At 46.8% G+C, this 576,716-nt stretch overlaps 2 protein-coding genes and 3 long non-coding RNA genes across 12 annotated transcripts; 3 read left to right on the forward strand and 2 right to left on the reverse strand.

Annotated features, from left to right (window-relative positions):
* The first annotated feature begins 45,607 nt into the window (after positions 1–45,607).
* PGPEP1L (pyroglutamyl-peptidase I like) lies at positions 45,608–124,813 on the forward strand. 5 transcript variants are annotated; one of them, XM_055417722.2, is made up of 7 exons: positions 45,609–46,054; positions 48,645–48,744; positions 53,884–54,119; positions 60,107–60,159; positions 112,470–112,592; positions 113,619–113,845; positions 124,326–124,813. In XM_055417722.2, the coding sequence occupies exons 3-7, from the start codon at positions 54,086–54,088 to the stop codon at positions 124,564–124,566; spliced, it is 678 nt and encodes a 225-aa protein (XP_055273697.1). In that variant the 5' UTR covers positions 45,609–46,054; positions 48,645–48,744; positions 53,884–54,085; the 3' UTR covers positions 124,567–124,813. The 5 variants fall into 5 exon arrangements, with proteins under 5 accessions (XP_055273700.1, XP_055273697.1, XP_055273698.1 ...); XM_055417725.2 differs by lacking the exon at positions 60,107–60,159 and having other exon boundaries at positions 45,608–46,054; XM_055417723.2 differs by lacking the exon at positions 48,645–48,744.
* A 3,310-nt stretch (positions 124,814–128,123) lies between these two features.
* Positions 128,124–439,742, reverse strand: IGF1R (insulin like growth factor 1 receptor). 2 transcript variants are annotated; one of them, XM_055417719.2, is made up of 21 exons: positions 438,792–439,742; positions 384,224–384,769; positions 193,630–193,942; positions 189,597–189,745; positions 186,567–186,711; positions 178,295–178,509; positions 176,288–176,414; positions 174,554–174,792; positions 170,730–170,897; positions 170,427–170,631; positions 166,603–166,886; positions 165,223–165,359; positions 164,580–164,739; positions 160,614–160,716; positions 160,049–160,119; positions 155,616–155,845; positions 155,266–155,376; positions 151,314–151,473; positions 148,224–148,353; positions 142,741–142,875; positions 128,124–135,306 (listed from the first exon to the last, which is right to left on the reverse strand). In XM_055417719.2, exons 1-21 carry the CDS (start codon positions 438,883–438,885, stop codon positions 134,925–134,927), a joined length of 4,104 nt encoding a protein of 1,367 aa, XP_055273694.1. In that variant the 5' UTR covers positions 438,886–439,742; the 3' UTR covers positions 128,124–134,924. The 2 variants fall into 2 exon arrangements, with proteins under 2 accessions (XP_055273694.1, XP_055273695.1); XM_055417720.2 differs by lacking the exons at positions 384,224–384,769; positions 438,792–439,742 and adding an exon at positions 307,928–313,821.
* Positions 230,601–235,909, forward strand: LOC129550231 (uncharacterized). Of its 3 annotated transcripts, none has more exons than XR_016035671.1 (4): positions 230,601–230,727; positions 231,203–231,426; positions 231,845–231,963; positions 235,772–235,909. It is a non-coding gene; the product is annotated as an uncharacterized LOC129550231 (long non-coding RNA). The 3 variants fall into 3 exon arrangements; XR_008684794.2 differs by lacking the exon at positions 235,772–235,909 and adding an exon at positions 233,257–233,483; XR_008684793.2 differs by lacking the exon at positions 235,772–235,909 and adding an exon at positions 232,277–232,540.
* Positions 269,266–273,800, forward strand: LOC148774581 (uncharacterized). Its single transcript, XR_016035670.1, has 3 exons — positions 269,266–269,392; positions 269,599–269,780; positions 273,664–273,800. It is a non-coding gene; the product is annotated as an uncharacterized LOC148774581 (long non-coding RNA).
* A 76,901-nt stretch (positions 439,743–516,643) lies between the features above and the next one.
* On the reverse strand, positions 516,644–532,343 carry LOC129550229 (uncharacterized). The gene is made up of 3 exons (XR_008684792.2): positions 531,992–532,343; positions 519,519–519,658; positions 516,644–516,953 (listed from the first exon to the last, which is right to left on the reverse strand). It is a non-coding gene; the product is annotated as an uncharacterized LOC129550229 (long non-coding RNA).
* Positions 532,344–576,716: the final 44,373 nt, after the last annotated feature.

Consider the following 576,716-nt stretch of genomic DNA (forward strand, 5'->3'; position numbering starts at 1 on the left):
ATGTCAATTGCATGCGTGTGTGCTAAGTCATTCAGTCATGTCTGATTCTTTGTGACCCTGTGGACCGTAGCCCGTCAGCCTCCTCTGTCCATGGGATTCTCCAGGCAAGAATACTGGAGTGAGTTGCCATGCCCATCTCCAGGGGATCTTCCCAGCCCAGGGACTGAACCCATGTCTCTTATGTCTCCTGTATTGGCAGGCAGTTTCTTTACCACTTGTGCCACCTTATACCTCAACAAAGCTGGTGGAAGTGATAACCTTGAAACATACTTGAAAAAGATAACCCATAGAAAGGGGAGAAATATTTTCTAATAATATATTTAAAAAGAGCTTGCATCTATAATATGGAAAAACATACAACTCAACAGTAAAAAGTCAATCCAATTAAAAAGTGGGCCAAGGATTTTAATAGCTACTTTCCCCAAAATGGACAAAAAGTACATGAAAAGATGTTGAACATCCTTAGCCACAGGGAACCTTTACCCTCGCCATCCTCGGTCTCTATAAAGCCACAGCACCTCAAAGCCCACCAGGCCTGCCATCAGAGAGGCTAGAGTTTGTGTCCAGTTAGATCACTTACTAGCTATGTGGCTCAGCTTCAATTTTTTTGTCTACAAAACAAATACGTCAAAGATTCTGAAGTCAGATAATCCCTGTCAAAAGTCTAGGTAATACATAGGCTAGCATCTAGCACAATGTCTAACTCATAGTAAGTACCAATAAATCTACTGGAATGTAATAAAACTTCCCTACACACTAGAGAGATGATGTGGATTAATGTTTCAGAATTAAGACAGGAGAGGCCACTCAGGAAGGCAAGAGAGACTTACCAATAGCCAGATATCTGTTGCATATAGCCATTAACACTATTTTTATTGAAGGTGGGGTGTTATAGATGGAACGGTGCCCACCAAAAAGATATTAAAGTCCTAACTCCCAGGGCTGTGAATGTGATTTATTTGGAAAGAGGGTCTTGACCACATCAAGATGAGGTCATTAGGGTGGGCCCTAATCCAACGTGACAGGTGTCCATATAGAAAAGGGGAATTTAGACAGAGCCAGACAGGGACAGAGGGATGAGGATGGGAATATACAGGGAGAGCACCACTAATAAGCCAAGAAAAGATGAAGTTAGGAGACAGGCCTGGAACAGATTCTCCCTCACCAGCCTTGGAAGAAACCGACCCTGCCAAAAACTTGCTTTTGGACTTCCAGCCTCTGGGACTGGGAAATAACACATTTCTGTTGTTTAAACCACCCAGTCTGCAGGCACTTTGTTAGAGCAGTCCTATAAAATGAATCCACAGGGGGAGACTAACTTATTAACATGATAATAAGTACACTGACCTTTACGACCCATTTCGCAATATCCATTTAAATTTGCAGTGCCTCACCTTCATCAGACCTTCTCTTGAGGGATCAGAGGTTCTGAGTACATCTTCAGTGGTCCACCAGGACTGCTGCACATACACAGCCACAACTGAAGGAGAAAGCCAAGAGAAAACGATGAGGCGCACGTGGCCATCAAAGGGGCAGCTTTATCAGCTTGCAGTCACTGTCAAGATGCAAAGGAAAGTTTATGTGTGAGGAAAGAGATGCTGTTTCTAGGATGAGTTGTCTGAGACCAACTCACCAGGACAGAGCGACCACTCTCACCTGAAAGGACTTCACAGGTGTCTGCAGAGATGGCCTGTTAACGACTCCAACACAGGATGTACCCCAGTGCTGTTGGGTGCATGAGGCTACACAGTAGCACTGACAAATTCAATGGGTGAGAATCACATTTTCTTTTTAAAGTCCAACTACATGACCCAACTTGGAACTCCACAAATTTAGGCAAACCCAACAAAATCACTGCGGATGCTGATTGCAGCCATGAAATTAAAAGACGCTTACTCTTTGGAAGGAAAGTTATGACCAACCTAGATAGAATATTAAAAAGCAGAGACATTACTTTGCCAACCAAGGTCCGTCTAGTCAAGGCTATCATTTTTCCAGTGGTCATGTATGGATGTGAGAGTCGGACTATGAAGAAAGCTGATCGCCAAAAAAATTGATGCTTTTGAGCTGTTGGACTGCAAGGAGATCCAACCAGTCCATTCTCAAGGAGATCAGTCCTGGGTGTTCACTGGAAGGACTGATGCTAAAGCTGAAACTCCAATACTTTGGCCACCTCATGCGACGAGTTGACTCACTGGAAAAGACTCTGATGCTGGGAGGGATTGGGGGGCGGGAGAAGGGGACAACAGAGAATGAGATGGCTGGATGGCATCACCGACTCACTGGACAGGAGTTTGAGTGAACTCCGGGAGTTGGTGATAAACAGGGAAGCCTGGCGTCCTGTGATTCATGGGGTCACAGAGAGTCAGACATGACTGAGTGACTGAACTGAACTGAACATTATCTAAGGGCATGGAATGACCCCTCATTATCCTGGGTGCGGGGTTTGGCACTGGCTTCTTTTACATGCTTTTCTTTCATTCTCACGATGAAATTGACATCTGCATTCTCTGAGGACACTTACATTCTGAGCAGGAAAGGCAACCAGAAAGGAGGGCTGAGGTCAGGCCCAGCCCTCAGACCCGGGACTCCAAGCTTAATGCTCCTTTCAAGAGGCTGGAGATGGGTCACTTGTATATGGGGCAAATTGTGCACAGATGGTGGGGGTTTTGGGTAAGAGAACTCTGGGGTTAGGACCTACAGGGGACGGAGGGTGGAGACATCTCTCCCACCCCACTCCTGCCCCCACGCTCTGAGACAGCCACTGAGACCTGTTGATTCCGCCCACTCTGAGTTTAGACATGGGGGCTTCCCTGGTGGAGCAGACAATAAAGAATCCACCTGCAAGGCAGGAGACCCAAGTTTGATCCCTGGGTCAGGAAGATCCCCTGGAGAAATGAATGGCTACCCACTCCAGTATTCTTGCCTGGAGAATACCATTGACAGAGAAGCGTGGCAGGCTACAGTCCGTGGGTTTGTAAAGAGTCAGACATGACTGAGCGACTAACACCTGCTGCTTAGTAGAGGTGATCCTGGAACACCCTCAATCTCCCCAGGCCCCAGCTTTCTCATCAGAACTACCCAGGCTGATGAGCCAAGGTGGCTGACAAGTTCGGATGGAGATCAGATGTGAAACACCCAGCACAGGGCTAGGCAGGTAGGAGCACTCAGCATCTGCTAATTAACACGCCAGTTTCTCCCTGCTCCTGCTGCAGCCGCTGGGTCCCATCATTCTACCAGCTGCCTCCCGACAGGATCCACTCCCTCCAGAGCCCTGCATGCCTGCTGATCTGTCCCCATCCGTCCCCTGTCCCAGTCTCCCCTGCCAATCTTTCCATCCTGAGGGGCTGCTCCAAAGGCAAATCCAGTCATGGCCTCCGCCTCTTATCTCCCAAAAGGGCAGCTTTCCTTTCCTGGCTTAAAAATCACATTTTAAAACACTAAAGTCATTTTGGTTGCTTTCTGGCATTTTTTTTAAAGATTGTTCTTAAGAGACGTTTTAGGGCTTCCCTGGTGGCTCAGTGGTGAAGTCTGCCCGCCAATGCAGGAGACATTGGGTTTGCTCCCTGATCCAGGAAGACCCCAAATGCTGCGGAGCAACTAAGCCCCTGAACCATAGCTATTGAGCCTGTGCTCTGGAGCCCAGGAGACACAACCACTGAGCCCACGTGCAGAAGCTACTGAAGCCTGCGTGCCCGGGAGCCCGTGCTCTGCAACAGAAGCCACCGCAATGAGATGCCTGCACACGACAACGAGAGTAGCCCCCGCTCTCCACAACTAGAGAAAAGCCCGAGCAGTAACAAAAACCCAGCACAGCCAGAAATAAATAGACAAAATCACTTTAAAAAGAAAGTTAAGTGCTTTTAAAAGAGAAGTTTTAGGTTCATGGCAAAATTGAGAGGAGCGAACAGAGTTCCCATATCCCCTCCCCCGACACACAGCCCCCACTGTCATCATCTCCCACCAGCGTGGGCCATTTGTTACAACCGATGGACCGCAACTGACGCCTCATGATCACCTGACGTTTCCATCAGGGTTCGCTCTTGTACATTCTATGGGTTTGGACAAATGCATCATCACGTGTACCACGATATCACACGGAATATTCTTGTTGCCCTGAAAGCTCTCTGTGCTCTGCCTACCCATCCCTTCTTACTGCCTCCTGCCCCTGGCAACCACTGATCTTCCTCCTGTCTCCATAGTTTTGCCTTTTCCAGAAGGTCATATAGTTGGAGTCATACAGTATGTAGCGTTTTCAGATTAGTTTCTTTCTGATGCAAAGAACTGACTCATTGGAAAAGACCCTGATGCTTGGAAAGATTGAAGGTGGGTGGAGAAGGGGGCGACAGAGGATGAGACGGTTGGATGGCATCACTGACTCAATGGACATGCATTTGAGTAAGCTCCGGGAGTTGGTGATGGACAGGGAAACGTGGCGTGCCGCAGTCCACGGGGTTGCAAAGAGCCAGACACAACTGATCGACTGAACTAACAATGAAATGCTTTTAAGGTTGCTCTATATCTGTTCATGGGGCTTCCCTCATAGCTCAGTTGGTAAAGAATCAACCTACAATGCAGGAGACCCCGGTTCAATTCCTGGGTGGGAAGATCCCCTGGAGAAGGAATAGGCTACCCACTCCAGTATTCTGGCCTGGAGAATTCCATGGACTGTATAGTCCATGGGGTTGCAAAGAGTCGGACACGACTGAGCGACTTTCACACGTCTGTTCATGGGGCTTCCCAGGTGGCGCTAGTGGTCAAGAATCTGCCTGCCAATGCGGGAGACACAAGACACGCATGTTCCATCTCTGGGTCAGGAAGATCCCCTGGAGGAGGGCACAGCAACACACTCCAGTATTCTCACCTGAAAAATTCCATGGACAAGAGCAGCCTGGGGGGCTACAGTCCAAGGGGTCACAAAGAGACACGACTGAGCACACATCTCTTTTCATAAAGACATAGATATTTCATAGCTCAAAATTATTTTCAGCACTGATTTCAGTGCTAAAATATTCCATTGTCTGAATGTACCATAGTTTAGTCCTCCTCTACTATCTTTTTATACTACTTTTATTGCCATTTTTATACCTGCTTCTCAACACAGATATCTGAGCCTCCAGGAGTCCAGGAGCCACAACGTGAAAAAAAAATACATCTTCCCACTCAAATCTTTTTAGCTGGAGAATTGAAGGAAAACAACCCAGAGTAGAAAACAAAAGTCCCTTGAACATTTAATGTCAGGCGCAAGACTTTAAAACAAATTTTGTGAGACAATCAAGTTAAGCTGCCACCACCTTCCTCCCTATTCCTCTCTGCTCTTGGAGGAACTTAAGACCAAGTGATGACATTAGCTATTATTGAGCACTAACTCTGCACAGCCAGTTCCTTCTTTCCAAAACCCAATAGCATCTAATTCACTGTCAGTTTCATACCAGTGGTGAATTTTGTCTTCTCCAACAATAGTTCCAAAATTGATAGAGCCGACTGAGAGAGAGAGAAGAGCCAATTAAATGCTTGACATCTGCCTTCATTTATTCAACTAAATTCATGCTCCAAATGGCACCTACTAGAACTTGCAGGAGGCTTATAAAACCATAAGGATTATCTTCCTGCTTAACAAGGTGAATCAATAAAAGATGTTCCATTTACTAATATGGTGTATTACTTGTAATACAGATGTTCAATTTACTGAGACAGTTTCAAACAGGAAATGTGTTATGACTTGGTGTTTGTGTGGTGCCTTGCAAAGTTTCACAGTGCACTGCAGAGCATTAATTAGGCACACAAGTTGTCACAGAATAGATTGAATTTTTTTTTCAAAACTAATCTTAAGCTGTTAAGTATACATAACAATGAAGGTGAAGTCTGATCAAATTAAATAGGCTTAAAATGAATTGTCTCAAAAACGACTCTTGAAAAAGAGAATCAGCCTTCCAAAGAACAGCAACTTTTGACCAGAAAAGCCTGTGACCTAGTCGAGAGGTGACAGGCAGGAGGGACAGAGCAGAGCCCTTGGAGAGAGGCTGTTTCCAGCTCAGCAAGGACAAAAGGTGGACCCTCAGGGCACTGGCAGCCCCTGCAGAGCGGCCTCAGGGCATCACTCCCGAGACATTGGGGCCAGCAGTTTCCAAGAGTCACCAAGTAGAAATCGCACATCTGTAGTTTTAAAAGACAAATAGAATCCTGATCACTACCGTCTGGCTCTCCACCACATAGGACCTGGGAGATGGGACACCTGCAAAAGACTGAACCATGGTGACAGCAGTCGACAGAGCACTGTGGGTGACAGGCCAGCCTCACTGCTCTGATTTAATCCCCGTCTCCCCCTGAGTGACAGGTGACCACAAAGAAGATGCCAGTAATGGATTTTATTCTGTGACACCCCAAGGTTTCCCAAACAAGTTAACACAGTGAGACTAACTCCCAGTGGCCTGGCTTCATCAAGGCTCAGCAGGATGAACTGAATTGAACCAGCTGGGGCTGAGTTCCCAGACACACAAATGGCCCAGATCCCCAGAGGCCGCTGAGTAAGTCTGCATCCTTGCCCCTGGGAGTCGGTAGCCTGCAGAGAAGAGAGGTCTAAACAAGCTGCTGCAATATGGGCAGGACATGATAGATGCTGGAATCAAGCTGGGAGCCAGAGTCCAGAGGACCTAGGGGAGGGGTCAGTTCTGCTAAGGGGCTGGGAAATGAGAAGACGCTTGCTCCTTGGAAGGAAAGCTATGATCAACCTAGATAGCATATTAAAAAGCAGAGACATTACTTTGCCAACAAAGGTCCAACTAGTCAAAGCTATGGTTTTTCCAGTAGGCATGTATGGATGTGAGAGTTGGACTATAAAGAAAGTTGAGCACTGAAAAATTAATGCTTTTGAACTGCAGTGTTGGAGAAGACTCTTGAGAGTCCCTTGGACAGCAAGGAGATCCAACCAGTCCATCCTAAAGGAAATCAGTCCTGGATATTCATTGGAAGGACTGATGCTGAAGCTGAAGCGCCAATACTTTGGCTACCTGATGCGAAGAACTGACTCATTGGAAAAGACCCTGATGCTGGGAAAGATTGAAGGTGGGAGGAGAAGGGGACGACAGAGGATGAGATGGTTGGATGGCATCACTGACTCGATGGACATGAGTTTGAGTAAACTCTGAGAGTTGGTGATGGACAGGGAAGCCTGGCATGCTACGGTCCATGGGATTGCAAAGAGTCGGACACAACTGAGCGGCTGAACTGAACTGAACTGGGAAAGCATCCACAGGAAGTTGGCCAGATCAGTTTCTAGATCGCCGGGAAAGGCATCAGAACAGGCAGAGACAACAGGCAAGGGCAGGGTAACCTTTGAGCAGAGGCACAGAGCCATGCAAATCCAAGGCAACACTCAGGACACCTCAAGCAGTGTGCTGGGCAAGGTTTAAACATGGGAGAGGCAGAGGGGCAAACACCGATTATAGCAGAGTTGCAGCAAACACGGCTAACGTGTAGAAGCCCACCACTTCCCTACATGCCAGCAATGGACAAGTGGAATTTGAAATTACAAACAATACCATTTACATTCAGTTCAGTCAGTTCAGTTCAGTCGCTCAGTCATGTCCGACTCTTTGTGACCCCATGGATCACAGCACGCCAGGCCTCCCTGTCCATCACCAACTCCCGGAGTTCACTCAATCTCATGTCCATCGAGTCGGTGATGCCATCCAGCCATCTCATTCTCCGTTGTCCCCTTCTCCTCCCGCCCCCAACCTTTCCCAGCATCAGAGTCTTTTCCAGTGAGTCAACTCTTTGCATGAGGTGGCCAAAGTATTGGAGTTTCAGCTTCAGCATCAGTCCTTCCAATGAACACCCAGGACTGATCTCCTTGAGAATGGACTGGTTGGATCTCCTTGCAGTCCAAGGGACTTCCAAGAGTCTTCTCCAACACCACAGCTCAAAAGAATCAATTCTTCGGCGATCAGCTTTCTTCACAGTCCAATTCTCACATCCATACATGACCACTGGAAAAACCATAGCCTTGACTAGACAGACCTTGGTTGGCAAAGTAATGTCTCTGTTTTTTAATATGCTATCTAGGTTGGTCATAACTTTCCTTAGCACCCCCCAAAAATGAGATACTTAGGCTTATACAAAATGAAATACTTATATTTATATAAACTAAGAAAATATGTATAAAAGCTATACAAGGAAAATTATTTACAAAACTCTGATGAACAAAATCAAAGAAAAACTAAATATTGTGTGTTCTTGAATAGGAAGCTTCAATAGTATCAAAATGCCAGTTCTTCCCAACCTGACCTATAGATGCAATACAATCCAAATGAAAATTCCAAGAAGTTATTTAGTGGATTTCCCTGAAATGATTCTGAGTTTACAAAGAGAGGCAAAAAAAAATTCTGGAAGAGAACAGACTTGGAGAATGGACACTACCCAACTTCAAGATTGCAGTAACGAGACAGTACGGTATCAGGTGAACAGACAGATCAATGGAACAGAATGTAGAGTCCAGAAACAGACCTACATGAATGTAGTCAACTTCTATTTAGTCAACTTTGACAGAGGAGCTGGAGAAGGAACTGGCAACCCACTCCAGTATTCTTGCGTGCAGAATCCCATGGACAGAGGAGCCTGGAGGGCTGCAGTCCATGGGGTCGCAAAGAGTTGGACACGACTGAGTACACACGCATGACGGAAGGGCACATCCAACACAGGAGAACACAGATAGTCTTTCTAACAAATGATGCTGGAACAAATGGACATCCACATGCCGAGAAATAAATCTCAACACATAACTTGCACTCTTCACAGACGCCACCTCTCAAACATAAGCCAGTGCCAACAGAGAGAGGAAACAGGAAGCACTTTGGACACGGCCCCATGGACCTGGTGTAGGGAGAAGACAGAGTTCAGGGCCAGGCGGGGCTCAGAGTCCAGCTTCTTCAATTACTAGCTGCATGACCTTCAACCCCTGCCCCACCTTGGGCCCCCCACCTATCGTATTGAGCCCTCAACATCCTCTTAACCTAGGCTTTACACAGTTTTGCTGAAAGAGCTCACTTCACTCAACTGCTTTACCCAAAGTGTCTGAAGATTTTCAGTCATTTCCAAAGACTTCCTCCACCTGCTTCAAGTGTTGCCCTGGGATTCCAAAGAAGTATGAAAAGCCCTTGTTATTTGCTGGCTTTTGTCAGGGACACAATGGAAGCTCTTGCTAACACCCTGTTTCTTCCTGGGAGCTCCTTTGCCAAACTTCCTGCTCCGGTTTGCATGGGAAATGTCTGCCTTTCTTCCCCACCTTGACCACTGCCATCCTGTCCACCACCTCCCAGTGTGAGTGGGGACACGTTCCTTCCCACCGCGCTTGGTCCTTTTCCATCGGGGAGCACTAGCCGACCGTCATGTTCCTTGCTTCCTCTTCCCAGGCTTGTGAGGACAACTATACCTAATCAAGGCACACACTTTCACCTGCCCAGAAGCTCCCAAGATTTTTAAACCTTTCACCTTGCCTAAGATTTCTTAATGGAACTAAATCCTTTTTTTATTTAAATATATTTAAATAAAACAATCACCTTTTAAAAGTTGGGTGAGGGAGAGCTTGTTGCCACCCATCACCTTGCACCGGTGGGCTGTGGCAGTAGGGCGCTCTCCTGAGAAGGACTTGGAGGGGTAAGGGGAAGCACTGCAAGGATCAGTGAGCTCAGCGGGGGGACGGTGGTCCGTGTGCCCTGCTTGCTGGGCCCCCTCATCTGCCAGCACCGAGGATGGGGAGCAACAGGGTGGTTCAGGGCCCTCCAGAGGCTGCAATGCTGAAGCACATGGTGCTCATCCACCCCACATGCTGAGTAGCTGTTGTGAACAGAGCAGATAATAAAGCCACTGAAGGAATGAATGCAAGTTAGACTCTGGCCTAAGACACCTACAACCCGGAGGAGGAGACAGCACCTGGGACGTGAAGCACCTCCAGCCATGGAGGCCTCTGGGGCCACACCCTACAGATCATCAGCGGCCACCATGCTTCAGAGGAGAGGAACATGATACTGTTACTGTTTTAAAGTAATAATATTCTCCAGAACCACATGTCCAAGCACCTACCAAGCACCTGGCTTTTTTTTTTTTTTTTTTTCAGGTGAGGCTTGGAGGGGTTAGGAAACTCAAAGTCAAGTGCCTGCAAACAGCAGTGTTGGGACTAGACGTGAACTGGGCCTCACGGGTTTTAGAGTGCCTGCTCTAACCACTCTACTCCAGGTGCAGAATGGACAGAGAGATGGATGACAGAGCCAGGACCAGCCCCGAGAAGGCTGGCAGAGTAGAGAAGACAGAGATGAGAGGGGACGTGAGGAGGTGGCAAGGCAAGACACTGATGAGCACGGAGAGGCCGACAGGGAAGATCTTAACAGAGTGAACCTCGTCCAGAACTTTGAGATGGGAAGGAGGTAGTCATTTATTCAGCAGACACTTGACACCAGGGACCCAGGATAAAAGACACTGCTCAGCAGGAGCAAGACAGGCCACCAGGCCAGGACCAAACACGCCAGGACCAGCACCCCAAATGTGAGCAGCATCAGGCAACCACTTAAGGGCTGTGTCTTCATCCATTCATGCAGCGGTGACAGAACACCATGTATGACGATAAAATTTACTTCTCACGCTTGTGGAGGCTGGAAGCCTAAGATCGTGGTCAGGTTCTGATGAGAGCCTTCTGGGTCACAGACAGCCAACTTCTCACTGTGTCCTTCTGTGGCAGAAGGGGAAAGGGAGGCCTCTGGGGTCTCTTTGATAAGGGCGCTAATCCCATTTGAAAGAGCCCCACCCTTAAGACCTAAGCACATTCCAAATGCCCACATCCCAACCCTATCACCTGGTTTAGTATTTCAGCATATACATTTGGTGGGTGACACAGACATTCACACTATAGCAAGCTGTCTGGAAGGGCTGGGGCAGAGTTCCAAGAACAGGCATGAGCCAGACTAGGTTCCGACGCTGGGGTTCCTGGGGACCTGGCTGAGGTACTAGCTTTGTAATAAGTCTCTGGAGGAGTCCAATCAATGAGAGACATGATCAGAGTGGTGGTTTACTAAGAGAACATGTAGGTTGGGCCCAGGTGGGAAGAATTAGCCCTTTTGAGATTAAGAAGAACAAAAACATCGCTTGAGAAGATCACACTGGATTCGGGGGCGGGTCAAGGCCGGAGCCAGGGAGGACAATGGAGGTATGAAGATCCAGCTGAGAAGTGAGGAAAGTTGAGCTGAGGGCAGGGGGAGTCCTGGGGGCAGGGAAGACCACCTGTGAGCCAAACCGGCCCTAAGGCAGAAGAGACAGGGGAGGCGGGGCTTGAGCAGAAGGCAGTGGCTGCTGTACCAGGAGGCAGTGAGGATGTGGGAGAGGTGTGAGACAGCAAGGTCAGCGTGGCCAGCGGGACACATAGCCCGAGCTGAGCAGAGTCAGAGAAGGTCCATGCCCCACGCCATCACAGGAGCCCAGGAGGGAGGAGTTTTTACATGTGTGCATATGCAAGCTCACAAACACATACACCCCCAGCACACGTGCCATGTCCCTTCTTTGCGACCCCATGGATTGTAGCCTGCCAGGCTCCTCTGTCCAAGGGATTCTCCAGGCAAGAACACTGGAGTGAGCTGCTGTGCCGTCCTCCAGGGGGTCTTTCCCACCCAGGGATCAAAGCCTCGCCTCTTATGTCTCCTGCATTGGCGGGTGGGTTTTTACCACTAGTGCCACCTGAGGAGCCCACACACCCCTTACCTCCCCATGGTAACTGCCAGTTGTTCACGGACTGGCCCCTGGCTCCCACTTCTTCGATCACAGCTGAAGGAGCTTCAGGCGGGTCTGCCTACTGCCCCCCACCCTCCTCCTTCAGTTGCTTCTCCGGAGTCTAAGCCACCACGGCCCTGTTACAAATCTAAGAAATATGTAGTTCCCCCCAAATAGAGCACAGTTAAACCAAAGTGACAGGCTATCTTCCCGAAAGCAAAATACATGTAGGAAAAAAATGCTGAAAAGTCCTGGCAGAGGACAGCACATAAACACATTCCAAGGCATTGCATGACTTTTATGCAACATTGACAGGGCCGGTCAATAAATTGAGGGGAAGGGAAAAATACACGAGTTGACATGGCAACTGTCACATCGCATTACTCGGGCTACCATTTCCATACAGATGTCTTCCTTAAAGGAAAACACTTCCCCACACGCCCTGTGAACTTGGGTGCCTCTCTGCCAGAGAGAAGGGAACATCTGGTTTGCCTTGTATCCGCATCAGCCTCCCTGTGGGTCTCAGGCCCTTCTTGCCTTCAGCAACTTGGTTTCTATGAGTGGAGATTTTAACTCAAGGAAGATGGAGTGAGATGGGGGTGCCTGGATGCTGAGGCCCAGCTGGACTGCAGGGTGTTGGAGGCAGAAAGAAACCCACTCTGGAGCTAGTCTATCTAGGAAAAGCATCTTTAAAATCACAGGCTGCACCCAGGCCAGCACAGCACATTTCTCAGGCCTGGGGAATCAGAGAGAAGTGCAGACAGCCCAAGTTGTAGTGGTAAAACCCTCGGATGACTCAAAGAAGCACCTCCCAGCCCAGACAATGGCTCCATCCTTGACATTCAGAATATTTTCCTTGGAGCTTCCCTGTTTTCCAAATACCATCAGTCCCTTGGTAAGAATGACATGTCTCTGTTTGTGGGATGCTGTTTTCCCCTACACTGGCATCCAGCTCACAGTAAGTGCCATAAATTAACAGGGAATAAAGAAGGAAATCCCAAACAATAGCCAACATGTGTTCCCAAAACCCAGTGCTGTCACTGCAAATAGCTCTTCAATCTGCACCCGTCACGGCCTAAGGAAAACAGAACTCCTGCGATTTCCATCACGGAGCTCTCTTAGCTTCTGTGAAGTCAGGTCCTGCTCAACCTGGGGGCTGCCTGGTGCCCCCCACGCTTGCCCAACCACATGGGCACCTTAGCCACCAGGCGTAGCAGGTACTTAAATTGAGGCTGAATTTCTGAGGCTCTTTTACCCCAAACTCTCAAACCCATGTAAGTGGGATGTCCCTTTGTAGAAAGTGGGAGAATGGGACCCATTTTAGGTTGATTCCTACCTCCACATTATCCAAAATGCAAGCATAAAGGCATAAAAATTCATCATCCATGGAATCATAGGAAGCTGTACCAAGGAGGCTGCTCACCAGGTGGTCCCTGGACCCTTGAGTTTGCGGGGATCATCACATTTCAAAGCCAGGAAAGCTGTGATTACTTCTCCACATACCAAGTCAGTAAGCCTCTCTTCCACTCCCACCATATTAGCCTGCTTTTTGCCAGAGACAAAAATCACTTCACCAACTCAGGTCCGTAGACTCACTCTGCAAACAGAGCTGGGTTTGGCCCCATCCCTCTCACCCGCCGGAAGGCCTGATGTCTCCCTCAAGGCACCCAGGGAACCGGGAGCTCCTTTGGCCAGGTCCCCTCTCCCTAAAGTTCAGAGATTCACAGTTCCTCCCCCACTCCCACTTCCCTGGTGACACAGATAATAAAGAATCTGCCTTCAACGCGGAAGACCTGGGTTCGATCCCTGGGTCAGGAAGATCCCCTGGAGAAAGGCATGGCAACCCACTCCAGTATCCTTGCCTGGGAAATCCCATGGACAGAGGAGCTTGGTGGGCTACAGTCAATGGGGTCCCAGAGAGTCGGAGATGACCTTCACTTTTTTATCCCCCCTCCCATGTTATGGCCTTGCCCCCAACTCCTGCTCACAATCTGTGCGGCCTGCTCAGGGGTGAGGAACATCCCAGAAAGACCCTCCCATTCCTATAGAAGTTCCCTGGGCCTCTCAGGGAACACCTCACTTCCCCCCCGCCCACCCTTGGTAACCCACCACCCACCTGCCCCAAACGCAGCCCAGACAAGTCCTGGCCCTGGGCCCACCATGTCGCAATCCCCGCCCAGCCCAGGACAGCCACCGGGAAGGCGGCTCCTCAGCGGTTCTGGTTTCAACTGAATGTTTGCCTTGGCTCTTGCTGTCACTGCAGGCCTAGAATGGGCATGCTTTTCCAGGAAAAAATCATCATTTTTTGATTCCCTGCTTGTTTTTCTCAGGGTGCACATGACATGCAATCACCAAAAACCGTAAATAAATTAGCAGCAATTTGAAGGATGAGTGTTATGCTTGGTCACAGAATGTCCTGGAGGCGAGCTAGGGGGGAGCGATGTTCCAATCAGGGAAGCCAGCATGTGACAGCAAACACAAACTTTCTCCCCACACCCGCCCGCCCGACCTGCTCCCCTCCTCCTCAAGGACCCTGCTTTCCATTTCTCAGCCGTGCTGCCTCCCCTGCAATTCACCCCGCTCCCTCCAGGAAGAAAGAGCCAGGAAAGGCTGCAGAGCGGTGTGCAGCTGGGACCCGGTCCACGCCCAGACCCCGCCTCCAATTTGAAGCCCCTAGACCCTGCGGATGAGCTCAGGTTGCCCTCAACCCAAGCTTTTCCTTCCAGATCACCCAGCACTGTGGGCACTATCACTGATTCAGGCCGGAGCCCAAGTGTCTCCTGGATTCCCCTCCTGCTGCTCCGTCCATCCCAAATCCTGTTTCCACTGGGTGAGCCCCCAGCCCCCTCCTCTGGGCATCCCCAGACTCCTGGACTCCCAACACTTGTCCTCCCTTCTCTCCACCCTCTCTTCTGATCATGACAAAGGCATTCCGCGAAGGGCTGAGATCCAAAGGCAGGACGCTTCCTCCCGCCCCAGTCCCTACCCAGCCTCCATAACATCACCGGAATTCTTGCCTACTCCCCCAGCACGGCCTCCCCACCACTCAGGGGCCACAAGCGTAGAGAAGGCTTTAAGAAAAGTGAAAAAAAGTGAAACTGTTAGTCGCACAGTCATGTCCAACTCTTCGTGACCCCATGAACTGTAGGCTGCCAGGCTCCCCTGTCCATGGAATTCTCCAGGCAAGAACACTGGAGTGGGCAGCCATTCCTTTCTCCAGGTGATTTTTCCTGACCCAGGGTGCGAACCCAGGTCTCCTGCATTGCAGGCAGATTCTTTACTGTCTGAGCCACCAGGATCTCCCAGGCTTTATGAATGTAAACTTCAAAACATTCAGAGAAGGGGGTCAGCGAGACTCAGGGCCAGAGTCGCAAGGTCGGGCACTGCCTGGGATGAGGGGATCCTCTCTCCTGGGTCCCCAGTGCATCCATGGGTGCTGCTTCAGGCCCAGAGTGCCCAGACCTGCAGGGCAGAGGAGCAGCTGTGTGCCCACTGCATGCCCACCAGCCAGCCGGATGCTGGGAGAGAAGAGAGTCCTAGGGAGCAGGCAATGGAGAACTTCTCAGGCCTCCTACCTTTTACGTTGGCCAGAAGGGCACTTCCCTGACAAGGACTCCATGCTCCTCCTACACCTCGCAATACTCAAGAGTCCCCTTGTTGTGGAAACTTCTGTAGCATTGTGGCATTGCATGTCTTACATGTGACTCAATTATAAACTGCCGTTTTTAATCAGCCTCTGGACATTCGTTGTCCTGCCTTCTAATCATCAACTACTAGGTTTTATACAGGAGGAAAAAAAGACAACAAACAAACAGATACTGTCAGGAGAGCTGGAAAAAAAATCTGACAAGGAAAACAGGAAGAGATCGTCTAGGAAAAGTATCCATGTGGCCTAGGAACCCGCAGAGAGCTTCCATCAGAAAGAGAAAACACTAAAAGGACACACGTTGAGGGTGGAAGAGACCCCCACGGCCAAGGTCCCCAGGCCCAGCACAGTCCTGTAAGATCAAAGTATGAAAAGGCAGGCAGGGAGGAAGTTCAGGCAGGCCAGGAAGACATTCAAGAAAACAGGAGAGCTCCCTGGGGTGGCTGGCCAGACAGTGGAGAGAGCCTGGGGCAGAAACACACCTTAGCCAGAGGCGCTAAAGGCCACAGGGAAGCCTCTTCACTGGAAAGGTGACAACGGTGGTTTAGTCGCCAAGGCGTGTCCAACTCGTGTGATCCCACGGACTGTAGCCCACCAGGCTCCTCTGTGGCCTTCCAGGCTCCTCTGTCCATGGAATTCTCCAGGCAAGAACAGTGGAGTGGGTTGTTATTTCCTTCTCCAGGAGATCTTCCAAACCCAGAGATCAAACCCAGGTCTCCTGCATTGCAGGCACATTCTTTACCAGCTGAGCCACAAGGGAAGCCCCAAAACACTGGAGTGGGTAGCCTATCCCTTCTCCAGCGAATCTTCCTGACCCAGGAATCGAACCGGGGTCTCCTGCATTACAGGAGGATTTTTTTACCAACTGAGCTATCAGGGAAGCCCCAAGAGCAGGGAAGGTGTCACTTATTATATCAATGAGGTGATTTTTGGACCCACCTGAGGATGGGACCTGGGCTTTGCTACTAGCTCAGATGGTAAACAACCTACCTGCAATGCAGGAGACCCGGGCTCGATCCCTGGGTGGGGATGATCCCCTGGGGAAGGAACTGGCTACCTACTTCAGCATTCTTGCCTGGAGAATTCCATGGACAGAGGAGCCTGGCAGGCTACACTCCATGGGGTCACAAAGAGTCAGACACAGCTGAGCAACTAATACACACACAAGGATCACAAGGATGGGATCTGGTTGCCAGGAGAACCAACCATGTGATTAGAGAGCTTGACTTTTTGGTCCCATCCCCCAACATCCAGGGGAGAGTTTAGAGGTTTAATCAATTGCCAATTGTTGGTGATTTAATCAATCGTGACTATGTAATGAAGCTCCTATAAAAATCCAAAAGGACTGGGTTCAGAGAGATTCTGGGCTGGTGAACACGTGGAGGCATAGAATCATGAGAACCTCTGGCTTATAACCAGTCAGTCAGAGGAACTGCAAGGGCTTGAGACTGGCACCTAAGGTGGGGAACAGGGGGGTTTGGCAGGACCGAAACCTTAACCTGTAGACTTTGGTGGTCTCTCCAGGTAGCATCCAAATTGAGTTGAGCAGAAGAACATCCAGCTGGGGTCTGGAGACCTACTTGATGCTGTGGGAAACCACCCACTTCCACACCCTGGGAACTGGATCTCAAAACACATTTCATCTGAACAGACATTTTCCGAAGACATACAGATGGCCAACAGGTATACGAAAAAGTACTCAACATCACTAATAATCAGGGAAATACAAACCAGAACCATAATGAAATATCACCTCCCATCTGTTAGAATGGTCATTATCCAAAAGTCAGAAGATCATGAGTGTTGGTGAGGATGTGCAGAAAAGGGAAACTATGCACTGTTGGTGGAGATGTAAATTGGTGCAGTCGTGATGAAAAACAGTATGGGGGGGTCCCTTAAATTTTTTTCAAACAGAACTACCCCATGACTCAGCAATCCCAATTCTGGGTAAAAAAAAAAAAAACTTGAAAAGATATATGCACATACATCTACACAAAAGTGTGTATAAGAATTTTCACAGCAGCATTACTCATAATAGTCAAAAGGTCGAAACAACCCAAATGTCATCAGTCGGTAAACAGATAAACAAAAGGTGGCAAATCCATACAGTGAAATAATATTCAGCCATAAAAATTAAATGCAGTACTAAAACATGCTAAAACACGGATGATCCCTGAAGGCATTATGAATGAAGAAAGTCAGATACACAAGTCTACACACTGCATGAGTCCATTTAAGGGAAATGTCCAAAATAGGCAGATCTGTAGAAACAGAAGAGATCGCCTAAGGCTGAGGCGGGTAGGGAAGTGGGGTCGGTTTCTTTTAAGGGTAATGAAAATTAAGTGTGGTGAGAGATGCACAAATCTGTGAATACACTAAAAGCCACTGAACTGTATGCTATAACTGGGTAATTGTATGATACATGAACTATAGCTCCAAAAATCTCTGTGTGTGTATACATACATATATATAGGAGTAAAAATGGTCCTTCCTGTGGATTCAAAACAACTACACAAACATTGGAGGACAAACATCTTGACAACAAGTTTGCATTAAATTCCCAGGGGCTGGTTTTGCCCGACAATGAGCTGTCAGCTGGAGGTGTCAGCTTTGGGCTGGTTCTGCTGAAATGCCGAGGTAAACGGAGGCTAATTTCGTGGAAACAGAATGCCAAGGAACATGAGGAACGGTCTCACCAGCCACCCCTCTCCTCCCAGTTCTCTGGCGCCCGTTTCCCAGCTGGCTCCTGGGAACCTTGATACAGGACAGATGCTGACTCAGCAGGGCTGGGCGGGGGTACAAGCTCCTGCGTTTCTAACAAGTTCCCTGGTGGACACCTGGCTGCTGGGCCACGGGCCAACCCCCTGAGCAGGAAGACGGGAACCCGAAGCCCAGAGGTGCTAAATAGCTTAATCCAGGCCACCCACTCATAAAGGGCAGAAGATCAGAACTCAGGTCTCAGTTCAGTTCAGTTCAGTTCAGTCGCTCAGTCATGTCCGACTCTCTGCGACCCCATGAATCACAGCACGCCAGGCCTCCCTGTCCATCACCAACTCCCGGAGTTCACTCAAACTCATGTCCACAGAGTCGGTGATGCCATCCAGCCATCTCATTTTCTGTCGTCCCCTTCTCCTCGTGCCCCCAACCTTTCCCCCCATCAGAGTCTTTTCCAGTGAGTCTACTCGTCGTATGAGGTGGCCAAAGTATTGCAGTTTCAGCTTTAGCATCAGTCCTTCCAATGAACACCCAGGACTGATCTCCTTTAGAATGGACTGGTTGGATCTCCTTGCAGTCCAAGGGACTCTCAAGAGTCTTCTCCAGCACCACAGTTCAAAAGCATCAATTCTTCGGCGATCAGCTTTCTTCACAGTCCAACTCTCACATCCATACATGACCACAGGAAAAACCATAGCCTTGACTAGACAGACCTTGGTTGGCAAAGTAATGTCTCTGCTTTTTAATATACTATCAGGTCTACTTGACTCTAAAACCCAGCTTCTTTCCACCAGACCATCCCTGACTCAGTGGGTCTGGTCACCATGCCCCCACCGAAGCCAGATCTGAGAGAAGGGTTGGGAAGTGGTAGGCTCTGGAGCCCACATCAAAGGGGAAGCAGCTGGAGCATGAGCGTGGCCATCTTAAAGGAAGACGCAAAACACACGGCAGCTGACCGCAAGCCTGGGAAGACCTGCCGTGTGGGATGGCCGTGCCCACCTGCCCGGACGGCCCCTCTGGGGGCGGTAGGCCCATGAGGAGACATCAAGGTTGCGAAGAGTCGGACACAACTGAGCGACTGGGCACACAGAAGACGGACCAGAGACAGGCCAGAAGCACGACGGTGTGGTCCGGGGCTCTGGCTTCTCGTCTGGGGCTCTGTGTCCTGGGAGAGCCTGCTCTGCTCTGGGGACAGCTCCATCAGGATGCTCTCCTTAAGGAGCCCACACCGATGTGTCCTCGTGGGCCTACCGCCCCCATCAGTCCTTCCAATGAACAGCCAGGACTGATCTCCTTTAGGATGGACTGGTTGGATCTCCTTGCAGTCCAAGGGACTCTCAAGAGTCTTCTCCAGCACCACAGTTCAAAAGCATCAATTCTTCGGCGATCAGCTTTCTTCACAGTCCATCGTCTTAGCCCTACCATAAAAGAGGCATCATGTGCTTTGATGATAAAAATAAATCTTACAATGACAAATCTTTAAATTCTAGCTAAGGATACTCTGCTGGGACACCTATTTTCCTTCTTTTTTTTTAAAGGAGATTAACAAGTGTTCTGAGTGTTACAGCCGTGTTGATAAGAAACAGAAATTCTTTCCTTGTTATGTTTAAGATGGAAACAGAATTCAAAAGATCATCCTTTTTCTCCTTCTGAAATTCAGCAGTACCACTTCAATCATCTTGGAAAGCACTGGGCCTAACGATCTAAACACCCTTTCGACCGTGAGCTTCTGGACCCTTGCCTCCCTTCTCTAAAGATGAACAGCCCTAGTTTCTTCGAGCCTTGTTCAAATGATTTCAAGCCCTCTCATCCCCCTGTTGCTCTCCACAGATAAGCACTAGTTTGTTTCAGCCGCTGCTTGAGTAGCACCAAAGAGAATGGGCTGTAATTGAGCAGGAACATTGTCCTTCCCGCTCCTGGTCCCATCTACTTCCCAGCAGCCCCCACTGTGGCGCCCGGGCCCCCTGCGCGCCCAAGGATGTGAACCGCTACCTGTTCCCTCTCCTCCGCGCGGTGTAGAGCTGCAGCCTCCCTGGCCCGTCCTTGATCGCCGGCTGCTTTGGGACAGACTGCATGATACTCATCCAATGAGGCAGTTTGGAATTAGCAAAAAGAACAACGGTCTTACCGTTAAGAGTGGTTCCAAAACAAACTAGATGGCCTTAGCACGGGGTCGCCTTCCCCTCCAGAAGGTTTGCAAGCAGAATCTGCCAAGGAGGTAATTCAGCTGCCAAAGTCTGGCCGGCAATTGACGGGAAGGCCTCCCATTCTACAACCCTGTGCCTCTACAGCGCAATACTCAAAGACAGAGAAGAACATGCAACGATGCTCCATGATGGAAGAATCTTTCTAATCTCACGCCTGCTCTCTGCCCTGGATAGTCCAAAGCTTCAGATTTTCTGCCACAGATCATTTCATCCTCACAACTACTCTGTAAAGTAGCTAAGGTGTCCCCATTTTGCAAATGACCGAACTGAGGCTCAGAAAGACCAAACCATTTATCTGGGTCACCCAGTCAGTTGGCAAAGCCAGGACGCCAAGTCTGTTGAGTCTGAGACCAAAGTCCACGTTCATCTCATTCTCTGCAGGTCCCAGGAAGAAATGAGCAAAAGGCCATCAGCCGAGGGAAGCCGGAATGCTAGGATGAGCAATTTTGATTCAACATGAGAGGTAAGAAAAGACAATTTTGTGACGGGAGGAGTTGTTTTTTTAATCTTTGTAAACACTTGAGATCAGTTAATACTTTAAAAATAAGAGTAGTGAAACAAGGGGAAATAAATGAAAGCCAGGGCCCTGGGGGAGGTGCAGAAGCAGCTCAGGAAGGGAGGCTGTGCCCCTCAGGGACGACCATTTCTCAGATTAGAGAAATGGTCGTGCATGAGCGTGGCAGGGAGCAGCCGGACAGACGGGGTGAGAGCAGGCACCTCTCAGACCCCAGCTTCTTCCAGGAGGAAGCTGGAAGGCTGCGCAACAGGCAGACCTCATTCCACTGCACTGTGCTGTACCGTGCTTCACTTTTGCATTTTTTTTTACAACAAATGAAAGATTTCTGACAACCTTCGGCCACTGTCATTTTCCCAACAGTAATTGCTCACTTGATGTCTTTATGTCACATTTTGGTCATTCTCACAATATTTTAAATTCTTTCATTATCGTTACATTGTTATGATGATCTGTGATCAGTGATTTTTGATATTATTACAAAAAGATTACTATGACTTGCTGAAGGCTCAGATGATAGTTTTTTTTAGCAATAAAGTATTTTTAATTAAGATGTGTACATTTTTTTAGACATAATGCTACTGCACACTTAATAGACAATAGTGTAAACATAATGTTTCTATGCACTGGGAAACCACAGAATCTGTGGGACTCGTTTTATTGCATTGTTCATTTTACTGCAGTGGTCTGGAACCTCCATAAGGTCTCCAAGGCCTGCTTATACTCACATCTTCAGATTCTGCCATGAACATGAAGTGCTTGCCACCAGGGAATTCACAACTCCAGGATGTCTTTCATTTGCTCACAGGGTTATCAGAAGTTACTGTGATAATTAACGCATACACCGTCTCATCAAACAGATCTGATCCCTTTAGCATTCATCTAACCACACAGACAGGCTTCCCAGGTGGTGCTAGTGGTAACGAACCCACCCGCCAATGCAGGAGACAAAAGAGACTCCCAACCCTGGGTTGGGAAGATTCCCTGGAGGAGGGAACAGCAACCCACTCCAGCATTCTTGCTTGGAGAATCCCATGGACAGAGGAACCTCGTGGGCTACAGTCCAAAGGGTCACAAAAAGTCAGACACGACTGAAGCAACTTAGCATACACTCAGGCAACCACCCCCCCAACACACAAACACACAGATCTTCATGAATGTCACTGGAAAATTACAAAGGAACTAAAGGCAGCCTTCTCGAAAGTCACAGCTAAGCACATGGCTGAAGCAGCACGTGTGTCAAGTGGCAAGAGGCTCTGTGGCGCCACTGGCTGCTTGGGAGTCCACGTCTCAAGCCACAGAGGGGCATTTACGTATGATGCCCGCTTCTAAATACCAGAGTAAAGGGTACAAGGTGTGGATAACACCTGAGCGCTTTTTGGAAACCATGCAAAACTTCAGCAACCATCGCAGAGCCCAGCAGCAGGAAAACATTTGGAAAATTTATTTAAAGCTCTATGAAACATAAAGAAAGGTCCAGAGTGAGATTTCTTGGAGCTTATGAATATTTATTATAATACATTCTTGAAAACAACTGAAAAATTAAGTACAATGGAAATAGGAAACAGATTTATGAGTCAGTCATATGTTTTTACATCATGCAAATGCAGTTAAAGACCTTTAACCAGAATATTGTTAAATGCCAGAGAAAGGCAGAGGAGAGGGCTGCTGATATTTGGACATCCTCTTAAAATTGGCAAATGATATTTTCAGAATGTTTTGGCAATCTGTGGGTGCCTCCTGTTACTTTTACTAACCTGGTGCATTCAAGGCAAAGTCAGAGTCCTGGGGTTATCCCAGCCCCCTTGTTCAACAAGGACTTGGCCAAACAGGAATAGGAAGTGTCCTAAACCTTGACCAGAACACAGTTCAGCCAACCCTAGCCCCGAAGCAAGGAGGAGGCTTCACCAACACGCCCAAAACTCCAAGACAGCTAACTAAGCACACTCGTGTCTCAGGATTAGTAATGAGAAAAGCGGTCACGATAGATATGTGCTAAATAACATTCTCTGGTCAAGGATGTCACTTTGGGCTTTATGACACCTGTGGAACAGGGCATCCTCTGACTACAGGACTTAGATGGACACACAGGGTGAAAGGCAAAAGTTCATCCCCAGGGGAGCTGGAGAGTTGAAGGAGGCCCCTTAGAAAAGTGTAATTGAAGATCCCTAACCCCAAACTTTCAGCAGACACCACATCCTAGAAGGAGGGGTAACTCACTAAGGGTTGGTTTGGTTTTTTAAATTTCTTATTAGGAAAGCAATATATGGTCACTGTGGGAAATCTGTAAAAACACATTAAAGTATAATAAAGGAGTAAATTTCTAAATAGGATTGACCTTATATTGGGCTCCCCTGAGGTCAGAGATGAGGAGCTTTGCTTCCAGCTTGCTGGTGGCCTGGGCTCCAGGCAGACTGATGGGCTGGAGCCCTCTCCAACCTCACACTGCTCAACGCCAGCAGCCTGAGACACCGCCCCTCTACCACGTAGCCGAGAACAGCCATCCACGCGAGCTCAGAGCACTCACCCGAGAAGCTGAAATCGGTCACAAACAGGTGCTTCATGATGCAGAGGAAGAATAAATGTGCTACTGATTACATAAATTTCACCACCAGAAACAAAACCCCACCAGATCATCACCTTGCAAAAATCCCCTACCCTGCCCCAGTTTTCCTCATCCAGTCTGGCAGGGATAAGAATGGTCCCTGGGCTTCCCTGGTGGTTAAGTGATAAAGAATCCACCTGCCAATGCAGGAGATGCGGGTTCAATCCCTGGTCCGGCAAGATCCCACATGCTGTGAAGCAACTAAGCCTGTGCTCCACAACTATTGTGAGCCTCCTCTAGAGCCCGGAAGTCACAGCTACAGAAGTCTGCACACCCCAGAATCCATGCTCAGCCACAAGAGAAGCCACCACCACAAGACAGTAGCCCCTGCTCGCTGCAACTAGAGAAAAGCCCACAAAGACCTAGCAACAAAGACCCAGCACAGTCAAAAATAAGAAGAAAGAAAAAAAAAAAAAAGAACAATCCCTGCACTTCACAGGGCTGCGGTGACACTCCAGGCTGTGCAATGCTGTTATTAATAATAAGAACAGCAAGTGTGACACTCAGAAGCAGCTCTGAATACCGTCACTCTGGGCCAGAAGGTGTCTGGTGTCTTTAATACAAAAATCAATATGTGTTTCAATAAACAGAAACCCATAACACCCTCATTGATCTGTAAAAGTCGAAAATAAATCACTTCCTCCTTGATGTTCTAAGTCCAGCCAAAGAGCAGAACCATCACTTCTGAGGTATTTGATTCCATTCATTATAAACAAATCAGAATTCTCGTGTACTAAATTCATTAATAACTACCAACCTGCCTTTGTGTCCTGGGGATTAACCAAGACCAAGATTTTGTGTTGAGGTTCATCACGGTGCATGGTGCAAAAGCACACAGACGAAGCTTCAAGTTTAACCTGAAAAAAATAACAGAATCACCATTTGGTTCTGTCATCACAGTAAGGGCACAAGAAACTGCTGAACAGTTAAGCTAGCACACTGCTCGTTCAAAGAACACTGTGGCACAGAGGGTCCTCTGACAGGACGGAGGCAGCACGAACATGGAACCTCAGGCACTCGGAGCTAAATGCAAGCGCAGCCTGACAAGGGCCCTTCCTCGTCTCTCCCAGCAGACCCACTCATCCCCTCCCTCACCTGGCTACCCAATAACAGCTGGCTGTCTCCTCGGTCCTCGCGCCCTCTCCTTCCATCCCCTTCTGGCCCCAGCAGCCTTCCCACCCAAATCCCCCCTGGGGCTCCACCTGCAAAAGCCGGAGGCCATGTAAGCCCCACCTGCCAGGCTGACCTCAAGGATCCTCCTATGGCCACTATGTGCAAACAGCCTGGACAAGCCTGTGAAGTGATGCAAAAGTCACTCAGTCGTATCCAACTCTTTGTAAGCCCATGGAATTCTCCAGGCCAGAATACTGGAATGGGTAGCCTTTCCCTCCTCCAGGGGATCTTTCCAACCCAGGGATCAAACCCATGTCTCCCACATTGCAGGCGGATTCTTTACCAGCTGAGCCACAAGGGAAGCCCAAGAATACTGGAGTGGGTTGCCATGACCTCCTCTGGGGGATCTTCCCAACCCAGGGACTGAACCCTGGTCTCCCGCATTGCAGGCAGATTCTTTACCAGCTGAGCCACCAGGGAAGACAAGCCTGTGCCCACCCGCAGTGCCGGGCTGCCTGCTGCCCTGGCTCAGGCCCCTGCAAGCAGCCTCGAGAAGCCCACACCCTCTCTCGGAACCCAGCCTCTCCTCTAGCTCTGAGGCGCCCTGGGGCTGAAGATCCTCAGCACCCAGCGCGCGTTTGCTCATGACCCGGAGGGACTCCAAGCAGGGTCTCTGACACTGGGCTGCCTTCTCTCAAGTACCCACGTGCCAAGTCCTGTCCCGGCCATCAAGCCCACAGGCCTCAGCTCCCTAAGCAAAAGGACAACGCGTTCCACGGCAAAGTCTGTTTTGAAAACCGAGGAGAGTGGAAGAGAATGAGAAAAGGGTGTGTGGGCTGAGGGAGGCAGGCAGGCTACCTGTAAAAGTTTACAGCAGACCTCCACGGTTTCAGAGGACTGCTTCTTAAATCCTGAGACCCGTCATTCACTTTGGCGCCTGCTAGTGATCAAGTCACCTGAACAAAGAGTCCCTGAGCTGGCCCCTTGAGGTAGCCACGTGAGGCCCTCAGACTCACCCAGCGGACAGCCGATATAAGGCCATTAGAAACAATATGTACAAAGCATCATATTGACATGGAAAGATGCTTATTATAGACAATATTGTATTCCCAGTGTGATCTGCATGTTAAAAAGGCATGCCCAGAAATAAAATCCAACAGAAACACTCCAAAGTGTCCACAGCAGTTAACATGGGTGATTTTATTTTCTTTGTTCTTGACTGTGGTTCCCGAATGGTATACACCGAGCATACACTGTTCTATAACCAGGAGAAATCAATAAGTATTATTGTATTTTAAATATGATAAGACAATTTCAAGACTGAAACAGAGTTAATTATGAAAAGAAAATGTTCTGGGCAGGACCAGTGTGATGCAGTATGGTACATCCTTATCTTGTCTTTTCTTGTTTTGCTTGAAAAAATTTCTCTGGGATCAAAAATAAAAGTTAAATTTGCTAAAAGCAGTGAGGAGATCCATAATCATCACAAATCAGACTATTTCAAAACCTGCTAAAGTGGTAGGAAATAGCTACCCTTTCTTAATTAATTCCTAAAATGGTGGGAAACCAAATGATTATTTTCAGGACTCTTTTTTTTTTTTTCTTAGAAGGAGGGGAAGCAAATTGCTGGAAAGACATTTCAGCACTTCTATCACATTAAAACAACTTAATTCTAGTAACGATCTTATTTTATTATGATTTTTGCTAATAATAACTAAAATTATTCCCTTTGTGAGCATACTACATATTAGAGGTTGTTTTGTTGTGTAAGTAATGTGACGCATAAATAAGCATGAAATAAAAGCAGATGAGTGAAAGTGCATCCTAAAGTACTTCAGGGCTAACTCCTGCATTTCACCACACTGCTCAGATTACCCAGCATGCCCCAAACTCTGTCCAGCAGCCGTCAGCCCACCAGCCCCCACTCCCCAAGAGTAAGCCCCCCAAGAGTAAGCCCCGAGCCTTGAATGAGCCTACTCGCCTTCCGGCACAGCTGTCACTAGGCGGCGCTGAAAGCGTCTGCGTACAGCCACCTCCCTCTGCAGATCCAGAGCAAGGAATCACCCTTGGGAGCCGGATTCTTCCAGGAGTTGATTACAAACAAGCATCTCCGAAATCTCAAGGAAGCCACACTATATAAACTGTACAAGCCATTGTTTTAATTAACTCTCGAACAACTTCAGTATAGCAAAATAAAACCCTGTCCTCCTCAACTAACTTTGCCTGCCAGACAGCAACAACTCCTGGTATGAGTGAACTTTTATTTGTATAAAACAAGAAAATCTTGCCTCTTTCAACAAACCAGCCTCAAATCTGAAAAGCAGGTAACCAATTTAGGTACAGTCCAAGATTCACATATTCTTCTTTACTTACTTAGGGTGAGAAAGATCTTAAAAATAGCACAATTATTAAATTTCACCCACAATCCCACCATCCTAAGTGTTCATTTCTAATTTCTTCCACTCCGTATTCAAAGCATAATTTTATCAGTGCTAAAAATCATAATCTGTACAACTTCATTCCAAATCACAAACTTTTAGGACTTAATCAAACTTTAGAGACTAGAGGTCAGTCAATCCCCTCATTCACAAATGGGCAAACTGAGGGCAGCCAGATAATACATACAGCATCTCATTTAATCCTCAGAACAATAGTATGAGGTAAGCACTGTTACTGTCCCAAATTCTGAGATGAGAACAGCAAGACCAGAGAGGTAAAGACACTTGCTCAAAGTCACACAGCTCTTAAGTGATAGACACGGGATTCATAGCAGATTGCGTGCTGACTGCCTTGGACTTAACCTCATGACTCTAAAATCTCGATCCAGGATTCCTTTTGCTTCTCAGAGTGGAATCATTCTAGTATTCACTCCAGAAGGATTTTTTTTTAATCTGCACTACTCTTTCACTAACATTCTCCTTTCTAATAAGTTCGATTATACAGAACTCTCCACCAATGAGAAGATCACACATACCTGCTCCCCAGTGGGAAGAGAGAAAACCTCTGGTGAGGGCCCCGCTCCTTCCCCAAGCATGGCATAGTAAGCCAGAGTCGCTTCCTGATGCCCAGCAGGGTCGTCTTCCAAAATATCCACGGGGTAAATGCCCGCTGGGGGATAAAGAAGGCAAACAAAATGACATGAGCTTCACTCTTTCATTGAGATAAAGGTCACTTACTTCTTGAATATGAAAAAGAAAAAAAGCACCAATTGAAACTTTCTCTAAAAATTACATTCATCTATTTTTTTAAGTGTAAAAGAAAAAAGCCGTATAGCAGCAAGAATCAACAGAAAATAGAAGATAGCCCTGATGCTGGGGTTGGCACTCACCCCCAGAAGACATGAGGTTCCATGTGAACCCTCTTGAACCACTGCAGAAACTTTCTTTATATCCTCAAATTATAAAAATGTTTTCCCAAGTATTTTCCAGTAGGGTCAGCCACCGTGGCCACATGTACAAACAGGTACCCTGAGAGTGGACCCCAGAGGGTGAGAACCTTGATAACCTGGACAAAATCCAGCCTGAGTAATTATTTTGCTAGCTTACATTTGCTTTGAAGTTGGTTTGTCAGTTATCCTTAAACTGAGCTGCTCAGTTGTAAGAGTTTAAATGCACTGCTGCTGCTGCTAAGTCACTTCAGTCGTGTCCGACTCTGTGTGACCCCATAGACAGAAGCCCTGGGATTCTCCAGGCAAGAACACTGGAGTGGGTTGCCATTTCCTTCTCCAATGTGTGAAAGTGCAAAGTGAAAGTGAAGTCGCTCAGTCATGTCCGACCCTTAGCGACCCCACGGACTGCAGCCCACCAGGCTCCTCCATCCATGGGATTTTCCAGGCAAGAGTACTGGAGTGGCTTGCCATTGCCTAGTTAATATGAACTAGGAAGCTACGTGTGCACACCTATATGGCCGTACAAAGACTACTGCAGATTAGTTTGTAAGTTATCTCCTGTCTCTACTCAGCATCTCTTCCTTATCACCGCACTTTTACAGGAAAACTATACCCTTGAATAATCAAACACACTGAGTGCATGCAGTTCAGCCCAGAACCAGCAGCTGGTTGTCCCCTGAGATGCTAGCTCACCTCCGGCTGGCACATCCCTGGGCGGGGGCGAGGCCCTGTAGCCCTGCCCTCCTGCGGTCCCCTCCTCTGCCACCTCTGGGCCTCCCGTTGTGGGAAGGGCGTCAGGGTAGCTGTCTTCTCCTCCTCCATCTCCTTCCCCCTCCCCCTCCTCTGCCTCCTCAAGAGAGATAAGCCTGCACACAAACACCCACTGAAATACCAACTTCCTACTCTCTCTCAGAATCTTCACTCCTTCTGCCAGCCACTTTTCAGGGAATAGAGACTGCTCTCAGCAGCAAAAAGTTTCATGTCTCCAATTCACCAAGTTTGCCTCTGATGACTTATACTGCCATCGATAGGGGGAAATGCCCGTAGAAAACAGAGGCTGTCAAGAGCAGGGCTGGACCAGGCCTCAGGCCTGCCCCTGACTCTTGGTGAAGACGTCACCGGCACGCGCAGAGTGGTGAAAAGATAAGGAAAAACACTCTCCCGCTATCAATTTTAAGTATTTGAGCGTGAAACACAGACCAAAAGAATTACAACTATAAATACACTGATGCAAATGTTTCAAATAAAGAGGTGAAGAATTAACGGTCCATTCAGTGGTGATGAACAAGGCAGTGATGAAGCTGGGGGTCTCTTTCCAAACAAGGCTGTGCCTCTAGGCAGCGGAGATATCCTTCTACGGAAGGCACACACCGGGGTGTGTGTGTGCGTTTGTGTGTGTGTGTGCATGTTTTCTCTCTACACACACACACACACACACACACATTCACGGAGGCCCAGGTTCCTTCTCACTACGGTGGGCCAGGAAGCCCTTAGCAACTGATCAGACATGGTGGCCAGGCAGAACCAATACACACCCCCACTCCCACTCCTCACTGGGCACTCTGGACATTTCAGCTCAAAGCTCACGCATCCAAGCCACGTTGGATGGCTCCTTACAGGACCCCTTCAAACCTGTCACCAAAGCCTCAGCCTGCAGAGCCTCTCTGCAATTGTCCTGATGCCGTCAGCTCAAGGTGTCAGCATCTCGTAACGATAACCTCTGGCCTCACCTCTTCCCCTCCGTCCATCCTTCCTCCATCTGCCCCCAATAAAAACACTGTAGCCAGTCCCTGGCGCCAGGTGACAGCAGGCTGCTGAGTCCTCCCTGCCTCTGATTTCACTGAATCCAGCCTAACTCCCATTTATGGCTGAGAAAACTGAGGCCCGAAGAGGTGACCAGCTGGCTAGTCAGTGGCAACACCAGCGCAGGAAGGCCTGTCTGATCTCAGAGTGTGTAAAACACTCCGATGACTTGGTGACATCCGGACAGCCTCCTGTGCCAGCCTCACAGGGTTTTACAGGCCCACGTCCCCTCCTTGACAGGCCCACTCCCCGCCTTGCCATCTGCAAGCCCCATCTCAAGTTCCAGCACTCCTGGGGCGCTCCTGGAGCCCCGGAAGCAAGGGCTCTGAGAGTCCCTGAGTCTGTGTGTGAGTCCAGCTGGGCCTAGGGCGGGACCTGAGACACCCGGGCCGCCCCGCCCCGCCCTGCAGGGCCGTGCACACCCGAACTTTCACAGCAGTCAATAGGGGACCTGAAGACCCCTGCAGACCCTTGGAGCGCTGGTTCTCTCTTCTCCCTGCCCTGCCTAACCCCCAATACGGGCCTCTCCCTACTGACACCTTTTTCATCCCACACACTTCAGAAACGTGGGTGGCTGTTCAGCTGAGCTCTCTGTTCAGACTGCTGTTCATCCAGTTGATCCCATGGCTTCCCACAGGTACAAAAAACGATTCCACGCACGTCCCAGTAAATTAAGCAAAACGCACAGGCAAGTGGGCTGCTTCAGCCCCGGGCACCCAACTCAGGCCGTGTGGTTCTCCCAGGAGCATGATTTCAATCCACTGCCTTTCTCCAGACATGCCCAGGAACGCCGATTGAAGGAGCAAGTGGAAATCCCACCTGGCCTGTCCTCTCTGGGGTCGGCCCGCGTCTCAGGAGAGGTGTGTGTCTGACGGGCCTTCGGTCCACTCCAGTGAGGTTGAGGGCCGCGGAAGAGACTTACAGATGCCCCCTGACCCCACCTGTCCACACACACACACACACACACACACACACATAGGCACACGCGCGCACACACACACACACACACACGCACACAAGCTGAGACCCCTGGCGACAGGGGACCGGGAGCACAGTGTAATCGCCCAGCTTTTCCGGAGAGGCTCAGGAAGGGGTACCTCACCCGAGACCAGCAGGCCCAGAGGCTCTGCCGGGCTGCCCCCAAGGCTGTCACAGCTTGGCCGGCATTGGCTCTGGCCGCATGTGGTCAGGAGAAATGCAGTGAACATCTTTTGCTCCTTGAGCAGCATGAAATCATCCCCCGGCCAGGTGTGCTGCTGCAGTTGGGAGAGCCCCTCAAAGAACCCGGTGGGCACCCTGGTCCTTCAGGTTGCTACTGCTTTGCAGCCCAGGGCCAGGCCCCTGGGGGGTCTTCTCCACAGAAACCCAGCAAAGTCAATCAGCCAGATGGTGTGAGCACGGAGCTGCATGGGGCCTGCCTCTAGGGAACCACTAACCCTCCGAAAAAGGAATATCTACAGCAACGTGGCCCCCACGCTAGGTTCCCCTTTCAGACCTCTAAGCTGGGCCAGACCCCTGCACCTCGAGAAGGAAGAAGCACCCTGCACCAGCCAAGGACAGCAGGGAGCTGTGATCCTCCAGCCCTAGGGGCTTTAATTCCTTCTCTTCTCTCTGGGGAGACTGCCCCATCCGAAAAGTTCGGGCAGATTTCCTCTTATGTGGAAAATGCTTGGGTGCTTTCTGGAAAAATGAGTGGGAGCAAAAACGGGAGCTGCTTAAGGCAGGAGACGGGAGGGGGCCTCCAATGCCAGCTGGGGAGGGAGACCCCGCCCCAACCCAGGAGCTCCACACACACAAGCACACACAAGCACACAAAGGCACACACACAAACACCCAGGCACACACAAGCACTCACACAGGCACACACACAGGGACACACACAGGCACACACACACTCACAGGCTCACACAGGCACACACACACAGACACTCACAGGCACACACACACAAACACATAGGCACGCACAAACATACACACAGGCACACGCAAACACGGGCTAGTGACCCCCTCACATGGGGAGGAAGGAAGCCCCCCGTGCAGCCTCCCCCGCAGAGCACTCCCGGCGGGCAGGACAGGGGGCCGCGGGGAGTAAACAAGTCTGGGCTCTTTCCACACACGCTCAGGCAGCCCGGCCGCCCAGCTGCTGAGGGAAGGCAGACCCAGGCAGGGGCTTCCAGATGCGAAAGGCTAAGAGGCTTTAATGGTTTGAACCCAACAGGAAATATTTTTCCAAAGCCAAAAGAATGTAATCTTTTCAGTGCGATGTAAAACGCTTTCATGAAAAAAGGCACACAGTTGAAATGATAATTCAGTGCAGACCGTAAAGAAACAAATCCCCAAACCAACCCCGCATGTAAGAATTCACTCTAAGCACATGTTGGCTCTGGTCACCCAAAAAACAAAAGCAGAGATCTGTCTTAAAGCATTCTTCCAGGGAAAATGCCGGAGTCATTTAGGATCTTCATACCAAAGCTTGAGCTTCCAGGGCTCGTAAGGGGCCTGCCACACTCTTCCAAGCCACTGCCCGTCACCCACTGCTAAGCCGTCAGCCACCAGTCCTAGCAGTTCAGAACTTTTCTAGCATTTTTGGTCCTCTCATTGTAAACACCAACGCCAACTAATGAAGACTTTGAAAAGGATCAACGCTCTGCACCTATCGATTCAGAATACTTGCAGAGTATTCTCTCCAGACACCACCTCATGCCAAAGATTAGGAAAATTCTTCCATTGTAGGAAAGTGCAATTTTTCTCATATGGGTCTACAATTAAGAGAAACATTAATAAGGAGATTCTAAATTCTGCTAACCCCACTCTTGAAGAATTCTGACTTTACTGAGAGCCCCCGTCAGTAACCGCATGGCGTATGTCACTGGATAAAACTGGCTGGGAGTTGTCATTCTTGAACTACAGAAAGAACAATTCTTGCTCATGATTATATGTGAAAACAATTTTAAGGATGCAAAATTACAGTCTGCTACTTTTGTTTTTAACAATTGGCTAAGAGTAGATATCACTTGCACAGAATTTCTTTTTTTCTTTCCTTTTCCACATAAGCAGGCTGGTTGTTTTCCTCCAAAGTAGTTTGCTTCTAAAAGGAAATTATTAGAAGAAGGAAACCTTATTATAGGAGAAATCTGCTGAGGGGCAGTAAGTGCCTTCCTCTGGGCTGGGCAGAGAGTTCAGCTCCTCCATGCCAACCAGAAAGAGGGCATCTGACAAGAAGTGTCTGCACCCAGGTGTTCAGCAGGGTAGTGCCTAAAGGAGAAACTTTCCAAATGCCACCTGCCTGACTCAGAATTCAGTAGGGTCCCTGATTCCCAGTGAAGCATGCACCTCAAAAATGTACTTCCAAGCTGTCTGCTTTAAGAAAGTTCGCTATTCACAAACGCAAACTTCATCCTGACCCTCCACAGCATGCCTCAAAACTGAGAACTAACTTGAAGTATGATTACATACTTTTAATTTGAAGTATGATTACATTTAATTTTTAAAGAGGGCCATTGCGCACAGCGAGAAATACCCACAGTTATGTGAGGCAGTGTCTGGGTTTATTTAATGTCAAAGAATCCAAGGTTCCTGATTTCCCTTGTATCCTGCCAGCATTTTCACACATATATTCTCTGGAACACTAGCTTCACAAGATATGCTGTGGAAGGAGGTTTCTGAGACCAGCAAGTTGGGAAAAGGGGACCTGCTGTGATGCTCGGAGCTCACTACTGGGGGTTCTATGCACCCATCAGCAATCAGGATGTTTATAAACCTTGCAGCAATGGGATTTTCTTAATCCAGTGTTTATCTCCCCAACTTACTTAACTAGGGACCCCCGCTTCAGAACACTGACTAACAGATGACAAATGACACCTTAGAGAAGAGTGAGGTGACATGATGTCAGGGCCAGACAGCCCATCACTCTTAGAGAGCAAACTTGCCAATGTCTACAGCCCAAGGACCACAGGCAAGGGGAGCTTGGTGTCAGCAGAGCAATCCTCCACTTGGAGGAGGAGAGAACAGAAGGTGAAGCAAATACACACTTGGATATTTTTGTTGGGTTTTGAAGAGCAGCTGATTGCCAGAATATTCTTAGCAAAGAATTGAAAAAAAAAAAGTTGGAAGACAGAATGTAGAATATGTTAGAATTTCTGAGCAGATGAGCAAAGTTGTCAGGGAACAGAGGCAGCGCTGAGAAAGGTCTGCAGGTGGTAGGTAGCAGGGTAGGTTTCATCGCCGGGAATTGACAGGGAGCCTGTTGCTCTGTTATCACAGATTTAGTATTGGCCAACTTGCAACTTGTCACTGCCTTGGCTGAGAATAAATCACTTGTTCCACCCAAATCTAAGATGGTAAAATATGCAGATGACTTTGTGTGCCACCCACACAAAGATTTATGTAATCCTAATTGCTTTTAATATGAAGGTCTCATAATCTGAGCATTGGTGCATCTTATTCTTAGGCGAATGATACAAAGATGAAACTATTTTTCCCTCTGAATCATTCAAAAGGTGGGTCTGAAACAGACTGTTCCCTTTGCATTCAAAGAGGTGTCACTTTGGGGGACAAATGTGGAGCCCTACGGGGGCAGACAGGAGGAAATAGCATCTCAAATGTCTCACACATGGTAACAGAAGAGGGGCCTCACCTGGTACAGCTGCAGGAAGCTCAGGCCCGCCTTGCCCCTGAACTTGAGCCCTTCCACCCCACGTGGTCAGCATTACGGTGCCCTATTTGTCTAACCTTTACCAGGAAGGAAGAGGGAAAACATGGAAAGCCTGATTCTTTGTATCCTGAATTTAATTGACCAGGAACTTGTAAAAATACCAAACTCCAGCGTCAGTAACACCACCACAACATGTGGCAGTCCTGAGCTGGTGGGGAAATGCTGTGGGGGAGGGGACAGCTGTCCAGCATGGAAGCAGAGCCCTAAGCCACACAGCACACGAGAGGAAAAAAGTAGCTCATCACCAGCAGGCTTTTACCCAGTAGTCACAGAATAACATTTCTCAGAACCCACTGAAAAACTGTGACTGTCAGAGGACTTTATAAACTTTCATCCAGAAAGGACGCATCCCTGTATGTCCATCTGTTACACTGCTAACAACAATATTTCTAAAGAAGATAGAAACTGGGCCTCTATCCGTCATGCTCAGCCCCGGGCAAAGCAGCAAGGAGAACTGAAGCTAGAAGAATCCTCAGTCTCCATGACTCAGTTCTGGATTAAGCTGAGCCTCTTCTTTTAAATACTCAGCCTTATCACCCAGACTACTACACATGGAGAATGAATGCCGAAGAGTGGGATGACCTCAAACCTGGACGGTGTGCCACTTGGTGAAGGCGCAGTTACGTCCCAATATTTGGGAAACTGTTGAGAAAGCTACATTTTTTTATTGGAGTGTAATTGCTTTACAATGTTGTGTTAGTTTCTGCTGCTCAGCTATATGTATCCCCTCTCTTTTGGATTTCCTTGCCATTTACGTCACTACAGAGTATTGAGTGGAGTTCCCTGCACTATACAGTCAGTTCTCATCAGTTATCTATTTTATACATGGTAGTATAGACATGTCAATCCCAACATATCCATATGTTTGTTCTCTGCATCTGTCTCTATTTCTGGAGAAAGCTACATTTTTATAAAGCATTGGTCTTTGCTGTGCAAAACTGAAAAGTAGATGAAGAGGTACCTGCTGAACAGAAATATCTGCATCCAGGTGAGTACCAGCTCAATTTTAAACAGAAGAGTGTAAAAGAAAGCTAACATTCTACCTTCTGTGGATAAACAACTTTCTCAAGTACTGGTTGGGAAAGAAAGCATTAAAAAAAAGTGGTGTGTCCTTACACTAAAATGTACACTTTTATACCTTATACTCGAACAGTATTTTCCAGTTAACAAAAGGGCTATAGCACTTCCTCATTTGTTTGAAATTTACATCAGCTCCTTGAAGTTAAGAAAGAACAAAAAATGAAACCCATTTTTCAGATATGGAGACACACTCAGAAATGGAAAGTTAGTAATTGGAGCTGAGACGCAAACCCAGATCTTGAGATTTCCAGCAGGGCCTTTTCCAGTTTGCGTACTTACTAATTTATATCATGTCGAGGACCACACATTGTGTACCAGTGCAAATGGCAGCAAGTGCTCGGTATAGCACTGTTTAAAATATCTGCCTTTTAAAGGCTGAATAACATTCTGCTTTACACACACACACCGTTTTGCCTGTCCATTCATTTGTTGATGTTCACTTGGGTTGCTTCCACCTTTTGGCTGTTGTGAATAATGCTGCCATGAATACGGATCTAGAAATATCTCTTCCAGTCAGTCCCTGCTTTCACGTCTTTTGGGTATACACTCAGAAGTGGAATTGTTGGATCACATGCTGGTTCTATGTTTAATCTTTTGAAGAACTGCCACACTCCACAGTGGCTGGACCATTTTACATTCCCACTAGCAATGCACAAGGGTTCCAATTTCTCCACATTCTCACCCAACATTTGTTATTTTCTGCTTTTTCTGATAACAGCCATCCAAATGGGTGTGAAGTGGTATCTCACTGTGGTTTTCATTTGTATTAGTCATGAGGAGCATCTTTTCATGTGCTAACTGGCCGTTTGTTGTTGCTGTTGTTTTAAATATTTCTTTCTCTCTTCGGCTGTGTTGAACTTAGTTGTGGCATGCAGGATCTTTCCTTGCAGTGCACAGACTCTGAAGTGCACAGACTCAGCAGCTGCAGCGCATGGGCTTTGTTTCCCTGTGGCATGTGGGATCTTGGTTCCCTGACCAGGGATCGAATCAATGTCCCCTGCATTGCTAAGTGGATTCTTAACCACTGGACCACCAGAGAAGTCCCTTACCAGCCATTTCTATGTCTTTGGAGAAATGTCTATTCAACTCTTTGGTCCATATATTAATAATTTTAACAACTATTTTAAAAGCTTGTAAGAATTAGAAAGAGTGACATGAATTCACAAAGAGGTAAGTGGCATGGCTGATGTGGTCCTAACGGGCTAACCTACACAGGATTCCTCCAGCACCTTCATTACAGGGCAATGATGACACCTTTGCCCACTGTCCAGCCAAGCCACACCCCCAAAAAAGGTGGCAGAAACCAGGAGCTGGCTTCAGTGAAAAGATGACAGACTGAGTGTTTGTCATGTATACTTTAAAGCTTGGAGGGAAAAAAAACCACTACCCATTTAAAAAAATACCATAATAGTAACAGTAACTGCATTAGTGGTAGCTGGAGAATAGCAGTGGTGCCCAGAGGCCTCCGTGGCATCTGCTCCCAGAGTCCCTGCCCAGGGTGACCTCAGCTTAGACCAGGGTCTTCCTGATACCCATGGTCCTAGGAAGAGGTCTAATCAGACCCAAATCACATTCATTACCAACCCTACAGCAAAGATTTGAAAAACCTTTCTGCTGTAAAGCTACTTTATAAATGTATAATATAAAACTGGGCCATCACTTGGGAAATTTCATATTGCCAGACACCACTTTAAGTGCTAGTCAACACAACGGTGAAAAATCAGAAGTGGTCTCTGCTCTTATAGAACTTACAGCCTTGTCAGGAAACATGACAACAGTTAAACACCCCCATGGCATGGAGGGAGGCGAGTGACAAGCGAGGTGGAAGACAGGACAGAACGACCAGGGATGGTCTCTCTAAGGTAACCATTAAGCAGAAGGATGGAAGAACAAAACACTGGCCTTGTGCTGAGCAAGACCAAGGGCCACCCAGACCAAAGGAGCAGCCCGTGCAGAAGGAAGACAGGAGCAGAGGGCAGGTGCTCAAGGGCAGCCAGTGTGCCTGCAGCGTGCCTGGTCAAGGGAAGAAGGGTAAGGTCATGGGAAGCAGGCAGGCAGAGGCCAGGGTAACAGGACTCTGGCCAAGTTCCAGACTTCAGGTTTCAAGAAAAATGCAGTAGGAGGCTGCTGAAGGGTCCCCGATGCGGCATAACTGGAGTGTGTGTTTACTGCCTCCACCAGGTCATACTGCAGCAGGAAACCAAATCGGAGGCAGTGCAAGCTGAGACAAATGATGACAATGGCTAGTAGCTTTCATATTGTGAAACATTTATAAACTAACATTGGAAACAGTGTAATTGCTGTTAAGATCCTAGCTCTTTCCAAAGTGGGAAATTGATGAACCTGCCAACAGAAGAACAAGCTGTACATTATTCTAAAATACTAAATATTTTCCTTGAGATATTACAAACTGAACTGGATTTAAAACACTGATGAACCACCCACAGTAAGGTTTGGGCATGAGGGCAAGAGCTTTCATCACCGACTCTGTGGACGTGAGTTTGAGTGTACTCCGGGAGTTGGTGATGGACAGGGAGGCCTGGCGTGCTGTGATTCATGGGGTCGTGGAGAATCGGACACGACTGAGCGACTGAACTGAACTGAACTGAACTGAGACCTGATTCCAAAAATCACTAATGTATGATAAAATAAACTGCCACAAAAGAGTCAGCACAAACTATAGGTTCAGACTCACAAAGACTGCAAATATTGAAATTATCTGATACGGAAGGTAGAGATGTGAAATACCTTTTTAAAAGTTTAAATATGGAATGTAAAGGGCCAAGATTTGTTAATTGCCCAATAAGAGTCAAGAGGGAAAGAAAACAGAGCTTCTAGAAATGTATGTCTGAAATAGCCAATGAACTGAAAACATATATCTGAAGAAATTAAGCAGAATGCAGCACAGAAAGACAGAACAAATGGAAAATATGAAAGGCAGGTTAAGGGAGATGGAGAGTAGAAGGATGAGGTCCATCCAGCAACAACGTAACTGAAGTTTCAGAAGGAGAAAAAATAATAAGGAAAAATCAAGATTTGATGAAATTTGATTGAAATTTCTCCAGAATTAATGAAAGACACCAATCCTCTGACTCTGGAATCCCAACCAACCCTAAAGCAGGGAAAATAAAAAAAAACTCCCCTCCTAAACTTACTGTAGTCAAGTTGAAAAACAACAACACAAAAAGATGAAAGTAGCCAGAAGGGAAAGACAGATCCTCCCAAGAAAAAGCCAACTCCATTGACAGCGGTCTTCTCGGTGGCAACTATGAAAGCCAGGAGACAATGGAAGAACATTTTTAAAGTGAGAGAGCAAATAACTTTCATCCTACAACCAGCAGAAGTAACTTTCAACAATGTGGGTGAAATAAAAAACATTTAGAAAAATAAAATCTGAGTTTACTACCAGCATATCTTTCCTAAAGTTATTTCTAAAAAGGTGCTTATCAAGGGAAAGGAACTGACCTCAAGAGGAAATTAGTCAAGAAGGAACGGGAGCAAAGAAAATGAGGAACATGTGGATAAAACCCAAGGCAATGCTGATCATACAAAACAAAAACATCTAATTTAAGGAGATTAAAAAAAATCATAATAGAACTAAGGTGCGACACAAAAAGAGAAAAGAAATTGGAAAGGAAGTAATTGGAGTGAAGTTATTCAAAGGCCCTTATATGATTTCAGAGAAAGTTTAAAACTGATTAACTTCAGGATTAGTTAGAAATAACATGCATATTAAAATGTCTAAGTTAGCTCCTAAAAGAACAGAAATATATATATTAAATTTCAAAATAGGAGAGAGGGAAAAAAATGGAATTAGGGCCAGGGTAGGGGAAATCTCAATTTCAAAAAAGGAAAGAAATGAAAACAAGATGATCTGTCAATATTCACATTTAACTCTTATGATCAAAAACATATTCATCAAAAAGTAACCAGACTATGCTTTTGCACAAGGACAGATTTTTATTAATGCTTTTAGCAAGCATTTTTTATATTTTTACTCAGTTAACATGTATTCTGGAAAAACACAGGACAATTATTTTCCTTCTGCAGAGCTTACAATAATGATTTTCTAAGACATTCTAATAGCCCAAATATGGGCTACATGCACTACAGAAAGCACTTGCTAGAAAACATAAAGGTAAAAATGAATGAACATGTGTAATTCCCTGTTTGGGCCTATAAGCCACTACCCACATACAACACTTGGCAAAACTGATCCACTAAGCAGCATCCCACAGAGCACAGTGGACGGGGAGACAGCACGGTGAGCAGAAGTCACTGCAAGGCTAGCATCATCACAGCTTCGACTTCTCAAGCACTTACACTGAAATACTCAGGGACTCTCATTAGGGGTTATTTCAGCACAGTGCAATGGACAAATGAATACAGCTTTCTCTCTCTCCCTGTGGAATTTGCGAGTAGTGGTTAGAGACTCGGTTTCCAAGAAAAACACATTTGTCTTAATTTCTGCAAGACAAGGAAACCAAGCAACCTAGGAGGGTTTGGGCCTTGAGAGCCCCCAACACACACATGGACAGGAGCTCCCCCTCTGCCCTCCCTGGGAGCCCCCAGCCCTCAGCCTCAAGTCATTCCCAGTGGCCCCTTCGCTGCCCAGCTTCAGAGGAGAAAAGAAACATCAGAATAATTCTAGGCCTTGACAGACAATAGGTGTTAGTTTAAGCAGAAAACAAAGCTACTGTGTGGGCACAAGGAATGCATATGGTCTGCTGGGACAGCAGTCCCAGTGACTCAGAGAAGCGGGGAGAAAGACAAGCCTGGATTTCCACAGAACAGTGGCCTTTGGATACACACTCTGTGTGTCCCACCCCCACGGAAGTTTGCTGATCGCTGGCCTTGAAAAGAAAGCAGATGATGGGTGCACTATAAGGCATGGGATTTGTAAACCACAGCTGTCAAAGCCAAACAAGCATTATTAAAAGGCCCTAGACCTTCAGTTGCTACTGACAGTCACTGAAACCCCCAACAATAACCCTGACTTTAAAAGTCACACGACACCAGGAGCATCTGACCAACAAGTGTGCTTGAATTTTGCCCTAAAATTGTGTTCTGTGCCACACAACACAGCAGAAAGCACAGCCATTTGTTATAATCCTCTGTTTGAAATTTCCCAGGGCTGAGCTACAAATAAGAATGTCATCAGAGGAGGTAGGAGCCAGCTGCTGGCAGGGACCCTACTGAGGCTAGTCAGGCAGTCACAAGATTAGGGTTTCAAAGGTCAGAACGACAACACCTCAGCACCCGCCCCCTTCCCACCTCCCAACCCCAGGCCTGGCTGCCCGGTCATTCCCTCTATTCTGCCAGACCACGGCAGGAGCCGGAGGTTAGGACACCATCCATCTCTGGCCTGGCCTCCATAGCAGAGATCCCCATTTAATACATGTAAAATACCCCTTGATGTCTGGAGATGGAGGTGAACAAGGGCCATCTATAGCATGGACACCGTTACATGGCAAAGAGTCACAACCAACAGACAGGGACATACGAAACATCCAGGCATTAGGATGACTCACTGAGAGACAGGCCTTCCCAGCGAGAGTGAGACCCCTAGAAAGACATCCCAGGGGGCTGACCAGTGGCGCTCAACCCCAGGGGTGGCAGGGCAGCACGCACCATCAGACATCCTAATACACAAATCTGCAAAATCACCCTGGCAACCCTGCCAGGGAACCAGCAAAGGCCTTCACCAGCATCTGAAAGGAGATGATTCCTCCATCTGAGGCTCGTGGTGGGGCTCCAACCGTATGCCAGCAGCCAGCAGGGCAGGAGGACAGAAAAATCAGTAAGGTCCTACCCTCCGCTGAATGATAGCCTGGTTACAGGGATGGGAGGTGGGTGACACACTTCATGGCAGAGCGGACTTTTAGAGACCATCTCATCCTCTCCCTTCCCTCTCAATGAAGCAGTGGAGACCTGCCCCGGGGCATAAAAGCAGTGACACTGACAGGATTCCCAGGGCCCAGTCCAGCCCTCTGCCACAACCCCCAGCGAAGACTTGTCCCTGGGAACTGAGACCCCCCAAATCTGCCAGATCCCTCTTCCTCTGAGAGGACACCTCTACACTTCTACGTTTTGGGTCTGATGAATATTTGACCAAAGTATTCATCAAAATGGCTGATGAATATTTAAAATTATTTTGAAGTGTTTTGTTAACATGAGTTCATCTCCGAGTAACTGGCTCATGAAATATCACTTTCCCGAGCCTCCTTTCTCTGGGAGTCAGAGCACCACCAATTTAAACCCCGACACTGCCATTTACTAGCCAGGTGACTAGGCAAATGACTTCTCTCTGTGCCTTGCTTCCTCACCAGTAAAATGGGATAAAATTAGTATCTACCTTTACTATTTACTATAAGGATCAATTGGGCTTCCCTGGTAGCTCAATTGGTAAAAATCTGCCTGCAATGCAGGAGACCCTGGTTCGATTCCTGGCTCAGGAAGTTCCCCTGGAGAAGGGATAGGCTACCCACTCCAGTATTCTTGGGCTTCCCTAGAGACACAGACAGTAAAGAATCCACTTGCAATGTGAGAGACCTGGTTTCGATGCCTGGATTGGGAAGATCTCCTGGAGAAGGGCATGGCAACCCACTCCAGTATTCTTGCCTGGAGAATCCCATGGACAAAGGAGCCTGACGGACTACAGTCTACAAGGTCACAAAAAGTTGGACACGACTAAGCCTAGCACAGCACATGAGAATCAATTAAGGTAACACTTGGAAAGGGCTTACAGCAATACTTGGCAGGCAGAAAAGTGCTTCTAAGGCTTAGTTTACCAAAAATGCCTTCAGGTCTCCTCCACCAAAAATGCGAGGGAACAGTCACCTTCCTGCACTCATAACCACCTCCTCAGCCTGCTCTCTCTTATTTTCCTGAAAATGTTTCCCTGACCTCTGGCCCCCTTCCCTGTGGCCTCCCCTCCCCAGCCCCTCTTCTGAGCCCTGCAGTCAGCCCCTGCCCGCCTACCAGCCGTCTGGAAGCTCAGGTTTCCAGAGCTTCTTCTCCCTCCCTGAGCCTAACCCTCCCCCGGGAGACACCCTCCACAGACCTCCGTCTGCTCTGCTCCCTCCTCAGCAACAGTAGTCCCCGACAGAGCGTACAGCACCGGCCTTTCTCGATTCCTTGCCTGCTCCAGAGTCAGTGTCTGACTAACTCTTCCGTGTCTCCAACTGGAAGACACTGAACCACTCTGAAGTCGCGTGTTTGGACTGACCCTCCCAGAGTCAGTCCCTTTAGCGGTATCACCATGGCCCCTGTTCCCCCCAACGCAAGCTTCCCCCTTGCTTGCTGGCTTTCCTGTCTGCAAAGCTCTGCTTTTATCACCATGGCAAACTGTCCAGCACCTAACTTTTCTAAACTGGAACTCGAAACTGACTTCCTAAATGGAGATCATACAACAGATAATTCTCACAAACACTTCAATTATTTGTGTAAACTTAGACGTGTTAAGTAGTTTCAGTCATGTCTGACCCTTCATGATCAACCCTATGGACTGTAGCCCGCCAGGCTCCTCTGCCTATGGGATTCTGCAATCAAGAATACTGGAGTGGGTTGCCTTTCCCTTCTCCAAGACATCTTCCCAACCCAGGGATCAAACCTGAGTCTCCTGGGTCTCCTGCATTGGCAAGCACGTTCTTTACCACTAGCACCACCTGGGAAGCCCCGTAAATGGGGGGTGGGGGGGGGCAAAAACAAAGCACCTTGTCTGAGTCTATGGAAACTTTCCCCAGGGACCCAGCAGTCCACTCTAATGAATGCAAGGTCTCATCTAATCCTCCTGAGGCGGCTGAAGATCTTGTTTTGCAGATGAGGGAAGTTCAAGGTAAAAGACGAGAGGAGTAACAGAACTGGGTTGTGTCTGACTGTCTCCTTTCTTATACTCCAAGCTAAAATGACAGCAACAGATGGTCTGTTGGAACCCAAGAAGGCCTTCAGTATCAGGGAAATTAAAAACACATACAAACTTTCAGAGAGAGAGAGAGACTGCATGTGTGGTCCTGGGATATGTCTTGAATTATTGAGGGTAACCCCCACCCCAGACACACCTTTACTGAGGAGCCTCATCTAGATACAGAGCCAACTCTCATGGGAACGTCACATGCCCTTTCCCAAGCTTTTCATGCTAGAACTAGCTGGGGGCCGGCACACAGCCTTATCTGAAAGCAACAATTCTCAGTCGCACGCCTCCTTGCTAAAAGAAAAAGGATTCATTCCCACGTAGGCATGGTTGGCTGAAGCCCTTTTTGGAAATGGGCTATCAGAGCTTGGGCATGGATTCAGCTATGTAGAACTCCCATCCATTAGAATCTAGCACATGTGGGAATGAAACATGTGCAACTGCTGTGTGTCATCTGGGCCATCAGCAACCATGAAAGCCACAGCAAACGCTGACATAAATACAGGAAAATCCCGAAGCCGTTTAGGTCAACTGCACTTTTCCAGAAGATGAAATGACCATTACTTTTCCATTAAAATGGAGTAAAGTTGGGTAGAATAAGCAGGTCTAAGGCACTAGCTGGGAGGAACTCTCTGACTCATGGCACCACTCTGAGAGGGAGGGGAGGGGAGAAAGTCAAACTGAGCTTTGTGTGCAGACCTGCTAAGCGTTTAAAATACATGAGGTATTTCTGTACAGTAAGTCCCCAACTGGGCAAAGGCTCCTCCATTTTGCAGGTGAGAAAGGTGATATCAAAGGAACAAGACATGTTCTCTTCTTGCCCCAGTTCTCAAATAGACAGGCAACAGTACTCACTATCAACCAACCTTCCAGAAAGCCCTACAGAAAAAAATCACTTCTCCTTCTAAACCTAGAGACAAAACCCTTCTCAATCTCTAGACCAAGACACACCTTTCACGGGGAATGTCACTGATTCATACAAGTAGCGGCGGCCACCGTCCGTCCTTAATTCCCTCACTTGAAATGGGGGAAAAACAACTCAGTCACAGCTTTGGAATGCAAGTTATAAAACAAGTAATTCACCGCCGCTGGCTTCGAATAAAAGGCAAGGAGCCTCTATAAGACTGAGTTTTCTCTTACAGAGAGGTGTGGTGGGAGAAAGTGACCAGTCTGCGTTCTGACTGCACGTGGACGCAGGGCTGGTTGGAGGGCGGGACTGGACGCGAGGGGCCTTGAGCACTGGCCACAGGGCCCTTCCTGCCGCGGGTCCCCAAGGGGACGGGGAAAAGTTGCAAAAGAGCATCCTACGCCCCGTCTATGCCTGCGCCCATCCACACTCTCCTTTCTTTGCAGGGCCGCAGGAAACGCTTTCGGATATTTGTCTTTGGTGCTTTCAAATTTAGAAGTCACACGGTTTCGCCGGGTTCTCCGGAACTGAGTCCCCGAGCGGGGGCCGCAGGGGCGCCGGCCACCACCCTAGCCGCTTTATGGAGCGCCCCACCGTGAGCTTCCTAGGCCGCCGAGGTTAAGGGAAGGCAGAGAGCTCGTCAGACCCGCGGGTCCCCGGCGGCCGGGGGTCCCAGGAACGGTCGGGAGGACGGTGACCGAGACCCCTTGGGGGTGCGCCTCCGGGCGGCGGGCGCTGGAGCCCCGCGCGCCGCGCCCCGGGCCTGCCGGACCGCCCGCCGTCTCGCTCCGCGGCGGCCAGAGGTGCGCGGCTCGCGGCGGCCAGAGGTGCCCGGCTCGCGTCCGACTCCGGGGAAAGTTTCCCGGGCCGCGAGCGGCGCGCCGTGTACGCTCTCGCTCTGCCGCGCGGGGACCCGCAGCGCTCGGACCAGCCCAGCCATTGAAACCCGATACGCGGGGTGGGGCCCACGCAGAGGCCGGCGAGGGAGGCGGGCGCGCCGGCGGCCGGGCTGCCCCGCGCCCCTTACCTGCGGCTCCGCGGGCGGCCTCCGCGTCCATGCTCCCGCGCGCGCCCCGCGCCCCGCCCCGGCTCGGTGCCCAGGGGTGCCCCGCACCGCCCCGCCCGCGCCCTGAATTGCTCGGGTCCCCACGGCCCCCGCCCCCCGCCCCGGCGCTATCGACCTGCAGCCTGTCGCTAGGGACGCCGGCTCCCTACACAGTTTGCCCAGCGAGTTTGCACCACTCATCACCACCTCCGAGGAGTGGCGAGTAGGTAGTATCCCTCTGGGGCTTCCCTGGTGGCTCAGATGGTAAAGAATCCGCATGCATTCCGGGAGACCTGAGTTCGATCCCTCCGTTGGGAAGATCCCCTGGAGAAGGGAAAGACTACCCACTCCAGTGTCCTTATCTGGAGAATTCCAAGGACAGAGGAGCCTGGCTGGCCCCAGTCCACGGGGTCGCAGAGAGCGGGACAGGATTGAGCGACTTTCCCTGCCACACATTGACTGTTCCTGTTGGAAGAGAACTGTTGGCAGCCTCACGTCCTCACCAGGATCCCACTCTCCGGGCCCCTTCCCACTTTCTTCTACTATTTCTATTTCTGTGGACAAGAATCCCTGGTTTTATGCCTTTTTGAAAATGTATACAGTTGAAAGGACGCTCAAAGACAACGAATGACACTCAAAGCAGGGCATCAGGTAATTTTTTCTGCCCATTTTTATGTTTCTTTCCTAACAACTGTAAAGTGCTTTTTCTGATAACTAATACTTTTATTTATTAAATATTCAAGTTTGTACTCACTTAAGAGAGCAAAATTCAATGAGAAGCAATTGCTCCTCTACTATTTCTTCTTGGCCTGTTTCAGGGTGTTTTTTGTCAGGGTGGTTTTAAAACACCAATGGCCTTGGAATCCTGTGCCAGTCAGCTGGCACCTCCCCTCTTTGGCTGGCAGCTCTGGAGTTTGCCCTTGGCCTGGCTCCCTCCAGCTCCATCCTCAGCCTTTCTGGCCCTCTGCCCCCAGGATGGGTCGAGAGTTCATTTCCCTGCTTTCTCCCTGCACCCCAGCAAACACTGGCTCAGGGGAGCCTCTTAGCTACTCCCCACGGGGCAACCCTACCTTTGGAACAACCCACCTGAGGAAGACCAGGGGATCCCCAAGCAGAAGATGAAAAATGGCCCCAGTTTCACTTCCGTTGCATATCACTGCAGTATCTGATGTGTCCAGAGCTGGAGGCTCCCCTTAGAGCCACCCTGACTCGTTTCTTGCAACTGTGAGATTTCATTTTCTACAATGATGAAAACACAGAGCTTCTTGAGTGATAGCATTTCAGACACTTAACCTCCTCCAAACACCTCCTTGTTTTCATTCAATGCACATTTGTTAGGTTCCTACTATGGGACTTATGAGGCTTCCCAGGTGGCACTAGTGATAAAGAACCCACCTGCCATCACGGGAGATGACATGTAAGAGACACTGGCCTGATCCCTGGATTGGGAAGATCCCCTGGAGAAGGGATAGGTACCCACTTCAGTATTCTTGGGCTTCCCTGGTGGCTCAGATGGTAAAGAATTTGCCTGCAATGTGGGAGACCTGGGTTTGATCTCTGGGTTGGGAAGATCCCTTGGTAGAGGGCATGGCAACCCACTCCAGTCTTCTTGCCTGGAGAATCCCCACGGACAGAGGAGTCTGGCGGCTACAGTCCACAGGGTCACAAAGAGTCGGACAACTGAAGCAACTTAGGGCCTACACTGTTCTAGGTTATAGGGATTCAGCCATGAACAAAATGGACAAAACCTTGCCCTCACGGAGGCTAGTTTCTGGGCAAGAGTGGGCAGGAGATAAAGAGAACAGAATAGTATGTTAAATAAGAGCTAAGGGGAAAAAAATAGAGAAAGGGGATGGGAGGAGGGAAAAACCATGAAGAAAATGAGCCATATGGGAATGGAAAATGGCCAAGGCTACAGCAAGTACAAAGTCCCTGAGGTGGGAAGAAATCTCTTTTTCAGCCCCTGTGCCTGTGTGGAGCCCCTGATAAATCAAGGATTCTACTTAAGCTGTTGGCACATAGAGGTGAGGATTTATTAATCCCTGCTGCAAAACATACAGTGTTTGTTTGAACAAAACATGTTCAAAGGCCTTGATACCTTTTTTTAAGTTTTTGTGTTGTTTTTTTAAATTACTTACATGGTTACTTACTGAATTCCTGTTACTTTTTTAAAAAGAAAGAGCTGTAAACTGAAAAGTTCCCTGCTTCACAGCTGCTTATTCAACTCCTGTCCCAAAGTTAGAGCTTTAGTCAAATATAGTTTCTGCGTGTTCTGTCTTGCTTGGGTAGGCTGAGACCACCCCCAAATTAGAAATAAACCGTTCTACATTTGCTTTCAGTGTTTGTACTATTTGGGGTCTTTAGATTTGAATTTTAAATCCAACTAGAATTTATTTATGTATGTAGAATAAGGAATACATCTCACTAAAGCCAATTGTTCCTACACCATCAAATGGTTCATTCTTTCCTCCACTAATTTTAATTACTTCCTTAACCATTTATTAAATCCCTGTATACATTATGACTCTTGCTTTATTACCCTTTTTACTATTTCTACAATAGCACACAGTTTGAATTACCACAGCTTTATCATATATTTAAATATGTGAGAGGACAAACATTCCCTCATCAAATATTAGAACCAACTAAGTAAGGAGATTGAGGTTTGATGGAGGTTGTGCCTAGTTTTGAACACTGACTTGCAGATTATTAACGGCTTCAAAGTTTTGAGTCCTTTCATCAAAGAACATAGCACACCTTGGCTTGGTCAGGTCTTTTACTTTACTCTTCCTTTTTTTTTTTTGGTGCCAAAGTTCTACAGTTCTTATAAATAGATCTCATATATTTCTTGATAGGTTTATTCCTGTACATTTCTGATATTTGTTGGCTATTTTTAATGGCTCTCTCTTTTCTTCAGTTAAATTTACTAACCAGTATTGCTCGTATATAAGAAAATTGTTAGCTTGGGTAAATGCCAGTCTCATATCCAGCCAGTTTTATGAGATCCAGTAGTTTTTAAAATCATTTATCACAGAATTCCTAGGTAGACAATCAGATAGTCTGTAAATAAGTGGTTGATTTTAAACCATCCTCAAACCTACTTAGTCACATGGCACTCACTTTTGACACCAAAATTGCCCTTAACTCTAACAAAGAAAAATGAAAAATAGTGTTATATATATGTAAACTGGAAAATAGGGGCCTGGCACATGCCTTCAGTACGGTCTTCCCTTCATTCCAGGAGGTTGGTAAACGCGCTGCTTCGTCCTTCAAATGGCCTCAGTCATCTACACAGGAATTTCCTCGGTGTTAAGAACACAACTGTTCCAGCCATTCCCAAGGTATTTGTGAAATCTGAAAGAAAAATCCAGTGTTTAAACAATAGGGCTAGAGAGGTATTGGATTTAATAAGAAACCAATTGCTGTAGCCGCAGTTGTTACTTTTCAGTCAAGAGAATGTAGTCCTTAAAAAAAAAAGGGAAAAAAATCAAGACTTAGCAAAAATCAAAGGAAAAATACAAGACCAAGGAAAAATATCCACAGACCTTTCTTCTATAAAATATACGAAAACTGTTTGAGGATGGTTTAGAAATCAACAACTTATTTACAGACTATCTGATTGTCTACCTAGGAATTCTGTGATAATTGATTTTAGAAACTACTGGATCTCATAAAACTGGCTGGATATGAGACTGGCATTTACCCAAGCTAACAATTTTCTTATATACAAGCAATAACCGATTAGTAAATGTAATTGAAAAAAGAAAGAGATTTACAGTAAAATAGATTTACAATCTATCACAGCAGACTGTCAGAAATTTTAAAGCACTAGTTTTTAAGCTATTAATTCAAATTTCATAGGTGAAGTTACAAAACCTATTATCTTTCAAACCAGTTTCCCATGGAAGGCTAAGATAATCCCAGCACTGTTATATGGTCTCTAACATACCAGTTTCCTAATTGTTTCAGAGCAGTTTTAAATGGTTGTTTCAGAATGTTATAAAAGTCTCAAATTTTTTATATTTAAATAACTAAATGTCATAAGCATTTGAGAGTGAGGCTTTAGTAGGAAGGTTGAAAACAAATACATGACATCTGAACTCTCCCCCAAAATGAAGCACAGCTTCAGGATTCCTTCTTACCTGGGTGGTGGAGCCAAATCTTGCCCGGCACAACCAGCAGTTACATACAGATAAGTGAGAAAAAATATCAGTTGATAACTGCTTCAGAGAGCTAATTCCAAAACAGTTAAAAATCACACGTGGTATCATTTTTGAGAACAAAACTGTCTACCATATTCATTCAGAATGCTCCTCTAATGTAACACCCAGTGAACCTAACAAAAAAAGAGAAAGCAACGGGCTTTTGATGGAACATTCTGAATTACTTAATCCCTGTTTTGATTTTAATTAAAACCTGCTCACTTAACTGAAAATCTGTTCATGTGTACCACGAGGTCACTTCACCACCAGCTGTGTCATGTTCTGTATAGGAGAAAAATTGTATTCTAGGGCAGCGCTTGGCAAACTACAACATACAGCCCCTACCCAGCCCACTGCCTATTTTTGTGCAGCTTGTGGGCTAGAATAATTTTTACATCTGTAAATAGTTGAAAAAAGAAAAAGGAGAATAACAGTTTGTGACACATGGACATTAAAATTTCAGCGTCCATAGATAATTATTGGTACACTGCCACACCCACCACTTGCATATTATCTGTGGCTGCTGGAAATACCATGTGGTCCACAAGCTTAAAATATTTACCATCTAGTTCTGCAGAAACTGTGTGTCCACCCCTGCTGGATGATTAAGATGAAAAAGCAAAGTAATAGGGGAGGTTGAGTCACAAAGGCTACCTTAAAAGAGTGACATTTTTCAAACTGCTTTGACAGGAGGCAGTTTGGCTATCAGTTCTATGTCTTATGGTAGAGTAAGTAGCTGATTTGGAAGCAGTGATGTTTGACAGAGGAGAGTTATTATTATTTATGATTAAATTATCATCATTATTATTATCTTAACCACAAGTGCTTCTCGCTGATGTATTTTCTCCACCTCCTCAGAGGAATTTGACCAGTTTGATTACATCTCATTTATGTCAAGTGTACAAAATGTGTTGCAAGAGTTGTCTGTGTTAGAGACAATAAACAAACCTTTTAAATCCTTCTTGCTTAAGCAGGAAGTCACAACTTGCCAATAAGAAAATTAAAACAAACCTCACAGCGCTGTGTGTTTGGTTCAAAATGAGAAATATTTTAGGTCTTGGGATAGAGTCATCTTGGCAGACCGTGTGTCCTCCCTGGTGAGAACACCTGCATATTGCTGCTTGCTTTCCTGTTCACTGAGAGAGGGTCACACCTTGTCCTCTTAATCCCAGAGTCAAATATGATTACAGGGATTTTCCTCTTGGGAATCTAACTTGTAAGGAAGATCACTGTGCTTTTTGTTAAACAAGTCAGCTCTCTTTAGTTGCCTTATTCATTCTCAGGCTTACTATATTTCATCGGTCTAAGGATTGTGTTTGACACTGGTGACTGTTGGGGACCATTTGTTTTACAGTGAAAAAAGTGCAGATGTCAGACCTTAAATCCATACTTCTCTGAATTGTCTTATTTTTGAGAGTGAGAATGTGTGTGGGTTTTTCTCCCAAAGGGGGATGAATACAATCAGACATGTCACTGTGGCTAAGTCAAAATGTATGTCTCTCATTTTCTTGTTTATTGATTATAAAATTAGAGAAAATTTTAGGATATAAGGAAATAAGTGACAATTCCAGGACACATTTCAGTTGCAGTTAAAATAGGAATCAGTTCAGTTCAGTCGCTCAGTCGTGTCCGACTCTTTGCGACCCCATGAATCACAGCACGCCAGGCCTCCCTGTCCATCACCAACTCCCGGAGTTCACTCAAACTCATGTCCATCGATTCGGTGATGCCATCCAGCCATCTCATTCTCTGTCGTCCCCGTCTCCTCCCACCCCCAATCCTTCCTAGCATCAGACTCTTTTCCAGTGAGTCAACTCAACGCATGAGGTGGCCAAAGTATTGGAGTTTAAGTTTCAATATCAGTCCTTCCAATGAACACCCAGGATTGATCTCCTTTAGAATGGACTGGTTGGATCTCCTTGCAGTCTAAGGGACTCTCAAGAGTCTTCTCCAGCACCACAGTTCAAAAGCATCAGTCAAATCCTAGAAAATCAAAATTACAGCCTCATTATCAGAAAAGTAGAGAAAAGTAGCATTGTTAAAAATGGGCAGTCTTAACAGCTGAGGAGTCTATTTTGAGGCATGATAAGTTGACATTAGTAAACACAAGTTAAATACCCAGACCTCGTTCAGTTCAGTTCAGTTCAGTTCAGTCGCTCAGTCGTGTCCGACTCTCCGCGACCCCATGAATCACAGCACGCCAGGCCTCCCTGTCCATCACCAACTCCCGGAGTACACTCAAACCCATGTCCACAGAGTCGGTGATGCCATCCAGCCATCTCATTCTCCGTCGTCCCCTTCTCCTCCCGCCCCCAACCTTTCCCAGCATCAGAGTCTTTTCCAGTGAGTCAACTCGTCGCATGAGGTGGCCAAAGTATTGCAGTTTCAGCTTTAGCATCAGTCCCTCCAATGAACATCCAGGATTGATCTCCTTTAGAATGGACTGGTTGGATCTCCTTGCAGTATAAGGGACTCTCAAGAGTCTTCTCCAACACCACAGTTCAAAAGCATCGATTCTTCGGCGATCAGCCTTCTTCACAGTCCAACTCTCACATCCATACATGACCACGGGAAAAACCATTGCCTTGACTAGACGGACCTCGTTAGTTGTGTTGATATCAGAGTTTGACCTTAGCAGTAATGAACTTTACAAATGTGGGCATTTCCAGTGATTTAATCTCTTCATTTGTAAGTGATGGACAAACCCTTTTGATAGAAGGACTAGCTGAGTGACATGAACCAGGGGATCCGTTTATCAGAGATGGGGGTGGGAGGCGGGGAGGAAGAGAAAACATCAACAGTGACAATATGAGAAATTGGTTATTACTTTGAACTTAGATTTTTGTATTGTCTGTGTTAATCTCAGAATAAGATGACATGCAAAGCCTTCTGTATTTCCTGCAAAACAAGGTCGCCCCAGCTTCCCAGAGCAGGCAGGGAAAGAAAGGCCACTGGGGGCAAATGCCACTTCGCACCTGTTGTCTGCTGTAAGTAAGCCTGCAGCCCACACCAGGGGCCAATTAAAAGGAATGTCCCATCGGTTCAGTGACCCAGGAAGGCATCAGATGGAGTCTAGTTTGTTGGAGTGATTCCAATTAAGTAGGGGAGGTGTACTTTTTTTTAATCAGGGGGCCAATTAAGACGAAACCTCAAAGTCACACCCTCTATTAGGGAGTATTCTGAACTTGGGGAAGCAGTGTGATGCTGGGGGACATGGTGTTTTACTGGCTTCCCCTGGATGGAGCCTATGATGGCCTCACTCAGATGTGGAAAAAGAATTACGGTTTGTTTGTTCTTTTTTTTTTGGCTGTACTACACGGCATGTAAAATCTTATTCCCCAACCAGGATTGAACCTGTGCCTGCTACTTTGGAAGGGCAGAGTCTTAACTACTGGGCCTCCAGGGAAGTCCTAGAATTATGGGTTTTGTACCTCTTGTTAGAAAGGGTTTGTTTAAAAAATTAAAATTAAGTATTTTTAATTTTTAAAAAGTTCTTTTTTGTTTTTTAAGTAGTTTATTCTGAAAGGTCAAGAAGTTTCATGTTTCATGACATGGCTTCTTCAATAGAGGAACTAGCCCCAGGTATTAGCTCTTTTGGTTACTCGGAACCAATTAAGGAGGAGAGGGGAATGTCCCTGGAGCCAGGAGGCAAGCCCACGCATTTGGCTGGGCATGTAGCTAGTCCGGTGCCCTATTGGGCGCTGATCGCAGTCAGAATGGGGGTGGTGAGACCCCAGCCAGGGAAGCCCGCGCAGACTTTCCGGCTATGTGAGCCTCTGCCCCCAGGGCTGCGGGAGGACTGGCTACAGTGCCCGGCGCTCTCTACCCAGGAAACGGTGCTGTGACCGTCCCCTCTTCACAGAAAGGAGAAAAGGGTGGGGAGAGATTAACTGGCCTGAAGACCCACAGTTCATAGACGGCTGGTACTTTCAACCATCGCTTTTAACCATAAGCTTCATCTGTGGTTTTGGCTTGTTTCTTTTTCCTTTTTTTTTTTTTTTCCCCTCACATATTCTGCAGAATCAGTTTCAAGAGTTACCACATTTTTATCAAGCCAGGGTCTAAACAAACACCTTGTAAGTGTCCCTGCCATCATGACTTGCTGGGGCTAACGGGTGGCAGCAGCTTTTAGCTCCCGCCCAATCCCAGTCCCAGGCAAACTGGGACAGCTGGGCGCCAGACTCACGTCTGAACACAGCAACCAACAAAGTGACCCAGAACCAGGTGGCCGGAAAGACCGTGGTGCTGCTCTGACCCTCTGCTTTTCTGTTGCTGCAGGCCCTGTGCCCAGAGCCGGCTATGTCTGCTTTCAAGGGGCATTGTTTACACCCTCCTCCCAACCCAGTTTTCAGCCTCTCAGAGCTCCCCAAATGCTGCGGGGTGCTCGGTCCCCATCCATCCCAGCCAGAGGCAACACCAGCCAGCGGGGCCCGGCCTCTGACCCGCGCAGGCGCACAAGCGCGCTCCCCACTCCGGTTCCATGGATTCCCAGTCCGGCTGCGTGGTGGTGACCGGTAAGGCGACTTTTCTGCTTTCCACTTGCTGCTGCCTTTAGCCTGACCGTGGAATGCGCACTTGCCTGATTCTGGTCATAAATAGTTTCCTCGTGGGGCGGGGGAAGAGTGGCAACTGGTGGTGCCAATAATTGCGGATGGAGCTAACTTTCTGCTATGCCCGTTAAAAACAAGCAGGGGCCGAGAGGCGTTTCTGCTTTGTCGTGTCATTGACTTCAAATAACCCTGGAGTGGCATACACAGTGGTGCCCACATGTGGCTTAGACCTTTGTCCTTCAGCCCACGGGGGTGGGGAAGCGGAGGCTGGGGCCCCTGTGGCATCCACTAGGGTGCAGCTATTAATAGGCAGCAAGGAAGGGGAGCAGGGAACGCAGAAAGAAGGGGGCATGACCACCCCGAAAGGGGCACAGAGCTCCCCCCGCAAACTGAGGCTTTCCAGCCGCTCAGGGAACTCGCAGCACCCTCTGAGAGCCACCAGTTAGAGTTTGAACCCCAGAAGGAGTGGTAGCCGCCCACTCCTACCTTTTACCAGTGCATTCAAAATCAACCCCAGACACCCCCAGTCATTGTTACAGCTGGTCCCTGGAGGGCTTGATTTCTTCACACAGCTCTTTATTTTTAGTCAGTCACATTTGGCATATTGGAAGTTTTCTGAATTGTGTGGATGAAGGAAACAAGACAAGGGTTCCTGTGGGGGGCGGAAATTGAACGTTACCTATCTTAATATTTTCAGACTATAATCAAACTCCTGTTAACCTTCTGAGAAAAAGAAAGTTCTTTCGAAAACCCTTTATCTCCCTTGTTCTCATTTGTGTTATTTTGGGTATTAGAGATTGGTTCAAATTACCCTTGAATTCCTAAGGACATTATAACGTGATAAATGTGATACTTGTCACAAGTGAAATCTGAATGCTGAAGCCCCAGGGCAGGTCTTAGACTCACATCAACGACCCCTGCCTCTGTCCTGGCAGCCTGAGATTTGCTGGCAAGCTCTAGATTGTTTGATGGTACCTGATAATCAGCGGTGATTTGGGAATGCCCACTGGCTTCCAGATCATGGCCTTCTTTTATTAAAAATGCTCTGAGCTGCCAGGGGCGGTCTTTTCATTTAATTGGATTTGCTTCACATGTAAATCTCGCCAAGACATTGGCACGTAGACAGATGGTGAGGGAACAGGAGTTCTGACAAACTGCCTCAAGACCAAGGCCTTCGGACTGGCAGCACGCAGTGACAATGGGAGACAGAAAGCCTGCCTCCCTCCACAGGGCCTCTCGTGATTCCAGAAGATTTCTCCAGCCACTTTTCACAAGTTCCACCCAAGGACTTGCCAAGTGTAAAGTGTAAGGTTTGATCGTGCAAAACAAAAGCTTCAGACCTTCATTTGCTGAGTTGTTTTGCCTAATTGAAAACAGAGAAGAGATGATCTGAATACACTGATCTGAATATGATTCTAAAGCAGCATGTGATTTGGCGGGGACTAAAAATGTCACTGCATTTTTAGTATTCCTACAGTCATCCCAGAACGTACTTAGTTTCCCAGTTGTTTTTTCTTAATCTCTTTATTTTCCTTTCTTTTTTTGCTTGGCAATTTCAGTCTTATTTATTCTATAGGATTCAGTCAAAGTCAGAAAACACCACTAGAATTCCTGGGACATCCTGTCCCAAACTTTTCTCTTCCCTGAGAAAGCTTTACCCTTTGTGAGTAAAGTTGTGAGTGCTCTATACCCAGAGGTTCCCTAACTTCAGAGCACAGTCTTCTCCAAAACTGGCTTCTGCTCTAAAGGTTGGAGGTCCAGGGGTAGGGATAGGGGCAGGGTTCCAGAGGTTGGTAGTTAATCACTGCTCCTCCCCATATCGGAATCATGATTTGAGAAATGCATCCCAGGAATCAGATTGCTAGAACTCAAAGCCTCACCTGGTAAAGCTGAGCTAGAGAATGCTACTTCCACCTGCAGCCCACCGCCCCCCACCCTGCAGTGAGTCCGTCCCCAGTCATAGACCCGTCTGCCAGCCGCTGACCTTCCCTACAGGGCCAGGCAGGAACCACTGAGCTCTGAACACAGGCCGCACTGCAGGAGAGATGAAGGGAGAGGCCCTGGAGGAGGCCTGGCCCCTCCTCCTGGCACACCATCCTAGGGGGCGTGTGATGGTTAATTTCGTGTGTCAACCTGACTGGGCCACGGAGTGCCCAGACCCCTGGTTAAACATTCTGTCTGGATGTGTCTATGAGGGTATTTCTGGAGGAGCTTAGCATTGAAATCAGTGGGCTCAGGAAAGCAGTGCCTTCCCCAGTGTGGGTGTATGTCATCTAACCCATTAAGGGCCTGAATAGAATAAAAAGCCCAGGAAGGCTGAATCCCTCCGTCTGAAGGCATGGACTGATACATCAGTCTTCTCCTGCCCTCAAACGGATGCTCCCAGGTCTCGGGCCTCCAGCATCGGACTGAAATTTGCTCCACTGGCTTTCCTGGGTCTGCAGCTTGCAGATGGCAGACAGATCTGGGGAATTCTCAGTCTCCATAATCAAGTGAGCCAATACCTTATAATAAATTCCCCCATACATACATATATATATATATACACACACACACACATACATACATACCTGTACATGCCTCTCAGTTTCTGGAGAGAGAAATAGGGTCTGAAGTACAGGTGAAATCTCAGCATGGAAAAGAAAGGGCAGGAGCCCTAACCGGTAGGCACAGTGCCCAAGTGGGGGTTAGGGCTGAGAAATGGTGGCATTCAATGATCAGAGAGAATAGGGCAGACCAGGGATCTGGTTGCAGCCCATCCCATGCTACTCGGAGAGACGGTGAAAACGGATCTAGCATTTGCTGAGCACCCACTGGATTCTGGAACTAATACCAGCCGTACTCAACATTGCTTAATCTGCCCCCAGGAGGTCCGTACCTGAACCACCATGAAGGTGAACAGGAAGCTTGGCCCTGCTTCCTGTACTCCGGGCAGTATTGCAGATGCTCCACTTTATTGATTTATTCAATCTGCAAACAATTCTGTTAGATTAGTGTGATTAGTGCCCATTTTACAGATGAGAAAGCCAAGGCACTGAAGCTGAGGAACTTGCTTGAGATCACCGCACTGCTAAGTGGTGGGGCTGAGATGAGATGCCACAGCAGAAGCCTGAACCCAAACACTGAGGTCTCTGACAACTCCTGGCTGTCGTTGGGCCGTGGCCTGAGCTTTGATGGGGCTACTGGATGGTGCAGATGCCATTAAAAGGATCAGCAATCATAGTGAGAAGGTGTGGGAGTCTCTCTCCCCAGTCCAGCAGAAAACCTTTCCTAAGCTAGTCCCAGAGGGGGCTTGCTGTCCTCCCCAAAGCAAAATTCTACTTAATTTCCTTTTATTAGAGAGCGTCATTGCAGTTAAATTACATAATCATACACACAAGCCCTTCTGTCCACAAGCCTCATCCGGCTCTCGCTCTTCCCCCATGTAAAGGCCTCCCCTGCCTCTTCCGTGGGGCTGTCCTCGCCCAGGCTCACTCCCTGCAACTCCTCTTCCTCTCCCCCGGTAAAGTCCTGGCTCACCCCCACTTCCTCCTGGAGACTTCCCCAGTCATCTCTACTCCAGCTGCTCTCTCCCCCTCTGAAGTTTGCTGATCCTAGTTGTTCAAAGCCTTGCTAGTCCAAATGTGGCAAGGACCAGTAGCCTTAGTACCACTGGGGAGCTTGTTAGGAACTCAGAATCTCCAGCATCACCCCAGACCTGCCCAATCAGATTCTATATTTAAATGAGATATACGTGCACATTAGCATTTGAGAAACTCTGGACTAAATCATACTTCTTTTTAGGTTTTGAAATAATTATAGATTCACAAGAATTTGCAAAGAAATGTATAGAATGGTCCCCTAGAGCCAGACCCCCAATGTTAGCATCTTCAGTGTCAAAGCTAAGATACTGACCTTGGTGTGACTCTGTCTGCGTGTGTGTGCACAGCTCTACGCACTTTTATCTCATGCTTAGCTTCGTGTAACCACCAACATCAAGAAAAAGAACAGAACCAAAATCACAGGGTTTCCTCGAATTATACCTTTAGAACCACACTCACCCTTTCCCCGGTCTCTAACTCCTGGTAACCACTATTCTGCTCTTCATCTCTCTGATTAACTTTTTAGATGTAAATTATAGTTTACAAACATTATATAGGGAGAATCATACAATGTGTATCATTTTGAGATTGGCTTTTTTTTTCATTCAGCATAATTCCCTTGAGGTTCATCCAAGTTGTGTATACCAATAATTCCTTCATTTTTAAAGCAGTTTTAGCATCTTTATTGAGATGTAATTCACATGCATACAATTTACTCATTTAAAGCATATAGTTCAATGGCTTTTAGTGTAGTCACAGTTATGCACTTATCACCACAATCAATTTTAGAACATTTTCATTACCCTGAAAAGAAACTCGAACCCCTGATTCTCATCCCTACTCCCCCACTCCACACACACACACACACTCCAGCTCAGTCTTTACAGGCGGCTGATGCGGACGTCTCACGTAAATAGAATGATACACTTTTGTAACTGGCCTCGCTCACTGAGCCTAATGTTTTCAAGGCTCATCCATGCTGTCGTGTGGCCATAGCACTTCATTTATTTTTATTGACAGATAATGTGCCATTGTATGGCTAATGCCAGTTTTGTTTATTCATCATCAGCCGGTGGACACCTGGGTTGCTTCCACTTTTGTGTTTTCATTGCTCAGCAGTATTCTATGATCTGGATGAACCAGTTTATTTAACCATTCACTCATTGAAAGACATTGAGGTGATTTCTAGCTATGGGCTATTACAAATAAAGCTGCAGTGAACATCTGTATACAAGTTTCTGTGTAAAAGTAAGTTTTTATTTCTCTGGGGTAAATATGGAGCAGAGAAAGTCCTTGGAAGTCCACTTTCAGTTTTAAAAGGACCTGTCAAACTATTTCCCAGTGGCCATACGATTTGACCTTTCCACCAACCATGTCTGTGTGACCCAGTTCCTGTTCATCCTCGTCAGCTTTTAGTATTACCAGTATTTATGTCTTAGCCTCTCTGACAGAAATGTAGGGACACCTCATTGTGACTTTAATTTGCATTTCTCTGATGGCTGATGACGTTGAACAGTTTTTCATGTGCTTATTTGCCACCTATATATCCTCTTCAGGGAGACGTTTCTTCATATCTTTCCCCCTTTTTTAATGGACTGTCTTTGAAAGTTGAGTTTTGAGAGTTCTTTATACATTCTGCATACAATGCCTTTGTCAGATGCCTGATTCGCAGCTGTCTGCAGCATGTCTTTTCATCCTCTCAGCAGGATTTTTTGCAGAGCAAAAGATTTTCATTTGGATGAGGTCCACTTTCTCATTTTTTACTTTTGTGGATCATGCACTTGGTATCAAGTCTAAGAACTCTTCGCCTAACATTCTGTCCCAAGATTTTCACCACTAAGCCCCCAAAAGTTTTATTATTTTGCTTATTACATTTGGGTCCATGATCCATGTGGAATTAATTTTTGTATACAGTGCAGGCTGAGGGATCCATTTTTTTTTTTTGATGGGTGTCCGATTTTTCCAGCCCTGTCTGTTGAAAGGCTATTCCATCTCCACTGAGTTGCTATTGCACCTTTGGTCACAAACAACTGGGCATACTCACAGGGGTGTGTTTCTGGGCTCTCCACGCAGCATGCATTTTAACTGGAGATACATGCACACACCTCTGGAGCCCTCCTCCTTAGTGGTGGATCAGCCCCACATTCCTTTTGGGCTCCCCCACAACATCTCACATAAGAGGACTTGGCAAATGCTCCCAGATTGGTAAGATTGCAAGCTTCCACAGGAAAAGGGGTGCGTGGAGCCCCCACTGGTCCTTGATGGCCCCAGGAGCCACAAGAGGTCCCCAAGGAGATGGGGGGGAGCAACGCAGAAGCAGACACCTCGGCCCAAGCCTGGCCTGAGCAAACCACCTGTCCTTGGTTTCAGGTTTCGGGCCCTTCCGGCAGCACTTGGTGAATTCCAGCTGGGAAGCGGTAAAGGTAAAATCCCTACAAGCCCAGACCCAGGAACTCAGGGCCCAGCTGGTTCCTTCTGTGATTCTGAGAAAACCCAGCTTATAGTCCCCTTGGTGACCAGATCTACATGAGAGGGGAGAGCCCTGGGATGCGGGCTAGGCTTTGGTCCTTGGGCTGTGACTCACCTGCACCCAGGGGGCCCATCGAGCTCAGCAGTAAGAAAACAGGCTAAAAGGATGCCCTGCGAGGGCTGGGGAGTGGCCCAGGCAGACTCTGCTGCCCTGAGAACTGAAGATGCCTTCTGCCTGCGGGGTCTCAGGAAAGTCACAGCCCCCAGCCTCAGCGTCCTCACTCATGAAAATGGGGGAATACTAGTGCTGACCTCCAGGGTGGTTCTCAGGAATAAAAGAGGGAAGTGTGCGAAGCAAAGAAGCATGTAAGTCTGTAAAGGTAACTTTATAAAGCATAGCACTTGGCGCATGGTAAGAGCTTAATACATGGTTATTATTATAAACAACATGGCTTAATTTTTAAGAAAATAATCAGAAGAAAGTGCATCCTAGGACAGGACATGAAGGGCGGTCTCGTCTGTAGAGCAGACCTCTCCTCCCTGAACCAATTGCTTCACTTGTACCCGTCCCCACACGATGTCACTTAGAGGCTCAGAGCCGGCTATTTATTCACACTTGACCATCAATTTCATGCCTCTGTTGGATCAAGCCAAAGGTGGAGTCTTGAGTCTATTCTCAGAGTTTCCCAGTCAGGCTGAAAATGTAGCAAAACCACTTGAATCGCGCATTGTCAGCCACTGTAGCATTGATTTTCTAGCCTGTCTGCACAGATGCAGTCAAGGAAACTCTCCACTCTTGAGTTAGAACTTGGGCTTTTTTCAACCAGCAAAAAAACTCAGAGAACCCCAGGCTCACTGCCAAGCCTCACTGCGGCACATAACATGCCAGAAAGGCTAGGTCAGGGCTTTATGAGTTTCCGGGTGTTTGCAGCCAGTTCCTCGAAAAACAAGACTTTTTCTGGTAAATCCCAAATGGGTCCTGAGCCCTTCTTTTTTCAGTCATGAGAATGGAAAAGAGCCAAACTGCCAGGGTTCACCTCCCTGTGCCAACATTTGCAAGGCAAGTCACTCAACTTTTCTGTGCCTCAGTTTTCTTATCTGTAAAGTGGGAAGGTTGTAATGACTGTAGGAATTAATACATGTAAAGCCCTCAGAGCATGACAGAGAACTGCTAATGCTCACAAATATCATTATTACTAAGAAGCTACTCTACAAGTCAGTTTTCTCAGTTGTGGGCTAATGGAATCTGACTTTGGAGATCCACACAGGAAATGGAATGAGGGTAGAGAATTTTTGGTACATTTGCTGCTGCTGCTGCTGCTGCTGCTAAGTCGCTTCAGTCGTGTCCGACTCTATGCGACCCCATAGACGGCAGCCCACCAGGCTCCGCCGTCCCTGGGATTCTCCAGGCAAGAACACTAGAGTGGGTTGCCATTTCCTTCTCCAGTGTGTGAAAGTGAAAAGTGAAAGTGAAGTCGCTCAGTCGTGTCTGACCCTTAGCGACCCCATGGACTGCAGCCCACCAGGCTCCTCCATCCATGGGATTTTCCAGGCAAGAGTACTGGAGTGGGGTGCCATTGCCTATTCCGTGGTACATTTAAGATTCACCAATAAAGCCGGAGAAGCGGGGCAGGAGGGCAGAAATAGAAGCAGGCTAGGGGTTTCCAGGAAGGGGAAGCAGAATGGCAAACTGTGTGTTCTGAAGGGCCCTTCACTTGCAGAGGAACTAGGTAAGACAGAACTTCTGTGCACTGCTGGGCACACAGTAGTGAAAGAAAGCTCTTGTACAGTGTACCACCACAGAGATGCATCACACATACCCAGGGCTGCAGCCTGTAGGAGCGGGTGGTCAGCACCCACAACATAAAAAAGGCAGGAAGGGCATATGCCGTCATCAATATTATCATTAGCAAAGGGGTTAGAACAAAACCACAACTCTTTCTGTGAGCTGGACCCTTGAAGGGGCATCCTGTGGTCTCTAGCACCCAGACTCCCAACAAAGTATATGCAGTTTCTCTTGATTTTTTAAAACCTCATATTTTCTACAAACAAGTAAGTTAGGGGCTTCCCTAGAGGCTCAGTCGATAAAGAATCTTCCCTCAGTGAAGGAGACTCGGGTTTGATCCCTGGGTGAGGAAGATCCCCTGGAGAAGGAAATGGCAACCCACTCCAGTATTCTTGCCTGGAGAATCACATGGACAGAGGAGCCTGGCGGGCTGCAGTCCACAGTCCATGGGGTCGCAAGAGTCAGACAGAACTTAGCAACTAAACCACCACCATCGCCGCCACCCAAAATAAGCTCAGCATTTATTTCCCATCAAAGATCACCAAATATGCAAAGAAACAAACTACCCTGAGTAAGAATGAGCAAAAGCAGATTTCGAACCTGAAGAATCAGATTCTAGATCATTCTTCTAGATATTATCAGAAAATAGCATAAATGTATATGGAATGTTTGAAACAATAATGATAGAATCACAAAAAGCTAGCAAAAAGACTATCAAAAGATTAGGCAAATTGAAAAAGGGAGTAATAGAGCTTATGAACATTTAAAATACAACTGTTGAAGTGAAGAGTTTAACAGATGACTTAAAAGACAGTTTTGAATTATGCTAAGTAAAAGATGTCATTCACAAAAAATATATAATATTTGTGAAATTATTATACTGAAAAAAATAATAAATGGCTGATTGTGGGCTTCCCTGGTGGCTCAGATGTGAAAGAGTCTACCTGTAGTGCAGGAGACCTGGGTTCCACCCCTGGGTCGGGAAGATCCCCTGAAGAAGGTAATGGCTACCTACTCCAGTATTCTTACCTGAAAAATCCCACGGACAGACAAATCTGGTGGGCCATGGGGTCGCAAAGAGTTGGACATGACTGAGTGACTAACACTGCTACTTTTACTTTTTCAAGCTTAACAATAAAGGACTGAACTAAAATATAGGACAATGAAAGCATAGAAGTCAAGAGGAGTGACTGAGTCTTCTCAGGCCCTTGCCTCGACAGGCATCCTGATGTCAAATCAAATTCAGACTTTGTTAAGTTTTATAAATCTATATATGACCAGTTGACTTACAATGTTGTCTTAGTTTCAGGTATTCAGCAATATGTTCAGTTATACATATATGTGTGTGTGTGTGTGTATATATATATATACTCTTTTTCAGATTCTTTTCTAAGACTGGATATAGTTTCCTGTGCTGTATAGTAGGCTCTTGTTTATCTATTTTATATATAGCAGTGTGTATCTGTTAATCCCAAACTCCTAGTTTATCCTTCCTCCTTTCCCCTTTAGTAACTCTAAATTTTTTTTCTGTGTCTGTGAATTTTTTCTCCTTTATAAATGAGTTCATTTGTATCATTTTTTAGATTCCACATGTAAGCGATAGCATATGATATTTGTCTTTCTCTGTCTGACTTCACATAGTATGATTATCTCTAGTTCCATCCATGTTGCTGCATATCAGTTCAGTTCAGTCACTCAGTCGTGTCTGACTCTTTGTGATCCCATGACTGCAGCACGCCAGGCTTCCCTGTCCATCACCAACTCCTGGAGCTTGCTCAAACTCATGTCCATCAAGTCGGTGATGCCTTCCAACCATCTCATCCTCTGTCATCCCCTTCTCCTCCTGCCTTTAATCTTTCCCAGCACGAGGGTCTTTTCCAATGAGTCAGTTCTTCGCATCAGGTGGCCAAAGTATTGGAGTTTTAACTTTAGCATCAGTCCTTCCAGTGAACACCCAGGACTGATCTCCTTTAGGATGGATTGGTTGGATCTCCTTGCAGTCTAAGGGACTCTCAAGAGTCTTCTCCAACACCACAGTTCAAAAGCATCAATTCTTCGGCGCTCAGCTTTCTTTATAGTCCAACTCTCACATCCATACATGACCACTGGAAAAACCATAGCTTTGACTAGATGGACCTTTGTTGGCAAAGTGCTGTCTCTGCAAATGGCATTATTTACTTCTCTTTTATGGCTGAGTAATAGTCCATCGTGTATGTTTATCACATCTTCTTACTATTCATCTGTTGATGGACACTTAGGTTGTTTCCATATCTTGGTTATTATAAATAGTCCTGATATGAATGTTGGAGTACATGTATTTTTTTGAATTAAAGTTTCTCTCCCTTCCAGATATAAGCCCAGTAGTGGGGTTGCTGGATCATGTGTTAACTCTATTTTTAGTTTTTAAAGGAACCTCCATATTGTTCTCCATAGTGGCTGTACCAGTTGACATTCCCACTGATAGTGAAAGAGGCTTTCCATTTCTTCATACCCTCTCTCAGTTCAGTTCAGTTCAGTCCCATACCCTCTCTAGCATTTATTACTTGTAGACTTTTTTTATGATGAGCATTCTGACTGGTGTGAGGTGGTACCTCATTGTAGTTTTGACTTGCATTTCTCTAATAATTAACAATGTGGAGCATCTGTTTATATACCTATTGGCCCCATCTGTGTGTCTTCTTTGGAGAAATGTCTATTTAGGTCTTCTGCCCACTTCTTGATTGGATTGTTTTTTCTTTTATATTGAGCTGTTTGCATAATTTGAAAATTAATCCCTATTGGTTGCATCATTTACAAATATTTTCTCCCATTCTGTAAGCTGTCTTTTCATTTTGTTTATGATTTCCTTTGCTGTGCCAAAGCTTTTAAGTTTAGTTAGTCATTTGTTTATTTTATTAACATTATGAGATGAATTCAAAAAGAAAATTGGTGCAATTTATGTCAAAGTTTTGTGCTTATGTTTTCCTCTAGGAGTCTCATAGTATCTGATCTTACGTTTAGGTCTTTAATCCATTTTCATTTTATTTTTGTATATGGTATTATAGACTGTTCTAATTTCCCTGCTTCATGTGTAACTGTCATATCTTCCCAGTATCACTTATTGAAGAGATTGTCTTTTCTCCATTGTATATTCTTGACTCCTTTGTCATGGATCGATTGACCACAAGTGCAGAGATTATTTCTGGGATTTCTATCTTGTTCCCTTGATCACTGTGTCTGATTTTGTGCCAGTACCATACTGTTTTGATTACTGTAGCTTTATAGTGTAGTCTGAAGTCATAATGTGTGATTACTCCAGCTCCATTCTTCTTTCTCAAGATTGTTTTGACTATTAAGGGTCTTTTGTGTTTTCATACAAATTAAAAAAAAAATTATTTTGTTCTGGTTTGGTGAAAAATGCCCTTGGTAATTTGATAGGGATTGCATTGAATCTAGATTGCTTTGGGCAGAATGGTCATTAACAATGTTGTTTCTTCCAACTCAAGAACGTGGTATATTTTTCCATCTGGTTGGGTCATCTTCAGTTTCTTTAATCACCATCTTACAGTTTTCTGATTATAGGTCTTTTGCTGCCTTAGGTAATTTTATTCCTAGGCATTTTATTTTTTGATGTGGTGGTAGATGGAATTGTTTTTAGCTTTTCACCATTGAGTATGATGTTAGCTGTGGGTTTGTCATACGTGACCTTTATTATGTTGAGGTATGCGCCCTCTCTGCCCATGCTCTGGAGACTTTTTATCATAATGGATGTTGAATTTTATCAAAAGTATATTCTGCATCTACTGAGATGATCATATGGTTTTTATTCTTCAATTTGTTAATGTGGAATGTCACACTGATTGATTTGCAGAAATTGAAAAATCCTACCATATTTGGAATAAATTCATATATATATTTATAATTTGATAGGGATTGCATTGCATTGCATTGTGTGTATATATATATATATATGTATATATATATGGCAAAATTTCAAGAATAACTATGAAGAGTAGAAAAAATTTGTGACTTTCAAGAGAACACAGAAACAAAACAGAATATGAAAAACAAATGAATACAACTTTAATCAAAGGGGCCAAAAATCACCCATAGGAAATCTGCTGAACTAATTATTATAGCTCATCCAATGACACTGGCTGTTGCATACTCCCACTGGCATTACTGTTGCCCTGGGAGGCTGGAAGTTTCTTCTGTCAGAGAGAGTTGCTGATTTGAAGTCAAAGATGAGTGCATCTGACTGGGTGATCGTGCTCTGGCCTCACTGAGATTGATCTTTCCAGCATTTATGAGGGGAGCTGGGCCCTGTCTTCCACCAAGACCCTAATTTTATGGGACACCCCAATCAGAGGAAGGCCAAAGAAATAATAATGTTGATATATACATAAAATATTATGTCAGCTCTTCTCAGTTCATCCTATAGATATAGATATATGCAGTTCCTGACTTGGAAGACAGTTGCACTCATCTCATATGCTACCAAAATAATGCTCAAAATTCTCCAAGCCAAGCTTCAACAGTACATGAACCGTGTCCTTCCATATGTTCAAGCTGGATTTAGAAAAGGCAGAGGAACCTTAGATCAAATTGCCAACATCCACTGGATCATAGTAAAAGCAAGAGAGTTCCAGAAAAACATCTACTTCTGCTTTATTGATGCCAAAGCCTTTGACTGTGGAAAATTCTTAAAGAGATTGGAATACCAAACCTCCTTACCTGCATCCTGAGAAATCTGTATGCAGGTCAAGAAGCAACAGCTAGAACCAGACGTGGAACAATAAACTTGTTCCAAATTGGGAAAAGAGTATGTCAAGGCTGTATATTATCACCCTACTTATTTAACTTATATGCAAAATATATCATGAGAAATGCCAGGCTGGATGAAGCACAAGCTGGAATCAAGATGATTGCCAGGAAAAATATCCAATAACTTCAGATACACAGATGACACCATCCTTATGGCAGAAAGCAAAGAAGAACTTAAAGAGCCTCTTGATGAAAGTGAAAGAGGAGAGTGAAAAAGTTGCCTTAAAACTCAGCTTTCAGAAAACTAAGATCATGGCATCTTGTCCCATCACTTCATGGGAAATAGATGGAGAAACAATGGAAACAGTGACAGACTTTATTTTTTTGGGCTCTAGAATCACTGCAGATGGTGACTGCAGCCATGAAATTAAAAGACATTTGCTACCTGGAAGAAAAGCTATGACCAACCTAGACAGCATATTAAAAAGCAGACAACAAATGTCTGTCTAGTCAAAGTTATGGTTTTTCCAGTAGTCATATATGGTTGTGAGAGATGGACCATAAAGAAAGCTAAGCACTGAAGAACTGACACTTTTGAACTGTGGTTTTGGAGAAGACTCTTGAGAGTCCGTTGGACTGCAAGGAGATCCAACCAGTCCATCCTAAAGGAGATCAGTCCTGAATATTCATTGGAAGGACTGATGTTGAAGCTGAAACTCCAATACTTTGGCCACCTGATGTGAAGAACTGACTCATTGGAAAAGACCCTGATGCTGGGAAAAATTGAAGGCAGGAGAAGGGGATGACAGAGAATGAGATGGTTGTATGGTATCACCGACTCAACGGACATGAGTTTGAATAAACTCTGGGAGTTGGTGATGGACAGAAAAGTCTGGCGTGCTGCAGTTCATGGGGTCACAGAGTTGGATATAACTTAGCGACTGAACTGACTGACTGACGACTAATACATGAGTCTCTTCCTGTTCCTATTCCACCCCAGCTAGGTGTGTGCGCGTGCTTGCTAAGTCGCTTCAGTCATATCCAACTCTGCACGACACTGTGGACTGTAACCCACCAGGCTCCTCTGACCATGGGATTCTCCAGGCAAGAATACTGGAGTGGGTTGCCCTGCCCTCCTCCAGGGGATCTTACTGACACACATGGGGTCCAACCCACGTCTCTTATGTCTCCTGCATTGGCAGTTGGGTTCTTTACCACTAGCTCCACCTGGGAAACTCCAGGCAGGTGTACTGTAATACATTTCTGACACTAACCCCCTGGAGTACACACAGACTTCCACAGATTAAGGGCAAAGTCCTCCGCAAGACTACCTTCCCTTCAGATACCAGCTGCATTTCAAGGGTCCCCAAATCATCTGTTCTTCTGACTATAAGTTTGGGAATTCTCATGACCTCTACAGTTTTATAATTTGCTAGAATAACGCAGACAACTCAGGAAAGCACTAGACTTACATTTTTTAAAATAAAGGATACATATAGGGTGAGGTCTGGGTGGCTCCCAAATGCAGAAGTTTCTTGCCCTCTTACTATGGAGTCAGGGCGAGCCCCCTTCTGGCACATCAATACATTTATCAACCAGGAAACTCCACTGAACTTCTGTATGCAGAGTCTTCATTGGAGTTTCATTGTGTAGGCAAGGTTGATTAAATCACTCGCCATGTGATTAAACTACGTCTCCCCTCCCTGAAGGTCAGGCAACTAGAAGTCCCCACCAACTAATCAAGTGGTTGGTTTTTCTGGTGACCAGATTCCATCCTGCAGCCATCAAAAGGCTACCATGAGTCACCGTATCAGCATAACAAAGACACTCCTTATGCTCTGGAAATTATGAGTTTTGATGCTGTATGCCTGGAACTGGGGACAAAGATCAGATATACTTTTTTTCTATGTCACAGCTCCCTAGAGGGGTTCCTATGTAAGGAGAGGAGGTGGCTCATGAATAAGATAATTATAACTCAAAGCAGATTCTGGAAGTGCGCTTGGCGGCCCCATGGATCTGTCTCTTGCTTCAACAGTGCTTGGACAGAACAGACCCAGGGACGCCCCTTGCTCCAACCTCCTACCAACCTCCAACCTTTTTTCCAGTCGCAACCTCCGGAGTCAGCCACTCAACTGTCTGCGATCACCGGGACCAGCCACCATTTTTTAACTCCTTATTACCGACCAATCATGAGCTCCCAGATTCATCAGAATTATTCTACCGAGGTGGAGGCCGCCGTCAACCGCCTGGTTAACATGCAGGTGTGGGCCTCCTACACCTACCTCTCTCTGGGCTTCTATTTCGACCGCGACGATGTGGCCCTGGAGGGTGTGGGTCACTTTTTTCGTGAATTGACCAAGGAGAAGCGCGAGGGCGCAGAGCGTCTCTTGAAATTGCAAAACCAGCGTGGCGGCCACACCCTCTTCCTGGACGTGCAGAAGCCATCTCAAGATGAGTGGGGTAAAACCTGGGACACTATGGAAGCTGCCCTTCTCGTAGAGAAGAACCTGAATCAAGCCCTGTTGGATCTGCATGGCCTGGCTTCTGCCCGCAGAGACCCCCACATCTGTGACTTCCTGGAGAACCACTTCCTAGATGAGGAAGTGAAACTCATCAAGAAGATGGGTGACCACCTGACCACCCTCCGCAGGCTGGCTGGTCCCCAGGCTGGGTTGGGCGAGGATCTCTTCGAAAGGCTCACTCTCAAGCACAACTAGGAGCTTCTGGAGACCAGTGGCCTTTGAAGAACCCACCTAATATCAGGGCTGCCTGAAGCCCCTCTCTGCAGCCACTTGGCAGCTTTTTAACACCCTGGAGCCCTCTCTCAAGCCTTGGACCAAATGGAAACAATAAAGCTTTTTGCAGCATAAAAAAAAAAAAAAAAGCAGATTCTGAGAAGGGCTCCACTATGAGACTCTGAAGAGGAAAAGATTAATTTCATTCCGGAGAACATACAAAAGAAAGGAATCTAAAGCAAAGGGAGAAAAAGCTGCACCCCTGGGGAGGGGGTCACTGCGAAGGCCATCTGGTGGAAGCAGCAGTGAAAGACAGGGTAACTTCTGACAAAAGGGAGTAAATTTTCCAATCCTTCATGCACTGGGTGCTCCAAGACACTTCATGCAGAGCGGCTTGCTGAATTCTTTCTGCAGTCTAAAGAAGTTGATACTGTTATTTCCTTTTGCAGGTGAGGAAATGGGTGCTCAGAGAGGTTGACGATCAAACCTACATGCCATGAAGTGGCCAAGCCTAGAATCCAATCTCGGGTGGTTCTGCTAAGGAAAGTCCAGGTTCACGCGACTTGCCTCACTCTTCACCTGGGGGAAAACAACACTCAGTTCAGAAGAAGACCTCTTCTAGCCCAGGAAAGACTTTTAGGAAATTCCCTGGCAATCCAGTGATTAGGACTTGGTACTTTCACTGCCTGGGCCCAGGTTCAATCCCTGGTCGGGAAACTAAGATCCCACAAGCCATGGGTTCGTTTTTTTGGCATGGCAAAAAAAAAAAAAATGCAGCATGGCTTTTAAACTTTCCAGAACTCAAGAAATCAAGACCCACTACCCAGTGAGCCAGGGGTGAGCAGAGTGAGGCTCACCGAAATGCCTCAGCCCGATGTCCACGTCATCATGGCTGACTCTCTGCTGTGAATTCATCTCAGCCGTCTCTGAAGCTCTCCCATCAGTGCCTGAGACACAGACAGATGATGAGCTGCTTGATCTTCTTGCTCACAGTGAGACCACAGGCAAACCCAGGCCCAGCTTTGGGGCCATCTGCCACCCATTTGCCTTCTCCACTGGTCCCTGCTATCCACCTATGGTTTCTGCTTTCCCTTTCTTTCTGGTGTTTTTCTCCAGGGCAGAGGTACTTGCAGTCTCTTTAAGGGCTACTTCACCCTCGGTTCTTGGACCACTGTTTCTTCCTGCACCATCTAGGGTTATTCAATGTCCTCCACTATTGCGTGTGTGTCGACTCCTCTCAGTATTAAACCCTCTGGATCTGGCTTGAGATCTCCCTGGGAGTATCCACTGAAAGTGCCAGCCTGTGGCCAACAGAGCAGCCATCGTAGGGGTAATCCTCTAAGTGGGGTGTTAAGACAAAGGTCTAAGCTAGTTCAGGTATAAACGCTGGACCCATTATACAGGTGCAGAACATGCTTTGATGGGCTAAGTGATGCACAGGGGGACACACAGCTCCCTGAGTCAGTGTAAGCAGCACACTGTCTGCGGGGGCTGCGGCCCCTTGTCCCCACAAAGGGCCTGGCCTGGAGCGAGCTCTCCAGTTGCTCTGGGTTGACTGGATACATGAACGGCCGTCAGTTGTTTCTGTCCGCCTGCGTTCTCCCACAAAAACCTTGTCGGTACTGTGGCTCTGTCTCAAGAGTCCTCTCTCGATGCCCGGCACCGTCAGTGCGGGGATATGGAACGACAGAGAGAGGAAAAGGGTGCCGTCCTCCACTCATGTCGTTTCATCTCCAAGACAGGTAAGCTACTAAATAATAACTTGAGTGAATTTTTGTTCACTTAAATGGGAGATTGTTTCTAAAAAGAAGGAAAATACAGAAAAAATAATATAAATGCTGAAAGTTCCTGACGAACAAAGACATCTGTTATAAACTCCCAGAAAGGTGACTTAATGCTACTTCCCAACAGCATGTACCAAAGACTTTAACATTAGACTGGCCTGTACAGGGCACCCTGCCCTTCCCAGTGGTAAATCTCATCTACTGACTTATGTGATGGCTGTGCCTTATCTCTGGTTTTCTGGACACTCTCATTTTGGAACCAGTACCACCTCATATACTTTCAGAAGAAATTATGTCCTGAACTCTTTTAGGGGTGCCTGAGCCTGGAAAGGCAGCAAATAAAATAAGGCTTTTATAAAACATTCCCTGGGTCAGTTGGGCTAGGATGTTATATAACTGCACTTAAAATAAACCCAGCCTGGGGGGCCAAGAGGTCAGAGCTCTTGCCACATTTGATCAACGTGATATGCAGAATAATTTCTTTACACTCCAAAGATGAAGTGGTTTTGTGCCTTTATTACATGTTGCTATAAAAAGCATAATAATAACAAATGGCAATGAATCAGAAGAGAAAAAAGAAGGACCAAGCTGAAGAACACCTTAGAATGAAGGGTGAGTTGTTCAGACCACACTCAGAGACAGGCAGGAAAGTGCTTACCTTTCCAAGTAGCAGTAATTCTTTTGATTCAGCTTTATTTTCTTTCCTAAGAGTGTCTCCATTCTTCCTGCCAAATCCCATGACAAAACATTTTCCAACCTATGGGAAACAGACCATATATATCACAGACATTTTTCCAGTCTGGCCCACAGTGAGCTTTGTTCTGTTTTCTTGGTTAATACGGGAAGGCCGGGGATGAAAGTCACCAGCATGAGGATTCAGGGAGATCCCAACATCTCCCTGTCACGTCCAGGGACCTCATCTATGACAGAAACCAGCTCAGTGCCAGTCACTTCTGGAGCAACCACTTGGTTGGGTTGTATGGACTTTGACCTTGAAGGCTGGGTAGCCCCAACTCACTTGAACCCCTTTCCATGACTTCATAATCTGGTGACTAGGTAGTGTGAACCCATCTTATGGGTGGGAAGAGAAGTAGCCATACTACTGTCCCTAGTTCATGCTGGCCCCAGGACAGCCTGAAGTAGGACTGTCCTTGCATCCTCATTTGGAAATGGCACGAGGATATGAGGAACGTGAGAGCCCACGATGAAGATTCTGGGCCCTGGGCAGAAGGCTTGCTTCCATAGCAGTGGCAGCCCACCCAAGCAGCCTGACTGCAGGGTCCCCCAAGGATGAAGAGAAAGCATACACCTTGGTAGAGGAAGCACCTCATTCCATGCTCATGAGTGTCCACTGTAACTTTCAAAAACCTTGCTTTTATTAAACATTCAGGGAAATGCATTTAGTCTGCTTATCTGGGGGAAAATCTGCCATTAGAGACAAGTGAGTCAAATGTTTACTTTTCAGGTTCAGTTCAGTTCAGTCACACAGTTGTGTCTGCCTCTTTGCAACCCCATGGACTGCAACACGCCAGGCTTCCTTGTCCATCACCAACTCCCGGAGTTTACTCAAACTCATGCCCATTGAATCAGTGATGCCTTCCAACCATCTCATCCTCGGTCGTCCCCTTCTCTTCCTGCCTTCAATCTCTCCCAGCATCAGGGTCTTTTTCAATGAGTCAGTTCTTCGCATCAGGTGGCCAAAGTATTGGAGTTTCAGCTTCAGAATCAGTCCTTCCAATGAATATTCAGGACTGATATACTTTAGGATGGACTGGTTGGATCTCCTTGCAATCCAAGGGACTCTCAAGAATCTTCTCCAAAACCACAGTTCAAAAGCAACAATTCTTCAGCGCTCAGCTTTCTTTATGGTCCAACTCTCACATCCATACATGACTACTGGAAAAACAATAGTTTTGACTAGATGGACCTTTGTTGGCAAAGTAATGTCTCTGCTTTTTAATATGCTGTCTAGGTTTGTCATAACTTTTCTTCTAAGGAGCACGCATCTTTTAGTTTCATGGCTACACTCACCATCTGCAGTAATTTTGGAGCCCAAAAATATAAACTCTGTCACTGTTTCCATTGTTTCCCAATCTATTTGCCATGAAGTAATGGGACCAGATGCCATGCTCTTAGTTTTCTAAATGTTGAGTTTTAAGCCAACTTTTTCATTCTCCTCTTTCACTTTCATCAACTTTAGTTCTTCTTCACTTTCTACCATAAGGGTGGTGTCATCTGCATATCTGAGATTATTGATATTTCTCCCAGCAATCTTGATTCCAGCTTGTGCTTCTTCTAACCCAGCGTTCCTCATGATGTACTCTGCATATAAGTTAAATAGGGTGACAATAAACAACCTTGACACACTCCTTTCCCGATTTGGAACCAGCCCGTTGTTCCATGTCCAGTTCTAACTGTTGCTTCCTGACCTGCATATATGTTTCTCAAGAAAGGTCAGGTGGTCTGGTGTTCCCATCTCTTTCAGAATTTTTCACAGTTTATTGTGATCCACACAGTCAAAGAATTTGGCATAGTCAATAAAGCAGAAACAGATGTTTTTCTGGAACTCTCTTGCTTTTTCAGTGATACAATGGATGTTGGCAATTTGATCTCTGGTTCCTCTGCCTTTTCTAAACCCATCTTGAACATCTGGAAGTTCATGGTTCATATACTGTTGGAAGTCTGGCTTGGAGAATTTTGAGCATGACTTTACTAGCGTGTGAGATGAGTGCAATCGTGCGGTAGTTTGAGAATTCTTTGGCATTGCTTTCTTTGGGATTGGAATGAAAACTGACTTTTTAAGTCTTGTGGCCACTGCTGAGTTTTCCAAATTTGCTGGCATATTGAGTGCAGCACTTTCACAGCATCATCTTTCGGGATTTGAAATAACTCGACTGGAATTCCATCACCTCCACTAGCTTTGTTCACAGTGATGCTTCCTGAGGCCCACTTGACTTCACATTTCAAAATGTCTGGCCCTAGGTGAGTGATCACACCATCGTGATTATCTGGGCCATGAAGATCTTTTTTGTATAGTTCTGTGTATTCTTGCCACCTCTTCTTAATATTTTCTGCTTCTGTTAGGTCCATACCATTTCTGTCCTTTATTGTGCCCATCTTTGCATGAAATGTTCCCTTCATATCTCTGATTTTCTTGAAGAGCTCTCTAGTCTTTCCTATACTGTTGTTTTCCTCTATTTCTTTGCATTGATCACTGAGGAAGGCTTTCTTATCTCTCCTTGCTATCCTTTGGGACTCTGCATTCAAATGGGTATAGCTTTCCTTTTCTACTTTGCCTTTTGCTTCTCTTCTTTTCAGAGCTATTTGTAAGCCCTCCTCAGACAACTGTTTTGCCTTTTTGCATTTCTTTTTCTTGGGGATGGTCTTGATCCCTGCCTCCTGTACAATGTCACGAACCTCTGTCCATAATTCTTCAGGTGCTCCATCAGATCTAATCCTTTGAATCTATTTGTGACTTCCACTGTATAATCATAAGGGATTTGATTTAGGTCATACCTGAATGGTCTAGTGGTTTTCTCTACTTTCTTCAATTTAAGTCTGAATTTGACAATAGGGAGTTCATGGTCTGAGCCACAGTCTGCTCCCAGTCTTGTTTTTGCTAACTGTATAGAGCTTCTCCATCTTTGGCTACAAAGAATATAATCAATCTGATTTCAGTATTGACCATCTGGTGATGTCCATGTGTAGCGTCTTCTCTTGTGTTGTTGGAAGAGGGTGTTTGCTATGACCAGTGCGTTCTCTTGGCAAAACTCTATTAGCCTTTGCCCTGCTTCATTCTGTGCTCCAAGGCCAAATTTGCCTGTTACTCCAGGTATTTCTTGAATTCCTACTTTTACATTCCAGTCCCATATAACAAAAAGGACATCTTCTTTGAGTGTTAGTTCTAGAAGGTCTTATAGATCTTCATAGAACCGATCAACTTCAGCTTCTTCAGCATTGCTGGTCGGGGCATAGTCTTGGGTTACTTTAATATTGAATAGTTTGCCTTGGAAACAAACAGAGATCATTCTGTCATTTTTGAGATTGCATCAAAGTACTGTAGTTCGGACTCTCTTGTTGACTATGATGGCTACTCCATTTCTTCTAAGGAATTCCTGCCCACAGTAGTAGATATAATGGTCATCTGAGTTAAATTCACCCATTCCAGTCCAGTTTAGTTTGCTGATTCCTAAAATGTCAATGTTCACTCTTGCCATCTCCTGCTTGACCACTTCCTATTTGCCTTGATTCATGGACCTAACATTTCTTGTTCCTATGCAATATTGCTCTTTACAGCATCAGACTTTACTTCCATCACCAGTCACCTTCACAACTGGCCATTGTTTTTGCTTTGGCTCCATCTCTTCATTCTTTCTGGAGTTATTTCTCCACTGATCTCCAGTAGTATATTGGGCACCTACCGACCTGGGGAATTCCTCTTTCAGTGTCCTGTCTTTTTGCCTTTTCATACTGTTCATGGGGTTCTCAAGGCAAGAATACGGAAGTGGTTTGCCATTCCCTTCTCCAGTGGACCACATTCTGTCAGAACTCTCCACCATGACCCATTTGTCTTGGCTCATAGTTTCATTGAGTTAGACAAGGCTGTGATACATGTGATCAGATTGGTTAGTTTTGTTTGAATGTGGTTTTTCTTTTCCCTGCCCTCTGATTATGAAAGCTTATGAAAGCTTCATGATGGGAGAGGCTGACTGAGGGGGAAACTGGACCTTGTTCTGATGGACGGGGCCATGCTTTTACAGTATTACACCTTAAATCCATCCCCACATTGATAGGATGACAAATCAGAAAAAGAAGAGTAATGTCTTTTAAAATAACACCAGCACCTTTCTAAGGTCTTACTGGGGGTCCCTCTACCCCCACCACTGCCCCATAGCAAATGCAGAGTCCTCAACTCCTTCCTAGTGCCGAAGTAGAGCAGACTGACTCATTTTCCACTTGTTTGATCAGTCATTGCTGTGGCTTCTCGTCACGAAACACAGGCTCGAGGCGCATGGGCTTCAGGAGTTGCTGCTTTGAGGTTCTAGAGTGCAGACTAGGTGTTTGGTACAGAGGCTTAGTTGCTACGCAACATGTGGAATCTTACCAGACCAGGGATCCTGTCCCTGGCATTGGCAGGTGGATTCTTATCATTGGGCCACCAGGGAGCCACTTCCTTTTTTTAAATAACATTTTGGCATTCTGAAATCAGAATCTTCCATCCTAGGTTGTGTTACAGTTGAGCAGAGTGTTTCCTAATTGGTGGTTCATACAATAATGCTTTGCCTTCAGTCTCTGGGCTCAGGTTTGATGAACTACATCATGTCCTTTCTGGATTACATCTTCTTATCAGTATAGGAAACACTCCAGTCTGTTTTTCTTGCTTTGTGGAAGCCAAACTAGACTGTTGAGGGCATTAGGGTTGTATTTGTGTTGCCATAAATATGATGAAAATATATCCTGCAACACACACAGTCTGACACCAGAGGAAAGAACACAAACAAGTGTGACCCTGGAGTTCAAGCAGCAGAATGTCAGCTTGAACCAGGATTCAAAGGCAACCCTTAGTTCCTGGGGGGAGGAACAGAGCTTTTAAACAAACAAAAGGCTATTAGGAATGGTTTTTCTCATTTCAGTCCTCACATCCACATTGAAAACACATTTCACATGTTTAAAAAACTTCAACATTGCATTAAGGATGCTACACCTGGGATTCTAAAAGCTGTGGAGGCCCTTGTGGATCTGAACCAGGCCCCAAGCCACACTGACACACTGACAGGTCCCAGGCCTCTGCACTGACATCTAATCACAGGTAACTAAGCGGCACCCCCGACCAGCCTTGATTTGGTTACATTTCCCTGGGCTGTTCCTGACTGTCCCAGCTTTGGGTCCCACCCCCGCTCACATGCTACACCTTCTCTCTGGGCAGGAAAGTGTCCTGATACAGGGTTTCCTCTCTTGCAGGCATTTGCAGAAATATCTAGACAGGAACTGTTGAACCCAAAGGTCTATGGAGGTGAGATTCCAGGCCCTGGGTTCCCCAGAGATGGGGATATGGTTGGAGAGCCCTAGGAGGCATTTGGGGTAGTGCTCCTGAGGCAGCATCCTACTGGGATCCTCCTCTCTTGCCCATTGTAAGATTATTTCTGTCCTTTACCTGTCTTGGTAACTAGGTTCTAAGAACTCACAATTTGTAGACAATTATATATTAATAACCTGGCCTTCCAAGTGGCGCTAGTGGGAAAGAACCCTCCTGCCTCTGCAGGAGACAGAAGAGACGGTGGTTGGATTCCGGTTTGGGAGATCCCTTGGAGAAAGAAATGACAACCCACTCCAGTATTCTTGCCCGGGAAATCCTCATGGACTGAGGAGCCTGGTGGGCTGCAGTCCATGAGGTCACAAAGAGTCGGACACGACTGAAGCGACTAAGCACGCACAGCATGCACACACAGTGAGAGCCAGTTAATCAGGACAGCATGGCTCTGAACATTTGTGCCACTGATAGCAGTGCCTCCAAAATGCCCAAAGCAAAAGCTAACGGAACTGAACACCCCCCTTTCAATAATGGATAGAAATACGTAGACAGAAAATAACAAAGATACAGAAAACCTGAGCAAACTATCCATCAGCTTGACCTAACTGACATCATAGAACTCTCCACCCCAAGCACAATACAACTCTTTTCAGTACATGTAGGACATTTACCAAGATAGACCATATGCTGGGTCATAAGACAAGTGTGAATAAATAAAAAAGAATTCAAGGCATACAAAGTAGTCCTCTGGCTGCACCGGATTTAAATTTGAAACCAGCTCTAGAAACATATCTGAAAAATCTGTACATATTTGCACATATTTAGAAACTAAATAATACCCTTCTAAGTAAACCATGGATCAAAGAAGGAATAAGAAGCGCTATTATAGCCTTTTGAAATAAATGAAAATAAAACCACAACATAGTAAAATTTGTGGCATGTTGCTAATGCAGAACTTGGGACATTCATAGCACTGAATGACGATATTAGAAAAGAAGAAGGGGTCTCAAGTCAGTGTCTTCAGCGTCTACCTTAAGAAACTAGAAAAAGAGCAAATTAAGCCCACCCTGAGGAGAAAAAGACTCTGATGCTGGGAGGGATTGGGGGCAGGAGGAGAAGAAGACAACAGAGAATGAGATGGCTGGATGGCATCACCGACTCGATGGACGTGAGTTTGAGTGAACTCCGGGAGTTGGTGATGGACAGGGAGGCCTGGCGTGCTGTGATTCATGGGGTCGCAAAGAGTCGGACACGACTGAGCGACTGAACTGAACTGAACTGAAGGAGAAAAGAGAAAATAATAAAGATCAAAACAGAAATCAATGAACTAGATAGCAGAAACATAATAATGAGAATCAAAGAAACCAAGAGTTGGTTCTTTGAGAAAATCAATAAAATTGATAAATGTCTAACCAGCGGGATCAAGAAAAGAGAGAGAATAGTTCCTGTTAATTTTTAAATTCACTTACAACGCTCTGGCTTCCAGCCCTGGTTCCATACTCAAGCTGCTCCCATCAGAGTCACTGACCTCATTTTACTTGACCTCCCTGGGGTCCTAATAGTCTTTATGGTAGATACAGTATTGTTATTGTTCCCATGATAGAGGTGAAGAGACTGAGGCCCAAGTTGACCAGTTCCTTCTTCCTTCTCCCTTTTTTGGCTTGAGAGGTTGCTGTTAGGATTCAATCAGATGAAATAATAAATAACCTGTAAGGTCTTAGCTCATCTTGTATCTTCACTAGTGCCTCAAAGAGAACACCATTTAATCACAAGCTTCCTTTTCCAAAACCATACCTGCTTCCAATAAGCTCATGTCCTCAAACTCTGGCCACCAGAAAAGTCTGGACTCTCCACTGTCCCTGCCTCTTCCCTGGTTCTTGGGAAAATAACCATAATTAGATTGTTCTGGGTTTGCAGTGCAGAATTTGGGGGGGAATAATTGCCATCCAAAATGTCTTGGTCCATACACAGGGTTGGAAGAGAATGTCCAGACACAAAATATCTCAGAAGAGAGTGAGTTTATTGAGAATAAAGAGCAGAGCTAGAGAGGGGCACTGCAAACACAGCGGTCTGACTTCCTGACTGTCGAGAGAGCCAACCCCTTTCATGGTCTAGTGGCCAGCTTTTATAGCCTCGGGACAAAGGAAATTTCTGCTGGAAGGGTGGTGTTAGGTGACTGATCAGGAAGCAATATGGTAACTATTTTACCTAATATGCAGTTGGGCTGCTGGCTGGTTTAGGTCAGGGGGGCTCATGGCAACAGTTGCTATGGGGCTTGGACAGTTTTGGAGATCTGGTCCTGCAACCTCAGTATGGGACTGTACCTTACCCCCATCTTTTTATTCATGGGCCAAATCTTTTGCCCCTTACCCCGCTGGCTATCTGTTTGTCTCAGGCCATCAGGACCCAGGTCATTGAGAGAAAGGGTGATAATGACTGCTCTGACTTCTTCAAGCTGAACACAGGTGTTGTAGGGCCCTGGGTTCCCTTTGCCTGCTCTATGTCAGGGTGTACTTAGGGAAGAAAGTGGGGGTCCACAGAATGGTACGGTGGCTTGTTCCCGTGTTGTCCAGGAGTTGACCAGCTGATATTCTTGCCATGCTGCCATTTGTAAATTTGTTGTATTCTAGAAGAAATGAACTTAACAAGGTTAAGATACATGGCCCGAAGATTAGTAGAAGTAGAAGAGCTATCAAGAGGCCCAGAAGAGGGATTAACTAGGAGAACCAGGATCGGATATTGGTCTCAGAATTCCACAGGGCAAGTTCCCCAGAGGCTCCCTTCTCTGCTTGCTCTGTCAGTAGCACCTCAGAGGTTAGCCTGGACCAGGCCTGAGTGGTGGACCAGGAAGCGGCACTCTTCCTCCAGCGCTGCACACATCCCAGCTTGGTTAGCTGTTAGTAAATCTAAAGCCCTTCTGTTCTGTAAGACTACTTCTGCTAATGAATTTGTTTATTCCTGTAAAGTGTTAATTTGGGCTGTTAGGTTGACAACTGGTTGGGTAAGTTCGAGGGAAAGCTGTCGAGCAGTGAAAACTGAATTTAGAAGTCCTGCTGGAAAAAAAAATCTACAAACGATAAATGCTGGAGAGGGTGTGCAGAAACGGGAACCCGCTTGCACTGTCGGTGGGAATGCAAATTGACAAAGCCACTATGGAGAATGGTGTGAAGACTTCTTTAAAGCTAGGAATAAAACTACCTTTCGGTTCAGTTCAGTCGCTCAGTCGTGTCCAACTCTTTGCGACCCCATGACTCACAGCACGCCAGGCCTCCCTGTCCATCACCAACTCCCGCAGTTCACTTAAACTCATGTCCATTGAGTCGGTGATGCCATCCAGCCATCTCATTCTCTGTCGTCCCCGTCTCCTCCCGCCCCCAATCCCTCCCAGCATCAGACTCTTTTCCAGTGAGTCAACTCATCGCATGTGGTGGCCAGGGTATTGGAGTTTCAGCTTTAGCATATGACCCAACAATCCCACTGCTGGACATATACCCTAAGGAAACCATAATGAAAAAAGATACATGTACCCCAATGTTCATTGCAACACTATTTACAATAGCTAGGATGGGAAGCAACCTATATGTCTATCAACAGATGAATGGATAAAGAAAGTGTGGTATATATTCACCGTGAAATTTTACTCAGCCATAAAAAGGAGTGTATTTGAATCAGTTCTAATGAGGAGGATGAACCAAGAGCCTATTAAACAGAGTAAATAAGTCAGAGAAAGACAGATATCGTATATTAATGCGTATGTATGGAATCTGGAAAGAGGGTGCTGATGAACCTACTTGCAAGGCAGCAGTGGAGACGCAGACATAGAGAATGGACTTGTGGACACAGTGGGGGAGACAGGGTGGGAAGAATTGAGAGAGCACACTGAAACATATGCATCACCATGTGTAAAATTATTAGGTTGGTGCAAAAGTAATTTTGATTTTGCATTTTTGAACTTTGCTGTTTGATATTGGAATACATTCTTAAGTAAATGTGGTTATATTATTTTTTTAAGTGCCTGCTGAACCCATGTTACCCTAATGAGTAACCCCAGAACTGAAATTATGGCAGGTGCTGCCCTCTTCAACCGATGTGATCAAGAGTACAGGGGAAGTGGGATACTGCCATTTATAAGAGTAAGGTTAGAAATTACATATACCAGGGTGCAGGGGCCTGTCCAGTTGGCTGGGAGATACAAGTAGGCATTGAAGCACAGAGGGAACAGGTACAATTCCTGGGGTCTAGGCTGATGTCTAAAGTGATGTTGAACTAGAACTTCCCTAAATGGGTATAGAAATGCTCCATGCCTTCATAACTGGTAGCTAAAGTCATCCCAGATAGAGGGGAAGACTTGTGATCTGTGAGGGGAGGGAACTGTAGACCTTAGCCCAATTAAATGAAGGGATAGTAGGGTCCAATCCAATGTCATAGTTCTCAGGGGTCTTGAGTTTCTTGCAGTCTTCTTGTTTAACATTGAAAGGCTGGAACTAGACAGTATGTTTTGATATAGGCAGCTGGTGGGAGGGGTGGGACAAAGGGATACCGCCAAATAGCTAACTTGTGTCCAGTTGGAGGTCACACAGGGAGTTCGGGGAAGTAAATGTTGAAAGGGGGAGTCAGAGTAATAGATAAGGGGTGATGTGTTCTGTCATTGGTTATAAGGGGCCTCACGTCCAGGTAGGGGAAAGGGTGAAAGTATGATCACAGGCCTGGGAAATATTAAGGGATTTATGCATGGGGGAGGAGCCTCGTAGGGAGGAAAAAGATACACAAGGAAGGACTGGCTTTATAAGGGGGACTGAAGAGAATATGGGCCCTGGATGGTCGTAACATGACTTCTGGTGTAGGTGGTTCAGACGTGTATGAGCCACTGTCAGTCCTACTCTAGGATTACTGGACCCTCTTGGTCTATCAAAGTAAGAGGGGACTGGAAAGATTCAAGTTGGTTCCATTTAGCAGGTGGTATAGGAAGTGCTGGGTTTCCCTGGGGGCTCACTGGTAAAGACTGTACCCGCCAAGGCAGGTTCAATCCCTGGGTCAGGAAGATCCCTTTGGAGAAGGCAGTGGCAACCCACTCCAGTGTTCTTGCCAAGAAATCCCATGGACAGAGGAGCCTAGCGGACTATAGTCCACGGGGTCACAAAGTCAGACACAACTTAGTGACTAAACAATAACAACAATGGGAAGTACCACTTGGCCGTGTTGGGGCAAACAGTGGTGCATATCTAGCAGTTTTTGTATGATCCTGGGGCATGTTGGTGGAGGAGTTCAAGGGCTTCCTGAACTATTGGTCAATACTGATGACGATTGTGCACATCTGCAAGGATAGAAAAAGAGAGGAAGGTTATGATTACAGCTTTAGGAGACTAGATTCAGTTAGCGATAGAGTTCTTATGGGGAAGAATCTTGTAAGTCTCCTTGGAGGGTTTTGTTCCCTGCTGGTACACACACACACACACACACACACACACACACAGTCGTTGTTGAGATGGGATTAGGACAGGTAGGTAGGGGTCTGAAGATTTATATCCTGCAATAAGGAGTAGTAAAAGCAGAGTGCTGAGATTGAAATCTGAGGCCAGTTCAAGGGAGGCGACAGAAAAAGAGGAGTTGCTGGAAGGGGCAGGTGTTTAGGTTAGGAGTTGGGGTTAGGCCGCCTTTGTGATGCTTGAGGACAGGAATGCCACGGGGTGGTCCCACAAGCGTGGGACAAAATAACCCATGGGAGGGAAAGAGCCCAGGGAATGAAAAGGAGGATAACAAGATGAAAATCAGGTTGGCGAGGCTTTATGTTCAGCACAGACCTGATGGTTTTTTAAAGAGGAAGCAGAGGTCGTCCCAGAGCTCGCAGTCATAAGAGGCGTCTCGTGAGTCTGGGGTTGGTTGGAGATCTTCTTCTTCTGGAGAGAGACCTGTCTTCAGTTGTGGCACATGGATCCAGGAGGTAAAGCCTTGGATTTTGGCAGCTGTGAGAGGATCAGCAAGACTTGGGTTGGTCCTGTCCACACTGCTTTGAGTGGATTTCCATCCTGTGTTGGAGTGTTAGCATATATCCAGTCACTGGGGTTTAGGCAAGGCGGACTCTGAAAAATTAGGATCTGCCTTGGGGCTGCCGTGGTCCTGGTATTCCCAGATACTTTTAAGAGTTAAAGCTAAAATTGTAAGATAGTCAGTAATGGGCCTCAGGATCAACGAAGAGGTCTGTGCTTGAGAGTGACCTCCCCATGAGTGATTTCACAAGGGCTTGGGTGAGTCCTCGATTTGGGGAAAGCGATGGAAAGAAGGGTGACCCAGGTTGCCAGTTTCTATCGCTCGGTACTTTTTGAGCCCCTGATTGGCTCTTTCTACCTTTCCAGACCTTTCAGGGTGTCAAGCTAAGTGAAGTTCGTGATTCATTTATAGGACTTTGTTGACACCTTGGCTCAGACCGGAAATAAACACAGGGCCATTATCTGATTGTAAAGAGCTTGGAAGTCCAAACCTAGGTATAACGTGTTCCAAGAGGGCAGTGGTGGCCTCAGTGCCCTCAGTCTTAGTTGGGTAGGCTTCCATTCATCTATAAAGGCATCTACCATCACACGGAGGTACTTATAGCCTTTGCAAAGTAGCATGTAAATCAGATCTATTCACCCATAGATCTGGTTTCCTCGCCTCTGGTTCAGACAGAGCAGTGGGACGGTGGGGGGCAGGTTATAGCCCGCTCTGGGTTGGCTGGAGACAAGCAGGACAGGCTTGGTATATCAATTGAAGGGTTGAGAGGATTCCTTTTCTGGTAAATATTGTCCCCATTAATTTAAAGAGCAATTCAGCCCCTAAATGGGTGGCCTGATAGGGTGGATTAGTGTCTTCCATTGGGAAGCTTCTGGTAAGCGGAGTTTATCATTTGGGCTCTGTAGCCATCCTTCAGGGATTAAAATGAACCCACAGTTCTGCCCTTCTTTGGGTTCAGAGGGTGAGTACTGAGGTGGTAAGAAGTCTAGACATGGGATCAGGGGAGCCTATAGGATGCTTCAGTCAGTCAGTTCAGTCACTCAGTCGTGTCTGACAATTTGCAACCCCATGAATCGCAGCACGCCAGGCCTCCCTGTCCATCACCAACTCCTGGAGTTTACCCAAACTCATGTCCATCGAGTCAGTGATGCCATCCAACCATCTCATCCTCTGTCGTCCCCTTCTCCTCCTGCCCCCAATCCCTCCCAGCATCAGAGTCTTTTCCAATTAGTTAACTCTTCCCATGAGGTGGCCACATGGGAAGTATTGGAGTTTCAGGTTCAACATCAGTCCTTCCAATGAACACCCAGGACTGATCTTTAGGATGGACTGGTTGGATCTCCTTGCAGTCCAAGGGACTCTCAAGAGTCTTCTCCAACACCACAGCTCAAAAGCATCAATTCTTCAGTGCTCAGCTTTCTTCACAGTCCAACTCTCACATCCATACATGACCACTGGAAAAACCATAGCCTTGACGAGACGGACCTTTGTTGGCAAAGTAATGTCTCTGCTTTTTAATATGATATCTAGGTTGGTCATAACTTTCCTTCCAAGGAGTAAGCGTCTTTCAATTTCATGGCTGCAATCACCATCTGCAGTGATTTTGGAGCCCAAAAAAATAAAGTCTGACACTGTTTCCCCATCTATTTGCCATGAAGTGATGGGACCAGATGCCATGATCTTAGTTTTCTGAATGTTGAGCTTCAAGCTAACTTTTTCATTCTCCTCTTTCACTTTCATCAAGAGGCTTTTGAGTTCCTATTCACTGGTGTCATCTGCATATCTGAGGTTATTGATATTTCTCCCAGCAATCTTGATTCCAGCTTGTGCTTCTTCCAGCCCAGCGTTTCTCATGATGTACTCTGCGTATAAGTTAAATAAGCAGGGTGACAATATACAGCCTTGACGTACTCCTTTTCCTATTTGGAACCAGTCTGTTGTTCCATGTACAGTTCTGACTGTTGCTTCCTGACCAGGTTTCTCAAGAGGCAGGTCAGGTGGTCTGGTATTCCCATCTCTTTCAGAATTTTCCACAGTTTCTTGTGATCCACACAGTCAAAGGCTTTGGCATAGTCAATAAAGCAGAAATAGATGTTTTTCTGGAACTCTCTTGCTTTTTTGATGATCCAGTGTATGCTGGCAATTTGATCTCTGGTGCCTCTGCCTTTTCTAAAACCTGCTTGAATATCTGGAAGTTCACGATTCACATATTGCTGAAGCCTGGCTTGGAGAATTTTGAGCATTGCTTTAGGGTGGCCTTTTTGACTTGTTTAGCTGCTTTATCATTTTCTTTACTTATATCTGATGAATCCTTTTGGTTTGCCCTAAAGTGCATGGTGTTCTGCAGTGGGGATTTTATAGCTTCTAGTAAGCCCAAAATCTCTGGCCCAATGCTTAACTGGAGTATGACGTGTAGTTAATAGGCCCCTTTCCTTCCAAATGGACACATGGGCCTGGACTACATGGAAGGTGTATGCTGAGTCTGTAAATATTGACTCATAGTCCCTCTCCTACTTTGAGGGCTCTAGTTAGAATGATGAGTTCTGCTTTTTGGGTGGAAGTATTTGCCCTGTGCAGTGGTCCTGACTCTTACTTCTGTAGAGTTGACTATGGTTTACACCAAGACCCCTCAGCATTCCTGAGTGGAACTGCTGCCGTCTATAAACCATTCTGCATCTTGGGTAAAGGCGTGTTTCTGGCCTAGCACTATATTGTTGTTGTTCAGTTGCTCAGTCATGTCCGACTCTGTGACCCCACGGACTGCAGCACGCCAGACCTCCCTGTCCATCACCAACTCTCAGAGCTTGCTCAAACTCACATCCATCAAGTTGGTGATGCCATCTAACCATCTCATCCTATGTCGTCCCCTTCTCCTTCTGCCCTCAATCTTTCCCAGCATCAGGGACTTTTCCAACAAGTCAGCTCCTTGCATCAGGTGGCCAAAGTATTGGAGCTTCAGCTTCAGCATCAGTCCTTCCAATGAATATTCAGAATTAATTTCTTTTAGGATGGACTGGTTGGATCTCCTTGCAGTCCAAGAGACTCTCAAGAATCTTCTCCAACACCACAGTTCAAAAGCATCAATTCTTCAACTCTCAGCTTTCTTTATGGTCCAACTCTCACATCCATACAAGACTACTGGAAAAAACATAGCTTTGACTAGATGGATCTTTGTTGGCAAAGTAATGTCTCTGCTTTTTAATACGCTGTCTGGGTTGGTCATAGCTTTTCTTTCAAGGAGCAAGAGTCTTTTAATTTTGTGGCTATAGTCACCATTTGCAGTGATTTTGGAGCCCAAGAAAATAAAGTCTGTCACTGTTTCCATTATTTCCCTATCTATTTGGCATGAAGTGATGGGACTGGATGCTGTGATCTTCATTTTTTGAATGTTGAGCTTTAAGCCAGCTTTTTCACTCTCCTCTTTCATCTTCATCACGAGGCTCTTTAGTTCCTCTTCGCTTTCTGCCATAAGGGTGGTGTCATCTGTGTATCTGAGATTATTCATATTTCTCCTGACAATCTTGCTTCCAGTTTGTGCTTCATCCAGTCCAGTATTTTGCATGCTGTATTCTGTATTTAAGTTAAATAAGCAGGATGACAATATACAGCCTTGATGTACTCCTTTCCCAATTTGGAATCAGTCTGTTGTTCCATGTCCAGTCCTAACTATTTCTTCTTGATCTGCATACAGATTTCTCAGGAGACAGGTAAGATGGTCTGGCATTTCCATCTCTTTAAGAATTTCCCACAGTTTGTTGTGATCCACACGGTCAAAGGCTTTAGCATAATCAATGAAGCAGAAGTAGATGTTTTTCTGAATTTTCTTGCTTTCTCTGTGATTCTATGGGTGTTGGCAATTTGATCTCTGGTTCCTCTGCCCTTTCTAAATCCAGCTTGAATATCTGGAAGTTCTCAGTTCAGAACTTCCTCACAGCAGAAGATATTAAGAAGAGGTGGCAAGAATACACAGAACTATACAAAAAGATCTTAATGACCCAGATAACCACAATGGTGTGATGTCTCACTTAGAGCCAGACATCTTGTAGTGTGAAGTGGGCCTTAGGAAGCATCACTACAAACAAAGCTGGTGGAGGTGACAGAATCCCAGCTGAGCTATTTCAAATCCTAAAAGATGATGTTGTTAAAGTGCTGCACTCAGTATGCCAGCAAATATGGAAAACTCAGCAGTGGCCACAGGACTGGAAAAGGTCAGTTTTTATTCCAGTCCAAAAGAAGGACAATGCCAAATAACGTTCAAACTACCACACAGTTGCACTCATCTCACATGCTAGCAAAGTAACACTCAAAATTATCCAGGCCTAGCACTATGACTAACCTTGGTCAATCACTTTAAACAGAAATGTAGAAGGAAGATGTTAGGATCTGGGTTGGGCAGAAGAGTGGCAGAATCTAGGGAGTTCAAAGCTCGATTGACATCTCTGACCCCTCTGAGAATAAAGCTTGATACTTCTGAATTCTGCTCTCTGAAATCCAATGGAATGCCTTGGAGTTGCGGACCTCTAAGACCTGGTGAGGAGTGTAAACTATTGTGAGTTTGTAAGTGGTTCCCTATTGTGAGTTTGTAAGTGGTTCCCTATTGTGAGTTTGGAAGCTTCCTCGGTGAGAACTGCAGTGACAGCTAATGCTCTTAGACAGGGAGGCCATCCCTGAGATGTTATGTCCAGTGTTTTCAATAGACATGCTACTGGGCGCTGAGGTGGTCCCAGGGATTTGGTTAGTACCCCCCAGAACCACCCCATTTCTTCATGAACAAAGGGAGAGAGGGCTTTGTTAGATCTGGTAGGACTAAGGCTGGCCTTGTTTATTTGTGTAAAAGCTGCCTCTGTTTCAGGGCTCCATTCCAGGGGTGTTCTGGTCATTTAAGGGCATCATAAAGAGGCTTGGCCAATAGGCCATAGGTGGAAATCCAAATTTGGCTGAACCCTGTCATTCCTAAAAAGTTCCTAAACTGTCGTTTGGTAGCTCACATGGACATGTCTAAGATTAACTTCCTTCTGTCAGGGGCAATACTTCTTTTTCCAGGGGTTAATATTAGCCGCAGGAAAGTGACTTGGGAAGTAATTTGTGCCTTGGCAGGGAATACCCAGTACCCTCATGCTGCTAAGAACTAGAATAGCATTATTGTCTGAGCTTTGTTGTTGTGTTGTGTTGTTAGTTGCTAAGTGATGTCTGACTCTGTGCAACCCCATGGACTTGCAGCCCACCAGGCTCCTCTGTCATGGGATTCTCCAAGTAAGAATACAGGAGTGGGTTGCCATTTCCTTCTCCAGCAGATCTTCACAACCCAGGGATCAAACCTGCATCTCTTGCTTTGCAGACGGATTCTTTACCACTGAGAAACCAGGGAAGATAATTTATCTGGACTATAAATTAAGAGATCTCTACCATATTGGAGTAGGCAGCTTTCGCCCTCCAGCATTAACACTGAAAGGGCCTTTGCTAACCCTTGACTGAACAAATGAAGACTGTCTCAAAACCCCTGAAGCAGGACTGTCCAGGTGAGTTGTTGGGTATATTTGGTATTTGGGGCTTTCCATTTAAAGACAAATAAGAATTTGGTGGTAGAATGGAGTGAAATGCAAAAGTAGGCATCCTTCAGGTCTAGGAGTACCATTGGGTTTGTGAACGGATTTGCCCTCAAAGGTTATGTGGGTTAGTTACTGTAGGTCTCGGACTAAATGGTAGGAGCTGTCAGACTTCTTTACGCTGGAATTGGGGTATTGCAGGGAGAATTACATAGGATTAGAAGCCTAGTTTGGAGGAACTCGGAGATTAGAAGCTTCAATCCTATTAAGCCTTCCTCCCTAAGAGGATCTTGTTATACTGTAGAGAAAGAGTTCGGATCCTTTAAACGGATAACACTACTGGGGTGGCTGTTGCAGACCTGCTGGAAGTAGAAGTATCCCATTCTTTTGGAGGAACTTGCCTCAGGATCTGGGGCAGGACTTTAGCTAGAACTGGTTTCATAGTTGTTGTTAAAGCCATATTTACTGATATAAATGATAAAGTAGCTTTCAGTCAGTTCAGTTCAGTTCAGTCGTTCAGTCCTTTGCGACTCTTTGCGACTCTTTGCGACCCCATGAATCACAGCACGCCAGGCCTCCCTGTCCATCACCAACTCCTGGAGTTCACTCAAACTCATGTCCATCGAGTCGGTGATGCCATCCAGCCACCTCATTCTCTGTGGTCCCCTTCTCCTCCCTCCCCCAATCCCTCCCAGCATCAGAGTCTTTTCCAGTGAGTCAACTCGTCGCATGAGGTGGCCAAAGTATTGCAGTTTCAGCTTTAGCATCAGTCCTTCCAATGAACACCCAGGACTGATCTCCTTTAGAATGGACTGGCTGGATCTCCTTGCAGTCCAAGGGACTCTCAAGAGTCTTCTCCAGCACCACAGTTCAAAAGCATCAATTCTTCGGCGATCAACTTTCTTCACAGTTCAACTCTCACATCCATACCTGACCACAGGAAAAACCATAGCCTTGACTAGACGGATCTTGGTTGGCAAAGTAATGTGTCTGCTTTTTAATATGCTATCTAGGTTGGTCATAACTTTCCTTCCAAGGAGTAAGCGTCTTTTAATTTCCTGGCTGCAATCAGCATCTGCAGTGATTTTGGAGCCCAAAAAAATAAAGTCTGACACTGCTTCCACTGTTTCCCCATCTATTTCCCATGAAGTGATGGGACCAGATGCCATGATCTTTGTTTTCTGAATGTTGAGCTTCAAGCCAACCTTTTCACTCTCCTCTTTCACTTTCATCAAGAGGCTTCTTAGTTCCTCTTCACTTTCTGCCATAAGGGTAGTGTCATCTGCATATCTGAGGTTATTGATATTTCTCCCAGCAATCTTGATTCCAGCTTGCGCTTCTTCCAGCCCAGAGTTCCTCATGATGTACTCTGCATATAAGTTAAATAAGCACGGTGACAGTATACAGCCTTGACGTACTCCTTTTCCTATTTGGAACCAGTCTGTTGTTCCATGTCCAGTTCTAACTGTTGCTTCCTGACCTGCATATAGGTTTCTCAAGAGGCAGGTCAGGTGGTCTGGTATTCCCATCTCTTTCAGAATGTTCCACAGTTTATTGTGATCCACACAGTCAAAGGCTTTGGCATAGTCAATGAAGCAGAAATAGATGTTTTTCTGGAACTCTCTTGCTTTCTCCATGATCCAGCGGATGTTGGCAATTTGATCTCTGGTGCTAGGACCAGGCAAATGTCCCAACAGTTCCCTCCAACTGTGAGAGATGATCCCTGAGTCTGAGACAAAAGCACGAACTGTGTGACTAAGGGGCCATGCAACTCGAGCAGAGAAAGAAAGAAACGAGAGATTCCCGGGAGCAACTGGGTGACGCCTCATTTAACGATTCCTTGAAACATGGGATGGCACTTCTGAGATGGCTCAGAGGCAGCACTTAGGTTCCTGTAAGTCAAAAAGTGAAAGTAGCAGGGAAGACAGGCTGAGGAACCCACCTCATAATCCTGCTGGGAGGGCAGTGGCCAAAGGAGGGCACGGGCTCAGTGTTTTGTTTGAAACAATATGCGCCTCGTGGTTCATGGAAATTGTCTTACTGGGGATGGACACTCTGATAGCTTGGTCTGTTCTGAGACTCCCCTCTCCTTTTACAGGAGGTTTCAAGTGGCAGGCCCACTAGTGGCTTGGAAGTGCCTGACCCATGCCTGCATGCTGTTGGTCTGGTTCTCAGCCTAAGGGAGAAAGAGGAGAGCAGAGCCTTCAGCTGCTTGGCTGGCAGCGACTGGGGCACCGTGGGTTGTGTGACCTTGGGAACGTGCCAGACAGTAGCCTTGGCCAGAATTCCTTAGTTGCTTCCACAGCCACTTGCCTGTTTGTAGCGGGTTCAGGAAAAGGAAATAAAAGATTGGGGGGGAACCCCACGAATCCCCATACAGGCCACCAAAATTTTGTGGTCCATGTGTGGGTTGAAAACGAGTTTCCAGACACACAATATCTCAGAAGAGAGTGACTTTATTGAGAGCAACGAGCAGAGATAGGGAAAGGCGCTGCAAACACAGTGGGTGGACTTCCCGACAGACCAGAGTGACCCCTTTTGTGGCCCAGTGGCCAGTGTTTATAGGCTCAAGATGAAGAAAATTCCTGCTGGAAGGGTGGTGTCTCTTTAGAAGAAAAGAACTCCACAAATCCTGGGACTCCTTAGCAAACCTGACACTTCAGCTCAGACACTGTTCAGATGCCCTTGCTATCATCTGAGAAGACAATTTCTAGATCTTGATGCCATAGAATTCCAGAAGGCTTTCAGCCATGGAAAATGGGAGACTTTGTTAAAATCCTCTGCTGATTATCAGCCCTGTCTGAAATATGGAGACACCAGCCTTACCTAAGTGACTTACGTTGAATTTAGTCTTTCTTCAGACTGTACATTTTAATCAGGTTAAAAAATATTGATGCTAAAGAGTGATGAGGAATCTGTAAATCTTTTAACACTGTGGTAAAATATACATAACATAAAACTGACAATTTTAAGCATACATTTCAGCGACATTGAGTACATTCACACTGTTGTACAGCCATCACCAGCATTCATCTCCAGAACTTTCCACCATCCCGAACAGAAATTCTGTACCTAAATTCTAACTACCCTTTTCCTGTCCCTGGCAATCACCATTACACTCTCTTTCTCCATGATTTGACTATTCTAGCAGCCTCATGTCAGCGGAGTCATTTCACATCTGCCCTTCGTGTCTGGCTTATTTCTCTATCAGTCTTTCTCTGTGCCCACACTTACCCCTGAACCTGGCCACCTTCGCTCTCCCATCACATTCTTCTCTGGGTCTGTTGCTTCTCTTCTGTCCTGGTCTCCAGTTTGTCTCCAGCATCCAGCACAGGCCTCGAAACATGGCAGAGGCAAAATTAATATTTATGAAGAAATACTGTTGTTATTAATAATGAAGCTACATTCCCAAGGAAGCAAAAAAAAAAAATCTTTTAATGATGTGCTTTGGTCTGTTTTCCAATTACAAAGGAGAAATTACATAAGACCTCCAAAAATCACAGAGAAACAGGAAAATAGATCGTAATTCCCCCTCTAAAACAAACCCCAAGTGTAGTGTGTGTCCTCCCGGTTTTACTCTACGTTCTGCATTGGGTATCTACTGCTGCAGCCGCCCCAGAACATAATGGTGTCAGACAGCCACCATTGTATTATCCTTCTTGGCTGTATGGGTCAGCTAGGCTGAGCGTCACGGTTCTGCTGGTCTCACCTGGACCTCTCTTGTGGTTGTAGTAGGGAGGAGACGGAGGCAGGATCACAGACTCTGGCTGGGGTGCTGGGACAGCAGACCTTGCACAGGAGGTCGCCCCATGGGAGAGCTTAGGTTAGAGACTGCCAAGCCCTCTTATGGCCTTGGCCCTGAACTGGCTGAATCATGGTGGCAAATGAGTTCAGGCCCACTCAGGTTCAGCGTGGGAGGAGATGACACCAGGAGATGACTGCTAGAAGGCATGCTGCACTGGAGGCTTTCTTAGCTCTGCTGCTGTAACAGAATGCCGTAGACTGGTGGCCTGAACAATAAACATCTGTTTGTCATGGTTCTGGAGGCTGAGGTCTGTGATCAGGGTGCCAGCACCATTAGGCTCTTGATGAGGGCCCACTTCTTGGCTGTGACCTCAAAGTCGTTCCGTGGTGTACGCATGCTTCATGCAGACAGAATTCTGATCTCATCATGCCCTTATAAAGATGCTAATACAGTTGTGGCAGCCAGCCCCACTTTCATGACTTCATCTAATTGTCTGCCAAAGGCCCTATCTCCAAATACTATCACACATGGAGTAAGGGCTTCAACCTATGAATTTGGGGGAGGACACCAACATTCTGACCAACATTCATTCCATAACTGGAGCTATTGAAACTGAGTAGGACCATGCTGGCCCTCTGTGTCCCATATTTCTTTTTTGTAGAAAAAGGCTTTCATCTCCTAGGCCTCCCCAGAGTTCCAAAGAATAGATTCAAGCAGTTACTAATTAGGGACGTGAGGTAATGCAGAAACAAAGGAAAAGCAGCCAAGAAAAAAACCAAGGATGGCTTAAACAATAGGTCAGGGATAACAGAGTTCTAGTTCCTCCTCAAGGGGTATACAGAACACTATGATGCAAATCTTTGCATTTTCTGCAGAAACTAAGATACCGTACCCCAACCCAGGTGAGGGGTGGTGGCTGTACAGTGACTGCAAGTGTGTAGATCCCAGGCTGATTGGAACCAGAAAGTTAATCATTAAGATTCCTGAAACACCACCCTGTCACCTCACCACCAACCAATCGGAAGAAATTCATGTCCCCGCACCCCTTACCCGCAGTGTTGCCTTCCTTCCCTGAAAGCCATCAGGGAGTCTGGATCTTACGAGCGTGAGCTGCCCATTCTCCTCTCCTGGCTCTGTAGTAACTGCTGTACCTTTCTTCATTACAACCTGGTGTCAGTAGCTTAGCCAGGTTTGGTAACACCATCTTGGACATGTTACCACATGAGCTAATGTTACCCTTCTGAAAGGTTATACCAATTCCCTTTGCAGATGCTTCGCTACATACTCCAACACTAGGGAGTTATGGTTTCTAAAACCCTTGCCAGTCTGATTAGCAGCACAGTGTTAATATAAATTCTATTAAATAGTACCCTTAAATCAAGACAGAGGTCACTGAAAGGAGTGGAGAGGTATCATTAACTCAGTCCCTTTGGATTTCCTGACTGGCCACTTTAGGAACAGAAAATAACTTTTAAAATAATATATTGTATCTGTGTGTTAGAACATTTCTTTCCAAGATTTTTTACTGATGTGAATCAGGTGGTCTGGCTTGACTAGAATCATGACCAATATAACACACAGGCAAAATTATCTCCCACATTCGATTTTGAAAAATAAACTGAAATAAAACCCCAGAGACTCCTGGTTCCTTATCCAGCATGTGCCCCATGAAACACATGTTGGTTTTTTTTTTCTTTTGGTCAGTCAAATATTCAGATCTAGGTGATTGGGAAAATTGCTTGATAAAATTGCAGAGGTCTACGTAGGCATTTATCATTGTAGTTTGTTTGGAATCTCGCTGGAATCCCAGTGAAGAATGCAATCATTCAGGATCAGTGGGGCAGAGTTCAAAGACAGGCTGGTCAGGGCCCGACCCATCCAACAGCATCTCAAGCGCCCGCTCTGGTTCTGCTGGTCCTCTGCAGCGGCAAAAGACACAGAAATAAAAAGAAACAAGAAAGAAAAACAAGAAACAAAAAGCTGAGCAAGAACTGTCTGTGAGTCCTACGGGCCATGAAGATCACAGGCCATGGTGGCACAGTGGACAGTGATCCGGGCGCTCCTCTAGCAGTAGTGGGCCAGGAAGGCCTCTCTGAGGACGTGGCATCTCGATTGAGTGGCCAGGGGCAGCTGCCCTTTGGGAAGGGGTCCACGAGGAGGGAGTTGCTGCTGTAAAGCCTTGGGCATCATCGCAGGACCATGGGTATCAGAGTTGGAAGAGGCAGAGAGGAGGGCAAAGGCAACAGACTTGTGCCCCGACTTTCCAGACCCACATTCCTTTGACTGCGTGCCTCCAGGTGATGAGAAACCAGACCTGCAGCAGGAATGTTCTTCTGGGCTGAGATAATTTGGGGTTGATTGTTCCATCTGTAGTTCAGTGGGAGAAAGTCAGATGTGCTGAGTGGATGAGGGTGCATTTCCACCCAGTTGCAGAAACAGGGTAAGCTGAGCAGACCTGAGGTTGAAGACCTCTGTGGTTAGAAAGTCTAGGGGGACTGACACCCAGAGAACACTTGATTCTGTAAAACGTCTCCCTTGCCAGAAGGACCGTGTGACTAATGACTCTACTTCCCGCAACTGCTCAGCCCCTGTCAAGAGCATGAACTGCTGCTCTTGTAGCCTAAACAGCACCTCCCAGCTGCCAACAGCCTTGATTTTGCTTGTTATGTATCAAGTAGCTGTTCTGGTTAAGCCTCTGCTCCTGGCTGCATAGAAGACCAGGGGCCTGCATAGGTCTGGGAGCCACACGCAGAAACCTGAGTCTCCCCAGGCTCCCAGATGGGGACTCACTGGGGCTGAGGGTACCGTTGACAGACCATGAAGGTGTAGTTTTATTCTTGGGACAAAAACCACTGGAGGTGTATTCAGAGATTAATAACATCCAACCATGTCCCTCTACAAAGCAAATTCCAGTGGGAGTCTCTACCAAGCTTCCTTTCTAGCCAGGTCTCTGCACGTGGCAGACTTCATATTGCTATTCCATATTCCTTCCCATCCTTTCTCTTCCCCACTCAGTCCTGTCCAGTCATCTTAAGCCAGATGCAGCTGATAAACATAAGTGGAAAGGAAATATTGCTGATATGCAAAGAGCTTCTATAAATAGGGGAAGATGGCGAATGACCCGATAGAAAAGTAGGCCTAAGATATGGAGAGTCACTTTACAGAGAAAGGAATGCAAATAACTCTTGCTGCTGCTAAGTCACTTCAGTCGTGTCCGACCCTTAGCGACCCCACGGACTGCAGCCTACCAGTCTCCTCCATCCATGGGATTTTCTAGGCAAGAGTACTGGAGTGGCTTGCCATTGCCTTCTCCGGCAAATAACTCTTACCCATGTGAAAATATGTTCAAACTTGGTCATAATAGAAAAGCAAATTAAAGCCATGCTAAGATCAGTTCCCTTGTACTGCAAGGAGATCCAACCAGTCTATTCTAAAGGAGATCAATCCTGGGTGTTCATTGGAAGGACTGATGCTAAAGCTGAAACTGCAATACTTTGGCCACCTCATGTGATGAGTTGACTCACTGGAAAAGACTCTGATGCTAGGAAAGGTTGGGGGCGGGAGGAGAAGGGGACGACAGAGAATGAGATGGCTGGATGGCATCACCGACTCTGTGGACATGAGTTTGAGTGAACTCCGGGAGTTGGTGATGGACAGGGAGGCCTGGCGTGCTGTGATTCATGGGGTCGCGGAGAGTCGGACACGACTGAGCGACTGAACTGAACTGAACTGAACTGAAGATCAGTTTGGCAAAAATCCAGAAGTTTGACAACTAGTGTGCAAGGCTGTAAGGCTGTCGGGCACTGTCATACTTTGCTGGAGGGAACGCAATGTGGTGCAACCCCAGTGGAGAGGAGTTTGGCAGTCCCAGCAAGATGATGTACGTGTTGCTTCCGCAATCCGCAAAATTTCTGGAAGCTCTCCCAAAGATACGCTGGCAAAATAAGAAAAGGTAGCTTCACAAGGATGGGGAAAGTGTATCTAAGAAGCAGGGAGACGCCTTAATATATTGTCACATATTTGTTTATGAAAATTGAAAGTGAAGGATAAATCATAAAACTAGAAAAATGGTTTCTTATGGAGGGGAGGGGGAAAGCAGAGAAACTAGACTTCTTTTAATAAAGCTGTTCTGTGGATTTAACTATGGAGCCATGTAACATATTTTTCATACTAGTAAAACAACACTAAATATTTTTTAAAAGGTATCCATAGAAATTAGGAGTAAAGTTGAGTTAATGAGCCTAACGGTGTGTCCGGTTGGTGACAGAGAGGAACTGTGATGAGTAGTTTTGAAACACAGCAAATTGCTTTAAGGACAAAAAGCAAAAGCAAAACAAAAATTAATATCTTAAACTTTTCAGTCATCATGTTGTTTAAGGTGGAGTTAGTATTATTCTTCTGAGACTTGTGGTGTGCAGAGAGTGGGATAAAGTGAAAGGTGCACTGAAGGATGTTACAGCAGCTCAACCTCGAGGCATCGTTAGCAGTTCCCCCCAGAACACTAAGAGCACTCTACACATGTTCACACACGTCTACGGGGACAGGATCCCCGTGCGAGCCACCGCACGGGCAGCAGTAATAGCTCAGTTTTATAGATGAGACTGTTCATGGAGTTCTCAAGGCAGGAATACTGAAGTGCCTTGCCACTCCCTTCTCCAGTGGACCACGTTCTGTCAGAACTCTCCACCATGACCCATCCGCCTTGGGTGGCCCTACACTGCATGGCTCATAGTCTCACTGAGTTAGACAAGGCTGTGATCCATGTCATCAGATTGGTTAGTGTTCTGTGATTGTGGTTTTCAGTCTGTCTGCTCTCTGATGGGTATGGATAAGAGGCTTATGGGAGAGGTTCCCGATGGGAGAGGTTGACTGAGGGGGAAACTGGATCTTGTTCTGATGGGCGGGGCCAGACTCAGTAAATCTTTAATCCAATTTTCTGTTGGTGGGTGGGGCTGTGTTCCCTCCCTGTTGTACCTGAGACCAAAGTATGGTGGAGGTAATGAAGATAATGGTGACCTCCTTCAGAAGGTCCCATGCAGGCACTGCCCCAGTCAGTGGCTCCATCCCTGCAGCAGGCCACTGCTGACCCACGCCTCTGCCGGAGACTCCTGGACACTCACGGGCAAGTCTGGGTCAGTCTCTTGTGGGGTCACTGCCCCTTTCTCCTGGGTCCTGGTGTGCACAAGGTTTTGTTTGTGCCCTCCAAGAGTCTGTTTCTCCAGTCCTATGTAAGTTCTCACAGCTCTTTGGAGGGGTTAATGGCGACCTCCTCCAAGAAGGCTTATGCCACACCCAGGTCTGCTGCACCAGAGCCCCTGCCATTGAGGCAGGCCCCTGCTGACCTGTACCTCCCCAGGAGACACTCAAACACTCAAAGGCACGTCTGGTTCAGTCTCTGTGGGGTCCCGGTGTGCACAAGATTTTGTTTGAGCCCTCCAAGCATCTCTGTTAGGTGATGGGGTTTGATTCTAAATGCAATTTCACCCTTCCTACTGTCTTTCTGGGGCTTCTCCTTTGCCCTTGGATGTGGGGTCTCTATTTTTGGTGAGATTCAACATTCTCCTATCGATGGTTGTTCAGCAGCGAGTTGCAATTTTGGAGTTCTCGCAGGAGAAGATGAGCACATGTCCTTCTACTCCACCATCTTGTAGTAGTTTCACAGGGGCTTGAGCATAAACCTGAAGCCAGTCAGGAATTTCTGCAGTATGATAAGGATTTGCAAGTACCAGAAAGTACCAGATCATGAACTCCTTATTGCAAAATTCAGACTTAAACTGAACAAAGTAGGGAAAACCACTAGACCATTCAAATGGTCTAAATCAAATCCCTTACAATTATACAGTGGAAGTGACAGATTCAAGGGATTAGATCTGATAGACAGAGTGCCTGAAGACTATGGACACAGGTTCATGACATTCTACAGGAGGCAGTGATCAAGAGCATCCCCAAGAAAAAAGACATGCAGAAAGGCAAAATGGTTGTCTGAGGAGGCCTTAAAAATAGCTGTGAAAAGAAGAGAAGCTAAAGGCAAAGGAGAAAAGGAAAGATATACCCATTTGAATGCAGAGTTCTAGGAGAGATAAGAAAGCTTTCCTCAGTGATTAATGCAATAAGGAATTAATGAAATAGAGGGAAACAATAGAATGGGAAAAACTAGAGATCTCTTCAAGAAAATTAGAAATACCAAAGGAATATTTCATGCTAAGATGGGTGCAATAAAGGACAGAAATGGTATGGACCCAACAGAAGCAGAAGATACTAAGAAGAGGTGGCAAGAATACACAGAACTGTACAAAAAAGATCTTCATGACCCAGATAACCATGATGGTGTGATCACCAGCCTAGAGCCAGACATCCTGGAATGCAGAGTCAAGTGGGCATTAGGAAGCATTACTATGAACGAAGATAGTGGAGGTGATGGAATTCCAGTTGAGCTATTTCAGATCCTAAAAGATGATGCTGTGAAAGTGCTGCAGTCAATATGCCAGCAAATTTGGCAAACTCAGCAGTGGCCACAAGAATGGAAAAGGCCAGTTTTCATTCCAATCCCAAAGAAAGGCAATGCCAAATGTTCAAACTTCCACACAATTACATTCTTCTCACACACTAGCAAAGTAATGCTCAAAAATTTTCCAAGTCAGGCTTCAACAGTATGTGAATGGTGAACTTCTAGATGTTCAAGCTGGATTTAGAAAAGGCAGAGGAACCAGAGATCAAATTCCCATATCTGTTGGATCATAGAAAAAGCAAGAGAGTTCCAGAGAAACGTCTACTTTATTGACTATGCCAAAGCCTTTGGCTGTGTGTATCACAAGCAGCTGTGGAAAATTCTTAAAGAGATGGGAATACCAGACGACCTGACCTGTATCCTGAGATATCTGTAATCAGGTCAAGAAGCAACAGTTAGAACTGGACATGAAACAACAGACTGGTTCCAAATCAGGAAAGAAGTACATCAAGGCTGTATGTCACCCTGCTTATTTAATGTCGATGTAGAATACATCATGCACAATACCAGACTGGATGAAGCACAGGCTGGAATCAAGATTGCAGGGAGAAATATCAATAACTTCAGATATGCAGATGACACCACCCTTATGGCAGAAAGCAAAGAACTAAAGAGCCTCTTGATGAAAAGTTGGCTTAAAAAAAAAGTAAGCATCCATGTCCAGTTCTAACTGTTGCTTCTTGACCTGATTATAGATATCTCAGGATACAGGTCAGGTGGTCTGGTATTCCAATCTCTTTAAGAACTAAGATCATGGCCTCCGGTCCCATCACTTCATGGCAAATAGATGGGAAAACAATGGAAACAGTGACAGACATTATTGGGGGGGTGGTCTCCAGAATCACTGCAGATGGTGACTGCAGCCACGAAATTAATAGATGCTTGCTCCTTGGAAGAAAAGCTATGACCAACCCAGACAGCATATTAAAAAACGGAGAGATTATTCTGCCAACAAAAGTCTGTCTAGTCAAAGCTATGGCTTTTCCAGTAGTCATGTATGGATGTGAGAGTTGGACTATAAAGAAAGCTGAGCACCAAAGAATTGATGCTTTTGAACTGTGGTATTGGAGAAGACTCTTGAAAGTCCCTTGGCCTGCAAGGAGATGCAACCAGTCCATTCTAAACGAAACCAGTCCTGAATATTCATTGGATGGACTGATGCTGAAGCTGAAACTCCAGTACTTTGGCCACCTGATGAGAAGAACTGACCCATTGGAAAAGACTCTGGTGCAGGAGAAGAAGGGGGTGACAAAGAATGAGATAGTTGGATGGCATCACCTGCCTGTGTGTCAGGGGGTCTCCAAGACCACCCTCAAGCTGTTATGCTCACAGATGCAGTTTTGGTGTACTACAGAAAAAGGATCCCAGTTGAAATCAAAGGGAAAGGTGCATGGAGCAAAGACCAGGGGAGACCAGGTATAAGCTCCTAAGTGGTGTCTCCCAGTGGAGCTGCATGGAGCCATGGAACTCTCCCAGCAATGCCATGTGACAATGGGTATGAAGTGTTGTCAACCTGGGAAGCTCATCGGAGTTTTGGTGTCCAGGATTCTTACTGGGGTCAATCACATAGGTATGCGGTGCCTGCATGCCTGACCTAAGCTACTCAGACTTAGTCTGAGTCCAGAGCAAAAACAGGCGTCCGCCATAAATCACAGTGTTGGCATAAACTCTAATCAAACTAGCATGATGTGACCGAAGGCCACAGGCATATACAACTGCTCTAATCAGGCAGAACACCCCGAGGGCTCAGAGCTCTTTCTCCCAGGAGCCAGCCAAGGGACAGTCCTGAAGACAGGTGTCTGTTGGCAATGTGCAGAGTTTGAGCAGCCCCTGCCTGCTGGGTTAACTCTTTCCTGCCCAACCTCCTAAGCAGAGATGAGAGGTGTGCAGGCCCATCCAATATTCCACCAATATTCCCTAATCAGCACTTTATTGAGGACACAAAATCTATGTTTAAAAAAAAAATTACCATTTAAAATTTACCATTTCAATCATTTTTAAGTGTACATTTCAGTAATGTTAAGTATATTCACATTGTTGTGCAACAGATATCCAGAACTTTTCATCTTGCAAAACTAAAACTCTGTTGAACAACTCCCCATTTTCCTTCCCCCAAATCCCTGATTACTATTATTCTACTTTCTGTCTCTATGAATTTGACCACTTTAGCTCCCTCATGGGCTTCCCTGATAGTTCAGTTGGTAAAGAATCTGACTGCAATGCAGGAGACGCCAATTTGATTCCTGGGTTGGGAAGATCTACTGGAGAAGGGATGGGCTACCCACTCCAGTATTCTGGCCGGGAGAATTCTATGGACTGTATAGCCCATGGGGTCACAGAGAGTCAGACACGGCTGAACGGCTTTGACTCTCACTTTGGGTCCCTTGGTTGGGTGGAGTCAGACAGTGTGTCCTTTGGGACTGGCTTGTTACACTCAGCATAGATCATCCTCTAGACTCATCTGTGTTGTAGCATGTGCCAGAATTTTCTTCTGTTTTAAGGCTGATTAATATTCCATTGTTGGCATAGATCACATTTTGTTTATCTTTTCCTCCATCAGTGGACATTTGGGTTACTTCCATCTCTTGACTATTGTGAATAATGTTGCATTGAATATGAATATGCAAAGAGCCCTTTGAGCTCTTGCTTTTTAGTTCTTTTTGATGAGTCCCGGACTTAGGCTTGCTGGATCATGTGCTAATTCTATGTTTATTATTTTGAGGACTGTCCATACTGTTTTCCACAGCAGCTGCACCATTTTACATTTCCACCAACTGTGCCCAAAGACTGCAATTTCTGCCTGTCTTTGTCAACAGTTGTTATTTTCCTATATTGGCCACCTAATGGGTGTGAATTTCTATTAGTCTATAAAAATCAAATTATCCTTGAACAATATTTCATAGCTGTACCAAAACTAGCTTGGCTTTATACATCTGCAGGTCCCTGAACAGGTCCTTGCTTGATTTCCTGAAGGAAAAGGGTATTTGTCACTCTTGGAGCAAGAGACACCATTTTTTGAATCATTTATAATTTATTATAAAGTATTTCAGTCTGAATTTGGCAATGAGGAGTTCATGATCTGAGCCACAGTCAGCTCCCGGTCTTGTTTTTGCTGACTGTATAAAGCTTCTCCATCTTTGGCTGCAAAGAATATAATCAGTCTGATTTCAGTGTTGACCATCTGGTGATGTCCATGTGTAGCGTCTTCTCTTGTGTTGTTGGAAGAGGGTGTTTGCTATGACCAGTGCGTTCTCTTGGCAAAACTCTATTAGCCTTTGCCCTGCTTCATTCTGTACTCCGAGGCCAAACTTTCCTGTTACTCCAGGTATTTCTTGACTTTTTTTGCATTCCAGTCCCCTATAATGACAAGGACATCTTTTTTGGGTGTTTGTTCTAGAACATTTTGTAGGTCTTAATTCAGACTTAAATTGAAGAAAGTAGGGAAAACCACTAGACCATTCAGGTATGACCTAAATCAAATACCTTAAGATTATACAGTGGAAGTCACAAATAGATTCAAGGGCTTAGATCTGATAGACAGAGCTCCTGAAGAACTACAGACAGAGGTTTGTGGCATTGTACAGGAGGCAGTGATCAAGACTATCCCCAAGAAAAAGAAATGCAAAAAGGCAAAATGGTTGTCTGAGGAGGCCTTACAAATAGGTATGAAAAGAAGAAAAGGAGAAAAGGAAAGATATACCCATTTGAATGCAGAGTTCCAAAGAATAGCAAGGAGAGATAAGAAAGCCTTCCTCAGTGATCAGTGCAAAGAAATAGAGGAAAAATAATAGAATGGGGGAAGACTAGAGATCTCTTCAAGAAAATTAGAGATACCAAGGGGACATTTCATGCAAAGATGGGCTCGATAAAGGACAGAAATGGTATGGACCTAACAGAAGCAGAAGATATTAGAAGGGGTGACAAGAATACAGAGAAGAACTATATAGAAAAGTTCTTTATGATCCAGATAACCATGATGGTGTGATCACTCATCTAGAACCAGACATCCTGGAATGTGAAGTCAAGTGGGCCCTAGGAAGCATCACTATGAGCAAAGCTAATGGAGGTGATGGAATTCCAGTTGAGCTATTTCAAATCCTAAAGAATGATGCTGTGAAAGTGCTGCACTCAATATACCAGCAAATTTGGAAAACTGAGCAATGGCCACAGAACTGGAAAAGGCCAGTTTTCATTCCAGTCCCAAAAAAAGGCAATGCCAAAGAATGTTCAAACTACCGCACAATTGCACTCATTTCACACACTAGCAAAGTAATGCTCAACTTCTCCTAGCCAGACTTTAACAGTATGTGAACTGTGAACTTGCAGATGTTCAAACTGGATTTAGAAAGGCAGAGGAACCAGAGATCAAATTGCCAGCATTCACTGGATCATTGAAAAAGCAAGAGAGTTCCAGAAAAACATCTACTTCTCTTTATTGACTATGCCAAAGCCTTTGACTGTGTGGATCACAACAAACTGTGGAAAATTCTTAAAGAGATGAGAATACCAGACCACCTGACCTGCCTCCTGAGAAATCTGTATGCAGGTCAAGAAGCAACAGTTAGAACCGGTTCCAAATCGGGAAAGGAGTACATCAAAGCTGTATATTGTCAACCTGCTTATTTAACTTGTATGCAGAGTACATCATGAGAAATGCTGGACAAGCTAGCGTCAAGATTGCCGGGAGAAATATCAATAACCTCAGATATGCAGATGACACCACCCTTATGGCAGAAAGTGAAGAGGAACTAAAAAGCCTCTTGATGAAAGTGAAAGAGGAGAGTGAAAAAGTTGGCTTAAAACTCAACATTCAGAAAACTAAGATCATGGCATATGGTCCCATCACTTCATGGCAAATAGATGGGGCAACAATGGAAACAGTTACAGACTTTATTTTGGGGGGCTCCAGAATCACCATAGGTGTTGATTGCAGCCATGAAATTAAAAGATGCTTGCTTCTTGGAAGAAAAGTTATGACTAACCTAGACAGCATGTTAAAAAGTAGAGACATTACTTTGTCAACAAAGGTCTATGTAGTCAAAGCTATGGTTTTTCTGGTAGTCATGTATGGATGTGAGATTTGGACTATAAAGAAATCTGAGTACCAAAGAATTGATGCTTTTGAACTGTGGTGTTGGGGAAGACTCTTGAGAGTCCCTTGGACTGCAAGGAGATCCAGCCAGTCAACCCTAAAGGAAATCAGTTCTGAATATTCATTGGAAAGACTGATGCCGAAGCTGAAACTCCAATACTTTGGCCGCCTGATGCGAAGAACTGACTTATTGGAAAAGACTCTGATGCTGGGAAGAAAGAGAAGGAGATGACCAAGGATGAGATGGTTGGATGGCATCACCAACTCAAGGAAATGAGTTTGAGCAAGTTCCAGGAGTCAGTGATGGACTGGGTAGCCTGGCATGTTGCAGTCCATGGGGTTGCAAATAGTCAGACACAGCTGAGCAACTGAACTGAGCTCCTTGGAAGAAAAGCTATGATGAACCTAGACAGCATATTAAAAAGTAGAGACATCACTTTGCCGACAAAGGTCCGTATAGTCAAAGCTGTGGCTTTTCCAGTAGTCATGTATGGATGTGAGAGTTGGACCGTAAAGAACACTGAGTGCCAAAGAATTGATGCTTTCAAACTATAGTGCTGGAGAAGACTCTTGCGAGTCCCTTGGACTGCAAGGAGACCCAACCAATCAGTCCTAAAGGAAATCAACCCTGAGTATTCATTGGAAGGACTGATGCTGAAGCTGAAGCTCAATACTTTGGCCACATGATGTGAAGAGCTGACTCAGAAGACTCTGACGCTGGGAAAGATGGAGGGCAGGAGGAGAAGGGGATGACAGAGGATGAGATGGCTGGATGGCATCACCAACTCGGTGGACATGAATTTGAGCAAGCTCTGGGAGTTACTGAAGGACAGGGAGGCCTGGCGTGCTGCAGTCCATGGGTTGTAAAGAGTTGGACACGACTGAGCAACTGCTCGACAAACACACAATAGGAAGAGGAAGACATGGGGCCTAAGCTCCTTCCTAACCCCCTAACAATTGAAGGTCCTCAGACTCCCCAGCACATCCCTTGGAACAAGAACCAGAAGTCTCGCGATCACTTCCCATTCCTATACTCCATCTCCTCTGAGAATGTGAACCTCCCAGACGGGCCATGCCCTAGCAGAGGACCACATTGCAAGCACTCGAAAAGTCTGAATGAAAAAATCCTTTCCTGCTTCGTGGTACTAGCCACAGACTCCCATTAGATGAGAGAAGACTCAGATTGTGGAAAAAGAGCAACCATTTTGCAGCACCAGCTGGTGCCACAGCCTTGGTGGATTTGAAAAAAATTCAGAGAGCAACTGAGTTCTCTTTGTTAAACCTCCGTGTGTTCCTGGAGACCAGATTTCAGATGACATGGAAGCAGGAAGAAGTGGGCAGAAGAGGCAGAAGGTGGGGCTCCCTTATTCCCGAGGGCCTTTGTGACTGGTGGGGTTCAGGCTTTTTGAAGGATCGAGGGCCTGGCACAGGCTCTCAGCTCCCCATGGAGTCTGGTGATTCCTCTGGCGATAGCAGTACCCTGAATTCCGCTTTGGTGAGAGTTATACCAGGCTTTGTCCCTGGCCCCTTGAGCACAAAACACTCTGCAATTCTAGCTGAGAAAGTGTGCCAGGCTGGAAGGTACAAACCCCTGACTCTCTCTGCATAGAACTGACGGTCTCTTTGCAGAAAGGGTGGTGGCAGCCAGTGGCCTGCCGTCTGCTTATGCAGAATGTTCTACTCCCTGTTTCTAACAGGCTAACAGTAATCAAGTTCTAATAAATATTACTTTTAATAAATCCCTCTTGCATGACTTTCTCCAATTAATATAAACTAATTATACATATTGGGCCTTCATATAAAGCCCCAATTATGTGACAGATACTGTGCTGGGCACTTTTTGTGAAACATTTAAGATTTGTGAAAGCCCCTCCAACTTTCTTTATGCCCATTTCACAGATGAGAAAACGGAGGTGCACCAAAGCTAAATAACATGCCCACGTTTGCCCAATGAAAGGTGGCAGGACTTCCCTGGTGGCACAGTGGGTAGGAATCCACCTGCCAATGTCCCCTTACATGGGTTCATTCCCCAGTCTGGGAAAATCCCACATGCTGTGGAGCACCTCTGCCTATGCAGCCTAACTACTGAGCTTGCGCTCTGGAGCCCAAGAGCAGCAATTACCAGGCCTGTGTGCTGCAACTACTGAAGCCTCCATGCCTACAGCCTGTGCTCCATGACAAGAGAAGCCCCCAGTCTCTGTAACTGAAGCCGAGCACAGCAACAGAGACCCATTGTAGCCAAAAAAAAAAAAAAAGGATGGAAGAGCCAGGTCTCAAACCTGCATCTTTCTGACTCCAAAGTCCATGCCCCTTGGAGTCTCAATTTGGTGGGGTCTCACTTTGCATGTGCCCCCTTCTGCCCTGTACCCTCCTCATTCCAGGCTTAGGATGGAATGCTATTGTCTGCCATGGGTCTCTGTGTAGATGGCCCAGGGCACCGTGTGTGTGTGTGTGTGTGTGTGTGTGTGTGTGCGCGTGCATTAGAGAGAACACGTGCTTGAGGGAGCAGAGTGTCCACATGAGACAGTGCCTGGAGACTCTTCACATGATTTCAGGTTGGAAAGAGTTCCTCAGATTCCCAAATCAGTTTCTGACTTCAGTCCCAGGTTGGCTGTGTCACTTTCAAGAGTTATAATGAGCTGGATGGATGAACTGGCATGTATCTGAAACTCAACCTGGACTTATCTCGTTACCAGCTGGAAGCTCCCCTGTATTAGTCAGCTTAGGCTGCTATAACAAAATACCGCAAGCTGAGTGGTTTAAACAACATGCATGTATTTCTCACGGAGAAGTAAATGAAGGCTGGGAAGTCTACGATCAAGGTGCCAGCAGATTTGGTTCCTGGTGAGAACTTTCTTTCTGACTTAAAGATGAGTATCTTGTGGCTGTGTCCTGACTCAAATGGCAAAGAAAGAAAGGCTCTGGCCTCTCTTCTTCTTATAAGAGCATTAATCCCATTATGTGGGCTTCCGAGGTGGCTCAGGGGTAAAGAATCCACCTGCCAATGCAGGAGACACAGGAGATGCAGATTTGACCCCTGGGTCAGGAAGATCCTCTGGAGGAGGCTATGGCAACCCACTCCAGTATTCTTGCCTGGAGAATCCCATGGACAGAGGAGCCTGGTGAACTAGAGGCCATTGGGTTGCAAAGAGTCAGACACACCTGACCTCGTATGCATGCATACATGCATGAAATCCCATCATGCATGACCCTACCCTCATGACCTCATCTAAACCTCATCACTTCTCCAAATACCATCACATTGGAGGTTAGGGTTTCAACATATGACTTTGGGTCGGGGACATATTTTTAGTCCACAGCTACCTCTCCCAATACCAGTACAGCTCACCACACATCCCAGTGGTCTCTGGATGACTGCAGACTTCCCAGAGCCATCCAGGCAGCCTGGCCAAGGCCCCAGGAGGCCTGTAGCCTAGGGAGGTGTAGTTACCTTCCTGTCTGCCCTCTGTCCTCAGTGGGGGGTGTCTGTTGGCTCCATCTGTTGCTCCCCTTGCTCAAAGGGCTCCAGGGGAACCAGCAAGCCCCTGGACTTCCAACCCCACAGTATGAGCGACAGTAGTCACCTCTTTCCAGGGGACACTGGCTGCTCCTTATCAGAGTCCCTGGAGCTGGTGTCATGGCAGACCTGCCAAGGTGCCAGCTCCCCATGTTGGGACAACTGGGAGGGAAAGAGGTAGAGGGTGACACCCTAGTTAGGAAGATAAATGTGTCAGGAGGATCCTGGAGAATAATTCCATGGTAATAAGACGGTAGGTATTGCAAGGGGGCATCAGAGGGCAGACACACTGAAATCATAATCACAGGAAACTAGTCGATCTGATCACATGGACCACAGCCAAATGTGGTCCACTGGAGAAGGGAATGGCAAACCACTTCAGTATACTTGCCTTGAGAACCCCATGAACAGTAACAAAGGGCAAAATGATAGGATACTGAATGAGGAATTCCCCAGGTCGGTAGGTGCCCAGTATGCTACTGGAGCTCAGTGGAGAAATAACTCTAGAAGGAATGAAGGGATGGAGCAAAAGCAAAACCAATACCCAATTGTGTATGTGACCGATGATAGAAGCAAGGCCCGGTGCTGTAAAGAGCAATATTGCATAGGAACCTGGAATGTTAGGTCCATGAATCAAGGCAAATTGGAAGTGGTCAAACAGGAGATGGCAAGATGAACATAGACATTCTAGGAATCAGTGAACTAAAATGGACTGGAATGGGTGAATTTAACTCAGATGACCATTATATCTACTACTGTGGGCAGGAATCCCTTAGAAGAAATGGAGTAGCCATCATGGTCAACAAAAGAGTCCGAAATGCAGTACTTGGATGCAATCTTAAAAACGACAGAATGATTTAAAAACGACAGAATGATTTCTGTTCGTTTCCAAGGCAAACCATTCAATATTACAGTAATCCAGGCCTATGCCCCACCAGTAACACTGAAGAAGCTGAAGTTGAACGGTTCTATGAAGACCTACAAGACCTTTTAGAACTAACACCCAAAAAAGATGTCCTTTTCATTATAGGGGACTAGAATGCAAAAGTAGGAAGTCAAGAAACACTTGGAGTAACAGGCAAATTTGGCCTTGGAGCACGGAATGAAGCAGGGCAAAGGCTAATAGAGTTTTGTCAAGAGAACGCACTGGTCATAGCAAATACCCTCTTCCAACAACACAAGAGAAGACTCTACACATGGACATCACCAGATGGTCAACACCAAAATCAGATTGATTATATTCTTTGCAGCCAAAGATGGAGAAGCTGTATACAGTTAGCAAAAACAAGACCAGGAGCTGACTCTGGTTCAGATCACGAACTCCTTATTGCCAAATTCAGACTTAAATTGAAGAAAGTAGGGAAAACCACTAGACCATTCAGATATGACCTAAATTAAATCCCTTATGATTATACAGTGGAAGTGAGAAATAGATTTAAGGGACTAGATCTGATAGATAGAGTGCCTGATGAACTCTGGACAGAGGTTCGTGACATTGTACAGGAGACAGGCACCAAGACCATCCCCATGGAAAAGAAATGGAAAAAAGCAAAATGGCTGTCTGAGGAGGCCTTACAAATAGCTGTGAAAAGAAGAGAAGCGAAAAGCAAAGGAGAAAAGGAAAGAGATAAGCATCTGAATGCAGAGTTCCAAAGAATAGCAAGGACAGATAAGAAAAACTTCCTCAGTGATCAATGCAAAGAAACAGAGGAAAACAACAGAATAGAAAAAACAAGAGATCTCTTCAAGAAAATTAGAGATTCCAAGGGAACGTTTCATGCAAAGATGGGCTCGATAAAGGACAGATGGTATGGACCTAACAGAAGCAGAAGATATTAAGAAGAGGTGGCAAGAATACACAGAAGAACTGTACAAAAAAGATCTTCACGACCAAGATAGTCACGATAACGTGATCACTGACCTAGAGCCAGACATCTTGGAATGTGAAGTCAAGTGGGCCTTAGAAAGCATCACTACGAACAAAGCTAGTGGAGGTGATGGAATTCCAGTTGAGCTATTTCAAATCTTGAAAGATGATGCTGTGAAAGGGCTGCATTCAATATGCCAGCAAATTTGGAAAACTCAGCAGTGGCCACAGGACTGGAAAAGGTCAGTCTTCATTCCAATCCCAAAGAAAGGCAATGTCAAAGAATGCTCAAACTACTGCACAATTGCACTCATCTCACATGCTAGTAAAGTCATGCTCAAAATTCTCCAAGCTAGGCTTCAGCAATATGTGAACCGTGAACTCCCAGATGTTCAAGCAGGTTTTAGAAAAGGCAGAGGCACCAGAGATCAAATTGCCAACATCCGCTGGATCATGGAGAAAGCAAGAGAGTTCCAGAAAAACATCTATTTCTGCTTCATTGACTATGCCAAAGCCTTTGACTGTGTGGATCACAATAAACTGTGGAACATTCTGAAAGAGATGGGAATACCAGACCACCTGACCTGCCTCTTGAGAAACCTGTATGCAGGTCAGGAAGCAACAGTCAGAACTGGACATGGAACAACAGACTGGTTCCAAATAGGAAAAGGAGTACGTCAAGGCTGTATATTGTCACCCTGCTTAACTTCTATGCAGAGTACATCATGAGGAACGCTGGGCTGGAAGAAGCACAAGCTGGAATCAAGATTGCTGGGAGAAATATCAATAACCTCAGATATGCAGATGACATCACCCTTATGGCAGAAAGTGAAGAGGAACTAAGAAGCCTCTTGATGAAAGTGAAAGAAGAGAGTGAAAAGGTTGGCTTGAAGCTCAACATTCAGAAAACAAAGATCATGGCATCTGGTCCCATCACTTCATGGGAAATAGATGGGGAAACAGTGTCAGACTTTATTTTTTTGGGCTCCAAAATCACTGCAGATGCTGATTGCAGCCAGGAAATTAAAAGACGCTTACTCCTTGAAAGGAAAGTTATGACCAACCTAGATAGTAGAGACATTACTTTGCCAACAAAGGCCCATCTAGTCAAGGCCATGGTTTTTCCAGTGGTCATGAATGGATGTGAGAGTTGGACTGTGAAGAAAGCTGATCGCCGAAGAATTGATGCTTCTGAACTGTGGTGTTGGAGAAGACTCTTGAGAGTCCCTTGGACTGCAAGGAGATCCAACCAGTCCATTCTAAAGGAGATCAGTCCTGGGTGTTCATTGGAAGGACTGATGCTAAAGCTGAAACTGCAATACTTTGGCCACCTCATGCGACGAGTTGACTCACTGGAAAAGACTCTGATGCTGGGAAAGGTTGGGGGCGGGAGGAGAAGGGGACGACAGAGAATGAGATGGCGGATGGCATCACCGACTCTGTGGACATGAGTTTGAGTGAACTCCGGGAGTTGGTGATGGACAGGGAGGCCTGGCGTGCTGTGATTCATGGGGTCGCGGAGAGTCAGACACTACTGAGCGACTTAACTGAACAGTTCCTTATCTGCATTTCTGATATCCAGAGATCTCTAAACGTTAGGTGTTTTCATTAATCTAGTTGAGCAAAAGGTGAGCTGAGTTGGAGGGAGGCAAAGTGTGACATCTGTATTTGTCCTACCTAAACTGCGTGTTCCTACTTCCTGCCCTTAAATGTCAAGGTGGCCGGCTGTGGAGTGCAGCCCCAGACTCGGAGTTCCACTGGAATCCAGCAGGGGAGGGATTCTAATGCAGCTTGTAGTCGAGGCTGTTTGAGGACATTGGAAGCTTGAAAAGAAACAGCTGATAAGCAGAAGCAGGACCTTTGGGCATTGTCTTTCAGATAAGTAAAGCACACAGAAATGCCAGGTCCCCGAGAGCTTAGCTGGTAAAGAATCCGCCTGCAATGCAGAAGACTCCGGTTTGATTCCTGGGTCAGAAAGAGCCGCTGGAGAAGGGATAGGCTACCCACTCCACTATTCTTGGGCTTCCTTTGTGGCTCATCCGCCTGCAATATGGGAGACCTGGGTTCGATCCTTGGGTTGAGAAGATCCCCTGGAGAAGGGAAAGGCTGCCCACTCCAGTATTCTGGCCTGAAGAATTTCTTGGACCGTATAGTTCGTGGGGTCACAGAGTCAGACACAACTGAGTGACTAACTTCACTTCACTTCTGTGTCCGTCCCACACATGTAACTATAAAGGCCGCGGAGAAGTACAGTTTGGTCTTCCTGAACCTTCTGCTTTGGCAGTAGTGAAGCCATCAGCCTTCTGGAAAGCACCGCCTTAGAGGGTATCATGGGTGGGGTGTTGTTATAAAGCAGAAAACCTGGACAGAAAGACAGACACTCACAAAGGGGCGATGATGTGAAGACTGCAGCTATGCTGCCACAAGCCAAGGACTACTGGAGGCTGCCAGAAGCTGAAAGAGGCAAGGTAGGCGCCTTCTGCAAGCCTCAGAGGCAGGATCACCCTGCTGACACCTTGGACTTCCATCTGCAAGACTGAGCGGTGATAAATTTCTATTCTCAGCTCCCGGTGCAGCTCCCTCTGCCTCATATACCCTTTTCCAGTTTCTCCATCTGGCTCACCCTCATCTGTCCCCTAGAATACCCTGAATCCCTTCTGTGAACTCCGTCCTGACCTGCAGACTGGGTCAGGCATGGCTTTCGGGTCCATGCACCTTGACAAGAGCCACTATATGGGGCCTTGTGCGGGCAGCAGGAGCTCCAGCTCCCCTGTTGACCCCTCACCTCTGTGGGAGCTCCTTGAGGGCAGGTCCAGGCCCCCAAAGGCCCCAGCGACGAACTGGACGGCCCTGAGCTTGGCTTGTCAGGAGCTCCCGGTGGCCCTCCATCAAGCGAGATGACCCACCTGTTTCTTTCTGCAGGAGCTCTCCAAGCTGGGCCTGGGGAGTGACATGGAGGTTGAGCTGCAGACTCTTCAGCTGCCGGTGGATTACAGGGAAGTGAAGCAGAGGGTTGCCAGAATCTGGGAAGATCTTCAACCACAAGTAATGACAGCAAGGGAGGCCGTGGGGATGGGAGCTGGGGCAGGGCGGCGCTGATTGTGTGAGGAAACCCAGAGCCTGTGAACCCCAGGACCCTGGTTCTAGGGTTGATGGCTCAAGTTTACCCTGCCCCCTGCCCATCAGTAACAGCCCAGACAATTTCAAAAGGGTCTGTTTATAAAAGTTTAAGATGAAATACAGAGTAGAATCTTAGAATAAGACTCTGGAAAGAGAGAAGGAGGAAAACAAAAGGAAGCTTTATGCCCAGCCTGGACTCAGAGGTAGTTCCCACCTAACAGGGAGGCCCTTGGGTTAGTCCTAGCCAGGCCCTTGCAGAGCAGGTGGGTTGTGAGATGGGGTGAGAGGCAAGGACCTCTTGGCCTAGGAGAGCATTTGGAGGGTGGCCCCCACCGGGAGGTGGGAGATGGCTCACCTGGGGAGACCCATTTCATCACTCCCAGAATATCTAATCAGAACAGGGTTACTATGCAGGAAACTGGTACAAACATCCCCCAGATATGAAGACCAGATGATATTAATAAAACAGCCACCACCAGACCTTTAAGATGATACCCCAATGTTTTGATAACATAATGAGCTATTTTTTTCAAAGAGGAAAAATAATCAGCTCAAAAAATTCTAACAGTATTTTATTAGACTGTTACTAACTTCCTTTATTAAAGTTTCATAAAAGAGATGGAAGATTCCAGGGAAAGACTAAGCTTCTCTTGGGATAGTCTTAGATACCAGCTGGGACCCCCCCCTCCCCCCCAGGGAAAAAGGGAATACACTGCCTTATAAGAATATTTTTAAATAGGAAAATATCTAAGTTAAATGTCAGTAGGTGTCTATCCAGTTATTTTTTGTTCCAGCACATTGATCAAGGGGAGCAGGCAGGGGATGGGTGTGATGGTGGCACATTTTGGGGGTTGGAGTGTTTTGCCCCCCAGAGCTCTCCCTCTGAACCGTCTGGAGAGCAGCAGGGACCTCAGTTTCCCTAATCTTCTGCCCCCACGTGTGCTCACACAGTTCGTTGTGCATGTGGGCGTGGACCCTGCCGCCAAGGCCATCTTTCTGGAGCAGTGCAGCAGGAACCGAGGCTACCAGGACACCGACATCCGGGGCTTCCGGCCAGAGTGTGGTGTGTGCCTTACAGATGGCCCAGAAGTGATCGCGTCAGAGGTCAGCATGAAGGCGGTCAGCAGGCGGGCGGCAGTGCAGGGCGTGGAGGTGGCCTATTCCCGAGACGCGGGTAGGTGCGTTCTGATACTTCGCTTGCAGAGGAGAAGGAAGGGCTGAAGTGGCCTCTGACCAAACTTCCTCCCAGGATGCGCCATCCTGTGCCGTTCAGCTGGGTGCTTGGAGCTGCCCAGATTCATCACGCGGACCCACATGCTGCTCACTTCTGCCTAGGACTGATTCTGAGGACCTTCCCACTCACTAGCCTCTGGTGGCAGGCAGAAGAGAAGGAAGGGCTGGGTAGGATATGTTGAGAGCCACTAACGTTTTGTGGATGGCTTTCTTCTTTTTTTTCTTTGCAGTGTTTTATTCTTTTTTTTTAATTGGACGATAATTGCTTTACTATATAGATAGATAGATAGATAGATCTCACCTCCCTCTTGAGCCTCCCTGCACCCCCTCTTCCCTCCTCCCCTCACACCCCTCTAGGTCTCGTGGAGCACCAGGCTGGGCTCCCTGTGCTGTGTAGCAGCTTCCCACTAGCTCTGTTTTGCGTGCATGTCTGTCAATCCTGCTCTCCCAGGTCATCCCACCCTCTCCTTACCCCACTGTGTTCACAAGTCTGTTCTCTACATCTGTATCTCCATTCCTTCCCTGTGAATAGTTTTATCAGCGTGGTTTCTCTAGATTCCTACATATGCTTTAATATAGTATATTTGTTTTTCTCTTTCCCACTTCATTCTGTGTGACAGGCTCTAGGTTCATCCACTTTACTACAACTGACTCAAGTCCATTCCTTTTTATGGCTGAGTAATATTCCATTGTGTGTGTGTACCACAACTTCTTCATCTATTCATCTGTCAGTGGACAGCTAGATTGCTTCCATGTCCTAGCTGTTGTATATAGGCCGCAGTGAGCAACAGGGTTAATGTGTCTTTTTGAATTGTGGTTACTGCGGATGCTGATTGCAGTCATGAAATTAAAAGACGCTTACTCCTTGGAAGGAAAGTTATGACCAACCTAGATAGTATATTAAAAAGCAGAGACATTACTTTGCCAACAAAGGTCCGTCTAGTCAAGGCTATGGTATTTCCCATGGTCATGTATGGATGTGAGAGTTGGACTGTGAAGAAAGCTGAGCACCGAAGAATTGATGCTTTTGAACTGTGGTGCTGGAGAAGACTCTTGAGAGTCCCTTGGACTGCAAGGAGATCCAACCAGCCCATTCTAAAGGAGATCAGTCCTGGGTGTTCATTGGAAGGACTGATGCTAAAGCTGAAAGTCCAATACTTTGGCCACCTCATGCGACGAGTTGACTCACTGGAAAAGAGTCTGATGCTGGGAGGGAGTGGGGGCGGGAAGAGACGGGGACGACAGCGAATGAGATGGCTGGATGGCATCACTGACTCGATGGACATGAGTCTGAGTGAACTCCAGGAGTTGGTGATGGACAGGGAGGCCTGGTGTGCTGTGATTCATGGGGTGGCAAAGAGTCGGACACGACTGAGCAACTGAACTGAACTGAAGGGTATATACCCAGTAATGGGATTGCTGAGTTACTTTTATTTATTGCAGCAAAGTTGTGAATTAACCATTCTAGTTTAGCCTCAGATGAAGATTAATTTTCCTTTGTTTCTCCAGATTCTGACCCCCTAGGAGGTAGTTAATTTTCCTTCAAAAGAATGAATGAAGAAATCGTTACTGAATTAAATCACATGAGCCTTATTCAGGCCCTAGCATAGCCTTGGAGGGTTCTTGCTTTATTCAGTGGCCAACAAATTGAGAAGCAAGAGCTAAGTTCATAGACCAACTTCTTGCCCACCTGATGAAAGGGATTTAATTTTAAAGATAAGACAAAGGGAGGAGGAGTGAGGCTGATGATGGGGAGGCAAATGCATCAGTCTACCTGGGAAGACTTTTTCCGGGGTGTAGGAGGCCACTTGCTTTTATCCTTTTTATGATCCTTAATGGCTGGTCCTGGTCACCAGCAGGTGTGTCATGTTAAGAATATTAGGCTAATTTAGTAAAATTAATGTATAATGAGACTCAGGGTTTGTTGGAGGTCAGGTTCCTGGCCATCTTGGTCCCAACTGGTACCATCTTGTTTGTTTGTAGCTTCCTTTCTTATCCTTGGATCCTTTAACTTAAATATTTATGTTAACTCCTGCTAAAGGTGGGGCCTGGCAGGTTTTGAGCAAAAATCGGGAGCACTTCTGGCAGTAACAGCACCCCCGCCTCTTCCTCGTTTCTGCTTTTCGTTCTTGAGGGCCACCCAAGGGTGAAGGTCTGACTTCTGAAGCTGCTTTCTGCTGAACACGTGTGCCGTTTTCCCCTGGATTAGGGGAGCAGAGCTGTTCCTGACCAGCCTAAATTAAGTCTAATTATCAACAAGCTGCAGTCAGAATTGTTTGTACACTTGTATTAGTATCATCTGAAGCTTGATGACTTCAAAATCATCAAAGTCACGTTTACTAAGGAAGTTGACAAGGCCCAGAGATAAGCAGGAAGATAATGGCAATTAGTAGGGCCCAGAAATGGAAAAAAAGCAAGTTAGCCTGGGAAGACCCTGCTTGACTATGTTCCAGATGGAGCTTGGATCTAGACCTTGTGTGTTCTATCTGTATAACCATTGAGCTTACTCATATCTTTTCAGGTTTATCTCAACCAACTGAGTTATTGACATGTGTATAGCAGGTTTTCTTAGTAACTGTGCAGGCTTCCCCTTGCTCAGCAAGGAGAGAGTCAAGGACTAGTCTGTTGTTCGAGCAACATTTGTTAGAGAGTCCAGAGAAGTATGGAGTTCTTGTAAGGCATACCCTGTGTTTTTAGACAAGTCTTTAAAGGCCTGGGTGAGAGTTTGTAGAGTGATTTCACGCTGTGCAAACCTTCCCCGGGGGCCACTAGTCTGAGAGAAGTCCCTACTGCTGCCAGAATGAGTCCTGCTGCCCTTTTATCTTGGGGCTGGGTGATCTTATGAATGGTTATACCTAGGTTCTAAGAACTTAGCTGCCCTAGCATGCAGTGTCCGCAAGATTGGGCTTATCTAAACAAGGATGGACTAGAGCCCACCCCAGAGAAGGGAAGGAGGAGTTAGAGTTGATGGGGCACTTGGTTTATTCTTAGGCCACAGAGGAATAGGTACCCATAGGGAGCCTATGTTCTGGGGAGTTGAATCACATTTGAAAGTGGCTAGCCCCAGAGGGTGTCCTTGCAGAGTGGGGGTCACTGAGGGATTCTTGACCAGTGGCTTTTCCCCAGGCCTCAGGAGGGCCACATACTAACTGTCAGACAACTGGCATTTTCCATCTGCAGTGAGTACATCTCCCATCTGGTCCGTGTGGGTGTTCATCAGGTCGGTGCAGGGGGCACCGTGGGTGAGATTTCCATAGGAGTCAGTCCAAGGCACTTAAATTGTGGGGTATTGGAAGAAGTCGTGGTCAGAGTCCAGAGTAACCTAGGGTGTTATTGTGAGTCCCTCCTTTTTATCGGGGTAAAGCTGCTTTAGGGATGGGATGTAAACTTCAGGAGGAATAGGTTTTCTATGCTGTCCCTCACTCAGTAGTTTTCAGCTAATCTATAGGTGTCACTTGGAGAGTGGGAGTGACAGATTCAGCACCGGGATAGCTTTTGTCAGCAGGCTATAATTCTCAAGAAATTCACTACTGAATCCCCATTCTTCATGGATGGTTGTAAGAGATAGAGCAGAGAAGATAAGAAGGAATAGACAATAATGGCCACTCGTCCTGCCTCCAGTGTTAATGTTCCCTATATCCAGCATGGACAGAAGAAATGTTTACCGGTAGGAGGAGGTTTGGCAGAACAGTGGAAGCTAAGTAATACAGTAGCAATGACAAGGCCAACTGCTAAGCCTGTCCATCACATTACTTACTTATTAGTAGGGTTAGTCCCTTTGAAGGAGAAGGAAATGGCAACCCACTCCAGTATTCTTGCCTGGAGAATCCCAGGGATGGGGGAGCCTGGTGGGTTGCCATCTATGGGGTCTCACAGAGTCGGACACGACTGAAGTGACTTAGCAGCAGCAGCAGTCCCTTTGAAAAGTGATATAAGATCAGTGACAGGTTCACACAGCTGTAATTGAGCAAGTGGCTCAGTAACTTCCAGAGGCATAGGTGTTGTCTTTAATCTGGTATGGTGGCCCACGGAGTTATGCTCTGCAATTGTCAGGCACTGAATTGGTCAAGATTACAAGATAAAGTCCTGCCCACTTGGGGTCTAACTGGTCTTGTGGATTTCCAGCCTTCCAGGTATTCAAATAAACCCAGTTCCAGGGAACAAAGGATGTAAAACTATGTCAGAAGGGAAAGGCTTGTAAAGCTTTGATTTTTTTTCCCGTCTGTAAGGCATATTTCAGTCATCCATGTCCCTAAGGTTGGCTTTGTAGGCAGGTCCTTCAAGAATGGGCCTCTTGTACCTGATCTCATACAGACTTAACCCGAGCTTTCCTTTAAGGGCTAGTTGCGTTCTGAGAAGTGCTGTGGAGAGAAGAGAAATCCAAGTTTGATAAATCTCTTAACATAGTTTGGCTTAATTTCTTTTGAGAATTTAATTTCTTCTTTTTACTTTTCCTGAGGATTGTGGTCTCGTGCCTGACTCTGGCACCGCATGGATTGTAGCCCTTCAGGCTCCTCTGTCCATGGGATTTTCCAAGCAAGGATACCGAAGTGGGTTGCCATTGCCTTCGGCACGAGATCTTCCCGACCCAGGGGTTGAACCTGCTCCTCTGCTGTCTCCTATACTGGCAGATGGATTCTTCACCACTGGTACCTCCTGGGAAGCCCAAGAGGGGTGCAACTTCCGTTTAATTCCCAGTGCTCTAGAGATTTCCTTAGTAATTCGAGAAACAAAGGCGGGCCCACTGTCATACTGAATGGATTTAGGGAGCCCAAACTGAGGGATTATTTCCTTGAGCAGGGCCTTAAATCTCTGAAGTAGTCTTGGTTTGGAGCAGGAATCTAGCCAAAGGTGTCAGTCAAAACCAGAAAATATCTGAAAATTTCCTTGTGCCCGGGGCATTACTGTAAAATCTGTTTGCCAGCTTTGACCTGGATATGTGCCTCTGTACGAGGGGTGCGGGTCCCTCCCTTGACTTTGGAGAGGTGAGTGTTGAGGTTATTCTGGAGGCAGATAGGGCTCGGTTCAACCTTACCTGTTTGAGGAGACTTCAGAAATTGGGACTAGTGATGGATGTGATAAGCCATTGATACAGGGTCTCCTGCCTGTAATATGGCTTGAAGTGCAGTAGCTTGAAGAGCAGCTGCCCATGATTGTTAACCATCCTTTCCAGGTATTCTGGGCTTTAAAACAGGCCCATCACAAAGCCTTTTCTTTCTTCTGGCAGGTATATGGGAGGTAAGAGTTAGGATCTGGGGGCAGCGATCTGTTCTGTTCAGTTGCTCAGTCGTGTCCAACTCTTTGCGACCCTGTGGACTGTAGCCTACCAGGCTTCTCCATCCATGGGATTCTCCAGGCAAGAATACTGGAGTGGGTTACCATTTCCTTCTCCAGGGGATCTTCCCGACCCAGGGATCGAACCAGGGTCTCCCGCATTGAAGGCAGACGCTTTAACCTCTGAGCCACCAGGGAAGCCCGGGGGGCAGCGATAGCAGTGGCATTTGAAGTCTATCCCCGCCCTCTACAGCTTGTTTAGCTGCCATATATGCTCTGCGATTTCCTCTTGTTATTTCTGCTTCTCCTTTTGATAGCCTCTCCGGTGAATACAGGCTATATACTCTTTGGCAGAAGTATAGCCTCTGGCAGCCTCCTAATCCCCAACCCACCCTCCATGTTTAATCTGTTTATTCCCTGAGATCAGTTTATGTTGTGTCCTCAGGCTATGCCCTTCTTTTAAAGTTTGTGCTCTGCCTCCTTACCTTCTATTTCAGTTTGGCCCAGTTGTTTAGAAAAATAGGCCTCAACCCGAGTCAGAGGTCCAGGTTTTTGTGTAGGCACCCCCAGGGAAGTGTCTCCTCCTTCAGGTACATATGGATGGAAGGAGTGGCTCAGGTTGGGTAAAGCTAACCTGGGGGCTGTCATGAGATGGTTTTTCAGTTCCAGGAATGCTCAATCACAGTCGAGGGTCTTCTCGAAAGAGTCAAGGTCCTTCCCTTTTAATTGTTCATACGAGGGCTTAGCAATTAAGCCAGCACTGGGGATCCACACATGGCAGAGCCAGGCACCCCCAGGAAACCCTGGAGCTGTTCTCTTGTATTAGGGGCGCCATCTGGCAAACCTGTTCTTTCCTGTTCTTAGATAGTGCCCTGTGCCCCTTTCCTGTTATTAAATCCTAAGCATTCTACCCGCTGGAGGGAGATTTGGGCTTTTTCCCTTTGAAACTTTATACCCTCTCTCTGTCAGATGATTTAAGGCAGTAACTTTGTTATGGTCAGAAAGCTCTTTGATGGGGCTGGTGATTAGAATTTCATCTACATATTGAAGGATAGTCCCCTGTTCTAATTCAAAGTCACTGAGATCCTCAGCTAAAACCTTTCTTAAAAGGGTGAGGGAATTTTAAAATCCCTGGGGCAGAACCACCCAGCACAAATGGTGTTTTCTCTTGTTGCTTAGATCCTGCCATTCAAATGTACTGAGGTTACCAGGCTAAGGGCACACAAAGGAAAGTGTCTTAGCTAAGTGCATGGTAAGTTGATTTAGTTGTGTCAGACTCTTGGGGATCCTATGGACTGTAGCCCACCAGGTTCCTCTCTTCAAGGGATTCTCCGGGCAAGAATACTGGAGTGGGTTGCCATGCCCTTCTTCGGGGGATCTTCCTGACCCAGAGATCGAACCCACTTCTCTTAACATCTCCTGCATTGGAGGCAGATTCTTTACCACTGGCACCACCTGGAATACCAGATGCTCTTGGGGTTTAGGGTAGAGAGTACGGTTTGAGGATCTGGCCTCAATGGGTGAATTTCTTTCCCGTGTGCATTTATAGCTTGGAGGTCATGAACCAGCTGTTATCTCTGAGTTTCTACTGGCAGAATAGGACTGTTGCAAGGGCACTGGCAGGGTCTAAAAAGCCTTTGTTTGAATAGACTTTCTATTATAGGCTTAATGCATGCTAGGGCGTCTTTGCTTCATGAGTATTCTTTTTATTTTGTTTTTGTCAAAGCTTGTTGTTGTTCAGTTGCTGAGTCCTGTCTGACTCTTTGCGACCCCATAGACTGCAGCACACCAGGCTTCCCCGTACTTCACTATCTCCCTGAGTTTGCTCAAACTTATGCTTCAGTCATGTCTGACTCTTTGCAACCCCATGGATGTAGCCCACCAGTCTCCTCTGTCCATGGAATGCTCCAGGCAAGAATACTGCAGTGGGTTGCCATTTCCTTCTTTAAGGGATCTGCCCTTGTGGCTCAGACAGTAAAGAATCTGCCTGCAATGCGGGAGACCCAGAGTTGATCCCTGGATCGGGAAGATCCCCTGGAGCAGGGCATGGCTTCCCACTCCAGTATTCTGGCCTGGAGAATTTCATGAACAGAGGAGCCTGGCAGACTGCAGTCCATGGGATTGCAAAGAGTCGGACATGACTGAGCGACTAACACTTTTCACTTTCATGTCCACTGAGTCAGCAATACTGTCTAACCATTTCATCTTCTGCTGCCCTCTTCTCCTCCTGCCCTCAATCTTTCCCAGGAAAGAGAGATTTAAACTGGCCTCACATTTTTGCCACAGTCCCTTTTTTGGCTAAGAGCCATGAAAAATCCAACATAGGGGATCTCATCCCATTTTCTTTTTTAACACTAGCAATAGCGATCCAATTGAAAAATAATTTAGAGAGTTGTTAGTTGGCCAGCTTCTCCATCCACCAGTTTACATTGGAGCTATTCAGTGTTAACAGAGAAAATAAGCTGTCTCCTTGTTCGTGGGTGCTACTCAAAGAGTCGACAGTTACGGAGACTGTACCTGAGCAGTGTTCACTGGGATAGAGGCTGAGTTACCCAGATCGAGGAGTCCTTATTTCTAGTCTCTTTTCAGCTTCTCAGTGGCCTCTTCCTAAGGTTGGTGACCATGCAGATCCCACAGGATAGGCCCACCCCAAGTGGTTTGGGAGCTCTAACTGCAGCCTGAACCAGTCTTTGCAGGGGCTGGAAAGGGAGACACTGTCCAACAGGGTCTTAGAAAGCCCCTCCGCAGTCAGTGACTCAGTGTTGGCAGACCCACTGTGTGCTGCAGGAAACACCTGATGTAGGTGACTGCTTTCAGCAAGCAGTCCCTGGAGACAGGGTGAAGCGGGAGTGGGAAAACGGTTCTCTAAGTTAGCAGTCCCCAACCTTTTTGGCACCAGGGACCAGTTCTGTGAAGGCAATTTTTTCATGGACTGGGGTGGGGGGAGTAGTTGCAGAATGATTCAAGTGCATTACATGTATTGTGTACTTTATATTATTATTGTATCAGCTCCACCTCAGATCTTCAGGCATTAGATCCCAGAGGTTGGGGGCTCTGCTCTAAATCATATAAATTGCTCAGATAAAGATCCTGTCCAGTTTGATCTTCTTGCCAGGATCCAGTCCAACCAGGTAACCAATTGTCTCATCACCCTCTCTCTTTACCAGAGGATTAGCTCAATTTAGACAATCAACTGCCCAGTCCAGTCCTCTAGAAAGAGGTCTGGCTTCAACCAGATGGCTCTACAACCAACCCCGGCTTTATTGGCTGAAGTTGGGTCAGCACCGGGAAGTTGGGTCAGTTGGTCAGTTCAGTCGCTCAGTGGTATCCAAGTCTGCAACCCCATGGACTGCAGCACGCCAGGCTTCCCTGTCCATCACTAACTCCCAGAGCTTGCTCAAACTCATGTCCATTGAGTCGGTGATGCCATCCAACCATCTCATCCTCTGTCATCCCCTTCTCCTCCTGCCTTCAATCTTTTCCAGCATTAGGGTCTTTTCCAGTGAGTCAGTTCTTTGCATCAAGTGGCCAGAGTATTGGAGTTTCAGCTTCAGTATCAGTCCTTCCAATGAATATTCAGGATTAATTTCCTTTAGGATGGACTGGTTGGATCTCCTTGCAGTCCAAGGGACTCTCAAGCGTCTTCTCCAACACCACAGTTCAAAAGCATCAATTCTTGGGCACTCAGCTTTCTTTATAGTCCAGCTCTCACATCCACACATGACTACTGGAAAAGCCGTAGCCTTGACTAAGATGGACCTTTGTTGGCAAAGTAATGTCTCAGCTTTTTAATATGCTATCTAGGTTTGTCGTAACTTTCCTTCCAAGGAGCAAGCAGCTTTTAATTTCATGGCTGCAGTCATCATCTGCAGTGATTTTGGAGCCCCCCAAAATAAAGTCTGTCACTGTTTCCATTGTTTCCCCATCTATTTGCCATGAAGGGATGGGACCGGATGCCATGATCTTCATTTTCTGAATGTTGAGTTTTAAGCCAGCTTTTTCACTCTCCTCTTTCACCTTCATCAAGAGTCTGTTTAGTTCCTCTTTGCTTTCTGCCAGAAGAGTGGTATCATTTGCATATCTGAGGTAGGCCAGGCTTCCCCCAATAGATGCAAGCGTCATTGCTGTAGATATGCTGGTGGTGGGGGATGGGGGGTGCTCCACCTGATCTTTGGCTGCTTTTCCATCTCCAACTTAATTTCTATCTCCAGTATCCCTCACTGGCCCAGAGGTCAAGAATTAGGGCACATGGTTCAGTTACTTAGCTGGCTTCATTGGCCCTGGGTCAGTGAGTAACCCTGAATTAATGGATGGAGTGTACCCCAAGTTGAACTCCAAAATTTGTTACTGAATTAAGTTGTATGGACCTTGCTTGGATCCTCTCTGCCTGGGTTGGAGAGGTTTCTTTTTCCCACTTGGGTTCAAGTTTGTTCAGCAGTAGAAGTATAGAGAAGCCAGAGCTAAATTCACAGACCAACTTATCACCCACCTGGTGAGAGGGATTTAATTTTAAAAATAAAGACAAAGGCAGGAGGAGTGAGGCTCGTGATGGGGAGGCATATGCTTTAGTCTACCTGGGAAGGGTTAGGGTTTTTTTCAGGGAGTGGAGTGCCGCCCCCCTTTTAATCCTTTTTTGTTCCTTAATGTCTGGTCATTTAGCTAAAGTGTCATTTAATATGCTAATTTAGAAAAATCAACGTATAATGAGCCCCAGGGTCTGTTGGTGGTCAAGTTTGCGGCCATCTTGGTCTCAGCTGGTTTGGTGTTTTTTTGTATTTTCCTTGCATATTTCTGGATCTTTTAACATAAGAATTTATGTTAACTCCTGCTAAAGGTGGGGGTTGGAGGGTCGTGAGCAAAGACCTGAAGCAACTCTGACAGTAAAATGAGTCAAGGCAGAGGAGGATGAGGAGGGTTCACAGGCTGGAGAGAGAGCGAATCTGGTGCCTCGCAGGGACTCGAGGCCCGGAGCCAGCCTCGCCATGGCTCTTTCCTAGCAGCAGGTCCTTTCTGAGGCAGAAGAACAAAAGGTGGGTTTCCTGGGGGGCGGGCCCCTCATGCTTCGGAGCTGCGGCCCTGCCGCTTCTGCTTGCGTTTAACTGAGGTTTGAGACTGATCCAAGGAATAACCTGGCATTTTGTGTGCTTGTAGGTATGTCTGCGATTATGCCTACTACCTGTCTTTGCATCATGGAAATGGGTGCGCGGCGCTCATCCACGTCCCTCCATTATCTCCTTGGCTGCCCGCCAGCCTGCTGGGAAAAGCCCTGCAAGTCATCATCCAGGAAATGCTGGAGGAGATTCAGAAAGGCCAGGCTCAAAACCTGGTTCATCGGAAGCTCAGCCTTTGCAGTTCCAGCCAGGGAGAACCAACTGGGGGACTGCTCCTTTAGAGAAAATTAAATGTTTCAATCCTGTGTGTAGAGTTCAACTGTGCTTTGAGAGGCTTTAAAAAAAAAATTGCTTATAAAACAGTTTACACAGAGGAAAAACGCTCTGAATTCGCTCAACGAAATCACAAAGGGTTATTTTATTGTCAGAAGAAAGAGGAACACTCTGAAAGGCAGACATTTCATAGGGGATTAACTAGCTTCAGTTATGGTTTTCCTGACAATAAAATGAAATGCTAGTAATGTCTTTTCTCCCTCTTAAAGTCTATGTGTCGGGTCTCTGTGATTCTGTCCGATTGCTGGGACCTCTGCTTCGTTCCCCAGGGCCCCGTGTGGTGGGATGACCTGTGACTGGCCAACCTGGGGAAACACGGGCACAGCCACCACTGTAGGCGCCCCACGCTGGTCCTCTGAGCCTGTGCAAGCGCCCTCTGAGCCACTGAATCTCTAGTGTTTGGGCTTTTTCTTTTTTAACTTTATAAAAAAATTGTCATAAAATACACATAACATGGAAGTTATCATTGTAACCATTTCTTAGTGCTCAGTAGCAGTATGTACATTGCCTCGGGCAACCCTTGCCACCATCACCATCCCAAACTGAAATTCCACACTCATTGAACATGATCTTCTCCCTTCTCCCTCTGGCCCTTGGCATCCACTAGTGTACCCTCCCTCTCTGAATCTGACTACTCTGGAGACCTTTTGTCCGTTTGTGACTGGTTCATTTCACTTAGCAAAATGTCTTCAAGGTTGATCCATGTGGCATGTGTCAGAATTTCCTTGCTTTAAGGCTGAGTAATACCCCATTGTATATATAGAATACATTTTGTTTATCCATTCATCTTTCGATGGACACTGGGTTGCTTCTACCTTTTGGCTGTTGTGAAAATACTACTGCTATGAACACTGGTGTGCAAATATGTCTTAGAATCCTGGTTTAGGGGTGTGTGTATGTGTGTGTGCATGTGTGACTATACCTAGTGGGATTGTGTGTGTGTGTGTGCATGTGTGACTATACCTAGTGGGATTACTGGATCATACGGTAATCCTGAGTTTCCATTTTTGGAGGTGTTGCTGTACCGCTTTTCACGGTAGCCATGCCATGTCACATCCCCCCATAGTGTCTGGCCCCAAAGCAAAGTTAATAGCTGAGTTTAGCTCTTCCACCATGGACAGTATTTTCCTGCCTTTTAAGAAACAGAACCTCCCCTTTACATCTTTCATTTTGCCTTTATGGTGCTGTGCCAAGCTGCTCACAACAAGGTTTTACTTTCCCAGTGTTTTCTAGGGGCAAATTTCCATTGGAAACCCCTTTGGCCATATTATTTTTTAGAGGAGGAGCTAAGCTCTGGGAAATTTCTTGTTATGTTGGTGTGCTCACACTGTAATTTTCTACTTAATTGCATTTAAAGAAAAATCATTACTTAATGCCCAGATTTATTCAGTTTAAGAAAAAGCAGCTGTACCTTAATAACAAAGGAACTGGGCAAAGGAACGCACTTTACCATTAGCCCTCCAGCACACTCGTGTGTTTGTAATAGATTTTACAGGACCCCTTTGCGAATGGAACTGGCTCACTTGACATAGAACAGATCAAAGTCCGGCTGCAGCAGACCAAAGGCAGCAAGAGGGGCGGGATGGTCTGAACACCAATCACAGGTCCGTTGCATGGCTGTTAATGAGGACAGCCTTCTGCCATTGTAGGCAAACGCCCGCTCCCCAGAGCCCTGGGCCACTCCCCCACCCCGCCTTATTTTAGCTCGGCTCAGGATGGTGGCAAGCAGGCCTCCTCTGCGTCCCAGCTCCAGTGTTACTTCAGATTGTAAAATGCGTGTGGCTCACCGCCAAGCAGACGCTTAGATGTCACCAGTCAGAGGCCCAGAGCTCATCTCCTACCCACTGTGGCCTCCAGGGTTCTTTCGGAAGCAGCCAGAGACCCGTTCACCTTCTGGTCTAAGTGCCTGCTATCCCCCCGGTACACACTGCGGTCTCTTCAGTTACAGCTGAGGTGCGGGCAGTTCTGAGATGGTTTGAAAGCTGACTTTCAGCTTCAAAAGGATCAGCCCCGGTCGGTCATTTAACAGCTGGGGCGTCTTGGACATGTCTGTGTGTTTGCACATCTATAAAACAGAGGAACAGAAATCCTTCCTTTGCAGAGTTACTGTGAAGACCTGGTGAGAGAATGGATGTAAACGTCCCTCAGTGATGAGAGCGCGCTGCATGTGGGCTCTTAGCTGGACCTGGGAGGCTGGATATGGAAGTAGTTCTGCAGGATTGTGGGCTTGAGCGGGGGCGCGGCGGGGAGAGGGTCTCACACGTTTCAGTCCCAGGACCTTCATCCTCAGGAGACCCTGCTGCTCCCCTGGCTGAGGACAGGTGCAGACTGTGCCTCTGCAGCCTGGAGGCACAGCACCGTGGTGGGAATCTGGGCTCCTTCCAGAGCCCACGTTGAGCTCACGTTCCAGACTCACATTGAGCCTGCTGTGGGTCACGGGTCCTCTAGGGAAGGTCTCCTGGGTGCCAGGCTCTCCGTGCCAATGGGAAGCAAAACTCCAGGGCAACACAGAGTTGAGAGTTCCCCGTTTTTTTGTTTTTAGGTCCAAGTCCTTGACACCAGGTCGTAAGCAAGCACAGCCTTTCATTTACTTCTACCGCCTACACCTGGCTAGTTAGCCCCCTTTGTCCAGTAGCCTGATTTTATAACTGATGTATAATGTCCCATGATCAAAGTTTAACAAATGATCAGCTTGTCTTCCTGATGTGTAAGGTTTGACTCTAGAACATGTACAGCTTGTTTCCATAGAACATGTCTTCACGCTTCCTACCATGACATTTTCCTCTGGCAAAGATAATGATCCTCGGATTTGTAAAGTCTCTGGGCCAGGGCTTCCTAGGTGGCGCTAATGGTAAAGAACCCACCTGCCAGTGCTGGAGACGGAAGAGACGTGGGCTCAGTCCTTGGGTTGGGAAGATCCCCTGGAGGTGGGCATAACAACCCACTCCAGGATTCTTGCCTGGGGAATCCCATGGACAGAGGAGCCTGGTGGCTACAGTCCCTAGGGTCGCATAGAGGCGGATGTCCTGAGGCGACTCACACAGCAAGATCGTCAGCTGAAAAGTAACTAACGTGTCTGTGCAGCGCCAGTGAGCCGCGCCCTGTGTGCGTGTGCCAGGCCTTGCCTGTGCCCTCTGAGGAGGTGTGCGGACCGTGAGGGACTAACAGGGACATGAAAGTGTGAAGAAAGCCCTTTGCCCCAGAATCGCCCAGACGAAACCTGCCCTGGCCTGACTTTGGTCTATGGAAAAGCCTACACAGCAATCAAAAATCAAGTACAGATATCTATATCTTATAGAAATTCAAATTTTCTTCTGGCTGATGTAATGCAGAGAATAGTTTTCCTGTTCACCCGCAGTTTGCATGCCGAGAAGATCCAGCTGTCAGAAACGGGGCAAAGCCTTCACGCAGAACACCTCCCAGGGACGTGGGCGAACACACACGGTACCCGTAGCCCAGCCTCCCTGCTCAGAACTGCAGGGAGGGGCAAAATCAGAGACCAAAATGCATACAGAATTCTTTTATTTAACTTAAACCATGTAGTACTTAAACTACTAGAAAAAAGCAGAGTAAGAGAAACTAAAGTTGCCTTAGCTTCAGCCATTCAAAATAGACAGTTTCTTTTTTTTTCGGTAATGTAAAGAATCCAGAGTATATTGCAATAACAGGAATAAATTCTTACAACAGAATATACAAAAAAACATTTTGAAATTTTTTTCATCTACTGATTTTTTCATATAAACAGAGGAATTTTTTAGGAATAATTTATACACAGAAAGTCATTTTATGTAACAAATTGGCCATGTTATTACCTTTTTTTAATTTTTTTACTTTTTTTTTTAAAAACTTTTTTTTTAAACAAGAAAACTCAGAAAATGCATTATTTGCGATGCATCTATTCCATCGTGCCTTCTGGTTTGATTTTTTTTTTTTTTTTGTCCCAGAGGTAGACAAACTCTGGCAAACCCCAACCTCAACCTCACTGGCTTAGAAAGCAGACAGGTGTCTTTGCCAAGCATCCATCACCTGTGGTTGCGTCTGCGCAACACCAAACATCCAAAGGAAAAGTTGCAAACAAAACCCAAATTGTTTCTGGACCTTTCTCTCATGTAGCACAAAACACCCAGGTGTTTTCAGGGATGGGGATTTTGTGGAGCTGTGTTGATATGGCCAATAACCCACTGAGAGCAGGAAGCAATGGAGTCAAACTTAAAAAAGATCTTGAATGTGTGTAGTTTTTATTAAAAAGAGTTTGCTTTCTATTGAAAAACATCTATGTTTGGTGTTCTGCCTCAAATAAAAATAGGGTCTCTTCCTTATCATAGCAAAGCATTAATCATGATATGAGGCATGGAAGCAAATGGCCTGCGTGCGCCAGAATTACCATCTTCCTGTGGCAGTCTGAGTGCTGTGCTCATTGTGAAAACCATGCGTGATGCGATGGAGTCCCTCCATCTCGAGGCACCGCCTAACAGTACAGCTACCAACCAACCCAACCAGATGTGGATGGTGCCACGGCACCGCTGGGCTGCAACACCTCTGCGATTTGCTTGGCCAATGAGGTTCTTTCAGTCTGTTAAAGTAGCTACACTCCAAAGGGAAATGAGCAGTAAAAGATGATCCCCTACCCAACCAGAGGGTTCTGGAAGACCAAGATACTGAAGATACAGAACTACTTCTTAAATCATCATTCCTTTGTTATAAACTAGGGCACAAAGCATGGGGGGAAAGAGGGTGAACCACGGCTTGGGTCAGGGAAAAATTCTTTTTTTGGCATCTTGTAAAGCTAGCTAGTAAACAGGTGTCCTAAAAAAATGGATCACAAATACACATTTGCACACACAGAGAAAAAAAGTGTCTTTAAATTATTCTCAGCAATTATAAACTACAAACATTTTATAAAATTATTCTATGTTCTTACAAAAATGCAATGAAACATTTAATTAGTTCTTGTAAACCAGATCTTCGTCAACTGACTACCCGTAATCTACTGGACTTAAGAGCCCTATTGAAAACGCTAATGAGTGACTAATCACAAGGATGTTTACCAGAAGGATGTGGACACACACAAACGTGGACATACAGATGAGTGATCATTATGTTCTTGCATAAACAAAATAAAACAAAACCCTAAAGTCATGCCCCAGAACTGACAGCTGACGGGTGCGATGCAGTTCGTGTTCTTGAACAATCTGACTGAACTCCACAGTAACAGTTTCCAAAGTAGGATGTCAGGTTTATCTGTTGACACCAAATGCCCATGGATGACTGTTGAGCCTTGATGTGGTCTGATACCTTCAGAAACCATCAAGTTCCAAGCACAGCCCACACTTCTTCCAAGCCCTGTACCTTCTGCTCACGCTTTCCTCTCTCCATGCCATTCACGATCCCTGTTACAATGGTTTCCTGCCACCTCCTCATTCCACCATCAAGAAGTGTTCATCTGCTTTTTCTCTAAATGGCTAACTAGTCATCTAAGCTGGAGGCCAAAAATGAAACCCTCTGGCCTGTCCAAGGTCTGTATCTTCAGCATCTCTGGCAACAGAGGTTCAATCTAAGCAACATCCTCTCTTGACGTTCTCATCTGTACCACCCACTATGTCAGAGTGGAGTTAAGAGTTTGATTTTCATCACTGGTTCTTAAAGAGTGGATCTCTGGGCCATGTCTCCCAATGCTGCTTAGCCCAGGAAATGGAAAGACAGCCAACAAACACAAAAGTAATATTAACAAAAGAACAAACCCCAAACCTTAAATGCATTTCTGGGACTTCTGGAATGGGCCAAGGCATACCATGGAGCTTTACTGTCAACTGGAGGGTGCCTGTGTTCTGGAAAGAGTTGCCTTTGACACTGTCTGGTCGGAGGACCCAACAGTGACAGCTGAGGACCTTGGACCAAGTATCCTAGCCTTCTCATTGCTCTGAGCTACGTGTGACCTTGTCTTAACAGCGGCCTCTATCCCGTACAGCCACCTGCCAGCAGAGATGGGCTGCTGAGAAAGAGGCTTCAGTGGAACAAACTGGCCTAGAGTTTGGCATCATACTTGGCTCTGACATCTGTTACCCAACTGAAAACACACCACTTCATGCCAAGCATTTTCCCATTGAGTAGTTCCACAATAACCTTTTTTTTTTTTCCTATTATTGAAATATTGTTCCAAGTCATAAGAAACTGGCTGGAAGGAAAGGCCAGTGTGGGCCATGAACACGGTCTTCTCTCTTCCAAGGAGGAAGCTCATTCCAACTGTGTCAAATGTCAGGACATCCTCTAAGGGAGTCCTGGGGTGGTCTGGGTCTCACCCAGCTGCAGTTCAACGTCTCCAGCATACACCAGCTCCTGCTGCCTCAGGGAAGGGCTGTGTGTGATCAGGTTTTAATGCTCACATCAATTCAATGATGTGCCTCAGTGGTTCACGTCACGTCAAGCAGTGCGAGCTGCTGTCAGAAGGAGGCTGCGTGGAGAATGCCACAACTCAGCTTAAGTTATTTGGAGCATACAAAGGAAGGAACCAAGAAGAGGCGGGGAAATGAGCGTAAAATCAGGCCAGAACTGTGGACAGATGACGCCTTGGTAGAGTCAAGGTGGGCGGTTTGGTCCAGTAAAAGGACTGCACCATCACACAAGCAAAAAATTCTCTTTTATTTAAGTGTTTCTGAAGCATTTGTTATGATGGGCACTATACTGTTAGTGTTTTCTCTCTACTTAAAGGAAAACCATCTACATAAAACAAAAAGGGACACCAACAACTCGGACAGTTTAAACAAAACCCTTATAACCAGCTGAATGATCTGCAGAAATCCAGTTGTGGAAACCGGTGGGTACGTGCAAAACGGAGGAGAGGCCACTATTCCATGGGGTCACCTACAGTGTGGAAGTGGGAAACCCTGATCAGACACTACTTCTCAATGACCTTAAGATGCCAGGGGACTTGCGGAAGGAGAGGGGTGTTCCAGCAGGAGAGAGGAGCTCCTGAGCACAACTACCGCCCTGGGAGCAGAAAGGAGCCGCCACACTTGGGGAGAGTCCCCCCTCCACTGCATTTCCCAGATGAAACGCCAGTGCCTGTGAGAGCAGCTGCTGGAGGGGGCGCCGTCTGCCCGTGAGCAGCGGCAGCAGGGAGGCACAGCCCCTTCCAGTCCAAAGGTTTGGTACGTCTTTGTTTGCCCCTGGGAAGGAGGTGAGGGCGAGGTGGAAACAGCAGCCTGGCCAGGGAGGCGGGGGCTCTTCTCCGTACACCCTACCTGGGGCTGGCACCACCAGATCGAGAGCCCGCAGTAGGAGGCGCTGGCCCGGCTCTCGGAGCCCACGTGGCCGCAGGGGGTGCTGGGCTGACCCGGCTGAGGGCCCAGCGGCCACCCCGTGGCCACAGGGGTGGTGGGGACCCTGGCTCGGCCTGGTCCCCGGACTGGCAGCCACCGCCCCTCCCCCAGTCTGCACGGAGTAGCTGGTTTCCAAGACAGCCTGCCAGGCCCCTCCCCACCTCTGGGGAAACTGAGTCAGGAGGAGAACAGGAGCGACGCCAAATGAGCCGTCGCAGAGAAAGGCAAGTGGGGAGGTGAGCTCGTGCTGCTGTGACCCCGGGATACAGGCTGGCCTCGTCCTGCGTCACCTGGTGTGTACGGCCTGTGGTGTGCATGAGGTTACCAGTATCAACGGCATATTGTCAGGTGCTGAGAAATGTGAGATGTACTCCTTTTATATATACACATATAAAAAATAAGAGTGAGGTAGATAAATGTTTGGAGAAAAAAACAAAAACCCCTAAACTGTCCTGTCTTACACACACACACGCACACACACACAAACCCTTTTCTCAGTATTTAAATTCATAAGGGGGCTTCTCTACAGTGATTGAAACTGGTATCACAAAATAAATTAAAACTCCTACATATAATACCTTAATTTTTTCTTTTTCTCATTTTTTTAAGGGAAAAACTATGGGACAGAGACTAGAGGAAATCGTGGGACTGAAACTACTGACAAGCAAAAAAGCACTACCAACTTTCTTTTTTTGTGTTTAATCTCCAGTCGCAACTAGCAGTCATCATACGGTATAGCTTTGTTCTTACTCATAATTTAAACATTTCCATCCCAGAAGCAACTCTTGTGCTGTCATCACTCTGGTGAGAAGTGCTAAAAACTAAACAAAAGGAGAACCCGGGCTTCGAGCGCTCGGCTTGCTGGCCGGGGAACGCCTCCCCTGGGCCAGGCCCCCCGGTCCCCCAGGCAGGGTGCACGGTCCTCACCCCGCGCCTGCTGTCCCGACCTGGACCTGGCGAGGGGCTGCTGGCGGCTCCATGAGGACACCGCCCATGCGCCCCACTCCCCAGCGGCGCCGGGGGGGCGGGGGGCCCTGCCCTGGGGCGTCTCGGGTTCTAAAGACAGGTAGGTCCGGTCGCGGGGCGGGGTGGCGGCGGGACGCTGTAGACGAGCCCGCTGGAGCGCGCGCCGCTGCACCCCTGGACTCAGCAGCTGTTTTCCATGGGATGGAAGGATTAAATAGCCATTTAAAAAAAATAGTAATCCAAATGCCTAGTGTCTGCAGTGAAAACTGCTGTTGTACCCAAGAATTAAAAAAATAGATATATGTGTGTCACAACCGAAACCAAGGCAAGGGACAGAGAAGCTGGGCCTGCCACGGGGAGTGCCGACACCGGAGGAGGATGTGCGGCATATTCGACCTTTTCTTCTGACCTGAGTTTGTGTCACGTCTTGCACTGTTAACAGACTCAGACGCTGTGTGAGGGCAGGCTGGGGAGTGAGGCTCCGGGCAGGCACCCGCCTTCCTTCCAGCACCCCTCACCAGCCTCTGCCCACAGAGCCTACGGGTAGAACAGAACTAACGGGGCAGGGGAGCAGGGAGGGCTATGTATTTATAAAAAGGCATCAAACAGTTCATGGCAAATTATGTTATATAAGTATCAATTACTGGGAAGAGAGGAAGAAAGTCACGCACTCTAGTACAAAGCATAAGAAGTTTCTTGGAGTGAGCAGAGAGGGAAGAGGGTAGACCTGAAGGTTTTCATAGATTAAATCCACAAAGATAAAGAACAAAAAAAATAGCAGCTTTTTTTTTTTTTCTGTACAGACGTATAGATGAATATCTGAACCGTAAAAAAGTTATAAAAGTGACATTAAAGACGATGTGTATGCAAATGTTTCATGGTCTAACATAGAACTGTAAGACCCACAAAGAAGTCCTAGTAACAGAGAAAATGTCAACAAAGCTTAGAATGCTTGAATCCATTTACTGCTTTTCTTCGCACTGTTGTGGTGGTGTTGGAATTGTTTTCCTTGCAAACCTGCATGAACAGTTGGGCTGAGTCCCTGGCAACCCCTTCCCATCTGCGTCCTTGGGGGCTGGGTGGGGGCAGGAGACTGGCTCGTAGACGACCTTTACCCAAAGCCTGTCTTCCAGACTCCCGACAGGGCCTGTTTGCCTCCAGAATTCCTGGGGGGCTGGAAGGTGGGGGTGCAGAAAGGGGGCGTGGGGAAGCCAGGCCGGCTTCTCCCATCCTCACTGAGTGCGGGTCTCATTCTGTCCGGTGCCCCCAAATCATAACCACGTCAGAAGCCGTCGGACCTGTGTGAACGCCAGACTCGGAACACCGGGGACGACCGGGCGCAGGGCGGCAGCAGCACGGCCCTTGACGAGGGACTAGCTCTGGGCTCGCCCAGGCCTCCGGAAAGGAGAGAACGGTGTGGGGGTGCTGAGGGGCAAAAGTTGGGGTTTTGGCAGAATTTGGCAGCGTTAACAATGGTCACAACCTTGGGTGAACGATGGCCCTTTGTAAATTTCGTATGTCCCTAAAAATGTTAAAGACACAGTTAAAAAAATCCCGTCTCCATGTGTTTTTTTATAAAGACCTACGGTGACCGGCAGGTGTGTTCAGGGCAACGTGGGGCCACAGACGGGCAGCCCCCGCTTCAATCCGAAGCGGAGGGCGTCCCGCCTGGGCTTGCCGCAAATGTGTTTCCATCAAGAAGCAGAAAGAAAGAGAAAGGTATGAAGAGAGAGCGCGACAGGGAGAGAGCAGACCTGATGCTCAAGTGTCGCTATTAAGTGTTGTCATTAAGGTTCTTAAAGGCCCGTGTCAGTTAAGGGTTTGGGTAGGGAAATAAAAAGCGGCTTGCATATCGAGAAAAGGAATATCCCAAATGTGTTTACTGCAGAGAAGCCGTCTCCTGTGGGCAGCCATGGCAGCTCTGAAGATCCACTGAGGTACAGGAAGCTGTGACTAGATTGTGAACACTCTCCCCACCCCTGCCGGCGCGCGCGCTCCTGTGTGCACGGCCGGGCTCCGGATCAGCAGGTGGAGGACTGCGGCAGCGGCAGGGCGCGCTCGTTCTTGCGGCCCCCGTTCATGTGCGCGTAGGGCTGCCTCTCGTCGAAGCTGGCCCGCAGCACCAGCACGCCTGGGCCCGGGCCGTTCTCGGCCTTGTGTCCTGAGTGTCTGTCGGGCGGCGGCAGGGAGGCCGAGGCGGCCGAGGGGTCCAGCGGCACGCTCTCCATGTTCTCGGGCTCCAGGTCCAGCTCCTCCGGCTCCGGCGGCTTGTTCTCCTCGCTGTAGTAGAAGGAGACCTCCCGGAAGCCTGCCTCCATCTCGTCCTTGACGCTGCTGATGATCTCCAGGAAGGAGGGCCGCATCTTGGGGTTGTACTGCCAGCACATGCGCATCAGCTCAAACCTGCGGGGAGACGGCAGAGGTGGGCCCCGCCGGAGGGCGCGGGCCGCGTGGCCCGGCCACACCGCGCGCAGCGGGCAGGCCGCAGGCAGTGTCAGCCCAGCCTTGTCTCTGACACCAGAGAGTCTCTACCCTGTCTCTATGATACTGGAGAGTATCTACCTTCTCTCTCTATGACACAGGAGAGTATCTACTTTGTAGCTCTATGACACAGGTAGAGTATTTACTTGTATCTGACACAGGTAGCCTTCAGCTTCTCCTGACTTATGTCCACCACTGCAGTCACTTCACCCACAAGCCGGACTCAATCCTAACTCTCGCATCCCGAGAGGGACAAATACAGATCCCACACAGAATCTGTTATTACAAGCCAAAGTGTCAGTCGTGTCCTAGTCTTTGCCACCCTGTGGACTGTAGCCCACCAGGCTCCTCCGTCCATGGGATTCTCCAGGCAAGAACACTGGAGTGGGTTTGCCATTTCTTCCTCTGGGGGATCTTCCCCAGGGATGGAACCCAGGGTCTCCCACATTACAGGCGGATTCTTTGTAGGTGTTTGAGCCACCCACAAAAGCCTCTTATTACACGTATTTACATAAAATGCAAACCAGCCTTCTATCTGAAGCATCTCCTGCAGCCACTGGATAAACACCATTTCTAGAATTAGAACGCTAAGGAGGCTGAGCAGCGATCAGTTTTCCCCACACTGCTCTCTCCTTCAGTTCTACCCACGCTGTTTTCAAGCTTCCTCCTGGGCGCAGGGGCCACTGGCAGAGAACTGAGGACAGGCAGTGCCAGGCAGTGAGGCTGCACAACAGAAGGGGCGCACGGCTCCCTTCCAGTGCCGGGGCTCAGGCTGCACGCAGTGTGCCCCAAGGCGGCAGAGCCAGCCTGGGAGGTGGGCTGCCCTGAACCCAGCGAGAGCGGGGCCTGGAGCCAGATGAAAAAGCCTGGGGCCAGGGTCCCTGCTCAGGCCCAAGGCGGGCAGAGAGGGCACCTGGGAAGCCACGGCGTCACGTGGCTACAGGGACTGGCCCAGCATCGGGGCCGAAGCCCCCAGTACAGGCGGCTGCACAGGGAAAAAGCCAGGAATAGGCTCTGACAACGGTTCAGCACAGCTGCGGGAGGAGGGACACCCCTCATTCTCCCGGCATGCAGAGGGCTCCAGCTACGCAGACTTCCAGGCACACGGGAGGTGGCTGAACAGAGGTCCAGGCTGCCAGGAGCATGGAGGAGGCTTTGAGGAGACGGCAGCCTTTTCTCATGGAGACCAGAGTGCCTTCCCTTCCACTTGTTTTCTCACCAGAAACTGTTTTATGTTTTGTTTCAAAACTTCTGGCTAATGAGATACTTTTCAATAAAAATGGCCAAATGGAACTCCCCACATCTAGGAAGCTCACCGCGCCCCAAACTGGCTTCCAGCCTCAGGCTGACACTTGACAGACCTGAGTCTGGCCTCGGAGAACATTTCAAAAACAGAAAGCCCAAGGGGACAGGAAGGCTCCCAGGTCCACCCGCCAGGCACCTTGAAAGACCTGGGGAGAAGGGTGTCAGGTCAAGTCAGAGAGAAGAGGATGTGACCTTGAGTGAGGGTGGGACCCGGAGAGAGGCCGGCTGCCTGCTTTTGTAAATCAAGTTTTACTGAGATGGAAACACCCGTTTGTTTACATATGGTCTGTGGCTGCTTTCAAACCAGTAGTTGTACGAGCTGAACGAGTAGTTGAAATGGTCTGGCCTGTGAGCTCTACCATGTGGCCCTTGGCAGAAAAAGCTTGCCACCTCTGCTCTAGTGGAGAAAGAGCTAGTCAAAATAGGAAGACTACTTCTTCCCCTCCCAACTAAACCACCTACACGAGGTCAGGACGCTAACCTCACGGTAGTCGACCAATGCTCTCGGGAGTTTTATGGGTGTATACGGCATTACTCTGCATGGGTCTCGGAAGGTGTGTATCATGATAAAGCCCCATTTTATAGATCCACAAATGTGTGAGGGTGGAGCAAGCATGGAAGTCTCACGAATGACCTGCTTGCACTTTGAATGCCACCACCAACCTGAGAATGAGAAACTTGCTCTCAGCCTCAACAAGAGAAACCAGTCCTGCCCCGGCCCCCTCTCCTGGCCGTCCACTGACAGTCACAGGTGTCACGGGGGCTTTGCAGATAAACTGGCGGCTTGTTCTTAGGTCAGATGGCAAATGAGCCCCCTTCCATATCCTCACCTCCATCATTTCCTATGAAAAAGGACTGACACCCCCCATGAAAAAAAAATAAAGAGCTATAAATACATGACATGCCTCTCCATGGCTCAGCTGTGATTTCCTCTCTAGCCAACTGACTTATCCCTGAATAGAAGCGCAGCCAGGGCTAAGGACACAGTGATGGATCCTGGCTCCAGGCCCCTCAGCCTGGGGCTGAGGAGAGCCCCCCGCAGGGGAGGAGGCCTGTGAGTGACATCAGCACCAACAAGCCACATGACAGTGTCCGAACCTCTCCAGAGCCACGGCCGTGCAGTGCTGCCCATGAAAGGCAGTCTTTTTTCATTCAGCGAGATTCAAGACCTTGTTTACGCTATCTCCACAAGAAAACTTTCCAGTAGATTCTAGAAGAATTTATGAGCTGATAAAACTCCTCTTTAAAAAAAGCAGATTTTTTTTTTTTTTTTAACAACTGGTCGGCTCTGGGGAGCAGGAGCCGTCTTGCACTGAATGCCTGCACGGGAGGCGCACGTGTGCGTGGCCGTCACCTGGGCAGGACCAGATGGAGCCGCCACCTTTGGGTGCCTGCGGAGGCCACTCGCTGTCTCCACCCCACCCTCGGCCCGGCCGTGTGTGGGCAGGCTGTGGTCACCCTCCAAAAGCGGCCTCCGCTGTCCCCGTGATGACAGAGACAGCGTTCCAAAGAGGACCTGCGGGGCTCACAGCACCCCTCCTCGCCTCCCTGAACACTCAGGCTCCTGCCCCACTCCTCGGCTGGCAGGGGCAGTCCACATTCCTTTGTCTCAGGGCAGAGATTGAAGGCGGGGCTCATCCCTGGGGAAGCAGCTGCAGGCTCTCTGGGCATGAGTGCCATCCCAGCCTGTCTGCGTCCCACTCAAGCGCTCGGTTCCCACACAACTGGCCTGGGATCTCCAACAGTCAGCAATAGGGAAAAACCGTGCTTGAAAACTGCAAAACAACCAGAGTCTACCGAGTTTGCTTCAGACTCATTCGTGAGCTGAGGACTCTGGATTGAGAAACTCAAACTCCTCTCTGAATGGCACACCCTGAAGGCCTCCCTGGCAGAGGTCCAGCTGTGCGATCTGGGGGGCCGTGGGCAGAGAGCACGCTTGGCGCCTGCCGCTGCTCCGCCCGTGTCCCGGCCTTTCAGTCACGGGGCCGGCTGGGAGTGGGGACCGCTCCCCGCAGCCCCAGCTCCAGGCCAGAGCAGCGAGCACGTGCTCGGAGGGGCTCCGGGACACTGGCGGCTGATGTGGAGGCCTGAGCACGAGACAAGGTCTAGGAACCGCAGGCCAATCGGTCTCCACCCTGTGCTAAGCGATCCACACTGCATCTCAGGGCTGAGCCCCACGGGCCTGGACACACTGCGTCCCTGATGCCGTTCCTCTGAAGCCGGGCGCCCGTTCTCTGGAGGGCATCAGGACTGCTGGCTGCTCAGAACAGCCAGTGACTGCTTGGTGTCGCCGAGTGAAGACGCCGAGCTGAGGTCCCCCAGCAGCCCGTGTACACCTGCCCGGTTACCCTGTGGGTGCCATCCACATCCCCAGAACCACAAAACTGAAGCACACAGCTCTCTCCCATGTGGGGCCCAGCACGGCTTTCAGGCAGCTCCCAAGGGCTCAGTGACTTTCCTCTCCCGTGGGAAAAACAGAGTCATTCTTTCAGTTTTGTAATAAAAGAACCCCATCTCCCAGAACATGTCTTCCTCACCTAAGCACATCAATAAATTCAGAAAGACAACACAGATACTCTCTATGAAACCAACTTGCCTCCTCTCGCTCTTTCTTAGAAGGGAGAAAGTTTGCCAAGGGGGTTCTGACTGGCAGGGCAGAAAGGCCTCCTGAAGTATATATTTAATATCCCAGAGTAACCGCGCCATGTACGTTTCCTTGTCACTCCAGGCTGGGAACAGGAAGTGCGCTGCCTTTCCCAGGGCAGGGGGGCTGCTTCCCAGGCATATTAAATTATAGTAAAGCTCTCATCACCTGGGGGCAGATCAGCTTCAGGCGGCCCACAAGTTTCTCAGAGACAATGACGACTCAAGTCAAAGAAAGAGAAAGCTCAGGAACAGTGTCTCTCCTCCCACCACCCCCAAACCACACAAAGCTCACACCTGCTTTCTTGGACTGCTTCTACGCCTGCTAACACACCACCACTTCTAGTGTTCGGTTCTCTTCTGGCACCGGACACGCTCATGCAAATCCAGTGGGCATCATTCCTCAAAGTCCATTGCTTATGCTTTTGTTCTAAAGGAAGAACACGGGCTTCCGTGTTCTTCTCACGGGCTGCCAACAGTGCTGTGGCTACACTGTTCCAAGTGGAGGGCAGTCACCAGTCGGGCGTGATGCTGGCCTCCGAGACCCTCATGTCCTGGTGGCCACGCCTCAGAGAATCTCCCTCACATCAGACACAGCCCACACCAAGTGCTGGACACCGAAGAGCGGGACTTCCAGGCCATAAGGAACACCGGGCGTGGCTTCTGTTCTGCCATGGGAGCGACTGCCCTCAGGCATGGCAGGCGAGATCCAGGCCCACGGGCCACATCTGGCCTGCTCTCTCATTCTGCAAGGCCTGGGAGCTAAAGATGGTTTTTCTATCTGTATCAATAAATGGTTGGAAAAAAAATAAAAGAAGAACAATATTTTGTGACAAAACAAAAGCCATGTGAAATTCAAATAAAGGATCCAGACAACAAGTTTTCCTGGACCATAATCATGCCTGTCCCTCTGATGTCTCTGACCACTCCTATAAACAGCTGAGGCGAGCAACTGCAGCTGAGATCGCAGGGGCCACAGAGCCGAAAGCATTTCCTACCTGCCACTTACAATATGTCCTCCTGGAGAAAAGGCTTGCTGAGCCCTGCCCTAGGAGAAGCCAGCTGCATCACGTGATGACACTCAAGCAGCATCCCAGAGGAGCTGAGGCCTCACGTGGCACCCAGCGGTGAGTGCTCCACTCTGGATGTGGATCCCAGCCCCAGTCAAGCCTTCAGATGAGCGCAACCCTGGCTGCCAGCCAGACTGTGGCCTCAGGAGACCCCTGGTCAGAGCCAGCCAGCTAAGCTGCTCCTGGCTCCCTGACCTCCAGAAACACTGAGAGATAATAAACGCTTACTGTTGTCTTAAACTGTTAGGTTTCAGATAACGTTATACTGCAACTAAATATAATAATAATAACAGAGCAGAAGAGGGAGAGTTTCCGTGAGGGGCAAAAAAATGCACTGAGTGACTGTTTGAGTCTCTTCCAACTTTGGGTCCCAAAGTCTGAAGATGCTATACTAGGCAGTCTGTTGGTGAGGGATCCGGGATGCCTGGTGCCCCCTGATGCACGGCCGCCTGAGAAGTGGCATTCTCTGGCCTCTTTCTTAACTCCATGGAAGCTGTCCTAGAGACAGAACAGGCTTTGGCTGAGCAAATGCTCAGAGGTAGCAGCTAAGGAGTAGGATGCCCAGCTAATGTTCTCTCAAAGCAGCAGCACAGTCGGAGCCAGGAGAACAGGTCCTACCCCCACACCCCCACACACCCCTACCCCACACACCCCTCCCACGCTCTACCTGGAGCTTAGGGATCCAGTCTTGGAAGCTACACTAAATGTGCTTTAGAGTAAAACCAAAACCTTGATGTATTGCCAGGACAACAGTTTCTGCTTCCCAGGCTGAAGCTGTCAGATTCTAAGATGGTCCCCAAGATCCCTTGCCCCTGCTGCAAACTCCCTGAATGATCCCCTCACCTGCGTGGGAGGGACTTTGTGAACATGATGAGGTCTCACTCCTTCATTTAGGCTTCTAATAACTGACTGTAAGTTAATCAAAAGGGAGATTACCCAGCATGGATGTGACTTAATTAGGTAAAAAAAAAAAAAATGTCAACAGCAGCAGAGGAAGTCCTCTTGCTGGCTGTGAAGAAGAAAGCTGCTTTGCTGTGAGCAGCTCATGGCGGGGAGTGCAGGCAGTGGTGGCAAGGACTGGGAGCTGGGAGCCAGCCAGACCCAGGGACCTCAGTCCTACAGCCACAAGGAGCCGACTCCTGACAACAGCCTGAAGGGGCCTGGGAGAGGGCAGCCCCTGAGCCCCAGATGGTCACAGCTGGGCTGACACCTTGATCTCAACCTGTCACACTGAGCAGAGGACCCAGCATCCCCATTTCCCAATCCATGTAAACCTTGAGAGACCAAGTGAACCGAGCCTTCCCAGCTGTTGGGCTGGTTTCCCTGGTCCCCACTCCGTGCGGCGCCTGACACACATATGCATCACCCGACCACGATGTGGCAATTCCCTGAGCCAGGGCTCACTCGAGGCTGGTGCCGGGGAGGCGGCAGATGTGGATGGGGGCAGGGCAGGGGGGCTTCCACGTGGACAGAGAAACAGCCCAACAATTCCTCTGGGGTCCTTTCCAATGTGAGGCCAAACCTGTCCTGAAAAGCACTTCTGGAAAATTCTTGGATTGGTCTTGAGATATTAGTGGTAGCCTACCTCCCACCTATCGGGATCCAGAAAATCGTGAGCCCTGCCTTAAGATGCATGTTGAAAGCAAGCCCAGTGCTCCTCACCCGTGCCTGTCTGGACCTGACGACCCAACCACAGCACACCTGCGCACCCTCACACCTTCAGCAGCACTGACCGCCATAGGCAGAGGGGCTTGCCCCTAGAACACTGCACAGGGAGACCCATGAGACTGGTGGACTGTTTCCCATTCCTGACAAATCTCAGGACAGAAAGCTGTGGGCCAGGAGGCCCCTGAACTGCCTCCCGGACCGCACGGCCGCTGGAGGAGGTTACCAGGAGCCCACCCCTCACACTTTTTACAACTTTTGCAAACACCTAACAGGGAAGAAACCTGAGGGGGACGCAGGTGGTGGCAGCATCCTGTAGCAGGTCTGTGGTCACCCCCGGAAGCCTGGAGGAGCCCTGCCAATGGCTGGGGAGCAGCCCAGAACTGTGGCTTCAGAGGAATCAGTGTCAGGTTGCTACATTTTTTTTTTTTAAAACAACTCTGCCTGGAGAAGATTGGCAGGGATTGCTTTGGTCAAGTATTTCACAAAGACGTTTGGCCTGAGAAATTGCAATGCAAACTGCATTGCAAAAATCTTTCCAGGATTAAGGAAGATGGGGTGGGATAAAGGCACCAGCCCAAATGCCCAGGTTCTTCTGTTAAGATAAGCCCTCGTCTCAACTGCTCTGGCCAGTCCGGCACTGCCAGGCTGCAGGGACCCGGCACATACGTACAGCATGTCAGGACAGTTGTCCGGCTTGTCCAGAAGGCCACCCTCCATGACGAAGCGAAGGACCTGCTCATTGGACAGGCCCTGGTACGGCTGCTCGGCCAGCGTGGCGATCTCCCAGAGGACGACCCCAAAGGACCTGCCAGGAGAGAAGAAACGTGAGGTGCTTGGAAAGGGAGGATGGGGCCGGGAGCCCTCTCCCTTCTGGCAACTAAGTGCACGGCAGGCATGAGCCAGGTGTGGGCTGAGTGTGGAACAGCTGCCTCGTGTGCGGTAGCCCTGGGGGCACGACTCTGCCAGCTGAGAGGACGGCGTGTTTAGGGCCCACGAGTGCCTGACCTCTGATGGGAGCCCCAGGTGAACGGAGTTCAGGGCCCTTGAATGGCCCACGAGTGCCTGATCTCTGATGGGAGCCCCGGGTGAATGGAGTTCAGGGCCCTGCAGGGCCACGTCTCCCAAATGTGCTTTATCCCACTGATAATCTAATGTTCATCCCCAGGCCTGGCTGGGGATTTAGTGATTTAGTGGCCTCAAATGCCGCCTGGGATGAGCAAGCAGTTCAACAAACTTCCTGTCCTGGAAACTTCTGCCTACGTGGTTCTCAATGCAGGCTGCGAGTCAGGCTCCCATGGTGAGTTCTTAATACATACCAGTGCCCGGGCCCCTGACTGACCTCACTGGTCTGGGCTGGGAGGCTTGGCCTTGGGGTGTTGAAAAGCTCAATGGGGATGTGATAGGTTCAGGGGGGCCTGGGGAAAGGGGAGTTCAGCCTCACAGGTGGGGACAGCAGTGGGCAGAACTGGCTGGGGCAGGGCTCTCATACCAGAAGAATCCTTCAGCCCAGAGTTTAGCCAAGGGGGAAGGGGGTAGTCGAGGAACCAAGTCAGCAAGGGGAGCAGGTTCAGGTGCAATCTGCCTTGAATGTGCCTCTGCCGGTCGATTTAGAAGATCGTACTACTTGGAGAAAGAAATGGCAACCCACTCCAGTATTTTTGCCTGGGAAACCCCATGAACAGAGAAGCCTGGTGAGCTGCAGTCCGTGGGGCCACAAAGAATCGGACGCAACTGAGTGACTGAGCACTGCTGGAAAGCACACTGATGTAGATACACACACGCACAGGAACTTCAGACCGAGGACCCTCAAAAGGGCAGTGCTGTAAACTGCAAAACAGAAGTGCCTCCAGCACACGTCGCCATCTTGCACAAACTCTCCATGGTCTACGTGCCTTTCCCTTCGGGTCATTTCCATAGACTAAAGACGGTCCCTTGGCAGTGAAGAGCAAGCCTGAGCGGCTTCCGACTGGACCTTGACCGGGGTGTGGGCAAAGTCGCACTGAAAACTCGGGGCATCCCTTCCTGCCCAGAGCTCCGGGGACCGGCCGAGCAGAGCTAGGAGGGCCACGGACTTTGCATCAGAATGCTGCACTCGACTCTTCAGCTAATGTCCACAAACAAAGGGGTTTCGTTCAAACTGATGCTGAGAGCAGATGTCAGACATTCAGAATTTTAGTCCTCAGAGGATCCACCCACCCAAAGTCTTTCCGAACCTCAGTGACCAGGAAATAGTCTTGACATTGAATGAGTCATCTAGCAAAGCTGAAGGCCTGAGCATGGTGTTCACAGACCCGGCTGAGGGCAGTGGCTCCCCGTCAGTGTGGGTTGAGGGATCTCACAGACAGAACTGGCCTAGTCACCTAGGTCACTGCCTTGAAGGCCACAGCACCCAACTGACCGCAAGCCTGGACTCAAGAATCACCTGAAGATGAAGCTCCCCCAGGGCCACGTCTCCTCCTGCTCCACACTCGCCTTGGCAGTGCCAGCTCCTGCTGGGTGGCGCCACCCTGAGCCCTCAGTGCCTGCCGCCCCCTCCCAGCTCCGGGTCACTCCGCATTCACTACCTGGACGGGTCTCACCTCAGTCTCGTCACCCTGCTCTTCTCGCCTCGCTGCTGTGGCACTTTCCCATCTGGCAGTACCCTGAGCTCTTCCTTCCTGCACCCGCTCAGAGGACCACCACGGCTTGTCCACGCAGGCTCAGACTTGCCCAAAGCTCTGGTCCCCTGCTTCCAGCCCCCAGCATATCCTCAGTGTAGATGGCTGCTTCACCTGGCCTGCAGGACACCTCCTTCTTGGCACCGACATCATACTTCGTGGAGCTTTACACTCTAGGTATCACTTTAAACATGGCTCTAGGTCCCTCTGCTGCCCAACAACCTTGAAAGTTCTTACAGCGCCTGAAGAACTAGTCCTGAGCCCCTCACACAGCAGCCAGGGCCTCACTCGCTCTCTTTCCAGCTGACTCCCCCGAGGAAGTCCCACCGTCCCCGACACGCACTCAGCGCGTCCCACCACAGTGGCTGCCCCCAGCATCCCCACTGCCAAGAACCCCTTCCTCACTGCTCCACAGGGGACAGTCCATACTGCAGGGTGCCCCACAACTCCAGCTCTTCTGGGAAGGGGGTCCATGATCTCAGCCTGTCAGGGTCACTTCCTGTTCTCCACAAGACTTCGTTCACCAGGGACCAGGACCGTGTCTCTAGCACCCTGTTCTTGCATGCGCTGAGCGCTGTGCCTGGGCCACATCAGGTCACGCCCATGGAGGAACACAGCAGGTGACACAGTCGGCTCTCCCCACAGGCTCTCCCCGGAGCGACTCTGGTTGGATGTCAGTGTCACCTGTCAGTCAGCGCCATGCAGCGCTGGAGTCTCGGTGTCCTGCATAGGACATGACTAGCTGAGTTCAGTCATTTTTCTGTCCCAAGCTACGGAGGCTAACATCACTCTCTCCACCACCAATGTGCCTCTCTGTCATCACTAGCTGTCACAGGGGCCATTTAAAGATCTACTGAGGTTCCTCAGACATCCCCAGATAGACCTTACCTCACAGACCAGCAGCCAAAGTCCACAGATGCGCCATGATTTGACCAAGACCACACAGCCAGAGACACTAAGAAATATGCAATGCCTGCAGGTTTTTAGGAGCAGGTCATTTACAGTGTGACTTGACATCAACGCCTCATATGAAACCAAGCCTTGAACTGTGTGCACTTAATCCTTACACATTAGGCAAATACACTGGTATGAAGGCTTTCCTAATTATGAGCATTGGGGTTTCTTCCCCAAGGAAGGGACAACCTGGTGTGAGTCTCACATCAATTCCAGTGCAGGTTAAGGTCAGCACTCCTCACACCAGGACATGAACTGTCAAGGTCCCACCCACCAGCAAATGGAAACCTACACACACCCTGTGGCTGTGAATTTGCCACTGAAGAACCAATAACTCTAGGAGGGAGCAGAAGACTCTGGATGCTTGTGGCCATTTGGAAAGCTTCTCAGTAAGTCAGGAAATGAAGACTGTTGTAGGGCCATCCGGTTGCTCAGGAAGGAAACACGCCTTCAAGCAGGGGTTCCACCTCCCAAGTCCTGTGCTTGGTTTCCCCCATGCCTAGAAGGCACACCTGTGTCTTCTAACTCAAAGGAACCACTCCTCTGGGACACAGTGCTACAAGGGAGCTACAGGAGGAACAATGCAGCGCCCAAAGGCCTGGGGATAATGTCTCCAAGAATAGCAGGGGAACACAGAGATGTTTCAAGCAGAGAAAAGAGACCACTTCCTTGTAACTCCAAGGCCTGTCTTATCAAAACCAGAGCAGGTTGTGGACTGTTTTGCAGAGAGAAGGGCCAATGGGATACCAACAAGAGGCCAACTGAAGCACAGCATGAGTAAGACCTGCCAACTCAAGGATGTCTTAAGGATCAGGGCAGTCTGTCTTGTGGGAGAGGAATTAGCAGTACCAGGGAAATAAGTGAGCAGAAGCTCAACAACCAGCCATCAAACGACATTGTAGATGGGGCTCGGGGACCAGTCCTGACCTCAGAACACCTTCTTATCCTAAAATTCTGATATATCTCCTTCAAATACATTTCTTTGCATTTCTTTCTAGACTCTAACTATGCAGGGGTGACTGTTCTGTGCCACTGAATACACTCAGAAATTATTTTCATTCCTTCAAGAGGGAGCACTTTAGATTCTGGGCCGCTGAGAAGCCCTCTATATTCTCCATCATCCTGGCCTACCCACCTTACCAGTGTTATCCTCAAGGACTATTAAAAAAAAAAAAAAAAGCTAAAGCACTGCCAAAGCCTGAACAGTGAATGGAATGAAGATGAAATCCCTACTCTTGTTTGTATATATATATTTTTCTTCTTGGTTCATAATGTCAATGTCATCAAATGGGAGAAAAATGGCAATGAACACACTTTGCTGCAGCTTGTCACAATCTCGCTAACCAGAATTTGGTAAACTTAGCCTATGGGATATCAACAACTCTAGTTTTATCTTTCTGCCCTGCCCCTGTTGTCCTTGGCTCCTGTGGTTTTCTATTTTATTTCCCTGTAAGCTGACCTCAAAGTTGTTGGAAGCAGGGATCCCAGAATAAACAGATGCAGCATGGACCCAGGCCTGCCCCTCCTGTCATCTCTGTACCTAAAAATGGCGTTGAGTGCTTTGATTTGACCATGAAGAGAGACGCATCTTGAACAGACTGACTGCAAAACAGATCTCATACTTGAGCTCAAGAAGCAATCACGCTTTGCTGGGTCATATTCAAACGCTATTTTCAATTTGCAGCTGTCTTCAAAACAGGATCCAAGGCCCTTGAACTGTGAATGGTCAAGAGGTTAAAAAAAAAATGACATCTGTCACTGTTTAAATAACTCCTCTGTGTGGTCATTCCGATGGCTGGAGTAAACAACTACCATTTCTGTAGCACATCAGCAACGGGATCTCCAAAGAGGACAGCCAAGAAACTAGCTGACGTTCTTGAAGGCAGACGTGCCAGGGCCTTCACCTGCCAAGAACCTCTGTCATGTTTCAGAACCTGACCACCTCTCCGCACGGCTGCTGAGGAGCTGCCACAAACACTGCGAGGGGGAGCCTTCTGCATCCTCAGCTGACACTCCCTACCCCGAGAGACGACCATGACCAAGGGGGCATTTTGCTTTCCACGCCATCCCTGGGTCAACAATGATGACCCCCTGGAAGACCCACTGGAAGAGGACAGACAGCAGATGGGACCAGGAGGAAAATACATCAAGACTCAAGCTTTGGCTCTAAAATAAGCAATGTTTGCAATCTGAAGGTTTAATTAGGTGAAGCAATCCCCCGCTACCCCCCCACCCCCATGGTATCTATTTATTGTGAAAGAAAACGAGAGAAGGCAAGCAGGGGATGAAGCCGAAAGAGGTGATGTTTTCTGGCTTGTCCCCACATCCCAGCCTCCGGGGTTGTGTCTCTGGGTCTCCTAACGACCTGGTGAGCAGCTCAGCACTGAAAAAGATATTGGTCCTGCAAAGTCTTTAGGTCCCACAAGTACCCACTGACAACAGGCATGTGTCCATGACGAGGTGGTAGCCCGCGTCACACTCAGCCAAAGCCAGACACGAGCAACGGGGAGCAGAAAACGGGAGGTCAGGACAGGACTCGTACCAGACGTCAGAGTGCGTGGTGAAGACTCCGTCCTTGAGGGACTCAGGGGACATCCAGCGGACGGGCAGCAGCCCCTTCCCCCCCTTCCGGTAATAGTCCGTCTCGTAGATGTCTCTCGTCATCCCAAAATCTGTGAGGAGGAGAGAGCCTGAGGTTACCCTGGGCGAGCGCTGCAGGGCAGAGGCGGAGGCGAGGATGACGGCCGGGCCGAGGGGACGCTTGTGTGGGGTCCGGGCTGCCCGCCGATGAGGCGGAAACCGTGAGGCTCAGTGAGGCACATGACAAGCAAACGCCCTGACATCTCTGCCTTTAAATATTTTTATACCGTAGTCCTGTTAAAAAGTTAGCTCCCTCACTGCATTTTAAATGAGAGGCATCTTACAAATGATCAAGACCCATAGTTTATCAGGAAAATACATACTGTGTAGAGCAAAGGTCATTTATCTGCGGTTTAAAAACATGATCAAATAGCCAGGAGCATGTTGACTTTTATTTACTTGGTAGCACTGCCTCATTATCAGAGGAAATGAAAGTAGTTTCACCATCTAATAAGGGGACAATATTGAGAGTACCAATTCACGGTGAAAAGAGTCCACAGCAAGCTGCCTAAGAGATGCTATTTACTAGGCCCTGAAGCTATTACTCGATAATGTTTTTCAACATAATACTCCCACTCATTTTTGAAAATGTCTTCCATTTTCCATGACTCTAGAAGAAGTCACATAATTATATTTGATGGCAGGCTTGCTTTATAATCCTAAATTATTGCTTCTTTGTCAGATTTTGATTTTCCACTCAATCATGTAACCTCTCCTTACAGGGCTTCTTCCATCTCCTTCTCAGGAGAAAGGGCTGCTCTCTTTTTTAAAATGTTCATTTATGTTTCTAACTCTGCCACAAAGAGGTAAGGCTGCAAAGCAAACACAGAGAACAAAGTTCCTTGGACGCTAACCAACATAATTTCCTTGTCCTATGCTAAGGGCCATTGAACTGCCTCTGGTAAAATTGCTTGCTGTATTTGTAATCCATCAGACACTGGGTATTAGAAAAACATTTTCGAAGCCTAGTAAAGAATAAAAATGAAGAGCTGAAGTCTTATCTCCAAATTAATCCACTGACATGCAAATTAGAGGATTTGCTTTTACTTGTACAAAAAGAAAAAAAAAAAAAATCCCAGAAAAAGAGCACAGACTATTTCTTAACTCGAAAAAGTTCGAATTTCAGGAAGAAAAACACAAGTACAAAGAAAATGTCACTATAGATATGCCACCTGGTTAAATAGCAAACTGAGTCCTTGCTGATTTGGGCTCTCAGCGGCAAGTGGCATAAGAACAGCTCTTGGGGGCATTCTCAGTGGCACTGCGGGGCAGGCAGGGCCACGAGGGAGCGGCAGGGAGTTAGGACGTGCCCGTGCCAGGCACTGAGGCGTCCTGGGCCGCCCGCACTGTCCCTCCAGAATCTCACGGCTCTCTTGCAATCATGCCCTCTTCTGAGGTCAAGACACTGAGGCTCACAGAGCTTAGGACACCTGCCTCAAGCCTCGAGGCTGCTGGTGGAAGAATCAGGTTTTAGTTTAGTTAGCGGCTGCCCGGCCCTGCAGCTGGGGAAGGGGAGCTGGTGGGCATCCGTGTGGGGATAGTCTGAGTCACTGCTGAGAAGGGAGGGGGCACACAGAGGAAGCTCCAGCAGTGGCCAGAGTCTTCCCTGGGAGCCCCGGGCAGGACAGCCTCTCAGAGTCTCGGGGGCATCAAAGGGCCAAATCTAGGGACACATGGAGTAACTGATGGCCAAGTATATTTGCTCTGTGATACAGCTCCATCCATCACCTCAAGCTCCTTACAAATGAAAGATAAACATCCTACTTGGGAAACCATTCTAGAGAGGCTTCATCAAAGGGTCAAAATATTCATTCAAAATCACTGTGTAAATAAAAAAACCCATAGCTCTGCTAAAGGAAGGTGAGCACTTCCAGAGCAGACAGTTCATGGGCTAGGCAGAGGCTAATTTTGAACAGTTTTTGAATGTAGGGTCTTCCTGCAGCTTCTCAGAATAAATATTTAGCATTTTTCTGAACCACTGTCATCTCACAGTGGGAAGAGCACGTGGTTCCTGAGCAGCCCTGACGTTACATGTGTGTTGATCAAACAGATTCAAGGACCACAGTTAAAATCAAGCCTAAAGGCTGAAACAAACTCCTAACCAGTGACCAGAAATGTAGCCCACTCCACATTTTTGCTGTTACGGTGGGCAGTGGCAAGGGTTCTAAGGAGCAGGCTGGTTAGATACCAAGTCAGGGTTACGACAAAGGTCCCAGGTGGGGCTGAAGAACCCGCCTGCCAATGCAGGAGACATAAGAGACAACGGTTGGATCCCTTTGTCAGGAAGACCCCCCTGAAGAAGGGCGTGGCAACCCACTCCAGTATTCTTGCCTGGAGAATCCCATCAACAGAGGAGCCTGGAGGGCTGCAGCCCAGAGGGTCACAAAGACTGAAGCAACTCAGCACACACCACAAGGATCAAGAGCTCAGAGGCTGATCAGCTCAAGTGTGAACCCTGGAGAGCAGTGGTCTTCCCTTGCCAAGGGATTACGCCCTCCCTGTCACCACTCCTGCTCTGTGCATGGGATTCACCCAGCGGATCTCACCTCTTAGAAAACTCCATGGAGCCCTGGTTGCTGTGGGGGAGACAACGCTCCTTGTAAGCTGGAAAACTGGAGGACATACTGGTTGTCTGGATGGTGACTTTTAGGTCCAAGTCAAAATCGCCTGAGGACATTTTCTCAACTATTTTTGGAACTGGTGCTTAAAACTGTTCTGCCGAGAAATGCCCCAAATGCCAGGAGAGGCAACTGCAGGGATCACGGCCTCAGCTCGCCCTTGCCCACTGCCTGGACCGCTGCGCCCATGTGCCATCGAGACTAGAGCCAGCCTGGCTGGTTGACTATCAATGGGACACAATCACATGACTCCCAAGAGCAAGCCTCTACAGTCACAGGATGCATAGGAAGACCTCTCCACGGGTAGGCTAATGCCCACGGGGTCCCTAAAACACGTGCAACTTTAGCTCAGATCTGAAAAGCTAAGAACACACCTCCGATTTTGACTGTGAAATCTTCGGCCACCATGCAGTTCCGGGCCGCGAGGTCTCTGTGGACAAACTTATTGGCGTTGAGGTATGCCATGCCATCTGCAATCTCGCCAGCCATCTGGATCATTTTGCTTAGGCTGGGAGGTGCTAGGACTGGATTATTCTGTTTGAGAGTCAAAAAGAAAAAGATACACATGAGAATTTAGGAATTTTTCCCACCCCACACTCTTTCAGGGTTTGTCCATCCTCTTTTGTTCAACCTGAGCACCCCAAGGCATTCTGTAAGGAAACTAGGAGTGGCTCAGAAGGAGGCCGTGGCGCTGCCCTCTGACCCAGCGCAGAGCCGCGGAGAGGGGCACCTATTAGCACAACTCGGACAAGCACCTTTGGTGCCAGGGTGGGACCAACAGCACTGAAAGCGAAGCCAAGGATTTCTGATGTTAAGAGTTCTGGATACTCAAATTACAACTAGCCTAAGTCTTCCTTTTATGTCTACAATTCAAGTCCATACAGGGAAGAGGAGGGAGGGGGCGGTACAAAGCCCGTGTGGAAATAAGCAAATGGGTTTCCTGAATGGACACCGGATACATTATTTCCCACGAAAGCTTTATTATAAATTACTTAATCCTTCTTTTTCCCTTCCACTTTCTCCTAAAGTACAAAGACATCAAGATTAATTTGTTCCCCTTACAGAGTGGCATTCCTTGGATGATAATTTTCTGTGCGTGCTGTGGACAGCAAGCCCTCGACAGTTCATTTAAGTCCAGTGGACACCTACTCTGGAGGGGACCGATGTCCAACAAGTAACATGGATAAACATCTCTTTGCAGAGGAGGGCAACAAACCGACTTCGGCACTGAAAAGAAATACCCCCAAATAATAAGACCACTTAGAAAAACATCAAATAAAATGTGTGGCCAAGTTTCTTTATCCCAAAAGAAGGTTTCTGTGCTGACCACCTCTTGCTTGCGTGAGTTCGACACTCTACCTTGGCTTCCCTGACTACAGAGCACCTCTCGCAACATGTAAAGCCATCCTGCTCTGACAGGCCCCGTGCGTGCCCTCCCCAGCTCAAACCCTGGGCCACGAGAAGAGTGTGCACTGGCTCCTGCCTGGGCTCTTTCACACCCCTGGGGTCAAGGCAGGGTCACTGCTAGGAGGATGACCGGGGACCATGCCTAGGCGTTGCTGGCTTTGCCCACTGAGGGGGCAGTTTCTGCCCCAAAGCTGGTTTCTAGAAGCAGGGTAACAACTTTCCAAGTACTTATGGGTTGGTTCCCTACATTTGAATTCTGAAGCTACTATCAGGAAAGTCTGTGGTTTAAAATCCTCATCACTGAGCTGCCTGGGAAAGTGATGAGATGACCCGAAGGGTAAGCCAGAACACTCCTTTCCTTTAGAAAGGGGTCTTGTGTGGATGAGCCCTGCCAGGGCTTTAGATGTGCCTGGTCTGGTACACTAGAAAACTGCAGGTAAAATGTTAAGTTTACGCTCAAGAAGTTGTGGAGTATTAAGTTAGGTGCTTATCAGAAGTGGCCACTCATGATTAATATGACAAACAGAGAAGGAAATGGCAACCCATTGCAGTACTCTCGCCTGGAAAATCCCATGGACAGAGGAGCCTGGTGGGCTACAGTCCATGGGGCCACAAAGAGTTGGACAGGACTGAACGACTTCACTTTCTTTATTAGAAGTGGGCATTCATGATTAATGTAACAAACAGAAGCAAAGAAAGGAACCTGATTTTAATTACTGAAAGAGAGGGCTGACTTTCTGTCAGTTCACAGTGCTAATACTGCCATGCTTTCAGATGTTTTGGAGAACAGAAATCTTTGATTTGCTTAGAACTGCTTAAGACATGCACACACGAGCACCCACGGTCAGCAAGGGACACACGTGAACCTTCGGTGGGGGGGATGCCGTGCAGAAAAGAACAGAACCACAGGACAAGTACACGCAGCTTTACAGCTGACATGGGCTAGAAAGGACGACTTTAAATCTGACAGATCGAAAAGTGAAGTTCTGATATGAGAAGGACCAACCCTCTCATCCACAGGGAAGGAAACCAAGGCACAGAGCCCAAAGCGGCCGCCTGAGACGCAGACACCTAGTGCAGAGCCAGGCCGAGGGCGACGAGCTTCTCACTCCGTGTCTGAGGCTGGGGACGAAGGAAGCGAGTGCTTCAGGCTCCTCAGAGGGGGCGTCAATGAATCTGATAGGAAACATGCTGCCACGTCTCCAGCCACCAGCTGATGGAGCCTTTGTCCTTTGTGCTGGTCTGGGTATTACAGAGAAGGCTGGGGAAGGGCACTGAGGTCCAGGGGAGCTGGGCGCCCTGCCCGGCAGAACAAAGAGTGGGCGTGTCGTAAACCTCCCTGCTCGGGGCCTGGGTCCACACGGGGCTCCGTGGCCTCGCAGAACCACACCCATCGGCTGTAAGGGAAGCCACGTGTGAACAAGTGCTTGGAACAAAAACTAAGGAACTACTATTTGGGAGATGATTCAGTTGCTGATTCAATGAAGAAAACAAAGGATTAAGTTCAGAGACAGGCTACAGACATTCAAAAAGGGTAAAGAAAGGGCAGGATCCAAGGCTCGTACAGCAGACCCAATGCTTCTTCAGTAGGCAGCAAAGTCAGGATCCGAGTGAGGACCGAGACCCAGCAAGGCAGTCAAGTGGAAGGTAGATGTGGCTAGTATGCCATGCCTTCCAAGTATTTATCTCCCAGAACTACCCTCTTAACAGTCATGCCTCCAAATTATTAAAAGATGGGTTCAAGCTGCCGAAGGAGAGACACCACAGTGATGAACCTGAAGCTTGTAATACAAATTGATATTTTTCCCAAGACTAGGAAGAGATCATGGTTCAGCTGAGGCGATGATCATTCAGAAGCTCAAGCGAGACGCTGACTGAGGATAAAGCCAGAAATGTGGATGCAGGAGGGGAGCCCCATTTTCAGAAACAGGGCTCCCTCTGCTCTACGGCTCAGACTGCCCACGGCAGGGGAGAAGGTGCACGTGGGGTGCGGGCTTCTGAGGGAGTGGGAGTCTGTGCACCAACCTGGGGGAAGGCATCCCTGCAGAAGAGTCAGGTCAGCCTGACACTGAACTCTGACAAGCACGGCCCGAGTAGGCCGCAGGAACGGGTACTCCCAGACAAAGTGGGAGTCAGGAAAGGCTACAGGGAGGCAGCAGGGTAGACGGGTCTGTGGGTGGGAATTGGACAGATGGTGCTGGAGGAGGTGACACGGTGGGTAGAGAGAATGAGGTAGCAGCAAAAGCCCACAGGGGTATGGTTAACAGGGTATCTGCATACTGGCAAGGGCCTCTCACTGAAGATCCAGGTCTCTCTGTAGTCAGGGAACTCCTTCGTATAAAGCAGGAGTCCCCAGCCTCTGGGCCATGGACCAGCACCTCCTGTCAGATCGGCATCGGCATTAGATCAGAAATAAAGTGCACAATAAAAAAATAAAAATAAAGTGCACAATAAGGGCTTCCCTTAAGGGGGCCCAGTGGGTAAGGAATCAGCCTGCAATGCAGGACATGTGGGTTCGATCCTTCAGTTGGGAAGATCCCCTGGAGGAGGAAATGGCAACCCACTCCAGTATTCTTTCCTGGAGAATCTAACAGACAGAGGAGCCTGGCAGGCTACAGTCCATAGGGTTGCAAAGAGTTGGCCACGACTGAAGTGACTTAGCATGCATACGAAGTGCGCAATAAATGTAATGCACTCAAATCATCCCCAAATCATCCCGCAGCTCTGGTCTGTGGAAAAACTGTCTTCCGTGAAAGCGGTCCCTGGGGCCAATATGGTTGCGGACTGTAGCTATAAAGGACCGAGAACGAAGCATGCAACAAGAAAAGTACACGAATTTAAAGACACAGTATCTTCTAGGGAAGGTTCTAAAGGAAAGGGGACAGATGACTTGGGATGTGGATGAAAATCAAAACTTACCTCCATTTCTGGCCTCAGAGACCGGAGATAACTCTTGAGGTCACCCCGGGTCATCAGTTCCATGATGACCAGCGTCGGCTGGCCCTGGGACACCACGCCCAGCAGGCGCACCTGTGAGCAAAGACACAGCGAGAAGGGCTGAGTGGGTGAGGACCCCCCACGACACAGCTCCCCGTCGCCGGGACCGCCAGCTTGGTGCAGAGCCCGGACGACAGGCCGGCCCTGCACCGCAGCTGGAACCTCCATGTGCACGGCGTCTAACGGAGCAGCGGGGTGACGGGGAGCCCCCTGGAAGCCGAGGCGAGACAGCAAACCCCAAGTGTGTGGCCCACACCAGGGCCCCCTCTTACCACGTGGTGACAGTTGAACTCCTTCATCACCGAGGCCTCGTTGAGAAACTCGATCCGCTCGCGCATGCTGGCGGCCTCGTTCACTGTCTTAATGGCCACCCTGGTCTCAGGCTCATCCTTGACCACGCCCTTGGCCACGCCTTCGTAGACCATTCCAAAGGAGCCCTGGCCCAGCTCGCGGCTCATGGTGATCTTCTCCCGGGCCACCTCCCACTCGTCAGGCACGTACACTGAGAAGGAAGAGGCCGGAGCTGAGCCAGCGTGACTGGGGTGGGCAGGACGCATTCCGGGCAAACTCCAGGCCAAGGAGGGCAAGGTGCCACTTCCTGGAGCCCACAGAGGAGAGCACTGGGGGACACGGGTATATGGCTTGTTCTGGAATCTCCCACAGGCTAGGGATTTCAGCAAGACCACTGTACAGTCAAACATTAGAATTTCAAGTCCTCAAGGATTTCCAGATAAAGATACCAACGGCAAGTAAGAACCAGAAAGTCGTCCAACTTCAGATGTTGCTCTAAGTATAAAATCTATCCTGGATTTCAAAAAATAATGTAATACATACTGCTGCTGCTGCTAAGTCACTTCAGTCGTGTCCAACTCTGTGTGATCCCATAGACGGCCTCCTACCAGGCTCCCCCGCCCCTGGGATTCTCCAGGCAAGAACACTGGAATGGGTTGCCATTTCCTTCTCCTGCATAATAAAACTGATAATACTTCGGATATACTGAGTTAAAGAAAACGTTATCAGTATGTATTCTACTAGTTTCTTTTCCCTGTTTTATACGTGGCTACTAGAAACATTTCAGCTTTCTTGTGGGACTGGCATTAACACTTCCATGGGTCGCTCTGCTCTAGAGGCCCTGGCGCACTGTGAGCCGTGGAAGCAAGGAGCTCTGTCTCACTGCTCATTCCTTCTGAGGCCCAGGCAGTGGTGACCAGCATGCAGGAAAGGACAGCTGATGAGCAGAAGGGTCTCCCCAGGACTTAGGCCTGGGCTCTGTGAACTCAGGGACCTCCCACCACTGGGGTGAGGGGCTGGGGGGTGAGGCTTGGCGATGACTAAGCCTGAATATGATTTCCTCTCCAGCCTCTGCTTCTGGTCAGATTCAAGATGGTTTAAGAAAATAAATAAGTAATTCTAGGTAAGAGGAAGGAGAAAGAAAGAGGCAAAGGAAGAAGGGAGGAAAGAAAGAAAACAGAAGAAAATCCATCCGACCACTCTGATGGGTAGGTGAGAACTAAAATAAAATGTACCTGTTCCACAGATCCATAAGAAATTTCAATTATAACCGTATTCTTCTAACGCTGTGTGCTCATGTGCTTGTCTGAAAGGGGAACCCCTGGCCAGCTCCACTGATCGGAAAGAGATGGTCCTGGCTCAGAAATGCAGAAAGACTGGGAACCTGTGTTTGCCTTTGTGCTTTTAGATGTCAACTGTGGGCCTTTGGCTGGATGTAAGAGAAGTGGGTTGACAGCTGTATTCTGACACCCTCATAAAGTAAAGATGTCTATGAATCAGGCCCAGGAGATACCACCAATTTACACCTCTACGGAATTTCCAATATGGACTATGTTAATCAGTACAGAATTTTCTTTCACGTATATTTTTGTATTTCATAGTACGTAGGTTATGTGGTCAGGAATGTCACAAATGGAATTCCACCCTCCATGTGGCTTAGACAGTTTATAGCCTGGAGGAGGAGGCTGATGCTTGCTTAGGACAGTAAGTACGTAAAACACCCCAGTAGCTAAGACTCTTTCTGATACCCCTCAGAAAGTACAAAGAGACAGTCTATATCCATTTATCACTGAAAATCCAGGCTTGCTTTTAATCAGAATTAGCTATGTAGCACACCACAAAACACGGAGTTAAAACCAATCACATTCATCCCTTGGAGGTGGCTGAAGTCAATACTCACAATCCCCTTTCTTAATTCAACCCAACAGCTCTGATGTTACCCAGCAGCCCTAAGCCCTGCCAGGCAGCAGAGGCTTACCCGCACAATGCTATCAGCGTTTCCCTGGAGGGGATTTTCAGTGTGCTTGAAGAATGGTGACATGCAGATCAGCTTTCAGAGAGATAAGTTTTTTAAGCATTTTTGTACTGCGATGTCATTTTGTTGCCCCTTGAGGAAACTAGCTATAAGATGCTTGTCCAAAGGCCAAATAAATTAAGTTCAAACAAGGTGAGAGTATTTCTACCTGTTGGCCTGAGTGACAGTAAGCTTTCTTTGTTTTGTTTTTAAAGAATCAAGATATTATATTATGAAAGCACTCTGGAAAGACACAGAACTTCAATTCAAATCACCATTAGAGTCTGATTTGATTGTGCACTCTCAAACTTCCTAGATACTTCATAGTCAAAGCTGCAAATGCCAATCTTCTATGCTTTATTCTCTACAGCAATCTTACTCCAAACTGATAGAGCAGGGAAGTGGCCTTGCATTTTCCTATATTAATAATAAATTATTAATAAATAACAACATATATATTAATTAGTTGATTAAAAACTGCATTTACATAAACAATGCATAAAAATCTTTTTTGTTTAAAGAAAAAGACCCTCTCCACAAGTAATTACTCTTTTAAGTTTGGCATGTATCCTTCTGGAACGTTCTCTGTGCCTTATATGTACACACACAAACAGATGTACAGGTATGTGTGTACGCATATATGCCTTTTAGTTTTAAAACATTATCCATTTTATTTTTGGCTGTGGTGGGCTTTTGTTGCCTCATGCAGGCTTTCTCCAGTTGTCATGGGCGGGGGCTGCTCTGCTGCAGTGCGCAGGCTTCTCACTGGTGGCTTCTCTTGTGGCAGAGCTCAGGCTCCAGGCGTGTGGGCTTCAGTGCCTGTGGCTCGTGGGCTTGAGACTGTTTGCCCAGCAGCCATGGCTCAAGGGGTGAGCTGCTCCCTGGCAATGTGGGATCTTCCTCCACCAGGGATCAAATCAGCGTCCCTTGCACTGCAAGGCATATTCTTAACCACTGGACCACCAAGGAAGCACATGTATGCCTTTTAAAGATACAACTTCGTGAGACCTTTATAATGTCCTCATGCTACATTTGATTCCCATTCAGAGGACTCTGCTTTTGACTGATTCTACTGTAAAACGTAATTTGAATTAGAAATTATTAGAGAAATCACAGTAATAAAAATCACACACTTATATACAGTGCTTTTAATCATTCCCTCATTTGATGAGGACGAGCAGTTAGAATAATCAGGACTCCTTATTTCATGTTTCCTGCATACACACTTCTACTTCTGAAGCACGAGCAAGGCAAACAATTTTCTGAACACATTAACTTAATTCCACTCTTCATGCATTTGACAGACTGGGTCCGGCTCCTCCCACGGGCCAGTTTGCCTGCAATTCCCCCAGAACCTCACAGTCCTTCCCCACAGCGACTGCATCACACGTTAACACAGTGCCCGGCACTGCTTCACCCTCACTCCTCAACTGCCTAGTTCTGTGACCTGGGCATGTTTCTTCTCTGAGCCTCATCACCCAATGAAGAGACAGAGAAGCATCAGAAAATCCATTCTACAGGGTTTCTTAGTGGCTCAGACAGTGAGGAATCTGCCTGCAATGCAGGAGGCCAGGGCTTGATTCCTGGGTCAGGAAGATCCCCTGGAGAAGGGAATGACTGCCTATTCCAGTGTTCTTGCCTGGAGAATCCCATGGACAGAGGAGCCTGGCAGGCTACAGTCCATGCATGGGTTTGCAAGGAGTCAGACTTGACTAAGTGACTAACACTTTCACCTTCATAAGGACGTAGGGATCAAATGGGTTGGCATTTGTAAATGCCCCTAGCAAAGGGCCAGTTAGTAGCACCCAATGGCAGAGGGCTCACCCCAACTTACTTTGAAAAGTTTGGATTTTGGCAAACTAGGAAGACAAGATAGCAAAACAGGGGGAAAAAAGCACAATCCAGCTTCCAGGTCAGACCGTCTCAGCCGCTTAAAGAAACAGCTCTCACATGGAGACCCCAGTCAGGAGGGAATGAACAGAAAATCTCCAAGATACGAAAAGCTGAGAAGCCGTGGTGATCAAAGACAATTTTAAAGACATGGAACTCAAGGTAAAACTATTCTAAAAGGACTGCTTTGTCAGCTGCAGCATATCTTCAACTAGATGTTGACAATTACACAGCTTTTTTCATTCTAGCATAAAATTTCAGGCAATTAAATAAATGAATTACTATGCTGGACACATTCATCTCTGAAGCCCGTATTCTCTTGGGGCAGCTCAGACAGTCCTAGAATTTTTGACATATGCAGTGAATTGCTCAAAAGTTTGGTTTTTTAAAAAATAAAGTCTTAATGAAGACAGATCTGAGGTCAAAGGTACCTCAAAACAACGCAAACCTCTTCCCCTGAATTACTAACCCTCAAAAGCTCCCTAACTGGGACCTCAGGCAGGCACTTACCATCAGCTGCGCTGAAATACTCCGGGTTCACAGAGGCATACAGCACTCCATTTCCCAGCCTGCTGTTATTTCTGCAAAAATGATGAAATTTAGGTTAGGAAAAAAAAACCCCACACATTTCTGTTTGTACTTTCATCTGTTTTATTTGTTCTGATTCATTAAGGACCCAGAGGAGTGGGGAGGGGAGTGCCATCAGGACAGCTCACCCTAACGCCTCTCTTGGCTTCCTCCTTGGCCTCAAATTAGAAACATTTCTTTCTTTACTTCACTGGAAATTGAAAGCTTATTTTATAAACAGGGTTAAAATACCATGTTTGAAAGAGCTTTGCAGAAGCAGCAGTATCTGTGATGGGTCAACCAGACTCCAAAGAAAAAAAAAAATTTCTGCTGTTGAATCATTAGAAAATAATCTCTGTTTCTGTAAAGAACATTTGACTGGAAAATCAGATTTTCTGATCCATAAGATATTTCCTTAAACTCCTCAAAAAGTTCATCTTAACTCAGGTTCAAATCATCAAACCAGTCCGAAGCAGCAAGGGTCTGAACTTCACATCAAGGCACTCACCTTTTTCTATGGAAGACGTACAGCATTATAACCAACCCTCCCACTATCAACAGAACCGCAATGGGCAGAGCAATAATCAGGTGGATGAAGTTTTCATATGTCGCTGCAGAAACAAGCCAGAAATGAGAGCATGTCAGGAGATGAACATATTTCATATTTAGTTGAAAGTATGAAAAAAAAATCCCTGAGAATTCCTCTATTGCTTATCACGAACTAGGACTTCTAGTTGGCTATAACAAAAAAAAGAGAAAACCAAGTCATTTGCAAAAATATTAAAGAAGTGCAGACTGAGAAATAGAGTCATTTTTATTGTCAATCTAAGTATATTCTGAAATAGTTCAAACAAAGGATTCAAGTAAAATAATCTCTGGTGGTTCAGTGCTAAAGAATCCACCTGCAATGCAGGAGACCTGGGAGACACGGGTTCAATCCCTGGGGTAGGAAATGGCAACCCATTCCAGTATTATCGCCTGGAAAATCCCATGGACAGAGTAGCCTGGTGGGCCACAGCCCACAGGGTTGAAAAGAGTTGGACACAACTGAGTGCACACACACAGACACACACAGTTAGATGACTATTAATGGAGTTGCATACATTTGCTAAAATAAGATGAATAGATTTTTATGTATATAGTGCTCAAGCTCAATCTGTCTTAAGATACTTCCACAGACAACTTAAAAAATCAAGAGTAATTGGACGGCACCCTTTACCAAAGCTGCTCTGAATTCTCCCCCAAACATGAGAGGCCACAAGTACAGTCTGAGACCACAGAGCTCACACCTGCTCATTACCACGCTCAGGTCTTAGATGACAGATGACAGGCTGGACACTGATCCAAACACTTAGAAAATTCAGCCAGACACTGGCAATCAACATGTCCACAGGCAGCAGAACCACCAGACAAGTGGACTACACATACTGCAAGGAGGCAGGGAGGAAACAAGAGTGTGGAGGGAGTCAGGAGAAGCTGGCCAAGCATAGCATGGCTGGAAGTGACACTGTCCAGGCTAAGCAGCGTGAACTGCACGCAGAGCCCTCCAGCCCTGCAGTGAACCTGATGGCACTTGGGTGGGGAGAGCTGGCTGTGTCCGAGGACAGCCTGAGCGGCTGGCAGTGGAGAGGGGACTCTGCCCTCTCTAAGGGAGGGGTCCTCGGCAAGTTCTGCATTGCCCAACTTGGACCTCATGAGGGAATCACTGCCCCTTTTCTACGAATGACCGAGACTCATAGAGATGAACTGTCCCCTGCAAGGTCACACAGGTAGCGGGCTGGCCTTGGCACCTAGGCTTCCTGTACCCCAGCTTGCACTTTTCCCACGAAGTAAGTGCCTTAGAGGCTCTGAGCTGAGGTGGTGGTGGTGGCTACAGAGGCTGGACTCCAGAGAGAATGCAGAGGCAGAAAAGGTGAGAATGAAAAGTAGGTGGCAGGAGAGAAGGAAAGAGGAGCGGTGGCCGGGAGGCTCCTGGCGTGGGTACTGTGCAGGTTACGGGGCCACAGACTGAGCTGAGGAACGGAGGAGGGAGGGGGACTCTGGAGGTGCCAGCTGTGATTCTGGTTTTGTGCACGAAGCATCTCAAGCGCCTGTGGGATATTTGGGAAATGCCTATGTGGAAATGAGGGTGGAACTCACTAGGGACCCATTTACATCTATTAAGTACCCCCATCAATAATTACTTTGCCACTAACTACTACTATTATTATTACTCTGTAAGGACTATTTAACCTATTTTAATTTTTTAATTAAAGTATTTTTATCAAAATGCTCTAGACATGGATGCAGGCTCCTACATTTCCTAGTTCGTGGAAATAGCTGCAAGTTAACAGGGCTTTCGGGAAGCTAGTGAAGGGTTTTCTTTTGCCCCCTGAGGACTATTTATTCTGTTTGTGTCACTTATACTACTGGTCAGGTTGTACTGTGTTCTTTTTGAGTTTCACATTTCAACAGGGACATGGAGAAACTGGAACACATCCAGAGAAGAACAAAATGACTCAATGGCTGGAAAATTGGTTTCTGAGACTGGCTTATGAGAAAGGGCCCCAAACTTGAGATTATTTAGTCTGGAGAATAAAAGCCTGAAGAGTAATTTAATAGTATTCAAGCACATGAAGGGCTCCTAAAAGGAGAGCAGTTGCCAGAAAGCTTCCAAAGCTTCTGTCTCCTCTAAGGATCGAACAGGAGGAGGTTCAATCATAGCAGGATGGAATCTGGTCTGGCACAAGAAGAGCCTCCTGACAGTAAAGCAGGCACTCAGATCCAATTTCCCAGTGGTGTTTGCCAACTCCTGCTGGAAAGGTGCCACCAGAGGGGCTTTGGGTTTCCCACGGGCTCCCAGGACCCACAGGGTTAATGGGGGGTGACAGCAGACAGGACGGTGTCTTCTCATGATAAGCCAAGCTCACTGCGCCTCAGAAGCCCATGCTGCTGTTTCAAAGAACACAGTGCCGCCCGAGTCCTCTAAACCTGGGCTCTGTTCCTGAGGGATGGATGCAGACAGGGGAAGGCGGCAGAGCAGGGCAAGAAGTCACTTCTTTGGGGAGGGCTCTGGGAGTAGGAGAAAGTTCCCTTGCTGGAGGGCATGGTACCTGCCAACTGCAAAGAGCAGGTGAAGCGGGGCACATGGAGAATTCAGACCATTTCAGATGACGGAACGATCTGTCTAAGCATCTGTTTAGCCCTCATACAGTGCCAGGCTCATAAAACCTTGATGCCTCAAGGTCAGCAATTCTATTTCCCCCTTCCTTCTTTTGGTATCTGATTTCTAAATATCATGCGTGTCTTGGACTTTCAGGCACTAACCAGATGGACTGTTGGATCCATTGAATCCTGAGTTTAATAACTCAGACTCCGGACGAGAGCAGCACGGGTGTGGACGCCAGAGGGGACCAGGGCAGTGGGAACTGCCCACTCGACCCAAAGAAGCACTACTCAGCAAGCGGGGGTCGCTTTTTCTCTAGCAAGCAGTCAGGAATAGTATTACGACCAGTCTGATCCCATTATCTGAACATGAAATAATCTTAAAAATCTGGTTTCTACTACATAATAGTACAAACTCAAAATGGAAATAACAAGGAATATTTATGTCACCAACTGAAAATACCGAATTTTCTTGGCCAAGCAAGTACAGTGCCCTTGTGCTCATACATTTTACAAAACTCAGTTTTAAAATCTAAAATTCTCACATAGAACGGCCTTCTAAGAATACTGTCGTGTTGATGGTTTCAGCGTAAACTCAACACACGGCCCAGTCTCTGAGCCAAATGGGGAGTGTGTGTGTGCTAAGTTGCTTCAGCTGTGTCCAAAGCTTTGCAACCCCATAGACTGTAGCCCGCCAGGCTCCTCTGTCCATGGGATTCTCCAGGCAGGAACACTGGGCTGCACTGCTGTGCTTTCCTCCAGGGGACTGTCCTGGCCCAGGGATGGAACCCCAGTCTCTAACATCTTCTGTATTGGCAGGAGGTTCTTCACCACTTGCACTACCTGGGAAGCCCATCACACACAGGGGTACTGTGTACTCTCAATGTGTGCAGCTGCTTTATAAGCGCACCCGCATTTTACCAATGAGCAGTGATAGGGCGCTGCCTCGGCCTGGGATTCTGTCATGGCGACGACTCCTGCCTGAAGCAGGCTGGACGAGAAGGTCCCTGGGTTTGTGTTCCCGCTTAGGATGCTAAGCCCTGAGTCTGAGCCACAACCAGCATCCCTGACGAGGCAGAAGGCAGAATGGTCAATTCAGTACTTTGTAAAATGCTCTGGACGTAAATCAAGCTGAGAGCTAAGGCCCCCTTGCTGACTCCCTCAAAAGAGGGTCTCTGAGGCAGGGGACTCCACGTGTAGCAGCTCCCCGGCTGAGCTCCCAGACGGGGTGCTGGCATTCGTGTGCCCTTTCTCAGTGGTAGGAGACAGGAATCAGAAAATCAGGCTTCCCCGGTCCCAGCCCCATCAGTGACTCCCACCATGGCCTTACTCTTGGCCTGAACATAGAAGAACACGGGATCTGTCCATGACCCATTCCCAGAGAGAGAGGTGGCCTGGATCCGGGCTGTGTAGTTCCCTGGGTTGAGCCGGTTTAGCTTGGCCCCTCCATACTTCCTGTACTCCTGTCTGGACACACATTCCCGCTGATCCTGGAGAAAATAAAACACACGTGTCGATTCCCCCATGCAAGTTGGAAACGGGCGGCTGTGGCTGCCTGGCAGCTCACCTCCTGATGAGCACTGACACCGATTTGCAGGAATAGGGAAAACACCAGCTTTACACGGTGGCCATCCTCCGGTAACTGAAAGCACACCCAAGCGTTAACCAAACCTTATTTCTTTAACCAAAAAGAGTTTCAGAAAGATTAAGTTATTAAGACCAGTCTCTAGGCTGAAAGATCATTTTCTGTAAAGAAACAGCTTCGTGGGGGGTGAGGATAAGCCAGCTTGTTGCACACCGTGAAAATTCCTCAAAGAGCACAGAGCTACCAGAAAGACCTAAATCCTCGCTGACTCACCTCCTTATTCCATTGTTTAGTCTTCAGCTAACCAGGGGGTGCCCTGTGTCTCGGTGTAATATACACCACACCTGTAACGGAAATGCACCCACACGTGCTCGGCGTCCAGACTCACCTCGACTTGGGATCCATATTTTATTTCATACATGAGGATCAATCCATTGGGATTCTCAGGTTCTGGCCATTTTAAAAAGATGGAGTTCTCAGGCCTTGGCTCCCAGGTCACTGGCCCAGGAATGTCATCTGCTCCTTCTGTGCAACAATTGAAACATGTAAGAAAGTTAGATTCAAGCCCCCAGGAGGTACAGAAACCCTGGACTAACTTAAGAATGGCCTCCCCAACTCCTCACACAGGACAGTGGACAGCAGCCACGGTGACTCCTCTTGGCCTGGCCACGTACACACAGCAGGGGTTTTGGAATCGGAACCACCTAATGATTGTTAAGTCTCAAGATGCCACCATACCCTCTCTTCCCACTCCGGTCCCCCAACAGAAAAGCATGTTCTTAAGCACAGGAAGACAATCTTGGCAATTCGAGTCACTCAGGCCTGGTTCTCGGCTTCTATGTGATGCCGTCGATACCAGCAGCATGGAAAAGGCGCGGCGTGAGCAGAAACGGTGGCCTCAGCCTGCAGGCTGGGTCCTGGACCCTGTGCTCTGCATCTGCAACTTCTGGGCAGGTGTGAAGGATGGTCCTCGAGCCTGCCTGGGAGGAAGCCGCCAGGAAGCTGGTGCTGAGCACAAGCTCGCTGGGGTGGAATCAATGATTCCTCCAGCTGCCGGGGGAGGCTGGGGTGCTTGCTCTCTTGCTTTTGTTTCTTAAAGTAGTAAGCCAGGTGGTGAGCAAAGTCACTGCAAGTTCCAGCTGGGAAAGGCTCTGAGAAATCAGCTGGGCTGCATCTCTCCTGGGAGGGTGGGGAGACGAAGGCTGGGTCGGCTGGCAGAGGCTGGAACCGAACCCAGGAGGCCCCATCCCCAGACGCAGACACTCTGTGTTCCTTGCCAGCTCTGCAGGGAAGTGAATGCCACAGTTCGCTCATCCTGAAAGGGGGATGTGTGGCTGTCTGAGCCACAGGCAGCTTCTAACTTACAAGGGGAAGGTGAAGACTAAGCAAGCAGGACCAAAGACTGCATGGGAGCTGACCCTGAGGAGTGATGCTCACTTTGAATTAGGGCTGCACACTGGGGATTCACGGAAACTCAGGGAGGGGCCTGGCAGAAAAGGGCCATGGGACTGCATAATGCAAACCCACGAGAAGAAGGAAGAGTCGATCCTGAATCAAGCTCCCTGCTCTCAAAGTACTTTGCATGGAGAGACTGGGGTGGGAGTGGGGTTGCTATGCATGGATGCCATTCCCTGTTGGGCTTCAAAGTCACCTGCAAACGACCACTGTTCTTTAATCGGCAGGACTGAGACTAAGAGTGTCAGCCTCCGTCTCTTCAAATAAGTCTGCTCCACTAGGCTGGGTGTGCATGAGCTGGATCACACTGTACCTGCAGGCATGGTTCTTGCAAAGACAAAGTTGGAGGCGCTGCAGCCAAGCTTCTCAGCCTCGTGGTTACAGCTGTGGATGTCGATTCGGTACAGAGTAAAAGGCCGGAGGTTGGAGATGACAGTTCTCTCCTTGTTGTCCACTCTGCTCTCGAAGAAAGGGTACTCGGTCTCAAGCTCTTCCGGGTCTGTGATGTTGTAGGTGTCCAGCACCGTGGTGTTCCTGCTCCGGCTGGACATGGTGGTGTTGGCAATCTGCATGACTTCCCTCCGCTTCCGTTCGGGTCTGCAAGGAAGAGAGAAACGTGGCTTGTGAGTGAGGGCTTCTGCCTCTCTTGTCTTTCCTCTGACTCGAGCCAGAGTGAGAGAAGGAAAAGAAAAATCTTCACCTTGGAATAAAAGGTGAACCCCCTTTTATAACAACCAACAAATTATATGGGGATTTCCTTCCTCATCATTTATTTTGCTTTCTCTGCGCTGCAAACCTCAGCCTCACCATGCAAACCACCCTCCTGTTCCCTGAGCGGTTACTCAATAGCTGTTGTTCAGTGGCTCAGTTGTGTCCAGCTCTTTGCAACTCCATGGACTGCAGCACACCAGGCTTCCTCGTCCTTCACTGTCTCCTGGAAATTGCTCAAACTCATGTCAGTTAAGTCAGTGATAGTCATCCAACCATCTCAACCTCTTTTGCCCCCTTTTCCTCCTGCCCTCAATCTTTACCAGTATCAGGACCTTTTCCAATGAGTCGGCTCTTATCATCAGGTGGCCAAACTATCAGAGCTTCAGCTTCAGTATCAGTCCGTCCAGTGAATAATTAGGGTTGATTTCCTTTAGGATTGACTGGTTGGATCTTGCAGTCCAAAGGGACTGTCAAGAGCCTTCTACAGCTTCACAGTTCAAAAGCATCAATTCTTCAGTGCTCAGCTTTCTTTATGGTCCAACTTTCATATTCATACACGTTACTGGAAAAACCATAGCTTTGATTATATGGACCTCTGTTGGCAGAGTGATATCTCTCCTTTTTAATATGCTGTCTAGGTTTGTCATAGCTTTCCTTCCAAGGAACAAGCATCTTTTAATTTCATGGCAGCAGTCACACAGTCCACAGTGATTTTGGAGCCCAAGAAAATAAAGTCAGTCAGCTTCCACTTCTCCCCATCTATATGCCATGAAGTGAAGGGACTGGATGTTACAATCTTAGTTTTTTGAATGTTAAGTTCTTTTTAAAATTATTTACTTATTTATTGGCTGTGCTGGGTCTCTGCTGCTGTGTGGGCTTTTTCTCTCGTGGTGCTCAGGCTTCTCTTGCCGCAAGGCATGGGCTCTAGAGCACAGGTTCAACACCTGTGGAGCATGGACTGAGTTGCTCTGCAGCATGCGGGCTCTTCCAGGATCACGAATTGAACCCACATCTCCTATACCGGCAAGTGGATTCTTTATCACTGAGCCACCAAGGAAGTCCAAATGTTGAGTTTTAAGCCAGATTTTTCACTCTCCTCTTTCACCCTCATCAAGAGGCTCTTTAGTTCCTGTTCACCTTCTGTCATTAGGCTGGTGTTATCTGCATAGCTGAGGTTGTTGATATTTCTCCCAGCAACCTTGATTCCAGCTTGTGATTCATCCAACCTGGCATTTAGCATGATGTACTCTGCATATAAGTTACATAAGCAGGGTGACAATATACGGCCTCATTGTACTCCTCTTCCAATTGTGAACCAGTCCTTTCCTGGTTTGTTGGGAGGAAGGCCCAGGCCCCAGATTCACTGTTAATGAATCCAGGTGGTGGAAAAGCCACTGAACCTGGGTTCTAGTTTGAAAACATCTTTGAGCTCTTTTCTAACCTCCCTCAAGCTTCCTGATTCTTGAAAGCATTAACAACATACAGAACATCTCGTCTAACACATGAGCTGCAGTCCCACCATCCTCTGTGAGCAGAGCATGTCACTGGTGGGGGCAGGGTGGGAGGTGCTATGGTTTCAATGGCATGAAAGGAAGGGAGGGAAAGAAAGCTGTTAAACAACCCAGAGTTTATTCTGGAAAAAAGAAAAAGCTAGTGCCTCCACTTTTAAAAGGTCTTGATTTCCTGTTTTAAAGACTTCTAAAGTAAGATGTCTACCTTTGACTACTATACAAATACCAGGAAGGTCACTTGACAGAAAATAGAAGTCTCTTTGAAAACCCTCCATTGCTACAACCTAAGAGAGCCTTTGAGGGCAAAGTAAATGCAGCATAAACAGAAGCCAAGCGCCACTGGTATCCCTGCAGGTGGGGAGCTGGGAGAAGACAGATGCCCAGGAGAACACGCTGGCAACAGGGACACCACAGGGGTGGGGAAAGGGGCTTTCAGGTAAAACGCTGGCCTGGATCCTGCTCCTCTGCCCAGATTTCAGGCATGAGGTTGTTTCTAAACCCTGTGCTACAATTTTTCAGGAAAAAAAAGGCACTATCAGCCACCACCCCATTTCCATCTCCTTCTAGTCTCCCAGACACTACAAGGCTGCCCTGTTGAATGTCCCTCTGTTTTTGTTTACTATTTTTGTTGTGGTAAAACAAACTTTTAAAATTAAAAAAAAAAAAAGCTCACAAAATTTTGTATTTTTAACCACTTTTAGGAGTAAAATTCAGTGTCATTGATGACATTCATAATGCTGTGTAACCATCACCAAAATCTTTCATCACTCCAAACAGAAGTTCTACACAGAGTAAGGAGTGACTCCCCATTTTCCCTCTCCCAGCACTTGGTAATCTATAATTTAGTTTCTGTTGCCATGAATTTGCCTGTTCTGGATATTTTACACACGTGGAATCATGTAATATCACTCTCTGAATCTGGCTGCTTTCACTCAGCATAGTGTTTTCAAGGCTCAATCGTGTTGTTCAGAATCTCATTCCTTTACATGGTTGAATAATACTCCATCGCAGGGAAAGACAACATTGGCTCATCCCTTCATCTGCTGGTGGACACATGGGTTGTTCCCAGCTCTTGGCAACTTGAATAATTCTGCTCTACACATTTATTTTGCTCCATTTTGTCCCCAATTTGCAGAAGTGGAAGCTGGAGCAACAGAGGAGACAGATGCCCTGGGGTCGAGCTGTTTGTCTTGGAACGGCTGTCTTTGGCATGAGTTCACAAATTTTTCAGGGGACCCTGTGGTGCTCGGTTATGCTTTGAAGCGGAGCCCCTTTCAAAACTGACTCTGAGTCTCTCCTTCTCACTTCACCCCTGCTTGGCCAGGCTGGGAGTCCGACAGGGAGGCACAGGAAGGGCCCAAACCCCAGCTCCTTCACTTGCAGGTGTCTGCTGGTGGCAGGTGTTTGACGCTCCCTGAACCCACAGCGGGCTGGGCGGCTGTCAGCTGTCGCCCGTCACCCTGACGGCCCCCACAGCGCAGGCTGCGAGCTCCTGGCCCATCAGTCAGGGCTGAGCGCCCAGCCGGTCGCCCGCCCTGTGGTCTCTCTGTGCTGGCCCCTGGGGCCTCACTTACGGGCTGTCAACTGGGGTGGGCTGGGGTGGGGGCTGTGGCACCGCGGAGGACACGGGGCCCAGGGGCGAAGATGGCGGTACCCGGGTGCAAAGATGGCGGGGCCCGGGCATGAAGATGGTGGTACCCCTGCGCGAAGATGGCGGCGCCCGGGCGCCAAGATGGCGGGCCGGGCACGAAGATGGTGATACCTGGGCACGAAGATGGCGGTGCGTGGGCGCCATGATGGCGGGCCTGGGCACGAAGATGGCGGGGGCCCAGGCGCCAAGATGGCGGGCCCAGGCGCCAAGATGGCTGTACCTGGGCACGAAGATGGCGGTGCGCGGGCGCCATGATGGCGGTACCTGGGCACGAAGATGGCGTTGTGCAGGAAGTTCTCAAAGACCTTGCGGTACTCAGCCTCCTCCTTCTCCGCCTGCTTCTCGGCTTCGGTTTTGGGGCAAGCGCAGCACGGCCCTTTCTCCCCGCCGCACACCTCGGTCTTGGGGTTCTCCGTCACCTCCTCGACGTCGATGGTGCCGTCGGCGTACTTCCTGATGGGGATTTTGTCTGCTCGGAACAGAGTGGCACGTGAGGGCCGAGTTACACGGGCTGCCCGGGCTCAGGGCCGCTGCCCCCGCACGCGCGCAGGCCCCGGCCTCCCTCACCTTTGGAGCAGTAGTTATGCCGGTACAGGTAGCTGTCCTGGGGCTGGCGCTGCCAGCGCACGATGTAGTAGCTCAGGTTGCCGTTGGGCAGGGACGGCGGGTTCCACTTAACGATCAGCTGAGAGGAGGAGTTTGAGGCCGACAGGACATCCAGGGGGATGGAGGGAACTGGGAGAGGGGCAGAGGACACTTCAGAAAACGCAAGGAAGCCGAGAGCCAGGCTGCCAGACACTCAGCGCAAAGCCGCCAGAGTGTGACCTGGACAGGAAATGGCGGTGGCCGCAGGGACACACGAGGCGACCCTTGGTTCCGAACTGCCTGACTTTCCCTTGAGCATCTGTTCTCAGGGCATCTCCGCGGTGACAAACAGGACTGAGCAGTCGATGGCAAAGGGTGGTGGGGGCGCAGCCAGGGTTGGGATGGACGGCTTAGAACCTACAGTTAATGCAAACGCTGGACTGTCCATGTATCAGCGCTGCCATCCTCCTAGACGTTTGGGCAGTGTCAGCAAATGGTGAGAGCAACCGGTGTGTGTGTGTGTGTGTGTGCGCAAATGGTGAGAGCAACCGGTGTGTGTGTGTGCGCGCAAATGGTGAGAGCAACCGGTGTGTGTGTGTGTGTGTGTGTGCAAATGGTGAGAGCAACCGGTGTGTGTGTGTGTGTGTGTGCAAATGGTGAGAGCAACCGGTGTGTGTGTGTGTGTGTGTGCAAATGGTGAGAGCAACCGGTGTGTGTGTGTGTGTGTCAGCAAATGGTGAGAGCAACCGGTGTGTGTGTGTGTGTGTGTGTGCAAATGGTGAGAGCAACCGGTGTGTGTGTGTGTGTGTGTGCAAATGGTGAGAGCAACCGGTGTGTGTGTGTGTGTGTCAGCAAATGGTGAGAGCAACCGGTGTGTGTGTGTGTGTGTGCGCGCAAATGGTGAGAGCAACCGGTGTGTGTGTGTGTGTGTGTGTGTGCAAATGGTGAGAGCAACCGGGGTGTGTGTGTGTGTCAGCAAATGGTGAGAGCAACCGGTGTGTGTGTGTGTGTGTGTGTATGCGCGCACAAATGGTGAGAGCAACCGGGGTGTGTGTGTGTGTCAGCAGCAAATGGTGAGAGCAACCGGGGTGTGTGTGTGTGTCAGCAAATGGTGAGAGCAACCGGGTGTGTGTGTGTGTGTGCAAATGGTGAGAGCAACCGGTGTGTGTGTGTGTGTGTGTAAATGGTGAGAGCAACCGGTGTGTGTGTGTGCAAATGGTGAGAGCAACCGGTGTGTGTGTGTGTGTAAATGGTGAGAGCAACCGGTGTGTGTGTGTGCAAATGGTGAGAGCAACCGATGTGTGTGTGTGTCAGCAAATGGTGAGAGCAACCGGTGTGTGTGTGTGTGCAAATGGTGAGAGCAACCGATGTGTGTGTGTGTCAGCAAATGGTGAGAGCAACCGGTGTGTGTGTGTGTACAAATGGTGAGAGCAACCGGTGTGTGTGTGTGTGTGTGTCAGCAAATGGTGAGAGCAACCGGTGTGTGTGTGTGTGTGTCTGTGAGAGAGAGAGAGAGAGACAGGGGCGTTCAGGAGGGAGGGGGCATAGGGAGACCGACCGCTGTGTGTGTGTGTGTGAGAGAGAGAGACGGGGGGCGTTCAGAAGGGAGGGGGCATAGGTTTACCTTTGGCAGATTCCTGTGGATATATGGCATAAACCAACACAACATTGTAAACTAATTATCTTTCAATTAAAATAAATTTTTAAAAAAATTAGAAAAAAAACCTGACTGACTTCTATTTTATTTGAGATTTTCAATCTCTGATAAAAAAAGAAAAAAGCCAAAATGAGAGAGGGATGTAAAAAGGGTAATCGAGGGTGTGGGGCAGGGCACAGGGGGTTCTGGAGGAGAAGGCAATGAAAAAGGGTCTGTAAATCTGACAACTGTATAACCATGAATCAGTGGAAGTATGGAGTTAGGACTATGAGAAGTCTAAAAATATCTGGAACACACATAAAGCCCTGATTTCAAGTCATGGACTCTTGTTACCATCAAAAGAATATCGATTTACAGGCAAAGCATAAGAATCTGGTCAAACTGTATTTACTATTGCCCCTAAATCCCAAACCCAGAGCTGAATTGTGTATAAAGGGCAAATGCATCCAGGGACCACTGAAATCTTGTTTTCATTAGGTTCAGGAAAAAAGCATTGATTTTGGTAGGTTTACCAAAGTGCAGAAAACATCTTCACTACGTGCCACTTAGGCAATGTGGTCATGTCAGCTGCTTTTTTTATTTAATTGGAATATAACTGCTTTACAATGTTGTGTTAGTTTCTGCTGTACAACAACGTGAATTAGCTGTTTGTATACATATGTCCGCTCCTTCTTGAGGCTCCCTCATGCATCCCCATCTCTCCCCTAGGTCATCACAGAGCACTGAGCTGAACTTCCTATGCAAGCTGCTTTTCACATTTGAAAGCTTAAGAGACAATATATACATGAGGTTCTGAACACTTGCAGGGAAGGACACGTTAGGAAAAAGTTATGATTAATGCTAACTTTCTCTGGGGAAATGTTTAACTACTAAATGCTAGACCATTTTAGCGCTTCCTAGAGTATTTCAGAAACACACAGCTGACCCCGAGATGTTTCAATAACAGGTGTCACAAAAATACTGAAGCTGAGGACTAAGCCATTCTCTGACTACCACCTGTAAGGATAGGCACGCCAAATGGGGCAAACTGACTCAATTTATGCAGTGCTTTGTTTTCCATCTTTGGGGAAAAGAAACAAGTTTCTTAAGAATTGGTCATAGCAAAGAAAGATTTTTATTTTCCCCAAATTAGTCACAATGAATTACTTCCAAATTTTTAGGCTGAACAACTTGTTCTATTTCCTTGAGCCTCTGCTACATCATCCCAGGCCTAGAATCAGAAGCCTGCATCACATTTATTGATACAAATGCTGTACCATCAATGCCATGATCATAATCACTTAGAAGAGCATCGGGATGGAACAGGGGAGGGGAGGAGGAGGCAAGAGAACATGAGCAAAAGGATTTCCTGACCAATATTTTTTCCTCTCCCTCTTTGCCATTTAAATTCACTTTGTGCTAGCTTATGTGTTGTAACAGCCTACGCATTGTAACAATGGCTATCATCAAAGAATGTTTAAGTGCCTTTTAAAATGATGTGCATTTCCCTACTTCTAACCTGGTATTTATACACTTGGAAAATTGATAGAAACGTTTGCCCTCATTAGTTGCAGATTCTGGAGTTGAGAAATGAGGTAGTTTAGAAAATGGGGATCGGGGGAGAGGGAGGCACATTTTCATCAGCCATCACTGGCAGTGTCTACCGCACGCTTCCTCTCCAGCTTTTCAACTTGCGTTTGTTTTCTTGGAACCCTGGGGGTTACAGGATGAAGGTGAGAAGCCAGTGAGCCCGAGATAAACTGGAACGCCAACCAGCAGGGCTGCAGTTCCCAGAGGCCCAACTATCCAAATAAACAGGAAGGGGAGCCTAGGGGACTGTATCCCGTTGGGGCCTCCCAAAGAAACCAACCCAGCACCCTGGGGAACCTGGGCTCACTGCTCCAGGACAATCAGAAGGATGACAGAAGAGGGTCCCAAGTCCAGAGAAGATGTCCTGGAAGAGGCTGGGGTATTGGGAGTAGGGGGAAAAAATATGATACTGCTAAGGTATTATATCGATATACTGAGAAGGCATACAAATTAAAGACACACTGGCCCAGGACAGGGGAGACAGTGGGCGCAGCTCAGGGACAGCCCTCTGACTGCATCTTGTCGCGAGCCAGGAACGTGAGCTGAGGAGGTGGGGACGGCGAGGGCCATGAGTGGGTACCTGATGCGTTGGTGCGAATGTACAAGATCTCGCTCTTGGCCCCACGGATGTGGTCGTTCTCCACCATGGTGAGGGTCACGGCCTTGACGTAAACAGCGTACTGCGTCCAGGGCTTCAGCCCATGCAGCAAAATGCCGGGCTCCACGTCCTTGTTGGGCGGGAGGTCCACGTCCACCATGTTCCAGCTGTTGGAGCCGCAGGCGTCCTGCCCATCATACTCCGTGACGTTTTTAAAGGGGCTGAAACACAGTCAAGGAAGCTCAGACAGTGCTTTATGGTGCTAACATCGAAGCTCCAAGAAATCTCCCCCGGGTGTCCCCTTTCCATAATGGGGAATTCTAGGTAAAATACATCAGCAATTATATCTTTATAGAATCAAAGTAAGCTACTGGACTCCAGGTTTCACTTGGTTCTCTATATACTATAGAATCAAACCCTCTGCCTCAGAAAGAGTAAGTTCTGTAATTACTGGGATTGGAAACACTGCTCCTGAAGAGTATATACAAATATTCTTTCCCTCTCTTCCCACTGTGGCATTTTTTTTCCACCATGAAGAAAAATCAAGGGCAGTCACTTAATGCAAACATCAGTTATTGATGATAACTTCTGGAGGAAAATGCCTTTGCCACAGAAATACAGCTTCTCAAATACAGCCTCCAGAATCTAATTCGCTCACAAACAATTCTGATTGTTTAAGTATTTTTATCACATTCAAATATTTAGTTTCCAGATTATCTCAGACACTAACGTCAACCCCTTGGTGAAAGTGCCAGCAGACCCTGCCAAAGCCCTGATAGGACTGTCAAAGAGGATGGTGGTTCTGCACAGATGCGGAGCTAGGCAGGGATCCCACGCCCCTCAGATGGAAGGGCTGGACAGCCACTGGTTTCTGAAACCAGCATTCACATACCCCTCCCTATCGTCGTGACAGCGGATGAGTGACTCCCGCGTGCAGGGACACCGAATGCCTGAGAATCCTGCATCTGGACTTTCTCATGGGCATGGCGCTCCCAGGGCCCCAGCTGGGGCAGGGGAAAGGATACCAGATGCTGCCACCCTGGCTCTGGTTCCAGCTCCAGGAAAGCCAGGCACCCGGGAAAGGCATCGAGGCAGGACCTGGTGAAGAGGGTGACTAAGCGGCCCGGGCAACCACCTGGATACAGGAGGTACCGGAAGGAAGGGGCAGACCGAGAAGACATCCCTGCCATCAGGAGAGACGCGCTGGCTGCCCGGGCAGGCGGGTGTCCCCTGAAGGACAAGAAATGCCCCTGGCAGATTCTGGGAGAGATCCTGAAAGGTTCGCGACATGGAGGTCAGTCTCTCTCCATCCTCCATCCCTTGTCTGGAGGGCCACATCTGGGGAGAGGTCACAGAGAGTGACAGGAGTAGACTACGGACTCATCTGAGGGTCGGCTTGACGGGGGCTGAGCACCCCGATTCGGGTGTCCCCGGACTCTGGGTTAGAGGACACCAAGGCTACAGTGATGCTGCATCCACACGCTCCATCCCAGCCTGTGAATGTTTGGACTGACCTAAGTCACAAAGTAAGTTTTTCTCTTTGGACTTGTTAAATTCAAGCACCTCTAAGCACCCACTGAAGAAGGAAAGGCATTGAGAAAACACTTTTTCGTTTACAGCTATCACACTGGTGGTTGAGGCTGTCACCGGACAGCAGGGGTTGGGGGGGAGGATGAAGCCCGCCCACAGAAGGACGTCTGCAGCGCAGACACTCACGCTTCCTTGTAGTAGACGGTGAAGCTGATGAGGTCCCGGTAGTCGGGGGGCCGGTACCGGTGCCAGGTGATGATGATTCGGTTCTTCGACGTGGTGGTAGAGGTGAAGTGCAGGACGTCACTTTCACCTGGGGCAGAGGCACACCCGTGAGGGACAGCGATCTCCACCCTCCTCTCCCACGCGCCCACGGGCCCACCTGCCCGGCGCCACAGCCCTCTCCCCCGAAGCTGGCTGTGCGTGCAAAGCCCCTGTTCGAACGTCTCAGTGACTCTGCTATTTCCACTAAGGACCCAAACACTGTGCTACAGGGCCTGCAAGGAGCTCGGTCCTTTGCTTTCGTTCACGCAGGGCCCTGGACGTGAACCTGTGGGCGATTCTTAATAACCTGGAAGAGGACTGCTGGCTGCAGCAAGGGAGTTTATCTCTGCTCATGCCTGAGATGTGGGCCGCCGAGGGAGCTGGGGACTTGACGCCAGAGTCTTCTTAGACAAGGCGACACCTGTCTCACTGTGGCTCTGCCTGGTCGCGTCAGTAATGGGGCAGGTGTGCCACAGGAGGGGCACTTTTCTTAGCCTGAGCTTGGTACCGACATCTTCCTGCGTGACACCTCCAGGAACTCCCTGGAGGCTCCGGCAGTGCCTACATGTAGCGCGGAAAGGACTGAGCCCTGACAGAGCCCACCTCGCTCGGCACAGCTCCTGTCCTCGTGGGAGGAAGCCTGGGTCAGGGAGCATCACAAGGAGGCTGACCCAAGTCCCCTCATGCTCCCAGGCCAGATTCAAACTGCGGAGAACTCCGGGAGGGCTGCTGAAGCCGCCCGGGCTGAGACCTGAGCTCTCCTATGAACGGGCCTTTCCGCCCCCGGGCCTGTGTTTGCCTGACTCCCTCCCACCACACCCTCGGGAGGTGAAGCAGAGGCCAGCAACAGTTAGAAACCAAGATGTCTGTGGGGCAAAACGTGATGGATTGAGATGGAAAAAATGCTGCAGTTTCCACTAAAATGTTATTTACAGAGGAAACATCATTTTTTTTTTCCCCAAAAGAAAATAAATGGCTACTGTATTCATGATCCGACAGGTCTGACTGGCTGACTCTGAGCAGGAAAACACTTTGAGAGAGCAACGCGACATCCACTCTGCAATGGTCTAAACGAGCGTGGCGAGGGGGGTTTGTGGCGCGCAGGGAGAAGGCCCTCCAGCTCTGCATTGGGTTTTTCTCCTCTAAAATCCCTTCCTCGGCAACTCGAGAGTCTACGGGGTGAATCCAGAGCCCACAAAATGAAATCCAATGCTGACGGTCTCTAAGATTCTCTCCTGCCCGTGTGTGCATCACCCCAGATCACAGGGATTAGTCTATGTTTTTTGCATACTGTCCCTTATCAAAAGCCGATGGTGGAGAGACCATTTACCTTCATAACCTGATCCAGCCACACAGAAGCACACCGTTTTTAAAAGCAGTTTTACACACAAGGTTAGATGAGAAACTCACCGCTCAGAGGCAAAACCTTCAAGCAGAAGTCATATAACCAATATAAGATTATAACTATACTGTTCTAAATTTAAAAAGCAGTTATCAATTCAGGGAGGCAGTCTCTCTCCATTTTTCATGCTGTGGTGGGACCAGGATCCGGGTTGGGGCCCCATGGCCACAGGGGCTGCAGCTGAGCCACCCTGCCCTCAGACCTCCCCTCCACCCGGGAGACTCAGGGCCAGGCTCACTCCCTCCCAGGGGTGGAGAGGACCAGCTCTCCCCTGGAAAACAATCCAACACTGTGCGTGAGCATAAAAGATGCTTAACTCTGTGTATCCTGTAAGCACCTCTTTAAAATCTGAGTGAGCACCCATTTATAAATGTTTATACACAGATAAATGCTACGGAAAATTTACAAATACGAATCTGCCTCACTACTGCCTTTGAAGATGTCCATGTGTTGGTTTAAGAGGCCTGCGTGAAGCGAAGAGGGGCCATGAACAGAAGCCACAGTGCAGTGTGGGAGGGCGCACTCACAGGAGGCTCTCTCCCCGTTGTTCCTGGTGTTTATGTCCCCTTTGCCCTGGCGCCCTTTAGTCCCCGTCACTTCCTCCATGCGGTAAATCTCCGAGACACACAGTTTGGGATTGAACGCAAAGTACATTTTCCCAGCTTTGATGGTCAGGTTGCGGTGGTCCCAGTCCCACAGCTGCTGCAAGTTCTGGTTGTCAAGGACGTAGAAGGAGTAGTTCCTGGAAGCAGAGAGATCAACATCAGACCGTTATCCTTTGCCTCCAGCCACCCTGCTCTGGGACTCTTCGCCATGTGGCTCCAGAAAACACCGCCTCTGCCCATCAGAGATGGAATTATTAACAGTATCTAAGAAGGAAGAGTCCCTGTTAATAATAGCAACAATATGATTCAAGGATAATGTCAAAACAGATAAAACACTAATTTGATGACCCCGATTACGCTTCTCATACTAGAGGCTGCTACTCAAATCATTCTCTAGAAATGCCTCTGGTTATTTCTCTCAAGCAGTGTATGTACAACACACTTGAAATCAGTCCACAGGAGAACAGATATGCTCTGTTGCTCAACCGGAACAGCTTACATATTTGCTGTAGAAAGCCTGCCATTATCCTCAGGGTTAAATCCCATCCCATCCCCTCCGTGCAGCTCAGCGGGTATGAGAGAGAACCGGATGGGGAGATGGGTCAGTTCCTCCTCCAGATGCACCCCACCCTGAAAAGTCTCAGCTTTGGTCACTGGAGAAGGTGGAGGAGAAGAAATGGCCCCTGAGGGGCAACCCCCCAGGCCACCCATGCACGCAACAGCAATTCAGTGTCCAACAAGTTCAGGACGCACAAAGCTGATTTTCAGAGGGCTGGGCCCCACCCTGGAGGTTTCTCCTGAGCAGGTCTGGGGGGTTGAGGATCTGCATTTTTAACCAGTGCTCAGCGGACTCTGATGCTGTACGTGCTGGGACCACACCTGGAGAGGCACTGGTCTAACAGATGCTGAGCACCATGAGGGGCGGGGGTCCAAAGCTGACCAAGCGAGACGTCCACCCTAGTGGGTGGACACAGAAGCAGCAGACACGGCGCCTCTGAAGGCGAGGCAGAGGGGACAGCCAGCATCGGCAGTCGCTAGCCTGGGTCTCCCTAGCACCACCCCCCCGCTCGGGGCAGCAGGAGAGTGGACAGCTCCAGCCCGGGGTCTGTGCGCATCCCTACCCCAGGCGGGCAGGGTCACTGTGCTCCCGGCAGACCTCAGACCCCTCCCCTTCCTGCCCCCGCACCAGCCTGTTTCCTTCGGGGTTCGCTCCAGCGCCCTCTACAAAACTGAGGCTAGGCACTGGTGCCACCCTGTGTGCGGTTTCCAAGACCCACTCAGGGATCCAACATACACACCGCAGAGAAGAAAGGACCCTGGCCCCGTTCCCAGAGCCAGGAAGGACCAGAGGAGAGCCAGGAAGGACCAGAGGGAAGCCCGAAGTGCTCCTATGCCCTGGGGCGGGGTACGCTGGGCTCCTGGTGCCCGGTGAGGCTCAGGCCTCTACCCACCAGTCGGCCCACAGGCTGAGCTAAGCGGAGGCCCAGGTCCAGTCCAAACGTCTCTCCAGGAGTCCTGGGGCATTCCGAGACGGGGGTCCTCAGCTCCTTCTGTGGCTCAGTCCACTCACTCACGGGGCAGCAGGCGGAGGATCGGCATCACCGGAGCGCCCTGCGCGTCTGCAGGGCCCAGGGGGAGCCGCTGCGCCAAGGGGGGACCTGCCCCCGGCCTGAGGCCCAGCCCTCATGAGCCCTGGGCTGCACCCCGCGGGGCCGGGGTGGCGGAGGGGCACAGTGAGTCCGAGAGGCGCTCCTCTCAGACCCTCCTGAGGCCTCACATACATCCAGGGCCACCAAGTCAGGCGGCAGAAATGGGCAGGCGAACAAATCCTTTCCTTTCAGTGCGAGTTTACTCCCCAACATAGGAATCGGCTGGAAAATGAGTGTGAAATATTGTCCAAAGGAACAACAGGCTAGACCCCACAAGGCCACGTGTGCGGGCGGGTGGCGGGACCTGAAAGGCAGGGTCCACCGCGCCCTTCCTCGCTGCGTCTGAGCCCTCCTCGCTGGGCTGCTGGGGCCGCTGCCCAGAGGAGGGGTGTCCGCAGGTGGAGACGGATGCCTGCCGTCACAGGCCATCCCTGCCCTCGGGCTAGTCCCAGCTCTGAAGGACGCTCTGCGCTGTCAACACAAACCCTGTGGATCTGACGGTTCCCAGGTACCCAGGTCGTAACTGCGAGGGACAAAATCTCCTTGTTGGTGCAGAAACCTCTGAGCCGGGAGTGAAGGCCAATTACCCAGGTCAAACTTCTGATTCAACCTAAGATGAGGCTTTTATTTTAGTAAACTAATTTCACTAGCAGGGAACATAACGGTACCTGAAAATACCTTCTGAACAAAACATCTTTTCCCCAGGGGAGGGAGCATGAATTATAAATCAGGAATTTGACAAATGAATGGCAGGCACACTGAAATTCTGTGTATGTGATTAATCACTTTGAAAAGTGAGATTATCTTTTTACAGTAAACATAAACATTTTTTTTTAACAACAGAGAAGGCTGGAGTCAGGATACCAATAACAATAGAACCCGGTTGTATGGAGCTGGAGTAAGCGACAGAAAATAAAAATAAAACCCTCCTCACAATAATAACCAAGCCAGCCATTCAGGAGTTGCCCGTTCAATACTGTTCTTGTTTTCCCAACCCCAGCTGGTGCCCCGCTGCCCTCACATTCCTTCCGAGATCAGGTGAGGATTAAGAGGTAGGAAAAGGCAGAAACTTGTCTGCACATCTTCAACACACACATAAACACACTTAGATTTTACTGTTTCCTAAAGGAACTGGCTGTTTAACTCAATTGTTCTGTAAATGTGATTTCCTAATTGTTTCTAAAATGACTGTCTTTACGTTCAAAATGTATTTTTAAAAACTATCTGGTTATTTTTCTGTCCCTTACGCAGACTCCTTGGTACCTGGATTTTATCTGTGTTAGTGTCCTTTCCCCAGCTCTTAAGGTTGCAAAAATGTTTGTTCCTAAGCTTGGGGTGGGTCCCCCATGGGAGGTTATCTCCTTGAGGACATCTATATATTATCTGCATCAACATTCTAAATGCCCAGCACATATCGTACACCTGTTTTCATTTATGGCTCCAGTCTCAGGGCTGTCTTACCTCTGAGTTGTCAACACCACCACATCCCCGCCTGCTCAGATGAAGGGCAGGAAGGACCGGGAAGCAGAGGAAGGCACAGTGCTGGGGATTCTCCTCATACTTAGAAGGCAACGCCAGGTCCAGGGCGGGAGTGTCATCTCCAGTCTCACTAGGCAGCAACTCTAGACAAAGCATTTCTTCAGCTTCTCCCCAGCTGGGACAGATGGGGCTGGGGGGAGGGCGGGGCAAGAAGGAACACTCTCCCCCTTTCCAAACTTCACTGACAGACTGGAAAAAAGCAATCACCATTTCCTTTATTTCTCAGAGAAAAAAAACCACAGCCTCTTCCCTGCCGTCCCTAGGGGGCATCAGAACCCAGCACATGGGAGCTGTCTCCAGCACTCACAGTGGATGGAGGGCTTGGTCTTTGCACAGAGGCTGCCTCTAATCCGTCTGCAACAGACTGCTTTCGACTAAGTCCAAATCTCCCCCAAAGTACAATATTTACACCAGCCTTGGGGGTTCAGCAAGGGTAGGAATTTATATTCACGTGTCTCTAGAACCAAACAGATACTCTAAAAAAGTTTCCTCTTTGAGTGTTTTAAAAACAGCTTTACTGAGGTATAATTTATCTACCAAAAAAACCCAGTCATTGTAAGCTTTTACAGTCCTGGAGCTCAGTAAACTCACACAGGGGTCCAGCCATCCCCACGAGGCAGGTCGGAGCCTCTCCACCCCTCCGCACTCGCAGCGCTTCCGAAGCTCTTCATTCCCAGTGGTGCTCAGCCTCTGATTCCACCCCCAGCCCTTCACGGCTTTCTGTCTCCACAGTTTTGCCTTTTCCAGAAATCACCCATTAATGGAACTGTACGACGTGGAGTCTCTCATGTCTGGCTTTTTTTCACGTAACCTGATGTTTTTGAGATTCACTCATGTTATGACATTATCGTTGGGCAGGAACCCATTGTGCCACGTTTTATTTATCTGCTCATCTGCTGATGGACATTTGGATTGCTTCCAGTGGGGCTTTTATTTGCTGTGGGGTGGAGGGGGGATGGTATCGTGAATAATACTCCTATGAGCAATCCCATATGAGTCTTGTGGGGGCATGTTTTCGTTTCTCTTGGGCAGATACTGGGGTAAATCCTGGAACTGCTGAGTCACGCGTCTGAGTATACATTTTTTCGAAGTGCCAAAGAAGTGTTAAAGTATAGCCATGTTGCAACCTAATCTTAGAGTTGCAAGAAGACAGAATAAAGCACAAAGTGTTGCAAAGCCAAGTGGTAGAGACAAGTGTAGAGACGCCTGACTGCATCCAAGACTCCGATCCTTATAACCCACCACCTCGTCTAACTCTTATTCTTTTCAGGGCAACTATCCTCGATGGCACCAACAAATCTGAAATTTTAACTCATTTATCTGATGCTATCACAAAACAGGGTTGTTCAAAATCAGGGAATTTTTTCAGACAACAGAAATATCTTCTTTTTCAAGGGCTTACAAATTAGCCATTTCATAGAAATCTTGTACATGTGTGTTCCAAAATCCACTTCCTTCCAAAATAGCAGAACTTTGGTCTTAATGTCTAAGGTTATTACTCCAGAAACACACCACCTTATACAGAGTGATGTCCTCAAGGAAGTGCTGGCCATCTGAATTGTGCTGGCTTAACTTTTGACCGCCATGCTGCCTGGCCCCTTTATCCAGAGACAAACAGCCCAGCCACCTGTTCCCACATGATTTTGCCCTGTGTCCATCACGGTCCTGGACGTCAGATTCTAGAATCAGCTCGCTCTGAGTGAGGACTAAGAGGTCTACTCCAGGTAACGTTCTTGAAATTCATATTCTGGACTTGACTTTGTAGTCTGGGCTACTCAGGAGAGACATTTGGGGGCAGGTCTCAGTTCCAGTTTGGAAAGCAAAGGGTGACACATAAAAAGGATTTATGTTCTACAAATCTGTCTGTCCAGCAGCAAAACAAAAGGCTATAAAACTTTCTTCCCACTGGACCAAGTGGAAGCACTTACTTGGTCATGAGAGGTATAACAAAAATCATACTTTAAGACAACAGTGTGACAAGGAAATATCTAGGCAAAAATCAAAGTTTCGGGGACATGCTTATGAGAAGAATTAAAGGGGTAAAGCAGTGGTTTCCAATTTGGCCACACACTGAAATTACCTGGCAGTCTTTAGAAAAGCACTGATGCTTGAATCCCACCCTTAAACGTTCTGAACTGGGATGGAGTGCAACCTGGGCATCAGGATTCCTTAAAAGCCCCCGGATGACTCTTATGTATAGCAAAGTGTGGGAACCCCTGGGGTAAAAGCCATCTTGGCTTATAAGCCAAGCAAAAGCACATGGAAGTGAAAGGTTCTACTATCACTCTGGTAACGCAAACATCCTGAATAGGTTCCACTGCCTATCCAAATTATAGCCTCCACACCTGGGTGCATAACAGCTTATGTAATCCTAATGCCACCTACCTCTCCAGCATTTTTTGCCAAACAGGCCCCAGGACGCCCCAGCTCGTTGCCTCTGCTGCTGCCGTCCTGTCCTGAAATGCCTTTCTTCACCCTCTGCTCTCTGAGAGTTTCCAGAAACCCCCCAAGGTCCATCTCCAAAGCCACCTCTTCTCAGAAGCCTGTCTGATCTTTCTTAATCAGATATCTGACTCTTTTTCATGCCCATGGCATGTGCCTTTTCTTTCCCTGTGGCACTCTGCAAAGTTCGCTCAGCACTTCTGGCATTTATTTATTTACCATCTTCCTTCCTTTTCTGCTTCCTTTGGACTCTTTCTTTTTTAAGGTTTGAGTAGAAACTTGGCTCTTTTTAAAGTTTATTTTGCATTCTTTATAGTTTTAGGTGTACATATAGTGATGCATAGTTTTTATGGTTCACTTTTTTTTTGGCCATACCACGTGGCTTGTGGGATCTGAATTCCATGACCAGGGATCCCCTGTATTCCTAACCCCTGGACCACCATGGAAGTCCCCACAATTTTTAAAGGTTATATACTCCATTTGTCGTTATTATAAAATGTCAGCTATGCCCCATGTTGTACATTTTACCCCTGCAGCTTATTTTGCAGGTAATAGTTTGTACCTCCTAATCTCCTATCCCTATACTCCCCACCCCTTCCCCTCCCCTGCTGGTAACCACTCGTCTGTTCTCTGCATCTGTGGGACTCTTCTTATAGGGGTGAGGGGAGCAGGTGACGGGGCTGGACCTAACCTCCTTCCTAAGTCTGAGGAGGAGAAATACAGAATTGAGTCGCTACTGGTCATACCTGATCCAAAGCCAGCTGCAGGGGCACTCATCACAAGCAAGGTTGCGGCCCAGACCATTGCAGTCATGGGAGAGGAAGGCAGTCAAAGGAACACAGCTCTCGTGAAAAGAAGTTGGGCTCTCACATGCTCCAGCTAGAGAGACAGCCTCCCAGCAATGGTAGGAAGAAATCCAAGGCTGGAAGCTCAGCCTCCTCAGAGCTACCAGGGCTACTGACGATCAGCAGGCTCACCACTGCCGTCCCTTGACAAATAAAGTACTAAGAGCAGGGAAGGCCTGAAGCTTCGCTGAGCCTGTAAGCGGCCCAAACACCTGAGAGACGACACGCATCTGTAAGAAGACCCCACTGGGGCTCAGGCTTTACACAAGTTTCAGATAATAAGAAATACATCATAAATATTTTTGCAAATAAAAATCACACTTTAATTTTCAGCTATACTTGAGTGCATAGTACTTTTAGTTAACACACAACTGATATGTAATCACATCAGGTAATAATTCCTAATAAAAATTAATTGAGTTCCCTTGCTAGCTCTCCCCCTATCTATATCACTTGCTCAACCTGGGGGAAAAAAGTGTATCCTCAAGGAGAAGGAAAACTTGCAGGTATCAATATGCTAAAGAAAAGATGCTTTCCATCACCAGAGTTTCCAGAAAAACCTACTTGGAGGAAAAGGAAAAACAGTTGTGCTAAAATTCATTTAAAATTTTACTACAACCAACAATAACCATCACCTCAAACTGGCAGAGCCTCGGCTTGCTATGCTGGTGACCTGGGCTGAGCACAGAGGCAGCCTCAGTGGATTCACCAGGAGAAAGATGTTTTTCTAAAGAATCAGGGTTTCCAGCGGGGAGGACAGTGTACTTTTCAGGGATGGAATGAAGTGCTGCCCCCTCTCTTTGACTATATCAGATGATGGAATTTTAAGAATTTAAGACTGACCAAGAGTGGGTCTGAGAAAAGCAGGAAGGCTGTAAGGAAACCCTTATGTGGTAACTTTATCCATCGGGGCACATAAATCAGCAGAGACAACCTTTCTCATGACCTTCCCACCTCCTGCTTTCCTAAATTATTTCCCCAAATTCTCTTTAGACGGAGTTAACTCATTAATGGATGTCTCCTTTTATTTAGAAACATTAGCTTAAAGTCAGGCCAGAATTATATTTAAAGGGGAGCCTGTGAAGAGACGCGCATGTGCAAAGGAACACCCAGTGTGAATTCGGGAGGGAAACTGCCCGTGTGTGCGCAGTGATCGAAGCATCCACCTTCATTCCTCAAGCGGTGAATGGCCTCGAATGAGGCTAAAACCCTTATCGCAAAGCGCATCTCTGCAGAAGGCAAAAGTTCCATCAGTAGCGCAAATCCTCTGAGCTGATCAATAGAAACAATTCTGCGAATCAAGATTCCTTTGTAACAAAATGAACTGTTCATACGCCTCCAAATTTCTGGCGTTCCAACACATCTGAAAAGGTGGAATGGCTTTTATGCAGTGGACCACAGCATCCCGAGGGAGACAAGGGGCCAGGGACGATGGTTTCATGGAGAGGCGAGCCGTTCAGCCCCCTCTCGGTGCTTTTGGTCCCCACTGTGTCCCTGTCTGCTGCTTTGCCGGCCACAGGCAGACAACCGACCCCGGGCGGGTCAGGACCCAGGCGCGAGGACGGAGAATCCTGACTGCAGGAGACACCCTGCGAGGAGGCGGCCCCCACGCAGGGTGCCCCCACCGCGGGCACTGCTGCTTCTTTTTAACGAAAAAACTTTAAAGGCAGCATGCGAGGCGGCGGGACAGCATCAGCTGCTGCAGCATGGAACACTTACCCCTCTAGCTGCTCCTCCCCTAGGATCTGGCGCAGGTTCTTCAGGAAGGACAAGGAGACCAAGGCGTGGGAGTGGCGGATCTTCACGTAGCCCGTCACCACCTCGATGAGCCCCATGAAGTTTTCCAGTTCCGAAGCGATGTTGTCTGTGGTAGGGGGACAGGGTCACTGCACACCTTGTCTCAAGGGGGACACACATGGCTTCTCGCGGGCCCGTGTGGACAGCACTTCAGTGCAGGTCTTGTTTCCCTGGTGCCCCTGAGACAAGAGGCCTCCCAGGATCCCTGCCCTTGGTCAAAAATGCGTTTCCCTAAGCTGGCTTTCAACTCCCAACGCCTGGGATGGGCCCCCGAGTTTCTAGAAGGCTGAGGACTGCAGCTCCCAGGCTGATTAACAGCATGTAAAATCGTAAACACCAGACTGCCAATTAGCTAAGGCGGACACATCCAGGGAACATCTCTAATATGCTCTGTCAACAGCACTGCCTCCACAGTAGAAGGGCATGACTAAACAAACAATGTTTTCTCGGTCTCACTAGGAACTGCTTCTGCTGCATTCTTAGTTCCTAAGATACAGGGATCTATATTTAAAGACTCCATCTTACTAAGACTGCAAGAAAATGCACCAAAATACTCACAATGGCTGCTGGCAGGTAATTTTCAATAATTCACCTCTGCGCTTCCAAATGCTCTATAATGCACATGTGCGATTCTCACAGGTGGAAAAGAGTGGGGAGCACCACTGCTAACACACGCGCAAAAGTGACAAGATGCATGGACACTGGGTTTCCTTTGCTATTACAGCCTTTTTCTCATAGTAAATAAAAAGCATAAACTTCAGTTCAACTTATGCCAAAATTACAAGGCATACTATAATGAACTGGGTGTGGTTCAACCAATGGAATTGTACTGTGTATGACCTGTGAAGGCTTAGTTAATGAAAGGTTCTGTTTTGCTTTCAACTGATAAACATCAAAGAATAAGGGTACGGCCCTATGTTTCTGTACAGTGTGACGGTTTTCCAAGAGAAATGGAGAAATTCGAGTTGTAAAGACTAGCAGTTGCCTACAGTTGATGTTTCAAGGAAAAGATTCTGAATTAAACATTTGGTAGGACACACGCCTTTCAGTCAAGGCTGAGGAGGGGCCTGTCCAATAAGATGTCTAACCAATTGCCTGCAGTGCACATGAAGTGGAAGCCACACTGCGTGATCACACACAAATATGTACCAATTCCTCCTCAAACTATATAGTAAACCATACTTCCTGATTCATGGGTTAAAGTTTTTAAAAAATATTTTGAGGATGCATGTGTGCATGCTCAGTCGTTCAGTCATTTCCAACTTTGCGACTCCATGGACTGTAGCTCACTAGGCTCCTCTGCCCATGGGATTTCCCAGGCAAGAATCTTGGAGTGGGTTATCATTTCCTTCTCCTATTTTGAGGACAGAAATATGAAAATAAAAGAAGGGTTAGGCACTTAAGGCTTTCTTGATGGCTCAGACAGTAAAGAATCTGCCTGCAATGCAGGAGACCTGGGTTCGATCCCTGGATTGGGAAGATCCCCTGAAGAAGGGAATGGCAACCCACTCCAGTATTCTTGCCTGGAGAATTCAACAGACTGAAGAGCTGGTGAGCTACAGTCCATGGGGTCACAAGGAGTTGGACACAACTGAGCGACTAACACTTTTAGGCACTTAAAGGGTACGTTCTAGGAAATGAAGACATCTGCTTGAGAAATTAGGAAATCTAGTAAGAGCAAAAAGAATAAAACTTCAGAATACCGTGAAAGTAATAAAATCCTAGCTGTGTGGAAATAAAGTCATCTCTGTTGTGAAGGGGTGACAAGCTGTTGTGAAAATCAAGGGCTATCCAAAATTCAAAAAAACTAAGCAGAAAGCTTGATGCTGTCATCTCTAAATCCTAAGAATAGCACTCACTCATCGTACAAACAGTATCAATATTAAGGGAAAGTAAATGCACACAATGCTGTGTGCTGTGCTGAGCCGCTCAGTCCTGTCCGACTCTGGGTGACCCCATGGACTGTAGCCCGCCAGGCTCTTCTGTCCGTGGGATTCTCCAGGCCAGAATACTGGAGTGGGTTGCCATGCCCTTCTCCAGGGGATCTTCCCAATCCAGGGATGGAACCCAGGTCTCCCGCAATGCAGGCGGATTCTTTACCATCTGAACCACCAGGGAAGCCCCTCAAACCATATAATTTTTTTTTTTTTAAGAAATTAGAAAAAACGTCCCTTTCAACCTCAACACCTTCTTACTGTATTTCTCCTAGCTTACGAAACTATCAGTGCCTTCATCAAGTGGTTCCAGTGGCAGAGAATTTAAGGCACTATTACTAGAAGCCTTTGTCAATTACAGATCAGAACTGAAAATATCACCAAATACGTCAACCGGAAACGCTTCACACATGCAATTGCCCGGAACACCATCTACTGGAAATAGTGGGGAATCCTACAGAGGGTGGTGAGACTGAAGCTTCAAATGCATGCTGACATACACATACTTGTATCTCTCTTGGTTCTCAGAAATAAATTTGGAGATTGGCCAGTTTGGGACTGAATAAAACTTTAAACTGATATCATTAACCGTTCCCTTGCTCAGTCTCTTCCATATATCCAAGTAACCAAGAACTCTGTGGACTTAAAGCCCTGAGGCCTTGGCTCTGGCTGCAGACTGCTGAGTCACACCTCTGATCCATCCATCTCTCCTGGGGTTTGCATGTGTTGAGACACGAATATCCTGCATAAGATGTTACTTAAGAGAGATGAGGGATGACCCTGTGCAGAAATAAAATGCTGTGCCCATGGCTAAAATGCCGACTGCCTTTCAATCTCTTGCTCTCTCTTTTTTTAATCTCTGAGGGAAGCTCAAAGGAGGGGCGCTGAGCATGTGGCTTACGCACCATGCTGTTCTTCTAGGTCCATAGTTTAGTTGTGAGTCACGAACAAGTGGGAAATGCTCAACAAAAGAAAACCAAGAGGGCTGGTCCTTTCTTCCAGGAAGCGGGGTACTTACTGCCGCGTCGGATGTTGATGAGCAGATTGCCTCTGAAGACGGTGCAGCCTTGGAGCATCTGAGCAGAAGTGACAGAGTCGATGGTCTTCGTCTTCTTCTCTTCCTCACACACTTTGGGACACGGGCCTTCACAAGGGGCGCAGTGCATGCTGTTGGAGATAAAACGTCCCCAACACACTGAGAGCTGCGTCTGTCTTCCTGCGTTACAAAAATTCCTAAAAGATATGCTTTTACTCCAGGTGTCTTTATAGTCCACATTACAGAAAGCAACTGGCAGAAGCATTCGAGTGGTCGTACTGTTTCTCATTCCCAAGCCGACCCAGGGTAAGCCACTCAAATGGCAATCCAAAGGAGAAACTGCCTACAAAGGAAAAGCGTGCCACCTGTTTCCAGACAAAACACATGATAGACCCTTGAGGCATGTGTGTATCGTAGGCTGGGGCTGGTGAGCCAGCTGGTCCCACGTGAGAAACAGCCTTGCAGAAGGGAGACACCAGGGGGTCCCAAGAAGAACAGAGCTGCTCTCTGAGGTTGTGGGCCCTGCTGGCGTACCCCAGAGGAGCCGCTGGGAGAGTGGACGGGGACGCCGAAGGGACAGCAGCATCCCTGCCACTGACCGGAAGCAAACTCCTGCAGCCAGCGGCCCAGTGGGGGATTCCAGAAGGCATGTGCTGTAGCACAGATCCATTATTTTCTTGCTAAAGCACAACTGAAATAATTTCTTGACAGCGTTTGGCAGAAACTTGTAAATTGATCCAAATGTTTTTGCAGCATACACAATAAAAACAGGAACTTCCATTGCTTTGTAATGAGCTCCTATTTCACATGCAATCTTGAACATAACACAAACCCACGAACAGCCAGGGACTAGCGAGCGACCTTGGTACTTTTCCTTATTTAGGGAATAACAGACAAAACACTAATCCAACTCTCTGAACTGCAGGAAGCTGGGTCAATTTCCAAACAAAATAAATGACACAACATTATGGGACGTGTGTGTCATAGGATGGTGAACTGGAGAGCCACTAAATTTACATGATTATTCTTGAATGATCTTTCAAAGTTCATGAAGATAAGTGAGAAACATCCTAGAAAGCAGTATAAGTTAAAGTTCTTAGCATTAAGTACCACCCTCCATCACTGAACTTTACTGCATATCTAAGGCAAAGATGAAGAGCTTTGTTTAGAAGCTTATAGATAAATACAGTTTCTCTACTGTTTTCTTATCTCACATCAGGAGAACAGGAGGAAAGGTTTCCTTCCAGAGGAAAGGGGCTGACCACAGCAATGGAGGCTCCCCTTTCTCTGACATCACAACACTTCCACCTCTAGAGTCTGCAGCAGCTTTTCCTCAGCATTTCTTGTTGGTCTTTTATTGCTTCTAACTTACCTATATACCATATAATGCCCTACCTCCCTTTTTAAAAACTTGGTGTGAAATAATTGCAGACACACAGAAAATTACAAAAGTAGTACAGAGGGGCTCTGTGTACCCTTCACCCAGTTCCCCCCAATGGCTCCGTCCTGAATCCTGACAACGCAACATCAAGCCCAGGAAACACACAGGCACAATACACTCCCACGCCACCTCATCACCGGAGTAATCACTGCAACGAGCCGGCCCTTCCCCACCAACACCTCCTGTGTGCTGCCCGTTTGGTCGTCCTGCCCTCACGCCTCTAATTCGGGGCCGCCACTCACCTGTTCTCCATCTCGGTAATGATATTATTTTCAGAATCTTATATAAACACAATCATCTGGTTGTGACCTTGAGACTGGTTTTGTTTTTATTTCACACAGCATAATGTCCTTGAGATCCCTCCATGTTGTGTGCGTTTGAATAGTTTGTTTCTTTTTATTGCTGCCTGATATTCCACGGTGTGATGGATCATGGTTTGCTTGGTCATTTACCTATTGTGGAGCATCTGTGCCATTTCCAGGCTTTGGTTGTTAAAGCTGCTACCGATGGCTCTGTATGTATTTTTGTGGGAACTTAAGTTTTCATTTCTCTGGAATAAATGTTCAGGAGGGTAACTTCTGGGTTGTAGGTTAAGGTGTGTTTCGTTCCCCTGACATTTTATTCAAATAGCAATTTCTGAACCAAACACCTTTCTTAAAATGTCTAGGAATCAGCCAGTACTTTAAAAAATGTTTTTCTAAGGAAGTGCTCTGACTACATGTTTATAGTTTAAGCTTCCTCAAGTCCATTCTGGTACAGAGATGGTATAAACAGTATTAAAAAATAAATATTTTAAATAAGTGTCAAATAGGCCTTAAAGGCTGAGGCGGGGCGGGGGGGGGGGGGTTATTATTAGCTTTTGATGGTGTTTTATTTTAGTGAAAAAGGTAGATCTGTAGCTTTGAACTGACTGCAAGCACGAGTAGGAAACATAAGAGCTTAATTCTTCAAAGAAGGACTTACTGTGGGAGAAACGGTCACAGCGCACAGCGCCCCCATGTCACCCACGACTCTGGCAGCTGCAAATGACTGGATGCCTCCAGCATCAAAAGAAACACACCGGCAGGGCGAAGAAGTCACGAGCCCCTGGGCCACGCACCAGCTGCCCCATCTCAGCCCCCAGCCCAGGCAGGAACTGTGACGGTGGCAATTTAGTAGCTAAAGTCCGGGACAGTGGCGATTTAGTGGCTAAAGTTGTGTCCGAGTCCTGTGAGTCAGGGCAGGAACTGTGGTGCAGCCTAAACTGGGTTCCAGGCACTGCCCAGGGACTGGAAAAGCCTTTTTAAATTCTAGGGCTGCCAATAAAATGTGAGCAAAATGTGGCAGGCTTGTTTTGGGTGGAATATGTATACTCCACAGTTCACCAGTATCCTTGGCACATTTACCATTTTAAAATATTTAGAGCAATTTTTACTATTATAGTTGTTACAGCAATGATGACAGGCAGCGTGTTCTACATTTAATATTATGAAATAACGTGAGCGTTATCTCTGATTTGAAGTTAAGCCTATGGAAGGAGCAACATCTCCAAATATTACACTGGAAACAGATGCCCCTTTACCAAGACTTGCTTGATGAGGTCTGCAGAAACAGAAGGCAGCAAACAGAAGGGAAATTTCACATTACACTCAAAATGAAGACTTCCTTTTCCAGCGGTATTTTATATTTGTAGAATAGCTTTATTTTTTAAAAACCTGAAATGGAAGGCTCCTCTGGTGTAGTCATGAAGCAGGCAGTTTTAGTCCATTCCATGAGAAGGACTCCTTCAGAGTGCTCTGCTCTGCTCCAGAGGCAGGACCAGCAACCCTAGGTCTCAAGCCTTATCTTGCTGGCAGGGTTATAGTCCTACATTTGTAAGAACGCTGGCATTGCTTTTTCAAAAACTTAAAACCAATAACAGCTTCACAGAAGTCCAGTTGGCACGCACGAGAGGGATGCTGTTTGCTGTCAGGAACTTCTTTGCTTCCACAGCTTAATGTCCAGGAAGGAAAATGAGACACAGAGAAAACAGGGAGGGTGAAGGCTGTGTGTGTAGCAATGGGACGGTGCTAAGAGGTGTCTGTGTGTGTAGCAATGTGATGGTGTGTGTGTGTGCAGGAATGTGATGGGTGCGTGTGTATGTGTGTGTGTGTAGCCAGGGATGGAGCACACTGCTTGCTCAGAGTGGACGACAGAAGCCAATGCTAAGAGCCTATGCCTGCTCACTGCCTCACAGGTGCTGGTGGGGTCACTCCTTCTTCCCTCCCACACTTCCAAAGCCTTCACTGGTCTAGTGCTGAGCAGCCCTGGAGGTGAAAAAACCTCAGTCTATATAGTCTCCCCTACCCACAAGCTTTGGGGGAGCCCCGCATGCGCACAGGGAGTCAGGGACCTCCTGGGACCTGAACCAGCAAATCAGGTACTTCATTCCAACCGTCCAGGCGGGCTGCTTCCAAACCAGAAGACCTCCCCATCGCGCCTGGCGCCATCAGCAGCTGGAGTCACGCCAGCCCTCTGCGGTGCCCCCGACTCCCGCAGCCTCCCGGGGCCGCGCCCGGATGGAGCCAGGCTGCGCCTTCCCGCGCCCACACTGACCTCTGGCTCCCGTTGCGGATGAAGCCCGACGGGCACTCCTGCATGCACTCGCCGTCGTGGATGACGAAGCCCTCAGAGTCGCTGCTCTCGGCACTGGGGATGTTGGCGCAGAAGTCGCGGTCCACGCAGCGCCAGCCCTCGAAGCGGTAGGTGCTGGGCGGGCAGCTGGGCACGCAGACGCCGGCGTAGTAGTAGTGGCGGCAGGCCACGCAGGCCGCGGCGTCGTCGGGCGCGCTGCAGCTGCCCAGGCACTCGGGGTGGCAGCACTCGTGGGCCTCCGTGCACGCCCGCTTCCCGCACGCGCTGGGGCACACTGTGGGGACAGGCAGGGGTGAGGCCGCTGGGTACCGGGGCCCCCACCGGGCACCCCCCAAGCCACCAGCCACCCGCGGAGCCCCAGAGCTGGAATCCCCAGTGTTACAGGTGGAGAATTTCGCTGGGGCAGGGAGCAAGAACTCTGCATTTCGAATCAGGTGAGCAGGGTTTAACATCCAGCCTCTCCTGGTTGACTCTTTGGTCTTGGAGGGGTGCTTAACGATCTCTAACCTTGATCCTCTCTTTTCTCATCTACAAAACGGAGTAGTAGCCCCCATCTTGGAAGGTTACCTGTGGCATGGGTGAAACCCTGGAAGCTCTATGTGGACCATACAGTTTATTGTTACTTTAGAAGGCATTATATGCGCTACTCGATCTGCATTTTGCATGTGTTCCTTACTGAAATATCTTTATTTCTGATATCTGTAAATATCTTTAAATAGTGTTCAGAAATGCTCATTTATTTATTTATTTTTTCTTTTTGGCTGCATCCAGCAGTATGTGGGGACCTTGGTTGCCTGGCCAGGGATTGAACCTGGGCCCTCTGCAGTGGAAACATAGAGGCTTAACCACTGGGCTGTAGGGGAAGTCCCTCATTTATTTTTAAAATGATTAAAACTAGAATGTGCTAAAGATGATACTACTCGGGTTGACAAATTGGCTTTAGAAAGTTTGTGTCTGCTTGTATCATACCAAAGATCTCACCCCAGATAAACAATGATATTAACGTATTCATGTATCACAACCTAATGTATCACAGAGAAGCCCCCATGTTGGATGGGTTTTCTCACATAAGAGTGGATGGGTGGGCAGTGTCTCCAGCCCAGAGGGCCATAAGATATTACAAACCATCTCCCAGGAGCCCGTCTGTGTTAAAGATAAGTGAAAGGAGTATCTGAAAAAGCCAGAGAACCACAATTTTTGTCCCAAATAGATGAGCTGGCATTTATTTCTATAACAATACCATAAGGATCACACTCTAGGGGCCTTAGAGCAGTGTGCCTTAATAGCAAAGGTGCCTTACTAACTCTCCATTAGCCTTCAGATCAGTTCAGTTCAGTCGCTCAGTCGTGTCCGACTCTTTGCAACCCCATGAATCACAGCACTCCAGGCCTCCCTGTCCATCACCAACTCCCAGAGTTCACTCAAACTCATGTCCATCGAGTCGGTGATGCCATCCAGCCATCTCATTCTCTGTCGTCCCCGTCTCCTCCCGCCCCCAATCACTCCCAGCATCAAGAGTCTTTTCCAGTGAGTCCGTTAGCCTTACTAGCAAATAAAGTATAAGTCAACAAAATATGAAATCTGGTTTGCATGATCTGCTTCCTACTTTTTCCATGACTTGGAAAACACAAAATTATTTAAATATGTAGATTATTGACTCTGACATGCATTATTTAATGAAGATTCTATTAGTTTTTCTTTATAATAAAAAAGATGAAAAAAATCAGAGATCAGATTAAAAACTACATTGGACACCTAGTCTGCCTGTCCACAATGGCACTTTATCAGTACCTCCATGAAGACTCCCCCACCAGATCATTTTCTATGCATGTGCATGCACAGACGAACGTAAACATCTATAAAAAAGGATCAAGTCATTCTAAAAGCATTTTTTGGCATAACATACTGTGAATTCGACAATAATTTAACAGCTGCATCACATCCCATAGTATAGTACATCATAAGTTGTAATCAGTTTCCTGCTATTAGACATTTCATTTATTCCCAACATTTTATTAGGACAATGAGCAGTCAATCTTCATGAGAATTCTTCTTTATTTCAATAGAATCAATTTCCAGAGTTAGCCTTGCTGGGTTGAACTGTCCTCTGGGAAGTTGGTACCAATCTACACATCTGGTAGCTACATGCAGGAGTACCTATTTTATTGCCAAAAGGTACATTTAAAAACAACTGTCAGAACTTGGACATTAAAATGAATACTGTCACCTTGGAAGAAACAAATTATCATGATTCTGTCAGGATTAAAAAAATTTTTTGCAGATTTCTCCTCTGATCATCATCTTTTGACTGAAATAAACAGGTATTCATTCGTATCTACTTTGGTAAAAGAACCTTGATTTTTAACTGGGCATTTTGCCACCTAGCTAGCTATTACATCTCCCGGCCGCTCCTGTAGCTAAAAGCAACGTAGGTTCTAGCTAGTGAGTCAACATTTAGTTTACTCCAGCTAGTAGCAAATGTTTGGGGTGGAAGTTCCCAGAAAAGTGCTTCAAACAAAGGTGGTATGCCCATCATCCTTGCTGGCTAGGATACAGGTATAATGCCTGACGCTCAAGCAGCCATACTAGACCAGGAGGTGACCCATTAAGAACAGTGCAGCAAGATCAAAGGAACTTGGTCCTTCACGACTGTGCAGCCAGTAGGCTGACCCCGGACTACTCACCTCTAGACATCTCTACATGAATAAGAAATAAACTTGTGTCGTGTTTAAGTGCCTACTATTTGTTAGACGCAACTGAATGAGAAGGGCCACGTACAAGCAAAGAAGACGACAGTGACTGTTGCTTTGTCACTGGCGTTTACTATAACTGCCTCTCAATGGCTTCTGGCTGCTTCTAAAAGCTAATCTACCCAATCAATTACAAGGAGTAACTATCTCCGTTCCGTTCCGTTCCATTCCGTTCCGTCCCGTTCCATTCCGTTCCGTCGCTCAGTCGTGTCCAACTCTTTGCGACCCCGTGGACTGTAGCCTACCAGGCTTCTCCGTCCATGGGATTCTCCAGGCAAGAATACTGGAGTGGGTTACCGTTTCCTTCTCCAGGGGATCTTCCCGACCCAGGGATCGAACCCGGGTCTCCCGCATTGGAGGCAGACGCTTTAACCTCTGAGCCACCAGGGAAGCCCAACTATCTCTAGTCACATCAAAAAGCATGTTGTTGTAGGAGTTCCTAAAATGCTGTGTCTAAGGAAGGCGTCATTTTGAAGCTGATACCACCAACTTGTATCTGCAGTAAATGCACACACACAGGCCACACGCTTGACTCTCAGATATGACACTTGATCTAGTAATCGCAGATTAAATGACTATTTAAGTTCAAAATATCCATTATAGAGGTAACTTCAAGGCCCAAGATCTAGAAAAAGAGTAACTTTGCATATCCTAAGTTCAAGTTTTTAAACTAAAAACAAGGGAAAATAAGTCTACCTATCCTTCCTTTAATCATCAACCTAGCAACTATTTACTGAGTGTGCACTGACCCTGTTCTTAAGGGGTGGATAATATACCAGGTAAGCACAGGAGTCAAGTGGTGGTACACAGCCTGCCTTGGGCACCTGGGTGCCCAGGAAGGCTTCACATAGGTGTGAAAGGCTGGAGCTGAAAGCTAAAAGCTGAGGAGAACTAAGGATGACACAGATGAAATCGTGTGTAAAAGGACTTCAGTTGCTGCGATGGGAGAAGTGGGTGCTCTTGAAGATGGCAGGGATCCAGTAGCAGGTGATGCTGGGAGACAGGAGGAGGGCAGCTCAGAGAGGCCTCAGGAGCCTGTCCAAGGCATCTTGGCTCAGTGGCGGACAGCGGGCATCACTGAAGGTTTCGGGCAGGAGAACACGACGGTCTGATTTTCATGGTAGAAAGAGGTCGTCTGGCAGCAGCACAGAGGGTATGCTGACCAGAGCGGGCAATGCTAGAAGAAGCGGGATCAAGCCAGAGGAAAAATGTTCTACCATCCCTACAGAGTTCACGTAATACAATAGATCTGTGAGGTTCACAGGGTTAAAAATGAAACTTAACTGTAGAAACCATGCTCATTTGTCGTAGCAAAGACCTGCCATGTTAAGCACACACTCCCCGTTCAGAGCGCTGAAGGCCCCAGGGCTGCTCACTGGCCATCAGCCACCACCAGGCTTGTGTTTGGAGGAAAGAACAGTGGCTAAGAATATTATGCTCATCATCAGAGACTAACTAGGAACAATATGTACTTGTAAAACCCTTTTTTTATTGCTTACAATTTAAATAAAATGTTACATATCAATAAAATGATGAGTAGCAGACATCAGTATCAAATAGGTATTAATGTGGAGCTAAAGACTAAAAGCATTTAAAAGCATATAAAAATGCCCTGTGTACACTTAGACTCAAATGCAAATGTTGGGCATTTCCAGTACGAGAAAGAGAAAAAAAAAACCTGACCAAGTATGTGTGGACAATGTTTTGCACTCTGCTCCCTATTCCACTGGAAATGGCATCTCCAGGCAGTGGTCCACTGCAGCATACACCCCTCCAGGGGCGCACCGCATGGAACCGCACCATTAGTCAATTCCTGCCACAGCAACACACGGGCTAGGGAGGCAGGGTTTCATTTCAGCAATGGGAGCTGCCTCAGAAGGAACTTCGGTAAAGCTTAAATTAGGTAAAATCCTGTTCCTAGACAGAACAATTCCTCTTAAAGGGATCACAAATCGCGACCACAGATCTTTGACGTTACGTGACGCCACTGTGCACAAACACGTTGTCAGATACTTTGAGGGAATAAAAACAGGGTGTGACGGGGAGAGAGAGAGAAAGGGGACCATTTGCTGGAGGACAGACTCAGGGGTGGAAGCCAGAGTTGCCCTGGCTGCAGCACGATCCACCAGGGCTCCGGGAGGCGGGCAGGAGGACCCGCGGAAGTTCAGGATTAGAGAGTCCTGGAGCCAGCCCCAGAAGCCCGCTGTAAATTTTGCCTCATCTCAATGTATATAAATATTATTAGTGTTCAGGACTATTAAGGGATTTCTTGAAAAGCCCCGGGCAGTGTATCTAGCCAGCAGACGGATGGCTGCTCCACAGGAGTGCCAAAACTTAAAATTTAGTACAGTTACCAAATTTCCAATCACAGAGCTACGGGAGAAAGGAAGGAGTGTCTTCCTTGGCATCCGTGAACCAGGAGCACACCTTGCATGATGACAGGCATTTCTGCTTCTAAGAATAACAGGGAAATGGAAGGTGCTGTAAACTAGCAAATACACGGAGGGGGAAGCAAATTGATTTTGCCCGTGAGATCTTTCTAGTCATTGGAATTTTTACAATGACCAACAATAAAAACAAACGCCTATGTAAACTGTTGAGAAAGCTAACAACAGGTCCCACATCTGCACTGAAAGGGTTCGTTCAGGGCCACAATCCCATAAAAATGAGGCACTGCATCTAAAAGCTCATTTTCTTCATTTCGGGGGACAGGAAAAAAGTCACATACATCAAACTTTAACTCTCTCCTTCCCTCCCCAGAGTCCTTGTATTTACTAAATTCTTTCTAGGGATTTTAAAAATGTTTCTTTCTTTTCTTGCCAATAAGCTCTTTAACAATCTTTACTTCAGAGAAACTATTTTTAAAAGCATATTTTGGAAGAGAAGATGGAGAACTCAACCTCTTCACAGAAGGAAAAAATAAGAAAGGGACCACTTAGTCACACGAGTTTAAAAAGCACAAACATTTTATCCCAAATAATTTCAAAAGGACAGAACCAGTTCGTGGACGCCGAAACAAGGTCAAGTTTCTGTATCAAAATCCAGACTAGTGTAGGGTTCTCTTAGGTATTTCTGGGTACCCTAAGGGACATACTGCAGTTACGAATAAAAAGAGGGTACCTTTCCTAAGAGACAAACGTCACTCTGCACTAAGGTGAATGGCTGCTAACTCCAGGAAAGCACACTTCAACTTCCCAAGTACATCCGGGAGACATGTGGTCCGGAGAGAGTTTGTGGTTTTCCTGCCTGGCCAGGAGAGGAGCTGATTCTATCAGACACCATGGGGAGGGGAGGGAAGGGGAACCCCGGCTGCATCCGCTGAACTCACAGCAGTGCCCCATGCAGCACAGTCAGAAGCTCACGCAAGGCCTCTCCTCCAGAGACCTCTGAGCCAGCTCACTGGGAGGGTGGGCACGCCTCCTTTGACCGTTAAAGACATCAGCCAGGCCCCGTCCTGCAGGTTTCGCAGGTAAGAGAGCCCAGCTCCTGAGGACGGCAGTGGGAGCCCGAGAGGGGCAAGCACAGGGCGGTGAGCCCTGGCAGTGGCGCGGGCAAACGGGGCGGCAGCGCAGATGGGGAAATCCTGGGACTGCGTGGATGCCGCGCCCTGGGGCCTGGTCAGCGGATGAACGCAGAGGAGACCGGCATGGATCCACGGGATCCATGGATCCACAGGCCTCCACCACCCACAGGGCCCAGCAATGCCTAGAGTCCCTGCGCCTTTCCGATACCTACGTTCTCTCAAAATAAGCCACTCAAGTGGATTTCCGTAATTTCACCTGTGAATTCTGGGTCCCACGTTTCTAGTCTTCCCTGCTCCACTCCTTGATAGACCTAACACCAAGCTCAGGCTTAAGTATTTACGGGATTCCTCTTCTAAGCCTCACAAACGTGATCCCAAGGACATACAGGTGAGGTTGGGCCTCACTGCTTCCCCTTTGCTCATCAACTCAAGTAGCACGAGGGCAGAAGGAGGCTCGCCCCCACGGCTGTTTTCAAGGCCCACAGGCCCTGCCACCTTTGGAGCTCCATGCTGGCCCTTTCAGCCATGAAGGTGGGTGAGCCACCTTGACGGGATGTCCCAGCTGGACAGAAGGGTGCCCCATCGCCAGGAGCCGCGAGGGACTGCAGAGGGGGTCAGGGAGGGCCCACCTCGGGCTGGGAGCCACGGCCTTTCATCCTGCCAACTGCTCCTCCATCCCTCCTGCCTTGTGACCTCAGGCACACATTCCTCCCCACCTACCACTCCAAGAAGAGAAACCATCAAAGGGGTAGAGAGGAGAGGGGCTGTGAGGCTTCCCGGGCTCAAGATGAAGCCATCTCACCCCAGTGTTTTAGTCCGGAGTTCTCTAAATACGTCAGCTAGCGTGGGAAAGTAGGCTTACATGGAAATGCTAAGACTCATGAAATAAAATGAAAATAAACCTGGCACAACAGTGTGAGCGCCACTCACATGCATATCTGTGCATGTGTATATATATTTATAAGTCATCCGTTCCGTTCCGTCGCTCAGTCGTGTCCGACTCTATGCGACCCCGTGGACTGTAGCCTACCAGGCTTCTCCGTCCATGGGATTCTCCATGCAAGAATACTGGAGTGGGTTACCGTTTCCTTCTCCAGGGGATCTTCCCGACGTACATATGATGAGTAAAGCGCACTTTTCTCAAAAGGAAGATAAGAAGAATCTGTCTGACCGTCTTCAGAAACTGGTACCGGAAACTCTAGAGGACCACTGCCTAGAAACCCCAGGCAGAGTTCATCTCAGCCGGCTTCTCTGCCTGGAAAACTGTAGCCATTAAGAGGAATCGGGTGGTAACCTTGGTGTCTGAAACATTCAGAAAGAAGAGCTTCATCCCCTCTAACCTTTCTCTTCTCAAAGCCAAAAAAACCACCTCCTGTGCAGGAGAAAACATTCGATCCTAGTAGTGGCCAGACTAAGAGACAATGTAATGGTTAGAACCTGAAGATAACTTCAGTTTCTCTGTTGGAAGCATCAAGGCTAGCATGAGCACTGGAGCATGGGGAAGGCACCCAGGGGCACGAAGGAAGAGCCCAGAACAGAGCTCTCGGGAGCCTGCAGAGGCTGGTTAATAAAGGGAGACCTTGGCTCCCGAACCGAGCAACTAGTGAGCCTGCAAGCGCTCGCTGTCTCCCGAGTCCAGACTGCACAGAGGAGTTCCTCCTTGCAGTCTTTCAAGGGGTTTTCAAGACTCAGTTTTGAGTCCTCTTCCTTCCTAAGAGGAAGGGCTGTGGACTAAGGCCCCTTGGGTCAGCAGATGGACATTCTGCAGCACCAAGGCACGCAGAGGGGGCAGGAAGTGATACACCTCCCTCCTCACCCCTGCCTTCCCGTCAACTGTCTTCTCCAGCCTTCTCTCCTTCCGAGGGGCCAGGAGGTGGCTTCAGAACATGCAGGAGCAGAGACCCTCCTGCGGGAAGCTCCCGGAGCCCTTAGCTCTGCCCCAGTTCAAACACACCAGGGCTTCTGCAGCCGCGTTCTGCCTTTCATCAAGCCCTGATCCTCAGAGATGAAACAAAGTTAGAGGTCATCATCCTGTGCGTGTCTGAGGCACTGCTCTTCAGAAACCTAGGCGAGCCTCACAGCAGTGCTGCAGGGAGCTCTTCCCTTAGAGAAAGTGCTACTTGCCTGACTGCACCCCACTTGACGAAGCTCCTCCTCACCTCCACCCAGGATGCGTTTTCCTACAGGGCGCTCTCCCAGGCCTCATTCGGGTGTCTGGAACTCTTAATAGCCCTGGACAATTGCTCCGTCTCAAAATGCCAAGGCTGTGATCCTGGCCTCCTCCCGAAGGCCATAGTCAAGCCACAGTTCATTCAACGTACATGAACATCACTGCTCCTTAACAGCTGTCCACAGCCTACCTAAGGCTGCAGAAGCAGTCCGAACAGCTGGAGCATGAGGGCACGGAGTCCAGTGGAGGTCTTCCCTGGCCGAGGCGGCACGCTCAGGGGCTTTCTGTACGCCCTTCAAGGTGACTCCCACTGTCACACCAGCGAGCTCATTCCGGCCATCTAACCACCTAACGCTCCTGTCCTCCTTTCACAATAGCTGCTGGCGTCTCTCCTACATGAATGCATTCTGAGTCTAAACGCTGGACTCAATCTCATATATATTATTTAACTTAATGTTAACGATCACATGGGGCAATAGCATTATGCTCTTTGGTAGATGCCCACATGGAAGCACAGAGATTTTATAACTTTCCAGGGCTGTTAATCATCCAAGTGAATACCTATCAAGCTGGAAACCTGGGCTTGGAACCCAGATTTATCTGACTGGGTGACAGGCTCTTCCCCTGCTCTGCTCCATGCTGGCATGGAGTTCTCACCAGGCTCTGCTGTCCAAGAGCAAAAGGTTAGGGGGCTCTTCTCACGCCACTTTTCTCTGTAAGCTGGCATCCACCAGGAAAAACTAAATCACCAGTCTCAACATCCTCTTCTTCCCCCTAAGGCAAACCTCTTAGTCTGGAGAAAGGACAAAACACAAAACATGATGCTCTGGAGAAGGGTCAAGCATGCAGGTGATGTTAAGGATGATGTACCCACTAAGTGTTCATTATCTGTTTGGTGTGTGCATTAAGTTGCTTCAGTCGTGTCTGATTCATGACTCCATGGACAGTACCCCACCAGGCTCCTCTGTCCATGGGATTCTCCAGGCAAGAATACTGGAGTGAGTTACCATGCTCTGCTCCAGGGGATCTTCCTGACCCAGGGATTGAACCCACGTCTCTTAAGTTGCCTGCACGGGCAGGCAGGTTCTTTACCAACAGCGCCACCTGGGAAACCCTCTATTTATTCAGTTCAGTTCAGTTGCTCAGTCGTGTCCGATTCTTTGAGACCCTGTGACTGCACCATGCCAGGCCTCCCTGTCCATCACCAACTCCCGGAGTTTACTCAAACTCATGTCCATTGTGTTGGTGATGCCATCCAACCGTCTCATCCTCTGTCGTCCCCTTCTCCTCCCACCTTCAATCTTTCCCAGCATCAGGGTCTTTTCCAATGAGTCGGTTCTTCCCATTAGGTGGCCAAAGTATTGGAGTTTCAGCTTCAGCATCAGTCCTTCCAATGAATATTCAGGACTGATTTCCTTTAGGATGGACTGGTTGGATCTCCTTGCAGTCCAAGGGACTCTCAAGAGTCTTGTCCAACACCACACTTCAAAAGTGTCAATTCTTCGGCGCTCAGCTTTCTTTATAGTCCAACTCTCACATCCATACATGACCACGGGAAAAACCATAGCCTTGACTAGATGGACCTTTGTTGGCAAAGTAATGTCTCTGCTTTTTAATATGCTGTCTAGGTTGGTCATAGCTTTTCTTCCAAGGAGCGAGTGTCTTTTCATTTCATGGCTGCAGTCACCATCTGCAGTGATTCTCTATTAATTGGGTTACAGCAAATAGAACTCTCAAAGACATTCTTCTCTCTCTCAAAGGCTGAGCCCTGATGAGTTTATCAGCAGCCCTCAGTGCTTAATTGCAATAGTGAAGCATCGGCTCCTGTCGTGGAAGGCACTGAGGGCACATTCTGTGGGGCAAAGGCGACCACGTATATAAGTGTCTGTGCTGTCAGGAGCCAGAGCAGCCAGACCCGGGGAGACTCAGTGACCCATAGAACCCTTTTCACCCAAACAAGTCTCACTCATGAGATTAGATAACCAGAGTTCCCTCTCTTCACCAACACCTATGTCTCAGCAAGGCTCCAACCTTGGTCAGGAAAAAGAAAAAACAGGTCTGTGCCTTCCCCTTGGTTGGGCACATAAACATATATAATCTAGGATCACAGAAATAGCCAAGTTTCCAAGTAGACCCCTACTGACTAGTACACAGCGTACACAGGTAAGCTACGGTGTTTGAGGATATGTTTCATACTAGCTACTAAAGGCATCTATGAGGACTTCATTAACGAGCAAAAGAAATGATCGTGCACAGAAAGTAAGACTGGATCCCTGTGGTCGCCAGGATCTAATATGCAGTGCTGGGCGGACTTTTGAGAAAACAGAAGAAAAAGAAAAAAGGCCACCAAGAAACTAGGAGGGAGGTTATTCAGGGCACCATTATTAAACAAAATGTCAAGACCTAATTAGGAAGAGTAAAGAAAGAGCAGCCATCAGTGCAGACACAGTGTAGGACTCCAGTTCACACCAAAAGCTAAGCGAGGAGCAGAAGGCGGGCCAGGAATCTCCCTTAGGCTAAACTGCTGGTTTTGGTTACTGTGGGTGCTGTGATTTTTTTTTTTTTTCTTCCCTCACAATTTTCACAACAGCTTGACTGAAATAGAACTCATACACAATTTCACCCATTTAAAGTGTACAAATTGATGACTTTTACCATATTCACAGAGTTGTACAAACATCACCCCAAAGAGGAAGCTGTCTTACCCCTCCCCTGCCCCCCTGCCCCTCTCAGCCCCAGGCAATCACTGATCAACTTTCTTTCTCTACAGATCTGCCTCTTCTGAACACTTCATACAAACTGAATCATATACTACACCAGGGGTCCCCGGCCTCGGGCTCTAATGCCTGATGATCTGAGGTGGAGCTGCTGTAATGACAGTAGAAGTAAAGGTCACAATAAATGTAATGTGCTTGCACCATCCTGAAACCCACCCCCCTGCCCCCAGCCCAACATCCATGGACAAAGTGTCTGCCCCGAAACTGGTCCCCAGTGCCCACGTGGCTGAGGCTGGCTCCCCATGTGATCCTCTGGGTCTGGCTCTCCCATGTGGGACGACATATTCCAGGTTCGTCTACGCTGTGGTGCATCAGCCCCTCACCCTTGCATTTCCTTTCCTAAGTTTTGACTTTGGTGACCCGCAGGCAACAACGCTGGCCCCACAAGCCCTCCTGCGCAGAGGCAGAAACACAGGCACGGCAGTCAGAAGCTGTTGTTTCCATCAACTATTTGGACTCCAGGATCTATTCATGGCCTGGATCTATTCTAAAGGGAGAAAGACTTGAACCTGTCACACTGACTAAACTCTGTCATCCTCTGGTAGTAGGAAATGAGAGGAAAAGCCACGCAATCTGTGGAGGAAGGGTCCTGAAGTCTGAGACCCTCCTGCTGGCTCTGCCTGATGGAAACGAGGTGTCCTCGTGATCCTCACCCCTGGAGGAGGGCCTGGCAAATGGAGTCGATGCTGCCTCACAGAAAGGCCTCCGGAGAGCGGTGGGAGGGAAAGGGAAAGGAAGAAAGTCAGGTGCTAAGAGGCGAGGGCGGACCTGACTTCCACTGCTTCTGTGTTTATAAAACAGAATATACTCTTCAGAAAATCAAACTATCCTAACGTACTCTAACATCTTCCAAAGATTCCTTCTGCTGAACTCACATTCGAAGCCTGTATAAAAATTCTTAAAAATACGGACAAGTTCTAATAGGAGGAAACACCAGGGAAAGAGACGCGGGAGCACAAACCGGACCCTACTCTGGGGTCTCTGCTGGCTTCTCCACACGGAGCACAGTGTCTCTCACACCCTTCAACCCTCTTCCAGCTCTCCTTGGATCTTTCTCCAAGAAGGAGAAACATCCCCACCTGATGAGGAGTTCTTCTGAGACTCTTCCCCAGTTCTGTGCCCACCAGGCCTGAGCACACGAGGTACCGGCTGTCACAGACGCGTAAATGGACAGGGTGGAAAAAAAAAGTTCTTTTCACACACTTAAAAATTACTCCAAGTTATTTTAAATTTGGAACTGTTTGCATATTCCTTATAAGTTTATAAAACTCACAGTGTCCCCTCATGACTAACTGAACAGGAATCACGAGCGTAGTCTGTATTTATAACTCGTCTGCTCGTGCGTGCTCACAGCCCTATTTCCACTCCCCGTCCCTGTACGCAGAGTTATGTGAGGTATTGTGGGCTCCTAAACTTTGCTGATTTCCAAACAAGGCAGGCCTGTGTCCCGCAGGGACAAATTGGGGGCTGTTTCATCCAAGTGGAGACCAAGCTCGGAGGGAGAGGCCTCCGGCTTTGTGGTTTTGGCTGCATCTCTTAAAACGGGTGTTAGGGTCCATTTCTGGGCAATTACACGCCTTCCTGGTGTTGACCAGTATCATTGCGACTGATACTCTGCCTACCGCACGTGCCCATGAGGCTGCACACTTCCCTCCTGCCTATTTACTTTGGTAGAAACTGCTAGTCCAAAAGGTGTGATGCTTCAACGAGACATGAAAAGGCCCCTTTCCATATGCATAAATATTTATGTCAGCATAATTTAAATGAATCAACTGAAGGCAGCCACTCGCAGGGAAACTACTATTTAGAAACCAGCAATGTTTTGGATACAGTATGCTAGCAACAGAACCGCTCCCCAGGAGACAGTGATAACGGAACGAGGGAGGTCGCCGTGGAGGTAGATTTTTACAGTCTGTGTGGATTGAGACTGGGGCACGCAAACCTGCACACGTAGATGAGCTGCGCTGCAGCCTCTTGACAGGAGTTGAACGAGTCCTTCCAAAGCTGCCTCCCTGGGAGCACACCCACCTGGCCGCGGATCTCACAATTTTGCAAAGCCCCCTTGGAAACCTCTTTTGAAAAAAAAAAAAAACTCTTCTGGGGACCACAGTACCATTCTCTGCTACAGCCTAAAGGTGGGGCACGTCTTCTTAAAAAGAGGGGAGAATGATCGCTAATTACATTCTTTTCCCTTTCTTTCCTGATGTCAGAAGGGGAAAAAGGCATCTCCGTTCAGTTCTCCGGCTGCTAGGAAGGTTGGGTCCCTTGGGTCACCTGGATTCCACCCTCACCTCCATCCCACACCACTGTAGCACCTCTTAAATAAACTTCTCTCAACATCTTTGGTCCATTTTCTTCTTAGGAGTTTAAGTTCTGAGCGCATATTTCAGTTTGTTTAAGCCCTTAAAGTCGTCTATGCTTTTTAGAGACAGCATTATGCTTTGCAAATTTTTTTAGGTGACTAGAGAGAAAAATGCCTGCCCACCCTTCCCCCTTTTCTGTAATTAAATCTACCCAAGGAGCATGAATAGCAACCACTACAGATCACAACCTTCCAGTGATTTATTACCCTACAACCTCTCTGGCCGTTTTTCCTTTGATCTTGTTACTTCCTGGTGGCACACTTTTGAACTTGTAAACATGTATTTCGGAGTATATATTGTGCTAGAACGCCACATTATTCTTTTCCATTATCTAACCTGATTGCTGGCTCCATTTCCTGGAGTTAAATTATTTTTACTACTGTGGAGAAACTTTCAAAGTACAGCAGACCCTGTTATAGGAGAGAAGGAGGAACGGGTGGTCCCAGGTAGTCGTACATTGAATCACCACACGAACTTTAGGAGAATCATTTTTTGGAGAACTGGACACACCGACACTCCCAAATCTGCAGGACTTATATTTATCTATCTCATGATTCCAAAGTGCCTTGAAAAAGCACACAAGTGAATGTTGGCATGCCCTTGCAGAGATTACTATTAAACAAAACTTGCTGCTCTCACAGAATTCTGTTGGCTCATATTTATATTTTGTTTAGTTTTTATTTTTTGTGGGTGGTGGGACAGCACATTTAATAAAAATGTTATGAACCTGGCCAGAATGTATGCAAAGTGCTAAGATTTCATACTGATAATCACTTGTGTTGGAAACTGTCATTTCATCCATTTCAACCTAGAAAAACCTGGATTCAATACTTCAGAAAGGGTGACTGAAGAATTCTTAAGTTTAATAAGACTCCTCCCCATTTTTGAAACCCTAAGAGTTGAGATTTCTGGGTTTTGTTCTCTTTCGTAAATAACAGGTAATACTTAGTTCAACTTAAGTGCCATCACAGGCATCTCCTGCGTACAACGCTAGTTGACAGTGTTCCAGTTGGAAATGCCCAACAGAGATGGGCTCACAGGTGTCTTCTGCCTTTTCCTATTAATTAGTAAGACATCTGAGCGTGAATTTTTATTTGCTCTCTGAGCCATTAACTATCTAGTATCATTTTCCCTTCGTATCATTTCCAATTTTCAGTGTCTGGTTTCCCCCAGAGTGTTATCCAGATTATAAAGTGAATGATTTTGCTGCAGGCCCACCCAAGATCACTTAGGGCTCTAAGAAAGCTGAAATCTGAAGCAAAATACGATAGAGCTTACTGTAAGCTCTGAAATGCTGGGTGGAAATTCCAGGGATTTCCCTTCAGATACTGCCACTCATTCGCCCTGCTATCATGGCAAGCAACCTGACCACCAAGAGAAAATGCACACAGCAAGCCTGGCTTGTGCCGGGAGGTGGGTGGCTCTGTCTCCCCCTCCTGTTTGACTGTTTGAGCAACCTTTCCTGCATCCCACATCTTCATCTTTCAACTGCCTCCTGAACATTATCTGTTGTATCCTACAGTCTGGTTTCCAGGGTTCAGAGGAATCCACTTCTTTGAAAGGTGAAACAACTTAACGCTCAGGCTAACTTTATCTTAAAAAAACACATACACAACAAGCAGGGCAATGCAAAACATAAATGAGGCCCCAAACTTGGAAATCACATCCAAGGATCATTCCTTCATTCTGCCCTTGGCTCAAAGACTAAAGAAATTAGCACAAAAAGTCCATAAACATAAAGGGGTCCAATTGCACTCAGGCTCCAATGAGTGTGCCCATGACGCACGCACTTGGCACATGGTGGGAGTGTGCAAAGCATGACTGCAAAGGAAGGGGTCAGCAGGGAACAACTTTTGGAACACAGGATTCTCCTTCCCCAAGTAAACTTCTCAACTCTTTCCCTAAAACTACAAAACCTCAAACTGACCAAGTCACTTGAAAAAGAAAAAGGTAGACTCCTCATGCATAAATCTTTTCTTCCAAAATCTTATCCAAAATCCTGGACTTGAATAAACTGAAAACAAAGATCTGAAAATATTAAAGAGTCATCTGTTTTTTCCTTCAGAGGATTAAGCTCTGTAGCAACTTCCTCGAGTTTCCTGTGAAAACCACCTGTGTTCCGGGGCATCCTCACCTCTGAGCTGAGAGCTCAGGGAGGTGCGGAAGCAAGCCCGGGCTGCAGACTGGCCCACGAGCACATCCCTCAGGACGCTGGTGTTTTACTCACAGAGAGAACGAGTACTGGCAAGTGACAAAGAGAGAACATGTTCTTCAAACAATCAAAGTGACCTGAAACCCACGGTAAAGACTGAAGTCAGCGTTTGTTCATTGCCTGAGCCAGGCTCTATGCTGTGCTTCTGAAGGGGCAGGCTTGGGGAAAGGCAAAGACCCCTTGGTTTCTGTTCACCCGGGAGGACCCCTCACCTAGGACTCACACCCCACTCCCAGTCTAGGCTGCATGACTTTGCTTTGCTTCCCCACTGAGCTGGGAGCATCTCTGAAAGGAGACGAATGCCCAAAGGAAGGAGTCTTCCTTGTCTACTGGAGCTGAAAGCATCTCTAGAATTCGGAGTTCAGATCAATGTCTGGCTTCACTTGTCTTCAGCCCAGATTGCTGATTCCAGGACCTGGGGCCCAGGGCTCCAGTCACCCTGTGATGTGATGCTCCCACCCCCTAACCCAACACACACACTCCCCAGAAAAGAGAAGGATCCCAAACTTTAAAAGCATAGGACCCCTCGCCATAAGCCATCCACAAATCTGCTTTCTGATACGACCAGAAATTTCAAAATGGCTTTGTTCCCCATTTTCCAACTCTGAAACTGCCTATTCAGGTATTTCCCTCCGAATTGCACACGCCTCCCACTGCACAAATATAGCTCTTCTCCTCTAAGCAAAACCTGTTAAATGTATTTTCGCCATCCCCCACCACCGCCCTGCCCTCTCCCCATCCCCACCTAAATAAAAGCGTCTAACCTGTCCCCTAAATCTACTTTCTCTTGCTCCACAGATGGAAAGACCTTATCTTCCTAAATTCCCATCCCCAGCCCACGCCAGGGCTCTGCAGGAGCACAGAAGATAAGGACTGAACCTGTTGCTTCGACTCTCCTGCCAGCTCAACACCGCATGCTCCTAATTCCTCCCTCCTCAACCCCATCCTTTGAAATGTCTAAACCCCCGGTAGAGGAAGCGCCTCAGGCTCTTAATAAGCTCAGTCATGCTCGAAATATCCGTTTCACCCACGGGGTGCTCTCGACAGCAATTCCAACCAGAGCACACATTCAGGGGAAAGACGATCCTTCCTCAAGATTCAATATTTGGAATTCCTAAAAAGGCCATTCCTATTAATTTTCATTAACATACCTGTGAACCTACAACAGTCCAGAGGTTGAAAGGACACCTTCTGTAATAGCCTGTATCCGCCCACACCATGGTAATGACAGTGGATTGAGCAATCCCCTTCATGTCTCTGTGACCACAGAGGGCACACGTGCAACTCCCCGCCCCTGGAACTTGAAAAACTTAACAGGAAATCCTCTACCACCTACATGGAAAACCCACTGCCAGAAAAATGAAGTATAAACACTTCATATTAAATTAGCCAGGTGTTTTTTAAAAAATAACATTATCCCAATCCAATACTTTCAAATCCTGGCTGGCTTTCAGGTCTCACATATGGGAGCAGAGGAGCAGCGGCCACATGGCTTTGCCCCTTTGTAAGGGGCATGTCTTGCTTTTCTGATTAATACAAACAACCTGCAAATCAGTGTACACCGAAAGCAGCCAATGGTCCTATTTCCTTGATCTGGGGCTTCTTTCCTGTATCTTCACACTGGACAGTGATGGACATCAAGAATATAATCTAAGATAAGTCTCTGGGCTTCCCTGGTGGTTCTTTGGTAAAGAATCCGCCTGCCAATGAAGGAGATGCAGGTTTGATCCCCGGGTTGGGAAGATCCCCTGGAGAAGCAAATGGCAATTCACTCCAGTATCCTTGCCTGGGAAATCCCATGGACAGAGGAGCTTGGCGGGCTACAGTCCACTGGGTTGCAAAGGGTCAGAAACGACTTAGCAACTGAGCAACAACAAAGATAAATCTTTACCTTGGTCTTAAACCTACAGGAGATATTTTGATCCTTGAGAGAAGCATCAGTGAAAATGAGGAAACCAAACAGGAAAGAGTGGGAAACTTCAACATGTCTCAGCTTATATATTAAGCGTCATGACATGTTTGTGAGAGATTATGCAGCAAGCCCAGCAGCCCTGGAACACTGTCACTTACCCCAGTCCCTCCCACTCCGCAATTTCCGGCTCTGGGCACACAGCCCCTGATGTGACCCCAGGATACCCTTGGTTTGCCCTCAGGGTGAAGCAACACAATGGCATGAGGTAGCATTTCTCTCCACATAGCTCGTGTCAAAAATATATTACAACGCAAACAGAACTACCAGCCAAGAAGCTATGCCGGCAAAATTTAAAGCAAAAAGTTAGAAACTGCCTATGCCCAGTTATGCGCCAGGCTGGCCACATTTTTAAGGGCCTAAGTCATGTCTATCTACTTTCTAAGTAAATTGGTTTCAGGGAGAGTCAGTGTTTTGGAGACACAGCAAGCATGAGCAGACAGTGTTCAGATGAGAGAAGAAGACGGGCCCCGGGGTCCCACAGAAGTGCATTTCTATCCCAGCTCTGCCGTGCACGGACTGCGGCGCGACAAAGGCACTCCGTGTCCTCAGCGCGCTGAAGGCAAACAGCACCACCGTGTGCTGCGGGCGCGAGGCTAAGCGAGGTGGAGCCGTGCGACTGCGTGCCACAGGTTCTCTGAAACATCAGCCGCGACAATCTGGTCCCTGGACCGGATTTTAAGGTCCGAGGGCTCTATCCTGTCTCTGCCAACTGTCCACCCACTCAGATTACCAGTGCATGGGGTAAGCGAGATAAGTGGCCTCACACTGTGACCCACGAGTCTCTATCTGATCCCCTGGAGGTGCCTTATGGGCCATGATGCGCTGGGAAGGGCAGAGAGAGAGACAGAGACCTAGTTTCAGACAGTGCGGATCACACAAGATTTTGTTTCAGAGGGAGGGTTAACGTGGTTAAAAAAGAAAAATGAAAGAAAACCAAGAGACAGGATCCTAACATCTTTCAAATTTCATCTCTGCACAAACAAATTAAAATACAAGTTTTGGATTAGCATCCAATTCCATTTTTTTAGTGCTGTTCTGAAATCCATTTGCTCCAAAATAATCTTCATCTAGCACAAGGTAGACAGTGACTTGCCTAAGACGACATCACTTGGGGTCCAACTCAGCTTCAGTTACTAAAGATGCAGATCTTTAAAGATGCAGATCGACGAGGGGTGGGTGCTGTTGAGATTCCCTGATAGCTGAGTTGGTAAAGAATCTGCCTGCAATGCAGGAGACCTCGGTTTAATCCCTGGATTGGGAAGATCCCCTGGAGAAGGGAAAGGCTACCCACTCCAGTAATCTGGCCTGGAGAATTCGTACAGAGTAGGACACAACTGAGTGACTTTCACTTTCACTTTCCTGGACAGATTAATTCACAAGCATGGATGTTAAACTTCAGCTTTTACTAAGCAGTAAGCTTTGAAAGTTTTAGACAAGAAAAAGAAATTTTCTGTTTCAAAAGATTTCGAGTCTTCAAAAAGAGTCACAGACTGCTCCAAAATAACTTAATACAACTTTTTTTTCAGGTTAGAGGAAGACTCTTGAGCAGCAGCAAAGACATACAAGCTCCCTCCTCCATGGGAAGGAAAAACTCCATGTAAGCAATAAAGAAAGATGAGGCAGCATCTACTGTGCTAATTTCTGGGCTAAGGTAGATGAGGGAGAGGAGGAGGGGAACCCTTTGAGACCAGCATCATCAATGCTCAAACAGGCAGTGCTCAATACAACTATTCAAAAGAGCTCTGCAACTAGTTTCTACTGTCCATTTTGAGGTTCCTCAATTTATGGGTTCTGCAAGAACCACTTGGAGGCTTGCTTGAGAGCTGCGTAAAAATATCTGCCGCTGCGGTTTTCCAAGTCAAAGGAATATCTTCCAGGATCTTCAGGCTAGACCTCTGTATTGCAACTGAGAACATGTGCAGGCTGTTTGAAAAAAAAAAAAAAACCAAAACACTGGCTTTGCGCACAGGCAGCCCAGGCTGGCTTGTCTCGTGGAGGTGGGGAGGACGGCCAGCTGGCAAGAGCACCCGTCAGACTGTCCAGTTCTCACGCCACCTGCACCTCCCTATCTAGAACCCACTGCTCCAGCTTCACAGAAACAATCCCGGGCACCAGTGCCGTGGGGATCTTCCTGCATCCTGATCCCCGCCTCCAGGCCACCGTGCTGGGAAGCACAGCCGGGAGTAGGACAGCCGCCTGCTCCTCCCAGAGCTCCCGGCTGCAGGCCTGCAGCAGCGAGGATGAACTCGTTCATCCATGCAGTAAGGATCTCTGTGATTTCCTGGCGCAGGCACTGCCTGGAGTTCTGGGATGCAGCTGGGAGTTTGGGGTCCAGGCTACTGAAAAGCCACACACGGCTCATTTTAATTTAGTGCCAGCTTGGGGGCGACTTTACTGAATTGTGACAGAGAGACACCAAAGCACACAGACACACTGAACTGAAAACTTCCGCCCTCCTGGCCCCTGCTCCACGCACACTGCCTTTTTTTTCCTGTTAGAAAAAGGCAAACCCTTTGGAGCCTCTGGGCCTTCAGACAGGCTGTTCCTTCTAGCGTCTGCTTCTTCCCACCCTCAACCTGCCTCCCCCGCCTGCAGCACTGGGCCTGGCTGTCTTCACACCAAAAAAAGCCCCTCCTGAGTGGGGACCATTCCTGCTGCCCCATCGATTTATGTCACAGCACCCTGCTCACCTCCTGCAAAGCACTGGCCATGTCAACAATCAAAGGCGTTTTTTGGTTAGGGGCTTCCAGGGAAGGGGAATGGGGACTTACTGTTTAATGGGTGTGGAGTCTCAGTTGTGCACGATGAGAAGGGTTCTGCAAACGGGCAGTGGGCACGCGTGCACAACAACGTGCACGGACTCCAGGCCATCAAACGTATACTTCAAACTGGTTTCGGTGGCACAGTTTATCTTATGTGTATTTTACAGCAGTTCAAACACTGGGTTTAATTTTGTGCAATGCCACTGCCTCTTTTTCCACTAGTGTGCATTGCACCAGGGTGGGAATCTTGTTTTTTTAATTTAATTTTTATTTTATACCAGAATATAGCTGAATTTAAATGCTGTGTTGGTTTCAGATGCACATCAAAGTGATTCAGTTTCACATAACATATATCCATTCCTTTCCAGATTCTTTTCTCATACAGTTTCACATAACACTGAATAGTCTCCTCAGCTATACAGTAGGTCTCTACTGATTATCTATTTTATGTACAGTAGTGTGTACACATTAATCCCAAACTCCTAGTTTATCCCCCCAACCCTTCCTTGCCCCCCAGAGTAGGAATTTTACGTTTGTGCATCATTGTGTTTCCAGGGCCATGCCTAGAATCTGGCCCACAGCAGATGCTAAGGGTACACTAGTTCAATGGCTCAGGACATACTCACGTGTTTCCTACTCAACTGTAAGCTCCCTGAGGGCAGGGATAAATTTTTTAATTACATTTGTCTCACAGCTCCTTCCAAAGGGCCTCGTATACAGGTAGAGGTCAGGTGCTAATTTAACCCTGGCCTGTTACTTATGCAAACTTTGCAAAAACAAAACCCTTGGACTTTTTCAAAATAATGTTATTGATTTATTTTTGGCCGTGCTGGGTCTTTGATGCTGCGAGGGCTTCTCTCTAATTGCAGAGAGCAGGGGCTACTCTTCACTGTGGTATGCGGGCCTCTCCTTGCGGTGGCTTCTTGTGTTGGGGAGCACAGCCTCTAGGGCGCTAGTAGTACTGGCACATGGGCTCAGCAGCTGCAGTTTCTAGGCTCTAGAGCTGTGGATTATTGGCTGAGTTGCTCGGCAGCATGGGGGATCTTCCCCGACCAGGGATTGAATCAGTCTCCTGTACCGGCAGGTGGACTTGTTACCACTGAACCACCAGGGGAGCCAAAGCTCTTGAATTGTATATAAAATATGTATATGGGGCAGAGTATATATGTAGATATATACAGATTTTATTGTATTTCCTCTCTTGCTTTGACTGCCAAGAATCTCAGAGGAACTAGATTCCAGGAAGACTCTACTACAGTCCTTCTGGTGTGGTATAGGGTAGCTTGCTGACTTGGTCATTCGGGTCTTCTGTCCCCCAGGTGTTGTTTTTTTTTTTTTCTTTAATTGAAATCAGCCTCAAATTCTAACTCTCTTGGGCATTAGACAAGGTATAAATTGAAAGCAGATAAGTAACAGAAGAGAGTTTCCCACAGGATAAGCACTTTTCTATATTTTGATAGTGAATTGTTATTAAATAAGTAACAGTAATGACAAGAGCAATATGAAAAACGACTCTCTTTGCATCTACCTAAAAAGGAAGAAACATGACAAAAATTAGAGGAGCCTCTTCAGATAATGAGGAATAAAATGAAATACACCCATAGTCCTCTGGTTTATTTCTCAGCTGGTTTTCCCCTAGAATAACCAAAGAAATCATTTGACCCAACACCAAGGTTTTTTAGGCCATACATGCTTCTGGGCAGACTAAAATTTTCTGATGAAAACAATTCTCTCTTTCTCTCAAAAGCTTGATGACAGTAAATGCTGAAGGTACTAGGTGGTGAGGGAAGCCATGCATGTTATCATTACAGCAAGGCACTTGCATTCAGGGGGCGCTCACCACTCCGCGTGCTCAGAGTGTGGCAAACACTGCCTATCTAACCTCCGCAACTTACAGAGGGACAGTCATGCCACTTCCCCATCCTCTGAACCCAAACTGAGGAGCGTAGGGAGCAGCGTGCCTAGGGTCACACAGCGTGAGAGACAAAGAGGCAGAAATTCCAACCCAGGCGATCTACCAGTATCCAGAGTGCACCTTCCACTGGAACGCTCATAGCCCGCTCTGGTGACTCACTGAAAGGAAGCAGCATTACTTCACTGACGAGGCTGTGACTCCACAGGCAGGCAGTGGTGATAAGCAGAAAAGCACTCAGTGCCAGCAGCTCAGCACTAAGGCCACCGGAGGCTCAGTTCTGTGCCTTACAGATTTGTTAGAGCCATTCTGGGCCACCCTAAAGGACCAAAAAGCCATGATTTTGGCTATCTAAAAAAACTGACAAGGTTATTGCTGTGCTTAATCTAAATTTATATTTTTTCTCAGTTATTGCTACTTTTCATGTCACAGTTCACACAAATTGGCAGGGCAAAGAATTAGTACTACCCCAAACACAGTGTTTAGTAACAATGGCTTTTTAAAAAAAGATACACAGGGCATTTCTTCCGTCAGTTCTTATGGATTAAATATTTGTTCATTTAACACCTGGTGGTTGGGATTTCCCTGGTGGAGTGGTTAAGAATCTGCCTGTGATGCAGGAGACACTGGTTCGATCCCCGAGTCAGGAAGACCCCCTGGAGAAGGGAATGGCAACCGACTCCAGTACGCTTGCCTGGAGAATCCCATGGACAGATGAGTCTGGTGGCCAACAGTCCATGGGGTCGCAAAGATTCGGACAAGACTGAGCTAACACTAACACTTTCTAACACCTGATTGCACGTGTCTGGAAGACACACCAGGCACTGTGAGGGCTGACAGAAATGCACAAGGCCTTCTGCAGGCAGGCTCTGAAGATGAGATGTACACACAGATAATAATTTCAAGGCAAACACTCATGTCATAAAAGATACACATCAGAAGGACAAGCATGCTTCCGCTGTGAGGATCATGGCTTGGAAGACAGAAGCAGCTGAGTAGGAACTCTTAAAGCGGGCAAGGGAGCCTTGGGGTTTCAGGGACTGGGGCTGGGGCTGGGGGTGGGGGCGGGGGCAGGGCTTCTCATATATTTCAACAGGAAATTAACAAATTGCCATCTTTATTAACATGTAACTTCATTAAAGTTCTTAAAAACGACTTCAGTGCATTTCTGCCTTTTTCTGCCTTTAAGAAAGATTCTAACTAACAAATCAAATTTGTGTAAAACATCAGAGGATGAGGTCCAGAATGAGGCTTCTGTTGTTGTCTGAAGTTAATGCCTATGGACTATCCACTGCTGAAGTTGTTTAGAATAGACTAATTATTCCTTTTTCTCCTCTCTTCTCTCTCTGTTCAGGCACAAGGAAATTTTAAACCATCCACAATCCCTCCATTAAATTAAAAAATAAACAAACAAACCTCCATTGTGAGAGGCGCCATCCGTGTCTGCCTCCTTGTCCTCTCATCACAAAAGGAGAGGAGGGCTGAAGAACAGGCTCACTGGTCAGTATTTCATGAATTTAAAAAAGTGTAGCAATGCTGCCTGGGCAGACAGAGCAAAACACAAAAACCTCAGTCATTTGTTTAAACAAACTCATGAAAACAAAACCACTTCCGATATATAACCAGTGAATTCTAAAAAGGATCACACATTCAACATGACTTTTAAAACTTTAAATTTCACAAATTAAAAGCCGGATGATGAGGCCAAACCAACGTACATCACCCCTCTCTCCCCTGCTTATCTCTTTCTGGTTTCATTAAGCTGCCAAAACCACTGACAGCACTGCCTCTCATCCCAACAGGAAAATTTCAGGGCTCCTGAAGGTCTGAGTCAGACCTGAAAGCTCATGAATATTCTGATTTTCTGGAACCGATGCACCGAAAGCACGTTAATTGATGACCAGACACACAGTTACCTACCGCATGTCTGATCCCCAGAACTCCTCTGAAATAATTTATCAAAAGTTCGATGTCCATTTTCAAAGTTATTAATAACAAGGGTCTGTTTCCGATTTTTAAGATGAGGTTTAACCTTTCGAATCTTTCCCTCTCTCACCGAATTGTCTCTATACACTGGATCTCCATTAAGAAACTTCCTTGCTTTACTGCATTTTAATGACGAAGAATAGAAAGCAAACCGAAGAAAACCTTAAATTCCCACGTGAAATCGGAAGAAATGAGAGTGCCGGGATTTAAATCAGAATCTGTGTTTACTGGGTGCCGGGAATTAAAGAGTGTGTGTGCGCGCCCGCAGCGGCGCCGGGGGATGGAGGCGCCGGCATCTTCCCCTGGATGGGCCAACTTTCCAGCCGAGGTCGATTGGTATTTGACCTGAGTGCATGAGGAACTGGGCGCAATCGCAGGACCACATGACTTCAGCTCAATGTGAGAAAGAACCCTCTCCGTCCGCATTAATTTTCTCTCTTGCAATCACATTTACACCTCTTATTTTGATTTAGAATCCCGCCCTGAACGACCTCGGCAGGTCATCTACCCTGCGAGGCCCGTCCTGCGGCCAGAGCCGCAGAGCACTCTCCTTACAACTTTAGGGCGGCTAGTTTTCCACCAAAACTCAGTGCTCCTTAAGAACCGGGAGTGTGCAGTGCATTTCTGGTGAACGATTTCTGCGTCCACCAGGAAGCGGATCCCGACACGGGAAGCCCCGGCCACACCCTCCCGGCCACGTCGGCGGGGCGGCGGCGTGGCTCCACACCGTGCCAGCGGCCCCGCGGCTCAGACCACGGTTTCAGGGGCAATCGTCAGCCAGCCGGGGGATCTGAGACACACGGGGACTGCTTTACGGACTTGCACTACTGGGATCGAAAACTCAGGGAGCGGCAGCCCGGGGCGGCCGCGATGCGCGGGGCCGCGATGCGCGGGAGCGCCACGCCACACCCCGGCTCCCCTCTTGGGCCCCTCGCCCGCGGGCCCGCGGCCACGTGACGTGGCGGGGGCGTGGGGCGCGGGGACGTGGCCGGGCCCGCCCTCCGCATCGCGCATGCGCCGGCCCAGCCCCGCCTGCAGCCCGACTCGTCTGAGGCTGGGGCCCCCGCGGCCCGCGCCGTTGCAGAAGTTTACGGCATGCCGTCTGCACGTCCGAGTGCAGCTACTGAAGCTGTTCCATATGCAATAATTCAATCAATTCGGTGGGATTTATTCCAGTGTGGGAACTGGGGGTCTAGAAATAACAAATAAGTGTTAGCTATCTGCTTCTGCTCTGAGGCCAACTTTGAAACATTCACCAAGACACTGCACACAGAAGAATCTTAGTAGAAGGTCTTCTGAATTCTAGGCGGCCACACCTTTAAAAGACACATATATTTAGCATCCAAACTAATTCAGAACCATCAGTGCTGCTGCCAACATTCCTGTTTGGCCCTGAAAATGTGTGTCTGTCCCATTGAGCATCTATGGCTGAGAGTGCCTGAGGTTCTTTTTTATTCTTTTCCTAATATAACGGTTACATTTCAAACTCCTAAAATTTAATTTGTGAGAAGTTACTAATATCAGTGATGCAGAATGAGGGTCACGGGAAGCCCAGTGTACCTAGTATGATCTTGTCTGAGTGTGATAATAAAATTACAAACTGGGGTGGATTGCAGGATATTAAAAAATGCAGTCATTCACAGTTCTTTCAAATAGATGCACGAGCTTTAATAAAATATTATAGTTGAGTACAAATACTTTTTTAATCTTTTAAGGCATAAGAAATACAAAAGCTCATATACATAGTATTAAAATCAAAGAATAAAATAGCCCAATATATTTAAATATATATTGTAATATATATATTTAAATATATTTTTATTCTAAGATTAAAAGTAATTTTAATCTTTCAGTGGTGGAGAATTTAAAATAAAGATTTCCTTTTATGAATATGATGTTGGGTTGCTGAAATTTAATTAAATGGGAGGGGGCTCCTCCAAATTATTCACTGATGCCAGTAATAGTATCTATTCTAAAAGAAGAAAATAGTATCTGGAGCACCTTTTCAATTACAGAAATAAAATTTGATATTATTAATTGAATTTCTTTCGGTGGGTAAGCCTTCCTAACTCATCCAAAACATTCAGGGCCTCTGCTTCAGAGTCAGTCCTGCAATTGTGTTCCATCTCTGAGTCCTCAAGAGCAAGAGGCACTTTCAGCCAGGACCAAAATTAATGGGACGTTTTTGGCAGTTGAGATCTCCTCCCTTCTACTTCACCTCCTCTGAAGGGAAAAATGGCAACGACGTTTCAAATAACATTCATATTTGAGATTACTTAGGCTTCTGCATATTTTTCTGCTTCATGTCATTCATAATTGCCCTCCCAGAAAAAGTGAAGCTGCTACTGCTATTTAAAAAGTTTTATGTCCCTCATTTTAAAAATACATAACGGTCCTCAGAGTAGAATTCCAATTACTAAGTGTAGAAAACAGAAATAGAAAAAAACAAAAATCACCATTTGACAAACACCACAGTAACGGAGGTTAAAATCAGGAGGTGAAATGATGAGGAACAGCATGAGCAGGACAGATGCCTCCTGACTGCGAAGGCAGACAAGGCAATAGCAGAGACCGCCTGGACCAAGCGATCAGAGTGACCATCGGCCACATGAGACACACGGGCGTCGGGCGGCTCCTGATCATGTGTAACCTGAGTTTAATCAGGAGGAGACACACATTCAGACTGAAGAACATTCTACAGAATAACTGCTCCAAGCTCTTCAAAAGCGTGAAGAGAGTATCTAAGGAAGACTGAAGAAAACATCAAGGAAACTGAAGAGATAAGACAAACGTAAGGTGGGAGCTCGCCTAGCTCTGGGGCCAGAAGGACGGCAGTGGAGGACGGGAGAGGCCTGAATCGGGCGCGAGACGTGTGGTGCGGCGCCGATGTCCCTGTCCTGGCCGAGACAATGGACGGTATTTCAGTCACATAAGATGAAGCTGGGTGAAAGGCGTGTGGGAACTCAGTACTTTTTGTAAGTTTTTGCCAGCCTGAAATTATTTTAAATCTAAATGTTACAAAATGATCTTACTAAAAAAATCATAAAGGAAAAGAAAGCAACTTATAACTTTATCATCAACTAAACTGAGGGACTCTTGAGCTGTTGGGGTATATGCCAGTCGATCACTGGTAAACTTCAAAATTTCACTTTGTGTGCTTTCCATTTGAACCAGTTACTACCAATCCCTCCCTCCAAGACAGAGTTTCTTAAGTAAGGTAAACCCCAGTTTGGAGATAAGGCAAATCTCTACTCTTTACAGATGATTACCAGAGAAAGATTGTGTGAAAAGCTGACAGTGGAGCTCCCAGTGGAGAACTGGGCTTGCTTCTTGCAGGCCGCTTCCATCCTGCTGTACTGCAGAACATTTAATTCCTCCAAGAGGGAAGTAAGATGGTTGAGGGATGCAAAGAAAAACAATCAACAGAATGGATGGCAGAAAAGTGCAAGGCTCTCTTGGATCCTTATAACAATTATCTATCTTTTTGTTTTACATGTAGTCAGAACGGCATTTTTCTGATTTGAACATATATTCTGTTCTGTCATCTGCTACAGATAAACAGGCTTCTGCTCTCTTACCGTTATGCAGAAGAGACCAAATTCTTTCAAAAGCAAAAATCTCCACTGCATTAGCAGCAATTTCCTAGCATCCCAAGTCCTATAGTTTCCTGATCTGCCACTATGTGGTAGCGAAGGCAATCAAAACAGTTGGTCAGGGTTGCACTAAAATCTCATTGGAAAAAATTGATCTACTTCTTTTCTCACATATTGGCCTCAAACGAAATGATCCTCATTGGGGAATAATAGAAAACTGAGGCCAGAAACAAATGTGCAAAAGCTATTATTTTTTACTTTGGCAATCCCGGCATTATGAGGCGTGCAGGAGAGGGTGAGGACACTGTTGTCAAGGAATGCATGACCCCTTTACGTACACGAACCACATCTTTTCAGGACTGGGGTGCCCCTGATTCAGCCCCTGCCTGGCCAGAAGCAGTGCTGATTAAATCCATACAAGCTCCTTCCTATGGATAGGAGACTAAGGCTCCAAGACTGGTCTGCCTTGCCAGGGTCATTGTGTGTGCGTGTTTGTGTGGGGGGGTGTGTGTGGTGTGGCTGGGTTCTGCTTGACCTCACTCCAGGATCCAGGCTCTATTGGCCACTTGGCCTCCCAAATCAAGACACAGCTCACTTATAAAGTGGCTTAGAGGTGTCCGGTGGGGCAGAGAAGGGAAGGCTGGTGTCCCCTAGAAGGAGGGACTTTCGGAGGGACCAGTAGCGCTAACTGGCCAACACAGCTATGCTGAGCAGTATGTCTGAGGGTGTGTGACAGAGCTCCCCTGACCAGCAGGGTCCTTGTGGGCCAAGGAGAGAGACCAGCAGGGTGGGAGGACCCACCAAGCTGATTAGGAGCCCCTGTAGGTGTATTTATCTGACAGTGAGGAACAGGATGACCCTTGTAAAACACGGTGTCATTAAACAAGGTATGAGGCTGGTCTAGGATCCAACAGTGGGCACAGCGTGCCTTTCAAAGATGGTTTTTGATCACTACGTTAGCTTTCAACATGGACAAATGTGTCCCATTCACTTTCATTTCTCCAGCCATTCTCATATTGTGAGAGAGAGCGACAGAGATGTAAGGAAGGAGGGAAGTAGAAGAAGAAAATTATCAGATGAAGTGAAGGAAAATCCTGCTTACAGACTAATACCTCACTTTTCCAGAACTCGGCTATCCAGCAAATCCACATTTGCGGGCATATAGCCAAGGACCAGAAAGAAGCTACACTGCACTTATTGCCTATTTACTCTTACACACAATTCTGATGAGCCTGCAAATCTGTGTTTGAAATACCCGCAGCAAAGAGCAAGCAGCCAGTAATCACCTACAGAGGGGCTGAGAGACACAGCTTTCTTGTCTTACTGCAGAGTCTATTAAAACAGAAATGGAGACATAAAAATGATAAAATCAGACCATAAGAACACAACAAGCACGAGAAATCTCCAGTATAGGGCAAACTGCCTCCCACTAGACCTTGAGGCTGTCACCGTATTATGCATAATAGAACAACGTCTGCTCAGTGCTGTCCCCGAGTCGGCCAGAAATGATTAAATCACATTCACGAGTGTAAGAAGCAAAGAAGGCCATACTCTATGTTGGAAAGGTTTTCAGATTGAGAGTATCCAAACACCGTAGTCTCAGCTTTCTTTACTGGATGGATAATTTACGGAACACACTGGATAGACAGCTGTGACAGCAGAATGCCTGCTCACATGGAGTTCATCATCTAGTAAGGATTTGAGATACCCAAGACCCTGACTTCAATCAGGAGAGCTGGCCATCTGCACTTTTGTACTGAGACCGAAAGAAGCTTCGACTTATTTTTGGATATGAGCAACCGAACTTGGTCTAAGACTTTGATCAGACACTTAAGAATCCACGCAGTTAATACTTCAAGGACCAGCAACCATGACCAAGGTCTGCAGCTCTGCCTACACAAAAACCTAACAACGTAAAAGGCCCAGAGAACTATAGTTCCTGAATTTGCCAGCTCTTCTTATTGAGGAAAAGAATCCTAACCCCAATGCATTCTTACATTTCAGCTGCGACACCCCGTAACTGAACCGCCGTGCATGTGATCAATGTATTTAAGAAGAGATATGTGTATTTTAAGTAGTGACAGTTTTTTACAGGAAAAATCCTAGATCTCTTGATACTGTTTGAAAAAGGTCCACAATTATTACCAAAATACAACTTAGTCAAAAACCCAGATACAATCACTTTATCTTCTTACCGCTTTAGAAACCCAAGGGTTTTCTTTCCCCCCTTGAGAGAAAAGATTACAAACTGGAAATTTTCGTTTACTGAGCTCTTGGGGGAAAACACAAAACAGAACTTCTTCTAATGTCTGAGTGCCATGATGGTAGGTGCCGCAGAGCACAGAAAAGCATACACTTAAAAGCTGGGCAGATCTTGGTTCAAATCCTGTTTTGCCCGCCTACTGGATGTGTGAACATGGACAATTTATTTCTTCAAGCCTTCCTTTGCTCATCAGTAAAACAATGTTAGCAGACTCTACTCACAGGCGGTTGCAAACAACTAAATGAAATGAGCCCAATCCCTGTGTTGTAAGCACTCATCTTTATGCAGGCGTGTGCTAAGTTTTTGCACAGACCCCAATATTCACAGGCTTTGCATGGTGGAGCTCAAACTGAATGTGTCTCTATGTTGGCCAAGTCTTTTTCTTTGAGATTTTGTTTCTTCCTTTGAAGAAGAGGCTCACCTTCCCCTGGGGCTGGGCTTCCTAGTAAGGGGAAGTCACTGAGGAATAAAAACCAGACAAAGGGGTAGGAGGGAAAGCCCAAGTCCAGACTCTAGAGGGGCACGCTTGCCTGCCATTCCTTAAGGAAGGGCTGAGCCACTCTGTGGCCTGTTCGAACACCTTCTAGCAAAGCTGATTCCAGATGTCAGATGGGGTTTGGAAACAGGAAGTTTCAACATCAACTGGCCTTGGCAAACACAAGCTGTTCAAAATGAAAATGATGATGATGGTTTAAGATGAAGCGAGATGGCTCTGTGGCATAGCTGAGTGCTGTGCTGTCTGTTCTGCTACTGGGTGGACCACTGGGGGTCTGGGCAGGGGTCTGCCCACGTTCGTTAGCATCCTGAAAGGCAGCCTGTGCCTCTGCACCAGACCATTCTCGGTGCTTTATACCTCCATTAAATGGCTGACATTGTCCTTGTGGACTTGGGTGGATTGATGTTATTTCTAAAGCATGCAGTTCATTTCAAGAGGGGAGAGGGAGGATTAAGTTGGAAATATTTTTCTGTTGAGAAGAAAAATTAAATATAAGTGGAAATGTTTTCATGAAAATTGTTTTTATATGTCAATGTTTCCTGGGAACACGCAGATCTCAATGCATCAGAGGACTGTGCTAGATTAGAAGGAATGAAGACAAAATGAATTTAAATAAAATTGAAACTGACCAGCCAGGCTTTATTCTCACTACCTGATGAAACAACAAAGCAGGGGCGGGGATGGGGGGGAAAGAAATAAAATCAACGCCACTCAAAATTTAACCTTAAATGAGAGCTTCAATTTTGTTTCAAAATTTCTAAAATCCATCTTACTTTCACAGCCACAAAAGCTTTTGAATGTCTGTGAGTCAACAGCCACTTGATAGAACCTTGAAGCCATTCTGAGTCGTCTCTTAACTAAGAAACCCACTGGAATTCATTACAGAAGATGACTTGCCTGTTTTATAGGTCTTAGGTCATTAGGAGTATTTAGCATTTGCTGATAATCAACAATAGCTGCAGAAAATGTGTGCAATTAGACAGCTGGTCTGATTGTGCTGCATTTTAAAAATTTTGCACACCCCCTTTATTAACCTGAAATATGACAGGAAAAGTAAAATACACAGGTTTTAGTTACCCTTGTGAAAATAAACATGTACCTTAAGAGGAAAGTATTTTGTCAGTTAATCTTGTGTCTGGAACCATATGGACTTGTGGCCACAAACCTCAGCAGCATGTGGCTATTTATATTTACATTAATTAAAAATTAAATACAATCTGAAATGCATCTCTCAGTCCCAGGAGCCCCAGTTCAGGTGCTCCACTGTCACACGTGGCTAGCGGCTCCCTTATTGGACAGGGCAGAGGTAGAACTCTGCCATCACCACATGAAAGTTCCAAGGACAACTCTGGTCTAGATCAAAGACCAGAGCTGTGAGCTCTGGGTATGTACATTTATTTTTAAAACTCTGCACAAAATGGTTTACCTGAATTTGGGGGTCACTTAAGGGTAGCTAAGCAACACTCTTCTACTTGCACACAACTGTTTTCCCTAAGCCACATCAGTGCCCAAGCCAAGGAAAATCCAAAACATAGTCTCTCCTCTGCATCATGTCTAGTGTACTTTCTATTGTGAACCCCCCATTCCCTGTCAACAGAACCTCTCACCCAAAACATGAACAAGGATTCCTGTTGCCTGCAGAGAACAGAGGTGTTCACAGGCAAAAGGGTAGACCATTATTTTCAGATGGAAACACCTTCCCAAGATTCATTTCAACATTAAAACACACAGCAGGTGTTACATATTAAAACACATACCAGGCTTCCCCCTATATGGCCCTCATCACACTTATCTTTATTTAATGTCTACATTCCCTGTCCAACTGTCAGCTTGATGTGAGCAGAAAACAAGTGTTCTGTTTGCTATTGTACACCCATTACAAGCACAGTGCCTGGGACAAAACAGATGCTCAGATTTTTGTGGAATGATTGAATGAAACTTAAGAAGAATGGTATTTTGCTGAAGAATAGCAAACATCCTTTTAGAAACTGGATCCAATTCTTTTATATTTGGAGAGCAATCCACCCTTTATTTTCAGATACAAACTGAAAATAGCAGACTGATTCATACAAGTATGCAGGCTACAGTTCAGTATCTTCCATCAATGGCTCCTTCCAAAAAGCACAGCACCAAGTATTTTATACATGCTATCGCCTCTACCACCGCCTCCCCCCTGCCACTCTGATATTTTCTCTGCCAGGAGGAGGGGGAAATCAAGGCTTAGAGAAATTAAGTGACTTACCCAAGGTCACAGAGCTGTAGTCGTATAATTGGAAAAGCTGCCCTGGCAATAATTATGGACCAGGTTCGTCATAATGCCAGGTTACACAATTCCTGCTTGGGTCAGGAAGGCGATGATGGCCCTGGGCACGCTTTCAAAGAAGGAGCTGGGCACAGCTCTGCCTCTTTGTACCCCCAGAGTTTAGCCAAGCACCTGCCTGCAGGCATCCCACAAATGTTTTCGGAACAGAACTCAATAGTCCTAATGGCTCAGGGCTACAGAGCAACAGGGAAGGTGCCTGGGTCTCAGCAGTGGGCAGAGCTCAGCACACTCCACACCTCTCCCACAGTGACAGCCAGCATCACAGTGACCCTCTCCCCTGTCCTCTCTGCAGAGCCTCATACATTGGACACCATGGCCATCCCACATCAGGGGCCCACCTGCTTCTGCAATCTAACCAGCTGCATGGCACTTGGAGGAGCTGTGGTCACCTCAAGCGCAATCATTTTTTTTTCCCATTGTTCAGAACTTCCCATTTATTTTTAACATATACTTGACAATGGTTCAGTAAGGACCCGTTGGGCCCCTGGTGTGTACTGGACCACTCTGTCTTCAAGCAAGGGGCTCAGATTTTCCTGTTTGGCCCAATTCCTTCAGATGAGGGCTTCTAGTCTGACTTATAAGTGATTTCATAAAAATCACTATTGACAAAGCAACAGATTTTAAAATTATACACATGAAGAGCTAACTTTGTTTTGTTTAATAAATATTTATCAAGGGCTGGATAAGTAGAACACAGAAAGGCATAAAAACAGTAACGGGCACCTGTTCTTATGGAGGAAAAGCAGCAACATCAATGGTCCTCCAGGAAGTGACTTGGAACACTTTGCTACTCTCTCAGAGGTCCTTCGCACATCTCCATCTATGGCTGACAAAACCCGCTTACCAGTGCCTATTAGGAGCCATCTTGGTGCCAAGCACAGTTAATCCTCACGGCTCCCCCAAGGGACACGTATTGTCACCTCTCTTTACAGACGAAGGAAGACGGGCTCAGAGGGTCAGTCATGTGGCCACGGTGCCAGTGCGTCTGGCTCCGAAGCCCGGGGTGCCATCGTATGACATTATATGACTAAGGCTGGGGGATGCCGTGAAAGTAAGAGATGCCCCCGAGGCCCTGGAGGACTCAAACCAGGCCAGTGTGGGGGTCCCCCAGGTGCTGAGGAGGAGGCTCGCAGGGGCAGAGGGTGAGGGGCCAGAGCCGCAGGGAGGGGCGGGCTGGAGCTGGCTCTGGAAGCTGAACTGGGTATGCCTGGGGGGCACCCAGAACCGGGGAGGCTGGTCAGGAGTGGCTGTGGGAGCCGCACCCAGCCAGGGGCGCTACGGGGTCTGGAGGCGGGTGTGGGAAGGGCTACAGCCAGATCAGCATGAGCTCCCGGCCCAGTCACGCGGGAAAGCCCCAGGGAACCTGACCCTGGGGTGGGAATTAAAGGTGATTCCAAACCAGTCTCCCTCCACCAAGGTCGGCAGAGCCACCGGGGCTCTCCTGCCCCTCCCACTCTATCTGAACAGGAGACAGCCGCTTGGCTCCCGGACTGCCTGCCCTGGCGTCCTCCGGCAGGGAAACAGGCTTTGGTTATTCAGACGTGACTTACTGGCACAGAGAGGCTGTTGGCGTGGAAAAACTAACAGGCTGACCTGGCCGGGGAAGAGCAGGTGACAGAGAAAGCCAGCAAAAGATGAGCTCAGCGTGCTACCCCGAACCAGGAGGAGGCCTGCGGGAAGGGGCCGCGCGAGAAGGAGGGTTGAGCAGAGGCCAGTCGGGCACCTCCACGGAGCCAGGCACCCTTCCTGGGGAGCTTCCCTAGGCCTCACAAGCCTGCACGGGGCGTCATGCTCTCCATCTCACCCAGGGGGATGCCGAGGCTCACAGAGGTCAAAGGAATGGCCCCCGTGTGCTCAGGAGGGCCAAAGTTGGGGCTCAGAGCGTGACGGCACCCTGCCTGAGACTGCAGTGCCTCTCTGCCTGCCTTCGCCCTGTCTGAAACTTCACACGGTGGGGCAACAATGCCACCCAGAACCTCAGGGCCCCCAAAGCTGGGCGGGACTCTGCCCTGGCCCCTCTCCCAACCCACGGCGCCCTGAGACCCCTCCTCTCAGTAAAATTATCCTAGTTGCAGAGTACAAAGGGACAGCAAGAGCAGGGGGAGAGAGGGAGAGAAATCCAAATCGGATGGGACGGCTAAGTTGAAATGGAACATATTTCCTAGGGCTTAAGTGGCTTGGAAGCTGCTCTTGCAAATCGTGATGACCACCACGTACCACCCCATGTATTTATATCTGCAGTGTATCTTTCCCTCCTTCCATTCCCGGTAAGCACCTCACACGCCCTGCTGCTGACAAAGTGCACAGGCTGCAGGGCCGACAAGGCGCCCCGTACCGCTACAGCTCCGCTGGGTTTCTGCAGTTACTATAAACCAAGAAGCAGACGCCTTCTCTTTTTGTGACTGATTCAGGCACGAAGGAGGCCTAACCTCCACTCAGCAAACCAGAACCTCAAAATCATTTATTTTTTGTTGACGGGGCTTCTCACAAAATATCCCCAAACAAGCTCTTTTTATAGAGAACTCTTCCTTTCTTTTGAAAAGAATCTCTAAACAAGACTGGATGTCATCTGGAACAGCCGCTCCTAAAAAGGAGGCGGGGGGCATTTTTGAACCGAATGCCACATGCTCATGCTGGATTTTGCCATTCTGCCTGCGCTTCCTGCTCGGAGCCTCTGTAGCATAACAGAGAAGCTTCAGACACTGAAGCTGCTCCCAGCCGCGCAAACTCCAGTCCGCATCTTCCAGGCAGCCCTGTCGCAAATAATTCCTGTCCACTACGCCCCTATCACACTGAATACAACCACATTGTGCAGCTGGAAATGGGAAACCTGATTCAGACCACAGAGGAAGGTACAAAAACATTGAGCTCAACACAATGCTGTCTTTCTTGCATGTGCTGCTGGTGATGGTAGAGCAACAGATCTCAAACCTACTAGTCGGTGAGAGATTCAGACGCGTTTTGGAAGGAAACGCAGAATTAAAATAGCATTCCAAGCATCCCAAAACAGTCACAACAACAACAAAAAACCCACCCAGTCCTCCCAGAGCTGCGCCAGTTTCATGTGCAGTGTTCCTAACCAAAATCCATCTAGCCCAAGCACGCAATTTAAAAAGGAAGCACGATCTCCGCAGAAAATGGTGCATGTTGACAAAGCGTGACTTGTCCCACATGGGCAGGAATCAAAGGAAAACCAGCCTGATGGCAACCCAGCCTCCTTCAGTCTGCAAGATTAGCCGGAGGGAAAAGAAAGAGACCGGAATGAGGGCAGGGGGGCACGGGCAATGGAGGACGGGGGCCAGAAGGCCGTCCTGCCCTGAGAGATTCTGGTAAACAGCAGCCTGTAATGGCCACTGCGAGCAGGAAAACAGACATGGAGGGAAACGTGTTTACAACTGCGGCGGTGGGCGGGAGGCCGAGCGGAGGGAGGGAGGGATTCCCCGGCTCTGCGCGCCGCTCGCTCGGCTCCGCTGAGGCCCCAGGGCTGGGTTACGCTTCGGCGCCCGCACCCCCGTTTTATGGGGGGGCGCACATCTTGTTTATGGGGAAGGTTACTCCGCCTCCGCTCTGCCGATCGCGCCCCAACACTCCCGCCGCATCCTTGCGGGATGCGCGCTTGACTGACGGCCGCGCCGGCCAGTCGCCGCCCGGGCCCCTGGCTCGGTGGACGTTCCCAGCGAGCCGATTGGGTGGCGGGGAGGGCGGGCCCTCGTGATTGGCGTGCCACTCGGAGTAGAAAGTAGTAAACAACCTCGGTCCGCCGCGGCGGGGAGGGCGCGGGATGCCCGCTGCCCCGGGTCCTCGCCCCGAGCCGGGCGGCCCCGAGACAAAAGGAACCCACGGCGGGCCGAGGGCCCCCCAGAAAAGCAGACCCGAGTGGGCGCCCTTTAGATCCCCTGGGCGAGAACTGCTGACTTGCAGCTTCCCATCATTTTTGTTCCGTGGAAAACCAAAAAGGTTTTGTTTCTACAATTCTCGCTCTCCTTTTTCTTCCTACAGCTTAAAAACTCCCAAAAGGGAGCGGGAGAGAACCGATTCACTTGACTCTCCCTCTCCCCCCTCCCTCCATAGTGTATACTTTTGTCTCTGCAGAAGTGATTTTAAACCCTGGTACTAAAAATTGTTTGCTTACATAATGTGCCCTTCACAGAGGTGAATTAGACGCCCTGTTAGACCTTTTCATCACAAGTTTTTGGAGCTGTGATCTCACTCAGGGCTGACCGTGTTTGGAAACATACATATAAAAAGAAACTGAGATGATGTTGTATTAACCTCCTTTGAGAAGAAATAAGCAGTTAACTTGCATTTTCCATAGAGGGGGTAGTTCACCCAGGATATTGCACGCATGCCAAGGTAACTCCTCATCTGGTCTGACTTCAATCACAATCCATTCCTCCTGGCCTCACCATTCTCCTTTTTGAACAATCTTCAGCAAGAAAATCGGCTGCTTCCAGCATGGAGGTGCTGCTCCCTGGAGCCCGACAGCTCCTGGGGCTGCTTCCAGGAGGGGTACGATCAACACAGAGCTCTCCAGATACTACCTTCCTGGGAGAGAGTCCACAAAGAGGCCTCCCGGCGCTGATGGAGAAGGGGCTGGGAGCTGGACACAGGAGGGATCTCCAGGACACTTGTTTGCCTGCTGACTACACTCTCATGGTAAGCCATGTTGCCACCCGTGGCCAGACAGTCAGACTGCTGGAGAGCTTTAAAAATAAAGATACAAAGGGCCCCTTGCAGGACGCAACTTTAAGAGTGAACCTGGGGGCCCTCTGTATCACCCCCACCCCCAGGCTCCACAGATTGCCAGCCTCTGTCGTCTGCCTGCTCCAACAGCGCCTCGCCCCCACTGCCTGCGGCGTGGTTAGAACCCTTGTCCCTTCCAGCCTAGACCCAGCCCGCAGGTCTGTAGCCTCCTGCCTTCCCACCAGCCTCCCCTGGGGCGCTCAGTTCTGGTCGCAGGCCCCAGGGCCCGCCGCACACCCGCTTCACGCCCTTCACTCGGGCTGCGCCTTCTGTGCTATCCCCTGCCAGCCCGCGAGAGGCCACTGTTCTCCACCATTTCCCGCCCCTACAGCCCGGCCAATACTGCATGCAGACTCGGATGGCAGCTCTGGCCGCCTCGCTAGACACTGAACTTCCCGAGGGCAAAAGTGGTGTCGGCTTCTGATGTGTCTACGGAGACGCAGGCCTGCGGTAAGCATGCTCTGGACTTGCGCACCTCTGCGCGGGGTCCTCAGCCCCTCCGCGCCCCCAGCTCACTCAGAGTGTGCTCTCCGAGCTGGTTTCTGGCTGACACGTACCCCCAACCCCTGGACCCCCAGGTGGAGGCCCTGGCAGTTCTGTGCCTCTCAGTGGTTCCCCGCACACATGCAGCTGTTTCTGCCGTCTCCTCTGCCACTCAGGCCCTTTTCTGCCCTCCCGAGAAGAGGCAAATTCTTCTTCAGCCTAAAAAATGCTCCCTACCTTGCGCAGACCTTTCACCAACTCGTGCCACCTCTTCCCCCAGAGCATCTCAGGGAGAGAGGCCTCCAGGTACCTGCTTCTCTGTCAGCCTGGCCGGGACACAATGACAGTCCGACAGCTGGCGTGGTGTATGCGAGAACCAAGAACTGAAAGGCAGATCCACAAAGTGCTTTCCTCCCCCACCAGAGGTCCACAGACCGGTCCATTCTGGTCTGCAGACCTGACAGTGCACCCACTTTCAAGCTGGGCTCCACCACAGGATCCCTCCCCAGTGCCTCTCCCTGAAGACCCCTCTTGTCTGACTGTGAGCCGGCTCCTCCTCCCCAGTCAGCTTTCTTGCTCAAATGTCACATCTACCCGCCCCCGCCCCAGGCCACTATTACACAGACCTGTTTCTTTTTCATCATGAGATTCAACTACCATCCTTCCTAGCTGATCACCCACTTGCTGGCTTTGGAGTCTGTCTTCTTTTTCATCTGCTAGATCCACAACCGTATCCCCAGCGTACCTTGATCCAAAGCAACTCTGGGCGCCATAAGGGACTGTATAGGAGGATCCACTCAGCAGCACATTCAGGCAAAGGGAAGATGAGTTTTCTGGGAGGGTTTGCCTCAGAACCCTCAGTCTGACACTCACAGAACCATACAAGGCGGGGACGGGACTAAGCTCTGTGGCCCCACTTGACCCAAAGAGTCCAGTCGTCCTGAGAATCCCAGGTTCTACAGCTGGAACCAGCGGTCCCTCTTTGCTCCCTGTGCAACATGTTACATGCATCATCCATGATACAACTTTCCCAAACAAATACAGATTAATGGTGGGACAGGGTAAATTATTATTGACAAACAGCACTTTCAACAATAAAAAATTTTTTAAAAACTTGGCATAGGTAATAACTTTGTAGCTCAGGAATGAAAAAAATATATACATATTAGTATATCAGATACAACACAGAATCTTCCTTCCCATACTTTGCTTATAGTAGTTGACAAATATGAATGTTTTTATTTTTGCCTTTCACACAAGTAAAAGATTGAGAAAAGGCAGAGGAACCACAGATCAAATTGCAAACATCCACTGGATCATAGAAAAAGCAAAAGAATTCCAGAAAAATATCTACTTCAGCTTCATTGACTACGCTAAAGCTTTTGATTGTGTAGATCACAACAAACGGGAAAATTCTTCAAGAGATGAGAATACCCTTATCTGACTCCTGAGAAACCTGTATGCTGGTCAAGAAGCAACAATTAGAACCAGACATGGAACAACAGACTGGTTCAAAATTGGGAAAGGAGTGCGTCAAGGCTGTATATTGTCACCCTGCTTATTTAACTTATATGTAGAGTACGTCATATGAAATGCTGAGCTGGATGAATCACAAGCTGGAGTCAAGATTGCTGGGAGAAATATCAATAACCTTAGATACGCAGATGACCACCCTTATGGCGGAAAGCGAAAAAGAACTAAAGAGCCTCTTGATGAAAGTGAAAGAGGAGAGTGAAAAAGCTGGCTTAAAACTCAACATTCAGAAAACTAAGATCATGGCATCCAGTCCCATCACTTCGTGACAAATAGATGGGGAAACTGCAATCAGTATGACAGACTTCATTTTCTTGGGTTCCAAAATCACTGCAGATGTTGATTGCAGCCATGAAATTAAAAGATGCTTGCTCCTTAGAAGAAAAGCTATGACAAATTTAGACAGTCTATTAAAAAGCAGAGACATTACTGTGCCGACAAAGTCCATCTAGTCAAAGCTATGGTTTTTCCAGTAGTCATGTATGGATGTGAGTGTTGGACCATAAAGAAGGTTGAGTGCCTCAGAATGGATGACTTTGAGCTGTGGTGTTGGAGAAGACTCTTGAGAGTCCCTTGGACTGCAAGATCAAACAAGTCAATCCTAAAGGAAATCAATCCTGAATATTCAGTTGGAAGGACTGATGCTGAGGCTGAAGCTCCAATACTTTGACCATTTGATGTGAAGAGCTGACTCATTGGAAAAGACCCTGCTGCTGGGAAAGACTGAAGGCAGGAGGAGAAGGGGATGAGAGAGGATGAGATGGTTGGATGGCATCACCGACGTGATGGACATGAGTCTGAGCAAGCTGCAGGAGATTGTGAAGGACAGGGAAGCCTGGCGTGCTGCAGTCCATGGGGTCGTAAAGAGTTGGACAGGACTGAGCAACTGAACAACAACAGCACACTATTCTGCTTATTATTTTCCTCACTTAATATATGTTGAAGATATCTACTTCAACAGCTAAATAACATTCCACTGTATGGATAAACCTTAATTCAATGTTTCTCAAACTCTATACAATGAAATCACTTGAAGGACTTAAACAAACAAACATGAAATATGTGTTCCACCTTCCTGAGATGGATTTAATTGGTCTGGGGTATGACCTGAACTTTGAAATAAAAAAAAAAAAATTCCCTAAGTGATTCTAATAAGCCCACAATTTCGGAAGTCACTGCCCTTTATTGTGTGTTAGTTGCTCAATTGTGTACAACTCTTTGCAACCTCATGGACTGTAGCCTGCCAGGCTCCTCTGTCCATGAAATTCTCCAGGCAAGAATGCTGGAGTGGGTAGCCATTCTCTTCTCCAGGGGATCTTCCCAACCCAGGGATTGAACCCTAGTCTCCTGCATTGCAGGCAGATTCTTTACTGTCTGAGCTACCAGGGAAGACCTTTATTACCTATTACATCATTGATGGGTATTTGAGTTATTTCCCACCTATTGCTATTCCGAACAGTGGCATATTGAATAACCTGGCACAATAGTCACTTTGCATGTGTGCATGTATATATGGGGTAAGTGCCCTTCCCAAAGTTGCTGAGTCAAAGGGTGTATGTATTTGTCATTTAAGAGATATTGCCAAATTCCCCTCCACAGATACAGTACCATTTTGCACTCCTCCCAGCAACTTGGGGCTGTTTTCCTGCAGGTTTGCCAACAATGTGTGTTATCAAACATTCTGAATTTTTTCCAATATAAGAGGTAAAAAAATGTTATCTCTGTGTTGTTTTAATTTCCATTTTTTTAATGAGTGAGATTAAAACATTTTTTTCATTGCTTAATAGTTATGTGTATTTCCTTTTCTATGAATTATCTGTTCAATATTTCACCCCAAATCCTTTGGAATTGTTAGTCTTTTCCTTAACAATTTCCAAGATTTCTGTTTTTTCCTTTTCTTTGTTTTAACCAACACAATTAGCTGTCTATCTCAGACAAGAGTTGCATATATTTTTCCCAGTTTAGCATTAGTCCTTGCTTATGGTTTTTGGCTATGCAGAAGTTTTTTTGTTTTTATTTTTAATAATGTATTCAGTCCTTATGAATGCTTTCTTTTCAGCCTTCTTGTATTTTGTGTTGAAACCAAAAAGGCCTCACCCACTTCAGGGTTGTAAAGGAACTTCCCCCATGTGTTCTTTTAGCACTTTTATAGTTTTGTTGTTTACATTTTTACCTTAGATCCATTTGGAATTCAGTGTAGTACAGGGTATGATGTATGGACACCACTTTACTTCTTTTCCAGATGGTTACCCATGCCCCAGTGCCAGTAAGTGAAGACTCCATCTTTATCCCACTGATCTCAGAGGCAGCCTTTATCAAATGCTAAATTTCCTTATGTACTTGTGTCTATATTTGGGCTGTCTATTCTGTTTTATTGGCCTGTTCATGCACCAGTATTTCACTGTTTTAATTATTCAGACTCTATGGACTATTTTAAAATCTGTTAACACTGGGGTTCCTCACTGCTTTGATACCGTTTTCTTAGCTATCTTGTTTATTTGTTTGTTTCATGATAACTTTAGGATTCATCTACTTGGTCTTTGGATCACATTAAATTTACAAGTTAACTTGAACTGACGTCTTGATAACATTGATTATTCCTGTCTGATAATATGTCTTTCCATTTATTCAAGTTATCTTTGTATTTTTTTAATAAAATTAAGCTTTTGTTAATTCTGAAGTGCTTTTTCTTTTTCTTTTCATTGAAAATGCTCTTTTCTTCTATAATATCTTCTAACAAGTTATTTGCATATTGTAGGATTGAATTAGGATAAATGTGTTTATGCTGTTTCTAGCAGAAGTCATTCTATTCTTTGCCATTAGAAGAATACAGTGGGGTGGAAAAACTCAAAGGCTGAATACTCATTAACAATAGATAAGGGTTAAGATCCTAATCAAGCATCCAAGTTATACATTTTGAGCTGGCATTCATAAAACAAGTAAGTTCAATGGTGAGGGGTATATTGCTGGAGAGGCCAAGGCAGGGTGCTGGCAGAGAGAATATGATATCCTCAAGCTTTAATACACAGGAAAAAAAAGGACTCATTCTAACGATGATGAGCAGCTGACTTCATGCCTTCTTGGGAACTTGAGGATAACAGTACTGTCTTGGTTGTGTTTGTGTGTGTGTGCTCAGTCCCTCAGTCGTGTCTAACTCTTTGCGACACCATGGACTGTAACCCACCAGACTCCTCTGTCCATAGGATTTTCTAGGCAAGAACACTGGAGTAGGTTGCCATTTCTCGAGGGGATCTTCCGAACCCAATGGGTAACTTGGATGCCATTTCCTCCTCGAGGTGGGAACAGAAGGGAATAAAAATCCCCATATAATGCAGGGCCAGACAATTCTGAGACTAGAAGTAGAAAAGCCTCAAATCACATGAATCAAATAAACATATTTCAAAGGTTAGTGTCATCAGATTTCAGACATCCTGCAATGTCCGTGGCTATCAATGAGCATTTACTACATGCTTGGCAGTTACACTGTTTGTCCAGGTAAATTTATCTTCACTTCCATCTTTGGCAGCGCGTCTGATCATTTCCATTTTACAGATAGGGACCACCTGATGTACACAGTGGTGGAGCCCAGATCCAGAGGTAGGCAGGTCTGTCTAGTTCCGAAGACTCTTCTCTCCTGATAGCACACTGTCCACCATTCTTAGTTCATCAGCGCAGAGTCGAAAAGCTAGTGTGGTCTGGGCTGTTGTGGCATCCCTGGGCGCTCCTCTACCTATACTGAGATGTTTCCATGCACAGAATGGTCTGCTGTGTCTGTGTCTTAACAAGCCAACATAATATTTGGTAGCCAAGTAACGTGTTCCCGGGTCAAGGCTGTACTTCATTTACACCAGGCCAAAAACTGAGCATTCACACATTTGCTTGAAGACATCCTGAGAAGATGTTTGTGTATAGTTTCCCTTAGTCATCCTAAGTCACTGACTTGCTAAAATTAACCTTGAGTGGGGGACACAGGGGATTATCCAGCAGCTTTCAAACAGTTCTTTAAGGCAGCACAAGAGCAGCAGCACTGCCCGTGCAAAACTGGGTCATGAGTTCACCGGTACCAGCTCCTTCTCCACTGTGTCTCCCACACAGAGACCTCGGGGAGCCCTGCCCACCCCCAGGACTGGACAGCATCTCGGGGCTCCAAGAACCCTGCAGTCATGCTAGGACACACCAACAGGTCACACCAAAGGCGCCTACCTGCTGGTGGTGCTCCTGCAAAGGCATCTTAACTTCTCCTGTCCTTACATTCTTCCCACTGTAGTTTAAGCTATAGGCACAAAAGGAAAGACTAATTGAATTCAGCTAAATTACCCTTAAATTCTCTCCTCACTCATTTATTATTTCCAAATTTAGTGAGGCCACACTGTTGTGCCTTCACGCCTCCCACAGTACCCTTGATAACTTTATCAGAGCCAGCTACCAGAAGCATGAAGGAGCCAACAGAAAATGTTACAACTGCTGAACAACACACAATGTGAGTGGATCCTTTTACAAACCTGCTTTTTATGCACGGCTTGTGGACTGCGGTAATTTTAAACTTTTATAAGCCATTTGAAAGAACAAATGCTGACAAAGGTCAATGAATGGAGGGCAGAAAAGCATACATAATCAAAATAAAGTTTCTTTCCTTTGGTTAGTATCAAAGAAGCTATGGGAAAATGAGTATATCTTATAGAAGAAAGATTGAATAAAAACAGCCACTGACAGCAGTCATACAGCAGTAAGACAGGCAAGGCAACTGAAGGATGCCGGTAGAAACTGTGAGCCTTCGTCTACCCGACACCTCTAACCTTTTAGTTTGCAAAGCTGCCAACTTAATTTTACAGTAGAAATTTCAGGCAGTTAGGGGACATTTAATATTCACTGTATCTACTATCAAAGAAGAAAATATCTTGGAAGAATTTTTTTAAAACACTACTTTGGAACACTTATGGGCAAACAAGAATTGGAGCACTAATCACTGTAATTTCCCCACCAGGATCACTAGGTGCGGCGTTCAGAAAGCTGACGGAGGCGAGGATGAATCAGCCGCTGCAGCAGCAGGGGAACAGAACCCTGCCAATCAGTTGCAAACAGGGAGCTTCACAGGCTCACCTCAACCGACAGCGAGGGCTGAAAACCAGGGGTTCAGGGTAGGGTGTACATAATGGGGCGTAGGGGTGGGCAGAGGGAAGAGGAGGGAATGTCTGTGAGTGGGAGACAGAAGCAGAGGACCAGCTCAATTCCCATACTGCACACAGGCCAAGCTCCTCTGAGGTCGTCAGGCCAGCTCTGATCCTGAATCAGGGTAAAGGAAAAATAAATTCCAAGGCACAGGTCACAGGAAAAGTCAGAATGCCTACTCTGTTAACAGCACTTGAATCAAGTGTTAGAAGCCTGTTTGTTATTCCTTTCTCTGTTCTCAGAGTCACTGGGTACCTACTGTATATGAAACAGATACAAGGGGAGGTTGCAAAGTTTGAGGACACTTCCCAGATCCTTCCAGGTTTAATCAGGCAAAAGTATCTGAGGGGAATCTCACTTTAAAGTGAGGTGACAGACACTGTCATGAGCCTAACTGTGGGGAGCACTTCACAGTGTACACGCGCGTAAGGACCTCACATTGTACACCTCAGTCATGCTGGTCGATTTTCGCACATCAGGCACAGCTCAGTAAAGCTGGGCAGGGGAGCCCTCACATGAAACCCTTTGGTGGATCAGTGTGTGCTGTGAGGAGAGGGTCTCCAGGGTGCCTGATGAAACCTTCAAGATTTCACTTTTACACTTCTCAGCTAACTCAGAGATCTGGCTGTAGAACTACTAATATTTCAAACAATGCAAATGTAATTATAGTTGAAGCATATTCTCTAACAGAAGGAAGGAAAGATTGGCATTTAGAAGCTTCATTAAACTTTTGGCCTTTTCAAGGCTAAATGAATCTCAGGGAAGAAATAAAAAGTTCTCGTTGATTAATTTAAAAACAGATTTCTTACAATTAACAGATCTACATCTAAGAAAAAGGGAATATTAATAGCAATTTGAACATTCTCTCACTTTCTCTGGCTATTTCAATGAATGTATACCTCTCTACATATAGAATACGGATATGTAATAGTTTAGTCACTCAGTCGTGTCCGACTCTTTGTGATCCCATGAATCACAGCACGCCAGGCCTCGCTGTCCATCACCAACTCCCAGAGCTCATTCAAACTCACGTCCATTGAGTTGGTGATGCCATCCAGCCATCTCATCCTCTGTTGTCCCTGTCTCCTCCTGCCCCCAATCCTTCCCAGCATCAGAGTCTTTTTCGGTGAGTCAGCTCTTCGCATGAGGTGGCCAAAGTATTGGAGTTTCAGCTTTAGCATTAGTCCTTCCAATAGTTACTCAGCAAAATTTAATTGTCTATTTTCTCATATCAGGGAAACATCAGTTATGTTTGCACAAACATGACTAGCTCAAGCAGCTTATTTACAAATGCAGACATGCCTCCCATTTTATACATGGGAAAATGTATAAATACATTTGCTCATATGATACCACCCCAGTCATCAAATGATTTTTTTTTTGTCAGCAGAAGAGTTAAAAAGGAGTTAAAGTTAATGTACTTTAATGGAGTACATTAAAATGTACAGCACTTAGAATATTTCTTTTCTCATGGTTCTAATCCCAACACAGAAATGACTTGTTAAACAGACATAAGTAAACTATCAATTCTCTTCATCTTCCAAATTTATTTAGACTTGCTACCCTGTTTTTCCTCTGGAATTTCCTTTGCTTTTCCTTTTGTCAGTAAGCTAAATTACTTCTCCTCCCACATGCATAGAAGTATTAATTTATAAAACACATGGCCATATGTCATGTCTCACGTAACTCTATTTCACATTTCACCACTCCCCAGACTTATCTAACGTGAACAAATAGATATTATTTACTGGAGTTAGAATGAGAAGTATCTAATGCCACTTACATAGCCATAAATTGATTTTTGATTAATGTTTAAGCAAAAAGCAAACAAGCCCATCTGCTCCAAAAACAAACAAACAAAAGCAGAGCACACGGTTCACGGGAGTCTCTTCAGTGTGTTTCAGCTGCTGGTAAGAATTTGTTTTCTCCACTGCTATTATGAAAATGCACTGCTGACAAGAATATAATTCTGTATCTAGTTTCTCTTCTAGCAACTGTTAATTTGATAGACTGTTGCTTATGGTAAAACAGAAAAACAATCGCACTCTGAAGAAGCCCAGGAGACAGGTGAGCAGCAGTGTCTTCTGGACCACCAAGCCCAGCAAGCGGAAGCTCGTGTGGTCACTGAAGTTCTCTCTGTGGTTGGGTTGGGAATGGAGAGGCAGCACGTGGCTCAGCAGCGTCCCCGGGGCCGAGCAGGGGTCCCCAGGCACGGACCGCAGCCTGCCGGGGCCTAGGCCCTGGCTTTGCCAGGCTGAGCACCCTGGTCAGGGGAGAGGCTGAGAAGGCCAAGGCTCCGCGAGCTTGGGGAGCACAGGGCACCTCTCCTGACGGCCATGCCTGTGGTGAAGGCGCCTGTCCTGAAGAGGGGCCGCGCCATGGGTGGCGGGGATTCTGCTAGGGAACTGAATGCCTGGGAGCTGTCAGAAGGGGTGTCTGGCTGTCCACCCAAGGAACAGGCTGCCGGTCTTCTCAGCGAGGGCTGAGACCCGGGACTGAAGGCAGGCCACGGGAACCCAGAGGATGCTGAAGACATCCGGAGCTGCCTTTCTGCAGGGGTCAGACCTTGGACATGACCTCTGGCCCCAGCTCTGTCTGCCTCCGTATTCCAGGAGGAATGAACGGGGTGAGAGTTCCGAAGGCTGACAGTGCAGCTGGGCCCAGGTCAGGGGGTGTGGGCAGGCTGGGCCCCCTACTCTGAGGAAATGTTCCCCAGTGAGCCTGAGGCGGATACTGAGGCTGGTGCGAAAGAAGGTCCCCAGAGCTATGCTCACTCCTTGGGATGTCTGTGTCGGGAGGAGGAGCTGTGTTCTTCAAAGATAAAGGTAGAGAAAATTTTAAAAAGAAAAAATGAAGAAAAGCTAGGCATCCATCTGCACAGGGAAATGAGTGCTGAAGAGGAGACCAACAATCCTTTAAACCGGCCATCTATTGGGCGCACAGGAATTTCCTTTCAGATGCCACCCAGCGGCGGCAAGACTCTAAGGCAAGGAGAAAGGACCCAAGAAAAGGCTCATCCCGTCTCTTCCTGTCCTCTCCAGGGCCCCCTCAGCGACGGGCACACAGTACATCACAGCCAGGGCAGAGCCGACAGCTCTGACCCACTCCCAGACTAAGAGAGTGAGAGAGCACACAGCCGCAGAGGTGGAGATCTCACTAATACAGATGAGTTGCCAATATTCTAATTTTCAGGGGTGGGGGAAGAAAGATGTGATGAGGAAACAAAGCTCCTGAGCAAACCATTACCAAAACCCACCAGCTGGTTAGTGGAAATGGAGCACATATCAGTCAGTGAACAAAAGACACATCTTCTGTAAGAACAGTAACTTTCTAACTTAGATCCCAGACCTCCTAACAAAGAGAGAACTCAACCCCACCCAGCGAGCTACATGTATGCTGTCATTTGTTAATAAAGACAGAAGAGCGCAACTGAGTTTCTACAGATTTTCTGGAAACATTCACTCCCAGACTAAGAGAGATACTGTCAAAGAGGACAAGTCCTGTTATGACTGCGTTTCTACTTTGCACAAATCCTGTCCCATCTCTGCAAGAATGACTCTGGAACAGCCTTTCGTCCTGAGTTTATTTCAAAATGGTTCTTTCAAACGTTCCATACATACGCACACTGGCCTGGAGAACAAGGACCTTTGTCTTTCTTTGCCAAAAGACAGTGTTTCTCGAGGCCTCTTTTTTGCCTTTGACGGACAGTTCTGATGTTGGCTTCAGAAAAATACGTACATGACCATCCTAAGCCAGAGAGAGAGAAACCTCGGAGATTGTTAACGCATCAGTTACACCAGCCTTTTCTAATCACAGCTCTGCACTTCATTGTTCTTCAGGCAAAATAAGTCCCTTAAGTTTAGAGTGCCAGGTAAACAAAGCCGTGCACTGTCCCTGCTTCAAAAGTTTGTTTTTATAAACATTCCCCCTGTCCCCCAACCCACAAGGCGGCTGCACAACGGCCCCATTGTTGAGCACTGCTTTGACCGCTCCAGGACAATAGATTGTTTTTCTCTTAGCCCCCTCAGAGCAAAATCCGTTTTAATAAGGAAGTCTCTGCCTTTGCAAAGGAAGTAAAGGAGTGAAAACCAAAAAACGAACGTCCAAAGCGTAGATTTCTCAGCTTAAACTTGCAACAGTCGTGGGTACTCAGCTTGCCAGGAAGGCACATCACCCGCTTGTCCAGGGGCAGAGATTGAGGGGTCTGTTCTGGAATTTTCCAAGGAGGCCATTTTAGGTATCATAACAGGGTATTTCTAAGCAGGAAGTTGCTCTCGTCTATGGGAAGAACAAAACCAAAGGAAAACAAAGCACCCAGAAAACTGCTTCTTGAAGGAGTCCTGCTGCTGCTGCGTCACTTCAGTCGTGTCCGACTCTGTGTGACCCCATAGACAGAAGCCCACCAGGGTCCCCCGTCCCTGGGAGTCTCCAGGCAAGAACAGTGGAGTGGGTTGCCATTTCCTTCTCCAATGTGTGAAAGTGAAAAGTGAAAGTGAAGTAGCTCAGTCGTGTCCGACCCTTAGCAACCCCACGGACTGCAGCCTACCAGGCTCCTCCATCCATGGGATTTTCTAGGCAAGAGTACTGGAGTGGCTTGCCATTGCCTTCTCCGTGAAGGAGTCGTAGGAAGGAGTTAATCTAGAACGAAGATGCCAGGGGTCACTCCTTTCCAGGAAGACAAAACAGCTCTGCTCAGGAAGCCAGCAGCGTGGGCGCTGCCATGCTACAGTGCCGGTCCCTTTCCAGGTGGAACTTCTGGTTACATATACAGCACAGCAGCGGTGGGGGGGGGGGGTCCCCAAGGACCACAGAGGAGGCCACCTGGCAGCAGGGCCAGAGCTAGAGGGGAGGAAACAGACACCCCGCAGTCCCCCCGCCCGGGGCCAGGCAGCGCTTCTCAGACACCCCACCCCAAGGCTGCCTGCCACCGTCATCTGGGGCTGTGCTGGGAAGGCCCTGGAGCCACAGAGGGCCAGACACACACCGGGCAGGGTGACCACTCAAGTGACCCAGCAGAGAGAAGGCAAGATGGAGGAAACAGCTCTCCTGGTAGGCTGGAGAATGCACTAGGTACCTTCAGTATGACGGCAGGATGACTGAGTTTCAACACACACACTGAGCGCGCGCGCGCGCACACACACACACACACACTTGCAGAAACACATACACTTTTAAAAACAACTTACTGGTAAAGCCCGCCCTTCAGTACATTTTCTCACTCTACCTTCTCTTTTTCTCTGAAGGCTCCCCCACTAGTTTAGATGATACCAGAAGAAACAGTAGATAATTCCAGAAGAATTACAAATAATTATTTTCTTGAAAATAATTCTTTAAAAATAATACAAAAAGCCTGTTTCACTACCACAGAAAGCAACGTTTTAAGACAGCCAGGTCTGATAACAGTGCACACTGTTTTTGCTATATCTTTCATCAACACTGGCTCTCGCACCACGTGCTTTGGGCACATTGAACGCCCTCCTCTGCTGGAATGCCCCCATTCAGGGGTGAGGGGATCCCTGATGGCCTGCCAGCCCCAACTGTGCTAGCAGTCATGTCCAGGAAGACAGCAAAGAATGGAACGTGCAGTTAAAACTACAAGGCGGAGTGATTTAAGTACAGAGTTAAGCACAAGGGCCATGTTGAAGTTTGGTGGAACAACTAAGCTTTAGGAAGGCAGGTGAAAAGAGTAACTGAAAAACTAATAATATGGTATATGTTACAGATAAAATGACAGTAGGCAAATGATTTTCCTTCTGAAATGAAATGAAGACACAGGGAACCATTTGAGTGGAGACATCCACCCAAGATGGGAGGTCTTGGACCTGCCATTCATGGGGTCAAAGCAGAATCAAGGGGCTGTTGTATCTCCTAGTACCGGCATTTCTACCACCCCAGGGAGTGCTGTTGCCCCCCAGTCTAGGAAGAAGGGGAACACAACTAAAAAAGGCCCTCCTTCCTCCACACAGAGCCACCAGCTTATCTGAAGTCTCAGTGGCATTTGAATTTAACATTTTCATGTCTCACGCATACAGAGTTGAGATACCACTTCCAGCCATCTGAGCATCTGAGCCATCGGGCTAGAGTCAGAGTGTGTCTGGCAGTGGGTGCGGGGGAGGGTGAGTGGGGGCACCTCTCCAAACAGGCAGCCGAGAGTAGGGTCTAAGAGAAAGTGGTCTGGGGCCGGACTGACCGGGCTGAAAGCCCAGGTCTGCCATTCACTAGCTATGCTTCCTTGGTCAAATCATTCACCCTTTCTGTACCTCAGCTTTCTCACCTCTGAAATGGGCAGAGTCATGCTAAGCGAAAACTGATTCAGCCTGTGCAACGTGCTTAGGCGTCATACCCGGCACACAGCAAATGCTGTAATCCAAGCGCAGGCTCACCGGCAGCAGGAACTCGAGTCCTGAACGGCTGACAAGCTGCAGCTTGGCTGGCAGTGCCACTGTGAAACCCCGGGGGCCTCGTCGCCCTCGAGTCCCGGGTCCTCCCGCCTGCCTTCAGTGGCCTTGGCAGGAGTTGGGGGTTGAGTGAGGACTGAGGCAACAGAAACTCCCCCAGCACAGGCAGGAGCCTATCTCTCCAACAGACACTGAACAACAAATTCTTGTATTTTTCCGTGGTCAGGAGGAGGAAGCTGAGGGACAGAGCGTCAGGCGTGACAAAGGGGCCCGAGCAGCTCCCGGGGGGCTGCGGCCAGCTGCCTCTGGCTGGCAGCAGACCTCAGCTGTTCCAAGCCTCCTGCTCAGGGATGCTCTGGGCCCTGGGCCCGACCGATAAAGAGCGATGAGAGAGGCAAGGGTAACACTATGCTCAGACCAGCATGCTGCCCAGCCCTCTGACCCTGGAGTCCTGGAGAGGCCCCTGGGAGAGCGCGCAAGGAAGCCGTGTGCTGCAGAAGTGCGGGCTCCTGGGCCGTTCTGAAGCCTTGCCCGGCCGTGGACGGGCCGCCATCTACCTTCTAAATAAGCAGTCTGGAATTCAGAAAAGCAGGCAGGCACCCCTACCATTTCCATCTCCTAAATACTGTATGCATACTCCAACAAGTCCTAGAATTGCCCGAGTTCCTAACATACCAGACATCAGTTTCAACTGCAAACCCAAGAAGTGAGAGGCAGAGAGTTCTCAGGGTCACATGTTCGTTTCCACCACTTTACAGACGACACACAGAGGATCTTCTCATTTTCTTCTTTCTAAGCGTACTGAGTGTGCACATCATCTCTGCTGAGGACTCTATCTGGATCCCACAATTCAAGCAACTGTACATCAATAATATATCATTATCATCATTTGGTAGAATTTTTGGCAACCTCTCTCTCTTATCTCTGTGCAGGATGGCCAGCTTTTGACACTCTGCGGTAAGCAAGGCCAAAGAGCATGGCTAATTGAAATCTACAGATAATCTCAGAAATCCCTTTTAGCCAATAATGTCAACTTCTTTTTTTCTTCTAACCTAAAGCTTGTACTTCTGATTCAACTCTGAAGAAATATATTTCATTTTATTTGCTGACCTTTCAGTGTTTGGTGAAGATGCTTGGAAGCACTGAGATGGTCAAATGCAGACAGATGATAAAGCAAAGGGCCGGGATGGTATCTTAAAATGCTTGCAGGAAAATGAAAACACTGAAATAGAAAAATCTAAATTCTTTCCAATAAAGGTAAGCACAAAATATGTTCCATAAAATCCTACTAAATAAAGGTTGTTAGTAAAGAAATACTAAAAACAAACAGACAAAAAATAAAAAACAATATCAGAAGGACTCTTAACTGCTTGGAAACTGTTTTTCAAATCTCTAACAAGTTTGGAAATCCAACGGCGCTAAATCAGAATGGTGGTCAAGGCAGTCTGTAGACTCTCAGTGCCTGGTATGGACGACACTGTTGGGATTCAGTGCATTGCCACCCTCTCAACATTCAAGAGGCATCTCCGTTCTCTGTAAATCACTTTCAGCCAGTCAGCAAGCTACCCGGAGAAAAACGTGGTTAAAGAGCACATTCAGGGGTGAAGGAAACAGAAACTCACCATTGGAACATCATAGTAGTAACTGTTGCAGGTAAGCGCCACCAAGGCGTGCCAACATCAGCAAGTGACGAGAAAGAGGATATGGGCACAGCCTCCAAGGATCATCCTTCCACCCCCAAGATGTTAGAGTACAAAGGGGAAACTGCAGCGGAGAAACCGGCCCTCAGTCGCGTGGTCAAAGTTCCATCACCTGCAGTAGACACGCTGAGAGGAAGCTCACGCCTGAGGTCTTCCTCCCCCACATACAGAAACTGAGTCTAATTATGAGAAGACATCAGAGAAGCACAAGTGGAGCAGTATGCTCTAACAGAAACGATCAATAATCTCCCAAAGGATCAGTGTGAAAAGCAAGGAGAGACAGAGGAACTGTCCCAACTGGGGGAGACCACACAGATACAGCACGCAAATTCAATGGAGCTTGGAAAGACGACATCCATGGAGAAACTGATGACATCCAAAGCAAGTCTGCAGTTAATAGTAGTATGCCAATGTTCATTTGTTGGCTTTGGTAATTGGGTTATGGTTATGTAAGATGTTAACATGAGGGATAACTGGGTGACATTTTACGAACTCCCTGTGCATTTTTTCAACTTTCATATAAGTCTAAAATTATTTCAAAATACGAAGTTATTTTAAAAAGAAAGAAAAGAAAGAGACTGTTCGGTTTCGCCCTAGTGAGTGGGGTCATCCTCAGTACAAACGTGCTGGCTTTGATTCCAGCACCCCAGACGTCCCTCCCTTAGTGGATTCTATAATCTTCAACACTGCTGATATTACATACTGAAATTCACACTCAAGAGACTGAAGGAAGAGGCGAGTAAAGAAGCCACCCTGACGCTGAGAAAAAGGGAATGACTGAGAAAGTATAAAACTCTGTATACTTAGCACAATCCTCACAGCTCCTTCACCTCCCACCCCTTCGGTAGGTATAGCTCCCTCAAAAATATGTCAGTAATTGGGCTAAACTCCAGAACACACGCTCTTTATCCAGAACTTGGCTTTGCAGAAAATAAAGTCCTGACAAAGTTTTAGTAAGTCACATGGACCACATGATGCGGCGACTTCCTCATGCAGAAGTCAGAGGCTCTAGGAACCGGCAGTCTTCCCAGACCACGGCTACACGGAGAGCTGTGGGACGACTCTGGCATCCCACCCTCCCCAGTACCCTTCCAGGCTGAGTCAGCTTCACTTGTTTCGAGGACGGATCACTCTACCTTTACCCTCCCCGTTTGACCTGTTGTGCCTAAAATAAGTAAAATTAATTTTAACAGAAGAGGGTCACCGTGTTTGCCCGTGCGAATCTGTGAGGTGAACACAAACACTCTTGAACAACTTTGGGACCCTCTCTCCTACCGAGAGGCGTAATCCTTCCGGGAGGAAATCTCCAGTTTCAAGCCACATGAAAACTGCATCCCTCTCCTGCAACTTTCACTGAAAGGGTAAGATGAGTGCTTCCACTTTGCTGGTCAGAGTTAATGGTAGGCAGGCCTCCCTGTATCCTTTCTGAGCAGTAACTTGCACGAAAGAACAGCAGCTGTGTTAATTGTGTCCTCTCCACAGAGCCCTCAAGTTCTATGTGTTGTGTTTTCTCTTGCCCAGCCACCGAAAAACCCTGAGTTACTTTTGACAAAGATCTCACTGCTCACAATACAGCCTGTGAGGCAGCTCAATACTTTCCCACTTACAAACACAGGCAGGCACTCAGGTGTGTCTGACTGGACTCCCCCCACACCCCCAAACCCCAACTACAACGGCTATAACAGTGGCAGTAGCCTAGGTACAAGCAACAGCATGTGCCTCGCGTGCTGGGTGTGCGTCTGCCAGGCTATGAGGACAGCCTAAGTGCTCACAGTTAACACCCTTCCAGGTCCAAGGGCAAAGGGCCCCCTTGGTCCCCAGTGCCCGAGCCAAGTGAACCACCCAGGACTGCCTGGCCTGGCCCATCGAGCAAGGCTGTCTTTCAGAGCTGTTACAGGGATTTGCAAAGTTAAGAATGCTCAGAGATCCCCACCTAACGGAACCTGCTCTGATTTCCGCTATTTCTGGTAACCTCAGAGCTCAGTGTCTTTTCCAGCTCTCTCTGTGCCAACAGGGCTGGACAGCCTTATCGACCCATGCGACAGTTCCGGTGGCTAAATGGTGAATAAGGCAGAACAAAGCAGAAACAACCACGAAGCCAAGGGTTCTCACCAGAACCTGATCCTTCACTGAAATAATGCATACAATAAAAGCACACAGATTATATTGTTGAAGCTGGATGGTCTTAATGGCCTCCATTTTCTTAAGAGTATTTCCCACTTTGAACAGATGACAACTACCACGGCCAGAGGAAGTGACTCCTCCTGATACTTCTCTCACGAACATTTAGTGTTTTTATCATAAGTGTAAATCCTAAATGTGTGTCAGGTATATGGTGATGCTGGGGGTACAAAGATTAGTCAGAATTAGCTCAAAAGTCTTAAAAACCCTTTAAAAAGCCACAGTTTAGCCAAAGATCAAGCTGTAAACGTATAACAACACAAACTGTTACATGCTATGAAGACAGAATGGATTCATTTCCTGGGGACAGGGGAGACGAGTGGTAGGGGGTTTTAATTAGGAGATGGCATTTAGCAAGCCCCATAAACCCAGCAGAGTAGACATCTGGCCATAATAAAATCAAACCCTGTATTCAGCGTCCATATTATTACTCAACAAGGATAATTCAAGCAATTACTAGAGCTATCATGATCCAACACGTAAGTTCACTTGAGGACCCCAACTATGTAAGCATGAATATTTTTCTGGCTGCCTCGAGCTAGCACGTTTATGAAAAACAGGTTAAGTTACTGGCTCCAAATTACTTTTTAATAAAAAAAGCAAACAAAAAAAGCTTAAGCTTTTAAGATTTCTTTAAAAAAAAAAAAAAACACTGGAAAATAATCTCCCTGTCAAGAGCATGCATGATTAATGATTTGTGTGATATAAGCTTGCATATATGTGTTGCTATAAAATGCTCTTCCTAACAGCGTGAAACTGCCCTAAAGATTCTTGTGGAACTGATACATGCACCACCACGCCTACTCCCACCATATTTTAACAATTCTTTGTGTAATTTCTGGAAAATTTTAGACTTCAACTATCAATGGGCCATTCAATAACAGGAACCACAGTCAAGTTATTCATATGGAATTGTAAAGGTACTAACCATGAAAAATCACTCACTTTCCACAAAACAGCTGATTCAAATACTATACTCCAGTGGCTTAACTGCAACAAATATTAGGAAGTTTTCTACTTGTAAACCCATTCTGAGGTTGATCTAAATCACACTGACCAGGTCAACAGCTAAGACTGAATCAATCAGTCGAGTCAATATAACACTAAAAGCTGTCATTCCTATCACTTTACAGGACTCTTTCCCGGTGCTCAGACAGTAAAGAGAGTCTAGCTGCAATGCAGCAGACCTGGGTCCACATGTTGGGTCAGGAAGATCCCCTGGAGAAGGGAATGGCTGCCCATTCCAATACTCTTGCCCAGAGAATTCCACGGACAGAGGAGCCTAGTGGGCTACAGTCTTTGGGGTCCCAAAGAGTCAGACACTATTGAGCAACAAACATCTTCATTTTCAGAGGACTCTAAGCGATACTACAGGCAAAGGTCTAGAACAGAGAACATGCCACAACTGGTGATTCCATAAATGGTAGCTCTTAAAGTTTCCACATGGGGAGCACTGAGGTTAAAACTGTTCAACTCTTTGTTTGACAGATGAGGAAAGTGATGTTAATGGTGATCAAATGAGTTAATTCAAGAACCTGTTTGTTTGCTTTTCTAGTATGGTCCATCACATATCACTGTACTGAGCTTCAGGAGAAGGTACCAGGGGACACTTCAACCCAAGGTGACTTGTCTTTGACAGTTCTGAATTGGAGGCAGGGTCCATAATGTAGCCCCCAACATCTCCTCCTAGTAATGGCTAGCATCATTCAGCCAATCCAAGCCCACTACACTAAGTGAAATTCAGACCCCAATAAGCAGCCCAATCAAGGCCACTAATGAATACAATCACTATCACAGATACAGTCTGTTTAGGATCTGAAGCAATTAAATTGATAACAGTACTATCTGCAGTAAGAAATTGGTTTTACAAATCTGTGAGGAACGGGGACCCAATGAATGTGCCAGAAATTCTGTAAACCCTGGCTTACATCAATTTTTTTTTTGGTAGACACAGCAAGTAAACAGAATTTAGGAAGCCAATTTACATTTAGCATAAGGTAAGTTACTGTGTCCTAAAAGAGAGAAAAGAAAGCTGCCTAAAGCTTCACAGAGCATCCCACCTAAGTTTGCTTTTCTAGAGAAAACTGAGCACCCACGAAAGGCAATCAAGATTTACATATTTAATTCATATTCACAGAGATGTGTCAACATGTATCTGTAAAAGGATTATCCTTAATCCTTCAGCTGCTTGAGTAGGAATAAAAAGGCTAGATTGTAACTCTAAACATCTAATTTGTGAGGAGGTTAAACATCTCAGTGATAATCTAATAACGTAAAATATAAACTGTTTCCTTCCGGGCCTCTCCCCTTCATTCAGTCATCACCTAAGTATGTAACGAGCTCCTTGGGTCTGTGCCCGGTGCCAGGGACCCATTACGGTATAAGACACACGTGACTCCTCCACCTCTGAGTGCAGCAGGGGCTGTAAGCGTATATTAAAACATTTGTCTGCCCTCCAGGAGTTTGTAAACTTCTTGGGTACACAGATTGTACACTGAGGCCCCTGGTGGCTCAGATGGTAAAGAATCTGCTGCAATGCAGGAGACCTGGGTTTGGTCCCTGGGTGGGGAAGATCCCCTGGAGAAGGGAATGGCAACCCACTCCAGTAGTCCTGCCCAGCAAATCCCACGGACAGACGAGCCTGGAGGGCTACAATCCATGGGACTGCAAAGAGTCGGAGACGGCTGAGCGACTAACACTTTCACTTTCTTGGGTACACAGTAGCTGCACACAGGGATAAAATTAAACAGAAGTAGAGCACCAGAAGGAGAAAAAGGTCTTCACAACCCAGATAACCACAAAGGTGTGACCACTCACCCAGAGCCAGACATTCTGGAATGCGCAGTCAAGTGGGCCTTAGGAAGCAACATGACGAACAAAGCTAGTGGAGGAGATGGAATCCCAGTTGAGCTATTTCAAATCCTGAAAGATGATGCTGTGAAAGTGCTGCACTCAATATGCCAGCATATATGGAAAACTCAGCAGTGGCCACAGGACTGGAAAAGGTCAGTCTTCATCCCAATCCCAAAGAAAGGTAATGCCAAAGAATGCTCAAACTACCGCACAATTGCACTCATCTCACATGCTAGTAAAGTCATGCTCAAAATTCTCCAAGCCAGGCTTCAACAATACATGAACCGTGAACTTCCAGATGTTCAAGCTAGATTCAGGAAAGGCAGAGGAATCAGAGATCAAATTGCCAACAGCCGCTGGATCATCGAAAAAGCAAGAGAGTTCCAGAAAAACATCTACTTCTGCTTTATTGACTGTGCCAAAGCCTTTGAATGTGTGGATCACAATAAACTGTGGAAAATTCTGAAAGAGATGGGAATACCAGACCACCTGACCTGCCTCCTGAGAAATCTGTATGCAGGTCAGGAAGCAACAGTCAGAATTGGACATGGAACAACGGACTTGTTCCAAATAGGAAAAGGAGTACGTCAAGGCTGTATATTGTCACCCTGCTTATTTAACTTATATGCAGAGTGTATATTGTCACCCTGCTTATTTAACTTATATACAGAGTACATCATGAGGATCACTGGGCTGGAAGAAGCACAAGCTGGAATCAAGATTGCCGGGAGAAATATCAATAACCTCAGATATGCAGATGACACCACCCTTATGGCAGAAAGTGAAGAGGAACTAAAAAGCCTCTTGATGAAAGTGAAAGAGGAGAGTGAAAAAGTTGGCTTAAAAGTCAACATTCAGAAAACCAAGATCATGGCATCAGGTCCCATCACTTCATAGCAATTAGATGGGGAAACAGTGGAAACAGTGAGAGACTTTATTTTGGGGGGCTCCAAAATCACTGCATATTAAAAAGCAGAGACATTACTTTGCCAACAAAGGTCCGTCTAGTCAAGGCTATGGCTCTTCCCGTGGTCATGTATGGATGTGAGAGTTGGACTGTGAAGAAAGCTGATCACCGAAGAATTGATGCTTTTGAACTGTGGTGCTGGAAAAGACTCTTGAGAGTCCCTTCAACTGCAAGGAGATCCAACCAGTCCATCCTAAAGGAGATCAATCCTGGGTGTTCATTGGAAGGACTGATGGTGAAGCTGAAACTCCAAAATTTGGCCACCTCATGCGAAGAGTTGACTCACTGGAAAAGACTCTGATGCTAGGAAGGATTGGGGGCGGGAGGAGAAGGGGACAACAGAGAATGAGATGGCTGGATGGCATCACCAACTCTGTGGACATGAGTTTGAGTGAACTCCGGGAGTTGGTGATGGACAGGGAGGCCTGGCGTGCTGTGATTCATGGGGTCACAAAGAGTCGGTCATGACTAAGCGACTGAACTGAACTGAAAATCACGGCAGATGGTGACTGCAGCCATGAAATTAAAAGATGCTTGCTCCTTGGAAGAAAAGCTATGGCAAACCTAGACAGCATATTAAAAAGCAGAGACATTACTTGGCCAACAAAGGTCCTTCCTAGTTTAATGAGGATGACTTGATGGTCTAAAAGCATAAAGAACAAAACTGAATGGCAGTGCATGAGCTTTCCTATGTCTTATTTAGCTTTAGAATTTGAATTTAGCAAAACAAAACTTTTAAAGCCCATCTTCTTCTTTGCGGGCCTCCCAGCAGTACTGACTCGTCTGAGCTCTTCAGGGGCTCATGGGGGTTGTTTCTCATGTCTTGTTTATCCTCACACATGGACTCACTCATTCAATCAACAAACGTTTCTCTGACCCACTGTGTGCCTGGGAGCAGGAGAGATGAGGTGTGGGTTGTCAGTAAATATTTCTTGCTGTTAGTAACCTAAGCTCAACTCAAATTAGCTTCAGCAAAGAAAGAATGTATTGGTTTCTGTAAGTTTCAATGCAAATCAGCTTCAGGCATGGTTGGTTCCAGGGCCACAAGCAATGACATCCATATTTAATCTTCATCTCTCAGCTACGCTTTCTTCTGTGAAGGCTGCACCCACTCAAGCAGCTTCTCCCCGGAGATGGTAACAATGATGGCCTCCAACAACTCCAGAATTACCAGCCTAGCCAACACAAGAGTCTTTTCCCCAAAAACTCCAGTGAAAGTGCTAACTTAGCTCTAACTTGGCCCATTGTGAGTCTTGTGCTTTCATTTGACTGAGAGATGCAACATGCTGATGGGCCAGGGCAGTCACATGGTCAAACCAGGAAAGGAGAGAGCAAGGTTAGTCCAAGTGAATCACAGGGATTAAGATGAGAGGTGGTGTGGGACTTCCCCGGTGGTCTGTCTAGTCAAAGCTATGGTTTTTCCAGTGGTCATGTATGGATGTGAGAGTTGGACTATAAAGAAAACTGAGCGTCAAAAAATTGATGCTTTTGAACTGTGGTGTTGGAGAAGACTCTTGAGAGTCTTCAAGACTCTCAACCAGTCCCTCCTAAAGGAAATCAGCCCTGAATATTCATTGGAAGGACTGATGCTGAAGCTGAAACTCCAAAACTTTGGCCACCTGATGCGAAGAACTGACTCATTGGAAAAGACCCTGATGCTGGGAAAGACTGAAGGCAGGAGGAGAAGGGGACGACAGAGGATGGGATGGTTGACAGCATCACCAACTCAATCGACATGAGCTTGAGTAAGCTCCAGGAGTTGGTGATGGACAGGGAGGCCTGGCGTGCTGCAGTCCGTGGGGTCACAAAGAGTGAGACACGACTGAGCAACTGAACTGAACTGAGACCACCAGAGGGTAAAAGCAATGTGAAGTCTGCAAGCTGAGAGGAAGAGTTTCCTGAAATGTATCTAAAACAAGGACGCAGACACACAGAAAGAGAGTGAACTCTATTTCGGGGAAAACAGAAGAGATGCTGTGAAGATACTGTAGGGGCAGCTCACCCCAGGGAGCAGGCGGAGGAGGTCACTGAGAAAGTGGGGGGTGTAAAAGTGAGCAACCTCCCTGCCTGAGCAGGATCCAGGCAAAGGAGTGTTAAGCTGGCAGGTGGGAATGCACGACGGATCCAGATCTGGAGACAGTGGGTGTAGAAAATCCACTCGGGGTGCTAGAAATCCTGGGGTCAGATGAGGGTGGAACAAATGAAAGGTGAGCTTTTCAGTAGAAAGGAAGTGGCAGGATTTGGTGCCTGATGACAGATTTCAAGACTCTGAGCTGCGGCCAGTTCATCACTGGTACATTCCAGAAGGCATGCTGGCTTTGAAGAAGCAAGGCACATGGTGTTTCACCAGCGGAGCATGAGCTGATGGGAGCCTTTCCCATGTGTGAGTTTGGTGGACACAGGAGCCATGGGGCAAAAAGAAAGAAAAAAAAAACACTCAGGGGAAAGACAGGTCCAGGCAGGACACACCTTGCAGCCATATCAGATAAAGCCACGAAAGTGGCTCCCACTCAGACAGAAAGGTGGAAGACAGGACGACTGCTCCAGAAGCTTGGAGGTGGGGCCAAGAGTCAGGAGTGCAGAAACACTGCACTCCAGAGAGGCTGGACCTCAGCCCAAAGGGTGGGTCAGCTTTGCTAAATGGAGGGGAAAGGGCATTCCAGGCCAGGATACAGTGGGGACAAGCGAACAAACAAGACTTCAGTGACAAGCTACTTGCCCCGTTGTCTCAGTATTGAAAAATCACCTTTAATACGTTTATGATAGACATCTGATTAGTCAATTGGCTACAACTCTATGGAACTGCCCCTGAACTTCAATTATACTGTTTTTCATACTCAGTTATTTTCATAAATAAATAATTTCCCAATAAAATACAAGGTACATGGAGAAAAGCGAGGGTTTCAGATTTCACCAAAACAGTGTGCTCCAAACACAGCAGTGGTCAATTCTGGTCCATCTGAGATGATCTGGTCTTTGGCCCTGGTGCATTAAAATTTTTTTCAATTTGACAAATGCCACTATTAGAGTCACCCATTTTCAAGGTCATAATTGCTGCACATAAAAAGAATCACAGACTGTCCCCAAACAGCAGGAGCCCCCGTGGCCTGCCTCTCCCAGGATCCAAGAGCTACACTGTTCTCCTGCTTCTATTTACAGCATCATGGATGCTAAACAGAAATGTGAAAAATTATTCCACAAAACGAAGCAAAACAGACATCACCCCCCACCCCCCGCCGCCCCAGACCCACACTCCGGAGCGGCTCACCACTCAGTTTTGGCTTGCAAATGCATTCTTCAATGTGGGTTTGTTGTTTGCCATCCATAACCCCCAAACAGCCTAAATACATATTTGTGTAACACCTCGATACAGTGGGGGAAAGAACTCCAGTTATTTTTTAAGGTAACAGCAGCTACCGCGGTGGAAAAGTCATGGAGCCATTCCATCAAATCAGTGCTACAAACGACCACTCAGCATCATGTCATCTTAGGCATGGGTCATGCCACAGGTGCGACGGGAGCTGACCACCAGAACAACAGGGACTCGAGCAAAAATAATCTCCTGTAACTAAACACATCAAAAGTGTTTTTAAAAAAACATCGCTTTGACTTTTTGAAAATGACTGGTTTGAACACAAGTCTGAATTGGAGATTATTTTCAAATTAATGACGTTTTTCAGCTGGTAAGGACTTACAACCAGAAGGACTTCTAATAACAAGGCGCAGTATCCCAAGGAGCCCTTGGGGACTTGTTTCACTGAATAAGAATAATGTGCAATTAAGCCAACAATTGTAACTAAGTGTTTCTGAGGGCTTGAAAGTAGCTGTTCTCTAGTAGTTCAAATATCGTCAAGTTCATCTAAAGGACTGTATGGCATTTAACTGAATTGGTCCATTCAGTCACACACTGTGATGTTAAGGTGAGCAAATGTACTAAATAGCACATAGTAGGCCTTCCCTAGGATTAAAAAAAAAAAAAAAAAGAACAAGCTTCAAAATAGAAAAAAAAATGCTCAGTAAATACAAAAATAAATAATTAGGACAAATATGAATTAGAAAGCTATTCACTTTAGCATTCCTTTGAATAATAGGTCCCACTCATACCTGTAAGTTTCTCTGCAAATCATTAATTACTTGGCAAGGGAGGTTATGCCCAGAGACACCCCGGCCGGCAGGGGCACAGCAGCTGAAGATCAGCCTGCTCCTCCAAAATGGACCAACCACCCTGTTCTCCCCAATGTTTCCAGAGGCCATTCTGTTTCTCTGTTAGAATCCAGAGCTAGAAGCACAAGATATCAGGTTCAGGGGAGTCATTTCATGCCATCCCACCTCCCTGTATAGCCAGGAGCCAGCCCATCCCGTGGCAGGGACCCAACAAGGTGCTGTGTCTTGTATGACTGGGTGAGAGGGCTCTTTTTAGGATCCTGTCCGGAGTCTGACTCCCTGGGACTCAAGGAAAAGCCTCTCCTGAGGATGAAGGAAGAACTGTGAAAAATTTAGACAAAGTATCTACAGCAATGGGAAGAACAAGAGAACTCACTCCTTTGCAAGTCAATAGAGAGGCAAACTGAATAGCCTTGTTCCTGAGAGAGGGACCACTCTAAAGGGCACGCTTGTGCAGCATGGAATGTTCTGGTGAGGTCTCCTGACTACCTTTCTTTCTTAGATCATCCCCCCCGCACACACTCCCACCACCAAATTTTGGAGGCCAGTTAGTAAACTGTTAGTGACTAACAGTCAGTAGTACCAATGTGCTGAGTCACTCCCTTGTGTCCGACTCTTTGCGACCCCATGGACTGTAGCCCCCAGGCTCCTCTGTCCTTGGGGATTCTCCAGGCAAGAATACTGGATTGGGTTGCCTCCACTCCAAGATACCCTACTCCAGGGGCTCTTCCCAACGGGCCAGGGATCGAACCCAGGTCTCCCGCATTGCAGGTAGATTCCTCACGGTCTGAGCCACCAGGGAAGCTCACTAACAGGGAAAACTAGATGTGTGGCTGATGCATCAGTTTTCAGCAGGGGAGATGGGGATGGGAGGAAAATCTCTTTTCAAGTCTCCTCTCCACTGAGGAATACCACAATGAGGACGTCTTTGGCCTTCTGATTGTTGCTAGCAGTTGAAAAAACCACATTTAAACAGCTGGGCAAGAGATGGTTTAAAAGGCCATTTACTCCTTTTGTAAATGGCCTTTAAACCAGTTCAGACCACTTCCAAGGGCCCAGTTCACCAAGTCAGAGGGTTTCTTCAACCCTCCTCATAAGAATTAGAATGACACCTAGGCTAGGCTCTTTGGTTCATTAAGGTTGTTAACATCACTTAAACACAACAAAGTCTGCTTCTGAATGGAATCATGTCCTGAGGCATATATTCAGACCCCCACTGCCATGTATTCCACACAGAATGTATTCCATGTATTCTCTTTCCAAGAGCTATGGGTTCTCAAACTCCTGAACACAGATATGAAAATGCCACATGAGGCTCCACGTCATGTTCATTTGTTATTTCTTTTTTCTTGGGCGGGGGATGGAGGTGCTGGAAGACTGCTGAAAAGCTTCAGCCAATCAGCATCTGTAACAGACAATCGTTTATTTTCGGTACTAAATTCAAATCTTAGTAACACAGCAAGTGCATAGCAAGATGAACTGCCTTCCTGTTCTTCTAAGAAGAGTGTTGAGTATGACATGGCAGTGGCATCGTAGGCAGCTGTCCGGTCAGAACCATTTTAAACCCTGTAGACACCTCGCCGTGAGCGAACTGCTCCGGCGTGGCTGTCCATGTTTCACTGCCTATTCAGGTGCTCCAGCACTTTCAAGACATCCTTGTCCTCGGCGAAATACAGTGCTTCCTTCCGTCTTTATCACACAGGTGACAACTGCTCGGAGCTAGAGTGGGGAAAGTTACAGTAAATACTTCCCCCAAACCAGTTATGTGCGTCATTGATAAGCAACAGAAAGTTTAAAAGAGATACAAACGTACACCTGGAACCTTCAATCTTCCTCCCAGCGAGGCCTAAGAACTTAAGATCTTCATACACCTTGCAGAGAAGGAGGAAAACAAATTTCCCCCACAGTCTGTAGATTTATAGTCTAAATATGTCTTCCTCTAGAACGTTTAACACACTTAAGCTCTAGTCCTCCTGTACACTTTGAAAGTGCTCCTCAACGATACATTACAGCAGCTGCATCTCTCACTGCAGCTCACGTAAATATAATTTTGCTTTCGGGAAACCAATTATAGAAGAGTAAATCATTTTTACATTGCTTTCCAAAAATCTTGAAGTTGCAATATGGACAGTAAGTAGAATCACAAGAAAAACACAGCTTACTTATTCTATCATTTTCCTACATTTAGAAAGTTAAGTCCCTGAAGGAAATGTACAGTTGGGCTAGTTTTAAAAAATACTCAGGTTACTTCAGCAGGTATAGTAGTGTATGCACACATGGATGCAGCCAGTGTTTCTTCAGTGTGCAGGCATCCGGACTTCTGGGGAGGATGGGGTATCTCCGTGTCTCCAGGAGTCCAGCACGGTCCCATGAGCTGGGCTTTATGGGCGCTGAGGATGCACCAGACACTGCCTGGAGCACTCGACACACACAGGCCACACCACGCCATCCCCACAACGTCCCTGAGAGACAGAGACGATCATTCTACCCGAAAGACACAGCAAGTGATGGCAAGGGCCACAGAGGTCACCAGCTCCCCAGGGCACCAGTATGACATGCTCTGGGTTATACTAAGCTTGTGAAGTCAGAGGAAAACCAGCCTGGTACATGAGCAAGTCTTAGGCGAGGGACTGAAAATTACAACTTAGGGAGAAAATAGACCTTAGTTAGGGAGTGATGGTCAAGGAAGGAGCGCAGGAAAGAAGTCCAATCACGGAGGAGAAAGCACGCATGGAGGCTGGAGGGTGGGAGATACTGAAGCAGAAATTTCCAGAAAGCTGCAAAAAATAAACCCAGGCTTGCAGTGGGTTGAGCTTGAGTGTGAGCTTGAGTCTCACAGTTTGGACTTCACATCAGAGACAATAGGGAGCCCATGTGAATTATTTCGAGTGGGCGAATGTCTTAACCAAAGCAAAGCTTCAGCTAAAACCGTCTGGCTACTTTGCAGGGTAGACTGGAAAAGAGGAAAGGCTTGATGGTGAGGAGTCTACTAGGGTGACCCCGAATTAAGGAGATAGGCATGGGGGCTGAGAAAGGGAGGGAAATGCTGGGCATTTGCATAAAAGAAGGAAGGAGGGGGCAGAGAAGAAAAACCTCCAAGTCCTGCTAATCATCAAGAGCTGCTTGATACACAGGAGAGTGGGAAGAGACAGGTGGGGGTGCACACAGGCCTGGCACTTGCTCTCTGCTGGCTGGGGAGTATTCTGGTCATCTGATGTGCAGACGACTCACTGGAAGAGTCCCTGAGGCTGGGGAAGATCAAGGGCAGAAGGAGAAGAGGGCTTCAGAGGACGAGACGGCTGGACGGCATCACCGATGCATTGGACATGAACTTGGGCAAACTCCGGGAGATGGGCAGGGACAGGGAGGCCCGGCGTGCTGCAGTCCACGGGGTCGCAAGGCATCGGGCATGACTGAGCGACCAAACAAGAAGACAACCTGGGGCGTCGGACCCACCGTCCTCCCCTGGGTGAGCTGCAGGCCACCCAGCAGGCCACTCAGGCCGCGACCACGCTCTCCTGTTACCTCCACTCGCCTCTTCCGTCCGGATACAACACACATATCTGAAGTAAGAAAGACTGTTCTCCTTTCAGTTTTGTGTGAACCACGTCATTCACAAATAACTGAGTGATAAAAGATCAGTGCGGTTCCTCCTGCTTGGTTATAAGGAGGTCCGGTCTTTTCTCTCTCTGAGAATATGCCTGAAAGTGGTAGTTTAACCAAGTTGTTTGTTTATTTTTGTCTTTTGTGGTGGTTGTTATGTTTTCTTAAACCAGGGTGGTCCAAGTGAGAAGCATGTCCTGGGAGCGTTTTAACTATTAGGTCACAAACAGAAAACTGTGGAGGCTGTGCAAAACCTCCCCATGGTAATGAAATCAAGACGCTGTTGCTCTAAGCTCTGAAAAAGTAACGTTAGCTTAAAACCCCAGGGGTCTGTCACACCGGAAAGGCGCCACAAGGCTCCCTAGGTCAGCTGGAATCAGGGCTGACCCTTCCCCAGTTTTCCGTATTGGTAGGGCAAAAACAGAAAATAAGCTCTGAATGAGCCCTGATGCTTTGTGAGAATGCATGAGTTAAGTTAAGCTGGTTAAGATGAAGCTCCGTGAACTGCCGGGCCTGGCTCAGTAACTTGCCCTGCCTCTGTTCTCGAAAGATGCGGACCAGAAGGGCAGGAAGGGAGTCTGAAGCCCCCACTCTGGTGTGATGGGCATTTCAAGTCGCTGCCAGGCACATGGTGCCAACTTCTCCAAGTGGCTCCGGTGAAATCACTTTGTATTCAACTTTGTATTTCAGCTTCCCCTTGTCAGGGACTTCAGGACCTCACCAGGCCAAGTCATTTCAAAGAGGAAGAGAGAGGAAGAGGCATGTCCTGTGGAGTCATCAAGGGTCAAACAGTCTTTGCTGAAGTCACCCAGTTTATAACAGAACTGGTGAGATGCAGGTTTCAATCACCACCCCCGGAAAAAGACCTTTCTCCTGGTCTGAGGAGGGGGATGGGAAGAGGAGCAAAAGGTTGCTGCTGAGCCTTAAGTGAGTTAAATTGGACTGACTTAAATAAAAATTCTGACAGTTTGTTTTCAAGCAGGAAAACTGTAAAATGGAAACCACATGCAATCCTGTGCCAGAGCCGCATTTAAATCATTCACACGTCAAAAACTCAGCGAATGTTTCTAATTTAGTCCAACACTACCTCTCTTTCTTCACAATAAGTCATCTTAATTTATTTCACCTAACTCTACTGTTTTTGTGTTAACAATGTGACCACCAGAAGTCTGAACAACTCCTTTCTGATTTGGAAAATAAAGCAGTTTGTTCTGATTTTTTCCACCTTCCATAGAGCCAATGACCACACAAGTCCCAAAACATTCAAGGCTCCCAGTGCAAATTATTAACTTTTCATGTTCAACTCAAAGCAAAATGTTTCCTTTTAGGATAATGTGTTTAAAAAAAAAAAAAAGAGAGACAGAAATTAACAGACTTTACAAACCCAAACCATTGAAGAAGCCCAGTGACTCACCAGCTTCTAATACCCATGATTCAAAATGCATTTTAAATTCTAAGTTAAGCTCAGTCATTCTCACTGGGACCTTGTAAGACAGGAACTCCTATCGCTCTAGAACTGGATCATTGAGTAGTAAATGTAGCCACATTAACTTGCAAACATACAAAGGCCTCAAGGCTAGAACATGCCTGTGACCCCAATCTTGTACTTAACTTGCTCCCTGCAGAAACATCACCAAGAGATGCGTGAACACACGTGGGAACTTCCCCCGGCCTGCAGGCCAGGGGCAGGACCAAGCCCCACACTCCACTGCTGCCCTGGGCACGAGTCTCAGGAAGGCAGGGCCTCGGAAGGGCTGCTGTCTCCCCCGTCTTCACTGAAGAACACTCACTAGAGAACTGTTTGCAGGTGGCTCAACCACTTGAAAACAGTGCCTGCAGAGATGAAGGGAATTTTCCCCTCTTCCAAAGGCTGGGCACCTCTTTCCATGTGATTGTACAGATCTGCTCTGCCCAGACTTGCCTGTCAATTCTTAGTTATCACTTATAGAGTAGTTCATATTTGCAACATACTCTGCAAATGTTTTCAGCACTTTATATCCCTTGTACGCTCACGACTGCCTGTGGAGGAGAAGGAAAGCGAGTTGGCCTGGAGCTGGGGTACAGAAGCCACAATGAATGTAAACGTGTGTGTGTGAGAACACATCTCTCCACGTGCTGGGCCAGTAATTAATTCCCTTCCACCCTGTGATACTTCAAATCTTGGCCTGTTGGCCCAGGCATCCTATTCTTAAAGCTCCTTGAAGATATCAAAAGCAAATTTAGCAGTTTGAGGCTGAGTTCCGCGAATAAACCAGCAGCACTGCTTTCACGAAGGTCACAGAACTACATCTCATTTCTCTGCCTTGGCTTCATCATCTGTGGAAAAGAAGTCATACTAGGAGCCAAAATATTTGAGGCATCTTAGAGTACAATCCACATCTCATACCTCCCTAACCTACAACTCAATTAGCTGGGAAGTCACCTCCCTTACAAACCCAAAATCTAGCAAAGAAGAGGCCATGGTGACTATGTATTCACAATTCTGTTTTACTTATCTGATTTCATGGTTACTGAACATTAGCTTGCATGTACTTTTAGCATGATTAAATATTTAAGTTCCAAGCCCACATTAGATCACAAGCAGCCGATACAAAAAAGCCAACACAAGATCTCAAAACCCTGGCACGCACAGGCCATTCAGCTCAGTGCAGTGTTTCACACATCAAAACTTCTGAAGCACGCTCCTGCGGTCTTGAGAGCTCCCCTTTATAATTTTCACTTTGTTTGTTCCCATTCTGCATGTGATCTACCTTTCTAACTTTGAGTTCATCTACTTTAACCCTCTTAGAGTTCAATGCTGTTATTTTAGCATCCGCATTTACATCCAAAACACACCGGAAGCCAACTGTTATTCCAGCTGTTGCACGCACACCAAGAGGAAGCACAAAGGTGCGTTTAATAAACAAACACAAGTTTATACACCCATCTGAAGACCATATTATGTCACAGTGTTCTGTGTGAACTGAGGCTCTTCCATACCTGGAGACACAGCCAACTGAAATACCAAAGAGAAGCTTCCACAACTCAAAGGCACTCACACCTTTGACGCCAGTTGTTTATTCACGTTTGAAAGCAAGTTCAGTCTTAGCAAAGTATCAGCATGTCACTAAATTGATGTCTGGGTTTGCATTTTAGAGTCTCATCTGCGTTTAATGTGTACATTTAATTTATAGTTATAAAAAAGATCCAGAATCATAAGACATTTATCCCTAATGGTTGTAGTATTTAAGTATCTTTATAGCAGAGTAATGTATAATGACATCGAGGGGCAGTGAATATCTTTTACCTTTAAAGGGGTCTCAACTGCCGCAGATGAAAACAGCTGCTCTGCCCACCTGGGAACATCACTTTATTATCTCATCAGAAAATGAAGCTACTTTCACAGTGATGACCTTGTGTACTGAGAAAAGTAAGATTATGTTTGTTATATTCTCTTCAATGCAAGCAATTGAAAATATTCTTTAGAAATATTTCCTCTAAATATAATTATTTTAATTGTGTTGCTTAAAAAAAATGACTCTTTCACTATCCAAGTAACTCAGTTATCATTTATATAATGAAAACTTTTCTTCATATCCTTGGAATGTGTTCTGCTGTTTAGAATATGAAGCTATTTCTGTGATATGAAGGTACCCACATGTATGTGTCTTTTGATGAGCAAAGAGTAAAGCTACATTTATACATATATGGAAATGGCTTCAGCAAGCCCCTAGGCAGACAGGGCCAGACTGAAATGTCAGCTTGGGGTACAGAACTCACTATCTGTGGAGAGGGAGTGATGAGGAGCCCTGGCCACACGCTAAACAGCATAAAAGTCAGGGCGCTGAATCTCTGGATGGTGGCTCTCAAGGTGTGGTCAGTGGACCCTGGGGGCTCTGCAGCCCTTGTGTCCGGGTTGGGGATGTGGAGGAGCAGGGGCTATGAGATCAACCAGTCTTCAGAATGCCGCAGAGACATCACTCGCCTTTTTCACTCGCACTGTCTCAGGAGTGCATAGCGGACTTCTCCAGCGTGTGATACTGACAGCAGACTGAACGTGGGAACAGATGCTGGGGCCCAGCTGAATTCACTTACGCCACACATCAAAGAGATCTGGAAGCACACTGCCTCCCTACTCACTACACTGATGGAAGGGTTAAGGTTCCCCCACCACAAAAACATGTTTACATGTAATGGGTTTATTATTTTTAGATGATTTAATCTTTTTTTTTTTTTTTTTTACCCATTCAATGCTTCTCTTCATCTCTGTGTGCTGAGCCCCAGACTCCGATATTTGGCTCTCTGTTAGCTCTTCTCCAGGATGTCTAAGAGACATTTCAGACTCTGCAAATCCAAGACAGAGCTGCGGCTCCTTCTGCACGCATCTCAGACCTGCTCCTCCCCACTGCCCATCCAGCTCAGGAACCAACACTTCCATCCCCGTTCTGTCCAAGCCAAGAAGTCTCTCTTGGCTTTAACGCTCCTTCTCCCTCCATTCTTCATATTCTATACATTTGAAAAATCCCCAGATATTCCTAGATCAACCCTCTATCAGACTCGATCACTCTGATCCCAAGGTGATCAGGAGACCATTTTGCCCCAACCAACCTGTTCCCAGCCCATTTGCAAACGCTCATAGGGAGGAGCACTGTATCTAGTAAGCATAGACCAGGGGTGCTGCGGAACCCCCAACAATGCACAGGACCACCCCCCGGGCAAGACTTACCTGAGCCCAGCTGTCACTCATCCCCAGGTTGACAGCCAACTCTGGTCCACGCCCCCGGTCTGTCTCCACTAGGCTCTCCCAGCAGCTTCCTCACCAGTGCCCCTGGTCCCACTCTGACCGCCCTCCCCCTGGCCCTGGCCCCTTCTCCACACACCAGCGAGCACACTGTTATAACACATACATCCGAGCGTGTCTGTTTCCAGCCCATCACTGGCTCCCCGCTGATGTCACGGAAGCTGTCACTCCTGCCACAGCCTACAGGCTCCACCTGCTCTGGTTCAGCCTACCTCAGAACTCAAGAGCTATGGCCTCGCTTACACGTGCGTGTCCCAACACACCCTCCCACCACTAAACCGCTATGGCGATGCCCTAACAGCCCTGTGTGGCTGTACTGGATGGTCGGCCTTTAAGAAGGTAATTAGGGTTGAACGAGATCATCAGGGTGGAGGCCTGATACAAAAGGACTAGCGTCCTCCTGGGAGACAGCTGCTCTCCCCCGCCACGTGCAAACACAGCGGAGGCAGCCATCTACACGCCAGAAGAGATGCCCCCGGACCCCACAGTGCTCTGGCACCCCATCTCAGTCTTCCAGCTTCCCAAGTGTGAACAGCAAATGTCTCTAGGGGAAGCCACCTCGGCTCTGGTGTCCTGGTGTCACAGCCCGAGCTAATTCACACACCATTCCCCGCCTCTGCCAAGGTCCAGCCTGGTCGTCGGTCTGTATCTGCTTCACAGCCTTTTGTTCTTGCTTTGCCCCCTTAATTTCTCGTGGCTGACCCCCGGCAACCCTTCTCAGCGAGGCTTCCCTGACTCCCCAGCCTAACAGCACCACCACCTTCCCAGTCACACACCTACCCGCCCCAGCATGCCTGCCCTTCGAGCACAGCGCCCCACTTCTTACGTTTTTCTTGGGGAGTCATCTCTAGGTTATTATTCTGCTTATCGTCCGTCTCCTCACCCCATCCCAGGAGAAACCTATTCCATCTCCTTCACAGCTACCCAAGGACAGGACACAGCACAGGTGCTAAGTATCATTTTAATGAACACACGGATGAATCCGCCTTTGCAGGTTTCAAACAGAAACAACTGAGCATTTCCAGCCATTTTCTGAGCCCGGCCCACTCCCACCTCCCAAGAAGGTCATCATGTTTGTGCCGATCTCAGGGTCCTCTGGGGGTGGAAGGGGACAGGAGAGAATAATTAACGGCAGTATCTGCAGTGAGTAGCTACCCGTGTCAGTTCACTCTGGGGAACACTGGATCTCAATGTCACGTTGAAGCACAGAGCTGGGGAAAAAAGGCCTCAGGAGGCACAGAGTGAGTCCCCAGTGTCTCCTCTCCACACCCATGGACCGAGGAGGGGTCCATGTGTCACATGAGTAAGGCTCACAGGCAGCTTCCCAAGGACCCAGCCTTCAGCTGCCCCAGAAACCCAAGGCAAGTCGTGGAGGCTGGGCGGCCCGGAGAGACCCGCCGGCTGGGATCGCTGTCCATTCTTTCTACCACACTCTAGACGCCCAGGTGCTTCCAAACTACTGGGTCTTTGAAAAGGGAGTCGGAGGAGCAGTGTCAGTAGCTCAGTCCTGTCTGATGCTCTGTGACCCCACGGGCTGCAGCCCACCAGGCTCCTCTGTCCACAGAATTCTTCAGGCAAGAATACTGGAGAGGGTTGCCATTCCCTCCTCCAGGGGATCTTCCTGACCCAGGGACTGAACCTGGGTCTCCCACATCGCAGCAGATTCTTTACCATCTGAGCCACCAGGGAAGCCCTCGAAAAGGGAGCCTGCACCCACACGCAGAATGAGGGGTGGGGATTCTGTAATGGAAAAAGGACAGTGAGACAGTCACACACAGGCCTGACGACCAGGTGTGGGCAAGGCACTCGTCAGCTTGGGAATTTCAGGGAGAACCCCGAGGAGGGCAAGGCGCTCGCGTCACAGACGGTCAGGGAAAGCGGATGTCAGACCCTGACGAGGGCCACCCGGGAAGCCTCAGGGGGAGACGGGCGTGCTGAGGCAAAGTAGGGAGAGGCGGATGTTTCAGGGGAGATGAAGTGCGCTCAGGCACGAGGGCTGTAACTGTCCGGGCACAAAGTCCGGTCGGAGAGGACTGGGAATGTGGGCGGGGGGCTCACGCGACACCCCCACGCACGGGCAGGAGGGGGGCGGCCGGCTGCAGGATGCACGCCGAGGGCGCGGGGATGCGGCAGACATGTGCTCACTCCCACCAACGCCGAGTGAGGGCCTCAGCCAGGGCGGGCAGTGTGGCCAGCAGCGCAGGAAAGCACGGAAAGGTCAGAGGGACTGGCGGCCCCGGGGACACAGCTGCCTCCCAGCAGCCTCACCTGGGGAAGGCGAAGCCCTCTCTCAACCCTCAGATCAAAGCCAGGGATGCTGTGACCATCACTGCCCCCAAACACACCCCAACACCAGGGCCACCGACCATTCTCTAGACCCACTGAGAGAGCGGGAGTAGATGGCCCAAGAGGTGAGCCTCCCTCCCCCCCACACCCAACCCCTTCCAAAAACATCACATCTTTTCTTCCATAAATAATTGCAATAGGATGCCGTAGCTTTCCCAAAACAAACAATACCCGGATTGTGCACTGTTTGCAGGGGCCCAGCCCAGCGCACACAAAGGCCTGCTTTCATGGGCTGGCCTCTCTCCGCTGCAGAAGGGTGGGTACGATGCCCCTTCCTCATTTATTCAGCAACTCCACCGCAGCGATTCCTTCAGGAAAGGAAGAGGCTGGAAAGGGGGCAGTGCCCATTCAGGACAATGCCCACTGTTCCCAGGCTTTCCTCTGCATCTGACATCGCCGAGGAAGCTCTCCTTTCACCATCTGCTCTAAAATGCCAACTATGCGATTTTATGCAGGGGATTACTTGTAAGCTTTCTATGAAATGTCACCCATGATTTTAAATTGTAATAAGCTGAAAGTTTCAAAATAGTTCTGTTTTTATGTCTCAAAACTTCATACTCCTTCAGAATTAAACAGAATTTCAGTGAGGACCTATATTTTTCTGCTAATTATTAATACTCTTCCTGGTTAGGAAACAGTGAACTAAAGAACCAAACTCATTACTTTATAAATGCTGCTTGACTTGTGTTTAGAAACATAGAGCATTATGATTCCCTTTCAGAATTTAAGTTTGATTTTCCCCACGGGCACAAGGAAGCCCCTCAGCCAGAAGGCCTTATTTACCAGCTGGAGTATGTCCACTGTGGCGGGGGTGGTTCAGTCGCTAAGTTGACTCCTGCAACCCCATGGACTGGAACCCCCCAGGCTCCTCTGTCCACGGGGTTCTCCAGGCAAGAATACTAGAGAGGGTTGCCATTTCCTTCTCCAAAGAAGCTTCCCAACCCAGGGATCAAATCTGGGTTTCCTACAAAGCAGGAGGATTCTTTACTGACTGAGCCACCAGGAAAGTCCTCAGCGTATTTCCACTAAGGAATTTTGAAAATCGTCTTTCTATTACTAGTAATTCAGAATGGCCACTCTTCCAATCTGAGCCAGTGACATTTGACACAAAGATTTCTTCTCCTATTTTAATGGTCTTTCTCCTACTCACCTCTTTCAGTCTCCCAATTTAGATGAAATGGAGTTCCAATTTGCCAACATACTAATAAAGCCTCTGAAAGCCATCTGGAGAGCTTATACATTATTGTTGCTTTTTTTTTTCAAACCATGTAAACAAACCATATAAAGCTACAGCAATCAATGCAGCATCAGGGCAGAAGGGCCTTCAGCTGCACGGTAAAGTGCTCTTCCGAGGGGATTTTATCATTCATGCCAGTAACTTACACTAAAATGTATTTTAAAGTTTAATCTTGGTTTCTCGACAGGACCTAGTGAGGCGAGCAGTCCACAATCATGTGCTTCATTTGTTATGAGGCTCAAGCAGCAGACTCCGATTTATTCAGCATCACGCTGACTTCACTTATCTCACGACTGACAAAACACTGGAGAGACGCCTTCACATTTGCCTGGGCTGCAGCATTTCAAGTACAAAGTCTCAACTACGACGGCAGACCAGAGTCTGTTACGGGCCTTTTCCCACTGGACGGAACTAGGTTTTCAAAACTCATGGTGATTTTCAACACACTGAGTCATAATGATGAAGGTGGGTGGGGTTATCTCCAACCTAATTCAGCAGAGGAGGAAATTCTCAGGACCCAGGCGCCTCCCACCTTCTGTCAAGTCTCAGAGAGCAGACATAAGAAACCGACGGGCCCACTCTGCATCGAGGAAACTGCCCTCGTTTTCTTCTGTTTCCCAGCATAGGGCAATCTCAACGCGTTTCACAGTGGTGTATTTCTTGTTCCTCAGGTATGGTGAGACCAGCCGATCAGGAGACGACTGCCCCTGAAAAGGCAGTCGGTGGCCCCGGTTCTCAAGAGGAGTGTTACATCCTGCGGCTCAGAGCCCCACGGGGAAGTCCCCAGGCGGCAGGCGGGAGCATGACCGCGAGCTTTCATGGTGGCGTCTGCAGGAAGGCGTGGGCGAGGCAGGTAAGCAGGCTGAGGGTCAGCCGGAGCTGAATACTGGAGAGGGCTCTCAGGGCAGGGCTGAGTCTACTTGTCTGGTACAGGGTGAGAACGGGCTGAGTGTGAGAGCCCCAGACAGGAGGTGGAGGCTGAGGCCTGGGCTGCTTAGCTCACGCGTGAAAGGAGTGCTCACCTACTGTGCAAGGTACTGGCTGGTTCTGGGAGGGGCGGTCTCTCCAGGGTCAGCAAGACCTCGATACATTAAAGCAGCAGAACCACAGAGCACAGAAAGGCATGAGTATCACAGAAAGGCGGCGGCGGTGGTTTGGTCGCTAAGTCACGTCCGACTCTTGTGAGTCCATGGACTGCAGCCTGCCGGGTAGCATACGTCAGTTAAGTCAAAACTTCCAAGGCCCCGGGTAGGAACCCTCGTTCAAGTCAAAGAAGATGATGAGGACATCTGAAGAGGAACTCCTAATTCACCAGAACGGCCAGCAAAGTCACTTAAACCACTGCTTTTCAGCTGAAGATTAGAAACAGCATAAAAGAAAGGAAGTGGGTCCATGGACTGACGATAATGGGCTGATGGTCCCTTGCCAACAACAGTACATTTCATGATCCTTGTGAAGGCAGCTTGCCTGGAGTCAAGCCCAAGGGGATGAGCCACTGGTGAGCCCAAGGACAAGGCCTCAGGGAGAGGCCTGGACAACGTGTGTATGAAACTCAAAGATAAAGTTGACAGCAGGGGCAAGTAAGTTAGATAAAACTGGATATAAAAAGGTCACGTTGGAAAGGGGGTCCAAATGTTATACAACAAGGTTTAAAAAGCTTTAAAAAAAATACCATCAATGTGGACCACCACCAAGTATCATCACTGGTGACGCGCTAACAGCCGAAAGGAGCAGAGAGTCCAAGGTGCTTTGCTGACCCATGTCAACGAGCACCAAGAAAGTAACAGACTTCAGCTGCATCCCAGCGGCCACGGCATCCAAACCAAGGCTAGTCAACAGTCTGGGTCTGATTTCTGCTGGCTGTGACCATCAAAGACGTTATTTTAATTCTCAGGGACATGGCTCAGAGGGTTGTTAAACTAGAATTTATCAAAGGGAGACTAAAAACTCTGGAGTAAAGAACAGGTAAAGGAACAAGAAATGTTTAACCTGGAGAAGGAAATATTCAGATGGTACATTATTTTGAAGGGATATTTGACTTATGTTTTATGGCTCATAAGACACAAACAGAACCAATAAAAGGAACCAAGTTATAAGGAAGTAGGGCTTTGTCTGTTTCTAAAAAGGAAGACTCTTCTTGCACTCCTATGTTGTCTGAAAATGAAATAAGTTGCCTCGTTAGATGATGAGGTTCTTGGACACGGAGGTGTTCAGGGAAAGATTAGTTCTTCCTCTACCAAATACACTGATGTTCAGCAAATTTTTTCTGAAAAGAGACTTGAAACCCGTGCTGCTTGTGTGGCAACTACTTGGCAACGGCCATCATAGCAAGAAAGCAGCTGCGGAGGTGAGCAAAGGAGTATGACTGTGGTCCAAGAAAACTTATTTACAAAAACAGGTACAGAGGGCTAGATTTGGCCGCGTGGGTTCTAGTTTGCCAAACCTTGACTCAAAGTTGAGAAAATCATTTGGAATCTTTGGTTTACAAGAGAGTTGCTCACTTATAAATATGCTATAAAGGGGTGGACATACACATACAAAAACACTTGATAAGTATTGCCGTTCTCAACGTTAACTTATTCTAAAAGACTAAAAAAAGACATTTTAACTTTTCACCTTGAAATGGCACAGTGTTACTCCAAGGGTGAGGCAGGGAGTCTCATCTAAAGCATGTCAGTACTAGCTTCCCTATGCAGTAATTTGACAATGGTTAGGCTCTCATGCGGTGGGTTAATATACTGCAGATACTAAGCAAACAACACAGCCGCTGACCACAAGAAAGCAGAGGGCAGGGAGCTGGTCAGGCTACTCTGAGGCGCAAGGGAGAAACCGCCCCTGCCCCCTACACCTTCCACCATAAGGTTTGGTACCCTGGGCCCATCTCCCAAGGCGGGCCTTCACTCAAACCATAAACACGACTTTCGTGATCTCCCCTAACTACTCTTTCCTTAGTTCAACCCAAATCCGCAAAGTGAGGACCTGTGTGGGCCCCCCTCAGAGTGGAGCTCTCTGAAGGAGCTCACACCAAGCTCCGTGTCAGTCCCGGAAGTCCGGGTCCTTCTCCCGCCTAGACCCCACGGTGGGGGAAGACCCCCCCGGCAGGGGAGGTGGGTCCTCACTGCATGAACAAACCCAACACAGGGAACACAATCTCAGCAACCAAGACGGAGGGTGGGAAACCCACTGGAACCACTTCTCTCCAAAGCACTCGTGTCCACTGCAGGCACTCCCCGAGGACTGTGTTGACATGCCTCGCGGTCAGGCCAGGGCCCTTAGTCACTTCTTAACATGGGAAAATGGAACTGACCCACATTTTTTTTTAAGCATTCCTCAAAATGCAACTGAGCCTTCCCTGGGGTTGGATCCAGCAACTCTGCAACTACATGCTCAGGGTTTACAATTGCGTGTCCACGCAGCAGAGTTACAAAACACAGAACAAAGGGAAAATGAAGAAGAAAGAGCCCAAGTTCACCACGGGGGTTCACGTCTCTCGTCTGGCAGGCAGGCAGCGTGCCCGATGCCCTGGGCCTTGGCGCATGCAAGCCTCTGGAGCCAGCAGGACTTGGGAGGCACAGAGCTCACACTGATGGCTGCTCTCTCGGGTCTACCAGAGGATAAGCCAGCCCTTCCAGCTCCTGACCCTGAGCTGGTGGAGTGCAATCTCAGTTGCTCTTGGGAAAGGCTAATCCAAATTTACAACAGGAGGTCTGTAAGCCTCCCAGCACCCTGAAGGGCCAATGGCCAAGGCCTGAATCTCAGTGCTGCCCAAGGCCAACTCCAGCCCAGGGCATGCCTTGGAGAGTCAGCGTCCCGACCTTGTGGAAGGTCAAAGGTCAAACTGAGCCAGAACCCTGGGACTCGTATCCTGCTCCAATTTCCACTATCCACACCACAGCAACCCTACAGCCTCCTCACCTAGCACCTACATGGCCTGGCATGCTCCGGATAGGTGTGCATCTTAAAAGCCCCTGATTTCAGTTGTCTGATAGAAACCTCTCAAGCCCACACCTGCCCGACCCCCGCACAGACTTAAGGTGAAGGTCATGTCAGGGTCACCATCCTGACTCCAGCACCAAACCCTGTGAGGGCCGATCAGCATCCTCAGCGGACGGATCCGCCTTTTAAGTTCCCACGTGTTGCTGGCGACTCCGGTACACACAGTAGTCCCCAGGAGTCTGAACAATCATTCCTAGAGCCACAACTCTTTCCATGCAAAGCTGCTGCACTGGCAGCATTAAAACTCAAAGTAAAACAATTCCTCGTCGTTTATTCCACAGCCGGAAACATTTTTGAGGGAGAGAAACATATTGATGAGGAAAACGGAAATCTTTCAACTTCAGGTTTCAGAGTTAATGAAACGCTATGTTAGTTGTAGTTATCTAATTTGGTGCTAACTGACATCCCAATACCTTACTATTACTTTAAAATTCTTTACAATGTTAAGAGCTCTTACACCAACAAATGCTACTTTCCCTTGGGTTGATCCATGCTCCTCACGGGGATTCCCAGCATCACCCTGCCCCACGCCAGAGTGTCACACGCCTGTCCTGAACAACACATGCTTAGTATCTTTGGGTCACAGCTTCTTTCCCACACAAAAGTGATACCTCAGCCGTCAAAAAGGAATGTTCATTGGAAGTGCTCTTAAGAGCATTTTCCAACTATAAGACAGTATCTACAGGAAAACTTGTGGCTCAGAAATTCTGACTAAATTCACAAATACTATTTTCATACAGCGTGCTGTTGTTTCCTCTGAACGTACACTGCGTGAAACATAGAGACTTTCTTTATATTGACAAAAATCCTACTGCTGAAAGAAAGGAAAAAAAAAAGACCAGGGACAGCGCATGCATTAGCGACCGATGATGCTGACAGAAGTGGCAACAGCTGGCGCTCCCATGGATGGGGCTCCACTGAGGTCCTCACAGGCACTGGCTTCCTTAGCCCTCACAAACCCCCGAGGGGGCACCCCGTCCGTGCCGTCTTACAGGGGGGGAAACAGAGGCACCTGTGCCAGAGCCAGGATGGCCCAAGAGTACACCACATCCGACACCATGCTGGGAATCTAACTCTAACAAGCTCCACACAAAGTGCCTCCGATAGCACCAAGGAATTCATTTCTTGGACAATGCTGCACAAGGAGAGTCTCCAGAAAGCTGCCGAGTGGTACATGGTTCAGGCAGGCAAAGAGAAGGCCCATCTCACAATGTGGTTCCTGTTAAGACACCCACGATGTAGCCTGATTTCAGCACCTTACTTGGGAAAATCTAAGCTTTATGATTAGCATGTTTGCAGCTGTTAAAAATGTGAAACTACCTCTGGCTTATTTGAATCTATAAAATTCCACCGTGCTACAGTGGACACAGCTGTGGAGCAGGGGGACGACCTGAGTGGGCCTGGGCTGAGCGGGGCAGCTCTGACTTCAGGGCCCGCAGACCACACCCCTTCAGATCTTACGGAACTTTCAGCTTGAGTGATACTATCACCTCTGGTTTAGAGTCAGCTGTGCCCTCACACACTCATGTCAATATTGTGCAGAGGCCTGGTAATCGTGAACACACACCCTCGGCTATCTCTTACTAAGACCAGATAATGGGCCTTTCCAGCCACAGGACGGCTCCTGGTTTTCAGCACATGTCCACGAGGAAGACCAGTGCAAGACATATCCTTGGCTTTTCCTCCCTCAAAGCTGAAAAAGCATCATGAAAGAATCCCTATGGTAACACCTACTGGAAGGTGTTAATATTTATTCCTACACACGCCAGTTATAGAGAGAGGTTCCTATTATTCAATCAGAATTTTTTTTTTAAATTTTAGTTTAACTCTTATGAAGAAAAAAAGGAAGGGAAGGGAGGGGCAGAACTTTTAGCTGGGAGACACCAGCAGAGGCACTGCAAGAAGGGTTGGGTCTATGCCGGCCTCACGGCGCCGGCGTGGCACACGGAGCCAGAGAGACACACGGAGTCTGCATGGCACTCAGCACCGGCGTGGCACACGGAGCCAGAGAGACACACAGAATCTGCATGGCACACAGCACCGGCATGGCACACGGAGCCAGAGAGACACACGGAATCTGCATGGCACACAGCACCGCGTGACACACGGAGCCTGCAAGACTCACGGAATCTGTGTGGCACACGGTGCTGGCGCAGCACACGGAGCTGAGCCTCCTCAAGCGGGCTCAGCGGGCAGACAAGGCATTGCAGCTTCCCTCCTCCCGTCTGAGGGACCTGCACACCTCTGACAGGCGTGATTCATGTGCTCCCAGCTCCTCCTCCAGCACCCCCTCCCATTTTCTCGCCAGGGAGCCCCAACTTCCCAAATATGAGAGAAGGACAAGGACAGGGGTCGGGGGAGAGGCTGCGTTTTGTGCCAGGGTGCTCGTGGCCTATCTGAGAGTGACAGCCACAGGGGGGCCTCCTTGGAGTGCCCCCAGAAACTGCAGTGCTCCCTGAACAGCTGGCAGGGAGCCAGGGAGGCGGGGAGTAGGCTGCCAAGCACCGGGCCAACCCTGGGCCTCCGCGCAGTCACTGTGCTGACCCGGCCTCCCTAGTGCTCCTAACGAGCCAACCAAAAGCTCAGGAAAGATTCAGACTCTCACAGAAACTGGAAACAGATAAGGAACCAGAGGCTGGATGCGGACGTGTGTGGGTCCACGCGGACTCCTGCCCCTCACAGACACAAGTCTGAGCCTGCCCCCAGGCCGGGCCCCTAACAAATTCGGTCCAGTATTTACCCTCCAGAAGGGCCACAGGAAACACATGGCCAGTGCTTTCCTAGCTCAAAGGACCAAAGATACGTCTGTCTTCCCTAACAGCGAGCACAACTATTAGAAACAATTTTGGTCGTAAAGCCCACCAGCCAGGAAGACAAGGATAGTTAAGTCCTTTATGTTAGCTAAGAAAAAAATAATTTATGGTCATAACTTAGAGCTACTTTAGGATTTCAGAGGTTCTTTTAAGGGCCATGGTTAAAAGTTTATTTAGTTAAGCAAGCCAAGCAAAAGAAATCCTTCTTCCTGAAGTTATTACAGGTCAGCACTTACAGGGAAACTGAGAGAGACAAGACGGCTGCGCTGCAGGGGTGCTGGAGGTGAGGGTGGCAAAGGCACAGTGCCCTATATCAATCTCTCTCTCTCTCACCCCCACACCCCCCATATACACAGACCGAGACCTTCTGCAGAGGACGAGCATCAAAGCACAGGACAATGCAGCCTGCCTCTGGGAAGTCTGGTCGTGTTGCTCTGCCCAAACACAGGGTCAGAGCGCACACAGGGAAAACAATCCCCAAGGACACTAGGCTCTGTGAAGAAAGAGAAACACTCCACCCGAAGTGAAAGTCGGCCTTTCAAGGGGTTGGGGTACAAGACCTATCCAAATTTCTTTTAATTTTTCACTTGCCTGCCAACTCCGGCAGCAGAAAGTTTAAACAGGTGCATCTCCACATGAAATTTAACCTGCTCCTCTATGAGATTCCCCTGTACCTTAAATACGCCACTAATCCCTCAGGATTTGAAATCACGCATCTAAATGCAAATCTTAACTACAAAACCACCCCAAAAGAAAAATGTCCTTGAACATGGCGATGCTTTCACACTCTGGCGGGTGATTATCCTGGATTTCTTATCCGCAACAATCTCCCGTTTTTGTTTATCCTCTCCAGTTCAGTGTATCTTCTAACAAGCAGATTAGCGAGTGTCTTCTGAGCAGTTCTGAGGCTCTCAGCACTCCCCCTCCCAACTTGAGTCCCGATCACACTCTTGCTATGTGTGCTCAGCCCCCCACCCCACACCCTCTCCTTCAGGGTCCCCCCCACAGCACTTACCCTGCGGGAGCGCTTCCTCCTCCACAGTCTCCAAGCTCAATCAACAAGTCAACTACTACCCTGCTTTTAAGACAAAAAGGCATGTGTTTACTTCTTCCCTTCTGCCCCCTAAATCTTTTGTCTTAGTCCCAAACCGGTCCTTGGAATACTGGCAATACATAGCAACATTCAGAAGAGACCCAGCAAAAATGGCACGATAATACCTCAAAGAGACATTTCACAGCATTCTGGAACTACCGAGGAAGACTTTTTCATTCCTCTAAATAAATAGTAACGTAATAAGTACATAAAACAGGCTACTCATCACCTGTGTTCTTGCCTCCCATCCAGCTATTATACATGAGCACTACTTGGTGAGCCCACAACCATGAACATAAGTGCATTTCTGAGATCTGTACATTTTTAATTACCTCCAAGTTACTGAATCCAGCTTAAGGGGGAAAAAAAGAAGTAGCAACAGTAGGAAACCGCGTTTTCATTGTGTTTCGAGCCAGGTACAATTAAAACATCATTAGTTCAGTGTCAGCCTAAAGTGGAAACAAACAATTACCAATAGAACGTGACACATTACATTTACTTTTCATTTTAAGCAGCACAATTCCTGTCTGAGAAAATGCAAGGAACTATGTGTAACAAAAATTATAAGATAAATGAACCAAAAATTCCTGATTTGCTGAAGACCATGAACACAAGAAAGAAAAAGATAACAGTATAAATAGCAATGACTCAAAATCTAAAATCATTAAAAAGACATCTTTCCCATCTGGAGTTCATGGTCAAGTATGTATTTTATGAGAATGCATTTAACACTCGATGGATCGGATGGACAGAATTCTATTACAGTGTCTCAACCATGAAACACGTGCAACCTGACGCCAACATAAAAGCAATCGCAAAAGTCCTCTGAGCTCATGAAAAATCATTTATAAAAACTCACAGTTATCTACTTTCGCAAGAGATATAGTTAGATATAGTCAGAATTAGCAATCCCAGCATACAGGAGAATGCATCAAAGGCATAAAATAGACACATGTATAGATGTCCAAGACCATTTAAGGAAAAATCAGAGCCCCACAAGCAACAGATTCTGAAGCACCAGGTTTCACAATAGTGCCATGGGTTGCCATAAAAATGATCTGTTTTAAAGAAAGCAAAGTGCTGTCCATCAACAATTAAAACAAAATTGTAAATACTGTGCACTCTGAAAAGTACGGAGAAGGCAATGGCAAGCCACTCCAGTACTCTTGCCTAGAAAATCCCATGGATGGAGGAGCCTGGTAGGCTGCAGTCCGTGGGGTCGCTAAGAGTCGGACACGACTGAGCGACTTCACTTTCACTTTTCATTTTCACACATTGGAGAAGGAAATGGCAACCCACTCCAGTGTTCTTGCCTGGAGAATCCCAGGGACGGGGGAGCCTGGTTGGGCTTCCGTCTGTGGGGTCACACAGAGTCGGACACGACTGAAGTGACTTAGCAGCTGAAAAGTGAGCTTTAATTACTTGGGAAATCAACCCAAGCAAAAAGTTAATGTTTCAATGAGGCCAGACAAACACAGGGCATACAGATGTCTACTCGCATGTGACTGTGGCCACAATGGGACGCATTCTTTCAATGTGAATTTGCGCACACTGTCTTTCAAGGAGCCAAGTTCAAAGCCTTTGCTCCCGAAGATGCTGTTGGGCAAAATATCTCTGAGATACTTCCTGAATTTGATGGTCTTAGCTCTCTTGACCTCACTGGTGAAATCTTCCACCTGTAAGCCAAACAAAACCAAACCCCAAACATTCCTCAGTCCTGCTTTATCTCCCCTCTTCCATCTTCTATTCATCTTTCAGAAAGAAGAGGCTACAGCCCCTGCCTCTGCTGACACTTAACCCCTGGGTCCTCCAGGGAGCACTCCCTCAACTAAAATGGTTTTATCACCAGTGGCACAGTCACCCACTACAATACCTCAATCTCCTAAATAAGGAAGCACCAGCTTTGGAAACACTGTGCTCCCTCTCCTACAGCAGTCCTCTCCTGTTCCTTCTTTTCATTGTTACAGGAGTCCTTCCCCATCCCTTCTCCTTCCTGAAGTCCTCCAAGGCCTAGCCTGTGGGCTTAAGTGACTTCCCACTGTCAGCCGTAACACTCTGAATGTCATCTTAGAACCTGCCAGGCACACCCTGGGTTGGCTCTGACTTTTTTCTAATCAGGAACCCCGCTGAACTTCAAAGCCGAAGCCATCACTGTGCCCAGGGCTGGCTAAGCAGCGGGCCTTTAGTTCAGATCCTCACAACGCGGACAAGGTGACATCATGTTGGCTGCTGGCCAAAAAGAGAGACTGCACAATTAGGACCCAAGACTAGCTATTTCTATCAAGTCCTCAATGCATTCCTGCTCATCCCTTCCTTTGGTATAACTACTGTGAAAGACTTTGCTTTCAGGGTAAAAACCAAACCAAAACAAAAACCCAACCCGTATCACCCATGCCTAAAACAGCCCAGGTGTGGCGTTCAAGGCTGGGGCGGGGCCGTCCCCATGGTGATGGGACACAACATACCCACACAGGAGAGAAATCAGGGCCACCAGAAAGTGTCGTGTGAACTGCAAGCTATGTGACAACGCACTGTCTGCGCTGACCACCCCGCGCACAGAGAGCAAAGCCCAGGCCGACTGGCCCGTCCACACCACCAGCAGAGGGAGAGCAGAAAGGAAGTGAGCTGGCAAATGCAAGGGGACGGGAAGCCTAAACACGGACGCTGGGCAGGGGACTTTAGGGTTACTGCCGATTCCGTTTATACAACATCAAAACACGGAGAGCTAGAGAGAGGCACCCAGAACATCTGCAGAGTTTGTGACTTCAGGTGTCAGGTGTCTTAAAGCATCTGGCTGCCGCTAGTAAAGGGGAGGGCAGGGCCCTATTTAAAAGCTGGGGCCAAAAACCAGCCTCATACCTCTGTTCTCAGCGTCCACACTGGTGGAGGGCATGCTCACCCTCTATGGCAGCATGACTTTACAGCAGTCACTCTCCATATACAGAGCCGTGAAGCCTCAGAGCAATTCTCTTCCCCCAAACAGGCCCAACAGCACCCAGCTGGCACTTCTGATTTGGAAAATCATTTTGAGGGTGGTGTGGATGGCCAGTCAGTCTGGGGTTTGCTCTCTGCACACAGGACGGTCAGGGAGACTAGCCTGATCCAGGCCTAAGGCCCTGTCCGAGGACAGCGGCCCTCTGCCAGGGCCGGGGGGCACTGTAACCCCGCCGCCGGTCTCTGGAGTCGTTTCCGCAGGGAAAATGCCTGCCCTCTGGGCTCCGCTCCCAGTGGGAAGCGGGGGCAGGGAGGGGGGCCTGCATTGTCACAGTATCCAATACACGCCAAACGGTGGCCACAACAATAAGGCTTCAAGGGCCGCAAATAACGAGCTGCCCACTGGGAGCAGCAGAGTGGGCTGGGCCAGGGGGACAGGCAGACCCCAGGCAGCAGGTGCCCAGATCAGCACCCCCTCTCCAGCGGGCGCAGGAACCCTGCCTGCCTCCGTGGGGTGGCTCAGGGACAGAGACGTAACCAAGGCCCCCAGGGGTGACAGAGCCCTCCCTTCCCTTTGCCAATTCACCTCCCTTACCATTGCCTCCAACTAAAGGAGCAGACACTGAAGAGAAAATTTTAAACAATGAATGCACACACCACGCTCAGTGTTCTACTTTATGGACGGTCGCATGCGGTGGGGGGAGAAACACCTGATCTGAATTGACAAAAAAAGAACAATATCCTTTAAAATACAGCCGGGGCTAGATGGCTGGGCATGAATGAAATGCATTACCCAACCGACTGCCGTAACACAAGCCCTCTCCTCCCCCGCCCGGGCCTCATTCATAAAAAGCCGGCTCTGCCTCAGCAGCTGCGGAGCCGGCACTGGGTCTGCGTCTGCATTTTCCAAGACAGAGGGACGACAACTGAGAGAGAGCGAGCGAGCCCCGCGGCCTCCAGCCCCGGGGGCCTGCCCTCTGGGGATCCTGTGCCACTCCTCGCCAGCTCCAGGTCCACTCGGGTCGGCAGAAGGCCTCTGCAGAGCGGCTCGGGGGAGCAGGGCTGAAGCCATGCCCCTCTCCAGGGCATCTTCCCAACCCCAGGAATCAAACCAGCGTCTCCTGCATTGCAGGCGGGTTCTTTACCAGCTTAGCCACCAGGGAAGCCAGATCAGAGGCCCACTTGGTGGTATTAAAGAAATTCCCCGTCTGCTGAGTCACTCACCAACTCTCTCACCTCCCTGCTATTTAAAAAATAATCACAAAAAATCAAAATCAAAGGTTCTTCCTTATTGGCAAAATGGGGGCTGCCAGTTTATCTTAAAGACTGCCAAACTGGGGTGGAGGTGGCAACAAACTTCCAGAAGAGGTGGAGTTTTTAAACTGTCCACTTTTAGCTTGATAGCACCATACTTGAACTTTTCACAGCCAGGGCAGGAATCTCTAGGAGGTTATGCACAACTTTAATTCTTAATACTACTTTTTACATTTCTAAAGAGAACGAGGATGGCTATGCCGCATTCAGGCGGGAGTCCCCCCACGTCGAGCCCTGTTCCACGCCTCCCCTCTCAGCACAGCTTCTCCCAGGCCCACCTCCTTCCTGCAAAGGAACAAGACTCGCTCAAACTCACCTTCCCTTAGGAAAGTCAGAAATCACCATGATAGATGAGAGGCCATCCATTTTCTTTAGACTCAAAACCCTTCTTCAAAACAAGGCCCGAACACAAAAGCATGTTCTAATTTAGCAGGAATGGTTTTAATGCAAGAATTAAATAGGAGCAGAATGCGGCAAGGGGAGACAGGGATAAAATCATTCTTGTTGCCCTAAGACCGGAGCGTCTTCCAGTAAATTGAGACATAAATTCGCCCCAGAGACAAGATGGTCAGCGCTATTAACTAGTCCCCTCTGTGCTCTTGCAAAAAACAGAAGCAGGGTTTCAAAACTCTCAGATGACAAGGGGTGCAGGGGAGTCTGTTACACTTTCAGAGAATCCTAACTTTAACACCCCTCTATCATCCGGCCGTGCTCATCAAGGCTGGGACCCAGGCGGCTTTGTCCCTGCCCGCTCCCTGCCAGGCCCCCTGCCCAGACTGGACAGACGCCCCCAGTGCCCTCCTGCACAGAGCATCCATTTCTACCACGTTCTCTCCCCACACCAAAGGCCTCCCTTCCCACCTTCACCCAGGGACTGACAGCCAAAGAAATGAGAAAATAACGTGGAGATAGCAAATGAATCTTGTGAAATACCTGGTCTGTAATTAAATCACAATAATTCTGTAACCTCCTCAAAGGCAGCAATGTCAAGATAACAAACTGAGAGTAAAATAAACAAGCCTTACAGAAATTACATCAGCCTTGATAGAGAGATTACCTTAGTGGCTGCTGCCTGGAATCCACCACCTTTTTTTAAAAACTCATCTCAGACCTTCTGACCATCATGTGAGAGTTCCCACATAGAAACCTACAGGCCTGTGGTTCTCTGTGGCTTTACAGGTAAGGGGAAGGTACTGACGATCATTCTCGAGGGGCCCATGGAAGGAGGAGGTGTATGAGTCACACATAATGGACACAGATTTAGGGAGGTTTTAATACCTTAACTGTCTCTGGCCCCACTCCTAAACAACTACTGATCAGTAAAATGTTTCTTCAGTCCTTGGGTGTGGGTATAGTTACCCAAAGACATGGCAACTTCCCGGACACGACTGAGGTGACTTAGCAGCAGCAGCAGGGTGCATATCTCCGGAGAAGGCAATGGCAAGCCACTCCAGTACTCTTGCCTAGAAAATCCCATGGATGGAGGAGCCTGGTAGGCTGCAGTCCGTGGGGTTGCTAAGAGTCGGACACGACTGAGAGACTTCACTTTCACTTTCACACATTGGAGAAGGAAATGACAACCCACTCCACTGTTCTTGCCTGGAGAATCCCAGGGACGGGGGAGCCTGGTCGGCTGCCATCTATGGGGTCACACAGAGTCGGACACGACTGAAGTGACTTAGCAGCAGCAGGGTGCACATCATTTAATCAAGCTTTAGTTCAGTTCAGCTGCTCAGTCGTGTCTGATTCTTTGCGACCCCATGGACTGCAGCACGCCAGACCTCCCTGTCCATCACCTACTCCCAGAATCTACCCAAACTCATGTCCATTGGGTCGCTGATGCCATCCAACCATCTAGTCAAGCTTGATCCAAACTAAATGTGTGGTACAGAGTAAGATGGCTAAGCTCTCTGCCCTTCGGCATCCTCATCTGTAGAATGGGCATAACAATGGGGCTGACTCGTAGGGTAGTCGTAAGACCTGGTACGCGATAAGTGCTCAATAAAAGCTAGTTGCTGTTGCTAAGCTCACCCTCCTGTCTAAATTCTCGGCTGACTTTCCAGCACACAGAACACAACCCTTTCTTTTGTTCTTCCCCGTGTGGTGATCTGCCTGGGCCAGTTCTCCGCCCCTCACTCACGGGCTCCAGCCCCGTGGCCTGTCTCTCCTTCCTTCTCTGCCACCCCATAAGCATCCCATATGCACCTGCCAGTCCCGCTGGCCCTGTGGGATGCTGACTGCTTCTTGCAACAGTCCCCACCCGCATCCCCGTCTCAGTGCACACCCTCTGCCCCTGGTCAGGGCACGTGCCTGCTCCTGCTGGCCTCTCTGCTTCTGTCTGGGCCCTAGGGTCCACAGTGAACTCAGAAGCTAGAGTTGCCCCTCTGCTCAGAACCCCGCCATCACCTGCCCCAGGCAAAGCCAAGGTCCTCGCCATGGCCCCTGGCCCTCCAGCCTCCTGGCTTTCCTGGGCCCCTTCCTTTACATCTCTGCCCAAATGCCGTCTCCCTGGAGACCCCCTCTGAGCACTCTATGGAAAACAGCGCCCGGCCCGGCACAGCCCCCAGCCTGCCCTGCTTTAACAAATGCTCCACAAAGGCAGCCGCTCACAGCTCCTGGCTCTACTCCTGAGAACAGCGCCTGACACCGATCAGCTGCCCAGAGAGCATCGGGCGAGTAAACAGCCCTGCCCCGCCACGCACATACCCCCAAGATCATCCCCTCCTTGGGAGCTTCCCGCCCTGGGTCCCGTGCCATCGCGTCCCAGCATCTCCTCCCAGCATCTCCTCCTGGCTGACTCAGGCTCTCAGAGCAAACATCCCCTCCTCTGAAAGCCCGATACCAACCCCCTGAGCCCACCCTACACACAGAGTTACTCATCTGCTCCTGCTCACAGCGCACATCGCTGTCTAATGTGATAGCTTGACTGTAATCTATCTGTGCCACTAGAATGGTCCCATCCCAGCGGGCATCTACTCATCCCTGGGCCCCCAGGGCCAAAGCAGTGCACCCGAGCACTGGGCAGGGTTTGTGAAGGATGGTGGCGTGCACGCCGACAGTTTTCTACAAGGCAAATCTGGGAACGGGACAGAAGGGCCTGTCCTTCCCCGCACCGCACTCTCTGAAGGTCCAATGCAATATCCCCGTCGCCTGCAGGCACCTCCATGCTGATGGGCTCCGGTCGCTGGCAGAAGCACTCAAGAGCTGGAGCTTATTTGTGCGCAAAGGAAAACAAACCTAAGTTACTAAATAACAGCTCAACATCTGTCACCACAAATGAGCAGCTCCACACACGGCCAAGGATCCTACACGGCACGGCCTGTCCAAACACCAGGCGTCAGCTCCCCTTCCCCCTGAGCAGGGTTCAGAGTGGTCATCACGGCCGCCCGGAGACGAGCTTAGAAACCAGCGCCTGGACCCCAGCGCCCAGCCCCCTGGCCTCCGAGGCACTCACCGCTGCTCAGCGGGAACACTGGGCGACCCTCCTGACAAGACCATCAGGCTGCAGGTGCTGAACGGCGCTGCTGTCGTGATGGCGGCAAAGCCGGGACCACGGCACGCGCCTCCGCGGGCCCGCGCATGTGCGGCGGGGAACCCGGGACCACGACACGCGCCTCCGAGGGCCCGCGCATGCGCGGCGGGGAACCCGGGACCACGACACGCGCCTCCGCGGGCCCGCGCATGCGCGGCGGGGAAGCGCCGCAGAGGACATGGGGGACCCGCTCCAGCACCAGCGCCCCGCACACGAGGTGGCATCAGGCTTGATTCCCCCGAGACCCCGGGCCTCGAGAGTGAGACGCGCTCTCAGGATTCTGACAGGATCCGTGAGCGAGAGAGTTCAAACAAACCCAGTGTGAACGCGCACTCGGCAAACACTGACCACAGCTGTGGTGACGGGGTCCCCGTCTAGGTGCCTGGGAGAATCGGGAAGAAAAGCAAGATCAGATTCCTGCCCTTGTCAAGTGAGGTGGGGCTGCGGGAGATGCAGAGAGAAAGGACCCAAAAGACGTCATTATTCAGTTAAATCATATATTAGAAAATAGGAAGCGGAGAAACCAGGTTAAAATCATCAATTACTAGTCAAAAGAACTGAGAAGCTCAGACTGTGGACCCGGGGTTCCGAGACATCTGAGAAGTGATGCTCTTTGCCGGACAAAACTGCTCCCCTAGGAATGTAAACAGAAGGACCATGCAGCAGTGGCTCCCTGTGCGATTCTCAGCTCAGGAAGGACCCCCAGGCACAGGCCAGAAGCTCAGCTGCAGACACGAAATGCTCTGCACCAAGCTCTTATTTCTGCTACATGGCTGGGGACCCTCTCGATCTCACGAGTTAATCCAGAACTGAGGGCGGGGTGGGCTTTTACAACAGGTCCCAAACAGCCCCCCGCACCCCCACTCCCAGGCATCTTTACCTCTCCTCCACCCCCACCTTCCCAGGGGGCACAGGAAAGTCCACTACAAACCAGCCAGCACACTGCCCAACACAACACCCAGCCCCCGTCGCACAGGTGTCCTGCTGACACCTCCTCCTGCCCGAGGGCTGCTCACCGCCCCGCACCACCCACTGGGCTACACGCCGGAGCACAGTCCATCCAGGAGAAAGAGACGCTGAGCAGAGAAGCACGGTCCTTCAGTATCGCCAGCATTTCAGATATCCAAAAGGTACACTACAAACCTCAGCGGTGACCCGGTGAGTTTGTTTGCAAAAGATAATTTAAATAGGTGTTTCAACTTACTGGGAAGAAAGCATGACCAACACAACGGGGCGAACCCCAGATATTTGGCATGTTCCATCCAGAAGCAGTGGTTCTCAGGAGATAGCATTTGTAAAATATGCTCTTTAAAGTTAGATCATTTCTTCAAGAAACATAATAATTCTAACATAATTGTGTGTTGTTAAATTTTTAACTTACTAATACATGTGGATAAGTTTTTAAAGACATAAAATACATGACTATTTAACCAAGCCTAGAGGGCAAAGTTAAAATAACATCGCATCCAGGTTAAAGTGAGCCTTCCTAAGGACTCTTTGCTTTCCACCTTCTTTCATTCCAGTTTTTAAAATGTCAGTTAAATAAAAACTTACCTTTTAGCTATTTCCTAGATAATTTACAACTGCTATAAAACATTCAATTCTTTTCCCACTGCTTTAGTTAAGGAGCTGAGGGCTAAAATGTTATTAATTTTTACATAATTTAGTGCTTATACATCAGCCGATCCAGATTACTTCCTTAAGCCAACCCACAGTGAGGTTAAGGTCAGGGAAAGATTCATGACTCGTGGTCTGAACTGATAGCAACACTAAGGTATAAACAATCAGGCCATAGCTTGGAAGAGAGCAGAGAAGGTCACAGATTACACAGTGCTGACGTCCACACAGCAAGGTTGAACACTCAGGCCTCAAATGACCAGAGTCAAGAGGCGAGCGAGTCTTGCTTCAGGGAGACACCAGGCACATTTTTCAGTTGAGCTCGCAGTGAAGCACGGCCATGTGGTACTGCAAGCGTTTCCCAAACTACTGCAGAGGAAGAGCTCTGAAATGCTCCCGTTTTGAGGCCCACGACTACAACCAAATGACAGCAAACACTGGCAGAGCAGTTGTGCCCAAAAGTGCCTCAGAGGATCTCAGGAAGCAGAACTTTGCACAGACAGACCAGGATGCCACTTATGTAGAGACGACCTGTTTGCTGATTCTCAAGTCCATTTCGTGAATAGACACAGTGACATCCTAGAGAGCCACTCAGCTGCTAACAGAGCTGCCGGGAAACCCCGCCTCCCCCTCCAGCCCTGCCCGCTTGCTTGCTTCTCACACACACTGCGCTTGCCTGCAGGCCGGACCCTCTACACCCTTCCACACTCACGCAAGACCGTCTGACACCTGGCATGAAACCCCCATTTACCGAGGAGCACCTCCGAGAGCAGTCTCATAAAGCCCAGAACTATGGCCCTGAATCCCAAACTGTGGAAGGCTAGACTGGTTTCTTTTTTTTTTTTTTTAAAGAAGCCAAGGAAACTACTCCGTGTGCAACATCTTATAAACCCACAGCTGTTGAACAATGTCTTTCAGTCACGGAGCTGAAGTCAGAAGAGATGGTGTTTTCACAACAGCCTTTCCCTTCTGGAAGGGCACGCACAGGACGCTTGTCATGGCCATCACATACCCAGAGAGATCAAGTCAGCTCTCCACTGTGCACCTTGTGTTACAGTGCAGAAACTAAAGCTGTACCCCAAAAGTCACCCCTGCTTTCAGCCTTTTTTCAAAAGTGAAGCTATTAAAATCTAAGCAAAGGGATAAATACATATATTTCAGAACATTCTACCTTTAAGGGTCACAAAGAGTCAAGGGTGTTCCCTCTTTGAATAGAGTTTTATCTTCATTGAAATAAAAGGGTCTTCACAGAGAATTTTTCGTACAGATCTCTGAATATAAATTACAGATTGATGTCAACATGGTGGAAGAAATTTGAGGAAATGATGTTTCTTTCATAAAATATTATATACACCAGAGTATACATTCTGAGCTATAAATATTTAGCAAGGGACAATAAGATATATTCACTAATATTTGTGTCAAAAGAAAAACACCTGAACTGGCACTTTAACAGGCTTGTGTTTTAGTATAGAGAAGTGTTGGGACGCAGTCTCTTTATAGCGAAACATACTGTGGCTACTGCTAAGACCAAGAGTAATCTGAATCCATGACTTAAAGGGCAGAACTAAGCCCTATTACTACAGTGATAACAGTGACAGGAGCATCTGATTGCAGGCAAGCTGGCCCTCCCTAAGCTCGGAAACATTAGAAGGCCTCCATTTTCATTACAAATGTTTGAAAATGCTTTTAAAACAGAGTCACTTATTGACAATACAAGGTTTTTGAAAAGCACTTATGTTCCTTTCCTAAAAGGGAGACTTTTTTTCTCTTTTTTTTTTTTGCTGTTTGTGAATTTTCACATCTGTCAGCAACTGACAACTGGATCTATTGAGCAATCGTTTATTCTTTTTGACAACGAAACTTCATATAAAATTGGAATGGAATTTTATGATCAAGTGCAAGAGAATTTGGAGCAACTTCACAGACGGTAACATCTAATAGTGCACAGACCCCAGAGGGTCTCGTGTAGTGCCCCTGGGGAACAGGCCAGCCTTTGTACTGGTATAGAACAGACAGGCCTGGAGCTTTCCAGGAGGGGGGAAAAAATCAATACGGTAATATACAATGACAGACAAAGCAACATGTGTTTACAGAGTTTTAGCACACAGAAATATCCGGGTCAAAAGCCTGTTGAACTTCAATCTGTATTTGGTCTCTCACAAGAAGCAACTCCCAAATATCAACTCACTGAACATACAAAAATTCTGTTTACACACAGAATATTGGTACAAAATATCCAAAAATGAAAGTGAACCTTTCCAAAATTAAAACTCAATAAATTCAAGGAAACATCCAATAATTAAGAGGAATCAGTTCAGTTCAGTTCAGTTCAGTCGCTCAGTCGTGTCCGACTCTCCGCGACCCCATGAATCACAGCACGCCAGGCCTCCCTGTCCATCACCAACTCCCGGAGTACACTCAAACTCATGTCCACAGAGTCGGTGATGCCATCCAGCCATCCCATTCTCCGTCGTCCCCTTCTCCTCCCGCCCCCAACCTTTCCCAGCATCAGAGTCTTTTCCAGTGAGTCAACTCGTCTCATGAGGTGGCCAAAGTATTGGAGTTTCAGCTTTAGCATCAGTCCCTCCAATGAACATCCAGGATTGATCTCCTTTAGAATGGACTGGTTGGATCTCCTTGCAGTATAAGGGACTCTCAAGAGTCTTCTCCAACACCACAGTTCAAAAGCATCGATTCTTCGGCGATCAGCTTTCTTCACAGTCCAACTCTCACATCCATACATGACCACGGGAAAAACCATTGCCTTGACTAGACGGACCTTGGTCGGCAAAGTAATGTCTCTGCTTTTTAATATACTATCAAGGTTGGTCATAACTTTCCTTCCAAGGAGCAAGCGTCTTTTAATTTCATGGCTGCAATCAGCATCTGCAGTGATTTTGGAGCCCAAAAAAACAAAGTCTGACACTGTTTCCACTGTTTTTCCATCTATTTCCCATGAAGTGATGGGACCAGATGCCATGATCTTTGTTTTCTGAATGTTGAGCTTCAAGCCAACCTTTTCACTCTCCTCTTTCAGTTTCATCAAGAGGCTTTTGAGTTCCTCTTCACTTTCTGCCATAAGGGTAGTGTCATCTGCATATCTGAGGTTATTGATATTTCTCCCAGCAATCTTGATTCCAGCAAGAGGAATAATAACTGCTTAAATTTTGGGCTTTGGGAATTTGGCCTCCCACCTGTCCCCATCTGGGGATGTAAATCAAGAAGATTGAAGTTATAAGAAATACGTATGAGAAGATTCATCCTAATGTGGTAACGTGTGTAGTAACTTCCCACCAGGATTCAGCCTTTGATGGTAACGGCTACACATGGATAGCTTTTACTTTAAAAGCCTCTTTCCAAACAAACAGACATCAAATCAAAATGCACATTTTAAAATTAGAAATATTTTGCTGATTTGTCTTCTATATTTCCAAAGATGAATCTCAGGCAGAAATCCCACTTGTGGGTACTCTTATCTCCCAAGATACAGAAATGCTGAGCTCATATAATGATGGGTATGCGTGTGTGGGTGTCAGTCATTTTCACTTCTCTCGAGATTAAGCAGCTACCATTTGAAGGCTCCAATTCTAAACCCCCTACGTATACAATATTCTGCCAGTTAACACTCATTTGGATCAGCAAATAAATGGCAGGGGATGGTGTTACTGCCAGCCTTTCATACCTTAAACGTGAATGTCAGGAAGGCAATCTGACTTGAGTATCCTATAGGAGATACTCAAGTATCCTATAGGAAATGAATTTGGGGATTTTTGATGAAAGTGAAAGAGGAGAGTGAAAAAGTTGGCTTGAAGCTCAACATTCAGAAAACAAAGATCATGGCATCTGGTCCCATCACTTCATGGGAAATAGATGGGGAAACAGTGGAAGCAGTGTCAGACTTTATTTTTTGGGGCTCCAAAATCACTGCAGATGGTGATTGCAGCCAGGAAATTAAAAGACGCTTACTCCTTGGAAGGAAAGTTATGACCAACCTTGATAGTATATTAAAAAGCAGAGACATTACTTTGCCAACAACGGTCCGTCTAGTCAAGGCAATGGTTTTTCCCGTGGTCATGTATGGATGTGAGAGTTGGACTGTGAAGAAAGCTGATCGCCGAAGAATTGATGCTTTTGAACTGTGGTGTTGGAGAAGACTCTTGAGAGTCCCTTGTACTGCAAGGAGATCCAACCAGTCCATTCTAAAGGAGATCGATCCTGGGTGTTCATTGGAAGGACTGATGCTAAAGCTGAAACTCCAATACTTTGGCCACCTCATGTGACGAGTTGACTCACTGGGAAAGACTCTGATGCTGGGAAAGGTTGGGGGCGGGAGGAGAAGGGGACGACCGAGAATGAGATGGCTGGATGACATCACCGACTCTGTGGACATGAGTTTGAGTGAACTCCGGGAGTTGGTGATGGACAGGGAGGCCTGGCGTGCTGTGATACATGGGGTCGTGGAGAGTCGGACACGACTGAGCGACTGAACTGAACTGGACTGAAGGTAATAAGGAGGACAAAAAGAAACTTTTCTCCTAACTGCCTGGTTGGCCCTACCAAGAGAGTTGCATAAACCCTACCCAGTGTCTTCCACCAAATCCCTGGCCAGGTGAGGAGCTATGACGAGAGTGTACACAGAAGCAATTTCGACAGATTTCCACTCTCCTCTCACCTTCCGCTTTTTCTGCAAACCACACCACCAAAACCCTCCATCTGTGCTTGTGTAAAATAACAGGTACCTTAAATGTGCTACCTTCCTTAATGCTGTGCAACACAGCGCTGACTGTTCCTGTCATGAACTATGCCACACACGCTTGTGAAGTCTGACTCATTCCAGCACTGAAACTCTGTTTACTAAAAGACACTGCCTTCATTGGCCACACAGCCTTTTCACTTTCAACTTAAAAACACGATCAGACAGTAGGTGGTCTTATGTGACTGGCTTCTCTCACTAGAACAGTATCTCCAAGATCCATCCATCCATTTTACTTTTTATCAGGTGGCAAAATACCTTGTCGATCTGTGATATCAATGCTTTAGGTTGGAAAACTGTCCTCTTTCACATTACATGGCAGGTGGTCACAGATAAGGACTTCAATGCTTGAACAGATCACCACTCTTCCTGGCTTCATCCTTGTATGTGTAAAATTTAATGAAAAATAAACTGCTTACTATGGAGAAGGAGATGGCAACCCGCTCCGGTATTCTTGCCTGCGAAATCCCATGGACAGAGAAGCCTAGAGGGCTACAGTCCATGGGGTCACAGAGTCGGTCACAACCGTGCAACTAAACAACAAGAAAAACTGCTTACTAAGTTTAATGAGTTACAGATAATACAAGTCAATTACTAGAGGAAAAGATACAAAGTAAGTTGGTTGTTGCCTTTTTAATTCTTTTGAGATACCAGGGTAACATTTGTTGCCTTTGGTAAAGGCACAGCACCCTATAACAGGGCAACCACACACACAAGGCTTCCCTGGCACCACAAGGATGTGATCTAGCCACTGAAAGAATATATGCTAACATTTATTAGTCAGTAGTACATTAGGCACTGTTAAGTCATGTGTAATCAAGAATCCATTATCACGGTGCCATCTGAACAGGAACGAACAGTTATGAAAACGTTCAAGGAAATTTTGGGACAAGCTTCAGTCTCATGAAAACTTGGGCAAAGGTTTGTATGTGATTATAGTTACCTGACCACGGAATATCAAGAGTATAAAGAGAGCGGAGGCCAGGGGGCCGGGGCTTTGCTGAGTCCATCAGGACTGCAAGGACGAGGGCCCCAGCTCTCAGGTCAGTGTCCTTCCCAGGCCCCGTGATGGATCCTTGTTCTACTCGCTGCATCCCCGCACCTGCAAACTGCGTTTGAGATGAACTCCCCCAGGTGTGCTTCCACGTGGAAGTTATGGCTTTCTCTGCAGGTCTGTCACAGCCCTATCGAGGGACAGGCCACCTGGAAAAACGGGAGAAATGATTCCTGATGGCTCCATCACATGCTCTGTTTAAACAAACAAAGCGATGATCTTTCCAGGCAAAGACACAGGTCACCCGGGTGCCCCCTACAGTGTGCACCCTGCTTCCCCAGTGAACTCAGACCCGCAGCATCATGGCACACGCTGGCACCCCCAAACGCACACTGAGATGGCCAGGCACGATGTCTCTTGATGCCAAGACTTTCTTCCTCCAGTCACCTGTCTGGCTCCTTCCCAAACGCAAGTGGAACAGAGACACCTGCTCCTTCACAGAGTACCCTTGGGGTGGCAAAGTCCCAAAGCAAAAGCCATAGGAACTCAGCAGCCAATATGCACTTCCTCCAGCTAAGTCACAGATGCTAACTGCTGGCAGATGGGGTGCACCCAGAGAAAATCAGGGCTCTTTTCTGAGTACGGGCTTTCTGTTTTCTCTGAGCTCCAAGAGCACCCCCCTCAGACTGTTTCCTCAATGGTGCTTGCCCTGGGACCCCTCTTTCATCAGAGTGGGAGACCCTCCCAAGGCCGCAAAAGGGCCCTTGGGTTAGACTATGGGTCCTGGTCACAGGATTTAAGAACGTATCCCTGTACAGCCTGCTTTTTTTTTTTTCTTATTAAACTGTGAGACCATCCAATGGAAAAGCGCCTTCCCCAAAGAAAAAGTTCAACGGCATACATAATTTTAAAGGTCCACTTCAACAGTCCTGGTTGCATTTAACTACTGTGAAGAAAGCTGATCACCGAAGAATTGATGCTTTTGAACTGTGGTGCTGGAGAAGACTCTTGAGAGTCCCTTGGACTGCAAGGAGATCCAACCAGTCCATTCTAAAGGAGATCAGTCCTGGGTGTTCATTGGAAGGACTGATGCTGAAGCTGAAACTGCAGTACTTTGGCCACCTCATGCGACGAGTTGACTCACTGGAAAAGACTCTGATGCTGGGAGGGATTGGGGGCGGGAGGAGACGGGGACGACAGAGAATGAGATGGCTGGATCACTGACTCGATGGACATGAGTTTGAGTGAACTCCGGGAGCTGGTGGTGGACAGGGAGGCCTGGCGTGCTGTGATTCATGGGGTCGCAAAGAGTCGGACACGACTGAGCGACTGAACTGAACTGAAGAAATGGAATGTCACCTTCTTCATAAGGTATGGAATTTTCAAATGGAAGACGATCCCCTCCTCAAAGGAAAGGGACTAGATGAGGAACAGGGAAGTAGTGGACAGAGGAAGGGCAAGCAGGAGGCCGGAGCTGGGACCTCTGACTCTCTGAGACACACACTGCATACATAATGAGAATGATTACAGTACAAACAAAGATTAAGGATTTCTGCCTTTAAAAAAAAGGCAGCTAGCCAGCTGACATCAACTTTATCGCCCCTATGGTTCCAAATGGAAAAAAGCGTCACAGACACAATTGTACAGCCTTAGAACAACGAGTTCTTGTAAACAGTGTAAGGGCTTTTTTTTTTTTTTGGTCTTTCAAAGATAAATAAAGAAGGCATAACCTAGAAGTAATATATCTACACAAAGAAAATATTATGCACAAAGAAAGAAGTTGGCAATCATGAGGTGCGTTGGGTTTAAGGGTTTGCTTGTTTGTCTTTCCATTTTGCAGAAAGGTAAATGACCAGGAAAGTCAGCTGGGAAAAGTGAGCCACGAGCTCATGCGTTCTCTTCTGTTAGGAGCAGGATCTGCCTTCAGAAACTTAAAAAAGGGGGGAGGGGGTTACAGAAGGAAAAAAAAAAAAGTCACTCTAAAACTAATTTCTAAATTGAAAGAGAAAATAATATTTAACTGACTCCTGAGCATAAAAATTCTCAACCACTGTAATCAATTGAAACTGATGCTAGAAGTAACTGCTGAGAAACCACAAGAAATAAACACGCAGTCCACTGCTCTGCTGGAAACCAGGGAGATACTGAGCAGAGAGAAAAAAGAAAAAGGGCAGAGAAAGTGTGTTTTTGCACAAGGATGGCTGAAGCTGCTTCTGCACAGTCCCCACACCGCGGAATCATCTGCGGCAGTCAGGGGACACCACCAAGCCTCTCCCCCACCCAGGGCCGTCCAGGCTCACTCTTCACGGCCCAAGAAGCCTCAGGGAGCCCCAGTCAGGCCGAGGAGTAAACAGACAGCTTGAGAAATCGCATGAACTGCAGAGCTGACATCATTATTTACATGCAATCAGAGAAAAGATCCCCCAACAGAAGGAGACGCGCATTAGATAAATGCCTTAAAAACCCTTTAATGGAAGAGATGCACGTACTATGTAAACAGACACTGGTATCTCTGACTAAACGTGCCCTAAGTGACGGGGCTCAGAGCACAGGAAGGGAGTCTGGGATGCCGGAGACAGCAGGCCGACTCGCCCTCTGACCTTGGCTGGTCCCAGCTGGCGGCTCCCCACCGGGGAGGTGCCCGCGTCTCCTCCTCCAGCGTGGTCTGTGCCCACGAGGCGCCCCTGAGCCCCGGGATGAGGGCCACAGCAGCCTCCAGGCAGGCTGCTCTCTGACCCTGGAAGTGGCACAAAATCTACTGCTTTCAGGTTAGAATCCATCCATTCCGAGGGCGTCTCTCACTTCTGCTTCTGCACAAAGCCCCTCAGTCCAGCTTTACCACGCACAGGTTACCCCGGTGTTCTTCACCAACCTACAGCAGCCATGGACCCAGTTACCAAAACCAAAAATGCCACGAAAGGGAAAAAAACAGCCCTGGCCATCCCTGGAACGTGACCCCAGGCTCCAGCGGTCCCGCAGGCAAACTGGGGACCCTGCCAGTCCTCACAGAGGCGGCCTCGAGACTCATTCCTGCTGCCCGCCACCCTCTTCCAAGGAAAGGTTCGCACACCACAAATGGCCTCCAGGCACACGAACAAAATGCTTGTGACCCATTCAGGAGGCAGACACGCACCCCTCACAGAAACTGCCATCTGAGAATGCCAAGTTTTTCCTTGTGAGTTGAGGATTCTCGAAGTTTGCACAGGGTGTTTCCAATGTAGAACTGATATGGGCTGAAAATACACCTGAGGTGAGGGCGGGCGAGCGACTGTGTGGACGTGTTAGTGGCTCAGTCGTGTCCGACTCTTCACAACAGCATGGACTGTCGCCCGCCAGGCTCCCCTGTCCATGGGATTCTCCAGGCAAGAACACGATTGGGTAGCCATTCCCTTCCCCAGGGATCTTCCCAAGCCTGGGTCTCCTGCGTTACAGATGGATTCTTCGCCATCTAAGCCACCAGAGAAAGGGTCACCTTTTTCAGGCTCAGTAAAAACAGGACACTCAATGCCCATTTCCAACAGGTTCAGAGCTCTAGTAAAGGTGGAGTGGGGGGAAGCTGGGTAATGTTAACTTTGATGCTGACAGGCAAGATGGCCTTGGCCATTTCCACGTGCTCACAGCCCAACACCTTCTCCTGGATTTAGTCAACCTGTTCAGTTCAGTTCAGTCACTCAGTCGTGTCCGACTCTTTGCGACCCCATGGACTGCAACATGCCAGGCCTCCTGGTCCATCACCAACTCCCAGAGTTTACTCAAACTCATGGCCATGGAATTGGTGATGCCATCCAACCATCTCACCCTTTGTCGTCCCCTTCTTCTGGGAAACCAGCATCAGGGTCATTTCAAATGAGTCAGTTCTTCGCATCAGGTGACCAAAGTATTGGAGCTTCAGCTTCAGCATTGGTACTTCCAATGAACACCCAGGACTGATCTCCTCTAGGATGGGCTGGCTGGATCTCCTTGGTCACAGTTTTGTGGGGGAGGGGCGCGCTATGACAGTGTTTGCACTTGTCTGAAGGTAGGATTTATTTGGAGGGCTGTGGGGGCATGCTCTGCTACAGATGCAGAAAACTCAGGTTGGCCAGGAGCGGCCCACACAGTAACTTCCTTCTCCCCTGCAGGCCAGGCAGACACTGGGGAGGACAGAAAATGAGCCGTGCAGTGACTCCTTCCCCGAGCCAGGACGGGAGGCTCTGCCCAGCTCCCTCCGGCCAGGTCTCATGACCGAGGACTCACTGGTGGTGATGGATCCAGGGCACTCCTGGGGATATTTAAACTGAGCTACGGGCTTCGGGAAATGTCATCAACAACCAGAAATAGTGCCGCTCCTGCCCTGAAGGCAGGCTCTACGCAGTCCTCAAGTGGGTGAGAGAGGTAAGGAATGCCCGTACCAGCATCAGTTCTCCACGGCTGAGGAAAAGGTTAGGATGGCAACAAGCTGGGAGGGTGTTCACATTTCAGAGGCAGCTCCAAACGGCCCAGCTCGCAGTCCACCTGCTGGGTCATCTTGTGACCGGCTGGCCCGGGAACAGTGTCCTCCCCCAAACATGCCAAACAGGCCCTGTGAGAGAAAAAGACTCACACGAACCTGGACTATCTTCCCAACATGGGCAAAGGGGACAGAGGCTTCATGGTAGCATGCAACTCGTAAAGACGCTGCATGGAGGGCCCCACGCTCTAAGACCCGGGACCCCTCCTGCAGTCAGCTACTTTTTTTCCAAAAATGGGAGATCTGTTCAAAAAGGTCAAGATGTTAGTTGCTGTTGTTGCTTTGACTCCCTGCTCAACAGTAAGACCACAGAGTAAGGACTATTTGCAACAATGATAATTACTCTGAGTCCAAGGTCTATGAGTCAGGGAAACCGAGCTGCGTCTTCAAGTTTTCCTCCCCTTGCTCTACATCTCCTGGCCTCAACACGGGTGTCTAACCCTGAATGGCTGGAAGGAAGAAGCCATGTGCAGAGGTCATGAGCTGGGAAATTTAATGCTCAACCAGAGACCTCAGCAACTTGCTTCTGACGCCTCTGATTCAGAAGCCTCTACGTGCATGGGGGTGTCTGGGGCAGGCATGGACCGTTCTCGGAAGGGGAAGGTGAGATAGGCACCAACGAGAAGGCTGGACAGGGAGAGGCGATCCATAATCGGATCAGACAGCCACCAGCAACCGAGGCACGCAGAGCCTCAGTCCAGCTAGGCTGCAGTGCTCAGCGAGTGGCGGTGCAGCTGTGCTTTGTTCAGCGAAACCTGAAAGGCATCCACACTCCACACTCCAACATGGAACCTGTACTGGGCGTCCCACATGGTCAGACCTCCTGCCTCTCCTTCCCTTACTGCCTGGGGAGGCAATCACACCAGAAGGAGCGCCAAGGGAAAATGACACAGGCTACTGAGTATTAACATTAAGACTATAAAAACAGCAAGCTAGACTGCTTTACCCACTTTTACGTCTGAATCCTCAAGATGGCTCTAAAGGTGTATTTATTCTCAATGTACTGATGAGGTCTCTGGACGAGTTTCACAAAACCTGAGGGAGATACCATCTCACACCTATCAGAATGGCTATTATCAAAAAGACAAGCAATAAAAAGTGTTGCTGAGAATGTAAAGAAAAAGGAACCCTTGTGTGCCACTGGTGGGAGTGTAAATTGGTGCAGCTGCTATGGAAAACCATACAGAGGTTTCTCAAAAAAATTAAAAATAGGAAATAGGATATAATTCAGCCATTCCATTCCTGGGTATTCTTCCAAAGAAAACAAAGACACTAATCAGAAAAGATGCATGCACCTCTATGTACTGCAGCATCACTCATAACAGCCAAGACACGAAGTAGTCTAAGTGCCGACCAACAGATGAATGGATAAGAAAGATATGCTACATACATAAATACACGATGGAATATTACTCAGCCATAGAAAACGCAATCTTGACATTTGCAACATGGACAGACCTAGAGGGGATTATGCTAAGTGAAAGAAGTTAGAAGAATAAACACAGTGTGATTTCACCTATACGTGGACTCTAAACGTGAAACAAACAAACATCACCAAACACAGAGAGTCATAGAGACAAACAGGAGGTTGACAGAGGGGAGGGGGTGGGGGAATGAATGAACCAGGCGAAGGAGATTAAGAGGCACAAACTTCCCGTGGCAAAGCAGTGAGTCACAGGGATAAAATGGACAATGTGGGGAATACAGTCAACAATAACGTAATATCTTTGCACAGTGACAGATGGTAACTAGACTTATTTGCGGTGATTATTTTGAAATGTATACAAATATCGAATTTCTGTGTTGTATACCGGGAACTAACACAGTATTGTAGGTCAATTATACAGCAAAAACAAACAAACTCATAGAAGAGATCAGATTTGCAGTTCCCAGAAGTGGGGTGGGGAGAGTGGCAACATGATAATGGTGATCAAAAGGTACAAACTTCCAGTTATAAAATAAGTTAGCACTGGGGATATAACGTGCAACATGGCTAACGTGACTCCTGCTGCTGCACATGTCATGTATGAAAGCTGTTGAGAGTAAACCCTAAGAATTCTCATGACCAGGAAAAATATTTTTGTTTTCTTTTTCCTTTCATTTTCTATCTCTATGAGAGGATGGATGTTCACTAGCTTATTTCATGGAGCATGGAAGTCAGATCATTATGCTCTGCACCATAAACTCACAGTGCTGTATGTCAATTGCAGCTCAATAAAAGTGGGAGGGGGAAAACCCTAGAAGCCATGAAGTCTGTGGGCTCTCAAAGCCCGTGCCCCCAGGACTGATTAATACCACATCCAATGATGAGTGAGTATTTTCTAGGGATGCTATCACTTGATGCTCCCAAATTCAGAGTACACACAGTACTTTCATATGCTACAGTGAAACAGGGAATTGTAACATCTGAGAGAAAGAAGGATAAAGAACTCACATGTCTAGAAGAACCTGCAAGTACTTGACCGGGTGCATTCAATTTTTGGTACAAACAAGATATACCCTGCATTGTTTCTAAAAACACCCTTTATGTAAGAAAATTAGATTCAACTCCTTCTAACAAGATGTCATACTGATGAGCTGGAGGTTAATTACTATGAAACATTAACCATCGACAAATTTAAGTTGGAAACTGAACTGTAACCATAAAATTACACACTACTAGGAACTATTTCCCATGTTTAGCTGTTCCCCCCTTTCAAATGCACACATATACACACACACACACAATGTATGTGTGTTCATATTCTTTCTACTTTAAGTTGTCAACAAACTAGGCATGTTGTAAATACACAGTTTCAAATGACAAGTGATTTGAATTGTAATAACTCAGGTAAAAGATTACCATGAACTGGGACATGTGGTCAAGTATGAGTTAGCCTGGCCTAAAGGACTCAGCATGATAATCCGTGTTTTGGCCACTCCGGACCACCCTGGTTTTCTCCTCATCCTGACACTATTCTTTCTAGCACAAAAGCAAAAGAAAAGATCCTCAGATATTTTGTGTTGAAAAGTTGGAAAAGATTCTCCTAGGCCTCCTTTGTTGCCATAAGGAGGAGAACGCGAGTTCTTCATACCATATATCAACTAATCCCAAGGTAGAGAAAAACTTGTCATACTTAAAAACTGGATTTAAATGTCATTTGATATGTGACAGTCCAATGAAACTGTGCATGCACATAGTACCCAAATAACTTCTAATCTTTCCGAAGAAGAAAGAAGGAATTTTACAAAAAGAGTTGTTTTAAACATACATATATAAACTCACTTTTTCCGGGAAATAGCATCAGTATGCTCCATAAAATTTATCAGGTGGTTCTTAATAAAAATAATAGGAGTTTACATACATATTGTGCATAAACTATCTTCTTTAGACTACATTAAAATTAAATGCCATGGTGTGGTGATAAGACAGCTTTTAATACTATCGAGTACAGGAACAGACTCTGAAATAGAAAAATAGTCTACTCTGTCTTTAAGAACAGTAAGATTTCCAGCCAGGAAATTAAAAGACGCTTACTCCTTGGAAGGAAAGTTATGACCAACCTAGATAGCATATTAAAAAGCAGAGACATTACTTTGCCAAGCAAGGTCCGTCTAGTCAAGGCTATGGTTTTTCCCGTGGTCATGTATGGATGTGAGAGTTGGACTGTGAAGAAAGCTGATCACCAAAGAATCGATGCTTTTGAACTGTGGTGCTGGGGAAGACTCTTGAGAGTCCCTTGGACTGCAAGGAGATCCAACCAGTCCATTCTAAAGGAGATCAATCCTGGGTGTTCATTGGAAGGACTGATGCTAAAGCTGAAACTCCAATACTTTGGCCACCTCATGCGACGAGTTGACTCACTGGAAAACAGTCTGATGCTGGGAGGGATTGGGGGCAGGAGGAGAAGGGGACGACAGAGGATGAGATGGCTGATGGCATCACCGACTCGATGGACATGAGTCTGGGTGAACTCCAAGAGTTGGTGATGGACAGGGAAGCCTGACGTGCTGTGATTCATGGGGTCACAAAGAGTCGGACACGACTGAGCGACTGAACTGACTGAAAGTTTAAAAAAACACAGAAACCCTTCTGAGATTATAAAAAAGGCAAGGAATTCTCCTCTCATCATCTTTATTCAGTCACTACAATAAGACAAGAAAAAGAAATTAAAGTCATACAGACTGAAGAGAAATAAAGAAAACTTTTATCTCTACGTGACTGTCTATGTAGAAAATTTCAGGAAATTCTAAAAACAAACAAACAAAAAACCACAACCAACAATAAAAAATAAGCCCCACCCCACCTCCAAAAATTAACATGTGAATTCAGCATATTGTATTTTGATATATTGGAATGAAGAAAAGTAAACACTTAGGCACGACTCTAACAAATATACACAGGAATTGTATACTGAAAACTACAAACTACTAATGAAATAAACTAAAGAAAAAATACATGGGGAGACACACTGTGCTCAAGGAATGAAAGACTCAACATCATATAGATGTCAGTTCTCCCCCCAAATTGATACGTAAGTTTACTGCAATTCTTAACAAAATGCCAGCAAGATATTTTAAAATGTAGGCATGCTTCTTCTAAATTTTATATCAAAAAGCACAAAGGACTAGAATAGCTAAAACAGTTCTGAAAAAGAAGAATGAAGTGGGAGGAATCAGTTTACCTGTTTTCAAAATTTACTATAGAGCTACGCAACTCAAAACTGTATGCTACTGGCAGAGGAAGAGACGGAACCCAGAAAAAGACCCACACAAAGAGGCACAAGTGAGGAGCAAAGGCGAGTCAGATGGAGGGGCAGGAGCTTTTCCCACAAATGAGGCTGAAGTAGACATCCTCTGGGGGGAAATCTCAACCTACATCAAAAATTAGCTCGAAGTAGGCCATGAGCCATGTAAAATATAGAACTATAAATCTTTTAGAAGAAAAATAGAGTCTTTTGGGGGTCCAGCACCAGGCAGAGTTCGTGGACACCAAAAGCACAAACTACAAAAGAAAGCAACTGCTAAACTACACTTTAGCAAAATGTAAAACATTTGCTCAGCAAAGACCTTGTTAAGTAGATGAAACGATAAGCTACAGATTTGGAGGAAATATTTACAAACCATAATCGAGTGAAGGACTAGTCTCTGGAGTACAGAAAGAACTCTGAAAACTCAACATTAAAAAACAAACAATCTAGTTAGATAATCAGCAAAAGATAGGAACAGATGTTTCACCCAAAAGGATATATGGATTGCTAACAAATGCATTAAAATCCCAAAGGCTAAAATCATTACCCATCAGGAAAATGAAAATTAAAACTCAATGAGATAGCATTCCCTATCAGAATAGGCTAAAATAAAAAATACCACCACCACCAGATGGATGGATGCATGGATGTGGAAAACCTCGGTCACTTATACATTGCTGGTGGCTACACAGAATGGTACAGGCATTCTGGAAAACAGTCGGACAGTTTCTTAAAATACTAAATGTGCATCTCCTATACAACCTGGCAATTGCATTCCTGGGCATAACCCCCCAAAATGAAAACTTATATTCACTCAAAATCCTATATATGAATGTTCATAGAAGCTTTAAAAAAAAAAAAAAAAAACCTCCAACCTGGAAAGAATCCCGATGTCCTTCAAGAAGCAAATGGTTAAACAGGCAGTGGTACATCCCTGCCGTGGAATACCGGTCAGCAATAGAATAGGACACACACAGACCAGATGACTCTATAGAGAACTGTGCTGAGAGGAAAGACCAACCCCCAAATGTTATGCACTGTACAATTCCGCTTAAAGTGAAAGTGAAGTGAGAGTGTTAGTCCCCCATAAACTGGAGCCTGCCAGCCTCCTCTGTCCATGGAACGCTCCAGGCAAGAATACTGGAGTGGGCTGACAATCTCCAGGGGATCTTACTGACTCAAGAATCCAACCTGGGTCTCCTGCATTGCAGGCAGATCCTTTACCACCTGAGCCACCAGGGAAATCTGATTCCACTTAAAGAACCTTCTTAAAATCACGTTTAGAGATGGAGGACAGATTAGTCGTAGTAAGGGGTTTAAAACGTCATAGAAGTAGAGGAAGCGGATGTGGCTATAAAAGGGCAAAAGGAGATAGATACCGTGAAGATGAAAATGTTCCGTATCTTGACTACACGACTATTAATGCCAATACCCCGACGTGATACTGTAATGTAGTTTTACAAAATATCATGATGGGGGAAACTACTGTATACGATTACTCTGTATTATTTCCTATAACCACATGTGAATCTATCATCTCAAAATAAAAACAAAACATTAATGAAAAAAATCTTTCAACAACAATACATTCACTTGCCATTCTCCAGCAGTCTAGGCAGACAAATGGCTTCTTGCAAATCACATCATTTTCCCCTGCAGGCTATCCAGATGTAAAACAGATCCTGCCCATGCGTTACCACTTCATCAGGAAGTCACAGCTCCAAAGAGGTTAATTTTTAAGTCTTTATTTAGCAATCTCATCCTTAAGCTAAATTGCATTCTTAGCAGAAGGGCCACTTCAGTGTTAATAGTTTAGGATTATACACTACAAAAACAATAAACTAAAGACAGAATTCAAAAGTAAGCAATCACAATAATTAGTACAAAAGAATTCCTAAGCCAATTATTGAGCAACTTTCTGAAGGACCAAGACTATTTTAAACTACAAGAATGCATATCCAAGACATGTTTATGGCAGGGTTATTTGTAATACTAAAAAACTGGAAACAACCTAAATGCCTAATTTGGAGTGATTAAACAAGTTGTGCCCATCATTCCAGCATTATGCAGTGGTTAAAAACAACAAGGTAGACGCACACGTACTGTCACTGAACGATAATCAAGGTAAATTATCAAGCTGAAAAAAGGTTCAGAACAACGCAGAGCGATCCCACTGCAGTCTTCAAAACTATATTAGAATATGTGCATATACAAAATAATGGGATGTAAATACATGATAGAGTAAATACATGCGATGGAGTATTTTTAAAGTTATTTGTAACAATTCAAGGGAAAGGAGTGATGACTTGAATGGTTGAAGAACTTTTTGCTATAGACATTTTAAAATGTAATCTTACTGTTAAAAAAAAAAAAGTCAATCAGAGCACAGCTTTAGAGTTCTATCAACCAATTGTGATTAAAGTAAGGTATATTTTCCATTTAATTCAACTTGGTTTTTTAAAAAAGCTACTTCTTTTCATATCATCTCTCAGATTCAGGTATTTATCCAAATCTGTCACTGAGTTGCTCCTTTTTAAAAAGTGACTAGAAAAGGGACTCACAAACTCATGTCTTCCAAGGAACCCTACAGATTAGAAGAAAGTTACTTGCTCACAGAGATTTGAGAAATGCTGTTTACAGCATAAACAGGAAGAGGATAAGATCATCAGCCTGTTACTTGGCCGGTGCATGAAAAGACCCTTAGTGCATTTCAGAGTCTGAGAAACACTGAACTTGACCTCCTCATCTGGGCAATACCCTGATGTTGCCCATATTACCCATCAAGTAGACAAAGGCAGGAAATGGACTCAGTATGACCTCAGTGCCTGGTACCATGACAGCTCAGGGTATCCACATATTAATATAAGGACTATGAGATGTGTACATGCAAACAAGAGTTATAAAATCCAGAAGGTACAAACACAGTTCCAAGTAGTTTACATATTTGCCTTATAATCTTGTTAATACTATCATATTTACCAAGGTAGAGTAAATGTGACAAGTCTATTTCTATTCAAAAATCATTTGATAAATAGGAAAAATAAAGCCAACTACTACTTTACATAAAGTTCAGTTAAATAAATCAACTGAAAGCTAGGAACTGGGTTCCACAAATGATAAGCAGAGTTGTCCCCAGTTATTTGGTAGTTCCCCTTAACAGATAAAAACCTTGTGATGGATTTAAATATGATCTGAGACAGAACATTAGCAGTATGGAGACGACACTTAATTCTAGCAAAAGTGTCAGACTAGTCCCCTCCACACCTCAATCCCAATACATTCCTCTTACTTCCAAAAAAATTTAAATTTGTCTTACCTACTGAAGATTCCACATAAAACTCCAGCATCACTTTATTAAGCTCCAAACAAAGTACAGAAGCAGTGAAACTGATTTTAAATTATAAATCAATTACGAAAGAGTGACACTGGTAAGATTCCAACTCCCACCTAGGAAAAATGACATTTCACTATATTTAAATCTCTTTTCTATATTGCTCAGTAAGAATGGATAGATTTTCCATAAATACATCCTGCAGTTTCTTATGAGAGTTATTCTTTTGTCATCTGGATTATATCACTAAAAAGAATGCAGTATTATTCATCTCAAATATATTGAGCAATTCAATTAAGTCGTCCATCTAAACCTTTAGGGAATCCTTCAGAGTCAACCTGCTTGTGTGAACAGTGAAAGATGACTTGTAATTAGCATGTTAATTTCACCTGTAAATAAAAAGTAAAATTTGTCAAGGTACTTAAGAGTTCTGTCAAGGCTACACAGCTACACAGTCACCTTACAGTCTTATCTACTATATTAATTTACAATATTAAGGATTAAGTCAGATAATACATTGCAAAGCACTTAAGAGGAGTGTCTGACAGAGAGAGATATTTTAATAAATACGAATGCCTGCTGTTTATTAGAGAAAAATGTCTGCCTGGCTTCATTATTGGCCACTAATTTGCATAGGTGGCATTAAACTGTATGAAGTATGCATTTTGATTAGACCTTGCAGAACCTGCTGTCTGGAGGCTGCCCTCTGGTGCAGGACTCTCTAGATGACAGCTTTGTAAGGCTGCAGGCAGGTCACTCCAGTAGCTGAACATCCCCAACCAGAGAACTTGGTGTTTTAATGATCAAAAAGGAACAGGCAACTCCAGCTCTACCCTCAGACCTGCCCACCAAGGCCTGGCAGGAAAGCTCCACTGGTAATGAAATCTGTCGCTGACTCTGCTTTGCTTGGTTCCTTCTGGCCCTTAACCTCTGTTCCACCAGGACTCCCCAAGACAGGCAGAGCCACTGGAGGGCTGTGGTCCTGGAGGAGCTGCAGACCCTGCCTCAGGCCCCAGGGGTATCACCTTCCTCCGGGGACAAGCCCAAGCCATGTGCTACTCTCTTATCACGATGCTTGATCAAGAGACGGTACTGTTAAAGGGTTGGTCTGCATCAGAAAAGATTCTGAAATGTGCAGCTCAAGCTAATAAAATTTCACAGTGGTCACGTGAAACTTAAAAAGTAATCAAAACTTCAGCTATCCATGTCACTTGAGTAACTTACTTTAACCTCTCTGTGGCTCAGTTTTCTTATCTGTAAAGTGGGCACAGCACTGCTTACCAAATGAGGTTGAGATTAAATAAACTGATCCTTGCAAAGCACTTGGGGTGGTACCTAGCACAGAGCAGTGCTGTGTAACTATTTCTTGAATAAATGAAACAAACAAACGTCTACCTTAAACCTTAAGAGAACTTTAAAAAAAAATAGTCGAAATTTTAAAAAGCTAAATTTTAGAATCAATTGCATTTTTAAAGTCATCACTAAACATGAGCTACTGCATTCACTTGTGCTGCATTATATAACAGACAAAAAAACTTATTCTCTTGGGAATTTCCAGAACCCTGAGCACAGCCAAAATACACTGACCTTGAATACATTGTTCTTGAACAAAGTGGCTGTACTGAACACGGAACTGATGTTACTACTTCGTACCTAGCACACAGTGCTGAAGGCTCTCGTGCTCCATTATCTGACAGTGATGCCAGAATGGCAGGATAATACATAATTTTTAATCTTATTTAAAAGGTATTATGCACTCCCAGAGCACTCACAAGTACTACTCTCCTGCTCTTCCTGGCGTGCTGTCTGCTCATCAGCAGAAAGACAGCTGGTTTGGGGGCTGGTGATGGGTTTTTCCATTGTTTTCAAAAGACAGAGGACTACCCACATGCTCACTTCCGGAGACACAAGACAGTGCGCCGTCCCCAGCAATCACACAGCAAAGGTCACTGTCCAAGACCCGACACATGGCTCCAGGGGCTCCCACTGCGAGGCCACTTCCACACTGTGGCTCCGGGCAGGAGAGATGAAAGGGAAGGCGGCCAGTGCGAAGGGAGCAGCCTCCCCTCCTACTCCACAAAGAGGACGGCTCGGGGGGCAGGGAGGGGACCTGCTCACTCAGGGGCCGGCGAGTGGACACCCGGCCCAGGGTCATCCCCATTCCCCACCCTGCTCCCCAGGAAGGCGTCCTTCCTGTTCTCATGGAGCCTTCTGGCTAGAGAGTCAGAGGCTGAGCCCCTGTGCCACTGGGCTTCTGCGCCATGTGACAAACTGAATCACAGCCTCAGCCTGGATCTCCTCACCTGTGCAGTGGGGGGTGGGATCAGGCAATTTCCAGGAGGGATGCAGGTGATGAACAATGAATAATAAAAATGAGGGATTATAAATGAATAAACCAAGTCTATCCATACCCTTAGCATCAAGGATTATGAAAAAGGACCCAAAGGAGTGAGACACTCTTAAATTTCCAAATAATAAAACTACTGATACAGGTAGACTGAACAGGCCTTAGAGGCTCTGTGTTCCCCACTAGTTAAGATAGCCAGACCAGATGCCACACAGCACAGAGGTGGCCAGGGTCCTGGAGAAGACACATGCTCTGTGAGGCCCTCAGCGGCCCAGGGGCAGAGCTGGTCATGATACCCACTGCCACACCCTTTGCAGTCTCAGAACAGAGCTATAACTGCCCATTTCTGCTCCCTCTTCCCCCTGCAGACTGGTCCAGGGCTGGTCTCACTGAGTTCTGCAGGGAAACTGCAAAATACTCCACCTGGCATGCAACAGGTGCTTAATAAATGGCAACACCCCCCACCCCCACCAAAACACAACAGCATGCCTGAGTCTTTGTGCCGTAAAGTTCTCCTCTCTTTACTTCCCCACTGTCAGTCCTCATCGAGGTCTTACTGTAACCATCTCCATATGGGATCCCGACAGGGATCTTACCCTACTCTCAGAAAAACAACACAGCTGCTCCACGCTGCTCCCCTCCAAGCCCAGGGCGAGCATCTGCGTCTTCCTCCAGCTAACAGGCCACTCTCCCATGCCTGCACTGCCCAGCTGCCCGCTCTGCCATCCCCCAACTCTGGGTGGCATCTACAATGGGCCTCATTCCTTAGCTGCTCTCTCCATCACGGACACGTGTAGCCAGAGACTGCCATTGCCCAAGGTCCCCCTTTGGTCACCATCCCTTCCTTCACTGAAGATTTCTGGACGCAGCCCATGAGGCTGGCGTCTTGGCCAGTACTTCCATTCCTAAGAGCCTCCCCTTTCCCCTCACCACCTTCCCCCAACTCCCCAACCCTGAAATTAAATTCAAGACAAGTTCTTCCCTCTTTGAAAGCTTACAGCTAACAGCTTCTAGACTTTAAACCTGAAAAAGCACGTGGACCTACCCTACCCACCTCCACGGTCACGTGACACTGCGCAATGGCCCATTTCAAACAAAACCCACTGAGCAGCTCCAAGGAACGTCTCCGTTTTGGGCAAGTGCGAAATTCAAACGTAGGCCATGACCAAAAATCGAGTGCACTTCTGCACGCCGCCCCCCCAGGCTCCCTGGTGCCTCGGCGACACACGAGGGCCGACACGGTCTGTGCACGCACCCCGGGAAGCAGACCGCAGCCCTCCCTGGCGCCCGGTGATTACAGGGCCAGGCTGGTCACAGCCGCGAGAACCCAGAAAGAAAGCCTTCTGTGAAACCAGACACCGTGCAAGGTCACAGAGACAGCGAGAGCCTGTCGGTCCCAAAAGCCCTGCGGGGAAGAATTTTCCTAAGCACCTGTGTCCAGCGCCAGCACAACGGCGGGCTGGACACATACCTGGGGCCATCGGAGCGCAGAGCCAGACACCAGGCCGGAAAGACCACTCAAGCTCCTGGACCGTCAAGACTTGGGTCTCCGTCGGGCTTTCCTGTGGACTGACATCCAGGCACAGACCAAGCAACCAGTCTGAAAACACTCTTGTGGCAAGACAGAGCCCCAGCCTCGCTCACGGCCATGGCCTCGGCGGGGCGGAGAGGAGGCTGGGTCAGCATCACCGCAGGTGCCCGGGGGGGCAGCCCCCACGGCCGAGCTATGCAGACCCCCGACTCCACCCGGGGGCCCCCAGGGGCTCCTGACGGTACGGCTGCTGAAGTCAAGAGCTTAGAAGGCAACCCTGCTAATAACGAACACACCTTTTGGTTTGGTTTTTTCTTTTTTTTTTTTTAAAGAAATACTATCTTGCCCCACTGACCCTCCCTTCAGGAGTTTAAAGAAAATCAGCACAAGAGAAAACCAAAGTCAGTCAAAAGCTGCTTGAAGGATGTGCAATTGCGTGCGAGTTAGAAAGTCTATGTGCGATTAAGCCACAGGGAAGGCCGTGTTCCTGGCAAACGCTCGGCAATGTATTCAAGCAAACACTCGGTCCACTCCCGATTACCCCCTCCCACGGCACCCCTAGCTGGCACACATTTGTTCAGCAGGCCAGTGGTTCTCAAAGTGTGGTCCACCACCAGCAGAGCTGCAGGGTCACCAGAAAGCCTGGAGGAGACCCGCTGAGTCAGAGAGCCTTCGGAGGAGGAGACCCAACCAGGTGAGTCTCCACCAGCCCCCAGGGGTCGGGTCCAGAGCCTCAGCACGGGGCTGCTACACGCGGTGAAGGACCACGTGGGACGCACCTGGGACGCCCTAACCACAGCTGACCATCGGCGAAATGCCAGGCGGAGTCACAGTGAGACGTCCCTGACCCTGCTGGGACAGCTGTTCTCAGAAAGACAGGAGGTAAACTGCTGGGGAGGATGCAGAGGAAAGGCAGCCTCTACACACTACCAGTGGGAACGTACATTGGTGCAGCCACCATGGAAAATAGTATGGAGGCTCCTGAAAGCATTAAAAGTGGAACTACCATATGATCCAGGAATCCCATTTCTGGGTACAGACCCACAGGGAATAAAATCGATCTCCCAAAGGGTTGTCTGCACTCTCACCTTGAGTGCGGCATTATTCACAACAGACAAGATACAGAGACAGCCTCACGTCCTACAGATGAATGGGTAAAGAAAATGTGGTGTATACTCACACACTGGGGTATTTTTCAGCCATTAAAAAAAAAAAAAAGAAAGATCAGGGTTACCTGCTAACCCATGACTGATAAATCAGAGACAGGGATTCGTCCTGTGATACAGATGACAGACACAGAGCTGCAGAGGGGCCGTGACGTCAGCCGGACAGCAACCCTGAACCTGAAGCCTGGCTTAGGACAAGTCAGGTGTCACCTGCGCTGAGGGGTCCCGGGTCCCAACATCAGCAAAGGCTCGATGCAAATGCCTCAGCTCTTATCTACCTATTTTCCTTATGAGGAATCCGGGGTTAAGGCAGGGCAATAATTATACAGCCCCCAAATGGAGTCAGGACTCATACCTAGGACCTCCCAGCAGCTGTGTGAGCTCAACCCCAGGTTCCCTGAGCTACAAAATTAGCCCGCGAGACCCTACCTCCTGTTTTCTGATCTAATATCCAATGACCAGCTCAACACATTTCCTCTTGTTTTGGTTTTTAATTGTGGTAAAACATACATGGACAAATCCCATGGACAGAGAAGCCTGGAGGGCTATTGTCCATGGGGTCATAAAACAGGCGGACACAACTTAGCAACTCAACAGCAAACATAAAAGATACCAATTTAACCAGTTCTAAATGCACGTTTCAGTACTGTTCAGTACATTCATATTGTTGACCAACCATTATAAATCATCACCCATTTCCAGACATCTATTCCTCTCAAAACACTGAAACTCTGCACCCAATAAACACTAACTCCCCACTCCCTGCTCCCCCGAGACCCTGGCAACCACTTTTCAACTCTCTGCCTCTAATCCGATTACTCTTGGAACCTCACACAAGCGGAATTGAACATTTTTTCTTTTTGTGCCTCCTCACTTCACTTAGTACAACGTCCCCAAGATTCATCCTTATTACACCATGCAATGGGATTTTCTTTTTTTAAGGCTGAATAATATGGGAATACCAGACCACCTGACCTGCCTCTTGAGAAACCTGTATGCAGGTCAGGAAGCAACAGTTAGAACTGGACATGGAACAACAGACTGGTTCCAAATAGGAAAAGGAGTACGTCAAGGCTGTATATGGTCACCCTGCTTATTTAACTTATATGCAGAGAACATCATGAGGAACGCTGGGCTGGAAGAAGCACAAGCTGGAATCAAGATTGCTGGGAGAAACATCAATAACCTCAGATATGCAGATGACACCACACTTATGGCAGAAAGTGAAGAGGATCTCAAAGGCCTCTTGATGAAAGTGAAAGAGGAGAGTGAAAAGGTTGGCTTGAAGCTCAACATTCAGAAAACGAAGATCATGGCATCTGGTCCCATCACTTCATGGGAAATAGATGGGGAAACAGTGGAAACAGTGTCAGACTTTATTTTGGGGGGGGCTCCAAAATCACTGCGGATGCTGATTGCAGCCATGAAATTAAAAGACACTTACTCCTTGGAAGGAAAGTTATGACCAGCCTAGATAGCATATTAAAAAGCAAAGACATTACTTTGCCAACCAAGGTCCGTCTAGTCAAGGCTATGGTTTTTCCCGTGGTCATGTATGGATGTGAGAGTTGGACTGTGAAGAAAGCTGATTGCCCAAGAATTGATGCTTTTGAACTGTGGTGTTGGAGAAGACTCTTGAGAGTCCCTTGGACTGCAAGGAAATCCAATCAGTCCATTCTAAAGGAGATCAATCCCGGGTGTTCATTGGAAGGACTGATGCTAAAGCTGAAACTCCAATACTTTGGCCACCTCATGCGAAGAGTTGACTCACTGGAAAAGTGTCTGATGCTGGGAGGGATTGGGGGCGGGAGGAGACGGGGACGACAGAGAATGAGATGACTGGATGGCATCACCGACTCAACGGACATGAGTTTGAGTGAACTCCGTGAGTTGGTGATGGACAGGGAGGCCTGGTGTGCTGTGGTTCATGGGGTCACAAAGAGTAGGACATGACTAAGTGACTGAACTGAACTGAACTGAATATTGTACATTTCTTCGTAATTATCAGCTGAAAAATACTAACCTCTATAGTCAAGCTCTGCATTTCCCATGCCTGAAAACACAGACATTGCTCTCATGCAACACACCGTTCTCATGTAATTTCTGGGAAACAGATCCTTTACTCCTTTGTGGGACAATGTGAAAGATGTCCTCTAATTTTCAATCTCTGCCTTGTATCTTGGCCCTACAATCAAACCAATGAATCCAACCTGAATCACGAGGGACCCATGACGGCACTGTGGCCAGCATGATTTAATATACAACATTCCTAAGAAGACTTGGATGGGAAGGAACTAAAATCTGATTTGAAGGGGCTGGGGAAGGGCTCATAAAACTTCAGTGAATGGCCCTCCTCTTTTAAGATTCTCTCCATTTCGTCATAGTACTATATGACCCACAGCCTAATTCTTCAGTTCTTTCCAAATTAGCCATTGACCAACAGTCAGCTTCAAAGGAATAACACCAATTGATTCAAATGGATTATGCAGTTAAGGAGATTTGCAGACGGCTGACACATAGAGAAACAGGGTGGGTTCAGGCGCTGTTTGCTCTGGGCTCCCGCTCCGCGTTTCAGTGATCCCTTCCATCCCACCCTCGTCCACCCGCTGGCTTCCCCTTCAGGCTGGCTTCCCTCGCGATCACAAGAGGGCTTCAGCACTACTGCAACATGCAACCTCATTCACCCGGCTTCTGAGAACCCCCGAAGTCCTGAGCAGTGTTCTAATGAATCAACCCGAAGCGTACTGTTAACGGTGGCAGGAAATGCCTCCCACCGATTATAACTTGGGACTATGTTAACAGCACTTCTTTGGGGGACGGGAGGATGCTCTGATCCCCTTACGCCAAGTTTGAGATTAATGTCATCCAAGTCGTGTCCCTGCTACACAGACAGGATAGACAGGATCCTCAGAGCAAACTCTGGGTGCTGCGAGCTAAAGGAAATGGGTGCCGGACCATACACCCCAAGGCAGCTAATGGCCTGACCAACATTCCACAGCAAGCCTTGTGTCCACATTTCCTGTGCTTAAGAACTTTTTGTTGAGAATATTCAGCTAGGTAGCATTACAAGTCCCCTTTCCGCCTCAGGGAACTGATTCACCCCTATGATCAAGTTAGAGTTTGCAGGTGCCTTAATTTTTCCTAATTATGTCTATGTTTATAAAGTTAAACTTCCAGGCCAACTGTAGCCACATTTATCTTTTAGAAGATGACAGTCACTCGGCACCCCGAGCTTCGCACAGCCCCCAACACCCCGAATGGGAGCACATGACTGGTGGTTGGGCTTAGAGCTCCTGAAACAGGAGGTACTTGCCCTGCAGCGCAACAGCAATGACCCAAAGCTATCTGCGAGCTAAAGCCAGGGGAGAAGGTGATCAACACCGGAAACAGTCTCTTCACTTCCTTACCTATCCTTGACCTGATCTTACTTAACTGTATTTATTCAGAAAGAGAGACATGCAATTGTGAGGCAAGATTCTCTAACTCTGAGGTTAGAACATAAACCTGTGTGTTATAATGCAAGGAGTACTTTGAACCAAGGAGTTGCAATGGCTCTACCCACGGGGGAAGGAGAACGAGTCAACGTCCCCTCACTCAACAGCAGACACAATCCTGAGATCAACAGGCTCTGGGCATGATCTTTACTCACATGCCATGGAAAGAATAACAATAAATCATGACTGCTACTCCTGGTCCACTTCCCCCTCCGCACCCTGCCCACCTCCAAAACACCTTTTGAAGTCTTCCTCCATCTAATTCTTCACAAATCTTTCTTGTGATTAGAAGAGCCTGTTCAATCTTAATCCATGGAACAGAGCCTACTACTCCACGAGAAGTTTAAAAAAAAAAGTACAGCAAAAGTACCAGCCACTTTCAAAAACCTCCTCTTTTACCAGGGACTAGAAAGTATTAATAAATCAACTGTAAGAAACATTCACACATGTAAAACAACCAGTTTTTAATAACATTGTTTTAAGATTTATTGCACAAATTCTGTAAGTCAGAAAACTGATCCTCAAACACCTGTTTCATGTTTCCAGAAATTTTCAAATTATTCCACAATTGTCATGGGGTTATATCTCAAAGAAAAAAAATAATTCATGCTTTTAGTTCAACTAAAACTGTATGTTTATTCACAGTCTGGGGGTCTCGGTGGAGAAGCCCTCAGTGCAGGCGTGTACAGAACCGGGAGCAGCTTGTTCATTTGAGAACTCAGCTGTGCAAACTGGTCTTTCCGCACCTGAGCTGCTACAAACACAGCACTTAGGGGGGAGGACACTGAAGCCATTCCCACGCTGCTGAAACATTAAAAGCCTTTCTGCCTACTTAAAAAAAAACTGCAGGCACAGCAGGAGAAGGAAGGAGGAAGGGAAGCAGGGAAAGTCAGCCTGAACGTCCGTAACCTGATCGGTGCACCGTTGGTAAACAAAGAACACCCTGGGCTTTACGACAATCTCCAGAAATTAAACAGGCAAGCAAACAATCCAACTTAACCGTGCCCTTTATTTTCTTCCTCTCACTTATCCTTGCACTTGTTCCTTCTGAAACAAAGGCCTTATCTCTGGCAGAAGTCACTGCGAGCTGCAGATGAACGCCGTGGGCAGCAGGAGCCCCGCCTGAGAGCCGCTCTTTCTGGGATGCATTCAGGCCACACTGGAGTTTGCTCATGGGCACCGCCTGGCCCAGAGCAACTGCCTCACCTTCTGCTGCACCACTTTCTTATCCCGTTTTCAAGTCAAACACATATGCACATGTAAGTACACACATCTGCAAAAGTGTGTGCTCCGTTTGGAGGAATCGGGGAGCCGACAGGCAACAGCGGGGAGGACAGAGAAACACAGGGAAGGACAGGCAAACAAAGGGGTTGGGACTTTGCCGAAAAAGGTCCATACAGTCAACACTGTGGTTTTCACAGTAGTCATGTATGGATGTGACAGTTGGACCATGAAGAAGGCTGAGCGCCGAAGAACTGATGCTTTCAAATCATGGTGCTGGAGAGAAGACTTTTGAGAGTCCCTTGGACTGCAAAGAGATCAACCCAGTCAATCCTAAAGGAAATCAATCCTGAATATTCACTGGAAGGACTGATGCTGAAGCTGAAACTCCAATACTCTGGCCACCTGATGCGAAGAACTGACTCATTGGAAAAGACCCTGAATCTGGGAAAGATTCAAGGTGGGAGGAGAAAGGGACGACAGAGGATGAGGTGGTTGGATGGCATCACCAACTCAACGGACGTAAGTTTGAGTAAGCTCCAGGAGTTGGTGACGGACAGGGAAGCCCGGTGTGCTGCGGTTCATGGGGTTGCAGAGAGTCGGACACGACTTAGTGACTGAACAACACCACAGGAGGGGAGCGTGCAGGGAACATAGCCCGAGTCCTAGATTGACTTGTTCTCCAGACTAAATATCAACTGTCCCACCACAGATCAGGACAGCGTTGCAGCAGGAGCAGGAAAGGCTGCGGGTCAGCCCCTTCCTGATCTCCACGTCGGGCACATGGACAGAAAGATACCCAATGGACGGATGGGCAGAGTCAACAGAAACAGCAGGGCCACATCCAGCAGCCCCACGGCCCTCGCTGAAGACCCCGTGAGATGGACAGCTGCGCCTCAGGACACAGCAGGGACCCGGTTCTCACCAACAAGCCCCTCAAAGCTTCATCCACAGGGCTAAGCCAGACGGAGCCAGGCTCCAAGAGACCGCCGTGAGGACTATAAGACACAGCTGCAACCTTCACATCGACTGGCGGTTTCTGAAGGGTTAGGGGTCAGAAATCTCGGAGAGTCTAATGACTATAAGGGACCCAGAACAATACACACAGACAAACTGTGACACAACAGTTCAGTTTCACTGACACCCACCCCTCCACTCCCTACTTCAAAGGCCCTCAGGATAGAAGTCTGCTCAAACCTCTCTTCCCCTAACTTCTGATTCCTGCAGGAGGACATGTGGTCAGCCCACGGTGACTCACCACCACCTCCTAACTGGGAAGTGCAGCGGTGTGGCAGACACCCCCAAGTCCACCTCCGGGAGGAGGTCCGCGTCAGATGCCACCAGAATGCAGGACCACGAGACAGGCAGAGAAGGGACCTGAGAGGAAGCCAACGGCCCTCAGGCACCAGGAGAGCCACAAAGCACAGGGGCAGCATGGAAGGGCTGCGACAGCGCCCCAGGACCGAAGGGCGAGCGCCGCAGCGCCCCTCCAGAGAAGTGCGCCGGGGAAAACGTTTGAGCACGTGCCACGGTGTGTGAGTTTAAAAACAAGACAAAACGGCCACGATTAGTGAGCATAAAAGCCATGCTGCTGGCAACCTCGTCAGAAGGCGGGAGAGACTTATAAATTTCCAAGCAAATACCCAAGTCAGTGCTGGCGGATGCAAGTGCCAATAAGCCCCCTTCGTATGCTGATCTAATGAAATCTTTTTCACAAGTGCCAGGGATCAAGGAAAAAAATCACTTCTCCTTCAATTTGGGCCCCAGTTTTAATTACCAGCAGTGCAATATGATGTGATTCTGACAGCATCTGATAGGCTGGGACACGCTTCTTCCCAAGTCTAGAAGGAAGGACCGACGGCGGGTCCTGTCCCAGCTCACAGGCAGCACTCCCGCCGGACTCGACGCTCAGGAGGCTCCCGGGGCCTCGGAGAACAGCCCTAGGAGTTTTTGCAGAAAAAAAAACAGAAGGGAATCGGCAGAAAACATGAGAATCTGAGTTAACGTCCATTCACTTTTTGATGACTTAAACTTGTTGGAGCAAAGAGAGGTGAGTTTGGTAACATTTTAAAGGGTTTTACTGATTTAAACAATACTACACAAAGCATATTCTTTCACGGACAAATCAGTCGCAAGATGCAGACCAGGAAAGCACAGAAATGCTATTTCTCGATGCTGTTCTTGCTGGCAAAGGAAATGTTTAAAAGTTTTCACAACACGGAGCAAAATATTTATTCACAAACTTAAAACTCTTGTTGACTATTTTGATATACTCTGTGTCCAAAAGAGTTAAAATAAGACGTGAGATAAACTATATTTTTTTGCAACAAACATCAAATGGGTTAACATTTCACACTGGTTAAATATATTAATATGCAAGCTTGGAGCAGCCAGAAAGGCGTGCTTTTACTTTAAAATCTGATACCTCTTGCACAATGCCATGGTGTAAAAAGGGAATCTGATGAATAGTCTCTTTGGAGAGACTACATATCAATGAAATCAAAGTTACAGGAGGAAAAGGAACACTTCAGTGAGCTGAAGATAGCAGGAGACCTCCGTCCAATTTCCTGGAAAAATGAGCTCATCCAAGGTCCTGATGGGTGACCCTGTGGGAAAAGGACTGGTAGATTTCCAAAGAGTCCACCTCTGCCTCCGTCAGGGTGATTTTCTAGGTCTGGCTGTCTCCCATTAACCTGAATTTTACCTCAATGCTGGAAGGCAGGCACCACTCAGCTGTAGGCTGCAGGCGAGGAACTCTGGGAATTCCTGTTATTTAGCGGCATTCTCAGGAGAACACCACCCCCACACAAACACACAAATATTCAAGCAATGCTCAGGGTCTGGGCTGGGAGGTGGGACAGGCCCGCTCCCCACCTCTCCCTGTCCTGCCAGCACCAGCAGGAGGCTGGCCCCCACCAGACGGGACCCTGGCTGCCCAGATGAGAGGAGCCTGGGGCCAAGGATGAAGTTTTGTTCACGCTCGCTATCCCATGACAACCTGCCTTAATTAAGAGTCACGCATTTTAACATATTAGATTCCATCATTTCTAAAAACATATCAAGGTAAAATCTACCTATGGGACCATTACACTTGCACACTGCTGCATATCAACAATAAAAAAATATATTTTCTGGGTTATTTGAAACAGTCATATAGCTTTTTCATTACACTTTTAAAAACTGTGTTGGGGAGAGGTGAAGTAGAAAGGAATAGCTTTATTTCCAGGCAAAGAGGGACACAGCAGGCTAATAACCTCAAAACTGTGTGTCCCCCACATTTATTTTTTTTATTTTAAAACAGTTTTTAGAGGGCGAAAAAGGACTCTCACTTTTGGACTCGATTTCATGAAGAGGCGCACAACAGTACAGTCACCCCCAGCCAGGTAATTACGGTTCTGCCTCACGCACTGACATCCCCTTCCTCACTCCACAGTGGTGGCAACCCTGACAAAAACACCACTTCCAAACAGAACCACAGCACAGAGTTAGAGCCTACCTGGAAAAGAATGATGAAACAGAAAAATCCACGCTCAGAAAAGACAGTTCCTCTGAACTATTAAAAATAACACTACCAAGACGGCTCTTCCCCTAGCGCACTTATTAAGAAATTACACAAAGAATCTAATATAGGCATGTAAAAATGGACTATTTATGACTAATGAGCCAGAGAATACAAAACAAATACAGCATAGATAGGAGAACTAATGATTCCCACTGGCCCATGCAAAACACTTATCTGAGTTTCCAACAGCTCAGAGGGCATCCTGCCAGGGCAGGGGCCAAGGGCACACCTGGAGAAAGCCCACTCTTACACCCTGCAGCCCCGGAATACAGTGGCTGGCTCAAGGAGATAGAGTCTTTCTCCAAATAAAATTATGAATTTCTCACATGCTTAAGTAAGCTCCTGTTGAACAATGTGAATTAACAAAGTAACAACTTATGCAGAGTTGTGGCAGGAGATGATCACAACAGAACACTTCAAGGCGGGGCTCCTTCTGATGCCTACAAGGATAGATCAAGAGCTTGCTTCCTACCAGCCACGGTAACTGCACCCGCTTTGGCAGAGGTTAACACTGTGAAATTTTTAAAAAGAAGACTTAAATAGGGATATAAAGACAGGTCCCTGTAGATCCACAGACAGTGGAGTAATCAAGAAATGAGTTATTCAATTACCAACTCAATACTTAGATAAATGAAGCTAAGAATAACCCTCAAAAAAAACAAAAGAGAGAGAAAACCACCACCACCACTTCCACAACCACAACAAAAACAACGGCCCTTACGAGCACGGTATAGAAAGATTAGCTTTTCTCTATCAATGGATGAAAGTTATTATTAACCATTCATTAAACTGGAACTTTCAGAATATCTATTTCATCCTTATTTCCTTAAAATACAAGTCCACTAAGCAGAAAATCAAGGAAAAGCCAGGGTAGGAATAAGAAGAAGGAGAACCAAAGAGTAGAGTTGTCCTCAACCAAGTCAGGTGGGAGGGGACAAGGATTTCCAGGGATGAGGAAAGCCTGTGGGGCTCAATTCATCACTTGGCTTTATCAATACTGAATTATTTAAACCTCAGAATGAATGAGCCAGAGGAATGCCGGTGCAGTGGAAAACCCTCCCAGATAGCCCAATGCCTGCAGAAGGAACAGCGCCCGCCTGGCCCTGGGCGTGCTCTGTGCCCGCCTGCAGCCCAGCCTCTCCTGCCGGTTCCCACCACATCTGCACGTATGGCTTCTGGCGCAGGACTCAGTCTCCAAAGCCAGGCTGCCTCCCGTGCCAGCCCAGTTCCCCAGCCCCGCCAGCTACTGCGCAGGACTGGGAGCCCTCTCCCACGTGGCCATCGGCACACCCAGCACGGAACGCTCATCATTCACCCTCCTGTCTTCTCCCTGCTGGACCAGCCAGGCCAGGAGCTTGAGGGCGGCGCCTGGTACACAGCTGACGCATAATACACGCCGCCTGAGGAGTGAGCTGTCAAATTATGGCGGAAATGTCTACAATGCTGCTGCTAAGTCACTTCAGTCATGTCTGACTCTGTGTGACCCCATAGACGGAAGCCCACCAGGCTCCCCCGTCCCTGGGATTCTCCAGGCAAGAACACTGGAGTGGGTTGCCATTTTCTTCTCCAATGTGTGAAAGTGGAAAGTGAAAAGTGAAAGTGAAGTCGCTCAGTCGTGTCCAACCCTTAGTGACCTCACGGACTGCAGCCTACCAGGCTCCTCCATCCATGGGATTTTCTAGGCAAAAGTACTGGAGTGGCTTGCCATTGCCTTCTCCAGTCTACAATGCTAGAGTACTGTAAAGAATACAGCCACTCTAAATTAAGGTACGATTAGCCTGAACTATAAGAACACGAGTTATCTAGCAACTGTATAATATTTTCTTTTTAAAGTCCTTGCATTTCTAAAGCTCAGAGGCATTCTCATTATATATCTAAATAAATGTTGGCATGATTGTTTAGTTTTAAAAAGAGAGAACAAATACACTAATTTTGTATTCATCTTGTAACAAAGATTGAGATGTTAAGTCCTGGGTTTATGCAAACAGAGCAAATCTTCTGGGGGGGAAAAAAAGAAAAACAAATAAACTGTAGCATATCCATTCAATGCAACATTATTCAGCCATTAAAAAACAATGCATAGCAATGACCATAATTAATAAGACCGTATTGCATGTTTGAAAGTTGCTATAAGAGTACATCTTAAAAATTCCCATCATCAGAAAAAAAATTTGTAACTATGTGTGGTAATGGATGATAACCAGGTTTACTGTGGTATTTTGTAATATACAAATAATCAAATTGGTATATGTCGATTATACTAATCTATACAAACTAATATATGTCAATTATAACGCAATAAAAAATGAACTAGACCAAAAAAGAAATTACATTAAAATTACAATTAAAACTCTTAAGATTGTAATGTCAATTAAAAAAAAAAAAAGGAATGAAGGACTAATGCACGCTGCAACAAGGATGAAACTTAAAAACATGGTAAGAAGCAAGGGACAAACGGTCACTGACTATACGCTCCACTCACACGAAACATCCAGGGCAGGAAAATACAGGGCAACAGAGCAGCAGTCGTGAGGGGCTGGCAGCAGGAGGGAAGGGAAAGAAGCACGCAGTGGGCACAGAGCTTTCTGCGGGGCTGACGGGAATGTTCCAGAACTAGACAGAGGTGAGGGCTGCACAACACCACGATGAGCTAAATGTCACTGAACTGTTCACTTTTCCAGCGCTAATTTTACGTTACATGAATTTTACCTCAAAAAATAATAAAAAACTTTATTAAAAAAGCAAATGTCCCACCATATACATCAAGAAGTCTTCAGACAGACTCTCAATTGCTCTGAAAACACACAGCACCTCAGTGGAGCTGTGAATTCGAAGACAATATGAAGAATTATCACTGAAACAGTGTTATTAAAAAAATGCACTAAAATTGGTGAAACCAGTTTAGTATTTGCTTTTATTCTATCTCTAAAAACTCCTCACAGTATTTATAAAGTGTCCCCTGTCTCTGTGTTGAAAGCCTATATTTGTAATGAAATCTAATTTCTCTTATTCAGTAAGATCCCAGCATTCTCCTGAATGTAATTCCTTTGCTGTAAACACTAGGCCAACTTTTATCAAATGAATAATTTATTTTTTCTTCCAAAGTCCTCTTTTTTCTTGTCTTCTGGTAAAAGCAGTATAACAAAAAGAGAGAAGAAAAATAAGATTATTTGCAACTATTCCTCCCAACTATAAATTGTAACATTTTTGGTGACTTTTTCTGATTAATAAGGAGAAAAGTTATATCCCATTTAAGACAGAAAAGCCCCATGTAATTAAAAGCTCTACAAGCAATGAAAAGCTGATCCTATAGTGGAGGTGTGGGCTGAAGGAAGATGGGGTGTTAAATACACAAACTGAGTCCTTATTTACTGCTAAAGCAGCAGCAGCAAGAACAAAGCAGATGCAAGTGAAGCACTCCCGTTGGCAGCAGTTATGTTCTCCAGAAGAATAAAAAAAGCCGAGACATGTACCCCTACCTGCCACATGCACATGGCCAGGACTGATCCTAAGGGATCCACGAGGGGAAAAATGCTTTAAAAACAAGACACTCTCACATATTTAGAGTCACACTGGGCCGGACGGCTCATGGCCAGAGAACACTGCTCACAGCACTGCACCAAGGCTTCCCATTGTGGAGAGTGCGCCCATGTTCATCGCAGCATTGTTCAAGAGAGTCGGGTTATCCATACCCGCCCTACTCATCCACTGGGAGATGAATGGAAAAAGAAGGTGTGAGCTACCTTTACGTCACATATGTGTGTGTGCATGTACACAGATATGTACATACACAGGCAAATAGGCCATGCCCACATGCATGCTAAGTCGCATCAATCATGTCCGACTCTGTGTGACCCCACGGACTGTCGCCCACCAGACTCCTCTGTCCATGGGATTCTCCAGGCAAGAACACGGGAGTGGGTGGCCCTGCCCTCTTCCAGGGGATTGAACCCAGGTCTCTTACGTCTCCCACACTGGCAGGTGGGTTCTTTACCACTATATACACATATAACATTATCCAGTTATAAAAAAAAAAAGGAAATTCTATTATTTGTGATATCATGGATGAACCTGGTAGACATCAAGCTATGTGAAATAAGCCCGACAGAAAAACACAAATATTACACAATCTCACTTATACATGTAGAATCTAGAACACCAAGCCCATAGAACAGACACATCTGCCAGCTGTTGTGGGATGGGGGAGATGAGGAGATGCTGCTCAAAAGGTACAAACTTTCCATTATAAGATGAATAAATTCTGAGGATTCAATGCACAGCAAGGTGACTACAGTTAATAACACTTTATTGTATAATACTTCAAATTTGCTAGGAGAAAATTTGCTAGAACTTGAGTGTTCTCACCACCAAAAAAAAAAAAAAAACCCCAAACAGAAAACCAAAATAAAAGCCACATAACTATGTGAGGCAGAAGATGTGTTAATTTCATTGGTTGCAGCAATCATTTCACAATGTATACATATATTAAATCATAATATTGTATGCTGTTAAAAAAACTAATTGTGGTGATGGCTGTATAACTCTGAAGGTACTAAAAGTCATTGAATTGTACACTTTAAATGGATGAGCTGCATGGTATGTGAATAGTATCTCACAAAGCTGTCACCCCCCCACCTCCCCGGCAAAAAAAAAAAAACTGGTATGTCATTTGCAGGCACGTGTGGATGACCAAGCAGCCTGCAGGCAGCAGAAGTGAGCAGGCCTGACTCAGTCAGGTGGTGTCCAAGGGCCTCTCCAGCCCGAACATTCCAAATGAAGGCACAGGAGAGGTTAAAACCACTTAGCCCAGTTTTAACAAGCAAGTGTGGACCAGAATTTAAGGTTGTAACTTGGATGAGACTAAGATCCAGGGACTTTCAAAGGGACCGGCATCCTTCCCAGGGTGGAGGCTGCTGCCCATTAACAAAGTCACAAACAGAGCCTTCCAGATTGGGGGGGCATCTGTCCCTCACTAGGATGACAACGACACAGTGCTCTGCTGTAAAAACACGAAACAGGAGTTCCAGCCACGTCAGTTGTACAATGTCAACTGTTGCTAAAAACACGCAAGCAAACAAACCCAGGCCCCTGCGGAGGTTTGCCTGCTCTCCAAGATCATTTGTGACCCCTAATTCACATCTGACATCACAACACTGAAAATTAACACAGAGAATGGAAGAGGATCTAAATACACCAAGAAAAACAAAGTCAGACAGAAAAAAAATGAAAAGATTTTCCCTGGCTAGACTATGTCAGATGAACAGCAGAAAATGTTAATATTAAATAACAAGAGATGGTCAAAGCTGCATTTATAGATAATACACTGGTTTTCATTTTCTCTCAGATCTGTACTTTTTCTTTTAAATTTAATTTACATATTTGAGTGAAAACGATCTCCAGAAGAGAAAAATTAGCTTTTGGAATGTGTGCATTTTTGAAAGATGCATTCTTTTTAATTAAAAACTTTTTTGAAATAGGTGATATAATCACACGGTTCAAACATCAAAACGATACATTTAGGAGGTAACAACTTTCCGGAGTTTCCAGGACACACTTCACATTTCTTTATGCAAATATAACAGTCACCATACACACATAAGAATTACTGATAACTTCAGGCAGGTAAGTGGGATCATTACAAGACGTGGGGAACGCACACTGCAGTCTCTGTATGGAAGCACCACAGGCCTCAGACACACTCCAAACAGGAAGCAAGTGATGGGGAGGCAAGACTGGCTGATGAAACAGGTGAGGAACAAACGCGTGCGTAGTTAGACGCAAGTTTTCTCTGTGTCTCCCCCACCTGCGCGCTAAGGCAGGATCGCAGGCAAGTTCACCACGGTCCCCTCCACGCCTAGTTTGGTTCCTGGCAGTGACAGGTGGCTGATAAGCGTCTGAGGAAAAGATGCACCAATGAGAGTCATCACAGGGGACTCAGGGCTGAATGGGACCTGCAGGGTACCCCCAGGAGGGAAGGCTTGTCTGGCGGGGGCAGGAGCTCAAGCCAGGGCTGAGACCACTAGACTACGGGGTAGGACTGTGGTTAGATGGTCCACCTCTGACCTGAGCAGCAGCACAGTCCCGCAGAGCTAGAGGCTCACGTGGGCTCTCCCAGCCTGGGGCCCGGGGTCATGTCTAGCCCATACCCTGTCTCTCATCAATCCCCCAGGAGCCAGTCCCAGACCAGCTACGAATCAAATCCCAAGGGCCTCACACTCAGCGGGGCTGCTCTCTGTGAACTGTGGGTGACATCACTTCTCTACCTGCTCTAACCCTAACCCCTTCCACCTCATCCTGCCATGACTCTGTAACCCCTTTTTCTCTTCTCCAGTTTGGCTCAGGATTGTATTCTTCCCCCTTCTCTGCCTCTGTCCTGAAACTCACCGGGGACTCAGCAAGAGCTGGAAAGCTATAAGGCGACAGGGAGACTGCAGAGAGTAACACTGGCACGTCTCCCTGAGACCCCGAGCCATCAAAGCTAATGACGGCCAATAACAGATGTGCAAACCTCACCCTTGCAGGCTTTCCCACAGCAGAACACTCTGGAACTCAGAGCCAGGAGCACCTTCCTCACAAAGCTGCAGGTTCCCCAGTACAGCGTGTGGCACCTATCCACTGGCCACACGGCACCGTGCTCTCCCAGAAGGCAACCATCCGTACAGCTCTGTGCTCAACTCATCTTGAGTTCACTTTGGCAAAAAGAGACTGTCCAGAATATATACCCTCGAAAATGTCGAAATGACTTAAGACATCAAGAAGCAAATACCTGCAAGGAAAGAGTGGAGCGACAGTTCCCTTCCCTTTTCATCACTGAAGCGTTCTCTCTTTGGTCCATATCAAATGATGGGCAGTCAGAAAACAGAAGAAATAAAACTTCTTACATAACACTCTCCAAACCGGGCAATGCCTTAAGAGTTCCCAAGACAGAAACTCTCTTTTGCCAGAAAAGAAGATATCCTAAGACATCCTCCATGGCAACCGAGAACTGGACTAGCCAGCCCAGGCATGGCAACACGGTGCGGGCCAGCCTCCATCTCCGGGCAGAGGGAAACCCTGGGAGACACCCATCAGAGGAGCCAGCGCACACGGTCTGCAGAGATGCGCGCTCAGTTCAGCTGGAGATGCGTGAGGACCCATGGAAGTGGTCAGAGGGTTCAATCCTCCCAATAAATAATAGCACTTGTATTACAGCTATCGTTATAAAAATCTGTAACGCTTCACCAGACCATTACGCAGCTACTAGGAAGATTCTGCATTCAGTTTTTGAGATGGCTTAGGCAGAACGCCATCGCTGAAGTAATTACTTTATCACTATGAAAACGGACCTTAATGCTTTGGCCACCTCATGCGATGAGTTGACTCACTGGAAAAGAGTCTGATGCTAGGAGGGATTGGGGGCAGGAGGAGAAGGGGACGACAGAGAATGAGATGGCTGGATGGCATCACCGACTCGAAGGACATGAGTCTGAGTGAACTCCGGGAGTTGGTGATGGACAGGGAGGCCTGGCGTGCTGTGATTCATGGGGTTGCACAGAGTCAGATATGACTGAGCGACTGAACTGAACTGAACTGAATGCTTCATTAAAGAAGAGAAAAAGTACAGTTCTCTCTTGCAAAAGCCAAGTAAAAGTGGCTGCAAAGGCACTGGCCTTGTCTGCAAATACTGTCAATTTAGATAAGAAGTAAGTCTCAAAGCACTTTGGGATAGGCAGCTAAACTGAGGAATAAAAAGCTAGCAACGTTCAGGAACCCAGCAAGCCGTGCTGTGGTTTAAGCACAGCTGGCCAGTGCAGACACCTATTTTATTAGCAGCTTACAGGCACTTTAACTTTGAGACCTGATACACAGAGATGCTTTAAACAGAATGTGTACCCAAGGATCTAAAAATGTGGTGAAGGAGAAGGAAATGGCAACCCACTCCAGTACCCTTGCCTGGAAAATCCCATGTATGAAGAAGCCTGGTAGGCTACAGTCCATGGGGTCGCAAAGACTGAGTGATTTCACTTTTCACTTTCACTATCCCTCTGGTCATAGTGATTGGTTTAGAGTGGCCCAATCAGACAGAAGCTCAGAACTTTTGTTAGATGGCTGGGAAAATATACCTAATCTCTGGATTCAAATGAGGAAGAATGAAATCCTAGTTCTTGGTAGGCATCTGGTGACGAGGAACATGATGTGAGATTCCTGTCAACATACGGAGGTGGGAAGAGCCTGGAAAATCACAGAAAAATGGCATTCCAACCTTGATCAAACTGTGCCTGAAGCCTGTTCAGCAGAAAAAAAAAAATGTGGTGAAAATAGGCAACTTTATCTGATATAATCCCTCAGATGCTTACAAAACTTGAAAAAAAATTTTTTACTTTTTTTTTAAAACTCAGTGTGGAAGTGGTTAAGAAATCTTCTGACATACATGGATAGCAACAATTTCCAGGTTCTTATTTTGGCAATTTTACAAAGACATGAAGCTATTTCTATAGCATCTTGCTGCAATAATCTGTGTGTTCACCAAATGGACTACACAGGGAACCCTCATCCTGTGATGCAAGGGAAGACCTTTCCCACGCTGGACCAAATCCTGGAGGTTCTTGGGCATTTGTATTCTAGGATACTGGAGAGCAGAAAAACATACTAATTCCAAAGACAAGATTCATTAACAGGAAGCATCTGTGGCCTTAACCTAACGCTGCAGTCCTTCCTGCGACACCCCAGTGCCACTTTATATAAATAGCCTATAAACATAAGCCACAGACACCTCCCCTGAGATGCGGACTAGTAACATTACCCAGTTAGGGCCAAGTTGGTTACTTATTTTCCCTCAAGTTTTCAAGCTGTGAAGGGAGGGAAATTCCACTTTCCCTCCAAGGTGGGGGTGCAGGGGGGAGGAATGGTGTGTGTGTGTGTGTACACTTACAGGTGTATAATTGATGCTGATTGTGTGTGTGTGTGTGTGTCTGCACGCACGCGCAGGGGGGAAGAATGGTGTGTGTGTGTGTGTGTGTGTACACTTACAGGTGTATAATTGATGCTGATTGTGTGTGTGTGTATGCACACGCAGGGGGGAGGAATGGTGTATGTGTATACACTTACAGGTGTATAATTGATGCTGATTGTGTGTGTGTGCGCCCGCGCAGGGGGGAGGAATGGTGTGTGCGTGTGCACTTACAGGTGTATAATTGATGCTGATTGTGTGTGTGTGTGTGCGTGCAGGGGGAGGAATGGTGTGCGTGTGTGTGTATACACTTACAGGTGTATAATTGATGCTGACTGTGTGTGTGCATGTGCGTGCACTTACAGGTGTATAATGATGCTGATTGTGTGTGTGTGCGCGTGCAGGGGGGGAATGGTGTGTGTGTGTATGCACTTACAGGTATATAATTGATGCTGGTTACTCCTTTGGTAGGACATCTTATTCTCTGTACTGAGTGCCGTCGGGGAGAAGGTGCTTGGGATAAAGGTAAGAAATAGAGTCTTCACGTAAAACAAACACACTGTGTTGCACTTCCTTCCTAGAAGTATGCTAATTTCACACAGTTAAACGAAGGGCCGGCCTGCCCCACTGATGGATTACCACTCTGCAGAGCTGCTTCCAAGTGCGGGTATGCACATCTTTTTCTCCTCCCATCTCACAACACACACAGCAAACACATTTCTACCCTGACACACTCTCTTGGGGAACCTGGTGGCCTGAGCACACAGACACGATACTGCCTCTCTGCCAGATCCCCTCCCGAAGCAACAAGACAACCATCTATCAAGCTTGCAGGCAATGCCTGGGGTTGAGGGACTTCAAAGGGGGCTTGGGGGGGAGTGGGGGCGAGGATCTCCAGAAGAGAGAAGAGGTGTGAGCCTTCATGGTCAGGGAAGCCGAGGGTCTGCTTGGAGGGAGGAAGGCTTTGGGCCTCTCTGAGACCCGCGGGAAGGGAGCTTCAAGGGGAAGGGCTCGGTTCCCAAGCCTCGTGGCCAGGATATGCTGGGGACGGAGACTGCCGCACTGCTACCTGGTCCCTCACTCCAGCCATCCACAGTACCACCCGTTTGGCTGCCAGCTCGGTGACCCCACCTGGGACCTGTGTGCCTGCCGAGGGCAGCCAGAGGCAGGGGAGGGACAGGGGCTGGGGGCCGGGCCAGGCTGAACTGCAAGCGCCACCTGCACAAAGAAAACCAATGCAGCAGGGAAACTTCAACCAGAAAGGGCTCGAGAACACACACGGAGATGCAACTGCGGCTTGAACACTTTCCGAATTAAAAAAAGAAAAAACAACAGGAATGCAGAAAGTCTCAGGTAAACAAGGTGACTGAATTCTAAAGACCTGCTTTACAACACTGTACCTATAGTCACAAGACCGTACTATACACTGCAACCTGTACGAGAGTAAATCTCAAGTCAAGTGTTCCTATCAGGATAAAATAAAATTTTAAAAATAAAATGAAGAGAAAATACCTATTGCTCTAAAGTATCAAATAAACGTACCAGAAGATTAAAGAGAAGAAACATAGGCATTAAGAAGTGAAGAATAAGAATGTGGAATTGGAATTCAGAAGTCAAGAGACCTGGAAGACACACGCAGGAAATAAGAGTTCCAGGGATAACAGGGATTCAGCACATCTTGGTGGGCAATTCACTGACTTCACGCTGGTATGTGAGAGCTTTATTTCCAACTGTTAGGTTCTGGCAGGACTGAAAATAGCGATTCCCTTGTTAATTTAAAAACCGTGTTAAACTAACATAAGAATTGAGAAAAACAAAGTAAAATAAGGGGCAACCACTGAATAAGATGAAAGTGATAAAACAAAATTTATCAGTTATCACAACAGACAAGGCAGAATTTTCCTGTCAAAGACAAAACTGTCACCTTGGACTTTTAAAATCTGCCTCTATTTAAAACAACAACAAAACACAGAACTTGCCCAAAACAAAGTGATAAAGAGTTCAGAAATGAATAACTGAACAAAGGTATAGCAAGCAAATACAAATAAAAGAGAAAGCAAGGATGGCAATGTAAAAATCAAATAAAGAATTCAAGGCTATAAGTAATAAACTGACAAAGTGGGATATCACATAATAACAAACATGTAATCTGAGACAAAAATAAGAATTGTGTATCTTTATGCATCAAACAAAATGGCATGAATACATTAAGCAAAAGCTCTTAGAAATATGAGAGCTTAAAAATTATAAAAGGTACTTTAACATAACTCTCAATTTGATAGTAAAAACAAACACAGATCTGCAGGCTCTGAATATAATGCAATCAATAAGCCTGATTTACTAAATACAGAAAATGAAAGCATGTATTTTACCAAGGATATAATTTTTTACACCCTGAACAACTAAAAACTGATCTTGGACACAAGTGTGTGTGTGCTCAGTCTTGTCCAACTCTTTGCAACCCCATTGCTGCAGCCCACCAGGCTCCTGTCCATGGGATTCTCCAGGCAAGAATACTGGAGTGCGTTGCCATTTTTTCTCCAGGGGACCTTCCTGATTCAGGGATCAACCTGTGTCTCAGGCACTGCAGGCGGATTCTTTACCGCTCAGACACTGGAGAAGCCCACACTTGGCTTGGACATAAGTAAACTTTAATAAATCCCCTAAGATAGAGATTTCAGACCTACATTCATCAGTTCAGTCGCTCAGTCATGTCCGACTCTCCGCGACCCCATGAATCACAGCACGTCAGGCCTCCCTGTCCATCACCAACTCCCGGAGTACACTCAAACTCATGTCCACAGAGTTGGTGATGCCATCCAGCCATCTCATTCACGGTCGTCCCCTTCTCCTCCCGCCCCCAACCTTTCCCAGCATCAGAGTCTTTTCCAGTGAGTCAACTCGAGCATGAGGTGGCCGAAGTATTGCAGTTTCAGCTTCAGCATCAGTCCTTCCAATGAACACCCAGGATCGATCTCCCTTAGAATGGACTGGTTGGATCTCCTTGCGGTACAAGGGACTCTCAAGAGTCTTCTCCAACACCACAGTTCAAAAGCATCAATTCTTCGGAGATCAGCTTTCTTCACAGTCCAACTCTCACATCCATACATGACCACGGGAAAAACCATAGCCTTGACTAGATGGACCTTGGTTGGCAAAGTAATGTCTCTGCTTTTTAATATACTATCAAGGTTGATCATAACTTTCCTTCCAAGGAGTAAGTGTCTTTTAATTTCATGGCTGCAATCAGCATCCACAGTGATTTTGGAGCCCAAAAAACTAAAGTCTGACACTGTTTCCACTGTTTTTCCATCTATTTCCCATGAAGTGATGGGACCAGATGCCATGATCTTTGTTTTCTGAATGTTGAGCTTCAAGCCAACCTTTTCACTCTCCTCTTTCACTTTCATCAAGAGGCTTTTGAGTTCCTCTTCACTTTCTGCCATAAGGGTAGTGTCATCTGCATATCTGAGATTATTGATATTTCTCCCAGCAATCTTGATTCCAGCTTGTGCTTCTTCCAGCCCAGAGTTCCTCATGATGTTCTCTGCATATAAGTTAAATAAGCAAGGTAACAATATACAGCCTTGACGTACTCCTTTTCCTATTTGGAACCAGTCTGTTGTTCCATGTCCAGTTCTGACTGTTGCTTCCTGACCTGCATACAGGTTTCTCAAGAGGCAGGTCAGGTGGTCTGGGATTCCCATCTCTTTCAGAATGTTCCACAGTTTCTTGTGATCCACACAGTCAAAGGCTTTGGCATAGTCAATGAAGCAGAAATAGATGCTCTTCTGGAACTCTCTTGCTTTCTCCATGATCCAGCGGATGTTGGCAATTTGATCTCTGGTGCCTCTGCCTTTTCTAAAACCTGCTTGAACATCTGGAAGTTCACGGTTCACATATTGCTGAAGCCTGGCTTGGAGAATTTTGAGCATCACTTTGCTAGCGTGTGAGATGAGTGCAATTGTGCGGTAGTTTGAGCATTCTTTGGCATTGTCTTTCTTTGGGATTGGAATGAAGACTGACCTTTTCCAGTCCTGTGGCCACTGCTGAGTTTTCCAAATTTGCTGGCATATGGAGTGCAGCACTTTCACAGCATCATCTTTCAAGATTTGAAATAGCTCAACTGGAATTCCATTACCTACACTAGCTTTGTTCATAGTGATGCTTTCTAAGGCCCACTTGACTTCACATTCTAAGATGTCTGGCTCTAGGTCAGTGATCACGTTATCGTGACTATCTTGGTTGTGAAGATCTTTTTTGTACAGTTCTTCTGTGTATTCTTGCCCCCTCTTGTTAATATCTTCTGCTTCTGTTAGGTCCATACCATTTCTGTCCTTTATCGAGCCCATCTTTGCATGAAATGTTCCCTTGGAATCTCTAATTTTCTTGAAGAGATCTCTTGTTTTTCCTATTCTGTTGTTTTCCTCTATTTCTTTGCATTAATCGCTGAGGAAGGCTTTCTTATCTCTCCTTGCTATTCTTTGGAACTCTGCATTCAGATGCTTATAGCTTTCCTTTTCTCCTTTGCTTTTCGCTTCTCTTCTTTTCACAGCTATTTGTAAGGCCTCCTCAGACAGCCATTTTGCTTTTTTGCATTTCTTTTCCATGGGGATGGTCTCGGTCCCTGTCTCCTGTACGATGTCACGAACCTCCGTCCAGAGTTCATCAGGCACTCTATCTATCAGATCTAGTCCCTTAAATCTATTCCTCACTTCCACTGTATAATCATAAGGGATTTAATTTAGGTCATATCTGAATGGTCTAGTGGTTTTCCCTACTTTCTTCAATTTAAGTCTGAATTTGGCAATAAGGAGTTTATGATCTGAGCCACAGTCAGCTCCTGGTCTTGTTTTTGCTAACTGTATACAGCTTCTCCATCTTTGGCTGCAAAGAATATAATAGATCTGATTTCGGTGTCGACCATCTGGTGATGTCCATGTGTAGACGCGAGCAGAGGCAGCGGCGCAGACGCGGGAGACGCCAGCCCCAGCGGCGCAGACGCGGGAGATGCCGGCCCCGGCGCAACCGACCAGGCAAAGAGGCGCGGCCAAGAGGAGCTACCCCACGCCTGAGGCCAGAGCCGGCGGCCAAGAGGAGCTACCCCACGTCCAACAGGCGGTGGCTGCGCGGGCGCAGGAGGGCCGAGAGGAGCTACTCCACATTCAAGGTCAGGAGGGGCGGCCTTGAGGAGATACCCCTCGTCCAAGGTAAGGAACAGCGGCTGCACTTTACTGGAGCGGCTGTGAAGAGATTTTCCAGACCAAGGTAAGAGAAACCCAATTAAGACGGTAGGTATTGCGAGGGGGCATCAGAGGGCAGACACACTGAAATCATAATCACAGGAAACTAGTTGATCTGATCACATGGACCACAGCCGAATGTGGTCCACTGGAGAAGGGAATGGCAAACCACTTCAGTATACTTGCCTTGAGAACCCCATGAACAGTAACAAAGGGCAAAATGATAGGATACTGAATAAGGAATTCCCCAGGTCGGTAGGTGCCCAGTATGCTACTGGAGATCAGTGGAGAAGTAACTCTAGAAGGAAAAAAGGGATGGAGCTAAAGCAAAACCAATACCCAATTGTGGATGTGACCAGTGATAGAAGCAAGGCCCGGTGCTGTAAAGAGCAATATTGCATAGGAACCTGGAATGTTAGGTCCATGAATCAAGGCAAATTGGAAGTGATCAAACAGGAGATGGCAAGAGTGAACGTAGACATTCTAGGAATCAGTGAACTAAAATGGACTGGAATGGGTGAATTTAACTCAGATGACCATTATATCTACTACTGTGGGCAGGAATCCCTTAGAAGAAATGGAGTAGCCATCATGGTCAACAAAAGAGTCCGAAATGCAGTACTTGGATGCAATCTTAAAAACGACAGAATGATTTCTGTTCGTTTCCAAGGCAAACCATTCAATATTACAGTAATCCAGGCCTATGCCCCAACCAGTAATGCTGTAGAAGCCGAAGTTGAACGGTTCTATGAAGACCTACAAGACCTTTTAGAACTAACACCCAAAAAAGATGTCCTTTTCATTATAGGGGACTGGAATGCAAAAGTAGGAAGTCAAGAAACACCTGGAGTAACAGGCAAATTTGGCCTTGGAGCACGGAATGAAGCAGGGCAAAGGCTAATAGAGTTTTGTCAAGAGAACGCACTGGTCATAGCTACATTCATAGATGGTAGTAAAATATCAAAACACAACCGAAAGAAAATTTAGTAACATGCCTCTAAATAATCTCAAGATCAAAAGACAATAATTTAATTATAAACCATCTAGAAAATAACAAAAAGGAGATGGATCTCTAAAACCAAAGGTACACAGTTAAAGCTGACAAAGAAAATTTATAGCCTTAAATTTCATTATTTTAAGAAGACTAAAAGTAAAATGAAGCAGGCATTCAACTTAACAAACTTAAAAGGAATAGTAAAAGTGAATTAATAAAGATCACATACTGAAATTAAATACATCGACCATAAAATTAATATGCCTAGTTCTTTGAAGAGAATAAAATATATAAACTTTTAACAAGCTTGAGAGTTGGACACAACTGAGCAACTGAACTGAGCTAAACAAGCTCGATGAAGGGGAAAAAAATGTGTCTGACTCTTTGAGACCCCATGGACCACAAGCCGGCCAGGCTCCTCTGTCCATGGAATTCTCTAGTCAAGAATACTGGAGTTGGTTGCCAGTCCCTTCTCAGAGGGATCATCCCGAACCAGGGACCGAACCCAGGTCTCCTGCATCACAGGCAGATTCTTTACCATCTGAACCAAGGGAAATCCTCAACAAGATTGGTTAAAGGGGAAAAAAGACAAAAGCAAAAACTTCCTGCATTTTAGTAGTGAGGAAGGGATTATTACCATGGATATAAAAAAATTTTTTAACAATATTACGTACAACTCTGTGCAATAAATTTAAATTTAGGCAAACTAATTTCCTAACAAGTAAGAAATATCAAAAATCCAGGGAAAAAGTAAAAAGATAAGTAAAACAACTGCAATATAGTCTGAAAAATTAAAGAACGTGCTTTAAAAGATTTGGGGGTAGGGTTGGGGAGATATCAAGCCAAGGCGGTTTTCAAGTTGATTTCTCCATAATATTTAAAAATAGATATTTCCTATATTACACAAATGCTTTCAGACTTTAGAAAAAGAGATTCTTCTTAAATCATTTTGAAAACAAAATCTTAATATCAATACCTGATACAGTGCAACTATGGAAGAAATTCCACACCCATCTCAAGACTGCAGTCATAAAAATTAAATAAAGTATTAGCAAATCAAATTTAGCAGCATACGAAAGAAACAGCACACCATAACAAGTCAGGGTTTATTCCAGGAATGCAAAGATGATTCAGCACCGGGAAATCCAATCAATATAATTCACGATACCACAAAATAAAGGCAAAAGCTTACAACTGCATCATGCTAAAAGGGCACTTAATAAAATTCATCAACTTCTGTCAATAAAAACTAAAAAATGAGTGGATACACAATACTTAAATATGATCAGTTGTACTTATCAAAACTTAACAAAGGCATATGCAATGCTTAAGACACTGAAATATTTTTATTAAAATCAGGACCAAGGTAGCAATGCCCTTTCCTACTTGTACCAGCAAACAAACAAGGCTATATACATACATGGAAGTGAATTTACTGCAATCTTGATTCAACAGCAAACAAAACATAAGAAAAAACCAAACAGGAAGATGCTGCTGTCCATCAACCTGAGTCGGCCGATTAAATTACAGTCCATGCATACTGGAAACTGCGATACTTTGACTCACTTCAATATATGCAGCTGACCTAAAGTGACATTCATACTTCAATAAAAGTCAACAAAAATCCTATAGAAATACTATTTATATAATACTCTTTATATTAATGGATGAATCCATTTTTATAAAAACATGAAATTATACTGTATAAATGTGCATATCTTCATATTCCTAGAGAAGGAATACATGGAGATGTATCTTATAAATATTTTTTATCTTTCATGTGTACGACTTTTTAATTATGTTCATTCTGTTAAAGAAAATCTTAAAGGGATCCTCCCCAAAAAAATTAGTCTGTTTTGATGGCACAAAGCACATTCCATGCACACACAATTTAGAAAAGTGATTCTCTGCATACTGTTATTTCTTGGGAAGGTAGGAAAGGAGCACCTTGAAGCAGCGGGCCCAGACCCACTTCTAAGTTTGAATTCTGACTTCACATAGTAGTAAGTTCCTCAGCCTCCCAGAGCCTCTGACCCCTCATCTGTAAAATGGGTGTGTGTGTGTGTGTGCTCAGTCCTGTCTTACTCTTTTGTGACCCCATGGACGGTAGCCCACCAGGTTCCTTGGTCCATGGAGTTTCCAAGGCAAGAATACGGGAGTGGATTGCCATTGCTTCCACCAGGGGATCTTGCTGCCCCAAGGATCCAGCTGCATCTCCTGCATCTGCAGGCAGATTTTTCACCACTGTGCCACCTGGGAAGCCCCTTAGCTTCTCCCATCCCTCTTTGTCTTGTTAACAGAATTAAGTGTCTAATCTCACCTGCAAAAGCTCATCATAACGAAAGTTTGTTTATTAACTCATTCCTCTTATTAGCTCTTTCCTCTCAAAAACAAAGACAGAAACAAGGAACTAGACTTCCCCCTGTGGGTTTCCAAGGGCGGCCTGGCACTACCTAAATCTACAGCTTTTGCTAAAACCAAGATTTTGTTTGGATTTCTTTTACTGTTACTACCACCACTGCCAATTTAAGAGTCAAAGGTGACCTGAAAATGTTCGCAGTCCTCAGTTACCCGGGGAACTGATCACGACCACAACACCAGCCTTGAACTTCACTGCTATTTAAAAAGCCTTGAAAACAAAAAGAGAGATCATTCTGTCATTTTTGAAACTGCACTCAAGCACTGCATTTTGGACTCTTTTGTTGACTATGAGGACTACTCCATTTCTTCTAAGGGATTCTTGATCACAGTAGTAAATATACTGGCATCTAAGTTAAATTCACCCGTTCCAGTCCAGTTCAGTTTGCTGATTTCTAAAATGTCAATGTTCACTCTTGCCATCTTCTGTTCGATGACTTCCAATTTACCTTGATCCAAGTCTTAGCCCAAACCACTGATGCCGAAGAAGCTGAAATTGAATGGTTCTATACGTGAACCATGAAATTCCAGATGTTCAAGCTGGTTTTAGAAAAGGCAGAGGAACCAGAGATCAAATTGCCAACATCCTCTGGATCATCAAAAAAGCAAGAGAGTTCCAGAAAAACATCTATTTCTGCTTCACTGACTATGCCAAAGCCTTTGACTGTGTGGATCACAAAAAACTGTGGAAAATTCTGAAAGAGATGGGAATACCAGACCACCTGACCTGCCTCTTGAGAAACCTGTACGCAGGTCAGGAAGCAACACTTACAACTGGACATGGAACAACAGACTGGTTCCAAATAGGAAAAGGAGTACGTCAAGGCTGTGTATTGTCACCCTGCTTATTTAACTTATATGCAGATTGTATCATGAGGAATGCTGGGCTGGAAGAAGCACAAGCTGGAATCAAGACTGCTGGGAGAAATATCAATAACCTCAGATATGCAGATGACACCACCCTTATGGCAGAAAGTGAAGAGGAACTAAAGAGCCTCTTGATGAAAGTGAAAGAGGAGAGTGAAAAAGTTGGCTTAAAACTCAACATTCAGAAAACTAAGATCATGGCATCTGGTCCCATCACTTCATGGGAAATAGATGGCGAAACAGTGACAGACTTTATTTTCTTGGGCTCCAAAATCCCTGAAGATGGTGACTGCAGCCATGAAGTTAATAGACGCTTGCTCCATGGAAGAAAAGCTATGACCAACCTAGACAGCATATTAAAAAGCAGAGACATTACTTTGCTAACAAAGGTCCATCTAGTCAAAGCTACGGTTTTTCCAGTAGTCATATATGGATGTGAGAGTTGGACCATAAAGAAAGCTGAGTGCTGAAGAATTGATGCTTTTGAACTGTGGTGTTGGAGAAGACTCTTGAGAGTCCCTTGGACTACAAGGAGATCCAACTAGTCCATCCTAAAGGAAATCAGTCCTGAATATTCATTGGAAGGACTGATGCTGAAGCTCCAATACTTTGGCCACCTGATGGGAAGCTGACTCATTGGAAAAGACCCTGATGCTGGGCAAGATTGAAGGTGGGAGGAGAAGGGGACGACAGAGGATGAGATGGTTGGATGGCATCACAGACTCGATGGACATGAGTTTGAGTGAACTCCATGAGTTGGTGATGGACAGGGAGGCCTAGAATGCTGCAGTCCATGGCGTCGCAAAGAGTTGGACACAACTGAGCGACTGAACTGAACTGATTCAAGAGGTGGCAACTTGTCTCCAACATTCACAGTCAGGCTCCTGACAGCAGCCAGGGATATTATGGGGAATATCACTTCAGATTCTTTAAGACAATAAAAGAAGACAAAGGAAGCACTGGTAGAACCCACTGCATCCAAATACCAGACGGAAATGTAGAAAGAAAACCTCAGGAAGACGCCACTGCTACTGCTTCCAAGCACCTAGGTTAATGAGGGACCATTAAAATTGGGGAAAATGAAAAGGGAAAGGTCAATGATGAGACCTGGTCCCCTCCCAGTCTTCACTTATTTATGCATTTATTTACTGAAGGGTAATTGTTTTCTGTCAAACATCAACATGAATCAGCCATGGGTATGCGTATGTCCCCTCTCCTCCCAATCTTGATACTGGCCCCATTCTGTAAGATGATATTCAAGAACAAAGTATGGAGAAGCAGAAAGTAACAGTAGGGAAGGGAGTTTAACTGGGTGTGAAAATACGTTTGAGTTTTTCCAAGAAAGAAAAACTGGGCTTCCTTGGGAAAGGAGCTGGACAAGGGGTGAGGAGACACTGCACCGTCAAGAAGCAGACACTGTCCTCGAGGAGAAAGGCACAGAAGCGCTCAACAAAGTCACAGCCAAGGGCGAGAAGAAGAAATATTGCAGCTTAAACTGCAAGTATCCTTTCTCTAACACAGAGAGCGCTTACTTACATGCACAGAGATCTCCCAACTCATATCTTTGAATCTCACATTTTCCAAGATACTTGTTTCATGATCCAAGCAATGTCACAAAAAGGAAATAAAGCCATCTGTAGGAAACATAACTCACCATAGTCTCACTACCAGGGAACTCCTCGCAATCTCCTCCCAGATGATAAGTTAAAAACTAAATAAAGTGACTCAAAAGCTGCTTTCATGTAAAATCCTACTAACTTTATAAATATACTTTAGAAAATAAACCTCTACATTCCTCCAGGAATTTGTCAAAATTTATCTAATTTTCCAGTCCCAAACATAGTCCTCAACTCATCTGAGTAACTGTTTTATTTAATTATGATTATAGGTTTTTCTTTCTTGAAGGTTTGATATTGATTAAAATAATGCATTTTAATTAAAATCCAATTACGTATCATTTACAATAACAAAGTAAATTTAATTATATATAAGCACTAGTTTGAGCTATATTATTCATATGTAAATACATTGGGGGATAAGATTTAAGTATGGTTTCAGTGATAAACACTCCCTTCCTTAAAAATGGATTTAAAGCAAGACAATTCCACAGAGAGCAGAACCCATTGGCTAAGAGAGCTAACCCATCCCCGAGTTTTCACAGTTATGTGACCTAGTTTTATACAAAATGACCTGGCTTGGGGTTTAGAAGATAGTCATTAAAGTCAAAAGTCCACAAACTCAGAACGGAAAAAAAAAAAGCAACTATACTTTAGCAAAAAAAAAAAAAAAAGTCCAAAAATAAATGCTTAGTTGAAAGTTCTGACTTGTCATCCACTAACACCTGGGGCAGGGAGATGTGAAGAGTCAGGGACAAAGCCAGGTGTGTGGGAAGGTGTCTAAACGGGTCTGGGGTCACCTTGACTCCATCCCCAAAGAACTAAGACTATACACTATACACGAAGGGCAGGGAGAACCCCAGGAGGACAGCCTGATGCTCTGACCGCCATGGAGACAAGGATTGACAGCAGCTGGCAGCTGTGTAATACAAACTGGAAAGAGTTTACATTGTGTATGTTGATCATCTGGAACAAGACTGGCCTAGGCTGGGGGGAAAAGAGGTAGGAAAGACCCACCGGAACAGCACACACCCAAGCAATGGTGCTAGTCTGTCTTCTGGGGGCTGTCTGATTTGCGGGGTGGGTACTTCTCACAAAGCGAACATGACCACCTTACAATAGGATTCAGGAGCACAAGTCAGAGTATAGAGTGGGATAGGCGATCTGGGCAAGAGCCGTAAGTTAATACCTTTTCTCAGAAATCCGCCATCCTAAGGAGTCCGTCTGAAGTAAAGGGCAGGATTTCAGTGTGGCAGTGTTCACTGCAGTCTTACTTACAGTCATGAACAACTGTGAGAGACTGGAGCCAGGGCAAGTCCCAACCCTGGAGAATGGTGAAGCACCCTGTAGGCTTCGGATCGGAGAAGGCAATGCCAAGCCACTCCAGTACTCTTGCCTAGAAAATCGCATGGACAGAGGAGCCTGGTGGGTTGCAGTCCATGGGGTCGCTACTAGTCGGACACGACTGAGCGACTTCACTTTCACTTTTCACTTTCACACATTGGAGAAGGAAATGGCAACCCACTCCAGTGTTCTTGCCTGGAGAATCCCAGGGACGGCGGAGCCTGGTGGACTGCCATCTATGGGGTTGCACAGAGTCGGACATGACTGAATGACTTAGCAGCAGCAGCAGGCTTCAGATGACTTCATGGAGCTGATAAACTTTAAGATTCCAAGAAATAAACACGCCACTAGAAGTGGCTGGACTGTGGTAAAATACGCTTTAAAAAGCTAGAAGAGAATGTACTCAACTGTTATCAGTGATGAGCGTATAGGAGGCTTGACTTTCCTGAATGTTTTCTGAATTCTTCAGCTTAGAGACAAACTTTTATCCCTAGATACTGAGTAGTTATAAGCAATTTTAAAAAACAGAACAAAGTAGGAACAAGGCGTGATGGGAAGAACACCATGAAGACGTGGGTTGTGGTCCCAGCTCGAGCCTTAGACAAAGTACAGTTTTTACACCTTGAAGACGAGGAGCTGGATGAGCTAATGTCAGGGTTCCTCTCAGGCTAAGCGCACGGGTCCTGAGAGACCATCCATCTTGCCTGAGACCCACAGGGCTTCCAAAGACAGGGAGGGTTACAGGACCAGTCAGCTGGGCACCCCAACAGAGGCCTGGTGGGCTGCTCCAGAGTCACCTGAGGACCCTCAGGCCGGTCCCAGCATGCACCCTGGACTGGCAGCTGCTCCGTATGCTGGAGGAAGGGGCGCCTCACTCACACAGCTCACATCCCTGATAGGTAAGCAAAGACAAAAAGAAAAGATGGCTGATCCTGGATAAAAATCGAGCAAAGACCTTTATGCACCAAAAGCATGGGAAGAATAAACCATCCAAGTAGAAGCAGTTTTTTTTCTCTCTCTCTCTCTCTTTTTAAGTAGAAAATCAAAAGGCTGAAAATATTAATTTTAAAAATCTAAATCAAATGATTTTTCCGGGTGACACAGTGAACATGATGGTGGACTAGGTAATTCAGAAAAATGAGAAGTGTTATGCCACGCTGTCACCTGCCTAGCCCAGCCTAGTCACAGCCAAATCTAATCTCCCAGGCGAAATAGGGTATGATAGGATCACATAATTAATTTTCCTGTTAGGCATAATTGTTACTGACTTTATGTCATTACAGTGTCAGCTCATCCGGCAGATGATTGCTCTCACACTCTAATTACGAAAACACACAAACAATTTGCGACCATTCATTATTAAATAACAAGTGAGGGCACAGTTGCTAATGAAAACTTAGAAAAATGAGAATTAAAGGCAAACTGGAAAAGAAGGGCTGAAGAAATTAATAAATTAGTCCTGATGAAATTTCTCAGCTGTGTTACTAGTTATCAAGCTCTCAGATTACCTGCTAGACATATTCTCTAAGAGCCACACCGTTTAACTTGATTAAATGTCAGAGTGACCCGAATCACTCAGTGTCACCAAGAACAAACAGAAACACAAATAGTTAAGACACAGTTTAAACTCACCTCCACACTTAAAAAGATAGCATTCTCGCTTGGTTATATGTTAGGCAAGTACAAAAAACCTAAGTTTTAAAAACAGCTAAATTAGAAAGTATTTATATAATAAAAAGACATTTTCGTATCTCCTGGTGAGCTCTAGTATAGTTGCTAAAGCATTAATAACAAGGAGGGTGTCACACGGAGGGGAGCATCACAAACTGGAGTGTCAATTTCTCTTGCCAGGTGCAAAGCAACCTCAAAATGAAAATAAAGCATCTCTGAAATCAACCACTAGGCTGTTAGCCCCCAGTGCTGCCTACACTGACCTGGAGGTGTTGACCCATAGAATCTGAGCCAGTGGGGTAGGTGGTATTAGTCCCATTTTACAGATGAAGAGCTTCAGAGAGGTGGTCAATAACCTATTAAATTATTCTGCTTCAACAAGAATCCTGCCTAAACTCAGCTTTTAAAATTAATTGGGGGAAAAAGAAGCGATCATAACCTCCAGGAACAACAAGTACTTGTTGAATAATGAGTCAGCAGGAAGCACGTCACTAGTGGGATCTCACTGAAAGAAAATAGATGCATCCAACGGGCCTCCTCCCCAGCCTGACCCAGAGCACAGAGCCCCTAAACACCCCACATGCATATGGGAGCACACCTGCCCAGCCTAAATGGAATTCAAACAGCATCTCCCTCTGGCTCTTAATTTTAATAACTCCTGGAGTAGCCACTGTAGCTACCAAAAATCAAGTCCTAGAAGTAGGGCAAGGATGGCTCAAGAATAAAAGCAATTAACTAAATGTTTGCAGCAAAGACAACAAAACATAGATTAATCACCAATGGATTAACTCTACTTACAGAGGAAAAGGTTTTAAAACATTCTGAATGCTGAAAAGTGAGCTCTACAAGTGAATACTGATGGTGGCTTAGTCGCTAAGTTGTGTCCAACTCTTGAGACCCCATGGGTTGTAGGTTCCTCTCTCCATGAGATTTCCCAGGCAAGAATACTGGAGTGAGTAGCCATTTCCTTCTCCAAGGGATCTTCCTGACCCAGGGATACAACCCGTATCTCCTGCATTGCAGATGGTCTCCTGCATTGCAGGCGGATTCTTTACCACTAAGCTACCAGGGATTCAAGTGAATATTAGGAGTCATAAATGGGATTTGTTTTAGATCCTCCGGCTTTCAAATTTTACAATGAAAGTCAACGAATAAGATGATTTGCATACACGTCTGTGTTTCATGTAGTACCACTGAGGAATACACTTCATGGATAAAGAAAGGACATGCAGAAGTATATATGTGAAAGCAGGTTTTGGTCATATAAGAATCATTCCCTGGCAATAGTAAGGAAATCAAATCAAAAGTAAGTAGGAGGATATTTTTAGTTTTAGAATGATTCAATAGGCAAACATATACCTCCTACAAATATATTTCAAACATCTTTGGCCTAACTCATCCCCTACCCACAACACCTCTCAACACACACAAACACACACATATACACACACACACACATACCATAAGCGAAGCATTCTGCTGCTAAAACAAGTACACTGTGATACTTTAAGAGTTAATAAGGAATCATTCAGTGCTGTAGAAGACTCTTGAAGTCCCTTGGACTGCAAGGAGATCCAACCTGTCCATGCTAAAGGAAATCAGTCCTGAATATTCATTGGAAGGACTTATGCTGAAGCTTCAAAACTTTGGCCACCTGATGCGAAGAGCCGACTCACTGGAAAAGACCCTGATCCTGGGAAATATTGAAGGCAGGAGAAAGAGAAGACAGAGGATGAAATGGTTGGATGGCATCACCGACTCAACAGACATAAGTTTGAGCAAACTCTGGCAGATGGTGAAGGACAGGGGAGCCTGGCGTGCTGGGGTCCATGGGCTGGCAGAGGGTCAGGAATGACTAAGCAACTGAACAACAACAACAAATCAGCATTAAGCGCATTTCCACATCAACGTATTAGTGAAAAGGTCAACACCATTCAAGCGCCCAAAGAGGGTCAAAGAAGTCACTAAGGAGACACAGCCACGTGGTCCTGTGAATTCCTTACCACGCGCACCTCAACCCTCCATGTAAAGTAAGACAGAGCAATCAGAAAGTAAGTTCTTGTAAAATATGGGCGCATATTTGATCAGCAGACTTTGTGACTTGAATGATGACAAGATAAGGAAGCGAAAAGGAGAAGACAAACATGTCTCGAAACAGCCCTTTCTACAAACTGAGAAATGCACCGGGTTCTCCTCTCGTGGTGCAGGCGACGGTAGTTCAGTTCAGTTCAGTCGCTCAGTCATGTCTGACTCTCCGCAATGGTAGAGCAGTGTGGATCGTCGGAGAAATGCTCCCGCAGCACGGAACACCAAGGCAATTTCCAAGAAGCGTCCTGCGGCAACCACTCAAATGGCACGTACGCTACAGAAGAGGGAAATCCATCCAAGGGGCATGGACTTGCCTCTGTCACTCGGTCTTTCTACAATAGGGAATGCCATCCAAGATCAACATCAGAGCCCCCTGCTACCTCAGCAGAAGAAAGCGCAGCAGTTTTTTCTAAGTTTTAATACATAATGTAAGCACAAGGTGTGGTAGGCTTCCCCAATGGCTCAGCGGTAAAGAATCCACCTGCAATGCAGGAGATTCAGGAAACATGGGTTTGATCCCTGGGTCGGGAAGATCCCCTGGAAGAGGAAATGGCAACCCACTCCAGTATTCTCGCCTGGGAAATCCCAGCGACAGAAGAACCTGGTGGGGTCACAAAGAGTTGGGACACAACAGAGCACAGCTAAACAGATAAGCACAAGACAAAATCAAAAAAGATAGGAAAATGTGCACTGAAGTGTGTCCCCCCCACCTTGCCCCTCCCTGCCCCCGGGAGTCCTCACATTAGTCACTTTCTTGGCTTTCCTTCTGATGTCAGTCTATACAAACACAAGCAAGTGCAAAGAGTCGGTCTTATTTCCACTCCTTAATTTTACAAAAAAAGAAGTAAATCTTGTCTTTTTCAGTTAATATCCTGGAGATCTATCTACACAGAGAAAGAGTGCCTTTGTGCTTCTTTAAGCTCCAGAGTACTCCACCCTGCGCCTGTATCTTAGTTATTAACCAGTCCCTACTGTAGGACACATGGATTGTCCCCAGCTACTGTAATCACAAACAAAGCTTCAATCTGTGTGCAGGTGTGTCACATGACAGATTCCCACAAGTAGGACTTGTGGGTCAAAGGTTACACATATTTACATTACTTTTATATATACCACTGCCAAACTGTCTTCCACGAGAGCTGGGCTATTTTGCATTCTCAATAGCAATGTGTAAGCATTGCTGTTTTTCCAAAGTCTTGACAATAGAGATTGTTGGACCAACTTTCAGATTTTAGAGCAGCTTTAACCTTCAAAACAGGAAAGGAAGAGACAACAGAAGTTTCTCCAAAGAGGAATTTGAACAGCTCCCAGCAGCGTCAGCCTGACATCTTTCCCACAGCATCTGCAATTCCTCAAGGACCTTTTTCTTTTTTATCTTCAGGACACCCTAAGAGGTCCAAAGAGAGGTGCAGCCCACGTGCCCCATCAGGGACCCCACACAGGCAAATATGCAAGTTTCCTCTCATTTCAAGGGAAATGAGAGAGGAGAGAGAAGAACCCGGAGGGAGCAAGCTGCGCCACTGAGGACTCGGGCCCTGCTTCTGGATGTCTGTGCTGCCAGCCTCCTAACCTGCAACAGGCGTCAGGGGAGACACACAAACCCCAAGGGGACACCAGGGGGGTCAAATGGGGGTCACGTAGGCAATGCTTAGTGCAGACAGTGGCCTGATGCGTGCATTCCAAGAAAGAGTAACTGGTACCATTTGATAAGAAATGCACGGCCATCATTTCATAATACCAAGAGTTAACAAAGTACAAGTTAATGCCAGTAACTGAGGGGAAAGCTCAGTGGAGTAAATCAATACACAGACCTGCTATTTTACTCCAAGAGGGCCTGGCTTCCCTCTCCTGACACTAGTTAATATTACTAGGAAAAGAACGAATCATTCAAATAAATGCAACCATCTCCCAAAGCATTGAGTTCATGTCAACGCTTACTGGGTAGAAACGCCACAGTGCAGCTGCCATTACCCCCAGGCTCCTGGGTCAGGGCACAAGGGCACCACAGCAGCCCAAATCCCTGCCAGGGCTGCAGACGCCTGGAAAGGCAGCACCCAGGGGCGTGTCCTCCTGGGGGACTGTGGGCACAGTTCTGAAGCTTCCCTAGGACTCAACATCCTTCTCTATGAGCATGGAAGCTTCTACTCACAGACTTCTGTAAGGATGGAAGAGAAAACGGACACATAGCCCACGGTAAATGCCACAGCGCAGCACACCCCAGGGAGCGCCAGCATTCGTGCCCCGCCTGAGGGACCGCCAGCCCCTTCTCTAATCTGAAGAAGGTCCCTGCCTGTGTTCCTCGCAGATATCCTCAGCCTCTGGATCCCTCCGGGGCCTTCTGCTCTTCTCTCACTGACCCGCCCTTCCCTCTCACCGCAGCCACCCCTGGACTCCAGGCTTTGATACAGAAAACAGACTCCGCGGGGAATTCCCTGGTGGTCCAGTGGTCAGCACACCATTGCAGGGGGGTAGGGGTTTGATCCCTGGTCAGGGAATTAAGCAGAGAAGGCAATGGCAGCCCACTCCAGTACTCTTGCCTGGAGAATCCCAGGGACGGCAGAGCCTGGTAGGCTGCCATCTATGGGGTCGCACAGAGTCCAAAACCACTGAAGCGACTTAGCAGCAGCACCAACAGGGAATTAAGATCGCAGATGCAGCAGCCACAAAACAAACTCCGATCTGCATCCTCCAGACCGCGCCCTGGCACCAACCCTCAGGCCGCCTGCTCAAGGTCTCCCTGCAGGAAGAGCCAGTGGACACCTTCCTTTCTCTTCCTGGCAGCGGCTCTGGGCCCTTCCGACCGCCCGCCCCCCTAAACCCTCTGCCTGGGTCTCAGACACACACTCCCCGCTTCCTCCCCGTGGGGCCCTCATGCTCCTGGACGGTTCCGTGCTCCCAGCTGGGCTGACCATCCACGCACCTCCGGCTCCATCTCTGGCCCAGCCGCCACGCCCCTCAACCCGTCCTCGTGAGGACAGGGCTCTGCTCTCAAGGGCCACCTCCCCCCAGAGCGCCTCCCGCAGAGTGACCCTCGGAGCCCCGTGAACATCCCACCCCATCTGCCGCAGGGGCGCGCAGCCTGCAGAGGCCAGCTCCCACCACGGCCACGTGCAGCCCAAGCCCCGGCTGCCATCTGGAATGCCCGCGCGCCACCGCCCAGCACAGCACAGCCTGGACCCATGCCCGCCCACCCTCTCCTGGTCCGGGCTACGAGCCCTGCTCGCGGCGCCCTGCCTGCCACTGCTAGTCGCTTCAGTCCTGTCCGGCTCTTGGCGACCCCATGAACCGTGGCCCACCAGGCCCCTCTGTCTGTGGGATTCTCCAGGCAAGAACACTGGAGTGGGTTAACACGCCCTCCTCTAGGGGATCTTCCCAACCCAGGGATCAAACCGGTGGGTCTCACATCTCCTGCCTTGGCAGGCGGGTTCTTTACCCCAGGCACCACCTGGGATGCCCATTGGCTCCTCCAACAGCTTCCTAATAAGCCTGCTCTCTCGTCTCGTGCTGGGGGGCACACAGGCTGATTCCTTACACAACATTCCCCGTACTACCGCCTCTCTCTCCCCAGGGCACACTGCGCATCTGATGTCTCGCTGCTCACATGGAGAGCACCACACCCCCGACCTGGCCTCTGGGGCCCGCTCCCCACGCCCGTTCCCACCCTGGGCCCTGCACGCTGCGCTCCTCTCCCCCTGGGCTCACAGCACCACCTCCGGCCTCAGGGCCCCTTGTCACAGATGCCACGTTCCACAGTCGCCTTCTCCTGTCCACGGGTTTGGTCACCTTCAGTCAACCACAGTCTGAAAATATTAAATGAAAAGCTCCAGAAAGTAAGAGTCCGTGAGTTTTAACTTTCACACAGCCCTGCCTGCAGCCCGGTGAGACAGCGTGCCCTCTGGTTCCATGCAGCCTGGGATGGGAGTCCCCCTTTTCTCCGGCACATCCACCCGTTAGTCGCCCCGCAGCCATTGCGGTCATCAGATCAATGGGGTCGCAGGTGTCACCTGTGCTCACGTGACCCTTACCTTATTTTAAATGGCCCTAAAGTGCAAGAATAGTGATGCTGGCAACTCGGACATGGCAGAGAGAGGCTGTAAAGTGCTTCCTTTAAGTGAAAAAGTACAAGTTCTAGACTTAAAAAAGAAGGAAGAAAAATCATATGCTGAGGTTGTCGAGATCAATGGTAGGAATGAATCCTGTAGCCAGGAAACCATGACAAAGCAAAAAGAAACATACGCTGCTTCTGCTCCTACATCTCAGACTGCAAAAGTTATGGCCACAGAGGATGATCAGTGCTTAGTTAAGATGGGAAAGGCATTAATTTTGTATGCTAAGATATTTTTAGAGAGAAAAAGACCACATTTATATCTTTTATTACAGTATATTGTTACAACTGTTCTATTTTATTATTATTACTGTTAATCTCTTACTCTGCCTAATTTATAAACTTTATCACAAGTATATAAGCATAGGAAAAAAACACATTTATAGGGGTCAGTTTCAGGCATCCACTGGGGGTCTTGGGATGTACATATTCCTCTCAAATAAGGGGGCACCAGTCAATCCTAAAGGAAATCAGTCCTGAACATTCACTGGAAGGACTGATGCTGAAGCTGAAGAACCAGTACTTTGGCCACCTGTTGCAAACAGCTGAGTCATTGGAAAAGACCCTGATGCTGGGAAAGATTGAAGGCAGGAGGAGAAGGGGATGACAGAGGATGAGGTGGTTGGATGGCATCACTGATTTGCTTGCTCAAGCAAGCTCCAAGAGATGGTGAAGGACAGGGAAGCCTGGCGTGCTGCAGTCCACTGTCTTGCAAAGAGTCAGACACAGCTGAGTGACTGAACAACAACAGTGCATCTGTTTGTGGTGGTGTGATTAATGCATCTCCCAATAGTCCCTGTGGGCAGGCACCCCGTATGTGAACGACTCCTGGTGCCCAGTGAGCATCTAATGTGTTTACATAATGAACGAATCGATGAACGAAGAGGTGAACGAGTCACTGGCCTGCCCTCCTCCGAATGACATGAAAATCCTAGTTACCTCAAGGGACGTTGTAAGAACTTGATGATACATCTGCGTCATGGAAACACTGTTGTGTTTATGCTTCTAAGTCTTAACAGCAGCAAACTATAGAAACAGAATGCATTTCCATCTTACCTCCCTGATGTTTACACTCACCTAATCTGTACTTTCTTTTCAAAAGGCAGACACAGGAGTGCTAGTTACTGGAAGAAGGGGCAATTTTAAAAAATCCAAAAATAACCTATTTACCATGAAATCATAATTAACACATGTTTCCTTAAGGGATTCATTATGAGGGCAATTATTATACAGGTGAACTTAATTTTTATAACAAGTGAAAATAATATTATTTTAAAACAATACCAAATGATCACAACCTTTTTGTAGAAAAAATAAGAAAACTACATTGAAACTTTGAACCTCAGAAAACCTTACGCTAATCATAAATCACAGGAGTTCTGGCCAGGACTGGTTCAGATCAAGTCACATTAGGCTAGAGTTAATGCTACAAAACTATCTCTAACCCCTTCAGAAATGTTTACGCCAGCTCCACAGCATCACAGCACTCAGACGCCCCACGAGCAAGCGCACACAGCCCCTCCAGCACCTCCCCGCTCAGCCACAGCACAGCCACCCGCTGCTGCTGCCCGCTTCGCCAGGGCCAAGAGCCGCGCCAGTTTTGGGGGCTTTACTTTCAAAGCTGCTGAACTCCTCGTTTGTCCACAAACGGATCTGTTTTAGACTTGGCTCCATGGTGTCCATACCCCAGGTCTGGGCTAATTTGAAACTGATATTTGACAGGATACACATGCGGGGCTGCTGGACACACTCCTCAGGAAGAAGACCAATCTCTGAAGAGGCTGTTTCCTCCCCAGACGAGAGGAGGGTGAACCACTTCAGGACCCAGCTCTGGCAGACTGCTTACAGCCTTAGCTTTCCAGGGACAGACTGGTTCTTAAAGCCCTAAGCTCCCCACCAGCTCACCATCTGCCCCCATCACTTGACTGCTCAGAGACTGCTGTACACTAGGCATCTCAAACTTTGCAAAAATGCTGGAAGTCTGTCATTGACACAAGGGTATATATACGTATCCATACGAACCGAAACAGGTCACAGAAATTTAGATAAATAAATGTATACAACTGTGTTACTAACCACACAAAAATCCACATGTAGGAAGAGAACTTGATGGACATGAGTTTGAGCAAGCTCCAGGAGTCGGTGATGGACAGGGAAGCCTGGCGTGCTGAAGTCCATGGGGTCGCAGAGTCGGACACGACTGAGCGACTGAACTGAACTGACCTGAGGAAGAGAACAACAGGGCTATGCCTTTAAACCTACTCGCTGAAAGCTTTAGACCAAGACCTGATTTTATTTATGATGATCTTTCACAGTATCTCCTGGGAAAATCCAACAACTTGGAGAGTTCGTCTAGACCAAGAAGAACGACTCTACAGTCACGGAGGCAAGGCAGGACTAGGATGCAGCGATGGGCTGGCGTCACCCAGTGGCACACGAGCGTGCCCGTCCTCCAGCACAGGGTGATGGCACACCTGAAGAACCCTCTGGTGGCCGGGGAAGGACTCGGCGGTTTCTTCTCCATGACGGGATGCTTTTGCTAAGAGTCTGCTCTTTTCCTACATGGCCCTCTGGGTACTTGACAAAAGACAATACAGACCCTCTGTTGCTGAAGAAGGAAGTGAGCAAACCAGGCAGAAAGACTAGATGGCAAATGTCATTTAGGAACGAAGTCTTCTTTTTCTGCTCGCAAAACAGAATGATTGATTGATTTTCACCTCTGCAATCACATTTATTCCCAAAAGCTTAAATCTAATTATTCTGTAGAATTATTTAAACTTTTTATACAATTTAAAGGTTATTTTCCATTTATAATTATTACAAAATATTGGCTATATTCCACCTGTGTTGGATAATACAATGCATCCTTGTGGCCTGCCTTACACCTACACCCCAGTCCCTACATCAGTCCTCCTCTCCCACTGGTGACCCCTGGTTTGTTCTCTACATCCATGAGTTTGCTTCTTTTTGTTATATTCACTGGCTTGTTGTATTTTTTTAAATTTCACATATAAGTGATATTGGGCCTCCCACGTGGCACTAGCGGTGAAGAATCCACCTGCCAATGCAAGAGACACAAGAGACGTGGGTTCGATCCCTGGGTTGCGACGATCCCCTGGAGAAGGAGATGGCACCCCCTCCAGTATTCTTGCCTGGAGAATTCCATAGACAGAGGAGCCTGGACTACACACAGTCCATGGAGTTGCAAGGAGTCAGACACAACTGAGCATACATACATATATATATATATATATATATATATATATAAGTAATATCATACAATATTTGTCTTTTTCTCTTTTACCAAACCTTAGAAGAAAGTCACTCCCCTATATGGTGTCTAAAAGTTTTAGGAAGTCATGTAAACAGAAATCAACTCTGAATATTCATTGTAAGGACCACTGCTGAAGCTGAAGCTCCAATACTTTGGCCCCCTGACGCAAAGAGATGACTCATTGGGAAAGACTCTGATGATGGGAGAGATTGCAGACAAAGGGAGAAGGGGGCAACAGACGATGAGATGGTTAGACAGCATCACTGACCGAATGGGCATGAATTTGAGCAAACTCCAGGAGACAGTGGAGGACAGAGGAGCCTGGCGTGCTGCAGTCCATGGGGTCACAACGATTCAGACACGACTCAGTGACTGAACAACAGCAACATAAACAGAAAAGCCAAGGGCTTTTTGCTGTTAGAGTGTAGATTCCTGGGTACTCCCAATGCTCAGGGAAACCTCACTAATGCCCTAGTAGAAGTCCTACAATGTAGGCAGCTTAATGGAAACAAAATGCAGGTCAACACCATGGTTTCTGCTAATTACTTACCCAAGAAGGTTATTCTAAAATATGGAGTCTAGAAATGTGAAGTCAGATTGGGAACTACACAGCATAAAACATCTTTAAAAACAAAAGTTGAAGCAATATTAAATACCATCCTTTGATTACTTCTACTCAGCAAGGAAGTTTTTTGGACTGTAGATATTCTGAGATGTGCCAACCAGAAACAATATTGCTGTGGAATATAAACTGGAGGTTTCCCTAGTTAATTAAATTTCACTCCATCTCTTTAAAGAGCCAGTTCAGGTCCCTAACAGGGAAAGGGGGAGAAGCATTTGAGGGTGCCAAGGAGCAGGAAGGAGAAATTCCTAAGGCAACCATCTGTCTAAACGGTGTGAATTCCAGAATGCTTTCACACATGCGGTCCTCATGGAAGCGCCACAGCACAGGTATTTTAGTGTCCTCCCCTACCCTGCCTTCCAAACACCATCAGCCGAGTGCTGCCCTACAGAGCACAAGCCGCACATTCACTGCAAATAAAACATCTCAAAATAAAACATTTCCCTCTGTCAGCCTTTTCTCCTGGAAAAGAGAACCCCCCTTCTCTGAGACACATCGATTTCTCCTTCCACACGCACCCAACCACAGAGGCCTTTGCAGCTCCTAGTGTGACTCGGCACCATGGCTATAGTGAGTGCTGAACCCCGGCTTTTGATGGTTTGTGCTTCAAGACTATATCTTGCTTTGTTTGGGTTCGTCATTTATTGTTTTTTTTCCTTCTCAAAAGCTTCAGATACCTGACCTGTTCAATGCTTTTTTAGCCTTCATTTACTCTTGGCCTCATTTATCATCTTTCTAACCACAGCCCTGACATGCTCTAAAAGAAAAACTGGAAAGAAGAGTTCCGAAAAAACCACAGGCAGCCCATGGTGAACTCATTACCTGCACCAGGCATGTAGGTGACATCAAAGCCCAGCAACACCAGGAACGCTGACACGTGTTCAAGCATCACGACAACTAACCAAGATTCAACAGGACACTGAGGCACAAGGCTTTTACTTGCTAAAGTACATAACGATGCCAAAATATTTCAAGTAGAACATGACACCATGTAAGTACATTCTCTGGGCTTGACTTTAAAAGAGGACGAGGTTGAACCTTGCCCATCATAAACACAGAGCAGAGGAGACCGGATGAACGCTGGGCGCCATCACAGGAACCCCGTCCTCTCCTTCAGATCACTTCCAGTCGTGAAGTCAGAATTTTCTCTAAGCAAAGGTACTCCTTTTCCTATTTGGAACCAGTCTCTTGTTCCATGTACAGTTCTGACTGTTGCTTCCTGACCTGCATACAGGTTTCTCAAGAGGCAGGTCAGGTGGTCTGGGATTCCCATCTCTTTCAGAATTCTCCACAGTTTACTGTGATCCACACAGTCAAAGGCTTTGGCATAGTCAGTGAAGCAGAAATAGATGTTTTTCTGGAACTCTCTTGCTTTCTCCATGATCCAGTGGACGTTGGCAATTTGATCTCTGGTGCCTCTGCCTTTTCTAAAACCTGCTTGAACATCTGGGAGTTCACGGTTCACATATTGCTGAAGCCTGGCTTGGAGAATTTTGAGCATCACTTTGCTAGCATATGAGATGAGTGCAATTGTGCGGTAGTTTGAGCATTCTTTGGCATTCCCTTTCTTTGGGATTGGAATGAAGACTGACCTTTTCCAGTCCTGTGGCCACTGCTGAGTTTTCCAAATTTGCTGGCATATTGAGTGCAGCACTTTCACAGCATCATCTTTCAAGACTTGAAATAGCTCAACTGGAATTCCATCACCTCCACTAGCTTTGTTCGTAGTGATGCTTTCTAAGGCCCACTTGACTTCACATTCCAAGATGTCTGGCTCTAGGTCAGTGATCACGTTACCATGACTATCTTGGTTGTGAAGATCTTTTTTGTACAGCTGTTCTGTGTATTCTTGCCACCTCTTCTTAATATCTTCTTCTTCTGTTAGGTCCATACCATTTCTGTCCTTTATCGAGCCCATCTTTGCATGAAATGTTCCCTTGGAATCTCTGATTTTCTTGAAAAGATCTCTTGTTTTTCCTATTCTGTTGTTTTCCTCTATTCCTTTGCATTGATCACTGAGGAAGGCTTTCTTATCTCTCCTTGGTATTCTTTGGAACTCTGCATTCAGATGCTTATATCTTTCCTTTTCTCCTTTGCCTTTCGCCTCTTTTCTTTTCACAGCTATTTGTAAGGCCTCCTCAGACAGCCATTTTGCTTTTTTGCATTTCTTTTCCATGGGGATGGTCTCGGTCCCTGTCTCCTGTACGATGTCATGAACCTCCGTCCAGAGTTCATCAGGCACCCTATCTATGAGATCTAGTCCCTTAAATCTATTCCTCACTTCCACTGTATAATCATAAGGGATTTGATTTAGGTCATATCTGAATGGTCTAGTGGTTTTCCCTACTTTCTTCAATTTAAGTCTGAATTTGGCAATAAGGAGTTCATGATCTGAGCCACAGTCAGCTCCTGGTCTTGTTTTTGCTAACTGTATACAAATAGGAAAAGGAGTGCGTCAAGGCTGTATATTGTCACCCTGCTTATTTAACTTATATGCAGAGTACATCATGAGGAACGCTGGGCTGGAAGAAGCACAAGCTGGAATCAAGATTGCTGGGAGAAATATCAATAATCTCAGATATGCTAATGACACTACCCTTATTGGAAGAAAGTGAAGAGGAACTCAAAAGCCTCTTGATCAAAGTGAAAGAGGAGAGTGAAAAGGTTGGCTTGAAGCTCAACATTCAGAAAACAAAGATCATGGCATCTGGTCCCATCACTTCATGGGAAATAGATGGAAAAACAGTGGAAACAGTGTCAGACTTTATTTTTGGGGGCTCCAAATCACTGCAGATGCTGATTGCAGCCATGAAATTAAAAGACGCTTACTCCTTGGAAGGAAAGTTATGACCAACCTTGATAATATATTAAAAAGCAGAAACATTACTTTGCCAACAAAGGTCCGTCTAGTCAAGGCAATGGTTTTTCCCGTGGTCATGTATGGATGTGAGAGTTGGACTGTGAAGAAAGCTGATGGCTGAAGAATTGATGCTTTTGAACTGTGGTGTTGGAAAAGACTCTTGAGAGTCCCTTGTACCGCAAGGAGATCCAACCAGTCCATTCTAAGGGAGATCGATCCTGGGTGTTCATTGGAAGGACTGATGCTAAAGCTGAGACTGCAATACTTTTGCCATCTCATGCGACAAGTTGACTCACTGGAAAAGACTCTGATGCTGGGAAGGGTTGGGGGCGGGAGGAGAAGGGGACGACCGAGGATGAGATGGCTGGATGGCATCACCGACTCTGTGGACTTGAGTCTGAGTGAACTCCGGGAGTTGGTGATGGACATGGAGGCCTGGCGTGCTGTGATTCATGGGGTCGCGGAGAGTCGGACACGACTGAGCAACTGATCTGAACTGAACTGAAAGGTACCTTTTTACAAACTATTTTACATTTTCATAATGCTCTCATATAGGTAATATAGGTTCAAGAGACAAAAGTTTAAGAGAGGGTTTGATGAAGCACAAGCAAATGCCATTTGGTATCAAAAGACATAATATCTTATCAATTTATAATTTTGTTTATGATGTATATCCACAGTTATATTGGACTCTGAGGAAGTCCCAAAGTGCCATTTTGAGGAAAATGATGGAAAAATAACACGTATGCGTAAGATTCACTAACAGGGCTGTTGATAAACAGGAGAGCAGCAGACTCTCATGCTGGACCTTCACCAGGTCACCCAGATAACGCGGCATGTGAGCCTCAATTTCACAAAGCCAGGAGTGGCCAGGATCAGCCATCACCATTTCCTGGATGTTCTGCATAGTTCCTGAGTCAAGCATTAATCAAGGTCAGTTCTGTCTAAAACGTAGAGGACAGCCCTCAGATGGCACACCTATGGCATAAAAGCAGTGAGCGTATCATTCCCACAGTCAAAGCTAAAACTAACTTTTTTAAAGCAATGTAAACTTTGAATTTTAAGTAGGACGAAAGGTCATCTAGACTTGGTTCTTATTTAGTTTTGTTTTGTTCGTGTTTCAGGATATAAGAGTACACGTCCTGGCACTGGAAGGGTGTGAGGGTTCACATTTAACCACTTAAGGAGTCTGGGCAAGGACACTCGACAACATTCAGTCTCCCAGAATGTAAACCGGAGTTAATTACACCCACCTAAACGGCTGGTAGGGGATCAAGTGAGTATGCTGGGCAAATCCCATAAGATGGGATTCAAGCGAGTGTTGGACGCCATTAGGTATTCAAGTGCAAGTCTGACTTGCCAGTCATTTCAGTCTTGCATCATCTTAATGGAGAAATTCAGCTGCAGATGAAACTGAGATCCATCCGCCTACATTCTGAACAGGAGGAGGGGTGGGGGTGGACTGCGACTTGGCCTCAGAAAGGACACTATGGCCTGATAACGCACACATCAGGACTAAAGTTCTGGGGGCGATTTTCCAGCTCAAATACAGCACCTGGAACATAAAGGAAATGACCGCACACAATGATCAACAGCCTCTCTGATATTTATCAGGCCTGAGCCCTGTGCCAGGCACAGGATCCAGCAGCCGCCACCAGCAGGACATCAGCACGGACAGACAGCATCTGAGACCAGGTCCTGGGGCACCAGCAGCTCATGCAAGTCTAAGATGAATGGGCCGGGCCAGCCCAGCGGTCCTGTGAAAGCACTGCATCAGCAGCCTCTGCCCGGCCTGATGACGGGAGCACACTGAGTGAGCCAGGTCTCACTCGGGGCAAGGGTAGCTGCCGCCTCTGCCGTCATCTGCTGTCATCAGACTCCCGGACCAAACTTAGAAACGCAGCAAGTGCCTGTCACCAGCCTTCAGTCCAGACACACACACGTAAGTGGGCACCCCAGACACCCCTGAGTGACGAGGGCGGTCAGGGGAGCCGGGGTCATCAGCGTGCCTGGGGGAGAGGGGTCAGGCCTAGGAGACCCTCCTGCGCCTGCAACGGACACCGGTGGCCTGGGCGGCCTGTCAGCGCCACGCAAATGGCACAGACACGCAAGGCTCCAGGCTGACCCGAAGCCGGAGAGGAGGTCAGAGAAGGCTGCAGAACCATCCCCACCCCGTCTAACTCCACCCGACAGGCTCAGACTGCAGACACATACATGATGGGAAAAAACGTGCTTCTAAACTCTGCCTCTCTTCATCCTGGGATCCTGCTGAGGAGGGGGCAGGAAGCAAGGAGGCAAAATCATTTTTGTTAATTCTTTTAAAAATGAATGGAGAAAAATTCCAATTGAAAACCTTAGCCAAGGACCTTTTGGAATTTATCTGAGAGATCTCCTCCTGAGCTCCTACCAGGTTTTCAGCTCCCATCAGGTCACTCCACCACCCCTCCGGGGCCAGAGAGAGACAGGCATGTTCCCAGCAGAACAAATCCTCGCTGAGCTCCTGCTCTGAACACTGAAGGACACCGAGGAACCCAGGGGTCACCAAAGCGGCACCAGTCAGAACCTTCGACACGCTGCCAGCAGAGCAAGGCGCCTGACGGTTCCCAGATGCTGAGCGCACCGAGCAGGCCGCACACATCCTCACTGCCCGTCACCGCAGTGGGCACAGGGGACGGGAGACAGTTACACACAGCGGGCACTGCAGGGACCACAGGTGGGCACAAGAGGCCGGGCCACAGAAACCCCTGGAGGGGTGCGCCCCTCCAGAACACCCAGCTCTCTAAAACGCCACCTCTAGGGGCTGGCTGGTTCCGGAGAAACGACCGACACGTGAAGTGCTCTAAGTCTTGATAATTCATAGAGGCTTTTAGAAGGGGAAGGCTGTTAGCACTGGGAGGTGAGGCGATCCGTGTTTCTCTCTGAAAACAGCCCAATGGTCAGGAAGACATATGCGGCCCCCTTGCCAGGCTTTCAAAGGGAAGGAAGCACCTTTCGTCACGGGGTCTGCTATGTCACACTCCAGATCACCCGGTCAACAGAGAGCATCCAGAACTGCCTGCCCACATCAGACTAAAGAGAAGAAGAAGGGATGAAGCATCTTTCAGCAACAGCTGTTTATCCAGTGGGTTACAAAAGAAGCCACTGGGTTTTTATTATCCAAGCTTTTAGGACAGTTCGAATTCAATACACACAATGTTTCATTCATGCTGTTAAATTGATAATATTAACCTTTCTTGCTGAGACGCATTAAAAATTCTGGCTTTTCAGAGCAAATGTAATTAGTTCACATTAGTACTTCACCAGTGGCAGCGACAGAAGCAAAGGGAACTAACAGGATATGGATTAATGTAATCAAAATATCATCTCCCATCATCTCCCCTCTTGAGACAGCTGGCTGCACTTCCTCTGATGGTTGAATTTTTTTTTCTTTTTAATAAAAACAATAGATCAATGAAACGGATGAATAACTACTTGCAATCCCCCCTCAGGGGAGTACTGTACAGGAAACCATGTTGGTGAGTAAGCCCAAAAGTTTTTAATTTGATGTGCCTGTTCAATGCAACTCTGAGAACAGAGCAGTGGCACCCGGCCCTCCTCGGGGCAGAGAGATCCGGATGGAGCGGGGAGGAGAGGGAGAAGCCAGAGGCTGTCTCTGCCCCACAATGAGTATCTCCCAAAGAAAGAGTATCTCCCTCTCTAAACTCATGAAGAGAAAGAAACCAAAGTCCTGTTTGCCTTTGAAGTACCTCCAACCTGTTCACACACTGAAATACACTTCTGTCGGCCCCGCGCAGCCCGTCTCCAGCGGGTGGGTGTTGTTTCTTGACCTCCGTTCTTCTGATCAGAGCATCCACACTTTCCCCCGGGGGATCAGCTTGTCCTCCTCCTCCGTGAGGTTCAGGGACCACACGGCCTGGGCTGGCCCATCGAAGCATCACCTCCCTGGAACACACTGGTAGAGGGCAGGGCCTGGGGCCTAGCTCAGCCAGCAGAGACAGAAGGAGACAAGTCTGTGCCCTTAGAACAGACACGTGGGCTCCAACCGCAAAGCTTGGGACGCAGGATGAAGATGCAGACAGCCCTCTCCCCACCACACGTATCTGAAGGGTGAAGCCAGGGTACAGGCAGGTCAGTCGGCGGGCGAGGGGGGAAGGGAGGTGCCCAGGGGGTCTCTTGAAGCCTGATCCATTCTCAGACTTTTTCATTAAGTGAGATGAAAAATGCCTTTTTTTTTTTTTTTTTTGCATTAACCAATTGAAACAGGTGGGCTTTTCCTTGGAAATGAAACTACATTGTCTGTTTCCATACAACATATTTCCCATGAGGTCAAAGAGCCCTCCCTGAACTGGAAGGACTGGAGAGTGGCTGCAGCAGGAGCCCCTGGAAGGAGAGCCCTCCCCCAACCTTGGAACCCACAGGGAATAGAGCTACAACCCGGTCAGCACTGCCACAGGGACGCGCCCACACCGCACAGCCACCATGAAGCTGAGATGAGAAGACGGAATACTGCTCCAGATACATGCTTTCTAAATGCAGGAAGCTGCGTGTAGAGTTATAAAGTCTAACTCAAGACTGCTTTTCACATTTAGGTTATATAGTTTGTTTTTTTTTTTAAGTTTAACTTACAAATTTGTCTTGGTGTGGACAGGGAATGCCAAATTCAGAACCACCACCATAGACACTAAACAATGCAAAACTTGCCCTTAGAAGAAAGGGATCCATGCCTCCTCCCCACCAAAGTCCTTTAAAATAAATGCACCATATGAGTTTAGCTCTCGTCCAAACTCAGGGAAGTATTCAAAGGTTACACACCATCAGCCTCCTGGCACGCAAGGGCAGTTAATGTTCAGAATGGTGGTCACCAATTAGTCCAAAACACACACTGATTTATCAAGCTCACACCTCTGTTTAAGTTTTAAGTTGCTCGGTTAGCACTTGACCGATCCTGAAGTGACACAGGCCTGGGGTCAGTTACTTTACTGCAGAGTTAATGCCACCTTTGCAAAGCCTCCTGGGATGCAAACTCCGTAAGGCACTCTGGGCAGTACTGGGTGAGCCAGAGGACAGAAACATGTGACTCTCTCCCCGTGTGCTTCCACTTCAAGAAAAAAACATGATGAGAAATACTGAGACTTGACTGAGGTGGACCTACTTTGAAATAAAAAAGGATGCATTTGTGGCCAAATATTTTAAACATTAAAAAGGGGGGTGCTGAATAAACAGTGTCATGTCCTATGACTGTAGGTTAATAGGACTAAGAAAAATAGCTAAAGGAGAACACCTGTGATTATGCCCGACCACGAAGCCCAAGTGATCTTCACATTAAGTGATACCCTTATGGAAAATACAAAATCCAAAGAAATGACAGTACAGCAGAAACCCCAGACGGAAACATACACTTCCATCTCAGGACGGCAACATGCTCAGCGGCATCCGAGGGTCCCACGGGGCAGGCTAGTGTTACCTGCTGCTCAGGAAACTAGTCATGTTTGCAAAGGACTTGCAGGGTGTGTAATATCAGCCCCTCATGCTCCTGCCTGACAGCAGATCAAATGCACTGAATTACCTGGACAGCAGGCTTGCGAGAAGGGGAAAGGAAGAGGTGATAAGAGGCAAACCAGACAAAACCCTCAGGCCCTGCCTCCAAAGACACCTTGGCGGCCACTGTCTGGGGTTCCTCTCCTGGTGATTTTGGAGCCAGAAGTGGCTCGCGGGCAGTCCTGTGTTGCCTCCAGCTCTTGTCGAATCTTCCTGAGTGTGGCGGGGCAGGGCTCCCATCTCTTCTCGCCTTTATCAGTCAGGCTCACACTGCTTGTCCTAGGGTTCCTCTCTAGCGACAGTGTCGGGGGAAAGGCCACAGAAAGGGGAGGCCCGGCTCCCCTAAAGGGCGAGTGGCCTTGGACGCAGCTCCCTTCCTGACCGCCTCTGGACCACACGGAGCTTAAGCTATGCTTTCTTGACGGTTCCTCCATCCTTCCATTTGAAACCTGACAGGAAGAACCGGGGCTCTTCAGAACGGCCTCCTCCCCTGCAGACTCAGAGCTGCCCCTGGACACAGTCCCCGGGCCAAAGGGGCAGTCCAGCTGCAAAAACAGGGGTCACTGAGCTCCCCTCCCAGGAGTGTGCCAGGCGCCTGGCTATGGCGCAGCCTTCTGTGTATCCGCTGTTCTTTCTTAAACAAACTGTCTAAAAGATGAAGATCTATCCTGAAAAGTGGCCCCGGGACTCTCTCCTTCCCACTCTGCACACCCCTACCAAGTCCTGGGATGACTGCCAGAACAGCACCCACGTCTCTCTCTCCCCAGACACACTGGTGTCTGCAGAAACCTCCTGGGCTGTCCACCTGCTCACAACACAAGCGCCGCAAAAGCAACAGGTTGAAACTGTAAACAGTCTCCCTCCCACCTTCACTCCCTGCAGATTTCTATTTCCCTCTGTCCAGGCCAGTGGCACCAGTGATCACGCAGCGTCTCCAGCTGGTCTCTGGTCATCCCTAGGCTCTTTGCTTTTCTGCTGCTGACCTAGCTCCCTCGTCCTTCACTAGGTCCTGCTAAAACCTTTCTCCTAAAGGTCCCTGGGGCTCCCTCACCACCAAGCCCACCAGCTTCTCTCTCTCCCTTCCCCAGTGACTGTCAGAGAAACTTCACTGAATACAAACCTGCACTTAGCATTCTCCTGCTCCTCAGCGCCCACCTGTAAAGTCAGACTCCTTTACAGGCTCCTCACATACAGGTCAACAAGGCAGCCCAGCCTCCCCGCCCTCGTCCTTTGAGGCAACCTGCCACTCCGTTTTATTCCTGTACTCCTATATTTGCCTTGCCCCTCAAGCTCTGGTACCTAGCGAACTCCTCTGCCATCTGTTGAGGCCCTGCTCATTGGTGACCCACCCCTGACCCCTCCACACCAACCAGCCCCCTCCCAGGCTCTCGTGACACCACCTACGCAGCCCTGATAAAATTCACGCTACGCTGCTGTGTAGTTTATGAACACGGCAGTCTCTGCCGGGACAGCAGCTGAGGGCCCTCCTCTGCAGGTCCCCAGAGCCGAGCTCAGTGCCCACAGAGGACAGCAGCCAGCCCACGGGGGCTGCACCTGAGAGCCGCAGGCAAGGACCGTGCTGGTGAAACCCACAGAGCAGGCCTACTGCCCCCCACTTGGCAGAGTGAAGGTGGACCACCACCTCCTCCCCCAGGCCAGGAACTCCACTCGACACAGAGAATCAGAGGCACGACTGTGTGTGAACGTGCTGTCAGCCGTCACTGCCGACCACTCTCTCCAGCGGCTCGCCTCATGTCCCGGACCATCAGCGAATCGCTATTTATGAATTCTCCAACCTATAGTCCTCTACCTAGAGAAGGGACTAAGACAGACTCTCTTAATTATTACCCTGTGGTTCAGGAGTGAAGCGGGCAGGACAACGCTGAAAGGGTGCTCTGTCCATGGAGGTGCCCACAGTACATTCCAGGAAACAGGACACAGCTGGTGCCAAGCCCCGAGCCTCTGCGAAGAGGCGCCACGGCCTGGTGGGGGCATGGGGTGGGGGGTGAGAGGCCAAAGTCCAAGCCACAGGGCCAAGGGGCACGGGACACAGGCAAACAAGCCCATCCACGGGAGCAGCATCAATAGGGATCCCTCTCTGGTCAGAACCCAACTTCTGAAAGACCCACCAAAAGGAAGCAAGGGCAAATCAACTGAATTCAAATGAGGGAGACATCGAACCGTTTTTCAAATGCCATTCATTCCAGCGGGTTAATGATTACGTGGACAGATGAATTCCGTCACGAAGGGCAGCGGAGCATCGAGCCCCTGGTGAGAACTCTGGGTCGACCGGCAGGTTCCTGCAGCCGGACCAGACTGCAGTGTTGGGAAAAGGACCCACACAACCCACGACTCTATTTCCACAGCACACAGCCCAGAGCCAGCCATAGCACCGTCAATGGCGTGAGAGTCCAGCAGAATTATCCCCATGGCAACATTTCAAAATGGCCGTCGGAGTCACCAGGCGCCAGTCCATGCGCTTGCATCACGTAGAGCCTCTCAGAACAGACCCAGTTATTTTCAAAATTCATCTAATGACTGCACATGCCCAGTGAAGCTCGGTGAGGACTTGGCTAATGGGATTATTTGCAAGTGTGAGTTAACGGAACGCGCACCCCGTGCGCAATCATTGTCACTCTGAATCAAGCTCCTTCCTAACAAAAAGCCCTCAGTATAAAATAATTGACCGCTGGTCATAATGCTGCAATACACGCTTTGTGTTTGGGGCATGTATTAAAGCAGTATGAGGAAAGACAGGAAGCGTACGTTTTGCCATCGCTCCGTTACTTCAGTAGCTGACTGTAAGGTGTTTTATAAAACAGGAAGAGGTATCAAGTACATGAGTGAGTCTAAACACGCTTGTGGGCGGACAGCGGAACACAGCCTTCCGTGGGAACATACCCTCAAGTTCGGACAACCCGCCCGTTCTCAGGGGGTAGCCTAAGAAACAAGTGACGTTCTTCCCTCCTTACTTCCATAAGAAAATGGAAAGCTGGAGTCAAAGGCCAATATCATGGGTACTAGGGTCAGGATTCTCAACTCAGAGACAACTAACGCAAAATCAGAGCCACAAAGACCTTAATAATGTGCTTTTCAAACTCCGAGTTGCTGTCACCAGTGACAGGTCTCAAAACCAGTTGAAGGCACTTCTTGCCACTATTAGAATCAAATAAGAAAATATTATGGTACTTCTTAGGTAGGAACAGTGAGCACTGTTCCAGATAAGAAGTGTTTTGGAAACACTTATCTTTGTCAAATCCTTATTTTGTCCTGGGGCTAGAATATAAATCTATGTCTTACTGTGGGTCTGGTCAAAAATCCTGCAAAACGCTGACGGAGTACAACACCTTTACATGTTTCCAAGAGAGGCAAAGTGACCTGCCCACAGTAATGCCCCTGAAGCAGGGATGCATTCAGACAGTAAAATGTGAAGCCTTCTGGTTTTTAAACATTCTTTCCCTTATGTAATCTTGCCTCCTTCATCAACAAAATATTCAACACAAGCATCCAATAGGAGGCACTGACAAATAACCATATTTGAGAAATTAAAGGAAACACTGATACAAATTCTGTTTTTACCTGTGTTGTTAAGACCAGACGCCCTTTAACTGGGCCCTTGGGATCCTATAAATTTTTAATTACAAAATTGTGGACCTGCAGAAATAGGGTGTTACAAGTGAGAACTGTTCTTTCCAAGGGTTACGCAGGGAAAACCTTATCCAAGCCTGCCAAAAGTACACGGCATTTTCAAGGCCGTTTACCAAGGAAACACACACACTGTCCCAAGGGCATTCTGAACTGAAGCCTCTGCCAGCGCCTACTGTTTGGGCTCTTATAGAGGATGAAGGTAAATCCTAGGCTTCTGTTCCAGAGAAAGCCTGGTTCTTGGTGGGAACAGCAAGGAGGTCCCCAGGTACTGTCTCCAGGGAGCTAGAGACATCGCTAAATCCTCACAGAGCCCGCTCTCTCAGAAGGACAATCAGACGTGGGGAAAGAAGTCTACCTAAAAAAACAAACACACAAAAAATAGTTTAACACAAGGAAGTAAAATAAAGAAAATAAAAAATGGATGATAACCCTATTGTCCAGCTAATACCTGCTGACCTTCAAAAAGAATAAAAGCAATAAACGAGCATGGTCAGAAGACCACAGGGCGTTTTAGCACAACTGAGTAGTGGGGGTCACCCAGCATTTCCAACCTCTTCCCACAGAAAGCAGGTGCTTACCCCTGTCTGCGAGGTTGTCTGTATTGTCTGTACTTCCTGACTGTACCAGCCTTTACCAGATATATGCTCTTTTCAAAGACGGACCTAAAGGATCTGCCTACAGCGGTCTGCACCTTTTTACAGTATGTGAAGATCTAACTAAAAAAAAAGCTGTGTCGTGAGAATGTCACTCTCTGCAGATGCATCCAATATCCAGACCATTCACTATTTGGTGCCTACCTGGTAACCCCCTTCTCCTGACAATGGCTACAGTTGCGCCCCGGGGGTCTGTGAGCATTCCACTGAGGACAGGCAGCGCGGGCCCTGCCCTCTACTCCCGCAGCCCGGGAAGGAAGCCAGCCCGGTGAGCCGCAGAAAAGGAAGCTCCTGAGCAAAGTGTCAGCACCAGCACTGACAGGGCCAGGGCTCTGGGCTGCTCTGCCTGCTCCACCACCTCCAACGAGAAGGGCCCGCGGAATGGACAACCCTGGGGGCTTCCCCGCTGCAGTAAGGAGCCACTGAGAGAGCTGCTGGGGGAAGGACCAGAGTCCACGCCCAGGGGTTTCGCCCAGAGCTGGCTTGGAGGGATGGCAGGGCAGGCTCACAAGCGGCATGGGGAGGGCAGGGGGCCCCCTCGTCTTGTTCTGCTGCCCCACAAACAGGGTCTCAGGGGACGGGCCTGGAGTGGGAGACCACTCAGGCCGAAGCCTCAGAGCTGACCTCTGCACCCCCACCACACCTGGCCTGCTTTTCCCGGACAGACCATCTGATCCAGTGGGGAGGGTTTCTTGCTGGAAACCTCACTTTTCACTAAAACGCCTATCTTGAATAGCCATGGGTGTTTACAGGCCCAGGAATGCACAAAACAAAAATAGGCATTTAAAAAGTGAGTTGAAAAAGCCACCCAGGGAGCAGCACTGGCCAGGAAAAGGCGAGGAGGGGGCTTCCCTTGGCCTCAGCGGGCTGCCTGTAGACCTTTTCCTGCCGGCAGCCCAGCAGCGGGCATTCCTTTGGGGTGACAGCAGCCTCCGTGGTCTCCCCATCCTCCCACAGCCTCGGCCCGGTGACTAAGCACGGAGGAATCCGCGGTGCCCGGCCCCCCGGACAACAGGAGGATGGCTGGGCAGAGGCAGTGGCCCAGGGCCCCTTCCCCAGAAAGAAAACCTGAGCTCTGCCCCCAGCCCGGGGAGAGCAGGAAGGCCAGAGGGTCACAGCCCCCAGACTGGGGAGAGAGACAGAGGGTCACAGCCCCCAGCCTGGGGAGAGCAGGAGGGACAGAGGGTCATGGCCTCCAGCTCAGGGGACAGCAGGAGGAACAGAGGGTCATGGCTCCCAGCCCGGGGAGAGCAGGAGGGCCAGAGGGTCACAGCCCCCAGCCCAGGGAGAGAGACAGAGGGTCACAGCCCCCAGCCCGGGGAGAGCAGGAGGGACAGAGGGTCACAGCCCCCAGCCCAGGGAGAGAGACAGAGGGTCACAGCCTCCAGCCCGGGGAGAGCAGGAGGGCCAGGGGGTCACAACCCCCAGCCCGGGGAGAGCAGGAGAGAAGGGACAGGCAGCACTCCTGCAGAGGGCAAGGCACCCAAGCCCCGGTGACAGCCCATGAACCCCCACCATCCACAGGGCTCGCAGAGGCCTACCTTTGCTGAGGCATCACAGAACAGAGTTTCAGGGTGCACTTTTATCTCTGAGTAAAACTCTGAGCAAATGATGGTGTTTTGCTCCAGGTAAGCAGAATTAAACACTGGACAGGCAACAAGTTTGGTCTGCCCAATAAATAAAAGAGACTAAAAAACAGCAATGTATGGCCAACTAATCATTCAGGAGACTAATTCATGGTGAAATCAGCAATCCAAGATTTGATTTCAAGAAATCAGTTCCTGACAATTCATATTACTCCCTGTATGACTTTTCCTCCTTTCTTTAAAGAATAACAAGTTTCCTTTCTTCCTTTCTCACAACTTGCCCTTCACCAGAGCTACAGCATCCACTTGTTTATTAAAGATATTTCTTTACGAGATTAAAGAAAGGTTTTAAAAAGAAAACAATTCTCCCAGTTATCAGCCAAACAAGGGTACCTGATCACAGATCAGCATCAAAATTTTGCTCCCCATGTGAAAATAATCCACCAATGTAAAAATAAATCCACCCTAAGGGGAGGCGATGGGGTCAAGTCTGAGACACAGCACAGTATGTGAAATTCAGAAACAAGTTGCTTTGTGATTAAGCATCTGTATTCTGAGTGCACTTTCGTCACTGTTTCATTTTCGTCTTTATCTTTAGTCATACACTTTCTGGTCGTGTAAAGAAGGCTGGGAGAGAAGGGCAAGCAGGTAGGGGGCCGGGCCAACAGCACCCTCTCCACCTCACTCTGCAGGTGTGCGCTGAAGCCCCTTGGCTAGGAACCAGTCCATCGTGGAGTCTTCTCCAGGGCAAGACAGGCCAGGCGGTCACTGCCGGGTGCACGTTCACCGGACGGCACGGGGCAGCTCCCGGGAAAGTGGCATGGTGTGATGGGGAGTCACAAGCTACATTATCAGAAAAAAGCAGGTCCGATTCCGGGCTGGCTGCCTGGCGGCATGAACACTCACACGTGTTAACCTCAGGCCTCCCTGCCTCAGTTTCCTCACCTACAGAAAAGGCGGGGCGGGGGGAGGGCGGAACGTCTGCGTACACCCTGCAGGCTGTGACAAAGCCTGAAGCAGACTACTGAAGGGGTGGCTGGTGCGCACTACAGTCACTCCATGAGTGCCAGCTGTGATCATTAACTCAGCCCTTCCTCGGTGCCACAGGGATCCAGAGGGGTAGGGTGCAGTTCAACCGCACAGAGACAGCTCTCACGCAGACAAACTCCCCTTCGAGTTGATCCCCCACCTGCCAGGGTCCACACACCAGGGTTAGATCAGCAGGCTCCTTGGAGGCCCAGCTCTTTTGGGACTTGCATAAGCCCGGTGGGCTTCTACTCTGCAGAAACTCTGAATGTCAGGGGATCTTCTAAAAGGTCTGAAGAGCTCTAACCAGAATAGCAAAAATTGCTCTTTTGTCAACATTGTTAGATGCCTGGGATTTAGATGTGGATTATTTTTTCCTATTCACAAAACACTGAATCACGTAAAGAGACTGAACAGGGAGACAGAGATTCAGGCCTCGTAAGACGAGGCAGCTCTGTTTCTACCATCAGGCAAATACCTTTCTCTTACCATTCACAGCGTATCACAGGGGCCGAGTGCACGTGCCCACCCTCGCATCAGGCCCAGAGCCCTCCGGAGTAGACAGCAGAGCAGGGCGGATGACGCAGCAGAAGGAGGCCGGGCCTGGCCCGAGGCGGTGGCCGGGGGCACGCCAGGTTCTAACACAGCTCGACCCCCAGAGAGGCGGGGCTGGCCCTGGCTCGACCTTCCAGACCTTTTCCAAGTCGAAGCTTCCCTCTGATTCGCTGTGACTTCTCAGGAGGATTAGGCAGGGCATGTGAAGCTAGTTCCTAGAAAGTGTTCATGGAACACAAAGTTCTAACTCCACTTCCATATATTCCAGGGCCAGTGGCTTCTGTTTTGTTCTAATGGCACCACACCCTCGATACCTGAATCCACAAATATCCCGGCAGGGCTGAAGGGTACCAGGAGAGGGGAGATGAGGGCTGTCAGCCCCCTGCTTCTCCACCGCGGGACACCCCCTCTTCCCACTTCCTGACCCAGAGCATGTCCTACGAGGGCAAGGACCTCCAGAGCCCTCAGCCTGTGCGCTCCAAGCCAGCCACTCTCGGCTAGAAGGCCTGGCGAGCATACTCCTGACACAAGGAGACAGGCCAAGCATGCGTCTACTACAGAGGTCTCAGCTCCACGGGAAAGGGAAGCTGGGGGCCCAGGAGAGGGTCACCATGATGGCTGGAGCCAACAGTGAGAACGGGCAGGTACAGGAAGGCACACGCAGAGGTCCTTGGAGAGGTGACTTCTGAACCAGGTCGGGGTTAGACCTGACGACCCCCCAGCTCCCTCTCCTCTGTGAGATCCACACAGACGGGCAGCTCCATGAGGCAGCTCCCTGAGCCTGCACTGGCAGTGCCTGCTTCTGAACTGTCTCAGCACCCAGGGGACAACACTCAACGCACCGACCCAGCTGGGGAGACGGCCTCTTCCTCCCAGGCTGCTCTCATTCCTGGGGCCTGCATCAAAAACTCCCTTACCAGGGAAATCCAGAAAGTTGAGCCCCCTCAAAAGTCAATCATGCAAGTTTACAGGCTTTTGGTTCATAAGTGATACGGAATAATGCGGGGTGTGCTGGAGGGCGACACAGTATGGACAGTTCACTGTCACCTGTTGTACAGTTCTACTAGCTCAAACCTAAACTCACTCAGTATCCACCAGTCTACTAGCTCAAAAGTTAACTCTACTAGATCAAAAGTTAACTCTACTAGTTCAAAAGTTACTAGATCAAAAGCTAACTCATTTAGTATCACCTTAAACAACAAAACAAAACCCTAGGAGAAATACAAATTCGTTTAATTCTTCCCATTTTCTCAAAATCTTAACCACTGATCCAATTAACTGTGGATGGACCTAAACAGTTCCAAGGCTTTTGCAACCTGCTAGCTAAATGTGATCTCATTACTGTGATAAAAATTCTGGGAAACCTTGGTCTTCTCAGCATACAACACAGGATGAGAGAATCAAATCCATTCAGTTTCAATCTACTGCTCCACTTAATAAACAAAAAATGTTAACAATGTGCATTTTGAAAAGAAATTTAAGTGGTTTCATAATGGAGATACTGTGAGTTTTCCCACGATGTTAAATGAAGGCTTATGACAAGAGTTTAATGAGCTGTTATCCAATATCTTCCAGGCCTGGGGATTTCAGCTTCTTCCCCTCTGGAACAGAGGTTGCTCAGAAAACATGATCCGTACTAAATGGAACTGCCCTCCCCAAACGTCTTCACTTTTATAGTCTGTAACCCAAGTCACTCTACTAGAAGGCAGAAAAATCCAAGTCAGCTTCAAAACTCCCTCATCTTTCTATTACTTCAAATGACAACCTGTTCCCAGTACTTCATCTTCGCAGTAAGTACCGGGAGCTGAAAAGATGAAATCAATTTCACATTTCTTTCTGCCAGTTTACATGACTTATTTGTTTCAGCAGATCCTCCCTGCCACAAATCCTCCCTTTGCCCATTCATGTCTGCATACTTAACATAGATTTAACATTTCTCTAGGCCAAAGACTGTACGCCGAGTTTTTCTCTAACTGGGAGACAGACAGGAAGAGAGGGAGGGGGCTGTCTGGGATCCCTTTGTTGCCACAAAAAACAGGTCACAGCAAGACAAGTAACGCAAAACTTAAATCGGCAGCCTACACATCAGACCCAGAGAGGGAGAAAAGAACTGAGATGTGCGGAGCCTGTTCTGGTTCCAGACACGGCCAGACATTTCACTGACCTTACATAATAAAACTTGCTTGGTGGCCCTGGTGAAACAGGGAATCTAATCCAGACATGGGTCACAAATCCGCACTTCATAAACATCATGACGTGAGCAATGAACCCAAAGTCCACCACGCAGTAACCAACCAGAGTCCTCCAAGGGCAAACACTACACCTTCTGGTGGACATGTCCTGGAATCAACTTGGAATCCCCCCTCCCCACCGAGCAGGACACCGGAGTGCTGAGTCCTAGCTCCTGCTGTACCCGCAGCGCAGCCAGCCTTGTCCCCCAGGTCTGACTACCTGGGAAGTGCTAAGCTCTCAGGGAGGATTTTTTTGAAAATCAGATATAAAGTGGAAACCACCAACTTCCCATCATCACCCCTGCCTTAACCATTGCTCAGCAAAGGCACCACTTTCTGGGATTAAGTTCAACAGGTCTCTGCTTCCAAGAACCAAGCTGTGGGCAGTAATTCCTCGCAAACAATATCTCAGCAGAACAGGCTTGGGGCGAGCCCACCAGCCGGCTCAACCACTACTCAGACTTCTGCTTTTGTGAAATGACACCCTCACATTCCATACGACTTGCAAAGTTCTGAAATGCAAGCTATTCACGGGTGAGGGGCCATGTATACGGTGCTAGGCAAACAGTACCGAGCTCGCGGGCACGTGCTGTGTGAAAGGCCTCTCTCTCACTTGAGGCAAATGCTCTTTCCACACGAAGCTCCAAATTCAGAACTCTACCTGCTCTGAGCTCTTAGCACTTGCTACCTCTCCTCCTCTTCAGGCAAAAATCATGGAGTATCTCGTCACATGGAATAAGCTGTGTGTGTGTCTCTCCAGAATGTCATGTGTTTTCATCTTCTCTCAAGATAAAACTCTAAGTTTCTGTCATCTCAGATTGCCCGGCATGGGACCTGCACACAACAGGCTGACCGATGGACACGGTGGGGATCTCGGCCAGGTAACAGTGTCAAAACCTGCACAGACGCATGAGGACCGACATCAGATGTCACGGATAACCCACGCCTTTCTGCCCTTCTCCCTTACCGCAGGAACGAGACACACAAAATGCAACCTCTTTCGCCTCATGAACGAGACTGGACTCACGTTAAGGAGAGCAGTAAGGCGAGGAAACAGACTCAGCCGAGGTTCCGAACCCCGAACCTCGGGTGGTGCATCCCACACACCCCCACAATCACTCAGTTGCGCTTAAGCTCTACTGACACTGTTTATTCATTCCAACTACAAGAGCAGGCAGCCAGCCCCATCACTGCATTGCAAATAAACGGGGAAACACTGGAAACAGTGGCTGACTTCATTTTCTTGAAGTGATTTCTCCAAAATCACTGCAGATGGTAACTGCAGCCATGAAATTTAAAGACACTTGTTCCTTGAAAGAAAGCTATGAAAAACCTAGACGGCATATTAAAAATCAGAGACATTACTTTGCCAACAAAGGTCCGTCTGGTTAAAGCTATGTTTTTTCCCGTGGTCATGTGTGGATGTGAGAGTTGGACTATAAAGAAAGCTGAGTGCTGAAGAATTGATGCTTTTGAACTGTGGTGTTGGAGAAGACTCTCGAGAGTCCCTTGGACTGAAAGGAGATCAAACCAGTCCATTCTAAAGGAGATCAGTCCTGACTATTCATTGGAAGGACTGAAGCTGAAACTCCAATACTTTGGCCACCTGATGTGAAGAACTGACTCATTGGAAAAGGCCCTGATGCTGGGAAAGATTGAAGCCAGGAGGAGAAGGGGGTGACAGAGGGTGAGATGGTTAGATGGCATCACCAACTTGATGGACATGAGTTTGAGCAAGCTCTGAGAGTTCGTGATGGACAGAGAAGCCTGGCGTGATGCAGTCCTTAGGGTCACAAAGAGTCCACGTGTGAGAACCATATGTGTCATCCAAAAACATGTTATAAACCCCATTTTATATTAATAAAATTCCTATACCTATCAAGACTGGGCCTAGCGCCAAGCCTGACACGCAGGACCCCAAACCCGGACTGGGCTCACTCTTACCCTGACACGACACCAAGAGTGAGGATCCTTAGTGTGCAGTCCCGGGCACCTCCAATCCTCATGGCCAGCTCCCCGTCTCATGGGAACCAACCCACTCACACGCAGAAGCCCTGCAGGGTCAGGCCCGCAAGGGAGACAGCTTTCTACAGAACACGTCCTCCCGGCCTTCCTCCGACCCTGGCTGTGAGGCTGGAGAACCAAGATTTATGAACAGAGAACGAGCTGGAACCCCAGTGGCTCATCATCGGCCCAGAGAGAGAGACGAGTGACGAGTGCACAGGGCCTGCTGAAACCACCGGCAGAGCTCCGAGAGGCATCGGCACCGACCAGGAACAGGGCAAAGATCCCAAACTCACGCGTGGGCCTTGCAGGCCTGTGAGTCCCCGCGAGGGAGACTCAGGGAGGTGTCCCAGAAGAGCAGACTCGAGCCAAGCCATGACGACCCCAAGGACAACAGTTAAGGATCCATCACGAAGAGCGTGGCCACAGCAAAGTCTGCCCAGCCGGAACTCGCTTTGCGCACGCCCCACAGCCAGACTGCCAGGACCAGCGTGCAGAGCAGAACGCACCCCACTCCCAGGCCACTCAGCAAGTGCTGCGATTCCACCCTGACCATTCAGAAGTGCTTCTGAGCCCACGGCACCTCAGCAGGACCATGGGAGATGTCAGCCGCGGGCCACCAGAGCCAGAAACGCTCACGGGCCCGTCAGCTTGCTCTGGCTCCGGGTGAAGGAGAGCTTACTTGAGTTGAAAAGAATGATTTAAATGAACTTAAATTCGTGCAACATAACCGCATTATATGAGGGTTTCTAAAAGTACTTGTGAGTAATTCACTTTGCTTACAGCAAAAGCCAGACCAGAAAAAGTCATGTCAAAGACACAAGACCAGCATAAATTCTACTCAATTTCCTACTCTCAATGCCTGTCTAACTGCTTTTCTTGCCTTCCACCCTTTCACTGAGACGGTTTGTTGGCCTGTGCTCTATCTGCTGCCCCCCAGTGAGCTTGTCAGAGCCGGCTGATTGCAGCTCACCCTCTGAGGCCCACTTCGGGAGCCTGTCCGGAAGGAAGGGTAGGGCCCATCCCAAAAAAGAAGGCAATTGCTTCACACCACGGTGAGCTTGGATCATGTAATCTCGTGCTCTAGCAGTGCTTCCTGAAGTCCAGGGCCAGTAGCGCCATCCCAGGTCCCCAACCTTCCAGCGCAGCAGGGAAATGGAGCTGGACTCACTCAGTTTAACAGATGAGGAAACCGGAGAGCAGTCAGGGAAAGGGCTGGTGCTGGGCTGCTCGGCTAAGCAGCAGCCACGGCGTCTGGCCAGTGCTTTCTGCGGTAAAAAGGGATGCTTGTGTGTTCACAGTTTCCATGCAAATTCCATCAGCTCATGAGGCAGGGGGGCCCCCTACTCCTTCCTGTCTTTTGATCACCCACCACCTGCCTCTCCAGCCTGGCTTCAGAGATGAGAAGATGCCCACAAGAGGTTTGCTTTTATTTTGCTAATTGTGGAAGAGTTTAAGACTGAAGGTTGAAGAGCTGGCATATGAAAGTCCAAGCTTCACACTTAAAAACAAAACAAAACAAAACAATTGGCATCAGGCTTGTTGCAAAGAGAATCTGCACTGGCTCACGCTAAACCAATCACCTGAACCAGTCACCTTTTATTTGCTTGCAGAAGGGGTGGTCTGAATACCATCCCCATCACCATCTAATCTCCCCTTACACATCTTCAGTGGCTCCTCTCTAACCTCCAAGGGCCTCTATGAATTAGAACAGTGCCCAACAAGATGGAGTTGCATTTACCCAAACAGTCTAAACCTCCCCATGAGACCAAGTCAAGTCGGGTGTCTGAAGTCCCCAACTTCACAGCGCAAGCATGAAGTTCACTGAATCCGTGACTGCAGCCTCACCACTCCCTCTGCCTGGTAACGGGCAGAAGGCACAGCGGGCCCAGAGAGCTGTCATCTCTAAAATGGAACATCAAACTAATCCTGCAAAACAAATTTATCTTACAATTACAGTCTGTTAAGTTGGCTGTGGCTGTTTTATCAATCGCCTCTCAATAAAATTCTGCTTGATGGAAGCAGACCCAGAAGTTCATCCCCCACCTAGGCATCCATCTCGGGCATCCAGTGACTTTTCCCATGGATATTTTTCTTAGCAAACAAGAAATATTTGTGGATCTAAAGAAGCATTCTTCTGAAAAAAAAAGATACATTCTCAGAATTCTATTCATAAGCAACGATGGTATCAAGATCCTGAGAGTCTCAACTCCCACAGTGGCTGTGAAAGGACAGTCAGGATGAGGGGGTGGCCAAGGATGGGGGAGGGGGTGGCCAAGGATGGGGTGGGGGGTGAACCTGGCAATCTCAGAGGATGACACCCCGTCACCTAAACTGCACCCCCAGACAGTGCACCCAGACCACTAGTGAAGTTACTTCCAAGGGGGAGCCCAAGACACCCCATCCTGCACCCGGGCTGCTCCGTCTTCCCTTGTGAATGGAGAAGAACTCGAGGGCCGTTTCCCAAAGTCCTGCTTAAAAACCTGCTCCAGAGCTTTTCTGACACAGTTACGCAAATGCTTCTAAAAGAGTACCGGTGTATTACAAAATAATCCCATCACTTCCAGTCCACAGAATAAGAGAACAAAAATACATCCTATAACCTAAGGAGCAGTCTAAGATCCAAATATCATCATCGACTTGCCAGGTACAAGGGGCCATTCAGAAGTCAAGAAGTCAGGACAGAAACATCACACTGGGAACCTCAGGAACAAAGCTTTTCGCCTTTTCTGGACTCAGGGAATCTGACCAGTTTCCATTTGTCTCCGTATTACCACCCAATACCTTCTGGGGTTAAAAAAGTCTTAATTTGAACACTTTGGCTGTCCAGGAAGTGCTTCTAATAATAGCAACCTTCATCTTGCTTTTTTTTGTATCCCAGGCTCTATGCTTCCCAATTTTTCTGGGTTTTTTTTTTTTTGCCCCTTTTTACTACTAAGCCCAAATACCCGGTCTCAGCAGCTGCTAAAAACCACCCAAGCCCTTTTCATCTATCCGGAAATCCAGAATGGCAGCCTGGGTTCACAGATCTCCTGCCAAGGGCAGACAGAGGCCCCTTGCAGCTGGGCCCTGCTTCCCGGGGCTCCAGGGCAAGATAGTTCAGGGCCCGGGGCCACAGAGCCTCCCTGTGCTGGCCCCCAAACCGCAGCCTTCCCCCAGCCCCTTCATTAGGACTTGCAAAAACAAGCAGGAGACAGCTCTGCAAGGGTCGCTCCATCTGCACAGCCTTAACGCAGAGTCCCCAAACACACTGCCTCTGTTCCCATCCCACGTGGATGCCGTGAAAAATGGCACAAAGAAAGGAAAGAGGGCTGGGTGGCTGCTTGTGACCAATGCCGAGAAACAAAAAGCGACTTCTGTTCAATAATGAGCTGAAATAGAAGCCAGGCTTCCGGGAGAGGGCCTGCATTCCTGCACAGCATTTTCCCACCCACCTGATCCCCTCAAACGGAAGGAAGATCTCAGGGAGGACAGAGGGAGCCAGTGTATGTTTCCTGCACTGGGGGTGAGAGGAGGGAAAGGAAACAAAACAAAACAGCCAAAGCAGGCGAAGGGACTGGGTGGGAGGACACGGTGGGATGCACATACGCACGTGTGCGCACACACAGCAAGTACCACCCAAAGAAGGGAACGAACAGGCACATGCTTCTGCAGGGGCACACGGCACGCTACCCTGACTCTGCAGGACCTGAAGTTGTCACAAATAAAAGTGTACACCCTCGTTATCTTTACCCAAATTGGCCCACTCTAAACGCTTTGCTGCTCTCTGAAGAAAACACATTTTTTAAAACAGTATTTAAGGTTAGTATCAAACAAGAATCTTGTTGATGTTCTTAATTCTTCCCTACACCCAGCCTGCAAACACAATAGGTTCATAGGGTTTGAAAACCAAATAAATAGAGTTCACCTGTAACTGCAGAGGCCCCCACTCACCTCCCCATGCGGACAAGTGTCCTCACTGAATGTTCTTTCAAGATACAGCTTATCTGGACAGACACAGGAATTTGAACAATTTGGATTAAATTAGTGAGAACCACTCCTACACTGTGCCATGCTATTTATGATAATTGAATTTTTGCAATTTAGAAAAAGCAACGGAGAAAGACCATAGAAGATACGGCAATAAACATACACTCAGAATGCTCAGAATTTTAAATGATCTCAGAATGAAGCTCTTAAGTATTTAGTTTTTTACAAAGACCAGCAGCTGCTATCACTTCCTAAGAACCTACTGTGTGCTGGGCACTGTCTGGTGCTTTACAATGGTCGGACATGCCCATCCCTGCTTCAGATGGAAGACGGGGCCTGGCAGCCGCGCCTCGGCACCTGGGGGCACAGAGCATGGCAGCAGAGCCCTCCCAGCCCACAGACTGCTCTCAAACATCTGTCACATGATGCTGGTTGTCCGTGCTGAAAGGCGGTTTATTTTTTTGAGCCCCATTTTGTACAAAATTACATATTCTTGCAAATATCAACCTTAAATGCCACGACGGTCCACAGGGGAAAGCCACACCGTCCAGGTGCAGGGCCGCCTAAAATTGCCCAAAGACCGGTGAGGTAGAGGGTGGCAGGCACGCTGTGGTTAGCTGCTGCCTCCACGACGCTGCCAGGGATGAACAAACATGCTGGGAAATCAGGAGCGAGGCCTGGCCAGCAACACGGCACCCTGAGAACGGCAGAAGAGCCACCACGCTGGCCCTGGAGGAGCACCGTCTCCCCTGGACGGTCACCCTACCCTGTGCACGCAGGCCACAGGAGCCCCATTCCTCCCTGACCTGAGATGCCAGCTGTCTCCCCTGAGATCTGAGAAGGATCCCCCCTCGCCTCCCCCTGCAGGCCAGGGAGCCACTCCTCCAGGGACTGAGAAGACAGGCCATCGGCCCACACAAAACCCAGCCCTCCTGACAACATCCAGAGCAGGCTGTGCTAGCCAGCGGCAGAACAGAGAATGGTCTAGATTTTGGATTTCCACCGGGGGTTCCTTTCTTCCCTAAGACCTCTGTGTGTGCTAAGTCACTTCAGTTGTGTCCAACTCTTTGCGACCCCCATGGACTGTAGCCCACCAGACTCCTCTGTCCATGGGATGCTCCAAGCAGGAACACTGGACTGGGTTCCCATTCCTTCCTCCAGGGGATCTTCTGACCCAGGGATCAAACCCATGTCGACTCTTTACCATTAGCACCACCAAAAGACCTCTACATTTCTTAAATCCAGATTCCCAAGTTAGGCACAGTGATAAACAAATGACTATTCTACACAGCAGAACTATACAAAAAAGATCTTCACGACGAAGATAGTCACGATGGTGTGATCACTAACCTAGAGCCAGACATCTTGGAATGTGAAGTCAAGTGGGCCTTAGGAAGCATCACTACGAACAAAGCTAGTGGAGGTGATGGATTTCCAGTTGAGCTATTTCAAATCCTAAAAGATGATGCTGTGAAAGTGCTGCACTCAATATGCCAGCAAATTTGGAAAACTCAGCAGTGGCCACAGGACTGGAAAAGGTCAGTCTCCATTCCAATCCCAAAGAAAGGCAATGCCAAAGAATGCTCAATCTACCGCACAATTGCACTCATCTCACACGCTAGCAAAGTCATGCTCAAAATTCTCCAAGCCAGGCTTCAGCAATATGTGAACCGTGAACTTCCAGATGTTCAAGCTGGGTTTAGAAAAGGAAGAGGAATCAGAGATCAAATTGCCAACATCCTCTGGATCATGGAGAAAGCAAGAGAGTTCCAGAGAAACATCTATTTCTGCTTCATTGACTATGCCAAAGCCTTTGACTGTGTGGATCACAATAAACTGTGGAACATTCTGAAAGAGATGGGAATCCCAGACCACCTGACCTGCCTCTTGAGAAACCTGTATGCAGGTCAGGAAGCAACAGTCAGAACTGGACATGGAACAACAGACTGGTTCCAAATAGGAAAAGGAGTACGTCAAGGCTGTATATTGTCACCCTGCTTATTTAACTTATATGCAGTGTACATCATGAGGAACGCTGGGCTGGAAGAAGCACAGGCTGGAATCAAGATTGCCAGGAGAAATATCAACAACCTCGGATATGCAGATGACACCACCCTTATGGCAGAAAGTGAAGAGGAACTCAAAAGCCTCTTGATCAAAGTGAAAGAGGAGAGTGAAAAGGTTGGCTTGAAGCTCAACATTCAGAAAACAAAGATCATGGCATCTGGTCCCATCACTTCATGGGAAATAGATGGGGAAACAGTGGAAACAGTGTCAGACTTTATTTTTTTGGGCTCCAAAATCACTGCGGATGCTGACTGTAGCCATGAAATTAAAAGACGCTTACTCCTTGGAAGGAAAGTCATGACCAACCTAGATAGCATATTAAAAAGCAGAGACATTACTTTGCCAACCAAGGTCCATCTAGTCAAGGCTATGGTTTTTCCAGTCATCATGTATGGATGTGAGAGTTAGACTGTGAAGAAAGCTGATCACCGAAGAGTTGATGCTTTTGAACTGTGGTGTTGGAGAAGACTCTTGAGAGTCCCTTGGACTGCAAGGAGATCCAATCAGTCCATTCTAAAGGAGATCAGTCCTTGGTGTTCACTGGAAGAACTGATGCTGAAGCTGAAACTCCAATACTTTGGCCACCTCTTGCGACGAGTTGACTCACTGGAAAAGACTTTGATGCTGGGAGGGATTGGGGGCAGGAGGAGACGGGGACGACAGAGAATGAGATGGCTGGATGGCATGACTCACTCAATGGACATGAGTTTGAGTGAACTCTGGGAATTGGTGATGGACAGGGAGGCCTGGCGTGCTGTGGTTCATGGGGTCACAAAGAGTCGGACATGACTGAGCGACTGAGTTGAACTGATTCTGCTTAATATCCTGTGTGTTGCAGACAGAGATTCTGTCTCCTGCCCCTGATGTTCCCAGAACACCCTGGCTGTCTCTCACTTCCTCCAAGTCAGGGGGCGCCTTCCGTCCCAGGATGGTATCAGAGACTCCTCCTCCTATAGCCTGAGTCCCAGAGTCACACCATGTGCTAGGAGGAGGCCTGTCTCCAAGTCATGGCTCCCAGCTCCACCGCCAGCCAAACCTACGTCCTAACCTACCCCATGCACTCAAGTTGAGCAATGCAGCCCAGGACAGGATTAGCCACGGGCCCACACGTTCCATGCCATCCCCACTTTAGCAGGCAATGTCATGCTGGCATCCACACATGGAAAGCGAGATAGAAATATTAATGCAACAAAAGGAGGAGGCTTCTTAGGAGTAAAAAAAAAAAAAAACCAGAATGGTCTTATAAGTAGGCTTAATGAAATGGGAAGGGACTCCACAATATTTTCCAGAGACCTAGAATTGCCAAAAAGCATCCTAGAAGACATATTCTGGAAGCTTTTTCATTTCCAAGATGAGATCCCTATTGAAAAAAAAGACAACTTCTGAAAGGAGCATGGGAGAGTGACACCTTAACTAGGTGACATCTAGCAAAGAACAACACCTTTCAGCAACAAGGCATGGGGACTAAGATGCGGGGTCGGCGAAGAGAGTCCCTGGGACACAGGGGCACAAACTGCCTCTCCATCTCGGGAACAGGGTCACCATCAGGGAGCAGAAATGCCATCTCCACACGTGACTATAAAAGGCAGAGAGGAGGCCCGCGGCATGTGACCCCCTTTCTAAATAAAGAAACCCCCACACTGGGCTCAGCTGACTGGAGCAGGGGCCTTCCAGGGGAGGAGAGCCAGGCCGCAACTGACATGCGAGCCCGAGCCCCCTGGACGGCCTGCCCCCCACCTCAGGACAAGCGGGACCCCCTCAGCCCTGCGCACACACAGGCCCTACCCTGGCCCACCACGGCAACACACGACACAGCATTTCACAGAACGGAAAAGAAGAAAGATGAGCAGAACCGTTAAGATGAAGTAATGCGTAATCACCCACCCGGCGTCTCCCCACCTCACCTCAATCCAGCAGGTGACTTACAGACACTAATAGGTCACCACTTTCACCCATCGGGCCTGACACAGCAATACAAGCAAAGGAGGAAGGGGGCAAGTCCACCCCTCACACCAGGATCACCCTCCTGAGGAGAGTGATAAAAACAGGAGAACCTACTTGGGGGGAAATACAGGATTCTGTTACACCACCTGTCTTCGTTTTAAGTCCCGGTCCCCTGGTTGGTGAGACGGCACTGAAACGTGTTCCACTTGTCAACGAAGGAAGCCGGTTTCTGCCTTCTCCTTGAAAGCTCCAACCTGTCTCCCTGGTTTCTCCTTTCTGAAGGTGGTAGAAAGACACCAAGCTCCAGGTTGCCCTTTGGACGGCAGGAAGGCAGCACCGCAGCGAAGCCAGCCCAATGGGGCTCCTGGCAAAGCCCAGGCCCACTCACTGGCAGCACCGTGATATCAGGGACCTCACGGTGTTCACCCTGACAATTCAGAAAGTACTTGGAGACTAAGTCCAGCAGTAGGTTTTTGATTTTTTTTTTTCTTTTCTGGTTGGCAGCGGGTGCCACACTTGGAATCTCGTACCAGAAACCCAGAAGGTAAGCAAACACCACATAGGGTCAGGGCATTGCACCAGGCAGGGAGAGAACTTCAGGTGCCTGGGAAGGTCCACCCTGTTCCCTCCCTGCACGCAGCCAACCTCCAGACGAGAAAGAAGAGCACCCTCAGGCCAGGCTTCAGCTTTCGGGATGTGTCACACCCTCTCCACCCTTCCCGGCCTTGGGTCATTCTGACCAGGGCAGGTGTCGATGGGGGTGACCCCGGGGAAGAACGACCATGAAAGTGACACAGGAAACGTCCGCATTGTATAATCCTCGCGGCTTCTGGCTTACCGAGCAGCTACTCCACACCGTTCTCTGCGCAAAGGGGAAGATGCATCTTCCTGACAACCGTCTTTCACAAAGCAAGAGCAGGCTCACCCCTGGGGGACGGCTGTGCTGGCCAGGCACTGGAGGACATGCCCAGAATCTACTCAGCTCCTCAGACAGGCGTCTCCTCCTCAGGAAGAGCCCACCAGAGTCCACCAAGCTCCCTAGGCCTCCAGCAGCAGGCAGCCAGCTGCTCAGCGGGGCCACGGACCCACAGGCACAAGGCCAGGTGCGAGGCCCGTTTCGTGGGCTCCCAGGGGCTCCTCGACAGGATTCCAGGGAGAGCGGCCTGTGGGTCAGCGTGCGTGTAGGCAAGGCCACCGGGACGAGGTGGACAGGCAGGGAGGCCAGGGAGAGGCCGTGTCGCTGAGCCAGCAGAGGGGAGACGCGGGAAGGCAGCCTGCGGAAACACCTCGCATGGAAAGGGCTCGGTGTCCAGCTGGAGAAGGCAGCATCCACATGGCACCCAAGTGTGTGACACAGGAGCTGGGAGAACAGGAACGGTGCCCACGCAGAGGGGAATCGGGCAGAACCCCGGCAGGAAGACCAGCAGATGCTGGCGCTGCCTAACTCAGTGCTTCTCGGTAACGTCTGAAACCTCTCACACCCTTGACTGAACACCTCTCTCCGATGTCCCCCACCACCTGTAGCTGAAAAGGCCATGGGGGTCCAGGCAGGACTGGGGATGGGCTTGAGGGCTCACAGCACAGTCTGAGGTGGAGATGGGGTTTGGAAGCCAGATGCAGGCGGGAGGCTGCTGAAGCAGCGGGTGAGATGCTCCGGGGGAGAGGACGGTGGGGAGACGGCCCAAGGAGAGCAGTGACTAGAAACTGGACCCAGAAGAGGAGCCGGAAAAAAAGGCCACAGCGCGAGCAGGAGGAGGGCCAGGGACGCGGGCAGGCAGGGACGGCGGGGTCAGCGGTGCGCAGCCCAGGGGGCACCACCTACAGGCTCACAGAGGGGAAGAAGCCACACTCGAGTTCTTTAAAGGCCAATCACCTCCTAGGAGTGAGTAACTCTCGCCGACATAAAACCACCCCTCGAAACCGGAAGACAGAAGCAGGCAGGGAACCCACAGCACAGTAGTTTCTTTAATGGTGGGGGGGGGGGTGGCTATTGATGAAGCCACCTGCCTGTGCAGAGTCAGGGTCCACAGAAGGGGATTAAAGGGGATTATCAGGGAAAAACGGCCTAGGGGCACCCCGGAACTGAGTGCTCCTTCATCCTGTCAAAGATCGCACACACGTCCTTGACCTGACACGTCTCTCCAGAAGCCCCCCCTCCGTCTGCAGCCAGCCCCGGGAAGAATGGGGTGCTTCTGTGCTTCCTCTTTTCAAATGGCCATCTTCACGCTCACGGGGACCCCGAGGCAGACGTTCTGTCTGGACTCAGTGCCTCCACCTGGCTCCTCGGATGACCCCTCGGCTCTGCCTAGAGAGGTGTGAGCGCCGCAGCGCTGTGCTGCTCAGCAGAGAGAGGAATTCTGCGGGCCAGAACCCAGCGCCTCCCGCGGCACGCTCTGAGGCAGCGCCCTCTGAACGCATCAGAGCGCGCGCTCCACCTGTGACTCCAAATCTTCTAGGAGCCCCATTAAAAACGGAAAAGAAACAGGCGAAACTAACTATAGTAATGCTTCACTCTCTCCGTCTAAAACATCATTTTAACATGGTGGGCAATACACAAAATCTTAAGGAAATAGCTCTCTTTCCCCCCCATATTATGCTCTGAAATCCAGTGTGTATTTCACACGTAAAAAAAAAAAAAATCTCAATTCAGACAGGCCACAGTTCAAGTACTGGACAAGACACGTGTGGCTAGTGGCTACCACACAGGACCGTGCAGGTCAGAAGGGAATCTATGCAAAGGGAAAGAGTTCCGATTCAACTAGAAAATCTCCAAGAAACCTGCCAACCCTGGAGTTCTCAGGACAACCTGAATGGAAGACAGTTTCCCTGAATGCTGTCATTAATTTAAAATAAATATTCCATTGTGAAATCACAGAAAAACATGAGCAGGCCTGAGGCACTGGCCCGGGAGAAGGATGTAGGGTGCAGCTTTGGGGAAGAGGGTGTCCGGCCAGCAGGCCTGCCAGCATCAGTCACCGTGGCCTGATGCCCCGCAGGCCTTTTTCAGGAGCTTTCCCCCTTTCTCTCTCTAATCTCCCCACAGCCTATGATGACGCCATGGGGCTACCCCATTTCACAGATGAGGAAACTGAGGGCCAGCCCAAGGTTAAATGTCCAGTCACGGCTACTAGACTTGGGCTCAGAACTCATGCCTCGCCCCTGCTCCAGACTTCTTCAACAAGTAGCTGGCCAGAAACAGCCCAAAATCCACAGTGAGCCCTAAGTAAATACCAACTGAATCACTGAACGAGTGCCCACCAAACGGCGTTTAAGTAGCACCTCCCCTAGCACAGACCTCATGAGTTTTCAAAACAGTCTGCACACACATTTGACCACCACTAAGGAATAATACGGGGCTGCCCAATGGAGCGTTCTAAACATGGCCAACTACCGCCCAGAGGGCTGGCTGGTCCAAGGTCACCCCCTTACACCACACCCAAGTCCAAGGTCACCCTCTTACACCACACTCAGGTCCAAGGTCACCCCCTAATACCACATCCAAGTCCAAGGTCACCCCCCTAATACTACATCCGAGTCCAAGGTCACCCCCTAATACCATATCCAAGTCCAAGGTCACCCCCTTACACCACACCCATGTCCAAGGTCACCCCCCTTATACTACATCCAACATCTCTCTACGACACATGACACCTCATTTGAAGATGACTTTTTCCTTTAAAATAAAGTTTTTAAATGTCAAGACTACTTGAAAATATTCTGTGTTGTTTTCTCTGAACCAGCGGGTAAGCTAATGATAGGGTAGTGTTTTAATCAATCACAAATGTGACTTCAGCACAGCATTTTCCCCAACCCGAGCCAGCAGGGATGCTCCGAGTGGCCCGATGGTGTTCTCAGCTCGTCAAGGTCCTGGCTGCAGCCCGTGGAATCCCGCCCACACTGGCCCAGTGCTCACCGCCGGCCGATGGAGTGACAGGGAGCGTGAAAGCACGCCCTGTGTCAGAGCCTCCTTTCTCTGCTTCCGCCCTGGGCTGGCAGGAAGCTGAAACAACGCTACCTGTGGGGTCTGGCCTTTGGTCTGTTTATCTTACACACACCACGGTTAGGCAAGCCTACCAATTCGGGATTTCTTGGCTCTCCGTGGCCAGCTGGAGTACATGCGCTCCTTGAGGCTCTAACTGGGCCAACCACTGAACTATTTATAGGGACCGCTCTGCCTTCCAGCCAGCGAAGGGAGCCCTCCTGGACAACAGACCTGAACACTGCCAAAAGCAAGAAGACAAAGGCCCAGAGTCACATTGCAACACGCAACAACCCAGCGCTCAAGGCACGGGTCACAATCAGGCAAGAGTTCAGTTATACTCAGAGGAAGTCACGCACAGCAGATAAACAAACCAGAAGCTACCAAACACCACCACCTGACCCCCAAGAGCAGTAAACACATTTCAAAGTTTTTTCACTAAGTGGTTTCACAAGATTGCACAGTTCTTCAAGAAAGAGGTAGACCAGAAAGGAAGCAGAAGCCTGGGGTATACAAATGAGCTTGCTGCACTGCTAGCTACCCGCCAGGTCAGCCTGAACCTGGGGCTCCTAGACACGGTCCAGGGCTCCTCTGCCAGCACCGCCCTGGCTACACTCCATCATAAACCAGGACATGCAAGCACTGGAACTTCATCATTAAGGGCCAAGGATGGGGTACAGCTCAGCACTTTCACAGGATTTGAGTCCGTCTTTACCTCTCCTCTGCTCCATAATAATCCAGGTGTACTCATGCTAAAGGAAGCCCTGTGTTACCAAAAAACCTCCTTTCATGCAAAGGATAAAAGAGCAGACGATACATACACAGCCCCTGACTGGCAGGACTCAGCCACTTCCCAGCACACCGGGTCACCCTGCCCATCAGAAATTCAAAGCAGCAGTTCCACAAGCCTCCCACCCAGGAGTCCAGTGGACGGTTTCCAGCGTGTCACTGGAAGGGTTTTCACAGCAGGTGGGACAGGCTGCACCCACCAGTTCCCCGATGCGAAAAGAAGCCCCCTGAGACACCACACTCTCGTGGCAATAGAGCTGCACCCACCCGGGAGAAATAGGCACCCAAAGAGGAGGGCGGGCAAGGCGGGTGGGGGCAGGGGAGGCAGGGGGTCCGAGGCCACAGCCTCGTCTTACTTTTCTGGCAGCGGTTTGTGGTCCAGCAGCGGTAGTTGTACTCGTTGTTGATGGTCGTCTTCTCGCACAGCGGCTTCTCCTCCATCGTCCCTGGGCACAGGTCCCCACACTCCTTGGGGGGCTTGTTCCCCACGATGTAGTTGTTGGATACGGCGTCCAGGATCAGGGACCAGTCCACCGTGGAGAGGTAGCAGAGGTCGGCGTTCTTCTCGATCCGGATGGCCCCGCGGGTGATATTCCGCAGGTTGTAGAGCCCGATGTCCTTGAGGTTGGTCATCTCGAAGATGACCAGGGCGTAGTTGTAGAAGAGCTTCCAGCCGCGGATGACCGTGAGGTTGGGGAAGAGGTCGCCCAGGCTCTCGAGGCCGGCCACGCGGAACAGCAGCAGGTACTCGGTGATGACGGTGAGCTTGGGGAAGCGGTAGCTGCGGTAGTCCTCAGCCTTGGAAATGAGCAGGATGTGGAGGTAGCCCTCGATCACCGTGCAGTTCTCCAGGCGCTTCAGCTGCTGGTAGTCGTTGCGGATGTCGATGCCCGGCCCGCAGACTGCAGGGACACAAGAGGGGAGGGCAGCACAGGCTTCAGTTACAAGGAAAGCACATTTCACAATTTCCCAGCCCCCAACACGGCCAGTCTCCAGGAACCCTCTATTATCGTTAAAGAAGTAAGACCCCCTTCTCACCACCGACTGCCAGAGGAGCGGGGCGCAGGCAGATTGTCTGGGGAGCTCACTGGCCAGTTCTCCTTTGGGATGTGCCTGGTGTGGGTCAGAGCATGCAGCACACTCACCACCGCAGAAGATGCCACCCCACCTCACCGACGTGCAAACCACAGCCTGGAGCCCAGGGCCACAGGAGAGGGTCAAGGCTGCAACGCAGGCCTGCCGGCAGGTGCCCAACCACACACACCCGGCCCCTAGTGCAGAGCGCAGTGCCCTGCGCCTGAACAAACAGCCCCCCAACCAAGGGACAACAGCCCACTGCTGCCCAGCCTCAAGGACAGCCTGCCATGTACACTGGAGGACAGGCGCCGTGGCCTGTAAGGCAGGGGCCCGGAAAGCACACAGCCACATCTCCTACTTCCATTTGACGTCAGCAGGTGGCCTTGGGCTCTTCCCCAGAACTGAATATAGACAGAAAGGCTACCTCAGCAGTGAGATAAGAACCTGTGATTTATATGAATAAAAGAAATATCCAATTCCAACTTTAATAAAGTGCTTTCTTAATTGAGAAAGGACGCTTCCTGTAGAAAGGTTAGGTGACAGAAAGAAGACAAAAATCATCAATAATCTCAACAGCCAAAGACATCATTAACTATGCCAATTATCCTTTCTCTATAATTTAAGGTAAAGGAAATCAGACAATAATATAATGCTTTCAAACATACGTCCTTCATTTCATATGGACATGTTACCAAGTTAGCACCCTTCTACATCACCATTTCATGAAGGAGACGGTAATGGTAAGATGTAAACACGCACCATGAGTTCGTTTCTTTTTCAACCAATACCCTACTGGTGAACATTCAGGTTACCTCCGTTTTTCCACATCATAAACAACACGCCAGTGGACATTCTCTGCAGATATTCAAAACTATTTTCTGAGGATAAATCTCTAGAAGTAGGTTTTCGGGGCCAAGACATTTGCAGATTATAAAGGTTTTTGATAAAATAACCTTAACACTGGAAACTGTTTTTAACTTTTAAAATTCTAAAAACACACACACAGAAAAACCCTTGGTTACTATTCTCTCTTAAAAGTGTTAATAATCCCCAAACCTCCCATTACAGCTTCTCAGACAAAGTGACGCTTTCTGATTGATGTAATTTGTTAGCTTGTGAAGCACCCAACACACACAGCACTGCAGGAGACACACAGAAGCCGTGGAGGAGGCTGGTGGAAAGGAAGGAGCGGAGACTCACGAGAAACAACCGCCCGCTGAAGCAGAAGGCAGTCGGTGTGTGCATACCGCTGGCCCGAGCCACGTGTGGGCGCAACCGAAAGGCCCGGGGGACAGGGATGCTCCTGAAGCTTCTGCAGAGGGATGGTCCTCCCTGTGGCAGCGCCAAGGGGCACTCTCACACACACCGGCTCCTGAGGGATGGCCCTGGTTTAAAGCTGGGTATAACATGCCAGAGGAAAGGCAGAGCCAGATACAGTCATGAGGCCGCCAACTGGACGGCCAGGGGTGACAAGAGGCAGAGGAAGGGAGTCCGGCCGAGCACAAGCCCCACGGGGTCACGGCTGTGACCTCAGGAAGGAGGCCTGTGTGAATACTCCTGGGTGAGAGAGAAGCTGTACCAACCGGATTAATCCGGTCATCTAGGGCAAGACTCAAAGTGGAGGAGACGAGGAAAGGCAGAACAGAAGGCAGTCCAGCGGGGGTCACAGCCACAGCTGGGGAATCTGACAGAGCAGGCAGGGGGAAGCAGGGGACCCCGGCTGAGCGGCAGGCAAGGCATGAGAAGCTAGACCTGGAAACTTTTTCACCTGGCCTGACTTCCCCCTTGCACTGGTGAGAGAAAGCAGCCTCTCGGTCAGAGGGGTGTCGGAGAACAGCCACAGCGACAGCAGCTGTGCTGGGCGCTCTGGACGCACCCGTGCGGGTCTCAACAGCAGCGCACGGCATCAATGCCGCCGCCTCCAAAGGAGAGGAACTCAGCGCCTCCCTCAAACCGGACACAAGCCTTTAGAGAGTCTCTGCCCTTTGCACCCTCACCAATGGGTCATCTCCAACCCAGCCAGTGGGGCTTCCTCCCTGGTCACAGCACCAAAGGGCTCAGCAAAGCCCCCGAGGACACTGTCCAAGCTGAGGACAGTTTCAGGCCTCATCTCACTTGGCCCCAGCAGAGCCCTCTGGCCTCGCCGCCTTCTCGAGGACCCTCTGGTCCCACCTGCCCACCATCCGCCCTTCCTCTTTCCCGACCTCCAAGTGCTGGCCTCCCCCGCCGTCACACACGGCAACAGGCTTCCTGCGTCCTGGGCCCAGAGCCCTGAGCTCCGCGGGGGGAACACCCACCTGCCCCCACCCCGGCTCCACGTAGGGGCCTAATAATGCATGTCCTCCCAACCCGAGCCTGCCTCCCAAGCGTCCCTACTTGGTCGCTGCCATTCCCATCCCTGAACTGCTCTTATCGAGCACCAGAGCCATTCCCGATTCTCTCCCCGACCCCACACCACTCGGTACCCAGGGCAGCAGCGACTCCTCTTGGGCCTCAGGCTTATTGAAGTGTCAGAGAAAGACTAAAACTGCGTTCCTACTTACAAGTGGAATCACAAAAAAAAGCCAAACTCATGGAAACAGAGTAGAATGGTGGGAGCCAGGGCCTGGGAGAGATGTTGGTCCCGCAGGACAAACTCCCCAGCAGGGCTGGGGGAGTGAACGCACAGCCTGGTGACAACACCGAACAGTCCTCATTCATATGTACTTGCATAGACACACGCAGAAGTCCTGTTTTGGGAGGGGACGGAGGTGTTAATGGCTCTGCCATCAGCGATCATTCTGCCATGTATACAGGGATCTAATGACCACACTGCCCACCTTAAACTCATGTTTATGCCCTGTCTTCACGTCAGTACCATCTCAGACCTCCTGGCTGCAGCTCCCACGCCTGCGGGAAGCTGAGTGGCTCAGGTTGTCTTCCTGCCACAAGGCCCCCTCTCTGCAGCACACAGCTTCTCACCCCTGCCACCCACTCCTCCCCACCCCAGAGTGTGTCCACCCTCCCCAGGACCAAGCCCACACTGACCGCTCCCACCACAGCAGCAGCTTGGGGAGGACAGGAAATGATTTTTCATGTAGCCCACAGTTCTACCTGGAGAGCCTGAAACACCTGTGTGCGGTCCACACGCGCTTGACACACGCACGCAGTGAGCGTGCCTTTCTCCACGCCCAAATGTCTCCGCCCACTGCCCTCAGTCTGACCTGAACCACCACATCCCTGGCCTGGACGACAGCTTGCCCAGGATCCCGCCCCGACCCCCAGACATCCCTGCCTCCTCTACAAGTACGTTCCCGCTCAGCGTGCCGCAGCCCCCAAGCTCCTTCCTTCACCCCGTGCTGTTCAGAGCCCACGCCCCCACCCCAGCCAATGGCTGCCCTGTTCCCGCCCTGAGCCACTCCACTCAAATGCCTCCTCCTTAGAGCTGTGCCCGCACACCAGCCCGCCACCACCTCCCCCTCCCTCATTTCTCTGGGTCACCCATTTCAGGGCACTCTTCAAGCCTGCAAGGTGTCAGTACCTGAAAGGAGACGTTTAGCTATTTCCCCTGAAGGCAGAGGCTCTGCCATGCGTGCTTCCTGCTCTGTCTCCCAGGCCTGGTGTCAGGCCCACAGCAGCATCAGTGAAGACGGGCTGCCCAGCGAGGGCCAGGGGAGCCTCACGGCTGCTTCCCGCCTGAATTAAGTCAGCCGAGGGGACACGCGACAGCAAGGTCTCCATCAGGCTTTGCCCCTGGAGTGCTCTCCAACCCAGTCGTAACACCCAGCTTTGGGCCATGACTCAACGTGAAAGTCTTTTCTTGTTTTGTACTATTTATTTCTTCCTAAGGATTCAGTTCAGTTCAGTCGCTCAGTCGTGTCCAACTGTTTGCAACCCCATGGAATGCAGCACGCCAGGCTTCCCTGTCCATCACCAACTCCCGGAGTTTACTCAAACTCATGTCCATTGAGTCAGTGATGCCATTCAACCATCTCATCCTCTGTTGTCCCCTTCTCCTCCTGCCTTGAATCTTTCCCAGCATCAGGGTCTTTTCCAATGAGTCGGCTCTTCGCATCAGGTGGCCAAAGTATTGGAGCTTCAGCTTTAGCATCAGTCCTTCCAATGAACACCCAGGACTGATCTCCTTTAGGATGGACTGGGTGGATCTCTTTGCAGTCCAAGGGACTCTCAAGAGTCTTCTCCAACACCACAGTTCAAAAGCATCAATTCTTCAGCGATCAGCTTTCTTTATAGTCTCCAACTCTCACATCCGTACATGACTAATGGAAAAACCATAGCTTTGACTGGACAGACCTTTGTTGGTAAAGTAATGTCTCTGCTTTTTAATAGGTTGTCTAGGTTGGTCATAACTTTTCTTCCAAGGAGCAAGTGTCTTTTAATTTCATGGCTGCAGTCACCACCTACGGTGATTCTGGAGCCCAAAAAGTCTGTCACTGTTTCCATTGTTCCCCCATCGATTTGCCATGAAGTGTTGGGACCAGATGTCACGATCTTAGTTTTCTGAATGCTGAGTTTTAAGTCAACTTTTTCACTCTCCTCTTTCACTTTTATCAAGAGGCTCTTTAGTTCTTCTTCGCCTTCTGCCATAAGGGTGGTGTCATCTGCATATCTGAGGTTATTGATATTTCTCCCAGCAATCTTGATTCCAGCCTCTGCTTTATCCAGTCCAGCATTTCTCATGATGTACTCTGCATATAAGTTAAATAAGCAGGGTGACAATATACAGCCTTGACATATTCCTTTCCCAATTTGGAACCAGTCTGTTATTCCATGCCCAGTTCAAAATTTGCTTCTTGACCTGCATACAGATTTCTCAGGAGGCAGGTCAGGTGGTCTGATATTCCCATCTCTCGAAGAATTTTCCTCAGTTTGTTGTGATCCACACAGTCAAAGGCTTTGGTGTAGTCAATAAAGCAAATGTTTTTCTGGAACGCTCTTACTTCATTGATGATCAAACAGATGTTGGTAATTTGATCTCTGGTTCCTCTGTCTTTTCTAAATCCAGCTTGAACATTTGGAAGTTCACGGTTCACATACTGCTGAAGCCTGGCTTGGAGAATTTTGAGCATTACTTTGCTAGCGTGTGAGATGAGTACAATTGTGCGGTAGTTTGAACGTTCTTTGGCATTGCCTTTCTTTAGGATTGAAATGAAAATTGACCTTTTCCAGTCCTGTGGCCACTGTTGAGTTTTCCAAATTTGCTGGCATATTGAGTGCACCTCTTTCACAGCATCATCTTTTAGGATTTGAAATAGCTCAACTGAAATTCCATCACCTCCACTAGCTTTGTTCATAGTGATGCTTCCCTAAGGCTTACTTGACTTTGTACTCCAGGATGTCTGGCTCTAGGGGAGTGATCGTACCATCGTGGTTATCTGGGTCATGAAGATCTTTTCTGTACAGTTCTTCTGTGTGTTCTTGCCACCTCTTCTTAGTATTTTTTGCTTCTGGTAGGTCCATACCATCTCTGTCCTTTATCAAGCCCATCTTTGCATGAAATGTTCCCCTGGTATCTCTAATTTTCTTGAAGAGATCTCTAATCTTCCCCCATTCTATTGTTTTCTTCTATTTCTTTACACTGATCACTGAGGAAGGCTTTCTTATCTCTCCTTGCTATTCTCTGGAAGTCTGCATTCAGATGCTTATATCTTTCCTTTTCTCCTTTGCCTTTCGCTTCTCTTCTTTTCTCAGCTATTTGTAAGGCCTCCTCAGACAACCATTTTGCCTTTTTGTATTTCTTTTACTTGGGGATGGCTTGATCACTGCCTCCTGTATAACGTCACGAACCTCTGTCCATAGTTCCTCCGGCACTCTATCAGATCTAATCCCTTGAATCTATTTGTCACTTCCACTGTATAATCTTAAGAGATTTTATTTAGGTCATAAAATGGTCTAGAGGTTTTCCCTACTTTCTTCAATTTAAGTCTGAATTTGGCAATATAAGTTCATGATCTGAGCCACAGTCACCCCTCAGTCTTGTTTTTGCTGACTGTATAGAGATTCTCCATCTTTGGCTGCAAAGAATATAATCAATCTGATTTCAGTATTGACCATCTGGTGATGTCCAGATCAGTCCTAAGGCTTAGTGCTTAAGAACTGATGCTTATGAACTGTGGTATTGGAGAAGACTCTTGAGAGTCCCTTGGACAGCAAGGAGCTTAAACCAGTCAATCCTAAAGGAAATTAACCCTAAATATTCATTGGAAGGACTGATGCTGAAGCTGAAGTTCCAATACTTTGGCCACCTGATGCAAAGAGCCAACTCAATGGAAAAGACCCTGACGCTGGGAAAGATTGAAGGCAGGAGGAGAAGGACGCAGCAAGGATGAGGTGGTTAGACAGCACCACCAATTCAGTGGACACAAATCTGAGCAAGCTCCAGGAGTTTGTTAGTGAAGGACAGGGGAGCCTGGCATGTTGCAACCCATGGGGTCACAAAGAGTTGGACCTGAGTTATTAACTTAACAACAACCATGCCCAGTCTAAACACTCATATTCTTTCCAAGCCATTATAAATTAAGTATATTAATTTGCTCCTAAAAAACAGGAGTTTTTATATGGGAGTACTTGGATGTAATTTATTATTGCTGTATTCATACTGATAGTTATATATTGATGATATTAGCAAGTGTTAACATGAATTTGTTTGCGATCATTCTGAATAGACCACAAAATTCAGTACCCATGGAAAGAGCATAAAGACACAAAACCCAAGTCTGCTGAAACTTCCTATGGCCCCCAGACAGACACGGGAGGAATCCCGTGAGGCCGTCCCAGGCCCCTTCCACAGCCAGTATACACCACTCCATACACAGAAGCCACACTTCAGGGCCAGGACCAACAGCTTCTTCAGATCAAAGTACTGCCTCGCACTGGACACTTTTTCACCATTTACAGAAGAGAAGGGAAAAGGCAGGAAAAACTACCCACTTCTTCTTGAAGAAGAGACAAGTCCAAGGCAGGACCCAGCCACCAGCTGGTTCGGATTCCATGAGCAACGCTGTTGGTCTTCGGGATGTTCTGTGATAAAAACCAAAGAGGGGAAAACCCAGCTGGACCACAACTGACCGCACCATGCTCAGAGGGCGCAGGCCGCAAACAGGGACGCTTCATCTGTGCCGCAAGATAACACAAGCACCGAGGGAGGGAACGCGCCTCACTGCAAAGGAAGGGAAGGCACAGCCTTGCTGCTACTCACTGGTGACTAGATGGAGATCATAAAACACTGCTTTTCCCTTCTCAGAGAAACAGAGAGCCAAAGAACTCACAAACCTTAGGAAAGTCGCTGGCACGCAAGAGCACAGGCTGGCCTCTGAAGAATCATGGAAGCTCATGGAATTGAAGGCAAGTAGGAAGGAGAGAGAAAGAACACAGCTGGAAGGCGGGGGCAGGGGCTGGGGCGGGGCAGGGGCTGGGGCGGGGCAGCCCCCCCCCCCCAGCAGAAGTGAAATAGGTGGGGAACCAACAAGACCGGGAGCCGGGGTGCAGGCGGGGGGAGTGCCGGCGGGGCCACCCCGCAGGGAAGCGGCCAGAGTGCAGCAGCCGGGCTGGTGAGGGACAAGGCAGGGCTCACTTCCCCTAAGATGCCATTTTAAACAGCCTTTCCACCGACAGAAATGCTACTCCCCACAAATTCTTCACCAAAACATCAAAAGGCAGTATTTCTGCTCTAGGGACTTGAGTAAATGGCATAAACAAACTATACATCTTTGGAAAACAAATCCCTAAAAATTGCTCATATAAGAAGGGCTAATGAAAAGCATTTGGCTGAGAAAACCCCCAAAAGCTGTATATCTAAATATTAACATTTGGAAAAGTTACACAAGAAATTCCATTTCAATGCTATTGCATGCTCTGCATTAAACACAATCCTGGGTCCTAGAAAAAGAAAACAGGTGACTCAGGTCTGAGCCCTGGAGTATGCTATATACAGATACACATAGCCTGGTTCCCGACCCCAACAGGTCACACCGCTCTCATCTCTAAGCCTCATCTTCCACACCTGCAAAATGGGCGGCTCATACCTATCCCACTGAGGCTGTCACAGGATCAGATGAGGACTTCTGTGTTCCTATCATAATAGGAAGCTTGAGGCAATATTACTACACAAATTAAACATTAATAAAAACATTCATCTATTGTGTTGCCCCAACTAAACATAACGAATATACCGCAATGGGGAGAAATGAACAAAACCATGGATTAGCCTTCTAACACCAACTTCATTAAAGAACAGTCAAGGTAGTTATCTAATTAAAATGCTCTCCACTTTGATCACCTCTTCTTTAAAAATATGGGACAGCCTTGGCTGTACTTGGAAATAAAAGACATCAGGAAGCATAATTAGCATCACTTTCCTGCAGGTCTAGAGGCAAATAATCAAAGAAAAACCTGCTCATGAGAAAGCAGTTGTCATCTCTGGTTCTGGTGGGAAAATCCCATAAACCAAAACTTCTGTCTCAGCCTGTGGCCCAGGGTAAGGGTTCTCTACTTCCCTTAAAATGAACTCTTCGGAACCAGTCACTTAGCACTACCAAAATTCCCTCCAGACCCTATCACTCTGCAAAAGCCACGCTGAGGGAGGGGGGTTCAGGAGGGGGAACTCATATACACCCAGCGCGGATTCATGTCAATGTATGGCAAAACCAACCAATATAATATTGTAAAATAATTAGCCTCCAATAAAAATTTTAAAAATAAAAAAGCAGAGACATTACTTTGCCAACAAAGAAAAAAAAAAGCCACGCTGAGTCAAGAGGCCAGGAGGGAACTCATGTGTCTGTCACTGAGCTTTGTTTAAGGAGATACAATAACCACCTCTTGAGCCAGAGGCAAATAAAACAAGATAAAAGTTTTAACAGTCAATGAACAGGGCTTGGGGATCGCAAAGAAGGGAGCCATGCCTCCCACCTCTGGGAGTTCAGGAAGGGGTTGCTAAGGATGACCTGAAAGGTGAGCAAGGTCTTGCCAGGACAAGGGGAGGCACACACCTGGAGGTGGCTGGCAGTAGTTCAGGGGAACCCCAGGGGCACAGCCTCTGAGACAGGGAAGAGACCGAGGGGAACAGCAGACCCAATGCTGGAGAGCAGGTTGAGACCAGTGAAAGTCAGCTCCAGCTGAAGGACCGAATTCCAGACCGTGAGTGTGCGTCCGAAACGCCTGGAGGGCTTGGGAAATGAAGACGGTGCAGGGGCCTGAGAACCGGCATTTCCAGTAAGTGCCTGCTGGCCTGGGTACTCTGTGAGAACCAGTGCCCCGGAAAACAATCCTTTAAGCCCCTCACCTATCAGTACCCTCCCCCCGACCACACTGGCTAGGTGATGGATGACATGCCTGTGCACCTGTGGTTCTCAGTGTGATTTTTACCAGAAAATCCCCACAGGAGGCCCGCAGCCATTATGCAGAAAGCACAGCAAAGATGAAGAAAAAGGGGGCGGCGGGGAAGCGTCCCTCGTGCTCCCCGGTCTACCCATGGCAGCTGAATCTGCAGCCCCTTCTCTGAGTCAGCATCTCAGCACAGCCTCCGGGAAGTGGGGGCATGAATCTCTTTCTACCCACTTGTCAGCAGACTGCAACAACCAAAAACTCAGAGGAGGGGAGAAAAGACAATGTTGTGATAACAAACACTACGGATACTCCAGAGTTTGTTAAAATAGAATTTTCTGTGTAAATGTAAACAGATACAATTCATGTCAAGCCTTTTATCTTCGTGTATCAATGAGAACGTATTTGCACTGTGTATGTACATTTATATTCTACACAGACTACAGACCCAGGCACCTGACGCATTCAATAACCGAAGGCCATCTTCAGAATGTAAGGGACTGCATTACACACGTGACTCTGGGAGCAGAAATTAGAAATTAAGTGAGATTCTCAATGTGCAATGAACAAACTCAATGCCCCCTCCTAAAAGCCCTGCCTACCATGCACAAAAACAAACGCAAGAACGCACGCACACATGAGACGTTGTCCTGAAGCCTCTGACCATGAAAACACAGCGCTGAGATGTGGCACAGAAATGACAAAGGCCAGGAAAGTGTTTACCTCCTGCCTGCCAACAGAGCGATGGAAGCTTCACCAGGAATTAATTCAAAGACTGGCACGGACACAAGCCCCAGCAACCCCACCACATAAGGCATCTGGAGCCAGACAGGCTGCCGAAGAAGGAAGCTGGGTTTGCTTCCACGGAAGTGCACCAACCGTTTTCCTGGGTCTTCATTAAAAACAGCTTTGCCTGCTCTGACAGTTACTCCAAATCCCTTTCTGATCTTAAAATATCGAAAGCCCGATATTCGTTCTAAGTCTCTATATTTTAAAAATGCCTTCACGGCAGCCTCCCATCCTTTCTCGTTATTTCCAGTTCCGACGGTTGGCTGCCTTTTTGACAAAGCAGCACACAGGACTAGCCTCTCTTGGTTACAGCTACCCACTCAGGCCCCCACAGGCCCTGGGGGCCTCCCCACTACCCAGGCGGGTGGGACAGCACCCCAGCCCCTGAACCCTGAATCTGTGCAGCCAGCGGACGATGCTGGGGGCCCAGCCCCTGCTGGAGGTGTAGGGCCGGGCCCAGCAGAGTGAAGCAGACGTGCTACAGCCTGACCTGCAAAACAAGCGTTCTGTCTGCCTTCTCTCCCCTCTCCCTTATGATTTCAGGCTTCCCACTCAGGAACGGGCAAGCCTTCTAATGAGAATCAGTCCTGTGGCCCCCATTCCATCGCATCAGCTTTCGTAGAACACGTATCACTGCATTAAGAGCTCACATCCTCATTTCAAGAGTATCATCCTAGTCTCTATGGGGCTCCAGTTCCCTCAGTGACCTGCACTCTTTCAACCAGCCCGTTACCTAGACAAACTGATGCTCAGGGCAGAAAACCCGCACGCCTGTTCCCTCCGCACTGTGAGGCGATTTCTCATAAATGTGGTGTTGAAGGTTAGTCCCCTGAGTTGCTGAAGCTTTTTATCTCGATCGGGGCCTTTGATGAGCGGGAGGGGCACCGGGTCAGTCCTCAGCAACCAGGTAACTCTTGGTTCCATCACTGATTACCGACCACTTGGCCTGAGCTTGGTCCTTCACTGCTTTGTCTCCGTTTTCTCCTACATCAGATGAGGGTACAGGGCTAGATACCTTCATTCTTCCAACAAATACTTAAAAACACCTCCCAAGGGCTAATGTGTACTTTCCAGGTGCTGGAAGTCAGCAGTGAACAAAACCAACATGCTCCTGCCTTCATAGAACAGCGAGTCCTGAAGGGCCCTAAAACCACCCACTCTCTGTCCCCAGGGCAGAGCCCAGCACAGTCAGCACGGCAGGCTGGATGCACACTCAGACAAAGAGAACAGTCCGATGGATGCCCACGGAGTCAAAACACACCTGCCACAGAGAACTGCCACGCAGACATGACAGGGCACCCAGCTCAGATGCTCTGGTAAGCACCAAGTAGAAGAAATACCCGTCCCTTGGAGGAGAGGTGAATCTAGAGGTGCTGGAGCAGAATCATAAATGCTGAAGCTGCAGAAAATGCAAAGGCCTTGGCAGGAGCGGAAGGAGGAAGCAGAAGGGGCTGCTCCCCTCACCACACTTCCAAGACAAGGGCTGTGAGGATATGCAGATGTATCTCACTACAGGAAACCACCTGGGAACATTGAAAGTTAGAAAACTGACAGACTAGCGTGAGAATTCTGCCCTTGAGTCACATGTGATGAAGTCAGACACAGTCTAGTTTGCAGAAATGCGGCCCTGCTAGTGGGGTCCTTAGCTTCTTCCCACTTTATATAGAGACGTGTGCAGGTGCCCACCTGTCTGACCACTTACACCTCTGGTGTGCTCAGAGCCCATTTCCACGGAGGACTCTTCCTGAGGTCCCTGTGTGTGCCCTGACGTCTTCTGGCTGTACTGGGCACAGCACCTCCGCCCCAGTCATGCCTGGCCTGGCAGCGTATTTCTCAATGCCCCACCTGTCTGAGGTAGGGCTGTGGCTGGACCCACCTTCCTTCCCATCGGGTCCTCCTGGGTCCTGGGTGGTGGACTGACTGTGTACCCTGCGTTTAGCTGTTCTTATCAGAGCGTCTGGAGGCCGGCCGCACCCAACTCCTTCACTGAGGCAGGCCTGGCCGGTGCCCTCCGCATTCAGGATCTCTCTCTCCACGCCCTCGGTGCCGGGACAGCAGCCTCCAGGAAGACACTCCCCGCAACCTGCCAGAAGAGGACACCCCCACCCAGGGCACCCCCTGGCCTTGGCTTCCCAAAGATCAGTGAAACGCCTTTCTCCCAAGCAGTTCAATCACACTCTGCTCCAGATAACAGCCCAACACCCCAGCCGCCGTAGTGACATTCCCTCCCTGTACTCTCCGAGTGTCAGAAAGGCAGAAGGAAAACACTGCTGCCAGGTGAAGCTGTGGGCCATAAACCACAAGCCACCATAAGACACGATGACCTGCAAGTTTGGGATTTTTTTTCCTTCTTGGTCTGAGGACTTTTTAAATTGGTAGACTGGGGGGACGATAGACTTCATTTACAGTGACTCGTTAAAAGTCTCATCATATCCTTGTCAACAAGGTAAAACAAGACAAACTACATTTGAAGAGCTTGGTAAATGCACAATTTACCCTTCAAAGTGCTGACTTGCGAATGGCCCGAAGAAGGTCTCTAGTGGAAGGCGACAAGGCACTTTCTGTATGTTTTCACATTTTCATCAATTACTTGAACGATGGCACAGATAAAATGTTTATCTAATCAAGGATGACAAGTTTCCAGGAGAGATGGCAAATCCATTGGATGACAGAGTCATGAGCTAAAAAGATCAACAGATTGGAATTGCAATAGAGAGGAAATAATGTTATTTGGACACTTGGGTGCAAAAAAAGAAATGCACAAATGTAGGAGGTGTGAAAAAGACTTAGGAGATTTAATTGGATATAATTTCTGTATGTGATGATGGGGCGTTGTGACTGCCAAAAAAAAAGCCAGGCCGTCTTAGACTATACTCAAGGAGACTTTGTAAAGTAAGGGGCCAGAGGAGGGGTCCCCAAAACAGGGTTTCTGCCTCCGCACTTCAAAAGAGAAGAGAGGAAACAGGAGAGCACCCCAGGGACAGCCCGGAGGAATAGGGCCGGGAAGAGTCCATCCCACAGGGAACAGCTGCAGAGAGTAAGCACGCGAGGGTCCCAGGAGGAGGCTGGCTGGTTCCATGCAAGGCAGAGCAGGAAGGAAAACGCAGAATACAGAACCAACGCAGCACAGAGGCTTCAGGTTCTGTGTAAGAACACATAGTAGGATTTATTTGAAGTCCGAACGGGCTAACGCGGTGACAAAGGTTTCTGTGGACCAGCACATTCAGAGACTTTGTGAGCCTGATTTTACACACTGTCGGTAACTGCGGCAGTGACATGTGTCCTGTTCACTGATGAGAACACTGACCAACAAAGGACCTACCCAGGATCGGTCTGTCACTAGGGCCCAGAGATGGGGCTAAAATACGGATTCCCTGACACAATTCTGAGCAGAAAACACCTTTTGAGAGACAGTCCAAGGCTGGCAAGGATGCTACTGCCCAGGGCCTGTCGCTGAAACAGGGGTCCTCCCACAACTGGTACACCTGGAGAGCCATCTGCCCGGGCTCGGAGGTAGAGACCACCGCCAACCCAAAGCCCGGACCCCTCCTGTAAGAGCCTCACAGATACCTCAACCCACGTGGAAAGGCATGAAATCCTGCTGAGGGGGGAAACCACTGCGGTTTCCGACCTCACACTCCGAGGAAAAGCATACACTGTTGCCACAAGTTAATTCCACTGCAGAACGTCAAATTCTTGTTTTTGTTCACAAGCCACCGAGAAAAAATAAAGACAGAAGACACACTCGGTCCAACACCAGGCCAAGTTCTCCCTGGAGGAGAGAAGTGGGGCTCACAGATTTGGAACGCAGGATTTCAACTGCAGCAGACAACCGCTGCCCTTCACCCCGAGTTGCCGTGGAAGCACGTGCCCGCCTTTATCTCAATTCTCAAACAGCTTTCCTTCCACCTATCAGTTGCTCTTTATAAACAAGTCAAACTTTCCTCTGCAAGTCACAGAGAAGCCACCTTGGTACACACGCTCTTTATCTGGTGCTGAAATTCAGATCACACTAAGATGTCCTAATGTTGAGAGAGTTACCACCCAATGAAAAAATCTATATGTTCTTTCACAGTATTTGAGAAGCTCATTCTATTTTTCTTTACAAGTTCAGGATGAGAACAATACAATCCTCAAGTACCCAGTGAACTCAGAGAAACTGAGCAACACTTGCCTTTTAACGCAAACCACTTAGTTAAAAAGAAATGATACAATGAAATTACACACAAAACAGAAAGAGACCCACAGTCCTAAAGAACAAACTTATGGCTGCAGGGGGGAGGGGGGAGGAGAATGGGGGCAAGGGGTTGGTTAGGAAGCCTGGTAGAACATGTACACACTGCTGTGTTTAAAATGGGTAACCAACAAGGGCCTGCTGCACAACATAGCATAGGGAACTCTGCTCAAGTTTATGAGGCAGCCTGGATGGGAGGGGAGTTTGGGGGGAAATCGATACATGTGTATGTGCGGCTGAGTGGCTGAGTCCCTTCGCTGTTCACCTGAAACTTACAACACTCCTGATCAGCTATACCCCAACACAAATTGAAAAATTTAAAAACATATCTTTCTTCAAATGTGCCTGATTTTATTTTAAAGATCTATATCATGCTTGTAAGCCTCATGTTATACTTCCTAGGTTGCTTGAGCGGTAATAAACCTGCCTGCCTAATGCAGGAGACATAAGAGACCCAGGTTCAATCCCTGGGTCGGGAAGACTCCCTGGAGAAGAGAAAGGTAACCCACTCCAGTATTCTTGCCTGGAGAATTCCATGGACAGAGGAGCCTGGTGAGCATGGGATCACAGAGACTCAGACATGATTGAAATGACTTAGCACACATACTTAATAACACTTTTCTTTCCAAAGATACACAGTGTCTTTAGCCTCACTTCTAACTAATCAGTAATAAAGCACATATCTGACCATTTAAAATACTAAAGCAAACCACTTAGTGAGGTGTAAGGGGCCAAATGCAGCCAGAGCATTTGCATTCCTCTTACCCATGCCTTCCAGGTCAGCCGGCTCAGGGACACTGGGGCCAGGGGAGCACCTCCCAGGTGGGTGGGCTGGGGGAGCTGGGGGAGCACATCCCGGGTGGGCGGGCTCAGGGGGCTGCGGGAGAACCTCCTGGGTGGGCGGGCTTGGGGCGCTGGGGAAGCACCTCCCGGGTGGGCAGACTCAGGGCGGATGGGGTGGGGGAGGAAGGAGCACTGCAGGCTGAAGTCCCAAAACACCAGGCTGCCACCCCCCTCACTCCCAGAAGGCGGCAGATACTCACAAAGCCACACAGCAGTTCATCTGGGGGCCTTGAGCCTGTCCAAGGCTCCTTCTCATTGGTGGAGGGTGCCAGGCAAGCCCACCTGCTGGGCTGTCGTGGAGGATTAAAGAGCCTGGAATGGAACAGGTGGACACCCCCTCACACAACCCTCCGATTCAGTCTCCTTCCACCCTTACATCCAGCCCGCATTGTGTAAATTTGTTTAAAAGTCAGCAAGAACCATTATGCTTAAAAAAAAAAAAAAACCTGCAGACATAAAAGTATGCCAATTTTGTGCAATGGGGTTCCTTCAAGAGATCCCTGGTACTGGATAACGGACACACTTCCCGATGCAGACCAAAGGAGAAGAGGGCGCTGCCGGGCGGCTCCCCTTAGGCGCTCTGAGGGAGCCCAGACCTTCCCCCACGTCTCCTCCTCAGGATAAGGCCCGATGCGCCTCTCAGAAGGCCACCCTGGACAGGAGGGAAACGAGGGGACACACGGAGCCCCGGCGGGGAGGCCTCTGCAGCCGTGTTCCCCGCGTCCGGCGGCTGAAGACAGAGCTTCCTGGACCGCAGCCGCGTTCACGGGCTGCGCAGAACCAAGCTCCGAGCGCGCGATGAAAATGAAGCTGCTCCCTAAGGGAGGAAAGAGTCTAATCCAAAGCCTCAAGTCTCAACCATCGGCAAATCCCGCCCCCCAGGCGCAGGGCAGCCCACCCGGGCGAGGTCAGCAGGGCCTGCCTCGGGGCTAACGGGTCTCCCGCACAGAGCGGGGGCGGTGAGTCCGGGGCGGGGCAGGAGGAAGCGGGGTCCTCACGGGGGCTGCAGGGGGCTGCAGGGGGCAAGCGAGCCGGTCCCCCGCCCCGGGGGGAGGGACACCGGCCCGCCTTCCCGCTCCGGGGCAGTGCCTCGGGAGGAGCCGCACAAGCCAAAGGCTGGACACCGGGGCCCAGGGTCCCCCCGCGGCTCACACGCCGCAGCCTCCCGGCCTTGCTCGCCCCCGGCCTGGGCACTCAGGGCAGGACGTCCGTCCTTCTCCCCATCAGAGACCCCACACCAGCAGCTGCCTCCAAGGCATCGGATGGAAAGCAACAAAGCCATGGGAACACGTACTGAGTGCTCCCCACTTCTAAATGCGGGGCCTGTGGGAAAGATTTCAGAGAAATGCTCTGGTTCCTGGAGAAGAGATCTCTACCTTGTTTGTATTTCCAGCAGAGCTTGGTAACTCAAATGCTCCTGGAGACTCCAGTATTCGTGGTCCTCCATCTACAGTACGGCCTCAAGGGCACCACACGTAGACAAACGAGAACCAAGGTATTTTTACTGTATCAGAAGAGCAACAATTAAAAATCTCCTAACATCAAGCTTGAGTGAAGATGGAGCACAGACACGCTCCTCCTCCCTTTGGTAGGAGCACAAGCGTGCAGCTGTTTTGAACCGCACCACCCGACTAAATGCTCAAGGGCCCAAAACTCTTGACTCGGGAACTCCTCTTCTGGGGACCCATCCCTCACAGAAAGTGGGGCAGATAGAGAAATTTGAGAGCATTCCCCAGAATCTTAGTTACAAAATCAAAAACCAGGAAACAACCTAAATGTCCATCTTTTAAAGAAACCGCTAAAAAATAAATAAATAAAAAATAAAGAAACCGCTGAAATTCCCTGGTGGTCCAGTGGTTAAGACTCTGCACTGTCACTGCAGGAGGAACAGGCTGGATCCCTGGTCAGGGAACTAAGATCTGGTGCTGCAGCCAAAAAAATCATGCACGCATGCATGCTAAGCCCCTTCAGCCATGTCAAATTCTCTGCGACCCAATAGACTGCAGCCCTCAAGGCTCCTCTGTCCATGGGATTCTCCAGGCAAGAATACTGGAGTGGGTTGCCATTTCCTCCTCCAGGGGATGTTCCCGACCCAAGGATTGAACCTGCATCTCTTACGTCTCCTGCAGTGGCAGGCAGGTTCTTTACAACTAGCATCACCTGGGAAGCCCTAAAAAATATGAAACTGCAAGGTCTCCTTACAGTGATCCATGCAGAGGGATTACAGAGAACAGAGAGTATGATATGTTGCTGATTTTTTAAAGCTTTTTTACAATAGAGAAGTCCAATAAACACCACCTCAGCCAAGCAAGTCAAGGTTAACATCACCAAAGGTAGGTCATGTTGACACTGTGTTCCTTGACTACACTGCAACCTCCCCTCTGGGGTCTCCCCGTCCCCAAACCTAGGACCCCAGTCTACTCGCAGGAAAACCATCAGACAAACCCCAACTGAGGGACACAGTGGGTAAAACCTGACCAGTGGTCCTCAAAACTGTCACAGCCACCAAGAACAAGCGATGTCTGAGAAATCGTCAGACACCAGAGGAGGTGACAGACACACAACTAAATGAATGAATGCAGGATCCTGCCTGGGGTCCTGGGACAGAAAAGAAACCCAGGGCAGAAATGGCAAAATCTGTAAAAAATAAAAAAGGGCTGAGTTTTGATGAATGAACAGTGATATGGAAATGCTGATTCCTTAGCTGTGGCACACACCAGGCAACACGGGATAAGAGGGTACCCAGGGGCTCTGCACTGTCAGGGCAGCTTCTGGGTAACCTAAAACCACTCTAACAGAAGCAGCTCTCTTTAAAAAGAGACAGACTGTGACGCAGACGGAGGAAGACACTCGTGACAAGAGGGGTCCTAGTTACCGTTTCTGTTGTTTTACGTATTTGACTATGTTGGGTCTTGGTTGCATCGTGGAGGACCTTTCCTTGGGGTGCACGGACTTTCCAGTTGTGGGGCAAGGGCTCAGCAGGGCATGTGGGATCCCAGCTGCCCAACCAAGGATCAAACCTACATCCCCTGCATTGGAAAGTGGATTCTTAACCACTGGACCACCAGGGAAGTTCCCGCAGTTTTTTAACTATCGATACTGCTCTGTGGCGGCTTCCCTTCTCACCTGCCAGCAGGTGTATAAACACACAGGTGAGAACGCCTGGAGGAGATGCACCGAGCTGTTAGCAGTGGTTACTTCCAGGGGCGGGAAGAGTGGATTCAGAGACACGAGGGAGAGGAGAGGGAACGCGACCACCTCTACTCTGTGACTCTGGGTTGTTTTAATGTTTACAAGGCGCACACATTCCTGTATTATGTGCGCATGCAAAACCATTTTAAAAACAAAGTAGCTCTCTCTGCAAAAGGAAGCTATCTGAGATAGAGTACCTTGAAAAACCACAAACTGCACAGTTTTGATGTTAAAGAAACACCCAGGACATGACATATTTGCTCTGTGTCGTGGATATCTGTGAAGCTTACCTTTGGAAAACAAGCTGGAAGGAGGACTCTGAGAAGAGTGGGGTGAGGAGTTCAGCACTTTCACTCCTTACCTTCTGCTCAAGTGTTTTATCAGAAGCATGTCTCTATAAACAATCATCATCATCAAAATGCCAACAAATCCTCACAGTTCATCCTTTACTTGTTCTTCCATCTCCTTGTCCCTGAACCACACCCAAAGGAGCCCACAAACGGTTTATAATTCTGCCTTTAGGGCGCACCCCCTCCCCTCTGCCTGGCGGCTGTGGGAGTTTGGGGGCAGCGCCATCAAGCAGCACCCTGGCCGTGGCCCCCCAGCCCTCCCTCAGCTGGACCGCTGGTAACAGTCTCTCTGTCTCTCCCCGCAGCTTCCCAGCAGAGCTAGAAGAATGTGGTGACTGACACCCACAACAGCAGGAAAGGATGGCGAGATCCGAACCTGCCTTCTGAGCCATCTTTAAACTATGCAAGGTCTCCTCCTGCAGTAAATACGTTCGAATATTTTGGATTAATCAACCTAGGACAAACCCCAGGGTCCCCAACTGGAGTATCTGAAAACCTACTGCAACTGCCCAAAGCTGCTGCTCCTTCAAAGGACATCAAAAGCAGACAGACAGAACTGTAAGACACCGAGAGGGAGGAAACAGCACAATATGAATATGAAACATCGCTATCCAAGCTGCTTTTAAGATCAAGTGACTTAATTTCACTAACATTGATTTTTTCTTTTTTTTTCCGGAGCGGTTTAATTTTGCTCACACTGGCCGAGCTTCTGTTTACTTGACATTGACAACTGGGCAAGCCAAGTCACTACCCACCTCACAGAGGCGGGCAGGAAGCAGGAACTCCAGGCCGGGGGGGGGACCATCCAATCGCGGGTGCTGATACATGGAAGCACGGGGGTTTCAAGGGAGCCTCGGAGGTGAATCGTGGTTTCTTTCTGAGGATTGGGGTCCCTCCCTGCTATAAACCACAGTCTTTTCTCCAAAAACCTACACTCATAAAGACTCTGCGCAATTTCAAGAGCCCTGAACCTCATCTTTGGGTCTCCTGAGCCACAGATCACTAACCAAGTATTCATGGGTTTTAAGCACCTATTGAATGAATATAACACCATTTCACATATGAATCAACTGAGGTGCAGGGAATCAGATGGTTTTCTCAAAATCCACCCCCCTAGCTGGCAGCAGGGCAGAAAAGAAGCCCTCATCTCATGACACCAAGCAGAGATGTTTCCAGAGAACAAGCAACTTATCCAGCAGAGGTAAGCTTTGCCCACCCCCCAAAAAAGCGTTATAAAGTCATTCCCATATGTGGCAATTCTGCACAATGGTACATCCATGAAATAGGAGCGTGGTAACACCCCCCAGTATCAGTCTGTGTAGTAAGCCTGAATGAGAGCTCTGCACAACTGCCCTGCAGCAGCCGGGCCAGGGCTGGAGGCTCAGCCCAAACCCTGCATTCTGCTCACAAAGCAAGAATCCGTGCTCAGGTCACCAGAGAACACACTGGCAGCCCAGGCTGCGGCCACCTCGTCCTCCCCTTGACACTGAGCAGGCACGCTGAGCCCTCAGCCGGCGGGACCCAGTGCCCTCTCCAGCAGCGCCCACCGCTTTCTGGAACCCAGAGCGTACGGCGCCTGCGAGGCTCCAGAGCACACACCTCCGGGGAGCTACCCTGCCACCGTGTCCTTGTCCACTGGAGTCCGCCCCGAACCCCGCCGGGGTGAGGGGATCATAGGAGCTTTGTCTGCAGCTGCGAGGTGAGCAGCTGTGGCCTTCCCCACGAAGCCGGGGAGGGCAAAGCCAAAATGAGACAGAGGTCTGCAGCTGTAACTTTTCAGAGCTCTACTCCTTTGTCCGAATTTAGCCATCATACGATGACAGTCTTGGAGCCAAATGGCATGATGCCAAGTCCTGGTGGCCACGGCCACCTCTTCCCTGACGACCCCGCGGCACCTGGCTGGGGGCGGGGTCCCGGGCCTGACAGACCGTGACACACCCGCTGCCTGCTACCACGGCAGTGCTCCTGAAATGCAAATCTGATGGTGCCCCTTCTTCCACTTCAAGTCCTTCAAAGGCTCCCTGGGCCTTCCAGACAAAACCTAACCTCCCTGGAGCCCTTATGATATGACTGTGCCAACGTCGCCAGCCTCAGTTCCTGGACTCCCCTTGTCAGACAGTACCTGGAGCCACCTCAGGTTCCCAAATTCCAAGACACCAGGTACACAGGCTTCCCAGGGGCTCCTTCAGGCAAAACACTCATTTTCTCCACACCAGCCTTCAACACTCACCTTGGTGCCAACTTGACCCTTCCCTCTCTGCTCAGCCGTGGGACCCTGACAGCATCCACCTGCCTGCAGGTTTAGGGGCTCACTTGCTACTGGACTATGAGCCCCTTGGTGGCAGAGACTGTATTTACTCTCCTTCTTTCACAAAGGCCCACCCAACCCAGGTCTAAGGAGCAGCGGGTCTCAGCAAGTACCAGGCAATGAGTGACAAACACAAAATCAGCCACTAACTGTGGCTCACACAATCTCTCCCCTCTCCTCCTACCCAAACCATCAGGGTTAAGTCAGTGTGTGCCCAGATCAGCCAGTATATATCGGGTGGAATGGCCAAGAAACGGAAAAATTAGCATCATCTAAAACTGGTTTCCATTTAGCTTTGTAATATGATTTGGGGCCATAAAACTGACTTTCCTCATTATACTTGGCCTAAGATATTATTAAAATGAATTTGCAATTTTCAAATTATGTTAACAAATGGCACCCAATTATCTGCAGAGTGGCAGGGCAAAAATCAAAGCTCTGAAAAATCATACAGGAAAGATTTTAAGTTTGGAGGATAAGAAAAGAAAAAATGTATACGTGAAATGCATACTGTGGGACCCATCTTTCAACAGGGTACCCCAAACATCTAGAGGCTCAGGGGGACTACATTAATTTGCTGCAAATCAGTCACTAAGTATTAACACTGGGTGGAACGCAAGCCCAGATTTACCGAGGCCAAACCCCACGCACGCTCTCAGCACAGGGAGGAGCTCCCAAGTGCAATTCCCCTCCTATTCACTAAATGGTAGCATCCCAATGGCTAAATCTGCTCCTTCTAAAACAGAAAATAAAAAAGCTCCCTGCTCTCATTTGGGTATGCTCTAGTTATGTTTGTAAAACATTCAGAAAAGGCCATAAAAAGATCTTCACTGAGGGCTGTGCTAAGTATTAAGTATTATTCAGTAAACCACAGCTTGGAGGCTGCCAGCTGACGTCTAGAACCTGGAAAGAGCGCTGGCTGAATACATCGTGTTTTTTCCTTCCCTGTTTCAATTTCTAGGTGTAGTTTACACTCATCTGCCCCCCTTCCGTGAAAAAACATAAAACAAAGGAGCAGAGCCACAGTGAGACACAACCAGAGTAGGTGGCATATTATGATAAACAAAGATGACAATGAAACGTTTTTCCAGCTGTGATAAACGAATTTAGATCTATCGGAGAGGCTGTTGAAGCTACAACTGAAAAAGATCAAAATTACAAGTTGTTTATAACATAGAATTTGTGTCTTTAAAGCTTTCATTTTTTAGGCAGAAGTTGTCTCCCTAGGAGATCATTTCCTTACCTTTTTTTCAAGCTTGAACTTTTTTTAAGTTGTGACTTTTTGGAGGCTGTCAACACATCCAAAGTGATTTAACAACTGGCTAAGGGCTGGGCAGCGCTGTTTGCAAATGAACAAAAGCACTTGGCTCAGCTCAGAGGCCGAGCTGGTAAAGATGCTGCTCCAAGTGGCCTCCTCAGCCTGCAGAGCTATTCCGGGATCCACGCCCACCAGGTGGTCACAACACTCGCATCTCATTACAGCTCGATATTTTGAACAAGGAGTTCAATTAACAGCTGTCTCAATGTCCCAGAGACCAAGAAGAAAGAGAGTAAGAGAAATGAGAAATTATGTCCAGATGTTTAAACATCCATGCCTTCGTGCCATTTCTTCACCTCTGAAAGCATTTGGTTTCTATATAGAGGCTTCCCTTCCATACTCAACTCACACACACACACACACACAACGAAAAACTTTAAACAATAAACCTTGCCATCCAACTGTGACTGATGAGACGTGCCTGTGAAACTGGCTCGTCAGATGCACTTACGTAAGAGGACACCCACTTGATTGCAGTTCATAACATCCCTTACATCTTACAAACTTCAACAGACAACAGTTTCCTCAACAAGCAAAACTATTGTATATGAAACTAAGCAGGGCTAAGATTACCTCATCCCTTAGAAACTGACTGCAGTAAACACGCGGTAGCCCAGCTGGACAGTGCCCACAGAAGCACACGTCCATCTGCAGGAGCCAGGGGACCAGCCAGACCCCTCCCTGCCTTGTAAGCGGAAACGGCCCCTAAATCCGGAGGAGAGTCAACAGAACCTGACAACACCAGATTGTGAAAGACTTAGTTTACTAAATGGAACACTTTACTTTTTGAATCCTAAAGTAAACATCCAGATCACTTGAGGAATCGCTGAGGTGCACCCTTGAAAAGGCACTTTATCTCCCTTTGAAGTCAAACTCGTCCGATCCTCTAAAATCCTTGTAACGTCAACTCAACTCCACCTGTCTAAATGACCACCTACTATGTGCTAGGCACTTTGCCAGACCCTAGGGAAACAAAGAACCTGTCCTCTGCTCTTAAAGAACCCCTATAACCATGCAGGGAGAGAAAGGTAAAGCAGTCACCCCAGTACCAGGCAGTGCATACAAGACACGCTGGCTGGAGAGAGGTCACTGACACACAAGGTTGATCAGCTCCGGGAGGGAGGGCTGCCCACAGCCTACTGAAGCAAAATGCAGAGCAAGAGGAGTTCAGCATGACCACGCACTGCATCTGAGAGTCCCCAAACAGGCCAGTGAACACAAATTTCAAAAGCACCCCAGAAAAAGACGTTCATTTCTACGTCCCTAAGGGAAATGTAAAAATGTAGACAAGTTCTTCAATTAAATCTCTAACATTTCTGAATCAACTATTTAAAGACTCCTCTTTATTTGACACTTTTCCCCACAAAAAATAATCCAAGCGCACAGACATGGTTTTTCAACGTTAAGGTTGGTGTCCTCGGACCCTAACCAGAATACCAGTTCACCCAGCAGGAATACCCTCAGCAAACACTTCTCCTAGAATGTTCCCAGCACTTCCTGGAAAACAACTCAGATCATGTTTGTGAATGCAAGAGCCCTGGTATCCTTTGAGAGATGGAAGTTACTCAAAACCACGTCAAACCAGATCATGACGGTAGGCTCTCTGGGGCCAGACGGTACGGCAGGCCCCTGTGGGGTCCAGGGTACAGGCTGCTGGCACATCCACCCTGCCGTTCACTTACCATCCTGCCCACAGAGGAACCTGGGACTGGGGACACACTCAAGGGCAGCTAAGCCCTCCCTAATCTCTCTCCACTCTACATGGACAATCACCCCACGCAAAGGAAACGGTACAAGGGCTCCATCAAAACCCTAGGTCGGTTTCACATGACCCCAGACAAATCCCAGCACTTCTCCTCCTCCACCCACCCATGATGAATAATGAAAATATCCTCCTGGTTACATGTACCAGACAATAATTCAGATGACATCGGAGCAATACTAAATTCAAGAATCTTGGCTTGATGCAGGTCTAAGCCAGAGACATGAGCAGAATTTTCAAATGAAACTGAGCCAGACTTGCACGGTCCAAGGTTGGAGCAGGAGCCCGAGAGGACCCAAGCTGCCCTTCACACCATCACAGAGCATCACCCAGAGCGATGATGTCCCACCTCTGCAGCCCGTAATGACCTGCGGATATGCAAGCTGCCCTCTGGGGCTCCCCAAACACCCAGCAAATGGCAATGCTACCTCAACTTGGTCTATCAAGGGGTTACCCCTTGGGGTGAATCCAAATATGCCAGCATCTTCCTCTCCATAAAGCCTGAAAGGTCAATGCAACACCCACTGCACAGACTACAAAATCAATGGACCTCTCCCTTATAACAACAGTAACTGCTGATGGTGGATGCAAAGCAAGAATTAAACAAGTAGGTGTGCATCACGTGTCAGCAGCCTGTGAAACAAGTGCAAGTGCTTGGCCTCAAGCAGCTCCCGATCTGTCAGCGAGGCAGACATGTGAGAAGACAAGATCCTAACACAGCAAAAGACTAAGGAAGTTTAAGACGGAAGCAATTAATTCTGGTTCTCTGTGGGGGGCAGGGAGGCACAAAACAAAGCTGCAGCAGGTCTAATCAGGAATAAAAAAACGTGCCTAAAAGTAGAAAGAGTGAAAACAGATACTGAGGGAAGAACACCCCAAAGAAAACTCCACAGATAACTAACATTTAAACGGGATGAGACTGACGTGCTGGAAACGTTTAACTCACCAAAATTAATTAAAAAAAAAAAAAAAAACAGATACCTGGACAAACCAATAGCCATGGAAGAATTTTTTGTTAAAGTTGTTACAGAACAATCCATTTTAAAAACATCCGCCTCCACTATATTGCCACTATATCAACTGTGGCAGAAAAGGTATAAAGAAAAATCACTGGTAACTCATTTTACAAAGCTAGCATAAACCTGACAGCAAAACTAGGGAAAGACAGCATGCAAACAGAACCACAGAATGATATCACCTAAAACGCTGATGAAATGCAAGCAAACCAAATTAAGTCAGGAATCTAAACAGCTACCCACCACAATCGAAAAGAGTCTCTCTCAGGAACTTGAGGAATTACTACCAGGTAATCAACTGAACAGAACTGAATCAACTCCCACATCACCTCAATGGGTATAACAACATCATCTGAGTCTAAATGGATACCAAAACGACAACTGATGACATCCAACACCCATCCCCAATTAGTCACCCATGGAAACGAGACGGCTCTTCAACATAAAGAACATCTCTCTTAAACCAAAGGATATCACACATATCAATGAATACCATTACCATTCAGTTCAGTTCAGTCGCTCAGTCGTGTCCGACTCTTTGCGACCCCATGAATCACAGCACGCCAGGCCTCCCTGTCCATCATCAACTCCCGGAGTTCATTCAAACTCATGTCCATCAAGTCGGTGATACCATCCAGCCATCTCATTCTCTGTCGTCCCCGTCTCCTCCTGACCGCAATCCCTCCCAGCATCAGAGTCTTTTCCAGTGAGTCAACTCTTCGCATGAGGTGGCCAAAGTATTGGAGTTTCAGCTTTAGCATCAGTCCCTCCAGTGAACACCCAGGACTGATCTCCTTGCAGTCCAAGGGACTCTCAAGAGTCTTCTCCAACACCACAGTTCAAAAGCATCAATTCTTCGGCGCTCAGCTTTCTTCACAGTCCAACTCTCACATCCATACATGACCACTGGAAAAACCATAGCCTTGACTAGATGGAACTTTGTTGGCTAAGTAATGTCTCTGCTTTTTCATATGCTATCTGCTGCTGCTAAGTCGCTTCAGTCGTGTCCAACTCTGTGCGACCCCATAGACGGCAGTCCACCAGGCTCCTCCGTCCCTGGGATTCTCCAGGCAAAAATACTGGAGTGGGTTGCCATTTCCTTCTCCAATGCGTGAAAGTGAAGTCGCTCAGTCATGTACGACTCTTCGCGACCCCATAGACTACAGCTTACCAGGCTCCTCCATCCATGGGATTTTCCAAGCAAGAGTACTGGAGTGGGGTGCCATCGCCTTCTCCAAATATGCTATCTAGGTTGGTCATAACTTTCCTTCCAAGGAGTAAGAGTCTTTTAATTTCATGGCTGCAATCAGCATCCGCAGTGATTTTGGAGCCCAAAAACATAAAGTCTGACACTGTTTCCACTGTTTCCCCATCTATTTCCCATGAAGTGATGGGACCAGATGCCATGATCTTAGTTTTCTGAATGTTGAGCTTCAAGCCAACCTTTTCACTCTCCTCTTTCACGTTCCAAGAGGCTTTTTAGTTCCTCTTCACTTTCTGCCATAAGGGTGGTGTCATCTGCATACCTGAGGTTATTGATATTCCTCCCGGCAATCTTGATTCCAGCTTGTGCTTCTTCCAGCCCAGCGTTCCTCATGATGTACTCTGCATATAAGTTCAATTAGCAGGGTGACAATACACAGCCTTGATGTACTCCTTTTCCTATTTGGGACCAGTCTGTTGTTCCATGTCCAGTTCTGACTGTTGCTTCCTGACCTGCATACAGGTTTCTCAAGAGGCAGGTCAGGTGGTCTGGGATTCCCATCTCTTTCACAATTTTCCCCAGTTTATTGTGATCCACACAGTCAAAGGCTTTGGCATAGTCAAGCAGAAATAGATGCTCTTCTGGAACTCTCTTGCTTTCTCCATGATCCAGCAGATGTTGGCAATTTGATCTCTGGTGCCTCTGCCTTTTCTAAAACCAGCTTGAACATCTGGAAGTTCACAGTTCACGTATTGCTGAAGCATGGCTTGGAGAATTTCGAGCATGACTTTACTAGCGTGTGAGATGAGTGCAATTGTGCGGTAGTTTGAGCATTCTTTGGCATTGCCTTTCTTTGGGATTGGGATGAAGACTGACCTTTTCCAGTCCTGTGGCCACTGCTGTTTTCCAAATTTGCTGTCATATTGCGTGCAGCACTTTCACAGCATCATCTTTCAGGATTTGAAATAGCTCAACTGGAATTCCGTCACCTCCACTAATACAACCCAAAAGGACAAATATCTCCACAATCAGCTTCCCTGTTAGCTCACCTGGTAAAGAATCCGCCTGCAATGCAGGAGACCCTGGTTCGATTCCTGGATTGGGAAGATCCCCGGAGAAGGGATAGGTTACTCACTCCAGTATTCTTGGGCTTCCCTGGTGGCTCAGATGGTAAAGAATCTGCTTGCAATGCAGGAGACCTGGGTTTGACCCCTGGGTTGGGAAGATCCCCTGGAGGAGGGTATAGCAACCCACTCCAGGATTCTCATCTGGAGAATCCCCATGGACAGAGGAGCCTGGCAGGCTGCAGTCCATGGGGTCAGAGAGTCAGACATGATTGAGCAACGAAGCACACACACACATCTCCATAATCAGCATATAATACTATTCAGATGAGCTAACCAATGCAATAAGACCCTGTAGGCAATTGCAGTTTGGTTGACCCATCCCCCATGGCACAGCCACTATCTCTCACCTACTAGCCCCAGGTGGCCATGTGAGGAAGGGACAGTCGGTTAAGCAAGGCTTGCAGGCAAGTCATTCTGCCCTTTTGCCCTTTGCCTTTTCATCTTCCTCTTTCTGCCTGCAACACAGATGTGATGTCTGGAAGCACAGGAGCCATCTTGTGACATGAGGATCAAAGACACATGGATGGATGGAGAAAAAGAAGCCTGGACTGTGGTCCTCCATGCCTTCATTGAGCACACTGCAGTGGCCACAGGCTGCTTTCCTCTAGTTCTTAAACTGGAAAAAAAAAAAAAGCAGCCCTCAAATGCAGCCAATACATAACTGAGACAGAGTTAAGTACTGGAAAAACTGGAGACAAAATTATCCTTATTGGTTATCAGTGACTCTGCACAGAAAAATGAGGAGAATCAACTAGGAAAAAAAAAAAACTATAATAAGAGCAACCAGTGAATTGGGTAAATACAAGATAAATGCACGAAATTCCATAGCTGTTCTCATATAAATAATAATCAGTTAAAAAATATAAAGGGAAATTAAGATTCCTCCCACATTAGCAACAAAAGTGTTAATTACCTAGGAATAACCCAGAAGGAAAAATATAAACCCTACGCCATTCTATGATTTCTTAACAGATAAATAAAAGTTGAATAAATAGAGAGACATGAAATGTCCTTGACTGAGAAGTCTAAATTTTGGAAATGTTATTTTCTTCCAAATTGATTTATTAACAATCAAAGCCAAAACCCAATGGATATCTTCTGTTTTAGGAGGGTAGTGGAGAAGACAACTTGCAACAAAAGGAAACAACACACACACAAAACTTCACATAGAATGCCTCTCCAAAAACATTTAACTCGGTGGAGAGTCTTCCTGGAAGATGTTAATATACAGAATGAAGCTACCATATATAAGATAATATGATTTTACCACAAACAGCACACAGATCAGCGGGAAAGGACAGTCCTTCAACAGACCCTATAATAGAAAATATTTTAGATAATCCAATGAAGATAAAACAAAACAAGACCATGTTGGGAAAACTGAATATTCAACAGGCAAGGTATCTCGTTTTATTGAAATACAAAATAAGTCTTCAGAGCATTAAAGAACTAAAAGAAAAAGGTGAAACATGAGCTAAAATTGAACAGATTTTGGCATGAGTACAAACTTCCCAAGCAAAAGAAAGACCATAATGAAGAGACTACTATTCTATATTAAAATGAAACCTGAATGTTTCAACAAGTGAAAACACAAACAGCAAGCAAACCAGGAAAGACACCTTCAGCACGGAGAGCACAGCGCACAGCACGCACGGTGGCAGTGTCCTTAACGGAAAGGGCCGCACACACCACGAGAGGGCTGATAAAAGCCCAATCGAAAAGTGCAAAAAAGATCGCACCAATAATTTTTTAAAAGAAAATTAAAGCAGTGAGATTCAATTTTTTAAACGCTAAAACTGTGAGGCTCAATTTAGCATTCAAGGAAATGGCAACCCACTCCAGTGTTCTTGCCTGGAGAATCCCAGGGACGGGGGAGCCTGGTGGGCTTCCGTCTATGGGGTCACACAGAGTTGGACACGACTGAAGTGACTTAGCAGCAGCAGCAACTGTCAAAGAGCAGGGTGCTGGGTACTGTTGATGGAGTTTAAACTACAGTTCTCTGGAAAGCAATCTGGCAATATTTATCTACGATCAAAAGTATACACACTTAAAAAAATTCCCAGTATTCCACTCTTTTAACTTTTAGGAGTCTAACCCAAAGAAATAATTCCGTTCCGTTCAGTAGCTCAGTCGTGTCCGACTTTTTGTGACCCCGTGGAATGTAGCCTACCAGGCTTCTCCGTCCATGGGATTCTCCGGGTAAGAATACTGGAGTGGGTTACCATTTCCTTCTCCAGAGGATCTTCCCGACCCAGGGATCGAACCCGGGTCTCCCGCATTGGAGGCAGACGCTTTAACCTCTGAGCCACCAGGGATTAATAAGAGCAGTACCAACAATAGTACATGTGATTTTATCATATTATTTTTAATGGCAAAAATTGTAAAATGCTTAAATCTAGCAATTATACAATTTTAATAACTTAAGACCATATTCCAGATAATGAAAATACAATGCAGCAGACAAAAATTCACAACATGATGCTAAGCAGCAGGGGAGTGAGGATAAAAATTTGTGTATAGTGAACCCTCATTTTTGTTTTTTTAAATATATACGTACACAGGTAAGTTGAGGAAGATTTAAAAAAAAAAAAAGACCTCAGGAAATTACAGCAAACTATTAACAATGGTTACCTCTATACTGACTACAGATGATTTTTATTTTCCTTTTTTCCTAATGATAGTTTCCAATTTTCCCCTAATAACCATTTATTACTATTATAATTTGAAAAAAGCAATAAATGTAATAATTGTAGTATAAGGTGGCAGGCAAATTTGCCCCTAATTAAAGGTTCATTGTTCATCGTAGTGGCATATTATCTTTAAACAGGTCAAATATGTGAAGCGGTTGTACTGCCATATGCATGCATGATTGTTGAATCAATTCTCACTGCCACCGAACCCTCTCAACCACAGGCTCGTCTACAGGAGGCAGTGGGCTCCACTGAGAGCGCAGTGCGTGGAAGGAGGCAGGAGGCCTTGCTGGGGCTGTGACCTGAGAACTCTCTGGCCTCCATTTCTTTGCTTTTCATAAAACCCACCATGTGCCAAGTGCCATGGACCCACCAGTGAGCACAGTTCTCACTTTCATGGAGCCATCAGTGTCTCTCCAAAATTTTAGGTTAAAGTGATTGTGACTACCGTTGGGTCCTTTTGATACGTGCGATTATGACTTGATAACAAATCCTATCCTTTCCTACCTGGGTTCAACCCCAGGGTTCAGAACATCCCCTGGAGAAGGGAAGGCTACCCACTCCAGTGCTCTTGCCTGGAAAAGTCCAGGAACTGTATAGTCCATGAGGTCGCAAATAGTCGGACACAACTGAGCGACTTTCACTCACTCACTCCCTCCTGTCTCAATACAAGAATCGGATTTAGTCTGCACTCATTATTTTAAAGGACGTCTAAAATCCACTCTTCCCCCAAAGACACAGATTTGCTATAGATAGCATTAACACTCTGACCATTCAGAGACCACCACCAACTCATTCTGCCAATTGAACTTGTCTCTGACCCCCAGGATGGCCTTCACAGACGACAGAAACAGGGGTCCCCAATTTGTGCAAATATTTCCTAGAGAAAACTGGAATGACAATGTAAAGTTCACTGGCTGAAGAGAAAGTGGAGCTAGCTAGATTTCCAGAGAGAAGTACATGCTGGCCTCAAACACACAAAATAAGAAAGCAATTAGCAGAGCCCCACACAGAGGCGCTGCTTGTCAGGTGTGTGCACAGTACCTAGTTAGCAGAACGAGCAGCAAGTTTAAAAAGCTGGTGCTCCATCTGCTAATTCAAAACACCCTGCTCCCAAGAGCTCCCTCTACGCCATCAGCAAAAACTGGAAAGATTTCTTCATCGGCCAGAGGTGAGGCAGGCCTGTCTAACTGTAACAGAGCCTGCATCTCGCGTGGGAGGATCCAGCAGTTACCACTTGTTTCAAAAGGTGGTGTCTCCAAAGATGATGTGTAAGGCTGCGCTGTGCTGAGTGGCTCAGTCGTGTCCTACTCTTTGCGACCCCATGGACTGTAGCCCACCAGGCTCCTCTGTCCATGGAATTCTCCAGGTAAGAGTACTGTAGTGGGTAGCAGTTCCCTTCTCCAGGGGATCTTCCCAACCCAGGGATCGAGCCTAGGTCTCCCACATTGCAGGCAGATTCTTTACTAGCTGAGCTACAGGGAAACCCACGTGTAAGGTTACTAAGAGTCAAAGGTCTTTGTGCTTAAAAAATAAATAAATAAATCACTAAAAACTAAAAGTCATACCTGGGGATTGTGTCCTTTTTCCCATTTTTTAATTGTTGAGAGAGCCCCAAAAAAACTAGAGATACAGAGCTGTTATTCCCCCACTGAATGGGCAGCTGAGGAAAGATTTTCCTGCTTATGATCTTTAGGAAGAGTCCCCCAGAAGAGGGGCTGTTCCACCAATATATCAATTAACCAGACTGTGTTAAACCACGTGCCCTCCAAATAGACACTATAGACTATAACCCCAGAGAAGGCAGACAACAGCACCTTCACACGCTCCTAGAAGCAAAAGCAGCCCAGCATCTGCAAAGAACAGGTACTGAACCACACAATGTGAGCTGGACATTAGGAATTCTACCCAGAGACACTGTCGTTCACCTTCGTGAAAGCCTAGATCAAGTTATCACCAGATATCCTGCTTCAACGCTTTAGACACCTGGATTTGGGGACCCGCAGGTAGGGGGTCCATTCACCACGGATGGAATGATTCTGGGGCCAGAATTAGTTTACACAATCAGAACCTCTTCAGTGGCCAAGATAGCATCCCTTAAAGCTGAAAAGGTGGTTGTATTTCTCAAAATCTTGTGACTCTTATCACAAATTAGATCAGAACTTTCACACAGGAGGAATAAAATTTGTCACACGGAAGCACTTGAACGTGAGACCTTCTGTGGCTCCACACTTTCATTTCATGAAAAGGGTTGGTGGGGAAAGGGGAAGTCTGACATTCCATCATTTTCTTGATTACTTTGGATCTTTCTCCCTTGTTGCAAGAATTATAAATACTCCCACTTCTTATATTCAGAAAGTGTCATTTGTACCTGAATCAGTCTTTCAAAAATAAACATTATGAGGGAAACAGCTGCATTGTTGCAAATGTGTGTGTGCACTAGCAGACTCACTACTGCTTGGGTTATATTCACACACTCACACACACCATAAAGCTAAAAAGGAACCTAAAATGTCACCTGTGCACTTCTGGGCGGATTAAACTGAAGTTCTTTCAATTTATCGCCTTCACACAGCCTGTCCGAACAAAAAGATCTCAAGAATTCCTTTGTAACAGCCCAAACAAGAGCCTAAACTTGCAAAGCTATTTTTCAGAGCTCAATAGTACAACAACAGGAAGTAGAACTTCTGCGCCGGGGATTTCGCTATTTACTTTTTCTTTCAATGGCTGCTTTTAAACGAGAGAGAAAAAAAATGTCCACAGGCATTACAAATCCTGGAAGCTATGAATCAGGAAGTGGGAAATGGTTGATGCTGAAATGGCCAGCCTGAAAACCCTGGCTCTTTCATGTCGTCAAGTCTCCAGAGCTAGGAATTTCAGAAATCTTAGGCATTCTGCATTATTTTCTGAATCTTAAAAGAACCAAGATTTGAGCAAGAAAGGCCAGGTAGAATTAAGCAGTGAGTAAGCCCCTAACCCGGAGAAGGCAATGGCACCCCACACCAGTACTCTTGCCTAGAAAATCCCATGGATGGAGGAGCCTGGTAGGCTGCAGTCTGTGGGGTCGCTAAGGGTCGGACACGACTGAGCGACTTCACTGTGTGAACACTGGAGAAGGAAATGGCAACCCACTCCAGTGTTCTTGCCTGGAGAATCCCAGGGACGGGAGAGCCTGGTGGGCTTCCGTCTATGGGGTCACACAGAGTCGGACACGACTGAAGTGACTTAGCAGCAGCAGCAGCAAGCCCCTAACCTCTGGCTCCATGCCCCGACCAGCACACATACCTTGCCCCCATAATTAAAGGTTCAGTGGGAATTCGCTGTCTACAAACAGGGTTTTGTTTATGATGCTGCTCCAGAAAAGAGGGTGCGGGGTCCGGGTGGGTACAGACAGCTGGCCTCACGCCTCAGCCCCCTCGTTCCCAGCCGGTGTGGAGGCTGCAGCAGACCTGGGACTAAATATTTCCCATCTCAGACACCCTTGGTTGATGCATATGGTCACAATGGTTTTCAGGGAAGACTCTACCTGACAGAGGCTACTAAGTCTGAGGAAAACTCAAAGGCCCAAGAAACAGAGTTGCATGAACGCTTTCAGATGTCAGATTGGAGCGGGGCATCGCTCCTTCACCTGTTAACTTAAGGGCGCTCGAGCAACAGTGCAGGGCTCGCTCTCCACAAAGACACCCTACAAACGTCTGCACAGGCATCTTCTACGCTGATCCGAGGGCGAAAGGCCACACTCTCATCCTCCATGCAAAGGTCTCCCTCCTTCCATGACTCAACCAGAATGCCTTCCCATTCCAAAGCCCTCACAGTCCCAACACCAAAAAGCTGCCAGGGCTTGGAAAACGTCCCCAGTTACTTTCTACAGGGGTCAGATTCACCACCTCCACTAGCAAGCTGCACGAGATGACGCATTTAAAACAATGCTGACCTGGGGTGGGAAGCAAAGGAAGAGAGAATGGACGTTTCTGCTTATCCCCATCGGACGTGATAACTGGAGAGGCCTCTGCCTGGTCTAGAAATGAGCACCTCCAGCAAAGCAGACAGCCGACTCAGTCTGGGATGCAGTGTGACGGTAGCGCTTGGACGGCGGAGGGACCAGCCTCTCCCTTCTCCCCAAAAAGGCTCTGGGTTTTTTCACAAAGACCAGGGGCCGCCAGCGTATTAGTTTAACTTATGCAAGTTAGAGAACTGGTTTCCATGGGCTGTTTTTGCCAATGAGACTCCATCATGTCCCTCAGCCTGGCCTCCGAGGACCCCCGACACCAGCCCCAACCTGCCCCCAGCCTCACCCTCCGCCCCCACCTCCAGCCTGTTCCCTGGGCCACACCACACGTGCTTAAGCCCTCAGCCAGCTCACCCCCACGCCGAGTAAACCCTGGTCCTCCCAGCATCTCCTCCAGGAAGCCCCAGGATCCCCTGCTGGGCTCCCACTGCCCATGCCCCTGCCCACTCTGGTCCTGTTCATCACGACCCCGATCCACTCCCAGGAGCGTCTCTCTGCAGCCACGCAGCACATCCTTCCAAGGCAGGGGCTGCTTCCGTGACCCCCTCTACTGCTGGCACGTCCCTGAACATCCAGACACTCCAATTTGTCCCTCTTCAACTTCTCCCAACCAGACACTCTCTGTGGAGCCCAGTCCAGCATCCCTCGAGCCCTTGATCTGCCTGCTCACACCCTCATCTCTGCAGTACAAGCTTCACCAGACCCTTCCACTCCGCTGCTCACCGTGGCCACATCCAGGCAGTGCCCTGTCTGCTTAGAACGGTGCCCAGGGCGGGCCTGGCATTGGAGAGAAGGCTGAAAGGAGTACACAGGGCCCACCGCCTCACCAGGAGCCAGGGTGCCCCCCAGGCCTCAGGAAGCTTCCTCGCCAGGCAGCTGGCCTCCAGGAGCTCACCTGGGACTCGAATCTGGGACACTGAGCCGGCTGCAGAGCCCAGGGCCTGCACACCCACCTGGCAGGGTGGCTGGGAGGCGGAAGGAAGCTGGGTGTGAGCGTTTCAGCCGCTGCCCCCGTGGGAGCCGGGGCCCAAACCCTCAGAAACTGCTCGACCCTGTCTGCGGTCCTGTTCCTGTCAATCTGCCTGGACACACGACCCTCAACCTTTCTCTGTCCTTCCATCCAGAAGAATCCACAGCTGCCAGGCACACACGACCCTCGGGGCAACTTTCTGACCAAGGCAGGAAAGAGGTGGCAAATCAAACTTCAATTCTGAGCTTGGGGTAGCAAGAAAGGGATCATAAGTTCCCCACAAATGCCTGGCACACATTCACTGAACATTCAGACCAGTGGTCCAGGGGGAGTTCTGCGTGGAGGGGAGCAACCCTCACAAGGGCTCGTATCCCCTTCACTGAAACACACCCCGATTTCAGGCAGCGGAGGCTCCAAGCAGCGTGCCAGATTCAGACCGGCAGATGAGAGCAGTGAGCTGAGTCCTGAGGAAGCCTGACCTCAGGCCACGGCCCGCACGCTCGGGATCCTCCCGGCAGAAGCCTTAAGACGCCTCATCCGTCTCTAAACTGCTCGCGGGATTAACGGGAAGGCTTGATCGATACCGATTTTACCGTCATGGGAATGACTCACCCTTAAATCCTACCCAGCTTAAAACTCAGCTGTGAACAGAAACAAAACAACATAATAGCAGGGTCAGATTGAAAACAGCAAGTACGACTTGTAAACAGTTCATGCTTATAAACAATTAACAGTCACCTCCCCAGTCATCCAGCCTTGTGGACGTGCTGAAAGGGAGTTCCACCCCCGGCATGGCCCTGACCTGTCACCACTGCTGGAGTCATATTCACAAAACAGACCCCTGGGGTGGGGGGCAGTTAAGATGAGGGCCTCTGAACTGCACTCCATCCCATCGGAAAGGTGAGTCCTCACCAAGGAGTTGAGCTTTCAAAAACTCCAAGTGAAGCGGCCCTGGAGTGCAACTGCCCACTAGGAGCCACTGCAGAGTTCAAAGGCAGCAACCCCCTTGTCCAAAACTGGGGGAAGCAGGGTCGTGTGAGATTTACCCATAACTACACTCCTCTCATGCAGCATCCACTCTAAGAAAAGCAACTGTGTGTCAAAGACCACCCGTACATTTCACGCATCTGCCCAAAGCATCAGAAGCCAAGTGCACTCAGGGCCATCTTAAAAGCATCCACATTTAGGTGCTGGGTTTCCCTCAATTCTTCCAAACGAACCTGAAGCCAACTCTCGAAACTGACCAAGAACTTTATATTTACGTATATTACTTCATCGTTATGGAATGCCATGTTTGTGTCCCCCGAAAACTCATATGCTGAGGCCCTAACCCCTCCGCGGGATGGTATCAGTGAGGTCACAGCACCTCGTGGCAGGGTCCCACCGAGGCATGAGTGTCCTCTTGGCTGGAAGACCAGAGCGTGCTCGCCTGCCTCCCTCTGCCCCTATGTGACGCTGGCCATCTGCAAGCTGGGAAGTACACACTCATCTTGGTGGAACAAGGCAGGTCTAGGCCTGAGCCCTGACTCCCGGTTAAGCCACAAGGTGATGACTTAGGACGCAGAGCAGGCCCGGCAAGCAACTGCGGGTGCGGGGCAGGCGGCCCGCCTGGACAGGCAGCACGTGCCCTGGCCCTCAGGCCACAGCCCAGGGCCTCTGCTTCCTCCTCTGCACTGAGGAGATGCTCCCACTTGGGCTCACAGGGGTCAAGCCCTTTCCTTCAGGGCTCCCTACGCGGCAGGGGAGTCCGCAAGCGGGAAGAAATTGAGCTGTCAAGGCAAATGAAAAACTTCTAGTCTAATCAGTGAGGGAACCAGATATCTAAACAAATCTCTCTTCTGGAAAAATAAGAAAATGAAAAAGCAATTACACGTCACATGGCTGATTAGCAATAAATTTCATTTGTGGCTAGATGGCACAGGAGTCTGACTCCTGACTTGCCTTCCCTGAAAGGAAAGCGTCACCGGAGATGGTCTCTCATTACAGCAAACAGACCCACCCCTGGTGGCTCAGCGCAAAGCCACGCTTTTTGGGGACACCTCTCCGGACCTCACATGGCCCCTGCACTCCCGGGCACCTGTGGCAGCCCTCGCTCGCCTCCGCCACCACAGGCGGGGCCGGGCTTTTCTGCCCCTGCTCTCCCACGTGGCACATACTCAAGAAACCAGACTTTTTGAAACTGCGGTATAAACACGACTTGTTGTTGCTTAGTCACTAAGTCACGTCCAGTTCTTTTGCGACCCCCGTGGACTCCTCTGTCCATGGGATTTCCCAGGCAAGAACACTGGAGTGGGTTATCATTTCTGTCCCCAGGGGAATCTTCCTGACCCAGGGATCGAACTAGGGTCTCCTGCACTGCAGGCAGATTCTTCACCACCGAGCCGCCAAGGAAGCCCACTTGAACCACCTTGAAGTGCACAGTTCAGCGTCGTGAAGTACATTCACACTGTTGCACAAACATCACCAACATCCATCCTCAGAACTCTTTCCACCTTGCACGACTGAACTTCCAAACCCATCAGACACTAATTCCCCATCCTCCCCTCCCTCAGCTCCTGATACCCAGCATTCTAGTTTCTGTCACTGTAAACGAGGCAACTGTAGGTTCCTCATCTAAGTGAAATCATGTGGTATTTGTTGACCTGTGACTGGTTTATTTCACGTAACATAATGTCCTCTGAGCTCATCCTTCTTGTATCATGTGTCAGAACCTCCTACCTTTTTTAAGGCTGCATAATATTTGATTGCTTATACAGGCCACCTTTTGTTTAACCAACAGACACTTCCAGCTTTCAGCTACTGCAAACAATTACTTCCTGCTATGAACATGGGTGTGCAAATATCTCTAATTCCCTGCAATTAAGGCCTTTGGGCATATACTAATGTAGGACTGCTGATCAGATTGCAATTCCATCTTTAATTTTTTGAGGGACACGCCCATGCTGCTTTCCACAATAACTGCCCCATTTGCTTTCCCACCAGCAACGCAGAACGGCTGTAACTTCTTCACATCCTTACCAACACTTGTTATTTTCAATGTTTTGATAATCGCCATCCTCATGGATATGAACTGCCATCTCACTGTGGTTTTGATTTGCATTTCCCTGAGAGTCCCTTGGACTGCAAGGAGATCCTACCAGTCCATTCTAAAGGAGATCAGTCCTGGGTGTTCATTGGAGGGACTGATGCTGAAGCTGAAACTCCAATACTTTGGCCACCTCATGCGAAGAGTTGACTCACTGGAAAAGACTCTGATGCTGGGAAAGGTTGGGGGCGGGAGGAGAAGGGGACGACCGAGAATGAGATGGCTGGATGGCATCACCGACTCGATGGACATGAGTTTGAGTGAACTCCGAGAGTTGGTGATGGACAAGGAGGCCTGGCGTGCTGTGATTCATGGGGTCGCAAAGAGTCGGACACGACTGAGCGACTGAACTGAACTGAATGACTAGTAAGTGGCTCATCTTGTCTCGTGCTTACTGACCTCAAGGAATAACTTGTAAACCAAAGGAATTAACTCCTCCCGCTAAGAAAAGTGCTCTTACTGTGAATTGTTTCATCAAGTTGGTTGAATAAGGGGTCTGGATTCAAAACACACTTCCCTAGGAAACACTACCATAGGTAACAGCCCCCTAACAAGAGCACCCAAGCCCATCTAACAAGCTCCCGAAGCAGGACTAAGCCTCATCTCCATCCCAGGAACCAGAAACCCTGTACCATCCAAGGGGGCAGAGCAAAAGGACAGCTCCTCCTCTCCGTCCTAGAGGAGGGTCTCCGGCAAAGAACTCACTAACCAGGCACCACCTTCCCCCGAGGCTCGGATGGCAAAGAATCTGCCTGCAATATGGGAGACCTGGGTTCGATCCTTGGGTTGGGAAGATGCCCTGGAGAAGGGAATGGCTACCCACTCCAGTATTCTGGCCTGGAGAATGCCATGGACAGAGGAGCCTGGCAGGCTGCACTCCACAGGGTGGCAAAGAGCTGGACACGACTGAGGGACTGACACTCTCACTCACACCGTTTCTGGGGCTGGCTCCCACCCCCTCGCTGAGACCTCCGGCAGCCGGGACCCCACACCACACGTTCGCACTTTTCCAGTATTTTGAATATTTGAACTAGTGTTTTTGGGTAAGTAGAGTCACAGGTTTTAGATCTGTGTCCTAAATGCAGGCGGGGATATGAAGCCCCCCTCACTTCTCAGGCAGACCTTCCTCCCCAGAAGGCCACCTGGCCCCCAAGCCACTCCCGAGGAAGGCAGAGAGCAGGGCTGTACACACTCCATGCCACTGTGGAGTGACTCACTGTCCGGTAAGCCCCGACGCCTGCACTATCTTGGGGTTCGAATAACTGCCTCTCCTGGAGGAGCATGTTCCGCGTCCTTCCCCGGAGGCAACAGGGATGACTGGAAGACAGGAAAAGAACAGACAGAGGTGCCTTCTATCCCCAAAGACGAAAGGCTGGAGACAGCGCTCACGAAACTCCTCTAAGTCAACTGAAGCTGCTAGAGTCTTGATGTGAAGGTCAGAGAAGGCGAATGATGCTAAAAGCCGAACATCAGAACCCATGTGCGCCAGGAAAGCACTGATCACTGTCTAAGGAAGTAGACAACTTTCAACGTCTGTTTCCTCCATCCTTAATAAAAAGACTAAGCCCCTAGTGTAGATGATAAGCACGCCATTCCAAGGAATGTATGTTTATTTGCCCAGGAAATACTTGGACTTGTCCTCTGAAATGGGTGCCATTAACCAACTCCCATCTTGCAGATGAGAAAACTGGGGCACAGAAGGAAAACAAGGTGTCCAGGCACAGCCCATCAGTAGACATCTCGTTCGAGGTAGAGCCCGAGCCGTACAGAACCTGGAGCATCAAAGATGACCGGGGAGAAGGGCGTTTTGGACCCAGCAGAAGGCGCAGTTTCTGCCCGCAGCACACAGACACTGTGCCCCTTAGGTCTGCTCGCTCCCACAGGCAAAAGGGATTTAAAACTTGGAAGTCTGCACGCTGAGAGCAGGAAAGTGGCCCCAGGCCTCCAGGATGCCTCTGCAACTGGCGTGTTCCTAAGGCTATTTGTCCACTGGCAACAGATGAAGGAAGGGCAGCAGAAATCTTCCAGCACTAACCACCCCCTGATCCCTGTGAAGGACCAGTGACCGCTTCTCGGGAGTAACGACGAGCCAGTCGAGTTCAAATCATCATCAATACGCGTTCAAGTTAAAAAGCATCAGTAGCAAAGGCTGGAGCTGGACACCGAACCGGCCTCCCGTTTCCAGCGAATGAGCCCTTCCTGCTCCGGGCGGCCAGCCTCCAGCCTCAGGCCGTGGCCAGGCCCAGCACGCAGCTCGCAGGAGACCTGGGGTCGCAGCCGGGCCGGGTCCCTGGAAAGCGAGAGAGCGGCGCCTGGCGACGCACACACAGGCGCACCTGAAGAGCTCTCCCTTTTGTTTGCAGAGAAGAGCAATGTGTCTGGAGGCTGTGCGGCCCCCAGTTTCAGCCTGGTCCTCTCCTTCCCTGGCACCTCCTATGCCCCTGGGTGTTGCTCCAGGGGCGCCCTTCTGACAGGTCGGGGTGTGACCCGGCCCCCGGGGCTCCCTCACCACACCTTCACGGGGTCACGAGCCCGAGCGGCCCCCCACACGCCCCCCAGGAACACCCTGATGCTCTCAGGGCAGAGCCCCGCCCCCCAGAGCCTGTCCCGGGGCGCCCGGGAGTCAGACCTTCAAGGAGCATGGAAGTCGGAGCACCCGTGGCCGCCTGAGCTCTTCAGCAGCTCGACGCCCCCCACCCTGGCCGCCCACCCGCCTCAGGAGCTCAGATCATCACAGCAAGTGCGGGAAACGGGGTCAGTCCTCCAGGGAGAGGCTGCGGGGCCACCAGGGCCTGCAGAAGAGACAGAATAAAACATGCGCCTGTTGGACGCTTCCTACGAGCCAGCCCTGCTGGGCACTTGGGATGCAAGACTATCCCTCATGGCACAGCGAACCGCAGATGGGGACATTGAGGCTCCAGCATCTGCCTGCGTCTGCGGGGGCTACCTGTGGCAGGGGGACTTGGGGGGGGCTTCAAAGGCAGAAAGCGCTGTGAAAGGTAGGCGCCGTGCTGGCTCATACGGATGGAGCTCACCTCCACCCTGTTTGACATCTGCATGGCGCTTTCCAAGACACTCTTAAACAAGCTATGCCTGAAATTAATGCGCCAGGTTCAAATGGTTATGTTTCCATTTATCTGTAAAAAAATATCCCACCGGACTAGAGTCCTTAGGGTATGAAGCTTTCAAGGGTAATCTCTCAGGTGTTAATTATGTTCAGGAGACCTATTATTCCATCAACTTCTGGGGGATGCAGGGTGCAGGCTTCCAACTTCAGTGGCCCCACAAAGAGGCCGTCTAAGGCCTCGTCCACAGCCCTGAAGGAGAAGGAGCAGTTAAGTGACAGGGGTCTTCAAGGGGAGCTACTGTCCCCCCCAAGGAGTCAAGGCAAAAGTTAACTGGCCTCATCAAGGAAACAATGCAAGAAACTAAAGCCCCGCTCAGTCCAGCCAGACCTTCCTAAGAACCCCGTCTCTCTGTGTGCTGTCTCTGGATCTGAAGGCGGGAAACGCTGCAAGAAACAGCCTGGGCATTCGCAGTCGTTCGGAGGGAAAAGTGTGAGGGTCAGGAGTGGCAGAGGGAGCCCCACGGATGCCCCGCCTGCCCCATGGCTTCAGGCCGAGCCCAGCACGCCACACAGCAGGACCCAGGCTGCCTCCAACCGGCGCCGGCTCCACGCGGCCTGCGGCCTGTCCCGGACACAGCCGGTGCTGAGAGAGACGCGTTAAACCCTCGAAGGGCCTCCGCGGTGGGCAACACAGGAGAAGCAGGAGACTGGGGTTCTATCCCAGGGTCGGGAAGACCCCCTGGAGAAGAAAACAGCAACCAACTCCAGTATTCTTGCCTTGGAAACCCCACGGACAGAGGAGCCTGGCGGGCTATAGTCCATGGGGTGGCAAAGAATTGGACATGACTGAATGACTGAACCACATTTATAGAGAACTTCTGGAACAAGGCCTCCCTCCAGAGAGATGAGGCAGCCTCAACACAGGGCTGGACTCACAGTGACCTTTCCAGGGGTTCCAGGGTTTTCACTCACCTCAGTGTACAAAAAGCCTGATTAAACCATGACGTTAAAGATAATTTTACTGCTTCCAAGTTCTTTGTAGTAGTAACTGGCCTGACACAACGTTTCAGCTGGCAGAGTGATCACGTTGTTCAGTCGCTCAGTAGTGTCCAGCTCTTTGCAACCCCAAGGCCTGCAGCACACCAGGCTTCCCTGTCCTTCACTATCTCCTGGAGTTTGCTCAAATTCATATCCATTGAGTCAGTGATGCCATCCAACCATTTCATCCTCTGTCATCCCCTTCTCCTCCTACCTTCACTCTTTCCCAGCATCAGAGTATTTTCCAATGAGTCAGCTCTTCACATCAGGTGGCCAAATTATTGGAGCTTCAGCTTCACCATCAATCCTTCCAATGAATATTCAGGTATGATTTCCTTTAGGATGGACTGGTTTGCAGTCCAAGGGACTCTCAAGAGTCTTCTCCAACACCACAGCTCAAAACCATCAATTCTTCAGTGCTCAGCTTTCCTTACGGTCCAACCCTCACATCCATACAAGACTACTGGGGAAAAAAAATAGCTTTGACTATATGGACCTTTGTTGGCAAAGAGTGATCATGATAAGATGAAAATAAATCTGCTGTTCACTTTGCTTCAAAGTGAAGGGGGCATGGGGGATTGAGTGTGTCCCTTTAAGAAGTTTTCTGTTGAGGTCTCCCTCTGTGCTAGGCACTGAACCACGACCTCAGAATTCAAGGATAAGCAAGGTACCTCTCGCCTCCCTGACTAGTACAGTGAAACAGTCTGGGGACAACGCACTAACAGGAGTACGAAGAGATCTGTGGGACCAGCCAGCCAGGATCGAGGCCACCGGACAGTGAGAGCTGCAGCCAATTCTGAAAGGAGCCTGCCAGAGCGTGAACTGGTAATACAGTTGTATCAGAAGAGGTAATACAGTTGCCAAGAGCCCCTTGGCACAGGGGCTCCCACCTGCCAAGGCAAAGAGACTTGAGTGGGTCCACTCTGTTTCAGAAACAGCCACGGCCGTTGTTCAAAATGTCTCAGAGGATGGCAAGTTGCAGTCCTCTATCAGACAGCCAAACCAATGACATCCAAGTTAACACTAGCCAAAAGCAATCACAGAGAGATGAGCCTAACACTTTCTAAATGAACCACCTATACAACCTTAGTGTAGCCTCAACTAAAGAAGTGAGAAAGCAGATTCCGAAACTACCCAACAAATAGCAAACCAAATACAGAAAAATGTCTAACAAAATACAGCCAATGTGAGACCCAGCAGCAGCAATGGGAGTGTCTGTTACCATCCTGTTAGGATTTCTGGCTGGTGAGCACCTGAACTGCATAGACCTGCCCGAGGGGACACATATAAGAATGATCATTAAAGTCTTACAACATATTTTAAGTAGAGCAGTGGGAAGTAAATCTTGCTTATTTTTCAAAAGGAATCAATAGATGTTTTAAACCTCTAACCTCGAAAGGAATATTTGAGAAGTTGTCACTTGTTAAACCCCTGTAAAAACATCTTCAATGCCAAACTGGAAAAGGTGCGCCAGATAGATACAACTTTGTCAAAAGTTGCTCACACCACTTGGGAAGATCCAAATTCTCTCAAGCCAGTTCACTGATGCAGCAGAGCAACCTTAATTGAAAACCATATCCCAACAGGTCCTACAGAATCCTGCAGTCCCCACATTTTCCTGCAACTGGGTTACCAGGAACCTAAGCCAGACAGAGGGACCACGGCCGTCTTTAGGCACCGAAGAGGCCGGCTTTCTTTTCTGGCCACTAGATGGCGCCGAGGCACCGGTGAGGCGGACAAAGCACGCATTGGACACCGCCTGGGCACCAGCAGACGGGACAAACGATTAGAAAGAAAGCACAACAGACAGACCTCTGAAATGGACGGTGCATGGCAGGCTCCGGCCGCTGTCTAATGAAGAAAGGTAAAAAAGTCACAAAACTGCGTCAAACAAGCAAAGAGCAATCCTGTGAAGCACCTTAGCAAAATAAATCCTCCCTACAGAACGTTAATTGAGCACCAACTAGGTGCCAGGCTCTGCGGAACGTTTGAGCGACAATGGAAGCCCGAAGCCAAGCACCTCCTGCATTTCTGGCACGATCCAAACAACAACTCTGTTCAAGGATGCCGTGTCCGTCAGAGCAGCACCAAACAAAAGTTGGAGGGCTTAGGATATGCCAGCCTAAGTATCTGACATATGCATCAGTTCACTTTTCGCTTTTAAGAATAAGTGTCTGGAGTAGGTTCTATTAGAATTATAACTTTACAGATGAGGGAAACTGAGGCACGGGAAGATAAAACTTGAGGCCTTAGCTACTAAGCAGCTGAGATTCAAACCCAAGCCCTCTGCCTGCACTTCTCTCTACAGCCTCATAAAATGACAACGGCTCGGGTCCCAGACAAAACCAATCACTGCTAACCGGCATAGCAGGGGGTACGACCCCAAAAGCAACAAGCGGAAAGTCAGGTCCACAGAAACGAGGGTAATCAAGAAAAGCTCCATGAAGGAGAAGGAATCTGTGTTAGAAATTAAAAGATGGCATCTCAGATGAACTAAAACTCTAGGAAGGTATTTGGGGAACAGGAATTAACTTACGGTCCCAACTTTACACAGTTACAGTCTTGTCCCTATTTCACAGATCTGAAACCTAGAGTTTGTTTTTTTTTAATGAAAAAGAGATTCCAACCCCAATTTTTCTGACCTTAATCTTCTAAATAGATTAGAAGATGGCTTTATTTTGGCATTAATAAGAAAAGGAGAAGATACTCTCCCGATTATTTCAAGTTTGCATTTCCGTGGAAGTGATTGGCAGGGAAGGAGCAAGTAGAACCAGGAGACCTCCATGCTCTAGAGCAGCACTTTCCTTTATGGGGCCAACATCAGTAAAGAGGAAAATCACTCCAGGCCTCGAATACAGAAGGAGCAAAACCATGGAGCTAGGAATGGGCTTACTTACTGCAGAGCTAGAGCCCATTAATAGAGTCCCAGAAGTCACACGGGATCCCTATAGCAAAGTCTCGGTAAGGGCGGATTACAGCCCAGGACGGGGCCCTTGGACTTGATTCCTGGACCAAGGTGCAGCACCTCGAAAGGCACATGCTGATAATTTGGGATTGGCAAGTCCTTCAAAGCAGAGGGGGGGCAGTGGAGTCAGAATGCCGCCCAGAGGCCAGCCAAGCATCTCCTCCAAGAGTCCATGCAGGTCTGGACGGGACCAGGGTGGAGCCAGAAATGGGCGCATGTGAACTATTTCAAGTGACTCAGGGAGGGAGAAAGGAAGCATCTAATAAAGGAGCCTCTCCAGAAAGGGGCAGATGAACAGAAATGTGACTAGGAATTCCATCTTGACCCAACACCACTTGTTGAAAATCTTACTGAGGTAATGCTAGACAAAAAATCCCAAATATACAGCTCAACCAAGTGCAACAGTGATAACAAAATAATTTCCTGGGATGAAACTATAACATGTTGTGATCTCACACATTCCACGAACTCATTATCCACAGAAATCAGACATCAGAACTAAGGAAGCCCAGCAGCAGACCTGCCTCTGCCTCTGGCCTCTTTGATCGTTCGTCTTCATGATAATCTGTGTTTCTCTTCCAAATTCAGTCTGAGCTGCTGGTAGGTATTTTACCGCACTACTGAGAGACCCCCAAAACTTAGCTGGGGAGAATAAACACAGGACAGCGCTGATAATAACAGCACAGCTGCTGAGGACTTTATAACCTAGATATAACTAAGAGCTGACGACCCAAGGAAACTACTGCTAGCTGGTCCAGGCAAGGAGGTCACGGACCTCTCACCTGGGCTTGCCTTCTATGCTTCCTGCTCTTCTCCAGGAGGCTATTATAGTCACTTGGACGCTTCTGATTTGGGAAAAACTGTTATAAACTCATCTATCCCTAATCATCATCAGACTTCTCTCCCTTAAACTGTTATTAACGAAATTTTCTTAACTCAAATTGGCACTGTCTCATTTACTTAGTCAACATGCATTTCTAATAATTGATTTTATAAAGACAAACCACTGACTATATTTTATGTGACAGGATAAGCTCAAAGTAGACATCCAAAATATCTCAGGAAAGTTTTTAAAGTTCTGCTCTATAAAACATTTATGCTTTAAGACTGTCGGCATATATTTGCTCTCCCATGGTCAAGAGGAATTTAGAAAGCAGTATGCATATACCTGAATTGCCAAACTGACAGACAATCCCACAGCCAGTTTAGAGAAAGTTGCTGCTGCTGCTGCTAAGTCACTTCAGTCGTGTCCGACTCTATGTGACCCCATAGACGGCAGCCCACCAGGCTCCCCCATCCCTGGGATTCTCCAGGCAAGAACACTGGAGTGGGTTGTAGAGCCAGTTTAAAAAAAAAAAAAAGCAGCCATACAAAAGTATACAAAACAACAATAATAATGTATTTGAAACCGTCAGAATTTGGATGAATGGACGGAAATACACCCAATTTTGAACAAGTGGCCTTTTTTATTATATAACTATTACTAAAGTCGATGCTTGTCTTCATAAGGCGACTAAGAGGCTGAGGAGTGGTGTAAAAACTAAAGTTTCAAACACCAAGAACTTTCTGGACTAGGAATAAATTAAGAGCAGAATACTTTCTAAAGTCTTTAAAAATATAAATGCTTAAAAAAATTAAGACTTCCAGATTATTATAATGTGAACAATTTAAAGCAGGCATCTCAGCTGCATTTGAGGATACCCATCATATGCACGCACATCTTCCCTCTGTGGTTAGTCACCAATAAGAAATAAGAAAGACTTTCAAATACGAAAGACTGGGCTTTAAGACCATCAGCCAGCAGAGGTGGGCCACTCAGCTGCATGAACACAACCCCAGCAACTGACCAAGGAGCCATCACCTGTGCTAACCAAGGAGAGGACAAGCATGAGAATGAAGGCAGTCCCTCCATCCTGTCTACCTTTCCCCATCACAAATGACAGCAACAATACACCATAAAGTTACTGCAATCGCAGGCCTTCAGCCCTCATCATAAAGGAAACTACTTTCTGTTGTGTTCCAGTAAAATCCGAATTCTTCCAGTCCATGAAGAAAAAATAAAGAAAAATGAAAGCCTTGCTTACTAGTTTGTTTCTTTAGTGTTTTAAACAAACATAGAAAGTAATTTCTATGTGTGCTTAGTCGCTCAGTCGTGTCCGACTTTGTGACCCTTTGGACTGTAGCCTGCCAGATTCCTCTGTCCATGGAATTTTTCAGGCAAGAATACGGGAGTGGGTTGCCATTCCCTTCTCCAGGGGATTTTCCTGACCCGGGGACTGAACCCATATCTCCTGTGTCTCCTGCATTGCAGGCGGATTCTCTACCTGCTAAGCCATCGGGGGAGCCCAATTTCTATGGTTTGACTTGTATCTTTTAAAATGTATGTAGGATAGTTTATCACATCAGAACAAATTTTAAACTTAAAGAAGTAAAGTTGCTCAGTCATGTCCGACTCTTTGTGATCCTATGGACTGTAGCCCACCAGGCTCCTCTGTCCATAGGATTTTCCAGGCAAGAGTACTGGAGTGGGTTGCCATTTCCTTCTCCAGGGGAATCTTCCCGACCCAGGAATCGAACCTGGGTCTCCCGCATTGTAGGCAGACACTTTTACAGTCTGAGCCACCAGGGAGGATAGGCAAACTTAAAGAACTGAGTCCAGTAAGTACTCAACATACATTTATTTAGGAAAAGAGGAAAGAGGAAAAAAAATTTCTCAATTCCAGTAAAGAAATACCAATATTTCCTTCAGATTTTGAAATTAATCAATTTCATAAGCCCTAAGTGAAGCTGGCATAAGTGGGGAAAGTAGGGGATCTTCAAAACTGATATTAGGGACTTTACAACATGAGTAGAACTGATGCTTTAAAAGAAAAAAAATTTAGTCTTCAAGTGTTTCAAAATCAAAGACATTGTTAATATTCTGAGTCAAATATAACCTAAACAATTTAACAAAAGAAACAAACAAACTTTATCATGCCCAGGGAGTATGCATCTATTGAGATAACAACTTAATTTGTTTTTAAAGATCTTCTGTTTACCAACCATTTTATACCAACCATATGCCCTTTCCTAAGAACAACCAGTTCTTTCCAGATCTTTGGGGGTTGGGGTAAGGGTGACACATTTCAAAGTTTTAATGTTTCCAAATACTGAAAATCCTCCCCAAATGTCAACAGGTCTCAATGTGCAAAAACATTAGGACTTTCGACCCCCAACCCTCACCCCTGCCACCTCTCAGTTTAAGCCAAATCATTTGTTTACAAATAACTGGAAAAGTTCCTCTGCATAATCAGATGCCAAACACCATTTTCAAGGAGAGGTCAGAGTGCTTCATTCATAATTCAACTTGTTGCCTTTAAAACGTTTAGAATTTTCCTTTAAAACGTTTAGAACATCGCAGACAGAGAAATCAAGAAACTGTATCCCAAGCATGTGTGCAACCATTATATATTTAGTACAATTGAGCGGCGTGCATCCTTGGACTCAGATGGCACCTGTCATAAGCTGGCTAAGAACAGCAGTTCAAACAGGTTGGCCCACGGACACAAATCCCTCCTCTGTGAACTAGGGTTGATTTTTTAAATGAGTTTTGAAAACAAATTGAAAAAAAAAAATCACAACCCAGAGAGAAACACGGCTTGGACATTTTACAATTAAAAGACACTTCAAGGTTTAATCGCCTCCTCAATCTCATGCTTTTAAAAGCAGCAAAGTATTTGAAATTAAACAAGGACTTACAATTATGAGAGTTCCCTAAAGTTTTCCAGAAAGCGAACTAAGCAATGCATAAATCCAGAAAATCTTTAAAATAAGTCCCACCTTCCTTACCACTCAAAACGTGCCATACAACATTCTCGTGCACACCTGTGACTCCTACTGAAGTTTTGACAAATGGTAACTACGCACTGCCCATTTTTAATCACAATTGTCAAACCAATGTTATAAAGGAGGCAACACAGCTGATCAAGATAGGTGGCTGACAGGTACATCACAGCCTGCCAGCAGCAATGCAACACAAGGGCAGGTATTCATAAGGCAAGCCATGCCACGCAGGCCTCCAGAAAATCAATAACATTGACAGGCTTCCTATCTTAAGTCTATAGAAATGTTTTTAAAGGGCCTTTAAATGTTGTTTCAGAACTGCATACCCTGTGCTGAGTCTGAAAAAGATCTGAATTTTCAAGAAACTTTGTTTCACGCAGGATTATGTAAAATGTCCTAAAGACAAGAGCGAAACTCTGTCTGTGCAGGCATCACATAAGGCAGTGTCCAGTTTCCATACAGCAGGTACTCAATAAGTGCTGGCTGGATTCAGCGGCTTCTTACAGCACATTCTTACAAAACAAATGAAACCAGATTTAAAAGGAAGCTACTGTCTCTTGAGGACTCTCCTTGGCAAAACTGGAAGGCAATAAGTGAAAATGATACAGTTGATATTCATTACTGCTCTGATCTTGCAACAATAAGAAAAACAGGAATCATTTTTATTAGTAAACTGAGCCTTACACAAAAACCAAAAACAAACGTAAACAGTTATTCTTTAAGTATTTTCCTATTAACAGGCCAAGGGAAGTCTGGATAAAGGCAGACCAGTTTGAAAATAAAAATCCCTCTGCTATGTTTTTAAATCTTTTGTTTGATAAGATATTTTAATTAAAAAAATATAATCACTGTGTGTCTAAAAAAACTTCTGCATCCTACAGAAATTCTCCTTCCTGCTCAGACTCTGCAATTATTTAGGAAATAAAACAAGTAACAAAGAGAAAAAAAAAAAAGCCTACTGTATTACAATGAGTAGCTCTTCCTCAAGATTTTACTACAAGGGTGGTTAATATGGGATATCAAAAGAGACAGTGGAAATTCTTCATCATCTTAAAACATTATTTCTTTGTTGGAAAAAAATATGTAAGAAAACTGGAATACAAAATGCCATCAGACTCAGCTCCTAAACTCCAGTCTTGGAAAGACCAACGTCCTTTCAGATTCTGTCAATGATTTCAGTATCACAAATCTGACTTTCACTACCAGCAGTTGCATTTCTTTTAACCTAACCCCTTAATCCTCCATGTGAGCTATTCCTAACCAAGGTTCTTTTTTCCTGTCTGTCCTTTTCTCCTATGGCATTCAATCTCCGCTGTTATAGCTTCAGTGATCAGTTTGTAGTTCATGAGTCTGAAAAACTACAAATTTTTAAAAAGGAGACATCAACCTGCTGGACAAGTTGACTTAATTTTAATCTATCAACAGATTCTAGGTTCAAAGTAACACAATACATTCTTTTCAACCTTAATGTGTTTCTTGAAAGAAAAACTGCTTTATTGGGATATAATTCACATACCATAAAAGTCACTAATTTAAAGTACACAATTCAATGGTTTTTAGTATTTTCAGAAAGTTGTGCAACCATTACCACAATCTAATTTTAGAATATGTTCATCACCCCTAAAAGAAACCAGTACCCCCTCCTTCCCCAGCCCTATGCAACCACTAATCTACTTTCTGTCTCTATGGATTTGCTTATTCTGGACTTCATATAAATGGAATCATACAATATGTGGTCTTTTGTGACTGACTTCTTTCACTAAGCATGATATTTTTAAGGTTCTTCCAGTCAACCTTAGCATATTTCTTAATGTTGAACTTTTCTAATGCTTCTGACAAATTAAACATATAACCTTTTAAACTTCAAACCCACACCCCACCCCTCCACAAAAGTACCCTTTACTTGCTATTTTCCTCTAGAGAGGCTAAACTATAATTTGCTATTTAGGTTCTTTCCAAACTTCTTATTCCGGGATTCTTCTCCTGGTAATAAAACAGCAACTTCTTTAAACACCCATCTTTCACATACCTACATTTCCCTGACAATAGGATATGACTTTCTGCCTGGGGCAGAAAGATGACTGAATCTTTTTAATGAGATGGCCACAATACCTTTAAAGGGCACACTGATTTTTTTTTCAGCATCATATTATTTGGCTATCACTCCTAACTTCCAAACCTCCCTTTTTTAGATGCACTGTTCACATTGATACAAACGTCTTCATGACTTCGTCTGCTTCAAAACTTCTAGGTTTTTCAAATTAAAGGTTTGTGTGTTTTTTTAAAATCACCCCTACTGCTATCACACTCTGAGAGAAAACACTAATCCCTAAATAGGCCAACGCATTATTAATCAACAGCACCCCAATCTTTATTATATTATACTAGACAGTCAAAACAATGCTTGTCTATGATAGGAGCCGGTGGTTTTATTTCTATCAGAACTAAGAGTTCCAGCACCTTTCGGACTAAGAACTGAACACATGCTGAGCATACCATTTACTCCGGAAAACTTCCTAGCTATAGGGAGGGGCAGGTAGTGAGTTAGAACTTCAACAAACCATAATCAGGAATGGGGAGACTTCTGGCCATCCATCAAGTTTTCAGAAACCAACTATTTGCAAGGGATCCTTGAGCAAAGTTTGGCATCTTGTACTATAAAAGTAGTTAAAACGCCCCTTCCCCTCCTGCCTGTTTTCTCAAGAAAAACAAACAGAACAAAACACCTTTCACAAAGAGTATTTTTCATCAAGAACAACAAGACATCTTATTTTAAAATCCCGGAGTCCTGCGTCGGAGAAGCAAGGCCAACCCTGGTGTTGTGAATTTCAGAACTTACTAACACTAAACAATAAAACTAGAGACACGACACAGTTCAACAACATGCCGTAATAAAATTGATTAACTCTCTTGTGTCTCCTGAACTATATTTAGCTCCTGAAGGCTAGAAGCCCCCCTCTGTGCCCCCAAACACCATCTGTGAGCCTTAGAAGGGTGCCGAGAGCCTTTCGCCCAATCCAGCGTGCGGAAACTTCAGAAAACAAAGAGCAGAAGAGCTCAGATTTGTGGAGGGTCCGGACTCAAGGCGAGTCTTACTCCACGCAGTAAACACGCTAATCCTGTAAAAATCTGCTCGTACTCCGTCGTGAACGCATTTCTTACAAAACGTTTAAGAAGGGTTTGTTTATACGAAGTCTTTCCGAATTGCACTTAAGATGGGGCCAGGCAGCCCCCGCTGCCTCCTGACTCTCCCCCTCACTCTGCAAGGCGCAGTCGTGATTTTTCAAAGTTAATTGGCACCACCTGCATACACTCGGCAAACATTACTCACCAACACGCCCTCGCCGTTCCCAGCCCCTGTTCTGTGCCTGCATTTAAACTTTATAATCGTGCTCAAGATACCCTGCCGTCGCGAAAGGACCAGCAGAGCCTCCCTTTACTGTTTGGAGAAGAAGGGAAACCCCTCCTCTCCCCGCTCCACATACCGCGGGGCCCTAAGTTCTCTCTCCCTCCCTCCCTGCCCGTCCCTACCCCTAGCCGACACCACCAAAACAAAAGCTATCAGATTGCAAGCGGCGGCGCGTGCAGCGATATTGCCTATTAACTCTGTGCAGAGGAAGTGCGGGCGGGGCGTGGGGGGCGAGCGACACAACTCGGGACACGAAGCCCAGGCCGGGGCCGCGCGCTCGCCACGCGGAGCCCCCTCCCCGCGCGCCCGAAACCGCCACGCAGGCCACCTCTCCCCGGGGCACGGCGGCCCGGTGTCCCTGGGCGGCCGTGTGGCTGCGAGCACGTGTGTGGAAATGCACGTCGGCTCCGACCACACACCCAACTCCCGCACACTCGGAGGCCGCCCTACCACCTCTAGCCCCGCCGGGACGAAGAGAGCGTCCACGGGCCGCGAGAAAACGGGGAGGAGGGCCCCCCAACCCTCTGAACTCGGGGTCCGGACACGCTGTCCGGAACAGCCCGGCTGACGCCGAGCCCCCGACTTCGCCTTTTTCCAAGGGCTGCACCGTGGGGTGCGAGATGTAAGCAGGAACGCTCCCCGTACCCCCAGCCGCACTGAGCAGCCAGCCCCGGGAGGCCGAAGGGGAGCTGGCGACCCCCGCGGATCCGGCGAAAGCGACAGGGAACCCAAAGAACCCAAGGGGCCAAGCGCGGCGAGCGACAGGAGGTCGCGCTGGAATGTCTGGAAACCTGTCCTGGGGCCGCGGGGCCTCCCCGCCGGGCACCTCCCCCTGAGCACCTTGCAGCCTCGGGGCCGGCGGGCTGCCCGCTCCCACCCCCGGGCACCGAACTTGCCCCAGCCTCGAGGGAGCCGCGCGAGCTGTCACCGCCGCCTGCGCGCCGCGTGTCGGGAGGGGCGCGCGGTGCGGGCGGCCGGGCGCGAACTTCCCCGCTGGAGCCCCGGGGCCTGGCCCCGCCGCGGGACGCCGGGCAGGGAGCGCAGCCCAGACAGCCAGCTCCCGGGACCGCTGAAGGGAGAGCCACCGAGGCCCTTCCCGCACGGGGATGCGCCGAGCCCGGGGCCGCGCGGCCCTCCGAACCAACGACCTGGGCCCCGGGGTCCCCCCCCGGCCTTGCGGCCGAGCCCCTCGGCGCCCCGCCCCGCGGCCCCAGAGCCCGGGAGCCCGACAGCTGCGACGGTGGCAACTCGGGTTTCGCAAACAGGGCGCAGCCCCTCGGAGGAAAAGTTCCCGCAGTGGCCGCGGGCGGCGGGCACATACTCACTTTCTCCACTCGTGGGCCAGAGCGAGAGCGCAGCGGAGAAAAACAGGAGTCCCCACAGCGAGGTCGGGGACCCTCCTCCGGAGCTAGACTTCATTCCTTTTATTTGGGACGAAATTCCCCTTTCTCAAAAAAAAAAAGGGGGGGTGGTGGAGGAGGAAAAGAAAAAGTCTCCGAGTCTTCGTCCCCCCACCTCCAAAAACAAGGGCGAAGGCGACAGCACTTCCCGAGGCGGCGCCGGCCGGGGGTCCGCGGGGAGGCGCGGACGGGGCGGGCGGTGGCGGCGGGCGGCCCTCAGCGCCGGCAGCCGCGGCCCAGCGCTCGGCGGAGTCGGGAACCTGGGGCGCGCCGGGGCGGGCTGTCTGCGTCGTCGGCCTCCATTTTCAAACCCAGAGAGGCAGGAGGGAGGAAAAACTGCGAAGAGAAGGGGGCCAAGCCCGGATCCGTCTTGGCGAAGGAAAACAAACCCGACCCCAGACAGAGGGGGAGGCGGCCCGACTCCCGAGCCTCCGCGGCGGGAGGGCGCGACGCAGTTCGCAAGACAGCCCCGGAGCCCCGGTCGCGGGGGAGGCCGGCCGGGGGCAGAAATGCGGAGGAAAAATGAATGAGCCGCTCCCCTCCTCCTCCTCCGGCTGCTCCTCCTCCGCCGGGCTCCGCTCGCCGCCGCCGCCGCCGCCGCCGCGAGCTCCTTCCCAAATCCAGGACACACACAAAGCGGCGGGCCGGCCGCTCTCTGCGCTCCCGCCGCCCGCCCCGCGCCGGCCCCCGCCCGGCCCCCGCCCGCCGCCGGCTCGGCGCGGGGGCTCCGGCTCGCTGAAGGTCAAAGCCGCGGCGCGCCGTGGAGCGCCCCTCGCGCGGGAGGGGCGTGGAGGGCCCGGGGGTCGGCAAGCTCCAGGCACGGGCGCGCCGGGGCCAGGCTCGCCGGCGGCGTCCCTCTCCCTCGCCCGCCTCTCGAGTTCGCCTGGTGCGCTCGCTCCTCCTGGGGTTGTTTTTTTTCTCCCCCCCTTTTTTTTTTTTCCGCTCAGCGGAGTTAATGCTGGTAAACAAGAGCCTCAGCCCCGCCGCGCCGCTGCCGCCGCCGCTGCCACACACTGGGGCCTGGCGCGCGCGTGCGCTCGGGGCCGCGCACACACACTCACACGCGCGCACGCGCGCACTGGAGCGGCCACAGCCGCAGCCCCGGCGCGCGGAGGGCCGGGCCCCGGCCGGCGCGCGCCAAGAGCCGGAGCCCAGGAACGCAGGGACGTGCGGAGCGGAGCCCCGGCGCGGGCGGCCAGGCGGCGAAGCGCCGCCCCCGCGCCCCACCCGCGCGCACCGGCTCCCGCGCGCGCGCGCGCGCCCGCTCTCACCCCCACCGCACTGCGCCGGCCAGCCTGCACGCGCGCGCCCCTCCCGCAAGACTCCAAAAACAATGCCCCCGGCGCCGGGCCCGGCCCGGCCGAGGAGCGGGTTGGGGAGCGGGGGAGGGGCTGGGCCGGGCTGGGCGGGGAGCGCGAGGCCCGAGAGGTTCATTGAAAACAACAACAGCGCGGCTGGGGCGCGCGTTGCCCCGGTTCTTGAAAAGCTTCATTGTGTCTTGCAGCTGTTGCAAAATAAATAAATAAGTGCGTGCATGCGGCATTTTTTCGCAGCCGGCTGGAAAGCTCTAATGTGGCGGGAGGGGCATACCTGGGAGAAAGGAGACCCCCCCTCCCCGCCTCAACCAGGCTACTAAGCGGGCACTTTGGCGCAAGGCCGGGACGGCCGCGGCGTCGCCCCAGGGGAGCCCACAGTCCCGGGACTCGCGGGCAGCCAGGGGCAAGGGCGCGTCTCGGGCCCGGGAGCCCGGGGAGACTGCCCGCGGGGGCCCGGAGCTGGAGAAGGGGGGCCCCAGACGGGCCGCCCCGCGCGCCCGGGGTGCGTCTCCGCCGCAGCCGCCAGGGGGCGCGGCGGGCGAGGGAGGCCCGGCCCGCCGAGTGTCCCCTCCCTCCGGGAGAGGAAATCTGGGGGCCCGGGCCGGGGGCCGGCCGAGCCGGGTGGCGCCGGCCCGGCCCCGGAGACCCGCGGCGGGGCCGGGGAGCGGCTCGCGGACTCGCTCCTCTGCCGGCCCCACCACGTGGGCGGCTGCGAGTGGCGGCCGGGGCGCGCGCTCGGTGCGGGGCTGCGGGGGCCCCCGAAGGCCGAGGGGGCGTGCCGGGGGGTCCGGAGGACGCGCTCGGAGCCGGGGGCCGGAGTCTCCCGGCCGCGCTCGCGGCACGCGGACGCGCCGAGCCCGGGCGCCGAGCGGCCACTGCGGGAGCCCACCCGCACCTGCTCGCGTCCTTCCCGGCGCGTTTCTCTCCCCTCCTTTGCTCCGTAAAGGACTGCAAACTAGCGCCCGGCCGGTCTCCTCCGTGGTTTTCCTGAAGGTGCCGGAGGAGGGGTTTCCCCACAGAGAGCCTGCCCCTGGACTGCCATCTAATGAATAAATGCTGCGGAAACCAGCTCCTTAAAGCGGGAAACAGCGCAGCGAGGTCTGGAGAGAGGAGTTTGAAATGCGTGGACTTTTAAACATAGTGATTGGACCACGTGTCGCCTTTAATGTGGTCCGGCTTCATGACTCAGGCTAATTGATGTCAACAGTAAATAAAAAGAAGATGGCTAATAAGAGTGGTGGATGTCGAGATGTAGAAGTGTTTGTCTCATAAATAATCAGGCTGTCTGGTAAGATCGGATCTGTTCTAAAGGAAAGTAGGTTTCCTTTTTTACTCTAATTGTAAAAGATTTCCACGTTACGTTATGCATCCCATCGTTCGTAAATAATTTTTTTAATTAAGAGCTGAAAACAAATCAAAAGCTATTATAATGGAAACGTAGCCCTTTCCCCCCTATATTTATTCCGTACATCATTTGCCTCTTGGAAATTTTTAGCTCAATTCAGTGAGTCAGTTGGATAGAGGGAAATAAATTTTTTCTTACTTAAGAAAGTCATTCATATGGGATTGTTTTGTTTAACTGAAATTCAGCTTAATTTTTAAATGTTCCAGTTTTAGATATTCCTGGACATTAACAAAGAAAGAAGGAAATTAGAATCTTTAAAAAGAAATTGAAACTTAGCACATATCATTTTAAAAGTAGGCACTGCCATATGAATAATTAAAATTTGATCTACTTATATTTTTAAAATTTATTTTAAACTATTTCTCCAGACAATACCCTACATGAAGTTGGTCTGAATGCCTACAGATCCATTTTGCAATTAAATGTAAAGGAATATCAATATCATATCTTCATTATATTTAGTATTCAGGATTTTACAATACATACTTCTAAATTAAGACAAAAGTTTAGAGTTGAGTTTTTAAAGGAGTGATGCTAATATAAAATCTTTAAATACTACACAATATAGATTTAGTATTAGTAAATTCATTCATTTGTCCCTGAGAACATAAGAGGTATATGGAATAAAGAGAAATGCATGCAGTTACTTAAATTGTAGGATTTTTTTTTTAAGAAAATGACTTTTCCTCTGTGATTTTTTTAAAATGTTGTTTTATCCTAAAGTACTAAGATGTTTCAATAAGATTAAATAATTTTAGATAGTGAAGTTAGATTTTTTAATTATATGACTTAATATTTAGACAAAGAGAATCAAAATTTAGATTGCTTTTCAGCTCTACCTTGATTATACAAAGAAGGTGATTTGTATTTTCTTCAATTATTACATTCTCCCTACCAAAGTCAAACTTATTTTTTCAGCCTTGGAAATAAAACCACATAGTAAAACATTAATTGGAGTCTTTACAACTACACTGCCAATGTGTCACACGTTTTGTTTTATGCAGTTTTCCTCAGGTATCCTATAAATTTCCCTTGTTTTGAAACTGAAGCTGGTTCCTCATTTTCACTTTATAAAAACTGTTTACTTGAAAAGAGTTATATCTCAAATTACTGGGCTAAATGTACCAGGTTCCCCCCCACTCAAGGTAATATATATGGAGTGAAAAATATGAGAAGCACTACGAATGACAGTTGACAAGTAACACAGTGTATTGCGACGTATTCCCAGAAAGGAATGCCATTCAACAGTGAGTGAACAAACTGCAGCCACATGTACCACCAGCAGATCTCTGAAACACAATGTTAGGTAAAGAAATGCAAGTTCCGAAAAACTACACACACTCCCATTTTGACGAAGTTCTTAAAAGCAGGGAAAACAAGAACCACGAAGCAAATTTTAAAGCAAAATATTTAAATACAGGCTATAATATTTTTGTTTTGGTTTGGTTTGGTTTTGTCTTAGCAAGGGGATTCATGAAGAGCACAAAATCCAGGAACTTGGTTACTTCCGGGAGAAGTGGAGTGAACCGCTAAGCACATGCAGTGTTCCTGGAAACACGTTCATCCTCGGATGGGGTGGTAGACTTACAGATATCCATTTTGTAATTATGCTTATAACTAACACATATGTTACACATATTTCTGTATGTATAAAATATTAAAGAAGATAAGAAAAAAATTATGGGAGGGATTCATGAAAGATCATCCCAGGTGTCCAGTAGGATTCTTCCAGATTACAAGCTGTCTGTATAAACAAATCAGAAGCATTAAAGAATCACTAAAATTGTATAGTTAATCAAGGTCTTATTCTTAAGGATATATTTCAAAGAATAACTACCCATATCCTATCAATGCAATTCAAGACAAAAACAAATCATGAAACAAAAAATATCAGAGAACTTACTTCATAAGTAATCAGGTTCATTAATTGAGTGCATTATGTAAACTGTCTGGCAGTTTCCTGTGAGGTTAAATAAATACCTAACTCATGATCCAGCAATTCTACCCCTAGCTATTTAACCAAAAGAAATGAAAATATATCCACAAAGAGACCTATATGGGATTGTTGATAGTTGCTTTACTCCTAATAGCAAAAAACTGGCAACGACCTCGAAAGGGAAAAGGGCAAACAAATTGTGATCTATCCATTCAACGCAATACTGCTTACCAATAAAAAAGAAAGAATTGTTAAGGCGTACAAAAGCATAGATGAGCCTCAGGAGCATGGTAGAGTGTGCATTCATCAAAAACAAGTCAAACTGTACACTTAAGATGGATGCACTTTGTTGTGTATAATTACATCTGAATTTTAAGTTTTAAAGAGTCCATTATGTAATTTAGAAATTTTGCAGCTGTTCTAAAAAAGCTTAGCACAATGCTTTCCATTTTTGCTATTATGTGAGTTAGTAGAGCTCATCTCCAACCTTCATGCCCACAGCTGTCTCTGCAAATAAATACACTTTCAGAGATACATCTGCCCAAGGTCCCCTATGAAGGGCTTGAGCTGAGGAAGCCACCGAGGGGTCTCCACAAAGCAACCCAGGGGCAGGAAAGAGACAAGGGGTCTCCAGCTGTTCCCAGTGCCTGCACAGCCACAGCAATGTGAGTCCCAGTCTCCCTGAGATCTGTTTACACTCGTCTTGAGAAGATTTCCTATTTTAGATGCGCAAGGACCCCCAGCTCACGGGGCCATCAGTGCTACATTCGTCCGTAATAACTTGAAATGCAAGGTGGTGGTTTCAGAAAACATTTGGACAGGAACAGAGGGATATCTTTGGGGGACTACTTCCAGAATCACGTTCTGGTGAAACATCAGTAAGGGGAGTTCCTGGAAAACCCAGGCCTGAGCCAGGAGGGACAGGCACCCTTGTGCTCACCATGGATCCATGGTGGAGGCTGGAAGGCTTCTTTCGCTGCCCAGCTTTCCACAAGCTGGCACTGGCCTGAGGGTGTGGGAGTGTTCAACTCCCGATCATCATCTGTGGAAAAGCAAGCCATACCCGGAGCCCTGTTCTGGCTCCTTATTTCTTCACTTGTCTGTTTCACTTGATCTCTGAGATGGGTCTACCGTCTTGACTCCTCACTTTCGATCTTAAGGATCCTTGGCTGGCAGAGAGCACAAAAGATGCTTCTTCATCTTTGAAATGCATCTTAGAAGTACCTGAAAAGTGGAGTTAAATCAAAATTTCTCTTCACTCTGATTAAAGCCACCAGCCCTGAGATGTTTTGTTTGCAACATGCCCCGCCCCACTGTGCAAAGCAGTGTGGCTCCGCGGGTCGCCGTGGCTCTGTTTTCTCCTCGATTAAATGATCATATTGGAGTAGACCTTCCTGCTTCTAAAACACCATGATTTCTTCCTTTGGTTTCTAGTTGAGAGTGGTACCTTGGTATCCCATAGTATAGTTTCTACCATTAGTTTCTTTGTCAAATAATTGATAATCTATAAATCAATGCACAGGCAACAGAAGCCAGACTCAAGGAATAATTGTTTCCTAATGTATTTTATTAATCTAGATTTTTCACATATTGGAGTTTCTTAGAGCATAACACATTTTTTCACCAGTTCTAAATTCCCATATATATTCCAAGAATACAAATATGGAAAGACGAGCAAAAATATCACCACAGCAGCAACTGGAGCAAGTGGCCACAGGTGACCCACAGAAGGAATAATCCCCTTATTGATCATTGAGAATGTTCCTGCAAAATGTTTTCTTCTGGATCTTAAGTTCTGGTGAAGCCTTATTCTATAGAATATATTTGTACATTTTTTCAGTGAAAAAAATAATTTGAGCAGCATCAGTGTGTCAGGCTCCTTAATAGAATGAAACTCTGTTGCTGGCCTCATGGACCCGCTGCAAATAATTGAGACCTTAAAGTTATGTAGATCTCTGCTGCTCCACAGTGTGCAGACCACATCTGGAGTACCAGCGTGTTTATGTCTGTCTGTGGAGGACCACGGATCCACAAGAGAATGCCGTACTCGCACAGGGCAAGAATGGCAAAGGATTGCTTCCTGTATCCCATGAGGGGTGATTAAGAAATAGAGACACTAAGTTTCATGTGACGTCTGTTTTCATACGCTTGGAAAATGATTACTAGACTTGACCCAGGTAACTCCAATGGGCAGAGCTAGCCCAATGGGAAGGAAAGGAGGTATCAGATATTTTTAAGAATATTTCTTCTTTTCCAGTAGAAACAAATAACTACCATTATCTTGCAGGCTCTGCTTGCAGCAATGCCTTGTGTGGGAAAGAGCTCAGCATCAGAAGGAGGCAGAGACTGGATCCACACCTACTGGGCAAACTGTCCAAAGAAGCACTGGACTAACAGAGGCCGGCAGGGTAACATCTGAGGTCCCTTCCAGTGCCAGGATCACTAGATATTTGGCTTCTACTTCTGGGCTTGGATAATTGTGTATTATGGCCACTGAAGGGGCACCCCTTTGCTTTAAATCAATAGTGAACAGCTTCAAAGTTGAAGACGTATTGGGCTTCCCTGGTGGCTCAGATGGTAAAGAATCGGTCTGCAGGAGACCTGGGTTCAATCCCTGGATTGGGAAGATACCCTGGAGAAGGGAATGGGGCTACCCACTCCAGTATTCTTGCCTGGAGAATTCCATGAACAGAGGAACCTGACAGGCTACAGTCCATGGGGTCACAAAGAGTTGGACATAACTGAGCGACTAACAGTTTCACTTTCTAAGTTGAAGAGGTATTAGTTTAATAGGATATTGTATGTATTTTATATTATAGAAACCCTAATAGCTCCTGAAAGAGGTCCACAACCGAGTTCCAACAGGTCAGAAAGTCAAGTTAGGAGGTCAGGGATCGCTTTCAAACCAATCATATTAAGGAGATGGTTGAGGCAAGTGGGATTCAGGTGGAGGTTAAGATAACCGGTATACTGGTATGTCCAACAGTGGGCTCTGTCAGAGTGGGGAGTGGGAGCCCTGATTTTTAGAACTTTCTAATTTTCCTTGATTAGAAAATCAAGGAAATTCCACTATGGCTAATTTAAGCAACCAGTGTGAAACCACTGAGCACAGAATTCTGCAGAGATGGACAGCTGGCTTTTGTGAGACCCTGTGAGCCTGCTGTGGTCCTCACTGGATTAAGATACCCAAGAATCTTGCATTACCTTTGTAACAAATTAAATATGTATCCAGTAAGGAATTTTTAAGCAACTCAGTACAAAAAAAAAAGCAATAGCTATAAACAGGCAATTCACAGACGAAACCAGAATAGCCAATAAGCAGGAAAATATATTCAGCAACCTGGTTGGCAAAATTAAGAATTGGACTGTATCAGCTTTTCACAGGGATGACCAGCAGAATTGAATTCTTGTACCTCCCCTACAACCCAACAATGTCACTCATACAGAGTATATCCTAAAACCTTTTGACATATGTACTGGAAGACACATGTGAGAGTATTCACCGAAACATTATTTTCAACAGTAAAAAAGAATTTCCCTAATTGTCCCTCAGGGGAAGGATGAAAAATGGTGTGTTATTTTTACAATAAAATACTATACAGAGGTCAAGATGAGTGAACTAGACATAAGTAGTCATGATCAACATAGATAAATTTAACAACTAATGTTGTATGAAGGAGCAATTTGCAAAAGTTAAATAACCACATGCGACTGTTTACGAGGGCTTCCCTGGTGGCTCAGATGGTAAAGAATCTGCCTGCAATGCAGGAGAGCTGGGTTCGATCCCTGGTTTGGGAAGATCCCCCGGAGGAATGTATGGCCACCACTCCAGTGTTCTTGCCTGGAGAATCCCCATGGACAGAGGAGCCTGAAGGACTACAGTCCATGGAGTCACAAAGTGTCGGGCTGTGTGACTTAGCCATGCGTGCATGCACTGTTTATGTAACTATTAACACAAAAACAGCAGCATATCTTGTTCACGGAAATATACATATGTAACCCAAGCATAACATATGGCATGGAAATGGTTCTTGGAAAGACAAGTGGGGCAAAATGCTAGTATCTGTTAAGCCTAGCTGATGGATACCTGTGTGTCTATTCAATTACTCTCTGAACTTTTCTTTACAGTTGAATCATAATTTTCATTTTCCTTTTCTTAAATACACTTTTAATTTTAGAACAGTTTAAATATAGAGAATTTTGGCAAGCAGTACAGACGGTTCCTGTACACCCCAATCTCAATTCCTTCTGCTATTAACATCTTATATTAGTATTGTACATTTGTCACAAGTAATGAACAAACACCGATATACTGTTATTAACTAAAGCTCATCCTTTATTTAAATATTCTCCAGTTCTCCTGTAATTTCTGTTTCCTGCTCCAGGATCCCATCTAGGGCCCCATACCACATTTAGGGGTTATGTCTTCTTGGACTTCTCTTGACTGTGAGAGCGTCTCAGGCTTTCCGTGTTTCTGATGACCTTGACAGCTTTGAAAGGTATAGATCAGATGTTTTGTAGAATGTCACTCGATTGGAATTTGTCTGATGTTTTTCTCATGGTCTGACTGGGATAATGTGTTTTGGGGAGGAAAGCCACAAAGCAAGTGCCATCTTATCACGTCATATCAAGGACACAAACAGGCACCCCAACATCACTGCTGATGCTAGCCTTGGTTACCTGGTTGAGGGAGAATTTATCAGTTTTCTCCACTGTTACTCTTCCACTCCCTCTCTTTCTGTACTGTCCTTTTTGGAAAAAGTCACTATGCTTAAGGAGTGGGAAGTTAGGCTCCCTCTCCTTCATGGTGGAGTTTCTTCATAAATTATTTAGTTGTTCTGCATGGGAAATTAGTTTATTTTCCTCATTTATTTCTTTCTTTAGCCATTATTTGTATCCATATGAACTCATGTATATTTATTTCATATTTGGGGTTATAATTCACTTCAACTTTCTTTTGCTTTGCTCAGTTTGCTCCAGCTTTGGCTCCTGGGAGCTCTTCAGTCGGCTTCTGGGTCCCTTTGACATGTCTTCATCATTGCATTTTGTTTGTTCTCAGAGGTGGTTGTTTTTTTTTTCAGCTCCTCCTTCTTTCCTGCCACTTCAAGATACTTCAGATCTACTATATCTCCTCCCCAGTCCTAGAAGCAATCATTTCTCCAGGAGGTCTGGTTCCTTCTGTTGGAGAACGCTCTCAGAAACCAAAATCTAGGACTGGGTGTGCTTGCTGCTACTGGGGTGTCATTGCTTCCAGGCCCCCTCAGTTCACAGAACAAGGAAATACATGTGTGTTTACTAACTTGGGTATTCACATGTACTGGGTCTAGATTAAACCAAGCAAGAACTAATAGTAAAGCCTCACACTGAATCGCCAGATCTAATCCATTAGCACATGGGTCACTCTGACCTCTTCCCCTTGCTCCAACAGTGACAAACCTGGCTCTCACCATCTGCCATCCATCTATTCACTGTTCCATTTATAATTTTTTTTAAATAAAAGCTATAGGGAAATACAGATTAGTTACAGAGCAGACATCTGAAGGACAAGATGTTGCATGTCACGATGCATTCAGAGCACAGATTTTCTGTCGGTGCCTTGTACCTTTCCAGGGGGCCATCTTGGAAACATGGGCAAAATGTCCTTTCCAAACGAGTCCCACTTGGGAAGAATGAAAATGACCAAAGCACACATGGAGGGATTCTTGACGATTAGGCAAGGGGTGGGTGCTGAAAAGAAAAACAAGATTGAAACATTCATTTCAACTGCAGTTCTTACCTTCTTTTGAATAATGGATTCCTTTGAGACTCGGGAGGGCTGTGGACCCTCAACCCAGAAGACATTCACATAGCTCTGCTGCTGCTGCTAAGTCACTTCAGTCGTGTCCGACTCTGTGTGACCCCATAGACGGAAGCCCACCAGGCTCCCCCTTCCCTGGGATTCTCCAGGCAAGAACACTGGAGTGGGTTGCCATTTCCTTCTCCAATGTGTGAAAGTGGAAAGTGAAAAGTGAAAGTGAAGTCGTTCAGTCGTGTCCGACCCTTAGCGACCCCACGGACTGCAGCCTACTAGGCTCCTCCATCCATGGGATTTTCTAGGCAAGAGTACTGGAGTGGCTTGCCATTGCCTTCTCTGTCACATAGCTCAAGCAGCAGGAAAAAACTGTCCCACAGTGGGGAAACCTCACCTCTGAGTGCCTATGTGCACGTCAAGTTAAGGAAACCTTATGGGTATGATATGAATGTCAAGTTCATTTGCTTGCTTTTCAGTAGGAAGAAGTGATCAAGTGAGCTTCGTGTGGAGGCTGCATTGTTTGAGCCTGGCTCTTTTCAGGATGGGCCAAGCTCTTGCCTTCCAGCTGCAGGCCTGGGATCTGTGACATTTATAGCAAATTCCCATTTACAGCAAGTGGCAAATGACACCAATTTTCTATGGAAATAAACATTTTTTTATTTTAAAATAAATCTGTTTTATTTTTAAATAAAATCACTTTGAAGAAACATATGAAGTGATATTTGGGACATTAGGGAACTAAAGTTTTGGCAACAAATATGAAGAGATGGTGCCTTGAGTCTAATGAAAAGTGTACATGCTTTGGAGCCAGAAGGGTTTGGGTCCAAACCCCCTTTTTGCAAATTTGCCAGCTGTGGGATCTTGGCTGTAGGTGAAACTTGCCCTGTCTGTATAAAATTTGACATGTCCACCAGTGTTTCTCCAAGTGTATTTTCTATACCACCCCCATGAGAGTTAGCTGAAGTTCCTGTAAAATGGAAATTTCCAGGCTGCCACCCAAGAACTTTTATTATCAGATAGAATCCCAGGGGGCAAAATGTAGAGATCTGCATTTTAATAAGGGCTCCCAATGATTTGTATGATGTTCTGAAAGCTGTGGAGAGGATGAAATAAGCTGAAATAGATAAAGCACTTGGCACACCGGAGCAGGAAGGACACTGTTGTTTTGAACTGCCGACTCTCTGAACATCACCTCCCAAGGGACCCCAAAGGCCTTGCTTAGGATTGTTATGGATAGCTGTACAGGTTGTACACTGCACAAGTCTAGCACTTGGCACCCTGGAATTGCATGGTACATAAACGGTATGTTCATGCATGACCGTCTTCTCAGAAGCTCAGCTGATCTAGACCCTTTTGTTTCTGTTTTTGAGCCTGTTTCTCCCAGCCTTCCTTATAATGCTTAGCTTTGCAGCAGCCTTTTGATGAATTCCTTCACTAATCAGGGGACCTAGAATTGGATTTCGCTCTGTACAATCAAGAAACTTGACAGGGTGAGTGGCCAGTGACTGCTCTGTTCCCTTCTACCAAGCATTTCTCAGCTGTGTTCCTGGGATTTGTGGGATGCTATAGAGTCACTCTGTGGCTGAGAAGCTCAGTCTGTCAAGATATGACCAGTTCCCTATCCAAGCTCTGTTTTCTGCTTCAAGCTGTTTTATGGGTTGGATTTTGGCTCAGCAGTTCATTTGGAAAGAATAATTCCACTACTTTAAAAAAAAAGTTTGAAAATCACTGCCTGTTACAAGATACCGCCAAAGAAACGGTGCCATGTGGATGGCAATGAGATGGAGAGTGGGGGTGGGTGGGAGCAGCCCTGAGTCCATGGATGGAGGCGGAGGCCAAGCCGGGGGTCTGTAGGGCTCCCTAGATGATGTGAAGTAGCCAAGGTCCACATGGCAGAAGTAAAAACTGTTTCTAGGGAGCATCCATTACCAGAGGAGGAAAGTTTTGAGGCCCCCGAAGGCCACCCTGCCCTGCCCATGGGAAAACTGATCAAGTCCAAAGACCAGAGCCAAGAAAAGGCTCCAGAGTCATCGCTGAAGGCCCAAGGGAGAAGGGCAAAGGGCACTTTCCCTTGTTCTGGGGACACCAGCCTATGGGGATGAGAGTGAAGGAGGCGAGAAGGGTCTGGACATTTTCTCCAGGAACCAGAGCTCCCCTCTGCCCCTCCTGGATCTGCAGCACCTGGAGCTCAGAGATGTTTCCTCCAGCTCCAAACTTTGACATTTGCCATTAAATTAATTTGACATTAAATTTTTCTTAAACATTTCCTCTTGGTTCATGACTGTGACAGTAGAAAAAAATGCATACAACAGGAAAAAATAAAAAATGATATGTTGACTATTGTTACAAATATCCTGTTCACCTGCGCATCATGGGTCTGCTGCCACCGGGCTGCTGCTTGCCTCTTGCTTTTCGGTGGGCCACCGATCGGGGAGTAGAGGGTGCTCATCCCACCTTTGTAGCTCTGCACCGGGCTTTTCTCTTGATTTACTGATTCATTCTCTTTTTTATCCAATTCCCATCCCCTTCCTTAGCCATTTTTATTACCATAAAGGTAGGCAGCAAATGTTACATTTCGTATATAATTGAAAAGCTGGAGTATAGTGAAAGACACACGTAACACTACAGCGGTGGCTGGGGCGGGGGGCCACTTAGTAAAAGTTACGGACATTCTCTTCGGAAAAGTCTACCTCTATTCAAGAATACAATTTTGCAATTTCTGGGGTTCCAGGACTCCTAAGGGCCTATGTGAACACTCTTTGAACTGCAAGTTCATTACCCCTGTGATATAAGAAAATTGTGAGAATTAGGAAAGTATTTGAAATGCAGACTCCTAAATAGACTGCGTCTTTTATTCTTTTCAAAGTCATAAAAATAAGTTTTACTGGGATAACAAATTGCAATGAAACAAATTTTCCATCAAAGAACAGATAGTGATCATTTGTAATTAGTGTGACATAGTACTCTTGCCTGGAAAATCCCATGGGCGGAGGAGCCTGGTGGGCTGCAGTCCATGGGGTCAGACACGACTGAGCAACTTCACTTTCACTTTTCCTTTCCTGCATTGGAGAAGGAAATGGCAACCCACTCCAGTGTTCTTGCCTGGAGAATCCCAGGGACAGGGGCGCCTGGTGGGCTGCCGTCTATGTGGTCACACAGAGTCGGACACGACTGAAGCGACTTAGCAATAGCAGCAGCAGCAGCAGTATTGCTTTCAAAGTATTTGTTTCCTCTAGAAGAGGAGGAAGAGAACTTACCCTTGCAGAGTGCTTACTTGGGGCTGGCTTTGCACCTGATGTGCCATCTCCTTCCTTAGCTGACAGAGATGGTCACTACCACGGCGACTTTGACAGATGGGGAAACTACGGCTTAAGGAGAGGGTAGGAGGGTGCCCCAAGTGGTAACATTACATTGTTAAAAGTAACAATGTAAAGGTTCTCTTGAACCTTTACCACTTATACTACTTCCAATATACTACTTACAAAATGAATTTATTTAGCAAAGGATCATTAACATTTTTCTGTGGATGAATTTGAATTCGACCTCATTACAGTAACATGTTTGAATAGTAGAATTAGGGTTTCCTGTGCCATTTCTGGTTATACCATTAGGTTCCTTTGTTTCCTGTACTTGGGTTTTCATTTGGAAAGGAGTTAAAGAACAGAAGCAAAACATCTTTCATCTCTCCCCCCAGAAAGCATGTATTTTGACAGTAGGCCATACCTTTCAAGGGAAGCTTCCCCCTTGAGCACTGCTCAGTCCACCAAGCCTTGCATGTCTCAGGAACAAGTCGCCCTGAGTCCCAGAGATGGGGTAGGTTGTTCAACTCCACACCCTCAGGCCCCTCTCACCAACCGTGCTCATTGCAAAGGATTTGCGGGCAGCATCGGGTCACTCCTCCCATCGGTGTTACTCAGGCTATGTGTGCGCGTGAAGCACTCAGTAAAACGTCTGCTCAACTGAGCTAAATTCCTACTTTCTTCAACTGGGGAAATTTTTAATGCCGGAAAGAAAAGGAGAAAAGTTTTGAAAAGAGACATTACCCATGAGCCAGGATTTGCAGCCAATGATAAGATTTTTCTCATTTTTGCTTAAGAATCATTTGCTTAAAATAAATAAAACTTACAAAGAGGTTTCATTCTCTTCCTGCCTATTGCAGAGAAAGTGATGATTATTATTTTGGAATGTATCTCTCCAATCTATACTTTTATACTTTTACTACTGAGAAATCCTTAATATTATTTTACATGGTTTAAAACGTTTTACTTTTTCTGCTTTTTAGATTTAAACATCTTGCATTTAAAATTTTATATATGTGTTCAAGATCTATTTACGTCGGCACATGTACATATGTATCTCTGCGTGTGTGCTCTTTGCGACACGTGGACTATATAGCCCAACAGGCTCCTCTGTCCATGGAATTGTCCAGGCAAGAATACAGGAGCAGATTATTTCCTACCCTAGGGCATCTTCATGACCCAGGGGCCGGACACACGTCTCTTGTGTCTCCTGCGTTGGCGGGCAGATTCTTTCACCCCTGCACCACCTGGGAAGCCCGTGTTGGCACATATAGATCTAGTTTATTTATCTTAGTTGTTATGTAACATCCCACGATTTGGATACACCTCGTTTTCCTTGTTTGTCCCCAAGTGAAAGGCATTCAGGGGCCCCCTGCCCTGACAAACAATGCTGTAATGAACATCCGTATTACAACTCAGGTTGCATTTTGTACAAATTACTAAACATACCATTGCCAATAGGGGAAGGATATTGGTAGAATAGGAGGTCATGCTGGCTCATAATGTGATTTTCCCCAACATGTTACTATTTGGAAACACTTGAAAGAGAAAGTCTTAGCAGTGAATACAGACCTGAGCTGAAAATCTACAGAAATATCTTTTGCAGATAACGACAGGAGTGCAGATGAAGGAATCAGAAATGTTCCCCCTTGTATTAAAACCACAGAGTAATGAAGAAGGCTATCCTCAGAGTCATATTTTAAATTTTTATGAAAATGCTCTCTGCTAAAGGACATCCACACTTACCGGTCCAGGAAGGAAAGAGCCTGGAAGGACAGATGTCTCGGACTCCAGGAGCAAATGCCAGCAGTGTATTAACTGTCCTGTACTTGTTATGATTAAAAATTTTGTTTGGGTTTTTGTTAGTTCTTGTGTGACCAATTCCACAGATTTTGAGTGGTCTTCCCGAACCCTGCTTTCCCCATAAAACTTGCTATTCTTAGCGGAGGAATTTGCACTTATTTCCTTTAGTGCGAGTTTCTCTAGACACACCTAGCTGGAGAATTGCTGGGTCACAGGAGATGTGCATTTTCAACTATTCTAGATTTCCCCAATCGTCCTTTAAAATGACTTCACCAATCTACACTTCCATCAGCAGAGAAGAGTCCTGATTTCCCTGCTTCAAGGCTGTTACCTGATGCTGTTAAACTTGGCTTTTAGCAACATCATGGGTATAAAATGCTTTCTCATGGTTGTTTTAATTTGCATTACCCTGGCTGCTAGTAAAGTCAAGCATATTTTTAGATGCTTATTGTCCATTCTGCTTTCCTCTCCTGGTTATTACCAGTTCAACACTTTGTCAGTTTTTAAGCCAAACTGTTTGTCTTTTTTTTATTAACTTTTAGGAGTCCTTTATGCATTCTAGATATGAATCTTTTACCTATTAGATTTCTACTTTTATATCCGTCCCCAATGTCCCCACTCTCTGCATGTCTATTTTTTTATATGTCTGTTCCACCATAAAAACACTGCATTGTTTTTTTCTGGAATACATCCTAAGTAACTGTGGTTTTAGATTATACAGTTAGCTCGTACAGCTAGAAAAATGTGAAGTTAAGGTGTTTGTAAAGATTCTTTTTCTCCTCTCCACATGCTATCCATTCTCCTGTTTCTAGAACCTTCTCTGTCTACATAAGCATTTTCAAAGCAGACAACAAGAGATAAACCCTGTCCTGAAAACTTCGGGCCAGATTTACTTTGTTTGCCAGGTCAATCAGAAAAAAATTTTGTGGAAAAACTTCAGAAGGGTTAAACATTAGGTTTGAGTTGGATTCTTTGTAGATATCTTAAACTCGTGAGAGAACAGTATACTTTATTAAATTCCATGATTCTTATTGTTAAACTATTCAAACCATAAGCAATCAATCATGCTTTTCTGACGAGTTACCTAAGAAAAATTTCCTTAAACAGAATTGCATTTCAGACTAGATTTTAAAAGTGGCAATCTGGTTTTTTTTAAATTAGATACCTAACTTAAAAAAAAAAAAAACAACTTAGAGTCTGCCTGGAACTGAAAATTTCATGTGTGGAAATGTGAGGAAAAGATCTAAGTATTGGCAAAAGATTGCAATAAAGTAAATGATGTGGTTTTCTCAGGGGTGATTTTGCAACTTGAACCATTCCAAAAAGAGTTACTGATCACAAAGTTTCTTTTAGTGTCTAGCCTTGAAATACTTGGCATATGTAGAACTCTTACTGATATTTGGATAAATTACATTTATATTGACATTTTCTAAAGTTGGCGTAAGTTTCTAGCTGGTGTGGGCACGTGTCAAACCCAGAACATTTTGAGGCAATCAATTTTACAACTGATAGATATCAACATCAAACTGTTCCTTCCTATACTATATTCCTAAAAGCTGAGTCACACTGAGATTTAAAATATGCCATTTTTTCCTGATAAAAAGCAGCAGCTTCTTCAAAGATTAATCACAGAATTACCATATGAGCCAGCAACTCCTCTGCTGGGTATGTACCCAAAGAATTGAAAGCAGAGTCTTGAACAAATATTTTGTACACCAGCATTACTCACAGTGGCCAAAAGGTGGGAACAATTCAAGTGTCCATCAAGAGATGAATGGATAAACAAAATTTGGTGTATCCCTACAATACGGGCTTCCTTGGTGGCTCAGACGGTAAAGCGTCTGCCTGTAATGCGGGAGACCTGGGTTCGATACCTGGGACGGGAAGATCCCCTGGAGAAGGAAATGGCAACCCACTCCAGTACTCTTGCCGAGAAAATCCCATGGACAGAGGAGCCTGGTAGGCAACAGTCGACGGGGTTGCAAAGAGTCGGACACAACTGAGCAACTTCACTTCACTTTTTTTACAATACAATATTATTTAGCTTTTAAAAGGAAGGAAATCTTGACACATGGTGCGACATGGATGAACCCTGAAAAAATAGTAAGTGAAATAAACCAGATACAGAAGGGGAAACATTGCATGATTTCACTTATATAAAACACCTAGAATAGGGCAGTTCACAGAGACAGAAAATAGATCAGAGGTTTTCAGAGACTGAGAGAAGAGGGGAAGGAGGAGTTATTGTTTCGTGGGTACAGAGTTTCTGTTTGAAGGAGACACAAAAGCTTTTGGAAACAGTGGTGATAATTAAATAACACGTGGATGTAATTAATGTCACTAAATTGTGTACATAAAAATAGTTAAAATGGCAAAATTTATGGTATGTATATTTTACCATAATAAAAGAAAGTTTTAAAAGGCAATTACTTCAAGCCCCTCCCCCAATAAGGCTAAAATACTTATTAAAGAAAGCTTGGAAAACCTATAAAGTAAAATAAAATTAAAGCCACCTGTTAACTCAGCGTGCAGTGATAATGAACCTGAACAATGAGCCGTGCATTTTGTCTCCTGGCCATAGGGGTGTGTGCAGACGCACACCCAGCATCAGGCAGCACAGGGTCAGGCTTTCCTCGGTTGTAACGATCAGCAGCATCCATTCTTATCTGGGAACCTTATTTAAATCAACCAACTATTGTTGGATACATAATGTGTTCTCACTACTTTCTCAATTTTAAATAATTTTGTAATGGATATTCTTGTCGTACATTTTATGAACATTTCATTATTTCCTTAGGACAAATTCTTCAAAGCAAAATTACTGGGTCAAAGAATATGAACTTTAGAAACAAATCTTCTAATACACATGTGCTACTCTCCTTGCAGGAATTTTATTGCATTTTCTGATTTTATTGCATCTTCTCCAACAGTGAGTGTCACATTTGATAAAAGTCTCTAAAAGTAATGAAAATAAATTCACTATAAAGGATGTGATTCTAAGAGGCTAATGATTGTATTGGTACAGAAAAGAAAAGAAGGAAGAAATCAATAGAGATCTGGTACATTAGAATGGTTAGCCATTCTCTGCCACTCTTATCTGGACGGAGTCACCCTTCGGGCTCTGCTTGCTGGGGAAGTTACACCTGCTGCCGCCCACCTTCCAGGACCCCTGCAGCCATGCCTAGGAGCTCATGACTCCTCCAGCCACACCTAAGGGCTCCCTTTCCAGTTTCTTTATCATTGATCCTGCCTTTCCTTTGGCCATGAAATGCTTTTCCTCACCCGCTTCCTCAACTACAGAGCCATTTATTCTTCGAGGTGCGTCTCTAATGAAGCTCTGACGGCCTGAGGTGGAGCAATCTGGGACCTAAGGAAGAGGAAACACCAGAGGTATAAATGCAGCTCACAGATGGGCAGGAAAAGGCGAGGTCCTTCTCAGGTTAAGGTTGCCCATGCACAGAATGCCATCCGAAGCCAGTGGGGGTTGCGGGGCAGTGAGGATTCTGGGTCTGTGTAGGAGGTTAGCTGGCAGTAAAGGGGGTTGTGCCCTCTGTCTTGAGAGCACAGGAAGAAACGCAGGACAGACTGGGCAGACAGCCCCAATGCCCGGAATATGGTGACTTTGGACCGAGTGCTCAATTCTTGAATTGTACTCAGATTTTAAAATATGAAAAATCCTGTCTTCAGGTATTAATGAAGCTGTCATCCGGGTTTGTGTCATACCTTAACCTTTACATGTGTGATCTAGTTTTCAGAACTGTGTTTTGAGCCTCAGAACTAACATGTGAAATTGGTAGTACTCGCATTGTCATTCCCTTTCACCCTGCTTTATATGTGCAGACTCCGAGATTCCTGGAAAACTGGATGAAATAGCAACTCACACCCAGGACTTCTGCCCCCAGGGCCTGAGCATTTTCCCAAGTTGCTCTTCCAAGAACATAGCCACTCTGTCAGATCTGTGACTTTCTCATGTGAAAGCGTCATGTCAAAATGCAACGTGTGTTAAGAACTAATGGCAGAGAGCGTTTCCGTTCAAATGACCCTTCTGAGAAGAGCATAGACATTTTCCCTTTCTGAAAGTAAGGGGTTAAAATGCACAGAGATGCTGTATGACAATGTTGTAGATGCTCTAAGAATGAAAAGTGTGAATGGTATTTGTTTTTAAAAATATCATTTATCCTAAAAAATTTGTTATTAAAAGTATAAAGATATTTAAAATGTGTTTTATGATACACACAACTTTATAAAAAGGTGGAAGGATGGTACAGTTTCTGATTGAAATATTTTTGTTTTATTTTTAAAACAAAATATCAGAAAGATATTTAACTAAATATCATGTTAGCTGATACCAGAAACAACAACATAGACATTGGATGGTTATAACCATCCGTAAGTCAAAAGAGATTTGGTTTTCAGATTGCTTGAATAACACATAGTTCTTCTTTGAGCAATTTTTGCTCAAGGAAAAAGGTCCCCAGGAATTGAACTAGAGAAGTAGAAAAGAGCCCTGATTGAGATGATTTTCTTTTGCTTAGTTCCCCCAATAGTGTAAATGTACTTCTGATTTCAGTAGCGGTCTTGCTAAGGTGTGATCTGAGAAATGCCTACCAAAAAGCACATGATTCCTGTATGAGTCAGGGTTTAAGAACACATTCCTTCCTTTTCTATTTTTCAGCTTAAGATTTTAATTTTATTTATTAATAAAATAATTTTAAACAATATCCACCTCATTTGAGCAAATCTTCAATTATTTATATTATTTAAGCCTTTTTCTGATTTTTATCCATATTTTAATGGACTTCATATCATTATCCATAGTTTCACTCATTTTACACACTTTTATGTTCTACTTTTTTCACTTTTTTTTTTTTTTACAATTTTTCAATGTATCTGCAATCACCTTTAAATTTTTCTGTTTTCTGGGAAAGGAGTAACTTTCAAACTTTCTTTAGTAGAATAGTTCTTTTATCAGACAACATCCTGTATGGTTGGGTGGGATATCCACCCAGTCCAGAACTCACTACCGTGATGGTTCACTTCAACATTTACGATTCCCCTTTCCTGCACAGTTAAATTGTTTTCAGTGTTTGAAAATTTAAACAATGATATTAGTATCTTTACACATGACTTTTTAAAAACTAATTTTACTGGGATATATTCTGAGAGACAAATTTTTATGAGTGGAATAGTTTTTTTTGTGATATGCATTATCAGATTTTTTTGTAGAGGAAACAAACCTAATCTTATTGTCATCCACAAACAAGAGTTCCCTGTTTCCCCAAAGCCCAGCTAGCAATAAATTTTGTCATTCACTTTAAATTGGTGGGTGTGAAATGATGGCACACTGATTCAGTTTGAATTTGTTTGAATTTTAGAAAATGTGCAGTTCATCAGATGTTGATTTCCTATTGGTGTGTAATTTAAACCATCCATTTTCTTCAAACATTTGTCTCTTGAGCACTGATGCTTGGTTCTGTTCTAATAAATTTATTAAAAGTTTTCATCTATTTTAGATAAGAAACATTTGCCTATTATTTATTTCAAATATTTTATCTATAGAAGACTTTTAGAAATTGAATTCCATCAACCTACTTTCTCTGTTGCTTGAATCATCCAAATTATTTTCATACATAGTTCTATTCTGTTTTCTCCTAGTTTTCTTGTTATTATTACTATTATTAATTCACCATTTACTCCATTCACTTTTTATTATGATGTCTAGGTGTGAGTTAATTTTTTCCTCATTTTGATTTCTAATTATTCCCAAAGCATTCATTAAATAATCATTACCTCTCCATTTGCTTTGTTAATGTTTATCATTTACCAAGTATATATAAGCTTGCTCCTACATTCTCTGTTGAGTTTAAATTTGTTTCTGTTTTTAAACCAAAACCATAAAGACTTTTATTTTCAAATTTATACTATTGTGTGCTTTCTAAAATTTTTTGATAAGCATGCATTTTATTTGTTTTCAATATTTTATGCGGTCAAGTCTTTAAAAACTGTAATTACCAATCATGCATATTTATTTTTCAAACAAAAATTGGAATAATTTTGGTCATACTTAGATAAGTATTTTTATAGGCTTAATTGAAAGTAAATCAGATCTAACAACATGTGGAGAATATAGCCTTTTCTATAGTCAATCACCCAATGTAGAACAGTTTTTTTCTTTACATCTCTTTTTTAAAATCAGCATTTTCTAGTTTTGTTTGCATGTCTTGAGTTAGGGTGATTCTGAAATATTATATATTTTTGCTGGTATGGTGAATGTGACTGCCTCAAACCAATTACCAGATTCTTGATGCTTTTTACTAGAAATGCTTTGGAGATTTGTGGAGTTCGTCTTTATCTGAACACTTTCATGAACTATCTTTTTATTTTCAATACTTTTAGTTGGAATCCTTAGTTTCTTCAGGTTCAACTTAAAATTCTGTTTTTCATTTTATTGTATTGACTCTTTAGTGCATTTTTGAAGCATTGTTAGGATAACAAGAATCTCCAAAGATATGCTAAATAATTTTAGTATAAAACATCTTTGTTTTTGCCTGTTTTTAAATAGAAAGCTTCAAAAATTTCTCTATTACAAACTGGTAAGTTTTAGAAATATGATTTGTTAAAGGAGTATTTTCTGATCCCTATTCTTAAGTTTTTACCAAAAAGAGCATTGAATGTTATCAAATATTTTAATCTTTTATTAAGGCCATGTGAATTTTGTACCTGAAGTTATTTAAATTGTGTATTTTATTCACAACTTTACGTGGATGAAACTGGACATGTTTCCCTGATAAACCTTACCTGTTCATGCTAAAAATACTTCAAAAATAGGGTCTTGTCATCTATTTACAGATATTTTCACATTTATCAGAACTATATCTCAAGGCAGTTATTTTTTTGTAGTGTTATCAGGCTTAAGAACAGGATCTTTTTTTTCCTGTTAGAATAAGCTAAGAAATACTGAACTTAATTTTTTATGAGTTGTACTTTTTTTAATTTGAAAATCTGAAAAAAATTTACAGTTAACTCACGTGTCATTATAGCAAGGAAATCCGTTTCTTGGCTAACAGTCTTCATTTCTTCCCTAGCAATCGGTCTATTCATATTCTCAACCTCTTTTTATATTATTTAAAATTCTGTAACTTTGGTAAAATCATCCGTTTTACCTTAGTGTCCAAATGCATCACCAATGTAAATGGACAAGATATTCCCTAATGATTTTTCATCTTTTTAAAGTGTTTTAAAATTATTTCTAGTTTAACTTTGTTTCCTCACTGAATTTACTAGCGAAATTTAGAAAATTTGTTCTTTCTTTTCAGAGTGAGAAATCTCTGCTGTCATATATCAAAGAATATTTCTTGTCCCATTTGTTTACTTCTACGTGTATTTTTCCCCCAGAGGCTTTGCTTGGTTCTTTTTCTAGAAGTATGTTTCTAGTTTTTAAAATTTTTCTTTTGTTATTAATAAAGACCTTTAAGAAGTGAGTTTTCTCTACACATACCTTACCTTTCAGTTCAAGGATTTGATGGTTACTACCTTTGTTTTCCATATTTGACAATGATTTGTAATTGTATTTCATATTTCTTCCCTGATCAGGTGATAGTTAAAATCTTTTTTTCATTGATATTGTCAGTTTTAAAATTTAAAATAAAATAGTAACATTTTAGGTATTTTTCCTTTACTGAAATTGCCAGTTATTTTTCTTTCCTGTGAAAGCTTTCCATATTCTGTGTTTTCCCTTTCAAGTCACATAATAAAATTCCTCTTTCATTATTTACTTATTAATTGTAGTTTTGCAAATTATTTCTTTTTCCCCTACTATGTCTATTGTTACGACTAGATAAAGATTTCTGCTACAATTTTTATTTCAACTTCATATCGTAATTTTAAGTTTCTTTCACATACTTTGTTGCAATGTGTTTTACCTCCCATAAAATTTAACACATTTTGTTTTCATTATTTTACCTTACATTGTCATATAATAAACTTATCTTTATTGCTTCATCTATTTTGTTTTGTATTTTGCTTTCATAATATGTTTGATATTTTCTGACTCATCCAATTATTTTTACCCTTTCCACATCTACTTTATCTTTTATGTAGAATATTCTTGGATCTTTTCTTAAATATAACCTGAAATTTTTTTAAATAGGGGAATGTAACCTGTTGGCATATCCTGTTATAATTGTTATATTTAATTTTTATTTTATTTTTCCTACTATTTTTGCTTACATTTCTTCTTTGTCTCTTCACTTGTAAAGAGTCATACTTAGCTTCCACAAATATCTGTAGTCTTATAAATAGACAGTAGTAACTGTTGAGAAAAATCTGACTCAGAATTTTTCACTCTCCTCTTTCCCCTTTTTCCATTCCTCATAGCTTGCATATCTGAGAGAAATCATTTTTTAAAATGTTTGTACTTTTCTGTCAGTGACACTGATTGCTTATTGCCATGATGCTGAAAATGCTATTTGCAGATGAGGTTATGGTTAGGGAGTTTATGAAGTTTTCTGCTATCAAACCTAGTAGATAATCAGTAAGGATCTCCTTTTTTGTGGTTTTTTTTTTTTTTTTTTTAGTTTCCTTTTTCTTCCCCACCCCCCAACCCCGTTTCCTTTTAGGAACACTAGTTTTCCACTGCCTGGGGAAGGTTACCATCTTGACTGCTACATTTGATCACATTCTAATCTAAAGCACTTTTTCAAAGCAGAAAATCACTGCTGTTGGTTACCTTTTAAATAAAAGAACAGGACTAGCATAGTGGCCTGCGTTCATCTCACACTTAACACTGAGACAGCATGGCTGCACCCCCTGTCCTGGGGATTGTAGAGTTAGTAGCTGGCTGCCTTTCTGTGCTGTCAGCCTCCATGGGCCCTCTCCTGCTGGGAGGAGTGTGGACTTTAGAACTCAACCTACAGCGGTGCCCCTGGGCGCAGGCTCTTAGCCTAAAAACAGACCTGTTGTTGCTGAGGGTTGTCAAGGGGCCGACCTCTAGTGATGGTTTTGTTATCCCAGAGCGCCGTTCATTTATGTGTGCATCGATTGAACTAATTCTTTCTATATTTATAGCTTGGCTGTTATGTAACTGCCCCACACAGCGGAGATTCTTTTTTGGAATGAGATGTGGAATACTTTAAATACCTATGAAATCAAGTGTACACTCAACACTGCTTCAGTTTCCAGTCTCAGCTCTTACATCAGTTCTGGAAATTCTATTCTCTCACAGCTGAAATGATGGTCTGGGGCACAAATTGTTTCCTTAGGAGTAAGCATCAGCAGTGGCTCTCAATTACTAACCTTTTGCCATGAGCTGCCTCACTGTTAGTTTTGGAAAGCCATACTTTCAACTGAGTCCCTTGCATTTTTTTTTTCTTTCATGATATTCCCAGAGAATAGCCTTTCTTTAACACTTGCTTTTCCAGTTTATCCTTTATTTTAAGGATATTCTCAATATTCTGGAGTCTTGTCTCTCCACCCCACCCCGCTCCTACTCCCTCCACTCAACTTCTAGTCTTTTCTAGATTATTCTGTTTAAAGCAATCACTATTTTTATGTTTTTAAAACTGAAATCAGATTGAGTGCTCATTCTCTCCATCTGAGAGGGAAGGTTGGCTCTATCCTGGCTGTGATTCTTGTCATTGTTCTTTATTGGGGGAACAGAGGTTTTAACGGTTTTCCTGTTATTAACGGTGTGGGTTGAATAAGGTTTTCACATACGTTTAAAGTGTTTACTCTTCTTTCTTTTTACATGGCTCCTAAGGAGCTGTGTCTCTTTCTCTCTCAAGCTTTTATACACTCACTTAAGAGTCTCTAGATTTCTGATATTTTATTGGTATCTCAACGGTCTCAACAGAAAGAAGTTACTCGATAGAACACCTTACCGTCTGCTCCATCATCTACTGAGAACATTGGTCTTCCCTGACGGCTGACTTCACCAACAGAACCCGGGAAACATGCAGACTACCTTGTCCATGACTGTAATTGACCTTGATCACAAAACATAACTAAATGTTCTCAACTATTGGAAAGCAAGACAAACATGAGAACACATTTCATTCTTTGATTCCTGTGAGCTCAGTGTTAAAAAGCTCTCTTAGACATCTTTTGATTTCTCAAGTTTGACCTTTCATTACCAATCATTTAAATATAACTCGGCTTCTCAGCAATCTCCTTCCATCTGGGTATGTAATTCCCTCTCTTACAGAGCCTCTTAGAACTTGTCAATACAGTTACATTTTTTGGGGAGAAGAACAAACCCTCTGAACAACAACAACAAAATCTTTCTTAAATAGACACTGGAAATGCTTTCACCACCACTAACGCCTGGCTGGACTTCCCTGGTGGCTCAGATGGTAAAGAATCTGCCTGCAATGCAAGAGACCTGGGCTCAATCCCTGGGTCAGGAAGATTCCCCTAGAGAAGGAAATGGCAACCTACTCCAGTATTCTTGCCTGGAAAATTCCCTGCAAAGAGGAGCCTGGAGAACTACAGCCCATGAGGTTGCATAGAGTCAGACCCAACTAAGCAACTAACACACACACACACAACACCTGCCGGTTGCCCAGATCTTTCACCTCTTCCTCCCTGTGTTTCTTAACCTCCTTCCCAGGAGTGCCCCTTGTGAGTAAATTCAAAACAACACATGCCCAGGGAGAAGCAGCTCCCACCAGTGTGTCACTGTGAGAAAGAGGGGCACTCACCCCGCCACCCCAGCAACCAAAGTGCCCACAAATCTGAGTAGCATCACTGTGTTTTGTTTTGTTTTTTTAAGCCTGAAATCAACATGCTGAGGATGGCAAAGGAAGTAAGGGCTCCTCTCATTCCTGTGAACAGAAAGGAAACTGGCCCCTTCAGGAGAACTGTAATTGATAATGTGCAGTTGACACACAAAACACCGCGTTAGCTTGCACTGGAAACGGAAAGCTGGATGCCACGCTAAATATTGCTAGCATTCCTATTTGTATCCCTGCAGTAAATAGTGTTATTACTATAAAGCTGAGCAAGCATGACATTTCTGACTGCCTCTCCTTTTTAGCGGAGGATCTATAAATAGTGCCTGTGTAGCATTTAAACATTTCAAAGCATCACGTTTTTGTTAATACAAATGTGTGATTGGAGCCATTCACTCCCATAAATATTTTCCCTCACAATCTAAGCTCAACAGCCACGAGCCTTTCCCATCACCCACCAACCACGGGACATTTTATAAAATGCTGGCCATTCCCGGAGGGAAAACATGGTCACTAGCTGAGGAGCTGGGTGTATACAATGTACCATTTCAACACCTCCTTCCACACCTTCCCGAAGATTCAGCAAAAAAGACATCAGTATTTCCCAAAGTGAACAACCCTTGTCCCAAAAGATGTTTTTGTAAAAAGGGTTCTTTTAATAAATAAGTTTGGGATGCACCACAAATTATTGCCCTCCACTAGGAGATTCAAGAACATCCAACATTTATTCCACAAATATTTATTGAGCATGTACCAAGGCCCAGGATCATTCGGGGACTAGACATTAAACAGGGGGAACAAATCAGATGGAGTCCTAAACCTTCAGGAAACCTGTAATTTGGTCTTAAATGAACACATCGTACTGGGTTCCCATGGCTGCTGTGACCACACGCTTGGTGGCTGAAACAACAGAAAGGTATTCTCTTGCAGTTCTGGAGGTCAGAAGCCTGAAACCAGTACCCCTGGGTCTCGATCGGTGTCCAGAGGCCATGCTCTCTGCAGGCTCTCAGGGGGACTCTCCAGCGCTTTCCCCTTTGTGGTCTCAGCCCCCACTCTCTGCCTCTCTATTCACGCCACCTCCTTCTCTTCCATCTGTGTCAAATCTCCTTCCACCTCCCATTTCTAAGGGCTCTTGTGATTGCGTGTAGGGCCCAATGGTCTCAAAATCCTTCATGTAATCACATAGGCACAAACCCTTTGACCATGCGTGTTTCCAGCAATTAGAACCATACATCTCTTGGGGCCATTATCCAACCTACTACAGGGAGAAATGGTGCCAAGATGTCCTGGGGGTAGTAATGGCTTTTCTGCTTTCATCCTGAACCCTGTATTTAAGAAACACCTGGCTCACCCAGAGAATCCTGTCATCTCCCACTGTGGAAAATGCCAGTCCCGGGGCTGCCTGGTGCTGCAAGAGGGGAGAACTGTCCCGGTGGGCTCCCTTTGAGTGTTTTCCTCCCCACCGGGTTCAATTAACTCTCTGCAGCCGACCTTAGCTACATAGTGGGTTTGTTGCAAGCAGAAAAGACGGAGGACAGGGCTCGCTGGATGAGAGTGCTGGTCACAGCCCTTCCCATACAGGGTTCCCACCTGTCCTCTGCCTTTGGCTCATCACAGATCCCAGCCCCTTCCCCCTCTTTCCTTAGAAGAGACCACAGGATGGAGGCCTTTTCACAAGGAACTTTCTTTAAAATCACCAGAAAATAAAAGGGATGCAGAAGGAGCCAGTTCACTGAGCCCCGGTTCTCAGTTGGCTGACGCCTGGCTCCATCCCCAGCTCCCTGCTGTTGCCTGTGATTTCCAGCAGGTAGCCTCCTGGCTCCTCTTCCTCCAGGCCAAACCTCAACTTCATTTTTCCTATTTCAAAATTTCTGACACTTTCTATCACCTTCCTATTGAGCTCCATGTTCTGGAAAGAACAAATCTCATATACTCCGTGTTTAACCATCCAACAGAAACGTGATGGGCATTTACTGTATGCCAGGCAGGCACAATACCTCCCATTTCATGCCAGGTCCCATGGATCTGGCTCCCAGACCTTCCTACAGAAAGAAAGAAATCCTGAGATAAGTCTGAAGGCAGCACTTGAACTAAAAGAAGATTTTACGGAACTCCCAAGGCCCCCAAGCATCGCCAGCAGGAGAACTCATCTGACAACCTAAGTGGGATCAAGATCAGTACAGGTTTAAAAAATAAGCCTTCAGACAATTCTTGTAGAGTAGACAATTTCTCTGGTGTTCATCAAAAAATCACTAAGGGAGAAGGAAAGTTTCCTGGAGATGCTCTGGAAGCTTCAAGATTTCCACCAGAAGGAAAGTCCTAGCTGTCAGATGGTGACGGGAGGGCACACCTGGTGATCGGCAGGGCTGTGGGCCAACAGGGTGCTGTAAAGGAGGAAAGTCTGAAGTCCCAGCGATCCGGTGGCAAGTAGCAACAAAGGGCAGTGAGCCTTCAAGCACAACTGATGCAAATTTCTCTCTTGAGCCCAGGAGCTCCTCCTTAATGGGAGAGCTTCTAATTTATAAAATTGCTAATATAGTATTATGTAATTGATACCATTATATCACTGAGATTAGCTTCTATGATGTATAATTGATCATATGCTGATTATAAGCATCACTGATAGCACTGACATAATATTGATAATTTGTAATGTTGGTAAGAGGGGTCTAGACAGTCTTCTAGCTGCTGAGTGACAGCATGGACAGATGATTTCCAGCCTTCTTGGAGCTAACATGTGACGAGACCAATAGTGAGCACATGCTTAGTCACTCAGTCATGTCTGACTCTGTGTCCCGCGGACTGTAGCCCGTCAGGCTCCTCTGTCCATGGGGATTCTCCAGGCAAGAACCCTGGAGTGGGTTGCCTTACCCTCCTCCAAGGGGTCTTCCCAGCCCAAGGATTGAACCAACTGTCCTTAATTGCAGGCAGATTCTTTACCAGGGAAGCCTTCAGGGAAGCCTTCAGGGAAGCCCAAGGATAAGCATATAAATCAAGTCTCCTTCACTGCAGGCAGATTCTTTACCAGCTGAGCCTCAAGGGAAGCCCAAGGATAAGCATATAAACAAACACTCTAGCACCTTCTCTCTCCTCCTCTAGCCCAGTAATCCCTCCCCTTGGCCACCCAGGAGTTAGGAGGAGAACCATGGAGGGGACAGCTGGGGCTGTGTGGTCAACAGAAGACAGGGCAGCACAGGGAATAAACTTGTTCTAGCAAAACCATGGCACCCCACTCCAGTACTCTTGCCTGGAAAATCCCATGGATGGAGGAGCCTGGTAGGCTGCAGTCCATGGGGTCGCTAAGAGTCGGACACGACTGAGCGACTTCACTTTCACTTTTCACTTTCATGCATTGGAGGAGGAAATGGCAACCCACTCCAGTGTTCTTGCCTGGAGAATCCCAGGGGCGGGGGAGCCTGGTGGGCTGCCGTCTATGGGGTCACACAGAGTCGGACACGACTGAAGTGACTTAGCAGCAGCAGCAGCAGCAAAACCATCTTTGGCTACGCTGCAATTTACAGTTGCAGGCACTCCAGCTTGGCCCAGCTCATGGAGTGCTCCCATGGACCTCAAGAGTAAAGTGTCCTCCCGTGTGTTAGCCCCCTTTCAGAGACAGAGGTTCGAGACCCGAGCTCGCTCTAGGCTGCAGGGTCTGCGCTAGAGCTTGGTCCTCTCTCGCTCTGGTGCCGCCCCACGACACTCACCCAGAAGGAAGGAGATGGCCCCATGCCAGCGGGGTCAAAGCGCCCGGCCACAGGGACCACAGCAGCGCAAAGGGAAGGCTGCTTCAGTGCAGAAGTCCTTTCTTCCGCGGCTTTGCTGGGGCGCGGAGCTGGGGATCTCATCGCACAGACTCTGCGCTCTGCCACCTTTCGTCACCTTCAGAGTAACTGCGGGTCAACGGGCGCTCGGGCCTTCACCACCTAACCTGATTCTGACTCTGAGCGAGGCAGGGGGAGCCCACGGCCCCTCTCGGGCTGGACGCGGGGATTTTTACATCTGTTTCTCAAGCTGTCCTGGGCCGTCACACTGGTGTGTAGGGAACAAGCAACCTCTGTTGACACAGCTGTAGACAATTCTTGAAATGGGGCCCTGGTAACTGTTTACAGGGCAACGGTCAATAGTGTATTTAAAACATTTTTTTTTTGAGTTTATAGGATATACTGACAGATAATAACAAAGCTACTGCGCTTTCTCCTCCATCAACCAATCGATCACAAAATAGTCACTGATAACAATCAAATGAGACTATTTGGGGGAACTTTTTCTACAATGACGTGATCGTTGATACTTTTCCACGCTATCAGATTACATGGGTGTGTTGACAGCACCTGTACCTTCCCCGCTCCTGGCCAGCAGGGGCAGTTTTGAGGGTGCACAAGGGAATTCAATCATGTGCCCACTGGAGCCCTCCCTGGAACAGAGTGGACAGTGTGCCTGGACTCCCCGGCCTTCTCCCAACACCCAGGAGAGATGTCTGAGCAGGGGCCCCCTGCAAGCCACCTACGCTCCAGCTTAACATAGAGAAAGGCCCTCCCCTTCGCCAAGTTCAGGAAAGGTTCCGGTAGCCACTGTTCGGGAAGCCTGAAGCAGAGGTCAGGATATCCTGGGACTTGGGAAGGCCAACTCGAGATGAGGGTTGAAGGCCATTACCAGGAACAGGCCAGACGACTCACAAGGGGGCCAGCGCTTCCCAAGGAGCAAGTGTCACTGTTTGCTTTGTGATCGCTGTGAGGCAGCAGCAGCGCTATCCTGACAAATGACAAAACCCCTCTCCCCTCTGCCTCCCTCTTTCTGCGCCCTTTCTCCTCCATTGACTTTCTTTTAAAAAATTTATCATTTTTATAAAGGGATACCTACTCACAGTAAAATATTCAAACAATGTATTCAAGTGCAAAGGGAAAAAACCAAAGTGCTCAAAATCTAACCACCTAGGAGGTAACTTTCTGTCGCAATCTGTGGGAGGCATGTGTGTGTGTAATTTCTAGTACTTCTATCAGAGTAAAGCCTCAGATCGTCAGTTTACAGCACATTTAATGCCTCTCTGTCACCAGCACCCAGCTGCTGCCCCTTCCCACAGACCAGACCAAGCCACAAGCACTGCCTGGCTTCAGATCCCCGGGGAACTTCAGGTTCAAACTGTCATTAAACAACCAAGATCCTAAACATAAACCTTGTGACAGCCATGTTCCCCTAAACTGGAATTGCCAAAAATAGCCCACACACTGCAATTTAATTGCCATCCCTGCCTCTGCCAGCTTCTCTCCAAACTGCCCAGGGCCCCTGTTCCTGAGTCCTGGCCCACAGCCCAGCTGCCCACAGGAACCACCTGGACAGCTTTGGAGCCGCTGATGCGAGGCTCCTGCCCCAGGAGGTGGGCTTAAATGGCCCAGGTGAGGCGTCGAGGTATATGTAATATATCCTCTAGTATGTTAGGTTAGGTTAGATTAATCCAGCCTCGACTGTTGTTGTTCAGCCGCTCAGTCATATCCAGCTCCTTGTGACCCCATGGGCTGCAGTACCCCAGTCTTCCCTGTCCTTCGCTGCCTCCTGGAGTCTGCTCAAACTCACGTCCATTCAGTCAGTGATGCCATCCGACCATCTCACCCTCGGTCGCCCTCTTCGCCTCCTACCTTCAATCTTTCCAGTGTAACAATCTTTTCCAATGAGTCAGCTCTTTGCATCAGATGGCCAAAGTACTGGACCTTCAGCTTCTGCATCAGTCCTTCCAATGAATATTCAGGGTTGATTTCCTTTAGGATGGACTGGTTTGATCTCCTTGCCGTCCAAGGGACTCTCAAGAGTCTTTTCCAATACCACAATTTAAAAGCATCAGTTCTTTGGGGCTGAGGTGATCCTAATATTCGACCAAGGATGAACACCTCTAGTCTAGGACCATTTTTGGCCACACAAAGGCACTGCAAGCAGAACTCCATCCCAACCCACTTGACCCCACAATGACCTTCATGAGACTGGACAGACTGTCACACGCTCATCACCAAAAAGAAAACCGGGGCTCAAAGAGCTGGAAGTTTATGTTCAGATTGTGTCCAGATGGTGGTGGGACGTACGTACATGGTCTTCTCAGCACCGGGCCGGGTCAGGGGTGCCAGCCAAGTTCTCACAGGTCAGAGGCAGCACCAGCCCTGAGTCAGCCCTGCCTCTGTGCCCTCTGCCCAGATCATTTGCAGTGGGGTCGCAGGCAGGGCTCAGCTGGCTGGTCATGGGGCCAGCATTTTAGGGTGCACAGGAGGGAAACAAGGTAGGCATGGAAATAAGCCTGCTCAGCCGCAGACTCACTCCGGAAGCACACGCAGAAGGCGGGGGTGGGTGGGGGTGACTGTCTTCCCTGAAACAGGCACAGGAGCAGAGGACACTACTGAACATTGTTTTATTATTAACATTTTTCAAATATACAGAAAAGCAGAGAGAGCGGAATATATTACCTTTTTAAATAACTGTGGTTTAAATGAAGATGTTAAAGAAAAAGCACTTGAACGATATTTATTTCTAAACCATTAGCAGTTGAAGTTCATAATGATGCTTCCATTAATTTTATTTCCTCTGACTTTTATTTCCCTCATCTAGAGTTCTCAGAATGAAAGCTCCATGAGGGCAGCAGTTTCTGTCCTTTTAAGTCACCGCCACTTCTCCAGCACCTAGAACAGGACTTGGCACACAGTGGACAAGAGTTAAACCTGGTGGGAAGGAGTCGAGCTGAGCCGCGTGGCTTGTGGCTTTGGGGGCAAACAGTTATAGATGGCTCTATAAAAAATAGATGCAAGGGGAACAGTGTCCTCTTTTGTTCTGTCAGCAGGATGCTGAGCCAGAGATGAGATGGCAGTCTTCATTCTCTGGGGTCATGTCTAATTTTTTCCATGATGTAAAATTAAAGAGCATATGAGTCAAAGGAAGGAAATTGTAAGAACACTTGAAAGATAGGTGATACACCCAGAAAACTCACCATGCATCTCAGCCACTAAAGCTGTTAATTTATATACAATGCATGCTTAAGCATAATGGGCAGTTGATTCATGAAGGAAAATAGAAACTCAGGTGCCCAGGGGGCAGGGCCTGGGTCCTGTGAGTTCGTGTATTTTCCCCAAGCGGGGATGCTGGGAGTACAGAGGTGCGTGGGCCTCCCGGAGCCATGACCACATTCATAACTACTCTTGTTTTCTCACCTGGTCGTCATCCATGGTGGTGACCACGGGGGGCCTTGCTGATCTCTTTCCATCAGTGTAGAAAAAGCTGGCCCAGGGAATGGAAATGGAAAGCACAGTTGACCTCAGCCCCAGATACTTGACCCAGACTGTTCCTGTCCTGCAGGGATGAGCTGGAATATATTTCAGATGAACAGCAAGGGCGGGCATTACTGGAAGGAATCATGTTTGCAGCCTTCTGAGGCACTCTAAACTTGCCTGACTTTCTTAGTTCTATTCATGTCCTGACTTGCAGAATTCATCCTTGAAAAGCTTCAGCTGATATTCAAGAACCTAGGGAGATTGTGTCCTGTGCTCCCTAAGGGCATGAACATGCCCTAGTCCGTCCCTGCAGGTGGGCACTGGATGCATCTCTCCCTTCTGGACAAGGAAGGCATCTGGACCTAGGCCAGGAGGACATGCTTGGGAGCACCTGCATGGCCAGGCCTTTCAGAACCCCTCGCCTTGGACTTCTGTGCAACCAGAGCAGCCACCATCCAGCAACTTCCAAGTGGATGTGAGTCCAGCCACACATGGTCCTGGGCATCCTTGGGGTGCCCATCCTTATTAGCACTTTTATAAAAGTCACTGTCAAACTGCAAAATGTATTCTTCCTTCTCAGACAGCCTTGGACTTACTGAGAATAGGGACAAAAATAACAATAGCTAACATTATAAGATGCTTACACATTTCAAAGAGCCTTCAGATAAAATGTCTCCCGATAGTTCTGGGATGAAGACACTACAATAATAATGCTCTTTCTTGTCTATTTTCTAAATGAACAGACTGCAGTTGGAAATTTACCTGACTTGTTCAAAGCTGCAGGAGAGCTGGGACTCAAACCAAGGTCTTCTGGTTCCAGTGGTACCATATTTACGTCACCCAGGCAGTTAAAGAAATCCATTTCTACCTACTCCTATATATTAAAATATCTCACTAAGAGACCTGGGCAGGAATCGGGAGGGTTAAATCAAGGTTACTTGGCGAAGTCCTGTTTTCTCATCCACAAAATTAAGAGGTCAGACCAGATGGTCTTTGGGCCCCCTTAACTCCTGACACTTATTTTTGGCTGTTTGTGTGTCTTGTGGGATCCCGGTTCCCCGACCAGGGATCAATTCCACACCCGCTACGGTGGAAGCACGGACTCTTAACCACTGGACTGCCAGCAAGTCCCATGACACATTTTTCATCCTCTCAAAACCATAGCCAAGGGGTTAGGTTCCTGGCTGGCACCAGCTTCTTTTGCCCAAGTAAAACCAAGTGAGGGCAGAGAAGAAAATAAGACTATGTTCAAAAATAAAATAAAATGTAAGGACAAAAGATTTCAGTGGTGACTTTTCCATGTGGAATTCCACTAGGTATCAGTCAAACCTTCCCTGGTAGCTCAGCTGGTGAAGAATCCGCCTGCAATTCAGGAGACTCTGGTTGGATTCCTGGGTCAGGAAGATCCACTGGAAAAGGGATAGGCTGCCCACTCCAGTATTCTTGGGCTTCCCTGGTGGCTCAGCTGGTAAACAATCTGCCTGCAATGTGGGAGACTTGGGTTCAATCCCTGGGTTGGGAAGATCCCCTGGAGAAGGGAGAGGCTACCCACTCCAGTATTCTGGCCTGGAGAATTTCATGGACCGTATATAGTCCATGGGGGTCCCTAAGAGTCTGACATGACTGAGCGACTTTCACTTTCTTTCACATCAAAGAAGCAGTTGGTTTTTCACTCAACAAACATTTGTTGGGAGGGTGCCATTTGCTGGGCAAGGTGCTGAAAGCTAAAAACACAAAGCTGATGGCTGGGCAGCCTCTGCCTTCTGGTCCCAGGAAAGGCTGGCAATTAGGAGCCAATCTGGGGAGTGCAGCGAGGGAAGAGTGGACCAGCTTCCAAGAAGCTAGAGAGAGGTGCCGAGATCTTGGCTGGTGGGGGTGGGGAAGGTTCTAGCGGAGGAGAGGTTTAGATGGGGCCTTGTAGTGGGAGATGAGAGATATGCCCCCAGCATGGTTCCAGCTCCCAAACCATCTCCACCACCTTGTTTGGCTTTCTCTAGGTGCTGATGAGAAAATCCTCCATCCATCACTGTGAGAAGCTCTAGACAGGCCCTCCAGCTGCAGGAGGAAGCGGTGCTTTCTTCCCGTAACAATTGAATGGGGAAGAAGGACCGTCCTCAGAACTTTGGAGCCTCAGAGGGCCCGTGCCCACCCCAATAGGCTCACTCAGCTACTCCGCAGTCGAAGTGCCTCCTGGAAGCTCACACGGGAGGAGTCCTGGTCACGGGGCGAGAGGAGCAAAGGCTGGGAGGCCCGCTAACTTTCTCTCCCTTCCTGGGATCCCTAGAAGACAGAATCATTCTGCCTGCTGCTTCCGTGTCGTTGCTGCTGCTTACATGTCATGGATAAAGTGCCATGTCTGTGTTCTCAGGCCCCTCCCAAACTGCCAAACACTGTAGAAACTTTTGGTTTCTGTTTGGACCACGAAGCGATGTTTCCATAAATCGTCGGGTGTTGTGACCCTGTATGACAGCAGCGAGCACGTGCATAGCACTTCATGCCTACACTGCTGGTCCTCTGGGGTCTGGGCCCCACAGAACCCCTGGCGCTGGGTGGCCGCCCTGCTCTCACCCGGGTGCGTTCACACCCGCACTCTAAGTGCACGTGCCAGGACAGGCATCTCTTGGAACCAGCAGCCAGCATCACTGCTTCCCAAGTCTGTATCCCAAAGCTGCCCTTGACTCCCCCGAACCCCTTTCCAGGGGGGCTGTTCGTAGAGTCGCGTTGAAAATGGCCCTTGCCACTTCCCTGAGAAGTCTCCATCGTTCCCAGATGCTTCCCCAGGTCTGTCTTTCCCTTTTCAGCTCCAAGTTTTATCCATGATGTCCCCCTTGCCCGGGAGATCACCATCCTTCCCTCTGCTGCCTTCCCCCGGGTACACGCTGCTCAGGACACGCACCCTCCGTGGCCTAGGGCCTGCTCGAATCCGCACATGTATCTCCCTGCTGGGGGCGGAGGGCGCCATGAGGCTGGGGACTGCTCTCCTCGCATGTTTCCCTGAGAATCACCTGCCCCACGCCCTTGCGTGTGCCAGACGTGCCACAGAGGAGGCGTCCTGAACTGGGACCTACACAAAGACGTGGTCTCTCCCACACTTGGAGCAGATGCCTGAAGGTCATTCAGCATCTCCTCTGTGAGCCGGTGGAGAAAGCGTGACCAGCAGCTCTATCACCCTGCATGGCGGGTGGCTGTTAACTTCGTCGTGGGCTTTCTTAACAAAGATGCCCTGGAGAAGGGCAAGGCTACCCACTCCAGTATTCTGGCCTGGAGAATTCCATGGACTGGATAGTCCATGGGGACGCAAAGAGTCGGACACGACTGAGCGACTTTCACTCACTCTTCTTAGCAAGCGCGTGGGGCACCACCTGCACACAAGGCCCTCGGGAGGAAGGTGGGCCGGGAACAGCGCAAGGAAACATTCATTTACAGCATTTATCTGATACCCGAGGAAGGGAAAGAATTGTTAGGGTGTGTTTATTTGAAAACTTTGGAAAAACATTTAGCGGGTATTTCTAATTTTCAAAAGAACTGCTTTAAAAAAAAAAAAGGCTTAGCATTCTTCAGGGGGAAAGACTGAAAAATATATCCTATGTTGCTATCCAAAGAAAATAAATTCTGTACTTTGTCTGATGGCGTTTCCTCGTATTTACATTGAGAAAAGTGGAAAAGTTTAACTCCTAACCATTTGTCATTTCTTTCAAATGTTAATGTCAAAATATACAATTGTTTCTGCCATTAGGGGTAGAAACAGTTTAACAGGTACACTGGGGTGTGTTAATGAACAAAATGATAAATTACGATGTTTAGCACAGAGTTATGACATGTCAACATGGTATTAATTTTATAGCTTAAATGCATTTATTCAAATATAATTTACATACTATAAAATACACTGATGTGAAGCATATGATTTAATGGTGTTAGTATATCCAGAGTTGTACAACCAACTCCCATGATCTAATTTTAGAACATTTCATCACCCCCAAAGAAACCCTGTACCCATTAGCAGTCACTCTCCACTCTCCCCATTCCCAGCCCTCGGCAAACACAAATCTGTTTTCTGTCTTTATAGATTTGCTTATTCTTGACATTTTACATAAATAAAATCACATGATATATGAGTTCTTCTGTGAACAACTTCTTTCACTAATGTTTTCAAGGTTTACCAACATTGTAGCATATATCTTTCCTGTTCATGGCCAAATAAGATTCACATTTTATTTTTTCATTCATGAGTTGATGAACACCTGGGCTGTTTTCACTTTTCAGTTCTTATGAATAACACTGCTATGAACATCCACAATTTTGCATGGGTGTAGATGTCATTTCTTTTGGATAAATACCCAGAAGTGGAGTTGCTGGGTTGTAAGGGAATTCTATATTTAATATTTTGAGGAAATGCCAAGTATTTTGCAAAGTAATTGCACAGTTTTACGTTCCCAACAGCACTGTATCAGAATCCCAACTTCTCCACAGATTCATTGTACTTGCTACTGTCTGTCTTTTTTATTAGAGTCATCCAAGAGAATATGAAGTGGTACCTCATTATGGTTTTGATTTGTGTTTTCCTGATGGCTAATCATGTTGATCATCTTTTTATGCACTTATTGACCATTATGTGTCTTCTTTGAAGAAATGTCTATTCAAATCCTTTGTCCATTTTCAAATGAAATTGTCTCTTTGTCATTGAGTTATGAGAACTCTTTATGTACTCCAGATTCTTTACCATCTGAGCCACCAGGAAAGCTGCTTATCAAACATGATTTCCAAATATTTTCTCCCATTCTATTACTTGCCTTTAAATTTCCTAACAACATAGTATTTTAAATAAAGGAAAAAGTAAGACAAAAACAGCTGAAATTAACTAGACCTGTCTGTAATTTCTGTTTGGCTCACTTGCTGTTTCAAAATGATTTCTGTCTGTTGGCTTTCAGTTCTAATATGAAAGTTATGAAGGGGAAGGTTTTTGTAAGGAAACAAAAATGTAAATGAAAGGACTAATTTGTGTGCTCTCCCTGGGTTTTTATTGAGGTTTTCCTTGGCCACTTTGTTATTTCGCATTGCGAAATGTAGCCAAGTTCCTGTTACAATTGTTTTTAAGGAAATATTTTTGTAGTTTGAGAAGAAATTAAATAATGCATTATGTGTTTACTATGGAAACAATGTGGAAGTTTCCAATTTGTAGGATTTCAGGCTGTTGGTATAAATCAGGAAACGGCTTCGATGGAGAGAAAGGGAGAGCAGCAGGGACCAACAGAAAGCAGGCCCGAGTCCAGGAGAGAGGGCCGGGGCCTCCTCAGGCGAACCTGAAGACCACGCTGTTCGGGGGGGTGACCACGCACAGAAGTCAGCCAGCAGCCTTGAGGATGGAATCCTTGATGGCACAGCATGTGCGTGTGAGTGTGTGTGTGTGTGGACGCATGTGTGCATGGCAGAGAGAGAGAAGAAGGGGGAAGGGGAGGGCTGGGGAGGGGAAGGCATTGCTTCCCACTGAAAATGTATTTTAGTCCTTAAAACCGCTTTAGTGAGCCTGGTCTTTGTAAACATACCTGTGTGTCCAATTCTTTCCAGCTCTAGGAATATAGGGGCCTGCTTGTTCCCGGAATTGTATTGAGCATTTTTCTAAAGGAGGCCTCAGCTCTGCCCGCCCACTTAAAGCCCTCTCCTGCACATGTGTGCGCACTGTATGCACCCCAGGTACTCAGTTACTCGCATAAGGGCCCGATCCCTTGGGAAATTAAATTCCATTCCAGTTTTTTGAACTTCACATATTTAGTTCATGACATAGTGACCCTTGGAATGTTAAATCTAAAACTTGGTGTGGATTGTCATTAGAAATTTGGGACTTGGTCTGGAGGTGCCCATTCCTCTGAACAGCAAGGGGGGAACACAGTCACAAAGCCTGCAGCCTGTCCATCCTCGGCTATGGACACGAAGGGCTCATTTTGCAGCACTCCAGCTTCTAGGCACAAAATAACTGCCAGCGTGCATGCCATCTGTATTTATGTAGATCCCAGACTCCATGCCCTACTCTTTGTTTCCTGTTGGGAAATACCTTTATTTGTCCATAAATATCTTTATCTCCGTGAAATGGATATGAAATCCTTACTCCTGCCCTAGTGTGTATGAAGAAGGAAGAAGGGAAAAGTCCACCAGGTCGCCCTGTGTTCTCTTCCCCATAATAGTGATATAAAATGCACTTCATAAGCATTAGCTGTGTGCCTACTAAGGGCCTGAGAGTTTCCACACATCATCTCTAAAAGAGAGGTGATTTTTCAGCCTTCAATGCAGTGAAGTAACTTACTTGAAGTCATATGTTCTGATCTAGGATTTGAATCCAGTAGATCCTGATTTGGCAGCCTGGTAGATTTGGATTTTAAATTGAAAGCATGCAGTTTAGGGGAAGCAGATACTTTGTCTTTACCTTCCAAAGATTCTTTTCCAAGAATGGGTTTGCAGAATCACATCAACAATGAGATGAGGTCAGATAGCCTGGGCTTGAATCCTGGTCTTACTTCTTGCTGATGCTGTGATCTTGGGCAATCACTTGACCTCACTGTTCTCATCTGTAAAAGGGCATGATGATAATGATAATCCTATCTGCCTATAAAGGTGCTGTCAGGATCCAGGAACATAACCTATGATGCACGGTAAGCCGCTGGTTAATATTAGCCACCATGACTATGATTTGCATATCCAACCAAAGTTGGAATGTTGAGCTTAAGGAATTTTTTTATGAGTAGACTCAAATAAAGCAGTTTTAAAGCATTGTCTTTTCCCTTCCTTTTTGATGCAATGGGTGGACTTTCCCAAGAGTCAGGTATAGAATTAGTTTATGCCACAAATGCTATTAGAACCCTACTGTGGTGCCAGAGATAATATGGTGACCAAAACAGACACACTCCCCAGTTCTTCATACTGTGGAACTCACAGACTGGTGGAATAGACACCAATCATACGATCAGACCCATTGTGGTGGATAAGAGCAGGCTCCACTGGACCACACAACAGAGGCAAGTGCTTTTTCACAAAGCCAACACTTGTCTCAAGTTTTTTAAATTCTAAAATTTACCCTGAAGTATATTTTTTTCTTTTACTGAAGAAATTGTTCCTTTATGGAATGATACACTGTGTATTTTTATAAATTCCTGCAACTCATGGTATTACATGTACGCTGAATCCTGTATGTTTGTATACATTTCCACAGAAACCTTGTTGACAAAGCCTGCTTAATGTTAGCTCCAATTACAAATGGCAAATTTAATTCAATGTTTTTCACACATCAGATATTTAAGTAGTTTTTAAAAAGAAATATCTCACAATGCCAACTGGAATCTTTTCTGGAGCAAAATGTCATCTTAATGAGCGTTTAGAATGTAGCGGTGGGTGGAAGATGTTAGGCTTCTTTGAAATGTTGGTTTGGTGTTTACAGGGCTATTAACAGAATCCAGAGGACCCTCACTTTTCATCTATCCTCAGATTCCTATAAGGCATCCTGGAGCATTTCTTGTATGCCTGTGCTCTACTGGGCTTCCCAGGTGGCGCTAGTGGTAAAGGACCCACTTGCCAATGCAGGAGACATAAGAGACACGGGTTCAGTCCCTGGGTTGGGAAGATCCCCTGGAGGAGGACATGGCAACCCACGCCAGGATTCTTGCCGGGATGTTCACATGGACAGAGGAGCCTGGTGTGCTCACACACGACGGAAGTGCCCTAGTACACACGCACGTGTGCTCTACTAGTCCTTCCCGACCTGCCCTTAGAGGGCGCAGGCCAGAGGGCTCTTGGTCCACAGGAGTCACAACTTCTGCTCCAGGATGCTCTGTGAGGGTGCCCGGTGCCAGGAGAGTGGCACTGATCAAACTGAATGTGGCAGGTGGGCCTTTTCTCAAAGCAAGGACAGGACTTTTGGCACAGGACAGGACTGACATCTCCTGAAAGGCGGGGTCCCATGTGCGGAAGTCGGGTGATGGTCTGGTGGGGGCGGGGGGTAAGGCGGCACAGGCAGCCCCAGCCCGCTGACCTCGGGGCCAGACGCATCCGACGGCAAGGCCACCGCTAACGTCTTGCCAGCAACTAAGGCTTCAGCAATCTCCAACTAGAGCAAAACTGCAGAAACAAAAAATAAACCACTTACAGCTTAACTTCTGGAGAGAGAAGACTCCTTCCTGCCCAGGTCTGGACTCTCTTACCCCCTGGAGAGGTCTGCGCGGTGGGAGCGGTGAGCAGTGCCGTTCTCTCTCCGGGGTCCCCCTGCCACACTGGCGGCCTCGATGATCAGGTCTCCCACGGGCGCGTCGGGGCTTGCTCTTGGTAAGCGAAACAGCCCAAGTGTCAGAACAAAGACGCTGAGGTGTGTAATCTACTTCCCCATAGTATGTAACATAAAGAGAGGAAGTATAATCCCTATTACCGTTAGGTAGCTCCCTCTTCATCGCCCGCTTTTGAATCTGCACAGACGCTCACGCGCAGGCGCGATCACGCATGCCTCCCTCTGGAAGAAGCAGCCAAAGTCTTTGAGCTCTCCAGCAGTCTCACCAGCCCTCAGCTATACGTTCGACTCTTCACATTCACTGGAAAGTTAAACCGCACAGCTCCTTCTTTACCAGATATCGTCATGACAATAAACCTCTCACAGTCCCCGCCATCCATCCGCCTCTACCCCAGCCTTATGTAACCCACTGGCACACGGGCTTTCTCAGTGTGTCTGCTTGGTGCCTGTTTGTATCATTTTGATTTTAGGTCCATCTGGTACCGTCTGTATCTTTTCTGTTCACAGTGCAGTTACTGTTAAACAATAACAGTTTTTTAATAACAGCGATGTGTGCTTCTCAGGAAGGCAGTACTAATTTGAGGGCAGGTGAGCTGAAGGGAGGAGGGTGGGAATATTCTCCATGAACTTTGGGTTTCTTCCAGGTGTCAGTTACCTATTCCTTCCCCAGGGGTGTTGATCCTGGAGTTAGGAAGAAAATAAAATGCCCTCAGTGTCCCTTTGAAAGTAGAGACTTGTCCTTGAAGTGCCAGAAAATACAATGCTTCTTTTGTCCTGAGTCCCGGTTGGCATCCCCTTGGGTTGATGATAAGAACCCCAGTTGCATGGGAAAAGAACAGTGAGGGTGTCTTGATGTGACTTTCCTTTTCTTTTCTCCTGTATCTAGTTGGCATTTCTATGACTCAAGATCTGAAAGATGAACTTTAATTTCCCCTAACCCAGGAGAGAGGCAGCTGCTTGTGGAAAACTGGTGAGTGGTGGCAACGGAGCTTTCAAGGGTCCTTTGGAGGGGTGCCACCAAAGGGTGTTGTGAAGGTGAGATGGGGGATTGGAACTAGAACTTTTATCAGCTCCTTCAAAACCATTCCCCCAAAGAGAGACTTTTAATTGCTCCTTAGAGTGTGGTCCAGGCCCAGCGGAATCGGCTTCCTCTTGGGAATTTATTAGACCTGCAGAATCACAGAACTCATAGCGCCCCTGGACCAGAATTTGCATTTTAACAAGGTCCCCAGAAATGTGTGCGCATGTTAGAATCAGAAATGTGTCGCTCTGAGCGGTGGCTCTGTCCAGGGGCTGCGCGGCAGCATCACCCGGGAGCCTTTCCAAAGGGCCCAGGCCCCAGCCCCCTCTAGCAGCCCACTGTAGTTCAGGAAGCGCTGATTTAGAGCTGTATCTCTCTTAGCCTCTTAGCAGATGTGTGAATTCACAACTGCTGTATGCTGGCTTCTTGGTCAGTGAAATCGGGTCACAATTGGAGCTATCTCACAAGATTATTGTGAGGATTAAAAGAGATGGTGTTTATAAACTCTGAAGCACCGTGAGTCCTTTGTAAACAGTGTGCATTGTTATCCAAACAGGATAAGACAGCCCCCTGGAGCTCTCTTCCCACCAGAGTGCTGGCCTAAACTCCTTGCTTGTTAATGCTACAGAGCAAGTTTTAGGTGACCCACTGTGCTTGGAGATTTCTTAGAGCTTATCAGCCACTCTTTCTAAGTCAGCACATTCTATTGCTCTTTCTTAGCAAGTTCAACAAATTCCCATTACCTAAGGACTGATGGGGGAAGGGGAACACCGCTTACAGTAAATCTACTTAAAATAGGAACCAAATGTTATACCAAATAATGGGAAAAGGAAGTTTAATTGGAATTTAATACTAAAGACAAACTAAAATTTAACCAAACTTAATCATCTAGGCGGGCTTCCCAAGTGGTGCAGCGGTAAGGAATCCACCTGCCAATGCAGGAGATGCAGGTTTGATTCCCTGGGTCAGGAAGATCCCCCGGAGGAAATAACAACCCAGGAAAAATCCCATGGACAGAGGAGGCTGGCAGGCTCCAGTCTATGGGGTCGCAAAGAGCCAGACACGACTGAGCAATTGAGCACATTCTCCAGTTGTCTAGGTAATAATCACGTGCAGGTTTTCAGAACAAAGCAAAACGCAGCTGTCATTTTTGGTGGTGGGGGTCTGCTAAAACTGTTCTAGAATGATAGGTTAATGTGATTTTTTAAAAATCAGGGCTGACCTTTTCTTCCTTCCTTTTTTTCTTTTACAGTTCATACTTACTTTGTGGATGATTTGTTTGTCCTTGTGTTGTTAGATAGTTTCAACATCAGAGAAAGAGTGACTGAAGCAATATTAGTGTAATAGGCATGAGTCACTTACTCATATCTGGAAGGATGTTCAATTGAGGAAAATATTACGCTGCAATGTTCAGCCGTCAGTCTCCCATACTGCCATCTCTTTTACTTCTCTGTGAAACCCTGTAGCTGTTAGTCCTTGGATAGAAATTTTCAGATGGAAGGGCCCTTAGTGTTTGAATCTGACGTGTTTTTTTTTTAAGTACACACATTTGCTAATTCTTTTAAAAATGACTTTGCATTTCTCAGGAATTGCATCTTAACCCTCTTCAGAAGGATTCATTTATATTTTCTAAGAACGTTAGCTCAGAAAATAACCTTGGAAACCATGTGTTTCAATTTCCTTATTTTCCGAAAGGAGAAACTGAGACTTGGTGGGGGCGGGGGCCGGGGTGGGGGAGTGACTTCTGAGCCCACCAAAATGACATAACCAGAAGCCAATATTTTGCTTCACCCAGACTGACTGTTTGGGTGAACTTGATCTCAGAAGTCCCGGACGACTGATGTTCATGTTTCCTATGTCACCAAAATGCCTAGTCCGAAAATGCAGAAAATCTTATGAGAAATAACTTCCCCTTTTGTGTTGTTTTATGGGGATAAAGAGTAGAAACCAGAGCTGGGAAATAAAATACAACTTTCATTTGCCCAGTCATCTTCTCATGAAGCTCAGCGGGGCTGACAGGAAGAGTCGGGGTCACCAAGTCCAAGCACCTTTAACGAGGGGCTGATGACTCAGAGGGCCAGAAGGAACCCACGGCTGGAGAAGGCGGTCCGTGAGCAAGGCCTGGCCTTCCAGCCTGGGTCTGAATTAAAGGTCCCTGCCGGACCCAGGAACTCCCCCGTGAGCTCCGCTGCTCTGCGTCTGAACCAGTCTCTCCACACCCACCATCCAAAGGTGTGGACGGGGAATCAAGGGAGAGAGAAGAGAGTGTCTTCAACTAAACGAGGGGATGAGTGGTCAGCCACGCCCCCAGCAGGATGTACCATTGTGGCCTGATGGATTTCTGCTGGAGTCGCAGGACCCCCACGTACGCGGGGAGGTGACAGCACCTGGAGATCAGTGAACATCTTCAAACCCCACCTTACAGGCAGCACTGGGTTTGAATCACCAACAGAGGAAGAACATGAGCCGCCCCCCCACACACACCTCATTTTAAATGCCCTCAAGAAAGGTGTTTTTCAAAATGTTTTTCCCCCAAAACTATTATTGCAGGGAAACCAAAGAAAGGAAAGCTTCAGAATGATTTTTCATAATGTTTACCAAAGTCCCCTTGGAATTACGAAGCTGCGTGAGGATCCTGAGTCACTCTGGCTTTACTGGGAGACAAAAGGCTAAATATCCCTAGGAAGGAAAAGATAAGAGCGTTAACATTTCTTGCATTGACTTGTCCACAGGACCTTGGCAACGCTCTCCTTCAGTAGCTCATCCCCAACAGCAACAAAAGGCAGTCATGTTTCCTAGGCTTCATCTCTGACAAGGTAGAGGAGGTGGCATCCTCCCCGGAGAGACGTGTTGAATTAGTGGCTATGGAGATGTGTGGGCTCAACAGGCTTGAAGAGGAAAAGATAAAGGAAGCAGGCGTGCCCTCTGGAAGATAAAAGCAGAGGAAAGGAAGAAAGAACATGAGGAAATGACAGTGAAAACCAGCCCAGAGCCAAGAGCTGGACAGGTTCTGGCATAGAAAGAGATGAATTAGGAGAACTATTCAGTGTGTTAATGGCCAAAGTATTTGACTTTAGAAACAGCGAGAGTCATTTCTTTCTGAAGAAGTTGTTAACAGCTTCCCCTGTGAGACCAGCTGGTTTGGAGAATCCCAACATAGCTATAAAGAACTAAGGGCTTCCCAGCTGAAGGAGCTCAGAGCTCTTCCAACTGTATTCTGGGACCTGGGGCAGAAAGGGCTCCTTGAGGTGGGGACAGAGGTGCACAGTCAATCGTGGACCATGATGGACAAGGACATGAAGCTGGAATGGCAGCTTCCTACCCAGGCAGTATGCCAAGAACAGAGAACACAGGCTGCGCAAGGGGAGGGTTTTCTTCCGGTCCCATCTAAACATGAAAACGCCTGCAGTGGAGAGAGGCGAGTCCATCGAGGGAAACTGTGTTTTAGATAACCTATGCTTTCTGAAGCTTGATAGTTTTGCATGTGGTAACAGGAAGATGAGAACTTGGTTCTGGGGTATCTGAAAGGGTTTCTCTGCACCACGTTCACTCATCCTAAGGATACAGCTGGTGGGGCTCCATGGGCCAGCAACTTTTGGAACAAAGCAAATCTGACAAACCAGAACTCCGAAAAGCTTCTGAAAACTCAGAAGCCCCAGGTGATGCCATGTTTCTCTTGGTCCCATCAGATGTGCGTGTCTGACTCTTTGCGACCCTATGGGCTGTAGCCCACCAGGCTCCTCTGCTCACAGGATTCTCCAGTGAGAACGCAAGATGGGATCCGTTGTGTCCTTAGGATGAGTGAAAGTTGTGGGGCTTGTTGGAATGCTATGTATTTTCCCAGCCTGTAATAAAATTACAGTAATAAAAATTACTAACATTTTTATTCTGAGAGGCAGTACATGATTTTAATTCAGGTCAGAAGGCACAATCCTAAAACAACGAAACTTTAGGAAAAAATTACAGCTTTTATTCTGACATAATTGTAGATTTATATCCACAGTTGTAAGAAGGAAGACAGAGAAATTCCACGTGCTTTTTTCTCAGTTTCTCCCATGGTAATATCTTGCAGAAGTATAGTACAACATCACAAACAGGATCCTGACCTTGATACAATTCACCGATTTGTTTGGATTTCCCCAGTTTTAGTCGAACTCATTTGTGTGTGTTTTTCATCCTGTACAACTTTATCACGGGTGTCGGTTCAAATGTCCACCACTTCAGTCAAGATGTAGGACCGCGAACATCACCAGGTATAGGATCCATACAGCAAAGAGCTCTCCCTTGCCCGGTTATAGACACACCCCTTTCCTCCTTAACCCCTGACCACTGCCCACCTGTCTTCCATTTATACAATTTCCATTTCTATAAATTTGTCATTTCAAAATCATTGTAGAAATGGAATCACATAGAATACAAACCTTCAGGGATTGAACTTTCCACACAGCATAATTCCGTTGAGGTCCGCCCAAGTTGTTGCCTTCATTACGTGCTTCTCCCTTTTTACTTCTGAGTAAATAGTCCACACTGTAGATATATTGCAGCTGGTTTAACCTTCACTCTAAAGTGATATAATTTTTCAGAATGAAATACGCTGAATTTTAAAAGTTGAATGTATTTCTGAAATTCCTCTTATACAAAACTTAAATATAATAGAAAATGTTGTTTTTAAGGTCTGTGTTCTCAGAGTTTACGTTTGGAGGAGGTTTCTCTGAATCATGGCAGGGTAGTACTGCTCCTGCTCATGACCTGAAATGAATATCAAACATCTTGTAAAAAAGAGATCGTGACGAATGAGGATTGTGCAGTATTCACATAAGTTCTTAAAATGAAAATTTTTTTAACTCTTCCTTATATTTTATAAAAACTCTTGATTTAAGGTGTTTATTTCCTGTCAGTAAATTAGGATATCCTAACCCCTTTCTGGAGAAGGAAATGGCAACCCATTCCAGTGTTCTTGCCTGGAGAATCCCAGGGACGGGGGAGCCTGGTGGGCTGCCGTCTATGGGGTCGCACAGAGTCGGACACGACTGAAGTGACTTAGCAGCAGCAGCAGCAACCCCTTTCTTGGAAAAGGAAACGGTAACCCACTCCAGTATTCTTGCCTGGAGAATCCCATGGATGGAGAAGCCTGGTAGGCTACAATCCACGGGGTCACAAAGAGTCGGACACGACTGAGCGATGGAACGGAAGGGAACGGAACCCCTTTCTTTAGTCATCCTGTACAATGTGTCTAGTCAGACTTCCAATGGGTTTTTTAAATTCTTCTGTTAAATAAGCTCCTAAAAAAAATGTAGATATTAAATAAATGAATGCCCCTTTCATAAATGATGTAGAATTTTTCAGCTGATTTCAGATGGAATAAATGAAGTATCAAATAATTTCTTATTTTAATGGGGGTAACACCCTCTTTTTTCATTAAAAATAACTTTAAATTATCAATAGTCATTTAAATAGCATGCTACATCTAGTTTTTCTGTTTCCATTAATTTGAAATAACACTGTTACGTATTTTTGGCAAATTGCAAACATATTCTTTGCCCATAAGTACTAGATCTAAAGGAAAACCATCATGAATATAACAAATAATTCAGATGTCAAATTTCCCTTAATATTTCTGGAAAGAATTTTTAAAAATTCAGATCATTTTATAGACCAGTATATATATATATATATATATATATATATATATATATATATATATAACACTTTGGTAACTTTATTAAGCTTATGAAATTAATTTAAAAATTTTTAAGCTTTCTAACTTGACTCCAAGAATTTTCATAACATGAAGCAGGTGATATACACCCAAGTTGTCTTTATGTATTTTAAAACCAAAATCACTAAGAACTCTAACACTTCTTTGTTAGTTAAGAAAAAAGAAATTTCTCTCTCTCTTCTTTTTAAGCAGAAAGTTTGGGGAGTTAAGTTTTAGAGGCTGTGTCCACTCTTTTCCAGGAGTCAATTAGAGCTTCCTGATGAGAAAAGAAGCAATGGTTAAAGCATATCTGAAGCAGCCTTTGGAAAACACTGTTTTTTGTCACATGTCTGAGCTCTCAGGACGCAAGGTCCATCCTTCCATAGGAAAAAGAAAAATCAAAGCAAAACATAAACACACAGCAATCAAACAGAAACAATTGAGTGCATCCCCCTTATGTTTCCCCAGGGGTTTCTTGTGAATTTTTGGATCTAAGCAGCCCGGATTTTTTGAGAGAGTGTGATTAAATATTTGAAGATGGGCACTTCCTTGATCTAGATATAAAATATCTGTACGTCTGCCACACAGAATATAATTCTTCGACTTTTAGAAAATACACCTGAACCTTCCTGTGTCCCCTTGTGTGGAGTTGTGAGCAATCATACATGCCTGGGTGTAACTCTGGTTTTAAAAAACATAAACTTAAAAAAAAAAGTTTAAAATGTGAAGACTACATTAAATTCAGTGTTAAAGACAAATGTTTCAAATGTCTTTCTTTTTTAAGAAAAAGAAGTTTGTCTATTCATAGATATAAAAAGATGTAGTCCAAATTGGGTTACCTCTAGGCGACAGATCTGCATGGAGGAACACTTTGATTTTTCTCATTTTCTGTTCGTTTATATCATTTGCATCTTTATAGAAAAATTAGTATCTTCTGTTTTATAACAAAATCCTTTTCTTCAATTGTTTATTTTCAGTTTCTGTACCTACCTACTTCTGAGAAAACTTCAAGAAAAAACATCAAAGCATTAAAACCGCAGGACGCAGATAACCTGAAGGAAAGATGTTCAGTGCTGATAACAGTCAAATAGGCAATGATGACTGGCTCACAGCTCCCTGGAGACTCCAGGAGAACAGGAAAAAAGAGTTCTTATCCCTGCTGTGGGACTACGGAATGGTGGGGTTTTTGTTTTTTTTTTTAAGAGAGCTTACAGATTAATCCACTTCTGTAAAAAATTTTCCTAGCACTAAATTCAAGCAGGAATTCATCACATAGATCCTTGTGAAAGGGTGAATGGTCCAGAGAACAACACTGTCAAGTATCATTTCATAAGAGAGAAATTCTGTTCAAATAGGTCACTCACCCTCTATAGAAACCTCTAATTGGTCATCTAATAAAGGTGTTTTTGAGGCTCTGTAGTCCTGATGGTAAGAACACAAACAAAAAGATACTACTCTATATTTTAAAAAATGCAACTTGCTATTGTTTGATACCGGGATGTTTGACACATTTTAAACCTAGAGGGAAATGCCAGTCTGCTTTCTGTCATATTTCTAGCACAGCAGCCCCTCAACTCAATGTTCTAGGTATGGGTGGGCATGGCTGTACTTTTTTTCCATTAAAGCATGGAGAAGAGAAAAAAATGGAAATGATAAAAATTAAAAGAGAAAAAAAAAAAACACTCCACAATCGCTCTTTAGGGAAAAAGAGAGTAAAAAGTATAAAACACTCCAGTCACTGTAATCTGAGTGTCTCTTTTATGTTGCTTTTTCATATCTATTTTTAAGTCATTATAACCATGGAATAAATATGCAAATTTGTATTCCTTTTCTGAGTGTACATTTTATCAGGAGTATTTTCCACATTGCTGGACACTCCTTTTATGTATCAAAAATTTTATATAATTTCTTCTTATATAATTTCTTCTTATATAATTCCTACATGTATTTAATAATTTTTGCCTTAAAACTGTAGAAGGATGGGACATTTTGATGGCTCTTAATACACACTGATAGATACTGACAGATTATTTTCAAGAAGGATAATTTTCAAGATTAAGTATACTGACTTCATATTTTTTAATTAATTTGTCTATTTTAATTGGAGGCTAATTACTTTATAATATTGTGGTGGTTTATGGTTGTTTTGGAAACTGCCTCACAACAATTTGGTTTAAACTGAAATTCTCTTGTTATCGAGAGTTGAACAAAAATACATTGAGAAAAACATTTCTATATTTTCAACTAGAAATTTTTTTTATTTTCCTACTCATAGAAAACAGAAATAGAAAGTGTTGTCTGTTTTATCTATTGGAGGTTTTGGTGTTGCTGTCATTGATGTGCCTAAGCTTATTATATAATAAAGATGTTAACACAAACTTGGTCACATGCCGCAAATGTTCCCTCTCTTTTTTTCATTTGTTTTAAAACATGCCCAAGTTTGTATCTCAAGGCAGCTTCCCCCATCATAAAACACTCTATACTTCCCAGTTGCTGAGTGCTCAGAATATGTAAGCCGGTTTTTTATGTTAGCCTAAGCAAAATGTAATTAGGAAGATGCACTCCCAGACACACAAAAATCAGATGCCACATATAAATCTATGGCAACTCTGAAAGCCTCTCAGATTTCCTAGAGAGACACAGTATAAGAAGTGATTCTGAAGACTGACTGTGGGGTGATTCAGTCTTCTTTTCTGTAAAATGGATAAAGTTATATTGTAGTCTCAGGAGGAAATAACAAATGCGGAAACAATTTGAAAATGTTAAAAGATGTCACATGTAATACAACGATAGCAATAATGATAGTACCAAAAACAAATGCAGCAATTAAGGTGGTTAAGACGCAAAAGAGGATCGCTTTCTCTCTACCACCTCTTCCGAGCTGGCCGCATACTTGTGGAAATGGACCCACAGGATCTAAAAGTTGAAGGGGGTCACAGACTCCTATCTCTATGATTTCACTGCAGTTACAGCCAGGACAACTGATACACACGCAGATGAATTTGACTTTGCCTCGGAATGTTCTTTTTTTCAGATAAAAATATTAGTTTTAGGAATGAAGTGAAAAGTAAAAGAGAAAAATAAAAATCATACATAGTTACATCACTGAGAAATAACATCTATGAATTTTATCCTTATTTCCCTTCTTTAGAGTATATATTGAAATTTATGTCCTAAACATGTGAAGTTAAGTTTGGTTTTGCAGTGAGGAAACGATAAAGCCATACATTTTGTGTATTTGCTGGGAGATTTTTCATACTGTAGTAACTTTCCGAAGGTGTATAATTTTAAAAAGCGTGACTTACTTGGAAAATGTTATCGAAAAATTTGGGGTGTCCTTTGGTGGCATTTAAGTCCTTTTAAAAACAAAGCAAAATGAAACAAATAAAACCCAGGAGAGTTAAGGCAAAAAGAAATTCTCTGAGAAGCAGAAAAGTAGAAGCCACCACATTCCCCAATAAGCTTTCTCTCCGCACACTCAGGGAACCGTCACTGTGAGGGACGCGCGGCCGTGAGGACGGGACAGGACAGCGCCGCCACGGCGCGCCGGGTCCACTCTCAGCACAGGACTCTCGGACCTCCTTCCCGGGCACACTGCCCTGCCCACTTCATCCTTAAGAACTCTGGTTTCTTAGGCAAGTTACAGTCGCTCGGATTCCTTACAAGTTTCTCCCATAGACATTTATGGTCAGCCATCAGGGTTTTAGGGAACAGCTGGGGCTGCAGGAACCGAAGGCTTGTCTCCTGCCTTCCAGGAAGTCCTACTTCCAGGAGGTGCTCCAGGGAGCCAGCCTCTGAAACCAGTGGCTGTCAGCAGGGTAAAAACTGTCCCTCTGTGACACCATCTCCCCCATTTCCCCAGCCAAGTCAGAGTCCACTCACTCTGAAAGTTGACTTTTAATAAAGTTTCATCCGAGAAAAATAAATCATGGAAATTTTTATAAAGCCACATGGTAAAGAAAAACTTTAGTATCATTAGAGTCATTGATTTATAATGCATTACTTACAATTCTTATATTAGTTTTTTTCCCCTACTTCATAACTGTTTAAGGATCTCATCATTTTAGTCTCTTATCAATGTTGAATATGTAATTCAATCTTTGATTTGAAGTAAAATAGCAGGTAACATATTTCTGAGCTCTTGCTATACATTAGAAACGTTGCCTGTACTATCTCATTTAATTAAAACCTGTGATCTAAATTTTCCTTTTTCTAAATAGTTTAAAGAGCTAAATAATACTGTCTGGTGATGTTGCAAGTTCACAAAGTATGTAGGTAGTATGAACTTTGAATTGAACTCTGTTCCTATAGTTTGACAGCCCCACTCTGGTGGAGAAAAGAAATCTCTACAGAAGAAAAAATAAATAAATGTTTTTGTTTCCTTGAAGGCAAAGAAAAGAAAAAAATTTAAATAACAGAGGTGTTGTTTCGTTATATGGGAAACTGCAGGGTTTTTTTCATGTAATTGTTTTAGATTTGTTTTTTTTTTTAATGGCACAATAATTACACATCTGTGGGAAAAAAATCATTCTCCCCCTTTTGGGCAATGTCACTTATTTGTCATTTCAGTAGCATTTAGTTGAAGTCGGGAGGGAAAGTTTACTGTGTCAGAGATTAACCATAGTTAGCTCTGGGAGTCTGTAGTTCTTAATGACACACTAGATAGCATGCAGTAATAAGTGTTTTTTAAGAAAATGGAGCCAAGAGTATGGAAACTTGCTATTAATTTGGTATGGCATGGTTTAGCTAATGTGACTTGTTATTCTATTAATGTTGTGTCGTTAGCTACCAGGCAAAATACAAGCATTATGCTGCCTTGCAAATTACTTCTGAAGAAGGGAGAGTGAACGAGTGAGAGAGAACTCTCTTTAGTCTTTTACTGCTCGCGAAAGCTCTTAGGAACACATATGTGTATATAATGAACAAAAAGGGAAGTAAAATTTATACTTTAAAGAGAACGAGAAAATAATAAGCAATTCGGGTTTTTTTTAAATGGCTAAAACTAATTTTTCCAATGAAGGTTAATTGGAAATTAATTTTTCAATGCACCTCTCCATGACTATAGGCTATTTTAACTCTTTTCAAACACCTAAATTTAGAAAAATTCCATATAGGCTTGATTTGTCTCTGTTACACAGACTTCGTTGCTATGACAGCAACATGATACAATTATTTATTGCCATGACAATCTGCTGTAGGTTTTAAAAATACGTTATCTATTTTTATTAGTGTTGTCAATTGTGCCGGGAAGGGAGACCACCACTTCACATAATCGAGAAAGCCTATAACGCAGGGAACAAGTGGAAATCATTTCGCTGGAGAGGCAGAGCCCAGAACAAGCCAAATTCCTTGGAATCCTCAGTGACACGCACATCCTCCACTAACAGCAGCATCCTGGCCAGCTGTCTGGCTGCAGCAAGCATTTTGGCGGGGGGATGAGGGCTCCGTTTATGCTTTCCATGTGGCTTCCACTCCGCCACGTTGGGTCAACGTCGCACAGGGTTGGAAGCAAAGAAAGCACATAAGAAATCTGCATCTATTTTATTCTCTCAGGAGCCAGAGCTGTGTGTGCTTGGTGACTGGGCTGATGCGGGTTTTCCTGTCCTGAGAAGGTGGCTGGGGTTGTTCGTGGGCGGAGAGGTGGGGCTGTTACCCAGCACTCCCTGTGCCAAAATGGTGCTCAGTGCTGCCCAGCTCTCAGCCCACTTCCTTCTTTCCTCTTCTCTCTTGGGCTCCCCAACCTGCCGGTTCTGTAGAAAAATCAAAGAAATAATACTACTTTTGGTGGTCAGTGAGTGTTTCATCCAAGAAAGGAGTGTGGCATCACTTGCATTTGATTACATAATTGGACCATTAGCAGCCAACTAAGACCTTCTGGAAAATTTGTTCTGGTTGCTACTTCTAAAATATCAAGTTTTCCTTCTAAACTGATAACAAAAAGTCAATCACCACCATTTAGTTGCAATGTTGGTTAATATGTGTTGTGGAAAGGACTGCATCAAGGCTTTATATTGTCACCCTGCTTGTTTAACTTATATGCAGAGTATATCATGTGAAATGCCAGACTGGATGAAGCACAAGTTGGAATCAAGATTGCCGCGAGAAATATCAATAACCTCAGATATGCAGATGACACCACCCCTATGGCAGAAAGCAAAGAAGAACTAAAGAGCCTCTTGATGAAAGTGAAAGAGGAGAGCAAAAAAGTTAGCTTAAAATTCAATATTCAGAAAACTAAGATCATGGCATCCAGTCCCATCACTTCATGGCAAATAGATGGGGAGACAGTGGAAACAGTGACAGACTTTATTTTGGGGGACTTCAAAATCATTTGGGTCTACAGCCATGAAATTAAAAGACGCTTGCCCTTTGGAAGAAAAGCTATGACCAACCTAAGTTTCCCTGGTGGCTCAGACGGTAAAGAATCCACCTGCAATGCGGGAGACCTGGGTTCGATCCCTGTGTTGGGAAGATCCTCTGGAGAAGGGTATGGCAACCCACTTCAGTATTCTTGCCTGTGGACAGGGGGGCCTGGTGGTCTACACTCCATGCAGTTGCAAAGAGTCAGACACAACTGAGCATCTAAGCACAGCAACCTAGACAGCATATTAAAAAGCAGAGACATTACTTTGCTGACAAAGGTCCATCTAGTCAAAGTTATGGTTTTTCCAGTAGTCACGTATGGATGTGAGAGTTGGACCATAAAGAAAACTGAGCGCCAAAGAACTGATGCTTTTGAACTGTGATGTTGGAGAAGACTCTTGAGAGTCCCTTGGCCTGCAATGAAATCAAACCAGCCACAGTCCTAAAGGAAATCAGTCCTGAATATTCTTTGGAAGGACTGATGCTGAAGCTGAAACTCCAATACTTTGCCCACCTGATGTGAAGAGCTGACTCATTGGAAAAGACCCTGATGCTGGGAAAGATGGAAGGCAAGAAAAGAAGGGAACAACAGAGGATGAGATGGTTGGATGGTGTCACCAACTCAATAGACATGAATTTGAGTAAACTCCGGGAGTTGGTGAAGGACATGGAAGCCTGGTGTGCTGAAGTCCATAGGGTTGCAAAGAGTTGAACATGACTGAGCAATTGAACTGAACTGAACTGATGTGTTGTGTGTGACACAAAGTCTTTTAGCACTCTCTGATAATTTGTTGTCACAATCCATGCGAGAGATCCTCCTACAATTTCCATTTCATACATGAGAACAGTGAGGCTGCCCTGCTGGGGAGACTGTCTAGAGACATCCGTCTAGTACAAGATGTGTTCTGCCTGAGGCCCTGTGCTCTTAAGGAGATAGTCACAAGGAGGAAATGTTCCTGACAGAAATATGGTTATGAGCAGGAGCTATGCCCTCGGAAGTATTTTTAGGATGTTTCCTGAGACAGGCTCTGGCCACGTGGAGGTGAAGGCTGGGTCCGACTCCTTGGATGCCCCCCTGTACTGAAATGTTAGGGGTGAGATTATAATGCGTCAGCTACAAATTGCCACTGTACAGTGTATTTGTGTGTGTGTGTGTGCACACTCAGTGAGTGTTTTATCCATCAGACTAGTATGCTATTCATGCAGTATAATAAATAATCTATCACCAATCAGTTTGTACTATTGTCCTTGAAATTTGTCTTTCGCTGCTGTTTATAAAAAACCCCATGGACTGTAGCCTGCCAGGCTCCTCTGTCCATGGAATTCTCCAGGCAAGTATACAGGAGTGGGTTGTCATTCCCTTCTCCAGAGGAGAAGAGGATGTTCCTAACCCAAGCATTGAACCCAGGTCTCCCGCATTACAGGCAGATTCTTTATCGTCTGAGCCACCAGGGAAGCCCCAGGCTTATTCATACAAATCAGTAGAGAAAAGACAGCTTTTTGCCTTAGAAGAGATGGAGAGGTGATCTCCTCTCCCCAAAATACCACACACACACACACATAGAAATGATCAATGTGAACATATATTTTAAAAATTCAAATTTGCCAATAATCAAACAGGCAAATTAAAATAAAGGAGTAAAATTTTTTTTGTCTTTAGTGTGTTGCTTTAGTGATAACAGCAAACACTGGTGAGGATGTCAGGGGTTTGAATTATTTGAAGCCTTCTAGAAAACACTTTAAAACTATTTATTAAAAGCTTTTAAAAACATGAATACCTTCTGTCCCAGAAATTCCACTTTTAGGATGTATCCTGAGTATATGAAAAAATTTCCCGAAGTTGTATACAAATGCCAGCAAAATCTGAATTAAATTATGGCACAGTTGTTATTGTCTATCATGCAGTTATTCAAAATTATATTTAGACTATATTTAATGTTGTTAAATCAGAGAAGGCAATGGCAGCCCACTCCAGTACTCTTGCCTGGAAAATCCCATGGATGGAGGAGCCTGGTAGGCTGCAGTCCATGGGGTCACTACGAGTCAGACATGATTGAGCGACTTCACTTTCACTTTTCACTTTCACACATTGGAGAAGGAAATGGCAACCCACTCCAGTGTTCTTGCCTGGAGAATCCCAGGGACGGGGGAGCCTGGTGGGCTGCCCTCTATGGGGTCGCACAGAGTCAGACACGATTGAAGTGACTTAGCAGCAGCAGCAGCAATGTTGTTAAATACCATTCTTGATGCACATGGGAAAAGCAGGTTACAAATCATCACATATGCTTAGGAAAGAGACTGAAAGGACCACTACACAAATATTCACAGCACATTGTTCCTGGGAGGTGGTGTCATAGTACTTTTTAAGACTTGTACTTTTCTGCTATTTCTAAATTTCCCTACTGATATAACTTACCTTTGTGGATGCTGGTCTGACTGTGATAAACCTGCAGGCACACTCAGAGATCAGTGGTAAATAGGAAGAGTCATCAGCTCAGCTTTACTTGTCTCCTGTCAGATAAAATCACAATACCTATGAAATATTTCTATTTCTGTAATAGTATTTAATGAGGGAGATGAGAAACTTAGGTGTGTTTGGATGTCTGTCAATGACCCCAATCCTGGTTGAATTTTATGTCAAATGATGGTAAGCAAACTCAGAGCTGAACAGAAGTGTCAGGTCAAATTTGTGTTATTGTACTTGTTTTTAATTTGAAAAGGAACACTTTTAAAGCCCTTTCTGGTTGACATTAGATGAGGAAGTTAATAGGGGCTTATTTGTTTTCAGGCGTTCATACATACATTGTACTTCTATTCTTTACACAGGGACAAGACTGAAATTTATATTCCATTGTTAGCATTTTCAACAAAGGATGTTTTTTCATCCAGAAAATAACTCTATATTCTAGTTCACAATTTGGTAATAGACATCAAAAGATGGAACAGTATTGGAAGAAATCAAGCCTTCTCTTCATGTAAAATTACTAAAGAATGAACTAGCAGTGGGTTCTATGAATTGAAATAAGAAGATTATTGTTTCTGAGAAATTATTCCAAAGAATGCTCAATTTTAACTTGAAAAAAGTGAGCAATAGTACAGACAAAATTACCATATTCTTGTTCTAGAGAAGAAAAAATTAAAGAAAAATATGATTTTCATTAAAATGCTATAAGGAATAAATATACAGAATTATGTTTTTCTACAAGATTTTCCTGTCAATACCTTAAGTTGGTGTAAGTTATGTATTTCAAAGCGCTTCCCTAGTGGCTTAGTTGTAAAATAATCTGCCTGCAATGCAGGAGACCCTGGTCCCATCCCTGGGTTGGGAAGATCCCCTGGAGAAGGGAATGGCAACCTACTCCAGTATTCTTGCCTGGAGAATCCCATGGACAGAGGAGCCTGGCGGGCATCAAAACTCTGGTAAAACATGGTGGTGGTGATGATGCTAATGCCTATTATCTGCAAAAAAAAAAAATTATAGTTTTGAAAGCACTTTCAAGCACAACATCTCTTGCTTCCCCCCATCACCAGAGAAAGTGTTCCTCTTCCCATTTTAGTGGGTGGTCCCACCATTAACACACCGCAGGAACCAGCCCAGGCTCCTGACAGCCCTTCAGATTCCTGAATAAAGTCCTCAGATATAGCTAATTTTCATACATTAAGATAGTATTTCAAGAACATTTAGAGCCAAAGTTATTGGAGCATAGAGTTAGTATATAAAGGAGAAAGTACTTATTTTAGAAGAAGACCCAAAGAAGTATTGTTTCTTTTAAAGTAGCAAAATAGGGGAAGTTTCTTGCTGTGTAACACATTAAGATAAGAAAAAAATTTTTGCAATTTTGAGAAATGGGGACAACTGATACCCAGAAACATATCAAGACAATATTTTACTAGTTTCACAATTTAGACCACTCACTGAAACTGGGTAACTGGTATACAAACCATTGGAGATGCTGACCGATGGACCAACACATTTCTTGATATTGATAAAGAAAGAAGACATATTTACATATTCATTCATTCATTGATTCTACAAATATTTATTGAGGATTTATTATGTGCCAAGCACCATGCTTGATCACAGGGAAATAGGGACTATAATTGAGAAAGAAAGAAAAGAAAGTGAAGTCACTCAGTCGTGTCTTACTCTTTGCCACCCCATGGACTGTAGCCTACCAGAGAATCTGTCCGTGGGATTTTCCAGGCAAGAGTACTGGAGTGGGGTGCCATTTCCTTCTCCAGGGGATCTTCCCGACCCAGGGATCGAACCTGGTCTCCTGCATTGTAGGCAGACACTTTACTGTCTGAGCCACCAGGGAAGTCAAATAACTGAGAACAGTACCAGAAATGAGTGTTCCCTGTCCTTATAGAACTTAAGCTCAAGGCCTGGGGGAAGGTAGATATCAATCAACTTTTCACCAGGAGGAATGTAAAACAGCAAACCATAGTGAGAACTGTCAAGCAAAGGTAGGAAGTGTCTTGAGAGCAAGGGCTTCCCTGGTAGCTCAGATGGTAAAGAACCCACCTGCAAGGTGGGAGACTCACGTTTGACCCTTGGGTCAGGAAGATCCCCTGGAGGAGAGATTGGCTACTCACTCCAGTATTCTTGTCTGGAAAATTCCACGGACAGAGGAGCCTGGTGGGCTACAGTCCATGGGGTCACAAAGAGTTGGACACAACTGAGCAATAACAGTCTCACTTTAGAGCATTAGGTGAATAACCCCATCTTGTTGGGGGGTTCAGGAGGGATCTGGATGGTGTAGACCTGATGCTATAGAAGGAAGGGTTATCTTTATGAAAAACAGTACAAAATTATAAATACAAAATTAAGCCTAATAGAGAATATTAGTTTTGAATGAGAAAAGAAATGGTGACAAATTACGAATTTTTTTAAAGCTGCAAATACCATAAGATCTTCCCTCCCCACAAAACCCACAGTACTTTTTACTAGCTTCCTGACATAGCTCTGTAACATCTTTTGTTTGCCTGCTTTTTAATCACGGTTTCATATGGTAACAATTTTTTATATGGACTAGAGAAAGTTATGTGGCCATTACTCTAGCTGTCGGCTGATGAAAATGTCTTGTTATATTCTTGCTCACTCATTGTGAAATGCTTCCTTCAGCTTTACAACTCATTTTTGGTAGTGTCATGTGCCAGGTAAAGATTGAGGTAGATTTGGGGAAAGCTGCATAAGCTCCATCAAGCTTTATGTATGATTTGTAAGATTTGGGAGTTTTTCCCACAGATTGGCTTCTAGAGCGTTTTAGACTTTGCTGCTCTTTCACTCTCCACAGAATTGTTTTCAACTTTTTATTTTTTTCAGTTTTTATTTTGTGTTGGGGTGTAGCTGGTTAACAACACTGTGGTTGTTTCAGGTACACAGCAAAGGGTCTCAGCCATACATATACATGTATCCATTCTCCCCCAAACGCCCCTTCTATCCAGGCTGGCACATAATAGTAAGTAGAGCTCCATGTGCTATAAAATACTGCCATTTTGAATAGAGCAGTGTGTACATGACCTTCCCAAAGTCTCGAACTATCCCTTCCCCCTGGCAACCACGAGTTGGTTTTCTAAGTCTGTCCCCACAGCCCTTTGCTGCCAGGTGCCGCAGGACCCGCTTATACCGCCTATGACCTCCGGCCCTGCTCCTCCGGGTCTCTGCCTGCCAGGCAGATCGGCCGAGTGGGAGGTGGGCACATTCCCGGAAGCCCTCCCTCTACCAGAACACCAGTGAAATGACTGACAACCAAAGATCCGTGTTATGTCCCACTAAATCCAAACTAAATGTCTTTCCCCACCTGGGTCACCATGTCCCTTTCAGCAGCAGGGAAGGTGAGGGAGGCAGAGGTGGAGTGGAGAGAGACAGGGGTCTGAGCCACATGTGGCTTAGCTCTCGGTTTATAAATTTTACAGAAATGTGTGACCACAGGACCACCCTGCAGGGCCCTCATTTCCTCAGGGTCTCAGAAGGGGCTCCTGCAAGGGACAGCTCCTGAAACTAAGGCTTTCGGGTGCAGTCTTTGGATTCTGTGAGCGGAATGATTTGGGGGCTGAGGTCTGCTGAGGTCTGAGTCACTAGAATGACTCCTGTTGCCTGGGTTAGGGTGGACCCGGGGCCATGCATAGGGCGGGTCCTGGCATTCCTCAAGCTCTGAAGCCTCTCAGCCTTCCCAGAGACCCTTCAGGGCTTCAAACTGGAGTAGCTCACACAGGAAAGCGTCTGCCTGCAGTGCAGGAGACCCGGGTGCGATCCCTAGGTCGGGAAGATCCCCTGGAGAAGGAAATGGCAACCCACTCCAGTACTCTTGCCTGGAGAACCCTATGAATGGAGGAACCTGATAGCTTACAGTCCATGGGATTGCAGAGACTCGGACACGACTGAGCGACTTCACTTTCACTTTTCACTTTGAGTAGCTCCAGATCTGTTTGATACAGCCCATCTCTGCAGAAGATTAGGCTTGAAGCAAGTGTCTGTAACCACCTGCTTTTTCCTTCTCTTCCTCCCTCCCTTCTTCCTTAATATCAACCAATATTAAATTTTCCAACTATCTCCTTTTATTCCCAGTGGGCTTGTTTGAATCAAAACCCAAACAGTGTCCATACATCGCATCAGGTGCATAGATCTCCTAGACTCTTAATCTGTAAGTCCTTCTTCTGTGTTGTTTTAATTGCTACATCTTTGTTGAAGAAACTAGACTTTGTCTATAGAGTTTCTCCCAATCCAGATTTTGTCAGTTGCATCCAGGTTGTTTTAGCACATTCTCCTGTCCCCTATATTTTCCGTAAACCAGTGATTAGATCTAAAGCCTTAGATTTGGGCTCAACATTTTTTCAAGAAAACTGAAGAAGTGATACTGTGTACTTCCAGCATCACCACTTCAAGGGGCTCCTTAGGTCCTGTTACCTCTTTCTGATACTAGGACGGATCAGTGTGGCCAGGTGCTGCCATTCGGATTCATGATTACAAAAGTCAGCATTTCCCCTAGTGGATTTAGCAGTCATTCATGGCCTAGATCCATTATTTCACTGGGCATGCAAAGAAGTGATAGTTTCACCATACCTTCTCTATTTATTAGGTAGAACACACTTGTGAAAAAGTTAGCATTACAGACTACTTCGTGTTTCTGAAATAAATTTTATAAAAGAAAGAAAAAGTTAAAAGAAAGACAGTATAAATGCATGATCCTTTGTCATTATTTACCATGCTTTAGAGGGCTCCCCACTCCAGTACTCTTGCCTGGAAAATCCCATGGATGGAGGAGCCTGGTAGGCTGCATTCCATGGGGTCGTTAAGAGTCGGACACGACTGAGCGACTTCACTTTCACTTTTCACTTTCACACATTGGAGAAGGAAATGGCAACCCACTCCAGTGTTCTTGCCTGGAGAATCCCAGGGACGGGGGAGCCTGGTGGGCTGCCGTCTATGGGGTCACACAGAGTCGGACACGACTGAAGTGACTTAGCAGAGGACTCCCAGGTGGTGCTAGTGGTAAAGAACCCACCTGCCAATGCAAGAGACGTAAAGAGACGTGGGTTCGGGAAGATCTCTTGAACAGGACATGGCAACCCACTCCAGTATTCTTGCCTGGAGAGTCCCATAGACAGAGGAGCCTGGCGGGCTATAGTCCATAGGGTCGCAAAGAGTCAGACATGACTGAAGTGACTTAGCATGCACCCATACCATGTTCTAGAGTCATGAGTTGGTGTCCAACAAAACACAATGGTGATTAACTATTTTTAAAATATGGACTCATCGGTTTTGAGCTTATTTGGCTTGTATCCTTTCATTGCAGATTTATTCTTCTAAGTGCTCAAAATTTCCCCACTTTGGCCACTGAGAGCCTCTTCAGGATGGATGGACTTTGATAGCTTCTTTGCTCCCTGGTACACGTATGGCTCTTCCTGTGCCATTCCTGCCCTAGGCCTGGGACTGGCCAGTTCTCCAAAGATTTCTGTTTCCTTTTAGTCGGCAATGGTATTTAAAGACCAAAATACGTGAGTGCTCGGTGACACTGATTTTTTTTTTCAAGCATTCAAGCTCTTTTTTTTTTTTTTTGTATTCCAGATTGTAGATGTTTGATCATATTCAGCTTAGCTTCTTGTTATTGTTTGATTTTGTTATTTTTTTTTAGTAAAAATGTCTTAAGCATTTGCTTCTTTTCAAACTGAGTACAGAGACTGTCGGGTTGTTTCCCTCTTACTAATGTTAACCTTGAGCATTCACTTAAGATGGCCACCTCCAGAACTCTCATTACAAAAATATCTTTTCTCCTTTGAAATAAATAAGTAACCTGCAGAGTAATGCTTTGACATCATATAAATATCCAGTTCCCTAAAATTTTTCCTAATGGTTTTACCTGCCATTGAAGACCTTGCTTGAATCAATGGATACCCCAGGGTATGCACAACAGCGATTTAAAATTTACACCTCTATATTTATTAGCTGATATTTTTGTTTAATGAGGATCTTCCTTTTTTCATATTCATTGACATCTATTATTCACTACTATGTGTTCACTCAATGTGCTGCAATCATTATTATTTCTATTATACAATAAACATTAATATTTAGAAGCAAAATAGTCTTGAATTTGGTCAGCAGGAACTCAAGCTTCTTTAGTGTCCTTCTGACATTACTGCATTAGTCTCTGAGTATTGCAACAGACCTAGAATGAGCCATTTCTCTTAGGAACCCACGTTCCTTTTGGTGAGAAGTGTTTGCAGTTTGGGTGCTAAGTGCTCTCTCACTACTGGCTTGTCATTGCTTCCAGGCTTTTTCAGTGGACACAGTTAGAAACACATTTTGTTCTTTAACTAATGGAACGAAGGATCCTTTATTTTCTTCTTTTCCAGTTTTCTGTGCTGTCTAAAATTCTAAATGAAATATATATTTTTATGGTGGTAAAATATACACAACATGAAACTTATATTTTATCATCTCATTTTTAAGGGTACATTCTGAGGCATTAAGTACATTCATGTTTTTGTGCAGCTATCACCACCCATACAGTCAAAATTAAGGGTTTTAAAGTCTCTTTATGTAATCTTTGTCTTCAGATGGTTTTGCCACCATACAACGTACAGTTATGCAAGTCATTTCCACTTGCTTTCAGTGTTGTGTGGCTGGTTTTCACCATTTTGATATTACTTTGTTTTGAATTATATAAAATAAACACATGATCCAAAATCACAGCTGTATGCCAAGGCACATTCATTGCCATGCTTCGACTGTTTACTTCCTTCTTCCACAGGAAAGCCTCCTAATTGTTTTCACTGGATCCTTCTATTGTTTCTTCTTGAAATTGAATGCAATGTGTATGTGTGTGTATATATATCCCCTGTTTAGGGGATGATACCTTCATGACGCAAAATGTAACATTCTTTAAGCACTATTACCTACCTTGTTCTTTTCACTTAACAATAAATCTTAATGGTTACCCTATATGTCTATAGTGGTCACCCTCATTCCTCTTTATCACTGCATAGTAACTGGAATCCATCATGCACTGTACCTTGTTCAACTATTTCCCATCGATAGACATTTGTGCCATGTTTATGGAGCTATTCTAAGTCCTGCTGTAAATCCAGCAGTACAACAGCGGTAGGGGCCAGGTGGGCAGAGGTTGCCGGAGGATACGCATTGCCTACTTACTGGGATCTTCAGTGGAGGCTCCCAAAAGAGGGAATCATCAAAGAGTCCTGGAAAGTGCCCATGAAAAAGTTAGCACAACACATCCAGCCAAGAAAGTCTTCCTTGCCCCATTACTTCTCTCTACACCTTCTTTTTAAAAATCATTTATTTATTTCTTTTCGGCCGTGTTGGGTCTTTGCTGCTGCCCTGGTTTTCTCTCGTTGTGGGGAGTGGGGTTACTCTAATTGCAGTGTGTGGGCTTCTCACTGCGGGGGCCTATCTGTTGCAGAGCACAGATTCTCGGGCGTGCGGGCTTCAGTAGCTCATGTGCTCAGTGGCTGCAGCTCCCAGGCTCTATAGCACAGGCTCAGTACTGGTGCCACACAAGCTTAGTTACTCTGCAGCATGTGGCATACTCCCCGATCAGGGATGGAACCCATGTCTCCTACACGGGTAGGTGGGTTTTATCCACTGGACCACCAGGGAAGTCCTCTCTCCACCTTATTTAGCCAATGTGGGACTAAGATGGGAAGAGACAGAGCAGAAACAGAGCAGAATTGGACCATGTCTTTTATAATATGTTATAAAATTGGTATTATAAAACCAGCTCTATTCAAAAGCTATTTTTGAAGTACAATTATCACTCTAAAACAAAATTATATGTGTATATTGAAGAAAATATGGAAACTCCTTTATGTTATCTGAAATTTTAAGAAATAAGCAGAATAGCTACTCTTGTTGCATATTCACACACTTTTATCAGTTTCTCAGCTTTGTTCTAATAGCATATTTTATTCAATATGGTCTTTCTTCCCTCAAAAAACTTACTGAAACCACTCTCAAAGATGCATTTTGTTATGCATTTATTATAATAAATTTGAAATTGGTGACATCTTCAATTGGGCTTTCTCTATAGATTATAATAATTTTATTGATAAAATACTCTTTACAGGCCTCAAGATGACAACAAAGCAAATTGTATTAAGTGGAGTATTCTATTTTTTAAAAATTTGAAATGCGCACATATTTTAGTCAAAGTATTTTCACAGGTATTATAATTTTGCGTTCATTCAGAGAATCTTCCTTCTACAGACATTTGTACAAGACAAAAATAATCAAATAAATTAGCTCTATTTATGATTCTCTTTTACTGTTTCACCAAGTTTAAACGCTGCAAAATTTTAGGTCTTTTCAATTATATTCCATTCTGTTAAAAACATAATATAAAAAACTGAAAAATAGGAGCCCTTCCCCCAAGTCATATAAACCATTTAATGTGTTCAGTTCCTCCTCACTTTTAAAAAATTGAAACAAAATTCATCATTTTAAACTGTACAATTCAGCGGCATTTACTGCCTTCACAATATTGTAAAACCACCACCTCTATCTAGTTCTAAACATTCCATCACCTCAGAAAGGGACCTTGCCATTAAGCAGTCATTCCCATACCCCTTTTCCTCCGTCCCTGACAGCCATTTACCTACATTCTGTCTCTATGGATTTACCCGTTGTGGATGTTTCATATGAATGGAATCAGACAGTGTTCGACCGTTGTTTCCAGCTTCTCTTACTTAGCATAATGTCATCAAGGTTCATGCACCTCCCAGCATGTATCAGGACTTCATTCCCTCCTCATGGCTGAATAATATTCTGTGGTATGGATATACTGCATATTGTTTATCCATTCAACTGTTGACAGACATTTGGGCTATTTATACCTTTTAGCTATTGTAAATAGTGCTGCTATGGACATTTCTGTACAAGTGTTTGTTTGAACACCTGTTTTCAGTTTTATTGTGGTTTACCTAGGGGTGGAATTTCTGGGTCATCTGGTAATTCTATATTTAATTTTTTAAGGAACAGCCAGACTGTTTTCTACTGCAGCTGCATCATTTTACATTGCTATCAGCAGTACACAAAGGCTCTAATTTCTCCACATCTTTACCAACACTCATTATTTTCCATTTATTTATTTATTATGATAGCTGTCTTAGTGGGTGTGAAATGGCATCTCATTGTTCCTCCTTTGCTTTTGAGGAGAAAAAAAAATGTAATATCTTCCTGCTTAGAGCATTGTTTTCAATCATTGCAATTCACTAAAAAACTTCAAAAACTGATTTGTTGTGTTGTTGTTGCTTCATTCCTGGAATACTTGGTTGACTATTTCCAACTTATTTGTTAGAATTATTTGTTTGGAACAAAGTGTAACCAAAATGCAACCAACAGTTAGATGACTCATCTTTGGGAAAATTTAATTCCATTACAGAATATTTTGGTTGATTTATAAAATATTTTCAAAGGCTTTAACATTTCTGAAATTTTATTCATGATTAACTGCCAAAAAAAGAAAAGCATACATACCCCCATGCTGATGTATGTTTTTGTACTCAATGTCATCTCAGTTGCAAAAATTTTACAGTTCAACTTCTGATAGATAGCTAGATAGGTAGACTAATAGACAACTAACACTGATATTTTGAAAATGTTCCAGCTTGTTTAAATGTGATGACAAATTACCTGTGTATTACAGTCATTTCCAAATACATTTCTGCTTCAGAAAGCTCCCAATTTAGAGATAACAATGTTTTAACCACAGTTCTTTGCTCCACCAAAATTTGTAATCCTATTATCACTGTGAAAAGAAATAATTTTATCTTCAGTGTTGAATTTCTGATTAAGATCTTTAAAAGTGTCTCACTGTTGACAAAGTAAACCTCCATTTGATTCCATGCACTGGATAAAATATTAAATTATCATTAGAGTTAACTGGTTTTCTGTTTGAAGCATCTCTTGTCACTGATATAAACCAGGCATCACTTGACTGTTTGCAAAAATTCTTTTGCAGCCAGAGGAGCCAATCCGTGGTTTTTTTTCTTACATGTGCACAAGAAGATATGGGATCTAAAATAAGCAAAATAAATTTACAAGACAGACGTTTGATCTAAATAAAAATCATGCTTTACAGAGTGATCTATAAAACCTTTTCTGCAGCTGCATGCATTAAACATAATAGATGTTAGTGCTTCTCTGGAAGATTGGTATCTCTTGATTTTTATACGGTCAATAATACTGCTGCAGCTCCTCCCGTGGATTGGCAGATGTCAACAAATGTTTTTACAAATCATATATTCATCTAATTCTTTAAGGAGAAAAACAAAGTGAGAGACTTTATTTTCTTGGGCTCCAAAATCACTGCAGATGGTCACTGCAGCCATGAAATTAAGAGATACTTTATCTTTGGAAGAAAAGCTATGGCCAACCTAGACAGCATATTAAAAAGCAGAGACATTACTTTGCCAACAAAGGTCCGTCTAGTCAAAGCTATGGTTTTTCCAGTGGTCATGTATGGATGTGAGAGTTGATCTATAAAGCAAGCTGAGTACCGAAGAATTGGTGCTTTTGAACTGTGGTGTTGGAGAAGACTTTTGAGAGTCACTTGAACTGCAAGATCAAACCAGTCAATCCCAAAAGAAATCAGTCCTGAATATTCATTGGAAGGACTGATGCTGAAGCTGAAACTCCGATACTTTGGCCACCTGAGCAAAGAACTGACTCATTGGAAAGACCCCGATGCTGGGAAAGATGGAAGGCAGGAGGAGAAGAGTATGACAGAGAATGAGATGGTTGAATGGCATCACCAACTCAATGGGCATGAGTTTGAGCAGGCTCTGGGAGCTGGCGATGGACAGGGAAGCCAGGCGTGCTGCAGTTCATGGGGTCGCAAAGAGTCAAACAGGACTGAGCGACTGAAATGACTGACTGAATTCCTTAAGGGAGGGCTTCCCAGGCGGGTCACTGGTAAAGAATCTGCCTGCCAATGCAGGAGCCACAGGAGACGTGGGTTTGATCCCTGAGTTGGGAAGATCCCTTGGAGGAGGAAATGGCAATTCACTCCGGTATTCTTGCCTGGAAAATCCTGTGGACAGAGAAGCCTGGTGAGCTACAGTTCATGAGCTTCCAAAGAGTCCGACACGACTGAGCAATTGAGCACTAGCACTAATTCATTAAGGAATGAAAATTCAGTACCTATACATATCATTAAACACATACTCACATTGTTTTTTAGGTCATTGCTGCTAAAAGGGTTTATTATAAATAAAAAGCATTATCAACTAATAATAGTCATCAGTTTATACCATATAATAAGTAACAATACCACCACAGCAAAAAATTTCCCATGAAACTTAATGGAAATTAAATGCTTAAATGCTCTCTAGCAGGATCACAGCTTCTCTTATCTGCAGGTATTTCTTCTCTTGCACCTAAATTATGATTTCCCACATTATGCTGACTCTGGCAGGGAAGTCTGGCAGCTTGTGACTCAACCCAGACCATAGGAGAGCTGGGTGATAGACCAAGTCGCCCAGCAACATTGATTATTTTCCTTCTGCAAACAGCAGAAGGAGCCACATCCCCAAATGCTTGTGTGTGAGCAGACTGTGCTATTAGCTACCATCCTACCTGCAGTCACTGAAGGGAGGCGTTAGTTACCTTGCGGCTAGAAGGGTTGGGAAAAAATGAGTTGCACTCAACTTTAAGTTTTCACTTCGGGTTGAAGTGAAAGTGCTTTTCACTATGCATGAGTCTTGCATGCTTCTAGTAGAGATGTTAAAAGAACTAAGAAGGACCAATAGAGACCTACCAAAGTCACTCACTTCCATGAAACTACTACTAATAATTCTTTATTAAAAATGGGAAATCTAGGAGAGATGCTAACAAGGGCAAGATGCCAGGACAACAGGCATAAACTGGGACTGCTCTAGGCAATTCCTGATGCATGATCACTCTGTCCTCAGCTGCTTGAACAGGAAAAGACTGAGCTTTGAATGACCATGCAAGAGTTGACTGTGGCTTGGCCTGGATGCTTTGATCTGTCATTTAAAGCCTCCATTGCTTGTTGTGTTGTTCAGTCACTCAGCTGTGTCCAGCTCTTTGCGACCCCATGGACTGCAGCACGCCAGGCTTCCTTGTCCTTCACCATCTCCCAGAGCTTGCTCAAATTCATGTCCATTGAGTCGGTGACGCCATCCCACCACCTCATCCTCTGTCGTCCCCTTCTCCTGCCTTCATCTTGCCCAGCATCAGGGTCTTTTCTAATGAGTAAGCTCTCCACATCAGGTTGCCCAATTATTGGAGCTTCAGCTTTAGCATCAGTCCTTCCAATGAATAGTCAGGACTGGTTTCCTTCAGGACTGACTGGTTTGATCTCCTTGCAGTCCAAGGGACTCTCAAGAGTCTTCTCTAACACCACAGTTCAAAAGCATCAGTTCTTTGGCACTCAGGTTTCTTTATGGTCCAACTCTCACATTCATACATGACCACTGGAAAAACCATAGCTTTGACTAGATGGACCTTTGTTGGCAAAGTAATGTCTCTGCTTTTTAATATGCTGTCTAGGTTGGTCATATCTGTTCTTCCAAGGAGCAAGCGTCTTTTAATTTCATGGCTGCAGTGACCATCTGCAGTGATTTTGGAGCCCAAGAGAAATAAAGTCTGTCTCTGTTTCCATTGTTTCCCCATCTACTGCTTAAGAGAGCAGAAAGGTACGGGCACGAGAAGGCTTCCTGGGAGAAAAACAAGCAGGACAGACCTACCTGGCCATAATGCAATTCCACTGAGCAACAAAGAATGAAAAAGAGCTTTCTTCAGATGGGAGTTTTGTAACTGACTACTTACTGCACACATGACACAGGAGAGGACATGGGATCAGAATGGATATAATTGATTTTAAATAGGACCTCTCACTATATGCCCCCTTCCCCCCACCGTTTCATTTTGCTGGGTAGGCACACTTGGCTGGTATTTATTTGTTATTTATTTATTTGGCTGCCTCAGGTCAAAGTTGCAGCACGTGGGACCTTTCCTTGCAGTATGCAGACTCCCTAGTTGTGGCATACCGGCTCAGTAGTTTCAGCTCCCAGGTTTACCTGCCCGTGGCTTATCGGATCTGTTTCCCAAGCAGGGATCAAACCTGCGTCCCTTTCATTGCAAGGTGGATTCTTAACCACTGGACCACCAGGGACGTCCCTAATGTTTATTTTAATACTACAATTTTAACTGCTTTACCTTTCTTGTGTTCAAACTGAAGTGTCATCTCCTCAACTTGGTATGGGATTGTAATGATATGGGAGTTATTTTTTTTGTTTTTAAGGAGGCTTATTTTTCTAATATCATACAACAAATTAGTCATTGACTATTGTTCTTCAAAGGAGGGCATTTAAAACCTTGGATGACTACACATCTATTCCAGTGATGATGATATTAATAAAAATGTGAACAATGATAGCTAATATGTATTAAGAACTTACTAAGTGGCAACCTGTGTGCTGGGTGCATTTTCTGGGTTGTCTCATTTAATCCTCATAACAAACTTGTAAGGCAGGTGCTACTTTACCGATGAGGAAACAGGCCTGGAAAGGATATTAAAAGCAAAGCTTTCAAATGCATAGTAAAGATGAATTCTTTTCAGTGGTTAAGGCACCCAGACGAGATTCAGCATCCTGCGTGTGGTTTTAAAGACTGGGATGGTTATACTGGCCTACGCTGCCTCCCACCCAGGCTGGGGGAGAAAATAAGAGAGATGGGAAACAGACAAACACAGGCAGATCAGGACAAAGTGCTAAACAGAGCCCTCAGGGCCCAACACACTCAGCACCAGTGATGTGGCCTTAGTGCAGGGTGCACGGCAACTTGGCGTGTTCCTTGGTGTACGGCGGCCGCTCACCCCTCGGTGGGATGTTCTGGCAGGAACCTGGGTTTGTGTTTCGTCTCCGAGGTGGCTGCCTGTCTGCGGTCACACCACGGCTCATTGACCTGGGCTCTGAGCAGCCTTTTTTGATTCCAGGATGAAAAGAGCCATGAAGGGAACTTTCATTCACTCCTGGATTTGCCTGCCCATCAAGTCTGAGGGCAGAGCTGCAAAGGGTCCCTGTGTGCCCAGGGAGCCACAGCCAGACCAGCACCCTGCCCCTGGAGCCCCGGCCTTCACCATGCCTCTCCTCCTCCTTCTCCAGGGCTCTGTAGACTGTCATTCCTACCCCCTCAATGAAGATCATTTCGAGATACCATTGCTTCTACCAACTCTTTGGACTTTTCATCCTTGGGGGGTAAAAAAAAGGTTAACAATATCTCAGTATTTATTTGCTTCTAAAACTACTGATTCTCTTTTAAAAACACAAGGTTAACAATCATTTGTTTCTCTGAGGGACGGAATAAAATATGTTGCATTCGCCAATTCATTTTATACTGATGATAGTACATTTTAAATTACACAATGTTTAAATTGTCAAATAAATATCAGATCAAAACACAGTTGGTTAAAGGTAAAATGTGATGACTTTTAAGGCAGTTCCATGAATAAATTATATTCATTTAGTTCTCTACCATAAGTTAATTGGTCCCTTTTTTTAAACATATTTTTGGTTGTGCTGGGTCTTCGCTGCTGCGTGGGCTTTTCTCTAGTTGCAGCGAGGCAAGGTCACTCTTCCTTGCAGTGTGCTGGCTTCTCATTGGGGAGGCCTCTCTTGTTGCGGAACATGGGCTTTAGGGTGCACGGCCTTCAGTAGTTTCGGCCCATGGGCTCAATAGAGCAATTCCCTGGCTCTACAGCACAGGCTAGATAGCTGTGGCCCACGAGCTTAGTTGCTCCACAGCATGTGGGATCTTCCCAGGCTAGGGATTGAACCTGAGTCTCCCGCATTGGCAAGTAGATTCTTTACCACTGAGCCACCAGGGAAGCCCTAGATAACTTTTTTGAGGACAGTAAAAAGTCAGTATGTCCTAACCTGGAAAAGCAGAGTGTTGTGTAATATAAGGAAGAAATCCTTTGAGCAAGGCCTCAGTGAATTAAAATAAGGTCCATGTGAATTAAAATAAGTAGTTAGCAAATAGAAACTTTTGGAACCAGTTGCCAGAGCAATCCGCTCCAAGATGGAGGCCCCCCATCCTCGGGGGCATAGGCCAAAGCCTTGAGGCCCTTGACCAGAGCAGAACTTGGCCCTCATATCAGGCCCAGCTACCCTCGCCACTCCAAGCACCTGGGGGAGCTTTGTGCTTTGCAGAGACCACCGAGGTGGGTCAATTGTAATTTGCTGGGCAAGAACTATATCGCACCCTGATAGCTGATGTGTCCTGAATGCTTACTGTGGCCACTTCACAATTATGTACATTTTACAAGCACGGTTTCACCCAGACTTCACACGTTCCTATGAGGAATGTGTTGTTAGGTAGGAAAACTGGGCTGAGAGACATTGAGGGACTCGCCAACGTAACACAGATAAGACAGGGAATTTCATGAAAAGATTTTTGTGAGGCTCTGGGCTAAGTAGTCCCACTTCTGAGCTCTGGGGTTCAATTAGTAACAATAACAACTCACTGAATCCTCAGCCAGCCCTGTGGATTCCATATACTTATCAGCCCCACTGAACAGATAATGTTGTTCAGGCACAGGGAACTGGGCCAAACTCGCACAGTTGTTAAGTGTTAAATCTGGGATTGGATTACAGTTATCCTGGCTCCGCAAAGCACACTGTTGGCCACTGTACCACACTGCCTCCAGGTGACTAACTTCCCTTCTGTTGCACTGCTCTGGGCCAGCTTTGGGAGTACCAGGGCACAGCGTCATGGTGCGGATGTCCCTTCTCATAAAGGGCACTTCACCATCACCAACAAGGTGGTTGTCCCAAGCTGCTGCAGCTGCTCGGCCTTTGCAGAGCTGGGGCAAGGCCTGCAGGTGCAGGAAGGACAGCAGGCTGGGCTCACCATGCAACAAGACAGAGGAGGAACACTTCGGAGCACATGAGTTAGGTGTACAGGCGGCAAAGGAAGGACTGGGCCATTGGAAGTAAAGGAAAAAAAAACTGGAAAAGCAATATTTTAAATACTTATTTGGAGATATGAAATGTCTTTCTATTTTCAGTTCAGTTCAGTTCAGTTCAGTCGCTCAGTCATGTCCGACTCTCCACGACCCCATGAATCACAGCACGCCAGGCCTCCCTGTCCATCACCAACTCCCGGAGTTCACTCAAACTCATGTCTACAGAGTCGGTGATGCCATCCAGCCATCTCATTCTCTGTCGTCCCCTTCTCCTCCCGCCCCCAACCTTCCCTAGCATCAGAGTCTTTTCCAGTGAGTCAACTCGTCGCATGAGGTGGCCAAAGTATTGCAGTTTCAGCTTTAGCATCAGTCCCTCCAATGAACATCCAGGATCGATCTCCCTTAGAATGGACTGGTTGGATCTCCTTGCAGTACAAGGGACTCTCAAGAGTCTTCTCCAACACCACAGTTCAAAAGCATCAATTCTTCGGCGATCAGCTTTCTTCACAGTCCAACTCTCACATCCATACATGACCACGGGAAAAACCATAGCCTTGACTAGACGGACCTTGGTTGGCAAAGTAATGTCTCTGCTTTTTAATATATTATCAAGGTTGATTATAACTTTCCTTCCAAGGAGCAAGCGTCTTTTAATTTCATGGCTGCAATCAGCATCTGCAGTGATTTTGGAGCCCAAAAAAACAAAGCATGACACTGTTTCCACTGTTTTTCCATCTATTTCCCATGAAGTGATGGGACCAGATCCCATGATCTTCGTTTTCTGAATGTTGAGCTTCAAGCCAACCTTTTCACTCTCCTCTTTTACTTTCATCAAGAGGCTTTTGAGTTCCTCTTCACTTTCTGCCATAAGGGTAGTGTCATCTGCATATCTGAGGTTATTGATATTTCTCCCAGCAATCTTGATTCCAGCCTGTGCTTCTTCCAGCCCAGCATTCCTCATGATGTACTCTGCATATAAGTTAAATAAGCAAGGTGACAATATACAGCCTTGACGCACTCCTTTTCCTATTTGGAACCAGTCTGTTGTTCCATGTACAGTTCTGACTGTTGCTTCCTGACCTGCATACAGGTTTCTCAAGAGGCAGGTCAGGTGGTCTGGTATTCCCATCTCTTTCAGAATTTTCCACAGTTTACTGTGATCCACACAGTCAAAGGCTTTGGCATAGTCAATGAAGCAGAAATAGATGTTTTTCTGGAATTCTCTTGCTTTCTCCATGATCCAGCGGATGTAGGCAATTTGATCTCTGGTGCCTCTGCCTTTTCTAAAACCTGCTTGAACATCTTTACAAAGTTTATTTTCTTAATAACTTATTTTCTTAGGTTGCAAGTGACAGAGACACAGCTCAGAATAGATTAAACATCCAAAGGGGATTTCACCCAACTAAAATGCCCCAGAGTGTTACTGACTCTAAGCTCAGCTTCATCCCAGGATACAGATAATGACTTCAAATCCCTCTGCCTCCCCATTCGCATTCTCCTTCCCCATGCCAGGGTGCCATTCTCTCCCACTCTAGACAGGACCCTCCTGTGGCCAGGTGAGATGGCCCAGCTTAACTGATCTAGGAGAAAGCACATCTCTTTTCAAATTAACATGCATCCATTTCCCAAGGGCACTCATTTTACGCTTGTTTGGGTCATGTGTTCTTCCTAGACCAGTCACCATGTCTGCCCTGGGTCATATGCCCATCATTCTGGAGGGAGGCAAGAGTCCCTTAACTGACATACAGCAGGATCATATAGAGGAGGGAAGGATGTTCCCTAAAGAAAGGGGAGTTGGACAGACAACATGACCGTAACACTTGGGGCTTTCAACTGCAGGAATTTATTAAGGAAATTATTACGGATGCAGCTACCCATGTCTGGGGGAAAGTCAATGCAGAAAAGTAACAACTTCAAGAAGATTTTGCAAATTCTCTCAAGGTACACCTACAAAAATCTGTCTAAAAGCCCTTTTGAGAATGTTAGGGGTTTTAAGATAACTCCTAAAAGGGAAGGAGTAAAAGCTTGTCTTGCTGATCTTTGCAGGTGAAATGAAGTGCAAGCTAGATGGGAAAATAAGGAGTCTCTCCCAGGCTCTGGGGGTGGCGGGTGGGTGTCCAGGGCCAGTCCCCACTGCAGGCTTCTGCCCGAGCCCTTGGCCCCCAGCAGCAGCCTCCAGGGCCACAGCCAAGCCCACCTGCACCTCTGGGGCCGAGTTAAGGACTTCTGCTTCCAGACCTTTCCTCTGCTTCTCACAAGCACTAAATTCACATCTTTTTATCCCCATTTTCCAAAAAAAGGCAGCAGACTCTCCTCCCCCACAAAGCAAACAGAAAACGGTACATTCTAGGAGGCCTCCCTGACCAATATTTGTGCCCATGTCATTACCAAATACTCCCGCTTCCAACGGCCGCTCACCTCTCCTTAATGACCGCTCTATTTCAGCAGGCGGCCGTCCATAAATCCTTCCGGGCCTTCTACTCTAAACAGGCCTCTTCTCACGCTGAGACTAGCCTCCTTGCCAGCCGTGTAAACACTCCCCAGCTCCCAGGGGAGGCTCTGACGTGCCCAGCCTGGCCTGGGCATTTACGATCAGATCATGGCAGCCAGCGACTGGGGTGGGGGGGCCCTCCTGCCCAGGGTTTAGAGAGGAGCCTGGCGCGGTCCAAATGGGAAGAGTGCCCCAGGCAGGGTTGTAATGAGGCATTTATGGTGTGGAGCCGGCCCCAGGCAAAACCGGGCAAAAGGTGTGGCCTGAGACATTTCTGAGGTATTAATGTATGTTTCCTTCTCTGTGTTTTTCCCTCCTCCACCTCATTTCCAAGCAAGTAAGTCAGGCCTTTTGTAAGCCTTCACCTCAGGGATTTTCACTCCACTGAAAGCTCCAAGCATGTGTGTCTGGAGGGAGGGGGATCCAGTCATGTAACCCTCCCAGTTCCCAGGACTGGTTCTGTTGGAGGTCTTCACACAGGAGCAGGAGGAAACGGAAGGCTCTGGGGGTCTCAGGGAAGCTGGAGCACCTTCACTGAGGTTTCCAGACTGGACAATGCCACTGAAACCAAAAGTCCCCCTACAGGGACCTCACAGCTTGAGTGACGCGACCATTAGGATGGACAGGAGAGTATGGCCCTTCCGCCATGCCCCTGGGGGCCCTGAGGGCCTCCCTGACCTTTGTGAGGCAATAGGAGGGAGCTTCAGTTGTGAGTGGGTTGAAATGTCCCCTCAACTGCACCAGCTGGGAGTTCAGAACTGTCTGTAAGTTTATTAAGAGGTGTGGGCAGAGTTACACCTCCTCCAAAGATGTCCTTTTCCTAACCCTTGGGCCCTATGAATATCCTGTTTTGTTTGGCAAAATTAAATTAAGGTTGCAGATGGAATTAAAATTGCTCATCAGCTGACCTGGAGGATCTCAACAGGCTTAATGTAATCTTCCACTTAAGAGAGTGGAAGAGGCCTTCAGAAAAACAGAACCCTGAAATGATTTGAAGCTGTTTTGTGTTGCTGCCTGTGAAGCAGGAAGGGAAGGAACCACAAGTCAAGGAATGCAGGTGGCCTCCAGGAGCTGAAGGAGGCAGGGACAGGATCCTCCCTCAGAATCTCCAGAAGGGACACAGCCCTGCCAACCCCTCCATCTTTGCCTAGAGAGAGGCCTGTTGGGTTTCTAACCTAGAGAGTTGTCAGAGAATAAAGCTGTTGTCAGCATCACTGGCTCAATGGACAGAAATTTGAGCCAACTCCGGGAAATAGTGAAGGACAAGGAAGCCTGGTGTGCTGAAATCCATGGGGTTGCAAAGAGTTGGACATGACTTAGTGACTGAACAACAGCAAAAAGTATTGTTTTAAGCCACCAAGTTTGTAGTGACTTATTACAGCAGCCATAGAAAACTAATACAGAGGACAGTAAGTGGAACTGACATTTCTTACACCCTGCGGCTTGGACTTGGTCCCCCCGTTGCAGGTTCTCCTCGCCCTCACTTTGATCCCTCTGGACTTGCCAGGTTGCTCAGGTCTCTTGCAGGGGCCCCACCGAAATCCAGTTCCAAGTATTTCAATTCCACAAACATTGTCTGTGTGCCAGTTGCATGCAGAACGCCACGAGAGAGCACTGCGGATGGGAACCAGGATATGATGTGGCCACTGTGCTCAGGATGGTGAGTGAAAAGGAGAGACAGACACACGTGGAACTGGTTCGGGCCTGGGGCAGGCTGTGGCAAGTGCAGGTCCAGAAGTATGAACCAGGTGCTATGAATATAGAGGGTAGAATGAGATAAATATCAGCAGAGAGAATCTGAATTACTCATCTTGTTGAAGAAAAGGCCGAAGGCAGGATTGCACTCAAGCCCCGATGAGAACTACCTGGCATCCATACCATACCTTGTCCATTCAGACATCACTAATCAATCACTAATTCCTTTTTATTTATTTTTTTCTGCAGAGCTCAGATTTTGTCTCAGATTTTTTCTCAGTTTACTGTAATAGCAGTTGAATGGGTTGGGTACTTGTGGTGAAACCCATTTGCCACATCTGTGGTTCAGGTATTTATCGCACTGAGATAGCCAAGCCAACATGCATGCTCAGTCATGTTGTATGCGACTCTTTGCAACTCCATGGACAGTAGCCCGCCAAGATCCTCTGTTTATGGGATTTTTCAGGCAAGAATACTGGAGTGGGCTGTTGTTTCCTCCTCCAGGGGATCTTCTCAGTTAGGGGATTGAACCCACATCTCCTGCATTGCAAGTGGAAGATGGTGTCAGGCGAATGATCTAGAAAAGGAATGTTTAACCTTCAGTCACTCTTCTCCTCTTTATGACTGCATGGAGATGCCCCACCTGGGTTACCTGTAGTCTCTAGCAATCCCTAGTCATCCAAGATTGTCTGGTATCTGGGGTTTCTACCCCTAAAACACTTCTGGCTGGTACTGTAATCCATCAGAGCAAGACAATCAGGAATGTCCCTCCTTGGGCAATAATGACAGAATTCGATGACCTCTCTCTAGACTTTATGTCCCAAGCTGGGGGCAACAGAGATTGGTGTGAGGTATGAGCAAGAAGATTTCAGGAGCTAAATTTTCAAAACTGAGCTTCCAAAATTAAGATTCTTGCCAGCCACTGAGGTATCCATGGCTGCTACCCACAGCTATTCTTACTGACCCTGGGGAACCAGAGGTAAAATGACCCAGCATTCTAAAAATTCCACAGAGCTGGCGAGGTGGACCACAGATGCTGGCACACCCCTGCGTGTACTACCTAGCTTTAATATTTTAATTGTAAATCAATACTGTCTTACATTTTAAAAATCTAAGCAGCAGAAGGATATGAAATTTAAAATGAAAATTTCCTTTTCCTCTAGCTTCTTTCCAATTCCCCAAAGGTAATCTTGAAGTTTTTCTTTTCAAATCCTTCTAGAAAAATTGAATGTGCAGAATGTATGTATGAATAAGTCTGTGGTTAAGTGCCTTTCTCCCTGTGAACACAAGTGGAGTTGTGATCACACTGAACCCACTGTTCTGTAGTTTATTCATCTTCACTGGCTAATCTTTCCACAAGATTTGGGGTTGGGACCAGCCTGGTTCTGGAGACAGACCTCCTGGGATAAAATCCTGGCTTATCACTTATCCCTTGGATGACTCGGGATAAGTTTCTTAACATCCCCGTGTCTCCCCTACAAACAGAGAGACAACTCCAGGAATACTACTGAAAATACACTTTGCTTTGCAGAGCTCTTATTTGGAGCCAATCAATATGTTAATATGTTTGTTCATGTAATAATGTTTAAGACTCTGTGATATCCAGTACACATCACTATTTCAGCTTGGTTCAGATTCAAATGAGACGCCAGGAGCTGGCATTCAATGGCTCTTCACGAGGGTCATACACTTTCCCCCTCCTCCCTCCACGGCTGGACTACTGACTCCACCCTCGAACGGCCACTGTCTCCAGTGCCCTGGGAAAGTCCCCTTATTGGTTAACTCATTGGTTGTTGTCACCACCCCTCAAGATCCAGCTCAAGAGCTCTCCTCTCCTAAGCGTCACCATGCCTCCCCTCCCCGGAGAAGTGGTCTTCCCTTTGGTTCGGCTGGTCCATCAGCACACCTCTATTATGTTACTGATCATGTGTGTGTGTGTGTATTCTCAGTCACTCAGTCATGTCCGACTCTTTGCAATCCCTATGGACTGTAGCCTGTCAGGCTCCTCTGTCCATGGGATTCTCCAGACAAGATTACTGGAGTGGTTGCCACGCCCTTCTCCAGGGGATCTTCCCAGCCCAGGGATCGAACCCACGTCTCCTGCATCTCCTGCATTGCAGGTGGATTCTTTACCATTGAGCCACTGGGGAAGCCCTGGTCACCCCTGTCATGACCCTTTTCCTGTATGTCTTCTTCCTCTACTAGACTATGAATGCCTAGAAAGCAGGGTCTCTGGCTCGTTCATCTTAAGGGCCTGAGTGTAAATGTTTGCTATCTAGAACAGAGGGTCGTTCTAGGGGAGTTGAATGAATGAGTGAACGAATAGGATAGATATCTGAGATTTAATATGTACAAAATAGAACTCTTTCTCCCCACACCTGCTCATTCTCCGTCCTCCCCACCCTGGTAAGCAGCACCCCTATCCACCTAGTTGTCCAAATCAAGGACTTTGGGTCAGATTTGATTCCTCTCTGCCATCACCCTGCCACATCCCATCCACCATTGCATCCTGGGGCTCTCACTCCATAATTTGTCCCCAGTCCCACTTCTTCCTGCCACCTGCCTCACCACCATCCAGTTGAGAGCCACCGCAACCTCTCACCTCCACTACACAACCCCTCCCTAGCCTGTGACGCTGCCTCCTCTCTGCCCTGCTCCCAGGCCCACCGTCACTCAACTGCCACAGAGACTTTCCTGCAAAGCAAAGGACATCTTCCTACTCGCCTGCTTCATGGCCACCTCCCCACACGTCCTCCTCCCCACAGTGACTTTCCATGGCTTTTACAATAGAATCCAAATGTTTTGCTGGGGGCTACAGGTGAGCTGTTTCACCCCCTGTAGCAGGAAACAGGAACTGTTCCATATCCTGCCCAGCGGTCATCCCAGCACATAGCACTATTCCCCCAGATTACACTTCTGCAGACCCCCAGCCTCCTTGAAGAGCCTTCAGCATGCCAAGCTGTGTCCTCTCTTACGCCCTCCCCCTGGAATTGTCCTTCTCCTGACCTCATGTGCCCCCTTCCCTTCATCTAGGGCTCAGTGTAAATTCATCTCCTCTAGAAGGTCTCCCTGTTGCCCTTCTAAGATGACTCTTCCCAGGTCACTCACCAGCATATCACCCTGTTTTATTTACTTCACTTACTTTTGAAGTGGTATTGGAGAAGACTCTTGAGAGTCCCTTGGACTGCGGGGAGATCAAACCAGTCCGTCCTAAAGGAGACCAGTCCTGAATATTCATTGGAAGGACTGATGCTGAAGCTGAAACTCCAATACTTTGGCCACCTGATGCAAAGAACAGACTCATTTGAAAAGACCCTGATGTTGGGAAAGACTGAAGGCAGGAAGAGAAGGGGACAACAGAGGATGAGATGGTTGGATGACATCACTGACTCAATGGACATGAGTTTGAGTGTACCCCGGGAGTTGGTGATGGACAGGGAGGCCTGGCATGCTGTGGTTCATGGGGTCGCAAAGAGTCGGACATGACTGAGCGACTGAACTGAACTGAACTACTACTTTGAAATCATCCAGAAGGTCGGCTCCAGACAGTAGAGACCTTCCCTGTCCTGTTCCATTCTCAATCTCCGCTGCCCAGCACAGAGCCTGGCGCATAGTCGGGGCTCAAAAATACTTGTGGGATAAAGGAATCATGGTAACATGTTTGGGCCACATTTCCAGAGAGGTTGTGAGGTTGTGCACTGTTTTCAATGAGCTTCAATCCCAGTGCTGCTGGCTAGAAGGAACATTGAATTTGAAGAATATTTGATATGATGGTTTTTAAAGCTTGTGGTTTCTGCAGCACTTAGTATCACTTTTCCTATCTTTGCAAGTGACAGAAAGATTGGAGGAGGTTAAAACAGTGGAGAAGGCGCTTTCAAGGATGGAAATGTGTTAGAGCCATGGTCCTGTCCAAAAGCCACTTTGAGACAATCAAGGAAGCGAAAAGTGCCTGCCTAATTCTCATTTCTAAATCAGTCATCTTCATGGTGTTGATGTTGTTAACAGCCAATTAAGAAATCTTGACATTATTCAAGATAGATAAAATTGAAAAGGAGTCTGAGAGAATTTAGATATCTATAACAAGCTGAAATTCAAGGACCAAGAAAAAGTATTCCTGCTTGAACAGTCTTCCTGAGGAAAACCGAGGGACATTCAGACTGATGCGCCCTCAAACCACCTCAACAGGGATTGCATTGCCACTAAAAATAACAGTCATCTTGTCTGCTTTTAAGTGTGGGATTATTCACAGCCAAAAAATACGGTTCTGGTATTGAGGGAGGCTGGGGCACCCTTCAGGTTTGTAAATTGTGGGCCTGCATCTGACAAACTTTGTCCAGGGAGCAGTGACCAGGCTTAATGCCTCAGTACTGTTGAGACACTGTTTGTGGGAAAACCAGGGGGCGATCCTGAAAACTGTATGTTACATAAAGTGTCCTCTGAAGCACCATCTCATCTGGCGTCTGGCACATAACCAAAATGACTTCTCTGTAGATAACTGCCAAAACAGCCAGTTGAAAATAACGAAATACAGTAAGCTAATTATTTAAAAACCAACAAGTTTAGAGGTTTCCTACCATTTTCTGCCCTAAAATACTTGAAAACTATCCCTTATCCCTGACTCTAATTGTGGCCCAATATGAGGCAGGATTAGAGGCAGAAAGGAGGTAACCCTTGAGGGGGTGCAGGCTGAAAAGCCTCATAATTCTTGTATCCTCTCCTGGGGGTTCATGGCCTTGCCTGCCTTTGACCCTTGACTCCCCACCAGGGAATAACATCATGAACTTACATTTTTAAAAGGGTATCTGACAGAAAGCAAATCAGTGAATCCCTGCAGCTAGGAGTGGGAGGGAACTGACTATAAATGGTCATGGGGGAACTTTCTGGTACCGTGGAAGCCTTCCAAAGCTGAATAATGGTTGCACAACTATGTAAATTTTCTAAAACTCACCCAACTGTACACTTAAAATGGATGAATTTTATGGTACATAAATTACACCGGAACAGCACTGCTAAAAAAATGGATCAAGCCAAACTGTGTATGCAGATACAATGTTTGGGACAATGCGTCCAAACCAAGCTCAGCTTCTCTACCCGGCTTCTCCAGCATTTGCTGTCCTCTCAAGGAGCATCGTCGTATCCGCCCAGGTTCCTGGGTGTCTGCCATCTTTAACCACTTCTCTCTTACCACCTCCATCTGACCAGTTTTACCACTCTAATATCTTTTAAATCAGTTCACATCTTCCCATCCTGATACCACTGCCTCGCTGAGCCTGTCATGGTTTCTCCTGAAAGGCTGTCATCGCCCCTTAATGCTGGCCTGCCCTCACCTCCCAGTGCATTTCTCTATCTCACGGATGAAATTCTTTCATCGGCTGCCCATGGCCCTCAGGATAGCACTCCAGCTCCTTAGCAGGGTACAGTTTACAAGATCTCCCACAGCCTCGCATCTGTTTATTTCTCTAGCCTTATCTCTTGACAAACCAAATTCTAAACCAAAGTGACCGATTTATCTTTATCGATTCCCTTGAAACAAGATAAGATTCCCTTCCCTCCTTTGCTCACACAGCCTGGTCTCCACCCACAATTACTGCTCTGGCAGAGACAGCTGGTGGTTGTTCCCAATAGCTCCTTTTCTTCCTCACTAACAACCCTGACTTTACCAGGACTTATATATGCCAGCAGATTTGGAAAACTCAGCAGTGGCCACAGGACTGGAAGAGGTCAGTCTTCATTCCAATCCCAAAGAAAGGCAATGCCAAAGAATGCTCAAACTACCGCACAATTGCACTCATCTCACACGCTAGTAAAGTCATGCTCAAAATTCTCCAAGCCAGGCTTCAGCAGTATATAAACCGTGAACTCCCAGATGTTCAAGCAGGTTTTAGAAAAGGCAGAGGCACCAGAGATCAAATTGCCAACATCCGCTGGATCATGGAGAAAGCAAGAGAGTTTCAGAAAAACATCTATTTCTGCTTTATTGACTATGCCAAAGCCTTTGACTGTGTCGATCACAATAAACTGTGGAACATTCTGAAAGAGATGGGAATCCCAGACCACCTGACCTGCCTCTTGAGAAACCTGTATGCAGGTCAGGAAGCAACTGTTAGAACTGGACATGGAACAACAGACTGGTTCCAAATAGGAAAAGGTGTACGTCAAGGTTGTATATTGTCACCTTGCTTATTTAACTTATATGCAGAGTACATCATGAGGAACGCTGGGCTGGAAGAAGCACAAGCTGGAATCAAGATTGCCGGGAGAAATATCAATAACCTCAGATATGCAGATGACACTACCCTTATGGCAGAAAGTGAAGAGGAACTCAAAAGCCTCTTGATGAAAGTGAAAGAGGAGAGTGAAAAGGTTGGCTTGAAGCTCAACATTCAGAAAACAAAGATCATGGCATCTGGTCCCATCACTTCATGGGAAATAGATGGAAAAACAGTGGAAACAGTGTCAGACTTTGTTTTTTTGGGCTCCAAAATCACTGCAGATGCTGATTGCAGCCATGAAATTAAAAGACGCTTGCTCCTTGGAAGGAAAGTTATGACCAACCTTGATAGTATATTAAAAAGCAGAGACATTACTTTGCCAACCAAGGTCCGTCTAGTCAAGGCAATGGTTTTTCCCGTGGTCATGTATGGATGTGAGAGTTGGACTGTGAAGAAGGCTGACCGCCGAAGAATCGATGCTTTTGAACTGTGGTGTTGGAGAAGACTCTTGAGAGTCCCTTATACTGCAAGGAGATCCAACCAGTCCATTCTAGAGGAGATCAATCCTGGATGTTCATTGGAGGGACTGATGCTAAAGCTGAAACTGCAATACTTTGGCCACCTCATGCGACGAGTTGACTCACTGGAAAAGACTCTGATGCTGGGAAAGGTTGGGGGCGGGAGGAGAAGGGGACGACGGAGAATGAGATGGCTGGATGGCATCACCGACTCTGTGGACATGAGTTTGAGTGAACTCCGGGAGTTGGTGATGGACAGGGAGGCCTGGCGTGCTGTGATTCATGGGGTCGCGGAGAGTCGGACACGACTGAGCGACTGAACTGAACTGAACTGAACTGATTGCCAGATATGGTTAAAGACCTCATTCCCTAGCCTCCCTTGCAGCTATGTAGAACAGTGTGATACATTTTGATCAATGAGGAAAGTATGGCATAACAAGAGGCTGCCTTAAAAAGAATAGGCCTTCCTTCCTTTTACCTTTAGTTGATCTAGAATGAAGCTGTCACGACTAGAGCTCCTGCAGCCATCTTGGGCCAAGAGATCATGCGTGGCAGTGCAGTAAGATAGAAGAGCCTTGGGTGAAGAACACCACTGAGCCTCTATAGCACCGCTGAACTTTGTTTATGTATGAGAGAAACTAACTTCCTCCTGTTTTGGCCACTATTTTGGGGGAGGGGGGATCTTGCTTATTTTTAGACAAATAAGATATTAACTTATATAAAAAAAAATGCTTTCAAGCCCCAACTTAACGGACTGACCCACTTTACTGTCCATCAAGTTCTTGTTTTTCCTCTAACATTCAATGGAGGTGCCGCCTACTCTCGGAAGCTACCCTGACCTCCCAAAGGCAGGTTGGATGCCCCTCCTCAGGCCTCCATAGCCCCTGGCACTGTTTCCCATCATGGCATTGTTATAGATTAAATTTGTTCACATTTTGACAAAATGGATTCCTGAAGGAGCACTAGGTCTGGCAGAGTAGGGTGTCAGTGTGCTTGCTGGAGAGAGACGCCGGCCCCAGCGGCGCAGACGCGGGAGACGCCGGCCCCGGCGCAACCGACCACGCAAAGAGGCGCGGCCGAGAGGAGCTGCCCCACGTCCAGTAGGCAGTGGCTGCACGGGCGCAGGAGGGCCGAGAGGAGCTACTCCACGTTCAAGGTCAGGGGGGCGGCATTGAGGAGATACCCCTCATCCAAGGGGTGCAGCGGCTGCGCTTTCTTGGAGCAGCTGTGAAGAGATATCCCACGCCCAAGGTAAGAGAAACCCAAATAAGATGGTAGGTATTGTGAGGGGGCATCAGAGGGCAGACACACTGAAATCATAATCACAGGAAACTAGTTGATCTGATCACATGGACCACAGCCGAATGTGGTCCACTGGAGAAGGGAATGGCAAACCACTTCAGTATACTTGCCTTGAGAACCCCATGAACAGTATCAAAGGGCAAAATGATAGGGTACTGAACGAGGAATTCCCCAGGTCGGTAGGTGCCCAGTATGCTACTGGAGATCAGTGGAGAAATAACTATAGAAGGAATGAAGGGATGGAGCAAAAGCAAAACCAATACCCAGTTGTGGATGTGACCGGTGATAGAAGCAACATCCGGTGCTGTAAAGAGCAATATTGCATAGGAACCTGGAATGTTAGGTCCATGAATCAAGGCAAATTGGAAGTGGTCAAACAGCAGATGGCAAGAGTGAACATAGACATTCTAGGAATCAGTGAATTAAAATGGACTGGAATGGGTGAATTTAACTCAGATGACCATTATATCTACTACTGTGGGCAGGAATCCCTTAGAAGAAATGGAGTAGCCATCATGGTCAACAAAAGAGTCCGAAATGCAGTACTTGGATGCAGTCTTAAAAACGACAGAATGATTTCTGTTCGTTTCCAAGGCAAACCATTCAATATTACAGTAATCCAGGCCTATGCCCCAACAAGTAATGCTGAAGAAGCCAAAGTTGAACAGTTCTATGAAGACCTACAAGACCTTTTAGAACTAATACCCAAAAAAGATGTCCTTTTCATTATAGGTGACTGGAATGCAAAAGTAGGAAGTCAAGAAACACCTGGGGTAACAGGCAAATTTGGTCTTGGAGCACAGAATGAAGCAGGGCAAAGGCTAATAGAGTTTTGTCAAAAGAACACACTGGTCATAGCAAACACCCTCTTCCGACAACACAAGAGAAGACTCTACACACGGACATCACCAGATGGTCAACACCGAAATCAGATTGATTATATTCTTTGCAGCCAAAGATGGAGAAGCTCTATACAGTCAGCAAAAACAAGACCAGGAGCTGACTGTGGCTCAGATCATGAACTCCTTATTGCCAAATTCAGACTGAAATTGAAGAAAGTAGGGAAAACCACTAGACCATTCAGATATGACCTAAATCAAATCCCTTATGATTATACAGTGGAAGTGAGAAATAGATTTAAGGGACTAGATCTGATTGATAGAGTGCCTGATGAACTCTGGACAGAGGTTCGCGACATTGTACAGGAGACAGGGACCAAGACCATCCCCATGGAAAAGAAATGCAAAAAAGCAAAATGGCTCTCTGAGGAGGCCTTACAAATAGCTGTGAAAAGAAGAGAAGCGAAAAGCAAAGGAGAAAGGGAAAGACATAAGCATCTGAATGCAGAGTTCCAAAGAATAGCAAAGAGAGATAAGAAAGCCTTCCTCAGCGATCAATGCAAGGGAATAGAGGAAAACAACAGAATAGGAAAAACAAGAGATCTCTTCAAGAAGATTAGAGATTCCAAGGGAATATTTCATGCAAAGATGGGCTCGATAAAGGACAGAAATGGTATGGACCTAACAGAAGCAGAAGATACTAAGAAGAGGTGGCAAGAATACACAGAAGAACTGTACAAAAAAGATCTTCACGACCAAGATAGTCATGATAATGTGATCACTGACCTAGAGCCAGACATCTTGGAATGTGAAGTCAAGTGGGCCTTAGAAAGCATCACGACGAACAAAGCTAGTGGAGGTGATGGAATTCCAGTTGAGCTATTTCAAATCTTGAAAGATGATGCTGTGAAAGTGCTGCACTCAAATGCCAGCAAATTTGGAAAACTCAGCAGTGGCCACAGGACTGGAAAAGGTCAGTGTTCATTCCAATCCCAAAGAAAGGCAATGCCAAAGAATGCTCAATCTACCGCACAATTGGACTCATCTCACACGCTAGTAAAGTCACGCTCAAAATTCTCCAAGCCAGGCTTCAGCAATATGTGAACCGTGAACTCCCAGATGTTCAAGCAGGTTTTAGAAAAGGCAGAGGCACCAGAGATCAAATTGCCAACATCTGCTGGATAATGAAGAAAGTAAGAGAGTTCCAGAAAAACATCTATTTCTGCTTCATTGACTATGCCAAAGCCTTTGACTGTGTGGATCACAATAAACTGTGGAACATTCTGAAAGAGATGGGAATCCCAGACCACCTGACCTGCCTCTTGAGAAACCTGTATGCAGGTCAGGAAGCAACAGTCAGAACTGTACATGGAACAACAGACTGGTTCCAAATAGGAAAAGGAGTACGTCAAGGCTGTATATTGTCACCTTGCTTATTTAACTTATATGCAGAGTACATCATGAGGAACGCTGGGCTGGAAGAAGCACAGGCTGGAATCAAGATTGCTGGGAGAAATATCAATAACCTCAGATATGCAGATGACACTACCCTTATGGCAGAAAGTGAAGAGGAACTCAAAAGCCTCTTGATGAAAGTGAAAGAGGAGAGTGAAAAGGTTGGCTTGAAGCTCAACATTCAGAAAACAAAGATCATGGCATCTGGTCCCATCACTTCATGGGAAATAGATGGAAAAACAGTGGAAACAGTGTCAGACTTTATTTTTGGGGGCTCCAAAATCACTGCAGATGCTGATTGCAGCCATGAAATTAAGAGACGCTTACTTCTTGGAAGGAAAGTTATGACCAACCTTGATAGTATATTAAAAAGCAGAGACATTACTTTGCCAACAAAGGTCCATCTAGTCAAGGCTATGATTTTTCCCGTGGTCATGTATGGATGTGAGAGTTGGCTGTAAAGAAAGCTGATCGCCGAAGAATCGATGCTTTTGAACTGTGGTGTTGGAGAAGACTCTTGAGAGTCCCTTGTACTGCAAGGAGATCCAACCAGTCCATTTTGAAAGAGATCAATCCTGGGTGTTCATTGGAAGCACTGATGCTAAAGCTGAAACTGCAATACTTCGGCCACCTCATGCGACGAGTTGACTCACTGGAAAAGACTCTGATGCTGGGAAAGGTTGGGGGCGGGAGGAGAAGGGGACGACAGAGAATGAGATGGCTGGATGGCATCACCGACTCTGTGGACATGAGTTTGAGTGAACTCCGGGAGTTGGTGATGGACAGGGAGGCCTGGCGTGCTGTGATTCATGGGGTCATGGAGAGTCAGACACGACTGAGCGACTGAACTGAACTGAACTGTGCTGCTGGATGAGAAATTATTTAACACCCAAGTGATTAACCCACAAGAAACAATCATGCTGCTGCTTTGAAAGGGAGCCAGGTGGGCAGTTATTTCAGTTTCATATCAATACCACTTCTCTGGATAAATCTGTAAACAACAGATCTGGATATATTATATACATCAATAATTGTCACAAAAATGATCAAAACTTCACTTGCAATATTAAGAAACACAAGCTGTGCCTTTGAATTTCTTAATGTTTGGATAAGTCCAAATCTTTCTATCTGAATACCTAAGGACATGCTAAAAAATTTGTTACTGACTCAGGAAGAAAATATTAAGATGAAAAGAGAAAATAAGTGACCACTCTCTGACAATAACTTGCAAAAACTCATAATAAATATTCAGACACCATATTGATTTAAAATAGATTCCTATTCAGTTACAGATGCCACCTACCTGAAGACACATTAGGCACACGAATCTCAGTATGTCTGATTGGATTTTAAAACCAGACTTATGGTTTCATAACCCTACTAGCTTTGGGAACCAAAGTGGAAATTAAAGATCTTAAAGGCTAAGCAAATATAAGATGGAGGTGGGAGAAGCATTTAAAAATAAGAGCAATTATGAAATAAAACTGAAGGTTGAATCAGAGTGAGGTTGGAAAGGGGGAAAAAAAGAAACACTGTTGAAAAGAAAAGTTCTGAGAATTAACATTCAGTTCAGTTCAGTTCAGTTCAGTCGCTCAGTCGTGTCCAACTATCTGCGACCCCATGAATCACAGCACGCCAGGCCTCCCTGTCCATCACCAACTCCCGGAGTACACTCAAACTCATGTCCATCGAGTCGGTGATGCCATCCAGCCATCTCATTCTCCGTCGTCCCCTTCTCCTCCCGCCCCCAACCTTTCCCAGCATCAGAGTCTTTTCCAGTGAGTCAACTCGTCGCATGAGGTTGCCAAAGTATTGCAGTTTCAGCTTTAGCATCAGTCCCTCCAATGAACATCCAGGATTGATCTCCCTTAGAATGGACTGGTTGGATCTCCTTGCAGTATAAGGGACTCTCAAGAGTCTTCTCCAACACCACAGTTCAAAAGCATCGATTCTTCGGCGGTCAGCTTTCTTCACAGTCCAACTCTCACATCCATACATGACCACGGGAAAAACCATTGCCTTGACTAGATGGACCTTGGTTGGCAAAGTAGAGAATTAACATTACGAGCTCAAAACTCACTCTGTACATACTCCAGCAGTTAAGAAACCTCAGACGTCACAGTGCTGCTCACAGTTAACAGTGATCTCATTTTAAAAATTGCCTGTTGATGCTGACCTGCAGTTGGATTTTGTGGGAGAGAAGCTTTTCTTCCTTATAGAATTTCAGCGTCAACATCGAGAGTGTGAGTTTATGCTGTGATTTTTAACGAACCTAAACTCTAGTGAACATTCTGGAAGGCATCGCAGCAGGGAGCCAAACACCAGGGAGGCTATCAGCAATTTAGCATCTCATTTCATGTGGGAATGTGAATGCCACGTGCTTTAGTACTCACGATGTCGCTCTGGGACATGTTGGATTCTATAGTTTCAATTATCCACCCTCATTATTTGACTGTTTCCCCCCATCCCAAAGCCCTTTTCTTTTCTGTGACTCTGCAAGCAGCAGGGAGTCTCTCGGGGGTGGGGGGTGGGGGGGCTGGGTTAAAGCAGATGCAATGGTGTGACTAGCAGTTCTGTTTGCTGAAAATAAAAGGGAAGCTCTTGAGTCAGGAAAATCACCCATTCGAGGGGACAATGTTAAGTCTCAGAATGTAGTTTCAAAGATCCATTTGTTCTAGGGATATCTGTCCTGGGCCAACAGGGGACAGGGGCTACAGAGGAATTCTAAAAAGCTTTAAAGTTGCATCTTGAATCCTTCTGGTTCTTGGGGTGTGACTGTTAGTTCACCATTAGGCTCATAAGAAACCAGAAAGTCCAACACACTTCACTTCTGGAGTCACTTGGAGAAAATGCTTCAGGAAAGCTTTTCAGAGAAAAGCTTGAGGTTTAAGTGCCAATATTAAACAAATATATATATTTCCTGCACACTAGGGTGATGAAAAATTTGTTTTGCATTAGAAGTCAGAGGTCTTGGGTCTAGTGTGGTGTCCCACTCTTTGTGACCTCATGGACTGTAGCCTTCCAGGCTCCTCTGTCCATGGGATTCTCCAGGCAAGAATACTGGAGTGGGTAGCCATTCCCTTCTCCAGGCAATCTTCCCTACCCAGGGATTGAACCCAGGTCTCCCACATTGCAGGCAAATCTCATCTAAATCATGGGGGAAGCCCCCTGAGTCCTAGCTCACCTGCTAAACAGCATAGTGTCCTTGGCCAGTAATAGCACTGGCACTAGCATATGCAAGCCTGAATCACGTGACTTTCATACACTGTATATCGTTTTCACAACCCTGCAGCAAAACAGACCTTGGTGCCATTTCACAGATTAGGAAACTGAGAGAAAATTAAGATCTGCAGCTAACCAGTGGTCTAGCTGGGGTTTGGATGCATCCAGTTACACCTGCTTACAGGAATACTGGCCTTCCTGGTGTTCCACGCAAATCTATGCACCTTGCAGAACTTCGTTTATCACCTGGTTGGTGAGGTTTTGTCCTGTCTCTGGGGTCACCTCCTGCTGTAAAACGCTTGATTCCCAAATTACTGGAGTGAACCACCGTCTGTTACTAATTTGAGGTGCTCACGTGTTTCATTGTGCGCAGGGACGGATGCTATGGTTTCTAATGAACAGGTTTGTTTGTAAACGCATGCTTCTACAATTTCAGAGCATTCTTGAGAGGAGGCTGGTCCTCCCGACATCTTGTTCACCCTGTTCATTTGTTTTTTTGTTTTTTGTTTTGTAATTAATTTATTTTTTATTGGAGGCAAATTATTTTACAATATTATACTGGTTGGTTTTGCCATACGTTGACATGAATTCGCCCCGGGTTTACATAAGTTCCCCTTCCTGAACCCCCCTCCCACCTCCCTCCTCCCTTTATCCTCCCTCTGGGTCATCCCAGCATGCCAGCCCCGAGCATCCTATAACATGCATTGACCCTGAACTAGTGATTTGTTTCACATATGACAACATACGTGTTTCAATGCCATTCTCCCAAATCATCCCACCCTCACCCTCTCCCACAGAGTCCCAAAGACTGTTCTATACATCTGTGTCTCTTTTGCTGTCTCGTATACAGGGTTATCATTTGCATCTTTCTAAATTCCATATATATGCGTTAGTATACTGTGTTGCTGTAAAAGAATGAAACTAGAACACTTCCTAACACCATACACCAAAATAAACTCAAAATGGATTAGAGAGCTAAATGTAAGACCAGAAACTATAAAACTCCTAGAGGAGAATGTAGGCAAAACACTCTCCGACATAAATCACAGCAGGATCCTCCATGACCCACCTCCCAGAATATTGGAAATAAAAGCAAAAATAAACAAATGGGACCTAATTAAAATCAAAAGCTTCTGCACAGCAAAGGAAACTATAGGTAAGGTGAAAAGACAGCCTTCAGAATGGGAGAAAATAATAGCAAATGAAGCAACGGATAAAGGATTAATCTCCAAAATATACAAGCAGCTCCTGCAGCTCAATTCCAGAAAAATAAATGACCCAATCAAAAAATGGGCCAAAGAACTAAACAGACATTTCTCCAGAGAAGACATAAAGATGGCTAACAAACATGAAAAAATGCTCAACATCCCTCATAATCAGAGAGATGCAAATCAAAACCACAATGAGATACCATTTCACACCAGTCAGAATGGCTGCTATCCAAAAGTCTACATGCAGTAAATGCTGGAGAGGATGTGAAGAGAAAGGAACCCTCTTACACTGTTGGTGGGAATGCAAACCAGTACAGTTCTAATGAGGTGGATGAAACTGGAGCCTATTATAGAGAGTGAAGTAAGCCAGAAAGAAAAACACCCTGTTCATTTGTTTGGCAAACCTTTTTGAATGGAGGAAAAAATATGACTTGCGTCCCATTGCCGCCTATGACTGTGGCTGGACAGCACGAGCAAAACTTAGGTACGTGTGAAATGCGCTCAGTCGGTGGGACTGTTTGTGACCCCAAGGGCTGTAGCCCGCCAGACTCCTCTGTCCACGGAATTCTCGAGGCAAGAATAGCAGAGTGGGTAGCCCTTCCCTTCTCCAGAAGATCTTCCCAGCCCAGGGATCGAACCCAGGTCTCCCACACCGCAGGTGGATTCTTTACTGTCTGAGCCAAGGAAGCCCAGGTGGCAACGCAAACCCCAAGGCCCCCTCCAGACCGACGGAGCAGAACTCTGGGGGTGGGGCCCCGGCGCTCGGAGTTTGACATCCTCCGCCCCACCTCCTTCGAAGAACTGGCGAGGCGCACTCAAAGAAGTTTGAGGACCACTGATTTTCCACCTGAGTTACCTGTTCGTAAGAGTTGGCTTGGAGGCGGGGCTGGCAGGCCGGGCGTGCGTTAATTTAATCATCAAATGCCATTTGCAAATAGCAGTGCCTTTCTGGGTGCCCTCCGTGAAGCAGGGGAGTACTGGGAAGCGGGGGAAATTGGGGTAGACTCGGGGAAGGCGGAGGGGGGCTTCCGCCGCGAGGCGAAGGTGGGAGGAGGAGTTGGACGCTGGCCGGCCTCGCGATCCCGCGGGTCGGAAACCGAGTGCAGGGCCCCGAGCAGCAGGAGCCAGAGCCAATTGCAAGTTTACGGAAGAGACCCAGACCCTCCCGCCGCCCCGGCTCCGCCCTGCGCCCCCGCCCCGGCGGACGCGGGGGGGTCGCCCTCGGGAGCCGGCGACGATGGGGAGCGCCTCGGCGAGCCAGGATGGAGGCTGGCTTTTCTGCCTGCCTGCGGGAGGAACTTCTTGGGTGGCGCTTCGGTGCTCTGGAAGGCTCGGGCGCCCCCGACCTTCCTGCGAATCCGGGGCGGGAGCCGGAGGAGGAGGCGTGCCCGCGCGGCGAGCTCGCCGGCGTTTCTGTAGCCGCGGCCCCTCGCGGAGGGCCGAGCGATGCACCGAGTCACGGGGCGCGGCGGGGGCGGCCTCGCCCGCCCGCGGGACCCGTCGGAGGACGTGCCCGGGGTTGGCGCGGGCCCCTTTGCCCGGAGGCGGGAGGCTCGTGATCGGCGTCCGAAGTTAGTCACCTCCGGGTGACTTCTGATGCGAGCCGACCAGCTCGTCCTCCGGGACGCGGCCGCCTGGATGGCGGAGGACCCGAGTGAAAGCCGCTCCGGCCGCCTCCGGATTTTGATGGAACCGGAGGCGTCTGTGCTGAGTCAAGGAAACCTGGTGCGAAAATGCCGGGGGAGGATACGCCACTCTTCCAGACGGAGATACTGGGATTCTTCTGGACGAGGAGCAGAGGGGCCCGGGAGAAACTGTGTATGGGGTGGCCGGCAGGCAGCGGGCCACGCAAGCCCCTCTGCAGGTTTGTGGGCTTGCTTAGAGCTTGAAGGGCCCCGGCCCGTTTGTAAAGGCTGCGACGACCACGTGGGTTACCGCTCACAGCTTCTGCAGCCCCGAGTCTGGCCCAGGGACCAGCCTCGCCTTCACCCGGGCCTCCAGAATCCACGGAACCTGAATCTGTGTTTGAACGAAAACCCAAAAACTCGTGTAGGGGGCCGAGGAGCACGTGAATGCGGAGAACACAGGCGTCCTCCTGCGGAGAGTGCTCGGCGGGCCAGCGCGGCAGAGCCCTGCGCTCCTTCACGCTCAGTGTTTGCGGGAATGCAGTCAGGGTCTTTGACCTTTAGTTGATGCAATGGAGATTTTATCAGATCCTGAAGTCTACTCAAGACTGTTGATTAAGGCCGGGGGTGGGGTGGGAGATGGGGAACACCTCAGTACTAGAGAGGATCCTGTGGGAAAAGGGGACTGCATATGACACTCCTGGTTTATACGGTGACCCCGCCCTTGATGGCAAGCACACTCTAGATTATGTACAATTTATTTATGAGAAAGGAAAGAAGAAAAAGACAAGGTGTTTCTTCACCGTTGGGAGGAAGCAAAACAAAACAAAACAGCCAACTTGTTGCTTTCACTGGCAACAGTTACCTGCAAAAGCAATTTCCTCACTTAAAAGGAAAACAAATGAAATCGGGTGGTAGGCTTTGGAAAGGAGGAGCAGAGGTTTCAGAGGAGTGGAAACCTGGCTTTATTTACCTGTAGGGCCTTGTTAAGACACATTTCCTTGAGATAAAAGGTTTTTCTTTTGGGATAATCCCAAAATGACTTTGCTTGATTCAATTAAGCAAGGCCTAATGAAAGAGAATTCCAGCTTAGAGATAGGCATCATCTCACCAGGTGAATTGTAAATACATTCTGACCAGGTTTAAGAGGCAAGCTCTTGAAAATTTAATCTATTTTAAAAATGCATATCCTTGCCACAAATTGCTTTGAAGAAGATCACTGTGCTGATTGCATGCTGAGATAATTATTCTGTATCACCACTTAGGGAACAAGATTTTTTTGATAAAGACTACAGTGTCAGTCTTTGTTAATGACTTGGGAGGGGAAGGAGAGAATCAGATACAGCTAGGGCTGCTGGTCTTTTTTTTTTTTTAATTCTTCTTCATCCTTTTCATGAACTCCTTTTCACACTCAGGCTGTGGGAAGCTGGGAGAGGCTTGGGTTATGAACTTTGAACCTCATTGAATACCCTTTTCTCACCTGTCTTCCCATAAAGATGAGAATCATGGTGAAATCAAAGCCTTCACGCTCTTGAATCTGAGTAGTGCTGGCTGGAGCAACACTCACTCCCTCCTCAAGGACCAACTCTGGTGTGCACCCCTGAGGGCCTAGTTCTCCATCTCCAGAGAGAGAGAGCTGAGGAACCCCACTAGTGAATGTGCTAGTGGACCGGTGGTGTTGACAAGGGGAGAACCTGAGCTGGTCCGTTTGTTTTGAATGCCACGGCAGCCTAGGGCTCACACATACAGGTGCCACCCCTTCCTACCTCCTGTGCAGACAGGCATGGCTCATCTCTCACGCTGCTCTGTTCCATGAAGCCTGGCCGTGGAACCTCAGAATCTTTACGAACACGGCATTACTAACCTTTCATGTGATCATTATTTTCATAACTTAACAATAGTTGTTAGGAACCTATTATCACTGCAGATGGTGACTGCAGCCAAGAAATTAAAAGATGTTTGCTCCTTGTAAGAAAAGCTATGACCAACCTAGACAGCATATTAAAAAACAGAGACATTACTTTGCCAACAAAGTCCGTCTAGTCAAAGCTATGGTTTTTCTAGTAGTCATATATGGATGTGAGAGTTGGACTATAAAGAAAGCTGAGCACTGAAGAATTGATGCTTTTGAACTGTGGTGTTGGAGAAGACTCTTGAAAGTCCCTTGGACTGCAAGGATCCAACCAGTCTATCCTAAAGGAGATCAGTGCTGAATATTCATTGGAAGGACTGATGCTGAAGCTGAAGCTCCATTACTCTGGCCACCTGATGGGAAGAACTGACTCACTGGAAAAGACCCTGATGCTGGGAAAGATTGAAGACAGGAGGAGAAGGGGACAACAGAGGATGAGATGGTTAGATGGCATCAGTGACTCGATGGACGTGAGTTTGAGTAAGCTCTGGGAGCTGGTGATGGACAGGGAAGCCTGGCATGCTGCAGTCCACGGGGTCACAAAGAGTCGGACATGACTGAGCGACTGAACTGAACTGAGACCTATTGTATGCCTGGCAGTGATATGAAAAGGGAAGGAAGAGAAGGAAGAAATCAGAGAGAGGATAGGTAAATAGATAGATATAGATGATGAAGAAAATTTGTGCTATAAAATAAATGAAATGGGGCAGTGGTTAGTGATTGGTTAGTTGTTGGAAAGAATAACCTTGGATATGATAGTTAGGGAGGGCTTCTTAGAGGAGGTAGCCTGACAGTTATTTCAAGAGTAGAGGGTGAGGAGCCAAACAAAACAACAGTGGGTACGAAGACCCTGAAGCAGGAATGACATGGCATGGTCCAGGACCTTGGGGGAGGATAAACCCAACGAACTGTCCTGGAAGCAGGTCTTTGCCGTTTTCGGTGTTGCCTGCTTATCATCCCTAATCCTTGGTGATGCAGTGAAGTGTGAGTTTGACTCACAGATGTGTAGGTCAGGGTTCTGTATCTCCACTTGGCCGTTCATCTTCACTTAGGCAGCATTTCTAATGAAAGTGCAATTGGATGGCATTTCCTGGATAACTTTAGTTTTAACAGGAAGCGTGCAAAGCAGTGTGTTATCATGGCTGAGAGAGTGAATTGTCCCATTAGAAGCTCCGAGGCAGATCCATCCTCCCCTCACTAGTGTCCTGACTGCAGATGAATCCTTTCACATTCTCTACATCTCAGTTTTCCCATGGAGATAAGTGGAGGTGACACTGTCCATCTCATAGGAGTGAAGATAACTCCCTGAGTGCCCGAGTCACTGAAGAGCTAATTCACAAATTTAGCAATTTACCACAGCCCAGCACTGAAGAATATTTCTCCTATATATTTTAAATGAAAACGAGTATTCAGAAATATGTATCCTTATTATAAGTTTGACATACATTCAGAATATTTAGGAATATAGTAAAAAATGTGTACCTCATTAATACATCCTTCATGAATATCATTATTTAATCAAATAGAGTGAGGAATATTAAAAAGTAATTCCCTCCTCTCTATGACTAAATTACTTTCAGCAGTAATCACAGAATCAGGTGAATAACAAAATGGCCCGCAAAGACAAACACTGAAGATTTTATTGTATTCAATATTTGTTTACATTATCTTGCCAGTACAGAAGAATAAAAATAAAGTAGATATTGGGCAAGAAGGAAAAATATGGTTATTCTTTAGTTTTTATATCTTGAGATTAAACTTTGATTCTTTGGTTACAGACTCTAACATTATTTTATGTAAATAATTGGTTTGCAACTAATAAGCGAATTTTAATAAAACCATAATGTCTGTAAAAGGTATGATTTAGGCAACTACCGTATGGTAGCACTCTTGTAACCATTTAGTTTTCTTGATTTGTTCTTTCATTTAAAACAAACAACAATTAGAAATGAAGAATACGTCTTGGTGTCAAATTCAGTATAGTGTTTCGTGTATGAGCTAAAATTTGTACTCACCAAATGAAAATATTGCACCTTGCACTTTTCACTTTGTTTCATTGTTTTAAATTTTAAAACACAAATAAAAACTTCAGTGGAATTGAAGTACTACAAGTTCTGTTTCTGTCTTTGTAATCAGTGTGGTATCTGTGTTTGCTTTTAATTTACAGTTTAAAGGTAGGTGTTTGTTGTAACACAGGGCTGGAAACACCAGCTGAGCCACTTGGAACTATTACAGTGAAAATTTTATCTCAAAAGGAAGCCCTGTAGCTGGGTTCACCTGTGGGGAACTGAATGTAATTGGCAATGCTCTGAATTAACTTCCTCATAGAATGCAATGTTTACTAAAGGATAAGTTAATAAGAATGTGTTCATTTGAAGCTTACACATATATCACTTAAACTCAATAGTAATTTCTGATTGTTTAGAACTTAGACCAAAAAAAATTTTTTTTGAGGGGAATGTATTTTATCATTACATTATTTAGAACTGCCAGGATATGGCATAATAAAGAGATTAACTTTTAGTTGGTGTTACTATCGCTTTTGAGTTCTCTGAAGACAATGTGGGGCTTCCCTGGTGGCTCAGAAGGTAAAGAATCTGCCTGCAATGTAGGAGACCCAGCTTTGACCCCTGGGTTGGGAAGATTCCCTGGAGAAGGTAATGGCAGCCCACTCCAGTATTCTTGCTTAGAGAATTCCATGGACAGAGGAGCCTGTTGGGCTATGGTCCATGGGGTCACAGAGTTGGACATGACTGAGTGACTTTCACTTTCATAGACCATGGACCCCTCCTACCACCTTGCCCTCAAGTAAACCATTGCATTTAATAAACAGTGACACAATTACTCTTTTTAATTGTGATACCTGTCAACAGGCACCAGAGGGTCCTCTGAGGCAGTAGGTGTCTGACTGTAACCAGGAAGACTTCCTTGAAGAAGACTCTAAAAAAAAAATTATTGAATATAATTCACATGCCATAAGATTGACCCTTTAAAGGGTACATTTCAGTGGCTTAGTATTTTCACGAAGTTTTGCAACCATCCCCCCCTGTCTAATTTCAGAACTGTTTCGTTAACCCTAAAAGACGCCCTGTGCCATGAGCAGTCACCCTCGGTCTCCCATCTCCCAGCTCCTGGCAGCTACAGCTCTGCTTTGTGTGGTCTGCTGTTGGGTTGTGACCCTGATGGATGAGTACAAGTCACTTTGTCGAGTAGTTGGGGTAAGAGGATTTCCAGCAGACAGCTGTATGGACAGCGAACAGCAGAGGGACGAAGCACAGTCAAGGAACTCATGAGGGGCATGTGCTGTCAGCACAGAGGGTGCTGGGCAGGCCATGCAACCCCGCTGGGGGACCTTCTCCTCCAGTGCAGAGGGACCTGCAGGTCTCACATAGAAACTCCCACCCAATACGTGCCCCGAAAATGCTGAGTGAGCAGACAAGTGACTTCAACTCTCACACCCTTTTAAAACATCATAAAGGATTGCCTTATTTTAAATATTTATAACATAAAGCCAGGCATTACAGAGACATATATATGTGTATTCCTACAGTCATGGTGTATTCTCACTGTATTTTGTAGCAATCTGGACTTTTATACTAAGCAAATAAATGAACTAAACTTGGAAATCAGCAGTAACTTACATTCTCAGGAAACCCTAACTGCAGAATTGGAATTTCTTACTGAGATTTGACAGAATGGAGGATGGAAGCTCAGACTAAGGAACTGGGCTAGGTGGAGATTCAGAGCAAGTTTTTTCTCATTTGAATTTCTTCCTATTACCTTAAAAAGTGCTTTTATTTAATACCTCTACTTGGTTTCCCTGGGAAAGTTTTGGACAGCCCTCATTTGAGGGGCTGGACCCAGACTAAAAGGCTCTGTTCTCCCTGCTCTATTTTACTCAATGTCCCCCATAAACACATTTATTAGTTTCCCAAGTAATCTTCCAATGTTGTTTATTCAAATACATGCCAATATGGATACACATTCTTAATTACTTACCTCCTTCTTTCAGGAAAGATAGCATGCTATTCTAAAACTTGCTTTCCCCACTTACTATGTTACAAAGAATTTTTCCATCTAAATATAGAGAGCCCTCATTTTTTAAAAACAGCTGCATGATGGTCCCATGAAACTGGTTTAATCTAACCACTTTCCTCTCGATGGACGCCTGAGATGTTTCTGATTCTGCCCACCCCCACCCCCCGCCTTGCAAATGATGCTACCATGAGACATCTTGTTCACGTAGAATTTTGCACAAGTGTCACTGTGCTGAAATTCCCAGAGGTGGGATTGCTGGGTGAAGGTGGTGCATTAGTCCTTTTGATAGATTTTGAGCACCAAATTGCCCTCCAGGAGAGATGAGTCATTTTGTTATTTCCACAAGCTATGTTTGCCCACAGCGTCACCAGCAAAGTGTGTTCTCAAACTTTTGGGTTTTTCCAACTGATGGGTGAAAAGTGGTATCACTATAGTCTTAATTTGCCTTCCCTTCACTGAACATTTTTCATAAATTTAAGAGCCATTTTTGTTTGTTTTGGTGAGCTCTATTTCAAATCCTTTGCCTATTTTCCATAAGGTATTTATTTTTCATAGTCTCAATTTCTAAGAGTGCTGTATTTTAGGGAGGTGTGATGGGAGGAGAAGGGGACGACGGAGAATGAGATGGCTGGATGGCATCACCGACTCTGTGGACATGAATTTGAGTGTACTCCGGGAGTTGGTGATGGACAGGGAGGCCTGGCGTGCTGTGATTCATGGGGTCGCGGAGAGTCGGACACGACTGAGCGACTGAACTGAACTGAACTGAGCTGCAAATATTTTTCCCATTTGTTATTTGTCTTTTCTCTTTGCTATGTCATTTTTTCCTCTCTAGAAATTTTTTGTTGTATATAATAATTTTTAAAATGACTTTGGTTCTTTATGTCATAGGCAAGTCTTTTCTACTTCAAGATTCTAAAGAAATTTGTTCATGCTTTTTTCTTATGCTTTTATTATCTCATTTTCACACCTGAATTTTGAACCTTTTGGAGCTTATCCTCATGTACAATGTGAACTATGGGTCCAGGAATATCTTTTTAAATGTTTATCCATTTGTTTCCAAGACCAGTTATTAAAGTGATACCATTTACCTCTGCTGAAATGAGATGCCCCTGTTATCAGAAATGAAATGTGTGTATGTCTCTGAGTCTATTATTCTTGTGGCTTGTCTGACTCTTTGGTCATTTACATACTATTTTAACCATTGAGACTTTGTGGTATCTTCTACCTGGAGGACTAGTTTCTTCTCGGCAATTTTCCTGTCCAGTCTTGCTAGTTTGCTTTTCCCGCATAAATGTTAGAACCAACTTGTCTGATAGCAGGATAAAGAAGTAGCTACTTTTTCAGGCTTCTATGAAATTCTACCGGTTTTGCTTGATTCATTCACCCCTTGTTGCAGCTGTCTGTACACTGGGGCTCTCCATCTGCTCTGGTGAGCCTCTTTTCCAAACCAAATCACTTAGGGCAGGCCTACAGAGGTGCCCTCAAGCCCTCTAGTCGCCAATTTACCATATTCAGGGATCTAGGTGTCCGCAAAGCCTGGGCACAGAGACATTGTGCTTGCTCTGCTCCCGGTGTCCTCTTTAAGACGCTCTCCTCTTTGAGAGAGGATTTTTGCCATTCTTTGCCTCTGTTTCGCCGCTGCTCGCCACTCTGTAATGTGGGTTAGCTACAATGAGCACAGCGGATGGAGAAGGCACCCAGGCAGTGCGCTTTAAGGACCAGCTCAGCACACACAGCGTCCAAAGGACCATGGACTTGAGGCCCAAGGCAGAGAAGAAATAGCAAATTAAGCAACACAGCATCAGTCCCTCCATTAACCACCTTGGGGAAAGTATCATATTAATGGTTAACACAGTACCAATGGGAACTTTCCTCTCTTAGGGGATCAGACCTGGGGAGAGAAAATAAGAAAAGGACAGTCTCCTGCTTGGCTTTCTCTATGTGTTTCATGCTTTCTGCCTGCTAGACACCCTCCCCCCTCTGCTGACCCCCACCGCACCCCCATGAGTCAGAACAGACCACAGATTCTCCTGAGCAGCTGGCATCGTGAATTCCAGTACCCGCCTCTAAATCACCAGTTAGACCAGGATGAAGACACTTCCTCTTTTCTTACCAGAGCAAAGATGACACACAAGTCAAATGTGATTAGGAAACCTTAAATGGAGAAGTGTGTGGAAAAAAAAAATTATTATGAGATTCCTTTGATGACAGAAATCTTTAATGGCTATTTTTTTTCCAGCAACTACTTTTCTTTTTCTCTTTTTAGATATCCACTTGGGTCTTTTGACAAGGTGACACCTCAGGGATAAGGCAGCTGAGAGTCCAGGCAAGGAGAGCTTGATCACAGACTCTGGGTTTTCTTTGTTTTTTTGTGCACAGCCATTGCCTGGACAAGCACGTTTTCGTAAGCACTTGCAGGCAGGATCTGGTTACCCTACCTCTCCATCCCCCCAACTAGCCCAGTACTCAAGGCTTTACAAGTCCTTCTTTGATTGATCTATAGATGACAACTCATTTTAGGCAGGCTTTTTCTTGAATTAGGAGGAATCTCATCAGTATTTAAGAGAGCCCATGTGGTCTGTTGCTTGCTGACAGTTCAGAAACTTCTGCTACAGACACGTCCTGAGCCCGCAGCGATAAATTAGCTCATGCTTTGGCATATTTCCCTCCTTTTGTGATGTCACTTCCACCTGATGGCTCTGCTTTCTCCACAGAGATCTTGCCACATCTCTCCTCCTCCCCTTAAATCCTGTTTTCAGAATTGTCTGATGCTTAAGTCCTTCCTGGGAGCAGTCAGCTCAGAGAGCTTGGGCGTCTGCCAAAGCCTGTCCCCCTTGACGGGATAGGGGTGCGAGGCCCAAGGAACATGGGGCAGGTGTCTGCCTCCCATCTGTGGAGGCTGACTGGTTTATTTCAGTGAACACATTGTAATCACCACTTGCAATTTTAGTTTTCTGAAGTTCACATTGCTCCAAAGTTCTACCAGCCTGGTGTTTGCAGGTAGCTCTTCCCGTCTGGAAAATGGGGGCATAAGAGGGCTGAGCAGGGCGGTCACATGGCTCTCTTCTGCCTTTTGCAGCCGAGAGGATGAAACAGCTGACATCTGTTTAGAGCGTGGGAATCCCACGATACTGGAAGCCTCTGATAAAGTAAACCAAAACATTTCATTAAAATTCATTTCCTTTTCTCACATCTTGCTGAAAACAGAAAAATATTTCAACCTTGGCATAGCCACTGAATTATTCATCTGAAAATTAAAAACAAAAACTAAACTTTGATCCAACATGGACTGGATGCCCCCACCCCACCCCTGGTTCCTGGTCACCCTTCCTCTAAAATGAGGCTGGAGTCCTTATTCTTCCCTGTGGTCAGTGCCCAGGGGAGGGTCTATCATCTCTTGTCCTCCTGTGGGGGCAGTGCCCAAGGGCCAGGCGTGACTCCCAGGCCCCGAGGACCACATCCTGCCCTGAACCCCGGACCCATGAAACTTAGGGCCTGGGGTCATGGAGCTCGCAGGCTGGGGCCTGCCAGGGAGAGGCAGGCATCAGTCAGAGGAGAAGGCTGCTCACGGCTCCCCAGAGCAGGAGCCGGGCCAGAAGGAAGACACTGGGCCAGTGGGGCTCTGTTGCCAGCTCTCAGCCCCTGGGCCAGCCCCCCACATGTCCTGTGCCCCCTACTCTCCCTGGAGCTGGATACTGACGTGTCAGAGACCTGGGATGCTATTTCCAGAGCCGACGCTCCACCATGTATGGAGCAGGCAGCTGGGACAGACAGCTGACCTCTGGATGACCTCTCGGGTTATCTGTTCGGGACTTCTCTTCCACTTCAAGGCTCATTCTAACCATATGGCACTTGCCCAGCCACTTGGAGGAGGAGACCCGACGGCCTGTGCTCAGGGGCCTTTGGGATGGCTGCCCGCCCCAGGCTTGGCTGTTCCCCAGGTTGTGAGCCTTCCTCAGATCTTTGGGAGTATGCTTCGTACCCAACCCACCACTGTGCCCTCCGGGAAGCTCCTCCAAACTCCTTGAGTCTTGGTTCTGTGGCAGCCATATTTTCTGAACCCCGAATCAAAACATGAGGTATGAGCCTTCCTAGGTTATTCAGGGAGGTGGCTCTTTGAAGTCAAGGCTGCTCTGGGAAGCTGGGACCTGGTGGTTGCCTCTCTGCGTGGATGGCCTGGGAGCTTCCCAGTAATGGGGACTCCCTTTTGGAGATGCCTTTTCATTCCACTTGTTTCTTAAGTGTCTCCCTCAGGAAATTCACTGATTTCTGTTCTCAGAAATGACTTTGTAAGTAGCAATTGAAGCTTCATGCACTGATGGCCCAGATTCCTTGGAAGTTCTGGCTTACCTGGGTGACAGCCACATCCACGTATCCTCAAGATGAGGATGGGCAAACCACCCCCTCTCTGTTTCCAGCAAGCACTCTGCTGCTGCTGCTAAGTCGCTTCAGTCATGTCCGACCCCATAGACCTCAGCCGGCCAGGCCTCACCGTCCCTGGGATTCTCCAGGCAAGAACACTGGAGTGGGTTGCCATTTCCTTCTCCAATGTGTGAAAGTGAAAAGTGAAAAGTGAAAGTGAAGTCGCTCAGTTGTGTCTGACTAGTAGCGACCCCATGGACTGCAGCCCACCAGGCTCCTCTGTCCATGCGATTTTCTAGGGAAAAGTACTGGAGTGGCTTGCCATTGCCACCTCCACACAGAAAATGGCTCACCTAATTATTCAATGTGACTGTCAGCGTTAATCAGATTATCCGGAAGATACTTAACTCTATTTCATTTTGTTGCACAAATAAAGCCTAAGGGGAGGAGAGTTCTCTCTCCGGCTGTCCCTGTTTCGTGAGAGGAGGAGTCTTAAAGTGCAAGTGGGGTCCTTGACTCCTGAGATCAGCAGCAGCAGTGTTGGCAGCGGCACCTGAGGAGTTTCAGGGGCAGAGACCTGGGCAGCAGCGGGTGCACAGATGGCGGGTTGGGGGTGCGGCTGGATGGGGAAACCGAGACTGGGGCCAGAAGAGGGGGCCTGGCCCGGATGGTTGGAACAAGGCTTGGCTCAAGCCCTGACAGTGAGCTGGGGTGAGAGCAGGTGTATTTGTTTGCTCACAACAAGTACCCGGGCTGGCGGGTTTAAGCAACAGGCAGTTATCATCTCAAGTTTCTGGAAGCTAGAAGAACAAGACCAAGATGTCGGCAGGGCCTGCTCCTTCTGAGGGCTAAGACAGAGAATCTGTCCAGGCCTCTCCCCTGCTTCTGAGAGTTTGCTGGCAGTCTTTGGCATCCCTTGGTTTGGAGACACATCCACCCATTTCTGCCTTTATGTTCACATGGCATTTTTCCTCTGTGTATGTGTGTGTCCATTTCCAGATTTTCCCCTTCAATAAGTACATCAGTTTTTAGGAGCCCATCCTGCTCAATCTTACCTCCTCTCAACTAATTACATCTGCAGCGACCTGAATTCCAAAAAAAGTAAATAAATAAAGCCATTTTCCCAGGCACTGGGGTTAGGATCTCAACATTCAAATTTGGAGAGAATGCAGTTCAGCCTGTAACACCAGGTGCAGGGCTGAAGGGAGCCTGGATGCAGCCTGGGCAGTCAGGCACTGATGGGACCTAGGGTGGGGGTCCCAGGTAGCAACCAGGAACCCGGGGTTCTCAGGGGTAGAAGGGTCGAGGAGCCAGGAGGGAGTGTTCAGGTGGATCGCTGTACAGTGTAGGGCCATCCCAGCTGCGTTAGACTCAGTCCTGGAGGTGGTAGGGTTCCCACACACCCCTGATGGAGGGGACCCAGTTCCTCTGACGATGAACTCACGGGGACAGTGATGAAGCCAGTGTGCCCGTGAGTAACCCTGAGACCACAAACTGACGCTCACTCCACCGTCTTGGCTGGGGCCTTTGTCTCTGGTTGCCCTTGTGTCTTTTAAACCAGGGGGTTCTGCCCCACTGCCTAGGAACTTAGTTCATGAAAAATGAATTTTGTCCAGACTGTTAGTGAGTGTGGCAGAAACTATTAGTTATCCCCCTATATCCATTCTCCTTTTCTTCCATTAATAACTCCCTGGTTTTTAGCCAGTCATACGAGTCTCTGGAATAAAAAAATACATTTCCTAGCTTCCCTTGCAGCTTTGTGACCATGTGACTAAGTTTTGACCAGTGGGAAGCAAGCAGAAATTTCTGGGAATTTTATGCTTTGGAGAACCTTCTGCCTCAAGGAACCTTTTTTTTCCCTCCTGACTCCTCTTCCTCCAGCTGGCTCATTTAGCTTGACCCAGGCACTCTTCTAAGCATTTTACATACGGCAACTCCTTTGTTTCTCACAACCCTATCACAGGACCTCTTTCTCCATCCTCTGGCCATGTGTGGACGATTCTGAGGCTTTAGGAAAGGGCAGAACCGCAGGACAGAAGCCACCTGTGTCCCTGACTCCTTGGATGCATTTCTTAAACAGGTTTATTTAACAAATACTAGAGCCCACAATCAGAGAAGGCAATGGCAAGCCACTCCAGTACTCTTGCCTGGAAAATCCCATGGACGGAGGAGCCTGGTAGGCTGCAGTCCGTGGGGTCGCTAAGGGTTGGACACGACTGAGCAACTTCACTTTCACTTTTCACTTTCACACATTGGAGAAGGAACTGGCAACCCACTCCAGTGTTCTTGCCTGGAGAATCCCGGGGACGGGGGAGCCTGGTGGGCTTCCGTCTATGGGGTCACACAGAGTCGGACACGACTGGAGTGACTCAGCAGCAGCAGCAGCAGAGCCCACAGTGGGGCTTCCCAGGTAGTAAAGAACCTGCTGCCGATGCAGGAGATGTAAGAGACGCAGGTTCGATCCACGGGTCGGGAAGATCCCCTGGAGGAGGACATGGCAACAGGAAGCTGTGGGCTACAGTCCATGGGGTTGCACAGTCAGACACAACTAAAGTGACTCAGCACACATGGAGCCTGCAATACACTGGACCCACATGGAGGAAAGATGCCTGCAAATCAGGAACACTTAGGCAGGACTGTCAGATGACCAGAGGAAACAGCTTTCATCGTGTTACGATGTCAGCAACGGGGGGCTTGCCTGTCACTGCAGCTAGAACTGGCCCTAACTAAGTTAGTCCTTGAGACCACTATGGACCAGCTTGGCAGTACTAACAAACCCCACTTTGCACACTTTCTCTGGTTTCTGTAACTCCCATAACCTCTATTAGTTAATCGGGATTTTCTGCTAAACACTTGTGAGTCTAGTCTTATCAGAGAGCATGACGATTGCCTGGTCCTCCAGATGGCTTCCTATCTGTTTGCCCCTGTTCACTTTCAGTGGGTATCTGACTTTAACCTTTGGGGTTTCTGACCATTTTACTTTTGCCAGTTTTGACCCTCAGTGCTTCCAAAGTGCCACTCACTCCAAGATTGTACTTTGGTGCCTCCAGCCCAGATTATTTTGGGTCCTTCTGCCTTGAAGAGCTGGGCACCTTGACTTGCAAAAATCCACACTAACCTGATAGATGACTCAGTTAGCAAGAGGGTGATGACTTATATTCAGCATCTATGACAGCAGCCTGTCCTCTTGTGATCTTCTCAGTAGACAACTTAAAACCTGATCTCTGCAAATTCCTAGGTCTCCATCTGGCCCATTTGGACTAAAAAAGACAAATGAACTAATCTCAGAATGACTCTCATGGAGTCTTCAACATTCCGGATGGTTGAAAGGTGATCTTGCTAGTGGTACTGTGGCTGAAATAACTGGTATGAAGTGGGCTAGTCCTCACATCTGGGCCTTAAAAACCTCAGCATTTCTTTAGCTTCTGGGGAGCGTGGGAAGGACCTTGGAGCTGGCAGCTTGGACTAGGCTCTTCAGAGGTCTTATGACCCCCACTTAGCTCTAACACCATGGAAACAGCTGTTAACCATCTACCAGCTTCTGGACGGTCATCATGATTAGACCTCAACTCTCAAGAAAACTTACCTGGCCCATTTGTGGGATTAAATGCTCTGAACTCTAAAAATCTCCCAGGAACAAGACATCATGGAACCCCAGCAGGGTTAAGGGTGTTCCTTCATTCTCTAACAGTTGGAGAGGTGGGAAAAAAAGAAAAAAGAAAAAAAAAGCTGCAAATCAGACAGATCTGAGTTCAAATAGTGACTTTGTGTTTCCAAGTTGTGTTATTTCCCCAATACTCAGTTTTTCATTTGCAAAATGGGGCACATTCTTATCTTTTGAGAACCAGATGTATTGACTGTAAAGCCTCTCTAAATGTAATTATTTTGGGAGGCGATGGAAGCGCTTTTGCCTTGCAGAGCTCTGTCTGTTCTGATGCTGGGGGAATCTTTATTCTCCTTCATTCTTATTCCCTCTCTGACACCACCAGTCTCAGAATCCCAGCCCTGTCTTTTAACAAAGCATGTAGCTCGTCCACATTACTTAACCTCTTCGCATGATTCCCTCACCTTTAAAATGGGCATAGTGACAGTCCCAACTCCACAGCACTGTTTTGAGTATTGAGTGAAAGAAAGTGTGTGAAGCGCGTAGAACAGAGCTGAGCACATTCTTACAGGAAGGGATTCCTTGCCAGCTCATCGCGTCTCCCCTTCTGGACAGAAAGCTCCTTGGGGCTTGAAACCTTGTCTCTTTACCTGGCACAAACTCCCATTTGCTGTTAAACCTCGTCTTCAGGATGCTCGGCCACCTCTCAAGGACTCACTGGCTGGGAAAGGACAGGATGTGACCCGTCTCTGGCTGATGAACCTTTGGGCACAGACTGCCCCTGAGACTCAGATCCCATCTCTAATGTGGATGGAGCCCTGTAGCACTGGTTTGTTATCAGAAAGAAATCTTGCTGCCAGAGTCTAGAGGGGGCGCAGGGTCTATTCGTAAATGTTTCTTATCGCGTTGGTGTTAGTCCAGAGTTTGCATGTGCATCCAGGGATCCCTCCTTTCTGGTCACTCTCCCTCATTTTCCTTCTCCATGTCCTCTCCCCGGTCCCTGCCTCATAACCCAACACCACACCATCCCTCTCCCACAAAAAATTCCCAGCCTGAGGTCATCTGCGGTCTACAGATTTTCCTCTTCCAAAAATAAGAGGGAGATGGCTTCAGATGCCTGAGAATGGAACCTGACCCAGACACAAACTCTCTTCTCATAGCTTTGGTGTAAGTACGTCACATGGGTCTTTAGCTCATCTTCTATCCAAAGCCGCCCTCCCAGGAAAAGGATGCTGGGAGGAGAGCATCCTTCCTGGGGTGCGAGTAAAGCTGCTGTCAGAGTCTCGGGTAACCTGCATGACATGCAAACACATGACACAAGGCGCTTACTGCCATGCCCAGAGCAGGGTTGGTACTCTCTGGACGTTAGGTCTCCTGCTCGCCCCAGACCCCTACCCAGCTGACTCTGGGGAAAGACCACTCTGGTGTCCAGACCACAGACAGGTGCTCCTCTGCCTCCCGTAGAGGGCTAGGTAGGATGCTCACCATAAGCCCATGGAATGTGTGAGCAGTACTAGGTGTGGCTATCAGAGCTCCGGAGGAGGCGCCCAACATTGAACCATGGAGCTGGAGTGGGTGATGAGTTCCCCGTGCCTGCTCGGGGTTCCCTCTGTGCAGGCAGGGCCATCCCAGGGGTCTGCAACCTCCGCCGCCTGTTCTCCCTGCGCTTACCGCATCAGGAGCTGGAGTTTCGCCCCTCCTTTCCCAGTGTGAGGCGCCACCAGCCAGTGCTGCGTCAGGGGCCTGGACATCCGGAGGGGTTTTCCCATTACGTGCCTTCTGCTTTCAAAGAAGGAAACACGGGCAGATCCCCACAGTGTTTTTTCAACCTGATGGTTAAACGTGTTCTTTCTCACAATCTCAGATAAGCACCTGGAGCTGCATCGTCTCAGGCTGTGTCACTTCGAAAACTACTTGACAGTAAGTCAACACCCAACGTCACTGACAGCTAACCAGCCATCAGATGTCAGCGAGGAGACCTGATTTAGCCTTTTCATATGCACTGGGAGAGCAAAGGAACAAGGAGTTAGGGAAAAATGCTAGAAACAGGAATGACACACATCATTAAATAAATCTGTGACCAGCCTTCAGCGCTGCCAGCTTCTCTCAACAGGCCACACCCGTGCTCTCATTAACCCCCGGGAAGCTGAAAGCAGCTTGTCCAGCGAGGCGCTGGGTGTTTAGTCGGAACCACTGCTGTAATGAACAAGGCAGGGCCACCTACCCCGAAGCTTTCTCTCTGACTTCACTCTTCAGCCGTGCTCGAGTGTAAATAAACTTGTTTACCAAGTCCAGAATGTGGATGGCAATGAAGTCTTATTTGTGACAGCGCAGTGACAAGCCTTTGTGCATGGTGGCACTCGGGCGAGTGGAAAAAATAACCAGAGATTGTATTTCTGGTCAACGGTGCCCATGCAGATGTCTCGGGCCAAAGCTACCAGTCAGTATTCTCTTTTTCTTCTGACTGTGTGTCTGTAATAGAGGAAAACCTTGTTACTGGGCCTAATGTGGTGAACAGAATTACACCGTGTGCAGCAAGAAGAAAAGTGAAACAAGAAGCATTGATGAATGTTCCAACGGGTGTAATCTTAGCGGCCACTATGTGGTTTTTTATGAAACGAAGGCATGAATACGAGGACCCTAATCATTGCTTTCAATTGACGAAGTGTGGTGAATTGGAGAATGTGGCAGGACAGCTCTGGCTGGGTCTCAAGGCAGCTTTAGAAGTAAATTTAGAAATTCTTGTGTACACGGCGTTACATAAAAAAGTCGCCTTAAAAAGCAGGTCAGTTTTTTATTCCTTACTGAGTGGTTCTGGCAGATTACTAACTTTGTTTGCTTTTGTTGTTCTGTAGCAAGGACCCACAAACTCCAGCCCACGGGCCAAGTCTGGCCCACAGCCTGCTTTTATAAATAAAGTTTTATTGGGAAAAGCCACATTCATTGGTTTATGCGTTGTCTGTGGCTGCTTTCACGATACAACAGCAGAGTTGAATAGTACGACAGAGGCCCTACAGCCACAAAACCTAAAATATTTGCAATTTGGCCTTTTATAGAAAAAGATCACTGACCCCTGTTCTTTTGGAAACTTATTTCAGAGCAGGTCCACAGTCTGTTGGTGAGGTGGTGGCCGGAAGGAGGGGGAATGAAAAAGTCACACGGGAAGAGAGAAGCAGAAAGAATACACGCAGGGGAGATTGTGGCCTTCCACTAGGATCTGGGTTCCCATGTGAGCAGGGAGAGGAATGGATTCTGTGTGTTTTGATCCCATTTTTAAAATAAGCAGTCTATGCAGAGCATAAGTCTAAATGGAGCAGCTTGGGTACAAAGAGAAATTACCATGTAGGTTTTTATAGAGGTATTAAACATTTTATCAAGTTATGGGATCTCTGGCTCACAAATAAATTGCATAAATATCAGAACTACAGTAAAGCCAGACATTCCTTTGGACGCTCACAAATGGAAGGGAACAATCCTAACTTCCTCTTGCCCACTGCCAGGGGAACTTAAAGCGACTGAGTTCTCTCATTGTTAGGACTTTGTATGAAGGTCATCACCTACATCTGTTGCTGCCCATTGAGAGAAAAGAAACATGCAACATTTGTCTCATGCCGGAGGGGCCTCTTGCCCAACAGGGCTCATTACATTAGGCCAGTGCGTACCTGTTTAATAATTCTGTTTGGGCTCAGAAGCTGAGCAGGTCATAAGGCAGGTACCGGCTGTGGCTTTTACTGGAGCTGCAGATCTTTGAATCCCAGAGCTGGAGGTGTGGGATCGCTCTGGGTAGACACTAAGTAATGTGACTATTAATACAGTAAGAACATATTAGTCCAGACAGCCCAATATCTGGGGCTTCTTAGACAAAAGATGACTTCTAGTTCAGAAAGTCCTAGTAAAACTTTTACTGCTGATTTCCTTTCCTGATCTCTCTGTGAGAAAGACAAAGCCTGTGTACACAGTCTGGCAGTAGCCACATACTCAGCAAGAACAACAGGCAACAGAGACAGTGGGTAACCCTTGGGGCACGGAGGGGATGAGTAACTTGCCGAGGGTCACACAGAAAGCGCAGGAGCCCAGCAGTCTGACTCCAAAGTCCATGCTTGACAAAAAGTTTCAAAGGACTTTAGACACATGCTGCTGCTGCTGCTAAGTCACTTCAGTCGTGTCCGACTCTGTGCGACCCCATAGACGGCAGCCCACCAGGCTCCCATCCCTGGGATTCTCCAGGCAAGAACACTGGAGTGGGTTGCCATTTCCTCCTCCAGTGCATGAAGGTGAAAAGTCAAAGTGAAGTCGCTCAGTCGTGTCCGACTCTTCGCGAACCCATGGACTGTAGCCCACCAGGCTCCTCCGTCCATGGGATTTCTCAGGCAAGAGCACTGGAGTGGAGTTGGCTTAATTCTAATCTTTGTATGTTACATGCTCCCATGCACAGACCCTGGTCTACTTACTTAATTAATGAAGTTACACATCACAAAAGACACAGAGATATAAGGCCTTAGTCTGGGCTCCTACAGAAGCAGACCCTGAAGGCAGCTGGGGGCAGGTGGTTTATGGAAGGCGCAGGGGAGTCGGCAGGAGAATGAAGGAGTGAGGCAGGAAAAGGGGCAGCATATAAAGGGTATGTCCTTAAGCAGCAGCCCAAAAGGAGCTGGATCTTACCCTGTGGGCAAACTGCGAAACACAGAGCTCGGAATCGCCCATGCACCCGAGGGGCGCAAGCCTGGGGCCATTGACACCGGTCAGTTAGTGGTTTATAGATGCTGAAGAATGTGTGGCGGGGGTCGGGGGCGGAGGCTTTAAGGACAGAAGTACACACCGTAGTTGGTAGGTATCTGGGACACGTGAAAAAAGCAGAGTCCAATGCAGTGTTTTTCAATTGAAAAAAAAAAATTACTTCCACTCTAAGGAGACTTTTAAAGCAATTTTTCCTAATTGCCCCTGCCCCATCAAATTTGAATGTACTATTGCCCTTTGTGTGTGTGTGTGGGGGGGGGTGAATTGCAAACCATTAAACTATACAAGACCTTTTTTTTTTGGTCCCTGGTATTAATCAAGGTTCTCCAGAGGAATAGAACCAACAGGGTGTGTGTGTGTCTGTGTGTGTGTGTGTGTGTGACTTCATTCAAAAGTATAAGTGAAAGTTGCTCAGTCATGTCCAACTCTTTGCTGTCCCATGGACTATACAGTCCATGGACTTCTCCAGGCCAGAATACTAAAGTGTAGCCTTTCCCTTCTCCAGGGTATCTTCCCAACCCAGGGATTGAACCCAAGTCTCCTACACTGAGGGCGGATTCTTTACCAGCTGATTCTTTACCAGGAAAGCCCAAGAATGCTGGGGTATCCCTTCTCTAGTGGATCCTCCTGACCCAGGAATCAAACTGGGGTTTCCTGCAATGCAGGCAGATTCTTTACCAACTGAACCATTAGGAATTGGCTCCTATGATTATAGAGAATGACGAGTCCCAAGATCTGCTGTCTCCAAGACCCAGGATGGTGTAGTTTCAGTCTTAAGGCTTGAGGCACAAAGAAAGCTGATGTTTTAGTTCAAATCCTGAGGAAGGAAAGAACTTCCCAACTCAGGGTAGTCTGGCAGAAGGGAAAGCCAGCCTTTCTGTTCTGTTTAGGCCTTCAACTGATGGCGGGTCCACCCACATTAAGGAGGACAATCTTCTTTACCCAGTCTACCAATTCAAGCGTTACCCTCACCCAGAAACACTCTCACAGACACACTCAGAAGAACAGCTCATCATAACACTGGACCAAAAGACTGCGCAGACAGTGGCCCAAGCAAGTTGAAACAAACTTAGCCATCACTTGCCACCACCCCTCGGCCTGTATCAGATTTCTCCCAGTTGGGGGCGCTGCTGCCCACGTTGAAGACCCAAGGTCCGAAAGACCCGGACAAGGTACACACAGCACCTGTTACCGCCTGCTCTTTTGGTGACCCGGCCGGTGCTGGAGTGGTGGGCGAGTCCACAGGAGCACAACACATCAGTTCATCTTTCTAGGCTAAGAAATCCCCAGAAAGGAGAGAGAGAGAGAGGAGAGGGTAGGACAGATTGGAAGCAAGTGATGAACTTTGATAACCCATCCCAGCAGAAGTGAATCTCTGGTTTTATTATTTTCCGGGATTCTTTAGCACTTTTAATTCTCCCCGAAAGAGCCCCGGCACAAACCAATTAGGCCCTGCCTTGGTATTTCGCCGCTGTTGAAATCAGATCCCAGAGAGGATGCGAACATCCTCCTGGAGCCCGAGTCCCACCGCGATCTCGCACCAATGTCAAGCTAGCTCTCATGTTCCCGACTTGAAAAGCAGTTGAACAGATGGTGGCTGACACCTTTCTCAGGAATCCTGGAAACCCACCAGTCTACCCACTGAGGTATGAAAAAAAAAAGGTGGGGGGATGGAGGGGAATCCAAAAATGTGGTGAAGAGAGAAAAAGACTGGAACGGAATGAGCGCAGGAGAAGACCCCGCAGCACGGGGCGATGGAGGCGGAGCACCCTCCGCCAGCCCGGAGCTGGCGAGCAGGCTGGGCGCTGGCCCTTTCCAAGGGGGGACGCGAGGCACCCGAGAGCAACCAGCCTCCTGACCAAGCCTGTCCACTGGTGGCGCTCCTTCCCGCGAAGATTCCGAAGACCGGTTAGAGTTAAAGCATTCCAAATTTTTATGATTGCCTTAAAATAACAGAATTTCTTCCAGATTCTAAATGGAAGCTCAAGTTGTGAAAGCTAGATCATAGGAAATGTGAAGGGAAGGAAAAGCAGTGCAGTGTGGCACCTACTTTTTTCTTGAGCGAGCCCAGCACACTGCAAACTTGTGTCTAGACTTCATCCCCGAAGGGCAAGCAAGGAAAATGTTCTGCTATTTCACTGATAAGATACGAAAAAGAAATTTAAGCAAAGATCGTCTTTTGTGGGGAAAGGAAAAGAGCAGCTTTAACATTAAGTAATACTTTGATAAGCTTCCCTGGTTGCTCAGTGGTAAAGAGCCTGCCAATGCAGGAGATGCTGGTTTGATCCCTGGGTTGGGAAGATCTCCTGGAGAAGGAAATGACAACCCACTCCAGTATTCTTGCTTGGAGAGAGAAGCCTGGAGGGCTACAGTCCATGGGGATGCAAAAGAGTCAGACATGACTCAGTGATCAAACAACAGCAACAACACCTTGATAGAGTGTATATACCTGTTATTTTTGACAAATGATTTCAGATTTTTTAAAATAGAGGGAGCAGTAATTTTTGGACATAGCCCAAGACATGATGCCAAATTCTTTTCCCTTTTATTAAAACTAAGATGTAATAACTATGTGACATTTGTCCTGGTAGCACATTCATCTCACAGCCTGAGTGACAACTTTGTGGCTGACCACATAAAACTTACTAGATATTAATCTAGCAGAGTTGCCCTGATTTTTCAGTTCCTACACAATTAAGTCATTATAGAAACCTTCTCAGGAATGGGAGAGAATCCTGGAACATGGGATGTATCATTGTTTGAGGACTAGAGTCTTAAAGAGTATCAAGCCAAATCACCCCCTTCACTTTACAGAAGTGGGAGCCACATCTGCACAGCTTGAATCATTTACTGAAGGTTACCCCAGATCAGCAACAGAGGGTGGGGAGAACCCAGATTTCCTGCATCAAAGCTAGCCTGCTTACTCCTCCTAACACAGAAGGAGGGAGCTACACACAGGTTCACTGAAAAGCCCACTAAATGGAAACCTAGGACCACTGCTTGACATCTGAGAAACTTTAAGATGGGAAACTTACTTGGCGCCACAAGGAAGGGAAATAGTTTGATGGTGGTAGCACGGAGGTTAACTTTCCATCTGCCTTGTAAAGAACTGTCCCGTGGAGTCATCAGAAGGCTCTTGGGAAATCCCTATGCTAAAACCTTCAAAAAAATAAAAGCTCTCAAATCCCACATACTTGTTTTCAGATGCCTGAAGACCAGGAATAACCATTTTCTTTCATTTCACCCGTGAAAGTGACATGTTCATCCTCAATGAAGTCAAATTGTAAACACATTGGAAAGCAGGTTGAATGTGCTGGCCAAGACTCCTGTAGCAAAAGAAAGAGCTAGAAGGAAGACTGACCATGACCGACAACAGGTCAGTTCCTGGAGCAGGTTTTGACAGAGTCAGAGGATTCCCAGGTTGGCAGAACCCAAATTCAAAGAGGGATATACAAGATGATCTTTTGGGCCCATTTGCCAACCAAGGTCCGTCTAGTCAAGGCTATGGTTTTTCCCGTGGTCATCTATGGATGTGAGAGTTGGACTGTGAAGAAAGCTGATCGCCGAAGAATTGATGCTTTTGAACTGTGGTGCTGGAGAAGACTCTTGAGAGTCCCTTGTACTGCAAGGAGATCCAACCAGTCCATTCTAAAGGAGATCAATCCTGGGTGTTCATTGGAAGGACTAATGCTGAAACTGAAACTGCAATACTTTGGCCACCTCATGCGATGAGTTGACTCACTGGAAAAGACTCTGATGCTGGGAGGGATTGGGGGCAGGAAGAGACGGGGACGACAGAGAATGAGATGGCTGGATGGCATCACCAGCTCGACGGACATGAGTTTGAGTGAACTCCGGGAGTTGGTGATGAACAGGGAGGCCTGGCATGCTGTGATTCGGTCACAAAGAGTCGGACACAACTGAGTGACTGAACTGAACTGAACTGAAAAGGAAATATCAGACTTTTTGCTTTTTATTTGTTATGTGAAAATGAAGGAAGAAGTTAACTTTAATGAGTATCTATTATGTGGATGACACTACTACTCTCTTTTGGTCAAACACCCCCAGTGAGTTAGGTACTAGGAATCCTGAGGGTTAAGAGGAAGTCTTCTCACCCTAATACACTGCAGTCTAAGTACCAGATCAAGTGGCTTCTTATATTACAGTATCTAGTAATAAATGAGCTCCAACGAAAGGGACAAGTGGAATTTTTGGATGAGTTAGTGATGAGCTATTTGGACTAATGCTCTTACTTTCACAGCTAAAAATGCTAGATTGAGTGGATTTTAAAACATCTGCTTAAAATATTGAGGAACTGGCAACATAGTTAGGAATTACAATGTAATTGAAAATTGATGGAGATGTGAAACCCTGAAAACCCGTGTTCTTAAGGCACTCACTGGTCTAGGCATCATTTCAGTTCAGTTCAGTTCAGTTGCTCAGTCGTGTCCGACTCTCTGTGACCCCATGAATCACAGCACGCCGGGCCTCCCTGTCCATCACCAACTCCCGGAGTTCACTCAAACTCATGTCCACAGAGTCGGTGATGCCATCCAGCCATCTCATTCTCTGTCGTCCCCTTCTCCTCCCGCCCCCAAACTTTCCCAGCATCAGAGTCTTTTCCAGGGAGTCAACTCGTTGCATGAGGTGGCCAAAGTATTGCAGTTCCAGCTTTAGCATCAGTCCTTCCAATGAACACCCAGGATTGATCTCCTTTAGAATGGACTGGTTGGATCTCCTTGCAGTCCAAGGGACTCTCAAGAGTCTTCTCCAGCACCGCAGTTCAAAAGCATCAATTCTTCGGCAATCAGCTTTCTTCACAGTCCAACTCTCACATCCATACATGACCACGGGAAAAACCATAGCCTTAACTAGACAGACGTTGGTTGGCAAAGTAACGTCTCTGCTTTTTAATATACTATCAAGGTTGGTCATAACTTTCCTTCCAAGGAGTAAGCATCTTTTAATTTTATGGCTGCAATCAGCATCCAAGCATTAAATTTTACAATCTCTTGGGCAAAGAGGTACAAAAATCAAACTATAATAAACCCTCCCCCAAATAAACTGGGACTCCAAAGGATACTTTCTCTCGGGGTCATCTGGTAGTGAACCAACCCTTACATGGATTTGCAGTGCAAAGTAACATCATTTGGGAGGATCAGAACACTGATGTGAATTTCATCTGAAAGAAACTCCGACTGCAGTGCTATGAGGTATACGCAGCAGAAACAAATGAAATTCTCTTGTAAAAGAATGCTTCTTCCTTCTAGATTTCACGCTATTCATTCAAATAATTATTAATGCCAGAAAGCAATACATAATGAAGAATAATCAAGTATATAAGAAAATAAGCACTGTTTATGAGAACAATCAAAAACAATATAAAATAGAAACATTTCAAGATTTTATTTATTGAAACTATCAAACAGATTATAAATCAAGTATGCTTACTGTGTTTAAAGATTAAAGACAGTCTGAAATATATATATATACAAGGAATGAGAACCTGTAAAAGTGACATAGATGATTCAGGGAAAAAAAATAAGATTTCTACAAGTGAAAATTTCAAGAATTGAAGAACTCAGTAGAGATACACAGAAACAGGCTAGATAAGGCCAAGGAGAGAATTTAACAAAATGGAAAATATGTTACAGGACATTTTCCAGGAAGCAAAAAGATGGAAAATACAGAATAGCGGTTCCAAGATATGGATAATAAACTAGGAAGGTCTCACATCCATTTCGGCAGAGTCATTGAAGGAGAAAACAGAGTGACGATCCGAGGAAGCATTTGAAGAGATAACAGACTGAGAATTCAACATTGAATCACTCACTCTATAATTAATTCAGTAACGAATTTTAAGTGATATAAATAAAAAGAGATGCAAATGGAGATATATCAGAGTGAAATAGCAACACATGGAAGATAAGTAGAAAAATTATAAAAGAAGCCAGAGTAAAAAGATATACTGCCTTCAAAAGAGTAACAGACTTACAGCTAACTTATCAATTCTAACAAAGGAAGTCATGAGGCGGTTGAATATTTTCAATGGGATGAACAAAAATCCTAGCCAGCCTAGGATTCCATACTCAGAAACGGTATCTTTCAAGGGCAAAATACACATACTTTCAGAAACAAATAAACAAACACAGTGACTTTTCCACTGGTAGACGCTCAGAAGAAATTCTAAAGGCAGAAACTGGTCCCAGAAGGGAGAGAAAGAAGGAATGAAGAGCTAAGAAAGTTAGAAAATACGTGGCTGATTCTAAGCAAACATTGACCGTATGAAATAATGAGAGTCTTGTGAAGTTTAAGAAAGAGACAGAGATTAAGGGGAAATTGTAGTGGCAGCAGCTCTTTACTTGATCTGAATCTCTACATAACAACAGACCATGTTTATAGCAAAACTGGTGACATGAGATCCCTTCAAACCCTAAAACAGAAGTGGGTGGGGGGAAACCACAAATAATTCCAACATCTTTATGATTTTGGAGTCTGTGTGAAAAGAAGAAAAGGAAGCAACAGAATAGCATTTGAAATACCTGAGAACAGCAGACCCCAACTGGCAGCCACATAAAAGCTTGGAAAACCAGCTGAGAACAGCATTTGAAACTGAGAGGGGCCATCCTGGGCGAGTATAAGACTCATGAACTCTGAAAGCTGACTTTCTAGGGCTCCTTCCAAGCCCCACGCTGGGAAAATGCACCCCAAGTCCTATTACAGTTAAGCCAGATGAGGACAATATCGATGAAGAAAAGAGAAGCCCCAGACCATACAGATGAAGGAAAGAGAAGGTTTTTGACTCCAGACAAAAACAGTGGAAGAGGGAACTTCATGATGTTAGAAAAAATTTCTGAACTCCATGTCCTACCTTGGAGTGCTATAGCAAAATACCAGAAACTGGCTGGCTTATTGCTCACAGTTCTGGAGGCTGGAAGGCTGAGGTCAGGGTGTTGAGTCCTGCTCAGGGCCGTCCTCCAGGCTGCAGACTGCTTGCCGTGTCCTTGGGTGGTGGATTGGGGAGAGATTTCTGCGGTCTCTCTATGGGAGCACTAATCATGGGGGCTGAGCCTTCGAGACCCAATGATCTACCAAAGGCCATACCTCCTGATACCCCTGCGCTGGGATTCAGGATTTCAGCACATAAAGTAGGGGTAGGGGAGCAGGAATGTGCAGTCTATAACATCCTGCTTTATTCTCAAAGTCAGGAAAATGAATATCACTGAAAAGTTAACAACTAAAAAATATGATCAAATTCTGGACAGGGTTAAAATTTTAAAAGGAAAAAAGAAGAAACAAGGAAATTTAAAAACATAAAAAGGTGTGCTCATAAAATAGATAAAAATATAATTTCCTATTTCACATGAAGCTAAAATATTTAAGAAAATGATTAAAGATAGGAGAATACAAAGAATGATAAAAATTTAGACATGAAGTGACAGAAATAATTAAGAAATAATTAGGAATAAAAGAAAAAAATCATTTCAGAAATGAAGACTAAACTAGATGGAACATGAGGAAAAATGAGTAACAAATAATGCCTTAAAGAAACATTAGGTAAAAAAAAAGTTTTCAAATTAAAAATGAAGAAAGGGATAAAAAGGATTTGAGAGAAAGTGACAAATGTTAAAGATAACAAAGAAGACTAAACAAGTGAATAATAGAAGATCTGAAGAAGCAAGCCATGCAAGGAAACAAAAGAAATACTGAAGACTGTAATCCAAAAAACTTGTCTAAAATTAGGGAAAAAATAATTAAAATTATATGTCAATAGAAGATACCATGTACCTATGAACATCAACCAAATGTTACTAACACTTAGAGATATTCTACTGTAATTATTGGTCGTTAAAGAAAAGATTCAAAAATTATTTGAACATCAGTGAAGAGACAATGGAGAAGGACATGGCAACCCACTCCAGTGTTCTTGCCTGGAGAATCCCAGGGATGGGGGAGCCTGGTGGGCTGCCATCTATGGGGTCGCACAGAGTCGGACGCGACTGAAGTGACTTAGCAGCAGCAGCAGCAGGAAAGAGAGAATGGAATTTTTCAGAGATAATACTAGATTACCATCAGACTTTTTGACAGCAGCACTTTAAGCCAGAATAAAAAAGTCACGTGTTTCTGAAAATGTACACCCAGCATTTGATATCCAGCAAAACTGAATTTCAAATATAAAAGCAAACTGTCATCAACATGCAAGACCTCGGTGAATATTGTTCCCATGAGCACTTTGTGAGATATTTACTAAAGAATAAGCTTCAGACAACCAAAATAAGATTCATGGATGTGAGAGTAGATGGTGAGGATTACATTTGCAGTAGCCTGTAGAACTAAAACTCAGTGACGGCTTAGAGGGGGTGAGTATAGGCTGTAATGTCGTGGACTCTGACAACTATAGTTACAATACAACTGCAAACAATAGAGATCCGATGGAAAGGGCATATGCAAAAGGATTTAGTGTTCTAAATAATCATTAAAGTCTATTGTTAATATAATTAGGATAAAACAAATGATCAATTATGGGAAGTTTTAAATGTGTCATCCTCCGTGTTCTTGAGAATCAGGATTCGTGGTAGGTCACAGTGTAATGCAGAAGTTAAAGAAAATCTTGTTTTGAATTAGATTAGAAGTACCAATATTGACTCGTGATATTCTATCTTTAAATATATATTTGTATGTCTGTGTACAGGACACGAAAAGAATGATATGCATCCGAATTAGAACAACTCAGAAGTGTGTGTATGTGTTTTGTTTAGCTCCATTGATAAGAAAACAGTGACCAATCCAGAGCAACAATTCCTCCCAGTGCTGAGTTGTGGCCCTGAGGTTCTTTGTTGTTGTTGAGTCTTTCAGTCATGTCTCTGTGCGACCCCGTGGACTGCAGCACACCAGGCTTCCCTGTCCTTCACTATCTCTCAGAGCTTGCTCAAACTCATGTCCATTGAGTCGGTGATGCCATCCAACCATCTCATCCTCTGTCGTCCGCTTCTCCTCCTGCCCTCAATCTTTCCCAGCACCAGGGTCTTTTCCGAGTCAGCTCTTCGCATCAGGGGGCCAAAGTATCAGAGCTTCAGCGTCAGCGTCAGTTCTTCCAATGAATATTCAGGGCTGATTTCCTTTAGGATTAATTGGTTTGATCTCCTTGCTGTCCAAGGGACTCTCAAGAATCTTCTCCAGCACCGCAGTTTGAAATCATCTGTTCTTCAGCGCTCAGTCTGCTTCATGGTCCAACTCTCATCTGTACGTGATCACTGAAAAACCATAGCTTCATACTAAGAGGAAACAGAGGACTTGCAGAAGTGCCAGAATCTGGATCTGGGCCAGGAAATACACAAGGTGAACCTGGAGCGGCATCTTCTCATATCAGGTTGCAAGGAATCTTTAAAGACTCCTAGTCTCAAGTCAAAAGGACCCAGAAATCAACCTGAAAGGGCTCCTACTGGAACAATTTGAGCTGCAGTAAAAATAATGTTTCAACTCATGAGTTTGTAATAATATTGAGAAAAAAAGCATCAGTCTCCCTTGGACAGAGACTGGAAACTAATTCATTATCTTGAAAACTGCTGACTATAGGAAAAGACTTCAGGATTTCCTGCCTTTCCTAAATGAATTATACCTTTCTGGGGTGACCAGATAGTAGATGGAGAAGTGTCTTATAATAGTATTACAGTTATTAAGCAGCAAGAACAAAAAAATACAGGATACCGTAACTTTGCAACCCCCCAACAAATTACTAGGTTTAAGCATTAAACATCAATAATTGCTAGCATCAAAAAGAATGACAACTGGACACTATTTACCTCCTATAATCTTGCCAAACTCTATAACTAGAGTCTTGCCAAAGGGATCAAACCCAAATCTGACCCCACTACCCAATTTTCTGGAAATATAGAGGAAAGAGAAATATGCTGAACCATGAGGATGTGATTTTAAAAACTCCTGTGAAGCTAAACTACTCAGCACACAGCCCAGGTTTTTTGAGACTGTAAGGAAAAGAAAAAGATGGAAAAAAGAACTAACAGATTGAAAGAAATATAAACACATTTAACGGGCAATGCGATGTTCTAGGTCTGGGAGTGTGCCTTTGGTTGATAAAGCTTCTTCTAAAAGAAATGCAAGAAAATTATAAGTATTGAAATGGAGGTAGTAACCACAGAAGTGCTGATGACGGGCTTATAACTGAGAAGGAGCAGACCAAGTTGCTTCTGGGTGGCCAGCAAAATTTTATTTCTGACCTGAATGGTCTTTTCCTTAAAAGTTTTGTTAAGCTACATATTTGATTCATGTGGCTTTCTGTCTTCTGAGTTTTATTTGACAGTAAGATTATTTAAAAATAGACTGAACACATGATAATAATGTTATATAAGGTTGGGAGAAGGGCAAGTGGTGATAACGTGGTCTAAGGTGCTTATAATGTCTGGGAAGAGGGTGAAAGTGGTGACTATCGCTACACTTAAGTATCCATATTGTGGGTTCGATCCCCAGGTTGGGAAGATCGCCCACTCCAGTATTCCGGCCTGGAGCATTCCATGGACTGTAGAGTCCATGCGGTCGCAAAGAGCAGCTTTCGCTTTTTCACTTCACATACATATTGTAATTCTTAGAATAACAACTAAGGAAACAGAAATAGAATATAGAACTTTGAAAGCAGTAGAAGGAAAAAATGGAATGATGAAATTAATCCAAAAGAAGGCAAGAAAGGAGAGGAAAGTCTCCCAAAAGGTATGCTGCAGTCCTAACTCCTGCTTGTGAGCAGGACATTATTTGGAAATAAGGTCTTTGCAGACATAATTAGGGGGAATGCTGAAGTAGCATGGATCTTAATCCAACATGATTGGCTTCCTTATAAGAGGAAAACAGACAGAGACACAGAGGTGATGAGAGAGGCAGACAGGAGAGCGATGCAGCCACAAACCAAGGCGCGCCGAGGACCCACGGCCACCCGCAGAGGCAAGGAGGAGTCGAGGAGGGCTTCTGCCGGCGGTCTCAGGCAGTGTGGCGCTGCCAGCACCCTCATCTCGGAATTCTGGCCTCCAGAACTACGAAACAATAAATTTCTATTGCTTTACATCAACCAGTTTGTGATGCTTTGTTATGTATTGTGATGGTTAATTTTATGCGTCAACTTGACTGGGCCATGGGATGACTAGATATTTGGTCAAACATTATTCTAAGTGTTTTGGGGTGAGATTTATATTTGAATTAGATCAGTAGATCAAGTAGAGCAGATTGCCCTCTCCACTGTGGGTGGGGGAACTCATCCAATCCATTCAGGGTCTGAACAGAATAAAAAGCTGGGTAATAAAGAATTCTATCTCTTTGACTGTCTTTGAGCTGGGTCACGGGTCTTCTCCTGCCTTTGGGCTTGGACTCAAACTGAAGTTTAGACCATCGGCTCTGCTGGGTCTCCAGCCTTCTGCCTGCAGATCTTAGATTCTCAGTCTCCATAACTGCATAGATCATTCACTACAGTAACTATAAATACAAACATATTGTCCTGGTTCTTTTTCTCTGGAGAATCCAGACTAATAATGGCAGCCCTAGGAAACCAATACAAGATAGAATTATCGGTACAAAATAAGGTGCCAAATTTCACACAAAAATATCATAAAATGTAAGTGATTAAACACTTAAGTTAACTGACAAAGGTAGACTGCTGTTTTCCTCTATTTCAACATACTCTGCTTTTAAGAAAAATGTCGAAAACAAAAGGTCACAAAAATTGAAAAAGATTAGAGCAATGACAAAAAGAAGCTGATGTGGCCATATTAATAGCAGATAATACATGCGGTAAGTCCTAGCAGAGATAAGACGATCACTTCTTAGTGATAAAAGGCTAAATTCATCAGAAAAGGCTAAATTCATATACAATAATTTAAAATGTATACGAACCTTATACACAAACGATTATACAGTGAAAGTGACAAATAGATTCAAGAAGCTGATGTGGCCATATTAATGGATTAGATCTGATAGAGTGCCTGAAGAACTATGGATGGAGGTTCGTGACATTGTACAGAAGGCAGTGATCAAGACCATCCCCAAGAAAAAGAAATACAAAAAGGCAAAATGGCTGTCTGAGGAGGCCTTACAAATATCTGAGAAAAGAAGAGAAGTGAAAAGCAAAGGAGAAAAGGAAAGATATACCTATCTGAATGCAGGGTTCCAAAGAATAGCAAGGAGAGATAAGAAAGCCTTCGTCAGCGATCAATGCAGAGAAATAGAGGAAACAACAGAATGGGAAAGACTAGATCTCTTCAAGAAAATTCGAGATACCAAGGGAATATTTCACGCAAAGATAGGCTCGATAAAGGACAGAAACTGTATGGACCTAACAGAAGCAGAAGATATTAAGAAGAGGTGGCAAGAATACACAGAAGAACTATCCAGAAAGGATCTTCATGACCCAGAAAACCGTGATGGTGTGATCACTCACCTAGAGCCAGACATCCTGGAATGCAAATGGGCCTTAGAAAGAATCACTATGAACAAAGCTAGCGGAGGTGATGGAATTCCAGTTGAGTTATTTCAAATCCTAAAAGATGATGCTGTGAAAGTGTTGTACTCAACATGTCAGCAAATTTGAAAAAGTCAGCAGTGGCCACAGGACTAAGTTTTCATTCCAAGCCCAAAGGAAGGCAATGCCAAAGAATGCTCAAACTACCGCACAATTGCACTCATCTCACACACTAGCAAAGTAGTGCTCAAAATTCTCCAAGCCAGGCTTCAGCAATACGTGAACTGTGAACTTCCAGATGTTCAAGCTGGATTTAGAAAAGGCAGAGGAACCAGAGATCAAATTGCCTACATCTGTTGGATCATTGAGAAAGCAAGCGAATTCCAGAAAAACATCTACTTCTGCTTTATTGACTATGTCAAAGCCTTTGACTGTGTGGATCACAACAAACTAGAAAATTCTTCAAGAGATGGGAATACCAGACCACCTTATCTGCCTCCTAAGAAATCTGTATGCAGGTCAAGAAGCAATAGTTAGAACTGGATATGGAACAAGAGACTGGCTCCAAATCAGGAAAGGAGTACGTCAAGTCTGTATATTGTCACCATGTTTATTTAACTTATAAGTAGAGAACATCATGAGAAATGCTGGGCTGGTTGAAGCACAAGCTGGAATCAAGATTGCTGGGAGAAATATCAATAACCTCAGGTATGCAGAAGATACCACCCTTATGACAGAAAGTGAAGAAGAGCTAAAGAGCTTCTTCATGAAAGTGAAAGAAGAGAGTGAAAAAGTTTGCAAAAGCTCAATGTTCAGAAAACTAAGATCATGGCATCTGGTCCCATCACTTCGTGGCAAATAGTTGGGGAAACAATGGAAACAATGACAGACTTTATTTTCTTGAGCTCCAAAATCACTGCAGATGGTGACTGCAGCCATGAAACTAAAAGATGCTAGCTCCTTGGAAGAAAAGTTATGACCAACCTAGACAGCATATTAAAAAGCAGAGACATTACTTTGCCAACAAAGGACCAAAGCTATAGTTTTTCCAGTAGTCATATATGGATGTGAGAATTGGACTATAAAGAAAGCTGAGCACCGAAGAATTGATGCTTTTGAACTGTGGTGTTGGAGAAGACTCTTGAGAGTCCTTTGGACTGCAAGGAGATCCAGCCAGTCAATCCTAAAGGAAATCAGTCCTGAATATTCATTGGAAGGACTGATGCTGAAGCTGAAACTCCAACTTTGGTCACCTGATGCAAAGAGCCAACTCATTGGAAAAGACCCTGATGCTGGGAAAGATTGAAGGCAGGAGGAGAAGGGGACGACAGAGGATGAGATGGTTGGATGGCATCACCAACTCTATGGACATGAGCTTGAGCAAATCCTGGGAGTTGGTGATGGGCAGGGAAGCCTGGTGTGCTTCAGTTCATGGGTTCGCAAAGAATCGGACACGACTGAGCGAATGAACTGAACTGAACTAATATGAACCTAGTATTATACCCTCCAAATATAAACAGTAAAAATTAGCACATTTTATAGAGAAAAAGACAAACCCTCAAATCAAGTTGGAGAATTTTTAACCAAATGAATAAGCAGGCTTAAAAGATTCCGGGAATATATTAAAATGTTATACTATACACTATATTTGACATACATTATAATAATGCAAGTATGAGCAAATTAAAGAAATTTTCAGAATTGATCTCTTTCCTACCCTTAGTATGATCTCTTAGTCATAATGCACATTAAAAATAATGATGAGATAATGAGATCAGAGATGTTCAAATAATGTTATAATTTCCAAGAACAGTCTTCTAAACAGGGATTTATAACCACTCTCCTTCAAGATAAACATCACCATTAGTGTGCATTGCTCCTGGAGACATTGACTAATGGTAAAATGAAGTCACTATAATTCATTTGACACTTTGAAACTTACAACCACTTTTCAGAAAATGGTGTTGGAGCAGCTGAATATCCACATTAAGGGGACGGGAAAGAACCCTGAGCCCTGCCTCAAAAGATGAATGTCAGAGAAGTCCTAGACCCAATGTAGAAGCTAGACCTGGAAAGTATGAAACTAGAAAACAGAGAAGGCTATCCTCATGACCAAGAAGTAGGATATATTTCCTAAATAGGTCACAAAGACAACCATGTAATAAAATCTTTAGTAAATGGAATTTTATCAAAATTTAAAACTGCTTATCAAAACGCACCACTAAGGAATTGCAGAGGCAAACTGTAGAGTGAGAAAAAATATTTGCAGTACATTCTAAGAATAGACCCAAAACATATAAAGAACTCCTAAATCTAATAAAAAAATCAATTTTTCTTTTTTAAAAAATTGTTTATTGGAGCGTAGTTGATGTACAGTGTTACGTGAGTTTCTGCTGTACAGCACCGTGCATCAGTTTCACACACACACATACATACTCTTTTTCAGATTCTATTCTATAGGATACAGAATAGCTGAGAAGTAATACAGGGCACCGAGCAGAGTTCTCTGCACTATCAGCAGGCTCTTATCAGTTATCTATTTTATCTATAGTAGTGTATTTATGCCAATCCCAGCCTCCCAATTTATCTCACCCCCTTCTCCCTCTTGGTAATCCTAGTTTGTTTTCTACTTCTGTGGCTCCATTTCTGGTTTGTAAATAGATTCGTTTGTACCAGTTTTTAGGCTCCACATATAAGTGACACATGACGTTTGTTTCTGTCTTACTTCACCCAGTATGACAATCATGTCAAATGCCATCTGATTTCAGGCACATATATTTCAGTTATATATGCACACACACACATGTATGTATCTACATATGGATTCCCAGGTGGTTCCGTGCTAAAGAATCTCCCTGCCAATGCAGGAGATGCAAGAGACACAGGTTCGATCCCTGTGTCAGGAAGATCCGCTGGAAGAGGAAATGGGGGAGGAGGAAATATTAAACCCACTCCAGTATTCATGCCTGAAAAATTCTGTGGCCAGAGGAGCCTGGATTGCAAAGAGTCAGACGCAAAATAGTATATACCCACACACACCACATCTTCTTTGTGCATTCCTCTATGGATGGACACATTTAGGATGCTTCCCTGTCCTGGCTATTGCATTCAACAAATAGTGCTGCAGTGAATACTAGGGTACATGTATCCTTTAGAGTTATGGTTTCCGCTGGATATATGCCCAGGAATGGGATTGCTGGATCATGTGGTAACTCTATTTTTAGTTTTTTAAGGAACCTCCATACGGTTCTCCACAGTGGTGGTACTGATTTACGTTCCCACCAACAGTGTAGGAAGGTTCCCCTTTCTCCACACCCTCTTCAGTATTTATTGTTTATAGATTTTTTTGATGATGGCTGTTTTGACCAGTGTGAGATGATACCTCATTGTAGTTTTGATTTGTATTTCTCTGATGAGCATCTTTTCATGGGCCTCTAGGCCATCTGTATGAAAAAGACAGTCAATTTCTTAAAAGGGGCAAAATATGTGAACAGATTCTTCACAAAAGAAGATACGCAAATGATCAATAAATATATGCGCCACATCACTCAACAGGGAAATGCAAGTTAAAATTTAATGTGGTATCAACAGACACCAACTAGAATGATTAAAATTTTAAAAGACCAAGCTCAAGTGTTAGTGGGGATTTGGGCAATTGAACTCATCCATCCCTGGTGGGAGTATAAACAGGGAAGTTGTTTCGCAGTTTCTGATAAAATTAAACATATACCTACTCTGTGAAACTTATTCAACAATTTTTATAGCAACGTTATTTGTAATTTCCCACAACTGGAAACCAAATGTCTACCAGAAGAATGGTTAAACAAATGTGATTTATTTATACATGTGCACATTGGAATAATGCAAAGCAGCAAAGACAAAGGATGAAGTATTGATACAGGCAACAACCCGAATTTATCTAAAAAACATTGAGTGAAAGAAGGCAGACAGAGAAGAGGTGTGATCAGTTTTCAGGGAAAACGAATCCATGATAGTAGAGGTCAGAACAGCAGTTACTTCTGCAGGTTTTTTGACAGGAAAGGGGAACAATGGAGCTTTCTGAGGCTCAAAAGATGTTCCGAATCTTGATCTGGGTCACAGGTATACTGGTAGGTATGTAGGTAAAACTTCATTCTGCTGTCCAAGTAAGGCTTGTGTGTTTTAGTGGATGTAAACAAACAAAATCTAGAACACAAAGATACACCTCTACAACTTTCCCAGCAACGTTTAATAAAAGAATCTATCCAAACTTGAAAACATTTCGTTAGGTGTAATAGTTTAAAAGTGTCTCCTGAGGGTTTTTTTGTGTGTGTGTGCAAATAATCAAAACTCACATGCCATTTATGAATAATTGTTCTTCTCACATAAAAATAACAGAAACAAAACAAAGAAAAATAAAGACAAACTAAAATACATTGATTTGTCAGCAAATGCTGCTGAAAGTCATACAGCATATTGCTGAAGATTTGAAAGTACAAGTATTTGAAAATATGCAATATGGACATTTGCTGTATAGTTGGATGAAAGTACTGTGGTTGATTTTACATGTATCAGTTCATGGTATTTGCTAAATTCTGTTTCAATGATGAAAACATAAAGAATTGAGTCGTTTGAAACTATTAAAAGCAAGATGTAGCAGAGAAGACATACTCTCAATAGCATTATGACTTTATTAAAAATGATGTTTTGTGGGGAAATGGTATAGATGTAACCACATCAGGAATGGTTACATTGATTGTCTTTTTTAAATAAAAGTTTTAGGGTCGGGTTTCAGAGCTAGCACTGCAAGTGAAGACCATTCATTACATCATCCACAGGCAAAGCACTGCATGAGAGAAGTGAAAGGCAAAGGTATACAAAGTGATTCAAGGTGTCATCAGTGTGGTTAATTTTATGAAAAGGAGTTTAAATGTAGTCAAATCTTTATACAAAGGTAGAATGCCAGGCGGTGACCTTAAAAAACAGGTGTTGTCTTTTTTTAACAAAAGGAAAAAATGCTTCAGATTTTCTGACCTTTTCTGGGATGACAAGTGGCTTTAAATAATATAGATACATAGCAGGTAAAATTGAAGAAAGAAATGGATTACATCTGTATCTTCAAGGAAAGGAGCCACTTGGAACAATGAATTAGAAATTAACTACTTTTTGAAAGAAACATGCTACAAAGAGATCGTTTTGAAACAAATATTTTAAAATATTTTCAACATGTTGTGATTTCAAACTTGTTACAAAAACAATATATCTGTGGTCACAATAAATTCGTTTAGGTATGTATTTTAAAATCTAGAAACAAAATGTTTATTTTTCAAGTGAAATATTTAATTGGTTTTGTGCTGAATTATTCAAATATAAAACTGCATTATCATTTAACAGGTATAGAATTTCAGTTTGCAAGATGGAAAATTCAGGAGATTGGTTGCAAAGCATGTAAATGTACTTAACGTTACTGCACTGTACCCTTGAAAGTGGTTAAGGTGGTGAATGTTAAGTTTTGTGTATTCCATCACAATTAAAACAATATAAAGGTGCAATACCTTCTGATTCTGTTTCAAGAAAAACTGATTAACAACAAAGGAGAATCAGTAAATACATTTCACTTAAAATTTTTGAACAAACTGATGGGTGGGGCTGAAAATGGAAATCATGATTCGCTAACTGCTGACTATGACCAGGGCTGTTTGTCTGTGGCTTGGAACTAGTCATCTTTCAAAATTGTCTTGTACAACTCAGCCATTATTAATATCAAGTATAGGTGGCTCAGACGGTAAAGAGTTCACCTGCAATGTGGGAGACCTGGGTTCAATCCCTGGGTTGGGAAGATCCCCTGGAGGAGAGCATGACAACCCACTCCAGTACTTTTGCCTGGAGAATCCCCATGGACAGAGGAGCCTGGTGGGCTACAGTCCAGGGATCACAGAGTCAGACATGACTGAGTGACTAAGCACAGCTCAGCACATACACGTAAACCAAATTTAGAACCAGACTTTCACATTACAGAGTAGGAAACCAATAAAACAAATTACGAAATATTTTCAAAATCACATTGCTTTGAAGTATTAATAATTAATCTAATATTTTATTGATAAAAGATTTTTAGTTTTGTTAATAAAATGAAAATTAATTTAAACAGGTTTATTTCGTCTGTTGCTCATCCTTTTAAAAGTCTATTCCTGCAAGCATAGTTATGATTATATGGTAGATTATTATGGTAGAACATGATATATGTTGAAATGAATGAGCACAGACATGTAGATATTGGAGGTGCAGCCTCAAAATATTTTCCTGATGGGAGTGCTCATTCAAAACACAGACTGCCCTTCCAAAGGCTGGCAGACCCTGCCCTTATCCTCAGTCTCATCTTCTCAGAGCGAATTCTCCCTCATTTTGGATTGTGCAACACCCCACCCCATTCTTTACAGCACTGACTCTCTTCTAGGGTGTTCCCTGGGTGGTCTTTCTCTGGGATGGGGCGGCCAGTGCCCCAAAGCTAGACCTGTCTGTCCAGCCTGAGGCCAGCTAGGGAACAAGCAAATGGGATCTAGGACTTTGGATCTTGAGGACAGAACACAAAGCTGTGGGATAGTTGGAGTATATATCTAACCCCAGAGATCCTTCCAAAGGTCTGCTGTGCCTTCTCCCAACACCAGCACCTATATTCACAACTCTCAATTCCCCAACTGTTCCAAGACCTCCCCATCTCAGTAAATGGCATCTCATTTGGCCAAAAACCTAGGTGTTGTTCTCGACGCCTCTCTTTCCTTTCAAACACGAATCCCACTAGCACTGTCAACTCAGCCTCCAAAGAGAGTCTTGAGTCTGGTCGCTTCTGATTTCCTGCTGTAATGGCTCCCTCACCCCCATAATCTGTTGCTGGGACCCCTACAGTAACCTCTTACCTGGGCATTTTCCTTGGGCCTCTATGATCTATCCTCCACACAGAAGTCAGAGTGACCCTTCCAATGAGTGAACCAGGTTGCATCAGTCCCCCTCTTTGAACCCTTGCCAGAGGCTCGCCATTTCACGCAGAGTCCACCGTCCCCACCGTTAGGCCAGCAAGAGAGCACCCTCCCCTAGCCTCTGCCCATCTGCTGGAACCCTCTTCTACCAGGCTGCCTGCCTCCTCCCGGCTTCACTCAGGGTCTCCTCCAAGGTCTCCACTGGAAAGGACTTCCCTGTCCCCCCATCTTAAATGGAACCCATGCTCGACACATCCCTGTGCCCCCCTCAACTGCTTTCATGAGCCCTCCTCACTCATCATGTTTAGGAGCGCTGTCCACAGCACTTGCTGCTGCTGCTGCTAAGTCACTTCAGTCGTGTCCGACTCTGTGCGACCCCATAGACGGCAGCCCACCAGGCTGTCCCGTCCCTGGGATTCTCCAGGCAAGAACACTGGAGTGGGTTGCCATTTCCTTCTCCAATGCGTGAAAGTGAAAAGTGAAAGTGAGGTCGCTCAGTCCCACTGGACTGAGCCCATGGACTGCAGCCTACCAGGCTCCTCAATCCATGGGATTTTCTAGGCAAGAGTACGGGAGTGGCTTGCCATTGCCTTCTCCGACAGCACTTGCACTATACGTCAAATCGTAGGCACTCAGTGAGTGCTTGAAGGATGAAAGAACAGGGGATGCCTGCCGCCTGGAGCCCTGGTGGTCCCAGTCCAGTTCTCAAGCCTGCTCCCCCTGCCTGCAGGGCTCAGAGAGCATCCCAGTGACTGTCCTTTTTGCTGAAGAGGGCCAGCGTGCCCGTCTGGCATTCGCCCCCAGGAGCCCTCACTCACAGCCTCTTGAAAACAAACGCCCTGTTTCGTCCTCGTGTTCTTCGCATGCTTCAAACTCCTCTAGGGCTGGAAGGGCAACAGCAGCAGATCCAGAGAGGATCCCCTCATTCTGTCCTTGGTGGAGGTGTGGGGGGTTATGGGGTAGGGAGGCAGACAGCAGGGGTCCCGCTGACTTTAATCCCTGCTCCCTCAAACACCACCTCATCAGGCCCAGCTAGCACCCTCTCTCACCTGGACCACCCCTCCCAGGCAAGAACCCCCTACCCCATCTTGTCTTGTGACTCTGACCCTCTCCACATCACACTGAAGCCAGGGACTCCTAACAATGGGAGCTGCCCACCTCCTGAAAGCCCTCCCAGGCTCCAGGTAGCTCTGGGCCTCCCAGCTCCTCCCTCCTCCCAGAGCACTGCACCAGCAGGCCAGTGCTCTGACCTCCTCCTCGTTCTCAGAGCCCAGGCCTTCTCCAGCCTCTGCACCTTTGCAGGCTCTGTTCCCTCTGGCCCACCTCTTTGCCCTTAACTCAGGTAGTGGTTTAGGGCAGCAGATGCTGTCAGTGCCACCAAGTGTAGTCCCAGAGGGCTTTGGAGAAAAGGTCCCTATGGGCTGAGAGCTCCCTCTCTGCAGCGCCTACTTCTGTCTGCCTGAAGACCCGCTCTGGCTGCTTTAAGATTCAGCTGGCTCCCCGTGCAAGCTGGAAGTGCTGGGGAGTCAACAGCGCTACAAATGCCCTTCATCAGTGAGGCACAGGAGCTGGTGATGAACACTCAGTCCTGGGGTGCTGGAGCTCTACCCTGTCTCTCGGAGCATGCCCGGGCACACTGAGCTCAGCTACCCACAGGCAGCCAGGCCCCACGGATGTGTCCTTTACTGGCTTCCTGTCCTGTCCCACTCCCTCTCGATGTCCACCTCCAGATAAACCACTCATGCCCAAACCCAGTCCCAGGGTCAGCTTGTAGGAGAGCCCAGGTGAAGACAGAGCTCCCACAGCAGGCGTCACACCCTGGGTACCCCACCTTCACAGCGCTGCACATAATTACGATGGCTCTAGGAAGTCTGTCTCCCAGTAGATCCTAACCTCCCTGAGGGAGCCTGTTCTGCTCCTCCAGGCAGTCTCAAGCCCCAGAACCCTGCCGGGCACCTGCGTGCGTGCTCAGTTGCTCAGTCACGTTCGACTCTTTGCGACCCTATGGCCCGCCAGGCTCCTCTGTCCATGGGATTCTCCAGGCAAGAATACTGGAGTGGATCGCCATTTCCTGCTCCAGGGGATCTTCCCCACCCAGGGGTCTAACCTGGGGTTAGATGTAATAGATATATGCATTGGCAGGAGGATTCTTTACCACTGTGCCACCTGGGAAGCCTGGCACCTAAGAAGTGCCCAATGATGACTTGATAACGGAATGCACAGATTACTTGGGTCGGGACTAAATCTGGTCTCATTTTCTTTCTCTCTGTGTGATTTGGGGCAAGTAACAGAAGAACCTCTTGAAGCCCCATTTCGCTCTGTGAAAAAAAATGAAGCTAATAACGCTGGCAGCCAGAGAACCAGGAGAGACAATGGGCTTTCTGGAGAGACTTTCTGTTCGGGTGGGCTTTACCTGCTCCCTGTTCTTGCGGTGGATACGTCATATCCCTGGACCAACCCACACCCTGATTGACATCGAGGGCAATTTTGCTCCTCCGAATGGGGTCCGGAGCCTGTACCCCAGTTATGGGGACAGTGCAGGATGGGGAGTGGGGACAAGGCCCAGAAGGGGAGCATGGGGGGCAGGAAAACCCCCCTCCTCAGGCAGAAGATGGGAAGCCTGCCCACTTTCCCTTCCTGCCCTGGGTGCCCGGAAGCACCCTCAGGCCAGAACGGATGGGCCTCAGCAGCCTCGCCCGTGCCTCAGGACACATTCAGTGGCAGGAAAGCAGCACATGGGACTTATCCAGTGAACATAATCAAGACTGACAGTTTGAGAAGTGACCAAAGGTCCGTGACATCTAATAATTTGCCAGTTTGCTCAGGCACCAGTTTGAATTACATCAGATTGGTGCAAGGGACAAATCATCACGCAGCTTGTGACCAACCTAGTCAACAGCCCGGCATCCACCCTGTGGATTGTAATGTTTTATTTATAGTTGTGTGTCTGGTGACTCTCATTAAGGGTCTGCAAGAATCTTTAGTGCAGCTTGTTCGGTAGGATTTTACTGCATTTTTACATTAATTTATATATGATTATAAAAGTATGTATGTACACATATAAACTTTTACACATATCTGTATATATTTGTATTATAATAGCATTTTATTATGTACTATATTTATATTATTATATGTTATATTTGTAAAGCATTTTACTGCAGTATGAAGCTGAGGATTTCTAAAGATCTCCCAACATAAGTCTGACATTAAAGGTTTTACTCTATCTTTTAGAATCACCTAGCCTGACTTGAAACTGGAGGATCCTGTGTGCTCTTGGGTCCTCTGTGTCGCTGGAAACAGTTCTAATTACCCTTCCTTTGTCTGTTTGACTTATGAGTGTCCTTTATGTCAGAAATGTTCACTATTAACATTTTTTTCTCTATCATCTTTCTGATTGATGGTGCTACATAGGTAGGGTGGAGTGGACATCGATTGTTCCATCCTGTCAACATCCCAAACCTCTTTTAATAAACAGAATCATGACTTTTTTTAAGAACCCAAGTTTACTTGGGCCTGACTGATGAGGGACAAAAAGAGTCAGTGAGAGAGCCAACATGAGAATAAAGCCAACATGGAAAGAAACTAGAACTGACATATTGAGAAGGCCAAGTCCAGATAATATTATTGAACACCTGGATCAAGCCATGCCTGAAGCTGAACCTTTCCATTATCAGTTTCATAAGCCAATTATATCTCTGTTTTGCTTAAACTAGTTTGGGTTAGGTTTCTGTCTTTTGTAAAAACAGAGAATTCTGATCAGCACATAGACCCTCTCTAGCCTGGGCTTACAAGGGGCCCCGAGAGGCTTTGGGAATTTAGGTAGAGGGCAATCAAGAGACCCAAGAGTGGCTGCTGTCCACTGAAAACCACTTGTGATTCATTCCTTCTCTGTAGGTTGTCCATAATCAAAAGGGCACACACTTCGGAGTCAGATAGATCCTGGGCCTGCCACATACTAGCTGTGTGACTTTGGGAAACCGAACATGCAATAATTTTATCTACATCTTAGGTTTTCCATGGGATTCAAGTGCATATGTAGAGAGCCTTAAAATAGTTCGTAGCAGACAGCTTACTCTCAGAAAGAGGAAGCTGATTATACTACTCACCAAACATCTATTGAGCCCTTTTCGGGTGCCAGGCCCTGGCTAAGGGTTTTATAGACATCATTTCATTTGACCCTCCCACATGACCCTGGGAGGTGTGCCCTGCTCTGCTGCCCAAGTCCTACATGTGAAGAGTCATTAAATCTTCAGCTGAAGCACAGGAGTTAAGGAGCATGGTCAAATCTGCATAGCTCTGTCCCCCAAGTCCACTCCAGGTAGCTGGATGCCATTGCCCCTCCAAACAGGGCAACCCCTCAGATGACAGGGAGGTGGGCTCCACCTGCCACAAGGCATAGGCAGGGAGCAGAATCCAGGCAACCAAATGGAACCAATCAAGATGTTGGAGATGGTGAAGTGCAGAGTGAGGTGCAGAGCCAGGGCTCAAAGGGCACCACACTCTGGTTTGTCAGCACTTCTGGGAAGGACAAGGCAACAGCCACGGCTGCCATGTTCTTCATCCTGAGAAGAACTCTGGTTCCCCAGATGGGGACCTGGACTCTGGAATGTCAGGGCAAACCCAGACAGTGCTGGTTCTTGTGGAATCTGGGAACCAATAAAACGATGACTGGAAAGCAATGATCTGAAAGATATTCTTGCTATAATTTTTCCACACAAATATACTACATAACAAGCTAAGTAAATTCTTGGAAACCTGGAAACCCCCCAAAACTGGTAGGAGCAGCTTTTTTTTTTTACTATTTCATGAGAGAGATAGAGAAAAACCACATTTCTTGGATTTAACTTTGTTCACACAACTTTTGTTTTTTTTAAAGAAAATCTGGCATTAGTTAATCTAAGTATGAAACTGTCATTCTTGAAACTCTTTAAAAAGTTGCCTATAATTGTGTGGCTTGAAAAATTAATTTCTTTCCAGATGAGGAAACATGAAGCAGGTCTCCTAAGTGAAAATTATTGGCACCCCCCCCCACTCCCATCTTCAGGAGGCAGATGGAACAATGGGCAGAGGAAGGCCTGTGGGACCTCAGCCAAACAAAAGCGCTGCCTGCAACTCGCCTAAAATAGAAAATAAAAGTTAGAACAGCTTTCCCCCAGTGGGCCCCTCTGTGGAGCCCTCTGTGGAGTAGCAGGTACCTCACGGGATGCTGCCCCAGAGTCTCCCTGAAGTACAGCGCCCCCAAAGCAGTAAAAGCAGAAGCTCCAGCCCCCCACCTGGGTCTCCTTCCCAGCTGGGGGTGCAGGATCACCCACCAGAGTCACCTACGCACGGTGATGGCTTTTGCTTTGTTCTGCTGAAGAAATTCAAGTCATGTTAATCTTTTGGTTCTTTTTACAGAACTCTGGAGAATGATCCATATTACAGGTGCTTTATTTGGAACGAGGCAAAGAATCTGCCTGCAATGCAGGAGATCTGGGTTCGATCCCTGAGTTGGGAAGATCCCCTGGAGAAGGGAAAGGTTAGCCCCTCCAGTATTCCTGCCTGGAGAATCCCTATGAACAGAGGAGCCTGGTGTACTACAGTCCACAGGGTCCCAAAGAGTCGGTCACGACCGAGCAATGAACACGTTCCATTTCTTTCTGGAGAGGTGAAATGCCCTTCACTGTGGGGCGGCTCCGGCTCTGGAGTGGAGGACAAGGGTTCCAATCCCGGCTGTGCCATCTGCTGTGCCCTGACCCCTGCCTCTCAGAACCACGTGTACAGCGGAGAGATGAGTCCTGGCTTGCGGGTGCGGCGTGAGGGTCTGCAAGGATGGTCAGCTCTGCGCAGCTCTTCCGGGCCTCGGCTGCGGCCCGGCTCAAACCGCAAAGAATCTGCCTGT

Source organism: Moschus berezovskii, chromosome 21 (genome assembly GCF_049115385.1).
Source record: "Moschus berezovskii isolate FMDL1 chromosome 21, NW_MosBer_1.0, whole genome shotgun sequence".
Lineage (NCBI taxonomy): Eukaryota > Metazoa > Chordata > Mammalia > Artiodactyla > Moschidae > Moschus > Moschus berezovskii.

Coding starts and splice junctions, on each gene's coding strand:
- IGF1R (XM_055417719.2), bottom strand. CDS start 438,885: ATGAAGTCTAGCTCCGGAGGAGGGTCCCCGACCTCGCTGTGGGGACTC. Junction 174,793..176,287: donor ACCGTCTACTACAAGGAAGC/GTGAGTGTCTGC, acceptor ACTGTGTTTCAG/CCCCTTTAAAAACGTCACGG. Junction 166,887..170,426: donor AACGCCATCTTCGTGCCCAG/GTACCGCCATCA, acceptor TCTTCCTTGCAG/ACCCGAACGGAAGCGGAGGG.
- PGPEP1L (XM_055417722.2), top strand. CDS start 54,086: ATGGATTCCCAGTCCGGCTGCGTGGTGGTGACCG. Junction 112,593..113,618: donor GGGAAGATCTTCAACCACAA/GTAATGACAGCA, acceptor GTGCTCACACAG/TTCGTTGTGCATGTGGGCGT. Junction 113,846..124,325: donor TATTCCCGAGACGCGGGTAG/GTGCGTTCTGAT, acceptor GTGTGCTTGTAG/GTATGTCTGCGATTATGCCT.